Source organism: Nipponia nippon, unplaced genomic scaffold (genome assembly GCF_047370975.1).
Source record: "Nipponia nippon isolate SJK-2023a ecotype South Korea unplaced genomic scaffold, ASM4737097v1 scaffold_1, whole genome shotgun sequence".
NCBI lineage: Eukaryota > Metazoa > Chordata > Aves > Pelecaniformes > Threskiornithidae > Nipponia > Nipponia nippon.
The window spans coordinates 143,386,486-143,949,480 of NW_028262290.1; the positions used below are offsets into that span (position 1 = coordinate 143,386,486).

Genomic DNA, 562,995 nt, shown 5'->3' on the forward strand with positions numbered 1-562,995 from the left:
CCAGCCTTAAAGTCAAAAGCACAAGAGGGTAAGCATTTCAAAATGAATGTATCAATTTGTTTTCTCCCCAGGAACCTGGAGGACTAGAGGTGGACTACCAACAGTCAGACCAAGGGATGGCCATCAGTAATGACTGTGCACTATTTCCTGCTAGGAAAACCATAGTCACTTTTAAACTACTGGAGGTCCCAGAGTGATGGCTGCATGTTATACTGACAGAAATGGGTCTCAGCCACCCAAAAGGTCTTTCAGGGTATGTGACTCAGTGTTGTTTCTGGCACATATGCAATTAGTGGAGAGTGAACAGGTAGCAAGGCTGGACTGTAAAGGGCCTGGGAGTTGTATCATGACATACATCATGACTCCATAAATACAGGGTCTGATACATGTGCCCTGGGCAGGCTTGGATTTAGCAGGTAAGTGTGGTCAGAAGAATCACAGAATCATAGAGTGGTTTGGGTTGGAAGGGACGTTAAAGATCACCTAGTTCCACGCCCCCCTGCCATGGGCAGGGACACCTTCCACTAGACCAGGTTGCTCAAAGCCCCATCCAGCCTGGCCTTGAACACCTCCAGGGATGGGGCATCCACAACTTCTCTGGGCAACCTGTTTGGGTGCCTCACCACCCTCATAGTGAAGAATTTCTTCCTTATATCTAATCTAAATCTACCCTCTTTCAGTTTAAAGCCATTAACCCTTGTCCTTTCACTACATGCCCTTGTAAAAAGTCCCTCTCCAGCTTTCTTGTAGTCCCACTTCAGGTACTGGAAGGTTGCTATAAGGTCTCCCTGGAGCCTGCTCTTCTCCAGGGGTAACAACCCCAACTCTCTCAGCCTGTCCTCACAGGGGAGGTGCTCCAGCCCTCTTCTGATCATCTTCATGGCCCTCCTCTGGACTAACTCCAACAGGTCCATGTCCTTCTTATGTTGTGGGCCCCAGAGCTGAATGCAGTATTCCAGATAGGGCCTCATGAGAGCGGAGTAGAGGGGGAGAATCACCTCCCTCGACGTGCTGGCCATGCTTCTCACCTTCTATCAAACTTGTACTGCCTGCCTTGCACACACCTGTATACAAGGACCCAAGGCTGTCCATACCCCAACTCTCCTCCAAGCTGGGCCACACCTGCTCCTGTGGCAGTCACATCCTCAGGGTCAACTGCTCAGAGCCTCCTGTAAAATAAAATCTGATCAGGACACCTAGGTTGCCTCCTGCCAAACCTCCTGGAGTTTGGTAGTCATTCTAGGAATCTGTCCTCACCACCAGGACGTATCCCATCCTATGTGGTGATAATGACCAGTTCTCCTCTTGAAGCTGGTCACTGTAGGAAGAAAATAAGAAGCAGATGTTCTGTCAGTGGCTCGCTGCCCTGTGCGTGGAGAAGGCATGGGGATTTGTCTATAGAGGGAAGCCCAGGCAGGACTGACATTTTACTGACCACATCCACGCAGCTCCTGGCTGGGCTGGGCAGGCATCAGCTCAGGGCCCCACAGCACCACAGGAACCTCTCTGTCTTCAGCAGCTTCATGCAGGTCCTCCTTGGGACTCCTGATTTTTTAAGGGCTAAATTCTCCAGTACAAACCTTATGCAAAGAACTACTGTGCAGTCAGAAAAGAGGCAGTTCTTAACATGGAAGGATGAAATTCCTACTTTTTTGTGTGCTAGACTGCTGAACAAGAGATATCACACAAGTAGGTGAATTGGCTGGTTTTTCCTTTGATATCACATAAATAAAATTAACAAGTAGATTCTTTGTTCATTCCAAACACATCTTTTATTTCAGATTTACTACAGTGTCACTACAGAGACAAATTTTGTTATGATGTTCTCCAGCACAAGGTTGAATAATTGAATTGTCAGCCAAGCAACTAGTTGAGATTTTTAAAAAAAATTTATAACTGTCGAGCACAGAAGCATTGTAGTGTTTTCAGTACACATTTGTTCCTTCTTTAAGGCTTTCAGATCATTCAAATGGAGTTGGTCATTATTATTTTAAAGGATGTTTCTAAAGTGTTATTATATTATCTCTACAGAAATTGAACATTCATCAGTCCAGGCAAGGTTGTCATGGCTAGCAACAGCTTTTGGAACTACAGATATTTATGTATTATGTATTGCTATCAATCACAGCAGGGGTATCAGCATTTTTCTTCTCAAAAGAAAACAGGTACACACATGTCCTTTATTATTCTCTTCTGTTTTGATGCTTCTTCTCACATACAGCAACTGATACTTTTATATCTTAACAACTAGTAGCATTAAGTATTAGAAACCACTCTGGCCTGTCTAGGCCAGAAATTAGAGCCAAATTTCCCAGACATCAGAAAATAAGGTGCAGTAGCAGCATCCTTAAATGGAGAATTGCAGACAGAAATCCAAAGCCAGGTGGAGATGGAGATTGAAAAGTTTACAAAGGGATTTGGTAAAGTACTGCTGACTGCAACAGCACACAGTGGGACGCAGAGATGCAGGAGACCTTCTCCAATTATATAATTATTATATGTATTGCTAAATATCCTGTTACAATAGCACCTCGGTGCTACCTTCACCTTTGAGGTTGTGCCTCCCCTGCATAGCACTCCTCCGTGCAGAAAGGCTGACGGTGTGGACGTGCCACTTTGCGTGCAGACCTTGGGTGAAATCAAAGGCACCCCATGCCTCCTGAGCGGCCCTGGTGCTGCCATGCCCTTGTGCACGCCCAGCCACCACCCTCCATCCCTGTCACAGCGCCAGCAGAGCTGGCAGCAGGGCCACCCACCTGCCTCTTGCTCCCCACGCAGCCCTGCTGGCCACAAAGCACTCTTTGGAGCAGCTGGGTGTTCTCTACAAATAGCCCTAATTAGTAACATCAACACTGATAATCAATAATGACAGCTCAAGTAATATCCAGCTATAACAGTGCCATAAACGGAAATCAAACACTTTCATATTAGGTCAATTAAAAGTCTCTTAAGCCATCAGAGTGGCATTTTAAATAGATTACTGAAACTTGAAATAGCCTTTATTTGATGTGGGCTTTATCTTCCAACACGGGTTTTTTTCAGATCTTTGCACTCCTTGCAAAAGCGCTGCTAAACCGGCTTCCTATCAACACGAGCAGCGCTACCAAAGTCAGTAGTAAACAGAAGGCTTAATAGCAGCATCAAGAACAGCAGGCTGCAGGACTGGGCAAACAGGAGAAGGAACAGCAGCCTTCAAGCAAAGAGTTACAGGAAGGATAATGGAATTGCATAAGCAAATAGGAAATCATCTGCATTTTAAAACTGAGTGAACAATTGGCCAACCTCCTAAAATAAATATCTAGTCCTTTTTTCTAATTAATTAGTCATGAGGCTTGCTACTGAATTTTTTCATGCCAAATCTCTGGGTTATACCTAAACATATTATACAATGAAATCTTTTCTATATTGATCACTTTTTTTTTTTTCTAAAAGAGCAGGTTTTATTGCTGTTGAGTAGATAAGAGCTGTGGTTTCACCCCTAGACAGTGAAACTAGAATATCAGCATAATCCTTCTTAATGCTTTCTTTGCTACTTTAGCTGTGTAATCGTTTCCAAAAATATCTGTGTGACTAGGGATCCAAGTGAGCTCAACAACAGCTCCAATCGATTTCAATTGTTCACACAGCTGTATGACTTAAGAATGTATCCTTTATCCTTATTTGGATTGCTAACAGAGACCCAGTAAAATCCTGTAGGATTTTATCTTTGTGAAACCGCCTCCTGAGTAATATTAACCTGCCAGTTTAAAGCTGGGATAATACAATTACCTAGAGCTAGATCTTGCAGCCCTACCCGTGAGCACATAAAAAAAATCTCAGGAAGCATTGAGTAACTCACAGGGAAAAAAAAAACCAACCAGTGTGATGAGCGGATACATAAATTAGTGTTTCCAAATTTACACAGCTGAAGTCAACGGGAATTTTCATGGGAGCATAACTAGGCCTCTAGGCAATTTGCTCCTTGGCCAAAATTAAAAGATGAGTACTCCACGAGCACAATATTAATGTTAAAATATCATATCCATGTAATTAAAATTAAAGACAATTCTTACACAGTAATTTTTAGAATATTACAAGGCACAGATGAAGGGGAGAAGCAATTTTCACTGACAGGTTACTGATTCATGCAATTTTAACTATACCAATGTATACCAAAGTTTTAAGTACTAGTGACACCATCACTAAGTCATCAGAGCTAACAGGTACAATTAAAACACTGGGAGCCAAAAAGTTTAGCTTTCCATTTTTCATGGAAAATGCAATTATTTTTTCATTTAGAGCATTTCTTGATCCTGAAATGTATATTGTGTTGGATTACACATCTGACCTCTCACAAGGCCTCTTTCTAAGAAGAAAATGAGGTCTCCCCACCTGCCATGCTAGTGAGTACCATTCGGCTCCCAGAGCAATATAAGGCCAGACAGAAAGTATTTTGCTAAGTCGTACCAAAATACCAGTGCTTAAACACTTTCTACAGTAAATTGCATAGATGATGTGAAGAAAAGGTGGCTATTATCAACACTTTACTTCAACTATGAAAGAGATATGAAAAACATTTATTGATCTCAGGTTTAACTGTTTGGCTTGATTGGGGTCAAGTGTGTGTCACAGCCTGAAAACATTGGCACAAGGCTTTAAAAGCACCACGGCTGTTGGTTTAGATATTTCCATTGCTCTGAGGTGGTCTGTCTTGTTTCCTGGGAAAAGAATAAGTTCTTACAACAGTGTACTACACTAACAGCGTACTACACTCCTTAGACCATAGCAGGCTTCTATGTTGTTTTGCAGCTAAAGACTAAGACCAAAGTGATCTTTCAACTGTTTCTTCAGTTTATTCACATGATTTTCGAGGTACTTCATCCTGTTTTGCCAAGCGATCCAGCACTGATGACTCCCTTTCAAAGAGGTTTTCCGGGAAGAGTTTGATAGCAGTTATCTACAACATGAAATTATATAGTAGCAGCGCAAAACGTCTGTAAGTGAAGAAAATTCTGATGTATGGTGCATTTTTTTCTGTCTTCACAGAAAATATCTCTTCTGACAGTTCTTGATTTTCCTACTATAAATTTAATGTAGTGTTACACCTATACAAACCTTCTCAGGGTGTATTTTATATGTTTTTCAGTGGGTCTGCAGGACCACATACTAGTTTCATGTACTGTTCACATTGCCTCCTTTGTATTTATACTGCATTTATGTTCACAATATGCTTTCTTTTGAAGACACTATTGTTTTACTTCAGTGGCACTGCTATCTCACACACCTGCAGTTCCACTGCTAGCCTATATTTCTATATTTGCTCTCTGCCTGTTTACAATAGAACAATAATTCTGGAGAGAGTGAGACACCCACTTGATCTGGCATGCTTTCTCCTAGTTTGCAATATATTTTGTATGATGCAAAGTCCCACTCCAGTTAAGTATGTTTTTATGACCAATTAGCAAGATTTTCAGGTAGATGATTGAGATTTTTGTTCTGTAATGGCTGGCTATATACATATATATAAATATGTATCATAAAATAGGCTTCAGATGCCACAGTTATAATAAAATGACCAACATACCATTCATCTCCCTTTTGTGCATCCATTTGCAATTATTCACATATATGCTCCTGAGTTTATAATGGGTCGTTGCAAAATTAATTATTTCATATATAATACACTGCTTTTTTATCTCCAGTTCAATCACTGTCACTTAAAAGGTATGTCTCTTCTGAGTCCTATATGTGAGCACACTTAATGAATATTTTTTTTGTGATGATCAACATTAACAAGTTTCTGTGAAGATCACACATTCAACAACCACCTCCCTATTGAACTTTTGCTATTGTAACTGGATAGTTTATGCTTAGATTATTTAACTTTCAACTCTTGTTTTTCCCAATTACTGCTAAAATAGGCAGGAAAAAATCCTTAAGGGAAAAAGATCTTTCAACATTATTTCCTAGTGGCATTTGTGAAACAAGCCCACTTAATACAATTCCGTATCAACATGACACAAGCAGGCACCAGTTACATGTACACCTGAGTATAGGACTAAAACGTAATAATAAATCAGATTTTTCAAAAAAAACTGTTACAAATTTAATTTCAAACAACCACAGATTTGTGAATACAGGATAGAAATTATATTCTACAACACCAAAACAGTATTTTTTTTGTGGCTCTCAGGAAATTAAAAGGTAAATGACCACATAGCATGTAAAGAATTGGAGTACCAAGCCCTTTGTCTTTTTTTAAAGAAGCATGTGTATTGTCCTAATAATTTAATTCCTTTTCCCCCTATAATTTTATAGTCCCAGATCTTATAAGCAAAGCTCATGAGAAACAGAACATAAAAATCTACATGGGAACTGCATATTCTTCTATTTAGTACAAAAAAAAATATTCAGTGTATGCAGTTCTAATGATTTGAGATGGAATTTAAGAATTCAATGATTAATTCCAACCTCTCTTCTTGATGTGAGAAGCTTGCATTAACCATTACGGTAGAAGTAATTTAATATTTAATGGTTTTCTTCTGTGTTAGAGATGTTTTGAGAATTTCTTTTTTCCTAGTGTCAGAGGAAACAGAAATAAATCCTATAAACTGGCTATAATAAACCAGCAGGAGTTTCCACTATGCCTGCAACATTTATCTGGGACAGTTACTTTCCTTACTGGCAGATGTTTTATGATTCATGTCATTTATTACACCAGAGTTTTACTGTGTAGTGCTATTTCACGCTGAAGAAAAGGCCAAAATATGCATCTGGAGGGAAGAAATCCACCTGAGGACTCTCTGACAGTGCTCTTAGCTCACAGCACCATAGCAAAAAGCAGGGTTTTCACTGCGATGAGGAAAGTTTGGCAGTCTGCTCCCCCACCCAGCACACATCCAGACAACCCGGGGATGCACACACGTATCCTGTGTCCAGGCTGCCTCCCTCTCGCCTGCCCCTGCCCTCATCCAAACCCTTGAAAAGGAAGCTGCATTTAGGACAGCACAAACCCTGGCAAGGAACATGAACTTTTGGAAACAATTTTAAAAAACAGCCCTGTACTTAACTTTGCTTTCTTTTGTGTTTGATTCAAACAATGCTTCTGGACAGGAGCCAGTGAAAAGTCAGTGTTGACGGAGGAGAATGGTTTGTGGTCCACCACAGTGTGTTCCCTCTTCCCCATTTGAAACTTGACCTTCTCCCTCTCAGGGCAGGCACTGAACCAGCCTGAGGCCAAACTGGGACACAAAGCTCCAGCCTGGAAGGAATGCTCTCCCATAAAGCAGGTGGTTAGAAAGCCTCCTTGTGCTCTCATTTCCATGGCATCTATATTCACTCTCTTTATGCATCAGTCAGATCAGGCTCCTCAGAAGAGATAAGCCACGGATCTCAGTAGGACTTAGGCAAGAACATGAAGGTACTATTGTGCAAGTTCTTTTAACATTTCCTTTCCACCTAAGAGATTTTACATTGCCATCTCATCAGAACATGGCTTGGTTGACTGCAATATGCTGTACAACTGAGGAACCAGAGCTATCAGTTCTTAGACAATACAAACTAATCCAGAACATAGGAACCCATTTCCTCACTCGACTGGGAACACCAGGAGTCCTCTCCTTTGGGTCTCACCTCATAGGGGTGATGAGACCCTTGGCCGAGTCGTCTTTGCTGCCTAGAAGCAATAGCTAAGGAATGAGGCTCCATGGGGCACGGCCCTACAGCCCAGCAAGTGTGGCATTGCCATTGCCAGTAAGAGCCCACAACCTTTGTATTAGCTCTGCAAAGCCTTGGAGCTAGGACATGTCAGGATGGCTTTGTTTGGATTGTCCTGGCCTGCCTGGAGCTTTGTTTTAGCTAGCTGAGCTATAACAGCAATTATTTACCTGCCAGGTGAATATTACCTAATTTGTTTATGTTTTAGCTCAGCTTTCTAGGGTTGTGTATTATAATATCTATTGTTATAATACTTTTGAGATTTCTGTATATAATAGGTAGTAGAGGAGCCATAGTTATTTTGTGCAGAGGCAGCTATGACCTAGAATAAAACTAGTGTAGAGGATTATGCAAGTAACAGATTATAGTAGAGGTTTTGTAAGTGTGGAGACAGGATGAAACCAGAGGCTCCTGGGCTACAAACAAATCACTAATGATCAATTACTGGTCATTAAGCCCTTGGGAGGCCAGTAAAACTGGCTTGAGAGATAACAAAGGGAAGAACAAATATTCAACACACGTAATTAAAACATACTATATATAGTATATTTAGATATAAAGTGGAATTGTGGACCAATGAAGAAAGAGGAACATGCAGTACGTGCTAAGAAAGATATAAAAGTAGCCCCAAGCAGATCCTGGAGTAAGGTGGAAGAAACCCTCAGCAACACCATACTTCTTCAGTGAAGAACTTGGGACACAACTCACCGTAACCCTCTCCTCTGCTTCTTGAGGACCAACAGAAGGCTGAGCATAACACCGGAGGAAGGGGTAGAGACAAGCAAATTGGTGTGTACAAGTTTCAATTGTATAATGATTGGGAGTGAGCTATAATAATTGGAAAATTTGGAGTGTTGGTTTTATCAAAATGGGACTAATAATAACTCTTTGATTAGACTGCTAATACTTTAATTAATTCTTGGATTGATATGTAAGGTTTGGGTTTTTAGCCCACACAAATTGCCTGGTGTGTTTTGTTTGGTGTATTTTGTACTCTTGAAGCTTAGTTGTAATTGTGGATGCAACACAAAAACACATTAAGAAAGTTGTTATTCCCAGGAGCATATGGTCTACATGATGACAAAAAACACCAAGTACATGAGACAGAAGTTGAAGTATGAGTTACTACTAAACCAAGCATATTATCTACAGGAGTCAGTGATTTCTAGAGAGACAGTTCAGTTGTGCCTATTGCTTGGAAAAATAAATAAAGCCTCCTTGGTTTAGAGAAGATGAACACTTTTTATTCTGACAGCTCTGTTTTCCCATTAGTAGCTTCCCATGGCATTGCCATCAGATTGTTGACAGATATGTGGGTTTGTAAGTATTAATTTCTAGAGGGGGTGGCTCTGTCTCTTAGGCCATAATTTTTGTCACAATAGAAGCAGCTTTTCACATTGCTAAAATTAGTCTTTCAGCTGACTTTGCTAGCAGAAATATGACAAATGCTTCTGAAAATTCTTATTAAGCAAATTTCATGGAGATATTTATTGTAACTTCCTGACATTCTTTAAAAAATGCAAAACAGAGTACTCTGAGGTATATGCACACATTTAAATAACTTCTCAGAAAAATAACAGAATGTAGATGAGAATGGTCAAGACGACAACAGCTTTACTGTAATACAAGCCAGTGTTTCCAGTTCTATTACTAGCATCTCATACAGGCTACCTGAACCTTCTGCTTGTTTGGTTTTCTGTTTTTCTAAATTAGAAGGTGGAGTGGGGGGATGGAGGACAGAAGGCCCAAGAGAACTGGGTAGAAATTGTCCCCTTTTTCATATGCAGTCTCTTAGGGCTCCTGTCAGCATATTTTCAGAGCATACCTGCCTATGAAGTACTACTTGTGAAACCCAAAAGTCTGCATCTTTACTTTTTCTGGGAGACTTCTCATTTCCTCTTCATTGAGTTAGCTGTAAACACAACCTTCACAAGAAATAATCTTAATGTGGCTGGGATACTGTCTGAGAAAGAAATCAGAGAAAAGCTCACTGCTAGTAATAAGCGTACTTTTAAAAAAAATTGAAAGAACAAACAAAGAAGCTAGAAGAAAGAGAAGAGGAGCAGAGAGAGCATGGTCAGTGCTGTGAGGTCAGTAAGAGGAAAGTGGGAAGGGAAGAGACTTTGAGGATACAACATTTGTTGTTCTGCCAAGATCAAAAGCAAGACCCTTTGGAAGAGTTATGTCATTTAATAACAGCTCACAATCATTTCTGAAGAACTCAAACTCATCCTTTCCAGTGGGTTAGGTGTTACTACTCCCTACAAAAAACTGAGGACAGGTCAGAGAGCTTCATGTTCTCAACCCAGATGAAGACAGCTGAGCACCAGCCTTTCAGCCAGCCAAGGCCCTAGCTCTGGGCTTTGAGAGAGAAGAGAGATGGTGGGATACTTACCTGGGTCTGCTCACCCCTGGATCAATCCCAGCTTTGCACTTGCTCTCCATGTGACAGCATTAGCACTGGCTAAAGTTGCTGTGTTCACAACCCACTCTGCACATAGCATTGGCAAGTGCAACCTGGTTTCCTTAAAGAACTGATTTACGACATTCCTTTCATTAATCTGAGCCACACTGCTCAAGTCCTGCCAAGTAAGTGAGAGTAGTCATCCAGACAACTATCTTAACCAGCACCTTGCATTGTTCAAATGACTTCCTCTTCTGTCTTCTGCTTGATGGCCAAGCATAGCAATGATGGCCAGTGATATCATAAGCACTCAAAAGCCCTGAATAAAACTACTGAGGAGTCTCAGAGACCTGATAATGCTACAGACATTCAAGTCCTCTCTGTCATTGCCAGGCTGGCACCAGAAGTCATTTACTCACTTAAGTAGCCTATTCATCTTCATGTCCCCTTCCTATTGCTCTCTGTCATAATGCAGTACAAATCCTTTTTCTCTGATTAATTGTAATATCATAAATGTATCACTGGACAAGAAGTTCTACCCTTCTTAAGGTAGCACAGCTACAGAGATATCAAAATAATTTCTCCCAGGCTAAATGTTAACCTTTATTTCTGTCTGAGTCTGCTGGTTATTGCTCACATGATAATGAAGTTCCTGTTTTCAAAAGGAAAACAAAAAAGGAGGGGAACAAAAATATATTCTGTATGTCTAACTAGCCTAGAAGAAAAATGATGCTTTTCAAGCTCTTCCTGTGCTGGATGATACTGAGAAATACCTATTAAGAAGTCTGTGTCTGGAAAATTTGTTTTTACAAGTTGTCAGGAAGGATTAAGGCAGGACACAAATACCATGCACACGCAGTCAGAGCTAGCTTGATGGGGGACTTAGGCTCTGCAGAGCTAAGAGGAAGAGATTTAAACTATTCATTGGAATAAGAGAAGAGCATGGACATGAACAGATAGTATGGCTCAACTGATATGTAGCAATTCCTTCGGCTGCTGTGACTTGGTCATACGTTTGAGTATTTTGGCAGTAGCGGTGATTTTGTCAGCAACTGAACTCAGCAAAAGGTCTGGCTATGCCAGTGGTGTGATTAACTAGCTGCTGCAGTGAGGTGCTCAAAATGCATTTGGGGTTCTTGTATTCTTCCTGAGTCCAGCAAATTAACTGGTTCATCTCTCTACATTTTCTATGCTGTTATTAATAGGGTTAATATTCCTCCTGTGGCTCATTTTTTAATTAGCTAGATGATAGCTATAAAGGCACTACATAAATAGGATACAATAGCCTGGTATGGTTATGGGCAGAAGTAGTTCAAAAGCTTATTTTCTCTCTCACAAGCAATTCTAAGTTTCAGAATATGGTTGCATCCCAAATGTGGGAAAAAGACAATTTTTTTTTTTTCAAAAGTGAAATTTAAGAAATAGTTTCAGTTCAAAGATCTATAATATTTTGCAGGTATATAAGCATCCAGAAGAGATATTCAGCTTTCCAGAATATATCAAACACCTTTTGTTAACCTCCCCTAAATATGACAGTTCAGCTTCATGGAATGGAACCAAGTCCAGTTAGAAGTACTGAGCAGGGAAAATATCATTATCCCTGACTTATGGATGCTCGTAAATAAACTTTTAAGAGAAAGCACTAGATGTACTGGAATGACTTATTGGACACACATGGCTTGTAGACCATGAGGATCTGTTCAAAGTAACCTAGGCAGGTTTCAGCTCAAAGGCATTACGGTCTATAAATAAATATTTCTTAAATTAGCCTTTCTTCTCCTAGCCCTATTTTGAAATTGTATTGGACGTGAACACACAACCTAAAATATGACATCCATTCCTGTGAAGTTCAAAGTATCATTCTGAAGACACTCTACAGAAATAAAGCACTCCCAGTATGACACCATCATATTTGTGCAACATTCATACCTCCCCACATCCCATGGGAAAATACACCCTTCCAACTCCAGAAAGGATCAGTCAGAAGCTCAGAATCTAGGCTTTGCTTTGGGCCATTGACTGAAACATTTCAATGTGTTTTGAAGTCTTGTTTTTTTCACTGTACCAGGATGTTCTTCCCAGAATACTTCAGTTGTGAGTATTTTACTTTCCATCTCACACAAAATCACAGTATAGTTTATCTGTGAAATGCTAGGAAGTTAAAATCCTGCATATTGCTCCACATCAGACAATAACTATATCTAAGATGTCAGAGGATGTTGTGGCCTCCTGGGAGGCACTGTCGTCAGCAGAGTATGTTCCCAGAAATTAAGTGAGCAATAGTGTCGCGTGTTTGTTGTAATTTAAGGACAGACTAATTAGAAATGAAACAACAAGCTTGAATGCAGCAGGAACCTAGAGCAGCCTTCACAAATGCATGCACAAGAGCTATCTTTGGTCACAAGGTAGCTTTATCTGCTAAAACAGCAAGGACGGCTGATACCGAGTTGTATTATCATCTCAGAAATGGAAGTGTCACTCTGTGAATAGATGACAAACACCACCTGAACAAAATTACCTTTATTTAGCATACAAAACATGATATTTTAGCTGCATGTGTCTTCAATGCCTTTAATCCCCACTTAAAAGCCAAAATGGCAGGTAGCCAAAAAAAAGAAAATAACACTAAAAATGGAACAGCTCATACAGTTGCATTTTCCCATCTCCTACTGACACTATTATAAGTAAGAGGTCCCTCTAGGATCATCTTTACTGATCTTCACATGTGCATTGAAGACTAATGAGACACAATGAAAACCGGAGACATGTCACACATATGTATGTGAATGTAGTTCCTTTGCAGATATTAACTTTATAGGCAGGAATCCAAGAAAGCTTTGGCCAAGCCAGGAACAGCAAATGGAAAAATGCTTCAGTCATTACTGACTTCCAGCCCTCCCATGTGTCAGTCTCACTTCTGGCAAGACAAATGATTCCCCTTCTTCTCAATCCCCTCACTTCTCAAACACTTTCTCAGCAGATGATTGAAAAGAAGCATGTTTTTGTTATGTGGACAGGCTGGATGAGGTTAGTGATTTATATAGGAAGAAAGAAGCTAGAAATGGCTGTCTGCTCCAAAACCTCACCTGTTCCCTAGCTTTGAACATCTGATTACACCACAGCTCATCTCTGTATGTATATTTTGGCTTGTGCTTTCACTTGCTGAGCACCTTATGAAATGCTGTTTATCTTGGTCTGCAACTTCAAGTGACCTGTGCTGCTCAGCTGCTCACATGCCCAGCGTTTCCCTCACAGTCTTACAGATAAATCACTGTGCAAGACAGAAAACTAAAGCTGTCAAAAGTTCTAGAGCTTATGTTCATCCATGGTCTGGATATTCCCACTCTGTAGAAAGTGATAGCAAACATTTACAGTCAACAGCTTCAGCCTGAACACATGAAGAAAGCAAACCATCACATGAAACAGTGTCAAGCAAAGTGCAAGAAAGTTTGTTCACTTTATTTGAAAGGGAAATATGCTCTAATTTGCCTCCTAAACACCTTTTTTTTTTTTTTTTTTTAATCAAGTTTCATAGAATAGCTTCAGGGCAAAGGAGCATGAAGTTTCTCTGAATTCTTTCCAGTCAGTGATGATGCCATTGTACGGAAACCCCACAGTGAAGCGTACAAGAATCATATGTTCACTGGCTCTGGGAAAGCTGATATCAAGCCAGCTACCCCTAAACACTAATAACCCAACTCTTCACTCCCAACAAACTACGCTTCATGCAGAAATGCCATTATAGGGGGCAGAGTATACAGGACAAAGCTTATTTTTAAATCATGCTACTGCATGCCCTGTTTTCAGGTAGAAATCCATCCCACTGTGGCATCACTGAGATTTGGGTTAACTAGTGTGCTTGGCAGTGTTTTGTCATCTCTAGTGACATCCTGAAAGATGGGTTAACTTCCATTCTGAATACCTTTGCAATTTTGGACCTCAGAAGAAGCACCTAGCATGAGATCTGGTTTATTATGTCCTCCAATCTGTGAAGGCTGTATATAACAAAGAAAGGCTTTACAATGCAATAGCTAGAACTTTTGTTCCAGATGCTAAAACTTTAAGGCACAATCCCAAGACTATACCTTCCATGCCAAGGAAAACATAAAAACCAGTATATTTCAAACAGTGATATAACAGAGAGTTACAAATGTTTATCACCAACCTTGAGATTGCATTTATCAGTAAATTTCCATCAGCCTTTGAGGTGTCCTGCAGTGTCCCTGTGGGCATACTGGCTGGCTCCCCTAGGGCACCAGGACTGCTTCTCCCAGGGACAGAAATCCTAGTTGTGTGCCCTGGGACTCCATGGTCTCAGTGTGTGTTTGCTGTCTGATGGAGATTTTGCAGCACAAAGTGACAGGCTCTGTGCCTCTTTTCTCCTCTTTCCCTTCTGGGTTTTTTTTAGAAGGTTGTCATCTCTTCTCCCACAATATCTCTGAGCCTGGGGAAACAACTTCCTACAAACAACATGCAGCTTTGTAACGCCACTGCTCTTTTTTTTTTTTCCTAAAAAAAGGAGCACAGGCAAGTGATGATAGGAGACAACAAACAGAAAAAAAAAAAAGGGAAGGGTGAAACGTGAGGGTTGAGATCTCAACATGTATCACAAGGACCCCAGAGAGGGACATAGAGCAGAGCACATCACTCCCATAAGGCTGCTGGGGGCTGTTGGTGTTGTTGGCCATGTAGGAGTGGCGGCAATCCCCTCTCTTGCGCTCCACCTTTCTGGTGGCAGAGATGGACACAGTGGCCAGAGCCAGGAGGTCCTGTAGTTTACTGGACCTTTGGATAGACAAGGCAAAAATGGAGAGGTGAGAGGAGAAGCAGAGCCAGAAGCTGTGAGAAGTGCTCGGGGAGCCAGAGGAGGGACTACAGGGAGGTGCCACCTGCACATGGAAGTGGAGGCTGTGCAGGAAGGGTGGCAAGGGGCCCCTGCCTGTTGGCAGCTGCAGGGGTCCTGGTTGCTTCCCATCCCATGTCTGGAGGAGGTCCTGGGAGAAGACCAGCAGCTCAGAGAAGTCTCATGAAGGCGGATTACTGCAGGGGACAGTAGAGGGTTGCAGTCGCAGGAAGGCCCTTGGTGGTGATGGAGGAAAGAGCATGTCAACACTCCCCACGTCAGACTGCCTGCTCCAGGGAAAGTGCCTGCAGGGCCTGGAGGAGGGAGGTTTGGACCCAGCTGTGTGTGCAGACCAGTGGCCCTGCCCTTCCTCCTCCAGGACCAGGAGAACCTGGACGCCAGCCCTGGACCTGTGTAACGCAGCCAGAAGCAGCCCTGCGCTCCCGTCCCGAGCCTGGCCAGGGTCAGGGCAGGGTGCAGGCTGCTGCAGCAGGACCAAGGCAGGGACAGGACTAACAGGCCGATTACCAGCGCCCTTGCCTGAAGGGCAAGGATGGAGCAGCCCTGCCTGCCCCTGTGACTGCTCTGACACCCTGGCCTGGGGCTCATTCCATGCTGGGGCTGGTTTTCCTGCCTCAGCATCGCACAGCCCGTGAAGCACCAGGAGCTCCCAGGGCCCCAGAGGACGTCTATGTATGTGCAATTCACCTCTCTCTATTTCTGCGTGGTATTTTGACTCCTTTTTCCATTGCTTTATTGGACTGAGCAAGAGGGACTGGACAAAACCTCTCTAAAAGCATAACTCCCTGCTTAAGCTTGTGTTTGCTGAACAAAATAGTTTGCCTATTGTCAGGTATGCTAGGTCAACAGAAATAAATCTGACACACACTAAGGTCTTCTGGAGTCTTCTTGTCGGGGCAAATAGTAATAGATAGTAAGGCTATCTCAGGAAAAGGAGAATAATGGTTTGGAACACAAACACACAGGAAGCGCAAATAAGCACATCCTCTCACGATTCAGGTTTTTTTCCTGTTTTCTTTGTAAACTTTTTCGCTAGATACGATACGCCTTATTCTCTTTCTAAACACAATTGCTCAGCTGAGACTCATGTACACGATGTCCCTGGCCTTTTCCTTATACATGTGAATCCTGAAATTATCCGCACGTCTGCTTTGGAAGATCTTTCCCAGTAGTACTGTCAAGTTCACCGCTCTCATGTTTTCAGGCTAAATTTAATCTTGCATTCATGATACGAATTGTTTTCTGAAGCATCTCAGCCTCAGTAACTATTGTTGCAATAAGAGTGATGTACAAATATCTCTCTGGATTTGGTTCCATTGTCAAATGTTCTGGAAATCCTGCTTGCAATTTCAAGGTTATATTGAAGGTCCAAGTCACACTCCATAACTGAAAAATAATGAAAAATAACCATTGGCCAGGCTTTGTTTGGTAATTCCTTATGATTTATAATCAGTTTCAAATAGCACCGGCCTTCAGTAAATAAAAATGTATGGTTTTGTTTATTTCCATGACTAAGATTAAATCTTCTTTTCTTTTCCTCGGAGTATACCTAAGTTTTGTTAACTCATAAACTACTGTGACTATCTTTTTTTTCCACACTGCTTAAAAGGACTACATCAACATATGCCCCGAAATCCTCCACAGATGGTTTACTCTCAGGTCTGAAATGTCTAATCAATTCCTTCTATTTCTCAGTTTTTTCAATAATTACATGCAAGATCATCATGGCAGCACTCTCACGAAACTACATTAGGTACTTGCTTCTCTTTACAATTCAGCACCCAAATATTGTTGGAGAACACAAACTGCTGAATATTTTATGGTGATTTACTTGGGGTTTGTGCTAACTTTTCTTCAAGTATGTTATTATTTGTGTTACATGGCATTTACAGTGTTGCTTGTCCAGCTTCAGCCCAGAGGCACAGTTTCTTTCCACGGCTGCTCTGAGCCAGTGTTTTTCATCAGATCTAAATGTCATCTGTATAAATCTTACTAACCTGAAAGGCATGAAAAATTTATCACGTTTTTCCTCAGGTGCCAAACACAGCCTAAATAGACATCTGAGAAAACAGTGCAGCTCACAAAAGTTTCATGGAAGTTCAAAAAAACCTCCTCTTTTCTTTTTCCTAATATGAACACCCGCCAGGAGGCCTGTGATGTGCTAGGGACAGAGAGGTATTTGTCACTGACCATATCTTCCCTCGGTAATGTAACAGACCTGTTTTGTTCCTTCAGATCTATCTATGGACAAACAAGGTGTTTCATCCATCTTTTCTATAACTACAAGAACTACTCTGTCAATTCCTCCAGTCATCCCAGAGCAATGAGTGTATCCAGCGCCTCCTTAAAGCATGGCCTTACGATGTGAAGGGCTCACATAGGTGTGAGAATTGTTGGACAATTCAACACTTTCCTGCATTTTGTAATGTTCCTGAGGTATTGATCCACTGGGAAATGGCTTCAAATTATTTCTCAGCTATTTTGCTCATGTTCTTACGCAGGATCTAAATGCTTAGATCACCTTGATGCTCTGAAGGGCATAGCACTTGCACCTTTTTTCCATCTATTATGAATTTGTACATTTACTTCTCATATATTTTCTACAGGGTTAGCCTTGTGATTTTAAGCTCTGTGAGTCAACCGTCTTCCTTTCCATTCCCTGTAGGTTTTAATTTAATAACACTATTTTTGGCAGCATGTTAGTTGATAGGTCAGCTGAAAATGAATACTACACTGTTTAACCCCAGACATGTCCACTGCCTCGGTGCCCTTTGCTCCTGTAAGACATTCTGAGCCAGGTCATTCGCTTTGCCCCTGCCATGTGGACCTTGCTGAATCTTCCAAGCTCATCCAAAGTGATATCACCTTTTTCAGTTCCTGGATCTTTTCCAGTGGTTCAGGCATCACACTGGCTTGTGCTCTTTGTCACAGTGCACAAATAACAAGGGTTGTTCCTGTCCTAAATCTCAAACACGATCTGATCTCTTCTCTAGAACTCAAGCTCTCAAAAACAGTTTCTTCAGCCCTAGTGCAGTCACAGATTGTTCTGAATGAAATTTCTTGTCCCTACTTTTTGTCAGAGATTACCTCTATGTTTTATGTTCTCTATGCCTTTTCTTGTTTTCCTAGTTAGTTTCCAGTAAGTCTTCCAAAGGCAAGCTGATGTAAAAAATATTTTTCTTTTACTTTGTTCCTCTTTACTGGCAGGCATTGCTTGCAAATCTAGAGTGCAACATTATTTAAATCCCCTTCAATTCATTTTCCAAACTTCTTATAAAATCTCAGTGCTAGTGGGACTCTCTTAGCCCCTTTCTCCTATCTGGACTATGATCCAGTCCAGTGATCTTTTGATGCTCAAGGCATCTGTTTTGAATTATGTCCCATTCCAAACAGATGTGTAACATCAAGAGCTTTGCAACCTACCAGAGGCTTATCCCTTAAAGACTCATTTCTTAATACCTATCCATCGCAAGCTCTGGCTCCACAGGATCGCTGTAGCTGCCAAGAATAACTAGAGAATCTCAGAGATCAGGTACTTTCAATCATCCCCATGCCAAATTCCTTTCATCCCGATGTGACATTCTTACTGTCCCTACCCACAGCTGGAATGGCACAGGAGAGCCATGACACAAAAAAAGCAGCCCTCCTTCCAGGCAAATAGTTGCTGTTGTGCTTCTACAGCATTCTTGGCTTCTGCAATTCTCATGTTAGTCTTCCAAGAGTAGGGGAACGCAGCCAAACCTTAGCTCTGGCAGATAGCCAAGGGGCAAGTCAGTGCCAGCATGACAAAAGCAACCACAGCTTCACCTCAGCTGTAAATACAAGGGCTGGGACTTTCCCTGAGACTTTGACGGGAAGTTCTTTCACCCCGCACAGACAGACAAGGCTTGCAACATCCCCTCATCTCGCCCTCCCCTGTGCGCTCGCCCTGGCTTCCACTAGATAAATGCCAGTGAGGCTGTCAGGGTTTCTGCACTCTGCTCCAGGCAATAGGACCTCTCTGCAGCTCCTGAGCTCTCTCTTGATCCAGCGCAAACAGCATCTCACCAGCTGGGAAAGCACTGGCTTGCCTAGGGGGACTGCAGGAGGTTGAGTGCACAGGTGAGTTTTACACAGATGAGACACGGGTTTCTCTCACTTCTGCAGGTGGATATGGGGAACAGAATGGCTAAACTGTCAACCTGAAAAGTTTAGGTGGGCTTGAAGTTAAATTTTTAAGTCTCCTGATATAATTTTACCCCAGCCTTTCTCCCTGCTAGACAACAAAATACAAAGCCAGGCCATGTCTCTTGGTTTTGTATTGACATTATACAACATATTAGTCACTAAGAGCTGATGTAAGGAAGCACTGAGACATAGACAGGGATTTGTATCTGTAAAGTTAGGACGAACCAGAACTTTGGGTTAGTCGATTGATATTCAGAGAGCTTACATAGCAGATAACAAGTTTGTTTAATCTTCCAGAGGTGTTTGCTATACTTAAAGAGGTGGAGAAAGCTTCTGCAAATAATGATTGGTCAGTGGGTTTTAAATGATGAAGCTAGAAAGCAGATTTCCTTTCCTAAGCCAGAACCAAAATTCTGGTTTGAATTTTAGTAGCAAGTGCAGGTACTACAAGGGTTTTTGATTTACCCCAAATCATAAGTTATTACTAACAACAGTTGGAACTAACGATTCTTTTCACTTCTGGATTCATATGTGGATTTCATGTTTTCTCTTCCCATTCAAGCAGCATACCAATTTTAATCCTGTTTAATATTTTATAAGCAAGGGGCTTAAATGCTGCAGAAAGAAATGGATTTTTCTTAACTATTGTCTTATACAAGCTCCACATTATTAATTCAGAGAACATTTACAGCTGTCAGAACTGTTCTTCAGCTTTGATATAGGAAAATTTCATATCCCCTCTAAATTTGCAACACAAACTGTCACTCATACTGTAGGCCAATTTTTTCAAGACTGTTGAGACTTTATAAAATGATGCAATTAGTGGTAGATGTAAATTCTTTTTTAGATGTGGCCTTCCTGAAGCTCCTAGATTTGTTAATAGCGATGATTTAGACTAGCATGAAGTAGTACTGTAACTACATACCAAAATATTCGAATAGTCATTGAGAAATCAAGCATCCCTGTACTTTCTTCCTCCATACTGGAATTTTCTCATACAAACATATTAAGCATTTTTCATATTTATAAAATTTTAGGCAGATGGCATGTTTTTAAATTACTTCTCTTAGTTACAGGCAGAAATTATAACTGGATAAGGGGTCTACTTCGTGTTGAGAAATTATTAACAAAGTGTGTTGCCTACATTAGGGTTTTATTTCAGAGCAGGAGCTCACTTGGGAACTCCCTCTGCTGCCCTCTGCCATGTCCCTTGCCGTGTTCCACATCGCAGAGGAGGCTGGGGACATGCCGTCTTGGCTGCTCTTGGGTGAAACAAAACAATCCCACCACTAATAGCAATTAAGGTCACAGGACCAGACTGGAGCTAGTCCAAAGTAAAAACCCCAGCAATGTGCCTAGCGTGGGCGTTGAGTGCTCAGAACCACCTTTTCCTCCCTACAGATCCAGTCCCTCAGAAATACAGACAGCAAGGCTGGCTGAGGCTTTCAGGAAGAGCAGTTAAAATCTGCATATTTTAAGGCCTCCTTCACTGCTTCCCAGTCTATTTTTATTAAAACCTGTTTATTTGGTAACTTCAAGATTTGAGCCAACTGTTTCTCCCACTTTGTTCTTAGTTACAGTGCTAGCAGAGTGGAACTGCAACATTTTAAACATTTTATTTTCTGTGGGACATTTTATAGATGTTGGCATTTTGACTTTGTTTTTATTCTATTTAGATTTTAATGTATATTGACTTGGGTTTTTGAAAGCTGGTTTTTGGGAAGAAAAGGTAGGAACAGGTATTTGAATGTCACCTTTACAGATGCTTATTGCAGTTCAAATGTGTGTGTGTGGGGGGGGGGGTTGTCCCTGCATGTTCTAAAACAAAAAATTGAGGTGTTTTTTCTTCTTTTGACATCACTGTTTAGACCCACATACTGTCCTTTTTTTTTAAATTTCTCTGACATGTATTCCCCTTGGTGAGAGCATGGCCAATGAAATAGTAAATTCACTTACTTGATGTCGTAGACGGGGCTGTGAGAAATGGGTGCACTCTCAAATGTCCTCGTGGAGCATCTTCTGGGCTGCCGACAACAGCTCTCTCCTACCTGCTGCCACGGTTTGGGCAGGGTGCTCCAGCAGGGCTGGGGCAGGCAGTGGGTGGCAGCTTGGGTAAGCGCTGGTTATATCGGTCCTTCTTGGAAACAGAGGAGGAGCGGGAATAGCTGCCAGCAAAAGCATTAATTAGAGGACTGACAAAGCTGCCTCCCAACCTCATAGTGACTACTGAGTACAGCTCTGGAGACACAATTGCAAAGGTGGCTTCAAACTATTTTTTTTACTTTACTAAACTGTTGAGGTGACCCTCTCCTGGTGGGATTACTGGAGAAATGCTCTAACTTTGGTGGTGGTGGTGTGCTGGAGGCACAGGTTCAGGGTACACGGCTGAGGACTGCTCTTCTCATGCTTGGCTGAGCTGCTTTGTGTGTTGTGCTGGCAAAGGGCTGCATATCACCCTGGTTCAGTGACAAGGCTAGGTCTAAACCTCCACTGGGAGATGCAGATCCCATGACTTGCTTAGGAAAACATGAGGTTAAGATTAAGTCAGGAGTGAGGAGAGGTTCTCAGCTCTGGATGATTTCCCTCCATGTGCTTTTCCCAAGTGGAGCAGCTTCACCAGGACAAATCTGAATATGCAGAAAAACCATTTCCATAAAGAGCATGCTATCCCATACAAATGAGAATATTAATAAATTTCATTTGAATTCTACAACCGAACTGCACCAGAGCTTCATATAACTTAGCACTTCAAAGGTGCTTAATTATAATAATCTGCTACAAACTGCTTGATCAATGGTGGAAGCGGCTCAGCCATACACCTCAGACACATTACAGCACCTGAGGACTGGGATCAAAGTGTTTTACTGCTGCCTGTCACCAATCCATTAGTGATACCAACTATGTGAGCAAATTTCTGTAGGCCTCTAGATAAACAAGCCTTAAGTGCTAAGAAATTTAGTTGAGAGGTTGATTGCCAAAGAGCAAAACACTTTCTAGCATCATTAGAGCACAGGACTGTTTGACAAAGGATTTCTCTGGGGTGGTCCCATGCTACAAGGACTGTGAGAGCAGGAAATACGTAAAAAGACATGGGTACTCACAACAAGTGGGTAATTATGCAATAATCATAATAGCATAAAATGGTAATGCAATAAAGACAATGGGTTTATTCAGAAAACCCAGTTCCTCATTTTGTATTGCATTTCCTTGCTGGAACCGCAAGAGAGGGTCACCCTGCAGGAGGGAATTATTTTGTCCAATTAGGCAACTACAAAAGCAGCATGACACTTTGTGTCGTATCTCCTGGCACCCTCTTCTCTCCTCTTCAGCTAAGTTTAGTAAGAACACATAAGCTTTTCATTTGTCTGTGCTCCATATCATGTCCCAAATATCCACCTTTTCCTTCACTCCAATTGCACAGATTGGCACACTCCCTTCTTGCTTATTGCATGGTCTTGACATGCAGAACCAAGAAGGTAACTTCTGCCTTGACCCCACATATTTCACAGTGGTAGGAACAAGAGATACCCAGCGGCCTTGTCTGAGACCCAGGAGCAAGTAGAAGACAGAAACCAGGGTAACCTCTCTCTGAAGGTAGCAGCCTCTCTGTAACAGGGCTCAGGCAGCGGAGATTTGAAAGAGATCTTGTGTAAAGTTTCCTACGCCCCTGTTGATCGCTGCATAGCATAACGCTGCCTGCCCTGTGCTCCACTGCAAGCAATTCGGTGGCAATGCTGTGCTCCAAGAGCAGTAGGTCACAGGCAGTACCCTGGCAGAGAGGTTTCATCTGTACCAACACCTGGGCTAGGAGCCAAGGTAATGACCCACTGCTGCGCACACCCGTCCCCGCCTGCCAGGCCAGGGAATTACCAGCAGCAGCTTGGGCATCTGCAAAACCTGAGCTGAACTCAAAGGGAGCTTTGGTCAAAAAAACCAAACTATATCTTTCCATTTCTCAGTATAGGATGCTGCCCTCAACAGTTCTGCTAATTTTTTATTAAACTCATCTCTGTTTTTTTCTTATTTTAAAAGCATGTTTTTAAATTCAGGCTTCTCAGCAGATAATTTTTGAAGCCTGTAGCTTAAGGTTGTTGCTTAAAGACTCCTGAAATCATTGGCTCAGTAAGAAGCAGAATTTCTTCCATCTTGAGAAAGAACTAGTTTTTAAAAGATTGCCTGATTTCTTTGTGAGGAACATAATTTCTTTATTTCTGAAAATATCAGTGTTCATTTAGCCCTGAAGGCAGGCACGTCTCTGCAGATGCCGCTTGACTGCAGTCAAGTAGGAGAGGAAAATGTTCAAGTCCATGCAAAAGAAAGGAAGGAAACCAAAAAAAGCAAGTAAATACATTTAATGTACTTCATATGAAGTGAATAAGGGAGCTGATAAATTTATCTACTGTTAAATTGCATGTCTTTAAACAGTTTTTCAGCATTTTAGTGTATAGGCTTCTGTAAGTAAGAACACAGATTAATGAACTTTCTGTAAAATCTGCTTGGCCCCATTCCAGACATATTGAAAATCCACATATATTTGTTTTGGCAAGAAAACTTCATGTTCATGCTCCTTTTTCTTAAATCTTTCATCATACTCTCCCTCCCACTCTTTAGGTTTCTAAGAGCATAAGACAGCCAAGAACATCGCCACTGTGCCTCAGCAGCCACCTTACCTTTGATTTTATCACAGGTGTTATCATTTTCTTCCTGTTTCTGCCAACCCGGTCCAAAAGCAAGTTAACTGAAAATCAACAATTCCATTAATGTAAATGGGAAGAGAATCAGGCTTACCACGCACTCCTAGAGCTCATAATAAATACCTGGTTTGAAGTCTTACATTTTTAGCACTCTGAAGGTCTGGGTTTGTTTGGTTGCTGGTGCAATACCAGCTAATTCCAGTCTCGGTGTATTCTACTGATGGGCTGTCAGTAAAAGCATCCCAAATAACATCCCCTGGCTCGTCCTCCGTGCCTTTCAACAGACCACAACAACATGGGGTCACAAGTGAAGACCCATTTCTCACTTGTTTCCTTCTCTTTTGGTGGTACAGACATGCATGTGGGTGCGTGTATATCATGAATTTTTTAGGGTGTCCATTATTTTAGCCTGATTTCTGTAGGAAGTGAGATTTCTCTGATCATGCAGAGGTACATGAGTGTATGTTTATGTGTGTTCCTCAATCATTTTTTTAGTGCTGATTTCAAACAAATATACCAGGAGGAGCGAGGGCCCTGTTTTCCTTATGTTACATGAAAAAAAGGCAACTGAAGACTCCATAGAAGAGTCCTGAAAAATGAAAGACTATGCTATATATATATATATATATACATTTAAAAGACCTAAAAATTGACATGAGAAGAAATGTTATAGGAGTCATCTCCTGTGATTGGAAACAGCTTCAATCAGTGCTTGTAATCAGCCAAGAAACACAAACCCCTAGGAAGCCAGGCTTCATTATTTCTAGTCTTATTTCTCTGTAAAACAGAGCTATTTGTTAATGTCTCTAAATGGCAGATAAAAATGCTCAGAAGAATAGTTTCACAGTGAGGGGATGACTCAGCGGGAATCCAGGAGGCACTGCTCCACGTGTGGTGGATCTGAAAACATGTCTTTCAAGGTCTCAGGAAATCTCCTGGGCCAACTGGGATAAATACAGTGCCCCCTGTGCTGTAGGCAGGTCTGTCTCTCCTTCTCACCCTTGCTCATCTTCAGGTGTTTTATGAAATATTTTCATTCTCCTTGCAGTTGACTAGGCTAGATTAAAGCTTAATACCTACACACCTCAGAACAGTACAACAGCCCTGAAAAGGCTGAGGAAATTACTCAAGTTATAGCTGGGTCTTACGTGTTTATGGGAGCAGTTGGAGGTGGTGAGATTTCCAGTTCTCTCAGTACTTTGCTATGGTTTAGACAACATTAAGCACATCTATTTAGGCCTATACTTCATCTGTTTGAAGAGCCTCCAGGCAGCTTTAGTGTTCTCCTGATAAAAAGTGAAGATGTGGGAAATGCAATGTCCTCTGCAGGAGGATTTATTGTCTCAAACAATTATTTTTTATCAGCTTTGTCAAAACTTGGAGCCCAGGATTTTCTGCTGAGAAGAACAGCAGATATTCATTTGCCTGAAAGAAAATTCATGAATAATTTGCTGTAATACGTTTGTTAGGAGCTATTCTGCTATTTTCTTTATGTGTTTAAGTACTGGATTAATCATGGGAGAGTAGTTTAGCCACATGCCTTTCAGTTTTAGGTGTATCAAGGAACAGAAAATGTAGTTTATAATTTAGGGCAGATTTGGTTCTACAACTGTCAGCTTATAAGAAACAGTATTTGTTACAGACTGTGTTCTTTCTCTCTCTGTGGGAACAGTAACATGAAATTTTAAGTAAATGAGATTGCCTCAGAGTAGTGTACATGTCTTTCCAAGGAGACTTCTTAAATCGCATTTCACCTGTTTTCCAAGCTACACAAGGATTACTGAATATTATGCATATGTGAAATACTTCATAAAAATATTTCCAGAGCTGCAGTACTACATATGCAAGAAATGAAGTATTAATCACTCTCTTTTTCTACTATATTTAATGGGCTACTACATGTAATTTTAGTGTATTAAGGCACTTTTGTCTAATACACACCTTTTGATCATAGATGACAAGAAAAAATGGGATTCTCATTTACAAAAACAAAAAAAAAAAGGTTGGGGATGACTACTTGTCAATACATGCAATAAACAGCCAAGGCAGTAATGAGAATTAACTGTATTCCTGAAAGAAATTGTTTAACTTTGGAGAACCTGACAGCATGGGAAACTAAAAATTACCAACCAAAAAAGTATAATTGCAAACAAAAATACGTACTCATTTACTTATTTGGTTGAAGTTCACCATGCCCATCCACAGTTATACAAGGATTTGAAGGAAGAAATTTAAAAAGAGACTTGATATAAAAAAAAAGAAAAAAACCCGCAACTTCCACTGCCTTTGATGATCTTGGTTGTAGGCACTGTTCTTCATTGCCACCAGCATGAGTACATGCCATTAGCATGGTGTCAAAGCACCGTGGTTACCACGAGTGCAGCCCACCCGTGTTTGAGAACGATGCACGTTTATCAGGTAGGGAAGGACCATGTGTATACAGAGGCACTGGGGAAGCAAACCTGATTGAACCTGTTTAGTCGGTTCAAAGAGGTACGAGAAAGGTTGGGAGGACATGGGACACCTCCAAAGGGCTTATTTTCACCAGTTCAGTCATAAATGCCAACTCAAGATCAGCTCACAGTTGCCCATCAGGATTAAGATGTGTAATCACATCAAGTCTGATGGCATGCTGGGCTTTCTCTCCATAGTGGTGGTGAGAATCTGGTTTTAAAGTGTTTTGAAAAAGACACACTCTGAATCTCTATTGGTGAAATGAGTTGCAATGTGCTTAGCCCTGCCTGTGTGGTTCAAACTATGTAAACAAGTTCTTGAACCCATGTAAGGAACTAAATGTTTTCAGGTTCTTCCTGACCAGGATGATACAGAGCTTTGGCTGAAAAAGACCTTTAGCAGAGGCTTGAGGACTTATATATGTGGATGCTGTGTGAGAAAGTTCAGCTGATCCTTGCTGTAATGACAATGAGAGATTTGGGAAAAAAGAAAATAGAAACAGACGAATCCTCTGTGTTAAAAGAGCAATAGAGTTAAGATGAGATGTAAGAAGTCATGCCAGCAGCTTAAAATGAGGTCTACAGGAGGGCATAGTGTGAAGCCAGACCACTTATCCGCAGATGTCCTGGTTTCACTACTGTACAAGCAAAGTTAAACACCAAAGGTTAGTGAACCTGAGGGAAGAATTAACTTCTTCATGCAGCAGCATACTATTGGAGTTCAGCTGTGCAATGGACTAAATTTAATAAGCTCCAAAGTGTCAATCCAAGTGTCTCCCCATCGTTATAGAAAAATAACCCTTTTGAAATCTGGAGAAACAAGCTTTTTCTGGAATGGTGAACCTAGAAAACAGATTGTTCATACTGATATTCTAGTACATGAATCACTGGAATATGCAGTCAATACTGTTGTCATGACTCATGTATAACTGTATATGAATTCACACAGATGAATCTACCCCCAGCATGCTATATAATCAGCCAGATGTATTATGTGAGGACCTTTATTTGCCTCCAGAATGTTGTACTAGAACAACAGCAAGCTGCTCCAGAGAGGCCATTCGCATGCCTAGCACTGTTTAATATTTGCATAGTGTAGCAGAGTCCCTGCTGTTATTTACAAGGAAATAGCAGTGAAAACATTTAGTTTACATAGAAAAAGGGCTTTTGATACTTTGCTTTTTAAGGTTACGCTCCCATACTATTTGTTCTGCATATAATCTTTATGACCACTTTTGGGATTATGATTTTTACAATGAGCTCAAAAAGAAAAAAAAAAGCAAGATGATAAATGGATCAGTGTTGTAAATCTTGAGACTAGTTCCTACAGTAGACAACACCATAACCTACCTGGATCACAGCTCTGCTGGCCATTAACTCTCTTCTTATTCTACTTATAAACCTTTCTTTTACATGGCTATGGATCAAACTCCTGGCAATGCTTTGGGCATTTATCTTCTTATAGTCCTTATAACCTGCTTCATCTTCTAAACTTTTGCCCTGAAGGTTTTGGAAAATGATAGAGAGGAAAATACAGAGGTTCTGTCATGGCTGGGAGTGACCACAGGCCACCAGACAAGATCAAGTGCTCAAAAATGGACCTGTCCATCTAGCAGAATGATAAGCAAACTATACTAGATTCCAAAGGTGGGAAGGTGATGTTCCACGAGAAGTACAATTTGAGAGGAAAATGAGGTCAGAAGACTTAGCAGCTGCTTAAAGAAACTATGTTAAAAGCAGAGACATAAAGATTGCAATGCAGAGCAAGGACTGCAGTAAGACAGCCACGTAGCTGGAGCTATGAGTCCTTCAGAAACTTCAAACTCAAATAGCATAAATAAATCAAAATCTATGGACAAGCACAGAAGAATAGTACTAATATCTTGATAAGATTTGAAAAGCCACAGCACAAAAAGAAATGTAGTTAGCAAGGTACATCTAGAATAACAAGAAGTTTCCTGTAAAAACATAAACTGTTCAAGGAAAATCAAGGAGAGAATTGATCCACCACTCAACTGAGAGAAAGCTATTGACTAATGACTCCAAGAAAGCCAGCTCTGTAATGCCTATTCTGCTCTTTCTTCACTAGAAGGGTCAACTGTGATGAAAGGGTTTACACCAGTAGCAAAGAGCTGAAAATTCCAGCTGGATGACAGAAGAAACAGATTAGGCGGTGCTCAGGTGAGTTAAATGACCTGAGGTCAGCGGGGCTGATGGAATTCACCTCACATTGTTCTGGGGATAACTGAAGCATTTCCACAGCCATTAATAACTATCTTTAAGAACTGTGTGGAAGAAGTAAAGTTTTGAAAGACTGGAAAAGCAAGAATAACAGCTATCTTTAAAAGTAAGAAGAAAGAGGAGGTGCAGAATTATGGCCCACTCCATTTAAGTACAATTATCAAACAAATAGAGGAAGCAAATAGAAGATAAGAAACAGGTTATAGGCACATGGATTAATCAAGAACAAATCATTCCAAACCAACCTCATTTCCTCTTATAACAGGGTAACAGGCCTTGTGAATCACAGAGGCTATACAACTTGACATGAGTGAAGTTTTTAGTATGGTAAATGTTAGAGAAGATTTCCAAAAGCATACTGGGAAAATGCAGTCTAGATTAAACTAATATAAGGTAAGGTTCTGCAGAACTAGCAAAAGAAGCATTTTCATTCTCTCAGTTAATCATTGTCAAAATGGAAGACTACATTTACTGCAGATATACAGGGGGTCTCTCCTGGCAAAAGTCTTGTTCCAGAATTTCATTAAATGGCATAGATGCTGGAATAGACACTATGCTTTTCAAAGCTGACGATCTGACAAAGTTGAAAAGGGCTGCAAGCATGTTAGAGGACAGGCTTAGAAATCAAAATGATCTTGACAAATTGAAGCTACAGTTTGAAAAAATATGGTGTTATTCAACAGGGATGAGTGCATGATACAGCTCTGAGTCAGAAAAAACTACAGAAATCAAGGACTGAGCAAGTGGCATGGGAGCAGTCCAGTTAAAGGATTGGGGGTATGTCGTGGTTTAACCCCAGCCAGCAACTAAGCACCACACAGCCACTCGCTCACTCCCCCCCGGTGGGATGGGGGAGAGAATCGGAAGAGTAAAAGTGAGAAAACTCATGGGTTGAGATAAAAACAGTTTAATAGGTAAAGCAAAAGCCGCGCACGCAAGCAAAGCAAAGCAAGGAATTCATTCACTACTTCCCATGGGCAGGCAGGTGTTCAGCCATCCTCAGGAAAGCAGGGCTCCATCACACGTAACGGTTACTTGGGAAGACAAACGCCATCACGCCCAATGTCCCCCCCTTCCTCCTTCTTCCCCCAGCTTATATACTGAGCATGACGTCATATGGTATGGAATAGCCCTTTGGCCAGTCTGGGTCAGCTGTCCTAGCTATGCTCCCTCCCAGCTTCTTATGCACCTGGCAGAGCACAAGAAGCTGAAAAGTCCTTGACTAGTGTAAACTCTGCTCAGCAAAAACCAAAACATCAGTGCGTTATCAACATTATTCTCATCCTAAATCCAAAACACAGCGCTCTACCAGCTACTAAGAAGAAAACTAACTCTATCGCAGATGAAACCAGGACAGGGTAACAGGATGCATTTACATTAGTATTTCAGTTCTGGTCAGATGTATAAGCAGATCACCACTTATCAAGCTTTTCTTACACCACAGAGAGCTCCTGGAGCATATGAAACTAGATTCTTTTCCATGAAGCTGAACTAGAAGACATGCTTTAGGTGCACCCCAATGCACTGCAGCTGCTGATGGGCACTCAGGCTGCAGTACTAGACCAAAGTTAGTCCAAGGTGGAAATCTCAGACACATGGATAGTGTGAACATCATGTGCTCAGCACCAGCTGTTTCACTCCACATCTTGGTTCCTGTTGCCACATACTACTTGTTAAAGTACTCATAGCCTTAATGCATCGCAAGCTGGCTATGAATCAGCTGTGTTGTGCATAAGACAAATGTGACAGCAGGACAATGCGTTGTCTGTGAGGCAAGTGAAGCAATCCTTTTCTATCTGGTAAAATCTCAGCAAGATACTGCATTCACTTTTAGCACCATATTGTTAATTAACAGTTGGAGCAGTTTAGCCTAGAAAGATCAGAAGAAAGCCATGAGAAAGATCACCACTCTCAGAAGCATGAGTTGCAGGGAAAGATCTGGGGTTGTTTTATCTAGAGAAGAAAAGGGTGAAATGGTAACAGCTTTCATGTCCAACAAAGGCTGCTGCAAAGAGAAGGGGGATAAATTGACACCTGTGTCTACTCTGGAGGAGGCAATACAGATTAGACATAAGAAAATCTGTCTAATAGTATGGCTGAGAAAGCAGTAAGAGAGGAAGACTTCAGGATCCACAACACAGGAAGGTTTTACAAACAGGTTAGACAAGCATCTGTCAGCCTTGGTTTAAACACAGTTCATCCTGCCTTAGGGAGGGAGGTGGACTAGATAATCTCTTCAGATCACTACCAGAGTTATTTGTTTTTCTTCTTTTTTAAATGTAAATAGTAAAATTATTCTTTCCTGCTCCTTTCATCTTGTCTTTCAACCTTTTGAATCGTTCCACTGATCTCCCATCTGCCATTTCATGTTACATCTTTCTGATCTTTCCATTATCCATCCCAGTCTACGTCTCAGTCCCATCTCTGCCTTTCCACTTTTGGCACTGTACTTCATCTACGGCATTGCTTCTGCTAGGAAATCCCTCCTTTTTCCCATGTGCAAGGCAATGTGCCTGTCTTCATTCAAATTCCTACATAACCAAAGTATTTACATACAATTGCTGAACTAAACATTGGACCTTCATTCAGTTCCCCTAATGTTTATGTAGTGGGTAGAAATGACAGTTTGGCACATTCAGCTTCTTTATTTCTTTCAGCACCTCCTTTTATCATTACTGACCAAGTTGTAATCAGCTCAGAGATTACCACCATTTTCCTTAAAATAGGGTAATTCATTGTATAAGAATACAGCAACATGCAGAAGAGAAAGGACACAGTTAATCATTACAGAAGCTTACATGGATTATCTTTCACATAACAAAAGGCATCACTAGTGTTCTAATGTTAGAGGGATGGATATAAGCAAAAATATTATGTATGGATACAAATCTCCATGCCTTTTCTCAGATAATATATGGGTACCTATATAAAAGAACAGATGATGATACGTTTCTTTGCTGGTATTTCTGCTTTCCCCTGGCGCTTTGAGAGCACTCAGCATAACCCATGGGCACAGAACGGACCCCCACTGCCCTCGGCTGCTTACTGAGACCCCAGTGTCAGCCTTTGGGCTGAGCTCCCGGACACCAGACTGGCCCTGTGCTCCTTGTGACGTACTTCTGCTTCACATCTTTCACACTGATGTATGACAATAACACACCTTGTCCTATAGCAAATTAATATCTTCTCGCATTGCAGCTATCACTGTCATGGACTCTGGAAGGCCATTTTCCTTGTTTTGACTTTACACCCACCCAGTTGCCATCAGAGGCTGCATTTTCTTCAAATACACGCAGCAAAGCCAGAATTTATCTATGCACTGTCTATGTGCTTATAACCTACCGCCTGAATTAACCTCCAGAAGTTCACTGCAAAGCCCACAACCTTCTTTTAGTTCAACAACAGCCAGCTGGCAGTGGAGAAAATTAATTTAATTTCTGTCTTTGTTAGAAGGAGGCATGGTCCAGAAGGCCTGGGATTTAAAAGCAAACTTGCCTTGTCTTACATGTGATTTTCAGAAGTAGCAGATGCACTATTAAATTAATATCAGTTTTACAATATATTTAATTTGTTAAAAAAATTCATTGGTGACCAGTTTATTTCTAATATATAATGTGTACCATCATAACAGCTATGGGCATCCCTTTTAAGTAGTTCTTAAAAAGAAAAGGTAAATTCTGCTTACTTTATTCAAGCAAACTGGTTCTCTTGTTAGAAATGGTATTAAGATAAATTAGACCACCAGTATTAAAGGCAGCTTTAACTCTTCAGCTTTCTATGGAATAATATTCACTGCCATGTACAAGTCCCTTTACATCTTAGATAGCATTCCAAGAAACTGTATTTTGAAAAAAAGAATGTTCCTTACATTGATTTTTTTTTTCATCTCCCTCTTTTTCTCTTTTCTGGCAAGATGAGTTCAGTGTTCACTAGCAAATGAGATGTTCAGTATTAGTGAACAACGGAAGCACATTACAGACTTATTTCTTGCTGGTGTATTTATTTCTATATTAAATATTTTTATAAGCTCAAACAAAACATAACTTTAACCGATCTATCAAATATATTACCTGGCAACATCCATTTGAGTTTTGTTTCTCTCCAGTCTTACTCTGGAGAGGAGAATGATTTGCACAGTTCACTCAGCAATAACTTAATGTTTTCTTGAGAGCAAATACAGAAGTTTTGAACTGAATGATCATGTGTTACAAATAAGTTTTACTTTTCATTTTAGATAGGAGCCTGCTTTGTTAAAAGGAAAAATTGAGAAAGGAAAGTTGAGTCTTATTAGGTACTGAGTTGGACCATTTATTAATATTACATATGCAACTCCTTTTTGAAATACAGACTATCCCCAAAAAGGAGTTTTATAGCTTTAGTCACATTAGAGCCTCATGGGACATTAATAAAGCCCTCAGAGAATGATTTTTAAATATGTCAAAGGACTTTGCATTTGTATGCATGTGTCAGAGCACACAGATATGCAAGACACATTCAGATGGGTCCCTTTGAGTAGCTATGTTCATGCTCAGTGTGTTACTTGACGAAGTACACAGAGTCCAGCTGGGCAGCTGGGACTGCAGCTTCAGGAGCGCTGGGGTTAACACCCTGCTGCACTGCAAAGCCTCCCGTGGGACCTGCACGAGCCACACAGGCCACGAGCACACAGATCCTCGGGCCCTTCTCTGCCTGAATCAATGCCTTCCCCTAATGACCAGAACCAAACGCCCTTGGCAGCTCTCTAAATCCCAAGGCTCCCACAGCTCATTGCAAGGATGGTGCTGAGCAGGCACTGATACCAGCTGAGGGCTAGCTAGCTACATCCAGAGCTAGTTCAAGCCAAAATCTTCGCGTATGATTCTCAGCATTTCTCTGCCTATCTTGCTAATGAAGCTTACACCCTACAGCACAGGCCAAAAAGATGTGTGCATCCCTGACTCACGGCCCTTAAGTCCAGGTCACAGCAGGGTAGGGGAAGTTCAGGCTTGATTTTTTTTATTCACCAAATAAATGCAAGTTTTGGGTCAAACAATTTAAAATCATGGTAGATTTTTAAAAAGCAAAAACTGTTCTGGCTAGAGAAAAATACAAAAGAAAGTGAAGAGTATCATCTCAGTATTTTTAAATGGCAGAGTTTCATTCTGGTGCTTCACAGAAGAATGTAAGGAAATGGTTAATAAACAGCAATAGCAAAACAATTGTTTTGGGTCTAGCTAACCATTCCATGTATTTCTTTCCTGCAAATTGGAAAATCAGTTATTCCCACAGCTTTAATTAAGACAGTTGCCTATGATGCAGTGAAAGGCTTGAATCAGGGCTCCTGCAAATTAAATGGCTGCTCTAAGTACTAAATTGCTGGCCAGTCCGAGAGAGGGGTCTCTCAAGATCTCCTGTTGGAGGTCTTCTTTCGGGCCTTAGGTTTTCTGGTCTGAGTTCACGTTTTGTAAAGTGAGGACAACAGCATGTGGACCTACTCCAAGGCCTTTGGAGCAGACCTTTTCGATTCTGTATGTGTATCATGAGTTTCACGCTGCAAGTACAGAGCGTACATACTGCTATGGCATGGATAATACATTAAAGACGTTGAAGCTTCCAGGTACAGTGATAAAAGAGGATAGATAAAAACCTCAAAGAGATTTTTATTATGAGTAATATATAAATATCAAAAATAAATGTTCAACATCAAATATTCCAATTGCACTGTCCAAATGCTTCACGGGACATTCTTCAGGAAATTGAAGAACAATAATAAAACAAGCTGGCACTGACTAGTCATATTAAGGAAATACTGAGGACAACAGATGATAGGTTTGTAGCTACCTTTATAGTATCTCTTCTTCAAGTATTTTACAAAAGACCTTCCAGGTTCTAATCTGATTAGAAACACACTCCTCTTTAATGTTTTTCTACAGCATAAATAAACAGAAATTACTCTGAAACGTGTGCAACCCTTGCTCTCTGTGCCTCTGTATCCTTTCCTCCTGCTTTCCCTTTGAGAGAGGAAATCTGCAACAGTTCAGCTGAATGTTAAAATTCATAAAATGGATGGAAAAGAGGGTGCTGTAAGAGATGGAGAGGTGAATATCCAGAACTCGTTTTTAAAAAACTGTACAGAAATCTTCTGAGAGTGTGTATTCAGAAGACCGTGCAGGAAGCATATTAAGAGGCAAGAAAACTCTCAGATATTTATTTTGTATAGCCAGAGTGGATGCTAACCTTTCATTTTCAAGAGACTGACGTTTTGCTTAGTTTGCTCCTATTACTTTTTTTTTTAAACAGATGAATAAAAATTCTTCCAACAAAATGGCTTTGGCTCCTAACACTTCTAACAAAAGAGAGACAGTGTGCATATTTGGAACTGGAGATTTTGGAAGAGCTCTGGGGCATAAAATGATTCAGTCTGGCTACCCCGTCGTGTTTGGAAGCCGGAGTGCACAGACATCCAGCCTGATTCCCAAGGATGCAGAGGTGTTGAGCCACGCAGAGGCAGCACAGAAAGCTGCCATCATCATTATAGCAGTCCAGAGGCAACATTACAACTTCCTTACACCACTAGCAGAAATTCTCCATGGGAAAGTCTTGGTGGACGTAAGCAACAACTTAAAAATAAACCAGTATCCTGAATCCAACGCAGAGTACCTCGCTCAGCTGGTGCCTGGCGCTAAGGTTGTGAAAGCCTTTAACACTGTGTCAGCCTGGGCCTTGCAGTCGGGCACACTGGATGCAAGCCGGCAGGTAAGGCTGAGCAACGGGGGTTTTCAGTGTCATACAGTTATATATTGTACCGTTTCTTAACAGCTAGACAAAACACACGCGGGACACACAAATCGGACAGGGTTGAGATGGCATTTTCACAATAATTGTCCATTTCAAATTACACGTGAGCTAAACTTTACTATTGGTTTGTAATATGGCATGACAAGGAATATCAATGGCTTCCCTCCCAACTCAGTAAGGTGTTCGGAGACACTAGAGAAGCAAGGAAAGAAAGATAGCAGAGCTAGAAAGAGAGAGACAGCAAATCAGGAGGAAATGAGGGCTGCATTAGTTGTTCACCAGGAATGTAAAGATAAACAGAAAGGAGATAGGAAGAATATATCAAAGCAAGAATAAAATGAAGAGAGCAAAAAAAGGGAGGCAAGGGATATGATGGGGCAACAGAATGAGTATCGGCAACAGAAGTGAGCTGGAAGGTGAACAAATTAGTAAAGTTTTCTAAATCAGAATCCCTCACCACAGAAGTTAAACACAACAACAGTGTGTGCAAACCATTTTGACCAGCTCCTTAACCACAGGCCAGCGAGCACAGAGCTGGTCATAGGAAGCAACACAGCAGCTTACTTGAAGACAAATCATTTACTGTTACACTGTTTTCTGCTGCTTTGAGGGACAGTGCTCTTGTACAATACACGGTTTCAGCCAGCTACTCAAACCATTCCTAGCTTTGCTTTCTGCTGCCAGATAAATGGTTTTGGCTAAACTAAAGGCGCAAGGACTTCAAAGCCTAGGCTCTACAAGCCATCATCATATCAACAAGAACAGAAATTTCCCCCTTTCTCCCAGTTCCAAAAGGAGTATTGTCTTGCACACTCACAGAAAAGATGGTTTCTTCACTATTTTACTAGACTTGGAAAGAAATAATATTTACTTTTGTGACAGGGCAATCATGTTTTAAAGATCTCTGTCCCCAGTTCCCTGGAGTCCTTATGGACCACTGTAGCAGCAACTGAAAATTTTGCTCCTATTTACTCCTACAAAATCTTGTGCTTACAAACTCCTTGCAGGTCTTCAAAAGAGTATGTTAAGTCTTTCAGGCAAAGACTTGTACTAAGTGTGTTATACATTGTTCTTTACAGATACAAAATTTTGCCGCTTGAAACAATCTCCTTCCCCAAAGGAAAGATTTATATTCTTAGTTCTTGGACCTGTTGGCCAAGAAAGTACTTATAGGCTACTTTTTGCCTATATAAATTAAGGCCAGCAGGAAAGCCAAGTAGCCTAGGAGGCTTGTGCTCATCGTCCATATCCAGGTAGGACGGCAGTAGAGGATGTCACAAAAGTCTGTCTAAATAAAACTTCTGTTTGTTTTTGGCTGCAGGTATTTGTCTGTGGAGATGACATGGAAGCTAAACAAATGGTGATGGATATTGTTCGTGCACTGGGTCTCACTCCATTAGATAAGGGATCCCTCTTGGCTGCTCAGGAAATAGAAAATTACCCTCTGCAGCTCTTTCCAATGTGGAAGTTTCCCATCCTTTTGTCCCTTGGCCTAACCGCATTCTTCTTCTTCTACTGTTTGATTCGTGATGTAATTTACCCTTATGTTTATGAAAACAAAGACTTTTCATTTTTTATTGCAATTTCCATTCCAAATCGGATCTGCCCTATATTGGCACTCATCCTTCTCGCCTTGGTTTATCTTCCTGGTGTACTTGCTGCAGTTATTCAGTTATACAGAGGTACCAAATACCGCCGTTTCCCAGACTGGCTGGACAAATGGATGCTCTGTAGGAAACAACTTGGACTAGTAGCCTTGGCATTTGCTTCTCTGCATGTTTTGTACACTCTTGTTATCCCAATTCGCTCCTTCGTAAGATGGAGAATCAGCAGTCGAATCGTCTCCCAGGTAAGTCTTGTTAAGCTCTATGTCTTCCTTTATTCTAGCCCTGTTACAAATGCTACCTTCTGCCTTGAGCTTCGGAAATCCATGTGGACAGTCTAATGTTCTTTACAATAGGGTTATTTTCCTAGTTTCTGTGTTCCTTTTAATCATTGGTATATCCAAAGTTTGTTGATATTGAGTTGAGGGGACTTCTGGCCTCAGTCTTCCTCCTAGATAGTTTATAAATTAATAAAATAAGCAGGGAAAATGTAAACATTAATTTAAAGAAACATATTTCCCTATTTCTCCATATACCTTTAAGAATGACACATATTTTGACTTTAAAAATGGCACATATTTTGACTTTCTGACCTTATTTAACAACAAAGGATCACATACTTGTCCTCAACAGTAGGTCTACAGTAGTGTAAAACACATGCCACAATTACAGGTACATCAAACCTATATGTAATATTATGCCTCTTCTGCTTTTTGAGCAGGCGTTCAAGATAAATGTCCAATGATTTTCAGAGAGTTAATGTATAACATTTATCTCCTAGTTACCTTAAAGGATATTTTTTCTGCATATTGATCCTAAAACTGCTATCACTAAGATATACCTGGTCTTCTTTTCTTCAGGCACTGAACAATAAAACAGAACCACTCAACACCACTAATGCCTGGCTTAGCGACTCTTATTTGGCTTTGGGGATTTTAGGATTTTTTTTATTTGTTCTTCTGGGAATAACTTCCTTGCCTTCAGTCAGCAACAATGTCAACTGGCGAGAATTTCGATTTGTACAGGTAAGAAAAAGACTTACTCTAAAAAACCTTCTTCCCTTATAAACTATGACCACAGGCAGGTTTACTAGAGACTTAGAGCTTTCCTCCATTAGTATCTCCAGATGTGATGCGTGCACTATCCACAGTCACACGGTGAAAAAAATCTACACAGCTATACAGCTCACCTGTAAAAAACCACAACTGCTCTGATGGCTGTGTATGGTACAGCTGGGATTACTGCATTAACAAGAGAAAATTGGGAAGACCTGAGCTACTAAATGACAAACAGAAAGCTGACATTGTGGAATTATCGAATTCCACAATTATACTAAGTCACAAAATATTTTAGCCATTTATTGGGCTAATTTTTTCGGTTCACAAGATAATTCAGTTAAAATGGGTCTGAAAAATGACTTTATAACTCAGATCCTCTCAATGCCAAGCATCTAAAGAGAATCTGCAGTTTCTGCAGACTCTAAAAACTGCTGTGCCTATAAACAGGCTGCCCTTGGTAACACTATAATCTCAGCCCCCTGTTCAGAGAAAGCTTGGTGCAAGCTGCCGTGCCTCTGCAGGAGCTGGGCTGGCAGGGGAGGGGAGGCCAGGAAAGGGGAAAATGACTATCAATGAATGTTTTATCAAGGCCAAAAACTTGCACAGTATGGTAGTTCTGGATGGATTAGCACTAGAGCAAATAAAAGCTTGGATCTCTCCACTGAATTTCAGCATTTTCTCTGCATTTTCACAAATACAACAACCACTAGGCAGTATGTGTGAGCTAGCAAAAATGATCAGGATTATTGATGGAGAAAGAAAAACAAAAAGAAGTGTGTTTCACCTAGATCCATTTGAATGAATCTTCATTAAAAAACAGTAAGAGCCTTTATGTTGTATAAAATAGTTTCATTTCAGCAGTCCCCAATTAGTCCCAAAGTTGGCACATTCCACAAAGCTTACTGTGTCCTGTAAATTGCATTTGTTCTGGTTTAATTTACTGTTTTAACCTCCACTTCTTTCTTTCTTTCCTTTGTTCTCCCCTAGTCCAAACTGGGATATCTGACACTAATTTTGTGCACTGCACACACATTGGTTTACGGTGGAAACCGGTTCCTGAGCCCGTCATCATACAGATGGTATCTTCCAAATGCCTATATGCTCTCCCTCATTGTTCCATGCATTGTACTGGTTGCCAAATTTGTGCTTATATTTCCCTGTCTAGACAAACCTCTCACGCAAATTCGACAGGGCTGGGAGAGAAAGCCCCAATACTCAGAACAGTCAAATTACATTATCAACAAGTCTGCTGTATAATTAGACTAACCTGTATTATCAAAAAGAAGAAAAAAAAAAAAAGATTATGAAGGCATATCAAGATGAAGTTCTGAGCCTCCTTTATCCGGAGAGTGAAAGAAAAAGTGAAAAACCTGGCCAGGCCCTGAGTAAAATAAAGCCACCCCAATGACAAGCTTAAAATACAACTCAAAGCCATTGAGTTCCTGCACCCCAAGCATGCTTTCACACAGGCACAGGCCCTCTCTTTTGCTCAGTATATCTCCCCTTGCCTATTCACCCTCCAATCCTAACAAGAGTATGAGAGAAGTAAATGGTGCTCCATGTCCCTCCTCTGTTGTTCCAAACCTCCTCCAGGTCTGGCAGAACCAGAGTAACCTTTGGCTTTAGATGGCATCTGCCCCTCTTCCCTGTCCTGCCCATTGAGGCTCAGGTCTACATGCACCTACACACATGCGCGCGCGCCCACGCACATGAACACACACCCTGCTTCCACCTCCAGAAGCCACCAGCACCTATACAATAGTCATGGGATGGATGCTGGCTGAGGAAGAGCTCTCTTCTTCCCAACATCAATTTATCCTCCATCAACATCTTATCCAAAAGAGACCTATGTTCATACCTCAGAGATAGCTGAGTAAGATTTGTTTGGTTTGTGTACAGGAACTCTAATGTTCAAAGTGTATGGGCCAAGGATTACTGAATCCTTGCTTCTACTGTTCTACCAGAAACTCAGGTGGCAAGGGGATGGATGAGAGACCAAAATGCCAGAAAGACATGAGATGTGCTCACAAGCTTAAGCTTCTCTACAAGTAGAGGCAAAAAATGGTCAGTGATTTTTTGTGTAAGCAGTGAGTTGTAAGGAAACAAACTGAAGGAAAATCATATTGTATCAGAGGGTTGTATTATATGTCATGGTTGTATCTCAAGAAGAGAATATTGTTGATTTTTCAAAAAATAAATCTTTGGATGTAATATTACAGATATTCTACAAAAAGATACATATTTTAACCACAATAAAGATTTTTTTTACAGTATTGAACTCTGTTATCATTTCTGGAACCTCTTTTGATATGATGCAGCTGCTGGTACGCTCAGTTGCACAAAGGTGTTGGAAGGCCTTGAGCCAAGGAATAAAATGGGATCTTGTCTTCAGCCAGCTGCCTGGGCTCACCTTCCCCCGTCTTTGTTTGCTCCTTGGATGCTCACATAAGCAGTTCTTTGCTTAGTCATCAGTGTGAGCTGAGGATGTTGTGGAAAACCAGGATCCAGCTGGGATTGTGACCTCCTGTTAAACTGGAAACAGAGGATCTGACAGCCTCCTTCACATTGGAGAATAAAGAAAAGGCAAAATGTGTTGGTTTTTATAGGAGGATAATTGCTTTCTATCTTTTGTCTCTCTGTTGTTTTCCTCCCTGTCCATACAGAGGATAAATACTCACAAATATGAAAGTATGAGCATGCTAACTAGTATAGCAAACTGTGCTTTCAAACAAGTACTATCAAGCAGATTTAAAAGAAAGAAAAAGAACTATCTGAATGACACTTCGCAAAACATTTCTCAACAACGAAGTCTTTTTAAGTTCTAAATGTACATCCCCTCTTCACGTCATCCTCTGGCCCAGAAAGAACCTGTTCTCAGTCCCCAAAAGAATGGTAAAGGAGTCTGCTGTAACAGCAAGACTCGTAAGACTTGTTCTCTAGACCCTTCACCAACTTCATTGCCCTTCTCTGGACACGCTCCAGCGCCTCAATGTCCTTCTTGTAGTGAGGGGCCCAAAACTGAACACAGTACTCAAGGTGCGACTTCACCAGTGCTGAGTGCAGGGGCACTATCACCTCCCTGGTCCTGCTCGCCACACTATTCCTGATACAAGCCATGCAGGACTATAGCTCCTGCAGGAAAGACACAAGAACTTCTTCAGGGACTGATATCACGTTGCTTTGTTACGCTGAGATTTACTGAAAATGCTAAGTGGCTAGGTACAATTTGCAATTTGCCGTTTACTCCAAGAATAAAGTGCCAATATCTGCTGTGTACAAACCGAGGAGACAATGCTGCTTGTTTGCACAGGGTGCGTGTGGCAGCTCTCAGGAGCTGATCCAAAGCCCTTGCATCTGAAGTCAGCAGCAGGCTCTTTGTTGACTTCAGTAGATAATAGGTCAGATCTCCAGCAGCACTTGCTTTTCCAGCCTAAGTGAGGGATTTCATATCCTGTTATTCTTGGGCAGCTGGGGAGTATTTGCTTCACAAATTTACATATTTATTTCCTGAACATTGTAGAGGAATAATTCCTACAGTAATCTTACATGATAGTTAAACTAAAAGCATTCAATGGCAATATTTTGAAAACAATAGCCAGTGCTATGAAAACTGTTGGTAGCTTGTATACATTTCTCATGGCTGAGCTCTTTGTATTTTAATTTTTTTTTTTGCGTACTGACAAAACCTGGTCAGAGAGGACATCAGAAGGATCATGAAATAAATTTTGGAAAGGGTGTTTTCCATATGATTCCCAGAAGCCAAGAAGAGCCTTTATGTGCATATGTACATAATGCCATTCTAAGAATTCCTGCAGGAATAAAGCATTGACTCTCGAATCTACTTCTAAATCAGAGTCAACACTTAGCAAATATAAATGACAGCTTTTCAAATAAATGGTCATATGGACATTGTCACGATAACAACTAAGCTTGTATTTCATGGCATAAGAATGATTTATTCTGATGGAGAGTGCTACAGCATAATGTGATTTTTAGACCTCTACATCCTGCACGATGTGGCTAATTGAACTTCCTTTTGCCTTTTTGTTATACCTAGGGAACATCCATTTCAACCAAAAAAATGCACTTATTAGTGAAAAGAAAGTATTTTAATTAATTAGATTTACTTGAGACAGTAATGGGATGTCAGACACGCACTGGCCCCAGGGCATGCAGCTGACACCACAGACACTGCTGGATCTTGAACCACAGAGATCTGAGCAATTCCCTTCAGTTCCACCACACCACACTGAGTCCTGAGATCTGCAACTTATTTTTGCTCTGCAGCATGACCTTCTGTCAGCCTTCTCTGCCTTTTCTAACAGTCGCCTCTCACTCCAAGACATGATTGTTCATGACCCAGTCTAGAAAGCCCCTTTTTTCCAGCATGTCAGGTTTTTGCAGCTTCGCTCTTGTTACCTTCTATCAGACACAGTATTTTATAAGAGCATCTCTTGTCTCAAACACTGGTGAGCCTGTTCAATTCGCTAGTCCAAATAATGAACTGGTGAAGAGTACGAACACTCAGAGGAACTATGTAACCCATGTTCGGCTGCTCTTCCATACTATGATTAACATAGTTAATTAGTCTTCGATGTTCCCATATTAGCCTAAATATGGCTTCTCTTCCACACACTATAGAAGCTTCTCTCTCCTACAGAGACTCTTTTTTTCCTCTGCATTATACATTCTTCCGTTGTGGATCTCCATTTGTATCTCTAATTCCTGACATTAACATGGATGATTTGCTCCCTCAGGGAAGCTGACATTCCTCAAGATAATTTTTTTTTATATATCACCATGATAAGAAAAACTGCACATCTCTTATTGTTACACATTGCCTTAATTTAATGTTCTTGAATCTGGGAATCCAGAATTGACATAAATATTAGCTCTGACAAGACTAGACCCCTGCCATATTATTTGCTTATAAGGAACCTCAGTGCTACAAAAAAATACACTGCAGAACCTTGAGAGGACATGCACAGACCTCAGAGAATTGCATGAAACTTAGCTAATGTCTCCAAATGCTGCAAACCAGAAGTGGTAATTTTTTGTTTATATGGCTTCACACACATCCTTTATTCCTGTCTCTCTTTTTGCTTCTACATCCAGATTTGCTTATTATTTGAGATTCATTCAAATACAGCCCCTTCACTGTGCTTGCTTCTCTTCACACTTGCTCAGATTTAATCTAGGAAAAGCTTAACCGCAATCAGTAGACTCAAGCTATTAAACATCAGTGCAGAGGCCTTTCCTGGTTTATTACCCATTAATTTTTTTCCCCAGTTTATGGAAGATGAGAAAGTGCAGTCTCTATAAATCTCTCTTTAGAGACTTCAGAAAATAGATACAAGAAAAACGAAAAAATGTAAGTTATTGTAATATGCTTATCATTGCAGGACACGAGTGGTTGAACACCACTAGACCAAAACAGAATGTCCCAAAACGGACATGTTTGGGATGGATTATCTGTGACTGAGTGCTGGCATAGAAGGAGGGAGGTATTTTCAAAGAATCATTCTGGAGACAAGTATATGGAATGAAAGTAAAAAATTTATTAGAATGAGAGAGAGAGAAAGAAAGAAGGAAAGACGGAAAAAGACAAACGTGTTTTACTTCTGTCCTACAGGCTCCATGACAGAAAATGTCACACCTTTTTGGTTGTATGGTACCAATTATTTCAGTACCTTTTAAATAATTAAATGAAGAGTTTGATCTTGGCAGCCCTGGAGTCCAACCCAGGTTTTAGGATCCCACCATAGCTTTCTTTCCCCAGTCCAAATCGGTACAAATCAGCCTATTTTCTCATCCTTTACAACAACTTTTCCAAACGTAGCTGCCACTCCACTCACTGCTGAGCAGCAGCAGTAGCAAACCCAGCTGTGCAACAGGCACAGGACTTACATGGCTCAGTAGCTAATATAGCTGGAAAAACTCTTTCCCCAGGGGAAAAGAATCAGGAGAGATGCCAGTGTCCAACTGGCCAGATACAGGACAGAGACTGCCTAATGGACTGCTCTGTTTCGATGCAAGACACCATCATCTTCATTTTATAGTTAAAGAACTGAAGCAAAATCAAACACAGGATCTCACTGAAGAAAGGGCAAACCATTAACGTGGCATGAAACTTTGAACCAAAGGAAACCCTACAATACTCAACAAAGACAAGTGAGAGCTGGACAGGGTGAGCAGAACCTGAGGAGGTGGCCAGAGAGGTCGTCCCTGGGAGGAAGGCGGGGACAGGGCAGCTTCCTCCTCCCTGCTTGGCTAGCGATGAACCAGAGCTTCAGGAGCCCCGGGACAGGACAGATGCGGTGTCCCCATCCCTCAGAACCAGCCCAGGCAATCAGAGGGTATGGGTGCAGAAGTAATTGCAGGGAATTATGTTAAATACATACAGGATTATAGTTTGTTTGTTTTGCTTGTAGCTTCTGTTTTCCAATCCCATAAGTAAAGATTGGAAACCAAATCCCATCTTTAATCGGATTGGTCTGAAGGTCAAACCTCAAGTCACACTGGAGAAACTCCAGTCTTGTTTTATTATCAAGCCTGCCTAGCATTGTTGAGATAAATAAATCCAACAACTACTCAATCTTGCCAGGGCCTGAGGGATACCTGCTGTCCAGTTACAGAAGTCTGAGAGGGATGAAGGGACTTGTGAAGCTACATGCTGACTGTGGGGACAATACTAAATACCCAAGCATCACTGAATACCTTGAATCCCTGAATACCTTCTAGGATCTCTTCTTCAAACAAACAGACAAACACCCATGTTTCCTGGCAAAGCCGTCTTCCCTGTCTTTTACAAAGAAGCCGACATTTAGATTCACACTTAACTGTCATCACAGACATACCCTAAGTTTCTTTAATGATCCCTGTGTCAGTGACTCATACAACATCACATAGGAAGTGAGAGGCAAGGAGAGGAATTGGACACAGGTTTCCTGAAGTTGAGGATAGTTCTCTAATTACGAGGAGCTTTACAGATTAGAGCCAGAAGGCAACCTTGTGATTAGCTATTCTCTCTTCCTGCAGAACAGGGCTGTAGACACTGCCTGAATTAATTCCATTCTGAATTATCAGGAGTTGTCATATTTTTCAGTTCACAGACCCCTACAAATTTTCCAACAGTAATGCAGATTGCTGTAAAGTTTAAGCTTCCTGACAACATGCAGTTTTATCCTAGTTACCATTTGTTATTGCTGGCAGGTAATCCATTAAAACGGGCTAAAAACTCCTGAATTAAAGATATTCTGAAAGAACTGCTGAACTTGATTTAAACATTAGAAAACTCACCACAACTTTTGGCAAATGATTTTGACAGCTGATTACCTTCATTTCAATATATATGATAAAATATATACACATAGTCTTAATTTTTTTTTAACTGTAGTATCCAGCCAACATAATTTATAATTTCCATGACTTATCTGAAGTGTCCAGAATGGTGGCTATAGATGGAACATATATATTACCCCAGAGAAGAAGCTCAGATGTAAGAAGAAAAAGTGTGATTTTATATATATATATATTTATGGAGAACGATAAATCATACTGGTCCTACTGCATATGTGGAAATATAACCACACACTAAAGTCTCTTGATGATGACAATGAAAGATTCAAGGTATTTCCAACTACAACTTTTTTTTATTTTAAAATTAAAAAAACTAAAAAAGTGAAAACCTAAAAATACTAACAGTCACTGCAGATAATCTCAAACTTGAACATAATTTCACAAAATACAAATGCTAATAAAAATTTGTTAATAACACTGTGAAAACAGCTAGTGTGTTACCTGCAGGATTACAGTTTTTGTAGCCTACTCTGGTAAATTCACATGGAGAACAGCTACCACATAAGCAGGTTTCTAGGGATTTTCTCAAGAATTAGTTGCAGGCCCATCATTACACATAACACATCTAAACAAACAGAAAATCATTGCTGAGGAAATGTGCAAGCTATATTACCCTGGAAATCCTTATGAGCAATGAGGGCAGATACACATGGAAGCGACTGGAGGAATGGTGCATTTTCAGCCACGGCACCATTGAATCCAGCTCTGCAGAAGGTCATTGTCCAGGAACAAAGACTGCATGCCACACTTCCAGCCCAAGGAGACGTAGCCTGGAAAGCACCGGCTGAAAACCATTCAAGGAAGGCCTCGTAGAGAGGGTTATGAACCATGTTCAAATATGCTAGGGGAGTAGGAAAGGGAGGTCAGGAGAAAGATCTAACATGGTCTTGTGATTTTCAGATGTAGAGAGAAGGGAAGTTACTCAGCTGCTGCAGAGAGCAACGGCTGCATACTGTTTCACATTCTGAAAAGGACAATGAAGACTCTGGAGAAAAGTCCATTACACCAAAAATGGTGTAAGAATGTGGAAATATTCCTTACATTTACAGACTACAGGAATTTAATTCATTCACTTCTGCAAAAGAAGTTAAAGGTGAATGCAATAAAACATACCCAAGTCATTATCCTAATGACGAAATTTCATAATCCGGTAACTGGAGAAGTGGGGAAAAGCAGCTCACCTCTTTTATGAAACAGCAGAAAAAAATACAAGCTATACAAACATATGCAACTCTAGGATTGTTTAACAGAGCAGCAGGTGTGAGAGAAGTATTCAGGGAGTATCACATAAGCTTCAGATAAAACCACAAGTGTACTTAGGCAGCTTTCACTTGGTTTAAAGCTGCAACTCTATTTAAAGCACTCTAGCCAGAGGCTGAGAGTAAGGAAACTTGTTCAATTCTTCCCATGTTTAGGTATTTGACATTTGATGCTGTTGAATTTATTTTCAAAGAACACACATAAGGAAATATATGGCTCCATTACAACTTCCCTTTCTAAAGAAAAGAACATGAAGACTAATAAGCTGTAAATGCTTAGGTTAGGAGAAGTATTAGAACCATTAGGGAGACAAAGCACCAGTATCAAATATCATTATCCCAGCATGAGAAAGATACAACAAAAATGCTTGGAGTTAAAGTCAAACAAATTTAGATTAAAAACCTTCTGGCTGTGCCTTGAAGAGAAAAACAGTGAGAATAATTATCCTCATGTTATCAGGTGAGTATTCTTTAGCATGGGTGGACTCACTGTCTCTTGCAAACATTAGATCAAAGGTGGATGCTGGTGTGGATGCTTTAGTCAAGCCTAAGTCACCGAGTTTAGCATAGGGACACCAGCATTAGCTGAAATGTTAATTGCCTGTGTAATGCAGAAGGTTACACTGCATCACCAAAAGTATGTTTGTTCTTTAAAATGTGGGAATGAGCGTGTGAACACTACCACTTGCGTACCTTTTGCTTATTCTTCTGAGAGTCCCTAAAAACAGACAAATGAAAAAATGATCATGCTGTTTCATCATCTGCTTCTTTCCTCACATGGTTACAAGAGAAAAAAAAGTGGAGAGTTTCTTAAGTAGGTCACTCTAGCATAAGCACAGAGTATGTGTAAATAAAGAGCAAAGGATCTTTATTTTAGCCTTAGCTATCTGGAAAGAAGTTTCAGTGATCAGTCCAAACACTGTTTCTGTCAGAGATGTGCCAGGAAAAACAGTAAAAATAAATTCAGTGGAAAATACAGGAACAACAACTTCCTAAGTAGGGATGTTTAGTTTTTAGAAAATACGTAATAATAAAATAAACTAATTAAATTCAATTTGTTACCTGTGGCAGAAGAAGCAAGCTAAAAAGGGATCACAGTGCAAGAACTGGGTGCAGTGCTAATGCACTCTGTGAATGTGCCTTAAATCCCCATCTTGGATGTAATAAATGCTTAAATAAGATTACTTCTGCTGAATATTCATGCTGTAATTAGTTGAATTATGGAAGATCTACCTAAAGATTTCACAAATTAAGTAAGTGGAAAGAACCAGAGGGAAGACAAAAAAGTCTAGTTTACAAGCAGGTAAAGAGGTAAAGTGGTCAAAGCTAGACAGAATCAGAGGCATCTGACCAGTGTTGACACCCTGAGCTCTGACTCCTGCATCAGAAGAAAATCGAGTTCCTTTCTTTGGGTACAAAGTACTCATACTTAATGTATATCTACATTGAAGACAACTTTTAAAATCAGATCTTTCAACCAGGAAAACGATACCCGTTAACATGCCTCCATGTTTTATTCCAGAGAGGAAGAGGGCAGTATTTGCAGAGAATTACTTTCTGACTAGTTTTATTAACAGAGTTCACGAGGGAAACAAAATAAAGCACTTTTAATCTGTACTCATTCTCCATCCCCCTCTCCCCCCACTCACTTCTTAAGGAAAGCAAACCTCCAGAGGAGGCAGACTTATTTGCTTCTTATATAGAAAAAGCCTGGCCACTTCTACAAGCATGAAGATAGATATCTGTGACCTCTTCTCCCAAGCAGGTTTTCAGCAGAGAGCTTCACAAGACTATTCACTGATTCAGTCTTTGCATCATCATTAAGCTCCTGTGCAAAATAGGACTTTGCAGGTATAACTCACTGTGACCAATACCAGTGAAGAACTGGGGCCCCTTAAATCCAAGATAATGATGGTCATAAGCTATCATATAACCGCCTTACATGTCAGAACTACTGTGGAGTTGGCTCTGCCCTGAATATGTTCACGGTTTTATTAGACCATGGCTTGTAGTTTGTTTTTTTTCCCAGTTATTAATATTTTTATTAGCCTCCACTCTAGAACATGATGAGAACACTAGTTTTGATCAATTTTGTGAAGTAGGTATGTGAAGTAGGTATGTGAAATATGTATGTGAAAGGCTGACGATGCTTTGCGGTGTTAGTTTTGCAGGTATTACACCGAAGCTAAATCCTCAGAAAGCCATACTAGATATTAGCTAATACGAAAGGTGATAAAAAACACCAGAGATGAACGAAGACACAAAACCTGTGGACAAAAGCAGAAAGGGAAGAGGACGGGAACATCCTTAGGGAGTTACACAAACACCCTAATCCAGAACAGCGTGGAGATGACTGCGCTTATCCACAGCTCTGTCGGCTTCACGAGGGCTTTAGCGAGCCGTGGGAGCCCACCCACGGACAGCCACTGCCCAGACTGGGCTCCCACCTCTGAGAGCAGCTCCAAACTTCAAAGAGCCTTTTTTTTAGTGTTTGCTGCCACCAACCGATTGCTCCAACTTTTGCTTAAATCCAAAGGGATCAGAAAGCTTTGCTCTAAACTTGCAGTGTGCTCTTAGACAGCTCAAGGCCAGTTCATTCTTGGATGTAACATGTCAAGCATGCACAACACAAATGCAAAACAGCAAGTTATTATTAGCATCTGTAAAGATTCCAGGAGCAGGTAGATTATATAAAAATATATATTGTTGTTAATGTCAATGTAGTTATCAGAACAGCAAAAAAATAAAGTTCTGTAGCTTTTTTCAATTAGAGAGCCCCAAACTTTTTGAAGCACAGAGTACAGCAGCTGACAGCCCATCTGGTCTCTTTACCCCTTTTGCTTTCTCCTAAGCCCTCTGCATAGTTTCAAACAACATATGTGGATGTTTTTACTAACACATGATGTAGAACCCTTATTTTATTTTCCTGAAAATTCTAATCATCATTTTACTGAAAGAATAAGGAAGAATCACCTATAACGTACATATTAACAAAGTATGAAAGGATTCAGCTCCAATGAACTGGACAAGAAAGAAGCATCAGTATGACAACAAAAAAAAGTGTACAAGACATCTGACAAACCTGAAACAAGAAAAATCTGTATAGCATCAGCTGTCCTGATAGCCATGGTATCATGTCCTGAAGCCTGATACATCAAATGTGAATATGTTTTGATACATTATTATACCTAGCTGGATAATGATTACTGACTTCATTTGACTAATCATGACTTCGTATAGACAGTGTTCACTCTTTCTAGGTGGACAAAAATATTCTTCCCATATCACATAATCTTACCCCCAACAGAGGGAGGAGAAATGTTCCCTGTGATCTAGTTCATATAAAATATGGCAAAATGGAATACTTTAAGTGGCAGACTTACAGCTAATTTTAGAAATTACACTGCTTAACCAATCTAGTTATTTAGAACTATCATACCCAAACATTCAGATATTAGCCAAAAACTTCCAGAGTGGATTTCAAAAAATATATGCATGAACCTATGCGAAGTTTTTTTCCAATAGAAACACCTATATATAAACTCCTAAACCACTGTTAGATATTCACGAAGGGAGTTTGGCACCAAGAACGGCTCAGGAATATTTCAGCTCCTATTAGAGATGAGCACTGAGACCCAGGGAGCTGCTCCCGCAGCACGTACCTGATGTCCGTCTAGGTGGGTTCCGTTCTACCTTTGGCTCAGCTTATATTTGTATATGGTACAAACCGGGTGTAGGTTAGAAAGCCATCAAGCATGGGCTGATGCGCCCGTATTAGAAGGACCAGTGTGACATCTGCTGGGCACTTTTTGGGAAAGCAATAAGCTGATTCCTTCTATCTTTAGCAACTCAGAAAGGTCGTGAGAAACAAAACAAAAGGAGCAAAAAAGCTAATATGAGGAACACAGAAAACAGCACAGACTATACATATGAGAAAAAATATTTACAAAAGCCACAGCCAGAGGATGAAATTTTGTCTTCACTGGTTGCTTTAAGAGTGTACTCACATATGATAAAATTTTGCCACAGGAACTGCAAATACATCTCATGTTGGCCACTTGGGGACGTGTGTTGCAATATTTGAGGAATTTCCAACACACACCCCACATAGTAACAGAAACAGTAACCAAAGCAGACACCAAGAGGAGACATCATCAGGAAAGTGATTTTTCTCCGCAGGGTGCGGCACTTCTCTTTCACTCCAGGCGTGCTGAAACTTGTGATTTCCCCAAATGCTAGAAACTCTGTTGCATCATTTCTGGTAGTTAAACAAGCACATAAAAAATACATGTTATTTTCCTGGAGTCATTTATTTGCATGCTACTGGATGAGTCACACGCAAACCAGCCCAAGTCATTTCCCCAGTAATTCTGCCAGTCTCATCGATTATGGAAATTACAGATCGGCAAACAAAGATGAATTCTGGTAGCGCTGCAGTGGTGTCAACTCAGTTCAAGCACTGAACATGCAGAGAATAAATGCTATCTACCTAGACTCTCAAGAAACCTAGGAGGCAAGAATGAGAGCCCAAATGGACATCAGGCACCTAATGGGTGACAATCAGAATTTAGACACCTGAAATGCTATTTCTACATTCTACATGCTGGTTTTCTGCCCAGAAGTACTGCCCCATGGCTGACTAACCAGCTATGAGCTTATTTCCCACCTACCACCATTTTGGTACTCAAGCAGAGCATAATTCCTAAATCTTCCAACAGGAGCACTTCGCAGAACTGAGCTCACTGCGTAACATGGTGGGGAGAACAGCACAGTGACAATTTCTTGCATAATTAATGCATATCTAACCCCTAATGATTAGGGGTTTCACCCAGAAAGTGGCAAAAATGAGTTTTAGGCTACCGGAGAACAAGTTAGTGCTCTAAATTCCTAGCTCAAGGGAACTTTGTAAAATAACATGCTTCAGCTCACATATTAAAACAAAGCCACTGTGCAACCAAAAATTTAATCGAGAGAACAAAAAAGTGGGATCTTTTTCTTTAGCCCACAGATCATGCATTTCAGGCTTGGCCCCCTGGACTATTTGTCCATTTTTCATTAGATAGCCACAATTTTTTAAAGAAATCATTCAGAAAATAGGGAGTGGAACCAGGAATACCCTCTTGTAGCTGGATACCCACAACACTGCTTCAGAAGAATCAGGCTTCACAGCACTTTCTATCCATCTGCAACTGGGAGTTTTACAAGCTAACGCTTATCTTCCAGCCAGTACAGCTGAGTCCTACCCTATCAGAAGGTAAACTAGCATAATATATATTCTGATTTATATCAGAACATACATGCTGACGCATACGATGGTAAAAGTGCTGCACAGAGGGAATCAGATGCCTTATTGCTGAACTTGTTCTGTGCTGCAATCATTTATATGCAGTTCATTTTCATACTCTGGCTTCTGTCTGGTGAAAACAGTGCGGATCTGGATCCTGAGCCCATGTTATTCAACCAAAGGATTAAAGGAGCTTGCATGACTTGCTCTAGTTCTCATCAATCTGTTTTAAATTATCCAAGTTTTCAGTACTGAAAGTTTTGAAATAAGGTATGTGGTAAAGGAATAAAGATCAGTTGTAAAGTGATATACAAAGTAAGCAGAACTGTAAATGTCTTTGACACTGTCCTGCACGACAACCTTGTCTCTAAATTGGAGAGACATGGATTCAACAGATGGACCACTCGGTGGATAACGAATTGGCTGGATGGTCGCACTCAAAGAGTTGCGGTCAATGCCTCGATGTCCAAGTGGAGATCAGTGACGCGTGGCATTCCTCAGGGGTCGGTATGGGGAGCGGTACTGTTTAACATCTGTCGGCAACACGGACAGTGGGATTGAGTGCACCCTCAGCAAGTTTGCTGACAACACCAAGCTGTGTGGTGCGGTCGACACGCTCGAGGGAAGGGATGCCATCCAGGGGGACCCTGACAGGCTGGAGAGGTGGGCATCCCAAAAAAAGGCAATAGTACTAGCATTCTGTGTTTCTTGACTTCAGTCTTCCCACTAGAGGGATTATATATTCTTTGAGACCTGCAAAATCAGTAGCTGTTTATTCTACACAGATTTCTTACTGGTGCATTTCTAATGCAATGATCTTATTGTAACTTAAAAGGTTACCATAGCTCAGGAGCCCTTCAGAAGGCAGATGGGTACTTGTTAATCTCCTCAAACAGCCTTCCTTTGCAGCCTTCCTTTTCCTCGGATAAAAACTGAATAAACAAACGCACCAGTGCAAACAAAATGCCTACGCAACAAGCCATATAAAATACCTCACTTTGTTACATCTCTCTCCTAGCTCTTTTGTTTATGTGTGGTTGAATTTAAATAATTTTGCAAATATTAACTACTGAGTGCAGTGCTCATTACCAGTAGTCTCAGTAGAAGCACTGCAAATGGAGGATGACTAGGTATTTATGCTGAGTTCAAGTACAAAAAAAACCAAACCCAAACTTAGGAAACACGTCTACCTTTTCTATAGAGCTACAGCTGTACACTTTTAGTATCTTTATCTACCAACTGGTCTGAATCTTATCTGTTTTTTTCTCACTAAAGCAGTTAAAAATTCCTTCCTGTTATCTTTAAGCTACTGGCAATACATATATACTATTTGACATCTTGCTTATCAGTGTATAACTCTTCAAATCTTATCACTTATATTCTTTGCCACTTATTTTCAATCTTTCCAGCCTTTAATATTTTTATCACTGTACCTAGATCCTATTTTAATTAGGAAGGCTTCTTGCCCAGACATTAATATATGTACTCTAACAAGGTTCAGCACAGTGTCTCCAATAACCTACACTGCACATGATTAAGTCTCGTAAATAAAACTCTTTGACTGCCTAACAGTTTGATATCAACAGATGTTTATTCAAATACTCGTGTGAGATAGGTATTTCTTAAGCCGAAAAGCTAGCCAGATTCACTACTTTATCAGCGGCCCTGAAAAGATGGGCTTCATATATGCTATCCTGTGTGACGAAGGTATTAAATAATGATTTGTCTCTTTCATTTGGCAACTCTATTGAGTATTAAATTTCACAGAACACCACAGTACTTGTTTTCATGTTACTGGCAACTATTAACAGTATCAGTGTAATTGGTGCTGAAATAATAAAAATATATGCTATAAGGACATTGTCTGAAAACCCTGTTTACTGGATGACTTAGAAGCTGAGAAGGGTGACTCACTCTTAATGAAAAGTTTACTGTAAGTTAGCATGATTAAATTAATAAGGCCCTACACAAATTTATAAATTTCTTCAGAAATTATGCTAACAAACAGAAAATAAAATCTCATGCTTGCAGATTTCTGACAGTAGACCATTTACTCCTCGACGTCTCCCTCCGTAGATCTGTTTCAGTCACACAGACTCTAGCAAATAATTTCTCCTCCTCTTGCAACTTAATTGAATACCTCTCAACATGAGGACGTTCTAGTATTTTGCAGATAAACAGTCCAGCTGAGCCCAAGCTGTGGCCATGTCAGCCGCTGCTGCTTCCTGGGGTGCTGAAGCGAGCGCAGAGTCGGCAGGATTAAAGCACGGGCTGTACCCAGGAGCTCCTCCAGCCCGGAGGAGGCTGTTGAACCCAAGCTGAGACTCCTCCAGCTGATGGCCAAAGCCAGAGCGGCCTGAGACCGAGCACCTCCAGTGGGACCCAGCACGGAAGGGCTCCCCAGCTCCAGCGGGACGCTGGCACTCCCCCCTCGCTCCAGAAGAATCTGGACCCAAGGGAAAACTGAACAGCTTATCTATTTTCTGTCTTTAGGACCAGGGATAGGCGTTCAGGCTTTGAAGAGAAAGGAGGGCATGTTTAACCTAACGATGCATCCTGCGATACCCGTGATACCTACGCACGAACTACCGAGTTTATAGGCTTTACGGCCTTTTTGCAAATCGCGAATGGGTGACTTTAAAATAATTTGACGTCAAGACAGGTGATTCGCCGCTGAACATTTTCAGCGCTGTCCGAACGCCTCAGCGGGTAACAGCGCGACGCCGACGGCCGCGCCCACCGGAGCAGCGGCCCCCGCCGGGGCCAGGGCCGCCGCCTCCGCCGCCGCGGGCGGGCCGCAGCAGCACCGAGCCCCCGCGCTCCCCGCGGCCGCTCGCTCAGGGGTGCCGCCTCCCTCCCGGCTGCGCGGCGGCCACGGCGGGCGCTGCCTCCCGTGTCCGGCTGCCAGCGGCTGCCAGGGACGCCCCGCGGGCGAGCTGGACCCGCGCCCCTTCCCCTGCGCCAGCCCCGCGACCTCCACCGACCGCGGCGCTCCCCGCCCGCGCCCCGCCCCGCCCTGACGGGGCCGCACCGCCCCGACCACATCGGCAGCGACGGAAAACGCAAGGGAAGGGGCCGACCCGCCGCTCGGGGACGCCCGGCCCCGCGGCCGCGCCGCCCCGTTACCGCGGGCAGGAAAAGCCGCCTCCGCGCCGGCGGCCTGTACCACCCCGATGGCGGGGGGGGGGGGGGGGGGGGGGCGTGTAGGACGGGGTGCTCTCTCAGCTCCCGCCGGCACCGCCTTGCACTGCCTGACTGCCCCGGTGGCTGGAGGCAGCCGCTTGCCCCGCACGGGTGGCAGAGCTTCCAGCCCCGGCCCTTTCCGGAGCCCGCGGCCCGTGCCGCTCCCCCTTTCGTGGCCGGGTGGTTGCGCCCGGGCGAGGCCGGTCTGGCAGGGGCAGGTGGCAGCTGAAGATGGCGTTTCCCGGGCAGCCGGCGCCCTGCGGCGGTTTCTACCAGGGCGGGGTGAGCGGGGGCTGGCGGCGGGCTGAGCGCGGGCGGCGGGGGCTGGCGGGGCGCGGCCGCGCTGAGCCTGGACTCGGAGCCGCCAGGGCGGCGGGGCAGGCTGGCTGAGGCGGGGGCGATGGCGCCTGGGCGGGGCAGCCCCTTCCCTGCCTTCCCCCCGCTCCCCGCGCACTGCCAGGGACCTGAGGCGCCCTCCGGGCCGTCCCGCCCGCGGTGAGGGGCCGCCGCGACTCTGGTGCCCGCGGCGCAGGCGGGGGTGGCTTTCGGGCCGCGCCGGGAAGCGATGGGAGCCGCGTGAGGCGAGGCTGTGCCCGCCGCTCCCCCGCGGCAGGCGCTGCTGGGGGCGGCCGGGGGCTGCTCCCGCGGGGGCGGGGAGAGGGGAGGGGGCAGAGCCGCGGCGGGTGCTGCCGGTGGGCGAGCGTCGCCTCTGCGGGTGTCGCTCCCCGAGCCGGCTCCCCCGCGATCCCCCGAGCGAGGCCTTGGGTCTGATGGCTTGTGTAAAGCTGCCTTGGCTTCACGGGGCCGATAAACAGCTAAGCGGCTTCGAAGAGCAAGGTGCACCTGATCAACCTCTGTCCGTCTCCAAAAGAGGCATATTCTTGTCTGGGCCAAAGATGGGACGGACTCTGCTACACAGGTTGTTCGTTCAGCTCAGTCAAACAGGATTAACTTCTGCCATTCCGTGATTTTCAGTTAAGAATCAATTTTATTTAAAAATTTCCATGCTTAATGGATATTCTTCCAAGTATTTTCCCTAGAGATCGGTCTTGCTCAACTTTTTCGAAGTACAAAGAAAAATCTGCAGTGCCTTAGTAGTCTTATCGTCAGTACTCCATTTTCTGCTAGTAGCAGACTAAAATTCAACCTTGATCAGATACACCATAGTGCATTTAGATCAGTGGATTGCTCCTGTGCAAGGTTTTACACTGATTTGCTTAAATTACAATAAATGAGTATATTGGTAACCAAGATTGTGTCTTTTTTTTGGTAAGGAATTTCTTTTTCGGTTGGTTTGACATTTTTTGCATAGTGTGTATATAAAAACACAAGTTGATTCTGAAGTACAAACACTGCAGTTTCTTAACAGTTAACCGAATCATTAATTTAAGATTAATTTTCTTCTTGATTTCTAAAGTATGGAGGAGCTCCAGGAGGACCAGCATTCCCTGGACAAGCTCAGGATCCTTTGTATGGTTATTTTGCTGCAGTAGCAGGGCAGGTAAACTTACAAAATGTTATTTATTTCTTGGATTTTTTTTTTCTGGGGAATAAATTCTACATTAGCTTTTGGAAAGAGGAATGCCTAATATTTGCAGTGAGGAAAACTTGTTTCGAGTTTAAAAAAAAAAATGGAATAGTTTTACTTAGCTGTATAGCTATACCATATAGCTATATATACACAGTAACTATAAAGTTTGAATAATGCTGGTAGTTTCTATATAGTATGTGTATGTGTGTGTAAATGCATATATATATACACATGTATGCATGTATGCGCTATATTTCCTCTGTAAGTATATACAGGGACTATACAGTTATATGAAATGTTGTAACTTAATTGTGGCTCAGCTCTGGGTCGGGGAATGCTGTGAGTTTCAGGGGAAAGAAGCCAGAAACAAGGGGAAGCACGGGCTGTGGAGATGGCCTGGCTAAGAGCAGGAAATGCTAATAAGAAAGAGATCGTTACATGATCTTAATAGACTCACAAACGGAAAAGCAGTCTTGAGTTGTGGCAATATCTGGGTTTGCTGGTAGGATAGAGTGATTATTCTCTTAGAGGAGAAGGCATTCACAACTTTCATTTAGGCCTTTCTTTTTTCTTCCCTGTCATTCTGCACTGCATTTTTAATTTGTTTCCTGTAATTTTGTGGCGTATATTGGTTTTGTATGATTATGGATGTTACTAGAAATAAGTAGTTCTTGAACTATATTACAAAGTTCAGCAGCAAATAAGTTAGGTTTATTGAGCTGAAGTTCTGACTTTGTTGGCCATATGTATAGCTATTTATTGCACGCTTCCAGGGTGTGTGCAAATCTAAAACTCTGCTCCTGGATCTGTTATCCGCAGGTAGACATAACCACGACATGAAAGTTTGAATTCAGCAATATTAGCTGATGTTTAAATTCCCAGTTTAAGACTGTAATTGGGGTCATTTTTGTTGTCTACATTATTCTTTTGAATCAATAATGCATCTTACAGTCTATATATCTTTAACATTGCTTATGAAAATATGTAGACCATGTATTTTTGTAGTAAAGGGGAACACTGGAATGACCTATGTGTAGTGAGGCAGGCCTCTTTGGTAGGGTGGAGCCCAAGCTAATTCTGCTGAACGTGCTGACAGTTTGCCTGCCAGCTGAGATGGCTCTGCATCCAGGTGCCACCAGGACATGTGCCAGGAATCAGCAGTGGAGCCAGTAACTGGCACTGGAAAAATGAGTAAGCTCCTAGCGTAAAGAGAAAGGGAGGTAACAGCAAACAGGACGCAGCCCTGTGGAGAAGAGGTGGCAGGAGCTGGACATCAGCAAAGCATAGACGATCCCCTGCTTCTCAAGCGAGGCATGGTTACTGAAAGCTGGGGAACCAGTGAGCTAATGGGTATGATCAAGTTAGTGCTTAAGAGTACTTAAGTTAGTACTCTTAAATACTTTTTGTTTGTTTATCAGCGGCTTTTACAGCCATCCATGCAAGTCTGTTAAAAGCAACGTCTCACAGTTCTCCGTAAGTAGTTGTTGTGGAATTAGTAAAGTTTTTGGCTATGGTTTGCTGCTCTCTGTGTTGTTTTTATGCCTGTGTAATATATAAAGTTCTCTCTGAGCTTTAGAATCATAGAATCATAGAATCGTTCAGGTTGGAAAAGACCTTTAAGATCATCAAGTCCAACCGTTAACCTATCACTGCCAAGTCCACCACTAAACCCTGTCCCTAAGCACCACATCTACACATCTTTTAAATATCTCCAGGGATGGGGACTCAACCACTTCCCTGGGCAGCCTGTTCGAGTGCCTGACTACCCTTTCTTTGAAGGAGTTTTTCCTAATATCCAGCCTAAACTTCCCCTGGCACAACCTGAGGCCGTTTCCTCTTGTCCTATCACTTGTTACTTGGGAGAAGAGACCGACCCCCACCTCGCTACAACCTCCTTTCAGGTAGTTGTAGAGAGCAATAAGGTCTCCCCTCAGCCTCCTCTTCTCCAGACTAAACAGCCCCAGTTCCCTCAGCCGCTCCTCATAAGACTTGTGCTCTAGACCCTTCACCAGCTTCGTTGCCCTTCTTTGGACACGCTCCAGCACCTCGATGTCCTTCTTGCAGTGAGGGGCCCAAAACCGAACACAGTGTTTGAGGTGCGGCCTTACCAGTGCTGAGTGCAGGGGCATGATCACCTCCCTGGTCCTGCTGGCCACACTATTCCTGATACAAGCCAGGATGCCATTGGCCCTCTTGGCCACCTGAGCACACTGCTGGCTCATGTTCAGCTGGCTGTCAACCAACACCCCCAGGTCCTTTTCCGCCAGGCAGCTCTCCAGCCACTCCTCCCCCAGCCTGTAGTGTTGCATGGGGTTGTTGTGACCCAAGTGCAGGACCCAGCACTGAGCCTTGTTGAACCTGTTACTTTCTTTGAAGTAGTTTACGACAGAGATCTTGACTTAGATTTGAGGAATTAGTTTTCTTTGCTTACAGAAGAAAGTCAAAAGTATTATTTCAAATATTTATTAAATTAATTGAGTCTGTCTTTGTAGGAAATAATAATTTTCTTTTTTTAGTCTGTTTGCAAAGTCCCTATGCCTTGTCTAGTTTAACTGCTTAAGTTCTACTTAAAAAAAAAAAAAAGCCAAGCATCTTTTTGGTAACATTAATCATGATTACAAATCATGCTTTTCTGTCTTCCTGCCTATGTTAAAGTTATGCAGATCCTGCCTTTGTTTCAGAAGGCAGAAGGGCTTTGAAGAGATTTGCTGCTTAATATGCATGGCTATTTCAAATATCTTTTTTTTTTTTTTTTTTTTTTTTTAAGTTTTCCTGTGAATGTAAAGTTTTAAATACATCTGTATAGTTAGACTGTGGGAGTACATTGGAAGCAATTTTTGGTTTAGTTGCCATTAATTTATATAGAATCAAAACATTGTTGCTCTTTTTTTCAGACCTTGTGAAATATCATTTAACATATTAACTACTATTTGTCCTATAAATAATGATACTTCATTTCTGAAAGTTACCAGGGTGTGCCATTCCCACCATGCCGTTTAGTAGTATATCTCTGTTCCTAAAAAAAGAAGAAAAAAAATGCTTACTGGATTTAAAAACATTAGGAAAATGCTGAGGCAGATAAATCTGTTTCAAATATAAAGCAACTCTCTTTTCCCTATTTAACGCTTTACAAAAGTCGCATCATTTTTTGTATCTACAGATACAATGTTCTGTCCTCGAGTGAGGTTAAATTATACTCAAACTCTCTATGAACTGAACTTCATGTTGGGTGTGTGAGGAATGTGACCTAGAATTCCAGCTCCACTTTTGACAGCTCATTGCCTTCCATGAATTGGCAGTTGCTTTCTGTAGTTGGCCCTGAGCAGGATGCATTGGAAGTGAGTCATTTTCCAAACCATGCAGATAGGTATCTTTTCTGGGTTTGTTTTGGTTTTCTTTCAAAGTTCTTTAATTTCTGCTTTTGTTTGTTCTGCTGACAACTTACTATTCACCGAAAAACAGGGTTTTTTAGATTTGTAAGTCTTAAGGCTGTCTTGAGAAGAGGGTATGTATGATCTGGGTTCTAGGTTTCCTACTGTAGCAGTGAGATCATAAACATATAATCTAAAGTGACCACAATACCCACTAGGTTAAAATTAGTACTTTAAGGAAAGCTGTCTTTCTGTTCAAAATTTTGCACCTTGGTTTCTATGCAGCTGGCCCTCAAGTGTATGCTATCCATATTTGATGGGGGTTTGTTTTTTTTTTTTTTAAAAGTTAAGTTTAGAGCAAACTTGCCAATCCTGTTCATTTTTTAGTACATCACTAGATGGGAAAGTTAATGCATATTGCAAAAATATCAACTAAAGAAACATCATGACAGGTATGGGTTGTAAAAGGCAGTTTCTGTCATATGGCAGACAGGTAATCAGTTGTTTTTTGAAGGGGTAACTAATTTAATGCCACTGAAAAGGGAGTGGGTACTGGGAATAACCAGCCTGGGAGAGGGAATTAAAACAATAGCTGATACATCTTCTGTTATTGAAAGGATGGACAAATAGATGCTGATGAGCTACAGAGATGTCTCACCCAGTCAGGGATTGCAGGAGCGTATAAACGTAAGTTAATGATTTAAATAAACAAAAAAAAAACACCCCAAACCTAAAGCATACTAATTCTTATGCCATCTACTAGAAAACGCTTGTCAAGGTGCCTTCTGCAGAGGTTTTGGGGTTTTTTTTTTAGTATTTGCACGGTGAAAGGGCTTTCTTTCCTTATGGACTACTTTGAAACGTAAATTCTCTGTATTCAGTTCTGTGCATGTAAGACTTCCCTTCTCAGCCTCCTTAGTGCCCCACTGCGAAGTTGTGGAGCTGGAGAAGTGTCTTGTTTTGTAATGGACAGCCCATTCTTAAAAGGTGTCTTGCTTTGTTTTTAAAATGAGGTTTGATATTGACCAAAAAATTCCCTGGCAGGACTCATTTGTCAGGATACCTAGTGTTCAGTTTACAAAATAGAGCTTTTGTGAGTAAAACTCGCTTCCTCAAGTGGTGTCCGTGGTGAAGCATAAATGACTACTTTGATGAAACCCAAAACCTTTATGGACTGAGATAAGAGCAGATTAGTTTTAAATATAACTTGAATTGCCTCCAGATTGTCTGCTGTCAGTTTTTCTAACAAGTAATGATTAAAAGCACTTACTTGGATCAAAATACGGTATGGCTGTATACAGCAGAAGCAATTATATAATATTTTATGCATTATAAAATACTATCAGTATATAATAAAAAGCAATTTAAAATGTTAAGTTTAGACAAAACTGAAAGTCATTCTTTTAATATAACTTATTTTTCCTTTTTCTAATTTAAACAGCTTTCAACTTAGAGACTTGCAGACTCATGATCTCAATGCTGGATGTATCCTTTACTATGAAATGTAAGCATTTTTGCATTACGTAAGCAAAGATGAGAGGATGCCCAAAATTTGGGAAATGCTTTGTAATTCCCATTCAGCTCTTACTTGGTAACTATTATGATCATTATAACTGGGGAACTACAAAATTTTGTTCTTACTCATTTTACTGGATGAAATAATAATTCTAATAAATGAGGCTCTCGATGACTGATCTTCTCACAACAAGTGGTATCCCTCTAAGCCTAGGGGTCTGTTTCTCCATTGAATGGATGAAGAGTCAGGTCTGGCAGCCCCAAATAGTTTTCTGCAAATCGCTTGTTGTGCTTTTGAAATTGGACAACTTTGTAGATGTCCTTCCTAACGAACTGAGCATTTGTACTGCACAGCCTGAATACAATCTAAGTCCCCCTAAATCCCGTTCCTTGAATGAACCAGGTTCGAGCATCTAATGAGATGGTATACGGCATTCAGCAGTAGGACCTATGGAAGACTTAGGTATACTGTGCAAGGCTGGAATCTTTGGAGTTTTTTAGTCAAAACTTAAATTGTCATGTTCAAATGTTTTGCTCTTTAAAAAGAAAAGAGCAGAAATTAAACTGGAAGGGCTGCTAGCTCACCTTGAACAAACGGCTTAGAATGCAAGAGAGCTGATTGATAGTATTCTAACTTAAAGTAATTTTTCATTTGGCATCTATTTTTATTTCAGGTATGTATTTTATTGGTAACAATACACTGCGGCAGGTAAAAGAGAAGTGTATGAACTAAGTTAAATTCACAAAGAGCAAATAGCTTTATCAGGTTTCACTGAGAAGTAGGGAGAGCAACTTCTCTGACCTTTGGTTTTGGTCGGTAGTATTATCTCTGTGCTGTGGGATGCTGTAGTTAGTTTTCTACCAAAAAAAATAATAATAGTAAAATATTGTTAATATTGACCTTCAAGAAAGAGTTTTTAACTACAGATGATAAAAATACAGATTTCCATTGAAGAGAGGGCTCTTTTTAAATTTTTTAAGTTAAGAAATGTTTTTCTTAGCTTTGGAATCAGAGGGATATGTCTGGCACACTGGGATTTAATGAGTTTAAAGAACTCTGGGCTGTGGTCAATGGCTGGAAGCAACACTTCATAACTTTTGACAACGATAGAAGTGGTACAGTGGATCGTCAAGAACTGGAGAAAGCCTTGATGAATATGGGTAAGTTGTGAAATGTTCTTGCTTCTAACACTGACTTACAGCACTTCCCGGTACCAGTTATCATCCCGCAGTAACCGACACATGGTATTTCCAATTAAAAATGTGTTGGATTCTGTTAACTTACCTGTCTTTTCAGGATAGACTTTTTATTTTCAAATAGGATTTAGACTGAGCCCACAGGCAGTGACTGCAATCACAAGGCGATACAGCACTCGTGGAAAGATTACATTTGATGATTACATTGCCTGCTGTGTGAAACTCAGAGCTCTCACTGGTATGCTGGATTATACCCTTGTTATTATCATCCCTATAATACATTTTTATTTAAGAAAATATGATTATTCAGTTATCTCAAGTTCAACTTTAACGTTTATGTAACACAAAATAGGTTTCTTTCAATAGAGTTTACAGGCAGAACTGGAACAATTATAGATTATGATTTTTTAAATCCCCATTGAAAAATGGACTTAAAACTAATGCAGGGTTTATTCCAGAGACTGGAAGAGTTATGTCAATAAAATTGGGAAACTGTATTTATCAGCAGAACATAAAGGGTTGTATATAATAAATATGAAAATGAAGAACAGGAAATTAAGTCTTGGAATGAATTGCAGTGTTTTTCATGAGTTCTCATTCATGTGACTTGGGGAATTTAATGAAAGTGCAGTGCCTTTTAAAAAAAATTATTAACTGTAATTCTTCTTACCTGGTTTCTGTTTTGTTTTCTTAATGCATTTTTGCAGAATGTTTTAGAAGAAGGGATACATCTCAGCAGGGTTTTGTGAACTTCCAGTATGATGATGTAAGTGAACTTTAAGGAATTAGTTAAAGTTACAGGGTAAAACTAAAGAAAAACGTAAAACTGAAGACAAACAGTAATGATTTGAGTTTGTGCCTGTATTCCTTACGCTTACGGTGCTGCCTGAGAGCACACAGGTTCTGGGTTTTGTTGAGTATTGCCTCAAGAAGTTTTCAGATATTTTAGAGAGTTCTGTGAAATGTTGTTGTACATTTTTGTCTGGACTTCTTACCAGTGTGGTTCAAGATCTAAGAGGCTACGTTGCTTGCTAACATCACTTTCTGTGACTTTTTTTTCTTCTTTTTTTTTAAGGCTTGGTAGGCATTTTTCCCTGGAAAGGCTGAGGGAGGTGTGGTGGGGACAGACACAAATCACACGCAGTCAGGCTTGTAGGTCTTGGCTTCCTGGCTGCATCTGTGCAGGAAAAGGAGAACACTAGGTTCAAGTATTGCTGGGTTTTTCATTGTTATAATTCAGGAGATGCTTTGTTTTAATTAACTATTAGCTAATTTCCATGTTTAGTTTCAAAGCTTTGTTGTTCATGGACTGAATTTGTTTACAGAAAAGGGTAGTGACAATGAGTATTTTAGGAGAAAGTGAAAACTTGTTCTCTACCATACATCTAATAAGTGGTTATTCTTTTTTTCAGTTCATACAGTGTGTTATGAGCATCTAAATCAAAAGGAAGCAAGCCGTGGATGATCACGATTAACATTCCAGTTTGTGTTTGCTTTGCCAAATCTTCCAATGATTGTGTACCTCAATATTGGAAATTGCATATTTTATGAAGGTATCACTTTACACACTTGCATTTTTTTTAGTTTTGACAATGACTATAAACTACTCATGTACTGTCGTCTTTAACTTTTAACCTGTGACTAAAATTTTCATAAACTTGCAATTCACTATGTGTAACTCAAATTATGCATAGTAAGTTTTTCTGTAGTGTGTTTACTTTTTTCCTGTGATTCACTAAAAGCAGTTCCAGGAGTGCAGCTTACCTTTTTCTGTCTTAAACAGTATCATGTGTATGACCTAAGATGATACATATTCTTTTGTCTTGGACGGCATAAGACACATGTACAAACTGAAAGTGCTTTTGGAATGATCATTTTACGCTGGTCTGTTAGAACATCAGTCAGTTTAAGTTCCTTGAGAGCTAGCTTTTTTCAAGATGAAGTCTGTGACACCGTACACCGAGTGTAGACTACTTGTTAGACCTTCAGGGATGCGACAAAACATAGCGGAGAACTCTTCTAGCAGTGTGCTCTTGTACGGGGGGGCTTTTGTTCCAGTAAGATTCTTGCTCTGTTTGTGTACTATATAAAACACTTTTAAACATACAAACACTAGGCTGTGTCAGTTTATATGTTAACTTTCCCTTTAACAATGAACTTCTAAGCTGCCAGACTTCAGTTACATGTAAATTAATGTTTCTATCATCTCCTCCACTTTACACCCTAACAAGTAGCCTTTCCTGCCTCCATATGCCAACCAACATACAAGGGCCAAACCCCACTTTGAAAAATTCTTGCCAGATTACTGTTTCAGATCACGGCAGTACTTACCAGTGCTGTAGAATTTACATGAAAGCAGATACAGAAAGGCAAGACTTTTTTTACCTGAGATTTTTCAGGGAAAAAAAGGGGGTTTTGTTGTTGGGAGTTTTGGGGTTTATTGTTTGTTTGGGGTTTTTTTGAGGGGCATATTGACATTGTATGGAAGAGGGAGCAACATAACTGTATGGAGGTAGTTCAGGCTTTTTGCCAACGAAATAAGTTAATGAAACTTTTGTGAATTTTGGTCAGTTCTGCCTACCACAGGGGAGTGATAGATGTTCTTTCGCTAGCCTTGTAAACGCAGAGAATGCCAGAAGAATGTTAAAAGGAGTGTATTTCCTATATTAGTGGTTTAGAGCACTTTTGTGGAGGAGTCTGCGCTGAGGAATGAAAGCAAAACTATACATGCACGTGTATATATATAGATACATGTGTATATGTCACTGGACAAAGAACAGAAATAATCCTCAGAGCAGAAATCTTGCTTGAAGATACTACTTTATACCCTAGCTGGCTAAGAATACTGTAAAATCTAGGTCTCTAGTTTCTGGGCTACAAATTCAAAGCTGGCTGGTCTCACCTAAAGAAGCAACTGGTACTTACTACTTAAATTCAGAATCCTTTGGCTATTGCTTCTAGTTTCATTTCAGAAGCTAGTTCTCTTTCTGCCATCAAAGATGAATTTAAAGGCATAGAGCTGATGATACTTCCACATTTTGATAACTGTACACTGTCCTGTTGCACATAAACTTGGGAAACAGACAAGGAATTCTACAGAAAGCATTTCTGACATGACCAAAGTCCATAAAGGTTTGTCTGACTGAAGTAGCCAACATCAGTTATGCTGTAGGTCAAAACTGTGACAGCTGATGAAGTTAGTAAACTGAGTATGAGGCAAAGGCTGTTCTTCTTGTGGGGTTTTGATTAGACCATTTTGCATAAATACAATACTCATCCTTACACTGTTAATTTTACCCCAGAAAGGATGAGACATCTTTACCAAAGTGCTTATTACCCACACAACATTTCTCTCATACTTTTATTTTAATAATTTTTTAAATTTTCTTTATAGCAGTTGGTAGGGTGCTGTGTTCTAGATTTGTGACTAAAACAGCCTTGGTAACACGCCAGTGTTGCAGCTGTTGCTGAGCAGTGCTTGCACAGTATCAAGGTCGTCTCTGTTTCTCGCTCTGCGACCCCGGTGAGTAGGCTGAGGGTGGGCAAGAGGCCAGGAGGGAGCGCAGCGGGGACGGCTGACCCGAATGGACCAAAGGGATATTCCATGCCACAGAATGGCATGCTCAGCGCTAAACCTTGGGCGGGGGTGCAGAAGTCTCTCCAAAGTAGCCATTGCTCAGGGACTGACCGGGCACTGGTCTGCTGGTGGGAGGTGGTGAGTCATTGCCTTTGCATGGCTTTTTTCCCCCCCCACTTCTTTTCCTTCACTTACTAAGCTGTTTTACCTTGATCTGCAATTTTTTTTTTGCTTTTGCTCTTCCAATTCTCCACCTACCACAGGCCTGAAACTACTAATGAAAGAAAACATCAGGCAATAATGAATATAACATTCTTGTAGATAAGTGTAACTTACTAAATGATCCGAGACCCCCTGGAAGTTCCACACTCCTATACAGGTATGAAGTTATGTAATAAATCATGAGAATTATTGGTGAAATAATATGTGGAAGTAAAATTGCACCTACAAATAAAAGCTTGGCTTGAAAAATGTGTTCAGCTTATTTTGCATACTTGGGTTTGGGGGGGTGGGGGGGAGGTACTTTTTTTTTTAATCGGGCATAGTGGGTGTCTGGAGCAATGAAAGAAGAGGACCCATAACAAACACACTGTCTTTCTCACTTTATTTCCGCAGGCTGAATTACTGTTTGGGCACCAGCCAGCTACTGGGCAGTAAAATGCTGCAAGAACAGCAGGGTGAACCAACAGGGTTTTCTTCAGGGATCTTGTAAACACAAAACAGAGAAAACGGGAAAACAAATTGCTCCAAAACAAGGAACAAATTCTAGCTTACCCAAGAAAGAATTGCTTTTTCTTCTCTATAAGCATCTCAAAAATCCATGGTATTCACAGGGACTGACAGGATAAATGATCTTCCATGTTTAGACATAAACTAATAAATATGGTTGCTAAGGAGCAACTACAGAATTTGCTGTCATCTAGCTAAAAAAAAAGCCACGTGAAACCTACGTGAAAATTGCTTCCCCATTAAGAGCAGAGTCAGTGGACAATTTGAACATGCAAGTTACCTGCTTTAGAGAAACAGTTACCTGTAATTTGGAATTAAGGGTTTCTCTTTCCCAAAACACATATGGGAAGGATGCTTATGTGATACTAAGTGGGGTGATTGCTCTTCACCTTTGTGCGAACAATTGGGCATAGTTTAGAAAACGTAGATAATTTTTTTAGGTTGCCCTCAGACATGCAAACCTAAGGAACAGTAATTTTAGATTTGCCTTGAGAACAGTAGGACCCTATGACAAAAGCCTGGGAAGCTCACAGGATCATTTTCAACCCTGAAATTTGAAAAATAATCATAGAATCATAGAATACCAGGTTGGAAGGGACCTCAAGGATCATCTGGCCAACCTTTCTAGCACAATCTAGACGAGATGGCCCAGCACCATGTCCAGCTGGGTCTTAAACATGTCCAGCGTAGTGGAGTCAACCACTTCCCTGGGGAGATTATTCCAATGGTTGACTGTTCTCATTGTGAAAAATTTACCTCTCGTGTCCAATCGGAATCTCCCTGGGAGGAACTTGTACCCGTTACCCCTTGTCCTCACCGTGTGACTCCTTGTAAAAAGGGAGTCTCCATCTTCTCTGTAGCTCCCCTTTAAGTACCGGTACATGGTGATGAGATCGCCTCTAAGCCTCCTTTTCTCAAGGCTGACCAAACCCAGCTCTCGCAGCCTATCCTCGTATGGCAGGCTTCCCAGACCCTTGAGCATCTTGGTGGCCCTTCTCTGGACCCCCTCCAGCCTGTCCACGTCTTTTTTGTGTAACGGGGACCAGAACTGTACACAGTATTCCAGGTGTGGCCTGACAAGCGCCGAGTAGAGTGGGATTATGACTTCTTTATCTCTGCTGGTGATGCCCTTTTTGATGCAACCCAGATGCAAAAATAACATCTGTATTCTATTAAAAACAGCATTTATATTCTATTACTGGCCATTAGCCTTTTTTTTTTTTTGCCATGCATGCAGCATCTTTTTTTTACAGAGACCTATAAAACAGGAATTGCTAAATATAAGGACTTAGGAGAACAAAACACACACAAGAGTCTGTCATTGGAAGTCACTTTACTGATGTTACAATATGTTAGTAACATTGAAAACCACAGGCATTTGTATTAAATACTCTCATAGAAGTGGATACTGTGATGCTGTTATTAAAAGTGAGCAGGAATTTAGAACCCCAAATTACAATGGTTTCATTTTATAAAAAGCAACATTTTGTTTAGCTACATGAAAGCCAGATTCATTCACTTCAACAGCCCAATGCCTGTAATGCGTATGACAAAAATATCACACTCGAAGCTAGAAGTTGTAAACTGCAATGCTTCATTTTGGTGTTTGTCAAAATCTTATGTTTCTGTTACATCGGGTATGATCTTTAAAGGATTTTAACTAGCAAAGACAACAACATGGTGTAGATTGGTTGTTTTTGCTAATACTAGCCCAGTCCCAGTGGTGAAACACCATTCTCCTTGCCTCTAAAAGTTTTGCCAATAAGGGCTAGTATGAGTGAAAAAATAGCTCTTTTTTACAGCAATGCCCAAGACAAGATAAACATTAGCACAAAATGAAGCTGGCAGAGCCAATTGGTATATACCATCCCAAAAGCTTTGCTGAAAGAGCTGCTCCTACTGTAAATAGTGTTTTCTCCAGCAGATTAAAAATTATGTAATGCTTTGCTATTCTGAAAAAAATATTTTGCATTTATGCAACAATAAAAATAAGTACTGTATTCTATATAAAACACTACCTATCATAATATATCTTTACCCTTAAGAAAAGAAAAATCGGGTTATATATTCACAGTTTGAGTATGTTCTGGACTGTATTTCCTAGCATAAAATATGCAGAGTCTCTACACAGGCAGTGAGCAGGAGTCCTTGTGCCAATAACCAAAATAAATCAGCATTTACTGTTACGCAGAGCCTTACAATATTGCATGATTAGCTGCTAGCACCACTATACTTACAAGGTCAGTCTGGCCTATATACAGAATTTCTAACGTGGTTGTAAAAATAGACTCTCCATGCTAAAGTTAGAATATATAAGGTCTTAAGGCCTCATGTTAAGATTTTTTTTTTAACCAAAACTTTATTTTTTTTATTCAGAGGAATACAGAAACAGAAAAAAATTAGCTTGTTGCATTGACATTTTATCCTCTAGTAATTAAAAATAGTGTAAGACACCTATACTTCTCCCTTAGAGAACGTGTTTCTTTTTAACTGCTCTGCGCTTACTTTCCCCCCCATCTTCCTCACCGCATTCTGAGTTATATTGCAATTACGGCCTGTCTACATAGCAGAAGTTTTTAACAGTTTAAAGCTGGCTTAGCCAAAGTGATTCTGAAACTGGTACAGATTGGATTTCAGAGAACTGAAACCAGCAGGCCTGGCCAGGTGAGCCAATTTTGAAGTCAGGTACAAAGTTTCTCAAGTGTGAGCAACCAACCACATTTCTCTGTTCTGCACTTATTTTTACTGCTTGTTTCGGTTACTTGGCTGAGAAAACAGATTAGTGTTGACTGTTGCAGTGCTTCTCTAAATAGTTGCAGAAAACTTGGGAATGACAAGATACCACCTGCTGGGTCTACGAGCTTCTGTTTCCAAAGCTTTAGTTTACATCAGCATCCATACTTGAGGCACCAGAAACGTTTTTTGTAAGCTGACTTGGAAAATACTCGGGTCAAAGGAGTTTTTCAGTGTAGATGATAGGAGGTATTACTTAATTTCCTGTTGAAATCACACTTAAGAGTCCTCTCTGTATTGCAACTATGTCTACACACTCAGTTGCACTGTTTCCTTTTTTCCTGCTCTGTTAGGGTAATGGTTACATGCACACAGGAACGTTACCCTACCATGCAGTCACGGGGGTGACAAGCTGTACGTATGTATGCAGTTTACTCATATCTGTCTTCAGGAAATCTGAGCAAAGTCAAATCCTGTACTGCTGATGTCTCATATGGTTTGGAAGCCATGCAGCTAGTGGGTCATCAGCTCAGCGGTCTGATGGATAACCCATGCTGGACAAAAAACTGGCTTCAGAGGGGACCAGAATGCCCAAGCTCTTTAAAAATGAGGTAAATAACCTCCCACTGTGGTTGACAACAGTGGCCCAAACAGACTGCTAATGATACAGATACTTAAGTAACTTAGAGAAAGACATGGATGATCTTCAGACTTGGAGCAAGAGAAACAGGACACAGCACAAGGCTTAGGTTCACAGACTCGGTGATTAAAGAGGCTTAGCCTTCAACAGTGCTAGAGGGTGAGAAAGACACAGGATGGCTGAGCTGCCAAATGGTTTCACCAGTGCAAACTGCACATGAGACATGAGTCTCCATCACCTACGCTGTAGCAAGAGCAAAAGATGTATTGACAGCACTGGAAAAAACTTATCGAGGACATTGTGTGGAAAGGCAACTTAGCAGCTTCTCGATCTTAGCCAAACAACGCAAGAGGCTGTTAGTGGATGTAATTATTCATGGAAATGCTTTTCAGTAGGAGCGGAAAGGGGACAGAAGGGAAGAGAACAGGAGCTTGCTGAGTTTTACACTGCAGTTCGGCAAGTTTGCTTACAACAGCTAAGTATGGGATTTGATGACAGAGCAAGTCCTAAGAGCTAACCTGTTATCCCATAGGATTAGAGTCTCGTCATTGTTTCCCATTACCTCCTAGCCTACTCATTAAGCAATGAAATAACTGCAAATTTGGTCAGAATCTGTAGTATATGCATGCCCGTAATAGTGTATGCACCTGTTCTTAGCCCTGGTTTTTTACCTGGGTGCTGACAAGACCACTCAGTTCATTTAAAACCAGCAACAGGGATTCAGGTATGAGAGCTTCAGTACACTAGCTATTGACACCATTTCTTTCTGATTTTAATCCAGGCTATAACCCAAAGGTCCATTTGTTCATTAGCACAATCAAAACTATCTAATGAGTACATCAGCTTAGCAGGTTCAACCGCTCATAAACCAGGAACACAACTCTTAAGTCATTTGGAAGTAGCTATCCTCAAAGCCAAGTCACACTTTCAATGAGGTAACTGGCAAGTAGCGACTTAAGTTCACAACTTACGCAGAGACAGGCTGTGTAAAATGAACAACCTCTTCAAAACTACTCATTTAAATGTAACAAAATTATACGTAAATTATCAATCAATCGCAACCATTTCTGGTAAACTGCCTGAGTACATTCACCAAAAGTCTATAGTATCGATTACTGAAGTTCTTAAGTCAACAAATTCAGAATTAGCAGGCAAATTTTTACTTGTTAAACTGCGGAATCATTGTGCAGCAGTATTATTTGGATCCGATCTCTATTTTCCAGTCTCCATCAGTTAGTCATATTAATTTTGTTTTAAATGATACAAGATTCTTCTCCCATGTGTCGAAATACATAACCCTCATCCTGCAGGTCCTATGCTCATAGGGACAATTACTTGTAATGTATTGAGAAGAGCTGATAACCTCCCCGCTTCAACAGGCATCTACAGCATAGCTGGCAACAACTAGTTCATTTATTAAAATAAAATTAAAAACAAAATAAAAGCATGAGTCTCAATGAGTCAAAATGACTGAGCTATCCTATTGATACATAGTACTCTGTTTTAGACTGGATGAGGTATCATGCAGCAATTTATATTGCTATTGCCAGTGTAACTAACTACAGTGGATAAAAATATTTGCAGTCTTCAAGGTTATTAATCTGGCAGCTTTCCAACGCACTACATTTTAGAAGTAGGAAACCACAGAACGTAAGCAAACAACTTCTCTCTTTGACCTCCGCTGGCTTTGGAGGCTCACACGCCCCTAACTAGTTCAGGTTTTCTGCAATGACGAGGTCTCCAAGTTACCAACCTGATGCAAAATTCTCTGCAGAAGAACTTTGCAAAACCCAAGTCCTGTGATGTTCTCACTCTAGACCATCAAAGTGAAAGTCAATATTTATTGAACTTGAACTGAGTGCTCATAACTAGACTTCCAGTCACTACATATCTCCAAATGTGGAAATGACTGTTACACTACGCACATAACTGCATCATCATAGGCTACAAATGAATTATACCAAAACAAGAGAGAGTTGAAAGTACATACTACATTGAAAATACAGTCAGGAGAGCCATTTGTTTGCAAAACAAGAAGCTATGAACATTACACAAAGAGCCAGTATGTTATATCCAGTTCGGTCTGCCAAATCTTGCTGCTTCTTGATAAGGCAAAATGGAAAGGGAAGAGTAAACAGTGGTAAACATAAAATATGCACAGAAATCTAACAAGATTATTCAAAATTACATGCCAGTTTGTATCCAAACAAAATACCATAAAAGGCACATGATGAGCAGTCTAGTTACTAAAGACAAGATACTAATACGTGAGGGAAAACCAGCTTCCAGGCGACAGAGCAACACAGAGGCTATTGGGTGAGCATCGTGTCCTAACGTGGGTGAACTCCTTGAGGGTCCTCCTCAAAGTCCAGGGAAATCAGTAAAAGACATCTTGATTTCAAGTGATGATGGCTCAGGCCCCAGTTGAATGAGCTATACGCTACCAACTATCTTTAGTCCAGTTCCCTACTCTCAAAGTAAATCTTTGCAAAAAATATTCTTCAGTGCTGACAGATATTTACTCTTCACGGAAGTGCAGAATCTTTTCCTAAAGCAATTACAAGTGACTGGCTCCTTCCAGATGGTCTGTCTGCATCCACTTGTACTCACTCATATTTGTCTTTCTCCAAAATACTTACCAGAACCTGTCTCCTGTGAAGGAAAATCATTTGAACTCCGAGGCCAGTATTTTGTAATAATCCAACACACAGCCTAATCATAAAATATAGTGTTTCTAAAAATCTTACATACTTTACAGTGGCTGACATCTTTAAACATTTCTTAATTTAATCTTACATATATTTGACTTTATCGAGAGACTTTAAAGTTAAAAAAATATATTAAAAGGCTGCAAGTGTTGGGTTCACTTATTAAAGGAAACACATGAAAGAGGTAGAAGATTCAGAAACACTGTAAATGTTCCCATCACAATAATATCTAATTGATCATACAGCTGTTGGGCAAGGTATTCAACTGCACCGCACAGAATCCGGTGTTTTATTCTGCAATGGTACTACCTGAAGCTAAGAATTAGTCAATTTTGGAAAGCTGGAGAATTATAAATTGATTTAATATGGTCCAATTTCTTACTAACTGAAAATTCCCAATCAAAAGACATTTGTTTTACAACAACCTTTAGAAGTCATAGGTGTTAGAAATCTAACCGTCCACTTATACACAAGATTAGTATCTCCATGGTAAACGGTTTGTTCTCCCCCCCCCCCATTTTTTTAGGTTAAACTCACTTGTACTCAGTTTGATGCCCCAAAAAATTGACAAGGGGGCTTCAGGGGCAGCAAGCATAGCATTCAAGCGCATGGTAAAGGCGATTCCGGTAACAAATACAAATTAAGAGACAGCAATGAAACTGGCTGCTTGCCCAGCACTGTTATTATCTAGTGCAGTGAAATTGTTATGCTTCCCATATGCTACGCCTTGCCATCTAAAACAGTGTCTGAAATGCTCTATCAAAAATACACAGCAACTCTCACCAGAAGGACTTCACATCACCGCATCCTGAACTGACTACTTAGAAGTATTCCCAAATGTCCAGCAAGCTTGGACTGCACGTTACTTAAAGCCTCTGTCTCTGTTGTCTGCCGAATCATTCCCGATTACACCTGTGAGAGGATACACTGGTCATCTCACTGAACAACGGATTTTGGCTGGTTCCTCTTACGATGATTTAAGACAAAGTGCTGCTGTACTGGTTTCTGCAGTCCACCATACAACTGAGATTGTCAAGACAGTATAAGATACTGAAAAGATAGTACAGATTTTGGTCAAACACCAGTTTCTGAGAGACACAGTTTTACAGTACTGTACTTTCTGTATTTCCAAAGTTGTCTGCTCGTAATATTAGAAAATCTGAAGTGTGATGATGTTAGTCATGACTGTTTCTTTAGGCATTTGGCAAAATACACTTATGTATAACAGCTATTTTTGACATTATCAAATGTTTACATATATACAATCTGTATACTGAGATTATAAACACGTACGGTAAAAAAAAAAAAAGATATAATCCTTGTTTGTTTGACATTTGTGTCAAGTAGTTGCCTTTCAAAGCTTGAAATCCTGTCACAAAAAAAATCCTATATTTCTTACTCCTGCATGCTAGTTTCTACGACAGTATGTTGTTTATCCCTTACATGTGGAAAGTAAAGAACACCAAGGTTCATGCATACAGCGTACAAGTTTACATCGGCTGGGCTCTCCAGGAGGCGCCTTCCCAGTTCCACTCTGCTCTGACTCAGGACTGCATTAAACCAGAGAAAAACCCCTCTTACGCAGGACTGGCAAACAGACTGCAGTTGGGATTCTGGGTAAGTGTATCTGTCGTCATGCGGAACAGCCTTGTCACGGCCGGGCTAATTATCCCCTGTTAATTGTTATGATTTTGGTTGTTCATCAAATCCATAAAATACCAGTCAACAAAAAAGAAAGAAAAAAAAGACTGCTTCTTTCCCTTCCAGATGAGAGGAGGTTCTCACTGTGATCACGGCATCTCTGTTGATCTTTTGAATTGTCTGAAGAGCAGATGAATGTGCAATGACTCAGTGATGCTGAGTTTCTATAAAATTCAAAGTAAACAGTTCTGATGTCACCCCAGGAAAACAGTGCGGCTAAATGGACGTCTCCCATAGCTGGAGAGGGGGAAAAGGAACACAAACACACACTGACCACCAAGATAAAGCAGGCTGTTACCCACACAGTGTGAGGAGATTGTTTGGGGAATTGCATCTACATCACTTCGGACACCAAGGCTACGCTCTTGGTCTCCTCCCAGCCTCTGGTGGGTATCTGTTCAGACCACAAAGTCAGCAGTCTCAAGCATTTCAGCATGACTTGCAGTCGGCATAGTAAATGTCCACAGCTGGGAGTGCGGAGAGTTTGAAGCAAAAATGTCAGTGCAGCATCAGCTTTGTATTAGACAGCTTTTACCTTACAGTTATGCTAACAAATATTGGTGTCATTTCCCAGTCTCCTCTGCCTAACTCTGCTCAGGGCAGCATGAATTTCTGCCGTGGGTTTGAGCTGGTGCCGAGGCAGCTCCAGGGCTGAGAAACATCAGTGCAGCCCTTCCTCCAAGCTGCTCTGCTCCACATGTGCCTGGGAGACCCCGTGCTGCCCCTCGCACAACGTTCTGCCCCTCGCAGGACGGGGGGGTAGCAGCACGCGGGTCCCCTCGGCAGCGCTCCACTCTCTTTTTTTTCTTGGAAAAAAAAGACAGAGAGCAGAGATGGGAATCGCATCTGCATCAGGAACATGAACTAAAGCTATCACAAGTATCACAAGTAAAACTCCTAAAGTAAATTTCAGAGGTTTTTTTGCTTATTCAAGTATCTGCCATGTCTGAATTGACAGAAAGGAAGCAACAGCTAAGCGTTGCCTTGCGGCATCAGCTGAAAATCTCTCCCTGCGGTGCGGCATCACCATCCACAGCACATTCCAGCGGTTCCTGCCCACCCTGGGGGGCCAGAGTGGGCTCAGGGCATGTGGCAGCAAAGTCGTTCCAGGTCTGCAAGGGCTTGATACAAGCCCTCCACATCCTCCTTAACTGCAATGCAGTTTCCTTTCCATAAAGCTGGAAAGCCGCTATCGCCCAGCCTGAATGAGAGCTGCTGCCTGCATCAGCCCCCTGGAAGGGGTAAGAGAGGAGAGCCAGATGCACCGCCTGCTCCAGGGCTGCCCGTCCTCCACAGCCCGAAAGCTGCCCCAGGCACACTCCCAGCTTGAAATAAGACAACTAGTGAAATCTGGGCTTCAGGGCAGGTTTAAGAGCAATCTGAACGGATATCTGTAAATGCAGCCACCGAGGCTGCCCTAATTGCTGCCAGAGGCTCAGCCTTCAGCAGCTTCTGGAGTTAAGGGTACAAAGGAAATACCACTGCTGCTCTCACCGTTAGTCAAAGATGCTGATCTGCCATGCCTTCCTTTTGAAAAACTACCAGTAAATCAAGTCGCTGACGAAAGGCACAGAGAAGAGGGACACATACCCTGGCACTTTGCCTGTTGGCTTTTTTCTCCTCGTCAGGAAGTGGTGGCATCGGGTAAGGGTATTTTCTGCTGGAAGCAATAGATCCAGTGGACGAAGATGGAGACTTTGCAGGAGACAGTGTCCTGAGATGTTGAAACACACAAAATAAATGTGATGTCTTCGGGTCCTAGCACTGCAACAGCAACTGCCATTACTCTGAAGCTTGGTTCAGAACCAAGTATATAGCTTATTATTAGCTCAGTATCGGGGGGGATAAAGTTGTTTGATCAGTAATCTAGTAATTTCGTAATATGAATAAAGTTATTTATAGTTTTCAGGAACACTGGAAGAAAAAATAAAATTTTCTACTTCTTAATAGAATTATATTGCATAACAAAAACAATTTCTTAAACTGTTTTATATGGTACTGTAATTAATCATTATAAAATTAACAAACCAAATGTGCAATTGAATAAGTACAGAACTAAAAGATAGACATGGTATTATGAAGCCTAAATAGAAACAGTGATTGTATAAATACAAGCTGAACAATGTCTGCTGCCAGTGACTAAATGGCAATTATCAGTGTCTTTATGTATATCTTACACATCTCCTATATTGATGCAAACAGAGCAACTAAATCTATTATTTTATAACACATTAATTTACACAAATGCATGCACTTGGAGGCCAAAATGTTAGTTGTGAAGTAACAAAGGCATATACAAAGTGCTAATAACAAATTATTAGACATGCAAGCATCATACAGTGCATATTGTTCCAGCCAAAGAAAGAGTCTGATGAGAATATACAAAAATGGACTGATTATAGTCAATGGCAATCAGCATTTCTGTACAAGGTGAGTAGAGTAAGCAGGAGCAAGTAAATGTTTGTATCACATGAAAGGCATTCTTTTCACGTCAATAAGGCAGTAGCACATTATTGACTGAAATTTTATACCCAAGAAAAACTCTTCTGCTTCTGTTTTGAGATTCTGCACTTTTCCCACTTGAGAGGTTCCTATCAGGCTCTAAATCTGGGCAGAATAAAAGGGAAAAAAAACCTCAAAGTAGAAAAATTGAGCTACCCTGGCCACCTTGTTCCGTTTTGCAGACTGAGGGCATTTTTCAAAGGAGGCCTCCCACTAGTGCAGGAACATCATCCAGACCCTCCCTGAGCACTGCTGCCTACTATCTTCTGAACTTAATGTGTCCCTGAAGATGGAAGGTTTCCCTCGGTTTCTACAGACAGGTTTTCCAAGCCCCTCAAACACAGCAGGGGGCTGCATGTTGTGCAGCTGTAGACCCAAGCGATGAACACCATCACTGATACCAAGGAGCCACCAGACCCACCCCTGGCAGACAGCCCCACATCCTGGCGCTGGGATTTGCAGGATCAGGTCCTTTCATCTAGCGAGGATTACAGACAAGGCAGGGACTCTTCTGTGTCTGGAATTGTTTTATATCTCTATTATCTAAGTGAAATTAATTTACCTTTAAATAATTTTTCTTTTATTTTGGACTACTGTATCATTTTGTTGCTTCTGTAGCTCCCTACAACAGCACACTCTTGTCTCCCATACAAACAATGACTGATGGTAGCCACGAGCAACAAGGTGTCAATGGAAATTATATGGTGACAGCTCTCCAATCTGGCTCACGATGCTCTAATGCCTTATGCTGTAGCCTCTAAGGTCAACAGCCGTTAAAGGATTTAGGTCGGGACAATTGTCCAAACACTGAAGAGTACATCTTCAGCACATGCACTTTGATCACCCATTAAGATCAACTGGACATACATGACCGCTTTCAGGAAGAAAATTTTGAACAGCTACTGCAGTATAAAACAAAGCATTCATATGTCCGGCATCACAGATCTGGGCACCAAACTGCACATGCAACAAAACAGGTGATTTTCTTAAAAAAAGCCAGGGAAATGTCCCTGCTGTTCACTACCCCTACAAGTCCTCTCATCTGTGCCCACACTTAGACTGATAAAGATCACTAATAAACTATTAGTGGGTCTAGAATAAAAAAAAAAAAAAAGAGAGGAGGAAGAGGGGAAGAGAAGGACAGCAGATTTTACATATTATTAGCAATCCAATAATTCACAAATTTTGCCCCACAGTTGCAGGAGGATTTAAAATCTTCATGTTTAAATTTATAACGATGCACCTGGAGATTAGAAGCAAGGAACTGGGGGGGGTGTTAGATCTGACTTGGCAAGCCCTATCAGAAAGCTGTTTATATAGGTACCACAGCCAGGAGGTGGCACACAGAATGAAGGCATCTCCCATCCCTTGCACCACAACCAGGCACAACATCGCCTCCTGCACACCGCAGGCTCTTCCCATGGGTTATTTAGGCACCACAAGAGAAAGCCATGGTGAGAGGGAAAGCCATGGCCAATACACCTGTCCATCAGCCTGAGTAGGCGATCCTGGAAAGAGCAATAACCCCTCTAACGATGGGGCATCTTGAACATTTTCCCCGCACAGCGGGTCCTCTGACCAGGATCCCTAGCTGAGCCTGTAGCCAGGCAGCTTTGCACCAGAACTTGAACAATGCTGCCTTTCCAAAAGATTTTGAAGCCCAGACCTCCAGTGTAGCTGCCTACGTTTCTTACTACTCAACCCCACTTCGTGTTGCCAGCTCACTTATGGTTTGCACGCCTAACTGATGTGCACATTGCTGCTCACCTGCACGTGTAAAGCTAGAGCTAAATACATCCAGAATGCAGTTGCACACTTAAAAGAAATGACCTTGCCCTCCCCTCACAGGCCCTCGCCCCTTATTTCTGCTACACAAGTTATGTGCTGGTTTTTGTCATCTTTAGTGCCATCTACTGAGACTGTAAAAATGTATCACTATTAAGCATATGCTCACAGGTCTTAGGATGCGTCTTGTGTGGTAAGCTTAGTTGTTTGAGGTGGTTTTGATCACTTTTCAGGTTCTGCCCTGCAATTGTGTATGTGCTGTGTATCCCAGATTTACATGTACTTTAAATGAGAAAGTGCCAGACATGACCTTTCTCATTTACAGGATGGAAGAAGGACAGCATTCAGGGACACTTGCGGGTAATGCTGGGGTTAAAGGTAGGCAAAACTTTGCAGTTTGGTCAAGGGTGGGATCCATTTAGCTTTCACTGGGGTTTCAGTTCTCCTGCTATCACATCCATTAGCTTTCATGCCACATCTTGTTTCCAGCTGAAACTTACACAAAAAACTAGCAAAGCAGACTGGGTTGCAGACTGCATTCTGCCCTGCACACGCCGTGACAGTTTCAGAGGTTTTCCCACCAACCCCAAATAAAGCCATGCACCTCAACGCACTGCAAGAATTCTCATTTCTGACCAGAAAGTAAGATGTAGTGGCCACTTCATGTCTGCCTTTCTGTCCTGGAAGCTAAAACTAAGAGTGTGGGGAGACCATGATGGGATTCACAACGAAACGCTGTGGCAGTGGGAGGACATCTGCACGCGCTCTCCTGCAGGCAGGCGTCTGCGTGCTCTGCCTTCTTGTCACCTAAACGGGGAGAGGGTTGGCCCACAAGAGACGGTGTAAAACGTGTCACCTGGTCACACAACTAAACATCTTGTGACTTCGAGCGTCATTCTAGCTGAACTCAAGGCAGGTGGCCCTGACAGATCTGAATTGTTCATAAGCTGTGCTTGATTCCGTTTCGTAGACTGAAAAAATCTAATGATATTCCCTTAACATTCAACCTGGCAAAAGCATTTCAAGCCCAAACGTATATACTGTCAGCCTAACCTGACCTTTGCTGCCGTACGTTCAGCTCTTTGCAGGACACCATCAGCCTAAATCATCCCACATTAGGAAGCTGGGATCTTCTAAAAACACTGATGTGACTAAACATTTTAACATTTTCAATGCAGTTCCTTTTAAAAAACACAGATGTGCGCAAGTTTCCTCAGAAAGTGCAGCAGCAGAGGGGAGGCTTGGCTCATGGGGGGCTGCAGAAAAGGCAAAGGCTGTGGCTCGAGCCATCCGCTTTAAGCACTGCACAGCAATGCCCCAGAAGCAGGCACTCACACACTTTAATGAACTCTTTTCCCTAACTCTTGAAATGAAATCCTGATCCTACTGATGTCAATAGGCTTTTTTTTTTTTTCATTGGCTGCCAACAAGGACAATATTTTGCTTTGGTTGTAATGGGGATTTTTTTTTTTTTTCTTTAAGCACAGTCTAAAGCTGCCTCAGCGAGAGCAGGGAGCTAATGGCTGGTCACGGCTCTGGCCTCAGCTGGATGCTCACAGAGGAAAGCAATGGACCTCACAGAGCAGCAGAGCCAACTCTGGCTAACGATCAGCTGAGGAGGAGCTGCGAAGAAATCGAGGAAGAAAGCAAGAAACTAAAGCACAGAAAAAACAGGAGGGAAATGGATAGTGTGTTGTCGCCTGCCCTCCATGCTCCTTGCCAATGCCTTTCTGATATGGGATGGCCATTTTTCCTCTGGGTATGCATCCTGGGTCTCCATCTAAAAAACCTGTTTTCTTTGTAAACTATTTTTATACTTAAACAACTCCCACAGAATCTAAGTTACTGTAAATATTTGCATTAAATCAAATGTAGGCAGCTCAGTGCTTCAGAAGGTGCCTTCTAGTCTTTTCTGTCTATAATTATCTACAGAAATGCCACATTTTGGGATTCTGACAGTTTATTTTCTGATACCATCATGGTTCCTGAGTCTTTCAAGATCCAGTGAGGATTTTGAGTAATCCTTAACTGTATTTCATAAGGTCAGTCTGCGCAGTAGCCACTGTAATTGGCAGTTAACAAAAATAAGTAGCAGTATCACACTGGTAAAACAGCATGCCTTGCAGCAAAGAGAAATCAGGGAAAGATTTCCTGCCTGGGCTTATTGCTTGGGTGATGCAGCTATGGCCTGGCATGTAAAATTAAAATCTAGCCTAGGCTTTGAGCAGTAAAATAAGATTTTTCTTTACAGATCTTATTTTCTTACAGAAGGGAATCCCACAGCTGGGAGCTTTCTGGCGCCAGAGACACCAACTACTATTATTATTATCATTAATAAAAAGTAATTATATAGAAATACCCATTAGACTTGTAGACTAGGAAAAAAATTAATAACTAGGACACCAGGTGTCAGAGAGACAAATTGTGACTTATACAGGGTTTTTTCAGGCTGATGGAGAAAGTCTTTCTGATGACTAATATCCCTATTTTCTGCAAATCTGCAGTGTTCCTAAGAATTGTAGGAAGTTTTTTTGTCTTTTTATCTGATTCTACTTCAACTCTACCTGCAACAGCACCAGTCATCAACACATTATTCCTAAAACTATATGGAAACAAGCAAAACAGCAGTGTTACTTTCAGAACATCTTTAAAAGAAAAGAGAAATCAAAGATGATTAGCAACAAAAATACTACTCAGCTAATTAGCTGATGTAAATGTCTTATCTCGGGCTATGATTCCTAAAATGTAGTATCAGCTGGACAGCCTGACTTCAGCCTGACTTTCTGGTTTACAAAACAAGATGTGTTTTGTTTTGTTCATGAGTCACTTCACAGGCTCAAAACCAGCCAACGATGTTCAGACACACCATTCTTAGGAACACTGTTTTCCAGTCTGTCGCAGATTAACCAAAATTGCACCCGAGTTTTGAGGAGAAACTCTTCAGTTCAACCTCTCATAAGCCCATGGTAACTCATCCCGGGAGAAGATTTGATCCTTTGCCTTCCATAATGTGCCTGCAGAATACTTCCCCACGGTTACCTCATTTAATTAGGACATACAGGTTCCTAAATTTATTCTAGTTTCTCTCTCATTTCTAAAGCTACTGCTGCAGGCAGTCATTAGTAAGCTTCTGTGGTGTAAAACTTTTAATTTGTTTCATCTCTGCTGATACACAGCCCTTAAAACTCACATGGGTCAGCTTAGTCCACATCTACCTGCAAAAAATGCTTGGTTTATCTCAAATACAATTGGAAATGTGACTCATTCAGTGCAATGGTTGAAAACCCTCAGGGGCAGGGTACGCTGCCATCAATTTAATCTAGTTACTACATCAAGATATACTGATATTAAAAGATGAAAACCAAATTAAGCGTATCCACACAGGAATTTAAACCTGTGTAACTAAACCATTTAAAGTAACACACTTTAAACGAGTGCTGTCTTCGTATTGCATCAATGTCTTTGTTTATTGCGACCACAGAGCTTCTGATACAAACACCCTGAAAGACAGCTATGGGGTTACATTATGGTGAGTGACTGACGGCCTTGCCTGAACAACAAAGGTCCACAGGGTACTTTTAGGAAAAGCTCTGCTAATAAAAACACACCTCATTTCTAGTGTGAGTTTGCCTAATTTCACCTTCCAGTGACTTTTGGTCATTATCAGTCTCAGTCGGCTAGTCTAAAGGACTTCCCACATAGGTTTTGCTCCATGTGCAGCTATGTGGATTTTATGATGAGGTAAGCACTTAGCTGCTCCATTAAACTGAACAGCTTGAGGCCCTGCAGTCCTTTCTAAGGTTTCTTAGGACTTAAATCTCCCCAGTTCTTGAACATGCTTGCTGAACTGTAGACACCAGAACTGGACCCTGTATCCCAAAGCTAAAACCAGCAATGGCGAAACTACCGGATTCACAATACACCCTGCCTGAATGTCCAAGCACCAACACCGAGACGTGGCTGATACTGGCTGGCAAAATCACAACATCCTCCCGTAAGCCTTGGGTTCTTGTGTCAGGGATTTTTACTCCTTGTTCAGGACCGAGATCAGGACTGGAAGGCTTAAATTTACCTCATTTGCCCTATTCGTTCATTGGAAAGCCTTTCTGCAACTTACTCTGTGACTTCAGAGTTCTTGAAAGCAAACACAAATGGTTTAAAAAAGTGACAATTTTATGCTCTTTTAAGACTTTGGGACATTTTTAGTTCTAAAAATTACTAAATTCCCACTTTGCTATTTAATATCTGCCAGTGCTACTATTGGAATAGAAGTGTTTCATCAGCATCTTGTGATACAACTCCATCACATTTTTTTCCCAAATACACACCAGACATATTTAGTGAATGTTTCTGCCCTTTTGCACTATCATTAGGTCTACTAATGCCACAAAATTATTGTTAAGATTCTATTTACTCCTTCTTACTATCCTTCACTGTTTCGGCTAAAGATTTTGCATTGTATTCCTTTTCTTTGTGTTTCTATAATTCTTGTTTCAGCTTAATGTTTGATATGTCAACTTACAGCTTCATAAATTTCTTTCATGTTTTATATTAGTTGTCATAAATTGTCTTCCATTCTCTCCTGTGCTAGCTGATTTTTTCAGCTGATGCAAACTTCTGTCTCAGGTGTGGGTTTGTGTCTTTTGGGGATCTACTAAAATGTTCTCAGTCTCCTGACTCATGTACAACAGGGAGGCCAGCCTCACGCATGCTTCTTCTCTTTAACTTGGAATGTATCAAATAATACACACTTTCCTCCCTCAAAAGCAAGTGGTATTTTTGGTTGAACCCTACACTCACTTGTAACAGATTCATTAGTGGTTTGATAAATAGAGCACAGAGTATATTCTCATACATTTAATTTTCCAATTACAATATATTAATTATTTCATTGTATGCTGAGGGTAAAATATCACTACTTTTTATTCTTTTTTCATGTGAATTTTAGTATGCACTATATAAGACAGTGGGTAGAGTCAATGTGTTATGAAACCACTTGCTTCAGTAAATTACATTCTATTTAAGTTAATACTACTTTATTAGTGATAAATATGTCTCATGCCCATAAAACACTACTTGGCATAAAATGATGAGAAAGCTACTACAAGCTATAGATGATGGTGGGAACGCATGCACTACACACACCCTTTTCAATGGCTTCATTAAAACATTCAGAAAAAGAATTGTAAATTGCACATGAAGCCAAAAACAGACACCAAAATGCAGCAAAAGAAGAGAGGCCCTTTGCACCTACAGTAACTTGTATTGATTTATACAAGGTAGGAGTCCCAAGATATTTGTATATGCTGGAACAGCTCTTAAAAATGATATAGAATTAATTTACAAAATACCTAAAGTATGGTCCTTCAGTGTTTTTATTCACATCTTCTACCCACTTAGCTACATTATATTCTCTTTTGAACCATGGGTTTAAATACCTGCAGAAAGCAATGGAAGGAACAGAGAAAGCAGAAGAACAAGAATAGAAAATCTGAGAACACACAGCACAAGCTTAGCAAGGATGTCTTCATCCCCAAAATGCAAGTGAATATGGCAAATAAATCAGTATGAATGTTGGGTGAGGACTAGGCAACGTGTACAACTGCATGAGAAAATCTGACCTACAACAAGACTCATATGTTTGATTAATATGGAAACTCTTTGGGATACATCATTCATTTAATGTCTTAAGGGTAAAATTCACTCCTATGCAGAGGGCCAGCATTAAGCTCATGGCTTGAACTCCTCTCATGATCTCAGAATAAGGATGAAGGGGCATTTTGGCTCCAATCCTGCAGTTTGCTTGTTAAAGACACACATTTGCACCCATCTAGAATAAATTGCAAGATAATAGCTTAATGAGCACAGAAATGTGGGCTTGGCCCTTTCTACAGGAATGAATTTAGGCCTCAGTGTGTTAAAAGGCTTGAATTGTTTGCCACTACAGTGGCAATTTTTACACTTATCTGCAAATAACCCTCTGATTTTTCAATGATCATTTAATTTGGTAGGACCACAAGAAGCTTTAATGGAGGTGGGCTGCAGAGTTATCTCACATTTTACAGAAGCAATCTTAATACCAAAACCACACTTTTTAGGAAAAAAGTCTGAGCTGCATACTCATATTAATTACATGAAAACTATGAAATAAAGACAGTGTTTACTTATCTGACAGTAATATTACCAGGGAAGAAGAAATTTTTTTTTTGTAACTGGTTTCTCTTAGCCCCCAGTAACAAGATTAGCGAATTCCTCCCCCTCTGTCATGTTAAGAAAAAAGGGCAATGTAGAAACAGGAGTCTGCCTGGTCCAATTTAAAGTCTGTTCTTGTTGTATAAGAATAGCAACAGTTTAACGGTTATTTGTGATCACCACCTTTATATAATAGAGACTAGCACACTCTGAAATAGGAAAAAAAATGTAGCCAAGGAAAAGGGAAAGAAAATTCCTCTTTAAGTTATTTTTTTGTATTTCTGGGCCAGTTCTCACCACCCTTGTTTACGACAGTGACTCCAGTGACCTCACACATGGGAACAGGCCTCGCAAGGGATTGCTCAGATGAGTAAAGGTTAGGCCAGATCATGTCGTGCAACCCCCACCATATTTCAAACCACGCTGATGACAAAAGCGGCAGCACTTTTTCGACTTCTTTTGCTCCTTTTTTGCTCTGGAACTTCTCCTCCCCGCCCCGCACAAGCACAGCCACAGCTCTCAGAAAGTACTCGCCCTCAGCCACAAGTGCTTCTAAGTAGCTTCCTCAGCTCGCTTATTTATCAGGAATCAGGAGTGCTTTATGCTTTCCAGCTTGGGGTCTTAGAGAAAGAAAATGTCAATAGTGGTAGAGCAGCAACAGATGAACCGCAAGTGAAGCAACAGGCTGACGCCAGCATCACCAGGAACTAATAAACTTCTGCTTTAATTGTAGGTGCGACTACACATTTTCTTGTACTTGCTGCAGTACTTTTGACTTGCGTTTTTTCATTGGAAAGGGTCTTTTGGTAACCATGAAACACTCCCAATCTGGCTTCCTGTATTAGAAAACAAAGTATAATGTGGTATCAAAGCACGCAGTTGTTCCACAACCGTGTTGCAGGGTTTCCTGGGTCTGGTTGTATTACAGACCATCGTTCACCACCTCAATTCATCTGTTACAAAAAGGTTAAACTTGAGTTACTGCAGACCACTACGTGATACCATTAGAAAGCTCTCAGGTTGATCTTCCTGGCCACCTGTTCATTAGCAATGGCCAGAATCCGCATTTTCTTTGAGTGAGAAATTCCGCTTTAAAACACAGGTGTCCTTACACGTAAGCCTATAGCTAGACCAACGGCTCGATTTGGCTTGTAGCGCAACATGCAACAAGGCAAAGACCTGGGCTCAAGAGTACTCGTACTCCTCAGGCTGGCGAGGAGGAAGGTTAGCTAGCGCTGCATCAGCAGGAGCACCTCCAAGCAGTCACGGTGTTTTGCCACAGTGAAACTACTGTATACTGAGGGAAGGGACTTTTCACGGGATAAAATGGCAGCCCAGAATGCAGGGGCAGGTGAGACTGACCTGTGATCCCGACTCCCTGTTTGGGGGTGGTCAGAACCCCCTGGGCTTATGCCTTGGGCCGGGATTTGGTGGGCGAGAGAAAGCCCAGGCTCAGATGCATGGGTTACCCTGCTGCAAAAAGACAATATATAATAGAAAGTCTAAGCCAAAGATGTTCGTATCAGTTATAACAACGAGGAAGACAAATGCTTATAGGAAAAGCAGTGCAAATTAACAAAGGTCAGAATCGCTATTTGGCAAAACACATATTCTCTGGGACCTGTTTTAACACAAGCTCCCAATTAAACTGTCAGCTTATTCAGAAAACTCTCATTATCATTCCTGGAAAACTCTAATTGATTTTAACAGAAAACTTGTTTTATCAGGCCATTTCATCAACCCCGTTTGTGAAAAAGCTGCAGAAACATTTGGCCTGTTGGCATTCCTTCTGTGTGAACTGAACCATCTGCCTTTAGTAAAGAACACAAATTTTGTTTTAAAACATCTAGAAACAACTAAAAACGTCCCAGAAGAGCTTTAGCAGTCTCCATGGAGCTATATCCTTAGCAGAAGCCTTGTTCATGTATCTGTTAGGTACAAGGGGTCACAGAAAGGCGTGAGCAGTACATTTTTCAGGAATTGCCCAATGTGCTTGCAACCCTCTGTCGGCGCTGCTCATGAGGGCTGCAGAGCTCAAACCTTGCTCAGTGCTTAAGAAATTTTGCTTAAATGATTAGTGGCACGAGTCTCTTATCTGGTGCTTGGCTGTATACCAAAAAAACCTTGGGCGTAATATGTGCAGTTACTGCAGACTCATGCATATGTCAAATACTTTTGTAGGCAACTGTACAAAAAAATTGAATTCTGCACAAGGTATGACACAAATGAACCCAATTTTCTAGTGGTTAACTTCACTGTCTCTACTACTAATAGGAGACCAACAGTGTTACCCCTTTTCTTCCATCTCAATAAGTATGCTTCATTGGACTCCCAGGGCCACACAGGTGGACTTTCCAGATGCCATCCACCATTTCAGAACAGATTTCAACATTCTTCTATGTTTCCCAGAAAAGGTAAGAAGGTAAATTTGTTTGGGAAAAGCCTCCATGTATTCTGAGGCACCCTCAAAGCAGCTGGCATTGCTTTTTGTTTTTCTAAATGAGTAAATGCTGGCTATGGTTAGATCATTCTCAGTTAAATTTTCTCTGCTCTCAAAGGAAGTTATCTCTCTAACCAGAGCCACTGTACGCCCTCGGCAATTCTCTCCGTTCCCCACCGAACTGGCACAGCATGTGGATCATTCAGTGGGAGCTCTCTCTCCAAGGGGTGACAGGCTTGCCAAGGAGACTCAGACAAGCCATGCGGTACTGTGCAATCCAGGACAGACCCCGTCAGGAGAAAGTGCATTTTCCTGCCCGGCAGGTCTCTCCCAGGAACACACACACTGTGCTTCACCCCTAGCAGGCTGCTGCACAGCCCTTGGGAAGTACAAGCCTCCTCTCTCTAGCACCAGGGCTGCTGCTGGGTTGAGAGACCATAACAAGCAGCAAGGAGGAAAGCAGAGAATTAGGTGGAATTTCAGGGGCACCTTTAACAGAGAAAAAAATTACCGGGAAAAAGATTGCCAGCTCACACTCTCTCTGTCTACCCACTTAGTTAGTGCTCCAAAGTTCTCAGAGCAAATGTATAATATACCAGCTGAGCAGTACAGAGGAAAAAATATGCCCATTGGGGTTTTTTGCTTTTACTGAAAACAATACTCTTCCCACGCAGTTATGGTTCACTCTAGGCTAAAAAGAGCTGATCTGGTTTCATTCTTTATGGACCAATTCAGCCGCAGTGTACAGCTCTGCTGAATGATAGAATAATGGTATCGTTAATTTGAACTTTTTTTTTTTTTTTTAACAGATTTTGTTTAAGAAATACAATTGGAAAATGAAGAAAAGCACAGGACAAGTTTCTACAGAATGTGCAATCTCATTGGTATTCTTGGCAGTTTGGACAGACTCATTTTGCTTTTATCAAACTGTCTCATGCAAAGAGAAAAGAAACAAGCAAAATAACGTTCCAGTAAGAGTTTACCAGCATGAAGACCAAGAGCACAGGGGCACTTGACAGATAAACTCCTCCAAGAGACCTGGGGCTAAAATTTCTGGTTCCATGTTGCCATTTTGACCATGCAGTGTTATAATTGCAATGCGCATCAAACCATTATTTCTGTAACTTGTAACAGAGGGTCTCCTCTATGAACCTTTCTGAGCCTACTCACCTCAAGACAGTGCACTGCAGGTGGAAGAAAAGTTTCAGAACAAACTCAAAATCCCCAAACCGAAGAAAGCAGGGCCCAGAGAGGAGTTAGCATTATTATTTTCCAGCAGGGTTGGTATCAAGCCCATTTGCCCATACAGGTGCAAAGTTAGTACTAATGATACAGGGAAAGGGCACTGTCATCGCCAGTATGGTCAAAGAAGGGGTCATTCCCGTGTGGCGTAAGTGCTGTAACAGCAGGCCAGTGCTTGACAAGCCCAGAGATTATGTTTCCAGCCATTCACCATTCATTCACAAAAGGAGCCTGAACCAGCAGGCTAAGTACATAAGAAAGGCTCTTTCCCTATGGGGAGCACTGCACACATGGGCTCATCAGTAAACGTAACCAATGAATCAATATAGAAAGCAATTCTAAGCCATACTGGAAAGGTCTGGGAATCAGTTACTTGGTAAGGACTCTCATTACCCATTTATTGCAGGGCTTACTCAAGACTGGCTGTTTCAGGCTTACAACAATAAACTTCAGGGTACTCTCAAAGCAGACAGGTATGTCTCCTAAAACCTTCAGGCAGGTACACAGAGATACAAATCTCTAACTCTGCAATAGCCCAAGCCAAGGTGAAGACAAGGGTAGGAAACAGGTTATCAGAAATTCAGTATTGAACCAGGATACACTCAGCAATGGCAGTTTACTGTAGACAAAAGCCTGCAGTGATGGTGCAGGCTGCCACCATCATTGGGAATTGCTATGGGAACGACTGTGAGAAAGCCTACATAAAAAAGAAAATTGATAGTTAATTTTTAAAGAATACATAAAAAGAGGTTGAAATACATTAGCTAAACCATTTACCAGATTATCAGTCAGCAATCAGAATGGGCCACAGAGCAAAAATGCAGCTGTCTACTTTTCAGTACTCTTAATCTCCATCTACAAAACACAAATATGAAAACTGTACTTTTTGGCTTTGCTTTTGTAAGTTCAGACTTACTCAGTTGAATTAGACCGTGGCCTAAATCTTTTGCCTCTGACTTTCTTTCTGTTTCCTCCTACATTACCTGAAAGAAATCAAAGGATAACAGATGGTAAAACAATTTGAAACTCACCTGCATCCCATGCCAAACTGTATTTTCTTTTTGCCTCCCCAGCAAAAGAGTCGTTACCTCATTAGCTTTAACCATTTAAAAGTCAGTCCCTCTTGATTTACCTCAGATCAGGTAAACTAGACACTTAGGTGATCCTTCTCTACTTTTTTCTGCAACTGTGCAGAGCAAAAAACTCCTTAATTTCAGCTTTCGTTTGAGAAAGTCAAGAAAAACACTAAACACTGCCTGATAAAATCACAGAAGCTGGCAAATGTGAATAGACTTCTTCCTCTTTTTCGTGTTAGCTCACACTGGAGGAATGGGAGAAATTGAATGTCGTTTCTATGTGCCAAAGCATTGTGCAAAAAAGGTACTTGAGTAGGGTGCTTCTAAATCCTAATTCCAGGTTAATAACAATTAGCACAATCTTAAGGAGTCATGCTGCTGTCCAAAGATCAGCCAAACTTTCAGCAGAGCGGCAATGGCTCAGAGGCTGGTATCCACTGTGGCCAGCACAGAGGTTCACTTACCTTGCCAAGAATTACTCCTAGGCCTCCCATTTTCACAAATGTCTGAAATATGTTTTGTGTCTGGGATCCTTTCACTCCAGGAATGAGATAATCCATTTGACCTGGAATAGGAGGGCTCAGATGCGGTTATTGTTAAGGGTATTGTCTCACATCAATGTTAGCTCAGTGGTTCAGAGTCACATTCCCGAGGCCAGTGACATAACATAGCCTAAGGTCTGTCTGCACTAGCACAGCATCCAGGATTTCTGGTTAAACCCTGCAGTTACACTTTGCCAGCTGTCCCTGCAGTGGTTTGGTGTGTCCACGTTCAAGAGCCAGGCTTCAGCACTGCTTTCTCCTGTGCCTATTGTGGAAAGCACAAACACCAGCACATACTGGATTTCCAGCTCTGCCCCAGTTCTTAGCTGGAAGATGCTCTTCCAACTGTGCTCGTCTCAAGGCGCTTTTTCCTCACATCCCACCTGCAGGCTGCCCATTCCCTCCTCGTGCTGTTGCAGTAAAGCTGGGACTGCTTCCCTCTACCCACTGTGACAAGTCTCAGTGGCCCAGGAGTCTGCGATGAACATCCTCCCACTCACAGCTGGTAGCTCCAGTGGCGGGGTAACTCTGTCTCATATTTGCTAATTTTGCATTATTATTCTATTTTTTCAGCTAGTCACTACAGTATATAATTTTAATGCCAAACTCAAATCCAAAACCAGTCTTTATATCTAGGTGTTTGGTGCAAACTAAAATTTTTCTTTCTTCTTGTATTCCCTCTAAGACCCAGAGATGTGTGTGGCCAGGTCCAACACATGGGGTTTTGCAACAGGCTCCCTCCTGTTGAACTAGAGCTGCTGCTCGGCTGTTTGCCATGAGATCTACAATTATTACCAAAAGAGAAGAAAACAAGAGGAAGTTGAAACCTGGTCAGAATAGATGGCTTATTTATTACAAAGAAGTTTTGCTTAGATCCTTTAGGATCTATTTCTGTAGTTTTTAAGTCTGAATACGCTTGCATTTTTCCGGCTCTGCTTTCCTTGGAGGGCAGGCATCTGACAGATGCTCTTCAGTTTCCAGAAGACCAGGCTAATCACAGCCACACTGAATTAAGTCCAGGGTTTCATGAATTCAAACTTGGTTACAGCATGAAAGGTCTGAAAACCAACAGATCCATTAACAGACTTTTTTTATAATTTTCTCCTCCTAATGATCTATTTTCAGGTTTAGGAGTGTCTTGCTATATACTGGTTGTGATGTTTGCTGTTTCATAATAGCAAGAGTTATCATAAAGTTCTCTCTTAATCCTTGAACACCCTAATACTAACACTTCATAGCGCTTTCCAGCATGGAGAAGCCCAGGCAGCTAATGGCCCAGTCACTCTGATGTCTCCCACGAGATGTCATCCATATCTGCACACAAAGCAAATTAAAACCAGCTTGAAAGTTAGGAAATAGCACTCTGGGCATTGAAATGGGAGGACTATGTCAGCTCCACCACAATGTTAATGGAGTATTTGTCAGACTTACTTTTCCAGACATTACAGTGGCACAACATACCTGAACTGGTGGTGGGGAACAACAAAACTCTCTAGTACAGACAGACCTTAGAAGCCATTAGCTTTTTGAAACGAATAATAAACAGAGACACATGAAAGAAATGAAGTATGAAAGGAAACACAGATACTGAATGAAAGAAGAAACACATTAAATGATATTCATTTTAAAACAAACTTTTTTTTCTTAACTAGTATTTGAACCTGCTTACACAAAGCTATGAAAACTTGCTTCCCCAAGACTTTTTTAAAAATTTTATCCAAATGAGAAAAGATTCTCCAACACAAACAGTGCATCATCATATATGATTAACGCTTGCTTCCTGAAAACAAATAATTTATCCACTCACAAATCTAAAAAGCTGAATTTAAAAATGATAAATAAATAATTAATTATACACTACTAGAGTTTTCTTAATAACACGTTCATTAGAACAGGTTGAATGAAGTTGCATATAGGATCAAGCTGCTATATCCAAATAGCAAATGTCACTGCGAATGTATCCCTTCCATACATTTCTCTTTACTTTCTTTGAAATAACAACAAAGAAAATGGCTTCATCAACTGCACAGTTACAGACTGCTCGGTGAGACAAGAATTGAGAATTGCAGTTTTCTTATGAAGCAGTTCAGGATTGTCTATCCCTCCTACAACAGTGCTTCTCATAAATTGTTTTAAAGTGTCAGCTGGAGATTTTCATAATTAAAGGATCTCTAACTGCAGAGGGATAGTGAGCATCATGACCTACTGACCTTAGCAATTACAAATGACTCTCAAGGCTTTTCAATGAATTTTCCGTTTTAAAATGTTGTTGAGTTTTTAAAGTAACTGGAACAATAACAGAATTAGTGAAATCTGATCAAGGGCAAAATCTAATGGCCTCCTTGGTTACTCGTAATAGCAAGCACAAAACTACAGAAAGTCTTTATAGAATTATTTTCTAAGATAACTTGGCGACTATTTATATACTAGTCTAGTAAGTGGAATAAAATGCAAGCACCATCATCCTTAATGTGAGACAGCAAGAATATTATCCAGAACTCCAGGTCAAGTCAGTGAATTAATGACGCTGACAAATAAAGATATAAAAATAACATTTACATTGAACAGTTTATGTTTATAACTATTATTGAAGCAAGGCAGTGTTCCTTTGCTTTGATTACATGACCATGATTTAAAAAATTGTGGTTCTTTTATTTAATTTTTTTTTGAGCCAGCAATTATTATTACAGTCTACTTGAAAACAATTCTCAAGCAGGGAGATGATGAAAATTTGATTAACCGAAAATTGGTTTACAATTGAAAACTTGTTTATTCTGGACTAGTTGTGATCATTAGCAGCTCAGGGCATGTGAGTAAAATCAGTAGTCAAAGCACAAAGGATGCTATTTCAAACATTCCACAAAGAAAGAAGAAAGACTCAAACCTGCTGCAAAACAATGAAATGTTCTGACTAATGGAATAATGGGTGATGGAACAGGTAGAAATCTGAAAATGCGACAGAAAAGCAGACCTCTTCTTAGAACTAGATGCAGAGTTTGTGCTGACTCCAGGAGGCATGTCGCTATAAAAAGAGTCGGCCTCTCCAGGCTTTTTTACATAATCTCCCTGGGGTATTTGTCTAAAGTATAATAAACATCGTAGAGTCAGAAAACATGACAGGCAGTAGCACGCACACAAACATGCACAAATATTAGTTTAAAAGAAAGAGGCAAGGATAGCGATCCTTGAGGAAACCTGTTAACCACACACAATAAGCCTATTAATAAATAATTCAACCATCTGAGAGAAAACTCCCACATGCTTCTGATATGTGCAGAAAAGTGGATAATGTGGTTTTGGTAAGGAAAAACAAGGAAAATTTCACTGATAAACTCTGATCACAATTTTCAAAGTGAATAGTTTGTGGTTCTTGAGACATCGGATAATCAAGTGCAGATATGTCAAATGGCTCATGGCGCTGGTTGCGAAAAGCACCCTCAGGCGCAGGACACGTACTGCAGCCTGAGCTGAATGCACGCCTGCATCAAAAAGGAGTTCAGGAAAAGTGAATGCTTTTTTCCTTCTGAGGTAGATGCTTTCCATTTAATTTTTGTGATCATTATTGAATTCAAAAATAGAAACTTATTGATTTGTTTAAACCTCAGGAGGAGAAAAACCTCCAGTTTAACTATTTTCTTGCACAGGGGAACTAACGCCAATGTCAGAGGTTCTCAGCTACTCCCAATTACCACAGTACACTCAATCTGCCAAGACACACAAAAATAATGCCACGCATATCTGACAATAGTTTATCCTTTTCTGGTACTAGAAGCTCGGTTATGGTGCATAAAACTATCTATGCATTAGAAAGTCCTAATCAAGTTATGCAAATTTATTGCAGATGGTGAATTCATTGCCAGCAGAAAAACTGCCATGCAAATATTGCAGCTACAGTTCCACCAAGTTGAAAAATCCTTCCTAGTACAAGTAGCTACTCTGAAAGTGGGCTATATCATAACGCCAGCAACTTAATTATCTATTCAGCCTTGCGCTTTCCAAGGCCTTTTTGCTTCAGTCTGCCCCTATTAAGATGCGCATTTATCAGAAGGTTTATTCACATTCAGATTGTGTCCAACTACAGACCTGGACTGGGCTCTCTTCATTCCATATCTGAATTTCTAAGGCTCCTAAAGTATTTAAAGTATATAATTATATGGCACATAGATCATTAGTATAACACAGTATTTCCACACTATTTCTTCTAGCATCTCTCAAGTCTTGGTTCTTGTCCCGTTCCTCGGCCGGTACATCGGTGTGTTCATAGTGGACTCAGTGTGGGCAGCTCTGCTCTCCAGGCTTCCTCCAGCAAACTGCCCTCTCGGGTACTCCATCAGAAATAACTTCTCCTGTGTAGCTGTGCCTGTTAAGCCACACTATCCCAGCTCACAGAATCCTTGCCAATTTGCTGTTTTTATTACTTTCAGTTTGCTCATTTCAGTTGCTTAGTACTACCAAATATCATTCCTTATGTAATGCTCAAAAATACCTCAATGGCTTGTTTTCATTGTTATTTAAGGAGTAATCATAAACAATTAAAAAAAAGGACACTCTGGACACTTTGATGGATGTCTGGTTTTTCCATTTATGAAACACTCTTTGTACATACCCAAAATTATTCTATTTAGAAGTCAGCCTACAGAACTTCATTTTCTGCATGAAGGAGATTTAGTTGCTAAATACCTCCATCATCTTCAAAATGATGGAGCCCTCCATCATCTTCAAAAGCCTCAGCTTATGCTGGTTTCCACTCTGCCCATGCCCACAGACACAGCTGCAGACTGATTGCATACTCACAGCTCTCTATCCATATACTAATTTCTGGAGATGAGGGAATTTGGAAAAGTTAGACTCTCTAATATTCCAATGCAAACATGCATGTGGCAGTCTCTTTCTGTATTTTGAGGTTTTGGCTGCTCTGTCCTCAGCCAACACTGATACACCCACAGTAGACTGACTTGATGGCCATGTTAGTCTGTGCTTACAGATACATCGCATGCCACTAAGCAGCACCAAACCCCGAAATTCTGCCTGCCTTGTGCCAGGTGACATCTCCTACCCACCAACCCCTCCATAAGGCTTGACTTCAATGGCTTTGCCTTTTTCGTAGAATCATAGAATCACAGAATCATAGAATGCTTTGGGATGGAAGGGACCTTTAAAGGTCATCTAGTCCATCCCCTCTGCAATGGGCAGGGACATCTTCAACTAGACCAGGTTGCTCAGAGCCCCATCCAGCCTGGCCTTGAATGTTTCCAAGGATGGGGCATCTACCACCTCTCTGGGCAACCCGTTCCAGTGTTTCACCACCCTCATCATGGAAAATTTTTCCCATTACTGTTCCTGCCACCTGTCTGACCTTGTAGTATGCAACCAGCACTTGGCAGAGCTCTTCTGCTTTCTGCAAGTATTTTGAGCCTGGCAGAGAAAGCGCTACACAGGTAGTGGAAATGGAGAACAAGCACAATGGGTAGCGGCAACAAACATAACAGCAGCTGGGACCAGGAGGCGGTGATACAGGCAGAAAACAGGGGAATTTGAGAAACCCTCTTATCTGTGGGGGACTGGGAGAGGAAGGAGTCAACTCCTTCCCAGAAGACCCATCTGCCAGGCAGATGACTGATCAAAGGAAGGTGGTCTTCCAGGAGCCAAACCCCAGTCACAAGGAACTGTTTGGGTTTTGGCCACAAGCTTAAAAGGGTAAAAGCTCAGCCCTGTGCTGAAGATGGTACCATGCTTTAGCTACAAATCAATCGAGAAGGGTGGTGGGAAAGAATGGGCTTTTCATTTGCACAGTAATTTAACTGCATTGTATTTTTAACTGCAAAGAGGCTCCAGGAATGAATTTGTCTCAAAAGGCTCCTGAACATCATGTTAATATTAATTATTCAATTCTCAGCCTCCCAAGAACACTTTCATCTCTAATAGCAGATTTTCAGTCTCTCTTATTGGAAATATTCTCCTGTTTTCCTAAATAAAATAGGCTATCTCAGAAGTAAACATTATTTTTGCTACTGAGTCCAGTGAAATCAGGATTTCAAGCAATGCATTTATAGAATAAATACCAATTTCAAGCAAATATTGTTTAAAATATGATATTCCATCATCATCTTTATAGAAAATACAGTGATCTCTGTATTTTCTTTATAGTATGTAAACGAGCAAGAGAGAAGAAAAGCTCTTTTCAGAGCTTTCTAAGACACATTTCATTACTTTTATCACATACCTCTGTCTTCTGTAGTTTCTTTCCATACAAAGAGAAGAGAAAGAAAGAAGAATGAGTTATCAGTATGCAGGTATACATGGTCAGTAAGACAAAAAAAAAACGTAAAGAGAAAAGCAATGTATGCAGAATGAACTTTTTGCTCAAAATATTTCCACAGAAAACACTTCTGAAATAAACATAAACATACTAAATCAGAATAAACATGGAAAATATATTCATATCCATGGCTAAAGTCAGCGCTGAGTTGGAGGTGCAGTTCATGATGAGTTTAAGTCTATTCACTGTGAAGCTGCTAGTGAAAGGTGCACTCTTGCCCTCCACCTCCAAAAACTAATCCCACTGGCTAGGTGTGATCTCAAAATGAGCCCTTAGCTTTTGGAGGTGTACTCAAAATAGAAGTCCAGATTTTCAGATACTGCCAGAAGCTGAGGGTGATATTCCAAGACAGCATAACCTATCCTTTTACTATCCGAATCTTCACGCTTTTTTCCAACTGCTTTTGTTACGTATTTCTGAGCTGCCCTCAGCCTACCTCGGTCTAACAAACCAGCAGGGGATGTGCCAGTTTGTCACGCCAAACCACTGGGGCCGTGTCCCAGCTCCAGCGCTTCCTGCAGCTGCACCTGCCCTGCCCTCCAAGCACACCAAGGACCCGTGGAAGAAGGACTTCAAGAGCCAGTCTCATCCAAACACAGGTGACAAAGTAAGTACCTTGAATCTTTCTTTAATACATGCAAAAAACTAACCCCCCTCCCCGTTTTTAGAAGAAATTCACAAAAGGAGAAAACCTGAAAAAGATCAGTCAGGCTAAAATAATCCATTTTGCCTTTCAGTGAGTGGAACGCTGACAGCTCTACACCAGGAGAGAACTTGGACTTTTTTTGCAAATTACTCTCTCTTAACGAAAAACATGCCTGAATTAATTTCAGGTTAAGCTGACTGACTATAAGTATCTGTTTAAGGAATCCTACAGTTAAATGCCTTACTGACTGACCAAATGCTAATTTGCTAAATTTACTAAATCATAATCTGATTGTCTACAAAAAAAAGGAAAAGAAATAACTAAATGAGAAATAAATTTCAAACCTGGATCAAGCTCTCCAAAACCACACACACATGTAAGAATTGCTTTAAAAATGCTAATACTATAAAAATGTCACTGTATAAACATAGTACAATTTGGATTTTTTAGATTATGTTTGAATTGTTCTTTTCATAACATAATCAGCTATTAGATGAAATAAACATGTTTTTAACTGTATTAAGAAGAACACAATTTACTTACTTGTAACCCCAACCAGTTATTCCTAAAACGAGAGCCAACACTAAAATGGTGCCAGCAATAGCCCCTATTATTATATTTGTGCTAACAACACCTGGAAACACAAGAAAGGGAAAAATATACAGGGTTTTAGGAAAAAAATATACAGAAACAGTAAATGCACTGTATTTCAAAAACCTGCTTTGACAACTTGCACTAGGCTGATTAATTGTAACCAGTGATATAATCCTGAAGTACACCATGGACATAAGAAGAACATTTGTAAATCAAGCTTTGACCTCTGGGTCCATTTCCCTTAACTGAACATTTGCTATATGGGAAAGTTGTGCCAGATATGCCAGTATAATGTTATCAATATTAAACTGCTGTAGCTTACATCCTTATAAACTACCTGGCAAATACATGCTTACATTGGAATAAATGTGACTTTTTTGTTTGTTTTTGCTCAAATCCCTTCCATAGCTGACTAAACTAACCATTCTGAAAGATGGTAAAACTGCCCCCACACAAGGATTTATAAATAAAAACATTTACATCCTCATTTTTCCACAATATATCTTTCTCTTGTATGCAAGCCTAAAGATGAATAAAAACTTCCACTCAAAAAATGTAAAAGCCTAAAATTTGTGTGCCAACATTCTGCATACTGGCCATGTAATAAAAAATTGACTCTACAAATAAAAACCAGTCATGTAAGCAACATCACCTTTCCATGTAGATATGGAAAGTCCCAGTAACTTTTTGCTTGTCCTAATCTATCAATATAATTAATAAGGCTACTCAGATGATTGGGACAAGCAAGGTACAACTGGACACACTGGTTATCAGTCCTGAGAGGTGTACTGAGTGTTTGTAAGCAGCACCGCTCACATCCAGCCCCAGGTCTGAAACCTCATTCACAGACACTGGGAGGAAGGGAAGGCAATGAGGCTCTTAATGGTGCACCATGTTGTATGCTAACTGAAAGAGTAGGAGATCTAGTTTTGCTTAATAAACTCTCCTCATATCAAAGCTTTTCCAGTTATCGGTAAAAATTATAACAACGTACCTTTATTGATGGCATCTTTATCAAAAAATATATCATCTTTGATGCGAAAACTGCAGTCATCTCCTCCCCAGAATCGGTCACAGACACACTTTATTTCATTGCTACAAACCTGCAGCCAAAAGTGTAGCTCAGAATACAATCATAAAATTAATCTATTCCTGTAATTAATACCTACATTATAGTTACAGTCATATAGCTCTGATTTTGACTGCCTGCGAAATTTTGCAAAACATTTTTAATATACAGCAATCTTTAATTTATATGTTAGACATAAATGTATTAAATGTATTATTATACTTTATACATAAATATATGTAATATGTATTAAGTACCTTAATATATTTTAATGTAATATGTACTTAATAGAGCCATTTATAATTGCTTTGGGAGACTCTGAACCTCAATGATTTTATTTTTTCAAAATATGATGAAGTGGTTAATTTCAGATAAAAAAAGGAGTTTTAATGCAGTGTAAAAGACAAAAGATGTTATGAGAGAACAACTCCTTTGATCTCAGCTCAGCCGTAAGGACCTGGACACTGTTTCAAACTGCGTGAGGGACTAAGGGACTCTCCAGGACCACAGCAAAGCCATAGGCTGTGCACCGAGCAAAGAAGCTGCCACTAGCGAAGAGCCACCTCACTGCCCTCTTCTCTAGAGCAACGTAACTCTCAGCCAACAAAATCTGATGACTTTGTGAACCTTCTTGGCTGTTGACATAATACAGAGGGAATTAAAAAGAGCATCTGGAAGAACAGAGACCCAAGTTTCTCAGTTCTTAAACCTTTATATTCTCCAGTACATTGCCTGAGGAAATACCAAGTTATCAGAAGTTGTAGCAAAATAATCGATAGATAAAATTTTTGCAAAACTAATACGTACTTACTGTGACTCATTGTTTAAGATGCCTTGACTGGTGTGCATTATGTTTATTTACATGCCTCATCCCCCTTTCCTTTTCAAAAGCTTCTCCAGTATAAAGACTTCTAGTCACGCTGCTGGCTTCCTGAAAGGTCTAGCTAGTACACTACACAACACCAGATACTCAGCAAAAGCAGAAAAAAGGATTAAAGAGTACAAGAACATACACCATGTCCTGAACAAATTTGGCTGTCTGTGGTGCCTGGGCAGGTACTGAAGTTGAAGGCCTCGGTGGGGAGGCAGCGATGCTCAAGGCACACCATGTTTGGCCCACACGGTGTCCCGTTCTCCACATAGCCCAGGTCCGTCTCCTCATCAAGCTTCACATGGCCGCCACTGCAAGACAACCAAGAGGACCCCAGAGACTTGTGCTGTGATTAGATGAGACTGCTTGAGAAATTGGGTTCTGGGCTGCTGCCTTCATTTCTGTCTGCGTTATACGATGCCCAGGACCAGAAAAGATTTAAGTATTGGCTTATTTACCTCACTGGCCCTAACATGAAACAAACCAAAGCGCAGTATATCTACATCAAACAAATGTAATGGTGAAAACAAAGACCATTTTTCCTGTGTAAGACCTAGTTTTGGATAAAACACTGAGTTTACTTGTGTAGGACTTTGTTTCATCTTACAGTTGTGTGAAACTATGAGAACACACCAGGTCTATAATTGGGTTTCAGCTAACATATGGCAAGATATTAAGCTGCCAGATAGCTTTGGCAATGCAGGCATATGTCTAAGTATTTTGAGTACATTAAGTACTTCGCAAACATTAAAGAATGTAAAATCAAGAGGCCAGAGAAGAGCATTATGTCTCTACAGGTAAAATTAACTACCGCACAGAAGGGGCTGCAAAACAGCTGTGCTCCCCACATGCAGTCAAGTTCCTGAAGCTTAACAAAAGTTGAGCTAGAATAACAGTTCTGTGTTAATAGGAAAAAAAAAATAATGGAAACAGTTGTTCTCCACTTAGAAATGAGAAAGATGCTTTTCCATGCAATATGGATATTGACTGTCTCTGTTCTGTTTTCAGGATTGTCAATTACCTGCAATTGTAGACTTTTCCAAACTGCAAGATTGACGACGTGATTTCACCATCAAGTTCTCCAAGTCTGGGCACACTGGATATATTGGAGCACAGAAGGTATCCACAAAGCACATCCCTGCATTGAGAGAATAAACAGATACTCACTGAAAAGAAAATTCAGTGAAAACAGATGATCAAAAAAATGTGGGGTTTTTTTCACTTGCTTTGTAACATGTTTGTTATTCCTTGCTTTTCTCCCACTGACAGTAACTCCCATAAATAATGTCTTGTTTCCCAAGAAAATTATTCTCCTTGGAGCTTAGACTGGGAAAAGAGTCTTTTTTAAGATTTATTATCAAAAATGCTCTGAGTAATAGCAAGCAGGGAGCTGTCAAGAACAAACCACATCAAACTGATTTATTATCCTATTAAGATACCATAACTGTCCTGTAGAAGAGAAGCAGTAGATATTGGCTTTGAACAAACTCTCATATGACACATATGTAAGGGAACTAGAGACACCAAGTTTAATTCAGCTCTTGAAGGGACTTTACAACTCATGTGCGGAGACTTGTGCACTGTCTGGCCTCTCCCATATTACTGAGTATTTTTTACTCATTAATTTATAGCGGAAAAAAAGTAAGGTTAGAAAGGTGGGAAAGGACATTAGTTCACCTGTAGGCAGGACTAGAATTCAAATGGCATTGACAGAATGGAGAACTCATCTGAAAAACCAGGGTGCAGTTTAATGAGGACTGGCAAAAGGTTCAGAAATAGGCAGAAATAATCAACTGCATAAACACAGAATGTGAAACAATGGTTTAGGCAGCAACATGCAGGAAAAGATGTGGAGGGTTACAATACAATGAAAACTGAACACGACTTAGCAATGCAATGGCACGGCATAAAAGGTGAACACCACACAGAGACATGAAACCACAGGCTGCTCTCCTCTGCACTGCTAAGCTTCACCAAGAGTACTAGGACTACTTTTGGTCCAAGTGCTCCCAAAGCTCAGATGGTGCTCTCTTGACAGAGATCATCATCTCTCAACACTCCTCTCCCTCCAGAATTTCCTGCACTAAGGTCTGCAGAAGAAGGCCAGGAGAAGTCTGTTCTGTACAGAGGCTTTTTGAGCCTCTTCGTGCCAGTTAAAGAACTGGATCAGGGATAAAAACCTCATACCAGTTGTTTTCTAAATGTATCAACTTACTGTTTATTGCACTGTATCCAAGAGTCCTTGTCTCTTCCACAGTTTCCTTTCTCAGTCCCTTCAATATTCAGCTTCTCATAGCAGTACCTGTCAGCAGCTGTCACTTCTAAAAACAGAAACAAATATCTTCTAAGATGATGAAGACTTTGAAAAGCCACGTCCTGGGACCCTACAGTACCAGTGGTGTGCAGGTGGCCTGTGAAACTCTGCACAGTGTTCTCAATGAAAAGTTTTATGTTGGCACCACAGGACTGTTTTAAGATTTTGTTCAGGTGGACCAGGGTTTATTGGTCCAAAATGTCCAGAAGCCATGGAAATAAATCAGTAAATATGAGTACAGTTATTAATGAGAAGCTAAACCTAAGACTTTGGAATAATCACCAGTAAGTTAACCAACACTAGAGAAAGAGCTGGAAAAGAGGATGGAAAGACAAAATGAGGAGGGAAGAGGGGGACAGACATACAGTCCTAGCTGTTTTTAATGGTTCTGAATATGTCTCTTCCACAATTTTTCTCAGCTAAGATAATCTTTCAAGCCACATGAATGACAACCAACTTAGAAACAATAACATTCACTCACTTTCACCCCAGATATATTTACACTGCCTGTCCCTGGTTTTACATCTTCCTCCAAAACAAATACCCTAGAAAGAAAGAAAAGATACAGATAAAGTTTCAAATAACTTGATTTTCCAAAATATGTATTTGTTTAATATACAGATTTGTCACATGCTTTCTATTGAGCCAACTAACATGTGATTCTACTTTCTGTTCATTTAAATGCTTAGCTCCAAAATATAACTAGCACCCAAAACTCAGGAATGCCAGCAGAACTGTCCCAGGTGACTTCTAAAGATCTTACATCAAAATCTATAAAAAGCAATCTATAAAAGCAGAAACAATGTAAAACAAATTGACGTGCTGATTACCTGCTTGTTATCACACGAATATCCATCCATTTTATGAATATTGGGAGAACACTATAGAAAGAGAAAATAACTAATAGATCATAGATCAGACAAGCATGGAAGCAAAGCATACAACAGATGTCATATGGAAAATTATTTCAGTATCATGCTGTTTTTTTCAGTATCAGCAGGTTTGATACAATTTTTATACACCTTACTATACAAAATGGTAACATTCATAGTGATTGAGAGACTACAGGTGGTTTTTTTCATCTCTTGGACAGAAGATATAAAAATCACCTGACTGGAATTTCCTGTGCAGTTCTCTGCAATATCACAATCATTCACTGCTTCTCGGCACAAAACTCCTTTAGGTTCAAACTGAAAAGAAGGACAGAAAATTAGTGTCTTGATTCCTCCATATCTTGCCTTAAATGCAATGCTTTCTTAGAGTTTTAACCAAAATAAAAAAATGAAAATTTTCACATGCTGACTGAAGTGGGAAGACTTTCCTTTCCCTGGTGCAGACATTGCACCTGTCAAGCCACCGGCCATTTGCTGGTGCAAGGGGTACCACTCTCTGAGGCACCCCCTCCTGAGTGCACTGAGCGTGGGGACGTGCAGGGTAAGTGCTCTCACAGGACACAGGACCCTGGCGTTTATCAAATCAACACTGCAGTGGCTTGCAGCATTATCTTGACCAGGTCATTGCACCTTTTTGTGACTATTTTACTCTTCTTTATAAAACAAGAGAGTGATCCTGACCTTCTTTCTAGGGATGAAGAACACTGCAAAGCTCTAGGTATAAACACCATGGTTATTAAAATGCTCCATTGTAGAACAGAAACTATTAATAAATGTATTGAATTCTGTATAGTTTGACACCATTTTCTACATGACCAGATACTTAACAACGAAAAATGTATCAGTGACCTAACGTGCGCTTTTTGGTTAAGGACTTCTGTGCTAACTCTCAAGACCTGTAAAAGCAGAAAGACATCTCATTAGTGGCAATTGTTAGTGCAGACCCCTTATTTTCCCTGAAAGGCTTCTTAAGTCTGTGATATCCAGTTCATTTCACAGCTCTGTGACTTTTTTTCTGGATCTGCATGCACATACATTTTTTCAGGGACAACTGCTAACTCCACAGCTGGTGTGAAGGGGCACACATCAGTGGAAGAGCTAGACACTGGTACTTTCTCAGCCTTCAGTTTATCTTTCCCCTACCAGTCTCTGGAAAAATGCAGACAGACAGGAATGTTGTCAGAGATGCTACAGATGCTGGGATGTACACCCACCACGTTTTGCTTGCAATCACTCCTGCTTTCAGGCTGGGTATTACAGGGGAAGGTACCCAAGTTTGGGAACTGTTATATATGGTCTTTTGAGTTGTCTTGATTAACACCTCCTAGGGACATGCGTTTTGCAAAATTCTGCCCTTCCCTTCACTGGCTCACCCTCACCACTCTGTATGTAGATAAACCCTTGTCTCATTTGCAAAAATAATGTAGGTACACAGAAGCTTAATTTTTTTCTGAGAGTCTTTAGTATGGTGCCTATGTGACTTGGATACTTGAACAAAATTCACCCACGCTGGCAATCTGCTAATCTTTATATTATATTAAAAAAAAAGGAACGTGCTTAGGGAAATGTGATCTCTTTCAGCATAACCTGTGCTTTTTCTTTTTTTAACACTAGGATGAGCACAAAGTCAAGAACATGGTCCACAGTTATTACTAATGTTCCTCCTAAGGAAATTAAATGCTCAAATGCCCACAGAGGAAGATAAAAATATCACACATAGTACACCACAGTTTTAATAACATTAATAATTATCATTATTACTAAATGAATATAAACAACTATTTGAAGTCATATTTAGCTGGGGTCCCTTACAGCCAAGATCTAGATAAACCTCCTTTTACTATTTACTGGTGTATCAGGAAGAGCACCTTATAGTTTACACAGGGCTTGATTCCCTTTACGCAATGGGATTTCAGTCAGTCCAAACATAAGGACACATAGGCAGACCTACCTAAAACTGAAGTCAAGTGTCTTTTAGATGAACCTTCTGAACAATTCTGCTAGCTGAGGGTTGGTTTGTTTTGGTTTTTTTTTTTTTACTATATCCTTCTCTCGGGCCTCTGTGGTATGATTTTCCCATTCAGTCTCATGGGTCAAATCCAGAACATGTAAGGCAGTGGGAGCAGCACATGGGTAAGGATGTGCATGTTTCAACAAGCACATCTAATAAAACATCATGGAACTTCAACATGATTCAAACTTGTCTGAAACTGGAAGGCTTTAATTCACCTCTGCATTTGATCCCGATCCCTGCCCCAAGAAGCCCAGACTAAAAGACAGAGAATAGCCCCAGACAAACCAGTTTTCAGCCAATTTTAAAAGGCAAGCTTTCAGAAAAGGAAATGCAAGGTCTGCAAGGAAAAAGACATGCTGTGGTGCCTGTAGCCACCTGGATGCATTACTGTCCGGACGCTGCAGTGAAGGTCACTGCCCTTACCCGGCACTTCCGACAGCAAAGCCCGTTGCTGCACTGGGAACCTGCCGTCAGGGTGCAAGTATTGCAGCACTCTCCTCCTTCGCTGGCACACTCCTGAGGAACACACACACTTATAACAGAATACATGGGAAAAGCAGATGAGCCCCAAGCTCTCTTACTACTTCTCGTCTTAGTGTGCTACCTGAACAGATTTTTAACCAGGCTTTTAGGCACCTGGAGGCAGAAAAAAAAGCATGCCCTGTTGGATATGAAGCTCCTGCACAGTTGTTTGCTATGCAATATAGGACTAGTTTTCCTAACTTCACAGTGTCAAATCATTAAATACTGACATTTTAGCACTGACATTTTAGCACTGACCAGAGTCATGTTCCCATCTATGAAAATACTTTCTTTAACATCTTTTAAGGCCTGATTCTGCACAGGCTATTGCTATTACTCTTCAGAATTTATGCAGTGATACAATAAAAAAGCTGGGCCACATGGTGTTAAACATGATGAAAAAAGGTAAGAAATGATGAATCCCTTGCCACAGGACCTTAACATTGCCTGTCTTCCTCCACTTAAAGTCAATGGCAGTGACGGCCAGCACCGTGTCCTGGAGAATCTAGTTGCTAATTTAAAGTGTGTTGCACTTACCGCTATCGTCCCACAGTCACATTCTTCTCCATCTTCCACAAAGCCATTGCCACATTCTGGAGGATCCAGAAGCTGCAGGGCAAAATCAGAAATCAAAGAGCATGTCTCTCCTAAGTGAATCATTGTCATATTTATTCTCTACAACATGTTTTTTTAGCTAGCACTCCAAATGCATTAACCAAAACACAGTACCCAAAACTCAGGAAGAAGCAGACTAGAAACAACACAAATGAAATGTGAGAGAATGAACAATGCTGTGAATTAATTCAGCAATACTGCAGAGTCACATGGTGTCTTCTGTGCGAGACTGCCATTTTTACAGCAGATTCAGTTTGAGCAGAAGCCACAATCAAAACCAAAAGGTCTGACAATAAAAGAAAAAATTTAAAACAATATGACATTTTCATAATCAATCATCACAGGGGTTGCAACTGCTGTTGTTCTGGAATTCAAGTGATGAGAGCTGTGTCCTCGTTTGACACCTGCATAATACCTTCAGAAGGAATAGCCATAAAAAATTGTCCTTTGGGGGCACATGGCTCAGAAATGCAGGGAGAAAGGTTGGGTTTCTTTGTCAGTTTTTGTTGCAGTCAGATGCTTTTTTCTTCCCTTTTTCTCTACCACAGTTGGGAACCTTCAGCAGTTTTCCATAAGCACATGTCACAGGCAGATGAGAAAGCATAGCTGGTGAGGCTTCCTCCCCTTCCCTTCAGCCTCCCCACTAAACTGTAACTTAAAATGTCTAAATCTGTATATTTGTACTAGTACTTTCCTTTCCCAGAGACAAGATTTGTTCAGCATCTTTCACATAGGACCCATGCTATGTTATCTTTCAATGGACACCTATAGTCTGCTCTTTCCAGTTTCATTGTTTCTGTTTTCCTAAAATTTGTAGAGGTAATTCTTCAAAAAGAAAATATTTTTTTCTTTGGGCATAACAAAACATAAGATACTTTTATTACATAAATAAGAATGCATATAAGTGTGTCACCAAGACTAAAATTTTGCAGATTGTCCTCCGAGTTCTCCAATTAAACTAGGATCGTTCCAGAAACCACTCTGCTTACGAGCCATCTGCACAAGTACCACACTCATGCTGTACAGTGCATTTTTCTATGGCTGCTGCCTTTCTGCCGGTAGCCCACAGGATGGAGCATCATCCCACGTACTTCACTGTGCCACAGACAAGCCTGAGGCTTGTGGTACAGGCTGAGGTGCTATTATTAGATCCCCCTATTGAAATGGAAATTTGACTGCAGCATGAAATGCATATGTAGAATGTTACATTAAATGTAAGCAAGCAATTATCTTTTAGAATTATTACAGAGTTGTTAAAACTGCTTGTTTCCTACATATTTTTCCAGACATAACTTCTTCAGTATCTCTAGGTGTGCTGCACAATACAGGTAAGTAGATGGTAGTAAAAGAGGGTTCTGCCTTAAAACATTGGGCCAATTTGCTGCAGTACATAGGGACAGTTAAATATGAAATAGAAGAGAAAAAACATGAAAAGCAAATTGGGTAACTTTTCCCAAAAAGTCATATAATTCATCCAGTCATTTGAAAAGAGCATATGCTCAATCTGCTCCAGCAGTCATTGATGTAATTTTTGGGATCACAGTTGATCTTACAGTGGAGCACTGTTGAACACTGCACCTTGTCACATCAGTTTTCCTTTATCTAATATTTCTTGAAAAGCAAAAGTACGTCTGTGTTTCACCACCTTTGCTAGGAAACACATGTCTTTGACAGCCTTGTGAATTTGACAGACATCCATTGACAATAACTTTAAACCAACCCTAACAACAATACATACAAGAGTCTAAATCACCCTGGCTTCCACATCTAACTTTCATATTTCCACGTGCCATTAGAAAAAATTGTAAATGCTGCCAATCTAAATTGAGATGAGAGTAACTGTTTTTTTTCCAAGTGACAGATGTGTAAATTAACATAATCGCTAAAGCAAGCCCAAATAAGACACATTACGCTATGGAAGCAATTCACTTAGCAAAGAAATAAAACCACAAATATTTCTCTCGACCTTTAATGAGATGGGAAAAGTCAAACTTCTAAAATGCAGGTGCATTTTAAAGAATGAGAAATCTTACATCTTATTAACGAATTACAGTGCTTTCTCTCCACTTTTAATAATACATTCTTCCATGAAAAGGAGACCTTTGAGAGATAAGCAGACTCAGCTTATCCAGATTTGATGCCTTCTCTTATGCTCACTAAGATTTATTGAAATTCTGTAGTTGTCGGAACACGCACTTTTTCTCAGCCGCTCCAGGAGGAAGGTGCATCACTCCAGAACTGACGTTCTCTTTTACATGTGTGACTACCTCAGCTACCAAGTCTTTTTCCACATTAGACTGTCTTTCTGTCTTAGCCTCTTTGGTTGTTGAAAGATAGACATTAAACAGAGGATAACATTAATTATATATAGAAAAGAGTCAAGATTGTTATCCTTACTACTTTACATTTTAACACATGCTTCAGTAAATGGAGCAGGAATATACTGAAGCCCTGCTGCAAATCCTCCATTGTAGAAGTGCTTGCATCTTGGCTGGAGTTTCTTTAGCCTTGTTTTGTATTTGTCTCCCTTAAATGTCTCAGTTAATCATTTCATACTCTTTCCATCCTTCACGTGAATATACCTGTTTAGCAGGCCAAAACTGAGACAAGAGAAGCAAAGAAAAGGCAAATACTATCTCAAGAGATATTCTTCACTTCTCCTGATTTCCAAGACTCATGCAGCAAGACCTCTGATTTCATTCTTTAGAGGCAAATTTGGAGGGGATGGGTCAGTCATTTAAGTGGGTCCCAATGCTTTTGTAGCTCTCCCACCCCCAAGCCTTTAGGGAGGTAAGCCACCATGCTAAATGAGTACAGTGGCACTGAGGACCAGGGTCCAGCAGGGATTCACCAGCCTTCCCCGTCTGTGGGACTACCCAGCACAAGGCAGGGTTGTGCAGAACCAGATGTGATGGCCTGGAAGGAGCTAACACAGGGCTAAGATGATCCAAGCACTTCTCACCAGACGTTTCTCCTGCAGCACACATGGTTCAGGGGATGACAGACCGTGTGAGCAGTGCCTGGGGAATGAGGAGTGTGACGGGCGCCCAGCAGCCATGGGCTCTCCTAGTGTCTGTCCTGTACTCCTCAGGGCTTTCTCTCCTGCTCTGCCTCTTCCAGTTTTAGAAAAACTAGTCCCAGTTTCCAAACTCTGTCCTGAGAGCCACTGTAAAAACTTTGCGTTTTCCAAACAGGGAGAATATCACAACCACTTGTAACCGCTGGTGCCTGCAAAGCCGCTGGGCTGCACAGCAGTGCACCCCCTGCAGAAGCTCTAGGAGCTGTGTCTTCAACTTGGCACAGATGTGAAATAAAACCAATCTTAATTCAGCTTCCAGAGATTTGTACCAAAAGACATCAGTTCAACGCAAATCAGAATTCAACCTGTGCAAAAGTTTACCAAGACGCTTGAAACCTCAGCAAATAAGTTCAGCAACATATTGTATTTACAATATTCAGAAAAAATTGTGTGAGGGATGGTTCTAGATCAAAGCCTGTGGCAACTCCGTTGGACATGAAACCACTTACTAAAAAATTATTTAAATATAATTTCCAAGCTACTATGAACTAAAATCAGCTACTTTCACTCATGTCACCAGAAAATTTAGAACTTGGAGAGAATCAGAAATATCAAAATTACAGGTGATTTTTTTTTCCAGTATTATGATTTTCATTCTTCTTGGTTTCATCTAAATTAGAAATAGAATAGAAATAATATTCAAGAATAAGATAATGCTTACTTTGGTTGGTTTATTGAAAAGGCAGGCTCCACCTCCATTGTTTAAAAATTCATGATACTCTTCAATATCACATTTGGAGAACTTGCTTGGAAGATAATATCTGCACAGAAAAAAGGTAGCAGGATTACTTTCTATAGTGCTTTTTATGCTATATTTTCTTTTTTCAAAATAGGAGGAGAAATACAATGTTATACTTTAGAAAAAGTACAAAAACACACTGTTCAGAATCAGAGTGACTATCTGCTTGTCACTCTAATTTGTAAATCATTTTAGTAAATGACAAAGAACTTTCAACAATGGCACAGAGCTCGTGGAAAGTGAGAGGTCTAAAACATTTCACTAAGTTATTTCATGCAAAATACCACAAATCTTATTACACAGTGTGTAGTTCTCACAAACATGACCTGTTCCACTAACGGGCCTGATCTCAGAAATACATTTATTTCTTCCCGTACATACCACAGGAGACAAAAATTGCTCATAGTTCATTTCTCTCTTAGATGAAATTGCTCTCCTGGCCCACAAAATTTTTATATGAGAGAGTTAAGCCATTTTAAAACATGCTTCTAACAAACATCAGCTAACATTTCAGTCTCCCTCTCTCATGTGCCCCACTGAATAAATTTCATTCGAGTACAGAGTGCCAACCTAAGGCACAGTGCACCACCTAAAAACAATATGATGCAGAGAATCTTTGCATGGATCTTTTCCACAGGGAAAGAATTTTTCCCAAAGTAACTTAAGCGATCTTTATATTTAGGTCTTTAGTCATGAAAGTACTTATGCTTCAAGCAGATCTTGGAATCTCAAGGGCTTTCCTGTATCAGCTCATCACTGGATAAAAAAATATTAGCAGAAGTGCTACACAAAATAATCCTACATTGCTGGGAGTGATGGCTTGCAAACCATAATTGGTCTTTTCCATCTCTAGTGTTTATGATTTAGGTCTAAAGACTACAGAGAATATTCACCATCCTTCATCAATAAGCTATGTAAATACAAGCTTTTTTTGTGTACCTAATTATTTGAAAGGTTTGGATTTCAGATAAAGAATTTAAAGACCATTAGATAAGGAATCACTTTTACAAGAATCAAGAATGCTTCTCAGATTGGCTTTTTAAAATACAAAAAATCAAAAAAATCCTACCTAGTATGTCTTTAGGTAGACAAGGTGAAAAAAGCACACCTTCACACTTCCAAAGAGCTTTCAATGAAATACGCTTCTTTGTTCAAAATTGTTCTAACAACAAAGCTATTGTGAAAATTTGCAGGTCAGTTTGAAATTAATTTAAAAAGGACTGTCTAGATCTAAAACTAGACTATTGTTTAATTCATACACATGATAAAAGACAGGACTGTAATATGAAGAATGAAGGTCTGAATACACACACTAGAAAGCACCAAATTTCATCTAGCAGCAAAAATTTGCTGATTAACAAGTCTTTAGATAAAATCTCTCCAGTGACATTGTATGTGGGTATAAGCATACTCAAAGTCCAATGGGAGCAGTTTTTCTAACATTATCACACAAACTGGAGGATAAAAAATTATAGATATAGATGAAAGATTCCAACAGAAACACTGAAAATGAGACATACTTAAGCAATTTGATAATAGTATTTCAAGAATTACGATGTGCCATTGTTTGTTCCCACAACTCAACAGCAAACTTGCAGGAGAAAAGAAACTAAGTATGTTTCTGCTTCTCTGCAATGACCTGGCTTGGCTGTTGAGCCCTGTGCTTTGTGAGTTAAACCAGCGGTCACTAAAAATCCTCACATTAACTCACTTATTCACACATTTCTTTGAAAATGTCTTTTCTACGTATGCTGTACAGATAATACCCTACTTTCTGAAAAATGATTCATGGAAAATATTCTGCTGAACCACAAAAGGCAAACGTTTTCACACCTTTCCTTTATGTCATTGTACGAAGGACATGACTTACCCCGTGTCTCCCATTATGCATCCAGACCACGTGTCCTCACACTTACACTCACCTGACGACAACAACAAAAAAAATTTACATCTTCAGTCTTGTGAGTCCAAAATAATACATTTCTTATCACAAAAACCACACTGTAGTCAATTCCATTTCATATTTGAATGCAAATTGAAAAGAATTCTTTGCTGGTTTATTGTACATCTTAGTTTAAGTGTATCAATGCACGCTGACAAACCTTCTTTCAAAAACGATACATGACTCTGCAATCCTGAGCTTTGAAAACAGGTCCTGTTTTAATTTCCTTCTCTTAAAGTGAAGTTAGGGGAAACTGCAGTGTCAGCCTCCAGAACTTGCAAATTGTAAGTCAGCTCTCCTGCCTTCTCCCGTGTCATGATATTTGATTCCCAAATTTTCAGAGTAAAAAAAATCAATTTTAACCCATCTTCTAATTTTTTAGTTCTCTTCTACTGCTATGCTAATGTGACTGGGGAAATCTTCACTTGAAAAAAAACCCCAAACAATAATGCACACAAAAATGCATAAAATGGTCTGTAAACGCAAGCCAGTACAGCAGGATCTAGCAGCTTCTTCCTCCACTCTCCCTCCCTTCCCCATGCGACTCCCTGGCAGGCAGAGGGCAGCCCTCCCTTCTGCCCTGCCAGGCTGCCTGGGACTGCTCTGGTCTCAGCCCTCCGCTTTCAAAACTCTGTCTTGTGTCTATTTCTGTACATACGCTTTGCACGTATACTTTCATCTTTCTGCAATTTGCCTTACTGAAATACACGAACATCAGTTTATTGCTTCCATTTTAAAGCCACAATTAAAAAGGAAACGAGGCTCTGCCCAACAGTTGCATTCTCCTCCCTCCCCACCAAAACCATGTCCTGCCCCTCTGCTCAGGCATAAGAAAGGGAATCACCACTATTATCATTTTCACTTTTACCCTGCCCCTGTATCAGGTTAATAATATGCAGCTGGCAAATTAATACTGAACATGTCAGTAGCATAGAGCATCCATCCTACGTTTCTGAATATTTTTTGAGAATACAATTATGAAAACTGCAAAAACCTTCACATGCAGATGTATCTCTGCATCATATACTGTCTTTACAACGCCTGAAAACAAAATTCACCTAAACAGAGTTCTATTACTCAATATAGTAATTTATTTTTTTCATATGTAAGCCACGTACGTATGCATGATCCAATAACTAAGCACTCCATCATCTAAATTGTTTCAAAAGTGTATTGTTATTTTAATCATCCATTGTTCTCTATGTGCTGTGACTTCATACAACATGGAAACAGGGAGGGTGAGGTGCTTGCTGGGGCCGGAGATCTGAATTAAGGCATTGCAGGTAAACAGGGGTTACTAAGAAGCTGAATACCAAGGTTACAGCAGAGGAATGGTAGCAGTAGTGTGGCAAATACAGGAGATTTGGGTAATCTACAAGAGGAATTCAAACAAGGCAAACAGGGAAAAAGCTATGTTGTCAAAACTATCCTGTGTAACAGGATTGGGGTGGCTCCTCATCATCCCAAGGTCTAATAACATATGTTTCTACCTTTGCGCCATAAGATGGCAGCCATTCAGTCTGTGGGCGTGACATCGATTTCCCTGAAACGAATGGAAGCAGCAAACGTCTTTATGATTTATTTTTAATGAAATGGTGACACCAGTGCTGCCGGCAGTTATGGGCAGGGGGATATCACAGTATTTAAATAGAAGAAAATTAATGATATGTCAGTCTCTCTTCATGTTATTACAAGAAAAATAAAAATATTCCAACATTGTGAGAAACATGGAGAAAAATACATATCAGAGAGACACTGATAAGATCCTCCACCTTTTAAGATTTTCTCTTGAGACAGAGTGAAAAAGTAAAAAAACTTACCACTTATAAGCTTTCTTCTATCTGAGAAAATGCCAATGTTTTGGGCCAAGGTCTGTGCCAGAGTAACTGCCATTAAGTCTGGCTTTCCAAACTGAGAGGTAGGAAAGAGTAATCAGTTACATACATGTATCTCAGACACAAGTGAAGCTTTTCTCATTTCAAGGCAATAAAAGGCAAAATCAGATGCACAGTGTTAAGAGTTCTTACTTCAGAGCAGCTAGATAATGGACAAGTGAGGAAAATGGCTGGCTTATGGACAAGTGTAGTAAGATAAAGTCTGTTTCTCTCTTGCCATTCTGGCTGCAACTATGAATGACACGATATTACAGAATCTGCTGAAAAGTATATTTGAATCTATACCTGACTTTATTCACTCATCACTCTTCATTGAGACATCCCTTTTATAGAGCTGCACTAAAACTCTGCATCAGCAAAGAAGCAGCAAGATATTTCGAGGAACATGTCTGCACTAATAAATTCTGTGCAGATAAATTTCCACCACCCATACCAGTATCCCCACCTACCTCATTCACACCTCCACCTTTAAGCAAGGAGCAGATTCCACCAGTGTGGGCTACACCACTCCGACTGCTCTGAAATCGACTCCCCCTTTGACAAAAAGGAAAAGAAAAGAAAGTTTACCGTGCTCAGCCCATGAGTTTTGCACCTATCCATCCCAGTATTCACCCTTCTGATTTTCAAATGAGAAACTGACATTTGCAAATGCTGGCTGCCAACACTACACTACAAACTATGCAAAACCAAAATGGGAAAAACAGATAACGACTCACAAACCTCACATGACAAATTATCTCCAGAAAAGTCATACCATCTTCCCTCCTCCTTCTCAGGCTACCTAATATAAAACCATAAGGGGACTATTTTGCCAAACCACCTGAATCTCACCAGTGTTTTGTTCGTTGGCATACTACTGCAGCAAGTGAATTCTGCTGGCACGGGTTACAGACAGAGTGCAGGAGAGGCCACCACGCTGCCAACGCATGGGTGACTAGTGAAAAGACACGTGTCTAGCTGGGCAATGCTGATATAGCAAAACTCAAAGGCAGATGTGTTAGTGGCTCCCTGATGCAGAGGAAGGTGAAAACTCCCTGGAACTGCAGTCGATCTCATCCAAGGGAAAGATGAACTCTGAGCCTAAATCTAATAATCTCTTTGGTGCTGACCACATCAGCATGAATGACTGCCATGACAAAATATACTGGTCGTGAATAAATATACTCTGCTCCACTTCAGAGTACTGATCCATCCAAGCTGTGGCAAATTGTTTGTTTCAAAGGAAAACAGAAAAACATCAAGAAACAATACAATGGGCTAACTGTGCTGAAGGCAGAAGTTCATTTGCAACCAGTGTACCATCACACCAGGCAACCCCACCTCCCAACTTAGCCGTGTCTCAGTCACAAACACAATTTCAGAAACTGATATTTCTAAGCAGTCTGTGAATGCAGTACTTCAAACATGAGTGGTGGTGTTATGACAGCACTGGAATTAGCATTACAGTGGTATCCAGAGTCCCAGTCACAGGGCAAATTGTCCTAGCCAATCCACCAGGATTCATAAGAACAAGACTTCGCCCAAAGACCTTACAGTATCACCAGAGAAGATACACAAAGGATGTGAGAAAACCCAATTCCCATTCTACAGATTAAGAACTGAGACATAGAGAAACCAAAATCTGCAAGCACCACTTGCAGATCTTACTAGCTCTCTTCATGGCAGAAGTCAATGACAGTAATTAAGCACATGCAAAAATTCTGAGAGGCTGGATACTGTGGCTGGGTATCCTGGCACCCTACCGGAGTCACATGAAAGTGAGGTGTTTAGGTTAAGTTTATTCATATAGGGTCCTACAACAGAGAGGGATAAGGACTCCAACAGAGCAATTCAGCTGGCCTGTCTCATGTGGATCAAAAATCTCAGCCACGAACCTCTCCTCTACATTTGTAGATATATTTTGTTATATCAATCTTATTTCCAAAACAATTAAGAGATTTAGAGAAAATAACATTCCTCCCAGCTTAGTCTTATAGCACGTCCCTCTGGAGAACAAACCATTGCAAGGATCTGAAACACCTCAGTAATCCTGCAGCGTGCAGGTCATTCAACAAAGCAAAGCAGGCCATAGTGCTTTTTGAGCAGGAAACCTCATTGGTTTTGAAACCACTGTTCTGCTTTTAAATAATATAACAGGGTTGTCCATGCTCTACTGCCAAAGAAACCAACCTCTGAGGGGGAATCATGCATCACCTTTCAGGCAGCTGTGGCTTGCAGAGTAGGTAATTGCACAGAATAACCAAGGATGCATGCGCATGTAGCTCAGGCTTAGTACATTAAAACTGAGAGTCAAATCTCTAGTTGCACTGGCAGGCAGTTTGTGCATTAACTTTTTCCCACCTCCCCATCAGAAACATTATTTTCTGAATTAGTGTGGATTACATACACAATAGAAAGGAGATGTATCAGTCATTTGTGATAAGCAACCCCCAAGGAAAGAAAAAAACCCAGTAATAAAACATCACACGAAGTTACGTACGAAAAAAGGTGAACTGCGTCACTTTTCTCTCTGATAAAATCCCTCCTATATTTCATAAACTCACGTAGGGTCACCAAGGGGTTTTCAGATATGGTGAACTTGTTATCAGTAGCCCAGGTTTCCATGGCAACCAATACTATCCTGGTGTTAAGTTGTTCTTTATATATCTAGTACATTAACAGAATGAACAAATATATTATGTCAAATAGAATAAAGGTGAGTTTTACCCCTTTTTTGTAATAGCTTGCATTTTTACATAACTAAATATTTAGCTTGTTCTAGCACACTTCAGGTTCTCCCAGGTGATTTTATCCCCTTTAAAACCAACAAACAAACAGGAAAACATAGTAAAATCTAAATTTAAGGCCTAATTCTTCAATCGGCTCTCTCAGCCTGCAAAAGATCCCTTGCAGGTCCTACACAGGCAGAGATGCATAGAAGGGAGATGGGATTTTTGAAAAATTACTACAGAACCACTCCACATAGTTCAAAGATTTGGAATTAATGGGTCTTTTATAATGTCCAGCTCATCCCAGGGACACACGAGGGCTCTCTTATACCAAATAGTGATGTATAAAACCACAGTTTTCACTGTTATACACTTCTACAGGAGTATTTAACCTCATGCTGGCTAAATCAGGAAAAAAGGGCCATCCTTTCAATGCTGGGGGTTAATACTCCACACCAAATACTTTCAAGAGTGAGAACCACATTTTTCTTTTTCTAGTCATACTGTTCTGTGGTGACATGAAAGAGCCAGCAGCTCATCCAATTCAGCATCACAAATATAATCCACATAATCCATCTGTATGATGTCGCTATTCTAAGTCATTCACTCAAATGCGCTTTTCCTGGAGAAATTTTAGTGCATTCTAATTTCAGATTGCCTTTTGGGTTTTGGGTTGTCAACATAGGGATCCAGTGTTTAAAATTGTCATATCTGCGGTGCTCTTTAAAACTCAGACTCAAGGGATTGATCCAGCAGGATACTTAAATGTTTGAAGCCACAAAAAATCTCTAATACTTTATGTTAGACAAAGGCTTTATAGGTGGCTGACTGTGGTTCTAGATGAAAATTTGTGATCTTCACATATGTTATTATTAGGTATACCATGAACTGACAACTCCTGCATCTATCGGCAGGAGAATCATATGACTCATCTCACACATAAAAGAACATTTAGTTGAGTGATACTTACTAAATCTGCCATGTTCACAACCGATTTAGCATAGCTGTTTGTATGGCCGACTGACAAGCGGTGCTTTTTACACTGCAAAACAAACATAGACAAGTTACATATACAGACTTCAGAAAAATAAGCTCCATTTCCAAAAAAGTATGAAGTAAAAAGCAACTACATCAACAGTAAAACCCCTGTGCAAGGTTTGGTCTCCTGTGCTGAATGTAATGTTAAAAAGCAATAGAAAATTGCTCAGAAATGCACATCACTGATACACTTTACAACAGCTGTTGTGAGGGATCTATTAATTCCTGTTCGGAAAGTACTCTAAGATTTTTACCGGAAAATGCTATAGGAAGAGGAACATACTGTTACTCTCTTCATTATCTTTATTATTGGCAATTTTAAAGTTAATTCCAAATGCCAATACAGAAATAAGCAGCTGGCTCCATGGACCAGAGGAAGAAGCACGAGGTTCATTGGTCCCTCTGGAAGCACCTGGGGAGGGTGAACGGTGAAAATGGCTCCAACTGTGCAGGGTGGCAGCTCCACGCTGAGTGTATCTGGAGTGCCGCATCTACTGCATGCATACAGAGTAATCCAAATACACACACGTGCTAGCCCAGACCATGGGGAAAGGGAGGAGCCCAGAGCATACAACAGTACCTTCTCCTGGGGAGGAAATTATTCAGCTTCTTTGACCACGGACATTCACTGGTATTTGCTTCAGAGAACAAACACCTAAGGGGACTGACTCTCGACCAAAATTAGGAAACGTTGTCCTTGGGGGGAATCAGCCCAGACAGATAAGGTCCAAGGAGGAAGTTGTGGCTTCAGTTCTTCAGGATCAAACACAATGACACCGATTTAGGGAATTCTGCATCCAGCATTGTCCATTTTAATCCAAGAATTTATTGCTATGCTCACCAAACCGAGCTGATGGAGGAGTACACTGTCCAAGGACAGTGTCGCATTCCTTTTACACTCTGATGTCTATTTTTGCCAATTTGGGTAATGCTTGAGAGGAGCAGCATATTACAGAACGGGTAGATAAATGTATAGATACGTTTTGATTTTAAAGCCATAAAGGATGATAAATACAACTAATGTCACCAGTTGGAGGGGCACCACCAGTCTCTGAACTTTATCCAGTTACTTCAAGATTGAATCCTACTGTTTGTGTTTGACACCACCACATCTTCCAGAAATACACTGTCTGGATTTGAAGAGTGCAAGTGATGGAGAATTGACCATTTCCTTTGATATTCCTTTCATTAATTATTAATCATATTCACTGACAGAAATCTGTGCCTTTTCCCACTTGAATGAGCCTGTTTTCTCTTCAATACACAAATCTTTATTGTGTGTCTTCCCACTACATTGAAGAGCCTATTTATGTTCTCCTAGAGAAAGTATACAATCTTAACAAAATAATTTTCTCTATATTGATTTTGATGTATCAAAAAAAAACCAGTCACTATTAATCCTCCCATTGTCAACAGCTGCTGCACAACTGCAATAACTGCATTATTGATTGCTAAGTGGCTATAACTAAGATAAGTGCTCAAAAAAGCCAGAAAGAAAATCATCATCTTAAGTTACACTGACATTAGTTACTTTATGACACAAAGCTTTATTTATGACCCTTCTTTCTGATACTCAGGCCTCGTTGCATTTTTGGTAAAATTACCATGCCAAAATTCAGAAGCAACTTCATCAATGGTTAATGAGACCATAATCTCTTCTCTTAAGGGCATACTTAATTTGTTCTGGCCATATATTGTTCTTTATTGTTATCCTTTATGGACCAATTAAGACAACTTGATGTTAATAACTGTAAGATGTTGAAGTGTGTCAGTCTTACCATTAGATGATCATTTACAATCATTAACTCAATGTATTTTGTTTCCTCTTCAACTTTACGTGGAATCTGACGAACCTATAGAGAAAGTACAACTGTAAGAGTCTAACAGAGTACAGAGAGAGTGTAACTGGTAACTAGAAATGGCTTCAGAAACCAAACTTCTCATGCATAGATTATTTCCCTACTGTCTTAATTCTGGTCTCAGATATTGATGAAACTTCTGATGCTTACTTGCATCATTTTAAAAAATTCTTGCACCTCCACCAGGACATTTGTATGACCTTAAACAATGAAATCAAGTCTTTCAACCCATCTAATCCCAAGTTTAGGTTTTTTTTAAAAGAAAGAGAATCCTCAATGGGGCCTATATCTCTAAAAATGGCTTGTGTCAGCTATAAACTTTTTTTTCCACAGAGAAAGGGATGCCTCCTGCATTTGTTACGGAAAATCTCTGTAACAATTCTATTATTTATTCGCACACTGCTCAATTCACACAGTGAACGTAGTGCTCACCTCTGTGTTATGCTTACTTTACATTTAAAAACATTTACAACTGTGCTTCTTCATGGTATCCTTGTTTTCCTGGGTTTTCCAGGAGAGTTATTACATCGTTATGATTTAAAAATGCAGAGTAATGGCTATTTTATAGAAAGGTAGCAAACCACCTGATATAAAGTAAGACCCTCAAGAATGACTTCTGGAATTTCTCCAATGTCTTTCTCACCTCTCTTGAGGCTTGCATTAGTTAAGAGATGTTAAAGTCATCCTCCCCTCCCACTGCTCTCAGTATTTCACTTTTGCCTTCACTGTTCAGCCCCCATGACCCAGCTCTGTTTTGACCTGTACCATTATTTGAGCTCCAGTCCTAAAATGTAAAGAATTGCTGCTATCTTTCCAGAGTACAAACATTTGCACTTAGCGGCTCCCCCACTTTAATAAACAGGGATGAACTCTCAGTTTAGAATATTTATATTAATTCAAAGTCAGTTGAGATAAAGTAGCTACTTGTCACCATTGCAACATAAAAAATATTTGTAAATGTTTCATTAATTGGGAGTTTCTGGTAAAATTCTATACACAAGAGAAAATATTTTAGCTACTTTTGCAGTTTAGCAGTGTTTAACAATTTTGTAACTCTTCAGGTAGGCTATGTCCAAGAGAACCCAACAATGTTTTGTCAACATTAGATACCTCTTTTTGTAATAGCTGTATTGATATAGAGACCTCATGCCAAACCAGCAGCAGGACTCCATCTGGACAAATGAATTCAGCAGACACAAAACAAACTTGATGTCATTTTACTTAAAAACAAGCATATTGGCACATACCTGCCTTTTACTTCTTTTGTGTCTTGGCTTTACAACAAACTTCTGTGATGTAGTATTCATTTGCCAGAACTCTAAGCAGAAAACACAGGCAAATACATTGAATGTTTACAGGAATATAGCGCAACAATTAGTGACCCTGATGCCACATGACAGTAGTATGGCATTCTTCCGCACATCAGATGCAGTAACAACTCCTTTTTTCAAGTTTCCAGCTAGAAAAGAGGCAACATTACAGATGCTTCCCAGTAACAGGGTTCTTATTAAAAGCTCTACTAGTGATAATCTGGGTCTGCTGAAACAGATGATCTGTGGGTGTCACGCTTCAGAAAGTGGAGCAGATGTTCTACGCCAAAACTTCACCAACACTGGGCATGTAATATTATTAGCACAGTGCTTCCATGGAGTGAATCACATTTTCGGGAATTCAGCAGACATTCACAGAGCTCTCGCAATAGCTACCTAAATTAATAAGAAGAGCACGGAAGGCAGAATTAATGCTTTAAGACAATTATATTCACAAAGTAAAATATGTTAGAGTTGGGAGAAACCTTATGAGATTTTGGCAATGCTCACTATCAATACAATATTCCTCCCTGATAATCCCACTGTGTCTTTTATTTCTTAAACCTCTCCTCATAAGCACCAAGTAGTTTATTCTTTTACCAAATCCCTTTCACCAAATCTATTACTAGCCGCTCACGGAAAGGGACACATTATAAACTAAGCAGAAGACAATTAAGAAGACCCTTTTAAATGTCCAAGAAGTATTTTTCCATCTTTAATTTTAGATTCATAGTCCCTGCCTCACTTTTCTCTATACAACAGAAATCTCTTTCCTTATCTTGTATAAACATGATTACTATTCACATAACCCCAAGAAGATCTTTTTTTGAGACACGTAAATTAAATATTTGCAGTTGCTTATTTTGTAATATGTCTTTTTCCTTTGTCCCCTCCTTTGTACTTTCTCCAGCTTTGGACATCCTTTCAGTGTCCAGGGATTGAAAACTGCTTTCAGTATTGCAGAATGATTTCATCAATCCTGCAGAGAAGTAGACAGTACTATAGGAGGTGTGTAAATTAAAGGACTTCCAGTTCACATACCTTTGTACACAACTTCCAGTTGTTACAAAATCCTAAAAACAGTTCAGTTTCACTGATGAGACAGGAAAGTTTCTCACAGCTCCACCTCCCACCTGCTGTATATTAACTGTGCAATTTCTGCATTAGGTTCAAACAATAGCATTAAAAACAATGCTGATAGGAATTTGACAGGGCCGCCATATCAGCAAAACCTTAAAACATGAAGCTGAATTGACCATCTGACAAATCATTACCAGGTGTAAGTGCTAATCTTAACCAGAAGTGGCTAGTTACTGATAAGTCAAACCAGGAAAGCAAAGCATAACTAACTGGTATTGTCTTGGGTAAATCTTGGGGATTATACTGTCATTTTGGTATGTGAAGTTTGCAAGTATCTTTTTACAGAGGGGCCTGGACAATCATAGGCCATTTGCTTAAAAATGTTTTCATGGTTACACCAGTGCACTGGAGGATTTCCTTTACAAAAAGGACCTAACATAAATTAAATCACATCCAAGGGTCCCTATTTATTGCTTAAAGACCTGCAGTCTCTAGAGCTCACAATGATGAGAACTAAATCTTGAAATTTTTTTACAAATTTGTTTTGATTATGCTTTACATATGTTGTTTAATTTAGTCTGTGTTCTCGTGCCACACAACTGGCCCTCAACCTGTCATTTTAGGTTTCATATCATGGTTAATGAAACTGGTAAAAATACAACTTTTCAATCAATAAAATCATAGAATCATAGAATGATTTGGGTTGGAAGGGACCTTAAAGATCATGTGGTTCTGCGCCCCCTGCCACGGGCAGGGACACCTTCCACTAGACCAGGTTGCTCAAAGCCCCATCTAACCTGGCCTTGAACACTTCCAGGGAGAGGGCATCCACAACTCCTCTGGGCAACCTGTTCCAGTGCCTCACCGCCCTCGTAGTGCAGAATTTCTTGTAAAATAATAATGTACAATATGTATATCGGGTCTCAGATAACTTTACCAGCAACTGCGATCATTTTACACACCATCGGAAGTCAGTCATCTCTAGAGGGGAATGATGCAGCCATTAACGTTAACACATTAACACACATTAACACTGCACTATAATTCACAAGCTGGATGAATTCACACAGGGTGCATTTCCAGCCAGGAACCCTCAGGCAAAAGAACATGACCAGTGAAATCACAGGAAATGTAGATAGCTGAGAAAGCCTAGCGGAAATTTTGATGGGAACATATTACCTTGAAAAAGTGTAATGAGGATTCATAGAATCGTAGAACCATTTAGGTTGGAAAAGACCTTTAAGATCATCTAGTCCAACCATAAACCTAACACTGACAAGTCCCACTAAACCACGTCCCTAAGTGCCACATCTACACGTCTTTCAAGTGACCTCAAAAGAAAAGGACATCTGTTATGCATTATTTGAAAAACAACACCTTCAATAACAGTGTTGTCTAAGACCGTGCCAGGGCACTATATGTCTCAATACAGATTGTGAGAAAAAATACAGTCTACTAAATTATGAAGTCAAATGCTCTAAGCATGCCAAGTCATCCATCCAAGCTTTCCTTATTTAAAGTCCTCATTACCTCCTCAGGCTGTTGCAAAGTACAGTACAATTAATTCTCTTCTGCAATAGCTTGCTTTTTTTTTTAATACCCAAGGAGCAAAAGAATGTAAAAAGTACATTGCTATTGAACTATGGTATAATAGTGCGTGCTTTTACTATCAGTGATATCAAGTAATCCCTATTACTTGACTTTTTTGCCTTTCTAACATCAATATTGAAGCTGATGATACAACCAGTCCATTCCTAATGCAGTTCTGAGTGGAAATCTTAGCTTACACACAGACTCTTTTAAAGATAAGAAGAAAATCTTGACATCAAGGAAGATCTCCTTAGCCTGGGCAAATTGATAAATTATGACAGTAATAAGGAACATAAGAAATACTGATGACGTAACCCAGCACAGTGCTTGCTACTAATAATAATGATTCTGCTGTAGTACTTTAAAAAAATCAATCACAACAATAATATTAGCAACTAATTGCAAATATTGTTTAAAGGAAACAAAAAAAGAAAACTCAAGGCAACAGTCAGCACTCTCCAGAGTGGGGCAGTGCTCAGCAGAGACACTGATGGGGCAGCATGTGCAAGGAGCGAAGGAGAAGGTGGGGCAGGGTGTGCAGCAGGCAGGGGGATGAACGATAGAGCTCCTGTGGGCACAGGGAAAAGGGCGGGGAAGCAGAAGGTGGTGTGGACTGCTCTCATCCTCTGGAGCTGTGGCTATGCATGGAGGATGACTTAAAGACAGAGATAACTTGAATAATCACAGACAAATTAAAACGGTGGGATTCATAATGAGGATATAATCTATTACATCTACCGAAACTTTCACTACAATCCTCAGAAACGCCTTTCCAAACAGTTTTACAAAAACAAGTATGGGCATGTAGGAGAGCAGACTGTGAGTTAAAGTTTATTTCTCCATATATGGGATCCTAAACATAAAGCGATACAAGATTAGCACCTTCTACCTCTTATCCACATTACAAATATTCGTATAATTAAGACCACTAGCACTCCACAATTAAATCTCCTTTTCAACTTCTTCTACAATCTTGTGATTCTAATTCAATCTAATGGCAACATCTTCCATTATGTCACATGCCTGGCTTTGTACAGCAAAGCCAGCAACTATTTACATGTTATCTATGGTAAAATCAAAACTGCACAAGCATACCTGGATTTCTGTGAAAAAAACCTGAAGCCCTATTTTGACAGCCCTGAAGCCCTATTTAACCATGGTATGTGTCTAAGATGCATGTATGTAGGAAGCTTCACGATACAGATGTTGACATCTTGCCCTGCATGAGCCTTTTGTGCTGCCCCTCCATCCCAATGCCTCCTCCACCTTGCCTGGGCAACCATCAGCAGAAGATGTGAGGCACCAAGCTGGGATACTGTTTTGTTTAGACTCAGAAAGATTCCTTCTTCAGAACTGAAATCAAGCTGACCCAATTGTAGCGATTTCCCTTGTTTTTTCTCATTATCTCTCTGAATGATTCTACTTTGCTTAACAACTAGCAAACCTGCACACACTGTGCTCCAGGAAAGGACCCATCTATGTGCAGTACACAGTACACAGACCTCAGATCCAAGTGTTACCATAGGGCAAACAGTTTGTAACAAGATGACCGGGCATCTGTAACTCTCCTGAAGAAATTGGTCTAGAGGTAGTTTTGTGACAGTATCTATGAAGGACAGTTTTATTTATCTAGGCTATATTTTGTAGAGTAGGAAAACACGTCTGTAAAACTGGCAAATCCTTGACAGAATGGGGATATGCCATAAATACTGCAATTTTAGCTTCAATTAACAAGCCAACTTCTCAGATGAAAACTCGTTTTTTTAAAAACCTCTTCTCCCACCACACAGAATATAAACTGTTTGTTCATCACTAGAAGCACTTGAAACCACTTCTGCCTCCAAATTCATTTGTACTGAAATGTACCTGCACTACAGCCAGTACTGTGAAAGATGCGGAACGGACTGGAGACGAGAGTCAGTAAACAGCAACGATATTTGGCAAGTTCTTGTCTCCCAGGCTTATGCTCACACCATGGTACTCACCCTGTATCTCAAAATAGGAAAAATCCATGGAGAGTTATCAACCACTGGCAACGTGGAGTTTATTTTCATCATCTTTAGGCTACTTTAGTCCTCTCTTTTCTACAACGACTAGCATATAATGCAGTCCATAGACCGTGTGACTTGTTAAGAGAAACATAATCACAACATGGAGGTCTAGGAGAGGTTTGATTCATTGGATTCAGGGTTTTTTCAGTGCTTCAGGTTCTTTTCCAGTGCTTTCAGTGTTTCAGATTCTTTTTTTTCAGTGCTTTTTTATTTAATCAGGGAAGAAGGAGATACACAAACAAACAATATACTAGCAGAAGATTATCTATCAAATACCATTAACAAATTTGGCCTTAGACTAAAACAAGTCAGTAAGTCATGAATATTAAAAAATCATACCAGATGGCAGGTCATCCGAAGGAAACTCAAACAACTTGGATTTGTAAACAGAGTGGAAATGGAAGTCATCCTGAAATAGTAAATAATTGCATGTATTAAACCTGGATAAACTAATCCACCTCATGAGCATTAAATAGACAGTTCAAAAGGTCCTGGTTATCCAACATCTACACTAGTGAACATGCAAGTTGCAAGGCACCATTACTCTACACTCTTCTCCTTTTTCCAGCTGTGATGTGATTACTAACGCCACAGTTAATCATCTTTTATTTGAAATATCTGAGTACATCAAACAGAGTGGCTGAGCATACTTAGAGCTAGGCTTAAGAGAGCTGCCCAGGGAACAACAATGAGAGTCACAGGAGCTGCTGAACTGGAGTTGAGACCGAACCAGGAGGAGAGGGATGTAATGAATCCAGAGCGGGAAGTGCCAGAGAAGGGGACAGGGCACTCACAGGCTTCTCCTGCTGGCTCCAAGGGACCCTCATCACCCTCTGGTGCTGCACTGCTCTACATCCAAGTGTTACAGAGTACACACATATACATGTACCCCTGCCTAATTTTTGGAGGTCTACTTTTGTCTGTGATGATGGGGACTCGCATATGAGGTAAATGAGTTGGGAATGAGGGGACGACCCTTTGGGCCCAGAGCCTTACGCCTACCCTGTACCCATGAATGTCTGTATTCAAAAAACAACACAGCAGGACTCCTATAAGTTCTACTTACATCTGAAGTGTAGTTTTCATCTGGCTCTATAAGGTAAGTATGATTTCCATCATAGAACATCCCACTGTCAAGAGCAGGAAATGTAAATACTGATTTAATAAACAAATACAGGTGCAACATGGAAGTAAGTTTAAGAAGTTGATATATTTTAAAAATTTAAATGTTTAGAAAAGGAAGCAGTTAAAAATGGTTTCAGGAACTGAACATAATTCTGAGTCAATCTTCTGTTTCTTCGCTTCAGAAAGAAAGATATTCCTGCCGTGGTGATATAGACTCTTCTTTCTTCCCCAAAGCTTCTCTACAATACATATATACACCACAAAAATTGGCTAATTTAGCCAACTGAAAATCCAGTTCAGAGCCCCCACTCCCATGCAAGAGAGATCTACCTGCAACAGATAAACAAGGGACCTGTCCTTCAGAACATGCATATTTGGAATATGCGCACAGCTTTCCCCCAAATAAAAACATTATTGAATTGAATTGATCCTTAGGTTTTAATGGTTTTGATTAACTCTTTCCTCAGTAATTTCATATAGTACCAAGTACAAAGGGCATAATGCAGTCTTTGGGGCACAGAGGGCTCTTTGGGGTATTTCAGCAATAGTAATTATGACAGACGGTCTTTTCAAATTGAGTTAGTTTAAGTTTATATTTGTAGGAAACATTAATGGCTATATGCATTACCATATCAATATGGACATTATATGATGTTCATGATAAGGAGATAGGAAACTCCATCAAACAGGCTTCCAGTGGGTTGTGGTGAAAAGAGATACAGAGGACCAAGCCTTCTGCCATACCCATGGTTCTGGCAAAGTACTTGTGGTCTCTTTTCTTAATGGCATAAAATCTTCTCAACCACAGAAATTTTAAGGTCATTCATGATAAGCACATTGCTATGTATCTCAGAAAATCTGTCATTTTGCTTGCCCACACACAATCACCAATTTTCCATGTTAAATTCCAGCACACAGTTCAACTCTAAATGAACAACAAACTGAACTGTTAAGGTTCTCTAAATAGATGAAGATAGTCTGTGACAGTAACACCAGATGCTTTTGCATTACCACTCAAATGTCCAACAAAGGTGAGGTCCATTTCTGCAAGGATGTTTTCTATTGAGTTACCTTAAGTTTACTTAGGTAAAGAGCGTACTGAGGTTTAGTCTTTAACATAATGCAGGATACACAAGTGTGGTTGAATTGCACCTTAAAAGAAAGTGTTGATACAGACATTACTCTGTAAGAGCATAAAACCAAAGGGCTTTTCTAATATCACTACCATTCTCATCTTCAACCAAATCAGCATTTTTTTTGTAATAATTTTGCCTTTATTGCAGTGGCATACACGCATGGTTGGGATTAGGCTGTATCAGCATGTCCTTTTCGAAGTGCCACTACTAAGAGCTTTAAGCTTAGCCATAAATATGAGCTGTAAGTTCAAACTTGGCACACAGTACATAACAGCAGCAGGAAAGCAAAATTATTTATTTATTTAGATTACGCTTTAGCAAACTTCTAGGCATCAAAAAAAAACCCATCGGAATTATAAACAAGAAAACCAGATACTTTTCTTTTTTCTTAGGCAGCTTTTTGGTTTTTTAATCAGCAAAATTGATTTTGGTTCTGCACAGAACCAGATGCAGTCAGTAAAATACTGTCATTCTTTTCCTGACTATTAAGAAATATAAGCATATATTAAGCTTGTAAACCATTACAGCTATTGATGAGCATACTTCTCTTAATGTCATTCACTTATGGGGTTAACCACGTAGCATTCATAGAATTAGCTTGGGTTATTGACTGTATAACATACATCAAATGCGATCACAAGTCTATCTACAACTTAAAGCTGTTTCACCTTTCAAATAACCTGTGCCTATTCTTTGGAAATAAAATACTGTCTACACAGCTTAAGATAAATACTCTAGCACCTGCTGAAGCTTCTTTGCCTGGGAATAAGATGAGATTTGGGAACATCCTTCAGCTCGTCATCAGGCAAAACTTCCTTCCCTCTAATTGCAATTTTACTTAAGCACAGTCTGCAAGACGAAGCGCTACGAGCAAACGGCTTCTTGTGCAACTGTTGCACCCAGCAGCACTGACCTCTGATCAAGTCACTCAACAGTGACAAGAATAATAGTCACGGCTGACCTACAGATCTGACTTGCCCACTCAAAGCATTCATGGCTCTTTTCCAACCGACTTCAATAGTCCAGTGGTCTGTGAACAAATCACACACTCACGGATGTGTTAGGGAGAAAGCAATAGCAAAACACAGGCCATTTCAAAAACCTGAATTTTGATTATGTATATACTTCAAACAGACAAATTTCTAGTCGTGAAAGTCTAATTTGCAGTAATAACAGCAGTTTTTATATTCACCACCAGTGGGCAGCAAAATCATAGACCAACCCGTCTGTGCCACCCGCCTTGAAACACAAGGCTGCAAGTCGTGCCTGACTATAGCTTATTTATATCCCAGCAACCAGTGTGTTTTGCATTCAAAGCTTTTTAACTCATAGGAAACTGTGGTTACTGCATATCCCACAGAAAACAAAAAATTCCAAATAAAATGTCTCGCTCAGAGTTAAGGTTGCAGAGATACATTTTTCATTAGCAAAGTCATTAAGAAGCGAAGAAATTAATAATTTTAAGTATTCTATCAGCCAGTCATCCGATTAATTTAACTAATAAAAGGAAGACCACAACATAGACATTACCAACAGAAGAACTCATAATTTATGATTAAAAAACCACAACATTTTCTCACGTGTATGAAAAATTCTGCTGTTACTGGCCAAGATCTAGAGGTACTAATAAGTAAAAGAGATTAGCATGAACTTTGGGTATATGAAGCTTGTTATTCTGTTAAAGGCATCTGTTCTGTCTTATGCACTTCCTAAAATTCAACAAAGCAAAGCTCCTGTCCTGCAGACCTTATTAGAAGGTAACTCTCCCCAGCTTCCCTTATTCCAGTGAGAAGCTCCGAACTGTGGTTGGAGCTAAGAAGCTCCGATTGCCAGTGTGAGTTTCTAGCAATTACTTAGCATTTAAAATCGACTGTGGAGGAGCTAGTTGTAATGATGGAAATGCAGTGTCAGAGAATGTGAGTTTAATACAGCTGCTCAGGAAAACATTACTTTCTCATACTGGATGCTGAAATTACCAGCCTGCTACAGTAAGCTTCATATTGCATTACTGTGTGAAGGGTAACTCTGCTAAAACTTTATTGTATCAGGAAAAAAAAAAAAAAAAAAAAAAAGATGCTTCTCAAGGGAGAGCTGAATTATACAGGGAAAAAATGCATCTTTCATCACATAACTGTGTTAGAAGGGACCAATTTGAGTATCAGGCAATTTAAGAATACAGAGCAGCAGGAGGGTCAGTCTTAAGAACAAACCCAGAAAAGGAGGGCAGGAAAGGACATATGCAGGCTCTCCTTCCTTTCTGCTTTTTCTCCTAGGAGTTAGCAGGGGCCAAGACCTAATGGATCACTGCTAATGGAAGCCATGCAGTGGCTCAGGATGCATTAGGATGCTACTATTTTTAGGCTCGCTGTCCATACTGAAACTGGGCTCCGGTTTCTTGAGCTGTTCAACCTTGATCATAAAAGAGAGAAACACAGCTGTAAATCAGACAACTGCAAGGATGACAAGTCTTCTGCATGCATTCTCCCCCTTCCTAACAAATAATATACAAATATAAGAGAAAGACACTACTTAAATGTGTGTACTTATATGGCTGATACCAAAACTACAGAATAGCTGGAGACAGACAATAAGCTGAAGAAGAGTTCCATCAGCTAAGCCCTGCTCCCTCAGAAAAAGGCAACGCTCAGGTAATCGCCACACAGGCTCACTTGCTGCCATGACTTTTCAGGCTGATCTCAGTATCAAAAGCGCTGAGATCCCATAATTCCCGGATTCAACAGACATTGAAGTTACTTGGTTGCTCTGAAAACCTGGCTAGCATCTTTCAATAGCGCCAAAAGCAGACAGGTCCAAAAGCTGTACAATCAACACACAGCTCCATGCAACCTTCAGATGACAGGCACTTTAATTATATTATCACTAAATGATGTACTTTAAAAAAATTATTATTGCACAATCTTATATCCTTTCTTCCAGATTTTCCAAGATTTCACTGTATCAAAGGTATTATCCCATGCACGCAGGTTAAGGCCACAATTCTGTGAAGAAAATGGATAGGACAAGAGAAACTCTAAACTGACACTTTCCTTTGTAAAGAGAGTAAAAATGAAAGATAAAATACATCATTGTAGCAACAAGAAAAGAACACAATTTCCAAATGGTTCGTGTCAATACTGGCAGCGTTTTTAGTCTTGTAGAATAGGATGTTTTCAGCTACTTTTACTCTTCTACCTCTACAATAAATTATCTTAAAACAATACCTGGCCACTGTCATATGTCCTCAGTTTAAAAGAAAATTAAAAGAAACTTCTGTGCTTTGTCAGTGAATTCTGAAAACCAACAAACAAGGATTTTGCGAGGTTCAAGCTGAACCCATTTTTTCTAAAGACTGTTGAGTACTTAATATTGGTGACAAACTAGTAGGAAAATAAATAGCACTTATTTTACTATAAACAGCTTTATTTTGCTTAAAAGACTAATAAGCAAAGGCCAGTAAAAACAAAACAGCAGACTTACTGTAATCCATGGCATGTTGACAAGGCAACAAATGATACAGGATTTCCTCGAATTTCTCCCTGATAATAGCAATGTTCTCCTCCCTGAAATTGGAAATTGAGACTGTAAATCCACAGGACGTCCCACGCTATCACACTCCATGCTGTCAAACAGTGCTTTTTCATAAATACATTGCCAACCCACTGACATGGCACCAAGAATTGACTACCACTCACAAGGGTGTTCATCCCATCTCCTTTTAGCCATGGTTTGGTACCTAGACAAACATCATCATTTCAACTCTCTACACAGAATGGAGATAGTCTCAGTGTTAAATCCCTGGCATCCTGAGACAGATTTCTGAGACAAGTGACTCCAGAAGTGATCATCTTTCTTCATTGACTAGGAAAAGAGTTAGAAATAGGGTGCTTAGACTCAACACCTGGTCTGCACATGGCTACATTGGACAAGATGAACTCTGCTCTGAGGGTAAGGCAATTTCCTGCTCCTGAGAAGAAAGGTATGCTTATCAAATAATAATAATACTTGATTAAAAAAGAGAACAAATCGGAAGTGCTCACTAGTGCTTCAAAAGTAATGGAAACTTTAAGTATAACCAAGCAGTAAAGGAATGTAATGAAAATTAATATTTGACTCTTCTCTTCTGCAAATAAAATATATGCCTTTCAAATCAAATCCAGCAGACCTTACTCAAAAAATCCCCCCTTAGTTTCACAGAAGACACATGGATAGCCAAGTAAGCCCTACTGCACATGCATTGAATGTATTCAGTATTGCACCATGTCAATATTTGCATGCAAAATTAGAAAAACAATTCAAACATCCCTTAAATGCTCACTGCCACTCTACCCTGCAGAGGAAACTACCTATTACTGCCTTGCCAAATTCAGCTATTACTGCACTACTGTTGGTTAAAGGACTATGAAGAAGATTTTCAGTGCTTTTTTTTTTTTTTAAATAGCGACACTTTACTATTTCCGTTCCCTACCAGCAAATGTATGAATAATCTACCTAGCCGAATGTACCCAGCCATGTGAATATTTATGTCCATTTACTGCAGGGAGGGAAAGGCATTACAATTACTGCTTTTTCAGATGCCAGCAGCCACTTGCATGATGCACAGCACAGTCATTTTAGATATCTGACATTAAATGCTCTTGGATTTTATTTTTCAAATACGAAAAAAAAAAATAATCAAGATCAGGCAAAAGGGAAGAAAACACATAGAATATGTTGATAGTTCTGCGCTTTGATCAGGAAATCCTGTTCTCTTTTCTACAAGGTGTACAAACTACTTTTGAAAGCAACTACAAAGTATGGGCGCCTGTTCTGAGGTACACTCCTTAAGAGAGTATAGGAGCCTGTTTGACAGAGCGTGGCTGCTCGCAGGGAAAGAGACCTGATCTCAACCTGGTCACTGGAAATTGTTAGTTCCTCCTCAAAATCTTCTCTGGAGTATTCATGCATGCCGTGCTGCTGTTGGACCCCAAAGCACTCAGCGCCGTGTACCTGGGGGCAGCTCGCAGCTGCCGTGACCAGCAAGAGCAGGCTACAGAGAAATGCAACACCTGATCTGACAGACTACGAGTCTGACACTATTGGCAGGCTTGTTGCTTCACTCTGCGAGGAAAATCCCTGTGGCATATCTTCCGTTAAGTGTTACGCTTTTTGTTTTTCCAATTTCTTTCAGTCTCGTTATTTCCTCTCTTCTACACATCACTTCTTCCCTCCACTTGCTGCAGTGACAGCAGCCACCTCCGCTGCCTATCCACCTGAGCATCTTTTTCTCTGTGTATCTGGTGCAGATACAGAACACCTTCACCAAACTGACCTGCAGAGCGACCACCGTGCTACCCATCGTAGAATCACAGAACGCTTTGGGATGGAAGGGACCTTTAAAGGTCATCTAGTCCAACCCCCCTGCAACGGGCAGGGACATCTTCAACTAGATCAGGTTTCTCAGAGCCCCATCCAAGCTGTCCTTGAATGTTTCCAGGGATGGGGCATCTACCACCTCTCTGGGCAACCCATTCCAGTGTTTCACCGCCCTCATCGTGAAAATTTTTTTCCTTATATCTAGTCTAAATCTACCCTCTTCTAGTTTAAAACCATTACCCCTTGCTCTGTCGCAGCAGACCTTGCTAAAAAGACTATTCCCATCTTTCTTGTAGGCCCCCTTTAAGTATTGAAAGGCCGCAATAAGGTCTCCCCGCAGCCTTCTCTTCTGCAGGCTGAACAACCCCAGCCCTTTCAGCCTTTCCTCACAGGGCACCTCTCTACTAAGATGTCTGCAGAAAAATGCTACTACTGCCACGCAGGTGATGTTCAACAGGCTGTGCTGATGTTTATGTGGCTCATGTCCATGAGAAGCTCCGGGGCTGACCCTCTGTACCAGGCTACAGCAGGGTGTCTGGCGGAAGACGTACGACCCATCAACTCTTGGACCGGCATTTCTCAGGACCATCAAGCGTTTCAGACTCAGATGGAGTACAAGTGAAAAGGAGATGCTTTGAGTTTCTGCTTTGCACTCACATGCATTTTAGCCACCAACATCCCAAGTTACATAGGATTTTAGACAGATTACATCTTACTTTGTTTTTCCTGAAACTTTGGCTCATTTTCTCTATTTTATTCTCCTTTTTTACACCTACTTACTTCCTATATCTTAGTTACTTTAAGCTCTCTTCATTTGCGATTTTCTTTCTTTCAGTCTGTAGGATGTCCCCCACTACAGGATCACAGTACTGCTTAAGGCTTTTAGGTCTTTCCAGAATATATGAATAAAAAGTAAACAAAGAGAGACTCCAGTAAGCTAATAACAAAACTACACAATCAAACTGCATGGATGAGCTAAGACCTTATGAGTAATAAAATACTCTCTAAACAGAACTCTTGCAGTAGTATTCCTGTAAAAGATATAACTGGAGTAAGCACAGGAATATGGGAATGATATTGAAAAGACTGTCAGTAGGGAGTTGTACAGAGTTCTAGCTGTGGAAGGAATTTGGAGTAATTAGACAAATTGGTTCGTTCTCAAAAAATGTAGTTAATATGTACCAGAAGCAGAATCTCAAGTGCCATTAGTTTGCAAAACCATGTCTTTGTAACCAGAAGGAACATTTTTTCATACTATAAAACCAAGTCTGTGGCTCAAAAGTGTGTTTTGATCTTCTTAATGAGCATCAAATAAATGCCCCATGATGGTACCTCCAAATTAATTTATTCCATAATAAATCCATGACCAAATTTTTATGCATACAGATCTAGTAAAGAAAAATATAAGAAAAACAGCTCTAAATTCTTGCCTAGGAAAAACACAACTCAGACACACGAGTTCTATTTAATCAAATCAATTCAACTCATTGATCTACTGAAGTTCATGGTAATTCTGGTGGAGACAGAAATATAACTCTGATCTTCTCAGTCTCTAGGACCAATTCTTACCACTACAAAACGTTTATTTCTATATGCTGACATCTGGGGGATATTTTTTACACATTGACTTATGTTCCTATCAACATAATGTAAGTCACCTCAAACCAGTTAATAAAATCTAAGGGGTTTAAATGAAATTAGTTTTTTTCAAGTACTTGATGCACGAGTGCTGTGTTGGGTTTTTTTTTTTTTTTAAGAGAATTCTTCAGTGTAAGAAATCCTGCTGCCAGGATACTCCTAAATGAAGTTTTGAGGATTGTTATAATTTCAGTAAGGAAATAAGAGGTGATGCAGTGAAACCAGATGGCACTAGCACTGGATGCCTCTGGGAAGAGTGACTCCTTAGCACTCCTTAACAGTGTCTCGAGCAGATAAAACATGCCAATAACATGTGGCACGTGGTGGGGAGGGTGAAAGTTGTGTATTGTCCTTTCGGGAGACTCATTTTCAAGTTCACAAAACCTGCGAAGAGAGAAGCACTTAAAGCTACAAAGTCTGGGACTGGTTCTGTACTGAGAGTCAGGACAACTGAAGGGACTCTACAGGTCAATGTTTTCTTTACAGCACGTAATTTTGGACAAGAAGTTTACTGTCATTGCCTCCCTGTAGTGCTGAGGCTTAAATCCTGTTGGTTTTGACATGTAGTAAAGCTCCTTTATAGAAGGTACTGTAATAAAATACACTGTACTACAGGAAGAATCGCAGTATATGGGAGACCTAAGACCACCAAAAGACTAAATGTAATCATCACATCTACCTTCTTTTACTCTGCTCCTGGAAACACTCACTGAAGGACTGGGGTTGTCTCTTCTCTATTGGTATCTGTAGCAGTGAGACAGGAGCTGAAAAAAATCTTCATTTTTTCCTAAAAATATTCTGTCCCCATATGAAAAATAAGACTTCTGCCAAGAGCTGAAATTAGCACCATTACCAACAACAGTTCAGTCCAGAGCATCAAGGGTATTTTGTGAAGAGCTATTGGCTTCCTGTAGCTATTAGAGCCCCTCTCTGCTCTCTCAAAAGCAGGCAATAATTGCCCATCTCAGTAAATCAAACCTCCACACTGGCCTTTCTCAGTGACTGAGGAATGGTTTAGTGTTAAGATGAAGAGGAAATCAGACTGCTCTTCTAACATATGCCAGCCATCAGTGTGAGCAGCACATTTACCCCTTTCTGCTCTAAAACTGAACCTGGCTAGTGTAGAGTCTGGGAGAAAATTAGGGTAAATATAATCTCCCATGAGATAGGGTCAGTCCAGTGACAATGCCTGTGCCACAGGCCTGCAACACACACATGGCACACACTCACACCATATCCAAAGGCAGTCTAATGCTACAGCAGAGAGTTCAACATTTTTGCCTCCACAAGCCGCACAGCCACTCTTCATGCTGTGGTCAGCACAACGCAAGGCAAATTTTCTGCCAGTGGCATGTGGCTGTCCATTTCTTCAGTTCAGTAAGTTCTCTGTCCTTCATGAAACCTCTCAGCCTTACTGGTGACTTCCAAGAGCAATACAGAATACACAGATGTTTTATAAGAAGTCTATTGATTTGGGGAGCTAAAAATGTAATAACATCCTACCAAAAAAAAAAAATCAGAATGACCCCAGGGTCAATTAAAACAAATGGATCATTATGATAGTGGTCAGTTTATGACTTCGTCTTCATCTTGATGCTTAAGTTGGATAATTATAGCAAAATCCTGAATTAGGGGTATCTTGCCCTGTGAACTGCTACAGCTCCTCGCCAACCAGCATGCAACGCTTTCTGCCCATGTCAGTCCAAGTTTCCCTGCAGCCTGTCTGGGTAGACAGTGTGGTAAAGATACTAAAAAATGAGAAGGCAGAGATGTTAACAATGCAAGTAAAATCTGTCCCCATTTCTATCCTTTCAGATAGTTTGTCGCTGTCCAGAGAGACACCAGTTGCCAACTAAACACAAAAGAGACGAAAAACACACTAACCGATATTCACAATGAAGGGGGAAAATAAGTAAAGCAAAACAACAGCCACAACAGTGATGGCAGCAGTTCACTTTTTCTCTGCAGTCTCGGTGAAGAAAGCATCTGCTGACCACACACTGACAGTGTTTGTTATTCACCTCAGAGACACTCTGACCTTCCCAGGGGAGGAAAATTAAGGATGCACATTCATCTGCTTTTAAATAACACCCGACATCAGATCTTCAAGTAAGCAATTTTCTGCAATTAGGAGAGGTGCTGGCCATTAAAACTCATGCTACACTCAGGCACTGACCCTAAAATTAATAACGTCCTTCTTCCAGCAGCTACGTATTCCTATTTTAACAGTCATTAATCCAAAGGAAAGGAGACTGCTGGTCTAGTTCAGATCCTAGTAACACAGCTCCCTCTTTCCTTGCAGCAGAAAGCTCCCAAAAGGCCAGCTAATGACCACGCCACTAGTGAAGTGTCAGATAATGATTAGCTTTTTAAAGAGCTACCCATTCTGGGGTCACTAGTTTTAAAACTGCTTCCTTAGTAATCACTTAGATCTATTTACAAATTATTAATACTCGCACAAGTTTTGACCCGGTGATAACTAAGACTGCATGAGAAAGCAACAGAAGAAAACGCACGCCTTCTCGCTGACTTCTACGGCAGAAAACGACCTTATACGGATGGGTTTCTATTTGTAAATAGAAATGTAAAAATGGCACTTCGACCTGTGCAACTGCAGTGAGAGAAAATGTCTTTTAATTGACATGGGCTTCAGCAAAGGTGGGGGCGCAGCTGGCGGGGCTGTGCTGTGCTGTCCTGCAGCAGAGCCCTGGGCTCAGCCCTTGCACAGCCCAGTAACAATGCCAGGGACCCTGACATCACCTCTTTGCAGAGCAGGTCTCTGGACTTAGCTATGGTATACTGTAGACTCCTAAAAGCTAACTGTTTTGAAAATGTGGACAGTGCCCTCCCTTTGTAGGAGGACAGCTATCACATATACAACTCGGAGCCAACACACTGTAGTGACACTGGGTTATAACACTATTTCAGATTCTGAAATCAGAAATATGGATTCCAAAATTAGGATAAAGCATCACCGCTTCTAAGGCTTCTCCACAAAATGCCCATGTTTAAAGACTGTTGGCAGCACTCTTAAAAAACGTAGACACACGTGTACATGACAGGATCCTGCACACAGGCTACTTGCTCCAACTGCCATTGGTGACTCATGGTAGGAGCCTTCAGCAGATGGCATGAGCTATCAGCCCAGCTTCCCGGTTCGGAGGCCAAATGAGGCTTGTGTTTACTGCCCAGTAGCTACGAGAGAAGATGCTCCGCGAACGTAGCTGCAGGGTGTGGACAGAGAGCTCATGCTAGCACAACGCCATCTGGTCTGGGAGCTGCCTTGGCATCTGCTTGGGAAACAGCCTCTTGACTTGCCTTGCTTTACCTTAGTGTTAGAGAAAATTATTTTAATTATCAGCTGCCGGATAAAGATGAGACAGAGGAGAACAGGGTTGGTTACCTCTTCCTGCCTACTCTGTTGTCTTTAAGTTGGCTCTTGTAGCAGTGCCTAGTGTCTCTGAGTCATGGTATACAAGTCATTTTAATGACAGTCATTTTGCCCTGTTCATGCATGCCTGTACGTAGGGAAAAGGGAGCAAACATTTTAAGGGACTATATGAAAATTCTTTATAATCTACCCATACTAATCTGTCACATCAGTTCATCAGCCTACCTCGAGTCTGAAGCCAAGTTATAAGCATGTGATGTACAGGATTACTATAAACACAACACAGAAGATGAGATGTTGGCACACACCTACATGGATACCAATCAGTCAGAAGAAGATAAAGTTCTGAGTAAAATAGAGAAAAATACTAATTAGATGTCCTTATTGGCTCATTATTTCTGAATGACAGAAACTTATCTTTAAGTGAGAATTCACAGAGCTTGAGACTGTGTCTAGAAACATTAACCTACTGTATATAATACAGTGCCAGTTTGGTATCCATAGGGAACAACAGATGTGTCTAGGCAAAGCTATTTAAAGAAGCCAAGATCATGTAAGTAAAGATGTCAAGCTATAGCAGACTGAAGTCTTGCATGGAAGCGCTCTTTTGGAAGTACAGCAGCTTCAGTTTGCTTAGCTTAATTCCCCCTCAAAGGGATTAAGTTAAACCCAAAAAGATACTTTTATTTTTTAAAGAGAGCTTCTACAAAGGGATTTAATGTTCTTAAATGTTATAGTAGTAGTTAATTTCTCTTAGCTATACTCAGTCCTTGCACTGCCTGAGTTTACAGAATGCTTGGTTGATGCCACTCTCTGCCTATGTATGCTGTATGTTGTAGCTCATAGAAAATAACTCATGAGGTGCACAAAGTTTGGCAGGAATTTTCTGCAAATTCAAGCACTGGACTGCTGCCTTCCTTCTGGGGCATGTGAAAACTGCAGCAGAGAGTACTCAAGAGGTGTCTCCTGATGGTCACAACGTCACTCAACTTCTCACTTCAGCAGAACCAGGACTTCATCACTGCGGCCCACATCTGCAACAGGATGTACGTTTTAAGCTCTTGATGGCTTCCACTTTCTGACAAATTTTTTCCCCTCCAGGACTAGCTAAAAAAACTGAATTTATTTTTTTATGTCACAAAGAAAAGGAAGACAAGGTAATTAAACCTGCAAGGTCCTACATGAGTCACGATCTGAGATTCATTCTAGTGTAGTATATTCAAAAACATGGCCTGGGAAGGACTCCTAATACTGAAAGATACCACAGGAGGAAATCCTTCTCAGTAGCAGGATGTATGTAGAAAGTAAGCTAGTAATAGCAAGGAAATAAACAGATATTAAAAAATATTAATGCAAATGTATGTTAGAAGTGCCAGCCTGCAGGAACATCAGGTCAGGCAAATGCATTATATACGATGGCTGATTATTTTGCCCTGGTACCCCACAAAGGATACTACGTTTTACTAAACCTCAAAGGAATTGCCTTCATAATTCAAACAATGCTAAAACAGGATGGCGAGGTATTTCTCAATGCCTATTGACTCAGTGCAGCAGCATGACGCTGCTGAAAAAGAAGATGTCCGGAGTAACTGAAAACACACAGACATTTAAAAATTTTGTCAACTCTTCATGAAGCACATACAGTACCATTAATTCTAGCCAAAATCTACGGGAAGTAATTCGACCAGTATACTCTGGGACCACAGCTGCCTTTGCGATGGCAGCATCCTGTAAAGTATGAACCATACAGTCATTCCCTGCTCCACTACTACACTCTGATCTTCTCTTTCTTGTGGAACTTTCGATTTATGAACTCCCATAGTGCAGCAAGAACGTGTATAATTAGTCCCTAAGTGAAAGAAGTTGCCATTTGTTCTATACGATTTCATCCATTTTTATTTACTCCATGGGTCAAAGAGAGCCAATTCTCCATCTGATCCTTCTATAATGCTTCCCAGTTTTGTACTGCTAACAAATTTCATTAATATACACACAGGTTTTCCCTACCTAAGTCATTCATGAAAATATTTGATGAGAGCCATCTAAAGATCAACCTTGCAGGAATTCCCTGCTAAACTGTGTCAGACTCACAGACCCCCTGTCAGCTCTTCTTCGGCTAGTTTATCGCTATCACTAAAAAGTAGATTATGGCCTAGATTTGTTAATAATTTGCCATGAGGCAAGCAAAGCCCTGTTGAGGGAGTAGGGGAGGGGAGCTCTGACGACATTACGGGAACCCTTATTCAAAATCTTCTCTCAAACAAGCAAGAGAGGGATTTTTCTGGTACTAACAGCTTCTCTAGTCTCCGGACACAGCTGAAAAAGCCCTGCCAGAAATAGGCATATATAATTCCTGCATTATTTATTATTTGTTCCTTTTCAGTTTCTTTTCTCCCCTAGGGGCTCATCACCAGGTTGTGCAAGCTCCGGGTACATGCACACACAGCTCCTCACCAGCCCCAGGCTCCAGCCTCCCAGAGCAAAGCCTCCCTGCGCTCCCCTCCCATCCCCTCCTGTCAACCGAACTGGTGCTCTGGTTTTCAGGAAGAAAATGTAATCCTTCACAGGAGAGCCTGTTTAGCATACGGGCTTCTCTGACAAGTTGAAACGCCTTCCTCTTTGGTTATAAAACAGTGAGTTACCAAAAGCTGAAGAAAAATTAAAAGATTCTTCTACGAAGCTCAGACAGTGGATGCCCTTAAAACTGGAAGATGCTGGAAGTACCCTGCTGTAAGATTCGAAACACACCAGTCTGATAAAAATGACCTGCTCACTGGCTTGGCATTTATTCTGGCTGCACCACAAATTATTGTAGCCTTATCATCAGTTCGTACCTGTGGCGACACAGCGAAATGTTGGAATGCTACTTAGGATAAGGTCTCATCAAACACAGGCACTAAGACGTGACAGACACAGATGTTGCCCTTAGTCAAGGAACTGCACCTTAACAACTCCTCGAGCAGACCAGATTTGAAGGAGGGAGTTTAACAGAAAAAGCAATACCCATCATGTCAAGGGTCCCCAGCCCTCTTTGGCCTTTCAAGATTTTAATATTTTTCTCCCTTCTACTTATTTTCCTAAAAAAGGGCATTTAAAGAGCCCTTCAAATACACATCATAGCACACACAAGCTGAGACTTTAATCACAGCAAGGCAACGAAGAACAGTAATTTTCCCCTCTTGTGCACAGGCATTAAAAAAGCTGTAAGCTACAGTAACAGGCATTTTGTGCACGCTACTAGCCAAACAACGCACATAACAAAAGAAAATAATGACTATTTTTGCACAAACTAAGAGCTCTGCTTTGCTGTGCAGCATTAAAATGCATTTGCCCCACAACCCTCATTCCCCAAACTGCAATGACAGCACCTCTGCTAGAGCCACTGCAGAGCAAGAGGGTATGCTGGGGCACCCCAGCTCGAGAGGACGGCTGCGGGTGGTTGGAAGGCAGGCACCGGGCACTGCCCTGCCCACGCTCGCTGCTGCACAGGCAGCGGCTGAGCACCGCGGAGGCCAGCAATACGGCTCAGCACAGCCACAAGGCAATCTTAAACCACAAGGCAAGTTTGGCCAAAGCTTCTCTGTCAAGACTACAATGGAGAAAAACAGTAGCTAGCATTTAATATTATTCCATTTATGTTGTTCGATGCTGTCATGATTACGAACACGCTGTGAAGTAGAAGCAAAAAGCAACGTTCTTTTATGCTGTGAGCACTCCTGCTGTAGTTTTGTGCCCACAATACACATACTGTGTTTATACCACCACACAAGAATTTTAGGATTATGAAATATAGATCCTTCTTGTTATTTTTAAACATGCCATCAAAAATTCATGGCATTTATCTACCACAACTCTACCTGTGTAAATTCTCTGACTGGGATCTGAATTATTTCCATTGCTTAATTTTTTTCAGAAAGCAATTTTCTAAGAACTCATAGAATTGTCCAATGTTTGGGGGGGAATACAGGCAGAAACATCTATTTCTACGCTCTCCAAAGAAGAAAACTGAAATATTTTATATGAGAAAATGTCACTGAATAGATATCAGTTGTTAATTCTGAGGGAGAAAAATCCAGCAATGTGAATTACTCAGCACTATAGCTGGTTTTTGCCTTTCATCTCACTGACAGCATCAGTGATAGAATGATAACCCAAAAGAGAGAACGAGAGAGAGAGATAAAAGGACACAGAGATATACTGCAGCAACATTAAGTATACACAAGTTGAGTATTTATGTGCTGTGAGCATAGCATGATCTGGACTGACACAATCGGGAAAAGGCAATGCATGAAGGGTTTTTCTCTTTCTTATTAATTGATCATTCTCTTTGCTACCAGAGGGAATTTAGGCCAATACTGCTGCTTTCCTAGCAGTTAGAGACATGATCTAAAGTAAAGGAGGGCGTAGGGGGGGAAACACTGAAATAATTCAACCTCCTTTTGTTTTTCTTAAACACTGCACATTGCTAGTGGTTTAATAAGAATGCCTTAGGTGCTGCCTAACTGTGCCAAATCAACAAGGACATCTCACAGAGAAGCCTCTCTTCTGCAGCTGCTAAATGCTGGCACCCTGCAAAAACATGTGTAACATGTTCCACCTTCAAAATAGTCCAATGTATTAATGAATTATGCAGCAATCAAATGTAATTCAACTTTCTCTTATAATAAAAAGGTGTGTTAAACTGAGGACTCTCCTCCCTGTAAAAATCCCTTTGCTCCTTCAAAGTGGCACTTTTTAACGATCTGAATGTTTCTCCCCTTCCTTGTCCCCCTCTCCTCTCTGAAGCACTCTAAGTAATGGCAGAAGATCCATATGTATTTTACAGCACAGGAAGTTTTACTGGGGGGGATGGAGAGGGGGAGGAGTGGCAGAAGTAGTTATCAACTCCACATCGCGTATGAGCCAAGGCAGGCATCTGCTTCCCGGACACATTCATGCCTGTAACATTCCTAAACTGCTGAGTGTACGTACAGCTGCCTTCCCACAGCATTCAAAGCTCCTGTCTTCTCCCATATTGCTGATGGCACAACAGCAGCACTGACAATTTGCATGTTTGTGCAGTATTCCTGCACTGAGAAATGCAAGGGGAAAATATATATGTATTTCAAATTATACCTCTCCTTACATCACTAAGAAGGCCAAGAACAGAGGAGGCCCTTTTGCTGTATAAACAGGCTTGCTCAAAGCCTGCAGCTGGCACTGGATGGCAGATGGACATTTTCTGTCACCATTTCTCCCACCAAAGCAGCAAGAGATGTTGCCAGGCCGCCTCTGTTTCTGCCTACAGCCAAAGACAAATCACACAGAGGTGGGAGAAGAGCAGCACATTGAAGCAACTGATAGAAGCCTGGCTCCCTTCTGAAATACCTCTTCTCCTGCTTCTGCTTAAGAATATGCTGCGTAGCAGAGTGCATACTTTGTGATTTATTTATAATTTGCACCCTTTTACTAGCTATTTTTAAATAAGTATCTAAGCAATCTGCACAATCTCTAAAATCTAGTATAATAATTATGTTTTGCCTGGTACATATTGTAAGTACCAATTTAAAGGTGGTTTTACTGGTTATGGTAAACAGTTTCCACAGAAATTGAAGGTACTAAACCACCATCATGAAAAATTCTTTTATTTGCAGTACGATTTTCAAAACATTTGATGTAAAACCAGAGTTCAGTTTCTCAAATGCAAAACAGATGCTGCTGGGCTTTTCAGAAATTGCTCAACGAATGAGCAGGGCTCTCCAGGGCACTTACAGGTGCTCTGAAAAATACTGGCTGGTCAAAGGGAATCAGATTTATTTTTAAACAGCTACTGGGTACTGAAATTAGCTTCACTCACTGTCTGGCATCAAAATGTACCCGGCAGCCTGCATCTTCCAAAAATCTTTTGATATCTGAACTTTTCTGAAAATGTGCCCATGATTGCAGCCAACCGGCTCTTCCGGACATTTTGTCTCAGCAGCTGCTTCCCTCTCCTCCAATCCCAGAAACCTGATTGCAGGAAAATAAGCAAAAAATATACATCCCCCTTCCTGGCATGCTTCCGTAGGACTGCTACCTGCCAAACTCCCAGAGCAGTGGGTGAGGAGGGGGCAGAAGAGCCCCCCCGCAAACCCCAGCCACCCCTGCCTGCAGGTGCACAAGGTGCAAGGCAGCATGAAGAGGAAAACGCACCAGCCAAGCAGCAACTGCCCTCCTTTGCAGTGCAGCCTCGTGACCCTTTCACTCCCAATTTGGTTCATCTCGAGCATCAAGGTCAACGCAGCAATGTTGGTTCTCTACTTAAAGCAGATTTGAGAGTACTGAGCAAGGCAGTGCTGGCCATCCCTGAAAGTATACCATGACCCTGCACGGCAGCAAACTGAATGGGAAATGATCTCTGGGACCCTGGAGGCTGGGAGATATTTTGCACAGAAAACATTTTATGACCCTTTCTCTGAAAAGCCTGATCCTCCCATCTCTTCCCCATGCAATTAAACAGTACTTACATGAGAAGAGCCACTGATTTCAAACATTTCCTCGCTTGATTAAGGCTTGCTCATCAGAAACAGACTTGTCCTAATTCAGTGATGGGACTCAGATAGATTAACTTAGCTAACTTGCACATATGCTTTAACGCAGACAAATGGATTGTTTTGTTCTTATTAATATCAGCTATTATCTTTATTTCTGCTTTGACTCATATTCTGAATCTGAGTCAAGACTTCTTGACTGCAGAGCATGGCTGACTGAGAAATTAGGCTTTACAATTTAACGGAACACATATGTGCTTGCCTCAGTCTGATAATGTATGCAGACTATTATCAGAAAAAAGAAAGCAGATCTCAAGTTCGCAAATGCTAGAAGGGATAAAACAAAGGAAGTGTATCTTCAGCTACTCAGTGGCTAAAGATTCAGCTAAAGGATTGCTTTGTCCATTTCCACTTCCACTTTTACATTGCAGAGGTTAACACATTTGTTTCAGGGTATTTAGGCGATCTCAGATTTAGTAAAAGACTTTTGGGGTTTTTTTAATAAAATGTAAACTTTGAACAAATATTGACCTGATAGGCAAATTTAAAGAGTTTCCATTATGCACAGCATATATTTCATTCATGCACATTTTATGTAATCTACAGCAATTTTATACCTGACATCTACAAAATATTGTCCTAACAAACAGAAGGTCTTCAAAAAAATTCTCCCATGTTGCATGCAAATAACAAAGCACTCCTGCAAAGGCAGTGGGACATTTCACAGAAGACAACTGCAACACACAGGATCGTGTAGCCATCATGCCAACGAACACCCAGAGAAAGAAACCCACAATTTGAGACAGTGATTAGATATTTGGAAATATTATACAATAAATCTTGCTATTCTCAAACTTATGAAGAAGCTCATTAAAAACAACAAACTTGGAGTTTAGTACAATGAGAAAATGCTAGCTACCAAACCAGAAAGATTTTCTTCAATAGGCATCAAAAGTAAATTATATTTACTAGTAAAAAGAACTACCGTGTATACATTTTTCATGGATACCATTTTGATATAAAGATTAATGTAATAAACTTTCAAAAAAATTTTATTTGTCTTATTTAAAAAGCTGCAAAGTTAGAAGTCATGAAACATGCTTGCCTCAGAAGAGTAAAACAAATCACCTTAAAAATCAGATATCTCTCCTTGCAAGAAAATAGGTGAGTTTGCATTAACATCAAAAGCAAAGCAAATTAAAAAAGCAAAGCATAAAAAGGAAATTCTTACTTTAACTTCCACTGTCTTCCCACCTTGCTCAATATGCCTCTCAAGATATTCAGAAGACAGCAGGTCACTGCAAGAAACAGAAAAAAAGAACCGTAAGCCTCGTGCATGTGTTCTTGCACTCCCTCTCAGCAAGCATTGATTAAACATTTACATTTGAAAAGGGCAAAACCTGCAGGATACTTTTCCTAAAATGTTCATAAAAATCACTGAAACAACCACCTCCAATGGAGTTACACAGTGCACAAGCTGACCCCAACTGACGAAAGGGCTATTCCATACCATATGACGTCATGCCCAGCATATAAAGCTGGGGGAAGAAGGAGGAAAGGGGGGACGTTCAGAATGATGGCGTTTGTCTTCCCAAGTAACCGTTACGCGTGATGGAGCCCTGCTTTCCTGGAGATGGCCGAACACCTGCCTGCCGATGGGAAGTAGGGAATGAACTCCTTGTTTTACTTTGCTTGCATGGGCGGCTTTTGCTTTACCTATTAAACTCAACCCACAAGTTTTCTCACTTTTACTCTTCTGATTCTCTCCCCCATCCCACCAGGGGGGAGCGAGCGCGTGGCTGTGTGGTCCTTAGTTGCTGGCTGGGGTTAAAACAGCTTAATAGGTAAAGCATAGCCCCATACTAACTACTATGAAGAAAATTAACTCTACCCCAGCCAAATCCAGCACAATGGGATACATTAATTTTTTAATACCAGAAGGTGGGACAAGGAAAACTGAGGGGAGGTTTCTTCACAGAATGTTCAAAACCAGCCACTGATAATGATTTTAATTCAAGACGCTTTTCTATTTGCTACTAAAAGCAAACAGCAGGGAAGTTAGGTGAACTTTAAAACAAGAAAAAAGCAAAAGGATGAGAAACCAGTTGGAGTCACTCCTGCAGCAGGCTGTATCTGAGGGAAAATGGCAGCTGCCTCCAGCAGACTCCTAAGGACAAAACAGCATGATAATGAAATGACCTTGTAATGCCAGTATGGTGAGCTCAGGATCACGCTAAATGGATAGGCAAAGCCACCAGCCACAGGAACTGCACCACACCGTGGGCTCATGGCCAGTTCCACCCGGTGTGGGCGCTAAGGCAGGTGGCAGGGGCCATGCTGTCCTTGGGCTCCCAGGGCAGGCCTCCATCGGGGCCCGTCCCTCACACTCGCTCTCCCTGGGAGCCCTGCAGCTTTAGCAATGTCAGAGGAAAATGCATTGGGCAACAGCAAACCCAGCCTCAAAAGTACACAAGGCTTTGGAACAAACACTGAAGAGAAAAAACAATCAGACCTGAGGCAAACGTAATATAAGTTAAATGCACGCTGGATTTACTAAGACACTTCAATGCTAAACCAGTCAAATCTTCTCTCTCATAAGCTATTTTCTAGGCAAGCAAATAATCTACATCAGAAAGTTCACTAAACATTTTCAAAGACTGCAAAATTTTACTGAGATTAAATCCGTATAAAGATTTGATATTGTCCCACCTAAGAGGCGATTAAACTGGAAAAGATGAAGAATCAGTAAAGAAAACATGACAACAGGCATGTTGACTGAGGGGACAGGAGGCAACGAGCACAGACCTCGACAGAAGAGGCAAAATTGAATGTTTCTCCTTCAAACAGCAAAACACCCAGGCTAGAGGCAAACCGACCTGCTGTGGGAGGGCAAGGACAGCAGAGCGGCACCCACGGCAGCAGCCGCTCAGCTTTCCAGAGCTTCGCCCTGGCTAAACAGGCAGCAGGGCCACAGAGTTTTTTGCTCACATAGGCACTGGTGACTGCCCCAAGTGAGCCCCGAGCAGGACAAGGTTGGTAGTATGGGTCCTTCCATATCAGCCCTACAAACTGCCAGCTTGGTATTTGCATTAATAACCCAGGCACAAAAACCAGGAGTGCTTTATTGAAATATGCTGATAACACTAAGTTGGAAAGCATGGGGAATAAAGAAGATTGAAAAAACTCCCACAGGAAAGAGCTGGATAATCTTCAGGACTGGATATTAGAAATAGGATCAAATTCAATTGTACAAACAGCAAATTTATGCACTTAAGGGCTGAAGGGAATTTCTATTATGCTGTTTTGGAGGGCCTGGTTTGTAAGGACGAGAGGCATGACTGCACTCGTTTCTGGCAAAATGATTTGCCAGATCAATAGGGTGTCTTCCTGAAAGACACAACTGTCATCCCAGAACACATCAAAGAAGATGTATTTCCAGTCAAACTGAGGTAAGATTAATACCACTGTCCAAAGGAGACCTCTTTTCAAATACTGCAGAAAGGTACTGGACAGCTTAGAAAGTTCCATTACCTGCAAGCACAGAGAGGCTCCTGAGATAACCAGGGAATGGAAAGCTCCTGAAGTCTAGCAAAAAATTGAGTTGTGAGGGGATCTGAATGCACCAGAGTTTATACACCAAGATGTAAAGGTAGCTAATTAGGCTATAGAAGATGCCGGCAGAATCTCAAATGTACACAGACTGTCAATGAGTCAATGGAAACTGGATGTTAAAAAAAGACTTTGTATCTAAGTGCAAGTAACAGAGGCAACAAAAAGAGGGATGCTAATATATTTCTGAATGGGAGCATCCATGGGACAACTGTCCATGGAGGTGGGGCCCCCTCAGTCACAGTGATTTCACAGCCAGTTGCTGCTGAAAGCAGGAGGTCTCAGTGCCCCCTCAGCAGCAAGCGTTGAACCTACCTTGTGTCACCACAAGCACTCATCAAAATACTCTTGGTGTCAGTACTGGCACTCATCAAAGTACACTTGGGAGGGTTCAACAAACCCATGGTTTTGCTGCATTAGGCAACTGAAGTCCCTTGTGAAGAGGTATGATAAGCTCCAGAGCTGATGCAAGGGAGGGAAGGTACCTGAGCAGCTGTCAATAGGGAAGGAAGAAAGAGTGAGCGACTCCTTCGTCCACTGCAGAACCAGCATCAGCAGATACCTCCAGATTCACCCTCTAGGACCCCCTTAATTCTGGTCAGGCCCATATATCTACATGGATGCTTTGCACAGCAGCCTGAGAGAAACCCATTGTTGAGGAGCACCTAAGAGAGATACTGTCGTTTGAGTTACTGATTACAGTCCTCTGATTCCTCTTAGAAGGGAATACTTAGAATACTCATCCACCTGGGAGAAGCTCAAGGACTTCTGTAAGGTCTGTATGCCTTTTCCAGATTTAGAAATTCAGACAGATGCTCTCTTAAAATGTATTTAGTTTAGCTTGCTGAAGTTAGATATATAGTTTCTCAGCATTCACTACACCTTCTTTCCAGCAAAAGTCTATGCATCCACGATTTACTAAAGCCACCTCTATAGCTTAGGGCTCTACTTTTAGTTATTTCTGGGGGACTCAGTTAAACTAAGGTCATCCTCCTTATCTGATGGCCACAAAGGGTTTTGTGCCAAGGAAGATGCAAGAGATTACAAAATGTAAGATATTAAAGTCAGTACACAGTACAAAAGACAGAGATCAAACAGAATCACTTAACTCAAGAGTTTACAATTGTATTTGGAGGGATGACAAGGAGAAGCACAGGGTCTTCTCATGTGGGTCTGACAAAATTATTGCTTTTTAAAAGATACTGCTGTTAATGTTTTTATGTTCTGGAAGATCATATGTTATGTTCTCAAAGATCTGGAAATTGTGTCTGGCATGAGAAAACAAAGAGATTGATCATTCTCTGCCTTGTACAATGCAAGAACTAGGAGGTAACAGAAGAAGCCAGTAAGCTCAAAACTAATAAAAAGAGACCTTTTCTGGCACAGACCCTGGTTACAATGTGGAACCTCTTGCCCCAGGAAAGCATGGATGCTGGAGGTCTGTACTGGTTCAAGCTGGGAATGGACAAGTTAATGGACATAACTGAGGGCTGCCAAACACACAGAAATCATACCTGACTCAGAAAGTCTTGGAGTCCTGGAAAGGACTCTGGGGAAGCCTCATATATGCTTGTTCTGCTCTTCTGCTTCTCCCTCAGCATCTGCCTTGGGTCGCTGGGACAGGACAGTTGGCCAAACATCCCTCTGACCTGACCTGGGCTGCTCTGGCTGCACCCTGGCAGGGCCCTGTTTCTCCTGGGGGTTATGTAGGGTCCCCCAGCATCCAGCTCCAGGGTTGCCGGTGGTCAGTCAGCTGCTCTCCTCCCACCCACCACCCCTCTGATGGACACACCCAGGTTGTTAGTTGTGTTTACTTTCAAAGTAGGCCAAGAGAACAATTCCTGAGGAGGTCCATCCATTTTGTCCTCCTGCTCAGTCCCCACTTTCAGCACAAAGGGGCTGGAAACAGCTGGCGAGCTGCTGGCATTCCCCCGCCTCTCAAGGTCTGTCCCAGGTGCCTCGGTTCCCGAAAGGAGCCTGACTGGAAGGGAAACACCATGCACAGCTCCTGGGGACCAAGCCCAGAGCTTACAAACAGATGACAGGTCTGAAATTTAAAGACATTTTAAAAGCCTATGCTAAGTAACATGGCAGGCAGGATATGTCCAGGAATATTTTATCAGTAGAAAAACCCACAAATGATGCCGTGTTATGCTTTATTATTATTATTATTATTATTATGACTCACTGCACAGAAAATATCATAAAAAACACAGCACTCTTGCAGATCCAATAATGCAATCAGTGCTATTACAAACTAAGCTACAACCTAACAATTATACAGTCTTGTAAACTTATGCCAAAAGATATGCTTCTCTCATGAAATCACCTCATAGGTGGAGTAATGTTTTGTCTTCAGTAACAGTGAGGCACATAACTGTGTAATTTTAATAAAAGCCATTACTTTAATGCTTGTGAAACATGCTGAAAATTATTTAAGCACTATAAGACACTGAGCAATCAGCATTAAAATAATATGCACCTCAACATATATTGTACAACCCTTCCTATGGCAGAGATGAAATAGCCATAATTTAGTAGTAGTTTTGGTATTAATCATAAAGAAAATCTGCATGTGAAAAAAAACAGATGGTGAAAAAAAAAATCTTAGAAACACAAGGGATGTAGAAAATCACAGTGAAAAAAACATCGACACTATGAAAGACAATACTGCAGAATGCTGATGCATTGACACAAATTCTTTGAAAAGGCATGGCAAAAACCTGCCTATGTTAAGACCTAAAAATAAAACATTTCACAGGAAAAAAGCACATGTGATCTGTGGTTTTTACAAGGAAAAACCAGTTATGCTAATAATAGCAATTCTGTTTTCAGAGGTCTGTTATTTTAAAAATGTACACAAATCAAGTAGTGTAGTTTTGTTTACAGCAGCATCATTTTTTGGAGCATATCTTAAGTCACAACCATATGAGTCCATCCCATACAGACCCAATAGCCTGAGGGCCAAAACAAAAAAATGAGCAAGCTCCTCTCTGCTCTTCCAACTCTCCCAAATAGTCACAACAGGAGGAGGCAGCTGGGGGAATTTTCTTACAGAAGAGGGCCCCAACCAAGGAAATTATCCTAATCCAAGATCATGCATGTATATGCACTTAAATTCTACCTTGAATTAACTGTAGCATTTGCATATGAGGTTTACCAAATCAAAGCTGGGATTGGGAACCCAGGGAAACAGATGACCTTTGGAAATAGATGGGTTCCCCAGCAGAAAGAGGCTGCTCCAGGAAAGGGGAAAATAAGAGAGGGGAAAAAAAATAAGGTGGCAAGAGAAAAGAGGACAGAACAGGCCAAGTGTTTAAAGAAACAGAAAGAAAAAAACAGGAGATTATAAAGCACTTCAACTTGAAAGAAGAAAAAAGAGGCCATTAAAGATTTTTTAAAAGGGAACAGGTTTGCATTTGAATATGAAATGGATAACAAACTGAGAATTGTCCCTGGAAAATAAACAGAAACTTTCAATTTCAAGAAGAGAAGGAAAATGCCCATCACCAGCTTCTGCACAAAAATTAACTCTCCAGATTTAAGAGACTAAAGATGGAATGCCTAGAAGTTATGGAAGAAAAAGAGCAGGAATGATAGGGACCTCTTTAGAGGCTATAGGAAAAATTACAAACTTAAGAAAGGTAGAAACAAAGGGAGTTCATAATCATAGTACTGAAATGCATCTTTATTTGCGTATCAGTGTTATAAATGAGAGAAATGACTGGCTTCATGATATCCGATATTGTTGCTGTGTCTCCTTAGACACTGTGGGAATTCTTTATCATTTCGTCTGTCTGTTCACCCTGATTTCTGTCTCCACAACTCTCCATTACATACACCTGAAATTCAGATTAAATATGGTGCCAGACAAGGACATCAAATGAGAGATCTGAACTCAGATGCATTACCGAAAAAGAAGACAGAGTTTTAGCTGAAATCAGCAGAAAGGCCTTTACGGGTCGAATGCCAGTAGGAAACTGTCGACAGGCATATGGAGACATTCAAGAGAAAATGACAGGTTCAGGGGAATGACGGAGATGCTGATAAGAGAAAGACGCCATATCAACGGCACAATTAATGCTAACCCAAATTGCAGGAGCAAGCTGTGAAAAGGGAGCCTCCTGCAACATCGTGCTTGAGAGGGCTGCGGTAAAAGGAATGGGCACCGTTTGGGTACCGACCACATGAGGATGAGGAAACTTGCCATCAGGTGAAAGATTTTCTCCCGATGGTGTACATCCTCTACCAAGTAACCTGGAAAGGTCTGAATTATAACTCAATTATATAAGGGAAAGTTATCCCCCTCAAAAGAAGGGAAAAAGGAGGGAATCAGATTCATATAGGAGATTACTGTAGAAGATGGGAAGCTACCAGCGTGTTGCTTTGAGAAAAGTGCTGAAAGACTCCTTTTATTAACAGGACTCATAGATATGGAAGGAGAGACTAGGGGAGGTTATTTTTTAGAACAGCCCGTCTTGTACACAAGGAAGAGAAGGTAGGTCGACTATTATCATGAAACAAGGACCAAGAAAGTGGAAAACTAGATGAGAGGGAACAGAAGGGATGTTTCTATCTGCCAGTCAGTAAGAGTACGAGGTACAATTAGCATTACCTCGCATTACACTATGGTCCTAAAACCTTTTCAGTATCAGCCATGAGCTAACTCAAAAATACAGCAAGATAAACTCAAAAAAGCCACTTAGCCAGCAGATTTCTGTATCTGACTAGCTAGGACATTTTAATTCTCCTTTATCCTCATGCCTACCAACACACCTTCTCTCTGCTCATACATGATCTTTCCTTCCACTTCGGTGGGGATTAGCTATCTCCATACTCCATTAATCTATCTGCTTTAATAGCCACAGCTCTAAAACTTTCATCCCCTCCTCCCCTCAAAAGAATTGCTGAATTTCTTTTTGTGTGGGTAGTTAATTTAATGACTGTATCTGTTAAGTTAGCTAAATGGACTAATCAGTCAGAATTAGGTAGCTTCTCTTACGGCAGCAGTTTTCACAGTGCCTACTTAGAGGAAGGAAAAAACAACTGAGAAAAACGGAGCCAATTCTTGTCTGTACAAATTGAAGCTTCTCCCCTTTTTAAAATATTCTTACTGTGCTTTTCTATTCTTGTTGCTGCTAATATGAAGGAGAGGAGGGAGAAAGTAACTTCTTAATGTTTCTACTCCTACTGACTATTTAAGACTTTCTCCAAAAAGAAACTAGGGACTTACGAATGGCTTGAGTCCTCAAGGGATTATACACAAATGCTGAGTCGTACCCAGTCTCAGTCCTTTCTTGGAGCTTAATTTCACATTTCAGTAACAGACAATGGTACACAACTTGAATCTCTGATGAAATTTCTTCCAAATACTAACATTTGCTCAATTTTTTCCCCTCCAGGATTTCTCTCGTAGATCCCTAATGCCATCTGACTTGAAAATGCACTTAGTCCCTTTATGCCTTAATAGCTAATTTGCCTGCAGGACACAATAGTAACTGCCCTGCACCCTCCCACACACACCAAACTGCAGAGTGACTCTGCAGCCCTGCGCAGGGCCTCCACCTCTAGCATCAGAGATGAAGTCTTACAGCTCTGGCTTACAAACAGTATGTGTTTGATTTATTGGATTGGCTTCTTTTCTTGATGGGAAAAGGTTTAAGCAGGCTGAAGACATTCTTGCTTACTTTCACTAAATTTCTGTTACGCACATGGTTCCTATTACTGGCATAAAAAAAGGAGAGAGGACACAACAAAAGCTGCAACGAAAACCTGCAAAGCAACAGCAGTAGTTTCAACGCTCAGGCTGGCGTGGCCATATCCTGATGCGTGAACTGTACCTGAAGCACAGCCAGCTCTCACTGCCAGCAGGCATTCTGTGGTGCCACTGTCCATCTACGGTTACTACGCCATGGACTTTTTGGCCCATCCTTTTCAACCTTGGCAATTCAGTCTGATCTCCTCTATCTAAATGACCATATGGGCAATTTTATGAGAAATTAAATGTTGCATATAATGATGAACAGATACTGCTTGTATTTTCCAGGGAAAAAACTAAGAGTTTATATCTGAGTTCTGCAGCTAGGAAGAGACACTTACAAACTAATCATTTACTGACTCATAATATTTCACCACACGTTTCTTTCCACTATGTTTTAATGAAATCTGAATATAGCTCCCTACCCTAACAAAGTAAGAATAATAACACAAACCTAAAGCAGCTCTGAAATCACAATTTCAGTTTCTATTTTTTATTGCAACTTAAATGAAATTATTGTTAATATTTCTTGCATCAATATTACCATTTCTTCACATAAATACTGAAACTGATAAATAATATCTGATATGATATATAATGAAAAATTTTTCTTTTAAAGAAAGCATTTTAAAACATTTTGTGGCACAAGTGCTGCAAAGGGCACAAATTCAATACAGCAGTTAATTCATCCTGCTGGCGGTGGAGGGAAGGTGATTACAGTCTTCTCTTTCAGACAACAGGAAGATTTAATCTACTGCCCTAACAAGGAAGCTGCACCCCGCCCCTTGCAGAGATTCTTCCCAGTATCCAAGGGGAGACACTGCTACTCAAGATGCCGTAATGATAAACTAGAGACTTTACTAAGCATAAAGAGCAGACAGCAGCCTGTTTGCAAGACTCTGGTCAGGCAGAAAGATGAAATAGGATTTTTCTAGCTCTAAACTTCTGTTTTCACAGCCAGAGTTGAAAGCAGCCTGGGCAATGTTCACTTACTCTGCTCCTTACCTAGTTTTCCTTACAGTACTGATGGCAATGCAAGTGTCAATAAAACCTCACTCTGCTTTATTTACTCCCGTATATCTTCAGGCAATTACTTTTTTTCCCTACAGAAATTTCAGAAGGAGTCCTATTAAAATGAGCAGATATTTTTAGACCATGTTCATACCACTAGGGCAAAGCAGTTTCCTCAATGCCATTCTGTTTGGACGCTTGTTACTTTAAAGTCAGGATAAACAGTTAATTTTAGTATTTGAGAAGATGGTAAATTAATAATAAAGGGAAGAGGCAAGCACACGAGAGGCACAGGCTACACATTTTCCTGCACAAAACTACTAGTCTGGTCTAATCCCAGTTTTTAATATGCCTCATCATACAGTCAGGTTGTTTTATACTATATGGACAATCACTTCCCAAGTAAACTCATTTGTGATTTCAAGTACATTTCAACCCAACTCTTTGTTCATATTTGTGTATTGTCCACAAACATTATATTAAAAGAGAAACACAAAATTAAATGCTTAAGTGTTATAAAATATCAGTCATCTCAACATGATACTGACATGACTGTATGCTATTAAAAACAAGCACATACATTTTGCACAGGACACGTGTATCATGTAGTGAATGGGAGTTACTAAATATTTTTATTTGGTAGCTTCCTTCAAGATTTGACCTCAAATTTTAGTTACTGTATACATCATTTATCCCTGGAGCAAATATACAAATTATTCCTGTACTCATGGGCATTTCCATCATGGTCTCTCAAAGTATTTGCAAAAACACAAATACTGAGTCCTCTACATACTTCCCCTTAGGAGATCAGGTGTTAGCGTCTTCCTCAGTACTAGAAAGCTGTAAACTATCGGTTTGGTTTAGGTGCCCAGTCTGAAACGTCACAAAGCCATGTATTGTAGAAATATAACGTGTTTTTCGTCATAACACATTTCAGATGTGTCCTGCCCTGTGTTGCAGTTAGGACAACTCAGGAGCTCTTGGAGCTCTTCATTGCTGATCCCAAGTGTCCTGCTCACAGGGCACCCGAAGCACAACAGACAGTCACTAGAGCAAACAGTGAAGACATCACTTTGGGGGACGCTTCTCCTGGCCACACAGGAGATCCCTGTCAAAGGGGCCAGGCATCACCACTTGCTTTGTACATACGCACTTCCCAACCCAGTAAGGGGTAAACTGGGACTGTCCGGCAAACCGCCTCATTGCCAGCACAGCCTTGCTTCACTCCCAGACTTACTTTGGCAACAAATAGCATCTGATTACACAAATAAAACAAAAAAACTTAAGCTGCATAAAACAGGAATACCAAGGGGGCCACTTATGCTCTGCCCCAGCTCCTGACTGTCCAAACTCCCCATCACCATACCCACCTCCTCTGTCCTCAGATCCCCCTCTCCCTGGCCACATTCCTACTCCTCCTCTATTCCCCAGCCCATAACCCCTTCTTACCAACCAGCATTCCCATGCCACTGCTTCCCACTTCTGCATGATGCCAAGAAAGGCCAGCAAAGGAGTCAGTATCTCTTCAATGTTACATTTACACTTTGGCACTAACACTGAACACATCCATCCTAAAATGTGCATCCTTAATGACAGCAAAGCTTTCCCCCCGCTGTGCTGTCATTTCTTTTGTACACACTTAGGACGATCACCCCCTTAAACTCATGGTTACCTGCTGTTATAACTTGCATTTTATCCTGAAATTTGAAATGTTGCTCATGCCCCAAGAATTTTTTTTTTTTTAGTAATCATGAAGAAGAATAATTTCTTCTAAACAGTGTGCATTTTTATATAATTAAACAATATTAGCATATATGGATTGAAAAATTATGGAGAAGCTTGTTTTTATTGTTAATTTAATGAATGCATCAACTGTTCAAGTACCTGAGATGTTTCAGAAATTAGATCAGAAAAAGTGGTTATCACTACTTTTATTTTTGTTCACAAAACATGTGATCTTTAGAAAAGGGTGTACCTGAAAATAGCTTTAATTCAAAAGATAGTAAACCTTAAATCTAGGAACTAATTCATTTCTAGTAACTATCCTGATGGAGACAATCTGCCAGAACATCAAGAAGATAGACATGGGCTTGAAACACAGAGACATTGAAAAAAGCCTGTTACTGGTAGAGGGGCTAAGGAAAAATGAGTCATTATGTGAAAAGTATCCACAATGTCAGGCAAATTAAAGAGCAAGAAACTGAAATTACAGGTACCTGCTGCAGCACTGTAATCCTTCTCTTCTGATAAAAAAGATCCACTTTAATAGCAAAGAACATTGTCCAGATCGGAAGTCAAAGGTCTCACAATGCATTTGTGAGTGAGCCAGGCTTTTAGTCTGAAACCATGCAAACAAATCCAAATGCACAGTTAAGGAAGACAAGGAAAGAAGTCTCTTGAAGAAACAGTCTGCATTACCAGGGAAATCTCACAGCATATCCACACATGACAAATGACACAAAGCTTTGTGAAATAAAATTTATGGATCATCTTAAAAATGAATGAAGAGTGGGAAGACAAGAGTCCCTTAACCACCGAATCCTCAGGAGCCAGATTCTGAGACAACGCTAATCATTTAACCACAGTCCAAGGAATTATCACAGCTCCCCAAACTTAGAATCATCAATCTTCATTTAGCATATACAACTGCAAGAGAACAGCTAGCTTGAGAGAGACAAAAAATCCATTTCCTAATGATGTTCCAAGTCAGATTTGTCTGGCTTGGCAGACGGCTCTGGCATTGCTGATCACCCAGCAGGTTACTTCGCCTCCCTGTGTGTTACATACCAGTAAATATCCTCTCTAAACTCAAATGGCTCTTCAATTTGGAGAAGAGAGAATAGGGTGAGGGTGGGGGAATATAATAGAGGTTTACAATGTCATGTGGGCCATAGACAGAATTCATGCAAAGCTCTTATTCACCTAATTACACATTAGTAAAATAAGAAAGTACTTGAAGAAATTAGAAGAATGTAAAACAGATCAAAGAAAGCACTATGTCTCACAATAAGTTGTGAATCTCTGCAACACGTTGCCAGAGGAAGCTGTACAGGCAGATAGTATCAGAAGGTATCCCGGAAAGGGATTAAGGTCATGGACAACAGGTTCATAAATAGATACCAAAAGGCATATGCAAGGATGTGCCTTCTGGCATCTTCAATCAAACAGCCATGGATGTTGGGGGGAGTGAGTGGAATGGGCCCTGAAAGTGGCCCAGCCCAAGTGCTCTTTCACAGCATCTCCCATTGCCAATGCCTGGACAGATGGACCATTGGTATGACGCAGTTTCATTTTCTTTGTATTTAATCACTGTCACTGCTCCTTCGGGTTGATATTTTAAAATTACCTTTCTATCCAAAGTCATTTCTTGAAACTCTGAGAGAAAACATATTTGTGCTTATAGGATGCAAATTATTTTCTACATATCAGCACAGGATTGCTTTTCAATACGTGGTTCATATCCACATCACGTAACCTACAATAGCTGTACAGAGCAACAGTGGTCAGGAGCACCCTGCTAGCTGCATCCGTTGCAGAGACTGCTCCACGTCTGTAACTGGAGATCCATTTCTGAAAATGCAGCTTTGACGGTTTTCCCTCTGCTGCTGCATGGGTAAGACTATGATTCAACTCATACTGACAGTCCTACAGCAAAACACCCGCAGGGTGCAAATATTTCCCCGTTTTCTTATCATAGGTATCACATCCCTCCTACCCTAACACTAGCTTCACTCCTCTACATACAAAACTCCCCATCTTCACGCTCCTTCTCAAAGGCAACCAAACTGTATTAAGGCCAGTTACACTGGTAGGTGACGTAACTACGGCTCATTTTTAAGTAGTAAAAAGGGCACAGGATGAAATCCCTGGCATTACTAACAGCGTTCATATATCCAGCTAACTTGGTGCATTGATTGGTAAAAAAAGTTATAAACAAAATCTTGAGCTTTGTAGCTGGTTCCCTCATGTAGCATTGGTAGAAGTTCTCATTTGACTGATGCTCTGCTGCTACCATCCATTTCTTATATACATATATATATATATCCTATATATATACACACACATACACAGAGATCAGACTCTATATACTATATATCCGTATAAATTTATATAGGGTATATTTTACATCCCTGGGAGGCATCTGTCAGCAATACACTATGCATTATACATCCAATTTGCTTATTCATCTTCTCTTGCTCCTTTACCACACCTTTTTCTATCCCTTTATTCTCATCTTTCATACCCATTCCCTCTTAAATCAGGACCAATCCACAGCCTTGTTTGCAGAATTGTCTGCTTGGAGAAGTCTAACTCAAAATTCTTATGATTAGAAAATAGCAGACTACATGCTCTCTCTCTTGACTCAAAACACAAACCAAATTGCTTTATCCTGCATGCCTACTGGTGTGTCTAATGTGCTAACAGACATTTTCAGAATTTGACATATTTTATTCAGCCATGCTCAAAAATAAATCGCCTGCAACTTCTCATGCAGCCACCTGAGCAATAGTTTAAATTTCAGAAGATACATATCCCAGGATGGAAAAACTGGCAGGGTCAAAGCAGACCCAAGTATATTGCATTCTTCCCACAGGGTCTTAAATCTGAATCACCACCTCCTTACATCTCCAGAACGCTTGCCATGACAATTTCTCTAAAGTAGGCTTATGGTGCCAGCGAAGACTCAAAATTTTCTTTTTGTCATAATGCAAATCCTTATGACTATTTTGTCTTTTCCTGTAGCCTCTCATCTTTCAACCATGATGTGCCTATAGATAGAAATATTATAAACCCATTTATAAAATGAGAACAGATTTCTAAGAATTATCTTATTTATTATTATCTGTTCATCTTATCTATTTTTATCCTGAAGTATTCTCTTCAGGATGAAAAGGGATCTTCATACTTGAGCATGCCAACTCCAGTTATCACTTTTCAAAGGACTAACCTCTTCATTCAGAGGTTACTTAACCTGTTCCAGATTTTTTTCCCAGGACTGTCATATTTTCTGTAGGTCAGGCTCAGCACCTGCCACCTCAGCTCTGTACGACTCAAAGAAGGGTCAGTTGCAATTTGGCAACTATCTGGCATCAAACAGTTACGTTTTGAACGTGTCGCAGCAGAGCACTAGAGTGACGGTGCAAAGTGCATCTTTGCAGGAGGAGTTAAAAGATGCAAGTATGAAAGCAACTCCAGCAGATAAAGAAGTGAGCAGGAACATATTCTGCTGTTCTGGCATATGCTTTGTTTTCCTCCAAAGGGCTCCAAGTCAATGTCTCTCCAAACAGCTGAGTATAACTGAAATCACAGAAACACAGAATACCAGGTTGGAAGGGACCTCAAGGATCATCTGGTCCACCCTTTCTAGCACAATCTAGACGAGATGGCCCAGCACCATGTCCAGCTGGGTCTTAAACATGTCCAGCATAGCGGAGTCAACCACTTCCCTGGGGAGATTATTCCAATGGTTGACTGTTCTCATTGTGAAAAATTTACCTCTCGTGTCCAATCGGAATCTCCCTGGGAGGAACTTGTACCCGTTACCCCTTGTCCTCACCATGTGACTCCTTGTAAAAAGGGAGTCTCCATCTTCTCTGTAGCTCCCCTTTAAGTACCGGTACATGGTGATGAGATCGCCTCTAAGCCTCCTTTTCTCAAGGCTGACCAAACCCAGCTCTCGCAGCCTATCCTCGTATGGCAGGCTTCCCAGACCCTTGAGCATCTTGGTGGCCCTTCTCTGGACCCCCTCCAGCCTGTCCACGTCTTTTTTGTGTAACGGGGACCAGAACTGTACACAGTATTCCAGGTGTGGCCTGACAAGCGCCGAGTAGAGTGGGATAATGATTTCTTTATCTCTGCTGGTGATGCCCTTTTTGATGCAACCCAGCACCCTATTGGCCTTCTTGGCCACAGCAGGACACTGTTCACTCATGTTGAGCTTCCTGTCCACCAGGACCCCCAGGTCCCTTTCCACGGAGCTGCTCTCCAACCAGGTGGATCCCAGTCTGAGCTGCACTCCCGGTTTGTGTTTTCCCAGGCGCAAGACCTTACACTTGTCTTTGTTAAACTTCATAAGGTTCTTGTTAGCCCAAAAGGTAAGTCTGTTTAGAGTTAATTTTCACAAAGCAACTGCATAGCCAGATGCTTGTTCATAACAAAAAATGAACGTCTAACAGTGCAGAACTGCTGCAGACCCTTTTAAATGCTACATAGCAGTGCAGTAGAAAACCTTGAAAGAACAAAAGAACTGCCCTAAAGAGCACACAGTACAACATATATTCCCTCTCAGAGCCTTTGACTCAGTTACCCTTAACGGCTCCTTCTGCACAGCACTTCATCACAAGGCCTCTGATAGCAAAAAGTGCCACTGTTGCTAGGCAAAGGGATAGGGAATAGAGAGCTCAGCATCACTTCTGAGTGCCACTATCCCTCTTGCACTCCTGTCCTTTTGTCCACCCAAGGGTCCATTTGTGCATCCAGAACTGAGATGGAAAACACAGCCAGCTGACAGAGTCTGCGGCTGAGAGCACACCCAGCGCCTGTGAAGCCACCCCATCAGCCAGGGACACGGTCACATGCAGATGGCTCTAGCTGTGATCTGCATCCGAGTGTGGAGCTGCCTCTAATTAAAATTTTTGTTCAGTGAATGATGAGTTTGAATTTGACCAAGCGTTTATACAAGAAACCTACTTTCAAATCTCCTGTTATCTTTGCTTGGCTTCTCAGTGATGCACTGACACGGTTTTAACAAGAGAACTGCTCCAGCTCCTCACTTGTCCTCATCCTGAGCTAACCTGGTGTCCTAGAGGAACCTCCGCAGCTGAAGATGTAGAAGGACATTTTAAAGAGACAAGGAAATCATCCCCGCCTCCCTCACTCTGCTGAGCCACAGTGAAATGGTACACCCAACTGGGAGGCTGGTCCCTACGGGATCTCCCTCTGCACAATCAGTGCAGAGAGTGAGCAGTTGCACACAAAGGTGAGACATCACCCTTCCACCAGCCTCCTGCCCTGACCACCCTCTGCAGGAGCCCATGCTCTCCCTGCTGTCTACAGAGATCCTGGGAGATGAGCCTCCTAATTTACGTGCCTCTGTTCATCATGCCTGAAAATCAGGTGGGGGAACACCCCCAGGAATACAAACCAGAGCCTCAGTGGAGGGTTTGAGAGCCTCTCACTTACAACAGTATTCACCAGTTCTTAAGGAATGTTATGTGTGGTTTTGCAAACATTAATTTAGATAAATGGCACCGCTGTTTATACCTACAGCTCACATTGACAAGCACATGTTCGAGAGTGTATTCTCTTCAGTAAAAAATGTGTAAGGATATCCTTATTATCCTCCTTACTATATATTTCTACTTTAAATTATTTATGTTTCTAAAAATAATCCTTCTAACATGTCATGTGTTACTTATAATAAAAACTGGATTTAAGACTCCAGTTCTACAGTGCAATGCATTTGATGAGCAATCATCAGGGAGGCTAATGTGGCTTGCAGAACAAGAAAAAGCCTTCGAAAAGCTCCACACAATATCATAGAATTTAAAGCTGAGCTAAACTATAAAGTAAAGCTAACCAGCCTCCAAGGATGTGAACGGTTTTTAAATTAGAAGACTTATGGGGAGATACATATATATTTTTTTGTATATATCTAACCCAGACTATTTTTCCCCCTCACAAAAATAGAGACAGACATATTTACAATGATACTACCAATTAACCAATCCTGTAATGTGTTTTTCATGGGAATAGTTTCAGTACATCTGCTAAACACTGCTGGTATGACTGAAATCTGCAGCACTCTACCTTAGTATTTGGAGATGAGTATTAAAATGAAAGTTAGAAAAATAAATATAGCTGTTAAATCACAAAGACATATACATTGATGCATATTTCCTTACAAGCTAATTGACTCTGCATATAGCCATCAGTGTTTGGGGAGAGGTGATGTAATCTCAAACACCGATTGGCATAATCAGAAATATATATACCCTTACAGAAAAGATAATTCAAAAGTAAAGTGCCTAAATTTAAAGAATGCCTTAACAGGAATAAATGCATTTTCCATTTACATTTGTTTTGCTTACAGACCTGTGTTGTGTGGAGGTGGAAACGACTGTGGTCCCTAGCAGTTAGAGACTTAGAGTGTAAGAACAGGTAGCGAGATGTCTGAGACACCTCAGACACCCTGAAAACATATTTTTAATTAGTGCTGGTCAGGAATTTCCAACAAATGGCTTTCACCAAAAAAATCCTCCAAGTTTTCCAAAGTGAAACTTTAATCAGAAATGTAACAGTTCAAACTTTTTTTTTCAAAACATGTGTCCACGTAGCCAAAGATCTGCACAACCCTGTACACTCACATTCAAAGCCCTGATTTGATTGAGTATAACTGCAGTATCTATAATAAGATGTGTACCCTAATCATTGCTCTTCAGACTATTCTTGGGTTGCCATCAAGTCCATCATTTCCACTCTGCACCATACAAGGGATTCATTGGACCAAAGGATGCAAAGACAAGACTAACTGGGAAATGTCTGTGAATCTGAGATATAACAGGGTTGGCTTTAAGTCCTGGACCTACTGTCGGTTCTCTTCCCTCTTTGTTCCCAAATTGACGTTTTCTCTCAAGAACCTACACAAGATATTTTGAGCTGCTGAGCAGTCATTATATCTGTTAACAAAGCAGAGTGTATTAAATGTGCAGCACTTCTGAAAACCAGTCCATTTTTATTTAAGCAACAGAATATAGATCAAGCATTTGAGATTGATACATGTAAGCATTAAAACATTCAAAACAAGAGAATAAATATGTGGAAGGGAACTCTAGAGAGACGCACGAGTTTCATGGAAACTTACTTTGTGGGAAAACATGGTTAAACCCAAACGGCTGATGGGTGACACACCGCAAAATCGGTGGATTCCAGCTCTTCCAACATCGGTGTCATCACCTTAAACAGACTTCAGGCTTTGCACAACAGCTTAGTATTTTGGGTTACAATAGGGGAACACAGACCTGCTACCACTTCTGCATTACAAGAAGTGGCTGTCATCATTAAAATCTACTGACCTATCTTACATTTTCTTATGAAATATTTTAAAGGGAAACAAAATTTATCAGAGCAGAACCCTTTTCTAAATACAACTGGCTTTCTCTTCATTGAGGTGCACAATCTCTGGGGTACAGACACGTTTCTCATGGAAAATTCCAGCATTTGCAGAGCTCACTTCATTTTGGTACAATACACCCTACAGCTTTTCATTGTGGAAGGCATGAAAAATAACACAGAAACTATCCAAATACATATGGTTTTGTATTTTGTATCGAAATATTTGAGTTTAAAATCTCCTTAAATAGAATTCAGTTTAACATCAGAAACACTAGCAAACTCCTGAAATGCAATGATACGTTCTCTACAAAGTCTTAATCCATATATACGAATAGTATAAAATTAACATTTATTTAAACAAATTAAAAATACAGTAGATGTGTTCTCCCTTAGCTCAAGCATCCTTTTGTACGCTATTTCACTTTTTAACAGCTTGCAGCCTAAAATGCTCTTTAGAGTTAAATAATGCATTTGCAGAATTAATATATAATATCAGCAGGAAGCACACATTAAGGACAAGGTGAAGAGAGGAAACGTTTTCAACTTAGAATGAGGTAACGGAAAAACAGGAGCTGAAGAAGTGCTATTCCAGATATTGCAAGCTGCTAGAGAAATTTTCTTTATGTAGGGGATGATTATATTGTTCTGAGACATAAAGTTCGTATTTCAGTCCTCGCAATCTGAGCCTGCAGAAAGTGAAGGTGCCCAATTCCCACTTAAATGAGTGGGAGTCAAGGGCACTCAGCCCCTGAAAGAACTAAGCCCTCTGAGATGAGACACCACTCCTGCCAGCTTAATTTCAGATTACAAGAATGGGTCTATAAGCATTGATGGGTATGCACACCTGAATCTATGTATGTGCTTTATCTTCATTCACAGAAAATGAAATGGAAGGTGACACTTATTCAGAAAATGTAGGCTTAGATTTGCTACTCGACAGCACTGGTGTGCAGCAGAGCACGGGAATTGCTCCTTCAGCAGCAAGGCAGAACCCCAGCCTCGCACTCAACAGAAATTATGGTGAAAGAGCAAAGTATTATTTACAGTATCACACCATCACCTCAGAAAGGTGACAAGAAGCGTAGAACTGCAAGTAGACTAAAACTGCAAAAGACAGGAGTAGAGGCCAAACCTGTCAGGTGTCCCAGGGGTCACCCCATTCCCAGCCCTTCCCACCGCCACCCTGTTGCCGAAGGAAGGCTCCTAGGCTATCTGATTATCCTTCTCCCTCCTGCTATGTAAACACAGTCCAAGTATTTAAAGGCTTTTGCCCACAGTATGTTGATATAGTTCTGTCCAGGCCGTATTTCTAAGTATCATAATTTTGTACCCCTGAAATCCTTTCATTTAATTTCCCAGTGTATTTTAAAACACAGAAAGTACCATACAGTGAAAGCTCAGAAAGTTCTGCTTCGTTACCATCTTTGTCATGCCACAAATGGACCATAAATAGCACACATGCTTTACACTTTTATCAGTACAGTTTCCGTTCACTAGTGGTAATTCAACACAAAAATACCAGACCCCTTAGTCTAATGAGAAAGAGCGTATGAACACTTCTTTTCCAAATGGGTTTCCTCCCCCAAGCAATTCCTTTTTTAATCTTCAAAGATACTTAAATAAGAGAAACACACCAAAATAGAATCTTATTCATCCTTCCTGAATGAGCAACTTGTTGTAAAGCATTGGAAAACAATTCAACATAAGCAATTATTCTTTGCTACTTGGCCACTTGAGCCCCAGAAATTTACTCAGGATACAAATACGTATTTTAGCAGTACTATTGAGATGCGTTTATAAAAGGACATGGAAAAAATCATGAGTTACTATCCCAGACTTGCAAAATATCATTTCCAAAAGCACAATAACACTCTTGTCTCAAATTCAAGTTTTTCAGAAGTGTGCAAAGAACCCTACACCATGACTGAAGAAAAGTCAGTGACTGGGTAATAGAAACACACCAGATAATGAATGAAACACAGAATGCAATATTTCGTCCAGGGAGAAAAAGAAAAGCTTGCAGAAAAAGAATACAGCCAAAAGAATAAGAAGCACAAACGTACACCTGCTTGTTAAATCAAAATTTTAGAAAAATGTTTCAAATGTTCTGAATTACATTAGGTTTTTTTAAGCCAAGACTTCAAAAGCTTTGGCAATATTTTTAAAAAATGTTTTTGTTTTCCTTTCCTCCCTCTATTACTGTTTCTCATCCATCAAGAAAAAAAAAAAAGAAACTATCGCCAAAAAAATAATCCCAAACTTTTTTGTTGTTGGTTTTGTCAGAAAAGCTGATAAATTAGAGAAGATTTTGGCAAACATACACATTATTTTTCTAATAGAAAACCATCTTATCTTTACAGCCATTATTTATTTTAGTTTCAGTGAGAACACTGGTTATCAATGGCAAGCCTACTTCAGAAGTTCACAACACAGTTCACTCAACTCCAAAAACCAATTAAGATAGCATTTCAATGGAAATTACTGAGACTTTTAAACATTTATCTTACAGATGGAAGACGATTTCTACCATGACCTGACCAGAGCTGGCCAGGACTCTGAGGTGGATCTGCAACATTAAGATCTTCAAGAACCAGAATGCTTTCCATTTAAAAAAATAAATCAATCAACTGTAGGTTTTATTTTAATCTAAATTAGAATAATTAACTTTTTTTAACCATGGGTCATAAACACAAAAGGAATGACTACGCAAGACAGTTTATGTACGTACAGAAAGGGTGTGTAAAAGAAATCCCCCCCCCCAGCTCACAGAGTCATTACAGGGCAGCACCACTGAAGAAGCCAGAAGCAGTAGGTGTGAGGTCCCACATTAAGTCTCTCCTAGCAGAATAAGTAGGGCTGGGGCCCAGGCTCAAGCATGGGGATATGATCATCCACAGCATTGTCTCCTCAGGTATGCAGGTTTGCTCCATATACCATGCCCTCCCTCAGGGGAAAAGCTTCCTGAAAACAGACACTGCTGCCATGAGGCTGCAAGGTCTACGAGCCTGGAAAGTGAGAAGAGTAAAGAAAGCAGCCTTCCCAAAGACCCTGGGGACAGTTTTCTTTCTTAGGGAACATCTTCACAGACAAAAACCTCTCCAAGCATGAAGGGATCCACGCTCTTCTAGCTTTCGTGCAGTCCTGCACTCTGGAACTAGAGACTGGGGGCAAATATTTCTCCTCAGGGTAAACTCAGACTTTTCTGGGTCAGAAAATGAATAAAATCTTACAAATAACATATGGTCTCAAGATGCAGTTCACCAAAACAACCTTTAGTGCTCCACTTGAAGACAGGCAACCTGGAAAAGCCAAACTGGAGCGTCACTTCTGTATACAGGCCATAGGGCGGCGGCCAGAAGACCATTGTGCATCACCTCACTGATAGCGACAAGCTTGAAGATGGAGAAAAGGACCGTGCAACTCTCAAAGACTGCAGCATGAGAAGAAAAGGGGCAGGGGAGGGGGAGGGAAAGAAGAGGTTCTGGGAACAGCTGCAGACCATATGGGCATCCTAAAATATGGGCCTCTGCCAAAGCTGGATGAGAGGTGCAGCAGGAAGCGTGCACCACCTTTTACGCCCTTAGGCCTGCACCGTAAGGAAGACGAGACATGTGTGCACCCTGTGAGACTGTAAAAGGCAAAACCCATCTACACTGACTGTTTGAAGCGCTCGTGCACACACAGTAGTATATATGGGTAACTAGTTAAAGGAGACGTATGCATGGAATACTACAAAAGTACAGAGTACTACATATTTTGCAGGATGAAGTCAAATCAAGCCCTTCTTCACAATCTCTACAAAGTGCACTGTAATTGACACACTGATTTTTAACTAAAGCCCTTATTCCCCATTGTTAATATGTAAGACAAAGAATATATTCTCCAACTCTCTTCCCAGATTCATCCTAAAACTCTTACAGTTCTCCCCTTGACACTAAACCATGAGCAATAATCCTGAAAAAACTACATGTACTACATGCATCACTTTATGTTTAATTTTTGTAAATTAAGCAGATATCACAAATTTTTACCGCTTTCAATCAACAACCCCAAAACCCTGTTAAAAATTCAATGCAGTGACACAACAAGGTATTACAAATATTATTCTTAAAAGCATTTCCTGTGCTGGTATCAGGTTGATGATTGTTTTTCTCTCTTGCGTCAGTTACTGAGCTATGGCTAACTTACTGGTAGACCTTTTATTTCTTTAAACCCTTTAACACATTAATGTCTTAATAACAGATATTCATTACTAACTTTTCCCTTCTGAAGACAATCAATAGTAAACATCTATATTACAGAGAGCTGGAAATTTAAACAAAGAGAGAGAAGAGAATTCTTACAATGAAACAGTTCCAATTAGCTAACCATTTCACCCAAAATATCTCACAAAGTATTAAAGTGTCTGAAAACCAGCACAGAACTGTAATTTTTCAGACAACCAGAGTACAAATTATTTCCAAATGTACTTGAGGGGAAAAAAAAAAGTGCTATCTTTCCACCCACATGAATATTTATTACTGTCTACATGATGGTATAAAAGCATTTGACACAAGTGAAAGGGAATAAAATTACATGATTGATACGGGATCCCTAAATACTCTGTGCTTCTCCCTCTTTTCCCCTTAAGATCATTAGAGTTCACTTTTTAGGAAATAAAGGCAAACAGAGATCACTGAAAACAGACGTTCTCCCTTTCCTTCAGTATAGAGGTCTCATTAGCAAAACTACATCTAGATGACACAAAAAATGCAGCAGACCCAAGTCCCCCTGTACGTTCTTAATTTCACAGTCCTGCTCCATCTCTGAATTCACTGTTTGTGTCACTGCTCAGCAGAGCAGAGCAGAGCAGAGCTGCCGCAGTCCTCCAGCTCAGGCCCAGCAACACTTTGAGGTTAACACGTAAGAAGAACCAAAATCAGTTCCGCAGTTTCTGCCTGCTGGTACGGTTCACACGCAAGCGCAGGCTTCTGTGGCTTACACTGTCCTCATGACCGCAGAGGTTACAAATCTGCAAGCTGCCAGGATAATTAATCTGCCCAGCAGCTCCGTCCCTGCAACCTCTTTTTTCTCGGAGTAATCAAGGCCAGATAAATTGGTCTGGCGGTGACAACGTTCCCAGCCGCCACTTTTCCTTGATCCTTCTCCATGGACACGTGCCAGCTACAGAGACAAAGCGTGGCCACTGGAAACAGGCTGCAAAAGCCATTTGGGCATAATCACCCCTGCTAACCATCTTTCCTGGGACAACCATTTAGTGCTTCAGGTCTTGTATGTTCACATGCATACGCGAGCTGAGGTGGCTCGGCTGCCCGTATATAGGACAGCCATGGAGCACACGGACCATAGATCTGGCGCTGCTTGGAAAAACAAGATTAGTTGCAGTTGCACAGCTCAGCTGAACCATTCATGCATACTACTGCCAGAGGAGAAGGGTTTTCCTGACACTCCTCCTGACATGCAAAGGTGCTAAGGTACTTGCACAGCCAGATTGGGCTGCGCTATGTCAAAACATACAGCCCGCAAAGTGATGTATCTCTCTCAGCATAGTGTTTATTCAGTGTTTTTGATTGGGAAGGCACTTTGTAAATGAAAAATCTCAGTTCAAAGACAGGAGATTTGCTCTAAAAAAGGAATTTCACAAAAGACGTCTGGAAACTGAACAGACAAATGTGCTCTGTTCCTCCCAGAGACCCTCCTGAAAGCAGTCTGGGTAGGATTTTCTGGGGTTTTTAAGATCATTCGTGTTTTTTTCCAGTACTATAAGTCTCTATTGTTAACTTATGCATTATTTAAAAGATGCTGAGTTTAAAAATAGCTCTAACCCGCCAAGGGAAAATGGGAAAAGCAGTGAGCTGAAAGCCACAGCACTCCTCTCAAAGATTGTTTCAGCCTGCAAGACATCATAGCCTTTTCCCGTTTTCATTTCAATTTAGTAGCTGTCTTTGACATATGCCCACCCATTTTCACCATCAAAGTATCTGAGGATAGCTCATTCCTGAGGGTGCATATTAAAAGTCTCTGTGCGCCACTCAGACAGCAAATTACTACCACTATAGGTCCTGGGATAAATATAGTTAAAGCCTTTGGGTTTGGAAGTTCTGCATTCAACCCCCATGATCACAGTTCACCTATTCGATGAGCACCTTACACTATTTAATATGTTTAAAGCCCACAACACCCTTTCAAGTTACAGACTGTCTATCATCCTGCATGACAGACAGGAGCTGAGTTACAGTGGGATGAAGTGATTTACCCAAGATAATAAAGTGAGGCACACGGTAGACCAGGGGACTGCCCAGCCCCAGGAGTGTTTCTAGCTACTGGATCACCTCTGCTGTTCCTTCAGCTGCAAAGAACACCTAGACATGCAGGGTAGGTGGGCTACCAAAGGCAGCTCAAACACGGAGGAAGCTCTGGTACACACTAAATGTACAGTATACAAACACCGCTATTTGCAGCAAGCACCAAGCCTTCCTCAGGCACTTGAGACAAAAAAGCGATATGGGACCAGAATATGAACATCCTGGGGCATCAGGAAGGAATTCGAAGTATCTGAGACCAATCTAAAGCCAACAATGATCCTACTCTATTTCATCTGTAAATTGAAGTCCAGAAGAAGACAGGCCTGGAAGTACTTAACAATCTTCTGTTTAGAAAAGTAGGGGCGCTGAGCTCCACAATAAGGAAAGAGCAATCCTCATGTAGAAACTATGTACACATCAGAACTAGACGACTGTTTCACACTGCAGAAGAAGCTAACTCTAGCATACACACGTCAATTTTAGTCCAAAAGATTTTTCTGGAGTTTAGCTACGTACTGCTTTTAGACCCTATATTAAATGGTGTCTGTGAATGTTTATTCCCAAGGAAGAAAGAAGAAAAAAAAAAGGGGAGGGGGGCGGGGCAGGAGGGGTTACCCTGTTTAAATATAGCAGGTCATCCACATACCTCAAAATTCAACATGGGATAGGCAGTCCTTCTCTCAGGTAGAGAGTAATAGGTAGAACCTGTATGGGCAATACCCTGTATGGTAAAGGTATAACAAAACAAACCAATCATTGCATAATTAAACCCATGGATCAATAAAAAGAGTGTTCAAACAGTTTGAAAACATATAAAAATAAGCCTAAATGGACCCAAGACTGCTGAGGAAGAAACCCCCACCATCAACATCAAGCTCCTGACAAAGACCCCGGGGACAATTCAAGAGAGGAGGGTGAGGATTAAACTGGGCTGCTGCTGAGATAATGATTTGGTGTTTATGCACTGAGGAGAGTCCTGGAGAGTCCTTTCCTTACACGAGTTTGCAAGCATGGAGACTGTCCCCCTGAATAGATAGGCGATTTGTTATGTAAGTCAGCCCCTTGTTACAGAGGCATCCCTTTGGTACAGAAGCACCCCCAAGCTGTGGGAGGCAGCAGAAGTCAGTGCAAGAACACACAGTGAAAATGCCGTGGGGCTTCTAAACTTAAGAGTGGCTAAGGACACAAGAGAACACAAAAAACAATGTTTGTGTATAAATATACCTACATGGTCACCTTGAAATCTCCACTTTTTGAATACAGAAATATGATCTGCAGTATTTTAGCAGAATGGTAAAGGACTAATATCTGTACAGAGTGCAATAACCCCATAATGCAGTAGATACCACATGGTACCTGCCAATTGATTCTGGGTTGCTGAAGGAAGGTACTGCTGATAATCTCTGCAGTGGAAACACCCAAAAAAACAGCATTAAAAGTTGCATAGTTCTAAGAGCTAAGAAACAATATTATTCTTGTTTAGAGAAGATAGAGACAACAGTCCTATAAATCACACTAAGACAACACTGTCAATACATGTACAAAATACTCCAAAACAATAATTAAAAACAAATTCACAAATTGCATTTGGTAATTGGTGGAAAAGGGAAGACTTTAAATTGGAAGAAAAAGCAGAGGAGAAAGTCAGTGAGAGAGAAGAGACATGGCTGGAGGAGTAGCTCTGCAAGTTAATGCCAGAAAAAGGAGTAACACATTAAAAATAAAAGGAAAAGAGGCCAATTTACAAATTAGGAGAACCACATTAAAAGGTGGTAAACTTTCAGCAAGGGTTTAGGGCAAGACGAAAAACCTCTTTGGTTACTCAGATCCCTGTGTCTCCACCATGGAGACAGTTCATTCTTTCCAAGTGTAAATGCAATTTGAAATTAATGTGCCGTAACAAACTTGAGGGACACAAACGTCCTGGGCAAAAACAACCATATGTGAAAAGAGACAATGCAGCACACGAGCTAAGAAGATAGTCAGGCAAAATCCCAAGGGAAGGAGGAGGAGGAGTATTGTTGGAAAAAATCACTTGGGAGACTGCTAGGGCAACGTCATGCTGCTCCTGATGTCAAGCCAAGTAACTGTGGTACTCACAATGGAAGAGTTGAAAGGAGCACCTGAGTAAAGGGTGCATCAAGTATTCTCCCTAAAGCTGAAAAGTGTCTAATCCCAGAGACCCATCACACTCACTATCATGGACCTGAAGAAAAATTTATCACAAAGACAGCGCACCTGGAAAACACTGAAACAGAAGGCTTCTCCAGCTATACTGTTCAAAGCATTGCATGTGACTGCTGACAAGCAGAAAACAATGTCTGGGTTAACAGCAAACAGCCAGGCTCAGAGGGATATCAGGAGAGTAACAAGGATGTATACTCTCCCACTCCAAAAAAAAACCAAAACAATTGAATAATCAAAAAAAATCAATCAATGGAAACAATATAGAGATAGAAAGGATGCAATGGAAGAAGCAATACTAGTGACAGGTAAGTGCTTGCACCAAGTTACAGCAAAGACAGAAAAAGCAAGCAACCATTTCCTAAGCTTTCTGAGATCTAGCAATACCAGCATGAGAAGGAAGATGACAATATCAACACAGCAGCATCAGCTGCCTCCTCTGTAGCACATGTGCACTGATGCTGAAAGAGATCAAAAGCTGTGTGATATTTTGGCAACCAAACCTCCTTAAAGGACAAGGGAAGAGTCAGCTGAAAATTATAAGATCCTGTTCATTCAGAACTGGGCACCAGCTGAAAAACAAAGATGACATTTTTCAAAAGTGGTTAAAACTCTCCTGGTTTCTTACTGGATGTTCAGCTTGACACTTTGGGGGTGCTGGCATTATTTTAACAATGTTTTTTTCCTATCTAAATTTTGTGTTTAAAATCTTTTTTGTCTTTAAAAAATTTATAAATTTCAAAAACGTTTAAAAACTTTTAAAAAACATTTTGTGGTTAAAGAAAAAACAATAACCCTGAAGACGTTAAATTTGTACTAAGGCAGAAAACTACCTTTATACAAAGGGGACTGGACAGGACCACTCAATCTTGCAATAAAGACAGAGGGCTTCTATGGATCCTTACCAGAAAACTTGTTAACAGAGTAACTGTCCTGAGACAATCCTTAATATCTCATTGATGATTATACCAGGGGTCAATGAAAGTACAAACTGTAGCATTCATGCACACCACTAAAACCAACCCTGGTATTATATTAAAATAATCTCATTACCTACTCATTATACAAATTGGGAATATGACCATTTATTTGCAAATTACTGAACAGGATCATAGTTTGAATAATAACAATTATTTCAATGCATATCTGAAGTATCTGTAAGGAAAAGAAACAGGAATTCATGAACAGTTTACCTGTTCACACCCTCTAATTTAATGCAACTTTTCTTAGTCACTATACCAGCAAATCCTTGTTGTTCTTCAGACTGGGCTGACACCAGCCTTATCCCTGAACACCTGCCACAGATTACTGAAGCATTTCTCTGTCTCAATTTAGCATCTAGCCAGTATCAACTCTCACACAATAATAGATGCCTAAGGAAACAAGGCAGCTAGCAGACCTGTTTTAAAAATCCCTACTTAGGCTGATTTGCAGAAGAAACTTCAAATCAGGTTTCTCGCATCCCAGGACAATGCTCTAAACACTGGGCTTTTGGAAAGCTTTTGATTTGCTACACATACTAAACAACTATCATGCCTGAAAGGCAAATTCTGCAGCCAACTACTCCGGGCCCCCAGCTGTGGTGGCAAATTTGGTCCAAGTCCTACATCAGGTACTGGGAATTCTCCTTCCCATTAAATGGGGAAACTTGTAGAAACACTGAAACATTTCTTACTCCAGTTTACTGACAGCAGTGTTCCCAGTTTACCAGCAAGCAAGCAATCCTGCTTTACCCATTTACAATAGCATAAAATTATTATCAGTATCTGGGAAATTGGGAAATATCTAACGCAGCTTCAGCCTTTTAGCTTCTCCAGGTGGTTTCTCTGTATATTGATTATTCCCTCCTCTGGCCTACTCTTTGACTGGCAATTTAAATTCCTTTGTCTCATGGCTCCTTTGTAGTGAATTAGAAGATTTTGGTTGACATATGGTCTAAGAGGAGGGGAAAGGATTCTTGAATTCTGATGTGCTCCTCTGCTGGCTCCACAGCTGACGGCTGAGAGGTACCTCCCCCACCTTGGTATTCTGCCTCTTCCCTTAAGTAACAACAGTAATCCACAGCAGAGGTTGATAGCTACATTCAGAAACCCCAGGGAAAATGTGACTACATAGTTACAATACATTAACAACGCATAAAAATGCAGCTTAAAAATTATACAGAACACTTACACTATCCCAGTAAACACATCTATAGCAGTTTCTACAGATGGCTGGTGTTTAAGATCATTCTGCTCTGGTTAGGGTGTTAATTGTCCGCGCACACTTACAAAATCTTAAATGCTTTGGTTAGATGGCAGCTGAGAAAGCAGCATCTGAGATCTCAAAGGTGCTCAAACATTGGCTTCTTAGTCCCATATAGCATTTAGCTCCTGTCTGGCTTTCCAAGGACAACTGAAAGAGACTTGTTAACAATGGTGCTAACTGCTGTACTTTGAAAACAGGGAGATGCACGTTCCCAGAATATAGGATGCAGCAAAAGGGATTTTAGATCCAAGGCCAAGTTCTTTTTTTAGCATGTTTGCCTTGCAGCTCCTGCTGAAGTCAACCAGAACTACTCATGTTCATCCAAGGGCAAAATTTGACATATAACATTGATTTTATGCTATACACAAGTCTAAATAGGGAAAATATGAAATGTGTAACTGAAAACTAGCTATTAGGTTTGGATAAAGCAGAACTGAAAGGCAGCAGTTGTCCAAGTGCAGGAGCATAATTTAGTTTGCCATAGCCCATGTGCAATTCCATTAGCATCTTCTCCTTTTTCTGCTGGGGTGACACAGCTGACACAACACAAGAGTATTAATACATCTTTAAGCTGTCTGAATTCACAAGCAGATTTCTGCCCAGAAATACTGAAGGCCTAGTGGGCCAACAGTATGGAGAACAAGTCATTACTTGCTCATTCCCCAGCCATTCCCCTGAGTCCCACACTGTCAATTAGGTAGCACCATGGTGGTCCTCCTTCGCCCAGTGTGAGTAGGAAGGAACTCATGTTATCAGCAACATGGGATTACATCCACAGTGATTTACAGTGACCTGCAAACAATTCTGAAAACAGTTTAAAGCTGTACCAAAAATATTGAGAATGTCCACATTTTCTCCTCGTAGAAAGTCAGCTTGAATACTTTCCTTATTCCTGCTGGCACAGTAAAGTGTCAGCATGTTGTCCTCATGTTGCTGCTTTAATTTCTCCATGACAGAAAGAGGTGCAGAGAGAATTAAAAAAAAAAAAAAAGTCTCAATCACATTGTCCTAAACCAATGTAGTTAAAACCAAATCCTTTCTTATGACAGGTTTTGCAAGGATCAAGCAGTAATTGCCTTGTTTTTCTCATGTTCATTTCATGAGAAATGTGAGTTGTTCCCAGGAATTATCTGCATGATTATCAAGGTGCAAGAACTGAAACCAAAATAAAAGCAGAGTATTTGCTTCCAAAAAAAGCAACCACTCTTTAGAATTTATCTGAAAAAGAAATACAAGTAGTAAAAGATCTCACTCCTCTGAAGTGCCAAAGCGCCTGTTGTTCAATCTGCTCATTTGGGGTGGAGGGCAGGACAGAAATGGAAAGCAGGAAATTTGAAAGAATCCTGCTAGGAGGTAGGTAGGTGTTCAAGTACATCTCCCATATGAGAAGCCAAGTCCAGAATTTGCATTACCTACATCGCTCTCTTGTCTGCGCACTCAGACAATGTCTAGACAATTCTATTGTAAATAACAGTCTTTCCGTGCTGCTGTTTGGAACAGCAGCCCTGCAAGAATTACTCAGTCTGAATGCAGGCCTACCTACGAAGAGAGAGGGAGGGCAGAAATACCCCTCTGTAGGTGTATACGTATACATATATGTATGTGTGTGTGTGTGTGTGTGTATACACATTTATTAAAAAAAGCACAGAGGAAGTTACTAAAGTTACTAATACAATTCATTGTGCTATTTGTGAAGAACTGTCAGATAAAACACGTTTCTCTGGATTCTCTGACAGCCTCTACTTATTTCCAACTGAATTATACAATTAGCGAATAGTGAAACTGTACTGGTCTAGTCCATGGGCATTACAGCATGGACCAACATGAAGGCTATCACAATGATACGGAGATAAATATATAACAATAGAGTAAATAAATTTTGCTCTATTTTTTTTTCTTTGATTGAAAATCATTTTCTGTACAAAATCCAAAAAAGTCAATAGAAGCAGTGAGTGCTTGGTATCCCTGAAAATTAGCTTGCACTGCAGCTTAAGGAGATATTCAGTGAAGTTTTCTCCCTTGTTTGTACTTACATGAAAACCCCATTTTATTGAATGTTTATATGAGATTTTAAGGAAGGAGGAAGAAGAAATAAAACTTTTCAAACAGTTAATGATAAATGCTTGTTACTATATTTTAATGATGTGTTCATCCAGGAATAACAGTCTGAGTAAGTTTACAAAGCAAAAAAGTTACATTTAAAAAGTTAACAAGTCACTAAGGAAGAAATGCAACAGTGCCTCAGTGAAATCTGGTTTTAAAGCACATGACCTATCACACAGCATTCAACCCTGCACAGGCACACGGATATTATGCGCTGAGGTATCGGGAACTTCATTATTAAAGATAAGACTCTTCTATGCTACATGCTAGTATGTACCTGCAAGGGAACTAGGATTTCTTGAAACAAGTTCTGAAAATGCAAATTAAATTTTAAAGTGTAAATCCCAGAAAGATTAAGCAATTCCAAAGACTAAATAAATTTAAAGGCACATGCACTTTCTTCCCCACTGTTCCCACCATTGTTACAGGCAATATCTCAATTCTCAACATACATGATACCAAAGTCACTGGGCACCAGTACAAAGGAGGTCTCCAGGACACTAGTTTTGTGCTGCTGTGGACTTGACAACTGTCTGAGGTCTAATCTACCCCTTTGTAGCCCAGGTTTACATCTGCTTCTGCAGGGACGAGAGGTTGGGCAGTGGGGACAATCCTACCTGCTTCCACAGGAGAAAGGCATGGATATGGGTCATGCTCTCCTTTTCTTCTGAGTATTCCCTTCTCACCCCAGCAAAGAGCAAAAGCAAAGTATTTGTAGATCACTGGGCAAGAGAAAAAACTCATTGAAGTGGTTCAGCACTCCTCATATAGGGAAGAAGAGGAATATCTCTCAGCACCGATTTGTATTCAATCTGCAGGAAGATACTTCAGCCCCTCAGGAAGATCACATCAGTGGGAAGATGACAATAAGTGCTTGAGCACTGAGATAATGCAGCCCCAAACCCAAAAGGCAGACTATTAGTAAAGCAAGTTTATTAACTCACCATATTTTTGTTGGTATCAATACTGCAAAAGATTAAAACGATACCACCTCTCCGTACCTCAGCACCGTCTGTTTTCTCAGGCACCTACCACAAACCCTGGCCTGTACTCCGTCCTTGAAATCTGACACCAGTAACTTTATTTGTCAGGCTTTTTGGGGTAAACCACACAGGGCTCAACCTGAAATGTTCAATCATTTGTTAGAAGCATAATCATAAAGAAAGGCTCATCTTTTCTTCTTCAGGTAAACCCACAGGTCACATTCCAGTTTTGAAACAATCAGCTGTGAACATGTGGGATAAATGAAGGAGGAATTTTTAGTGACAAGCAGCAACCGACCATATGAAATCCAACACTCAGTGTCTGAAGGTCTACATTCAAATGTGGTTAAGACCTTACCAGGCTAACTTAAATCAGACTTTGATAGGAAGAGAAGAAATAGCATCAGCCAGCAAACCTGTACGCTTGGGCCTAAAGCGGTTCATTTCTGCTGTCCAGATGGAACAGGACTGAAATGAAGATGAACTCAAATGACCTTCACAGCTCAAAACCCATAAAAATACGTGCAAGAACCTGGTCATCAAGGGAATGGCAGAAATTCATTAGTATCAGCTCCTAGTCTTTCAGACTCCCTGCTGCAAAATTATCTCAGTCATACCACCAAATATGGAAAATAAACACATTCAGTAAGAAGTGATGAATTGTGTCTTTTGAATTCCTACAGTCTATCTAAGCAGACAGACAAAGGGAAGAGCAAAGCATGAGTACAGCGTAACTGCCTAATTCAAGTGGCAACACATCATACATTTGCAGGCCGTTGGAACATTATTATATCTGTTCCTATTGTAAAATTTCTAGCACACTAGAAATCCATTAGCAGTGATGTTCTGGCAAACCACCAAAGAGAAATACATCCTCTTATACCAAAAAAGAAATTAAGATCAAAGAATGATTATGGATAAGTACAGGCTAAAGATCAGCAAGCTCACCCAGAAAATACATTGTACTGTAAGATTTAACAGTTCTCACAAAAAAATAAAGACAAAAGAAATCCTCTAACTTTGTACCAAAGCAAAGGCTATGCATATATAAATGAAAAGCTCCAGCCACCGTTTTTCATTAACACTGAAAATGTATTTCTATTAATCTCTTTAGCTAGACGTGGCAGCGTCTTTACAGTATCATATTCAGCTTGATCTTGCAGTTTCTTAGTAACTTCACATTTTGTGATTTCCACTTACTGATGAGCAACTTATCAGAGTGAAGTACAATAAACCATATTTCCTCCTTGGCTAATTTCTAGGAAGTTTCTTCTGTAATCAAATTGGCAACTTTACATAGGCAGAAATGTATTGATAATCTGATGCCTTTGGATGGATTCCCATCTCTGTAGTCAGTGGGAGAATTCCTTTGCTACTTACGATTAAGTAAAAACAGAGGTGATGCTAAAACACATGGCAACATAACAAAAGTTTTTTGTCCCTCCATGATACTTAGAAATAGCTGTCTCTTTGGGAAGTAAAGATACATCTGAATGTTCTTCTTTGCTCTGAAAACATGTATTACTTCATTATAGAAACATTACATTAAGCTCATTTTTTCTCCTTTTCTCTCAGCATAACTTCATTGACTACTATCAAAATTTGACAGACCAAATGGAAAGTGTGATTCATTATAAGAGCAATAATAAGCAAAGAGACAATTATAATTGTATTGTCGCCGCCAAGGCTGTCTTTGTGAAAGGAAGGTTGAATGGGTGCCACAATGAGTACCACATTTACAGTGAGAAATGGTAGTTTTGCTCTAACTGAACTGCTCTGTAGAGGGAAAATCTTTTAAGATGTGCTTTTTTGGCTGGCTTAGGCAAAACAGTGGATTGCAAAAATTCACAATCTTCATAAAGACAGGGTGGGTTTGTTTTTTTTTTTAATTTTAAAATGATGTATTAAGTAATCTCTACAATGATTTAGAGTCTCAGAACTGTCACTACGGTATATTTGATAACACGCAACCAGGGGCTTAAAATCTCTCATGCCCTTTGGACATGAATGCTTTCGTTTTTGTTCTTCTGAAGCAAATCTCACATCTTTGATATTTAGGCCAATCTTCAGTATGTCGTCAGGAGGGGTTTTACTTTAGGGGATGAGTACATCCTGTACATTTGTAAGTCTTCCTGTACATTTATACTCTCCCCAATAGATTCGTCAGCAAGAACAAGGAGATCAGATCTGAGGTAAACAACACTGGATAAAAATAAATTTGGCTATTAAAAAGCTGGATTTTAAGTAGTTTTATTTCTTTGGGGAAGGAAGGAAGGGAAGAAAGATCAAGAGCAAAAAAAATTTTTTTTTCAATCGACCTTTTACATCTCAAAAAAGGGCAGAAGCCCAATTTAGAAGAAATATCTCTTTGTAGGTCATCTTTAATAAAAGTACAAGATGATTCTTCTCCTTCATCTCACTGTGTATCACACCAAATGACAGCATTTCATTTCCTTTGGGATGGTAGAAATAAAGTAAATGGAACAGAATGAGGACACATGATAAATACCCTCTAACATTGTTTTGTCGTTTATTTTTTTAAAGAAATAGAACTATTATCATACAACCAGTCCTTCAGTCAATTGATAAAGGGATCTTTTCTGACCTACATGAATTTATTTGTATTTTATGGTAATGCATCAGATTCCATACTTCTTGGTTAAAACAGTTGAAAAAGAAACAGAAAAGGGATTAAAAAAAACCCAGTTCTTTTCAATACTGTACCATAAAACATGGCTCAGTGTTTCTGTTAGGATTATCTGATGGTACATTTCATTAAACAACTTCTTAATATATTCATGCAGTGTAAATCATTCCATAGTTCCATAAAACACGGATTTTAATACACTATTTGATGAACAGTATAAATAAGGTATCTTTCATTGCTTGATTCATCTACTACTATTTCATAATGGAACTTAGACAATAAAGAACTAAAACTAAATAGAGAGCAATTAGGTATTTGAAGAATTTTAGAGACACATTGAGTTTTGTTCAAATCAGAGGATTATTTAAAAGGAAAATTTGATTATCACACAATTGAAAAAAACCAGGGAATTAGATGGGGCATTACAGAAGCATCACAGTAACACAGAATCACAGCCTGTAAAGTCCGAAGGCCTGGAAAGTATTAAGAGTCCAGCTGTTTGAAATGAGAGAGGATCAGGTTATAGCCAAGCCAACCCTGATCTACAGTACATCAACAGAATAAGAGTATCTTTGGGTTATATGCAAGAAATGAAAAGTCTACCAGTAGGATACTTGTCTATGAAAAATAACTTTTAATATGCCTGTCTGCAGTTCAGAAGCATCTTCCGTGGGGGATACTCTCTGACAAAAGGCAACGAGCCTGACTCAGCCCAGGGTGCCCTGGGGTGCTGTGGTACCAGTGGGACGGGACACAAACCCCAAGGGGTGAGCGGTGCGTCTGGCTTCCTTGGCCACAGCACCCCGGACAAAAGGGAAAGAGGGCCATGGGCAGGATCAGTAGTTTCTTATCAGATTTGCATTTGCTAATTGGTGCTCCAGGATTTGGAAACTTGATTTTTGCACGTGTTTTGGAAAAGGAAAGAAGCCTCCCCACAGGGAGGGATCATCACGCTTGGGTGCGCTTCTCGTGCTAATACAGCCGGGAAGAGAATCAGAGCAACATGTGCGAAGCCTTTCAAACCAAAGTGCAGAATTTGTTTTGTTTGCGGTTTTCTTCAAGGAAACAAACTTTCTACACTAACTAAGATGACACAACTGTCTGTAAATGGGGTTTTACCCACTAGCAGGTCCCAACCAAATGAAAACAATTACATTAAAGGCTACACGCCATACAGAAAGTCTGTCGAAAGAAGCCTGTTTCCAGCCACTGAGCGAGGGAATGTGACCATACCCGTCTTGAATCTTACTAGCAAAACACATTAAAAAATGCTACATAAGTCTCACACAACCACAGAAACAAGTGGCTGTAGACTTCATAGGTAGCACCTTATCTCTGTAATAGATACTGCGAAGAAAGCAAACAAGTCCATTGCTTTGATACAACAGTTTGTGGGCACAAGTCCAGCACTGTTATTTGCCGGGTAAGATGTTCCATATGTTAATAACATATTGTTTTAATACTGCCTGTTGATTCAGTCTCTGGACCAAAACCACATTTCTTAAGTAGAACCACTATCCTGAGTGGAAGAGGATTGAATAACCTATTCCTCATGTAAAGATCTTGCGGAATTGAAGACTGTGAGTTTGTACACTGATGGTTTTTCAGCCATCCATTAGGTCCTCTGGTTCCCCCTGGAAAGCCTAATAATTTCTACTGTTTTCATTCTCCCTGTCTTCATTCCTAGCTCCATGCATCACTTGACTCCTTGTCTAGAAAAGGGGATTCCAATTTATTTCACCGCTTAGCTGAGGAAAGTATTTGAGCCCCAAGCTAAAAGGCCCACAGCACTTCCTCTGATTCTATAAGAGCTATTTTTAATGCACACATACAGAAGGTCATGATGCCAAAGGAGTTCTCAAGGAGAAAGTGAAAAACAGGGCAGAGCAGCTGGACAACACAGGGAGAGGCATATGAGGCGAACTCTATCAGCAGGAAGGCTGCTGACTCATGGGGGAGATGCCCTATAAATGACAGCATAGAAAATACCTGCTATTCACATTCCAGTTCATGCATTTTCCTGTTTACTATCCTCTTCATATGGCTTACTCTGACTAGTAGTTATATGTAACAATTCGTAGGACAGTAGTAGTGTTGTAGCCACAGTGGTCTGAGAATCTAAGTGACAGAAAGTAAATAAGAAAAGATAATTGCTTTTATTAGACCAACTTGTACGGCTGTTGCTTGCTATTGTAAACACAAATCTTATTCTAGCTGTTAAACCATAACCAAAAATAGAAAAAGTTGGAAAGGTCAATGGTTTGTTTTGTATTATATACAGAAGTGGCAGTAATGTATGTACAATCCAAACATTCAAGTAAAAACTCTGGCTCCCAAACTAACGCTAGCATATGAGGATATAATTCCATTTCAACAGTAAATCCAGAAATTACACTTTGACTCTCATAGTCACTTTGTAAAGGCTAAATCAAAAATACAATTAATTTTTCTTTTAAAATCATAGAATCATAGAATGGTTTGGGTTGGAAGGGACCTTAAAGATCACCTAGTTCCAATCCCCTTGCCATGCGCAGGGACACCTTCCACTAGACCAGGGTGCTCAAAGCCATAATGGCTGGAGGTCATTTCATTGTTAAAGTTACTGCCACTTGCAGATACTCAGCACTTAGAAGATAAATTCATAGGCATTGAAACATGTTAAGCAATTTGATTCTTTCCCTAGTTTAAGCCATTTTACTTTAAAGAAGATGCTAAATATAGCACATGATTGATCTGTACGTATGAGGTATCTCTGTTTATGTGTGTGTAAAATAAATAGCTCCTAAGTGATCTGGTAATCTAAGGAGTATCATCAAGAAAGAAAAACATTAGAGTAATAGAATTATATCATCTCTCCAGAAGAATTAATCATTTTCTTCCTACACACACACTCACAAATACACAGTAATACATTTTCTATGATTATTTTTGTGTCAAAAAAATTCAGACCATAGAAAGGCAATTTACTCAGTGCTGATAATCCCATATATTTCAATTACTCTACTTTAAACCAACAAATATTGCTTCCAATGAATGCAATTACCTAAAAGCAGTAAAATACTCTTTTTCACATCCACTGAGAGGAAAACAAAGGACCTGACCTTTTCAGAAACTTTTTTTAATGTGCTAGGAAAGTATCTTATGAGGGGATGCACAGATTTTGTATACACATATAAATGTTTTCAAATGCTATTTTTCTTAGAAGTCACAAACCATTGTGCTTTAAGTCGTGTTTCAGAAACATCAGGGAATTCTCTCGCGGGTGATTAGAACTACCTTACAGTGACACACTCGGAAATAATAGATGAATGAAACAAATTACCTTTTTTGTTCTCATTTTAACCAGAATGCCAATTAAGCACTTGCAAGCATTTCACCGACATCACTTAAATTTTCCACATCCCCATTCAAATGAAGTCAGTAGCAAACTTGTGTGGATTTCAACAGCCCTTACCAGTAGCTGGTACTAAATCAGCAAAATATCTACTGACAATAATAGAGGAATAATCGTAACAGAGATTTGTTAACCTAAAACTAAATTATAGTATTAAAAAATAAAATGTAATGGAGTTATCAAAAGCAATTTACCCTTTCCAAAAGAAGTCTTAAGCATAATGGAACATTATACAAAACAAATTCAAGGAAGGTAAAAAACTTACTGATAATCAACATAGGTTTATGGAAAATTTTTCTTGTCAAAGTAACCTGTTATTTTTCTTGTACAGGATTACAAATTCAATAATAGTAATAGTGATGATACAATAAGATCAAAGAACATAGTTCATATTTACTAAACGGTCAATTCTAAACTGGGAAGAAGGAAGTTTTTAATAAATAAAAGAACAAAAAGAAAGAAAAACAAAAAAACCCAGCAAGGATACTGATAAACTGGGGAGGGCAGCAAAAAGGCACGGAAATTAAGGGACTTAAAAGATGCCATTTTATCAAAGATCCAGGAGCTCAGCCTATTTTATAACAAAAAGAAGGCTGATATGCTATACATACCAAGGTGGGAGGAAAACCCAATGCTACAGGGCTTTTTCAGTCTAAAACTAATGTTCAAACTTTTATCAGTGAGGGTAATTAACTATTCAAACAATTTGTATTTTGACAAATTCTTCATTCCCATACTTCTTCAACACAAAACTGAAAGAAAAAAACCACAAAGGTGGGAACCCTTAGTGATGATGCTACACAGGTCTAACTGCATAATCCCAGGCATTCTCCCTAGCCTCAGGATATGTTTAGTGATACACTAGGAAAACTTTGAATTCTTGTCTCACCTTTCTTTGTCTTTTAGCCCAAACAGAATTAGTTGGCAGAAATCTCTGTAGAACTGCCATTTTTCATTAAAGATAAAAAAAAAAAAACCTATAAGCCATTCAAAACCAGTTTGTACAAAACATGTGTTAGCAAAGCGTGCTAACACAAACGGAGGTGCAGAATAATTGCCTACCAGAGAACAAAATCAACCTCAAATTAAGCAACAATATCAGGGAGAAAGTGTTTCTTAAGTCTGCTTTGCAATTATGACCATACTAATTTGTCCATCACAGACTGGGAGAGGGAAGGAATGACTTTGCAAAATGGGGTTGTGAAAGAACAATCCCATTGGGTCAGCTGGGGTTCTGATCACAGAGCACATGGTAAACATCACTTAACAAATAATTGAAAAATAGTGCAGAACATGATTCAGTACCTCATTCAGAAGACCTGAACCCAGTCTATATTGTGCTACCTGTAAATTAGTACTAAATATTACAATTAAATTTTCAGAGCACTCACATATGTTGAGAAAAAAAAAAAAAAAAGGCATTATTTTAAGTAGGAATCAATTACCAAAATGTGATTGTACCAAAGTGGGGCTCCTCAGCCTGTATGCACAGGGCATGAATAAGAAAAGTTAACAGAGCTTGAATTCCCTCGATCCCAATAAATTCCAGCTACAAGTGAGAACAATTGGGACTGTGCGCAGCCAAGGCATTCATTAAAATAACTAATAAGGGACTGAGTCGGACTTTAGGGAGACCCGAAACAGCCTAAAGGAAGAGCTGCTCCTCCTCAGGTTTGATCTGACCATCACTTACCACACCCAGTTACCCAAACAGCTACCAGGAGTCATTACAAGAGTAAGGAAGACATAAAGCACGGTACTTTTAGAGCAAGAATGGCAGATGGGTCTTCTCACACCTGGCAGCACAACCCAGCAGGTCACGTCACATCATGCGGAGACCCTCAACCACACACCAGTCCTGCGGCTGACCAGGAGAAGTGTGAGACTCACAGGGCAAGGCAGGAGAAAGACCTACCAGAAATTGTAATAGTCAGAAAGAGCGTAACTGCATTTTTTAAACCACATCAGGAAGCTAATCCTTTTGAATTCCACACAGCCAAATGTTTACGATTTAGAGCAAATTTAGGAATATGTTTTTCATTTACAGCTTACATGACACATTGATATTAGCGTTGGAGACCATTTGCCAAGAGAAATTACAGGCAAGGTTTCAGCAGTTTGTCTCATGAAAAAGCTGGCACTTGTCTGTCAAGCTGCCTTTTATTTTGCTTCTGTTTTCAGGTTTTTTTGATGAAGTTTACGATCTGATCCTGTAAGGTTTGCAAAACTCTAGTTAAAAGACATTCCTAATAAACATTCCCCACAAGGCATGAGGAATGTCTGTATCCTTCTCAGCAGAAGCTGCAAAAACCATTCAGTGGCAAGGCAAAATAATTAATTCCTGGAGTGCCAGGAACCTTCCAGTATCACTAATCAGAACTAATTTAAGACTGAAATATACAAAATACATCAATATTTTCTGAAGAAGTTTCTTTGGTTTTGCCTATATTTTGATAAACTAAAAATAGGCATTTATTTTCCACATAGAGAATAGTGATTACAGAGTTTATAAAAATGGCCTCAATTGAAATCTTTCAGTCTTCTGAAGGTCGTTGACCATCATGACCATTGATTTATACACAGTGTTGGTACTCCTCCAGGACATGGACAGGCGCTCGACGGGAACAGAAGATGTGTAAGCTTCCTAAAGAGGGTAGGGTTTCTGAACACGTCTTGCCCAGCCTACTACTTCTTTATAGATTATTTTCCACACATGGGCCACAGGAATTACATCTGTGTTGCAAGAAGAGAAAGCAGGTGGCGATTAGGCTCCATCCAGTGACTGAGTGTCAGTTGGAAGGACACAGCAGTCCTGAAGTGCTGAATGTAAGCTTGAAATCCTTAGTTATGGTCATGACTCTTCAGAGCATTTCCCCATCACCACAAACCAGAGGATCTCATGCTATGGATGTGTTCACTCTTACAAAAAAAGCCATGATCGAGGAGGGCTCTTCTCCTTGTTGTAGCACAGGGAGCTGGAGCATGTGCAGGCCAGACGCTCCAGGGAGCTTCCTGAAGGCCACAAGTCCCCTCGGCAGAGCACATGGTGTGCATGCTACACCTCGTAAGTGACCACAATTCAGACTCAGGCTCTAGAAATGCTCTCTGCCTGTCTCCATGACAGGAGTCACCAGAGCCCTTGTATGAAGGATGATGCTGCAGCAAGGAAGGAACATAATCATCTTTCTTGCTAGTCATGGCAACCACGAAGCGAACCTGGGGTGGTCACCCTGTGCCAGGGCCTGTCCACACTCCAGACAAGCCCAGATACTGTAGTTTTTCTGATTAACAAACTTGCAGCGTGCTCTTTCCCAATCCAACCCCGTGATCACAGCTTGCTTTGTCCCATTCTGCCATTAGGTCTCTGCTGTTTCCCAAGCAGATGGACATGCCCTGGCCGAGGTCCCCTCAGACAGATCCACATGGTCCACAGGACCAAAGAGGCTTTGGGAAACATGCCCCATTTCCTGGTGAGCTCTGCTGTTTAATCGTGTAATTACAACCCAAGATGAGAGTGTGAATGGTCAAGTGGCTACGTTTAAGAAGAAATATTCTGCATGAAAAAAGAAATAGCCATTTGCTGAGCCACAGATGCTATCACAGTATTAAATACTTCAAGGGGAAGGAATTAAAAAAATAAATAAGCACCTTTAATTGCTGTGCAACTCCTGCACGCTTCTGGGTTGATGGCCAGAGCTGGACGTGTGCTGAAGGAGGGAAGGCTGCAAGCAGCACCCGCCTGCATGGCCCAGTGGTCAGGCCCCAGGTTTGCTAACGCTGAAGGCGGCATTAACAAAGATGGCCACAGAAAACATCTCCGTTAGATGCAGTTCTGAACGCACATGGATAGCGAGGCAGTGGATTCATAAACACACCGATGCAACTAATACATCCCTCACCTTTGCCTAAGGGATTGAACCTTTTAAAAATACAGCTGATTCGATCTGAAAGCTCCTTTGTAAATACTTCAGCCAATTGAACAGGCAAAAAAAGTTTAAAAAGAAACACTGTATCTCAAAAAAAGCTTATTGTAGAGACACTACAGCAACTCAGGGGAAAAAAAGAAGAGAAAGAACAGCGATATATGTGGAGAAACTACAACCACTGAAAAAAAGTAAACTACACTGTAATTATATCAGCTTTTTATTATTTTTTTTTGTCATCATTCAAGGTAATGTTTCCTGTATCTCACATCTGCATTTAATGTGAACATCACATTCAAAACTGATTGAGATCCAAAATGAGGAAGAAGAAAGCATACAGATTTCAATGCTAAATTAAACTGCCACCTAGAAAATTATTTTTCCTTCCTCTCACTTGCATCCAGGACTGGCAGAACATCCATCCTGGGCCTCAGTTTTCCTCGTGCCTGAAATGTCAGCATAAGCTCTGCTCTTTGATTTCCCTGCCCACCTCCTGTACCTTCCCAGCTTGTTTCATTGCAGAGACCAGCCTTTGGTGACAGGTCGCTGTTGTGAGAGGCAGCACACGAAGGGACTAGGAAAGGAAAGTTGCTTCAGCTAACACCCAGATTCAATAGTAGCATCTCCTTTAGTGAAGTGAAGAGATAAAACAGAGGGTATCAGGCAATGGGGAAAGAGAAACAAGTAGGAGACCATAAACATTTCTGCCAGACTCAACTGTCAGTGTACACAAAGTTGTCAAGAAAAAGGCTGAGAGAAAAACAAGAAAGTTGTGTGGTGTCTATCACGATGGCAGAGGGGACAATTATTCCTGATGGAAAAGAAAGACATGTGTGACTCTTTAGAGAACCAAGTAAGAAAAGAGATGGAAAATATAAAAACACAACAGAATATGAAATACAAGTGGGTACATAACAGGGGGATGTATAATGAAGCACAGGCAAATGCAGCGGAGGAAACAAAGAAACTGATTGTCAGATAAAAAGATAGATTTGAAGAGAACAGAGAAAATAAAGCCCACAAAGAAAGCAGTAAACGAAGAAAATCTATTTGCAGATATTAGGGAGCAGGTGTATATTTTAGTTTCTGATTTTTTTTAAAGCTCTCTGTTTGCTACTATAGTTTTAATTTTGAACTTTTTTCCACCATAAATTGGGAGACCATACAGAAGAATGACACTTTCCCTGTGACTGTCCACCACTGACATTGGAACTACAGATGATGCTCAGATATCTTCAGATGTACGAGCCATACACACCAACCTTTAAACAACAGGGATACTGCAAGAAAGGAGACTGACAAAGGCAGGTAGGGTCCATCCTTTCTGACAACCTATGTATTGTAAATTATTCTTCCCCCTCTCTGTCCCTCATACTTCCTTTAACATTCCTCAAATGTATATTACGCATAAGAGCTATTTTTACCACAGAGGCCTGCTTCAGCATGCTTTTAATATTAGCAGAGGTTCAGTTATAAATATTACACTGATACTTTTTCCAGAGGAAAACTAAAATCTTGAACCTTGCTCCTTTCAAACATTCAACTACTTTTCAATTATAAAGCTACTGTGGGCTAAATTTGCAAACCACTCCTCAGAAAAACCAGTGCTTTTCTCACAGGAGCCTTAGAAAATACATACAAAATATAATATGGAGAGTAAGAATTAGAAGAGAATAAAAATATATACAGCTTTCTGAATATAACAGATTTGTTCACAGGAATAATAATTAAGAATACATTTTAAATGTTGCTCCGGTATACTTGGCCCTCTTTTTATATGATGATCCGTAAATCCTATTTCAGAAGCAGTTTAAATATTCATTTAAATATCATGATAGAAGCCAAACATCTTAATTTCCTTGAAGCCTTCTTGTTTTCATTTTGCATGATTTGTGATAGGACTTTTTTTTCACATTATAAAAAGCATAGCTCCTCAGGAAAAGTTCATATTTAAGTTGGATTCTAGCACTCTTAAGAACAGTCAGGACACATTTTAACAGTTTTACTGATACAAATACTGGTCTAATATCATTAAAGACAACAAAAGAATGGCATAAAAATAGGATCCAGCTGAGAAGAAATCAAATTTTAAACATAAGTGTTTGTGTGTCTGTGGTTATGTGCATATGCACATGTGCATAAACAAAAAAATCCACCTACAGAGAACTGTTGCAGTTCATAAAATGACATCCGTAACTTGTCTTTTCATATACCATTATTAAATGTGTTTACTTTTATTAAGATGACCTGAAATTCATACTACAAGGAAAATCCTGACCTTTCAGAAACTAACCATGACCACACCATTAATCTGCCACCCAAAATAAAATCAGGTTTGTGCAACCTCCTTTCAGTAAGTTATAAATACGTATACAAAACTGCTATTTCCCACAAACACTTCAATGTTGTGGACTTGGTGCTTTTAAGCAGGAAATTCTTCCTCTAGAATTATTTTAAAATGCATTTGTTATAAAATCATACTTCTAAACCAGCCTCTTTCCCTCTCCTTCCAGCAGCGCAGTGTCTCTGCTGTCTGTAACCAGCAAGGATTCACATGTGGTTTTTAACTTATGTCAGTGCACATAAAGAAATTGCCACTGTTTAAAATGTACTTACAAGTGAAAAAAACCTGAAATTTGAGTGGCTCCCATTGCAACCTGAACAGTTCATCTTTATAGCAGAAAAAATTGTAGCAACTGAGCAATTTGTCTCTTACACTGAAACTGAACCACGCAACTTTGTGTTCAATTATTAGGAGCTGAATTACTTAAGAAAGTATTTCTGTTTACCATATTATTTATTCTCTTTTCACTTCAGAGCAGAAAAGCAAAGCAACTCCTATTTTAAAACAGCCGTGCTAAAAAGCTACTTCAAAATCTCATTACTGAAAGACACATACCAGATTTCACTTTAAGTTTACTATTGTTCAATCTTTCCTCATAGACTGAAGTTCACAGTGTGCTACTGCCTTATAATGCTTCTCTGTTCCCAGACAACTGTAAACACAGCCAGAAAAACTTCATTCCCAACTATCCATCTCATTCTTTTTTGAGGATTAGCTGTTGTGTAATTGCTGTATCTCCAGTACTTTACGTTTGGTTATTAAAATGCTAACAGCTACCAGTTTTCAGCAACTTCATCTCTTAATATCCAAGGAAGCTCTGCGTGAGTATAGTAATTGGTCTTTATAGTAAACTGAAAGACGACAAATGAAATTATAACACTAAAACGTTAGTTACACTGCAGTAGCTACTACGTAGTAACAATGCGAGTATCAAAGCCTACAACAGTATTTGAGAAAATAACAAACGAACTTGAAATATACTACTACAGATAAATTCAATACCCAGAAATAGCATTTGTGCTATAATACAGCCTCTAAAGCCTCCATTGAAAAATGGTATTTCAATGGCACCAGGTCTTGAACAGATGTAGAGTAAGATACGGTCATCACTTACTGGTTTAGCGTCACATCTAGGATGAAAGATGATCCAAAAGCATCAACCTGGAAGCTGGCTCGAGCAATGTGGGTAGACTGCAATATTGAAAAGACTGGAATTAGTATTCAGCTACAACAAAACATATCGTACACATTTGTGAACACATAAATTAAATATACTTACTAATTAACAATATGCCGTTAACCAAAAAAAATTGCACTGAAATGGACAAAGCAGTCTATGATAATGAATAAGAGATTTGTTTTCTGAATCTATGAGGTTTATTCAAGAATTCCCAACACCACAACCTGTGACTGGGAGGCTCTGCCTTAGTAACCCCCCCATCTTAACCCATCCACACCATAGGGAACGGCTCTTTTCTTTGAACTTCCATCCTGGGCAAAGCCCAGAGCGAACACAAGTGGAAAACTTCCCCCAGCTAATGTGTTACTCGTTCCTTAACCTGACTCTGGACATAGACCAGTGGAGAACAGCTGAGACATTAGCAGTTTGGTCAGACCGGGATACGCTCACAAATCTCACGGACATTACGTTAAATAAACTGTTCAGTCAGATGGACTCTCATTTAAACCCATACAGTGAGGTGATAGCAATGGGCTAAAATCAGATTAACTGCATTTTCTGTAAAGCTCTGACTCACCACCCTGTAACCCATCTCCTCCAAAAGGCTCCCAAAACTCCAACCCCCTGAGCAGTCACTAAAACCGAAGAAAAATGGGTGCTAGAGAAACATCTATCTATCTATCTATCTATCTATCTTTCTATCTTTCTTCCGGTCTTTCTTTGCCATATTATTTTCCCCAAATTAATTGCTTTCATTCAATCCTATAGAGAACAAACATGAGAATACCTTGTAACTCATGATCTGCCAGAAACAGAATATGTATTCTAGTAGTAGTGGCAGAAAATACTCAGCTATCCAATGGAAACGCAACAGTTCTTTCTAGACCTGAAAACTCCCAAGAAATGGAACAGACATGTTGTTTAACTAATTACTAAGAAAAGCTACTTTCAGACATTTTGGAGCAGTCTCAACTTTGTTTTTATTTTCTTTCCATTGAAATCCGCACATTAAGATTTGAAGCATGTAGGCAGAGGAATCTAAGAGGAAACACTGAAGAACCACTTACAACTCTAAACTACACTTCTCTAAATAAATACAATACAGGATAGTACAACTCTAACAAATGATTTATTGAAAACTCTGGGAAACACAGGACAGGATGGGATAATGTGAATCATCAAATTCACTCCCTCTAAAACTACTGGCAGGCTTTCAATAGGCATTAAATCCAGAAGAGCTGAGAATACCAGTTTCCCTGGAAAAGAACAGCAACAAAGAAATGGAAAGTTGAGGGAATCATGACTTTTTTGTTTATTACAGTTTTTAGTTGCCCTACAGCAGAATTTACTTTTTATCCCTATATATATAAGCATAAGTATTAATAAATAAAAAAGACAACCACCATGAATACATATTTACAAAAAGTTGATTCCTTTAAAAAAAAACAAAAGTCAAGACAGCTTCTCTTATTAGAGGATGCTGAGGCTGAATACCCTCTATAAAAATGCCTAGCTGTACCACTGCAGTGAATATGCATGCAAAATTGCCTGATGAGAAATTCCAGATATTGACAGTACAGTTTAGAAGGATGCAGTATTAACTGGAAAGTTTCTTAGAAGGCCTCTCAGTAGATGCAATTCACAGAGTCAGATATCCTTTCAGCTATCCCCATTACATCCAACCTATTTTGTAACACAGTCCACAGTTCTTCACTAAGTGGTTCTTGTAATTTCTGGATGATTTAAGAGCATCTCTTTTGAACAAATGTATAATCTTTGACCAACTAACTGAATATAACGCCTAGTTTACGTTATCTGGGTAAATAATTTCAGTGATTAATTACCATCAATATTAAAAGCATACTTTCTGGCCAGAAAGTTTAAAAAAAAAAAAAAAAAAAGACAGTAATTCAGTAATTTCCTCACATCACCCATTTTGATCACTTTTTGAAATTAAGGGATTCAAGCTAGTCCCAAATGACCCGTGACACAGCCGGCTGGTACCTGTAAGGCAACGACAGACACCCACAGCACGTACAGCCACCCACCCACAGGACCGCCATTTAGCTGTTTCTGGCCTGCAGCAGCTAGCACAACCACAAAAACAGCAAAAACAACCATCAACAAATTATCACATCAGCACTGGCATTTCTTTTCCAGCTCTCAGGCAGCAGAGTTTGCTTTGAATGATTTTTAAATTCCACCTTCTCTTGCTAGTTGTGAATTTTTAGGCTGCTGCTCACGAAGAGGATGTGACAGGCCAAGAGCCGAGTAAGGTACTAAGGGCCAACACTAGTTTGGTCATTCCCTTGTTCCACTGCAGCATGTTGCTAACCTTAACTAACCTTCATTTACCTACCTGCACCACAACAACCACTTTCTGATCACAGGAGTAATGGCAGCCCAGCTGTTCGCTTTTCAACATTATATTATTAAATGCAAAGGACATTCTACAGCACTTTATTATTTCTGTTTGTTAACAACATATGCCATCATTTAGATCTGTATACACAGCATAACCAAGTCTTCTGTATGACCATATGCTGGTACCGAAAGAGAATTCGTCAGTAAGGAAGAATATAAAAAGCCTCACTTAAATTTCCAAATATACATATATTAAATGTAGCATTTGTCATTAAAACATATTCACCTCATTCACTATAAGAGCAAAAATGACTAGGGTTTTTTTTTTGTTTGGTTTGGGTTTTAACTGCTAGGCATATTGCATCATATTGATTTGGTCTGGGAAATTTCCTCCCTTGAACGTAACTCTAAGATAAACAATTACAAGGCTAATGTATTTCTGAGGTGACCCTGGACCACACTTATTCCCTGACAGAAGTTGTTAATGTGGATTTAAGGGAGAAAAGACTTGTTAATAAATTAAGATGAAAAACATTACACAGATGTACCCACCCCCAAGACAAGTAGTGCAAACCCTGGAAGCTCACCATTAAGTTTAAGCTCAAATGCAATCAAGCATCTCTCAAGTGTATCTCAAACCTACTGAGATATGAAGATGCACATTTTGGATAGCCAAACTCAGCCCTTTCCAGAAATTGCAGCCCTTCCAGATTCAAAGACTCCTTCAACCCTGATACACAGCTGTAATACACTGCAACACCGCACACTGTGGGCTGCTGCCGAAATCAGACAGTTCTGCCCCATCCTGGCCATGTGTTCCCACCTCCTCTCCCTTGGCAGCTCGTGTGACTGCCCAGAAAGTCAGATCAGCTTCAGAAAATGAATCATTACTTGGAGTGGATCTGTTTTCTCTCGAACAAATAAGTTGATCCAAATAAACTATATAGTCACACCATGACTAGATGTGATGGAAAGAAGCTGGAGGGGACATGCAAGAGAGAATGAAGAGGAAGACGGATTCCCCTTTTCGATGACAGCTAACATTCAGCATAACAAAAAACTGCACCTTAAGAGTGCCACCCACTACATTCTTAAGGATAACAATTCTTCTGAGTATCTGGTTAAAAAACACGAAATAAAGAAATGGATTTTAAAAAATCTTGGCTCTACATTATTTTTAAGCACATCTACCTGCCTGCTCAGTGAATAGGTATAATAGCCAGCTGAAAGGGAAGCTTGGATTCATAGACATATGTCAATAAAAGAACCCAAAGAAAGGAAATAAGTACTTTTATGCCATCTATACCATCTCATTCAAGCAGAAGTAACAAGAAAGCAAAGGCTCCTCTAAACCACTGCAAAGGCTCCTCTAAACCACTGAAGCAAGACAATCAGTTATGTCATTCCGTTCTCAAACCAAGGAACTTTCTCAGAAAATTCGAGGCTTTTTCAACAACCATTGATGGCTGACAACTGGGTCGTAAAAGGGGTGTTCTTGGAGACCAGGAGAGATGCACTCAATGCAGAACATGAACAAGAGCCAGGAAAGGAGAATCCAACAACTTAATGGAAAAGCGCAGTATCCGTGCATCCAAAACAATCAAAAAGTTCCAAAATTTTAATGGCATGCAGCTGAAGAAGGAAAATATAACAACTCTGAAATTAGCTGCAGTACTTTCAGATGCAATTTCTAGTGGCATGTAAAGTGTATTACCCTGCAAGCCGCCCTACAGAAAACACTAAGCAACCCGTGCATCCAGTGCAACTATGGGAGGGCTAGCTTTTGTCAAAGATTGCAAAGTTTAAGCATCTCAGTTAATGTCTGAAAGGAATGAAAAATAAATGGAGTGGAAAGGATTATTTCAAATCACTAAGCACAAAAATATTTTATCTAAAACAAATATGAAAAGCTTGAATTCTAGAAAAACAGAAGTGGTATGCAAACCTTCCTGCCAAACCAAGAGGGATATGATTCCAATTATTTTCAGTCACCTGCTCTATGCTTTAGGGATGACTGCAGTAACAGAGGAGATGGGCAATCAGTAGCAAGTACAACTCTTTATTATTACAAACAAACACAACAGAATAATGATGATTTTTGATACAGTCCCTTCAGTACCCCTGCTGGGGATCAGCCTTCTCCAGAAACTGGCCCTGAAGAACCAGCATCTCTCCAAAGGGAATACACCTACATAAACTATAACCAACATCTACCATTGCAGATCAATGTTGATCCTCATTGCACTGTACTGTAGGTAACCTTAAATATGCTTGGAAGATCTTCATTTCAAACAGGTCAAATATTTTAACCACCAGTGAAACACAACGCACTACACACTTTCTTTATAATCAAACTAACAAGAATTTTGAAAAAATATTTTAGAAATTTTCCTCACATCGTGTATAATTAGTTGGGTGTTGAAAGCAGCATAGTAACACAATGACTAATATTTTTCCCCATTAAAATAAGAAAAAAGAGAATTAAAAATATATTGCGATATAACGTGCAGTTCCTCATAATACACGTTTCTTACTTCAGAAGTATCATGCATAAAGCACTTAAATGCTTTTTAGTAAGTTTTGCTGGAAGAGATAACAATAATTTCTATCAAAATAATGTCTTTAAAAAAAAAAAGATTGATGAGAAAATCCTACTTATATGCTTGCCCTTTGATGCAAGGAATTTTATATTTACTACTATTTATAGCATTGTGGTTTCTAATTAAAAGATTCTGATCGAATTCGTAGACTCGGAAGAAAAGCGTCAAGAGAATCAAGAGAGAATATAATACAGAGTGTTATAGCAAGAGAGAACTTAAAAGCTATGCTTCAGAGCTTGTAAGAACAGTGAGGTTTTATAGCAGACACTCTGGGACAGTCACATTTACAAAATAACAGATTCCTTAGCTATTAATTTAATTTCACCTCCTCCATTTAATGGGAAAACAGAAACTTCAGCTTGTTAACAATCCTAAGTATGTATGAAATGATTGTTTCTCAAGTTTAGTAAGGACACAGATAAGTCCATGGGAAATCAAAATACATACATTCATGAAATTAAATGAAAAATATATTAATATTTTTATGTAGATTTACCTAAAAAGAATTTTAACTGTGGTTTTGAAAACAATCATAAATTTATGCTACAGTAGAGGAATATAGAGCTAATTAGCACATGTGCACATTATAAAAGTACAATTTTCATCCTCAGTTGTGTTGTAATAAATCCAGAGTATATTGTTGCTGTACGTAAAATAAGAGATTTGTCCAAAAGCTTACTTTTCTACTTGCACTAAGAAGAAAAAAAAAAAAAAAATCACACAAACTTTGCTCAGAAACAAAATTCAGAAATAAGCCTAGATCTAATAATAAGAATAAATATCTCCAAGCCAAAGAATCACTTTTAAAAAATAAACAATAAAACATAAATGTAACATGATTTCCTCAGACCCTCTCTGTTGCCATTTGCAAATATCTAATTTTAATCTAAAGTTCAGTGTCACTGAACTGGAATCACATATCACAGCATATTAAAGAATTGCAAAATCTCTTTTTTACTTTCCCTAGCATTCTCAAAATATTTATAGGCACTCATTTACTATATTAATCATCATTATTTGCTATTTTTCATGCAAGCTCTCTCTTTTTATCCAATGCATAAATCTAAATATCTATGGGGCTTTCTTTAGGGGGAAAAGAAAAAGTTATTTAATGAAAAAACTGCAGAATAGAATCATGGTTTGATGAAAAGGCTTTTACAGCTGCCTCTTTGGGGTACATTTAGTAAATAAGTCATTTATTCTGAGGAAAAGCTAGAAATAAGAAAAGATTTTAAGAGGTCCGTGTTCATTTTTGAATCCTGGATCACATATCTGTTGTCTGTGCCAAATGAGGGTGGGGCAGAGGGAGAGCTAAACACCATCAGCCGGAGCGCAGTGCCATGGCCCAGTTCACTTTGGTGTGGTTTTGCCAGCTCTCAGCAGATGAAGATCCTGACAAAGTCATAAACATGACCTAAAATAGCTTTTCTCTGCATAAACATCGTACTATCAATGAAATCAGAGTCAGAAGCAAGGCCTGCTTGTACCTCTAAAATGCCAGTAATCGTTCTTCTCAATAGTAAAAAACAAACAAACAAAAAACCTCTTTTATTATTTATTTGTGGTTTTGAAATCAGAGGCTGTTTGGATTTACTCAATATGGTAAAGTAAAAGAGGTCCTCAGAAACATGGATGAGGGGAACAGCACCAGGAAAAAGGAAACCTGAGCACAAACTGATGCAATGTATTACGCAGGTATCACTACTGCAGATCCAATACCTGGGTAGCAGCAGGGATCCTTCAGAGGTCCTACAGAGATACAATGCAGAGCTCTGACGGACTCGGCTAAATCTGCTCCTGCATCTCACCCTAGATTTTCACACAACACTCCAAAACCGTGCGCATCTTTGAACAGTTACAATAAACTGACTAAGAAAAAATAATTCTTATTTTCCTCTGCAAACTTCTCTTCTTGCTCTCCTTCCTTCCCTCCACTTCATCTTTCTCAAAAATTCACCCAAGGTTAAATGATGGAGCAATGAAGACAGGAAAACTATCAAGCTGTCACTGCTAGCAAATTTAGCATGAACTACCGTTTGATCTCACACATCTAGAAGGACAAATTTAAGTAACTGAATGGGCAAGATGCTGCTTCCCAAGAGGCAATCTAACACTCGTTTCTAGCACCAGAAAAACCCCATGGTGCCAGATCTTATACTCGCTGTGCTTTTATGTATAGAAGATTATGTTAGTTTGACTTTAAGAAAATTTTAGTTATAACTTTTGATTTCCTATGAGACTAACTACTGTAAATTCTGTTGTTGTAAAAGTCTTCATATCCCACTGAAAGGAAGAACTGCAAGAACTTTTGGGAAGCCATGCTCCCATTTTTGGTTTGGTTTTGGTTTGTTTTTTTTTTTTCTTTTTCTGAAAGGGAAACAGCAAAGATTCATGTATAAAAGGTCACGTTTAACTAATGTGCAAGAGGTCTAACATATATCGCTGCTGGGGCAAAAGCAGAAAAATTGGTGACTGCTCAACCTCATGTTTTTAAAATGCATTTGATAAGGTTCTTCACTGAAGACTAATGGCTAGGAGAAGTATGATAAAATAGGTTATTATGAGGGTGATTAATAAAGTATTGGGTTGCAAATAGGAAACAAAGGAAAGTCATGAGTGAAAACTTGCAAAGTTCAGAATGTTTTCCTACCATAATTCATACAAAAGCTTTGACAACCATTGAAGACTGCACTTCTAAAACCAAGACTAGGGAGCTGAGCAAACAGAGACTGACACTGTGACACAGGGACACCGCAGTTTCCATCGCCCCCCACAGCGACTGTAGGTTTCAGAGGGTCAGATGTACCACAAAGAGCAATGCTAGATAGAACAGCGGTAGAGCAATGTGTTCCATCTGTCTCACTAGATACTACAGGACTTGACTGTGCAACTAGACGGTGAACCGACTTCCTTGTGAAGAAGCATGAGGTCAGAGGGAAAGGACACAAGGAAAATCTCTCTTCAGTGAAATACCCCCTCTCCTGAGGATGCTTGGCAGTTTCGAGTGGGCAGAACCCACATGAGCCACTACGCGTGCACAGCCGCAGCGTGAGAGGCAAACAACCAAAGCACAGCGCATCTGCAGGGGGAGAGAACACACAACAAGGGTAGCAACGCACGCGCCGTAAGCAGCCCTTGAGGATGAAGCCATCTGGATCAGTGTGTCATTCAGCTGTAGAAAGGACTATTGTCTCAAGGACACCATTTAGGCAAGAAGGAAAGCTCAATGGATCTAAGAGTCAAGAGGAGTGAAGGCATTTCCCTCGCTAAAGCAGATGGTGCCTTGAGGTCATTTTTAGCTGCCTGTTTTCCAAGCTCTGAAAGGAATCAATAATGTTTAGAGAAAGGCCCCCTTTTCAGCATCTCTTATAGGCCTCAGAAATGAAGGAACAGAGTTCTGCTACCAGAGGAATCAGCAGAAACCTTCCATTAACATGGCCTTTACATTATGAACAAAGCACTCAAATGTAATAAAAAGAGCGCACACTAACTTTGCTCCTTTATACAAGTATCAGCGACCAAAACATTTTTCAGCAACACAATGACATATTCCAAACATTTTCAACTGGTCTTGCATTTAATTTGTATACAGAAGAAAGCTTACCAAAAGATTAGCTGCTACTGGAAGTAGCAAGCACTCCTTGACACCTTGAGCCTACCAACATGGGTAACTTTTCCCATAAACGGTTCTCAGGTAAAAGCAAAAAGTTTACTAACATGTTGTCAGCACTATGGGCTAAGAAGGGCTTGAAGAAACTTGCAGACTCTTAGGCATGCCAATACATTGCTCAATCAAGTCCACAGATAATACTTTTTAAATATGACTCACCCTCTACATTCAAGTATCAAAGTCCTTTTAAAGTTGAAAAGTGGGAGAAAAGCACAATTCAAAACTCATCTTCCTCTTGATACAGCCTAGGAGATCAAAATGAATCAACATTTTCACCGTATGTATTTTCTGAAACAGCTGATGGATTTTTTTTCATTCCCACAGAATTTCAGGGGCTGAAATACTCCAAGGAGACATTTCTGGAACAGACCGTGTTCCTACATACTGCTATTCTTCTGGGCAATTTTTGAGCTCTAAGTCAGGGCTGTAGCCTCCACGCTCACATACATCACACTTTCAGTATCAAGGCACCATTAAAAGGCATTTACCCACACAAACTTTTTCTAAACCTTGTATTAGTATTACATTCTGGAACATGTTTTTTCTAAAGCGTGGTCACTTGCTACAGTGTTGTGGTCTGGGAACATTCATTTCAATTTTTTAGGGAAAAAAAAAAGATAAAGAGATTGTAAAGTGAATTTGGTGTAGGTAGACAAATCAGAGCTGGTCAAATTATCCGAGGAATCACCAAATTTCGCTGTCTGATGGCAAATACTCAGCAGCAATGCCATGCTTCTTAACCTTCTTTAAACAAATCCAGTTTTCAAGTTGGACTCCTCTTGACTCAACAGTTAAACAGCCCTACATCATTTGCCACTTACTTTGATTTCTACATACTCGTGTCCTTAATTTCAGGTGACAGTGGCTTTCCACCCAACCAGCCAACCCCCATCGTGGAAGTGCACACCACAGCCTGGCAGAACCCACCCTGTCCGTGTGCTCAGCACTCCCATGCAGCTCTTCAGCCACCTTTCCTGCTCAACGCTCACACAATAAAATTTCGGGGAAAAAACATAACTTTCCCTCACACAGTGATCCCACTAAAGTATTAAAAAGCTTGCACAGATACAATCTTCCGTGGTCAAAGCTCTCCTCTGCACTGAACATGCCTCCATCTGAGGAGAGAGACATGGTTCCACACTTGGCTGTGGCTCAGCACAGCTGCTGCTGCTGTGGAGTTCGTCCCTGCAGCAATGATTTCTCCTCCTCAGATTAATGCAAATATTGCAATGGCTTCAGAGGAGTACTATCAGGGAGCATCTGTGGCTATGAAGAGCAAAACTTCATCTGACAGGCCTCTGTGATCCTTTATGCACTCCAAAAGACATCTCCTTGGAACAGCATAGCCATAAACTTCCCAGGAGGCCACTGGCAAGCCAAAGGGAAGATGATGACTAGAAGGGCTCAGAAAGCTTTCTTGTCTGAAAGTTTTCCAGACAATCATAGTAAATTTGACATAGTTTAAAATAAATTAAAGGAAGAGTCAAAACTAGAGAGAAGAGAGACAGGATGGGAGTCACAGTGATTTTTGGAGATGTAAAACTTAGCAGTTGTGGTTAAAATGGAAAAAAAAACCCACAATTAACACTGTTTCTTGAAAATACATGTTGAAAAAAAGACTATTTAGGGACCAAAAAACTGAACCATATCAGTAGCTGAGTGAGAAAGAGATATTGTTTAGGAAGACACCACAATGCTGTGTCCAAGAGCAGAGGGCTTGATCCTCTGATCGTACTGGACTTCACCCTCCACATCCATGGTTATACAGACTCAGAGAACAGACATGGGCCTGCGCTGGCAACCAGATCATCTGACAATAGCCCAGTGCACTGCTTCCCCTGAAGCAGAAGGGCAATCTACCAGGAGGAGAAGAGGCTTTGGCTCAAACCCATGGGAGCTGAAGACAAGGATCCCCGTACTCTCAAGGGAGAGAAACCTGGCAGGAGGCGGCCGCAGTAAGCGGAAGGACCACAAACCTCAGCAGAGCCTGATCTGAGAGGGACAAGCACTGAGACAGCACTAGACAGACGGACCCACAATTTAGAGAGCTGAACCTTATCAGGCTTTTGAAGGTTTTACAGAGTTCAACTGACCTTTAAGCAGTGTCTGACAGGATAACTGCAACAATGTTTTAACAAGCAGAGCCCTAAGAAAAGTTGTTAGTCTTGAGTCACTTAAAGACTGGTATCATTACGGAGAAGACTACGAAGGGGACCTGAAGTACCAGAACAATAATATAATGCCAGATCTACCATGACAGTGTTACATGTACATCCATAATGCTCTTGTGACGAACGTTTTAGAGCGAATGTTAACTTCATATGTAGTTCCTCCATAATCCCAGCAAAATTTATCGTGACACTACTTGAAATGCAACACACTTCTGCATCATGAATGCGTTAGAGCAGGTCATTAGCTACAACAGAGGTCCCAAAACAGGTATCCTCAGCGAAACAGTGGCAGGAAGAATATTCCAGTTTTATCCTGCACTCAGCAGCACCAACACAGATCAGGAGTAAATGTAGATACTGATTACTGGAGCTGGGAAGGGCGTCTCTGTCAGACTTCGCAGTTACTACATTGATCATGGCAACATGCAAATGTTGGCAAAAACACTTTCTATAAGGATTTTTACATCTGAGCCTTTAAGATCCTTCATGACTGTATATAAGCCTGTTTTACAAGATTAAGCCATAGCTTTTGGAATAGCTCTCTTTTCAGCTCTGCTATGCCACAAGCAAGAGAAGATATCACAAACCAAAGACTTCCCATGCAGCTCTTTTACCCAGACTAGGATTTTCAAAGATACCTATGTCTTCTAATCACCCCTCGATATCCGAGTCCTGATATGATATTTCTGCAACATGAACTCCGAAGTAGCAGCTAGCAGGGGTTTTTTGCTGGATGATTTTTTGGACATATTCATTTACTGTCATATCAAATCTCATTATCAAGTGGGGAAAGACTTTCCCTGAAATGAGCTTGCAAAGAAGGATAAATTAGACATTTGAAATATTCTTTGCCTATGAAATACCAAAATACACTATGAATACATATATTTTACAAAAAGGTGTATCTGGAAGCCCCTCTTACATCAGAAATCAAAGGGCACTCTCAATGCCCTTGCAGCATGCAGCAATCTATAGCAAAGTTTGGCTTTCAGCACTTTTTTTTTTCTCTTCAGGAAGGCAGGACCTGCATTGAAAGACTTGGTATTTTAACTGTCATTCACATATTCATAAAATAGAGTATCACTAGGCTGGTGAAGTATCTTATCCTCACATGAATATTGCAGAACTCCTTACATTGAACATACAGTGAAGTATCACACACATTTTGCCAAACACCTTATAAACCTTAAGGAAAGAGAGAGAAGAGGCAACAAGGCAGGAAGAAAACCAAATCTGGCAGTACACCAAATGCATGTTCTTATTGCTCACTACAGCCTCAGTCCCCGTTTAGCCTCATCCCCCTTCAGTTTTGCGATAGTTTCATTGAAAATGGTGCCTAAGTTTCTCCAAGAGACAGCAGTCATTTGATTAAGCAGGCAGAAAAGAATTTTTAAAATTGGGCAATTTCTCATGACACTTCTCTTTCCAACAGTCATCATCCATCAGTCCCAAAATCTAGAGCTTTATATATATAAGCCCCTCAACAGTCAGAACTCATTTTTTAACCACAGATTCTAACTGTTTGAACTACCAAACATGGGAACTTGTAATACCAACGGAAGTTGACAGCATCAGAAGAGAAAGCCAGAATGTTTTAAACAAAGTCAGCAGTATCAGAAGCACCTGCAAAGAACAGGGATATCCTGGTCAAAGACTAAAGCGAGAGGCCAAGAAGTCAGAGAATCCAATAGCAAAGACTAGGCAACACCTGAATAACTAATGAAGATTTCAACTCCAAGTGCAAGTAGAGCTATGCAAGCTCAGCATGACAGAGCAGAGCTTCTCTGCAATTGATTATTAGCAATAAGAAGGTATTTAAGAAATTTGTAAGCCATGCTTCCAAATCGATGCATGGAATTGTATCATTTGGTCACAAACAATTCAGAAATGCAGACTGTGGAAGCCAATTACATACTCTGCTGAAAACTACTGAGTCACTCTGGACTACAAACAACATGTACATCTACCTCCAGACACAGTTCACTCCTGGAGCCCCTTCACACTTGGCTCCCTACAACCAGGTCAGCCCTTCGGAAGGAATCCAGCGTACCTTCATGACAACTGGCAATGAACAAGTGAAAAACAGGTTGAGAAACATTAGTTGCTATACTATGAATGTTTTGCACAGCCAGCAGAGATGAGTGAAGCTATGTCTATAGTAGGTCATTGAGTCAGGACCTTGTTCCCCCTGAAAATCATCGCAAATCTCCCGAATTTCCATATCAACACCTAGATATCTCAAAAACGGATAACGCAATGAAAGCCACAAGATGAACAATGTCGTCCCTCAGATTGTGTGTGCAGACCTATTAGCATGACCACAAAGTGCTGGCCTCAAGGAGAACTGGGACCCTTCTCCGCTGGTGTTGAGTAGCAGTCTCCAGCTGAGAGCAAGATCACTATTAAGGTATACTTACGGTTGAGGGAAGGTATCTGTTGGGTGAAGGCATGTAGAGGTCTGGTACTCTAATCTCCAGCTAGAAAATCAATCTCATCTTTGCAACCAGAACATTAGATCCACCGAAAAGTATGAAGAAAAATGTCTGCCAAATCAGGCGCTGATGTAGAGTACAAACTCAAGTTTGTAAAGGCATACTTTGTGCTTTGTTTTGCTCTCCTTCACAGGTGGAAGAACGAATACAGGCAGTGGGGAAGAATGCTTACGCATTCCCACATTTTAATGAAGAACAGGCCTGCACAGTATTGACTAAAGGAAAGTATTAAGAAACTTGTGACTTCCCATGTGATTCTTACAATACCAAAATATGGGTCAAGGCATGGAGCTAAAAGGTTCCTTATGAATGTCCACAGTACGAACTTTCTTTCTTTTAAACACAAAAATCTTAGCCTAGCCTTCACTGAACGCCCCTGCCATAGAGGACGTTCATCTTCTAATAGGCTTATTTATGCAACACTAGATTAAGTGTCCATTGCTAGGATCCTGGATTGCATTAATGATAATATTAATATTAGCATATTCTCAGATATATCTTATCTTGATTACTCTTTAGATTAAGTGCTGTGCAGCTGCTAATAGGCCCCCTTTGGGAAACAGAGAAATTGAAATACAGGAATGTCACAGATACTGGTAGTGACTCTATTCCATGGTAGAATTAAAAGCAGAAACCCAAAGTCACATGAATTCTCCAACGCCCACTATATACTGTATGTTAAAACATTAATGACGTGAATATATAATAGCCTACATTTGCCTTATGCTGTGCTCTGAAGTCCAGCAATCTTGGACAACTACAACTGTGAGCACGTTGATTTTGTTTCTTAGACAATTACAATCTGGGTTTCTAGGATGAGTACATAGACTATTTCCTTTACTATTTAAGAGTAAAGCATGCATGTAGAGAAGTCACCCAATAGTTATGGCAATGGCCCAAAAAAACCAAACCAACCAAACCAAACAAAAGAGGTTGCTAGAGAAAGACCTCAACAAATGCTGAAAAAAACCCATAGATTTTTAGAAATCTGCCAACCATCACTTCCCAGTCATTTCTGCATTCAATTCCCTTCTTTCACCTCGTTTTCTCGTATTACACTCCTCTGGCTCAACTCCATTATAAGCCTGTTTTGAAACTCCTGATCTGCAAAGGCCACGCTTCCCTTCTGCCTTCCCCTGAACAACCATCTTCATTTCCCTTTGTGCAACTCCAAACTCAGGCTTTTGTACAAGAGGGATCTCTTGTACGACTTCTGCCCTTTCGGAAGCTAAAGCTTTCATCCAGGAATTAAAGGAATCCGATCCGATTTAATGCGATTTCCTTCTCTCCAGCTCATCTCTCTCTCTCTCCTTTTATCTTTATCCAATTCAAAACACAATTACATTGTTTTACATTAATTCAACAGCTACAGCCTCATTGTCTAGTCCTCTGACTGCACTATCCCATTGAGGTATCTTTGCTTTTCTAGACATGGCTGCTTGTCCTTCAGCCATCAGAGATTCTTCTTGAATGCTTCAGCCTCCTCCAAGAAGCATCCTCCCTAAACTAATCCACAGAGCCATTAGCTTTGGTTTGAAGTATCTATTCAAGAACAGTTTTTCTAACTCTAATACACAGCTCTCCAAAGACTACTAGCAATGGATAGAATAGGGCACGGAGACAGTCCGAGCGTATTTAATCATAAAACAAATACATAGGAAACTTTTATTGATGGAGAGTGCACCTCTGTTCCCCTACCCTTTATATGCCACTGATGTTGGACTGTTAACTCTTCAGGGCAGGCATGGGTGAGCAGAATTCAGCACATTGTAGCTTTATACTTCATGTGACTTTTAACAGCCACCCAAAAGCAACCATAAAAGTTAACTCAGTCCATAACTTTGATAAGCATTCTGGCAGAGGTAAGGGTGTTGGTTTTTTTATGGGATGCTAGACTTTAAGAGTCAAGATATTAAATTACTCAGCTGCAATAGTTAACACTATTACTGCAAAAACACCTTACTAAACGCAGCTTCTACAAAACCTCAGTGAAGCAAAGGCAGCCACGCTGCTGGTCCGTTACTGCCGAGCTGACTCAGATCTCCGGGCAAGGGATGCAGCATCCTGCAATTAGGATGCAACCATGCCCTGTGCGAGAAGCACAGAAAATCGGTACTGCTCCACTCGGTTTGGCCTGCTTTCACTTTGTAATCTTCTTCCTCCAAATCACTACCAGCTACTGCATCCTTCAGTGGGTAACAACCATCAGATACCATGGGAGAGGCTGTGGATATTTTAAGCAGCAGAGGGAAACTTCTTAATCAGAAGGAAAAGTTGCCATTGCACATAGAGCTTTAAACATTTAAGCTCAGTTTAGTGTGGAGACCGTTGTGAAACAAATGCATTTAACCCTTTTTAACCCACCAGTGTCACACTCTTTTCTGGTTGGATTAACGCTAATACTGACCAACAGCTTAACGAAATGAGGATGACTTGAAAAAATTTTATGTGCATAAGATTTGGTGCATAAATTTGAGACATTCAGAAAAAAAAAAACCGTGAATTAACAGTTTGTTCTTTAAGACCAGCATTTGAATCCTAATACTAGATCCAAAAGCAACCATTACTACTTTTTAAACAGACATGTCACATAGCATTTGAACTTGTGAATGTCCAAGGGTCTTCAAAGAATCCTGAAATGCTGAGAGGATTTTTTTTTTTTCTTTTTTTAAGCAAAGGACCCATTTCGGAACTTTTAGAATCGTATTTTACTGTACTATAAATATGGCCTTCACATCTGAAAAACCTTTACATAGAATCAGCTACGTTCAGAGGCAAATAAGTATGCTACGAAAAGTGTTTATTATTTAACTACAAAAAAAGAATGCAAGCTGTCAGTGCTTACGCTTTATGGATTATAAAAAAAAAGAAATATAAGAATTTTTTCAGCTGTTTTTTTTCTTAAATGGACAGTAGGCAATTGGAAAAGGAGGAGACGGAGGCCTGCAACTCATCTTGGATGTCAGCAGTTACCTCAAACGCACAAATTTTTTGTGTTCTTCATCTATAACAGCATAGTCAACGTTTCTTTCCTTTAGATGTAACAGCCATGTACCACCTCAAATATGATGCTTAGTGATCAAGATCAAAATCACTGTATTTTAATATAAATTGGGGTAGCTATTTGTTAAAAGCTATAGGGACTGGTCTTCATAGAACAGAAACCTGAAAACATACCCCAGTTTGGGTAATAATAGGCAAGTTAAATTGCTACGTTAAGTTCACATGTTATATTCCAAGCAACTCCCTTCCCATTTCCAATTTCTGTTTTTAAAAACACACCCGAGCCCACAGAGCACAAACCCACCCTGCCCACACTTCAGCCAGAAGCCGAAACGAAGCCGCAGCGCTCCAACTCCCGCTGCCGCAAAGGCACCGCAACTTTCATTTTGTGGCTGCCCGAGGCACCGGCAGCCGCAGGCAGCGGGCTCCGCCGGCCCCCAGCCCCGCTGACGCCGGGGGAGGGCACCAACAGGCGCAGGGACCATTTTAACTCATCCGAGCGCTGCTGCAGCAGGGCCGGCATTCCCAGTGCTCCTCCGGGAAAACGAGCCGGGCGTTTCACCGCGCAACGCTTTAAAACGAAGGTTACCCTTCGGCAGTAAAAACACGCTCGGGGAGGGGTGCGGGTGAGACACGGCACCGCCGTCTCTGCCGTGCTCGGGGCCGGACCTCTCGCCCCCCGGGGCCGCCAGGCCGCGGCCGCAGGTGCCCGCGGCCGCAGGTGCCCGGGGCCGCCCGCCGTCCCCCCCCGCCCCCGCCCGCCGCCTACCTGCGTCCGCGCCGCGCCGCTCCGCACCCGGGTGCTCAGCGCCGGCCGCCGCGCCCCGCCGCCGCCAGAGACCAGCCGCAGGGGCCTGATGCTCTCTCGCTCCGCGAAGCGGCTCTCGTCCCGCCGCCCCGCCGCCGGCCCGGCGCCTCCTGCCCAGGGGAGAGGCACCCGTCAGCCGACTGCGCCCTCGCCCCCCGCGGCGCGCAGGCTGCAGCGGAGGCTCCGCTTCCACGGGGCTCCGCGGCGGCCCTCGGCGCGGCATCCCCCCCTCCCCACCGCCGCCCCCGCGGCCGCGACTCACCTGGGGCAGCGGGCAGGGCGCAGAGCGCCAGGGAGAGGAGGCAGGCGGCAGCCCGCATGGCGCTGCCCGCCGCCCCGCTCGCCGCCGCCGTGTGCCGCCCCGGCTTCCGCCGCCGGCTCCGCGCCTGCACGGGGCGGGGGGGGCTGCGGGGCCGCGGCTGCCGCGGGGCCGGGGCCGGGGCTGCCGAGCTCCGCCCCGCCGCCGCGCCGAGCCCCCTGCGAGGGAAGGAGATGGCGAGAGCCGGCGAGGCTCCCCGCAGAGCCCGCTCGGAAGAGAGAAGTGCTGGGAAATGTAGTCGTTTGCCAGGGCGTGAGGTACCGGTGCGAGAGCGGAGGGGAAGCCCCGGCGCCCGGGGAGCGCCGCAGAGCGGCCGCAGCCGCCCCCGCCCCGCCGGGCAGCCCCGCCACCGCCCCGCCCCCGGGCCGAGGGAGCCCCCGCCGCGAAACTTGCGCTCGCTGTCAGCCCGTCCTGCCGGGGGAAGGCGGGAGCCCTCCGGGGAGGCAGCCGGAGCCTTTTCCCTCCCTCCCTGCTGGTACTGCCCCCCGCCCCTCCTCTGATGGGCCGCTGCCGTCAGCCCCTCTCTCCTCCCTGAAGTAAGTGTCCCTTTTCAGAGCAAACCTCCATTTCCCTTCCCTGTGACCTTTTTTCCGCCTTTCTTAAATTCCCACTCCCTCCCCTCTTTCTCTGCTGGACTAACACTTAAAGAGAGTCGAAAAGGATTACAGCGCAGAATCATTCAGTTCAAGTTACAACGTGCTCTCCTGGACTAAGCAAGAGGCAAAAGCAAGGCCAAAGCAAGAGGCAGAAGTGTCGAGGAGTCCCCACGACGCCCGTTCCCCAAAACGCGAGGATTATTCTCCCTCAGCATAGGGATGGCTGCATCTGCAACCCAATTCTACACTCCCACCTACCGGGAAGCCGAGGGCAGCAGTACCGCCTGTCAGCCCTGCGTATCTCACCTTTCTTAACTACGGTTCTTTCTGAAAATGGGACAAGAGTGGCAATTGTTTCCCTTTCCCCATCGTTTTCCGAAGTGGCGACAGGAAGGACTGCCATGGCACACGGTTAAGGTGAGTCGAGGGAGGAGGAGGAATGTCAGAGCAGCCCAGTGGCAGATGCAGCTTGATACTGACCCATGCAAGAGAATACGAGGTCAAACTACCCACGGCAAGGTTTTACGCCAGTTACAAGCACATAACAAAGAGGTGGCATCACAGTAAATGGCACCGAAAGCTGCAGCTCATTCTAGTCTGGAAGATGAAAAGAACAACAACAACAACAAAAAATCTTTGTTTTCATAATCTTAAAACCATTATACAGATCAATATTAATTGCATCGCTTGCACTGGCAACAGTCAGGACACCTGACACCTCCATTTCTGCTCTTAGGAGCGTTTCAGGCTGCCAGGCTGCCTTCCGTGGGCTCCCCACAGGAGGGACCGTGCTCCGGGCACCGCGGCTCAGCAGCCGCTGCCTGTGCCCGCCAGGGAAGGTCAGGGCACCCGGCCTGATTTTTCTGTAGTTCTTACCTTACTTACATCGATCATCTTATTAAGGGAAGCAATGAGAGGACACATGAAAGAAATTCAGTTTCTCACTGATTTGTTTCCACGATATAAAAACACAGACAACATGATGGTTCAACAAGCTGAAGATGGGAGGAAGACAGGCATTTTAGGGGCACAATGTTGCATCTGGGAATATGTATCAACTTTGAGGAGAAAGTGGCTAGTAAGTTTTGCACTGTCCTGCTTACGCTGCAGTCACGCACTACAGGCAAGACAGAATATTCGCTCCAAGTATCCATTAAATCCTCCAGCATTTGCTCAAACAGCACAATTAGCTTATGAAACTCTGCTGCAGGGTAGCGGAAGGACCACGGGTGGGGTGGGCAAAGAAAACAAGGAAGTGCTGTTTATAGAGAGAAAAATCAGTACTATAATACGATGTTTCAATCTTTTTTCAAAAGTCATAAATCTTTATATTTCAGGCTGCAGCCAGCCTCTACAGTTACTTCAGTCAGACCAAACTGTCCCCACTGGCACGCTATTCCACAGCTTCTTGTGTCAGTATTTCTGTGAGAATTCATGCCATTGGGTATATATTACACCTGTTATGCAGTAGATACACAGTCCTGGATCAGTACATCATATATTTCCTTTTTCTCTTGCCGTTCATTACCATTGACCAGAAACGCTGAGGGATTTGCTGTCAATGTCACACGTGGAGGGTTCACCAACCCAGCACCAGCCAAGGCCTGGCTGCTTTAAGCTAATGACTACGACTGCAGAGTCTTATCCAGTCTGTGGGCTCAAGGGATGTGGTGAGGTATGATGAGAGAGATTGCTTCATCAATACAGCACTTTTTTAGCATGCCAACTCTATTTTGGTCAAACTCTTCACTAATTTTAAGAATAATTTTTAAAACTGTTTTTAGAAATACAGCCCAACTAATACAAAGATAAAGGCATTCTAAAAGTATGTGTGCTAGAAGTGATTAGCCAAAACAGCCGAAAAAGTTTTTGTGTCTCTCTCCTTGCAAACCTCTCGTTTACATCCTTCTACCATTTGGCTAGGAAAACACTTCTATGATAAATACTGGAGATAAATTCAAAAGAGAAGGCTTAAATAAATTGCAGAAATTTTCTATATCACATTGAAGGATCTAAATCACAATGAAGGAAATCCTGATCTGCACTTCTGAAGTCCTCTTTTATTGTACACATTGATTAGATTGGTGGCTTTTCCAAGTTTGTTTGGGAAATCATGCAGAGAACATCAATATTCACTTCCCAGTCTTACCTCACTGGAAGCTCCTTGGCATTGCCCAAGACTGTGGCAGATGGTCCACCTCTGAGCAACGAGGCCTTTCACATCAAGGGGCAGATTTTTTCTTCTTCCAGCAAATCACAGAATATCTCAAGTTGGAAGGGACCCATAGGGACCATTGAGTCCAACTCCCTGCTCCTCGCAGGACTACCTAAAATTACACCATATGACTAAGAGCATTGTCCAGACGCTCCTTGAACTCTGACAGGCTTGGTGCCGTGACCGCTTCCCTGGGGAGCCTGTTCCAGTGACCAGCCACCCTCTCAGTGAAGAACCTTTTCCTAATGTCCCATCTGAACTTCCCCTGATGCAGCTTCATTCCATTTCCTCGTGTCCTATCGCTGGTCACCAGAGAGAGGAGATCGGCATCTCCCCCTCCGCTGCCCCCCTTGAGGAAACTGTAGGCTGCCATGAGGTCACCCCTCAGCCTTCTCTTCTCAAAGCTGAACAAACCAAGTGACCTCAGCTGCTCCTCGTAAATCTTACCCTCAAGACCTTTTACCATCTTGGTCATTTAAAATGCTGAAAGAGTAACACATTTTTAAGTGCTAAAAAACCTACAGAAATTGCTTTGTATTTTTATAATTTTAATAAAATCTAAATTTTCTGCTTTGAGGAATACACAATGGAGCCTTGTGTATGCATAGACATGATGGAAAATAACACTGACTGCAATTACAGAACATTACAGCAACTTAATACTGCAGAAAGTATAACTCTTCTCCCCACACACAGCATCTTTTGTTTTCTCAAATATAATAGATTGTAACTGAAATCTAGGGCACTTTTTAACAAACGCATTCTCAGCGGTCGATATTCTATCATGATTTATTAAGTTTCTAAAAATCGTATTAAGACTTTTTCCCAATCAAAGGCAGATCTATGAATATTTTGTAATTGTCTCTATTCATCAGGCCACTATTACCATAAGTGTACTGCCCTAAATGTTTCCAAGTGAAAAACACGTTTACATTCTGAATACACGGTAATTAAATTTTCTTGTATCAGTACCAGCTACATGTCCAATTACAGTCAACACTCCATTTTGACTGCATGAGTGTGCATTTACAGCAGCGACTTTCCGACTCGTGTACATAAATATATGTGACTTTTCTGGTTATTTAGTTCAGAGCATGAATGTTACCTCAAAAAAGGAAGCGTGTGCAACTGTAATCTAAATAAAGAGGACATCAGACAGAACCCCTTTTGACATTAAACTGGAGGTACAGCCTGATCTGGAGCGCTGCACCAGCCCTTCCCAGCGAGGACGTTGGAAGGTTCAGAGAAAGACAGTGACAGAAACCAGAAAGATTAGGATTGTTCAGGATGGTGATGGACAGACAGGAGCACAATAAAATGATATATAGGTGGTATAGGGAAAGTAAGCTGGTGCTTTCTGTTTTCCCGGCAGCATGGTGTGAGTAAGAGGACAGTCAATTGAATTAAACCCTAGTAAATTCGAAGCTGGTAAGAAGAAATATGCTTTAATTCAACATTGAAGTCTTCACTTGGGTCGTTGATGAAATCTTTCAACACTGTCGGCATCAAGAGGGACGGGACGTTCTTACAGGCTGAGAGAACATCCAGACCTGCAGCAACGAACAGCTCGTTTTGGATAAAAGTGCATCAGCTTTGTCCGGTTTTTTATTCCAAGTTTACAAATAGGATTTTTTGGTTGGGGGTTTTACCCCACATCTAGTCATTGCACGGGATCCTTTTTGTGCTTCTTGTGACCGCTGCTCGCCACTCTTGCAATCAGGAGATTGGGCTGGGTAACTACAAATGTGGTCTAGTGGTGGCAGTTTCTCAGAAGAAAGCTAAGATTTTTATTTATCATATAAAAAAAAAAGAATCATTTGGCTCAGTGGCAAGTGGTTTGGAAGGCAGGGCACCAGTAAAGTAAAAAACGTTCAGAGATCTCACGCATGTTTTACAACATACAGAAGTTGCATTCACTTAGGAGCTTCCAAGTTAGATCTTCTGTAGTAACCCCTAAAGTATGTCAGGGAGGTTAGTTGTTAAAATTATCCTCAGAAACAAGCTAAACAGCTACTCCGCTAAACCAACCTGAATGCAGGATACAGAACGAGATTCATACATCTTTCTGTGGCCAGAAGACTCTTCTTTTCCAAGGGCCATGAACCTTCTGAGGCTCAGTTATCCTGCCTGTGGACCTTGTACCTGAAAGATGAACCCCACGTGACATCTGCCGGTGTGCCTGCGCCTGAAACGTGCGAGACGCACATCCCAATTCCTACTCTGCCCGGTGGTTTGAACCACAGAAGTGACTACCATCATTTGGCAATTGACTTCCACTGTATGCCTCTCAACCTCTGGAGTACCATGTTGCAAAACTTGTTCTGAAGGTCACAGAGAAAGCCTCGGTTTTGAAGTCCAGCTATCTACATACTTGAAGAATATTGGAGATACTGAATCTTGAAGTGAGATCCCCTTCTCAGCTCCCCCCCCCCCCAAAAAAAAAGGATTAGATCTGATAGCCACCTGAATCTATAGCTGCTTTATCCCACGTGAAATTGAGCTCCACTCAAACACCTGCTTTGCAACCCAAATCTTTTGATGGTGCTATATCTGGGATGCTCAGCATTTATTTTGGATGGCTGCATTCTCTAAAGTGAGTATACCATTGAATATCAGAAGCCAAACAGTAACATTTACAGAATGCGTGGTAAAAAACCCAAACGTTCATCTCGTATCACCTTCAGAGATGTTCATCTGATTAATGAACTCAGTTCACACTTACCTTCACTCTACTACAGGTATCAGTGGTATCAACTATCAACATGATCAAAAAGCCCAGCACGGGCAGCCTTTATCAGCCCTTCATGCTTATCAGCCAACGGCCCAGAGGTCGCATGGACCATATAGCTCACAGTGATTCTCCAACCAGGGAACACAGGGGGATTCATATTTTCATCCCGTGTCCACACGTCCTACTGTAACTACATCAGTTAGAACAGCTACCATTTTTTCATCATCCCTGCACTCGGAGGCTGCCCCATCCCTGGAAGTGTTCAAGGCCAGGTTGGATGGGGCTCTGAGCAACCTGGTCTAGTGGGAGGTGTCCCTGCCCACGGCAGGGGGTTGGAACTAAATGAACTTTAAAGTCCTTTCCAACCCAAACCATTCTATGATTCCACAAGAGCTTCACAGACACCATCACCCGTTACATTAGCTGAGTCCTTCAGAGCTGAGGCTCTTCAGAGCGCAGGATGAAGGCGCGCACACACCCCACGGGTGTGGCTAAGGAGCCATAGGCCAGGAGGTAACACAGAACGACGATAGCATTGAATGGATAACTGAAGCATGCCCTTTTGATGCAAGCTTGAGGTGGACCATGGATTTGATCACCTCGATGCACACGGGCAACCCCTGAAGGACAGAGCAGATGTTAACGTGCTCAGTGCTCCTCAGGCTGTAACTACCTTTCCCCAACTCCAAGGGGAAGGGCGGCTTTTCAGTCACCTACCTGTCGCTTTGCGTCAAGTGTTCTGTAGTCAGATGCTGAGCAAGAGATGTTACTGCTTGAAGATCCTGCTGCTGAGTGTAGGGCTTGCCTGAGTGCATGAAACTCGGAAATTACTGCAGAACTTCCTTAGGTGCGTGTGGTTGTGGAGTCGCTAATCCCCACTATCACCATATACCCGTATGAGTATCTATACGTCCACCCATATGCATACACACAGAGAAGCATTCCTGACCCTTGGGAACTCTATCCTCTCAGCCACACCATAGACTTACCTGAAGAGAAACAACATTTCTGTTCCAGATGAACACATACTGTGGCGCAAAGTCATGTGCAGCGGCTGGGCATCCACTGCAAAGCTACCAAACCAAACTTGGGGTAGGTGTAACTGAAGTAAAATGCTACTTCTTCCAATGCTTTATTTCTAAAAGCAGGTTTCAACACCTGTATTTCTTTTGATGTCTTTACGACCATCCTCACTTTGCATCGTGTAGCTAGTTTCCATTTTAAAAGTCTTTACTGAAACTCACTTTTCCTCTCTCCCGTGGTAATGAAACAAAGTGGCTCCAAGGAGATCGGTTACAACTCACCCTTACACTGAAGTACCAAACCAGTATAGTGTCTGCAACGGCTTCTACTAATAGTATGTGTGTGCGCATCCACATGCCTTGTATTTAACGTTTTAAAGATTATGCTAAAATATTTTGCATCCCCAGAAATGTGCTTGCCACACCTATGAAAAACAAACAGTAATGGTCACTGGGCCACAGGATAATCACTTAAACAAAGAGTACATTTATAATGTAAAAGGCTAGGGGATTTTTTTCAAATCGGTTCAAACTTAAGTAGTGTCTGTTCTACACAAATGTTAAAGCTTTCACTTTTTTCTAACAGTAAAGATTTGAGTGCTTCATTAAAATTTCAAATCCCACACTGTGTATAGGTGTACGCTGCAGAGACTATGGGAATATAGCTCTGCGGTCCTCTAACCACCACAAAAAGGAAGCAACAATTCATACGTTAACAACTGGTTTTGAATAGAATACAAAAATCACCTACACCAACTTCTCAAACTCACAGAAAGCAAGCCAATCAAAAAATGAAGTGCATTAGAAGAAATTCATGCACCTATGACGGAAAAGTTCAAACTGTAATTATATAGTACGCAATTATCACAAAGATGCACTTACAGATAAAACGCGCTTCTAATGCTAAACCTTTATTCTAGTGACTACAGAGGTACTTGTGGTAGTGGTTGTCCGCAGTGTTTGACATTGCTCAGAATCCCCGCCACATATTTTGAAAATACTCATTCTCTTCTCTGGGAGGACGTCGGGGAGACAGACGTTCTAACAACTGGCCTTCATTATTTTTTCAAATAGCAATAGAATTCCTTTTACATTTTTGTAAAAACTTTTTTTTTTTTTAAACAAGCTTGAAAGATAATAAATGCATGAAAATCACAGGCAACATGCTGAATAAATGTTTCAGAAATCGTTACTAGGCTTACTGTGGCTTGCGACGCTATCTGAACACGCCACATACGCCGGGCCCTTTTAGCACACGCGAACGCGACCAGTTACCTGGACACAAAATCTGCATCGTGACTACAAGTGCTTTTTGCAACCAGCAGCAGTGCCTCTCCTACCTTGTTCTGCATTACAATGAGTAGTTTTCATACTTTAATGACAAGCCTCTGAATTTTTTTCCCTTAAGATTCTAAAGCCAGATTCCAACGTGTTTACATCTCCTCTTTGCAGTGCCCATTGAGCCTACACGTTCTAATACTGCATCTAATCACGTAACATACGAGACATACGTATTGGTTACCTGATGAGTGATTTACTAACATTGACTACCTCTCCCCTTAATGTGTAACTATTACAATAATCTTCATGTATATAAATAGCCATGCACATACATTCCCGTTGGATGGAGGCCACTACACAGACTAAGGAGAGTACGTGTCTCAGGGATGTGAGGAGGGAGACGTCCGCGAGAGATACGTACTGACAGATCGTTGCAATGTGTCAGGGGAAAAATGCAAGTTTTTCTCACACTTTAGTACTGAACCAAAAGCTAAGAAAACCCTAAACCCAACAAACCAAAAAACAAACAGAATTCTCAAGAGAAGAAAAATGGACAAACACTTGTTGCTCAAATAGATTGCATTCATCGAATCAGAAAGCAATCCTCCTATCATTGAAGCATCACTCAAAATGAAGAACAAATTGCTTCAATATTCTACTTTAAACCCCCATTCCTGAAGCACTATATATTGGTAAATTACAGGCACAATACATACAGACATACCTATTCAAGATCAATTCCTTTTTAAAATGTTAATTTTGCTCATTTCTGTAATGGCTTTCCATATGATTTTCTTGAAGTGAATCCAGACCAGAAGAAACTATAAGTCAAGCCAGAAGTGACCAGGAAGAGACCAAAAGCAGCTCTTACCAGACTGTACAGGCAGTCGTATGAATAGTGGAACAAGGGATGTCACCTTTAAGGTGACAGCAACGCCCTACGCAGCTACTTTCATCATTAAGCTTCCAATTCACACACTCTTTAAAAGGAAGGTAATTTTATGTCATTTTCCTCACCCATTCCTGCACCTCAATAAGCTTTACCTACCCCTCGTAGGAAATATCCTAAAAAGGACAGACAATAGTATGCAACGACTCAAAGCACTTTAACCATAACACTGAGTAGGTTTGAGAATATTAAATGGGCAAGAGATAAAAATGCAAACAAGTATTTTATGCAAAAAATTAACGCGAGTAATTTCTGCTGGTTTAGATCTCTCGTATGACCTTAAGGCACTCACATTTATTAATAAAGGTTTGCAATTACCTCCACTGCAATTCTATACTCATGCCCTGCACTGATTTACAGATATGGAAATTCTGAAAGAGATCAGCTCTGGTAAAGATTCGAAGTATAAAAAACGTCTTCCCAATTCTCACTTGTGTCTTTCGCTCTGCCCCTGAGTAAGCGAGTCAGACGGGCTGGCTACTCTCAAAGAAAAATCAAACAAATTACCTGAGTCAATCAGAAACCTTTTGGCTGTTTTGTTGCCATTGTTGCTGCTCTGTTGTTGTTGTTTGGTTGGGGTTTTGGTTTTTTTTTGTTTTTTTTTGGTTTTTTATTTTTATTTTTTAAGAAAAATTAATGTATACATCTACTGCTTTCCTATTGGCTGAAATACACAATACAGCTAGCTTTAGTCTAAAAATAAATTATGTCAGAGTAGCCAAAAAATGTAAACGCATGCTTTCCTAATCCTATTTCTTTGTGATTACATAGGTTCCCTGAGACAATGTCAGCAGAAGAAATATTAGGAAAGCAAGTGACTTTTTTTTTTGCATTCTCTAATAAAGCAGCAACAGAAGGAAAAGGAAGGGAAGCAAGCAAATCTCCACAAAATATCAGTAGTCCGTAAGCAATGGCCTGCCTTATTTACAATGGAACAATCCAGTTATTTATGATGTAGTTATTTAGAACCTACCATAATCAATGATTTTAGAAAATCATTCTATCCAGATGCAGCTACATCATGCTTATTGGTTGCCTAGCAATTAATTTAACCCCAAATCTGGGGTCAGAGCCTTTTACTAGCTATGATAAAGCAGTACTTTTTGAGGAAAAAAACCCCAAAAACACAAACAAAAAAAAAGAAAAAACCACCTTAGTTTTATTTTTCATATTTACATATACAGAAGCTTTTATATAAAAAACTTGAAAACTGAACCATCTGTACATATAATACAGCAATTAAAGTTTCCATGAATAAAATCTTAAATTTGCAAGTTTATTTGAAAACCATTATATTAAATAAAGCAGCATTAAAATCCAACAAATGGGGATGAGGATGAAGAGGAAAATAATGACCACATAACATTCGTATTCTGCCCTTCCCGTATCTCTTTTATGCTAGTGGAACCTTTGTTCTCGGTGTAACCTGAAATACCTCCAAATTCTGAGTTTATCTCACTTGTCTGAAATAATTCCAGTAGGGCCTGCACTGGTGAGCTACAAGAACTCCTCTTCTCTTCAGGAACAGACTGTCCATCTGTATACTTTACACATAACTCCATATTCTGTTTCCGGGTTTCTCTTTTATTTCTTCCCAAGTAAAGCTTCACTTTTCTGCACAGCTTTCCAGACGGTGAACTACGTACAGTGTTGGCAGCCAATTCATTAAGTTCTTTGTTTATAGCAGTATCAGATACCTCAGCCTCCAGAACTGCATTGTGCTGCATCTGTTGATGATTATCACATAAATCACGATGTTTCTTGACAAACGTAGGATTGGCATCTGTTTTTTTCAAACACTTTGCTGGCAGAACTACTGCATTATTTAATTTTCGTTTTGGCTGTGATAGGTTTTTGTCTTTTTCACTAAAATCTGTAACTTGAGTATGAGAATATAAAGTACACGTGCCTTCCTGAAAACACTGTATATTCTTTTTGTTTACTTCTGGTTCCAGTATTTCTTTACTGAAGGGCTCATAAGCTCGAGAGAAGTTCTCCGTGCATGCTTTGTCATCTTTCTGAGAGGGTGGTTGTAGGAAATTTGATGATACAACAGTTTCTCTTAAGTTTGCAGCACAGGAGCAATCAGTCTTAATATTTTCATCGTTATTTCTGAACTTACTTTTTAGTTCTGAAGGTTGTGACAGGTGACAATAAAGAACTGAACAGACAGATCCAGAAACAGGGGTAGGTATTGGCACAGAATTTGGTTGTACTTCCACCGGCTGGCGATCCAGTTTGAGCACCTGCATTGCCGTATCCTTCCATGAGTAACTTTTCAGTGAAATGCGTTGCTTTTTCAGTCGTTCTTTCAGCTCATCTGGTCTAGTTATCTTTCCAATAAGAGGAGAAAAATATCCTGTACTACATTTTGTCCTACAATGAAATTGTTGAAAATCATTAACAAACACTTGAAAGAAACAGGGGTAACACAACTCCATACGCAACTGATTCTAGAAAAGCAACTGAAATGACAAAGCAATTTTTGTTTTTACATTTAAAGGAAGGATATTTAGGGTAGCAACACACTATTTCTACAGGAACAGAGTGCCTTATATTTGAATTTGATGTTTTCTTATTGATTTCTACAGCTCATAAAATTGTTTTAAAGATACACAACGTAAGAGTCTAGTATTTCAGTAAATCTCAATTCACGGTGGTATTAAGAACAAAAGAAGCTAATGAATATAACGCAATGACTATAAATATTTACAAATATTCTATGATATATACACACAAAATTAGCACAATTATATACGCTTTTCTTGACATAGTACTTCAAACCTAACCACTCGGTATTTTTAAATCACAAAAGGAATAAAGGCTTGCCTTCATTAGGATATCAGTTGTTTGACTCTATTTGCATTTCCTTTGATTTCACTACAAATATCTTTATTTCTTCAATACCTTTTTTTTTTCTTTAAAGAAATGAGAAAGTTATTCCTTATCTCCTGACTAATTTGCAAACAAATCAGAGCAATCTTGAATTGAGTTACTGTTCCAAGTAATGAAGACACTGCTGCCTACAGTCCAACACATGAAACAAGTCTTTCTCTCCCATTTAAGCTTTTGAGCTACCAAGAAAGGAAAATCTGCTTTCTTTGTCCAGCACAGGCAGGACAGAAGCTAAGAGGCTTAGAGTACAGATAGGAAGATCTAGATTAGACTAGGAAAAGTTTTTCCACTGGTAAGGAGATCAGATTGACTGAGGAGGATATCATAGGCTACTAAGAATATCAGAAAGTTTTTAGAGCAAGATGTCCAGACATTGCTGTCCTTCTGTCAGCAATATTTTAGTACAGTAGATTTTGCTTTTCTGAAGCTGAAGGATAGGTAGGACAAATTTGGCAATTCCTTTCAGTCTCATTTTCCTGTGATGCCATCTGCACTTCCAATTCCCCCCATAATTTCTGCTTTCTAGAACTGATTTGCCACGTACAACTGCATTGCAAATCTCAATGATTTATTTCAGACTGAAAAATATGAATTTATTCTGTACCAGATCCAGAATTTCAGAACTAAGTATCTTTATGTTCAATGTCTTAACTCACAGAGACTTTAAAACTTAGGTAAAAAGGTAACTTACCTTTTTATTTTCTTTTCATCATCTGTGTATGCAACAAACTCATAAACAAACTTTGAGATTATGTTATCAACAACTTGATACTGTGTGCTTTGTGCAAAATTTTGGTGCTGTTCACTTTCAAGATGCTGGAATTAAAGAAAAAACATTAAACAAATCTAATACTACACGCATGAATATACAAGTCAACGGTGTGATATGGAGCAGTACAGTAAATATCATTAATTTATTACCAGTGTCTCTGAGACCTGAACTATTAGTGCCTTCAGCACTACACAGAGGCACATACACAGAGGCAGGAATAAAGAATTAAAACCTACAAGGGAAAAAAAAAAAAAAATACCTGCTTGCTGCTTTTTAGAAGATAAAAAAAATACATTAAACCAGCAAGTAGAAACCATTGTTGATACCACACTTAAGAGATATGACTGTATCAAAGCATATACTTGACATTTCACATACTGTTTGCAGATCTTCATATTTCTTCCCACAACATTCACAATATCCTCTCTTTTTTTTCTCCTTCTGAGGGAGCTGAACAGGAGTTCCACAGTCCTTGTCACTATTTATTTTGTTTCTGTTAACAGAAAAGATATATTAATGAGTCTCAAATAGGGAGCCGAGCTCTATATTTGCCTCTCACAGTATGTTCATTCTTACCCCGTTAATTGAAAAAAAAAAAAAAAAAAAAAAAAAAAAAAAATCTTTATTTCTCCTCAAACTATTTACATTATGTTAGTCAATGCTTAGGAAAAACAAAGAGAAAAATTATAAATTAATGGGAAAAAAAAATTATTGCAACAAGACAGGCAGACCCAGTGGAACTATACGTAAGCATAAAACATCCAGGTTAGTACAGATGTACTACTATCACTGCCTCAGAACAACGCAAAACAGCTAAACAAATCTCACTTGACCAATCAAAGGACATACTGAAATCTCTGTGTATAGCTGATAAAAGAAAAGGAGGTTTGATAAAATCAAAACTAGAAAAAAAGAGGAAAAAAAAGTCTTCTAGCCCCTCAACGACCATCTATTTTTGATGCCAAGAAAACACACAGCAAAAACACTTGGTCTAACAGATGAACTCTCATTCTTTGGTAAAAGTAAAGAACAGTCATATTTGTTGGTTATATGCTTTTGAATATGCTGACCAAATGTCATTTTGTCCTGTTTTTCTAGGTACAGGCTAAGTGGAAGTATGAGGAAATGAACCTCAAGTTCCTCCTGGAGATTAAAACATTAAGAGGTTTTCAATAGCTGGTCCATGACCTTCAGAGTCCTCATCTGGGGAGAGCTACTGTTTTCTGCAATTCACTATTAAACCACCTAAGGATGATACGCTAGCGGTAAAACAAAACCGTCAATCTCTGCTTCCCTTTTACTTCAGAGGAATAGTGCCATCTCCCTGTCTAGCCAAAAATCATTCTCACAGACTTTACCAAGTATCTGCATAGATGTAAGCTCAGGACGTTGCATAAAAAAATCTGTGCTGAAAAATCTCTAACTTACAAAGCATAGCAATGTATTGCTCAGCATAATAAGTGCACACGGCTTTCAACAATCACTTTCGATCAACAAGTCTGAACTGGTAACACCTGCCCCAGCATCTCTTGGGTTCCACAGGATAGGCTCCCCGTAACTGTACTCTCACTATTACACCAGTCTTTTCACCTTTCCTCTTCAGAACTGTAAAAATCACAGAGAACCACTAAAGCAGGATATAAGCAACAGCATTTATCATCTGAAGGTTCAATAATGTCTGCAGGTCTTGCCTGATGCAGAAGCAAGTAGAATTGGCAACTTAGCTTCAACAAGCCTTTCTCCCAGATAAAGACAAAACAAGCGAGCACTCCCCTTTCTCTCTCCTGAAACTGACATTCCTCACATTTTACCCGAGTATGAAATAATGTCCCACCTATATCTCCCTTTGGCATGTGCCAACCTGAAAGATTAAATAGGAATATTCATTCAAACTTAACTCCTGAAATTTTTACTACATCATATTCCTTAATCCATGTAAATGAAAAAATACTGCCTTTTTTTTTAATGCTTTAAAAAGAATAGGCATTTCTAACCCCCTCTGAAGAGAAATCAATCAGAAATTGCCTTATTATTGCAAAGGTTACTGCTGTATTATAGTTGCTTTGCTTTGTCATACTGCTACATTTGCTGCAATTAAAAAAAAAATTCATCATGGCAACATCAGCTGAAAACCTCCAGCAATATAATGGTGAAGACTGGACAGAACCTGAGCAGTGGACAAGCTATTTTATAAAGAAAACAAGTATCAAACCTAAACAAGTCTTAGATGCCGAGGACAGAAAAGCAGCAAAAGCTACTAGATACAGGAAGTTCCACATATAGCAAAGCTACTGTCCTGGTTTCAGCTGGGATAGAGTTAATTTTCTTCTTAGTAGCTGGTATAGTGCTGTGTTTTGGATTTAGTATGAGAATAATGTTGATAACACACTGATGTTTTAGTTGTTGCTAAGTAGTGGTTACACCAGTCAAGGACTTTTCAGCTTCCCATGCTCTGCATGGCGTACAAGAAGCTGGGAGGGGGCACAGCCAGGGGGCCTGACCCACATTGGCCACAGGGCTATTCCACACCATATGACGTCATGCTCAGTATATAACTGGGGCGAGTTGGCCGGGGGGGGAAGGGATTGCTGCTCGGGAACAGGCTGGGCATCAGTCAGGGGGTGGTGAGCAATTGTGTCGTATATCACTTGCTTGGTACATTATTATTGTATTATATTATTATTATTATTATTATTATTATTACTACCACTACTACTATCATTCTATTTTATTTTACTTCAATTATTAAACTGTTCTTATCTCAACCCAGGAGTTGTCTGACTTTCACCCTTCCAATTCTCTCCCCCACCCCATTGGGGGGGAGTGAGTGAGCGGCTGTGTGGTTCATAGTTGCTGGCTGGGGTTAAACCACGACAGCTACCTTTCACCTAAATATCTTTAGTCTCTCACATGAATCAATTTCAGAAGGCAATGAAAGAATCATTAATACTCCAGATATGCTAAGTAGAAAAAATTCAAAACAATAGTTTGATTCACCAAAAAAAAAAACCCCAGATAATTAAGACTCCTAAGTAGTTTCAAACCATAAAATTGATTTGCCAAAAGTCCTAGCTGCATCCAGAGTGCTCAAATAGAGCCTAAGTGCCACAGCATATTATATAAACACTTGCTGCAAGACCAACTGCAATTCTACTGGGCAGGTGGCATCCATTTTTCATCTCTGAAGAGCTGAGGCGGTACTTGCACAGTCTAATTTCTACAAAATAGACTTTATCAACAATGTGCACTCTTTAATTTTGCACTATGATTGAGTATCACTGTTTTAAAATTTTTTAACTGCCTACTTCAGCATTATAGTGACAAGTATCAAAAGAAGTCTTAAAGAAATGCACTTCCTGTAAAATACTTACTGGATGGCATCCAAGATGAGGACAAAGAAGAAACCAGTGGCAGAAAGGAAAAAAATATCTTATGCTGACCCACAGTGAAAGGAGAAGGCCGCATTTTTGGATGTATGCATCTGTATGTCCAAAAAAAAGGACTAAAGACAGGATAAAGACAGTACAGAAAGACAGACAGACACCAACAGTTACAGTGCAGCAAACAGATCAGCTGTGACACAGCTATTAGTATTAAATATCACACAAAATTAGAAGCAGAGCAATTATTTTAGAAAACTATTACTTTAGAATTATTTTAGAGAACCGCCGTCTCCTCTATCCACACCTCAATAACAAGCTTTCAACAAACCTTTGTTTAGACTGAGTTTGCTTTTGGCCAGAAGGATGTTTCTTATCCACCTCAAATGGACTATACGGTTTTGGAACACAGTAGTTCAGAACTGGAAAACTGGTTAACTGCAGATAAAACGGTCGGTAGTGGCTGTATTAGACCAAACAAGTGCATTAGAACCATCAGAAATGGAAAAAGGAGTTTATAGCAGAAATTACAATCAGGTCAAAAATCTTGAAAAAGTGTTTCTCTCTTACATATAACATACACAGAATGCTAAATAGATAAATATTCCAGAATAAGTCATTCCTTCCTTCTTATAAACTTGATACTTTCTCAAAATAGATTTGCCTTGGGTTTCCATAGCTGTCTTACACATTCCCTGGGGTATGGCTTTCATGCCTCTTTATTGTTGAGATTTGGGTAACCAATAAAACTAAGAACAATCTGGATGATGGTACATCTGTGTTCCTGAGAAGTAACTACAGCAGTTCCTAACATCCAATGCATTAATTTTTTTTTTCAATTTTACCATTTTCTTCCTTTTTGACAAATTTTAATCAATTCACCATTCAAAAATATAAAACCTGACCTTTTCATTTTCCAGAAAGGTAATTTTCCTGTACAGCATTGTACTTAGAAAGTATCAGAACTAGCAACTGTACCATTGCTCTGAATATATTAAAAATGTTTAAAAGTAGGGCATGCCAAAAGTTCACATACTGAATCATTTGACTGAAATGCTGATGCCAGAGTACAGTCTGATTTTTTCCCCACATTATAAGCTACCCAGGCAGAAGAAAAAGAGCAAACCTGCATAATAGGGACAGCTAAGCATCTTGTTCTGCTTAACTGTTACTTATGTTGCATAAACATTTAAACATTAAAAACCATTGTTTATGTTACATAAACATTTAAAAGTGTTTCAGGCACACGGCTACCTTCAGAAGTCGAATTCACATGTATTTACATACAAATTTCTTGTACTTAAACTGTGTTTGTCCAATTCTCCCCACTATCCTCATGTCCCTCAGACCTATTACACCAACTCAGTGTAAGACCAGGTTTGGATCTCTTTTTTGTAATTCAGGAAAGCATCAAAGAAATCAGGTCAAAGAATTTGGAGCGTATAAACACCATCATAAAGCAGAAGTCAGTTAAGAATACAAAGGTGCAAAACATGTTGTGCAGGACTGCACTTTTTTATAATTGATTGTTCTCTCAACTTCTGGCAAACTGGTATTTCCTTACACAACCAGGTCTGATCAATTACAGGACCAGAAAGATGAGAAAATTTTAAAGGCTGAAAATACCAGATTTCATGCTACTGTGGATATTAAAATCAGATTAATAGCTCTTTTTTTCCTTTTAAAAAGAAATGATTGAACAGGAACTTAAACCTAATTTCAAGGGATGACTTTAACTATAACAACTTCCCTTTCCATACATCTAAACACTCTCTGCAGGAGACGAATGTTATTGAGTTGGGACTACAGGATGGGAATTTAGTACACAAAATTTTATTGGCCTTTTGGGCTATATTTGGACCTAAGAAAAGTTGTCAAGGTTCAAAGCCTCCAGGTTTCCTTTTCATTCATATGGCCCTTGGCACAAAGTAACCCAAAGAACCCACTCTTATGGTCTACAAACTGGAGCTACACAATAACTTTGCACTTCCATTACCTACTGCAAATATTCCCTACTATGCTACTACCTGCTCAATCTCATTCATTTGCTAAATGCAGGTATGTACCCAGAGCATGCAGAGATGAAAATTCTGTGTCTTATTATAAGAGGACAGTATGCCTGGCATCTAAAGTCAGGAAGTTGAAGGAAATTGAAATCTGAAGGCCACCTCCTCAAGGCATACTGAATGTTTCTGAATTACTCAGTTTGAGAACCACACTATTGAATGCATGAAGAGAACACTTACCGACTTCTATCTTCCACCTTGACAAATGGATTTTTCAGTCTACCTGGCTCAAGGGAGAGAAAAGGAAATGAAGAGAGAAATACTTTTCTTCATTCAGCAAGTTACTCCAGTAGTTGAATAAATAAGCAGACGTTATTTTAGAACTCACTACGTACATGCTTTGACAAACTCTTGATTTCCATAAAGTTTTTCCACGTTTTTCTTAGACATACAAATTAGAATACAGAAGCACACTTGACCAGATGAAAACTGCAATACATTTTTAAGCATTCAGAGCGTAACGCAAACAAAAAAAACTCTACAAATATTGAAATACTTACTTCTGGACTTTGGAGCAGTAACTTGTTTTCCCTATTGAAAAAAAGAGAGAAGGTATAAAATCCCTGTGAATATTATTCTGCATTTTATTAAATATTTAGCTGTAGGTAATTTTAAGTTATGAGAGCCTCCCTGTATTAATCATGACTTCATACACAGTCCCCATAAATTTTGCAGGAAACCAAGCTCATTAGTACTTCAGAAATATGGTGACGTTTCCCAAAAAAATATTTCTTTCTACACCACAAAAAAAGTGTTCTCCTGGAGACATTTCCATTTATTTTTCCTAAAACCAAAACCAAACAAAAAACCCACACAGGTAAATTTATTCGCTTACTCTCTCTCCTTCCACAAAATACCTTGCCATGGTTGAAAGTTGATTCTTAAATACAGATAACATTTTTACATCACGATAAATGCTAATTAACTACAAGCTGTAAAATACCATCAAAAACTGCAGATAGCAACATTCTCCTATTAAAACAATTCTTCTCATTTGAATGGATTTACACAGGTTGGGTTTGGGGTTTTTTGTTGTTGTTTTTTTGGTTTTGGGTTTTTTTTTTTTTTAGCAATGAAGATTAAAATTAAAAGGAGTATTTTTCTTCAGAAGACAGTAAAGTCTACATTCAAACATCAGCTGTTAGCTGTAATTGATACTGGTAAAGGTACAAACTCATATTTTATATAACTTGCAAAAAAACTCCACCCTGCTATCCACGAAAACCAATACACTGATGATATAGCAGAGGATTTCATGTGGCCTCAATAATTAGCCAATATCGCATTCCAAAACAACAGAACATAAGAACATACACTAGATGGTATGTTTCCATTTACTTATCACAGATCCCTGCCTAGACTAGATAACTGTACAACTTCACGTGTTTAATTTAAATTACAGAGCAACTGCAGATGGAGCACACAAGCAGCTAGAACAGTTTCAGTGTGTCGCTATATCATACACTACAATCTGGAGAAATTTTAACATGCCAAATGCACATTGTTGGCAGAGTAGCTCAAAGACACTTTATGCTGGTTCTTTAAAAGACTAGGAGGAAAAGATGTAGAGTTGAGCAACTAACACAGATTCCCTAGAGACAGCTTCTTCAGGAAACATAACTGTGATTCTTCAAAATGGTCCATCAAAAAGAAAGGGTTTCTAATCACCGTGTCATAGGGAAAATTATACAAGGCAACTTAACCACAATCTACATCATACTAAAACCAAGCTACAATTTTTTTTAAATTATTTATTATTTTTGAGGCAGGCAGGATGGAAGTTACAGACAGTCCAGTACTTCTAATTCTTAGATATCCTTTGCAAGAGGCAAAGGTCTACACATTATTTAATCAACACTACTATGGAATTTATTTTTGAATAATGCTGAAATGTATAGCTAATATCTTTTTCAAAAAACAGTTTTTAAATCAATTCATAAAACATACTGGTCTGAAAAACTGAACATGAGCAAGACTTTGTTAAAATAAAATCCGTAAGCTTCACAGTAGGTAGTATTTGGTACACCTGTGTTTTCTCAGTTAGTGAAACAAATGGCATTTTCATAGAGTCACTTACCACATCTTTAAAAGAAATGCCTGCTCTTTTGATTAGGTAGAGCTCCTTTTTCTTTTGTTCAATGTAATTCTTAACATCTGGCAAAAAGAGGGAGAATTATACTCAGCTGAGTTTATTTTTGTACGTTTGAAGTAATTTGTCATTTTCAATATTTTGAATTCAATAAAGAATAATTAAATGAATGTTACAAGTCAAGTTAGGCTTCATCAAACGAAAATATTTACCATCAATGTGAAGTATCTTCACTCCCCAACTCAAAGCATTGGATAGTATACTACCAGAGGGGATTAAGTCCTGCAAACAATAAGTTATATTAATAATATTAATCAATATATGGTAGACTATGTAAAATAATTACAATTACGTTACAACATGTAATATGAAAGCTGAAATCAAAGCGCAGATGCTTTGCTTCTTGCCGTAAGACTACCGCTCTCGTCAACTGATTTTTCCATGTCACAGCACTTCACCATCAAAAGATTATATTTAACCTTTCATAAAGCCAAAACCGTTCTCTGTTGTCACATCTTACAGTAAGATTTGAGGACAGTGAATTTATACATTTACTTTAACTTCACGAGCACCTCTCAAACACTAGCTATATTAGCAATCCTGAAAAATTAGATTTTCAAGTCTTCAGGAAGTACCCAGAACACACAACCTGACAGTTTTACTTAGGACAATCCCGCCTAAGCGTTCCATGAGGGACTTATCTCTTAGATCACTAAGAGCACTCTTACTACTGCTTGTTTTCTAGAAGAGCAAAACCAAAGTTTCTCAAGCATGAATTCATTGATTACTTGGCTTACCTGCTCTTTGATTGCTTTTTCAACTAACGATTTTCCTCTGCTCATACGTACCTATATTAAAACAGAAACACATTTGTAGCAATTTAGAACTCATTTCAAAAAAACAGAAGGTAAGACAGTTCACATTGTTGCTAACAAATACATATTTTAGCTATGATAGTCTCCTTTTGTTCACCGTACTGCTATTTTTCATTAATTCACATCTTCCCCACAAGGTTACGGTTGAGACAGTCTAAGGGAAAATAAAAGAAAAAAACAACAAGTAATTGTTTTTTGCCAAAGCAGGCCACTGCATGGCTGAAGCAGTCTTAGTGCTGGAAGAACAGAGATGGCGGGAATAAGCAGGCAGCGGCACACATCAGAAGATGAGGTTTCATCAGCTGGACTTGTTGCAAATTAAGCTAACAATCATGAATATAATCATAGCCTCCGTCTTATCCCCATCTTTTCTATCAGCAGTGCATCTCCTTTTGTACTGTATGCTGTTTAATCATAATGAGCATGCCTTTACCTATCCAGGTTACATGCAAAATGAGGTGATCTCACCTATGCAATGCAAAGACCAGCCCACAAACTGGCTCACAGTCACGTTTCTGAATAAGTACCGCGTATATAGTACAACTAATTGTTTCCAACTGTATTTTGAAAGGACGCAAAACTTGCCTGCGTGACAAACTTCATGTAAACCTGCACAAATTCAGATACTGTTGCAATTAACACAATTCTCGAAGAAAGAGCTCAGGAAAACTTAATATTCGTAATGTTCGATTTTAATTATTTCCTTGAACTACAATCAAAGAGTGCTTCAGCAGGTATCTGCATTAACAACATCACAGCAGCCAGATATTAATAGACTGTGTTGCAAAAGAGACAGGAACCACTGGATGCCATCGCAAGCCTATCCATATTGATCCAGCTGTCAAACATAACAATGTCAATGTTCTAAGTCAGACATACTATATTAGAACAGACTTTACTGTAGTCTGCTTATTTGGAAAAAAGGCTCATTTTTAATTAGTTTTTGAAACTTTGCTTAATTAGTTTGAGTTAGTTAAGTTTAACAAGTTAGCCTGAACTAGTTTAAAAGTATGTTTGACCTGTTAAAAAACAAACCAAACCAAAACAACCCCTTATTCACTAAAGGAACTGTTGCCATCTTTAGGAAACAAAATAGGAGAAAAATTGTAAGAGCATATCCCATGGGTTGTACCTGATTTGCAGTATTATTACTAAGAAACTTACTGTATCTACTATCTTAAACGAACTTCCATCATGTCGATCTTTTCGGTTGCTAGGAAGAGGTGAACTATTTCCTCCATTACGTGCAGATTCTGGGCTAGGAACTGGAGAAATCTGACCAAGAGTTGGTGCAAATTTTGCCTCCTTTTTATTAGACACCAGATAGCTGATATCTTTACTAAGAAAGCTCTCCACTCTCTAAATATAAAGACATAAAGCAAGTAATTATTTCAGGACAATAAATCAGTAACTCAATTTTACATTGCATACTTCAAAGAAAAGTGACAAAACTTCTAGAATAATTAAGTTCAAAACCATTGAATTAACGAGAAGATATTTTCTAAAGATCTGGATGACAATTACAATTGAGCTGTAGTAGCATCTTACCATTCACAAATTCCAGTTTCAATTTCTTAATTTTGTAATCTCTACCAGAAGAGCTTTGCTCTGTTTCATTTCTTATCATTCTTTGAATTATCTAGCTGTAATACTTTCCAAATAGAAGAATTCAAACACTGCATTGAGAAATAACAGAATAATTCAAGGAAAATAACGGTTTATATATTTTTATGTAACAGAAATTATGTAGAAGCATTCAGCTAAACTTAAAGGCACCTTTATGCAAATGTAATTTACAGTTTGCAAGAAGCTATAAATTCATTGAGTTTAGAAACAGCAGAAAAACTAAAATTTGAGGATAGTTACCATGTTTCACACCTACAGTATTCATAACACTTCTCAAAAATGTAGAAGACTTAAGTTGATTCACAGTATTTTCATACTCAGCAAGACAAAATATGTGGTTATCCTATGCTCATTCTCTTCCAGTCTTCATTCCAGTCTTCAGTCTCCTTCAGTCTTTCATTACCAACTGTTCTGTGATTATCAGCTCTATTTGCCTTGTATTTCTTGCCAGCTTATGTAGCTTTAAGTACTTTAAGTATTTTCCTCTTCTCCACTAATCAGTATGGAAAGCACAAATCGCACAGGAAGCAACCTTGAAACTGTGCTTTCCAATACTGCTCTATGTACCTTTTACAGAAATGGGACATACAGAGAGGCACTTTTGAGTGTGCTCCACACAAGTAACAACGAAACACATGGGGTAGTTGATCTTGAGGGAGCTGGGCACTGCAGATTTAGGCATCTACTCCTCAAAATACAACTGAAAAAGTTCCTTTTCAGTCTTTGATTTGCAACCTTATCTTTTCACACACGAATTGCTAAAATTCTGTTTTAGAAAGACAAAAGATAGTGTGCACTCTTTTAATGCTAAATGTAAAGAGATGCATTTAACTTTAAACCATGTTATTGCTATTCCTTGTCTCTACTATAATTTCAGACAGCATCTTGATTTACAAGCGTCAGTTTCATAAAACTGCTCAGTGCTCCTCTGAGGTCAAAGTAGTATTGCCAAAGCAACGTTCAGAATATCCAGCAATTTCAGCAGATCCCTTTTGCTTCTGTGGTTAAAGGATGTCTGCCAAGATTCCTCTACTCTAATTCAAAATATTCAACTTTAAAAGTGGACTAAGCAATTGCATTGCTTGTGTGTTACTATGATATCCTGTACTTGCTTGTATCAAAGTGTTTCTTCCATACAGAAGAGAGAATTAGGAATAAAAAAAAGTATTAAGATGCTTACAAAAATTATGATTTAAAGGAGAGTATTTAAAAATACTCATTAACATACTCTGTGTAGAAACTACTGACTGAAGTTACTGACTTTTAGTAAGCATATGCAAAACACTTCCTCTAATCTCTTTCAGGTTCAGCTGAACAACTTGAGTTGTAACATGTCAACATGTCAATATAGTCAGAAGCAGCAGAGAAAAAAAATCACCTCAAACAATAAAACTTACTAAATTTGGATAGAATTTTAAGCAAATGAATAATCAACTGAAAACAAACCTTTATAACACACACTTTTGTTACAATTAGCAAAGCAGCTTCTAGCAAAAAAATACAAAATAATTTGTTGATAAGCTAATTATTCATATTAAACATAAGACACACAAAAAAATAAAATCCCGTCACATATAAAATACAAATAACATTAAAATGCAGTCACAAAGAACATGGAAAAAGACATTCCACATGTGCAGATTTTCTTCCAGTTTCATAAAGGTCTCTGCTCATTAACTTACCCCTCCTAGCTCCTTGAGGTCCTTTCCTATTTTTTCAGAGATGACATTTGATGGAATATCAAGGTAAAACACCTTCCCAGTGAGTGGCTTATATTTAAGTTTCTCTGCTTTTCCTGTATCTTTTTTCACATTCTTCAGAGAAGATCTTATCTTTTCTGTTTTTCCTTGCATTCCATCAGCTGCAAAAAGGAAAGGGAATTAAAACAGGACTGCGTTTATTATGGAAGCTTCCATGCAATATAGGACTTTTAAAAAATAGCTGTATGTTAAGCATGTCAAAACCAAGACATTAATAATAATACCACATATAGCCCTTAGAAGTTTCTTCTTAAAATCATATCCTAAAATGGATGTTTTATTTCAGTTGCTATACAATGCCATCGATTTTCTCACCCAGTTTGGCAAGTATTGGCTACCTCTGTACCACAGTACATACGCTACTTGCACAATCACTGAGAATCACAAGACCACCACTTTAGAACAGAATCTGTCTCTCTCTCTCTTATTCATCCGACACAAAAAGGATTCATATAGACTCATTAGAACAAAAAACAGTCAAAAGTAACTGAAACACCTACTATTTATCTGAATTTTGAGCACCCACCTGACATGCAGGAAAACTAAGCTTAAAGTTCAGAACCATTCTAGTTATGACCACTCTTTCTGTCCCAGTGAATTCTACTCTAAAACTAAGAAAACACATACAGCAATTAAACTGTGCTGATGAACGTTCCTGATGCTCAACACAGAGCTATCCATGCAGGTCTACCTGTTAAACTAGACATTTAAATAAGCAAATAGAAAAAATTCAGTCTGGGTGAGAAATAAGCCTCATTTCTCAGGGGAAATTTTGGTGTGTGGTAGAGAGAACATCAGCTCAACATTGAGTAGCAATCAAAAAAGAAAAAATTAGAAATTGCTAAGAAACAGAAAATAAAATGGATAATTTTATTATGCTGCTACTTAAATGCAGGACTCAGCCACATCTTAAATACAGCCTGCAAAAGAGTAACAAGGATGATCACAGACATGAAGAACGACCTTTAGATTAAGACTTTGTCAGTTAGTAAATGAGTTAGGGGAAAAAAGAATACAGATATACAAACTCAAGAACAACATAGAAAGAATGGCCAAACAGCTGATTCCAGTAGAAGAGCTACAGGGCACCAAACAAAACTAGGAGTCAGGTACAAAATGAAACACAGGAATCGATTCTTTATGTAACAGGGCAACCCTGCGTAGCTTGCTGCAAAAGAATGTTGCCGATGTTAAGATGCAATTTCTAGGGGAGGCTGCCGAAGTACAAGGAAGAGGAACACTTTGAGGCGTCCTAAATGCACAGAAGTGACATGCAACTCATGAAGTCCCTGTAGCTAAACGTAGCTGGAAACTAGAACAATATTATTAGGTGAAAGTAATTATACCTTCTCTGTTCTTACATACTTCCACTAGAATCCATTTACAACCAATGACAGAGACAGAACCATCCAAGACTTGCACATCATTAGTTTTACATTGCCTTTTCTTCCTCGCTGACTGACACCCTACTCCTAGTTGCTTCTCCTCTGGAGAAGCTCAAAGCAGACAATGAGGGCTGCTGCAGGAAGTGAGCAGGCCTCTTCGGAAGACAAAAAGCCAGCATGCAAAACACTCCCTCTGCTATGTATTCTCCCCCTCCCTGAAACGGCCTTAGATGGGAGAGGGAGCAGAACCACCACTCATGCTGCAAGATTCTGTAAGTAATGGTTATGAACCCACATAAGTGAAGCAGCAACAGCAGTCAGCTTTGTAGAATCTAGGAGACCAAAAGAATCGGAGAAATAGGAAAATGGGGAGGCTTAGGATAGTTTAACTGATTCAGAATCTAAACAGAAAAGACAGATGATAAGCAGGTGTGCAAGTGAAATTCCATAAATGACCAGGGATCAAATATGGTGTTACACCCAGCACACACATGTGATGGCCAGGGCAGCTCAAAAATTAACACACTAAATACTGGCATTACTATTGGAAAATGCATATTAAACTTCTTAGGGATAATCAAAAGCTTGGAGTGAGTTAGCAGTACTGCAGTAACAGTAAACAGTCTCTTGTGCAAAGCGACTGCATTTTAACACCCTGGGCCCAAGGTGCCGAGGAGGCCTTCCATGCATGCTCCTGGCACCAGCAAAGATCGGCCTGGGTGGAGCGGTTCGCACGGCAGTGGCCCAGCGAATTTCAACACAGCTACTAGCTACTCTGCCCTGCGACCATCTTGTAAAACAGAACGAGTACGCTAACTGGCTACTTTTCCAGTTACACACTTCAGCTGTCCGCCCCTAACAAAGCCAGCCCACGGTGCGCTCCCCCGGCAGCCTGACAGAGGCAAGAGGCCCAAACCCAGCACCAGCCTGACCGCGGGGGCTCACGACGAGAGCCAGGAGGGCGGCACCGGCATCAGGCCGCGGCTGAAAGCGACCTCGCTGACGGTGGGAAAGGATTGAACCCCCGAGCTCCGAGCCGAGGCGCAGCAGCTCCACCCCGGGCACCCCCCGCCGCTTACGGGGACGCGCTCCTTTGTCGGCGGCCTCCGCAGCGCTCGGTTTCATCTTCCCTCGGAGTCACATCCTCCTCTCCTCCCTCTCCTCTCGGCCAGCCGGCAGACCTGCGGGATTCAGCAGAGCCGCTAAGCTCCCCGGCACGCAGCAGCGCCAGGCCCCCCGCTGCCGCCGCAGCCCGGCCACCCCCCCCCCCCCCCCCGGCCCCGGGCTCCCGGCCCTCTCCGCCGCAGCCGTTGGGGCCGGCGCGGGCCTCCGGGCGGTGCCGTGCGTCGCCTCGCCTCACCGGCCTTTCCCGCCTCCGCCAGCCCCAGCCCGCCGCGCCGGGCCTCGCTCCTCCTCCCGGGAGAGCGGCTCCGCGGTGCCAGGGGCGCCCGCTGCCCCACCACCGGCCGCGCTCCGCCAACGGTCGTCCCCGGCCGCGCGCACGCGGTAGGGCGCGGGAAGGGCGGGGGCCGGGGGCGGAGGGAGGAGCGCGGCGGGGTCCCTCCCGCGACGGGAAAGGAGTTCTGCGGGGGCGGGGGTCAGCGGCTGTTACCGCGGGAGGCGGCAGCAGGGGTCCCGCGTCCCCCCTTCCTTCCCGCACCTCAGGGGCCGGGCCGGTGGGCGCCCTCCTCAGTAGAAATCCCGGGGAAGAGCCTCTCCGCCCGGCCCCGGCAAGGTGTGGGGGGGCCTTCCGAGGAGCAGCCGCTCGGCTCGGCGGCCTCCCGCCGGTGCAGGCGCGGTGCGGGCAGGCCGGGGACTTCACCGGGCTGAGGGGCTGCCGCTGCCCTGCCCTGGCCGCCCCGGGGCATTCCCGGCTCCAGGCGCGGTGCGATCGCCGGCCTCACAGCCCGCCGCTCTGCCGGGACTCGGGGGCCGTGACGAGCGGCGGGGGGCCTGGCTGAGGGGGCTGCGCGTCTTCGGCGCGGAACGTCACAGCCGGATGTTGCTTATAGACGCGTTATAGATGCTATTCTGGAGAGCAGTTTTGTTATAAAATAAGTTAAAGATATATTGAAAAAGATACCCCCCCCCCCCAAATTAGTAGTTGTTAGCATCTGAGAGGCAAATCTTGTTTTATGCAGCTTAATCTTTCTTTTATTTGAAACTTGGTAGAAATAGCAAAATGTAATGTTCCTGTAGATCAAATAAAAAGCTTACATCAATGTAAGCTAATAAAGTCACAACTGCACTTATGCACAACATGCATTTTGAAAGATGCCTTTATCTGGGCATTTATATGGGCGTTTATTTGCGTTTATATGTCCTGAAATGTTTTTATTAATTTATTATTTTTTCCTCTCCTTGCTAGTTGCAAATACTGGGAATATATAAGCTTCTTATTTTTCGATACTGTGAGTACGTTCCTAAGTTATTGTAACCTTGCCTATGCAGTCATACAGCAGGATTTGTTCAAGGAATTAATATTTAATAGTAGTGTTAAAACGAGTTACTCACTGTTTATTGTATGAGGAGCTTGCCAGGGGATGTAGTCATCACTAGTAGGCTGTGACTGTTGGATCAACCAGGAGAACTCTCTGGATTTTCTCACAGGAATGACAGAAGCAAGGGGAGGGCTAGATGAAATATTCTGCTGTGCTACAGTTTGTGAGTTGCAGGCTGGGAATTTATCTTTGTAAAGATTATTTACATGCTCCTAAACCCTTTGTTGCAGCAAGAGGTAATACATATTAAATATTTAATGTGGATTACAAAACATATAAACATTGTAATTCATGTAAGAAGGATTTGAAAGATTTATTGTCATTTAGAAAACTTAGATTATTTGCAAAACTTGGTGCAAATACTCTAATTTCAAAAAATTACGGAGATGCTTGTGTACAAGCAGAAAACTAATTTACATTATTGCTGCTTGTACATAATGTATTAAGGAAAATTTAAAATTTTTTTCTTTTGATTTTCTGCAAGTTTTGAAGATAGTCTTGCAATATGTTTTTCTGTTCTTTAACAGGTTTTTCTTCTCCAGGGATAAAGCCATGGCTGAAAAGAGTGATAGCAACTTAGATAAAACAACCATTATTCAGCAAGCAATAGCCTCTTGTTGTGGAGCTATAATTACATCATTATTTGGTAAGGCAAACTATCAAGCTTGCCACAGAGAGAATCTTTGCAAAGTGATTACGCTTCAGTTTGACTCAGCATGATGTCTGCATAAATATGGTTTATAAATTTCCACTAATATGTTCAACAGGGATGTTTTTGGATAGCTTTCTCATAATTTTTTCATTAACAAATGTGGTTAATTGAAATCTTTCCTGTCCCTGATAATCTTTAACCATTTCTGAAAATAAGAATAATTTTTATTAACTTTTCATTTCTATGTATTTTTTCCTTTTGCTGTAGTAATTAATTGCTTTCTTTCTGCAAGAAACAGAATTAATAATAAAAATTAATTTCCATACTTCCAGCTGCTTAAAAATAGATTTTAAATAAAAGTCTACTTTACAGTACAAGACACAAATCCTGCAAGGCTGGCCCCTGTGAGATGTCCCCTTCGTGTTACTACTTCAGTAGTGACATTAATTTATCCTGCTGTGATATCTTACACTGTCAAAGCCTTTTATTGTGGGTTTTTTTTCCCCTAACCATTGCTTTATGGATGGCTTTTTGTTAGCCTTTTAAACTTCTGGATAGTCTGTGGAATTAACCTTCTGCTTCATATGTAGTCCTCTGGTTCAGGACCTCCTTCCCCACGCCTACCGAAGGAGGCATTGGTTGGTTAGATTCAGCACTTCATATCCCTTGCAGCTCTCCAAGCTCATTAGCTTATACTTTGTATTTCAGTTACTTTTTGGCTTAAGCTAGCCTTTCGTTCTGACTTTTAACACAGATTATGCTGCAGGGAAACGTGCAATTTTCTAAGCACGATTTTTCCCCCACAAAATTTCCAAATTTTTACAGAATCAGATCTTACCAGGAACTTGTCAAGTTCATAGTCTTTTTAGTCTGTCTTTATACCATATGTCCTGTGAAGTTAGGTAAAGTACCAAGCAAAGGTACATCAGACACGTGGAATTCCCAAGATGGATTCGAGCTGTGTGTACATAAGATTCTAGTACAGCGTAAGGTGTTGGTATTTGAGACCTCAAGAGATATAGGAGACCAGCTCCTTTCTGAAGTGGCAGCTGGGAGATGAGGCAGAATATGTATAAGTGGCTAAAATGCTACTAGATGCCAAATTTTAAGCAACTGAATTGAGCTGCAGGAGTCACATTTAGATCCCTGCATTTAAATGTGGAAATGTGAGCCCAGTATTCAACCTCCTGTTAGTCAGCTGAGAGGCATCAATAGAGAGCTAAGGTGTGACTCAGTTGCCTGTGCATAGGAATGTGTTCAGTGAGACGCATGCTACGGTATTGACTTAACCTCTAGCTGCTGCTTAGTAAGTAAGGTTGTAGGTCCTGTGTAATTTCTGTCAACTGTATAGGTATTTTGGATACCTTAGAGACTCAGATGGCACTAGCTACTTCTATGTAGGCAACTGAATCGAGCCCTCAGGCAATAAAATCAGTAGAGGCTGGTCCAGCTGACCAGCCAGTGTAGTGCTCGGCATCTCTAGGCCTGTAATAATTCTAAGTGCTGGAGGGGAAGCAATGAAATGTTCCCTAAACCTTCATATACTTTTCAACAGCTCTAAAGTTTTAGATCTTGTCTACACACAGCAAAGAAAGAAAGTACATCATGAGTTTAACATTTTTCTTTTGAGCATCGCTATTATAGTCAGTTTATTGACAAAGAATGAACACATGAAAAATGTAGTATTTTACATGCTTGAGGCCAAAATCTGATCTCGTATGTCTTGTGGTATGCCACTTATAAAAGGTTAGCAGCAGAGCATAACAGCACAAGTTTTAGCACTTTTCAGACAAGATGACACAATGGTTTTTGGATGAGCTTTGTGTGTCTCAAATATTTGTTGTCTGTGCAACTGTTAATAAATTAGAAAAGATATGGTCACTGCAAATCATACAGGATTTGCAGTTCTCCTTTTTCCCTCTGTCTGATTACATTGTAAAACAGGTCTCTTTTTCCTTCTGGGAAAAAAAAAAAAGTAAGTTCATTGTAAGGCACTTCTGTATTTTCAGGGCATGCAGGGTGTTTCTAAATGACTCCTTTGTTTCATTGTAGTAACTCCTCTTGATGTTATCAAAACTCGACTGCAAGCTCAAAGCAATCCCTTCCCCAAAGGTAAATAAATGTGTAGTGTAATGGGGGACACAGTTTGCTTTTTGCTGTTGCCATTAGCTGATAGTTATCATAATGCTGAGCTACAGAATGTTTTCATTTGTTTTGCAATAATTATGTTTGTTTCTTCAGCGTAGTGGGGGGGAAAAAAGTAACACAGCGATATATATTGAAATTGCTAAAGAAAGAAAGTGCCAGTGAATAGACACAGTGGAAAAAAATCCCATAAATAAATACCATTTTAAACAGGCTTTTTTCTGTCTTACTTAGTATTTTCATTGCGGCAGAAGGTACAACTGTTACTGAGTTGAGTTTAAAAAAGAAAAGCTATTAATAAATAACTAACTATTTCATCAGAGGGCTTATGTGATCTGGATGCTATATCAAAGTTCATCTCCTCCAGAATCCAAAGACTTTTGAAAAAGAGTAGTAAGTCTTACCTAAGTCACTTGTCACTTGGGTTCTAAATAGATGAAGACATTGTGCACTCAAAGATATTAGTTGTAATTAATAAGTGAGATTTAAAAGGAAATGAGATGTTCCATGTTATATGATCAATATTTGCAGTCACACTTGCTGTAAATCAGGAAAAATATTTGTGCCTTCTGTTCTGTTTTTTTAGCAAATTCTAAACCCTTCAAAATTTGAAAATATGGAGCTCAAAGTATGCTTTTGTAATGGCAATTATGTTTTATCAAACAGTTTCAAACTACATGAAGGAGAAGAAATAAAAAACAAATAGAGAGGATTATCTAGCATAAATACAGTCTAACCTAAGATATAATACCTTCACTTGTAATGTGGATGCTGAGGCTACTTAATAAAAGATTTAAAAGTCTAAAAGATGTTCACATAGTTACATACAATAGTGACATTCAGGTCCTGTGTTGTTTTTAGCCTTCAGCAGATGGTAGTATAACATAAACGTGTCTCCTGGAGCCTGTGCAGGCAGTTTCATTTAGTCTGGCAATCTGAGGATTACATTTGTTCCCTCTTTCCTTTTACCTATTTTGTTGTCATTGACTTTCCAAGATTATTTTGCTCCTCTTTGTCTAACCAGAGATAAATCTATGTTGCCATTATATCCAATTTGAAATTGCTGCTGTGTAAGAACAATCTTACAAGGATTAACTATATTCTTATACACCATTTTATTAGGAAAGTGTTTTGTATACTCGAATGGCCTTATGGATCATATATGTGTTTGCGAGAATGGGAATAGCAAAGCCTGGTATAAAAAAACTGGGCATTTCAAAGGGACGTTGGTAAGAACATTTTAAATTTATATAAAACTGTACATTGAAAACATTTTAAAATGGCATACTGTAAATTTATTGTTGCTTTTTTTAAGTTCTGGTAGAATCTGTTACCATTTGAGAGGGTGTTCGTGTGGTTACACTGTGTAATTTACATGGTGATTAATGATACCTTCTACTTTCTACAAGAAAACAGGTATTCCTTCCTTTAAGACAAAGAAGGGGGCAGCTGCACAGATTTCCTCACAGGATACTGGCTCTATGGTTTTATTGTCCCCACTTGAGCTATATTACCAATAGTTGCTGATAGCAGGTACTGATTTTCTGTACCTGCTTACCTCTGTTCAGTCCACAGATCTCCCAGTATGCTCCTGAGCTGAACTAACAATGCAGATAGTGTTTTAAAGTTAAGTTCATGTGTTAAGTTCTGGATCCACTGAAACTTGTAGGACTGGTATTTTACCCAGACATTTGAAGCAGACTTGCTGTCAGACACTGTGATGCTGCTTCATTCATCAAGATTTTGTTTGACTCTGCCATTAAATTTGACATGTGATCAAGGATTTTTCAGAATTAAATTTTTGAGAAGAATGAAATCATAGAATAGTTTAGGTTGGAAAAGACCTTTAAGATCATGAAGTCCAACTGTTAAAATGGACTCATGCAAAAAGTTTCTTGAGCAGTTTTACAGGGTTAATTTTTTAAAAAAAATAATAACTTTACAAGTTTGAATTTTTCAATTAACTTTACAGTACAATTTTTAGAAAGTCGCTTAGTTTTCTAAGTGACATGATTTTATGCCCATTTTTGCTGTGACAGGGTAATTAATGAAGAATGACTAGCATATCATTAATCTCCTTTCTGTTTTTTTTTTAAAAAAAAACAGTGCTGGACAATTGTGCAGTAAAGAAAACTGTAGTGGATGTGATAGTTGCCCACAATAGGACTGTACAAATGTTTTTCTGTATTTGCCCATATAATTAGTTATATAAATATGCTGCTCAGTCACTGTCTTTAGTTACATCCTTTCTCCAATCTTTTATCTGTACCTTCCTGGACTGTAAATTTGCTGAAGCTGGATTTATAAACATATAAACTAACTAGTACAGAATATATTTGGAGAAGACAAAATACTAGTATGCCATTTCCTGTCTTTTTTTTTTTTCCCCCTCTTAAGTGTCATTTTTGTCAAACTGTTAGGACCTTTTAGGGTTTCTTGACTCCCTCTCAAAGCTCTGTTTTTTCAAGTCATGCTTTTTTTAATAAATCATGTCTTTGTTTTCCCCTTGCACCTTTTTACCTCAGTGGATCTGTCCATCAAGGCTGTCTACTCTAAAGCTATTTGTCTTTTTCTTCCTGAGAGTCCTTGTTGTGGTCTGTCAGGTTCTGTATCTTTTGAGGCTGTGTGATAATGTCGGGTCTTGATCATATTCTAGTCCATCAAATCTCAACCTCTTCCCACAAATGTTTAAGAAAATTAGGTATCCTAACATTAGGGAGTTTGTCTTTTTGATGGTGATTTCACTTGAATGACCTTCAAGGTTTAGTGTTCCTCTGCTGTCAATGGTCAGGGAAATATATGCGACAGCTGTGATATTAATGGTAAGCTTCCAAGTATATAGTATAGTGTGTATACGTTGCACATATGTTGTCACATGGTTGTCAGAGAACGCAAGTATTGAAGAATCACTGAGAGTTAATTGCTATTTCATACCTAGAACTTTTGTTATATATTAAAAAAATATTTTAGTGGATTACTATATATTATTATTATGTTTCCACAAGTTGCTGCTGTGCTGTATTAGTTCTGAAAATTACTTATTCACGGGGCTGTCAGTTACTGATGAAAACTTACTACTTTGGTCTTTTGAAGATGGAAGGAAATTCTTAATTTCAATCCCACAAATATTTCTCTTCAGCTCAGCGGAACTATTTGTGTGATTAAATATGATAGCTAGTGTAAGCAATTACAAAATTGGCATCTTACAATGATAAGCCATTTGAGAAACATACTTTTTAACACATTAATTTTGTGTTCTGCCAGCTAAAATATATTACTGAGTACAAAAGTTTGTAGCTAATTATTGCTCTTTGCCTGGTTGTATTTTTAGGATGCATTTGTGAAAATTATTCAAATAGAGGGAATTAAATCACTGTGGAGTGGACTTCCCCCAACACTGTAAGTTGAATGTTCTTTTTTTGGTAACATGTTACGAATTATTGTTAAAAAAATTACTTCATTATTAGACAAATTAGTATGTTTATTTCTAAGTGATTTAAAAAAGTTGGTAAATTCTGAAGTTGCAGATAATGTTGTAATCAGTTTGGTCAGAAACGTCTAGAGACAGTATAATTTTTGCCAGATCTTGAGATTCGTCCTTGCAACTTCTTTGATATATTCTCCGTAGTTAAGCAGGAACATCAGAATTTTCGTTCTGCCCTTCAAAGACAGTATCCTTACTGTAACCATCCCCTTGATAGCATCATTGAATCATAGGGTCAAACATGATTGTTGGAGAATGCTAGTCTTTGATAGGTATTCCCTATCCTAGCTTCTTACTAATGACTTGCAATAAGCAACACAGCTGTTTCCACAGACACTCTAGTGTTGCACCTCATTACCCTTCCTTAAATTTTTTTTAAACATCTAACTAAAACCTTGTTTATTCCTAAGAACTTACTGGTTTTTATCCTATCCAACTTTGTCACGGAAAACAGATCATTCATTTTCTCTCTACAAGAGCAATTTACATAAACACTCAGATCTCCTCCTGGTCTTCTCTTTAGGTTAAACAGCACCAAAGTGTTTTCTTATCCATATTAACCTGGTACAGATAGTAATTAACACCTCTGTAATTATGTCTTGCTCCATAAACAATCCAAGCAAGTGGTCAAATATAACATGTATATTAAAGTTGTCTCTTGTAAGACACAAAGTGTTGCCCAGTGGGAAAGCACTGCTACACTTTTGATTTGCACACAGTGCTTGGTATATAGTCACAAAAAAGCAAAGCATGCTGGACCTCAGGCCTTGTTATTTATCCTGCGGCATGTGGCAATTTCAATATATAAACCTTTAGGACCTAATTGAACTAAGAGGTCTGTATTTCAGCCAAGACAGTTTTTTCTTCAACGTATGTTCTGTACTCCAACAGAGAAGAACCAGCTTCTTGACTGGAGAGAGGTACACAATTTTTAAAAGATCTAAACTATGGCTTGTTGGTTTTCCAAGCATGACAGTCTTCACTGTTTTTTGGTAATGGTGGTATGTGCTATACTGGCACAGACATAACACAGAAATATAATTGCCACTTTATAGTAAGGTGTGGTGGTTTACCCCTACACTGAATGATTATAGATCTAGCTGGTTTTGCTGTAGTCTATACTATGTTGGAATGGAAAAAGTTATATTTACTCACTCCACTTTGTCTTTCAAGTAATGAGAATCATAAGTGTTGATTAAGATAGAGAAAATACTCTCCAATTGTTAAATGAACAAAAATTTAAGGTTAGTAGCTACTTCCACAATGTTTTGTTTGCTTGCTTCATATTCAGATCTTTCAATTCCATTCCTTTATCAAAACAGTTCTGAAGCTAATATGAAATAAATTTTGATTGAGATAATCCACCATCATTTTACTTATAGTTTTTCCTAATGAAATGAAAAACTTGAAAACTGGGAAATCTGTGAATTTGAAACTCTGAACTAGAGGCAGTGAGTCAAAGCCATGGGATTAATGCTTTTTATTCATCCATAACACACAGGTGGAGATTTAACTTTTCCTTTTTTAAGCAAAATATCCATACAAGATGGTTGACTTTATACTCCTGCTTTCCTTGTATTAATTTAGATTCCCTCTCTTATATTTTAGAATAATGGCACTTCCTACCAGTAATCTATTTTACCTGCTATGACCAACTGAGTGAAGCTCTGAAATCTAGACTAGGAAAGGATGATGAAAGCATTCCAGTTCTTGCAGGTTCCTTAAGCAGATGTAAGTTGTCACCTGTTTAAAGAGAAAACAGAAATAAAATGCCTGTATGCTGTTTTCTTCCCCTTGTTTTGTTGGTTTGGTTTGGTTTTAAAGTAAATATGCTGTGGCTTTAAATGAGGGATAATATTACATGGAGCTGGGCATAGGAAGGAATACTGTAATTACCCAGTATTTCTTGAGCAACATAACGCTCTAACCTGGAATAATGTGATTTATTTTTGCTGCACACTTTCACTATGTTTGCAATTTGTTCAAAATTTTATAGTTCTAGACTTCTACCAAGGACAGTTTAATTTAACTCTGTTCTGTCATGAATCTAATAATAAACATCATTATTTTTTATAACGGAAGCTATACAGGCAATTACAAGGAAATTGAAATTTGGACTTGTACTGGTTTTACTGCCGTATGATATAAAGGGACTGAATTTGTTTTTGTATTTTCTTACTTTTGTTTATCCTTTTCCTCATCCATTTTTGTAGAAGTAGCTCAGATCATATATTTTGGGGCTTTCTTAGAAGACTCTGAGGATGTAGTTCCATATCCTACTTGTGAACAACTATGAGGGGAACTGGAAGACTAGTGGAAAAAGAATTGGTATTCTGTGGTGATGTGGCAAATTGTTCTTATTAAGCTGCTTCAGATTTTAAATTTACACATCAAAGAAACCTTATCCCAGCAACACGAGAAAAGTTCTTGGGTCTAGTAAAATTGTTAAAGTCTATTACATGTGTGATGGGAGCTTGTTAGCGAGTGGTGACTCACTGATCTTTCCACGAGATGCAAGAGAGTTGCTTTATCAGATACAGAATGCCTGCTAAATATTCTTGATAGTTTAAGATAAGAATGGCAAAGATGCTTAGAAATCAATAAAAGCTTAATCTCTAACAACTTAACATCCTTAATGGAAAAAAAACCCAAACCCGAATCTCACTTTCTTCAAGTTACACTTAAAAATGGTAATTATTGAAAAGTAATCTTTATAAGTACTTGAAATTTTCAGCCTGTTTATGTAATAAATCTGAAAATGAGGATTCTTAACATGTTACACGGATTACAACATGCCAGTATTGGGAAAAGGTAGGTAGCTTGTGTGCCCAGAAGGTTTAGGTACTGTGAAGAGATATGGTATTCTTATCTGGAAAGGAAGCTTATTTGGGGAATTTTTTCAAGGAAAATGGGAGAGTTGAAAGGAATCAAATATATAAAGCAAGGTGAGACCTGACTTTAATGTTCAGGAAACGTTACTAGTAAATGTTGATTTTAAAAAAAGCCCACATTTTTTTCATTTGCAGTTGGTTCAGTTACTGTAGTGAGCCCCCTGGAGCTGATCAGAACTAGGATGCAGTATCACAAGTTGTCCTACAAGCAATTGTACATGTGTGTCAGGAGTAAAGTGGCTACAGACGGATGGTTTTCCCTGTGGAGGGGCTGGAGTTCTACTGTTCTGAGAGATGTACCTTTCTCAGGTAGGGTTTATTTTATGTGCAAGTTTGTGTTATGTCAGAAGATCTGTTTATGCATAACTCCGTTAGACTTTGTGTTTTTAGGTGATTTTAATGGTTAGCTTTAAGAATGACTGAGATTTACTTGTTCTCTTTTGAGTGTTTTTATTTATAAATTCTTTGAGGGCCTGATTTTTCCCCCCCCATTTTGTTTGTGGATACCAGCTAGGATTCATTGTTACGTTCTCTTTCTCTATATTTAGACTGTTTCTTCTCATCTTTAGCTTATGTAATGACTGGTTTTAAAGACTTTCAGTAGGAAGTTTTCTCTGTGATGGGTATAGTGGCTATTTCTTTATAGAGAAACATGCTATATCTAAGTGTTCTGATGCTTAATTTTGAAAACATGTACAAAGAGAGAGTGATGCAGTAGTGTCTTCAGGAATTTTGTTAGCAAGACGAATGAGTGTGTATAACTGCTCCAAAAACCATGAAGCTAGAGCACCACTCATTAGCAAAGCTCCAAAGCTGAAAGGCTAGAAGAAGAAAAGTCTGATACAGAGCATAGCTAGTCCTAGGACTATTCTTCAAGACAACAAGGACAGAGGAGATCATGCTTTCTCCCTTTTTGTCACACCTCTGCTATGTTGTGAGCTACAGAGATAATTGGATGAGACTGCTAAAGGACAGTTTTCCCACTTGTTAATGCCAGTCTGTATTTCCTGCTTAAGGATCCTGTTCCTTGATGGGACTTAATTTAGCCTTCCGTGATAGGGAATGCTTCCGAACCTGTGGCAACATGCTTTCTCTAAGGCTAAAGATAACTGTCTGAATTAATCTGAACCTTTTGCCCAAAGTGCTTCCTGTTCAATATTTATTTTTTAATGTATTTATGTTTCTCTCTGCCAAATACATCTTTCTTTTAGGCTGTTCTGCTAAGCTTTCTAAGAGAACTCTAAAATTCTTCATCTAATTCCTGTTGTCTGATTTCAAGTAGAAACTCTTGTTCTCTTCCTGATTTTTGTCTGTAGCAATGTGGCAGGAGCTAGTGATCTTCCTTCCCTCTGCTGCTTTTAACAGAGTGGGAAGATCAGAGGACTGTGAGGGAGTGCACAAGGAAGAAGGCACTAAGGTTATGTGTGTGTATTCTTCTCAGCCCTTTTCAGATCCTTGCGGCCAGGCCTGCTGTTCCTCCACTAGTCCAAAACATCCTTGTTGATTTTAAGTCAGTCTCCACACTGCTCTGGCATTCACCTCACAGCTGTCGGGCACTTCTTTGTGCCCAGTACTTCACAGGCATCATGGGGTGCTGGATAGGCAGAGGCACAGGTTACCATGCAGCTACTGCCTTATAGGTTAAGGACTGTTGTTAAAGAGCCAGAAGTGAGCAGGCAATTAGATACATGAGTGAAGGAAAAAGTATTTTTTAAAAAACCCAAAATTAAATGCCACAAAGCTCTGATGATGTACAGCTAAGGGTCTTTAATGCTGCTTAATGCCATTTCAAAATGTGTTTTCTGATTATCTTTTCCTTATAAATACTCTCTAGACAGTTAAGATATGCTCCCTTAATACCTTCAATCTTAGCTCTTCTATTTGAATGATGCCCTAATAGTATCATGGTTTCTGGTATTCTTCCAGCACAGTCTGCGCCTTTGCTGTGGTTGGCTCAAGTTAGCTCTTCCAAGAGGAATTAAAATCAGTGTAACAATTTGTATTGAGAAAGCAGCTCCTCAGTGGAAGCAGCCAAGGAGCACAGCATGACTCAAGCAGCATAGGGTGATGAGAACACTGCTGTGTCACTATCCCAAGTGTGCATGGTATGCTTCAAGCATGTTCATTGGGAGGCTAGCTAGACTGAATAAAACCTAAGCTGTGAATGTTTATAAGCACAAGAACTGGGTTAACGATAATACTTGAGTCAGTCTTTAAGCAGTGTTGCAGAGAATATAAATATAAAGGTATACAAGGAAGAGAGTCCTGCAGGTGCTTAAGCAGTTTTGGTTTTAGATAATTTATATTAAATTCGGGTTTCGTACATTTCAATAGCAGGTTTTCCTCAAACCCCGAGAATACCTTCTGAGATACTGCCTACATTTACTTTTGCAAAATGTTGGAGGCCAGGCATATATGCTGGCAGTCTTCATCATGAGAAAATACTTTGATATTTCTCTGCTGGCACAAACGCCAGAACTCTGTGCTGAATGAGGCACAGTTATCTTTCAGGATATGCAGCCGTCATTTGCAGTATTTATTTGACCAACTGCCACAAGAAATCACTCTATAATTCAACCCAGTAGCATATAGTTTAGAGTTTCAGTTAGAATGCAGAAATAGTGCAGTTTAGTTCAGCAAATGAAAAAAGAAACAGATGTTATTCCTAGAAGTTGTTTGGCAGACTGTCCTCACAGAGGCATTCCCCCCTCAGTAATTCCAGAGAGCAAAATCGCATTTCTCGGTTCTCTCAGAATTAAATTTTACACTCTGTCTCCTAGAAGAGCATGAGGCAGGCCTGAGCAACCTTTCATTTTGTATGAAACACGTTTTTGTAGAATTAGTGACATCTATGAAATGTGTGAAATATGCCTGAAAACATAGCGAATAGTTAGAAGCCTACATTTTGATTTATGTTAAATTAAATTTAAAAAAATCAGTAATGTGAGTTTTGTAGTGCTTGGGTTAGATTGTATTGAGGTAGGGGTTACTTTACGGAAATGACAAAATGATTAGGCTAGTTTGTATCATATGAAGAAATTTGAAATATGGAGATAAGGGGAACAAGGCAGTCTGTCAATGAATCACCACAGAGCACTTATATTTTGCTTTTAGCCCTTGTTTCTTTTTGCTCTTGTTGCCACAGTAGAATTCTTACATCTGTACTTGATAAAAGAATTTCTGTATTTGACATACGAATGTGTTGTAATGCAAGTTTATTTTTTTATAACCATAGCAATGTACTGGTATAATTATGAACGTTTCAAGAAGATGATGTGCAAGGAAGGTGGTGCACAAGAACCAACATTTTTTATTGCTTTTACTTCAGGAGCAGCATCTGGCTCTGTAAGTATATATTTTTGTTTCTAGTACTGTTCTAGTACTGTTCTAGTACATTATTATCACTAATAAACTGTTTAAAAGTGGTGTGATTTTATATGATTCTCTCAGAAATGGTGTATGTTTTGGGGTGCATCAGTAGATAAATACACATGGCCTGGCATTCAAGCTGATGAGGTATTTCTGAATAAATTACAGTGTTCTGAAATACAAGACTTGTAATAATATCAGGCACTTGGCATATCAACTCTAGTTTTAAATTGTGTGCACTTTAATTTAAAAATTTTAATGAAAGTTTAATTGTTTGTGCTCTAACATTAAAACTGATTTCTTCTCCTGATAGATTGCAGCTGTCATAACTCTGCCGTTTGATGTAGTGAAAACACATAGGCAGACTGAACTTTGGGAGAGCGAGACCTTAAAAAGTAAGTTTCTGGTAAGGAGAAAAAAAACCCGTAACGTTTGGAAAAATAAAACCTGGTGATTGAGTATATAGACTTTGGGTAGGACTTTAAACTTTAAATAGTTGTTTCTTCTTCTAAAGCTTATCTAAAAATTCCATCACTAAGACCTTTTTTCTTCTCTGAATTGTAACATCTCGTAGGATATTTTTTAACTCCTAGGATAAATACAGTATTTCATTAATGGCATGGAGGAGGGAAAAGGTGTGAGTTCAGTACTATTTAGGTGAATAAGATGGTATAAAATGTAAGCAAAAAAATCCAGAGCTATTACATTTAGGCAGACCAACTGCAAATTTTTATACATTTAAGTAAGTTATATTTAAATAGGCAAAAATTTAATTTCTTATAAAACATTGAGGTGAACAGTGACCTATTGAAAAAGACTTTCGATTTGATAAAAATAACGTGATAAAATGTTTGCTCATTCTCTGCCACTTGTTCTTTCATAACGATATTCTTCTTTTGTTAAATATTAGGCTAGAGAGAGAAAGCAGTGTGCTCAGGTTGTGTATTTTTTACCTTCTTTTTATGTGATTTCAAAGAAATTATTTTTGAGGGCATATTAGTGAATGTCCTACCAGCTTTAAAGGATGAAAGAGGAAGGAAGTTTCTTTTTTGTTCTGGGTTCAGTAGAGCACCACTGTGTTTTATACAAATTCAAGTTGTATCTAAAAACTTTTTTTTTCCATTGCTTGGGACCTGGACCAGTGAGGGACTTTCATTAACTTAAATAAATGTTAGATCATGGCTTTAAGATTACAGACCAGTAAAAAGGCTGAGTACCCAAACAGTTTCTGCTTAGAAACTAATATAAAGGCCCTAGTTCAGTAAGATGTTACGAAAACTTAGTGCTTGCTTTTCTGCATGAGGTTTCATTCTCTCAGGTAAGCTATTTTTTTTCTGGTATAATTCTTGAAGAAACATATTTATGTTTCATTGCAGAACAGACAAAGATCAAAAAACTTTAAATATAAATAGTTACTGTGTTTCAGTTCTTCCCTTGTGCTGATGAATGTAAGAATTCAATGCTAACACCAGTTAGCTGATATTAATTAATATATATTTAAAATATATTTAAAATATCATTATGGTTATCTGTAATTTATACTAGTGTAATTCTTTCCAAATCCAGTTGCTGTTAGAGTTGGACACTGACTATGCATTTACATATTGTCTCTCTGTGGCTGCAAAAATATTTTGCAACTTACAGATGCTGCGGGATGTTCCTGCTGAATGTATTCTATGAAATTGTTTTCACTTTCATCTAGAAAAAAACTTCTTAGCCACTTTCATATTATGGATCAATGAAAACAGCATGTGCAGAGTGAAATAGCACAAAGTTTCTCCATTTGAAACAGTTGCATATGTCTGCAACGCAGATTGCTTCTTGATGCTGCGGTTATGTTGCTTATGGTATGTGATTGAGCTCTACAAGAGACTGTGATCCACATTTCTTAGACCTATACTTCCTTAAACTAACTTATACATTTAGAGGGGATTTGACTTTTGTAAACTGAGACGTAAGGTGTAGTGTCCTAGCTTAATTATTATATTCGTTCTTATGATACCAATTCTCAAAACTTACCTTTAGATTCAGTTTACCATAAAGGCGAATTCTTGGTTAAAAATCTGAATTATGATGATCTTGTAGCTGCATGTATAAAGTGAGAGGGAGAGGGACTGGCTCATTTGAAAGCTAGATGACTTTTTTCAAGCTACATCAGTTACTCTGGTAAGGAATATTGTCTCTGTTCGTGTATCTTACTCCAGGCGTTACTACAGGTTTTTCTATGTCATGCTGTTTCGAGTATTGTATGAATTTGCGTACTGTATGAATTTAACATCCTGTATAAATAGTATGGATAAAATTAACATAAAATTAATTAAACCTAATAATTACATCTGAAGTGACTGTCTCTGATTTCTAAGAATATTTTTCTGGAGCGTTGTATATATTGTTTAATTCACTGTTTTCTTGTACTATATTGAGTTCCACAGAGGGACTGTACATCAACCTGGGCAGTTATGAGGAAAATTGTCGCTAAAAATGGGATTACTGGATTATTTGCTGGTAAATCTTTTGACATCTTTCTAAAAAAGCTCAGACTAGAGAGAAAGTTTTTTAGTCAATAACAAGTGGTTATAGATGGTAACATGCATAACATAATATTTCCATCTCTGTGAACACTCTCAGTTATAGAATAGTTTGTATATATAAAGCAACAGATATGCATACACACAGAGAGAATTTTGGTAATCTCTTCACAAGTTACTAAGCTACAGCTGTCCAAGACGGACACAATTTATTTAAAAAATAGAGGGACTGGGCTTGACAAATACAGCTGCATTGGCAATTAAAAACGGTGGGGAAGGGTACAGTTTGGGAAATAGTTTTTTTCAAATTTAAATAATATGTTGTTTCTTACACTGTAATGCTTGGGCTTTTCAGGAAGAATATGTATAAAGAAAATTTAATGGATTGTAAGTTTGGAAGCTACAGTATGGAGGTGTTTCTAGACTGGAAAAGTTTCTTAGATGCAGTTTTTAGTCCAGTGCTAAAAATTTCCAAACCATCAGTACTGATGCAGCACCTATATTTAGGAATAGCCATCCTAATTTTTGTTCTTCATCTCATACTAGTTTCTGTACTTATTTTTTGTGGTTCTTTCTGTCTCAGAAACAGAGCTTAAGCTTCAGTGGTATTTTTCTGTCTCCCTTCTTAGTCTTTGAAGAAGATGCATTATTGAGAAACCAAGAAGTCTGAGTATGGAATAGATATTTTGAAGTAGAATTCACGTAATAAAATATTGTTATTGTTATTTTCCTGAGGAATACTAGGCCCAGGACAGATCCCATCTAACCTATGGTGTAGTCATTTTAAACTGGACTTCGATGCAGTTTTTTAGAGGACTGGAAGATATGGTAATTCTATTAGTATTTGTTTGTTTGCTAGATGGGAGTAATTATGTATAATACTGTATAATATTTGGGAAATTCAAGGTCATCATGCAACAACTATTCCCCAATAATTTTTTACTTTAAATTTTCTATCAAACTAGAAACATTATTTAAAATCTTTGTTAAATTTTTATGTTTAAATAGATGGAGAAACACAATATTCCCAATTTAATGAGTTCTGAATGAGTCAAAGAGGTTTTAAATTTTTCTTGTGCATTCTCTCATGTGTACTCACACAAGTGTATACATGGTACATGACTTTCTTACCCTCACTGAACCTATCAAGGGACGATTGCTGCCCAGCTGTGTCCAGTGTTCAGCACATCGATACATAGTTTAGCGTGTAACTGCTGCTGTTTCAGTTCCTCTGAGCCATTCAGTAAGACAGAATGTCACTGTTAAGACCCCATTCAGCTGTGTCATTCCTTGATGTATTTTATTTTTCTTCTTGCGTGGACCATCTTGAAGACTATCTTTTAGTCTTTTTGATAGCTTTGGCAAAGATCACTTTTTAGCCCTGAACCATGTGCAGTAGTTATTTCTACTGCTGACCAGCACAGATGTATCCCTGACCACCATAAGATATCTTGGCCATTTAGCCCTGCATATTTATAGAACAGAAAAGAAACCCCCAGGAATACCTTCTGGTGTCTTTTTCAAATCCTGGCAACTCTCTGAAACCAGTGAGCCCTACCTAATCGTATGACCTAATTCTTGGTACTAACTCAAGGCCTCCAGCAACGAAGCTGGCCATTGTCCTGAGAGGTTCAGCAGGAAATATTATTCCTCCTTATTTTCATCAGTATGGCTCAATTGTAAGAGGACTTTCTGGCATCAAGTAGTGATCATAGAGGCTCCCGAGACCTCGTGAGACTTACAAGTGTCTTTTCCACTGCATAACCAAACTGCCCTGGCCAGAACAGGGACTTTGTGAGCTGGCAAGTGTGACATAAGAGACAAGAAAAATTATATTCCAGCATTGGAGCAAAAGTTCCTCACTGTTACCTCATCCTGAAACCGAAGATTTCTTAAGATCTTTCAGGCAATGTTCCACTTCCGTAGTTACCAAAAAGGATTGACTCCCTTCTGAGATAATCACTAGTCCTTTCAGTAATTCATGGTGGATTTAGCCAGATCCCAGAATATTCTCTTGGAGAATGACATGGACATTTTTTCACAGATTTGTAGATATTTGGCAGCAGCTATCACGGATCCTGCTAGACTTCTGTTCCTACTTGGCATGCTCTGTCAAGCAAAACAGGAAGAAAAGATTGGGTTTCCCAGAAATTGGTGTTCTTGCATTCTCAGCTGTTGTGTTCTAAGTAGCCATAGCCATGCAACTTGTGTGTCTAGTTGCCAATCTGGCAACTAAAACCAAAAGTATTTTTATAGGTTAGCTATATGCTGCTCTCCCCACCCTAATTGCCTCTCTGCAGCTACCAGATACTCTTTACCCCATAAGCACAGGAACTTTTCCGATAACTAAACTGAATGTCTCTGTAGCCTGGGAGAACTTTGTGGTGAACTACTGTGGGCCCAACTAGTTTTTAGGACAACCTGCAAGACGGAGCTGGGATAAGCATTGCTGTCCTAATGGGAAGGTCTTCTTGGCTAGCATGCCTGAGGAGTTCAGGTTTTAATAGAGAATTTGCCTTTCTCTAAGAACATCACTGAAATAAAAAAATTAACTTCTTAAAGATTTTTGTACAATTTTTAGATCATTTGGTGTTGTATCTACTGTCCCTCAAGAAATACAACATTGCAGCTCCATAGCAAAGCAGAGCCTTAGACCAGATCTTCTCAAACTTCTGTGTCTAGAGCAGTAACAATATCAGACTACAGCTGCTAACATCTCTTCCATGGAGCGACAAACTTTGTCAGAAGTCCTGAAGATGCCATTGGGAGGTGCTTATTACTCTTTTGACGGTTGCAATTCCCTCTTTCTCTTCTCGTGTCTTTCTCTCTTACATTAGAATGGATCCCTACAACGTACCAAACATCACAGCAGGTATCTTGAGTTCTTGAGACAGAAGGAACTCTACATCGTATAATTTGTCCCTCTTCAATCTCTCAGTACATTATTTCTTCTTTCTCTGAGAGTCTACTTCAAGTGGAAATGCTTGTGTTCTGAATGGAGGGCATTTTTACAGTAGATTTGTCTATGCCTCATTATTTCATAGAGGAATGGGGGTGTTGGGGCCTAATTTGAATGAGAGAGGCTGAAAGTTTTCATCCATGGGTTCAAGATCAGTAGTATGGTGACTACGGAGCTATTTGAGAAAGAAGCTGGTATGTTCCTCTAGCTCTTCTAGATGTTTGTTTTCGTACCTTACAGAAAGTCATATTTTATATCTTTCTTACCTTCCAAAATACTTGTGCTTCACTGTGGTTCATCACCGTTATTGAGACTGTCTTAATAAACATCAGAGTGTTTAGCAAGATGTCTGCAGTCATTTCAGCCCATATCAAATGAAGTAGAGTATTTTTTCCTGGGTGATGGCTTGGTATGAAGTTCCTAGTTCCTCCAACCTCCCTATAACTAAACATTCTTCCACCATTCAAAGAAATGCATTTCATGGTGAATGCTTCTAAGTTTCGCTTCACACTGCTCAGTTCACAATTCATATCCAAATAAATAGGAATATGGAGGTTACTGTGTTACATTTTGGGAGTGCACATGTATGCTGTGCTGTGATTATCAGTTAATGGAGTTCTTTGAGACCTGCCATCCACAAGTGCCCTCGCTATCTACCTTCTCTCCCTTTCCTGTACTGTGGCTGAATGGGAATTAAGAGGAAACTCAGCTGGTGCTAGGCGTTTTCCACTCTGTGTACCTGAGTATGCACAAAGGCAGCCTGGGAATGCCACCACATGTGACAGGAACTGAGAGAAGAAGAGTTTCCAGCCTCACATGACAGTGCAAATGGATATTCACAGTGTGAATGTTCAAGCTGATTACACATCCTCAAGAATTCTAATTACTGGTTCATATCTTTTTGTGAAGAACTACTATCGTTTGTTAAACAAAAGCAAATCTTAACCTGGGGGTGAATCTTTGCCTTTGTTGAATACCTACATACAGGTAGCTCCATCAATAATTTACTCCCCTAAGTATCACCAGACTAAAACAGTATCGCTTCATAACTAAACTGTTTTTAAAGTGTTTTGCTTTTGAATATCCTCCTTTCTATATATGGCAACTGGTGACTGAAAAGTCAACCTTGAATGCATTTAAAATGCTCACAGTCACAAAGTGCTCTTGACTTCCCGTGTGTCCACCTCGGGATGCTCATCTCCCTCAGCTTTCTTACTTCCCCAGTACTTGTCATTCGGCTGCCTTCTCCCAGGCTGGGGGGGAAGAGATTCCCACGTCTTTCTGTCTTCAGCAAGTCTACCTGATGGGTGAGGCTGCTGTCGTCCCGTTCTGTTGAAGGGCTGGGGCAATGCTCTGTTGTTGCCATGCTCAGAAGTCCCTCGTAATGCACACATGTTGTCATGTGTGACTCTGGCAGCCTAAGGAGGAAATGACAAGATGTTGAGATTAAAATGTTATTGAGATAAAAGCCTATAGTAGTTCATACTTAAATGAACAACTGCAAGAGACATTCCAAACCCAAGATACTTACCAGTGTTGCCAGCACTGCATTGGTTCCTTGGGGTTGCATGTGTGAACGGCTACACAGTTGGCTGAAGACTTGCAAGACTTGTTTGTGTTCGCTGAAAGAGATTAAATTGCTTTACTTGCTGTACAGTGAGGACCTAGCTGGGCAACAGGATTAGCATGTTTCAGGGCACTGATGCCAGCAGAATGCATGACACTACAACTTATCAGTATTATTAGGTATTTTGGGTGGACTGTAGCTCATCGATTAGGATACCTACATTTAGGTCTTGACATGTGAGTAACGGAGTGTAGGGATGTCCTCTTGATCAGCCGCCAGCTCAGTTGGGTCGCCCACACGTAGGTGAGAGGGGGCATTCTGCCTGGCCTCCTGCTACTGCTCCAAAGGGACGCGAGTTTTCCATACGTCACGCATCGTCTGCACTAGCTCCATGCAGGCATCTCTGCATTTCAAGTGGAAGTAGATGGCTGTAGACAAGTGGATTCAGCCTTATTTTCCTACCTTTAGGTGAGCTGAATCACTTTCTAAACTCCACTGACAAGATCACAGTTGATTGTAATAGGAGGCATTTAATGCCCAAATTCTATCATTTATACACGTGACCAGGATCCTTCCATTTTAGTGAAGGTGCTGTAAGCCTTAGGAGCCAGTGGCAGGGGAATCACGCTTTTCACTTAACAGTTGGCTTGAAGGGCTGAGACACATGCCTACGGCGGAGGGCACAGCCCAGCACAGTACTTGAGCCCTCTCCTCCCTAACTTTATCCATTTCAGGATTCGGGGCTTCCTGAACCTCTCGTTGTCCCACCTGAGAGGTCACAAGCCTCTGCTTGTCCCACGTGAGCCGCAGGTTTGCACTGCCACTTAGGGGAGGGCACAAAGCCTGCCCCCAGGGCCACCTCTTCTCTGCTGGAGCAAAGCAGCCCTGCAGGTCAAGGTGCTGCCCGCCGTGGAGAGACAAGGGGCAGAGACACAACGGACTTGAGGCAGGTAGGCACACAGGATGGCATCAGGGAGCGCATAAGGTTGTTACAGCGGTAATACCTACAGCCAGTAAATTCCAGTATTGTGAGGAACGTGGACAGGTTCTACACTGATACACTACGGTATCAATATATTGTGACCCACTAAGTGGTACTAGAGCGCTGCAGTCAGAAAACAAATGATAGTGAATACTTTCCTTTCTCTTCTGGGCAGGTGTTATTCCACGGCTGTTTAAAGTTGCTCCTGCTTGTGCCATAATGATCAGCACATATGAATACGGAAAGTCTTTCTTTTCTCATTTAAATGAAAAAACGAACCAGCGTCCTTAATTCTCCTTCATCCGATTGTGTGAAGTCAAAATATATGGTGAAATATACTGTGCCAAATTTGAACCTGTCAAGGCATTTTCTAGAATTCCCAGTGAATTTCTGCCATTATGTTTGGTGACTAAATGCAACATCATTTTTAACTGTTTCACAAAGAATAAATTCACTTTTTCTAGTTTCTTAAGACTAAGAAAACACACATGACCCTTAAACTATCATTGAAGATTTTGTGACTTCCTTTGCAGCTAGAGAGAAGAAAGGAAAGGAGAAGGGGGGGGGGGGAAGGAGGTGCTCTGACTGTTTTTCAGTGATGATTAAAAGGGAAAAAAATAGAGGCTGGACAGAGCAATGAAGAATAACCACTGCATTAATTTTCAGTCTGACTAAAGATTTTTGTTGGGCATTTAAAATGATGTTTAGAAAATGTTTTGGGCTTCCAATTGTATGCTATGATTATTCCTCCATAAGAAGGTTGATAGAGAATGAATTCAATAAACACTTATTTGTTCTTGCTTAATATATCTGTAATTCTGTGCACGTTTGTTTTTTGCAGCTCTATATTTTGTGTAAAGGCATATTATAAAATAGTCTTTGGCTATTTATGGTTTATTTAAACCGAAAACTGCTTTAGGTCAAACTGGAAAAAAAGTACATCGTGCTCATTAGAAACCCAGAGAGCATCGATAGGTGCTGCAGGGGCTTTTTAGTTTCGGGCAATACTCTAAGAAATTAAAGCACACCCAGGCACTGAAGACAAGTGCCTGTACAGGTGGTCTGGAGGGTCGCTCCCTCGCCTGTTTTTGGGAGGTGCAAGCTGCCTGCCGGGGAGCATTCGCCATACACCGTCTGTATGGCATCACCTGGTTTTGAAGGCCGAGTTTGCTGGCATAACCACAGGTGGTTCCACGCTAGTTTGACTCTGACGTGTATCTATCCGAAGGCAAGAGCACGTTTAGTTTACTACTACAGGCACAGCCATCGTCTGCTATGGTGCGCTGCGCACGCGCGGTACGAACAGCTGCAGCATCTCCCTTGCCCATAGGCGCTTGACTTACTGAGTCAGAGCTTCCTCTGTACGATTTGGTTTTTTAAATTATTTTTTAACTACCCTCACTACATCCCTTCTTTCATGCATTTTCAATAACATGTTTGAACTTTATTTTTTGCATATTTTAATGAGGGGGCGTGCTGGTACAAAAGCAACTTGGTAGTCAGGTCGTTAAGACACCAACTTTCAGGTGTGCTTTACCCAAGAAACAGACTTCAGTCCTATTCCACTATGAAGAAGGTATCCCAGCATGTGTTTGGCCTTGGTGAAAATTCATCACGCACTGAAAAACGCTCTAGTTGTAAAGACATTAGGTACAAAGTTACAGCATACGGTGCAGGCAAGAGGTCCTGCCATAGGAGATATTTGTCACTGTTCCCCCATCGTGATTTTCAAAGTAATTTTACACTACAACCTCAAAATAAGGCCTAAGAGAAAGAAAGTAGTAACAGCAGATTTTGGACCACAGTGAATGAAATACAGGAACAAACCCCAAAATCTCCCTGTTTTGCAAGAAAAGAATTTGCTATAAGCTCCGTAATACTGTAGTTTGCCGAAAGGTCGTATTTTATCCCCTATGATTAAAACCGAGACAAAAACTAGTAATCGGCGATGATACAAAATGTTTAATTCACATGCAACATTTATGGAACGTCAAGGCAACAAAACATACAGTTTTGGCATTTTTTCAATTTTTTTGAAAAATGATTAATGTTTAGAACTGAGAAAGACACACAAAACTGATTTCCCATGCACAACGTGACACCCGGAAACTCACAGTGGTGTCAGACTACATAAAAGACTTCAGTTAAATGACACATGAATTTCACACCAGTAGCTCCAAGAAAAGAGCCATCAGCAAACATGACTGAAGATCATGATTACAGCCCCCTCCCAAATACTGATGTAGTGGGATGTAGAAGTGTTTCACAGCAAACAAGACCGATTAAATCACTGTACCTTGATGTAGAATGTTAACTTGTGGAATCTGGATTCCCTCACTGTACTTGTAGTAAAAATGCATCTCTAGTTTACAAACTAGTATTTAGTAATGTTACTAAACTGCCATGAGAGAACAGGTGCTTAATGTGATAACAAAAAAACCCAGTTACATGAAGTAATGGACATTCTGACAGTGTGTGAAAGGATTTAACGGTCAGAGTTTATTACAGAGAAATTAACTGGGTGGGTACGTGAGGGCTTGAAAGACAAGATCTGGTGGATTTTGCTAAGCTGCTTTAAAAATCTGCATTACAATGGCACCAGGAGTTGTTCACCCTGCCACGGATGCAGTGACCTCCAGCACTGTGGACTAGAGAGTGGAGGAGATGGACCTTGAACCTCCTCCAGCTAAATCCAACAGTGCGTTAGTTCCAGAGATGCGTAGCCTCATTCTTACAAAGGCTGAACGTTTCCTGTAGCTTTTAGCAACGGTAAGAATGAATCCTCTTTCTTTCAAGCCCACCCTAAGATGACCAGATTACAGTAGTAGTGCCAAGGTACCGTTACAAGAGGCAAATCAACTAAAACCGTACAGAGTGTAGTGACATACTGTAAACACCTAAGAGTAAGCAATAATTAAAAATCTGTCTTGTATTGCAGCTACTCATGTAAACAATTTATGAAAGTTCTTTGGCACAAAAAAGCATTTTCCCTAGCACTTATAAATACAACGTACTTACATGCATTTAAGTTTTGTTTAAAAAGTTACTAATCATACTGATAAGCATTACCTTGATTAGCAAAATTGTATCTTACAAAGAATTAAGAATATAGTTTGCAATTAAAAAATTAATTTGCAAACTTTGAAACTGTAGGGTAATCTGGAAAGTTAGTTTCATTTAAAAAAATGTCTCCCCTTTTTTTTCTTTTTCCTATCCGTAATTTAAATCAACGGCAAGTAATTTGAGAAAACTGACTGTGAAGTTCTGCCATATTACCTAATCAAGAAAAATACCTATTGCACTACTACAGGAATGAGAAAAATCTTTAACATGAGAATACTGTCATTACATTGTCTTTGTTCCCCCTTTTTCACTCTCCTTGGGATCTTTCCAATAAACACACAATCCAAACTTCCCAAGGTGCTAACCCCACCATCCTTAGTCCCCATCTTTCCAGCAAGGCCAATAAACCAAGAAAGTTCTTGTATGATGTTTGATTATCTGTAACTCAGGTCACTCAAAAGCATTCAGTGAGTTTCCTCAACATTTACAAATCGCTAAATATGCTTGATTTAGATGATCAACTTTTGTTATTCACATGCAACTTCAAGAATTAGTAAGAGTGTTTCAGTGTGATTCTTCAGTGCGATTCAGACATCTCCTAAGTGCCATGATACTAACAGGAATGCAAAATCTAACATTGAGTCAACTCGAGAAGAGCTGTTGCTAGGTTAAATATGCTATTTGAGGTCCTATGCAACATACACAGATGAAAAGCTGGATTTTTAGGCAAAATATTCATTTGCCTACAGAGACCGGCGTTAAGGATTCCCTGTCTGTTTTGCAAGAGTTGATAGATACTTAAAGCACTACAGAGAAGCACCGTGGCTAGAGTAGGGCCAGGCCATTGCAAGGAGAAACAAAGGTCATGGCAGTTAAGTGGGGGACTGATTTCCAACTGTTCCATTTTAAAAACCAGTCATAAGCATCAGATTGTGTGTCCTGTACCTGACCAAGTGCTTTAAATAATTCAAGACTAAAATAGAAAATCTGAAAAGTCCTCTGGGGGAAAAAAAAAAGTTTGAATGAAAACTGACAGAATCTGTGAATTTTTAAACAGGTAACCACGAAAATTAAAAATAAAGCAGCTTATCTGTTAACTTAGAACTAGCAGTCTTCATTGCAAGTAATTTTATGGAACATAAACCAAATGCATACAACACAAAGCTCTTCCTTCTTGTGTGTATCTCAAGATGGTGTTAAGCCTGGACTTGTCATCTCTGTTGTAGGACTTGCAAGATATTCACTTGATTTCAGACTTGTGAGAGATTTGTAGCTTGCTACGGAAGTAAGAGAGCCACAAAGACCAAGCAACGATGGAGTGTCTTCCTTCCCTGTTAAGAAAAACAAGAGTTGAGCTAATCATTTTTACAGCACGATGACCTGACCACAAAAAAATGAGGGAAGAGAAAAACAGTTTCATCTACACTATTATGAATTACATATTACTGCTGCAGCACACTCATACTTCATAAATGCAATTAGGAAGACACGTAATTTATGCCATACCTTCCCTGTCCCGGTGGTCAACAGATCCCTACCCAGGCATTACAAGCTGGGCTGCAGTCAGTGTCCTACAGAGGGAGATTCAGAGGCTCCCCTGACTACACGGAGAACAGAAGTTACTAATTCAAGCACCAATTTCAGCTTATTTAATATTTAGTACAATGTCAGTACCAGAGATCTAGTGTTGAACCCCTCAGAAAGGAGCAGAATCAGGATATATTTCTTTAAAAATAAACACATTTTGTTTTCTAAACCTTGGTAATTTGAAGTACATTAGGCTCCCACCACTAGAAAAAGCCCTACAGTGCAAGAGTGGCAGTGCAAGTAGCTGCCCTGTCATCCAAATACACTTGACAGTTAACATGAAACACACCTATAGGTATAAGACTGCATTGGACAATATTCCTATTTATTTTATGTCTTCCCTTCTCAGAATATCTGTTCAAGTTATTTTGTGCCAACTCCTCTAAGAAATTACATTATAAAGAATTTGATCTGCCAGCATCTCCCTGTTTCATCCTCCTGGTTCACCTGCAGAATAGAAAAGATCACCTTAAACTAGAGATTAAAATCAACTTTAAAAGGTCACAGGCACAAGATTTTATTGATAAGCCAGTCTACCAGAATTTTTTAAACACACATCTATTAAGTAGCATTTCTTAACCTTGTGTCTCCTGTTCCTGACAGAAGAGTTTTATTCTCATGAGAAGGATGTAAGAAAAAAACGGACAACCCAAACCACACCCTGCCCAACCATCCATTGGCGGGGGGGAAAAGTGAGATGTAGTTCTCTTGCATCATTTACGGTTCTTATTAGCAGTTTCCAGTAGGTTTTAGGTCTCACCTCTACCGAGCTTTTTTCAAGTGACTGAATAGCTTTCCCTAAGTAATGAACTAGATTAGCTCTTTCAAAAAGCCTTCACTTTTAGAAAAATCTTTATTCCCATAAACACTACTCTTTAAAGACTACGTTCAATTTGAGGACATAAAATACACAAAGAGCAGCGTAACACTGTTTGGGCACAGCCCTTGATTTCAGCAAGTGTGAAGCTAAAAAACTGACTACGCGAGTGAGCTTAATAGTAATGGGCAAGTTTACTACTTCTAATCTTCTAATGAAAACTGCCAGACTGAGAGTTAGACCAGAGGTATTTGAACAGCAGGATCACATGCCATGTCTTACAAAATTATATTAAAGCTTAGGTACTGATGAACCTCAGTAATTTAGAAGTGAGCTGTTATGCTACCTTTAAAGACAGAGTCTTGAAATCAAAACCTAAACTATTATTATTAGTGATTTTGCCACACCCTAATTTACAGAAGATAAAACAAAGCATCACTTCAACCGATTAATATAGCAAAAAACCAGTTGAAAGTAGATCTGCACGAGAACTCTCTTCATAATAGCCGTGCTGATTCTGTTTCACTTTCTCTAAGATAACTTGAAATAATTTAGATTTTAAGACTGTTTACAGTCTTTAAAAACGTTCTAAATTTTACAACCTTGATATTTTAAAACCAAGAAATTTTACAGTTATGAAATACTAAGGCTCTGTATTGTCAAGTCTATTTCAAGTTAACATTTGATGAGATACGAAACGGATTTCTTATAGCAATTTGTGTTCTGTACCCAAAATACTACTATTTCAGAAGTTTTCCAGCATTTTTCTGCTCTTCACCATTGACCACAAGATGGAGCAGCTAAACTTTGATAAGTGTACAGATTTTGAAAGGAAGGGTTGTGTGTATTTCATTTATATACCAGCATGGTTCATATCATGTTCCTCTCTCTATTTTAACAGAAACACTGTCGGGCTGCACCTCCACAGATAAATGTTGAATGCAAGATGTAAGAATGACAGTGGTAGTTGCAAATCCAGTGCCTTTAATCTTTCTTTTAAGAAACAAAAAAGCAAACTTAAAGAACTCAAAAGATTTGAGTTAGTTATAGCAAAAAGATGACAGAAGATCCTCCTTGTCGCTGAGCTGTCTCTGGTTCTGTGATGGAGAAGAAAGATACGCAACATATTTGAAGCTCAGCTTTAAATACAGCACGAAGTCTTATAATTATTGAGGGGGTGGGCATCTTCATAAATCCAAACTTATTTGAAGTATAGTCCTTAGGGAAAATGAAACAATTTGGATAACAATTAAAAATACGCTGCTCAATGCATATTTTGTTCACAGGGACTGAACAAAAGAACGAAATAAAATGAAGCCACTAGACTGGCTCTGTACCTTCATTTAACAAGTTCATTCCATCCTGCTTCCCATCCTGTGAGTGACCTGGATCCAGAGAGGACTGAGAAAGACTAACTTCTGCTGAAAGTTGGTCCAGACTTTGAAAACTTTTCCTGCAAAGCAAGTAATATTTAAAAGTAACACATTTAAAGATCTAACTAGATATCTTCAATTCTCCTTAAAAAGTTTTCTAAAACAACCTAGGCAGTTAATCTTTCTTCTCTTAAACACACTATTTTTTTTGTTTGTTTCCTAAAACACTGTTTTTTCCTCAAGCAATGATTTCCTTTTTTCTTTTTTTTTTTCTTTTTTTTTTTTAAATAAATTAATCCAAAGGAAGGAAATTTTTATGGTAAGCGAGAGAAACTGATTTTTTCTGCCAGCTGATCCTTGCACATTGTAACAGGTAATTCCAATAGGATATGTTTCAGAGTATGCTAAGGGAAATGTATAATTTTGAGTTTCCCTGTTCCTCTAAAGGTGAATCAAAATAAATATTCAACTTACTCATCCCATTGCTGATTGTGCTTTCTATAGAGCAGAGTGTCCAAGGCAACAGCATTGACATCCAGAGCTCCTGGGGAAGGCCACTGATTGGTGAGGTGAATAGTTAATTCTTGTCTTGATCTCAAGTCATTATTCTTTAGCACAGTCCTGTGAATGCAAAAAGCAGTAAATATCAGTCTATTAAATGCAATTCCTTAAGGTACAGAAAGAAAAACAAGACAGATACTCCTGACCAAGTTGATGTTCTACTTCGAGTGACCAACAGATTGCAATTTTCATAAAGCATCTTAAACTGTTCATTTTTCCTAGGGGAAGCAACTTAGAAACCTATTGAGATTTATTTAGAAACAGGAAAAAGTTGAAATTGGAATCTTTCTGCAAAAGCAATAAAAAACCAACTGCATTCGAAAGATTCTTTCTGCCAGCACGAAGGTAATTAACAGGCCAACTATTTTGCAAACCAGCTATGGGAACGTGATGTTCTTCAGGCTCCAAGACAAGATCAGCCTTTTTCCAATAGTACAAGGCAACCTCCAACCTACCCTTATACTGCCATAGAATAACTCTAGAAAGAAAAGTAATATTGCTTGTTAACCCATAAATCCTCCAATCCATGAAATACTAGGCAATAGTAAAACGCTGCTTTACAACCAGTTTGACTATCTGTGGCCTGAAGCAAATAGCGGATGTTACCTATCTCCATACTGAATGTACTCAGGAGTTCAAAGCCAAATGCCATGTTGTTACCTGAAATGCCAAACTGCATAGCAAATTAAATAACTATTCATGGTACACATACATTTATGGGAATTCACAAATAACATTGTCAACAGGTCTATTTTTACAATGCAGTTTTTATTCTGGTGGTATCTAAACTGTTTAGACAAGAATCTCAGTAAGGGCACATAACATGACCCAAAGAAACAAAATTTCCCACAAAACAAGGTAAGACAATAGCGAGTTCAGTAAGGAATTTTTAGTAGCCGAGTTTGAGAGAGGAGACAGATGCACAGCAATTTTGCAAGAGAAGGTGGTGAAGCACCACAGTGAACAGAACTATTTTCAAGAAACTTTTCTCAAGATGATGAATTCCCCCAGTGTTCACGCAAGTAAACAATCAACATTTCTACCCTGGGATCTTCCCCCTCACCCTCCTCTCTAAGGGGTCTACAGGAATAACCACTTTGATAACCCAAAGCTCTCAATAATTTCAAGTATCTTGTATGGTATTCACTTCCCATGTAATTCCCCTAATCCCATGGGGTACATTGAGCATTAAACAGGTCTGTTTAAAGGATTGTTGATTTGAGGAATCTGAAACACTGACCTAGCAAGTTCTTGTGAGGTTAACCAGTTACACTACATCACCTCCTTATTCAGAAGGGCTTCTTCTATGCTTTCATAGAAGTTTTGCGACAGAACATAGTTTGTATTAGCAACTATGCACACAGTAACTAAATGCGCATTCATAAGCATATAACACGTACATTTAAATTCCCATTTGGGCAATTCCTGTATGTTATCAGCACACAACTCAGCAGTAGGGTTAAGTTATTATTAAATAAACGTGCTGAGCAAAGATGACAAAACCACACATCTAGAGAAAAGTTGCTAATAGTAGAATTTTGGCATTTTACATAGGTTTCTATAATTGAGGCTTTTTCCACAAATCTTTATGCTATAGTAACCTGAAATTTCACCCTTTGTGTGGACAAAGAAATTCTGAAACAAAGCCTAGCCAAACTGCTCCAGGGATTTTAGCATAAGAACATTTAAAGACACTTCCAGCAGATCACTACTCAAACCACTCCACCATGCGCAGGAAGAAAACCAGGCATCAGGTAGGATACAGATGTAATTATTCCCCTCTTAGAACTTTTATGCTTTTATTTTGAATCTTTAAAAATATGTAAAAATAACTTTGAATATATAAAATCAGTCCAAACACATTATTCAGTATATATAAACTAGTATTATAGACAATAGGAAGTTAGACAAAATACTTGCAGCAGGTGCTGGTAGTTACCACCTATTTTTTCAGCCTTGTAGATTATTTAGCTGTTTGCTTTCTTGCAGCCATTTTTAAAATATCATGAGATCCCACTGCAGTAAAGACTTATTGAAGGCACTGCTTGCAAACAGCAATTCTCTCAAGATAAACAAAGGCAGTATCAATTTATGCATATTAACCAGACTTATTTTAAGAGTCACAGTATTAAACTGCACAGAATCATAGAATCATTTAGGTTGGAAAAGACCCTTAAGATCATCAAGTCCAACTGTAAGCCTAACGCTGCCAAGTCCACCACTACACCATGTCCCTAAGCACCCCATCTACACAGCATACATCATCCTCAAAAGCTTAATCACCATGAGGCAAAAATGAGCCTGCTACAAATATTTGAAAACAGGAAGAGGAAAAGAAACTGAGACAAAAGCATTTACTACAGAAAGGAGTTAAAAAAAAAAAAAAGGAAATGTGATCAAATTTTAATTAAAAAAAAGCATACAAATTTCAAAACACTCGATGTGAAAAAATGCTGCACAAGATTATCGAGTGCTGTCCTATTCTTGGTCAGGTCAGAGGAGCTCTTTCTAGAAGTTAAGAGCTCTCAAAAATCAACAATTTATTTTATCCAAGGCAGACTGAATTTCTACAGTAGCACTCTTGTTCCTCAGAATGCAAATACTGTAACTACTGATGGCCAACTCCAGGCTGCGGTACTGCAGGGTTTGAAGTTTCTTAACGATCACAATGAGTGCAATGAAGATTACGTGCTTTTCTCCGTACTTACTGTCAGGCTGTGTCATGGTTTAACCCCAGTCAGCAACTAAGCACCACAGCCTGTCCTTGAGCAGCAATTGCTGCCCCCCAGCCAACTCCCCCAGTTTATATACTGAGCATGACGTCATACGGTACGGAATAGCCCTTTGGCCAGGCTGGGTCAGCTGTCCTGGCTGTGCCCCCCCCCAGCTTCTTGTGCACCGGGCAGAGCACGGGAAGCTGAAAAGTCCTTGACCAGTGTAAGCACTGCTTAGCAACAACTAAAACATCAGTGTGTTGTCAACATTATTCTCATCCTAAATACAAAACACAGCACTATACCAGCTACTAGGAAGAAAATTAACTCTATCCCAGCTGAAACCAGGACAGAAGAATATTACTATTAAAACTTACTTGTCTGCTAGTACAGCAAAATAAGTTTAGCATGTACAAGCTTTCAGAGGAAAAATTAGAATAAAGTCTTAATAGAGCAAAAATAAGAAATTAAGAATTGGTGGAGAGCTACAAATGGCAAATAGGGATATTTGTGAAATTTACAAGTTTCACAAAATATTCAAGACTAAAATGTAAAATTAGTATTTTCTGTTATTTACACACATAAAAAAAAGGAACTCCTGAACTCTTTGGGCCTTGACTGGGAAGTATTTCAAAAGTGTTACTAGAAGTTCACATAAAAATAATGTGATATATAAGCTTCTGTATAAAATGCTGGTCTGTAGTAAAACATACTGAACTGGAATGGCCTATGTACAAACAGATTTTATTCTATTGCTTCTGTTCCAGAGAATGAACTGCTGGTGAGAAACACCAGCTGAAAACCAGAATGACCTGAACGCCTGTAGACCGAGACTCAAAGCCTAGATTTTATGAAGGATATTACCTCATAACTTATAAGCATAACTTATATGGAACAAAACCCATAACACATCATAAGAATAACACTGAAGATCACAAGTATGCAGTTCTATTTTAAAATAAAATTCAATAAAATATTGTTCTATTAGTTTTGTAGCTGTGGTGATTTAAGGATGATGCAAGATAAGGTTTGTAGACAATATGTTAGGCCATTTCATGGAATCATAGAATGGTTTTGGACAGAAGGGACCTTTAAAGGTCATCTAGTCCAACCCCCCTGCAATGGGCAGGGACATCTTCAACTAGATCAGGTTGCTCAGAGCCCCATCCAGCCTGGCCTTGAATGTTTCCAAGGACAGGGCATCTACCACCTCTCTGGGCAACCCGTTCCAGTGTTTCACCACCCTCATCGTGAAAAATTTTTTCCTTATATCCAGTCTGAATCTACCCTCTTCTAGTTTAAAACCATTACCCCTTGTCCTGTCCCAGCAGGCCTTACTAAAAAGGCTCTCCCCATCTGTCTTGTAGGCCCCCTTTAAGTATTGAAAGGCTTTTAATACAGGAGTAAAAGCAAGGACATTCCAAAAAGGGAAGAGGAAAAGTAAAAGAGACAAAAGGATTTATTATACAGAAAAGTTAAAAAAAGAAGGAAACATAATCAAGTTTCAGTGAAAACAAGCCAACGAGCATATACAACAAATTGTTAACTCCTTTTCTTCAGACTGGAAATAGAAAACTTGAAAGCCAAAAAGAAGATGGAAACAATGGTTTCTAAATATAATAATCTCAGGAAGGTAGTTGGTACATGGCAAATACAGTGGATCTTAATAAGAGATTGTATGATTATTTTTTAAATGGAAGAAAGGCAGCATGTGAGATACAACTGAATAGGGTATCCTGGACAGACACGGTGAGACTGTGGAGTGCAGAAAGTTTTGTGTCGAGTAGGGAGAACATGTAAGAATTTATTATGAGAGCAGGGGGGTTAAACTGATTTATGGTACATCACCTAATCTAGGCATGAAAAAATTCTTGGTTGTCTGAAAGCCTGTGAACTACTTCTCCCCATCCACTAACTGGTATCTTCTCTACCTACAATCATTTCCATCTCTTTATAATCATGTTGGCAAAAAGTAGCAGCAGCTCTCTTTTCTGGTCTGCAGAAGGAAAACAATTCTTTTTCTCCTGCTCTCAACACTGGTGCCCTGAGCAGTCCTCACCCCAACAAATATTGTTATAAAGTAAGTTCATATCGTGTTTAAAGTTCTGAAAAACATTACAAAAATCAAGAAATACTGAAGAGATGGCAGGCAGAGATAGAACATTTCCAATTCCTTTGGAAGTAACTGCTGAATTGCCATTTTCATACTGAAAAGTGCTGAGGCAAACCCAGCAAAATGCTTGATGGGATTTATTACAGGAGAGGCATTGGTGATGCTGGAGACAGAACGTATGTTCAAAAAAAATCACTTTTAAAATGATTAAATATCCTTTGTATTACTTCATGGCATAGATTTTTTCCATAATGCACATATATAAGTGTAACATACAGTCTCACCATGCTAGCCCAGGATACCCTGTTTAAGTTATGACATTTAAATTGTGGTAGGTTTTTGTTTCATGTCTAAAAATAGAAAAACTCCATACAAATTCAAAATACTACTGCAACTAATAACTTGTTAGGAAAAACAAGCAGCAGAAGAGATGGGAACATCATCTTAATACTAGAATAAATCGTTAAAAACTAACAAATATTTGGCTTACATTTATATTTTTTGTTTTCTACCTCAGGAACCACTATTTAAATTAAGCTCCTCTTAGAAAACAAAGAAAAGTATTCAGTAAAATCATACAAATTACTCCTTTGGATTAACACATCTAAGATTTCTGCATCTTGAAAGTGTGACCTGGCTTGACGTGCTCATCCATAGTGGGGGACAAGGAAAAAAGACAACCTGTATGTAAGGGTCCTGCATGCAAAACAGAAATTATATAAAGAAGGTGATTATCTTTGGTCACTTACTATACTTCAACTATATTACCTCTGGGAATTTAAATAAGTAAATAAAAGTCAATCTCAAGTTTAGTCCAAGCTAATATACAAAAGCTTTATCTTGGTAACCACATAAAATTTCTGGTCTTGTTTCAACTAGATTGGATTTCCAGTTTCCCCTGGATCAAATCCAGATTCATGCCATTAGAAGCCTTTTCTGCAAGACCCATTTACACAGATTTTTTTGTTTAATAAACAAAAAGTCAGTTCTGTTTCCAATTATACCTATGAAAACCCAGTAATTTCTTACCTGCAATTTTAATTTCTCCAAATCCAGAAAATGCCAGTCCAGTTGGCAATTTGCCCTCCTACCAGCAGATGAAGACAGGAAATAAACCAAACAGATTAATTCCCTAAGAAAGGGAATTATATCAGATGAGTGCTCCAGTTCAAGAACTACCTGAGTAGTGAAAAGTAGAAGTGAAAATAAAAGCTTAAAAAAAAATAAAAACATTTGAGTAAGAAAGAGCAAGCTTTAAAAACCTTTATTTAGGACAGGAAATATGGAATGCAAACTCAAATTGATAGCATACATGAATATAACTAAAATCTGTAAGAGCAACTCTAAAAGAAAAGGGAACCCTCGAATTGTCAGTACTGTAGCAAGACAGTGAGCTGTCTGGACTGGTATGTCATTGGACTTTGAGAAATTAGATCAGCAGGTATGAAAATGAGTTACTTACCAGTAGATTTTGATGCTGCAATATATCACCTCTCTCAGGTTTGTGCCCTGTGCACAGGCACAGTATTCCCCAAATTAGATGCCAGAGAAGTTAGATCCCAGCAGACTTTCTAATGGCAGCCGCTGCAGTGAAAAAAAGCAGGTATGTCCTACCGCACCACATTTTCTTACTCTTTCTGACTGGCCAACAGATCTTCGTGTGTCACAGCAATGGTACTAGTTGTGCCACAGAACAGATCTCCTTGAAGCTTCTTCAGCAATCTTTTTAGTCCTCCTTTATTATCTCCTAGAGATCGTGAAATATATCCTCCGGTAATAAAATTACTCTCATCAATTTTATACGGCTTTTGATTGCCTTGACCTTTGGAGCAACTTGGATAAGCTTATATTGGCAGAAATACTGGCAGCTTGACTCTTGAGTTCTAGTCTAATTATGGTGGAGATTTTATTTCAGAAAACAGACATTCAGAATGGATCAAAACACACTACAATATGTTAACTTTGCAGTAGTATTTTAATGAGCACGTACAGTGTGTGACTGACACTTTTCATGTCCTTGGACAAATAACCAGGCTTGATACCTTTGGAGGAGGATAACAGGCACAATGAGTTTCTCCAGATAGTAGGTCTTGACTGAAAACAAGAAAAATACTGAACTTGAGTTGTAACCAAACTATTAAAAAAGTAAAGAGCAGCTTTTAATTCCATTCTTCAACTATCAGATCTTTCTGCTGGAAAATGGAGGACTCGGCAAACAGCTTTTTTTGACAGACTATCAAATCTGCCTTCAGTAAATATCCTCTCAAACAAAGCTTGGGAAAAAAATCCTTGAATGACATGTCAGTCATGTAAATACAAATTATCTGTCTATAGCTGAACTCCTTTTAGAAGAACACTTCTATGGGGGCAAGGAGGGGGGGGAACCAAAACAAAACACCAAGGTTTTCCTTCAGAACAGATCAGGAAAACTTCACCAAAACCAGTGGTCTTCTCAATATTTTTTTGCCATTTTAACATGTTTCCCTTGGATTTAGTAAAAACAACAGTATCAACCGCAAAATGGTTGGGTAAACTTTGGGTTGACAGAACAACCACTTTTTTTAAACTTCCACTCACATATTAAACGAGCAAGAGTTTCAGCAGAGATAGCCAACATTATAACTGTAAGATAGATCTTCTACATAGACAAGTATTTGCCAAAACCAGCATACAAGCTCCTTCAGAATGCCATGTTTCTAATTACAGAAAAGTGAATAGGGGAATGTTGACCTACTTTGAAGGACAGAAGACCATGTTGGTTTTTTGTTTTTTTTTTTTTTTAAAAAAAAAGGGGGGAGGGCGGCAAAAGAAAAAGGAAAAAAAAAAAGGCAGTAAGCCGTAAGTAATATAAGTTCTTCCTGGTAGCCGAATGGGAATTAATACAACTACCAATCTATGCAAACAGTAAGACGGAGCTTCAAAGTCTAAGGCACTTGCAGAATGAAAAAAATGCAGGATGAAAATCTCATCCAAAGGTGGGGGGGAACCCAAACAAAAAGTCACACACACAGAGAAAAGAACAGCAGAAATGGAGAAATGGGAAGGGAAAACAGGGGGCAAATAAAAATCTTTGCCAAGTGTAATTTGAGTTATAATTTGGCTAACAAAATACTGAAATTTTTTTCATATTAAGTGATTGCATAAGAACATCTCAATGACAAACACAAAAAGCACCAATCTAAATCTCAACTACTTGTTATCCAAATAGAAAGGCAGCTAATAAAAGCCTCTTGCCCAAGAAATCAGGTAACACACTACACTCTATTTTCTTGGTTATAACTGCACACATTTCACTTTTTCTATTTTAAGCCTTTCCAGAAATCATTTAAATTGTGTTTTATTTTAACAAAACATTGAAAAAACCCAAGACAAAGTTATAGCCGAAAAACTGGATTTCAAAGAAAGAAAAACAAGTTGTATCCTAAATTTACAAACACCATCCATAACTTTAAAAAAAACCCAAACATTTCTGTGACCGTGTGTGTATGCACACTGACCTATAACTCACTTTTCTTTTTGTCAAACTATTTGTATTTTAGAGAAATTTTTAATTTTGTTTTGAAAGTATAAAATGGATTTTTCTATTCCTTTTTACTGGATGAAACTTAATTCTTGATCTAACTTATTTAAACCAACAAATAACATCAAATAAAACTGACATTTAGGATATCAATTTCTTTCGTCTAAAGAATCTTAGAGATTGCTTCAGTATATCAATGATAATGTAATATCTCTGCAAATACAGAACTAGCCTCTCCTCACCATTCTAATCTGGCATTATTCTTCCACCCTTAGAAAAAATGGTTATATTTTTACTATTTGTCATTTAAAGTCCATTTAGTTTGGTATTGAACTTCATGTAACTTGCATTAAATGTATTAGCAGAATGTAAATATAACTTTTGTTCAACTCTTCTCATTTACATATAAGCACTATCAAATACTAGCTTTTCCCATCAGTATCTTCCAGAATATAGAAGCAAATCTACAGTAAATGAATATGAAGATTAAGAAATGAAACAAGAAAAATTTGGACTCTCAGAAGCAAATAGTAATGCAAGTTTATTTATCTAAATGGGTAAAGCACAAAGAGATCCCATTCATTCTCCATGATTGAACTCTATCCCCTCCATTCGCAGGGAGTATCGAGTTACTGAAACCCTTTTAGGAAATCAAAGCCTCAGGTTCACCTGTTCTAGACATGAGATAATTCTCTTTGTGGAATTAAGAGGAAAACTTTGATGTTTATTGTATAGGCCCTTTAGCATTAAGGCCAAAAGGGCATACAGCCAAAGCGAGTATTCTTTTTCTGCCACAGTTCAGGTAATATTAACAGAGGAAGAAACTCCAGGATCCATACAATATGCTTTCTTACTGGGAATGTGCATCATTTGCAACTGCATTGCACTGAGACCCTCAAAGGTTCAATACCTCTCATTATTATTTTGAAAGGCCTGACATCCCCCTGCTCCCAACTGTGTAATTCTACATTGGATAAAAATTCTGGAATTTGGAATGCATGAAGTGCTAATGTCCAAGTAGCTTAAAGCTTTCTTGCTACTTTTATGCAATGTCTTTATCCATAGAAGTTTAGCTATGGGAGAAAAGAGAAACGATGCCACTATAAAAACAGATTTTAGTATTACACATTAGAGACTCAGAGAAGGGGACACATTGCCATGCTCATGTAATTAAGTACGCAAAATGGTCAAATGAAACTCTCTATAATTCTCTAACCCACCGGGGGGGGGGGGGGGGGGGGAAGAGAGCAGAGAGGAGAGACTCCTTACAAAAACGAAAAAACGAGTATTTTTCACTTCGGAGTCAGCCAGCATTTTGCTCTAAATATATCAACACATCTTGTCCTTGAAGACACCAACAACTTCAAAAGCTTGTCACTTTTTTAAAATTTAAGGTTTATTTTAATATAAATCTTTTAAACCCACTTTTTAAAAGTTCAGAATGAGATATTAAAATATGAGGGTTTAAAAATAAATCCCTCCCTATCTACTGCATCTTGCAGAGTAAGTCCTTTTCTTCAGGCTGCTACAAATCCAGAAACTTTTGGCTTCCTACCGTGCAATAAACCCATGCAATCCCTCTGGATTCTAAGAATAGCGTGTCCTGCATCATGTCGGAGGCTTGGCTGCAATTTTGTTTAATTCTGCATATTTCTTTGATGTACCTCACTCTGTATGCTTCACTCTTAATTGCAGGAGTCTGTCTGTCTATGTACTATGCCCAGCTGAACTTTTCCTAGTTATACTTTTAAGCAAAAAGGAATCTCCCATGTCTTCACGGGTTTCCATCTCACTGAAAACAGAACTTTCCTTCTTGCTGTCTATCCACACCTTTGTAAAATCGAACAGGCATACAGTATTGCAGCAAACCTCAGAAGAAAAAATTCCACAAAACCGAATTCCAAAACACTGTCTAAACAAAACAGTTTTAACATACACAATATTTTTTCTACGCTGTTTAAAAAAAAAAAGTACAGCCAAGTTGAGAAAAGAAGGAGCTGAAAACAGACCAGAGTGCAATACTAAGGATTTAAAACTGCTGCTGCAAAGTTGAGGGAGACAGAGGACATACAGGAACCATTACAAATAAAAGCGTGCCTAACGTGAATTACGGTTTGATAGCAAGGATCCATGAAAGCTTCAAAAGGAAAGAAGGATTAGCATTCTCAGTTTTGACATTCTAGGAAAGAAATTCGCTAAGAAGATCAAACATTAAAATTTAATCTCCCACTTCCTTTCAGTGAGAAAATAAAGCAGCTACAACAAATTGGATTTACTGTACTTACGCAGTTGAGGAATTCAGTTTCTTTAAAAGAAAAAGTCTTACAAGAGAACTATCTCAAAATTAAGGTAAGAGTACTAAAAAAGTGATCCAGCTTTCCTATTTCTCCCGATGATTTAGTTTTTGGGCAAAGATTACAAAGCCAGGCAACCCACCTTTAAAGTTTTACTCACAAGGAGACACAAAACACAGGCTAAATTTCAAAGCCTTTGCTCAGACCCTTCTGCTTCTCTTTCCTTGGACGAGCTTTTCTTTGCTTTGTCTCTGACAGCACAGTTATAGCCTACATCCTCTACAACTTTCTGCCCTCATCTGTGACCCTCCCCTGCCTGCTCTTGGGCACAGTATTTGTGGCAGCCCTCTGAAGGCTCTAGGGCATTTACAAACAGAGTCTTGACAAAGCAAGGAAAAGCACAGATACTATTTTCGTAGGCAAGTTTTTTAACCAAATGGGGCATGATCAGTCTTTGGAAAGGAATCACCTTTGCTACAAAGAATATAGTAAATCTTCCTTTAAGTACTCCATAATAGAGCTGATAGAACATGGTGTATTTGAAACAGAGAAGCTCATTTTGCCTGGACTTAAACATGTATGAATTTACTCTGGCACGCTGCTCTCACAGAAGTATTGTGGCTATGTTCAGGTGCTGCTGAGAAGGAGCTGACAGACTTCTCTGAAGGGCAGGATGCATTAGTCTGAGCCCAATGCAGTGCCAACAGAGGGAAAAACAGGTGTGCGGACAGAGTACTCCAACAGTCAATGCCTGGAAAATAGCGAAGCGTAAGTGACAGGCTGTGTACAACTCAGGAGTGGAAACATACAGACATTTACTGTAATTCAAGAGTGCCACTGATGCTCTCAGGGTTGCAACTAAACTGTTGCTTCCTGTCTTTACAAAGACATTTGTATTATCCAGCTAGGAACTGCAGTACTGCTGGATCTATCAGACAGCTATATTAAAATATTAAGAATGGAGTACAAGTACTGTCTGGGCCTTGAAAAGACCAACAAATTCTGAAATAACAGCCAGACAAATTAAATAAATCTAGCTTTAAGATTTGTTAAAACATACAAAAAATTCTTAATTATACAAACAAGCTTAATACAATGTAAGACGTGAGTGTCCCTACAATTTTATTTGAGTCTTATTTGTGCCATAACCAAAGACAGAACTCCAAACAGAAGAGTTTTCTTGAATTTACTTCCCTCCACAAAATGCCAGAACAGGACAGGGAGATAGGAAGAAACAGCAGAGGGAGATAAAAACCAGAGCGGTGTAAAATGTAGCATAGCCACTGAACCTAAGAAATACATTTTCAATACATGTGATAAATTAAAAAAAAAAAAAAAAAAAATATATATATATATATATAGCACCAGTTGGGACAAAGGGGCTGTACCATCTTACACCAGGCACACCAGCCTGAAAACCTGAAAAATACCTTAGGAGTAAACCTATGTTGGTAAATATTAGGCCAGTCACTATTGTCATTTAAACAAAAATCACAGTAGAAGAAAAAATTTTAAAGCATTTTGAGGTTTTTTAACCTTTGTATACAATGTTTTCCTTTTTCCTTATCACTTTATTTAAAAAGATTTTTTTGTTAAAGTGATTAGCTTTTATAACATCAGTGAGTCACTATGCAGGAGATGAGTCACTATTCAGGAAATTGATGGAATCTCTCTTGTAATCACACATCAATATTTAACATATATAAATATCAATTTCAGATGCAGAATCTGAACTTTAAAGTGACAAAGATCAGCAGAGTTTGTCGTAGACACAGGTAGTGTGTAAGCCAAAAGAAAGACTAAGAATAACCCTAAGGGGGGAAAAAAGCCTGTGTAAGCCGAGATAAAAGTTTTAATGCAAGGATTTTGTGGGTAAACAGTTCCAGATTTTGCCCAGTCACTTCTTTGACTGAGCTAACTAGTCCTTCAAGGCAGTGGTCTCCAAAGTAGGGTGCGTAAGAAAAACCTTTGGGGTACGGGAAGAAAATACTTTTTGTATTGTTAATACATGAAAAATAATTTTAAAATAGTGTTTATTTCATCTTTATCTCATCCTTTTTAATTTCTATTTTTGTGTATGTTTTATAACATATATAATACATTAGTATAGTAGGACATATATGTAACTTATAAATAAATAAATATACCTATATTAGGGGGTTGTGCTCAGAATTTTTTGAGTGATGGGGTGCGCAATCAGATGTGTCTCTGCTCCAAAAGACATTCAACACTTCTTTGCAGGATCTTAGAGGAGGAAGAAATGGCTGCCTCTGAGTTTTGAATACTCCAGGATACATTTCCTTGATGATTTGGGATCCGTCTCCCATCACGTTTTGAATGTTATGGAATTCAAACTGTTTTCTTCAGTTAGACATTGCATGGATCACAGGCTTCTCTTGGCCGTCCTCCTGTGAGCTGTTAATTTTAAGCACTTTAAGGCCTTAAGAAATGCCCCACCCTCACTGTAAAAATACACTATTTGTATAGAAGAATGGAGCCAAAAGCACTGTTCTCTGATGTTCAACTACAAGTCCCAGGCAAAAACACATCCCAGTGACAGCAAACACTTCTGAAGAAAGCAAATGAAAGCCAGAATATGCCTCATCATTATAACAATTGACACATATCACTAGGAAATCACTTCATCTGGAGATGCTGCAAGTGGTAAAAGAGCAAGCTGTTCTTAGAGTAGAACAGAATAGCTCCAGTTGGAAGGGACTTAAAGCGATCATCTAGTCCAACTGTCTGATCACTTCATGGCTGATCAAAAGTTAAGCATATTATTAAGGGCATTGTCCAAATGCCTCTTAAACACTGGCAGGTGTCGTGCTTCGATCACCTCTCTAGAAAGCCTGTTCCAGTGCTTGACTGCCCTCTTGGTATACAAATGTTTCCTAATATCTAGTCTGAACCTTCTTCTTGATCAGCTGTGCATTAGTTTAAATGTGTCTGACTGATGATCAGGTGGTCGATTGCAGTTTCACTTTTCTAACTTGATTTGCCATCAGACAACCTGCCAGATGGAGACATCCAATCCCCAGATGGGTGGGCATATTACTAAGAAAACCAATTAAGTTGAGAGACACAAAAAAGTTACTCTCTTGTGAATAACTAATTTGATAAATTTTCAGCTTCACTATTTTCCAGATACTGGTATTCATGAGATCCACAAAATGGCTTTTAACTAAACTGAAAACTGTGTTGCTCATTGTAGTTTGGATACTCAAGCGTGTGAGACAAAGGTAAGAATACTAAAAATTGTAGAACGTTAAGTTTTGCATAGCAGCTGCAAAACAAAAATTACTTCCAAGTTACTCCAATCTCCATATTTATTTCATGCTTTACAGCAAACTGCCTTATTAAATGTGAATATGAAAAAGTTTCTCTGTCGGTAATCTAGTTTATAACCTGAAGGCCTTATTGATCACTAGTGTTATCTGGTTTCCAAGTCAGCAACAATAACCACCTACACTGCCCAGAAAGTCAGATCTCTATTCCCCATCCTCACTTTTTTTTTTTTTATTTTGGAGGGGGGCTGCGGGGGGGGGGAGGTAGACCTAGACATAGACTCGGATTCTGCCCAAATCCATTGAGAATATACGTACAACATTTTGACTTGCATGCCTGTGAAATACCATTTTGGAAACATCAACAAGTACCTACTCAACAGAAACTTGAAGTGGTAGAACTTGCTGCCTTAACGACAACAGCCAGTGGAATAGAAAAGCATCATTAAAAAGAAAATATAGAATGTTTATTTATAATAGTGTCCATTACACAGCAAATTATTCTAAATCATACCTCAAAGTGTTTTACAAACAGTAATGTAATCTGGTTCGGGCAGAATTACAATCCCAAACTTGCTCTTAGCTGCTGGTAAAGAATCCAAAAAGATTACAGCATACATTCACTACTTCAAAATGCTAATGGTAGGGGAGCAAAACACTAAGATTCGGAATTACATGAACACCATTCTAAAACAGCTGGACCATAAAAAGCAATTGGCCAAAACTCATGCCTCATTACAGACACATTAGTGATACAATATATTCTGCTGCCACATCCCCTTTGGTCAGAATAAAAAAAAAAAAAAAAAAAAGAAGGAAAAAACAAGTATGAAAGAATTATTACAAGATGTTAATTGTGACTGGTGTTCACCATCAGAAACCTGCTAGGAATATTTCTTCCCTTCCCTCTCCCCAGTAAGGAACTACAAGTTCCTAAGCCACTTCAAGAAGAGTTCATCTGAGAGGCACGCTACACTCACAGCAATAACAATGCAGAATTATATGTCTCTCTCTCAAAATATCTAGTGTAGTCCAGGCTCCTGACTGCAGTGTCTCATAAACAGCTATACAAGAAAACACTGCCAAGATACAACAGAAACTGCTCCACAATTTGAGCCTTTACATAAGCAAGCCAGCAAACACAATCAAACCCCAAAAACTGAGATCTTTAGAACAGTCTGATTGCAAATAGCTCAGCTAAAAATTAACAGCAGGTCTGAACATTCAAAATTTCCAAGTATGAGAGTGGGTTTAAATGAGCTTACACCTCCCTTACACCCACCGCAAATAATCAGGGAGGCCAAAGAAGTATAACATGAATTGTTAGCTATATCAGTAAGTTCAGAAAAGAACTCAAGAACAGGTATCTGTCAAAAGCTTACAGGCAATCAGAAAAAGAAAACAAAAAAGACTCAGAAAAACATCTTCTTCCTCAACTCTGAAACTGGCATAAATAAAATGCAAATACTGTATTCCTGAGGATTTTAACAAAATCCATTTCAAGCACTGCCAATAAAATGATCTACCACAAGACAGAGAGGGGAAGGGGGGGAAAAACCAAACCAAACCAAAAACTTTGCTTACAAGCTAGAAGTACTTTTTACTGCATAGAAAAGACCCTTCCAGGTGGTATCTCTATAAGACATTAGACAGAGGAAACCAAAGTACCCCAAAGCCATCTTTATATTCTTTTCATCCTGGATTGTTTCAAAGGCCAGAGATGGATTTTACTTCAGGGTTCAGACATATAAAGATTTCTCCAGATATGAGGTAAAATAATTTATCTTGTATTTGTTATGAACAGAACAGAACACACAATTAATTCAGATGCATGCTATAGCAGTCTTGTGGCAATTTATCACCACACAGCAAGTCTTCCATCTGTCTGGGTCTTTAAACATTACCAGGGAGTGTCTCTGTAAAAGGACAGCATCTCTCTACCCAAAAGACAGGGCTGGGAGGATGAACTACCTACTTAAATATTTATCATATTAGGAGTCACATATGTTATTAAAAAATTAAGCCTTTTCTTGTTGTTTTAGATTTTGCCTTGCATTGAAGAAAGGGTGAGTAGCAAATAATTCCATCAGTTTAAATATTTTTAGGACTACCAGATGAAATTCTACTATGTCTGAGCCCTGTGCAAATAAAATAGAACCTATGTGAAGAAAATAAATATTTCTTTATCCTCTCTTGCCTAACATTTTAAAAACACTGTTCAAAAGGAAGCTGCTACCAATATTTTTTAAGGGTAGCCTTAAAGCTGGAAGTAATAAAATATAAAGAACATTTTTTATAAAATGTGTTAAAAATTTAAGCAAGTTTACTGTAAGCCATTTCAGATAAAAAAAAAAAATTAAAAAAATCTCTCAGAATTATTCTGTCTTACACTACTGCAGTTTTCAGGGGAGCCATTTCTGAATATAAGACTTGTCAGGAAAAAAAAAAAAGCTAGAATACATCCATTTCTTTAAGAAGTTTGACTCATTTCCACAGGACCAGAAGTTCTTCCTATTGTAGAGTTAAATAAGTTAAATAAATTAAGTAATAGTGCTCTAACAACTTTTCTCCATTATACTAACTTACAACTGGTCTTGCAGTTCCACAATGATATATTCCAGTTGTTCCTTCTCCATTTTATGGGCTAGATCCATATCTTCAATTCTTTGTAACAGCAGTTTATTCTGTGAGACAGATTCAGATAGCTGGTTTTCTCTGAGTCGTACCAATTCTTCAAGGTAACCCTGGAAATATAAGTGTTAGAAAGCCTTAAAGAATACACTATAAAAAAAACTTTTCATTATGTATGGTGCAAATCTTCAGACTAGATATAAGGAAGAAATTTTTTACAATGAGGGTAGTGAAACACCGCAACAGGTTGCCCAGAGAGGTGGTAGATGGCCCATCCTTGGAAACATTCAAGGCCAGGCTGGATGGGGCTCTGAGCAACCTGATCTAGTTGTAGATGTCCCTGCCAATTGCAAGGGCGGATGGACTAGATGACCTTTAAAGGTCCCTTCCATCCCAAAGCATTCTGTGATTCTATGTATGTTCACATTTTTCCAGTTTAATATGTATACAGTTCTACTTTGGTATTGTTGTAGGGTTTTTTTTTTATATTTTTAAACAGACTAGTAAATTGACTTAAGATTAGTATGATGTTTCCTAATAGGTACCAAGAAAATAATGTACTTATTTATATTCCTGCAGAGGAATAGAATAGTGGATGAAACAATAAGACAGGAATGCCACCAGCATGAAACACTAATTCATTTTTCAAAAACAATATAGAACAGTCACTAGTACAAGAAAAAGATCAGAACTCTACAACTTAACAGATGCAGGATGTTAGATATTGTGTAAGATGGACAAGAGTAGAATGTATCTATATGGACCTGTATAGTTAATGAAAGGGATCCAGAATTATTATTTAAAAATATCCAACATTACTTTAAAGTTTATTTGAAAACTGCAATACCACATCACACATTAAAAGGACAAAAAAGTTATTGAAATAAATATTAATCTACAGTAAAGCATAAGGCAGGACAACTGGTGAAGGTCACTTTTTAGTAACATTGGACATGTACAGCTGGAATGTGCATGTGCATTTATGTCATCATTTCTCCAGCTGACACTCCGACGACTTAGGCACCTACAAAAATCCAGAATGTGACTAACAGCAGCTGTGACAGTAAACTGGTCACAAAGTACGTTCACAAATTACACATGTGGTTACACTACTAAGGAGTCATTTCTTTTTCTTCAAGCAGAGTCCCAGCATGTCAGATGCTAGTAACTTCTTGTCAATTCTTAGTTAAAGCTGGATACAATAAGCCTATACTGCATAAAATTTTGCACGTTCCTTGAAGCCTGTGGAAAAATGTGTAACTCTTTCATGAGTGCCAACATTAAAAAAAAATTTAAAAAAGGTAGTTTTCATAGACACAGAACAGGCATAGTCCTGTTGAGTAGGAAAACAGGTTTCACATTAGCTGGTCAGTAAAATGCTACTAATATAATTCATTACCACAAAGACGATTAAGGGTTTGGAGCATCTCTCATATGAGAGGAGGCAGAAAGAGCTGGGACTGCTCAGTCCAGGGTTGGGAGGGGAGGGAAGAGGGCGAGGAACAGAATCAGATCAATGTGTATCAATATTTAAGGGGAGGATGTAAAGAAGATGGAGTCAGACTCTTCCAAGTGGTATCCAGTGAAAAGAGGCAACGAGCACAAACTGAAACACGGGAAGCTATTTCAATGTAGGAAAAAACTTTTTTTTTTTTAAATTTTTTTATTTATTTTTAAATGAACACTGAAACAGGTTGTCCAGACAGGCGGGGGACTCTGCATTCTTGAGATATTCACAGCCTGACTGAACAAAGCCCTGAGCAACCCGCTCTAGTCTACCTTTTTTTGAGAAGGGGAGTTGGACTAGACAATGTCCAGAGGTGCCATCCAACCACAACTATTCTCTGATTCTATGATTATATACAGTTCTATCCACTGGATATATTTATATTTTATAGGAATTTATTTTAGTCTCAGTTCAAGTTCCAAGGCATCTTGAGAGCTTTTCAGTGTGCCTAGTTCTGCCTTGTCAAATGTTAGTTATCTTGACTGTTAAGGTACTCCTTGGAGCTATAAGTAGTGCCTTTAAAGTACTAAATGATGCATTAGGACATACACAAATTTCCTGCCTCCCAGAAACATCAAACATTTTACAAAAAGATTTTAGATATGAAGCATCAGTATCAGAAACAGAATACTATGAACAGTAAATACCTTTATCTATAATGGCATGGCAATGCATCATCCCACCAGTGAAAGCATATAAAACTCCAGTATAAACAGTACACAAAGAATTTAGGAGTTTACTACACAAAAGTAAACAGTTCATGCCATTCCAAAATAGGGAAGGGATAACTTCCACGTAAGTAACAAATGTGTAAACTATGACTCATTAATCTGGACAACAGACAACTTGGAAAAGACAAACTCATCATATTTCCAGAGTGGCCTGGAAAGGGCTGGAAGCAAGTGACTGTTCATCATTTATTTAAACACAAGAGCTAGGCACCATGAAACAAAGCTAGTAGGAGCCAGATTCAAAAGACAGAAAAGGAGGTGGCTTTTCACACAACAGATGGTAGTTATGCAGAATGTTTTGCCAAAAAATCATTTGGATGCTGAAAATTTACAGGGGGTCAAGGGGATATTTGACAAGTATTTGGAAGAGAGATCCATCACAGGTTACTAAACGGACAAACCTTATCAGCTTCAGGAAGTCCTTGAGCTGATATGCATTGGCCAAGAATGTATTAAAGGAAAAACAGTGCATATAGATTTGCTTTGTTTTTATTCTTCCCTCCACATCTACTTCGAGCAAGTATCCAAGATAGGATGGTAGGATAACCAAGGATTCTTGGTCTAAACCAGCATAGCATTGTTGATCCAATAAAGCAATGCTAGGATTTACCTTGCTAAAATAATACCTGACCCTATCCTACCATTCAAACAGCGCACAAGATACAAATACTTGAAATCCAATTGCTTGTCATATTGCGACCCTGGTAAACTTCCTTCACCTGTGCTATTAATGACTGCACATACTTACTTAGGAGGCACAGAAGGAATTTATCATTGTTTGTGCAAAGTGAATGACAACAGAGCAAAAGAAGGATCTATCAGACTCACTATATCAGTTACTAAAAACACAGTATTTTCAACTTGGTCTTCTTGTCACAAACATGCAGTTTTCCAACACACAAAATGTCAGAAAGCCCCTTTGTTTGAAAGAAAACACTCTGTCTCTGATTAACTGGTATCTACTGCAGTGTATGCAACTTGATTGTTGCTGCAACTTACTGCCATGAAAAAGGTCTTGAAAGGGGAAGGAGAGAAACACTCAGGAAAGGAGTTCTATTCCATAGTCCATCTAACCTCTTAATGGTCATTTGTTCAAGTTATAATAGAACAGATGTAGTATAGTTGAAGTGAATCAAATAAAAATTTGGCAGGCACATCCCAAATGAAAATTAGACAATGGAAAATTTTCTGTCTATGGGAATAAAAAAGTATTTGGCTGCCGCAATTGTCAAGTAGGCATTCTAAAGGAGGACAATTAGGAAAGTGTCAACGGCTGTCAGAGAAGCTATCATTTTGAAAATTGTATTAAATGCACCAAAGTTTTCAAAGAGTTATCATGGAACTGACTTGAAATCACTCCTACATTAGTTGACTACAGAAGTTGGCAGTTCATTAAGAGGATACTACAAGGCATAATGTGACTCACTAAAACAGTAATGCTCAAAAATTTGAAATACTCAGTATCAGATCAGCAAATAACTTCCCATGGAATTGAAATGTTTCTGGATCTTAGACTCGTGAATAAGCCAAAACCTCCATTTGCTGCTACAGCCACTGAAGATCTTTGTGCTTTTGTAGACACAAAGCTACCTAGTGATTCTGGCTAGTGGATTTGGACACCGTGTTTCAATATTGTTTGTATAGATGTCTGTCACAACTTTGATAGGGTATCCTTCATGGAGTATCCTTGGAAATGAACCACCTGGATGTACCAAGAAAAATAAACATCCACGTGTTTTGTTCTCTTCAATACTTCTCCAGAGCTGATGACACTGTCCTCATTAAACCCCAAAGTATTTTACAATCTTCAGGGAGAGGAGCGGCAGAGGAAGAGCAGAGTTCCTATGTTTTTGTCTGGACACAAGGATGAAATGCTGTCTTCAATAATGTTCCTGTGCTTCAAGGACTTTTGGGGTGGGGAGGGAAAGGTTTTAATTTTGTTTATGTATTTGAAGAGATTCCTTTTGAATGGCACATTTTGGTTTACAAAAGCAGAGAAAATGTCCTCTGTACCAGAGAGAGCCCCAAGGAACACAAGTTCTTTCCAGATGGAAACAACACTGGCTGAGAAGATTGTACCAGCAACCTGGATGCCAACATTTAAGGTCATATTTCAAAAACAAGAAGTCTAAGGGACCAAAAATAGAAAAGAAATAATTGTATGTATATTTTTAAAAAATACCTCTCACATCTTTCCCCTCTCCCCAAACCTCTTTTCCCTCAAATTAATGAGCAAAGATACTTAGATACACTGAGGACTGTAAAATTTAAGACCATTTACATGAAGCTAAATAATATTTAATATATTTTTCTGCCTTTACGTAAATGGATATGTCACCAGTTGGCTGGTGATGAGCTTTGGCTCCATCACCCCACCCCCCCCCCAAAACTAATCTTTTACCTTCTGTTCCAACGCAAGCCGGTACTTCTGTTCTACCCTTTTGCATTTGTTGTACCAACTGTTTTCATCTGTGATGAAAGGAGGACCAACATTCTCTGGAGTGCTGCCTTCACTGCCACTACTGCCCAGTGTTCTTAGCTCTTCTTCATCACTGCTGATGCTGTCAGAACTGAAGGATCATATTTATTAGCCAAGTGAAAAGCTGTGTTTGTTAAAATGCAAATTCCGCTTGAAATTAAAGCACCACAGTTCTTAAAGATATCTAAAGCTCTGTAAACCAAAAAGAATCAAAAGGTTGGGATAGATCATCAAATACAACTTATGTTTCAAGCTTTTATTTGTATAGCCACCTAAAGAATGGGCAAAGATTTCCTTGTGATCTTAGTCATGTTGTCTTAGGCAAGTCGGACAACTGTACTTGGGATACTCTCCTGGAATACAAGGGGCCAATGCATTACAATATGCTATCTAAGGAAGTGGTGACTTAATCTTTCCTTCACAAATTCAGGGCAAAGAGTAGTATCTGAAAATATATTGTATTTGTTTCTAGAAATGCAGAAAAATAAAAGTGATTGTCGTTATGTGAAATCATGATAAATTTAAATGAGAATGTATAGTTTTGGTTATAGCAAAGACCACATGCCTGTTATTTCACAGAACATAAGTATCTCCCTACATAGCATGCAGATTCATTGTTAAAATATCTCCATGTCATCCAGAATCAATGTATGCCACAGAATTCAAACATCTATCTCAAAGAGAAGAATTTTAAATTTATCCCAATACCTGTTTGAAATGTTCCGTTACAACCGTGCTTCCCACTACGTTAACAGCATTTACTAGTTTTTTAAGTAATGATTCCTGTGACTCCATGATCCTGCTGTGATGCAAATTCTGCTTTAACTGAATCATGCAATTTGTCATGAACATGTAAGCTAATGAGAACTTCAAGAGAATAACTAGGGTGTTTCATGTTCAGTTGTACGTCTTCAAGACTACTCCTAACTCCCAACTGCTTTCTTCATTTTGGCAACCCTAACAATACAACACATCCCATTAATTTCCATGCTTTTTGGAGATGCCAAATTGCTATCTGATCTGTCAGATAGCAATCCTTCTTTTTATTATTAATCATATAGCTGATTGGAGGAGCAAAATGTAGCTGGAAAGTGAGATTATATATGCAACTGGTCATGAATTTCTATTATGTGCTTAACTGCTCATACTGCATACTGCTTATGTGTCATATCTTACCTTTTACCAGGGCATATATAATTTTTATTTACAAAATAACTATTTTTAAGTTTATGGCTACACAAAAAAGGCCCAAGAGAAAGGACAACTCTGTCTGGTGATCTTCAAAGGAAATAAAAAGTTTGTTTCCTGCTGAACTGTGATCCTAATCCAAGTAAAAAAAGTTAGCATGACTCATTCTGATGAGTCATGTAATAACTCCACCAGTCTGAAAGAACAAGGTAGCTGAATGCAGAGGTTTGTATTTAGACATGGATATTATTTTGAATGTGAAATGAAAAGTAAGAGGCCCGATATGAAGTAAAATTTTGCCAATGAAATAAAATTTAAAAAGTAGTGTAAAGATAAAAAGTACCTTTGGGTGAACTTCAAGTATGGTGTATAATCTATGACAGCTGGAAAGCTTCCATCCAATCCCTCACCCTTCAGACAAAAACTGATAAAACAGAGAAACAATGATAAGATTATAACAAGAAAATTAAATGACAGTGACAGTTGAATCTTACCAATGTGAAATTTGATTTTTCTTAATTTTTGGTAATAAGAAAGGCCTAGAGTATTTAACACTGAAATCCTACTCAGCCAAGCTAGACTGTTTAATATTAAATAAGAGTCAGTGAGGATATTACAGGATAATGAAAACCCCAACATAATCAAAGAATAGATGAGGGTAAGTGGTATCAACTCTAATTTTTAAATATTCGCTTTTATTCTGAAAATACAAATGGATTGCAAGGGAATAACAGGAAAAGGAAAGTTAGCTGAAGCAAGAGAAAGAGAAGAGCTGTAGATGAGCTTGGAATCTTCAGTATTTAACCTCATTTAAAGTGTTTGCCGAGTGCTTATTTAACTATCCTACTAACTTTAAGTCAAAAATCAGTTCTGAAAAATATTTCAGAGTCTTTCTCCTTTCAGATACTTTCTGGTGTTGGGCTGCAGGAAGATGAGGAACACTAATGAAACTAACTTTCAGAAAATGTTCTTAAATGGCTGTAGCTTTATGAAGCTCTCATCTGCACTGTATTCTTTTTCTACTGGATATAAAAGATTGTATTTGAATCATGTTTAATTATCACAGAAATGACAAAATTAATTATGCCTCCACAAGGCTCATATTCCTCCTCCTATCTCTGTCATCAAAAAACAGATTCTAGTAAGACACAGCTTTTGCTAACTTAATTGCAAAGTGCCATTTTTGACAACGCAGTCACTTAAGTGGTATTTGGGAAGTACATCTGAAGGGGTTTTTTCCCTAAGAAAAGAAAAGCAAAGAAAACAACAAAAAGCACCCTGCAAAACCACAATTATTTTAAGCAGATACATAATTCCACATTGATGTGAGGGGGGAAAAATATTTAGATTCTGTTCTCACCTGGGTTCCCCATCTCCACCCCAAAGTCTTATTTACAGTTCCACATAGATAAGCCAGTTAACATTTATAAGAGACTGTTTGAACTGAAAAAAATATATCTCAAATATAACATGCAAAGAATGGCTACAGCTTCCCAGCCATTCAAACCACAATACTATGAATTATATGTGGCACAATAAAAATGGTCCTGTAGCACTATGTTCCTATTTTGCCCAGAAAATTTCTAGGCTCTTAAAAGCTGCATTGACAAAAACTTAAATGTCTCCAATGAGAACCAATCATTACTCTGAATACTACTAACAGATACCTGTAAATATGCTTGTATTAGAAATCAGAGGACAAAGGAAGAATAAGTGTGCTCATACAACTAAGCTCTCATACCAGTAGTATATATCGCTGAGGATCATGCAAGAAAAACACAGTCAGATGATGATTATTTATGGGCGGATTTACATACTGCAGACCTACTCTTGCTATGTTTCTTACTCATGTATAGCTATAGTCCTTCCAGGTATAGAGCTAATGCAGAAGCTGTTTAATTTCACATAATGTAAAGCTTAAACTAATAAAATCTGGTAAGATTTGAATTTGCTGTACGCAAGGCTAGCTCTCCTATCATCCTGCAGCACACTTCCATTCCCTCAGAACATATGTTGAGGATGCAGTTAAGCCAATCTAATGACTAAATGCTGGCACAAGAAGGTCTCCCGTGTTTTCAACCTCTCCCTCCCCATTGGTTTGGTTTTGTTTTGTTTTTTTAAAACTCAACCAGACATTCCCTTTCCCCTCCTTACAGTGGTACTGGCACTTATCTGACTCCATGATGAGCTAGTTCAGTCATCAAGACCTGAATTTTTAGGTTTTTTTCCCCTTTAGCATTCAGTTGCAGTTCCACAGGCAGCTGAACTAAATGCTCACTGCCACCAGAAAGGGAAGATATTACTCAGTCCTTTGTATTCCTTCTCTTCTCTATGCCTTATGGTCCCATCATCTCTGCCACTAATAGGATGCTTACATGAACCAAACTAGCTAACAACAAAAGAACTATCCTGTCTTCTTACTGGGTATGTTTTTTCACTCTTTAACAAGTTAAGCTGGCTCAGAGAAGGGTCCAACAAGCGTCAAAACTGGTATAAGAGTACATAAGCAGGAGTAAATCTCCTTTTGGCAACAGTCAATCACTCAGTGCACCCAGTGAAACTAAGTGCTGTTTTCTGCCAGTTTATCTCCTAAACTGCTTTATGACAAGCATTAACGCTGCTGCAGGGTCAATATTAACAGTGTACTGCCAGGAGACTGGAGAAAAGCATTATCACTCTCCTTTTCCATATGCTGTATTACAAAACCCTTCCCCAGTGGCTCTATATGAAGCTAAGTGGGCCCAATCAGGCATATTAACAGGGCCTTGCACCAGCCAGGTTTGATCTTTTCATAGGCACTCTAGTCTTCATACCTTGCTGATGATATGATGACACACCCAGATGTTTTTTATATTATCTAGGGTGTGCTTGCACCTTCATTACCCCAAAATACAGAATTAATCATATAACAAAGCACACAAAAGTCTAGCTAGAGATTGCAAAGGTAAATTAATGTAATCCGATGATATTTTGCAGTTCAGCTGCAGCTAACTATAACACAAATTAATATTAAATGGTCATTTGTAGGTTAAGCTTTTAAAATCTAGAAGTGCTAAATTGAAAGATACCTACACCTTCTACATGTGCAGTTATAATACTGTCATTGAGTACCAGGGCATAACCATGTGCTTAATCACAGATTTTCTTACAGTTTAAAAATAGCTTTAAAAGATTCAATTGTCTGTAAGCATCACTTAATGGGTTTGATATACCTTCTGCAATTACACTTCTGATTGCTTTCAGGATTTTTGATACCTGAAAGAAAGGCGATGTAATCATGCAGCTGTATAAACTACAGTATAACTTTGTTCCTATCTAGAAGAGCCATTCCAGATCTCTCTCTCCCTCCTCCTCTTCCTTCCCCTCCACCTAAGTTTTGTCTCTCAAACTATCAAGGGAATCTAACTATGTTTTCCATAATACATCGATTTATAAGTGCTTTCCCTGAGCATTTTGTTATGAAGCATGCAAATGTAATACCTGAAATCAATTGCATTGAGTCCCAATAGCATACCGGCAAGCATATTTGCTTCTTCACCAAGAACAATTGCTCCATCCTCATAAAATCTCCTTCAATAAAAAAGAAATTAGTTCAGTTAATACCATTTTCTCTCCAATAATAATGTTTTTCATAGTTAAACAGAAAACTGGAGAAATCCAGTTTAAATAAAAACAACTCATGTGAATGCCAGGGGCATTCATGTTTCATTTCAAATAAGGCAAACCAATAGACTGCACAGCACAAAACACCACAATCTTAGAGCACATAAAAATTTAGACAGAAGCAAGAAGAATTTATAATATTAGCCCTAAGAAATAGTAGAAAAGAATGGACAAAATGCAAAGAAAATGATGAAGATATCTTATACTTTACTGCTGAAAGGAAGAATTTGTGTCACGTACATTAAAAAAAATTATTCCATCATATGAAAAAAAAAAGTCCTCTCTCAACAATTTTACTTGCAGGCTCTTTTAAAGTTCAACATTCACTCTTCTTTCTTAGTACTTTATTATTTTTAAAAAAATATTTTCACAAATCAGCTATTTTCCAGGTAGCATACCTTTTCTTAAAATACTGCATGCTAGGAATATGTATGCTGCATCCAGTTATTCTGAGATTTAAAATTTTCATTATTTGAAGGAGTAGTGTTTTCTTAAAACCATTTTTTATTGTAAAACACCTACTGGCCAAGGTTTTAAAATTCCACAGCTTGATCTCAAAATACACTTCACATACCCTGGTATATACAGACTTATGAAGGCTGCTTGAGAAAGTGAGCAATAAGGCAACAATTTTAAAATCTGTATTCCCTCACCACCTCCCCATTCTCTCCCATTCATTCTAATTTTCTCCTCTCAGCTACCACAGAAGCTACTTCCAGACAGAAACGTTCCATGCACGGGGCAGGGGAATAGGACCCACCATTGCCATGCATGGCCTTGTAAAAAAGGCATTTGGCCTGTTCAGCAAAGTAGCACACAACTTTAAATTCTGTGTTAAAGGAATCTTGGCAGCAGCAGAGGCAGAAAGGTCCACCTATACATTCTACCAACGTATGATTGCAAGAAGGTGCCAGGTTACCGAATGCAACCCATCTTTCAGACAAATACCAGCAACACTGCCCTACCAAAAGCTCCATCTATTTTAAGAACTGCATGAAAGCACTGGGATGGCTCAGTGAGAGCTCAAGTTGGCTGCATGGCGAACATCCAGAAAAGGCACATTTTGGGGCACAGCTCCAAAGACTGAATTGTGTTATAATGCACACTGTCAGAAGTCCCACTTTTGCAGTTTCATAACAGACATCCATTTGCTATAAGGAAACGAGTTGTCCAAGACCTTGGATGTTCTCAGCGGAAGCAAGAAATCTGGAAGACTTCCTCTGGGAAGATAGAGATTATAGTCCTGGCACTGAGGCTATGATGTACAGACTCGGCTCTCTACCCTCTGGCTTCAGGAAGGGCACCAGGAGGCTAAACTGGCCACTGGATACTGAGCTAGATGGGCTTTACAGTCTGATTCAGTACAGTTACTCTTATCTGTGAACTAACAGCAATGCTCCCAGCACCAGCTGATTACAAACCATTTCACTGGCATTTGTAAAATCACTGCCAGGTACCAATCTCTACTGTGTTGAGTTTATCTTGTAAAACGGTGCCTAGGAAGTAACCACACAAAAAAGACAGGGCATACTTGTAACAGTGAGATGCTGATGTTAGTCTGACAGTGGCAATGTTTCTTAAACCAGCTACAGTAACCCAGCCAAAACAGCAGTCCCCTTGGAAAACTCACAAATCTTCTTTCAGTCTTATGCAGTTGACATCTCACAACAGAACAGTCTACTTTAACTTAAGAGTCTGTGTTGACCGATTTGTTAGAAGAATAATTGTGTGCCCATGCTTACTCCAACCCCCTTCCAACTGTAATATGCAGATCCAGCACTAATAATGTGCTACTTCATTAAAGGATTAGCCCTAAGATCGGGCACCCAAACACAACAGCGAGGTTTAAAAAGAGCTAGCAGTATGATAGATGAATCACATATTCTACAGACACACATGTAACATATGATATTCATAGTTTATATAAGTAATTATTAAAGATACATATAGCACAATATGGAATTTAAAATGCTAAATAAATGGTGCAAAGCATCACCAAAAAAATCAGACCACTTATTAGGTATCCAAAATACCACACGAGAAAAGAGAGCGTGTCCATTATTGCTAGTGGATTTGAAATCCACACTACCAAGATCTGAAACTGTAACTTTTATTTCCATTAGATGTATTTAAAATATTACTTCAAATGAAACTTTGCACTTACTATGTTTGGAATGCAAGAGAAGTTGTTTCCAAAAGCTATACCACTGAAAGAACATTCAAATATATGAAATATTAACATGTTTAAATAAATGACTTCGAAACTGCTAATAAAATAATACTACTGTTACCCACTTGCAAACAAACTGCACTACCAAACAGGGACAAAGAATGTACTACTTAACTACATTCTTTGTGACCCTCCTCTTCCTCCTCATCTCCCCCTCAAAAACCCAAGTGACTTTTCAGTTTGAGGCAACATGAGTAAATCTTTTCCAGAAATCTTTGGTTTATGAGCTGCTTGCCTACTGTAAATGCAAGCAAGTCTGGGTAAAATAAAGATGCCAGGTCTGGAAACTTCAATAAAATGGGATGTTTACCTAGTTGTGTTTCAAAGTCACCTTAATATTGGCAAAATATATGGACATCTGCAGACAAATAGTATTACAAACAGAAATAATATTCTAAATGAACAGAAGTCCTTACAGAGAAAATTCTTATTGTTTAAATAGTCCATTCAGTATGTCTAAAACTTTTAAAGTCCAACATAAGACACCACAACATGATACAGACTCACTGATGTTTAGATGACTTCATCATAAATCTACAAGACACACTTGTTACAGGATAAAGCACCATATAAAAATCACATTATCTAGAACCAGTCCAAAACAGCCAGAGTATTTTTTATCACAAAGCATATTCTTGTCCATAACAGCTTTTACCATTAGAAGGTACAACAAAAATCTGTTACACATTTTTCATATTACATCAAGAGTCCTAGCTATGCCTGATCACTAATTCTCCTCTTCTATATTTCTCAAAAGTTTCCCAGAATTCTCTTACTTTCTTCTTCAGGAAAAGTTCTTACGAAAATTATTTTTTTACTGAGACTCTAGGGTTTTCTGTCAACCATACCTAATTTTGAATGGAACATTACATCTTCTATCCTTATCATGCTACAATTTCAGAATTAGTTCCTTCTTTAGAGAGGTTTTCTTCTCTTTTGACCTTTCAAGAATTCCGGACTTATTTGCACATTTTTTAAATCACAAAGGGATTTTCAATTTTGCAGTTTTACCCATGCTAAAATCCAATCAATTGATACCAACTCAGATATCTTTTACCAGGTTACAGCTCTTTTACTAGTGACCTCCTTTCCTATACAAATCAAGTAGAACATTCACTTTCAAACCTAAGTCCCTCACTTAAGCAACATTTGCTAAAATATTGCAAAAATAAAAGTCTTAGAGACCTGGTTGTTTTGAAGTCTTTCAGAGCTGTTGAAATATATTCAGACAAATGCTTTTCCATAAGTGCTACTCTGATCCAGGCTCGACCCTGCAAGAAGAAACAGATACCAAATATTTAAGTATTACAGAATGAAACACTTAATTTTACATCTGAAAATGAACACAGTTGATTTACCTGGGTGAAATGAACTGATTAACAAAGTTACCACTAAACAGAAATTGTTGCTAAGATGTACTTCATTACAGTAATAATGAAAATAGAAAATACATTCTTACAAATAAACTTTATTGTGAAATAAAGTTCTCCAAAATTTGAAGGGAAAAAAAAAGAAAATTGTTTTTAATTCTACACATGAGATTTTCAAAAGGCTGGAGTATATAAGTGGTAGCAGATCAGGGCAGAAATCCCTTCATTTTAAAGACAATGGTATTGGAAGCATCCAATTAGTTCCAATGTAAAGCAGCAGTAACCTACCCTCAAGGTGATTTAAGTAAGAACTAATTCTCTGCATTCATTCAAATATTTGTGGGATCAATACAAAAAAATTTCTCAGTGACATATTTTTTTTTAAATGTAATTTGCATAAATTATCTTTTCCCCTCAGTAAGGACATCATTATAGAAGGTGCACATAATTTACAGGAATGAAATAAAATCTAAGAGGCCTAAAACTTGGAGTCCAAAAGCAAAACTTCAAACAGTTCTATAAACAACAGCAGTAGCTTCAAAAATAACCTTTAGGAATGTGTTGCGCTATGTTTACAGGTCTAGTGCACAGGATCATAGTTTACAAGAAAGAGACACTTCAAATGGCTGCCATAGTTATGATTGTCATTTTGAGAACACCAGGAACATTTCTTGTAACCCATATAAACTTACAAATAGTTGTAAAAATAGTAAGACCTCTTTCTGCTTAATATATTTGGTGATAATTGACATCTAGCTGAATATCACTACAGACATTCTACCAAAACCACTTGTAGTAGATTATATTCCTAGTTTTAATTTATATAGACCTAGATCAAACTAAATTTGTAATAAGATAGGCAGATGCTAAATAACAAAAAAAAAAATCACTTTCATAAATACCACCAACATAGCAAAAACTTTAACACAGAGTGCACTAAAATGAAAAGCATGTGTATCTGGATAGCTGCCTTTATGTTGCAGTTATTTAGAACATGAGTGAAACAGTCAAACCCTGATGCTGCTGCTTAGCTAATGACTAAAGCCTTATGCAGGTCCAGTGAAAGCAGGGCTAGCTAGCACTGGCAAACCCTTACTAACAGCTTCCAGGCTGACGCAGACACCCCTTTGGACCACCAGTAAAACTGATGCATACCATCGGTGTTTGTGTCAACATGCCTCCAACCTTTTCAGATACGGACAGCCAAAATACTCCCACATACACCTTTAAAAATTCAACACCACTCTCCACACTTGCTGCACAAATTAGCTTCTTTGTTTACTATTTAGCATGGAGTTTTCCACAGAGTAAAAGAAAATTTAAATTTATTTATAAGAGTATTTCAGAAAATAGCTTTGCATCTTATTATCTACTGAATTTAAATATCCATATCTATTCAAATATTGGAATTCAGAAACACCTTTAAAATACATCTCAAATATAAGAAATACAATCATCAGATTCTAGAACATGAGTCTTTCCAGAAAGTATTTGGAAATAAGTTCTCCAAATTATCTGAATGTTCAGATCTCAACATAAGCAAGAAAAGCTGCATGACTTAAATTATCAGTCTACTACTCCAGTACATTGAGTGCTCGGAGGAGCATGTAATATTCTGGATAGGAAAACCAGTCAATACCTTTTTGCCACAGAATCTCAAGTGTTTCAAAGCTTTCATGCAAATTACAGATATGTTTAAATAAACTCGTTTATTTAAAAACGAGTCTATACAAAAGAGGAAAGGAGCAACAGTAGACATAGCAAATAAGCTGTTCTGCAATACTACAGATCATCAGAATGGCTGCTCAAAGATCTACTAGATTCATAGTGCTGCTTGATCTAAACATCATCTTTTATTGAAGAAAATTGTGGTTGTGTAAATACCTGTAATTTAAATTGTATTAACCACAGTCATGCCCCTGAAAAAAACCTACAAAGTTTTTGTATATAACAAGCTAAATATTCCCACCTCACCAATGACACCAACTGTGAGTAATCCAGAGTACAATAAAAATCTGGAACACTGGGATTTTTAAAATAGCGATGGAACACAGTTTGGATACTTGTTCAAACAACTGATTCCAGTTCATTTTGGAATAAAAAGAAATAAGAACATTAATTTGTGCATCCTTTTATACTACTTATACTTTCATGTCAGAAGGTTCTCAGTTATCAATCTGCTTTACACAGAAATTCAAGCTATTGAAAAGCATTACAATCTTGTAAAAAGAACTTATAATCTCTATCCAACAGTATTTTTCTTAAGGTGTTGGTCTATATTGTCTCACACTATTAAGATTTAATGATAGGTCAGTTTAAAGCTTGTTCTTATTCAGTTCATATGCATATCAACACATTAAATTTTTACTTCCTTAATGTTTCCATCATACCTACAATCAGGAGTTGCGATGTCATTTCTATATAGATCCTTTAAAACAATGGATCTTTACTAGCAAATAAATCTATTAAAGGCTTCCTGCACAATCACACCAACAAACTCAAGAGCTAATCACACCTTTTCCATTAGTGCATAAATTATATACAAAACAAAATGATACTTAGGTTAGGGGAAAAAAATATCAAATTTCTATAATTTTAAAATAGTATTTGTTAGGCATGCCCACATGAACTTAATTTCCCTCAACATACTGCATTTCCAAAAAATTATGTAAGTTCGAAAATGTGAAGGCAATCATTTTATAATACAACATGCTCACGGAATAGAGAATTTGAGATTTATTCTACTGAATAACAAATTTAAAAGTAAATACATTCAGATTTAAAAGTGATTTTTTTAAAGTAAATATTTACTAGGTACATATAAAAATAATTATTTCAAACAATGAAAAATTTTGTGGGGCAAGCTTAGTAATGTGTTTTTCTTCTGGGTACAGAAATGTCAGCTATATTTTATACAGAACAATGTAATAAGAAAGTCAATTTGACCTTTCTCTTCCCTACCTTAGCTCTAGAAGAACCGACATTCTCCATGTTCTCAATACTGCAGATGCAATTGTGAGAGACTTTTCGGCAAGCTACTCGAATGTAGTCCCAGAAACTACGAGGACTTTCATAGCCGAACCAGGTGATCTGACCTTAAATCAAAATACAAGATATGTAAAGATTTATGAACCTCCCTCTCTGCTCATTGGAGATAAACATAATTAAAATACTTCCCTACAGGTTGCCTGCACTGACAGGATTTTATACTAGCAAGTCCATAAATTCCTACTGAAAACTGGCTCACGGGTGTAAAAAAACTTGTATTATGCAGTTCACCCTGGTTTGAAAACAATGCACAAAGAGAAGTTTGGGGCTTTTGTGTACATACAAAATGTATGTACATATGTATTTTGTTGTTTTTTTCCTTGTTAGTACACTATAATAACACTCAAGTTCTTCACGGGACTCTTAAATCACAATAGAGCACACACTTTTGTGACTTTAAAATATGATGCAAGAAGTATTTCTGTTAGTTTTAGGCAGTACCATGTGTTTCACTAATACAGTCAAGTAAAGAGAGTTTTGTTCTTTAAAAGAAAATAATTTTTATATATAAAGACAACTGTTTGCTGTGGTAGTGTTAGCTTTATTTTAGGAGCAGATTGGAACATTTCAAAATGTGTTTTCACTTTTTTTTTTTTGATGGAGAAATTGATGCATGATCAAAAAAAGTTTTACAGTCACAATTTATTTTGAGTACACCCAGAACATTCCTTGGGAAGTTGACCAAAATTAACTGAGCAAATCAGTACCTCTTCTGGAGCTTTAACCAAAAATCCTTCGTATTTTTTTCCAGCTTGGAATGTATTGCAGTTAGAAACAGAAAGGCAAAATTACATACTACTTGCAACTGCTCCACACAAAATACGTTTCATCACAGATGCAACAGTCCAGCCTCATTTTTCAGACTGAACAGCATACAACTGCTAACAGGTACATAAAAAGTAAGATGAACATTGCCCTCTGGTGACTGCTGTTATTACATATGTGCAAAACCTTTTCTCCATATAAAATGAGATCTTATTGTTAAGCGAATTTTATTTTAAGTCAAGTTGTACTTCTGAGGCTTTAATAATTTATCAGAAAGACCCCTAATTCTTTTGCTGCTCGAAAGCTCAGATTTCAAGAAAGAATATATTAGACTGATACTGCAAATCGTATATACTGAAAATAAAATGCCAAAATATGATGACAAGGATATTTTCATCTAGCGTGACTTATCTTAGCTCCAAGCATAGCCAGAGTAGTGTCAAGGATCTGCCCCCTATGATCTTAAGAAATTCAAGTGGTGTTTTTTTTTTTTCCCTAGAGGATGCATGTAACTTGACTTTGTGGCCTACCTGCTTACTTTGCTACATGGATTTATTTATTAGATTCAAAGCTTGATAAAAAACTTATTAAAAAAAAAAAAGCAGGAAGAATTAATATATACTACTCGACATGTCAAAGAAAAAACAAAATCCCAAGTTGCTTCAGTTACTGTAGATCCAGATCTCAACTTTAAGGACTAAAATAAAAGAATTTCCATGAGGTAAGCACTCTTACGAACTCACAGTTTTTGTTGAAATGCCGAGTGTAGCAGACAGCAACAAGAATTCAACAGCATTTTAACAACATGAAAAGCTACAGATATTTTTCATATTCTTTACCATATCAGAAACATTTCTGCCCTGGGAATTATATCCGCAAAATTAAATGCAGCTTAAGTGTGAAGATGACTTCGTGTCACCAATTCCAGTGCCAACTAATAAAGACAAGTATATCATACAAGAACTTTTGCGGCTTTTTCAGACTATCTTAAGGACAGAATATATTCTGCAAAAAAATGCACAGTTTCACTCAGTTTTCTGAAGTCACTAATTCAAAGCAATTCCCTTTACCAATGAACACCTGAAAAACACGTCATTTAAAAACAAAAATACCTTTATAACAGAAATACATACCAGCACACAGCACTTACTTGGCTTACACTAATCAACAAAGCAAGCTGGCCATAATTACAATATACTCTGACATAACAGTGGGCTCTCATCTCACAGCCAGCTCTGCGAGAGGGCATGATGGGTTTCAGACTTCAGTAGGAATTGCCTCCACTTGAACCTCACAGCCAACTCAGGACTTCCTGTGAATCAAGGACTTCCATATTTCACTATTTTCTCCCTACAACTTTAAACTTTGTCCACACTCTAGTAATTAACACCATCTGAAGAAGAACTTCCTTAATCATTCTATACACAGAAAAATGTTGGAAAAGATTGTCTGAGACTAGAGAGGATGTATTTTAAGAGCTACTAAATAAGATATTAAGCTGTATATTCCCTACAATTTTAAAAGCTTTCAGCCTATGAAATCCTACTTGGCCCTCAATGCACTCAATACACACAGCCATGAGAACTCTCAAGAATGAGGAATGAAATAGCTCCCACTACTCAGCGCTTATCAGGCTATGCCTGGAGTACTGCGTCCAGTTCTGGTCCCTGCAGTTCAGGAAGGACAAGGGCAGACTGGAGAGGTTCCAAAGGAGGGCCACGAAGATGTTCAAAGGGCTAGAGAACCTGCCCCATAAAACAAAACTGAAGGCGTTAGGTCTTTTCTCCCTAGGGAATAGAAGGCTCAGAGAGGAACTCATCATAGCATTCCAGTACTTAAAGAGCAGCTACAAAGAGGATGGAGGCTCTCTCTTTACAAGGAGCCACATGGAGAAGACAAAGGGCAATGGGTACAAGTTGCACTGGGAGAGGTTTCATCTCAACATAAGAAAGAATTTTTTTTTTGCAGTAAGAACAATCATTCACTGGAACAACCTCCCCAGGGATGTCGTAGAGTCCCCATCGCTGGAGGTTTTCAAGATGCAATGGGACAGAGTGCTAGATAATCTCATCTAGGCTCCCTTTTCCACAAATGGTTGGTCCAGATGATCTTTTGAGGTACCTTCCAACCTAGGCTGTTCTATGATTCTAAAATCTTATCTAAATTTTAAAGGGTGCTAATAAACTTGAAAGCTAATTTTAGTCTACAACTCTACAACTGTCAAAGTACTTCTTAAGGAAAGAATAAGTTTCCTGGGAGGTCCAAAGGACAAAGAGTATGTGGTCTTTGCCATGAAGTTTACATGTCATCAGAAGACACAGGAACTGACAGCTATTCCAACAGGAATGATGTTAATGTTTTTGTCAGCCAAACAAAATTGTTAGGTAAGCATGGAAGCTGCATGTTTAATATTAAACATTGCTCAAATTAATCCAATTCTTGTCCACAGAACTGCAAAGCAACTAAAAAATTTTCACAATATTGTTTCTATTTCACCACGTTTCTGAATACTGCTACACACCTAATTGTATCAACCCATTTCTGCTCCGGTCTAGATACAACTAGATACAAACATCCGCAACACTAATTGTTGCAGATCTTTTTTCATGCCCAAGAAATTCTTCACAAATAAGACATTAAACAGTTTGATTCCTACTCCACTGCAGTCCAATTTCATACCTACAAAGCTGCACAGTTGCAAAGAAGTAAGGACTAGGATGCTCTAAGGTACAGGCAGGTTTTGTCCAGACTTCCCTGTATTATTTAGTTTGCAGCAAATTTTTCTATCCCACAAAAAATAAGTTTCAATACAACTCGTTGCTAATAAACTGGCATACTATTCCTTTGAGGAATTTCTGTGATACCTACTCTTCTATTTTGGGTCTACAGAATGGGTCATTAAAAATTTACAGTAGTTCATAAACCCAGTCCTCCAAGACAATTATAAATTCATTTAAGATTTTTCTCCATACAAGAGAAAGGAGAATGAGCTAAACCACAAATTACACAGGAGCCTTACTATTTCTTTTTAGACAAAAACAGTAATAGGGTCACTATGTGTGTATAAACATTAAATCTAGTAACAAAAGCTATACTGCTAATAGCATTATTGCACCAAATAAAAGGCTACCATAGCTATATGCTCAGACTTTGTCTTTTTCATGACAGTAGTGCCTTCAGCTCTTATTTCCTTAGCTTACCGTTTTCACCCCCATTATATCTCTGTTACCTTAACTATTTTATCCAGCAGACTTGTTTCTCAGGATGAGCAGCATGACGAGCTGCATCTTACTCACTCACTTACCTGCTTCCTCACCTGTGACCTAGACTACAAACACAAATTGTCTCCTGCAGACATAATTCATACCCTTTCCCTTTGTAACCACTGTTTATGCCTGAATTATTAGAATTCAGGGGATTTTTATTAATAAAAATTATATTAATATTCATTGCTTAAACAGAGGCTCCATGAAATAGCAGGTAGTAGTAAGTGCTTTTGTTTGGCTCCTAAAATTAAATAATAAAAAACATATGGGAAGAGATAAATTGTGCACTGCAAATATAATTCTTTCACTGCTTCAAAAATTAGTTATTTAATAATTCACCTTACTATGAAGAAGTGCAAGAACTGAACATTTACCAGTGACATCACTAGTACAGCTATTTACCATTACTACCACCAGACTATTGATGATGCATGAAACTAGAACATTTTATCGAATGAGGAAAGGAAGAGAATTATTACATTTATCTTTCCATTCAAGCAGCACTGATCACCCTAGAAGCTTACTACTCACATTAAATTTTCTAAAAGAAAAAGGTAAAGCAAGCAAACAAACTCCACAGTCACTAAAAATTAGGAATAACATAGATCAGATAGAGACAAGCAGCTTCCATGGGCAACTGTAGCAGAAGCTTTTGATGTGTTTATAATACCTTCTAAATGTACGTACAGGAAAAACCGCACACAAAGTTGTGAAAGTGTCAAAATAGCACAATACAGCACACTGTGTCATTGTGGTGGCAAATGCAAATAAGTGTATAGATGACAAGTATGGTCACAGTAACCATGACACGCAAAAATTACAGAAGTCACAAGCAAGATGCACTATATACGTTGTCAGTGACAGAACTTAATTTATACATCAAAACTATTTCTAAGCATGCATACTGGCTAGCAGTTTGGATATAAACACATTTTGCTGTAAAAGATATTACAATGAAAACATAGTAAGTCAACAAATACATACACATGACAACAGTTTTCAGAAATACGTTTGAGATGATGGCCATAAAAATCTACAATAGTTATTAATGTTCTTCAGTACTAGCTCAGTTAAAACTGATTTAAAGTGATAGAAAAAGGCAGAAAACCATTCAACACTGTGATATAGCAAAGACAGTATATACATCACTTTGAATTGACTTCAGGTTTTAGATCAGCTAGGATATACCTGTGATCAAATCCCAAGTACTGTTGCTGAACACTTTTTGATGCCCCTACCATTTCTGCACTAACTTTACTTAGCTGCTCTGATAAAAAGGACACTGACAGGAAATATACCTGAAAAATCTGTGGCCAGCAGTGAAAACAAGAAACCACGAAGACAACTACAATATACTGCTTAATCACCACAGTACAGAATAGTTAAGAAAGGAACAAATTCCAAACAACTACTTGAGGAAAAAAATGGCTCCTGAAACTACCCAGCTTGCTTTAAAGATTATCAAACACACATACATTTGTATACAGATTTGTAAAATCCCTTTCAGGACTATAGGTCTTATTTGGTCCAGAGACCTTCCAATGCATTGTCTCTGTATCCACTCAGAATACCACTTACTCTCTGCTGTATTATAAAGCCATGCAAATTCTTATTCCTGAGAAGGATTAAGAGAGTAATTAGTCACTCATCTTTTTTCTGTTACTCCTTCTCTCCTGCCTTTTCAAGATCTTCAATTGTCCTGTCCAGTAGTATCGTATCTTGCCAGCAGGCATGCCACACAGCTTATTTTAATGACAGGAAGAACACGTGCTTTATATCCTCCTCATTACGATATTTGGTCTACTCTGCAGTCACAATAAATCCAGCACTTCTAGGGAGTACCAGGTATACTACACATACAATATTACACAGTACAGGGATACGTATGTCTCCACTTTCTAGAGCAGAAGGCAGTCAACAGCTTGCAACCCCTGAAAAGACAGTTAATACAGTTTACTCAAACTCACTCTCTCTTCCTTAGGGCAATAAAATAGGCTGCGAGCCAGACTGCTTTTTCTAACAACAGTGGTCTATTCCTGACTGCTACTTATTGGCATTGGTGTACGTGTAACTGTAAGGTAGTACAGATGCAGCATTTTGGCCGTGGCATATTATGTTACCTTTTTTGGAATTATTTTGGTACCATATGTGCTAAGTCACATGAACAGATACCTGCATTCAAGCAGCATTCACAGATCTGTTGTGTGAGCTGATATATTTATGCTGATCTCATTTTATTACTAAGCAAACACCCACACCTACACCACTCTTAAGAAAATGAGCAGCTGGGTTAAAGAAGCATATCCATCGGGAAAGTCATTAGTTTTCTGCCTGTTTGACTTCCTGGTCTGGCTCACCACAAGATCCACTGAGGGCTATGGCCAATATCAGGGAAAGGTAAGCACAAAGGGGTGGGGGGCCCAGAAAATTCTGTAGCAAACTGCACCGAGTTTAAGAAATGTCACAGAGATTTTCAACACTCAACTGGAAAACGCCTTGAGCAATCTGAGACAACCCTGCTTTGAGTAAGAGGTTGGACTGGATGACTTTCTAAAGTACTTTCCAAACTAAATTCTTTAGTGTTTGTGAAAAGAGAAAACAAACCAACACAACCACCCAAACAACTATGAATGTTGTTTCATGACCCTTTTGCTATTTGAAGCTGGCAGTATCAGATCAGTTACTTATCAAAGATCAATTTAAAAATGGTGCTTATATTGCTATAACTGGCATTTTTAGCAGAACAGCCAGGAGGATGAGGATTGGAAAGCTATTATTTCAGAATTCCTAATTGCAGTGGTTTCAGGAAAAGCATAAAACTCTAATCCCTGTAGTTGGACATTTTTTCCCCTTAAAAAGGCTATCCTTCTTCCTCCCATTTTGTTTTGTCTGGATCCTATCCAAACACAAAACCAACAAGCAACAACAGTCAAGACTATGCTTTGCTCCTTAAAAGCATATTATATTTAGTGTCAGAAAAGACAATTGCCAGTAAAAGTATTCTAATAAAAGTAAATTTAGTACTTTGCAATGCAAATTAATGATTTTGTTTTTTCATTCTTCCTTCCTCACTCAGTACTTCCGAAGGAAGCTAAAGATTAGGAATTGTTATTTGCCATGGCCTTAAGAAAGTAAAGGTCTGTATACTCAAACTCTCAAATCTGGATCATCCCTTTAACTACACTGCCATAGGATTATCCTGACAGCTTTGATACAATGAAGCCATTTATCTTACCACAGACAAACAGACCATGTATGTTCTGCCTGCTTTAAAACATTGTATACAAGCCACTGCAATTACCAGTCTGCTTTTAGTGTGCTCCTACTGACACAAAAGTATGCATTCAGAATATGTTAGTCATTTCCATCAATAACATGCAATTTCTTTCAAGCCCTGTGTTGTATAATATATACCCTCTTAAAATTTGAATTGTCATGGTACATTTGTTATCTCAATTTCCCTTTCAAGTTTTTAAAGAATAAAATAATTACTCGCAGTGATCTAGCTTATTACCAAAATATTCCCCCGTTTGAAATACAATGCACAAGTTGCTGCCTTTTCCCATATTTTTATTTAACTCTGCAAACTTAGAAAATCATACTGGTAATTACAAGGGGAAGACTGAAACAACAATTTAGCTTTTGCATTTTCGCTATTTCTTATTTGAAATAATTTTTTACTTGCAAATTCCATTTGCCTGTAACCCATTTGTCAGCCTGTCAAGGCTTCTTTTCTGTACTGCATGTCCTGAATAACAGACTGAAGCAAAAGAATGCTGGGTGTGTGTGTGGGGGGATTCATAATGATTTTTGCTGAAACATCACTGAAGCTGGGGGAGAAGGAGAAAACAGAGCAATTTCTCTGCAGTGTCAAGTTGCTAAGTACCCATAATCACTCCAATAATCTTTGTCACAATGTGACAAACACTGTGTTCCTACCCCACTGTGCGATTTCTTTTTTTTCCTTCTCTGACAGAATGACAGCAGGTAGTAATTGTGCTACTCAAATGTCAGCCTACACACAATATTGTTCACAAAGCTTAGTTATGAATATTAAAAAGCAGAAGTATGAAAAGGAGTAGATTGTCATATTACACATCTCTATTTAGATGATTATGATGTCCTTCATAATCCTCAAATAATTTCAGAAACTGTACACAGAACTGAGAAATGAGGAGAAGCTTCCAAAGTCCTTTTCTAGCGACTGTTACTGCTAAGGCACACTCTGTTCTTTTAGCAAAGCAGCTTCCTCTAGAACAATCGGAAAACGCAAACAGACATTTTCTTGAATTAGAACAACATCTGACTCTGATACAAGAGGAGAATCAACAACTGACCTTTCTCAAAAGCAATTTAATCCAGATCCATTACATTCCAGTAGCAAAAACCAGCTTCACTAGGAGGGTGGGGGGACAGGAATGAAAGGACCTAAACACACTATCTGGAAAAGAGGCAACAAAAGCAGGGAAGGGAAAAAGAAAAGGGAGCAGCACCACATATATGCTCTCTATAGCTTCTGTTAAAGCAGAAAACACTACAATTGTCTTTCAGCCTCAGACTCTTAGGACACAGCCTTATCATAAAGCAGACAGAGCTCAGCACCATGGCAACATCCACTTGCTTAATTACCAGCCAAGACGACTTCCAACAAGAACACTGGAAATATTCCTTGACTTTTGCACAGTAATGCAAACAATCAGGAAGGCAGCAGCAAAGGGACAGACACAAAGAAAGCCAACGTTTTCATTCAGCATCAAGGAGTTTCTACAGATGTACACTCGTTTCATATAAACAAATTCTCATGGCAAAAACATCACCAGTAAGGAAGTTAATTAACATACCCTTTAGTCGATGACTTAGAATCTGTTCCAGAATGGCTGCAAAATTATTAAATTCAGGGGAAGTATCATCTATAGTCTCAAAACAGGAACGGTCGATTAGAGTCTTGACTGAAAACCTAGAGCAAAAGTACAGGACAATCATAAATTATATGGATAGCTATTGGTCCTCTATAGAAGGACAGGGGTTTGTATAAACCAAACAAGCAGAGAACCAGAAAACCACCTTGATGATTTCAAGTTCAGTCAGAGCAACACAAACACATACCACATTGAGAAATAACCTGGAAATACAATCATCGTTGCTGGTCTTAGGCATAAAGCCTTAAAAACAAAAAAAGAAAACAAAAAAAGAAAACAAAATTCCCCACACTTCCTGTGTAGAAGTGAGCTAATTATTTTCCAATTATTTTCCTCTTCTGTAAATTATTTTAATGAAGCTGTAGAAAAACAAGCACTCAAAAGCATCCAACATAATTTTCTTTGTAATCCTAAACATCATGATTTTTGCTTGACATTTCACTTAATGCTCCTTTTATTCCCAAAATCCATGCCCAAGATTCAGAAGTATAAACTTTATCCTATTACAAGAACACTGTAATTTCATCCTAATGCAAGAATAATCCAAACATATTATAAAACAATGAATTTTTATGCACTGTTAACTCTGTGCATTAACTTGGACAGGCTGATTTCCCTGTGAATGAGGGTAATCCCTATTCAGCATCATATTACTTCATTATTATGCCAGAAAAGCTATCAATTTAAATGATCTAACATTTGAAACTGGAAAGGTTGAATCAAGCCACTGTAAAAAGCAGACAAGAGGTAACTAGTCAATTAGCCAATGTTAGCTGTGTTTAGTTACACCTGCACTTTTCGTTCTTATTCAGAAGAAGGTAGTTTAAACCTCAAGAAACATGACAAAAATTGATTTTTCTCTTGCCTTCTCCATTTTAATTATAACCCATTTTTATTTTCCTTTCTGCTCCTTGTTCTTCAGTTTTCAGTTTCAAGGCAAGTTTCATGTGTCCTCAACTTTGACAGTAACATTTATTTTGAGGCATTTATTGTGGTTTTTGCAACAATCCTTATTTGTATTAATGGAGCCATACTAGAGCCTGAGGCAATAGTTTTCACAACACCCAAACTTCAACAGTACCAGCTTAGGAAGTTCTCACCCTGCCTACTCGTCCCAGACCCTACACCTGAGCACGCTGCTCCCTCAGTTGCGCCAGTTCTACTTTTTATGGGGTTCACTACAAACCGATCTAGATTTTTAGTAATTGAGAGAAGGAGGGGTGGAGTGACTCTTAAATATGGATACATTCATAATAAATATGCTTCACAGCATCTCAACACAAACAGTTCTATGGCACAGCTGCAGAAGCAGCATACTGTATAGGCATGGGCAGGAATGAGACTCCTTAAACCAGCAGTACTATTTTCAAATGCTCTGTACTGTAAAAGTAACTTAACTGCATCCTTAGTGGAGTCAGCACAGCCTCCTGATCATCATTTACTAAATGAAACTAATTATGCTCAAACTGAACTGACATATATTTCAAGAGTTTCAACTCAATTATGTTATATCAAGTAAACTTCTGAATAAAGACTCCCCATCCTACCTTTCCTGCAGGCTTCTATTGTTGTAGTGTTTTTGGCAGGACAGGAATTAGGAGTTAGAAGGGTGGGGGAGGAAGCTGCTTCTGCAGTGCCAAGTTATGACTCAGTTTTGAACTCCTCCACATTTTTAACCAATTTTGAGTAAGTGAGAGACATGCATGCCCACCAATAAATTTCTACCTAGTCAGTATCATTGCTATTGACTACTCTAATGGTAGTAATGATTGTTTCCTCAAAGCTATACGAGAGCTGTGAAATTATCTATAAAAAAATCGTCTTAATTTTGAAAAAAAATGCATATAGCAATGCCATGACCAAGTCAGTATTAACTGTAACAAGAAGACTCCTCCCACACCGTGCAGATCTGAAAAAGAGAAGGTGCAGCATATCACTCACTCACAGGTACCTACACAAGACAGAGCGAGTTAGCAGTGTAATGTACTAGACTATATATAGGAATATCATCTTAAAACTCAAAGACACAATCATGGCACAATCATCCATAAACTGCAAAACAAAGTAGTGTATCATATGTAGCCATGACTATTTTTCCTCATATTTTATTATGAGGAAATATTCCTGTTTTTCCTCCTATTTTTCAGTGTCCTACTTAAAAAGTTCACTCATTAATGTTGTATGGGATACATATTCAGAAATGGAGATATATTCAAGAAAAAACACTTAAGAGCAATTCACATACACTTCTAAAAATCACAGATAAGTAATTTTTTTTTTCATTTTAAAGCATTCTGCAATTCAATTGAAGAAAAAAATTATATCTAGTTTTTAAATATGTAGAGTCTGATTAGAAAAGACAGTCTAACAGCTCATCATCATTAATGGTGATTTTTTTAAGTGCTCATATTACTACCACCATGCGCTCCATAGAAATATTAATTCCTGTCTCTCTACTCTACACTTTCACCAAAAACCTAAACAACCCTCATAGCTATGTCAAATTTGGCTGAAATTGGCTTTTAGGAGAACTAACAAGGGGTGCGAGTATGTACACCTTATTTCCGTAGACCAGGAAGATAACAGTGCTACCAGGCAAAATTTGATTGTCTGGAAATATTTTTGGGATATTTAAAACAATTCTTGGGCAAATACTCCTGTGTTGTTGGGGTTTTTTAAAATTTTTTCTCCAGAACCACAGAGAGGCAAGCACATATCTAAGTGTAAGTTAAAAGTCACAAACACATTTTGCATGATATTCATACTTCACCGTGCTTACCACGCAGACTGGAAAAAGGATTTAAGGCGTGTAGAAGTGATGCCTTTGAAAAAAGGTTACACTGTAAGCACTGGGTAAGCAATTTTACTCAGTCATGAAAGATGCCTCATATATTGGTTCCAGTGTACAGCCCCCCAGCAAAGAAAGCCCATGCTCTTGCACAGTTATGTGGAAGTACTTGGGGACTGAAAGTCAAGAAAGAAAAGGTCAGGTCTAAAGTACACGAGAGCTATGAAGAAAAAAAATGTCCAAGTAGGTAGAGTTAGAGCAGAGTTCTTGTTTCCCTTTGTGGCTCCCAACTTCATCTTCTCTCCACTGGGCCACTACAGCAGCACTACACTCTAGAGCAAAACAACAGACTACCTACACTTCAGAGGTTAACAGAGGTTAAGTTTTGGTGGGCTGTAGGAGCAGAGGAGTAATATAGCTCCAATACTTGTTGCTTCAAGACTCTTTAAAAAATGTCTTTTATCCAATCATTCCCCATTGTGCCACTGCAACAATAGGGTGGTTGTGTTGTGGGTTTTTTTTTCATACAGTAACTGCCATTGGAAATATTCCCATATCAGTGTTTCTAAACAACCTGCATGAACTCTGATGTTTTCAGATTCTTACACATTGTTCTCTGTCACGAATCCAGTCTTGCTTGAGCCAAAAAAAGATGTAGAAACAGTAGCATTCTCCAACCTTAAAAAGACCTTCTGAATTACATAACAGGAAAACATTCTTGAAGAAGAAAGCTTTATAGCAATCTTTTGGGGGCAGGTTCCTCCACTGTTTTGCAAGATGCACAAGAAGGTCTCCCAAATTTCTTTAGTAACTCCAAACCAAACCCAATCCTTTTGTGGATATGTCCCAGGTCTATAGGCTTATTTCCAAAACAGCAACAAGCCTCTAATCAAAAAGCAAACAGGCAGAAAATTTGACTGCTATATGAATTTCTCACTTTTCATTGTCAGATTCTGCTTCTCTCAGTTTTCAAATGAATGGAAGGATTCTGTCAAATTTATTTAGCTTGCAATTTGGGAAGTATCATTAAAATGCCACTTTAAAGAACGTAAACTATTAATATAGAATAATCCTCAAGATTATAAACTAATATCCCTTATGCTGGAGTACATGGCTTGGATATGAAACCAGACAGTTCAGCTAAGGGTCACTGCAACAGCTCTTATGCATACTAGCAAAATCTCTATTTTAAAAATACATTTCCTGACAGTTGTTCAATTCTGCGTTAACATTCTGTGTTTAAGCTATGACCCTCACTTCCAAAGCCTGCCTCTATTTTTTTGGTGGTTCTGTATCTATACAGATCTTCGATCTATGAATCTTAAGGAAGACTAGATTAAAACAAAACCAAACCAAACAAAGAACAACCCCAAAATCCCAGCACCACTTATTGGAAAATGGAAGCCATCAAACTTGAGGGCAAAAAGGTAGGGAGAGAGACAGAGCTTAGAACTTGTATTACTTATTCAAACAAAAAAATGCTAAAAATTATTGCAATTTAAATCACTGTTGTGCAGTTGCACAAATATAACCATCTATTTTCACATGCAATTTGTTTATGGAACTTAAGTAACTATGTTACTTCCCATGGCTACCTTGCCACTCAACATTTTAGTGGAAACGTACTGTTCCTTCCAAAGCTGTAAATGTGAGAAACTATCCACATCTGCCTGAGGAGTTAGATATCATCACTGTAAGAAAAGACTAAACACCAAAACCCTGGTTTAACTATTACATAGAAATATGCTAAATTGAGGCTTTGACAAAAGTAGTTCATTAAATTATCAGGGACTGGTAACAGATGGTAATTCAGAAGAATATCTTCCTTGTGATCTCTCACCTTCACTGGGTAGCAAGCCATATCAACCAAATTTAGTTGAATCAATTCACTGGAGCTATTTTTACTAGAAGTATTTCACATTCTCATAGGATTTTGACTGGAAAGGACTATTATCTTACCAGTTTTGATACTAATTTGGCTATTCCTAACAAATAACACTTTTCAATATTAGAAAATGTGTAATAACTGTGGTAAAGCACAGAAATATTTTAAACATTTACTCTTACACTGGCAGAAGAATAAAAATATAAATAAACTCATACACATAATAATAACACAAATCCTTTTTCCTCACCATCCTTTCCAAGTTTTAAGGTGTATTCACAAACTAGCAACTTCAGGTTTTGTGAAGATACAGCAAAATTAAACTGTTTTACTGAAAATAATTAAAATACGCCAATTTCAAGTAGTTTCTGTAGTGGTTCTTTGTTTCACATGTTTGAATTCCCTCTGATTTCTAAGCGTCTTTAAATATGGTACAACATCATTTCAACTGCAGGACAAGGACATGAAATAAACTGAAAAATAAAACGTAACACCACGGAGTACAGAAGAGTTCCTTTCAAATGAGGAGGCAGAAAAGAATAGTAAGCTCTGTAGAATACAATATACTCCTTTAAAAAGAACTGTTTATATCCTGTACAATTATTTTATTACTTGATAAAACTGGTGTTTTCCCAAGCCTACAGATTGGCAATATCTGTATCTCTGTAGCAACAGTGAAACTGAGAATTTCTGTTTCTTCTATTTGATCTGCTTCAGCAAGTTTGATAAAAATCTTCTTTTTCTATGTTTTTGTTGTATATCTTTTTCACAGGAAATAGTAGAGGTAAGAATAAAAGCCTGGGAAAAGACAGAATAGTATCGATGCTACTCTGAAACCCAGATACTAGGACTTGAAGGAATATTGAAACAAATTCCTTTCAGTAGCCAGATGATACAGTTATACTTTGTAAAACTCATTAACGATGTACAATAAAAGCAGAAAAAAGGAAGAATAGGGGATCCTAAACTGTTTTTAAAAATACTGCTGCAGCATTAAGCGGTGAGGGTACAAAATTATCCTTGTTGTCCTGGTATATTATTAACATTTGTGAGAATTAAAATTATATCATAGCTCATATGAGCCTGTTGAAGACCTTCTCCAGGTAATATTCAAATTAGTTTGGTAAGTGAAAAATTCAGCAATTGAAACAGACAAACTAACGGAGTCATTGCTACCAGCCTACTCCTGTACTGAAAAGTTTGCCATGATGTAATGGGTCAGTACTGCACACTTGGAAATGCTGCATGAATTCAGCAACGACAGCAGTGGAAACGCTTACACGGAGAGCCATAGGAGGCATTATTAAACTTGTATAAGCTCAGCACTAAGATACTAAAAAAAAATTTGAATACACTAGATCTAGCCTATACTGCAGGTCTCCTGATCTAGATTTTGGAGATAAAAATATCCCCTGCACGCAGCCTCCTCGGGACTGCTCTTGCGGCACCAGCGCCTTACCAGAACGCACGGTGAGCCACTTCCACAGCAGCCTGGAAGAACAATTTTAGGTTTCACTGCACGTCCATCTATATTAAGCCTAAATTTTAAAAGCGGCCGTACCGCGTTAATTTAAGAGAAATGGACACTACCCCAATTCTGTTTTCACGAAGATGAAAAGCCCCGTTGAACGCTGCCGAGAGTTCAGCCCGCCCTGCCTCGCCCGGCACACGCCTTTCGCCCAGGAGCACAGCCCAGGTGCCGAAACCAAACCTCTCCCCGCCGCCAAAAGACCGCTTCACGCCCCGACGCGCCGCGGGCGCTGCCCGCTGCCTCCCTGCCCCCCGGCCGCCGCCTGAAAGCCCCTCACGCAAAGGCTCCCGAAGGAGCTGAGTCAGGATGGAGGCTGCCCTACGTGCCCCCGGAGGTCGGCGCTCCCCGGCCTCCCCCTGACAGGGCGGCCGCCGGCTGCGGCGGGGCTGCCGCCCGCGCTCCCGCCCCCGAGCGGCCGCCGCGAACAGGGGCCGCCGGTCACCTGCGCGGGGCGGGGGGGCGGAACGGTCCCCTCAGGCGGGGCTGCCGGCGGCCAGAGCGGCGGGAGGGCGAGCGGAACGGTCCCCTCAGGCGGGGCAGGGCCCGGGGGCTCACCTGCAGACCGTGATCAAGTTCCGCCGTTCCACCGCGGCGTTGCGAGACGGGACGCTCTTCCTGCGGGCGGAGACGTTGAGCCCCCCTAAGCCGAGGGACGCCATCTCCGCTGGGGGCAGGTGGAGCCGCCGGGGCTGGCGCGGAGCCTTTGTTCCCGGCCTCCCGGTCTCGGGGATGCTGCGCCCGCCGCACGCGGAGGAGGAGGCCCCCGTGTTTTCCCCGCTCCTCCTCCCGCCGCCCGGTCCCCGCGGGAGGAGCGCCCCGAGGCAGGCGCCGGGTCGGGCGAGGAGGCGGCGGGGTCCCCGCGGCGGGGGCGGCTCGGGCCCCCCCGCTGCCGGCAGGCGGGCGGCCACGGCGCCTCGGAATCACAGCGCCGCAGAGCGCCGGCGCCGCCAGCCAATCAGCGCGCGGGAGGGGCGCGGCGCCGCGCGGCGCTGCCGGCGGCCGGCGCTTCGAAGGGGCGCGCGCCGCCGGTGGAAGCGGTGGGGAGGCGGGTGAGCGCCGGCACCTGAGGCGGCGGCGGGAGGGCGGCGGGGCCGCCGGGTCGCCTGTCCGCCTGCCCCGCTGAGGAAGGCGGAGCGCTCCGCCAGGAGCGGAGGAGGGCGTCTGTGAGAGACTTCCTGCGCTCCCGTTCTGCCAAACGTTCCTTCCCCCTCATTCGCTTTCGTGTCCCCTCACTTGCTATCTGCCTGTGGGGTTCAGGATCCCCGAGTGAGTCCTGTAGCCCTCTAAGCGTCTGTGAAATTGTGGGCTGCTTTTAATTGTTATCAATTCTCTCTCTTCTTAGCGAGCTGCTGTCTAGGATGTGGGAACTTCTCTGGTTGTAGGCTGTGGTGGTGTTAGGCTTAGAGTTAAAACTACTCTGAACCATTAGACACTGCTGTATGTGCGTACGTAACCTTTCGAGGCCATGCTCGTGGGAATGTGTGAATGAAATGGTAATCCACTCTGCAACCAAAGTGCAGGCATTTGTCCTTGCTCTACGTGAAGGTGTGACTTCTGAGCATGCTTAGAAGAGCTCTGGATGTAGGGCTTTGCCTTGGTGACAGGCTGTACGAGAGACAATGAAATGAAGTTTGAGTCGCTAGAAGGTGGGATGATTCAACACTTCTGATGAAAACCTAGCAGTAAATTAATTGTGTTTTGTGGGATGTGAAGGAGTGTATTTGGCTGGATGGTTGGGGAGATGTGAAGCTGTATGGATTAATTTGTTTTCCTTCCTTTCTGGGAGGAAGTTCCCTTTCTGCTTAAGAAAGTAACTTTATTTGTGTGCAACAAGGATGAATGATGACATAAATTGTGGCACAACTCTATTCTATCGAGTTATGCATATGATGTTCCTAAATGTGTCTGTTAAAATCTAAGCTATCCATTCCTGTTCATTAAATATAAAAACTTCTGCTTATTGACATGCAAATCCACACTGGACTATGGTTTCCTCAGCAAATATCATGTGTAGATATGAAGCTATTTCTTAGAGATGCTGTCAAACAGGGAACTGTGTCCAGTTATTGACTGCCAATTACATTACCAGAAGAGGAATTGTGTTGACGTAGGAACTTTAAAAAGTAGATTTCCATGTAGATGACCATGTTTTCATATGTAGTAACATACGAATGTCTCTCTTTTTTTATCAGAAGACCTTTTATAAATTCTTTCAGGTGTTGTTACCACTTACCAAAACTTCCAAGATCACCATCTATTACTTGATATGCTGTATTCTCAGCCCACTCGGCATGTAGCTGAATAAGTTTGAACTAATCTTTATCTTCATTGAACTTTATATCAAATGGTAAGTAAACTGTTCTGCCTTCCCTAAGGTAAAGCTTCATCTTTCTTAGGTGGATGTTTTCCCAAACACATTATAATTCAAATTCACTATGAGGTAGTTCTTCATTCTGTTTCCTGCCTCTCTTCTTCCCCTCTCCAGAAACAGCATAAAAGAAGCGGGGGCACGAGTAAACCCCTTTACTTGGGGTAAGGAGGGTATACTTTCTCTTTCTACTCTGAAAACAAGAGTAACAAATTTTTTTGGATGAAATGGCTCTACTAGAACAAGCTTGAAAGAAGCTATTGTTCTTTACTCATTATTTCAGACAGTCAATCAAAGGAAAACGTTGCATGCGTTACTTGTTGACTGTCAGAAATAAAGAGCCTGCCTTCAGGTTTCTTACTGCTTCTTAGAGTCTTTGTTGAGGCCCATTGTCTCTGTAGCTTCTATGAAGGGATTCGTGCAGCTTGAGTAATCTTTCAATTAAGTTCAAGCTGAGGCTGAAGTAGATTTAATCTCTGCAGATGAGCGATTTTAGCTGTAAGGTTTGTTGTTCTTGAACTTATGATAAACATACTGGATAATTACGATACTTTACAAAAAACAAACAAACAAAAATAAACAAAACAAACAAGCAACAGGAGAACTTTTGTACATATACCTAAAAGCAAAAGTATCTTCTCTGTTATCCTCCTCTGCCTTGTTTCCAGAAACTGCAACTTTTTATTTGTATACTTGAAAGATGATTAAGAAAAAATTGGGCTTATCTGTTGGACTAAGCTTTACGTTCAATATTGATAGGTTTTAGTCCTCAAGTAAGTGACTTTTCTCAAAGATCATTGCTTCCTTTCAAATATAATTTGTCTTCTACTACTGTCTTATCAACGCAGGAACTGTAAAAAGGTTCCAGAAGACTTCAAAAGAATTAAAAAAAAAAAAAAAAATCATCAGCTGCCTTAGATTTAAGAAAGCTCAATAAATTTATCAGGAAATTTACTGTGGTAACTCTTGCATTGTTAATGCCTCTCTGTAAGAAGATGGGCTAAGGGAATACCTTATTGTCTTCAACTACCTAATGAGAGGATAGAGGGAACAGTCAGGCTCTTCTGAGGAGTGCATAGCAAATGGACAAGGGGCAATTGTCATAAGCTGCAACAAGGGATAGGTATTAGGAAAAGTTCTCGACAGCAGAGATGTTCAAACAGTGGAACAGATTGCTCAGAGCAGCTGTAGAATGTTTGTCCCAGAGGTACAAAAAACTTAACTGGATGAAGAATCAGAATGCCCTGATCTAACTTCAAAGTTGGCCCTGCTTTAAGCAGGTAGAAAAATCACTTCTGTCAGTCATTTCCAGCCTAAACTGTTTTGATTCACATCTGACAGTTGTATCATAGAATTATTCCTATAATTAATTTCATAAGAAAAAGTACTTTCAGCTCTAAAGTTTCTGATTACAGAATGCATAATATGGATGCACCGTATTAATGACAACACCACATCTGTGTGAGTTGATGCACAGACTTCGACTGGTTCCCTTTAACAATGTTGTTAGCTTTAGAACTTTAATAAGATACCAGTAGCTCTGTGTGTCAGCGGATATGGCTTCATTTAGAAGTCAGTCACTGTAAATCATGGACATGAGTAATGAGTGATTCTAAAAAAAGTATACAAAAAAAAAAAAAAGCAAACCAAAAAACCCAAACCTACTGGGCACTAAGTCCTGTTTGATTTCAACCACGTGAAGTTGGAATGCATTACTTACAATATTCAGAGACAATATTCCTGAAGTAGGAATTTGAATTGTTACTGTATGAATAAATACAGCAGCTATGTCTGGTATAGCGGCAATGAGAAGTATTAATTGGTTAAAATCAGTTTTGATTTACAGATAGCAATGCCTTATGAAAATCACTACATCTCAAAGAAAAAAAAACTCAGAAGTGTTTCTCCAGATTTACAGGCTTTCAGTCAGTAAGAAGATGCCTTTTAAACAGACTGTTTGCATAACTGAAGTGGCAAAAACCCCACTAAGGATATTCTTCATTAAAAAAGCTGTGACATGTGGTCTCCTTTCAAATTTGGCAGAATTCATTCACTTGAATTATTTTCTGAAGGCATAAACACATTGGAAAATAAAATCTAAAAGTCAGACTTTTTACTCCATTCTCAGTGAGTTTGTCTCAGCACAGTTTGCAACTTTAAAACTTCCCTTCTGAACAATTTAAGTATTTACAAGGTTTAGTTCTGATTGAACAAACTTACTGTACAAATTGTATGCTGAGTCTGGCAGGGATGGAGTTAATTTTCTTCATAGCAGCCAGTATGGTGCTGTGTTTTGGATTTCTTACCAAAACTGTACTGGTAACAGACCAAAATTTTAACTATTGCTGAACAGTGTTTATACAGTGTCAAGGCTTTCTGTTTCTCACACTGCCCTGCCAGCAAGTAAGCTGGGGATGTACAAGAAGCTGGGAGGGAACACAGGCATGACAGCTGACCCAAACTGACCAAAGGGATGTCCCACGCTGTATGACGTCATGCTCAGTGGTAACGGCTCAGGGAGAGAAGGAGGAAGCAGGGACATTTGAGGTTACAGTGTTCGTCTTCCCAAGTGACTGGTACGAATGATGAAGCTCTGCTTTCCTGGAAATGGCTAAACATCTGCCTGTTGATGCAAAGTAGTGAATGTATTCCTTATTTTGCTTTGCTTGCATGCCCTGCTTTGCTTCACTTATTAAACTGTCTTTAACTCAACCCACAATTTTTCTCATTTTTGCCCTTCTAATTCTCTCTCCCATCCCACTGGGCAGAAATGAGTGAGTGGCTGTGTGGGGCTTAGCTGCTGGCTGGGGTTAACCCACAAGTTGACACTGCATTGTGATTTGCAGTAGGAGAAAATGAACTCAATGTCAAGGTATCACATAAGACTTCCTCTGTTAGGAGCAAAACACGAACTAGTTATGGCGCATTTGGTACGAGATGTGTGATATATTTTACCGTTGCACTTTCAGGTAGTTTTGAGTATACTGATAGTTTGGAGCACATCTCATGGATTTCAGCCAGCTGCTTAGCTTTTTGTATATGTAGGAGGCGTACGTGCTTGCTGTTTTAAAAGTTTTGTTTTGAAGGGTTTTTGGATTTTTTGTTTTGTTGTGCTTTTTTCGGTTTTCTTTTTTTTTTAGTTTTGGGTTTGTTTTTTTTTTGGCAGCATCCTCTGCATATCTGTGTATATTTGATTTACCAATATCTTTGTACTGAAATCTGCTAGGTACCATTTAGAGTTCTAGTTGCGCTTTTGCAAATCACTCTTTCCTACGTGAATTCTCAGAATCAATAAATTTGTCACGTTATTTGTAGATCTTGCACTTTGGCATTATTGCTTATCCTTACATCTTACAAGAAATCTGTACAGGATCTTTTAAAAGAAAGGTTTTAGAGGATGTTCTAGAAGATGGAATTCCACCCACCTTCTTTTTTGGCATCCTGCTGATACTTCATTCTGTGGAAGGAGTGAAAGGAATTGAGGAAAGCAGAGTACCATATGCCTTTTTGGAGCATACTTGGGTGACAGTCATGAACAGAAGGAGAATAAGAACAAGACCTGAATTCTACAAAATTACATCATCATAGCAGAATTGGCCAAGAAAAAGTAGACACTGAAATATGAAGCATGTTTGTGATTTAGGACAGGAAGGATGTAAATTTCAATCTACGAGTTTTAAAACTAGTTGCAAGTCAGTTTAAGGTTGCTTGCCTGAAATGAGTAGGAAAGCAATATTTGAAGGCATTGTGGCTTAAACACTGGAAGCTTTTGAAAGCTATGCTAGTGAACCATAAATGAGATTACTGCTTTATGTCAGGGCACATAAAGTTTAATCTGTGTTCATTTATCTTGATTATGCTTTTTGCATAGTCTAAAGTTGTTATGTTATTAAAAGGTATTACACTTTTTCTTTGTGACTTTAAATATTTACATTGCCACTTGGTGGCCTCATTTGATCAGGTAATAGATTATAAAAATATAAGTTAAGATCCTTTTTCTTCACAGGTTGCAATTCAAACCTTGATATATAATCTTCCTATACATCCAGGAACAGTATGTCCCTTTTTGCAACTGAATATGTGTATGCTGTGTTGATTGCTGTGGTTCTTGAGGGTCTGAATCACTGATGTTGAGGTGGTCAGACTTGAGAGCTCTTCAGTAAGGACAGAACTGAAGTGGATGACTTTTCTCCCCATTCTTCCTTGCGCATCCTTGATGTTTTAATGTTCCTCACCCCTTCCCAATCAAAACAAGCTGAGGATTTCATCTGCTACCAACATAGTTTAACTTGTTTTTAGAACTAGAACTTGTTCTGATTTTGCCAGGCTTCTTTCTTGCTTATTCTGCATCTTTAGCTCTTATTTTCCAGATTTAATTACTTGCAGGTGTTTTTCTGTATCCCTTTTGTGAATCTATATCCCAAATCTCTGTCCCTTTGTGGTTCCATATTATTCGTATAATTAGCTGTGTTACAAATTCCTTGTATGTAATTGCTGGGTTTGCTGTTTTAGCGTGCTTATGTCTGGGTTCAAGGCAAGCAAATATTGATTATACCATGCTTAGTATACTTCTACTTGTAGAAGTCTTCCACCTTGGTATGCTTCCTGTCAATGATGGGATGGAAACTCAGTTCCTTATGCCTTGATTCTGAACCCACAGTGTCAAGCTCTGCTGGCTCAAGGCTAGGTACTGCCTCAGAGCAAGAAGGTGGAATGTCACCCAGCTCCAGTCTTGTCTCATGGTTTTCCTGCAAAATCCATCTAGGTCTTTTGCAGTTGTATAGACCCAGATAGCTGCAGGGTCTTCTATCACACACTACAAGGCATACTGCAACCTGTAACAAAAAGACAACTAGTTAATACATAGGTAATGATTAATGGTTAAAATAACACATTATTCTTGTACCAGTACTTGACTGTCCTCTAAAAATGTCATGGTTGAATCACGGTTTCTGCATCTGTTCCAAATCTTAGTGGCTTTTGATTCTCTAAAGTAATATGTCCTTTCACTGCTTGGTGCCTATTCATGAAATTTTTTTAGCTATTTGCTCTATTTGCTGTGATTCCTTAACATTTTTGTTATAAAGATTCCAAATTAGCCCCAGGTTGGTGGTGTTCCGGGTGTTATAATTCTGGTGATATGGGTGAATATTGCAAATGTTTACCCTAAATTAGATAGATGAGAAATGTTTCACACTTATTTCTCTACACATAGCACAGTTTTCTGGCAATTCCTACTGAAACAGATGCAGAGAAACAATAACATGTATCCATATCTGGTGTCATAGATCCTAGAATCATTAACCGCTAATTGACTCCACATACAAGTAGTTACTGCTATTGTAGGAGCAATATTCTGTTTCCATTGTGGGGGCTTCTTCAGACTGCATTCCAGTAGAACAGACCCCAGCGGCTGTAACCCCATTTACTACAGTGCCTTTCCTTTACTTAGCTTCTGTGCAGTGACTGATAGATCTCCTCAGGCAATAGCAATGCAGGCTGTGTATGTGCTGTTTTACAATCATCTCTATGCCTCCTCTATAGTATCTTGGCTTTCATTTCTACTAAAATCCCAGTACTATCCCATTTCAATGCTTGAAACTTAGGCCATCCTACACGCTGACTGTCCCATAACTTGTGTGTTGGTGATTATTGCTCACAGAATCTACTAAGCTATTAGTAGTTTAACAATGTTAATACCACTTTCCGGTTCCAGTGCTGTTCTTTCTGTAAAACTAATATTTTTCCTACTTCTATCCACATTTTGATTCCCATATGACATTGTTAAATCTTAGGTGAATAACATTCAAAGATGTATTTTTATATGTATTTACTTCATGGGTTTTGAATGTTGCATATAACGTGCCCCAATTTTGATAACTTATTAGTCAAAGTTTCTACATCAATGGTGTCCAAACTTCCAGTTGCACCTTCTGCTCCCTCTAAAATGGTACCACTAAACCCTCTTGGTGTGTTGTATTCAATCATATGGAATGCATTTCTGGGTCAATGCTACAAATGTCCCTTTAATGAAAGGAGTATCTCTGTTCTGCCTTGGAAAAGTCAAAGTAAATTCTTTGTTCACAGTAATATGCACTCTATGAATTTGCTGCCACTGAGCAGTATCTTGTATTCCCAAAATTGTGAATAGTCTCTCAACTGGAATATTTTGGTTTAAAAAGTTAAATAACAGCAACGACAAAACTTATGAACTAAACATGTTTGACCTTTTGGTTTTTTTTGTTTCAGTTTCTACTTCACTTTTGGCTTTCAGACTTGGTTAAACCATCTCTGGTGTTTTCCACTCATATTTCAGTTGGTGTGGTTGTTCAGGTTCCATCAGAATTCTTGTAGGTTACTTTGATTTTTAGCCAAGTAAGTAGAAATAAAATATCCAAGTTAAATTTGTATGCTGCTTCAAGCCCCTGTGATACATTCCCTTAAAATCAGAGATATTCATTAAAATCGTAAGATTGTTTTTGGCATCATGGAACGTAGATGCTATTGTTTAGCCTTCAGACTTGTCTCCCATAATTTTAAATTAGTAGAGACATGTATCCAGTGTTTTCGTGCTCTTTGGTACAGAAGAGCTTTCCATTGCCACTAGAGGTAGGGTCTATTACCAACAAAAAGCAGGGTGCTTGCTACTCCTTTGTAACACAAACAAATATTCACAATTTTGAACCTAACATAATTATTAATATACAATTATTAATAAAAATAAAAACATGCAAACTTCACTCAGACAAAGCCTAACAATTAATTTATGCTGCTTCTTTTAATAGCCTTTCTACTGGTGATGATTCTGGTAAGACTTCCCATACCCCTTACTTACTGTTAAATTTTAATAGCAACATCTGTAACATAACATTCTTGCTTTTTGTTAAATTATTTACCTTCCCATAATTAAAATTGAAACTGGAACTACTTGGGCATTTCTCCACTTTGGACTTTTACTTGATATGCATAAGGTCCTGCTTTATTTATAATTGGAGTTAGTCCATCCCATTTACAGTTTAGACTGTAAACTTCCGTGGAAAATATGGAACATTACTTTCCATCTTCCTTGCCGTTCTGCAGAGTAGTGGTTTGTTCTTGTTTGTTTATCCATGCATTGAGCATTCCTTCCCAGTTGAGTTGCTATAACAACATTAATCTCTTTCCAGTGTTTAGATAGGGTCTGTATCCATTCTTCATTAGGCAGTCTTTTTTTCTCCCAGGCATAGTTCTAAAACACGTGAACTTGTGAGAAGCTGTTGTGGCTCACAGGTCATTAAAATGACAAGATGATGCGGTACCCCAAATTTTTCTGTGGTTTTTCACCATTTTGCCTAGTGCTATTTTTATAGTCCCATCAGGTCATTCAATTTACCTTGAACTGTGAGTTCCCAGCAATGTGGAACCTTTCTTTTCTTCCCAGGCCTCCACATAATTCCTTGATGATTTCCCCTGGAAAATATGTTTCTTACTCCAAATCAATTTGTTGGTTTAAATCCCATCTGGAAAATACAACATTAAATGCTTGCACTGTGCTAGACTTGGCTGTAGCTTTCTTCACTGGAACTACCTCAACCCATTTTGTCAGTGGATCTGGTATTAGCAAACAATACTTAATCCCAGTTTGCATGGTAGGTGGGATTAAGGTGGGACTACATGTGGTCTAGTGTAGTGTGTTTGTATCCTAGTCTGTGGTTCATGAATTCTCTAATGTTTTAATGTTGTTTTTCTCTTAGTGGGGGTATTCACCACAGCACAAGTTAAGCAATTGTGTACCCATCTGTCTTAATGTTCAGCCCAGTAGCTATCTTCTAATACTCCCTTTTGCATTCAAACAACCCCTACATGATCTTGTTCATGCACCGATTGAAACAAATCTACTTGAAGTGTATATAGTGTTCTCCATCTACAAGTGTTTGTTTATCTGGCCACAATGCTCTCTATGCTTCACCTGTGTACTATCCTCTGTAGTAATCACCCTTCAGTTTCCTCATTTCCATGTTGTAAAGTGGATAGGTCTTTGGTACCTTGCTTTGTATGGTTTTCTTCATTTTGTTTTCAAAATGGGTGTTTCTTCAAATGTTAAGGCTACTGGGACCACCACAACCTTGGCAAGTGCATCTGCTTGACTATTCCAATACTGCTGCTTCTGTATTTTTCGTTTTGGTGTGCTTTTACATGACCTGCATATTTTTTTCCTCTCTGCTTTGTTTAAACTATGTTCAGGGTTTCCTTTCCGTGATTGATAGGCTACCAAATTTCCATTCTGTGTTTGTAGGTCATCTTTTTTCCACGTTGGTAGCCAAATAGTTAAAGCTTGATATATCCGGTCTGAAACTATGTACAAAGCCAGATCATTTCCGTCAGGTTCCTCTTTTAACATTGTTAGCAGAGTTTGTAGCTCTGCTGCTTGTGCAGAGTAAAGGCAGGCAGCTGTTTTATTTTTCACAGGGGTTGCAGCATATCTAATTGTGGAATTTCCATCCTTTTGATAAAAACTGGACCCACCTGTGAACCACACTGAATCCTGTGGCACGAAGTCAGCAACGGAGCTTTTATCTGGTGAGAGACACATAAACAGGTAAAGGGCACTTATGTTCTGTTCCAGTGGTTAAAAGCCATATAGAGCTGCTGATAAAATCTTGTCATCTTGTACAGAAAGCTCTTAGTTTATAAAAGCCAATGTCCATCCATCTAAACTAAGTTTGATACATATCTAGTTTGTACTTTTCCACTGATTTTGTACTTTAGTGGAGTACATGTGATCTGTACTACTGCAAAACAGCCTCTAGTGATGTATTCCCAAAGCTCATTGCCTATGCCAACGCTAAACCTGTTTTTTAATATGGGATAGAGTTCTTTCCCACTGATCTTAAGACTCTCAAAGCAAAGGCTGTAACTCGCATCTTATTTCTGTGTTCTTGAAATAGCACAGTCCCAAGGTCTAGGTCGGTAGTGGCCAGCTGAACATGAAACAGCTTATAAGAATCTGGGCGTCTGATGACCAGGGTATGAACTAGTGCAGTTTTGCTTCGTTCTGTTCTTTCCATTCTTGTTTATGAGATTTCTTTACTAATTTGATTAGTGGTTTACTGATTTCTGCAAATGTAAGGATATTCTCAGAAGAATGTAAGCAATTCCAAAAGTGAATCTAGTACAATTATTACTGTGGGGGCATGGACTGTCATGTCAGTTCTGCCCTTTGGTGACCCCAGCATCACCCTCCCTTCCTGACCTAAAACTATTTCTGAATATTTCACTTCAGATTGTACCAACTGAGTTTTGTCATGATTAGCTTTAAAGCCTGTGTTTTGAGTAATGCTGATTACTTCTTGGGTATATTCCTGGACTTTCAATTCAGTTTTTCCGTATACCAACACATCATCCATGTATGATATGACGTAACACATTTTGATGGTAATTTCATCCACATTTGATACATTTGATCTGAAAGTCTTGAGGTACATGGATAAAACAATGTTGCTTTCCCTCATAAGTAAATGCTTGTTTGTGCCAGCTTTGCTCTGCTAGTGGAATTGCAAGGAAAGCATTGGCTAAACCAATAACAAAAGATCAGTGAGATATTCCGCTTAGTACTACAAGAATTTCAGGCATCTTTCCACCACAAACAACCTGAGAGGTTGCTACCTTATTTAAGTGTTAAAAATCCACTTTTAGGCTTTTTTCTTTGCTTTTAACCCTGGACAAAATGGGATGTTAAAATTATAGGTCTCTGTACTAGGACCTCGCTTTCCAGTAAACTTGTTGATGGTGGATTGGAGTCCTTCCTCTGCTTCTTGTGGGTCTTGATATTGTTTTTTGGGAAGGACCATCTGGACCTTCAGTTAATACACAACTTCTATTTTTCCACATTTTTAACTTAGACACACACAAAACTTGAGGAAATTCTGTTACCCAAATATCCACTGTTTTTACTTCCTCCGGATTCTTAATAACAAAGCATCAATGACTTGCAGGAATCACTCCACCCTCACCTCCCACTGGTCAGCCCCAATTCCACAAACATCCGTAGCAAAATCTGCAGCTAATTCATTTTGTTTCAGCAAGGCTGTGCCAGTAATTCCCTGCTGTTTATAAGAGGGATCCTCCCATTCCTATACTCAGAAGGAACTCCTGAACTTGGCAGCTATTTAACTGCAGGCAGAGATCTTAATACATGTTCTTGAACGTTTTTTCATGCATATAATACAAGTCTCATAATTTTTCCACTTTCTTGAGTTCCAGCTGGAACAAATATTCATTGAAGATTGTTTATTGACACTATGGTATCAATTAACATCATGGCACTAGTGGTAGTTAATGTTCTTACCCTGACCACCCAGTACTAATATTGTTGTTGGCCATTTGCATTGGTTATATTGTAATTTTACCACTAGACCAAGGACAGGTAGACAGCAGAGTGTCCTTAGTCTTTCTTATTGAGAGGAAGAGATGATGCCTGAGGGCTTCACTGAGAGGGACCTGTTCTGTAGTTTTCATTCCTCCTCATCATCTTTTTTTGTTAGCTTGACAAAACAAGCCTGCAAGGAATTTATGGATTCTATCCTATTTTCTCATACCTTTGCCTCTTTTTCTCAAATTTTACCATGTTGCTTTCCTGCAGTCCCATTGGTGTTCCCTAAAGGAAGTGTTTATCATGTTCTCCAAGGGTCTTTTGCGGTTACTGTTACCACCTCTGTTTACACAGAGTTAAACCTGCACTGAGGACTGTTTTCCCTTTTCTGTTCCTTTTGATCTTTATTTTTAAATGGAGGCTGTGGGTCCTTTATGACCATATTTCCAAAAATTACAGTATGTGCAGACGTTTTGTCAGATCCACAGGACTGAGATTTCCTTGCATTCTTTCTTACCTTCATTACCTTGCCTATTTGTTGAAACTGAATTTGCAGCTCCTCCCATTGAATTTCTGCTTGAATCACAGGTCCCAGAATTACTCTTGCTGACTTTAACCCTTGTACCACTGCTACTTTAAAGGCACTCAAACAGATACTTCCCCAGATGCCAATCCCAACAATTTTTCCAAGATTCATATGAATTTACATTCTCATAGCGTTCTTCTAGGTGGAATAACCTGCTAGCCAAATCTCCTTTCAATGCTCAGATAACTGTTCTGAGACATCTACCTACTAAATTTCTTACAGGAAATTCTTCCTGCAAGGTAGATGATAATCGTACTCCACCCTGAGGAAGTGTTTTTAAAGGCTGTGCAATCTTTACTAGTTAAGGAAAGCTAATCCTTAAGGCCTGAAAGCCCCATTTTACAAGTTTCTGAATTCAGTGGCTTCAAGGTTTAAGTAATTACTTTTGCTTGCCCTGCAGTCAGGTCAGTTGCTATTGTTATGATCTCCCAAGTTTTAGGAGCAATGCAACCAAGCACGCATAGCCAGCACTGTGAGTTCTGTTTTTACTACTGTTTTGGTTGTAACTGCATAACTGGATCATAAAAGCCTATTTTGTTCTCACATTAACATGAAATTTCAGTATAGTTGCAGACGGAGTTTCCCATATATCCCTGCTTTATTCTGGGTAGAGAAATGTTAGCATATTCATTATGTATAGTTGACAGTTGTGTCCTGGGTGACTGCTAATGAAGTAAAAGGGCTCTCTGAATGTGCAGAAATCCATCTGTACAGTCTAGCTTTCAGGATCTGTCTTCAAGTTAGTAAATGGTTCACTGCAAAAACTATAAGGTGAACCTAGCAATCAGAAACTGAGAACCTACTCTTAAACACCGTTAGACTAGTATTATATACCCAGATCAAGAGAGAGACAAAGGTTTGGCTGTTTTTGTTATCATCTAGATCAAAGTTGATGCACAACAGAGGGTTTTGGTAACATTTGCCATTCTCTCTACTCATATTTTGCTGGTATACAGGATATATATTCGTATTTCTTTTTTCTGTTTTCACCCCTCTCTTCCATATATTCACATAAATATATGTGAAGAAGAAATGGGATTTTCGTAGGTGAACAATGTTTTTATTGCTTTCCTCTACTTCCTATTGTGCTTTAACACTAATGTAAGAGTCATGTGATATGGCATGACAATCAAGTCCTTATCTGTATCCATGTGATCCATTGGGAGGAGATCAGTTTACTCAGTTTACCATTATCAGAATAAGCCACTACTATTAATATTATGCTAGCACAAAGGATGTATGGATCAGTACCATAGTGGGGGCACATAAAAAGAAACAGGATAACAACTTCTACCCATTCTTGGGATTAAAATGTTTATGGGGAACACCTTACTATGAAATCTTAGAGTAAGTATTATTCTGCCTGCCTGTCTTCACCCTCTTGCAAACCAGAGGAAATCGTCAGTGCGGGTGCCAGATTTCACTGGAACAAGATGAACTCTGTAACAAATTAAGTGTGATCACCCAGTCTAACCCCCAATATATGCAAAGACCATACATGCACTCATGATACAATAGACTTCTCTTCATTTTTAGGCCTTACAGAAGCATGTACATATATTTCCCCTGAGAGACCTACCACTCTTAAATAGTTCAATCTACTTGAAATATGAATATAGGTGGAAATGAATTAGGAAAGTAGGTGGTAATTCTGTCCTGTGAAGTGACCCACCACACCAGTATTCTGAAAGAGTATTTGTCACAGATATATTTGAGACAAGATGAAGTACTACATTTCAAATAATTTTTGTTCTTGTAAACATGTAATTTCACATACACATTAGATTTGGACTATCCAATTGGTGTGTGAGAAATTCTTCCTGGTCCAGTCACATACAGTAATAGGCATCTTTGTTAGTGTGTTGCCGAGATGTTCTGTAAATAACCTAGGCAGATATGTTCTCCTCCCTTATGTACACCATACCATGGAATCAGTTTTGGTTATAGGACTTGGCCTTGTTCTGGTCCCACCTGCTTATAACTGCCAACTCAATGGACCTCTTCATGAACTGATTGCCAGCCATGTGTGATCACTGCAGAAATCAGATATCTTCTTTAGGATGTGGGATAACCTAGCAATATATCTGTCCCCAGACACCATGGAAAATGCTATAATGTCTTCTGCAAATGGTCCATGACATGGAATTACTACCAGATCATTTCGTCTAGTGATTAGGTAAAAGGCCTTGTTTGCATGCCACCAAGTCCCACAGATAGTCACCAGAGGTAGTTTAAAACAGATCCATTTTCTAAATTCAGTTCTGCCTCATAGTATTGACTATACAAGGAACCCCAGAGGATGCTCCTATCAAGGAATCCCTGTAGTATTTAATAAGCATACCTTGCCCACAGGGGGAACCTGTGGATCCTTAGGCTGTGGGCTTTAGGATCTCTAATTTCTACTGAAACAGCATTCCTAGTGTGCCAGGTGCAGACACTGAATACAAGGGCTATAGGCCTTTTCTTACAGTAGCGGGTATCTCAGTTTGACTAAGTGCTCAAATGAGCTGATAAGGGTTGATTCCTTGAACATTGTTCCATACTAACAAAATGACTTGCTCTCAGTGAATGGTGGCATGGAAAACAGGGCTGCTCTGAACAGGTTATTCAGTGAGGATGAGCTGTTAATCATTCATTATTTGTTGCTGACTATAAAAAGAAATCAAGGAATTACATTTAGTGTCATGACCCTCACGCGGGGTCACGTGTCATTGTGTGCAAGCAGCATGTAAACTGGGCAGAGGTAGTGACTCAGGGCTGAGTCAGAAAGGAGGAAGCCTAGAGTGCAAAGGGGGAGGAAACTGGAATATGAGCAGAGATCACTGTGTTCCTTCAATTATCTCTGATGGTGCTGGAACACTGTCCTAAGCCTCGTGCTTCAAGGGTCCCTGTGAACATCAACTTTTTGTGGAGCCTCCCCCCCAGTCCTTCTGGTTCTGACCTACAGCCTTCATCTCCCATTCTCTCTGGGAAGTAGACAAGAAATCATGTTGTGATTTCACAGTCCACGCAGGGAAGGGGAGGAAGCATTGGGGAAGACCCCTGAGGCTTGCTGATTAGTTAAATACTTTGTATTGGTTCTTTCTGCTGTTTATTGGGCTAGAAGGTCTCTGTTTACTAATATTACTCCAGAAGTTTGGCCATGCTTAGCACTTCTTAAATTTCATTGATCATGTTGGTTTTTAATATGGTGTGCCACTTTTATACAAAGTTTATGCTTAGAAATGAGTAAGAAATAAATAAGAAAAAAGATGAAATTTGGATTTGCAAGGCAGAAGTCTAATAAATTCAAGTTTCAGTGGGAAATGTATGGGAAAAGGTTGTTTTGCCCTTGATATGGATAATATTTGGCAGCAGAGCAATAAACCTTGTTGGAATCAGAATACATTTTAATGATCATATGATATGGCAGCTTGTCAGAACGGGTGTGTTTGACTGAAAAGAAAAAACAGAGAAAAATGGTATTTTTAATAGGTGAGAAACTAGTTTTAGTTTAGAATACTGGTATAAGTTTAAGTAAAATAATAATATTATTGTAATATAGATATTAACAAAATTATATCAAGCACTATAATACTGTGCCCCATGGTGGCTGCTTAATAAATATATGAAGTAGTTGCTGTGAAGATAAGACAGTTAAGAAATGTTTTTTAGGAGTTTTTCTAGGACTGGCACTCATTTAGGTTTTTACATAGAGTTGTCAATGAGATAGAATGTTTTACTGATATTGTGGTTTAAACCCGGTGGGCAACTAAGCACCATGTAGCCGCTCGCTTACTCCCCCTGGGTGGGATGGGGGAGAGAATCAGAAGGGTAAAAGTGAGAAAACTCATAGGTTGAGATAGAGACAGTTTAATAGGTAAAGCAAAAGCCGTGCACACAAGCCAAGTAAAACAAGGAATTCATTCCCTACTTCCCATCGGCAGGCAGGTGTTCAGCCATCCCCAGGAAAGCAGGGCTCCATCATGCGCAACGGTCACCTGGGAAGACAAACGCCATCACTCTGAATGTCACCTCCCTTCTTTCTTCTTCGCCCAGCTTTATATGCTGAGCATGACGTCATACGGTATGGAATATCCCTTTGGTCAGTTGGGGTCAGCTGTCCCAGCTGTGTCCCCTCCCGACTTCTTGTGCACCCCCAGCCTCCTCGCTGGCGGGGTGGGGTGAGAAGCAGAAAAGGCCTTGACTCTTGTGTAAGCACTGCTCAGCAATAATGAAAATATCCTTGTATTATCAACACTGTTTTCAGCACAAATCCAAACCATAGCCCCATACTAGCTACTATGAAGAAAAATTAACACTATCCCAGCCAAAACCAGCACAACAGACTTAGGGAGACAACTTTTCTATCCTTTAAAAAGCATGAAATGTATAGAATAAAGCAGATCAGCTATCAAAAGCAGACATCTCAATGCTATGCAGCTGTGTGGCCAATGATGAGGGAACTTGAATTGTGCTTGTGGAACTATGAAGGGTGATAAGGGAACTAGTGACTTGGGAGCCTGGGGCTTGTAAAAGAGTTGATCAGTTTGTTAGTGTGAGAGTAGATTTATCGTAATTCTTGCAGACTAGAGGCCAGAATAAGTTATGAGTCTTGGGCATTTCTTGTCTCTGTGAAGAAAACTTTTTTCTTTATCATATATAAACCACACTCCATATTTTTTTTTCTAAAATAAATCAAACAAGTTATTCTAACAGAGGGAAAATTCCTTTACTCCTAAGAAACACTAGCTATTGTATATTTATCAGTAGCTGATTAACACTTTGTAAAACATATCGTATACCCAGGAACTGGAAGCAGAAAATGGAAATGATACCTGGTAAGCAACCAGTCCACAGGGAGACTAACAGTTGTAGTGAGTAAGCTTAGATAAATGTTTCTTGCTTGGGATCAGTGTAAATGTAAATGCTTCTTCCTGATCTCTTTTTCCATCCTCTCTGCCACCAGCTTTGGCTGTTGACGGCCCCTGGACTAAAGATGGCTTAGAACTGCAAGCCAACCAGGAGCTTGTACCTGGAATTGTTGGGAAAGATAAGGAGCTCTGATTAGCCATCGGATAGGACTTTAGGAAATGAATTTGTGGAAATTAAGATTAATGAACCCTTATGGAATGAGGGAAATCGGGAGTTAAGAGAAGATACAGATAAATTAAGGAGACAGTAGAGCATCTATTCTGGGTCAATAGAATGACTACAGGTAATTGCCTTTTCAGTAACTCTATCCATAATGTAGCTGCCCACAACATACAGAAATCTGATGTTCTAATCACTGAAGTCCTGCATGGTGAGAGAGTTAATTCCTCCAGTCTCTGGAAGAAATAGTTCTCATAAAGTGATCGTGTGCAGGCACATCTTGATATCGTAACTGGAATCTTCCTGGTGGATCTACCTGGATTGTTGTCAGGGATGTGCTGGTGTTGTGGCATGTAAAGCAGACAGAGCTGTGGCATGTGGCAGTATGTTTCTGGAAGCAGAAGTAGTTGGTAAAAGGAAGCATTACCCCTAGCATCTGTGAGTATGGCTATTTAAAAGGTTTGGAGCTTGTGAACAAGTGTGTATCTGCACTGAGTAAAATTGCCTGTAGAACCACATTTACCTTACAGTATACAATCATTTGTTTTACAGTAAACATCAAAAAGGATCAAAGCCATTTGACTCTGGTCAAAGACTAACATGCAGAACATGGTCATAGTGCCATAATCAATCTCTTACCTGATGAAGTGATTATTTTTAGTCATTTCATTACAGTAACAAAATTCAATATAGAAGATTAAGTAAAATAAGTAAGTATACTTCCATACTGCTACAGCACAAACAAGTCAAATTAGTTAGGCAAATATTTTTAATTTCTATATTTTTGAAATAAACCCCAGTTTGGGGCTACTTTCCTCAAAAAAAAAAGCTGTGAAACAGTTTGAGTCCAGAGGATGGCAATGTCAAGGATCAATAGCACAACCTCTACCCAGAAGAGTTACAGGAACTGTTTTGGTTTTTTTGTTTTTTTTTTCATCTAGAGAGGACAGACAACATTTGTGACAGCAGCATTAAAATTTCAAAAGTACTGCAAAGTGGAATGGAAGAAGTTGTTCTTCATATTTGCTGTGGATAACAAAGGGGTAACAGGTCTAACCTATCTCAAGGGCAATTCAGGTTAGACATCAGAAGAACCTTCTAACAGTTCAGATAGTGTAAAAGTCTCCATCTTTGTTTTTGGAAACTACCAATGGAGTGACAGAACTCAAACATCTGTCATGCATGACAGATTGTGATGGGTTGACCCTGGTTGGATGCCAGGTGCCCACCAAAGCCGCTCTATGGCTCCCCCTCCTCAGCTGGACAGGGGACAGAAAATGTAACAAAAGGCTCATTGGTCAAGATAAGGGCAGGGAGAGATCATTCATCCATTACTGTCACAGGCAAAACAGATTCAACTTGGGGAAATTAGTTTAATTTATTACCAATCAAATCAGAGTAAGGTAATGAGAAAATAAAAACTAAATCTTAAAACACCTTCCCGCCACCCCTCCCTTCTTCCTGGGCTCAACCTTGCTCCGGATTTTCTGTACCTCCTCCCCTTCCGCCCAGTGATGCAGGGGGACGAGGAATGGGGGTTGCGGTCAGTTCATCACACGTTGTCTCTGCCGCTCCTTCCTCCTCAGAAGGAGGACTCCTCACACTCTTCCCTTGCTCCAGTGTCGGATCCCTCCCACGGGAGACAGTTCTCCGTGAACTTCTCCAACATGAGTCCTTTCCGTGGGCTGCGGTTCCCCACGAACTGCTCCAGCATGGGTCCCCCACGGGGTCACAAGTCCTGCCAGCAAACTTGCTCCAGTGTGGGTTCCTCTCTCCATGGGGCTACAGGTCCTGCCAGGAGCCTGCTCCAGCACGGGCTTCCTGTGGGGTCACAGCCTCCTTTGGGCATCCACCTGCTCTGGCGCAGGGTCCTCCATGGGCTGCAGGTGCATATCTGCTCCACCATTAACCTCCATGGGCTGCAGGGGGACAGCCTGCCTCACCATGGTCTTCACCAGGGGCTGCAGGGGAATCTCTGCTCTGGCCCTTGGAGCACCTCCTCCCCCTCCTTCTTCACTGACCCTGGTGTCTGCAGAGTTGTTCCTCTCACATATTCTAACTACTCTCTTCGACTGCAGTTGCACAGGTTTCCCCCCCCTCCCCCTTCTTAAATATGTTATCCCAGAGGCACTACCTCTGTCACTGATGGGCTCAGCCTTGGCCAGCGGCGGGTCTGTCTTGGAGACAGCTGGTGTTGGCTCTGTTGGACATAGGGGAAGCTTCTAGCAGCTTCTCACAGAAGCCACCTCTGTAGCCCCCACTGCTACCAAAATCTTGCCACACAAACCCAATACACAGATGGAATAGTTGATCTGATCTGGAGGAAGGAGGATGGACGGGATGACATTCTGAGGTCTCTTCCAGTCCTCATTTTTGTGATTTCCCGTGTAATCTAGACATTTCACAAATTGTGTGGAATACAAGTATTTATAAAATACAGTTTTAAATAGTATTGTAGAAGGGAATAAGTCAATATGAATAGCTTTGATTTCTGTATAGGATATAATATTAATACTGTTATATATTTCATATGTAATGACTTGAGTTTGTAAACTCCTTCCCCTCTTCCTCAGGAGTTCAGCTGTCTGTGAGCCAAGATGCAGCTGTGTAACCCTCTCTCAGACCTGTGAGGAAATTGCTAAATTCTGAGCAAGAACTGCAAAAAAGTTGATAGAGTGGACTTCTGCAAGTTACGAGAGGTAAAATTGCAGGCAGAGGTAAGACTCTTGAGATGGAGCTAGGGAGTAGTTCAAGGATTCAAGAGGAAAAACATCATCATGAAAAGGAATAAAATCTTAAGGGAAAAGCAGGAATTTGGAAGACGTCAGTTCAGTCACACTGAGGATCCATTCCAGGGGAAGTGGAAATCAGCCCTACTGCAGCTCACTGAGAACTTCCTGGCGAGCAATGACTTTTTCTGTTTCTTATTCAGGGCACTGAGCATACTAACACTCAGTTTAGTATTTCGTTAATTCGAGTTATGTTTTGTGTGTAGTAACTAATCAGTAACTGCTGAATACTTTTAAGTTGTGTATATTCAGCTTACAAAGGCTCTTTGTGCGTGGCAAAAGGTGTCCAATCAAAGTGATTCAGTGAGGGAAGGATAACCATTCATTCAAGTTCCTTGATTACTTGTACTGTTACAATGTTACCAGGCATATCATTGGCTAGAAAAATTATCAGGAAAAAAAACTGGATGTCTGTAATAATACATGCTTTATTCAGCTTCAATAGGGAAAAATGTTTTCCACCTGCACAAAAAGTAATTTTTATTGTTTTTCCATCATTTTTCATCTAGCATATTAAAGACAGTAAACTGTGAAATAAAGTCCTGAGCACTTTTAAATCCCTAATGTTCTATACTACATTTCTTTGAATGAATCTATCTTGTTTTTCCAGATTCAAAAGGCACCTGTTTTTCTAGATATGCTGAGGGTGAAAACATGTGCTCATATTCTAGAAAGATGGAACTTTTTAATCTTGTTTTAAATAGTTTAAGAAATCTTACTAAATCTAAGACTAATGTAAATGCCACTTCAATTAAATACATTTTTCTTTTATAACTGTAATAAGAATCTCATTTTAGATGCAACTATACTGTAAGCAATGATTATGAAAAATATTATCTCCTCACATATTAACGCATCATTGAGTCATATTTAATAACTTCAGTGATAAAGAAACACCAAGAAAGTTGTTTTCCATATATAGGAAATGTCTTTGAAAGTGAGCTGTAGATTTGTCTGGATTTTCTGTTGTTAGTTAAGTATAAGCCAAAAAAAATTGAAGCTTTCAGAAATGAGACTGAGTTTGTAAAGCTAAAGAGTGACACATTACTAATAGGAAACTAGTGACATTACTTTAGTTTGTGGCAGTCCCCCTTGCTAGAATAAACAATTAACTCCAAATCAGATCACCAGACAATAAAAGTGGAGCTTCATAACATCATTAAAACATTCTTTTTGTAGTAGACTTTCTTTTTAAACACAAATAGAAGCTTGATGCTTACAATAACTTCATTTGTCCTCATGCTTAATCCAGGACAAATAAGATGTCTAGCAATTCCTATAGGCAATAACTTGTGGCTGAGCATACAGCATAGTTCAAGGAACACAAAATTGTCATTTTCTGACTGTATGATAATTGTCTTCATACAGGACAATTCTCATTGATAGAATGGTGGCCAAGTTGGCAAAATTCCTGTACAAAGTAGTATTCTTTTCCAGCACTGATAAACAGGAAAGAGGCTGCTAAAATGGAACAGGAGTTCCCCGAGTATCATAAATCAGAGCTTGTTCACATTTGTTCTAACCTATGCTAGGGCTGAATGTCATTGAAGAATCATTACAGGATTCCTGGGACCCTCTCCACCATTTTGCCTACCTGGAGCTTCTTTGAAAATCCAGCTCCCCATCTTTAAAGGAAATAAAAGAAAAAAATAGTTTGTCCTTTTCTCTGGTTATAATATATAAAGGCTTTGAAGCATTTGCTTCAGTTTCTTGTCATTTGCTGTTTTTATTGATAAGCATTAAAAAATGGTTAGTTTTTCTTGATATTGTTCAGAAAATTTTGAAGGTATCATGCCATCATTTCACAATGTTTTGACACTGATGTCAAAGTTAAAGTTTCTGTGTCAGTTGTTTATTCCAATATCATGTGTCAGTTGGTCATCCCCTTTGCTGGCCTGCATCAGATAAAAAAAATCCATGGAACCAATGTGTGCTTTGTGGGATGAGACTCTCTCAACACGAATTCTTTTCTGGAAGCATAGCTAGTTGAAACTTCACCAAAAAACATGAGCGCCCTGTTTTTCATATGCCTTTTTCTGCCATTCCAGAAGCTGATTTATGATCAATTTGTTCATAAAATATTAAGACATTTTGACATATAGGAGAGGGTTGGATAAATGAATTTACATAAATAAATGCATAGAAATAGTCTGGAATAATTACTAGTGAGCTACCATACCGAATGATCTGTGTTACCTAACTTACTGCAGTCCAAAAATTATGTTATAATCATGCAAAATACAACTTAAACACTTTTGTGTGAGTTATACTGACAAGACTGGTGAATGGTCAGTAAGAGCAATGACTTAGAGAGGGATTTAAGGTTTGTCGTAGTTTATTGTTACAGCACAATCTCTCATTGCAGTAGAGTGCCCAACAGAGATGATTCAAACCATGCATTTATATCAAGTAGGAGAAAGGAATTAATTATGCCTCAGTCTACAGCATTACAATCTCTCCAGAATATTTCAAGGGACCTAATGGTCATCTTTCAAAAATGCAAGAAGTTCTTATGCTCAAAATTCTAAAAAAGATGTGTGAATATAATCCAGGCGCCATAAAACTATGTCAGGCAAAAGGAAATTGGCTACTACCTTAATAAAGAGAGGGCTGAGTAAACCTTATGAATATTTGTAAGTAGTTTCACATTGAAAAGATATCTGACAATGAAGATCCTCAGAGAAGTTGTAATATCCAAGAGGTATTGTTCTGTCCTGAACTAAACAATTTCCATGAAGGGAAATGGAGCATAGAAGCAGCTAACCAATAGGTGCAATGAACTTGTGAGCAATTGCAATTATTTTAAGTAAAAATAGATGTTTTCCTTATGTATAGGCTTTAATTTAGACAAGGTCAACTTTCCTAATCCTATGAGTTACTTTCCAGAATTTTCAACTGGCTAAAATATCTTAAGACATTTACCACATATCTCAATAAAGGTAGTTCTTTGAGCTGCAGTTGTCCTTATCTTCATAGAGTCCCACTGCTCTGCTGTGGGATAGGGCTGAGATGGATGTGTAGCACAGTTTTGGAGAATCCAGGTGTATGAACCTTATCAGCCATTTTTTACTTGCTTGTACAACAAGGGATTTGAATTGTCCAACAGTTCCCATATCAGCAGATCCCTGCTCCTTCTGATCATAGGATAACAAACTGGTTTGGGAATGAATTTTGGATAGTTTATGAGCCTTAAATAGCTCAAAGGTCATAGTTTGGTCATCTCTGTTTAAATCCATCTTCTGTGGGAAATTTTGTGACTAATAAGTAGAAGGAGAAAAAAAAAGGTTTTGAGTGAACTGAACACTCTGCTTTCAAGATGTTCAGAACATCTTTACTTTGCATTAAGTCGATGTCTGTTTGACACAGACAATGTCTATACAAGATTTCATGCGTCAGGCCTTCAGCCTGCAGAATTAAAAAGAAATCTCCCTTGATGACATCAAAGATCCAAGGGAAGACAGAAAGTATTTTTCAAACACTGGTTTTACGAATCCTGCTTATATATTTAGGGCAAAACTGGTTGCCAGACTTTGTATGAGAAAGTATTTCTCCTTGGATTAGATTGACTGGCACCTATGTTTTTTCTGGGTCTTTTCATAAATCTTGGGTTGTGAATCAGCTACTATGTTCACCTACATGTTTTTTATGTACTCACGTGAAGGTAAAGTGTGGTGATGATACCTCAGATTCTTCTGTTGTTGGTTTATGACACAAATTTCATCTCTTCAGACCAAAATTATATAGTCTAACTCAAATTATCAATTTTAACATGGAAATAGCTGAATGATTTATAGCAAACTCTGAGATACAAGAGAATAGAAGAAAGATTTAGTGAACTTTTTCTGGCCTCAAATTCTGTGCAACTGTGAAGCTATGTCACTGAAAAGTCAAAGTACAGAAGCTATAGAGAAATAACAGAATTTTATAGCTTACTAAGTAGATGTAAAATACTGTACTTTCCCAATTTTCCCACTTTTTTAATATCATTTTAGTTGGTTCAGCTCCTAGTGTGATAAAACTGGCTGTAAAACAGTCTTTCATTTTCTTTGCACTATTGTACACAGGCAATAGAAACTCTGGTACAAATTGCTATTCTGATTTATTTCTGTTTCACTTTCTTATGATTGTACTGCAACAGCATTGAGACATTGCAATGAGAGACAGATCTTGTAGTTTTGTCCATTTTCCCTTTAAGCTGAAACAGTTGTGAAAGACCTGCATATACTGTTTCATCTGTTTAAATTAGACTTTTCTCTAGAGTGTCTCATTCAACTCTTATTCAGTTTCCACTGAAATAATTGGACCAGTCCATTAGGACCAGTCCATTAGGATCAAGTCCAGCAAAGCAGTTAGGCACACAAGTTAAAACCCAGAAGTATTCCCATTAACTACTGTGGATAGAAGTCTATACAAGTATCTCAGGATGACTTTTCATAAACAGATGATACTTCTATTTACTAATCCTTTATATTTTGCTTGACTGACAATGGTAAACTACCCTTTCTAAAGTAATCCTCACTCTGATAAGACTTTTTGTTTTCCAAAACATTGTAAAAATACTCAGTTTTATAAAAATTTTGAGATTACAGGCATGCATGACTAAAGGAACAAAAATTATCTCTTCTGGTTAATTATCAGATTAAGTAAGTTTTGTTTGAGTAAAGCGATAGGAGACCCACAGAGAAATTCATATAAATCTACTTGTCTTCTAGGACAAGGATTTTTATTTAACTTTTCATAAATTTTACTTCAGTAAAAGTGCTGAACATATCTACTTTACTAAATGCATTGAAATAAGTTAAGAAGTGTAATTAATTTCTTTTAAATGTTTTAAATATTTATTATTATTTTCATTGAAGTAATGCCTACAGATATTGATAAAAACAATACATTCCACAATAAGATAAATGTTCCATTTAAAACAGTTTAGAATCTGAACATATACTCAAAAATCAGAAGGATACTAATCGAGCAGATTTTTGCTGACCATAGCTATTTCCAAACCGTTTCTAAACTGAGTCTGAAAGTCATCTTGCTGTTCTGCAGTTACTCAAAGCAGAAATTACATGTACTATAGTAAAGTCCTATTTTCTTTCAGGCTAGATGGGTCATGTTTTTCTGGATTAGACTTAGAAGAAGGGAAAAGAAGCAAGAGAGTAAAACACTCCTTTTGTGTTATTTGGTTTCGTTGTCGCTGTCCTTTCAAGAATGGATTCATCCTTAAGTGTAACAGTTACTTGGAGCATTTAGCACCATCGCCAATAAGGTAAAGAGGAATTCCTGGGAGTTTTAAGGGGCATAATTAAACCAACAGTGGATAAGGGGGACTTTTCCTTGTGGAAGAATAGACTATTCAGGCTTGTTTTCCTGGGTGACAATGAAATAAGCATGCATTTAAAGAGTTTGTTTGCTAAATATTCCCTTTAGGAAAAGGGAGGCAGAGTCCAAAGTGCATACACTTTACTCTCCAAAGTAGGCGAGGCAACGGGAGTGGGAAAAAAACAAGAGGAAGCTGTTCATCATCTCTGCTTTACATAAGAAGAGCAAAGTCCAATCACGCTGAATGTCCTTAACCATACTAATCTGGCTGATTTTTTAATAATCTTTCAGAGGACTGGACGCAAACCAAGAACAACCTTCACAGTATGTCAATAATTTTCTTTTTTAAATCAGAGATATTTTATAAAATTCACTGACACCTAAATTGGGAAAATTCCAAATAACTGCATATTCTTTTAAATAAATATCTACTTTCTCATTTATTTTGTATATCTGTGCTGAATTGCAGAAAATATAATGCTTATATCATTCAAATGAAATTAAATGAAGGACAGTTCTCAAACAGATACAAATACAGAATGTAGATGTTTGTAAGAAAACTCCAAATATCTGGACTTGTTTCAACATGTTTATACTTGCCCATTAAGAGGATTCACTTGCAATGTATGACATTAATAACTTTATCGATTTTAATAAGTATATATATTTTTCTTTCAAACAAATGGTCATTGAGATTACTGTCCTTGGCTTAAAGGTTGTATATTATTTTACAGGGAACTATCTTAAATAAATTTAAAATGCATTCTGAAGATGAAAAGAAGCAGAAGCGTACTGCAGATGGAAATAGTCATGAGATCACTGCATCCAGTCAGGGTATTGAATCTGAAGACAAACAGTAAGTATTCTTAAACATTGTAAACAAGTTCTGTATTACAGCTTACAAGATTACATTATCTTATTTTATATTTTATTTTATTTTTTTTTAAATTTCATTTTTTATTTTATTTTACTTTATTTTATCAGGAAAGCCTAATAACAGAAAGTTTTGTATCAGCTTGAGAGTAGCATTGATTGACACATTCATTTGGTGCAGAAGGACCTTTTATCTTTTAAGGATTAAGTGTCCAAAGTATTGACTACAGTTTATTGAGAAACATTTCTAAAATATGACAGAAATGATGTTGGAATGGACATCTTGGATACAGTTATGTCATCAGCTAAAAATTATGTTAAAATTTTTAGTATGGCAGGGAATCAATATTTTACATACTTTGAACATTTTATTTATTCCCATCCCCCATGTGCAAAAAGTTGATTTTATAATTTATCATCCTCTTTCCCATTTTGAAAGCTATATACCGCTTCAGTTCACAACTTCTCTGATCAGACAGTGAAACCACCAGCCCTTGCTGGTGTTGTTTCACCCTTGAGAGGGGTGAACTGGGAAGATCTTAAATTTACAGTAGTCAGGAGCTGATGCTACTTATATACCTGGAGGTTTAAATAGAAACATCTCAGGAATGCTCAATAAATTGTATTCATTTTACACACAATTGTTTCTGTAAAATGATTTCATAATTATATTTTAATTGAACTTCATTAATATATTACATTATTTCTGTGACATGTCACTTTTTAAATGCACTAAAACTATCATACCTTTTAAGAAAGGAAAAGAAGAAGAACAAGAAAGCAGAAAAGGCTAGGATGGTTAGCCCACTTACACTGGTAAGATTTATTATCTCTCTATATGTGTACGTATATATACACACACGCACATTTCATAGTGTAAACAGAAAATGGTTAAAATTATGTTAGAGCACTGCATATATGGTCTTGTCTCTACCAGATACTTTGATACTGCATAATATTCGATACAGTATATACTGATATGGATTCTTAGGAGTTGCCCTTTACTGCTGACTCAGGTGACTGAATGAACTCCATGGCACTGATGAAACTTTAAATTAAATATTGTGTACTAAAAAGTACTTTAAATTCCAGAATTTTTTTATTCTCTATATATTTTTAAAAAGACAATCTGTTATTATTTAATCAAAGTAAATCCTAGGTCCTGTTTTAGTAATACTGAAATGTTTTATATTTTGTAGGTTTAGTGTGCATGATGCACAGCAATGATATGGCAAACAACAGAAATAAAACTATAGCCCACGATGCTGGCCAATGCCCAATTTCTCTGCTTTGCTATACCAGCTTGCACTTTTACAGTTACATCATACCACTATAATTTACAACAGTAAACTTCTTAGTATTTTACAGTACAGAATAAAGCCAATGATTTTGTAACAGATGAGCTCAAACTTTTTTAAGTTCAACGACAAGAGGTATTTAGGATTTCAGTACATTTTGATGTCTATTGTACATTAGGAACAGTTTTTCTGACTGCATAAAAATGAATTTACGGTAAAAATAATTGTTGCCTTAATTATGACCATGCCATTAAAATTTCTTATAATTTGAACTTTAAATGGCAAACTTACAAAGGGTGAATTTCTTATGCCTTTTCACATGGCCTTTCTTACCCAGGTGCAGATATTGATGCATTAAAATAGTACACTTCTCTGGTTTTGAGAGTTTATAGTATAAAAGTGCTTATATTAGGAGGATTTATTCCTGTACATTTAAATTGTTTTGTAAACTTAGTTTCTAATCAGGTAAAGTTGTAGTTTTGTGACACTAAGTGTACAATTGATAGCTTTTTCTTTACTTTCTTGACTTTATAGACATAACATTGTGTTAGCATTCAAATACCACAGTTAGAATTAATTTCTCTTCTCACTCACAGTTTCGATACTCCAATTGGTCAGATAAATTACTAATGATACTAGGCACTCTCCTGGCCATAGCCCATGGAAGCAGTCTCCCTATTACGATGGTAATTTTTGGTGCCATGACTGATAGCTTTGTTGCTTCTGGAGACTCAGGTTTTCCAGGTAAGAATATATCTGCTATGAAGAGAACAATGGCTCATATTTGGAAAAGAGCCAGGGAGATTCAAGCATCTTGACAGGAGATATTGATGTCAGAAACCCCAACTTGCTACTATACTACGATGCAAATTAGTAACTTTTGTGTTTGCTGTAATAGAGATACATTATGGAATTTTTTTTGCTCCTTAGTTTCTGCATTAGTAGGTTTTATTTTTAATTTTTTCAAATTATCCACTACAGTGCACTTTCAACAAATCATGTTTAACTGTGGCTGTGATAAATAGAAAGAGGCTGGTTTTCCATCTCCTAAGCATGAGCTCCTGTTGATTCCCTTTCACCAAATCTGACAATTATGGTTCACAAGGTGAATCAGATCAGTAAGTAGATCCAACAGAAAATTTGCTACCAAAAATAAAAGTACTGATTTTCTTTTGGATCAATTTGTTGAATAGCCTCATTTGCTGAATCAGAAGTATGAAGTCAAACACAAAGGAGGGCAGGCATGCACTGCTGGATACAAGAGGGAGGAGTGATACTGTCATTTTGGTATCAACTCACAATTAGACTGGATTACGTTGTCCTCTGAACTCACACATTAGATGTTAAACTTGTGAACAGGCTTGTTGCCTGAAATATTATCTAATAAAAATTCATTAAACATTTTAATAAAAGTCTATGGTGATGCAGAAAAAAGTAAAGGATGTGACTATTTTCTGTCCTGCATCCATTTTTGCTCTTGTTATGATTCTATAAGACAGAAACACGGGCATATTGCCTTTATCAGAACAAGTAATTTGTGGCTTACTCTTTCCCAAGTATAATAAATTGATCAGATTTTTATGGTGCAATGCAAAATGCTGAAGCTGAAGTTTTCTCAAAACATTTGTCACTAAGTTCTCGTGTGGGGCAGTAAAATTTTAGGGCCAACACCAACGTTATAGCCAATGTTTTCATAATGGGTTAAGCTATCTACAGTTACTGATTTGATGTCAATGTCTAGGCCTGTATTTTTAATGGGTTTTGGCATTATACAAATGCCCTATGTTTTCAAAAAAGGAAAAACCAAACTGTGCATTTAATGAATGCTCAGGAGGACCTTTTAATCTCAAATTGTACTGATGTAGTTTTGTAGTCAGTGGAGTTATGACTAACCTTATATTAGTATAATCATTGTTTTTGAATAGGTAGAAGCCTGAAATCATCACACTCTTCCTTTCATTAAAATTAACTTGATTCAAAAGGAGATGTAGCAACTCAAAACTTGCTGAACAGGATGCAGGAAAACAAATTTGTTAAAACTTGCTCTATTAAATGTATTTACTCTTTTCTTCCTTTCTAAGAAAACATTTCTGCAGTGAATTCCTCTTTAGATTTTCTTGGCAAGCTGGAAGAAGATATGACAAGGTAATTAGAAATTGAGATCTCTTCTTTTTTTAATGTAGGCACACATTTCTAGTCAAGTCATTCTTCTCCCACAGATGTGTTGCATACTTTAAACAACATAAAAACAATGGTTGACTGAATAATGTATGTAACTAAAGATTTGCACGAGATTATTGGAGGCATTGGGAGGATTCTTGAACATCCCCAGCCGTTTCCAACAACTTCCCTGTGATCTCTTGCTCTTACCCATCCCACCTCCTTTTCAGGGGTGCTCTGTGTCCCTATGCCACCTGCATTTCCTTCCTTCTTCCTTATCTTCCTCTGAATTTATAAAGAGTAATTGTTATGCTAAAAAATTATATTGATTATCATTCATTGATTCATTGAGCTATGGTGATTCACTGATAAAAAGCAGAATTAAAATTGCCAGATAGTACCTACTTTGCTGCCAAAGCAGCAAGTTCAAGTAAACTATCTGGACTACAGAAAATAGAGTTAGATTATATGCAACCTTAAATCTAGCGTTCAAGAGCTGGCAATAGCAGATGACAATCGTCAGGAGGTGCTTCTGCTACAAAGCTTCATAAAGAAAAGGTCAAGTAGGGAGAAATATCAGCTGCCAAAAGATGTGTTTTGTCAAGGGACTTTATCAACCAATGTCCATAGACTTGATTTATGCAAGATGTCTAAAGGTCATGTGCAATTTCTTGTACCACTTCACCTTTTCTTCAAGTTGAAGTCTGTTCCTCATTAGGTATTGAAAAACATCTGACATCTCAGGACTGCTAATGTGGTCTTCAAGGCAATTGTCTTTTCTGAAGAGAAGGAGGAGATAAAGCATTTGCTCTAGTAACTCTTGCTGTTTTGTATTGAAGTGCATTATCACTTCTGGTAACAGTGGACTGTAAACTTACAGATCATTTAGACTAAGTAGTTAAGTTTCTAATTTAAAAAAATCTATTTACACCAAAAAAAAAGTTCTTTACCCTAAAATAAATGAGCAAGTGCTAGTTAGGAAAAAGGCTGTTACTTAGAAATGCAGAACTCGTATGTAATGAGAATGAACTGGCAGGGAACTGGCAATTATGTTTTATAAGAGTATGGACACACAGAGTTTCTTGCTCCAGCAACATTTCTGTCAGTCTCTGACATGAATGCAAGTAATGCATACATACCTTCAGTGGAATATCCTTGCGCCCAGTGATTTGAAAGCAAATTTGAAGGCAAAATTGCAGAACAAAATAATTTGTGCATGGGTGAAGCTACCCTAACTGTTCTATGTTTAGTAAATACCTGACACTTAGTTGCACAACATTTTAAAAGTCTGTCTTATGTTTATTCTAAGGGAACTTTAAAAATAGTTGTGCTTACTACATATGCAGTTATAGAATTCCTTTTCTGAAACTCACTAAGCTCTTAGTCTCCAGCATGTATTTTGACAAGTCCAATAGTTTTATGAAGTGTCGTATAAGCAGCAGTTCCTGTTAAAATGTAAAATTAGATAATTTTGAGTGTTCCATTATTCTTGCAAATGTAAAAAATACTCAGTTTATTTTCTCTACAGCAGTTAATTATTCTCTATATTTCTACCTGTTTAATTATCTCTTTCTAGTAAGTGGTCTTATGGTCGGATTGCCTTTAACACTGTATCACTTGCTGTTATTAATTTCTCTTAATTTTAAAGATGTTTGTGTTTGTGTTTTCATTTCCACTTTGAAATGAAAGTAATGACACAGCTTTAAAATCAACATATTTTCTTTTTTTTTATACTCAAGCATATCTAACCTGTATTTTAATGGCAGGATGTACTAGAATTACACAAGGTATTACTGCCTCTTATAGCCTAAGAGTAGTGTGCAAATCAATGTGTCGTTTGTAAGTCTTTTAGACCAACAACCAATCAGAACTATTTTTGATTAATGGTTTGGAGTTCTTTTAATCTCTGAACTCATATCACATCATCTCAACTAAAAATAATAGGAATCTTCCCATTGTCCTCAGTGAGCTATTGTCTAGGAGTCACTACTGCTTAAAGAACAAAGAAGACAGGAAAACAGACAAACTGACACAAAGGAAGTGTCAATGTGAATGTCAATCTACATCAACATCTAGATGTTGAGAACTGCCTGTTCTCATGACCCTGAGATATGGTCTATTTGAGTGAGATCTTTTATTAACATCGGGCATGACACCTTGTCTTTTAGACAGTAACTCTGAAATACAAATATGAATAAAAAGCAGCACAAGTTTCTCTTTAAAAACAAATTGTTGAATGAGGAATGTATTACTTACTAGTAGCACAGGAATTGGTTCTCTTTTCTAAAGTTTCTAGATAGAGCCTTGAGTTAGTATGTTCACTGGTTTGAAGAAGCAGCTGTTTGTACCTACCCCTTTTTTCTCTAAGAACCCCTGCCAGCAGGTCCAGTAATAATAAAAACTGTTAACAAGGACAAAGTTCTCACACAGGTGTGTTCAGGTACTGAACTATACACGTGAACTTGGTTGTGTTTGTTACTCAAACAACAGTTTGCTTAAAACCCAACTGTTTCTCAAAAGAAAAAGAACCATTATTTTACAATGCAGTGAACATTTACTCTCTGTTAAGTTTCAGCAGTGAATTTACAGAATCTATTTCATCAGCATGCAATCTGGAAAAGATATCAGTCCCTTTTGATACAATTTGTCATGAAACAAAGTCCAAGCATAAAACAATAATTTGAAGTGAGGTAACATCATAAAGTAATTGTCTAAAGTAATTACTGCTGAATTTTGAAGCAGTGTTCTTGGTTTTAGTTTGGTAGTTTCTGTGTAGAGTTTTAATGGAGCTGAAGATGATCAAAGTCAATATTCAACAAACCAGCATTCATTTAGGCATTAACTCATTTTTATTAGACAGTTTAGATAAAGTTCATTTCATAATCAGTATAGTTCCAAAGTCTCTGACTAAACTGTATGGTATCTTAGCCACAAAAAAGACTGGATTAAAATGTGAAAAGTTTCATTTATAAAGCCATTCTCTCCTTTTTTAGCAGAGCATTTGCACACAGATTCCTGCAATTTGCTCCTACCAAGTTTCATGCTACAGTTCTAATGAATCAGTATGCATAACTTATTACTTGTGAGTGAAAGTCCTAAGAGTTTTAAAGCTTTTGCTAATTATTTACTTTTATATAGATGCAGTAGTCTTACAATTGCATGTAATATACACCATGAATATTTAACCATTGGTTTTGGTCATGTTTTACAAACAGGGAATCAGTTCAGTTACATTTTTCTGGTTTAGTTCTGGTTTAAATTCACCTGTAACTGAGTCTGATGTCAATTTGGAATCAAATAAAATCTGATTTGATTCTGTTTGAACAGTTTAAAACTGTGGCTCAAATTCAGTTCAAGTTTGAGAAATATAGTGGTTCACACACTCCTGGGTTTTGATTTGATACCCTGCTCATAGCACAGAGCTGAATTAATTTAAAAGTAAATTATTAGTTATGAATAAAATAGAAAGCAAAAGAATTTTTGATCTAACGGCATTTTCTTGCAATACATGTATATATAGTAATGCTGTGTTCTCAAATCGGGAAATATTTAAAACATCCATGCATATATATATATTTATATAGACAGGCATGTTGTATGATGTAAAGGTGTGTGTGAATATAGGTATATATGATTAGGTCTGTCTATATGTGTTAAACAAAAATGTTACGGAGTTTTGGGAAATGACACATTTAAGTGAAAAGGGTATTGTATCTAAAATATAGTTCTAAAATAATCTTATGAGAAAATATATACTATATTGACAAAAAGAAAAAGTAGTTCCTGTCTAACAATAGCTTTGTTTCATTTATTGCATATCTGAAAACTGATTTTAAATACTACTCATAGAAAACTTGGCAAGTTTTACAGGGAAGTGTAAACTCTAATATGAACATATAAACTCTAATTCAGGTCTGAAACAGAAGAAGCAGCAAGCTAAATACAGACTAGCAAGGTAATTAAAAATAATTTCAGAGAATCTTGCCTTTTTTTTTTCTTTCAGATATGCATACTACTATTCTGCAATAGCAGCTGGTGTTCTTCTTGCTGCTTATATCCAAACTTCATTTTGGACCCTAGCAGCAGGCCGGCAAATAAAAAAAATTAGAGAAAATTTTTTCCATGCAATTATGAGACAGGAAATTGGATGGTTTGATGTAAATGATGTGGGAGAACTTAACACTCGTCTTCTAGAGTAAGTATACTGTACCTTTCCCAATGTTATTTTATCTTATTAAGCATGTATGAGTTACAATTTTTTTAATTTTTATTTTTAAATGGAATTATTTCATTGTGAAATGAAATTTCACTGTGAAATTAAATTGAATTATTTCATTGTCAAATGAAGTTTTTAAGTTTTCTCATGGAGAGTCTCAGAGACCGAACTTCTAATACCTCTGATACTGGACTGTCACAAGGATATCAGAAAAGCATTTTGATAAGTTCCCTTGAACTCTGAGGATGACTAAAGCCCAGCCTATGAGATTACCCCCACAAAGAGAAAATATAGTTCATTTCTGTGCACACTGAGGACTGAATAAGGTGCCGACTGACCCCAGTAGTGTGAATGGCTTTAACTTCATGACAAGCTATTCCTTTCCCTTTGCCTACATGAAAGGCTTTATCTTTCCTTTCCAGATAACCCACAGTTTCCAAATGGATCAAAAATTTGGAATTAAGAAAATGAGAGTAACTTTGCACTGTAGGCAGAATTTCAACCTTTTCAGACAAAAACAGGTTTATAGCATTACATTTTCACAAGAAATGTGGAATTTTCCTTGACCACACTATATAGTGCTTTATCTTGAAGCAAACTGTTGTTTGGAAGTAATTGAATAATAAAGATTTTCCTCTACACAGATGCCCATGTAACAAAACTGAAAAGCTTTCTTGTGCTTTCTACATTTTCCTTCCTGCCTGGATGTAATTTGTTTTTCAGTGATGTCTCCAAGATTAATGAAGGAATAGGTGACAAAATTGGATTGCTTGTTCAATCAATAACAACATTTGTAACAGGATTTATTGTTGGTCTCATAAGAGGATGGAAATTAACCCTTGTCATACTAGCTGTCAGTCCTGTCCTGGGACTTTCAGCAGCAATCTGGGCAAAGGTAGGTTAACATACATTCAGTATCAGGTTTTATATTAATGAGAGATAATGAAATAAATTTACATGTCTGTAATTCTTACTGTCAGAATATATTGCTTAGAACAATTATAGCTTTAGACAGCATCAATGTACATAAGCTCTTAGATGAACTGTATATAAGTACCCTCATGTAGTTTGAAGAATATAATTCCTGTAGATTGGACAGACTTGTTTGATTTGAAGCTATTTCTGCCAATATAGCATATTTTTATATAGAAAAAGAAGTAAGATATATGAGTAGAATCCACATCTATAACGGTTAAACTTCATCCACATGAGTACTTGGTCTGTTGAAAGGAATAATTACACCTCCTGAAAAATAAGTGAATAAATTAGACCAAGCCTTGGTCTCGGACACAGAGTTTCTTTTCAGAGTTATTAACAGCTTTGGTAAAAAATTTTAGACAAACTTAGGGGAGAAAAGTACTAAATTACCATGGGATTGGAGTGGCTTACATTTGTAGTTTGGAAGCCTTCAGATTTTTATAATATTTTATTTTCCTTATATTTCAAAGATCATATAAGCCTTCTCTGTCTTGAGTGAGTATATTGTGGAAAAAAATAGGCGTAGAGAAGCATGTGCTGTATATGTCTACTGGCTAAGGGTCTTCATGGACTGTGGCCAATTAATGTAAGGTATAGAGACCCCTGGCTAAGGTAGCCAGAGATGAGAATGAGCCAAGGAGATCTGCCTGGGGAGAACCACATCAGCTCAGTATTTGTCATCTAATGTCCTGCACTAGGTGAAAGTAGAGTGGAAAATCCAGCCCTTAGTCATTGAGAATGGGTAATGTTGAATTAGTTGATTGAATTCACAATGTACTTAAGGATTTTGATATTGAACATTCTGCACTCATACATAATATAATCAAAAGGCTTCATATTGGAAGAAAGTAACTGTGATAAAAGCCATTATGAAGTGCTTGAGCTCATTCTGTTTTTCTTAAGTTAAAATATTTAATCCTGTATTAGGTTCTCTCTGCTTTCACTGACAAAGAGCAAGCTGCATATGCAAAAGCAGGTGCTGTTGCAGAGGAAGTTCTGGCAGCAGTCCGTACTGTAATAGCTTTTGGAGGACAGGAAAAAGAAATTAAAAGGTAAGAGCAATGTTTGCTTTCAGCAGCTGATTTTAAAGTACTCGCTTCAGATGGTTTGAAATTTTCTTACATCTTTGCTGTTGAAAGTCTGTCAAAACAAGTAAGTCTTGTGCTTCCTGCATTTTTAGGTAATGGGAAATTGTTACAGGCTATTATAAGTTTCACTACATGTTGAAAGACAATTAGTTATTTTTCTAGAAAATGACAAAATAAGATATGTTGTCTCTACTCTATAAAGTGTACAAACTACTTTAAACATCACACAGTGAGAGCTTTAGACAAAAAAAAAAGTTGTGCCATGAGAAGAGATGATAGTATCCTTGATAATCTGATTACTCAGTAGTTGTTGTGAAGGTACTAATAAACAATATCTCTATTTCTACTATACTGTAAAACATCATTCTTGTGATATATTTTAACCTTTTATCTTAAGCTAACAATTATAATCTCAAAACCTGTCATGAATGGTTCATGATCAAAGTTCACTGACCTGCAGGTTATTTAAGGAACTTGAATGCCAGTCCCTGCAATGCCCTTTTTTTTCTATATACCAGGTTGACTGATGTTGGCCTTTTTAGAAGTTACTTTAAAGTCTCTGTACCTGCCTACCAGGCTTACCTTTGTACAGTCTTAGGGTTATATATTTTATATATCTTGTTGTACTTTGAGTGTTCTTTTTCTAATTCATCCACAGAGTTTTTGGTGCTGTGTGCCATGGTACAAGTCTGAGTCTATTTTGAACTTCTATCTTTCTTCCAGATACCATAAAAATTTAGAATATGCTAAACGGATTGGAATAAAAAAGGCTATTACAGCTAATATTTCTATGGGTTTTGCTTTCTTACTGATATACGCATCATATGCGCTGGCCTTCTGGTATGGAACCACCTTGGTCTTAACTGATGCTTACACTATTGGCAATGTTCTTACAGTAAGTATTAATGAGTAAATTCCCAATAATAGTCAGAAATACTAAAGAGAATACATTAAAGTGTATATTGGGAACTTATTTGAGTTTAATAAGAATTATGTGCCCAAATCAGCAAAATAGCATCCCTTCTTCTTAACAAAAAGATTCTCACCACAAAAGTCTACATATTGTTTCTATAGTATCTCAAAATCTACATGAAGCCAAATAAAACATATATTATTTTCAACTGTTTCTACATCTTTTTTGACTTCCATAAGATCTGACTGATATAGAAACAGTTCAATCAAAAACTGAAGTACAGTACCCTTCCCAGTTGCTATTTGTTTTCAGATTTGTGGGGCTGAATATATTTTCAGGATGCAGAAGCAAATACTATTTTTTTAGCTCTTGTGTGGTCTAAGTAGATCATTTTATTGATACTGTTCTTATGTTTTGCACCATAAGAGCTTGGAATCACTTCTCAGTATTTTTAGAAATCGAGGGGGAGAAAAATATACTTGTGACTAAGAAATATGTCACCATCTAACCAAAGGAAGAAAACCATAACTCGTAAGTCACAACTTAAATTCTTCTCTTGATGTGGCAACCATTCTAATCTTGTATGAGATATCAAACAAATACGGTAAGAAGAATAACTTTGTTAACCATGATGAAACCCATCCAGGAGACCATATGTATATAGCTATATCTTTTTTAAACTATTTGGTTTGTTTTATTTATGAATCACTGAAGTTTGTGAAAAATGGCTCTGATATGTGTTATTGGCTCTTTTGAACCTGCCTTTTTTTTTTTTAAAGGCAGTCTGGCATAGAGAACATCCCAGTGAGGTTCATGCCCTTGTGTGTAATTTTTTCAGTTCGAAGTATATGCAATTTCTCTTTTCTGTGTTGTAGTTCATGGGAATGGTGTTTTTGTAACATGAATGGGATGGTGTTGCCTTATTAGGTATCACATCTGTGAATGAACACTGTTGGAGAAAAGATGATGGGCGTGATGGACCTTTGCTCTGACATACTGTGGCTGTTATGATCTCTGTTTGAGCAGTGCGTTTTTATTACTTTTGTTTTGATACTAGCTGAAGGCAATAAACTGTGCTTCTCTGAGAAAATATATTTTTTCTTTTTCTGTTTTTTCTTGTTTGGTTGCACTCACCCTCTTTCATTCCAGCAGAGGGACCCTTTATTACTTTGTGATGGAGAAGTTGGATTTGTATACTTCTATTTCACTGTCACTTTGAAAGCAGAGATAGTGCTTTGCATATCTGTCTTTGTTCTGTTGGAAGATATGCAATATAATTTCTGATCTTTGGAACATCTTTTGCCAAAGAATGAATTAGTACAATAAATCCTGAGACATCAAGTGTAATTATACATTTTTTGGCATAGATTTTGCAGGTCTCAGTCACTTTTTCACTTCTTGTCAATATGTTTGCAACATTCACATTGTGCAGGAACTCAGTTCTCAGCTGAATCTTAAAAAGCCCTTTTCTTAATGTTATTCTCTGTTTAAGAGAGACCCTTTTATTTTTTCTTTAATTCTAGATTCCTTAAACTTCAGTTAACAGGCATGGAGCCTCCTGACCCAAAGATATCTAATGTAAACAAATAAATGTAATTCTTTGCTTAAATTAGAATTGATATGTGTCACTGTAAACATTTCTTTCAGGTCTTTTTCTCTGTATTGATTGGAGCTTTTAGTATTGGACAGACTGCTCCAAGCATAGAGGCATTTGCTAGTGCAAGAGGAGCTGCCTATGCAATCTTCAATATCATAGACAATGTGAGTATCTTTGCCCTCACTCTTATTTAAAAATTGAGAGACCCTTCTTTTTAAAATACAGGCAGTATTTATCGGTATGAAACTAGTAAGAGTAAATAACAGTGTGTAAAATAAGCAGAAATATAAAAGCAGATAGAATGTGTAATTATTAGTCATTTCCTGTTTGTCTTCTCAAGTTATCGGTTCTTGCTTCAAAGGCAAGTACTGGATCTCTGAACCACTTGGTGTTGGAGGTGTCCTCTGATGTTTTTATCATGAAGGGCACGTCTATGGTGCTATATAGATACGTGATTACAGCCAATGTAGATACATGAACATAGGGATGTAGGTATTTGAGCATAGATTTCAAGGTATCAGTGGCACCACCAGTAGCGTGAGTGCCAGCAAATCAATAAAACTCAACCTGGTAACATGGATATGTACTTCAATTGCCAAAAAAGTCAATGTATTAAAGAGGCAGCAAAACATCATGCAATTTACATGTTTCATAAATCTCACCTAAATTACTTTGAAATTACATTTAATATCTCTGCAGATTAATGGTGCACTCCAGGACTTCTTTATGAAAAGATCATTATGAAATAAGTTTTGTGTTGTTTGTTTTTTTTTTTAATTTTATTTTGCACAGGAACCTCAAATTGACAGTTATTCAGAGACAGGTTACAAGCCAGACCACATTAAAGGGAACTTGGAATTCCAAAATGTTTACTTCAATTATCCATCCAGACCAGATGTTGAGGTACTGTAAATGAAACTTTAAAAATATTACAGTTAACCGTGTAGATCATTTGTTAGGAAAAAAAAAGTCACATAAATAAAATTTTGTTGCAAATATAAGAATTCCAAATTGATTCTCTAATTTATATAAAATGACCTTGCCATCACAGTGATTTTAGCTGGAATTATTTACACCTTAGCTAAACATGTTAAGTTTTCTAAATAATTTTCTGTCCAAAGCTATAGTCAGTGTGGCTATGCAATAAAACTTAAAGATTTATTGCTATCAGAATCTAAATTTATGCATCTAACCACATGTTTGTGTATAGTAATAATAATGAGATAGTGGGTTTCAAAAGTACCTGCAATGCAGCTCTGTTAAGACTGTATCTCAACCAGTTAAAGAAAGCAGATCCAGCAAGGACTTGTTATATATGGAACAGAGATCAGAATCTGTATTTCCAGACAGAGAAAAGGTTTGCTTTTAAAGCACTGTCATAAATCCAGAGTCTTAATGCAGTGGAGGTGAAAGACATTTAAATTATTTCTGAAAATATTTTCATGAAGAGTGTCTTTGCACTATGTAACTCTTCCCTTCCCTGCTGTCCTAGTTTCAGCTGGGATAGAGTTAATTTTCTTAGTAGCTGGCATAGTGCTGTGTTCTGGATTTAGTATGAGAATAAGGTTGATAACACACTGATGTTTTAGTTGTTGCTAAGCAGTGCTTACACTAGTCAAGGACTTTTCAGCTTCCCATGCTCTGCCCGGTGCACAAGAAGCTGGGAGGGGGCACAGCCAGGACAGTGGACCCAGACTGGCCAAAGGGCTGTGCCATACCATATGACATCATGCTCAGTATATAAACTGGGGGGAGTTGGCCCGGGGGCAGCAATTGCTGCTCAGGGACAGGCTGGGCATTGGTCAGCGGGTGGTGAACAATTGCATTGTGCATCACTTGTTTTGTATATTCTTTTATCTTTTTTTTTTTTCACCCCCCTTCCTCTGCTGTCCTATTAAACTGTCTTTATCTCAACCCACAGGTTTTACTTTTTTTCCCAATTCTCTCCCCCATCCCACTGAAGGATGGGGAGGGTGAGCGAGTGGCTGTGTGGTGCTCAGTTGCTGACTGGGGTTAAACCACAACACCTACCTTAACGGAAAATCACTGACCTTGATAAAGGGATGTTTCTTACTTCCAATAGGCAGAAAAGAAAGACACAGAGCTTTCTTTTAAGCCATTTTTACTGATAAATATGTTAAATATTTTGGCTTTTCCTTCTATCAAGAAAGTGAATGAAGGGAATGCGCTTGATTTTTCTTCATATAGAAACATAGATGAAAAGACAACTATTGATCTCAGTGGGTTATTTTATAAGTTTAAACAGGTATGATACGAATAGAGATTTCTCCCCCATGGTTTCAGAGATAATAATTATAGGAAGTTAAGGCTACACCGAACATTTAGTAGGTATTTTATCAATTATAGTAAAGAGAAAAGTGAGGAGGTGAAATAACTCAAGGCAGTTCATTTCTGCCTAAGTTTAATCTACCTGACTTCAGCTTAACTCTTCTTTTCAACAGGATTAAGTGCAGCAAAGTAACTGACAGGCATGACGAAGACTGCAAGTTACTTCCTGTCTCACTAGACTGATTTTGTTGCTGTTCTTACTCTCTCTTCTCTGTTTGCTTTAAGTTGTGAGAAACAGCCTAAATGGATTTAATTATGGATTTTATTTGGGTATAGAAAAAAGATTCTGATCAATAGTCCACTGAAATCAGTGGTAACAAGAGGTTTTAGATCAACTTCTATTTGCTACTTTATTTACATTAGATTTGTTTGAATTGTTCTGTACAAAGTCTATAGACTAAATTATCTATAGCATTATGACCAGAAGATTAAATAAGGCTGCTTCATAAATTATCAATTGTTATTACTTATGTTGGACGACTTCTTTTGATCTAAAAATATTATAGCAAAATAAGACATACTAAAATTTATGATTTGTCTATGCCTCTTGTTCCTAAACAGTGAGATATATTTCACTTGTAAAGCATGCAAATATTGGTACTAAGGGTGAAGAGGCAGCGGTAGTGCTGAGGGTAGAAATTTAGGAAGAAAGAGATGGTGACAACGACACAGGGCTGCAAGGTATTGGGAAGTACATTGGGAGAGTATTGGAACGTATCAGTGCATGGCTGTACGTTTAGAATGGAAAAATGCACTTAGCCATCATGCAGATGCTGACATTCGGGTATGCATAGTTCATTGTAGCCTAGTCCTTCTAGAAGACTAATTAGCAAAAAGTATGCTTTTTTCCATTTCAATATACATTTCCAACCACAGAAGTTGTACAAAGTAGTGAAAGCTGTACAGACTCCTGTACACCTTTTGTCATGTAAAGTAGAAACAAAACCACTTTATTCCTTTTTTCCTGTTGCTGTATCTTCTTACTACTCAGGTGAGCAGGTTAAGCAGAAAGGTGGGCAAAATTAAATACACATGGCATGGACATGCTAACTGTGTGTCTGTTCTTCAGCCCCACTACACAGCCCAATACAAGTTACATTCTTGAAAATAAAATGGAAGAACAATTACATAGCACCAAAGAGCTACATTTACCATTTGTAAGAGTCCCAAGGAAGGTAAAATTTTGTATCTTCCATGGTTGTGAAATGCTATATTTTATGCTGACTAGTACAAAAATGTTATATACAGTGCAATGAAATGTCACTATTGTAAAGAAGCCCCACCAGCAATTCTAATCAAAAGGAGAAAAACTAAGGGCACTTGAAGGCTACTAAAATGACTTTCCCTCCAAAACAATGTAGAGTATATTCTGTCACTTTTAACCATGACTTTTAGTGTACAATAGTTTTCCGGTAGTTTGCATGGTGCATTAAAGAAAAAGGTGAGGGAACATAATACAGAAATATTGCGTCATATTGTTTCTATATTATATTTTAGTTGTGGGTAGTAATAATATTATTTTGTCATATGAGCTGGTTCATGATATGGGTACTTGTGAAGTGTGTTGTATAATACATTGATATTAGACCAATTGTGATGTAAATATGAAGAAATTAAGCTGAAGTCATTAGTTATCCAAAATTTAAACTCACGTGTTTATAAATATTATTTTGTACCAGATTCTGCTATAAATATGAAAGATATTTTATTGTAGTCTTTAGAGTTTCTTCAAATTACACTGACATTTTTACATACTCTTATGTTTTTGGTTACTTTTCTTATATGCACAGATACTGAAGGGCTTGAATCTCAAGGTTAGTTGTGGCCAGACAGTGGCCCTGGTTGGTGGCAGTGGCTGTGGGAAAAGTACAACTGTTCAGCTCATCCAGAGATTTTACGATCCCAAGGAAGGCACGGTAAGATACCTCAAGTGAGGTATGCTCTGTGTGTCACAGTTGTTGGAAGTCTAGTTCTGGCCTCACTGCCCTTGTTCCGATGACACGGTAAAGTCTCCCCTAGAAAGGCACGTGCCAACCTGGGGAGAGAAGTTCCTTGACCAAAACACTTAGTAAACAATTTTTGTCTGCTTCCCTTTGTTTAGGTTACCATTGATGGGCAGGATATTAAGAGCTTAAACGTAAGGTATCTGCGGGAGATTATTGGTGTGGTGAATCAGGAGCCCGTGCTCTTTGCTACTACTATTGCAGAAAATATTCGTTATGGCCGTGAGGACGTCACCATGCAAGAGATTGAAAAAGCTACCAAGGAAGCGAATGCTTATGACTTCATCATGAACCTACCCAACGTAAGCAAACCAGCTGTCCTGCTGAAATAATTTCTCCTAAACCTTCTTATGCCACATAGTTCCTTAGAAGGGATTCTCGTAAACAGAGGGAGCTATCCCTGGAGCTGTGAATAAGCAGAGCTATGCAGAGCTTCCTCCTAACTTTTGAGAATAAGGTTAATTTTAAATCTTTAGGTCATGGCTTGGTGGGCGTTTGCAGAACTATTAGAATTCCAGGGACACAAACAATTAGGCAGGTATATCCAAGTGGGTGTTTACCCTGTAGCGTTTTAGAGGAAGGAGAAGATGCTGACAGGGTTACTAACACTGATGTGCCTTTTCTTTACATTGCCTTTCTTTGGTGAAAGGACCGTGCCACTGAGTGTTTTGGAAATGTGTGTGGTTGTCTTGTAGAAGTTTGAAACTGTGGTTGGAGAAAGAGGGGCACAGCTGAGCGGAGGCCAGAAGCAAAGAATAGCAATTGCCAGAGCTCTGGTTCGCAATCCTAAAATTCTTCTGCTTGATGAGGCAACATCAGCTTTGGATACTGAGAGTGAAGCAGTTGTGCAGGCAGCACTGGACAAGGTCAGTAGTGTTTTAAAATGACGTAGGTAAGCAGGAACCTAACATTTACTTTTTTCCCAGACATTTGTTGAAAGAGCTGCAAGAAATAGAGACCCTTAAAACACAAAAGGTAAACTTGGATTTGGCAAATATTCTCTGTACAGAGAATTTTTGAGATCCTGCAGGTATTACAGAGAGGAATCTTGTTTCAAGTGAGAAGACGGAATTATATTTTCTGCATTATTATGCTTATATAAAAGTTTTCTTGTTGTAAATACCATCCCCTGCAATTATCCATCTTACTGACGTGCATATTGTTGTCAGTCACCTACTTAATTAACTTGTGTTGAAGCCTGACAGAAAAGGTAAGCGCTACCAGCATGTCATAAGTGGTTGTAGCAGTGACTTGGCAGGAAACACTCCAAGGAAACATTTGCTTCAGTTAACATGAATACTTCTAGGTACTTGTTTTGTTCTTAATGTAGAGCTGTCTCACTAAGGGATAGCTCATCCCTGGTGCAACTCAGGAGTCTCTAATTCATACTGGGGCTGTATACCCAAATAGCATTCTGAATTTACTCAGTTGGATTCTGCTGGAGTACTGTAATGCTTCCTGCTGCTGTTGGACAGAGAAAGATAGTTTGAGGAGAATTATTAATGGAAATACATTTAATAGAGAAGTTATTTGTCTAGCTTTTCTTGGTCACATTATCTTATAAATTTGGATCCTCATAAACCTTTGCGGAACACCTAGGGACTCATGGAATCGTAGAATGGTTTGGGCTGGAAGGGACCTTAAAGGTCATCTAGTCAAACCCCTCTGCCATGGGCAGGGACACCTTCCACTAGATCAGGTTGCTCAAAGCCCTGTCCAACATGACTTTGAACACTTGCAATGATGGAGAATCCACAACTTCTCTGGACAACCTGTTCCAGTGTCTCATCACCCTCATTGTAAAAAATTTCTTCCTTATGTCCAATCTTAATTTAAACTCTTTCAGTTTAAAACCATTGTTCCCTGTCCTGTCACTACAGACCCTGGTAAAAAGTCTCTCTCCATCTATTTTATAAGCCCCCTTTATATACTGAAAGGCCACAATAAGGTCTCCCCGGAGCCTTCACTTCTCCAGGCTGAACAACCCCAACTCTCTCAGGCTTTCTTCATAGGAGAGGTCTTTCAGCCCTCTGATCATTTTTGTGGCCCTCCGCTGGACCGGCTCTAACAGGTCCATGTCCTTCTTGTACTGGGGACTCCAGAGCTGGATGCAGTACTCCAGGTGGGGTCTCACGAGAGCAGAGTAGAGGGGCAGAATCACCTCCCTCGACCTGCTGGCCACGCTTCTTTTGATGCAGCCCAGGATACGGTTGGCTTTCTGGGCTGCAAGTGCACATTGCCGGCTCACGTCCAATTTTTCGTCCACCAGTATTCCCAAGCCCTTCTCTGCAGGGCTGCTCTCAATCCATTCATCCCCCAGCCTGTACTGATATTGAGGATTGCCCTGACCCAAGTGCAGGGCCTTGCACTTGGCCTTGTTGAACTTTGTGAGGTTCACATGGGCCCACTCCTCAAGCTTGTCCAGGTCCCTCTGGATGCCATCCCTTCCCTCAAGTGAATCAACTGCACCACTCAGCTTGGCGTCATCCTCAAACTTGCTGAGTGTGCACTCAATCTCATTTATCTATGTCAATGATGAAGATATGAAATATTATGGGTCCCAGTATGGACCCTTGAGGGACATCACTGAAGGTGAACTCCATCAAGGTTCCAACAAAATTCCACTGCTTGGGATCATTACTTTGATTATTTAAACGAAAATTTGCTTGATCATTTTAATACAGCTTGGTAATTAAAATAGCAAGCTGTGACATTTGATACATTATGTGTGATAGGCTTATAAATATCCAAAGATAGGTAGTTGAAATGTATTTCACGTGAAATTGTAGAGAATTTTATTTTCAATGAAGCTACTTGAGTCGGCAATGACTTAGAGCTTAAAACACTGAAATTTTTTAAATATCAGTGTGAAATATTTTCTAATGCTTCTGAGTAAAAACTATTCTTCACAGATTTTAAGGTTTAAATGAACAACTATGGGTTTAAATATAAAAAACGTTTAGCATTTTTAAAATTTTAAGGTTTGTAACATTGTAACATTCTATAATTCTAAATATTGAGAATTTTGTTTAGATATTTGTGATCAAAATTTGATGTTTTTATGTGCCACAGTGAGAGATTGTCTCTGATATTAATTTTCAAGCTAAAGATTGGATTTCTGTTTTAAGGTACGCATTGAAATATGTTTTTTAAATTTTTTTGAAAGTTATATTTTTCTGTGAACCATTTTAATGTTTCCTTTAGGTCTTATTCAACTCTAATACGAAGTTGAACGATTTTTTAATATACTTAGAAATGCTCATATTAAATATTGTTATTTCTAGGCACGGGAAGGACGCACCACAGTTGTAGTAGCTCATCGACTGTCAACAGTCCGAAATGCAGATCTTATAGCTGTGTTCGAAGGTGGAGTTATCACAGAACAAGGGAATCATTTTCAATTGCTTGAGAGAAAGGGAATCTACTACAAACTTGTTAACATGCAGGTACTTTTTTCTCACTAGCTGTTGCCTCATTTTCTTTTTTGTATTCCATGCCCATAGTTATTGTATGCTATCAGAAGTATGGCGAGTTCTGCAGCATATTTTGTTAACAGCAAAAAAATGTGTACTTTGAAAGAAGAGCAGTAATTTGAGAGAGAAGACCACTAGTTTTGATACCAGACCTTTAAACCCAGGATAGTATATTTTTAATCCTCTAGGGATTTAAACTTAAAAGATTATTTTGTGTTTTCCTCATATGCAGTTAATGTAGAGCAGCTGACTACAGTAGTTTGCTATTCCATTGCTTGTTCTTAGCCTATGATAAAAGGTAGCTGATACAGAGGAATAGAGCACGCATATTTTAAGCTGTTTAGTTATAATCCTTCATACTGAATTTCTTTCTAAAGAAAACAAATGTGGAGGAAGAGGAGAAAAAGAAAAATAATCCAGCTATGCTGAGTGCAAAAATATGTACACTTAAAGTTATGTAGCCAGAAACATAGAGATTGGAAATTAATATAAATATCAGAAATGTATTAGTTAGTAAGCGAAAAAGAAAATACTTCGGTACATCCCAATGTCCCATGCGATAGTTAGGTTATAGCTGAGCTTCTTTGTAGCCTTCTGTGTCACTGGTGTTTTGCTGTATAAACACCATGCCCATTAAAGAAACTGAAATTGCTATCTCAGTATGTCAGACTGAAAAGAGTAAACTGGGCCAATTAAAACAGTTCTTCACAAAGTAACTATGAGAATGCATTTGGTCACCTTAGATTCAAAGTAACTTTGTATTCAAGCAAATGTGCTAATAGGAAAAATTAGGAAATATAAAATGGAAAGAAAATAAAAAATAATGGAAAATAACAGAAAATGGAAGGAAAGCAAAAAAGGTTCTTTTTATTAGTAGTACAAAAAGCAGTAAGAAACAAAAACTTTCTGGAACAAAAGAAATACAAGTTGAAGGCAACTTTGACTCCAGTTACTATTAAATACCTCAGTGGTGGGTAGGCATTTTTTTATTCTGTTAAAGAGACTGGCAAAACTGCCACCAAAAGTAGGGCTCTTTTCCAAACTGTTCAGATTTTTCAGTCAAAATCTCTTTTTGACCTGTTCCATCCTGAATTTCCTTATTACATTTAAAGTCAAGAATTGTTAAGAGTGTTTTGCACTAAAGAGGGGTAATTTTTTCTCACTTCGTGAATAAACAGTGTATCCACTGAGAACTCATTCAAAAAGATCTCAAGATGAGTGCAAATAGTTAACACTCAATTTAAAACTCTGTTAGGAGTTAATTCATAAAAAAAGAGTAGCTACTTCCACTCCCTGCCCTCCTGTTAGTATAAGTATTTTCTGGAGAGGTGGGATACTTTTATATATGAATCAAGCTCTGAAGAGAGAGACCTACTCAAATATAACACAGATTTTCATATCTGCTTTATAGCATTATGTATGGGTTTCCTCATATCTCTTTCCACTGAAACAATCAAAGAAGTTATTTTTACTCTGATTACCTCATAATTTTGAAAGTTCAAAGTAATATATGCATAATTGATCTTAGCATCATGTTCTTCCCTCTTTTAGGCAATAGAAGCTGAAGTTCCATCATCAGAAAAAGATGAGAATGCACTTAGTGTCAAAAAAAGTGAATCTGAGCCAGAATTTGAAGAATCCTTGACAAAAGGATTGAGAAGACGATCAACTCGGAGAAGCATGAAAAAGCCAGGAGCACAAAATGATGATCCTGATGAGAAAACTAGTTCACCTGTAAGTATCTTTGCAGAGCTGTCAGTGAACTTTGATTCTTTTCAACAAAGTATGTTAAAATTAAATTCATTCTTCTGCTCTAGAAAGGTACAAGAAGAAGGAGGCATTTGATAGGGGTGAAGAAAACATGAGAATTTTCTAATTCTAAATAGCCTTTGACTGATAATATTCGTAACTTGTTTTGTTATTCTCACCATGAATGATTATACAAATAAAATGTGACTTTAAAAGTCTATAACAAGGATGAGTTTATTCTTGAAAATCAATTTGCTATAAAAGAAATATACTTACATATATTTACATACCATACCGACATAAACACATTCATTTTTGGATCAGAAACAGAACATTTGGCCCAACATACAACTCTTACCACAAACCTTACAACAAAAACATACAACAAATATCATTGTATTCATATTTGTAGCAAGTACTTTGCCATTATAAATTGCTTAATGGACAATTACTTGAATTAATCTAGTCATGGATTACATACACCAATATGCCCAGAATGAATAGTTCAGTCACCATTGACCAATACCAAGAGTATTGATCAATGAAAATTATATAGAAAAACTAAAATATGATGACAAGAGCTGTAGATATATTCTAATAGCTCTTTCTTCCTTGTATTAAAATAATAAAAATAAATGTACAATCAGTTAATTATTCATGTTATTAAAAAGTATACATTTTGACTTCTCCTGAGTAGATTCTGGAAGTAGGCAATTGACTATTAATCTCTCTTTTTCTCCATATTTCTCCAAATACATACATGTTTGTCCTAACAGAATTCCCATTTTTTAGGATGAAGAATTACCTCCAGCTTCATTTCTGAAAATTATGAAGTTGAACGCAACTGAATGGCCATACTTTGTAGCTGGAACTTTATGTGCAATTATCAATGGAGCTTTACAACCTGCATTTGCAATCATATTTTCAGAAATTATAGGGGTAAGTTTGAATAAAATATGCAAAAATCTATAAAGCCCACGAAATTTATTTCTAAAGAAACCAGGTCTTAAACAATCACTGCATAATGAAACTGAGGAGTGGATGAAGCACTATTATAAAAATCTGAAGAATTGTATGAGATTTACAAAATCCTAAAAATCTTGCTACAACCTGAAATTTGCTTGTTATACCTATAATCATATGTAACATATGCTCAAATTTTATATGAATGCAAATGACTACCAAATATAGTTATTGAGAAATATAGGAGTATTTTAGATGATTAGTTGATTAAAAAAAGTTGTTTTAAATATTATTTTATAGATTTTTTCAGAAACTGACAAGACCATTTTAAGAGAAAAGAGCAACTTATATTCAGTGCTGTTTTTAGTACTTGGGATCATTTCCTTTTTTACTTTCTTTTTTCAGGTATGTTTTATTATTTTAGCCTTATTATAATTGTTCATCATGTTTTAGAAACCGGATCTGAAATATACTAAAAATTTGTATCTTCTTAATACATATCTCCAACTCAAACCAGAACCTGCATTTATGGTTCTAGATGTGCCTTGTGCTGAATTGAATATTGTTTGACCTACAACTTCTCATGCGTTAGAGACCTTCCAACCTATTCTGACCTCTTAACTTCAGAACTTCCCCTCTTCTTCAGCAATCAAATACATCTCAGCATGAAACTCAGAATTCTCTCACTCTTTTTTCCATTGCCACCTAACGGTCAACCCCTCCAGCCTTTACTTTATACCACTCCCTTCTCACCCTCAAGCCTCCTATTTGAATCTGTCAGCAATTGCAAATATACTGATCTCCTGCCTTAGCTGTCCTATTTTTTACTCCCCTAACCCCTTCCCCATTCAAATCTTATGTGAGTCCCCCCAAAGATTCCCAGGCCCAGTTCCTCAAGTAACACCCATCATGCTGATATTCAGCTCTTCCTGCTTAAATATTAATGGTTGAACAGTAATACCCCATCCCCTGCTCTCGCTGTTCTCTATAGCCATCTCAGCTTTTGCAAAAAAAGTATTTTAACTTTGCCCTAATTTTTATATGTATCTAACTGCTACAACAGCACCACAGTAAAATAAAAAAAATTAATAATCATACAGGTGCAAACTTTGGCATTTAAATATTTTCATATATAGTTGGTTTATAATTTCTGAATATGTTTGTATATTTCTATCCATTAAATCAGCCTACACAGTGAAATGATAAAGTGCACTTGGGACAGCAGCATAAAGTGTCTTGCAAAAACTTCCTGGTTTATTTATGGAATTGTCTTGTTGCACATGTGTGCAAGAAGGTCTTGAGTATAGAAGACTGAGTTGTAGATGGCTGTGACAGGTTTGCTCAATTTATAAATGTTCAGATAATGTTTTAAATATGAGTGGGAAGAGTTCATTGAGATGTAACACCCCCAAATTAGTGAGAATGAAAAATTTAAAACATTCGTATAATCTCTTTATATAGTGAACATTCTCTGATTTTCTTTTGTGATTTTTTCTAAGTCTCATGCTTGTGCAAATTTACTGACAGTATAGGAGCACAGCAAAGATAGTGATCAAAGTTAACTGAGAAATATTTGCTGATTGGAATATGCCATAATAATTTTTCTTAGTATCACATAGTACAGTTGCACCTGTGGTTTGTATTTTAAGAGTATTCAATTTCACAAATTTAGATTCCAAACAATTAATATTTGTAATCACAACATGGTAGTGAGCTTAACAAAGATAATTATAAATACTGATGTCATATGAAACTGTAGGCAGAGTGTATCTTCCCAAAATTTTAACCAGCATATTCTGTTTTGTATCTTGTTAAATTGATTCATATAGCTGGCTAAAATTATGTTCAATTCATTATAAAACATCACTTATGTATGACTGCTGATAGCTATGTCAGTTTGTGTTAGGATCCCAGGGAAGAAATCTTAATTCCATTGGAGTCAATGGGAAATTTGCGTTTGACTTCAGTGAACCCAGATTGCCTTATGAAGTCTTTAACCTAAAACAAGTGGCCTAAAAGCCACTTGCTTAAATCTGACTTAGGTCAACTCAGATAAAAATGAAGGCAAAGGGTTGATTAGTGATCTTTGCATTGAAGCATGCTGGTGAAGCAGTGCTGGGAAATATTGCTATGCTCTACATATTTTTTTGAGAAATAATATTCGAATGTCTGTACTGTGAACCTACTCAAATTTATGAATATTAAACCTGGTTTTACATTTGCTTTGTGCAATATTTTGTACTGTGACATTGTAGAGACAATGTATCTAAAATATTTATTGAATATTTATTGAATATTGAATATTTGAATATTTGAATATTGAATATTTATTGAATAAACACAAAAAATGTAATAGTATGCTAAGCATTGTACCTTTTCTCAAATAGGGTTTCACTTTTGGCAAAGCTGGAGAAATTCTTACAATGAGGCTTCGATTCATGGCATTTAAAGCAATGCTTAGACAGGTAAAGATAATAAATATTTTGATTTCCAGGGTTTTAAAAATAATTAACTTTATAGATAACATAAAATAACTGTATTCTACATTATTCTATCATATTATGTCTTGCCTACAGAGAATATTCTTTAAATCAGTCTGGAAACTAACTTGGTTAGTTACATGTAGTTAAGTAAAGTATTCTTAGAGGGAGAGTCTTAAATCAATACAAGTACAAGAGCTTTTTGTGTACTCCTTGCAAGGACTTAGATTTACAGCCAAGTTACTGTGGCCTGACAAGTTGACGTGCTTAGGTGTTCATTTGCCTGCTTTTGCCCATTACGTGTTCATTTGCCTGCTTTGCTTTCTTGGTGCCCTTTCTTCCCTAAAGAAATGCAATGCAATGCAGCTTACATTGTAACTCTTACTTCAAATGACTGTTTTAAATTGTAATATGTACAGATATTTATTTATTTATTTATTTATTTATTTATTTATTTATTTATTGAAGGTCTCTTTCAAAGAGTCCCCAAATCTATAATTGTTGTTTGTTAATACAATAGTGAGATTGTATACTTAAATCTAAAACCACTTTCAGAGAATTAAAATATAAATATTTCATAGTGGTTTTAAGTAATTCATGTAGTTATCTAAATTGGGCTTAATTTTGCATGATTTCAGGATCCGTATTTTAGATTTTCAAATATAATATTTCTGGGGTTTTGTGTCTTGCACATAAAGCTACATGTAGACACAGAATTTGATTCATGTGAAAATGACTATCTGCAATGTGGACAGAAAGCTGTTGTAGTCTGAAAAACTATGAGTTATAGATCAGCCTCACTGAAAACCTAATGAAAGAGAAATCTTACAATTGAGTCCTGAGGTTACAAATGCCTGTACTACATCACCACGTCTTCATTCAATGCATATCACACATGAAAGTTTAAATCAGATATTTGACCACATGGTGAATAAATTATAAACTGTGTACTTGACCCCAACAATTGACTCTGATTAGATAGACCAGTGTGTTTGGTTTATGTTTTTTTGTTGTGGGTTTTTTTTTTTTCCTCTCATAACTTCCAAATAAGCCTCTTCAGTCTGGGGAGAAACAAAACAATGAGTTGGGTGTTTTTGTCTTGAAAATGCTTTACACTTCATTCATCTGCAAACAGCTTTGCAGTTGTGAAGGAGTGTGACTGAAGAGTCATCTCCTCCAAGGAGATGCAGATTCAGCAGCGGTGGGGGAAGGTAGATTCTGTTTTTGGGAATCCCCCAGGCTGCTCTTCTTCCTCTCAGCAGTGACAGTGTGCACATTAGATCATCCACAAGCATACACTTCTTTCTAAAAATATTCATTGTGCAATGAAGGAATTAGACTTAATTAAATATGCAGAACTGATGCACTGCCACATACACAGTCTTCTGACACTGAACTCATTTATATTAGGTAAACCTCAGTTTACATTTGTGGTTTATATGAAATGTCCAAAAAATGGTCCTAAGAAAAATGTTTCTTATGTAGGACATGGGCTGGTTTGATAATCCTAAAAATAGCACTGGAGCATTAACTACAAGACTTGCTAATGATGCCTCACAAGTGAAAGGAGTAAGTAACATTTTGTTTTGGAATTTTTCATATTTGGTTTAGTGTGTAGTAAAGCTGCAGCTTGGATTTGACTGGTTGGATAACAGTCTTGACTTTGACAACTAAAATTTACTATAAAATGATAGCTGGTATAGAATGCATTGATGTGTTTTATAACAATGATGGTAATATATGTTTATGAAATAATTTCCAAGTAAACCTTTTTTCAAGTTTACTGCTGTGCTGTATTGTGATCTTCATTATTCAACAAATTCATTGGGAATCTCTTTATCTAAGAAGTCTGTTTAGAGGTATCTTATTTACCTAAAGATATGCATCTAAATTTGTTCAGCTTATGACCTCCTACTATTTTTTTGATCATACAGATTCCTTATATGAAAAAAATTAGACATAGTAGCAATAGACTTTGTTTTCCTTATTACTTTTTGGAGATTCTTTGGAAGTAATTTGTGGGCTTTCAGATATCTGTAATATTAGGCTAAAGAGCACTGAATGTAATTATTTGTGTATACTTAAGCAAATATTTACTGCGACATGAAGTTATGTGCTTTTTTTCTGAACTGAGGAATTTTGTAGTATTTTTGGTTTCATAAGTTAAACATTTAATTTTCTTCTTCATTGGGCTCCATGTGATGACTTATAAAGCTAGCTGCATGTTCTACAAAATGTGATAGATTTTAATGTTTAGCTGTAAATATAAATATGCGATATGCTTAAAGTCTGTTCAGCTTCAAGAGCAGAATTTGGAAATTGCAGTGCAAATTTAAGTATTCAGAACATGGGGAGAGAAGAATTAAATGTGATCTAGGTAATTTTTACAAGATAATTTAAGAAACATTTTGAAAAACAGCAAAACTGAGTTAAGACTTTCTAATAGTGTTTTGAGAACAAGTAATATTATAGGTGAAAATGCTTTCTTTATTTAAGATGCAGTTACTTTAGCAAGAAATGTCTTTTTTCTTCCTCCAGGCAACTGGTGTCAGACTGGCATTAATTGCCCAAAACATAGCTAACTTGGGGACTGGAATTATTATATCATTAATTTATGGCTGGCAGCTGACCCTGCTACTTTTAGCTGTTGTGCCAATCATTGCAGTGGCAGGAATGATCGAAATGAAGATGTTGGCTGGGCATGCTAAAAAAGATAAAGAAGAGCTGGAAGCTGCAGGAAAGGTGGGTCTAGAGAAGTTTATCTATTTCTGTGTAATGTATAAAGTCATGTTTACCAAAGCATTGTTGATGGATGTATTACTTCCAAATACAGAACGTATCATAATATTTAACTTCCAGAGAGAGCCAGACTCTATGTAGTTACACTAGTAGACCTACAGAGCATAACACCTCTTCAGTAATAACTGAAGAGTTGTGCTATTAACCAATATTTATTTTTATAATTGATAAATGCCAGAATGTGCAAAGCACTATTCAGGCACATTCTTTTCTCCTTCCTGTTCTGATCATCTCTGTTTTCCTTACTTAGCAACCCTCTTCATTTTGACATTCTCTTTTTTCTTTTCTGTCATCCCTTTTTGGCATGTCATCTGTCTTACATAAATTATACTGCTCTTTTCTTTTCTCTTTCATCTTATTAATGTTTGCAGATATAATATGTATATATCCACTGCTTTCTGAGTCTGATTGCCATTCCTTTATTTCTTGAGTGGAAGAGAAAGATGAGAACTGAAAAGTGAGAAGGCTAGACTCTTCTTTAAAAGATTAGATGAAGGCATTTAATGTCACTTCATTTCAAAAATTCTTTTGGGACAGAACAACTATTTCATCACTTCCCAGATACTGCTTTCTTAAAGATAAAACTTTTCTAAAATACCTTTCTATGTCCTACTGTTTTTAAAAGTTTAAAGAGCAATACTGAGGCTGTAAGGAACACCTGGGGGTGTTGGTTGACAGCTGCCTGAACATGAGCCAGCAGTGTGCCCAGGTGGCCAAGAAGGCCACTGGCATCCTGGCCTGTATCAGGAATAGTGTGGCCAGCAGGACCAGGGAGGTGATAGTGCCCCTGTACTCGGCACTGGTGAGGCTGCACCTGGAGTACTGTGTTCACTTTTGGTCCCTCACTACAAGAAGGACATCGAGGTGCTGGAGCGTGTCCAGAGGAGGGCAACGAAGTTGGTGAAGGGTCTAGAGAACAAGTCTTATGAGGAGCAGCTGAGGGAGCTGGTATTGTTTAGTTTGGAGAAAAGGAGGCTGAGGGGAGACCTTATTGCTCTCTACAACTACCTGAAAGGAGGTTGTAGCAAGGTGGGGGTCGGTCTCTTCTCCCTAGTAACGAGTGATAGAACAAGAGGAAAGGGCCTCAAGCTGCGCCAGGGGAGGTTTAGGTTAGATATTAGGAAAAACTTCTTCACCGAGAGGGTGGTCAGGCATTGGAACAGGCTGCCCAGGGAAGTGGTTGAGTCTCCATCCCTGGAGGTATTTAAAGAATGGATAGATACGGTGCTTGAAGACATGATATAGATGAACTTGGCAGTGCTAGGTTGATGGTTGGACTCGATGATCTTAAGGGTCTTTTCCAACCTTGACGATTCTATGATTCTATGAAAAAACCCCACATCTACTGGCTTCCCTGGGTCAACTAGATGGTTAACCTTGTCATAAAAGGAAATTAAGTTACTTAAACAGGACTTACGCGTCATGAGCCCGTGCTGGCTATGACCAATGACTGACTGCATTGTCTCTCAAGTTTTTTTCAATAACTCCCAGAATAACTTTCTCCATAATTTTACCAGGCACTGAAGTGAGACTAACAGGCCTGCTGTAGTACAATAACTTATTAAAAGTGCTCATGCTTCTCCCTGAAGGTTCTCTCCTGCTTTTTGTGTAAGTGCTCAGTTCAGAAAGCTTTGTGCAGAAGAGGGACTTTGCTGACTTCTAGGCATGAGCTGGAAACAGAGGGAGTTCAAGGAACTAGGTCCAGAGAAGCACAGTGTTCCAAAGCACTGGTTCTCAAAGAGCTTTATGGAGAATGTGAGCCACGTAATACACCAAATGCAATAACAAGATTATGTAAAATAATTGCGTATCTATTTGATGCTTTCTAAAATTAAAATATAAAATAATGTTAAGATTGAACTTTTATAAGTTTTAGGATATTCAAAAACATTGCCAGTCTCTTGGGAAAAAACACTTCTCCCCAGCTTCAAACGTTTAGATGCAAAGAATCAGGGGACTCACCACACCTGTGGGGAAAACCCAAGAATAAATATATTCATAAATAAATTCACAAAGGTTCATAATAAATTCATATAGGTTCATAAATAAATTCAGTGCTGAAAAAACATCACTATGGAAAGCCCTTCTTTTATAATCTAAATGTGCATGAATGTAAATATGCAAGCAGATGTACCTGATTTCTCACCTTTTTCTGGGCAGATGCCATCTAATGGTTAGCTTCGGATTTATACCTTGAGTTGTCTACAGCACTGTGATCTTGTACTCCATGGCCAGTTCTGGTTATTAAGATGCAAAGTTCACTCATTCTTGTGTCTTTTGTCTAGATATACTTTTCTTTGGTTATATTTTCCCTTGACCTTACTTTATGGTTTTCTTAGACAAGGTCTACAAAAGTCTAGCTACATTACTGTTGGCATTGTCCATATTAATTTCCTGCTAATGTGTACTTTCTTGAACAGACAGTTCTCTAAGTTATACTCAGACTTATTACTGTGCATTTGTACAGTATTTATGCTCATAAGTAAACTCTCCTGCTAAATACCCATCCGTAGAAATAAGACCAGTTGGCAACTGAATAGAGCCTAGATATAGGTGTTTAATACTATTTGAGATGCATTAGGAAATTGAAAACATCCATCCCTATGGGACTGTCAGGTATAACACAGTACATGTGGGAATCCCTGCCCTCTCAGAGCAACAGCAGTTGAGGCCAGCTGGAATACCCAACATACCATGTATTGCGCTGGAGGCAGTGTGTAGGACATGGACTCAAGCCCAGTGTTTCAACGAGAGGTGAACAGAGGGATTCAGCACTAGTTCCAGTGTGTAAAGAGATGCGATTGTTCCAGGTGTCTTCCACTGGCCATTTCTAAGCATCATCCTCTTCTACATGCCTATGGACTGAATTGACCATACAGGCTCCTAGCCTGATTGTGTGATCATTGAGGAAGACTTACCTACATAGGTAACCTACCTTGTGCACCTACATAGACTTAACAGACTACATAAAAAAGCCTTGAATCGGTTGCTCCCATGCAGGCATGCATCTACTGCCTTCAAATGTTACTAGGTACCTTTGTGTATGTAAATGACTCAAGTCTAAAGAATCTGCAAGCTTAAGGAAGGTATTACTGATCAGATCAGATATCTACTGCTGAGATCTCAGTTGGGCTCTAGCCACATAAATAACCTGGACATTCTGATTATAGCTCAAACTCAGCGGACTGGAAGTTGAATGCTAAATTGCCATTTTTCTTATTGAATATCTTCTCTGTAATTGTCACTGCTGTCTGATGGTTTTTCACTACTTGTTTAGAGCACATTAAAGAGGTTTTATCAGAAAATTCTGAGCATCATCAGAAAATCTCACTGTCATAAAAAGAAAAATGTAAAATGCTTACTTTTGATATCAAAGGTCCATGACTTTAATAACAATTATAAAAAATATAAAATTATATTCCAGCAGACTCTTTTTATTAGTTTAGAATAAGGAATTGCAACATAATCTTAACTTTTGATTAAAACATTTGTATTTCTATTGCAGATTGCCACAGAAGCCATAGAAAATATTAGAACTGTTGTTAGTTTGACCCGAGAAAGGAAATTTGAGATGATGTATGGAGAGCATTTGCATGTGCCATACAGGTATAATAGAAAAAACTAAGCTAAAAAAAAATCTGTGTTTAAATTATAGAATAAATTACAAATATTTACTTGGACTAACATTGATTTTTTTTTGTTAGTGTATATGATGTAATGTATAATTTAATTACCTCAGAATTAATGTAAATATTTTGCATATTTTTTAATTACAAATGCAACCACCAGCCACCATTTTTTTTCTTTGATTTAATTGATTTTATGTGATAATATTGGTACCATCTATGGCAATGTCACTTGGTTTGGAAAAATGTTAGTTTTAAGTGAGCTTTGGAAGTCATCTAATCTAATCTCCCACCTGAAGTGTTTCAGATATTTAATTAGAAACTTTTAAATGGAAATTGAATATTGCATTAAGCCATTTTTGAAAGTATGAATAGGATTGAAAACATTTGAATAATTACTTGTTGGTTTGTGACTGAAAAAAAAAAGGAATATAAATCTGCCTGGACTAAATAAAAATTAAAAAGTCTTAAAGTGGAAAACTAAAAAGATACAGTCAATTAAAGTCTTATTTGTTCTAGAATGAAATGTTTCATTTTCAGACATCCATGAGAAAAGTAAAGGAAATGACAGCATACGTACACAGATATGATGGGAGACAAGTAGGGCTGCTGCTAATACATCCACCATAATAATTGAGTGGTTAGAGAACAGTGCAGGACATAAAAGATATTACTTTAGCTTTTTTCTCGGCTGCTAGGTTTTGAGTCCGTACCTCACAATGTGCAGGAGAATACTTAACCATTCTCAGGGTCGACATTGATGGGATTGCTCCAAGACTTTCATCTTAATGTTATTCTGGTATAAATAAGAACTTATTGCCCTATGGGTCAATTTGTCTGGAAGAGAGAGAACGTGTTTTTCAGTTAATATTTCAGTGCGTGTTAAAGCGCTGATTATGCAAAGAGTTTCTATTTTATAAAAATTGAGCCTAGGCCTTCTGTTATACTGGATTAATGCACAAATCAGCTATGTAAAAGAAAAGTCACAACAGCCTCTTAATCAAAAAAAAACACACTTGTGAATCTGGCTCCTGTTTTTTTTTGGTTTGGTGTTTTTTTTCCAGAAGGAACCATACATTTGTGACTTAGTAATAGCATCAATAAAATTATTTTCTGTCTTTTTTCTGGTATCATTCATAGTTACAGAAAAATTTCTCTCTGCCTTGCTTTTAGTTATAGGCATAGTTTTATCATCCAAAATCTAATTTCTGCATCATACATGCAGGGTTAATCTTATTTGAGAGAGGAATTTTGACTGAATAAATTGAAAAGAAACAGATTCTCGAGTGTTTAATATCTTTGTTATTTGGTTAACATAAAATTGCAAGTAAAGAAAAAATGACACAAAAATTTGTCTTTGGCTGAAGGTGAGCTAACAGTTCTGCTCTTTTTTTTTCTTATGTGATGCAGTAGTACAATTTCAAATGTGTTATTGACATCTTCAAAGGGGTAATCATGGACTGAACTGTAAAGTGGTTTAGAACTCAAACTATGAGATGGTAAGACAATAATTATACATAGTAGCTGAGGTGTCACCCTTCTCTGCACCCATATTCTAAGCTGCTCTTGGAAGTAAATAAAATTCTGCAAACAAAACTAACTTTCTCTTGGACACAGTCTAACAGGAGACAAGGGATTGTGTTGTTTAAGCATGAGTACGCTTCCCATTCATAACAATATCATCTGAAGTCAATTAATTGGGTTTTGCATACTAGGACCTAAGTATGATTGTACATTTTTATGAAAATATGCATTCTTTCTTACAGAAATTCTGTGAAGAAGGCACATATATTTGGATTTTGTTTTGCCCTTTCACAAGCAATGATGTTCTTTACCTATGCTGGCTGTTTCCGGTTTGGTGCCTATCTAGTGGTAAATGGACACATGGACTATAAAAGTGTGTTTTTGTAAGTATCTGTTTTGTAATCTTTTTTCTGTCAGTCCAGACAAAGGTCTTTGTTTACTGCTAGAGATATCATGAATCCATTGGGTAAGCTACGAGAAAACAGGAAAGTTCTTCTTCTGTACTTAAATATAATGAAAGCATATTACAAAGTGCATACTCTAGGTAACTCAGAGTCTGAGCTGTTCAGATAGGCCTGATTTTGGATTTCCTTTTCTGTATTTATTTGGGACTATTATGTTTTTCAGAGGTTGAAACAGTACCCTACTTACATCACTTTGTTTATTCTCACCAATCTTATTGTTCATGTAGCTGTGAGGTCCTCTGTATATTCTACAAAAAACATAGTTGCACCTGTTTATTGAAGCATAATAATATTGTAAAAATCTTTTTAAGAATAAGTCATCAGCGTCTTTGTTATTTCTGTGTCAGGTTTATTCATTGAAATTTGAAATCTTCTCTAAAATACATGTTAAATACCCAGAGAGTAGGATTCCATAAGGTATATGCTGTTCACTATAAGGGAAGAATAACTGAATTATTTTAGATGACATTCTGATAAGAAGCTTGTTCACTTAAATGAACCAATTTTGTGCGGGAAATGAAAGCATGAACCATGAATGTAAGAACAGTATGTAAAGTACTATACATAACCATAGTTGGGTGGAGCATTTTATTTTTAATTTAGACAGGCACTGCAAATAAAATATAATTCTAATCTGCAGTATTTTTAGAAGGTGTATCCATTGTAATCTGATATTATACAAGGAATAGTACAATTATTTGTCTCTAAGGGTACTGCATAGGCTTTTAAGGGCAGAAACTGTACAAAAATTAAAGGAATGATTTTGAAATTATAAATTATCCTTAGCTTCTTACTTTTATATTTTGGGTTTATAATCACTGTTTATCCAATCATTTGCCATAATATCTAAGACCCCCTACCATAACCAAGTCCCATTCTTCTAGATCATATATAAACTCAGAAGAAATATAATTTATAATTTAAGAGGTGATAGCTCAATATAGGCCTATGGAAACAAGTATGAAAAGAATGAGATTCTAGCAGTATGGATATCAGTAGCCTCAATACCTAAGAAAGGCCAATCATACCAATTTTTTGTTGGCAACCTGATTGAAGATAGTTAACACAGCTCATTTTGACTGGAAGATGTTGGAAAGTGTCTGCATCCCATCTGCTAGCTGAACATCTCTAGCCAGCTGGGGGAGTGAACTTCCAGTGGCTCAGTTAGATTTGGAAGGAATTGTCTGACCTAAAGCTGTGTGAGCCCTTCTAGGCTGTTCAAATGCAGAATAAAACAGATGAGTTAATATAGCTCTGAAGATAAAAGTTAATATAAATGAAGTTATTTTACTTTGCCTTAAAACAGGCTAAGAGGTCTCATATGTCAATTACCATTTCTCAGTGATGAGGAATCCTATGTTGTGTGGCAGTAATTAATAGCTGAGGACAGCAGGTTCTTAAACCATTCTAATGTAATGCCTGTAATGATACATCTACATTCACCATAAAACAATAATAGCGTAGTTTTCAACCTTTTTTTGGTGTTGTGAATCCTTCAAGTTTTTTTCAGCAGAGCTGTGTAGCAAATTAAATCTTTATTGTTACCTTGTTACAGGCTTTATTTCTTATTTTCATTGATGCCTTAAAAATGAATCACTAACTCCCAGAGGTCATTGAATCATAGAGAGGAAACCACAGCAACAGTAGAACAGGATTAGAGTAACGATTTTACCATCCATTGACCACTTTCTTCCTAGCCCCAGTGAGACTTAATATAGTTAACCAGTATTAATAATTAAAGAGATTAGTGCTAATAGGTAATGAAAACATTTAATTTGGAATGGAGGCTTGTTTATCTCGCTTCATTAAAAGAGGATAAAAACAAATTTCTGGAACTAAATGAGTAATTACAGCAATAACTGTTGGTTACTACTTTATTCTTTTTAAATTTAGTCCCGTTTTTTCTCTGAGCAAAAGAAAAAATTGACTGCAGCCCCATTTCCATTGTCCTTTTCTTCATTGTCTATTTATTGATACTTTTTTCCTGATTTCTTTTATAGAGTGTTTTCAGCTGTTGTATTTGGTGCAATGGCATTAGGACAAAGCAGCTCTTTTGCTCCAGACTATACCAAAGCCAAGATATCAGCAGCCCACTTGTTTCTACTGTTTGAAAGAATACCCTCAATAGATAGTTACAGCGAGGAAGGAGAGAAGCCCGTAAGTAAGCCATGTGTAATGGGCGATATTATTTATGGACAACATGGATAGTACTCTTCTCACTTCCTTCAAACTGATTTTTCCTCTCCTTCTGATTACTTCCTTACCTCAACGTGTTCTCGCCACTTTATCCGAACACAACATGGACCAAGTTCTCTGTTGTGAGTCCAGTTTTTGCCCACTCTGCCTAAACATTTTTGTTTTGAAAATCTGGTTAAGGTACAACTTGTGTGGAATACAACCAGCAGAATTATGAGCATTTTCAAAATAGTTCAGTGGTGTACTTTGATTTTGTCACTTCGCAAAGATTCAGACCACAGAGTTAAAGTCAGCATTCCAGCAAATGCAAAACTCTATTGATCTCAGTGGGGAAAAAGCCAAGATTTCTGCAATTCTATTTGAATAATCTATCAAATTGTCTTAAAGATGTAACAGTGATACTATTTCAATTATAGGAAACATTCAAGGGAAACGTAATGATCAAAGATGTGGCATTTAACTACCCAAACCGACCAGAGGTCAAAATCCTCCAAGGTTTAAATCTAAAAGTAGAAAAGGGACAAACTCTGGCTCTTGTTGGTAGCAGTGGCTGTGGAAAGAGCACTGTTGTTCAGCTGCTTGAGAGATTTTATGATCCACTTAATGGAGAAATGGTAAGTATTTTTGTAACAATGTGTCAACGTGTTAAGTGAGGGTGTGCTTGTTTGGTTTTATGTGATGTGATAAAGTATAATAGATATTTCTAGGTTTATTTTTGAAATATTTTTAATGTTAAAGACAAGCAGTAGCTCATCAGGGTTCCTTATTTAAATGCGATGAATAATATAATGGAAAAAGTCCTGGTTTCCCACATTATAATGAATTAATGAAACAAGATCTGTGTGGTAAAAATATGCCTGATCCACAGCCTAATGATGCCTTTGAATTTGGAGCAAATTCCCTGAGGTTTTTATGTTAAAAACACTTTAAAAGTTATTAAATATACGTATCTACTTCTGTATAATGTAGTAATAGAATTTGCCATCTGTGTTCTTTCCTAAAACATTGAACATTGACAAAAAAAAATTTTATCATAATTTTTACTTGTCAGAAACATCTTTCAGAGTATGCCCACTTACCAAGTGATAGATTGTAAATACTTTCAGTAATTTTGGTTTAAAATACATCTAGGGTTTCTCACACTACTTATTCAGCAACTTTACATATTTTTTTCACATAATGGTGTTGTTTATTGTCATTTTCTCTTTGATGTAAACGTGCTCAGAGATTTTGTTTGAAAAAGAACCCACACATTTTGGGTTGGATGAGTAAGAATAAGAAGGATTTCAGAACTTGTCTGAGCAGAGATACTCACAAAAGATAAAGCAATAATTAATAGGCCTAGATGCCATGGGCAAGATTTTTTTTTGAGGTTGGAAATGCCCATACGGGTCCAGTGTAGCAAACTGATGTGTAGAAAGAAGCAGCATAGGTATGTTTAACCAAGTGCAACTTCATCACCAATGTTTTTGACCTTGTATCGATAAATAACCAACAATGGCTTACTGAAGGGTAAAGCACAGACCTCTGGCATGGAAACTACAAAAGCAGTGGACTAATTCATAAGCTCAGTTGCACTTTGAGTGAAAGGAGTGTATGCTTAAAAGCACTGTCAGAAGAACAGCTGTTCACAGCAGTGAGCACTATTCTAGTCTGGTAAAGAGGGTAACTATGCCTAAAAGTTGTACTATTTGGTGTGGTGGATCCAAAATGCATAATAACTGAGTTCTCTAGCTTTGTCAGTGATTTTTCACGTCAAATAAGGAACAGGGAGCAGACCTTAGCAGCCTGCAAATCCATTTGAATTCTAAGGAAAAGAGATGGCAAATATCTATGTAGTTGAAAGCAATTTCTCTTTTCTAGCTTTTTTTTTTTTTCCCCTTTACATCTGCAGATGTAGAAATGCTGCCACTGATTTCAGTGGATTTTGAATCAGGTTCATTATGATCTCTTTCCTTTGAAAAACAGTTATATTGGCTGCAAATTGGCTGTTCTAGGACAAACTGTGGAATTAGTACATTAATCATGTCCAGTAGCCATGCTATGAAGGGGGCAGTTCTTCAGTTACCCAGCCGATCATGTTACTCAACACAGAGCCTAAGCACTGCACTGGGTGATTCTAGTGGAGATGTAACAGCCCTCTTAACGTCCTGGTATATTTGTGTCCAAGTTGATATGACTTGTATAATTATGAAACTGATATATCCAGAAAAAAACTTTCTGTTGTCATTTATCTAATAGATAATGATAGCAACTCAGTAGCCAAATTTAGCAGAAGTGTGATAAAGTTGCCAGTAAAGAAAACTGACTGCAGATGATATCTTAAGGAATCCAAAAGTAAATTTGTCCATTGTCAGGCATTACATCACCATTAAATTTAAGATTGGATGTTTGGCTTAGAAGTGTGTGAATGAATGAACCCAACTCTTCCTTTATTTTAATGGAATACTACTGCCAATCTGTTCCTTCGGTGGGAATATATATGCAAAATAGAGGAAATTTTTCCTACCGAAGAAAGAAAGGAAAGAACTTTACCCAAAGTTCTTGAAGTTGCCTCAGCATATCCTATCTTCCACTGTCTTAAAAATCCTGATGAAATCTTGAAGCAAAGAAAAGGACTGAGGCAGCAGAAGGGACTAGCCTCATTTTTATATAATAGGCCTTAGAAGATTTTGGAACATAGAGGAGAAGGAGGGAAAGGGATTATGTGAGCTTTCAATATGGTATCTCTAAGGAAGGAGCTGCAATTGCACAACTTCTGTCTATGAATTTACAGTAAGTCTCAAATACACATATAGCCATGTGACTGAAATTTAAAATGTTTGGTTTCTCAGCTTTTTGACGGCAAAAATGCAAAGACACTAAATATCCAGTGGCTGAGAGCTCAGATGGGTATCGTCTCACAAGAACCAATCCTGTTTGACTGCACGATTGCTGAAAACATCGCATATGGAGATAACAGTCGGCAGGTGTCACATGAGGAAATTGTTAATGCAGCAAAAGAAGCCAATATTCATTCCTTCGTTGACTCTCTGCCAGATGTAAGTTATTCCTTTTGTCTCCTACTTAGAATGGGAGGTGACCTACTGTGGCAGGGGAAAATTGTGTCCATTTATGATTCCCTGGAGTACAATAATTCCCTGAGATGCAAATCTGAAGCTGATTTTTAAATCTTATCTTTCTTAATTGTGTTTACCATACTTATTTTTACTCTGGGAGACTCCATTGTTAGGTAGAGAGCTAAACATTTAAGATATCAGGGAAGAAAATCCACAATTATAACTGAGAGCTGGAAGTGTGGGGTAGGCTTTTTCAAGCAAGTTAAACATTTCTTTTTAAGCTCCTATTTATCTCAAGCATATGTAAAAGACTTTGCCAGGCTGACAAATTTCTTACGCATTTCTTCCAGTTATACCTAGTCAGAATTTAAATTTCTAGTATTCCTACAGTTCAAAAATTACTAAGAAAGTTTTTCATATATATATATATATATATATCTATATATATATAGATATCTATCTGACCATTACATAATAATGTAAGAAAGAACATCTTGGGTCAGATGAAAGGTCTGCCAGGCACAAAATCTTGTCCCAGGCAGTGACCAGCAAGATGTATTTACAAATAAGTATGCAAAAGGGCTAAATATTTAATCACATTTCCCCTGAATTCTCATCTAACTTTGCATAATTTGTGACTCAGGAACTTCCTAAGATAGAAATCATGTTTTATTATTTAATAGTTCTGGGTGCATTTTTCTTCTGTGGGTTTGACAAATCAATTTGTAACCTATGTCAGCTTGTATCCAAAACTTCCTGAAGCAAGGAAGTTGCCAGCTTAGTTGTATGTTGTATATATTCAGCTTAATTTCAGGCTGTTAAGCTGCTTTTTACATTTCTTGAAAAAAAACAAAGGCCAAAGCTCATGATTTTTCCAGATCATGTTTATTTTCTAATGACTTATCAAGATCTGCTCTTTCCAAAACTTTGTAGAGAAATCTTGTGATGTATAATGATGTCTCATAAAACTTTGGTGCTTTTTGCAACCAAATATATAATACCTCAAAGACTACTGTGACCTACATGTGAGTTTGTCTGGAGACCTGGCTGGTCCACCTTAACTGACATAACTAAATTAAAAGCATAACTGTCCAAAACTGTTTTATAGATAAAGTGTATAAATGTCTATGTCTATATACACATATAGTATATAATTTGGCCTGAAACTGATACATCTTATACATTGCTATTTTTTTCTTCAGGATGAATAAATGTGGGTAAAATAAGTGATTGGTTAGGATGCTGGCTGGGAGTGTTTAAGGTCAGGGTTTGATCCCCACTATTGTCATAGACTTTCGCTGAGCTTTGGTATTCTATCTCCTCATTGAGAATAATGTTGCCTTCCAGCCTTAGAGGAGCTGTTGCTTTGAATTTATGAAATGCTTGACACTACAAAGAAGTCTCCTAGTGAAAGATCTATATATCTGTAGCAGATAGCAATTCTGGTCATCTGTTTTCAGAGAGCTATTGGCATGGAATATGCAGTTTATGGATGGCTGGCGTCAGGGTCAATATGCTTAAATATACTTCAGAATCGATTTGCATTCATAATCTGAACTTAATATATTGTTTCTAGAAATACAATACCCGCGTAGGAGACAAGGGAACTCAGCTTTCTGGTGGTCAGAAACAACGTATTGCTATTGCCCGAGCTCTTGTACGTCGGCCCCAAATTCTGCTACTGGATGAAGCTACATCTGCATTAGATACAGAAAGTGAAAAGGTAACTTGATTGTGAGCCAGGAGTCCGGAATCTAAATCTGTGTTCATTTGTATTATCATTATTGTTTTCACTCCCACAGATTAAAGCCCAAAGCTGGAAATATGGTGTTTTATGAAAATTACATACCTATGCTAATAATAGACAAATATAGAGGTCTTACTCCTTGCCAAAAAAACATATCTTTTTTTTTCATCTGTATGGCAGTAGGCAGATTGAAGTAGCAATGAAGAAGGCATTTCTTTGTCTGGAATTCTTCAGGCTTCAATCGGAAAAGTGCTATCAGAATTGAATCGGGAGGCACGAACTTCAGAAAAGGAAGAGACTGAGGACACTGCCAGAGAACTTTTTCTCTGGGAAATGGCCAAATCTTCCTGTCATCATTTTTCTTGCTTCTCTCATTGCTCTCCAGTGCTTGCCAGATGTTCATGGCTAATATGCAAACTTCCAGTGAAAAAATTGCTAGAACACTTATTTATTTTTTAAGCCCAAACCTGCAAACTTAGTATAACAGAAGTACAATCTAGCTGTAGGAAATTAACACAGATTCTACAAAAGTGCTTACTATTAATGAGGCAAATATTATAACAAATATTATAAACTGAAAAGCTCAAAACCTATGGACTAAGTTTTGATCAATTCTAGGCATAAAAACATAAGGTTTGAGGGGAAAATGCCATTGAATAACTCCAGTATTCTTTGATTTCTTAATTCCATGCCAGTTAGGTACAAAAATTTCATCTCTTATTTTATTCTGCATTAATAAACCTAAACAATAAAGAAAAGAAAGCAGAGATTCTTATTAGTATTTTTCTGCCAGTGCTAGCTTTAAGAAAAACATGATTCATGAGACTCCTTGCGCAATCATGAGAACTAGTATGATAGTAGTTGACCCAAGATTACTGACTTAACTCCCATATATAAATAATCAGTCATGGAAGGGACCTCTGGAGGTCTCTAATCAAACCTCCTCTTCAAACAAGGACCAACACTGAATTGAAACTAGGTTGCTTAGTGCTGTGCCCAGTAGGGTCTTTGAAAATCTCTAAGAAGATTCAACAAGATCTCTTCTGTCCCTGTTCCAATGCTTAATTATCCTTGCAGTGAATATTTTTCTTATATCCAGTCAGAACACCCCCTGTTACAATTTATGACCATTTTCTCTGTTCTCCTACCATGCATCTCAGTAATGAGCCTGGTTCCATCTCATCCTCTTAGCTGTCATGGCATCATCCACTATGACAGTTTTGACTCCTTGCCAACACAGGCTAATTCTAAAACAGGAAGCCAAAGCCACAGATACTCCCTTTCCCTCACTGTCATATTACAGTTTATTTCAGAGATGGCAATTGAGGTATATCTCACGACAGCTGCCAGAAAAGTTCACCTTTTGGTTTGTTCATTGTGCAGATTGTCCAGGAAGCATTGGATAAAGCCAGAGAAGGTCGCACCTGCATCGTGATAGCTCACCGCCTCTCCACCATCCAAAATGCTGACAAGATTGCCGTGGTCCAGAACGGCAAGGTCGTAGAGCAAGGGACCCATCAGCAGCTCCTGGCTAAAAAAGGCATCTACTATTCTCTGGTCAATGTTCAAAGTGGGTCATGCAACATGTAAATTAAAGGCAGTACTTATCTCTGAATTGTCACTGTAATTATTTCAATACTGCTATTTTTGTCACTGTAATTATTTCAATATCAATAGTCAGTCTTGATACTTTTGGTTTTCCTCCTTTCTTTCATAAGTCCTATGAAAACAAGAAATACTAAGTAAATATGTTCCAGTTTCTGACTAATAGTTTTCGTTATTCAAACCACTCTACTATGTGGCCAAAGAACTATGTGGCCTCTTGCACTCATAAAAGTAGAAGTATGCTAAGCCAAATGTAACTAATATTACCTTGTTTGAACTGTCAAAATCACACTAATCAGGCACATCTGGTAAACAACCTGTAAACATTTTCATGCTCAGTAAAAACAGTTTTGCTATTGATAGAAACAAACCTCAAGCCTTATCCTCGCTGTGTCTGTAAGGCATAGTCAGTCCTGGCCTATTAGGCTTGTTATCAACTTGTTATAAGAACTTGCAGGTCAGCTGGAGCTTGATGCCAGATGTCTGTTGTTATGATGTGGCTTTTTAGCCTGGGATGACAGCAAGGGTCTTTAAAATATGGATGCAGGCTGAAAACAAAGGTCCCAGAACTGTAAGTACTTCAGTGATGGTCAGTTACTGATCATTGAAGAGGTGCAACTTTAAGAGCTGTGAAAAGACTGTTTTAAATATAACACAGAAAAGATGCAGAAGATGATAAGAAACAAACCCACAACTGATGGCGAAGGCAAGGCACCTGCTGCAGCCTGGGAAAATAGTATCTGCAAGTCTCCCAAAGTCCTAGGGGTCAGAGGTCAGGGGCTAAGAACTCTCTAAAGACTGCAATATTTTATAAAAGGTGAAAATCTTGAATTTGGGCTTAGAGGCAGGGGAAAGAAGGAAGGATGGATGTCCTTTTCAGTGTTAGCTTCCTTCACTGAAGAGCTCTTGAGCCTGGTCACCCTGATGACTAAGGACCGTAACCATTGGTGCTAATTGCATGGCATCAGCTCTGTGGTATTGTATATTAGTTGCTGATTTAAGATGACTGTTAAGGACTAACTGCTTTGAATATGTAGTAATAGTGATTGATAATTATTAAGAACTAACCATTAGCAATGTGTATTGTTAATGAATGTCTATGCAGTAAAGTTTTGGTTTTAAGTTTAAAACTGGCCTGATTAATCAGTCTTTCACACTTCCGTCACAGCAATTTCTGATTCCCTGAGATTTATACATATGACCTGTCTTACCTATATGTAGATATTTATACACACACAACCTAACTGATAGGCAGTTAGGCTGATAAATGTACTAATAACACTCTCCAGAATGTTCATAGTGTCATTGTATTCCTCTTGAATCACTTACCTGTTTTCTCCTGTTCCTGTCTTAGATGGAAAACCAATCTGACTATCAAATTTGTTTGTTTCCTATTTATGTATTACTTGATAACAATAAGGTTCTTGTCCATGAGTAAGGCTATTAGTCTGCACCATAATATAAATAAATTATACTTGCAATTGCAAGAATGCAATAGATATTCTTTAACATTGTAGTCTGAAGATTCAAGTGAGAACATATTTAGGTTGATTTTTTTTTTACTAAATTCTGGATTTTAGTCTTTTATTTTTAAAACTAGGCTTTTTAATTTTTGATGATACAATTTCTAATGATTGGATTGTTTCCCCAAGTTGTATCATTTCAAAGATGCTTGATTTAGCAGACAAATTTAGCTCTTCCTGAAAATCAGGCAAGCACTGTAAATATTTTACCACAGACATGAGTATCAGTTTTGAAAATTTTGGCCATATAGGTTAAAATCTATTTCAGAAATTCATGTCAAATGTAGAAACTTTCCAAAACAACCTATTTTTCTCTATCCTTTTCTTCCACTTTTTCTAAAGAAGTATTTCCCCTTTGTTGAGATTTATGCAAAAGTTTGCATAATAATTGCTAAACACCTCACTTTTGGTTGAAAGGGGCTATAAGGAAATTAAGCACTTTCCTTTAAGAATAATGGATCTTTGTTTCCAAATCCACCATAAATGCTTAGATAACTATGCTGCTGCTCACAGTTTCTTTCCTTTCAGAATTTCCTTTCGGAAGACTACAACCACCATATTACTATTATTATGCTACCACCAGATGCCTCATCATGTAATTTTTAGTCACAAAGCCAAAAAGACAGACAGGGACACCTCCAAAAATGTGTTCTTCACCATATTCTGTTCATACACTTTTACATTATAATGCTTGACCCAAAGGAAGGGTTGACTGACCTAGAACAATTCTGCTTTAAAGACCGTTATTCTACCTACAGGGCATGAGAGATCTTACTTCCTAGGTCTGCCTTTTCAGTTAGGCTGAGACATTTTGGTTCACCTTGATATCATAAAATACATATGTGTTGTTATTCTGAAGTAATAGACCTTTTTTTCCTCTGTCTTTTTCTTCTTTTAAAAGCCTGCAGCACTTTCAAGCAGAACTTAGCTTTCTGGAGGAAGGTAATCTAGCAGTGGTTTTATGCATTTCTTATGCCTCCGTCATGGATGAGTGGTTAGATTGCTTAAAGAATTACCATCAAAGGTATTTGCAAAAGATGATTTTAACAGAAATTTCTAAAAATGTGATTTAACGAAGTTCAATGGCAAGGTTCACTCTATTACTTATTAAATGAATGGAATACGTATAAAGAAAAAAAAATCAAGGTAGAAGCGAGTTAGAATGATTTATACAGAGACTGAAAAAACAGGGGGGTAAAGGAGGCCCTCCCGTTGAGTCAAAAGGTTCAGAACAGACCCCCTTGCTTTCTAAACTCCTTCTCAGAGAGGAGCCTAGGTGCAGCTGGATCTAGACTTTGCCTTAGACTTTATCAATGGTTTATGTCTAAGGATTATATATGTTTAGCAGCAGTTCAAGGTTTATTCACAGTTAAAGAGACAATCACAGGAATTTAGCAGCAATTAATCATTGGTTAATTTAGAATTTACAAAGTGATTAAATGGGATTTACTACAATATTTTAATCGATTCACACACACACACGCGCACAATATGCATAAAAAGGTACATGTCAAAAATTCTCCTCGAGCTAAGTGAAACATTCACTTCAAATGATTGTCTCAACGGGTGAAGGTCAAGCCTCAAGGAGTGTGGTGGCCCCCGGAGTTCAGCCCAGGTCCTGTCGCCAGGCCTCTGAACTTTACAAACTTAAGCATCCAACTCAGAGGGAGGTACTGGCTGCAGCCCACTGCGGTCCAGGAGAGCTCAAAGGGTCTCACTTGGTACTGCTGTTTATAGGGTCGCAAGATGATTGTCTTTAGGCATCAGTAAATTTCCATCCTGGCCACAATCCAGGTCAGTAATTACTGGAGTTCTCAAAAATTCCAGTAACGCCGGTACTGATCCTCCTGTGTTGATCGGCCTGAGTTACGATCCAGATAAGATGTGTTCCAAGGCTGTCAGGGGATGACTGATTATTTCTGGTATGGTCAAGGTGCTCTCGTTCCCCACCTTGGTCAGGCAACCAGAGTTCCTGGTACGGTCAGTGCTGCTCCCCACCTTAGCCATGCAAGAGTTCCTGGTACAGTCAAAGGATGCTTAACCACTAAACTCATTGCACAAAGACCAAGTCTTGATGGGAATTCCTGAGATTGTAAAGTGGTCCAGGAGAGGGGCAGGGGGAAATGCACCACCACAGCCTCTCGCCCATTACCTTTGGAACAAGGCTTTAGAGAGATGTCAGCACTGATACCACCTTGGCAATCTGAACCACTTCCCAAGCATATGCCACTGACTGTGGGGAAAAAGGAAGCAAGAAGCCCTTAAGTTAAACAGTCTGATAACCCTCCTGCTGAAATAACTAATCAAAAGAGAGCTCTCAGAAGAAAAATGGGGTTTAGGTCTAGAAAGCCTTTCTTACTACGGATTCTTATCAAAGTGTTGAATACTACGGTGTCCTATTGCCCAGCATTCTCCAGCATACTTACCCCTACAAGGGCAATTTAGTTTATGTAGAAGATAAATTATCTTCTAGTTTATCTAGAAGATAAATTATCTAGAAGATTCTTCTAGATAAATTATCTAGAAGAATGTAGTTTAGTCATACATTCATTCTGTATTTCTAAGACAGGACAGTATCTTTTATTCTAGTTATTTTAATACAGTAAACTGAAAGCAGAAAGTAAGAAACAGGACCAGCAGCCACTTTAAATCCTTTGCTGTGAATTCCATGGACTGTAGAGATATCAAAAGTAGAGAACAGGAAGGAAAAGAGCAGAACACACAAGGACAACTATCTTTAGCAATCCCTGTTGTTGTAAGGCGAGGACATTTCCTTTTGTCTTTGTACGCTTATGCCTTTCATTCTAGCTGTACTCTCTTAACTAAGGAGGTCAGTACACTAATGCTGCTGCTGTAGAGGTCTAGGACAGGACTGCATGTAACTGAAAGTGAACATTCATGCCTAAGCTCATTTCTCTAAGCAAGCCCGTCTTCTGCACGGTTAACAAAGGTCTGGGCGATGGAGTCTAGGGCACATTTCATGCCATTCTAGAGTTGCTGTCACTGGCAGGCCAGATTAACTTATCTCTTCATAAAAGCATATGAGTATGATTATCATAAATACCTACGTTGTCAATGCCTTAGTGGAGAGAAAATGAGTCACATCTTGAATGACTGCTGTATTAAAATAAGCATCTTTGATCCTGCACTATGTAATGTTTCATAAAAGTAGATCTGTAAACACTAGCTGCAGCTTTGTATTCGCCAAGACAGAGACTTTTTTTTACAGAAATACTAGAAATTCTATGGGCCCAAACATTTAAAGTCAGTGATATTTTAGATAAAAGTAAAGACTGTGTCTACATATATGTGTATATAATCTGTTTCTTAATAGATTCACTTTAAGTGTCCGTCCATAAAAATGATACAATTCATTTGCTTAGTAAAGGAAACAAATATGTTAACAAATTTTTTGAATACAGCAAACAATTGTTATAAGCTAAAGTAGCATGGTCCCTACATCATCTAACAAACAGGAATAGTTTTATTTCCATGTTACTTCTGATTTGGTTCTCAAATCACTTATGAAGGTGGGTAAGTGAATAACTTGATTAATGTGGAATTTAAGAACAAAAATTAAGTTCAGGATATGTAAGATGTTAAAATGAAGCAATGTTGAGGGAGAAGGAATGCATATCTATCTGACACAGTAACTCTTTGTTCCCACCTACTTTTTAAGTGTCCTTAGTTAGGTCAGCTTTGTTTACAGCAATATATAAAAAGAGTCAGGGCAGAACTTAAAAAGGATTAAGCTGCTATAGTGTAAGTTGACTACCATTATCTACTCTCTATTTACCGCTGGGGCTCTTACAAGTTGTTTGGTTAGCACTGGCTTCACACTTTTTTCTTTCTAGGCACTCTTGGCTTTCCCCAATATTAATTTCTTCTTAACTTCACTTGTACATATATCACATTTTGTACAGCTTTTGTTTTGGATTAATCAATGTGCTTGTTTGTTGTACAAACTCTTCAGTCATTCCTTGACATGCACATATTTCATAGTGATGTAAAACAATACATTATTTCCATGTTGTTCAAAAACCAATCAACCAAACGAAACTTATGCACACATTCCAAGGGATGGGTAGAAGAAGGTAGTATGGAATTATGACATGTTTCTCCATCCACAAAGGGAATTCAGCATTAGAAATTCCTAATCTAAATTAAGTTTTCCCAAGATTTTCTCTTGGGTAGCTCTATAGAATATTTATCTCCATGTACCTGTCTATTCTTCAATGTAAAAGAAGATGAGTAATTGAAGATGAGAGTTATTTACACACCTGCTAAATCAAAAACAACTCAGACATTACTCTTCATGCATGCTGGAGTTGAGAATTACAGTTCAGGATGCTAATATTTCAAGGTTCAGCTTGTTAACAGTACATTTGATGAGGCATACGACAGTCTAGGTTTGCAGATGTTTATAATTTCATTTCCTGCAATTTCCTGAGGAGCTCGATAAATCATCAGAAGCTTAACTGCTCACTTGGCTCTTATTTGCAGACATTTGAAATCTTTCCTTTGAAGACATGGTTATTCCTTCTAACTCTCATTCTTCCATTATTACCTATGAGACTTTAAAGATGATAGAAAAAATATATGTGCTTTCTGTCTAAGAATCTTTCATTGATAAAGAATTTCTGAAATATTCTTCAAAATTTCTCATCAGAAAATGAAAAACCAGGAGGAATTTCTGTGTCTGAACTTTCACACCAGTTTCCCTTGAGTTCATGATGGAAGGTGTGTATTTTCTTCATTATCACCAATACTATTAACCAATGATTTTTCTTTCTGTGGCCATGTCTTTAGTTTGCCACATGATGGCCTCATTTGTTCGGACAATAGCTAAGTTAACCTGCATTTTCTTTTAGCAATTTCTTTTTCTTTTCTTCTTCATGTGTATTTTGTTCAACTCAATCTGTACAGCGTCCTGTCTAATCCAAAGAGCAATATTCTTAGGAGCTTTTGGTTACTGCCCAGGATCCCCGCTCTCTTTTCTGCCTAAGGGAATAGTATCAATTTACAGTCCTGACGGCATTGCTACCATGACTACTGAAGTCAGAGTTCTTAAGACCTAGACTAAGGCAGTAGACACTAACTGTTCTTCCCAGCTTCTGCTACGTTAAGCAGTCCTACTGAAGGCAATCGATGGTGGTAGATAATGTTTATCTTAGCATTTAAATCAAAGGCCTTTCATTTATTTCTTCCTAATTTGATCTTATTAGTCACAAAATATATTAAGATAAAGGAGAAGGTTAAAGAAAAGTCTTCCCATTTATTAAAAATATTTCCGAGTATTACAACAGCAAAGAGGTTTTCATTTAGTTGGGGTAATTTGATTCCAGATACAGAGTTCGAGTGCTGTTTTCCTGAGTGAATTACTTCTTTAAGTAATACTACATTCATCACCACTGTCATTCAACATTGAATTTCAGGTGCCCTATCATATTTAAAGAACAGATATAGAGATTTACAAAATAGGGTATTAAAATGCTACAGTTATGTTAGAGTGAAACTGTTCACCTGCATGGCAACACGCATTTTACCACCACCAGCAGCATTTTGTACTAGGTGAATTTAGTATTTCCTGCCAAGAGAAGATAAAAGCGTTACATAATTGCTTGATTTTGCAGCTTTGGACAGGAAACTCAATGTTTGGTTCCATTTAATATACCACAGACTTTGAAACAGAGGTACAATGCACTTTTATGTCACTTAAAATAATCATCTTAAAAGAATTGAGTTATATAATAGGTAAAACTGGCTGCAATGAGGATACAGAGATGGTTTATTGCTTTACACTGAGGAAAAATCTGTTTCTAAGATGAGATTGCTTCACAAGAAGAAATGTCTGGTGAGTATACTCACGAGCATCATACAGGAAAACTGTTCTGAGAATATGCTCTCATCCTCCCCCAAATTAATATAATTACGCAATTTAAAACTTTCAGCTCCTAGCTGAAATGTACATCAGTTCAGTCGGTAAATAGTTTGGCGCTTGAGACACAAAACCAGAATTGACATTACTGCGAAGGTTCGTGGAGCACTAACACAGCTGCTCCTGCGCATCCAGCTTTAGGAGTTTATGCATGTGTAGCTGCTCATGCGGTTGAGCCCTGGCCATGACCACAATTCTTGTACTATCACCTACAAACATCAGCATAGCAGCTGCAGTCCACCTGCCTGTAACCCACTGTGTGTCTCCTTTTTGTGGATAGAGCAAACCCTTCTTTTAGGTGTCTGCCTCAGGAATCACATATCATATCCAAAAGCAAAGCATCAGAATATTCATGCAAATAAAAGAAACTTCTATCTCAGATTAAGTCAACAAAAGTTATGGACTATTGTTTTCATCCACCGCTTTTGTTTCTAAATACTAAAAGCATATTGCAAATGTTAAGCTTCAGAATACCCATGTATCAGTAAGAAATATTATACCTGTTTCAGGGGGAATAATTTCAACATTTTCAAGTTGTTTTGCCTACTGACTTCAGTTTCAGAGCTGATAAATAACTGACAAACTGGCCAATTACTTGGATTCCAACCTATATGTTGAGTTTACATACCTTAAGGCATCTGAATCTAATTTTTTATCCATTTACCATTACACACAATAAGTTATTAAATCTGTCATCTTAAAAAGTCCATATTGGGGAATTCACATATTAAACAGATTCTTGAACACTGTGATATCAATTTGTTCTCAAATTATGTTTTCTGTGTTTACAAAGGTAGCTATGTTATACTATTTGGTCATAGCAAGTTCCTTAGCTTTGCCTTATTATCTTAATTGCATTTGACCTAGCAAATCCATTTTCTATTGCACAGTTGTTCTTCATCTATAGCTATCTGAAAACTGATGTGAACCTTTGTTTCTAAGTTCCATCAAGAAGAAGGATCAAATGAGCTGGTGGCCAGTTCTTCCCGATATGTTCCAGATTGTCAGGTTTCTTATGATTCCTTAAATTATAATAAAATGTATATCTAGGATGTCCATGCCAGAGAACAGCCGACTTAAAATAATTCTCAATAACACACCAATGAGCTTCTCTTTGTGGGTGACAATGTATGTCCGTACACATTACTCTTCTCCATTGTATCCAGTAACACAATGCTGTGGTTTAACCCCAGTCACCAATCAAGCATCCCACAGCTGCTTGCTCACTGTCGTGTCCCTCCCCAGTGGGATGGAGGAGAGAATCTGAAGAGCAAAAGTAAGAAAACTCATGGATTGAGATAAGAACAGTTCAATAATTGAAATATTATAATAATAATAATACTTATAATGAAAAGGCAAACAACAAGAGAGAGAGAGAGAGAAGGAAACAAAACTCAGGAAAAAAAAGTGATGCAATCACTCACCACCCACTGACCAATGCCCAGCCCATCCCCGAGCAGCGATCACTGCCCCCCGGCCAACTCCCCCCAGCTTTATATACTGAGCATGATGTCATGGAATGGAATGGTACAAAATAGCCCTTTGGCCAGGCTGGGTCAGCTGTCCTGGCTGTGCCCCCTCCCCAGCTTCTTGTGCACCAGGCAGAGCATGGGAAGCTGAAAAGTCCTTGACCAGTGTAAGCACTGCTTAGCAACAACCAAAACATCAGTGTGTTATCAATCAATCAACATTATTCTCATCCTAAATCCAAAACACAGCACTATGCCACCTACTAGGAAGAAAATTAACCCTATCCCAGCCGAAACCAGGACAGTATCCACCCCTTCTTCTATACCATCTATGTCATGCCCAGGTCCTATCCTTTCCAATACATGCCAATTAATCACCACCACTTTCCCTGTCTTTTGGTACATACACAGAGATATACACTCAGTCAGCGAGGAGCACAGCGGCAGCTGAGCACGAGGCGATGAGCCTAAGGGGGCGTTCCTGGAGCCCGGGAAACCTGTGGACGTGCCGAGAGACCCACCGGGAGCCGACAGCTCTTGTAAGTGAGGCCGACATGGCAGGGGGCATACCCAGGAGCAACCGTGGGAGATTTCAACAGCCCGTAGGGAGCGCAGCGACCAGGACAGGCAAACAGGCATGGCATGTCAGCCAGGGCGTGGCACGGCAGTTCGCGCAGGCAGGGCGCTGAAGCTCTGCCAGGTCAAAAGGCAAGTTCAGCTGGTGGTCATCACCCTCTCAGAAGAAGCTCAGCTATGGTCTCCACCTGGCAGAAGGCCATGTCCTCTATGACCACCAGAATGGATGTGGCAACCCAAACTGTGCTCCCAGCAAACCATGCAGCCATGCAGGTCTTAGGCTGCAGGGAGTGCCAAAGCCTTTCACTGGCAATGGTTGGCAATAGTGAGATCAGCTGTGTGAGGTGTGACCAGGTAGATGATCTGCTCAGCTGGGTGGCAGAGCTACGAGAGAAAGTAGAAACATTAAGGAGCATCACAGAGGCTGAGCAAGAGATTGACCGGTGGAGCCAAGCTCTGCCCTCCCTGGAACAGAAACAGGAGTGCCAAATAGGAAATACTTAGGATCAAGGGGACCCCGTATCCTCCCACTGCCATGCTGAAGGCAGCAGCCTAAAGGAAAGAAGTGAATGGAGGCAAGGCCATGCTCAGGGTGGAAGGCAAACTCCCTCCTTGCCCACTACACCCTCACCGGTGCCTCTGTCTAACACGTATGAGGCTCTGGAAGTGGAAGGCCAGTCAAGGGAGGATGTGGATGATAGTCCTTCTACACCAGAGGTGTCTCCAAGGTTAGATAGGCCTACCCACAGTATCACAACCACTTCCACGAGGAAGGAAAGAAGGGTTATAGTTGTAGGTGACTCCCTTCTGAAGGGAACAGAGGGTCCAATATACCTGGCAAACCCTCCTCATAGGGAAGTAGGCTGCCTCCCTGGGGCCCGGGTTAAGGACATCACCAGGAAACTTCCCAGCCTGGTACAGCCCTCGGACTACTACCTGTTATTGATCTTCCATGTAGGTGGAGAGGAAGCTGCAACCTGTAGTCCAAAAGCTATCAAGAGAGACTTCAGGGCCTTGGGACGGTTGGTGAGGGAATTAGGAGGACAGGTTATTTTTTCCTCCTTCCTTCTAATTGTGGGCAGGAACATCGAAAGGAATAAATGGATCCAGTCCATTAATACATGGCTCCATGGCTGGTGTCATCATCACAATTTTGGGTTTTTCAACAACGGGATGGCCTACACGGCACCAGGTTTGCTGGCATCCAACAGGATTCACCTTTCTGAAACAGGGAAAAGGGTTTTTGCTTAGGAGCTTGCGGGGCTCATCGACAGGGCTTTAAACTAGATTTGAAGGGGGAGGGCGTCAATATCAGGTTTGCCTGTGACAAAGGGTGGGATGACACGCCATGGTTAGAGGGACAGGGTACTAGCAGGGGATGGGGTGCTAGCAGGGGCCCTCACCCTGTTGATCTGAGGCGTGGTGGAGACACTGCAGCACAGCTGAAGTCTTACGGGGATGAGCAGGGGGCTCTTGAGGTTATAGGAGCCAACAGGGAAATATTGGTGAAAAGAAGTGTGGCCAGCAGGTCAAGGGAGGTGATTCTGCCTCTCTACTCTGCTCTGGTGAGACCCTACCTGGAGTACTGCGTCCAGCTCTGGGGTCCTCAGCAGAGGAAAGACATGGTCCTGTTGGAGCGGGTCCAGAGGAGGGCCACAAAAATGATCAGAGGGATGGAGCTGGGGTTGTTCAGCCTGGAGAAGAGAAGGTTGCGGGGGGATCTTATTGTGGCCTTTCAGTACTTAAAGGGGGCCTACAAGAAAGATGGGAATAGTCTTTTTAGCAAGGCCTGCTGGGACAGGACAAGGGGTAATGGTTTTAAACTAAAAGAGGGTAGATTTAGACTAGATATAAGGAAAAAATTTTTCATGATGAGGGTGGTGAAACACTGGAACGAGTTGCCCAGGGAGGTGGTAGATGCCCCATCCTTGGAAACGTTCAAGGCCAGGCTGGATGGGGCTCTGAGCAACCTGATCTAGTTGTAGATGTCCCTGCCTATTGCAGGGGGGATGGACTAGATGACCTTTAAAGGTCCCTTCCATCCCAAAGCATTCTATGATTCTGTGATTCTATATCATCCCCTTAGTCTATGGCCCATCCCTCTAAAACGTTCATTGAGTTCATTTAGTCCATGACTCTGGGCTTCATCTGTCATAACAGTCCTTCAGGGCAGAAGAGATGGTTTGTGGTGTTGGATTGTTGCATGCTGAAGCCAGTTCTGGTCCCATTATCGCTGCACTTGTTCGGTTCTATCATTTCTGCACTTTGCTCGGTTTCATCAAAGTTCGTTCTTCATTAATCTGGATTATTCTTACTGTACTACTGTTGATATGGCATATAGACACCATAGAAGTGATGATATACAGTATTATATAACAATTAACATTATACCATTCAGTTCATTGCTGCCAAAGGGACTGAGAAGAATGCATTAGCAATATCAGTTGTAGCATACCACTTGGCTGCTTTTGACTTCAGTTTGTATTGAAGTTCTAGCATTTCCAGCATGGCAGCGCTCAGAAGTGGCGTGACTTCCTTTGGGCCCCGATAGTCTACTGTTAGTCTCCACTCTCCATTAGACTTCCGCACTGGTCATATAGAACTGTTAAAAGGTGAGCGAGTCTTGCTGATCACTCCTTGCCTCTCCAGTCGACAAATCAGCTTATGGATGGGAATCAGGGAGTCTCAGTTGAGACTGCAGTATTGCCGCCTGTGCACTGTTGTGGTGGTGATTGGCACCTGTTGTTCTTCGACCCTCAGGAACCCCACAACAGAAGGGTCCTCTGAAAGACCAGGCAAGGTGGACAGCTGTTTAATTTCCTCCGTCTCCAAGGCAGCTATACCAAAAGCCCACCGGTACCTTTTTGGGTCCTTGAAATACCCTCTCCTGAGGTAGTCTATGACAAGGATGCACGGAGCCTCTGGGCCAGGCACAATGGGGTGTTTTTGCCACTCATTCCCAGATAGGCTCTCTTCGGCCTCCAGTACAGTTAGTTGTTGGGATCCCCCTGTCACTCCAGAAATACAGATGGGTTCTGCCGCTTTATAGCTTGATGGCATTAGGGTACACTGTGCACTGGTGTCCACTAGAGCCTTATGCTCCTGTGGGTCTGATGTGCCAGGCCATCGAATCCACACAGTCCAGTAAACCCAGTTGTCCCTTTCGTCCACCTGGCTGGAGGCAGGGCCCCTCTAGTCCTGGTCATAGTATTCATTATTCACTTCTTGTAAATATGAGTCAGGATCTCCTTCATTAAAATCGGGAGTAAGATCAGCCCTTCTACTCTGTCTGGGGAACTGCCCACTGGAAACTGGAGCAGCAATTTTCCTGGAAGAACACACTTGTGTGATTGTTTTTCCTTCCAACTCATGAGGTTCACTGAGGTACATTTTCCATCCCACTTCCTAATATCCTCTCTGTGGTCATGCAGGTAAAACCATAAGGTGCCCCATGGTGTGTACCCTCTATATCCTCTCTCTTGAGCAGAAAAATGTGGACTTCTAATAGCTGAGATACTGATCTGTACAGGTGGGGAATAGGACCTATTCTCTTTGAGCTGCTGGACCTTCCGGGACAGTTTCTCCACAGCTGAGATGAGGGAGGAAGACATACTTTCTTCATATTCCCAGAGTTGGCTGGCCACTTCATCCACCATTGGTGCCTCTTCATCTTTCCAGGTCAGTATCGCCAAAGAGTTGGCATACGACACTGGTGCGCTCTGTACCAACTTCCGCTGCGTGGGTCTTGTGCACCGCACTTCATCTGGATCTTTGGATAACTGCTTGTTGTCCAGGTCACTATAAATCACCTCCAGCATGGATAACTCCCTCAGGTACTGGATACCTCTCTCCATGGTGGTCCGTTTGCCTGGGCGATATATAACATCTTCCTTGAAAGGGTATCTTTCCTTCATACCTGACAGTAGTCGCCTCCAAAGGCTAAGAGTTTGTGCCCCTTTTCCAATTGCTTTGTCAATGCCCCCTTCCATAGAAAGGGATCCCAGCTGTTTGGCTTCCCTACCCTCTAAGTCCAGGCTACTAGCCCCGTTATCCCAGCATTGGAGCAGCCAGGTGACAACATGTTCACCTGGACGATGGCTGAAATCTTTTCGCATATCTCACAGCTCACTCAAGGACAGGGATTGGGTGGTTTCCATCTCATTTATGAGTTCTTCTTCTTGTGATGGCCCTGCTTTTTCATCACCCCTTTCTAAATGAGCTGACTTTCGCTTCCAAGACTTCTTCTTGTGTATAAGCGTGACTGATACCAGCACGGGTTGGTTCCCTGATTCAGCAGCAGTACATGCGGCCAGGGTTGGAGTAACCGCAGTGTCTGTGGCTGGGGGTGGAGTAGCCACAGTGCCTGTCATTTTGTCCTCAGATCCAGAGACCTTCTCTTCCCCTTGAGGGTACTGAATAGTGTTTAACAGGGCTCTGTAGGCATGGGCCAGGCCCCAGCACATTGCGGTGATTTGTGTCTCCATAGAATTGCCAGGGTGACAGCATACTTTTTCCAAATATTCTACTAATTTTTCAGGATTCTGTACTTGTTCAGGAGTGAAGTTCCAAAACATTGGAGGTGCCCACCATCCTAGGCATTTGCCCATGCTATCCCACACACCCTGCCACTCATATCCAGCCTTGGGGCAGATCTCTGGATAATATTCTTAAATTGCTTATTAACCTTAGACAAAACCGAAACAATATTCCTAAGTTAAGAAGTATCTTAACTACCCAAGCATGTTCAAGATACTGAAAACTTATTGTAATGAAGGAGGAAACATCATAGAAGAAGGTAGCAAAGGTGCCATTCTGTATTTCCTCCATAAAAAACCTCTCAGAGGAAGAAGTATAATTGCTAATTGTCTCCATGAGATGGTGCTCGAAGTACAGTAGTGGCTTCAGTACGAAACTTAAATACCAGATAAAGCTCAAGGCCAGTGTTTTAATAACAAATCTCCCAGCCAAAACATCACTAATCACTGCAGAACACAGCAAACTGCAAAAACCAACACCAATCTTTAACATGTACAGAAAAAAAAAAAAAAAAAAAAAGAGCATGGTGCAGGTCAGATAAACTAAGATTGAGAACAGACGAATCAATATCGTGACCCGCAACTGTTAACAGGTATAAATTCCTCAACAAACTCTGGTTAATCTGTTATTATCTCAAACACTTCATGCAGCATATGGGGTGCCAAAAAAGGTTGTCATGGTTTAACCCCAGTTGGCAAGCAAGCAAGCACCACTCAGCTGCTTGCTCACCCTCCCCCCGCCAGTGGGATGGGGGAGAGAAGCTGAAGAGCAAAAGTAAGAAAACTCATGGGTTGAGATAAGAGCAGTTTAATAATTGAAATATAATAATAATAGTAATAATAATGATAATAAAAATAATAATAATAAATTGTAGCGAAAAGGCAAGCAACGAGAGAGAGAGAGAGAGAGAGAGAGAAGCAAAATTCAGGAAAAACAAGTGATGAAACTGCTCACCACCCACTGACCGATGTCCAGCCAGTCCCCAAGCAGCAATCACTGCTCTCCGGCCAACTCCCCCCAGGTTATACACAGAGCATGACATCATATGGTACGGAATAGCCCTTTGGCCAGTTTGTCAGCTGTCTCAGCTATGCCCCCTCCCAGCTTCTTGTGTACCTGGCAGAGCATGGGAAGCTGAAAAAGTGGTTGACTAGTGTAAGCCCTACTTAGCAACAACTAGAACATCAGTGTGTTATCAACGTTATTCTCATACTAAATCCAAAACATAGCACTATGCCAGCTACTAGGAAGAAAATTAACTCTATCCCAGCTGAAACCTGGAAACGGAAGAAGAAGCGATGGGTCAAATTCTGTCTGAACATGAGAAAACAGTTTATTATTGTGAAGGTGGTTGAACACTGAAACAGGTTGCTTAGAGAGGTTGTGGAGTCCACATTTAGATATTCAAAACCATACGAGACACAGCCCTTAGTAACCTGCTCTGCTTGACCCTCCTAGGGTTTGGACTACACGATCTCCAGAGGTGCCTGCCAACCTCAGCCATTCTGTGATTCTGTGCAGGAAAAATCATGGTCAACCATGTGGATCCAACCAATTAAACAAATCCACTCCATATGGTGGTTTCCAGTATGTCAAAACCATTCAATACATCACAAGCTATATTAAGAAGAAAATAGTCATAAAAATAACACATGAAAATCACTTTCTAAACTTTTTTCCAAAGAGTACATAAAAGTATCATGCACCTCAAAGGTGACCGGAATATGACAAAAGGAATGTTTTAGAAATACTTTATGACCTCTGCTTTCACCCCCAGTTTTGGCTGACAGCCTGAGCCAAGGAATCAGCCTTGGGTTGTGTCTCCCCAAGGAGAGAGAGGGGTGTTTTGTCACTTTAACCAACAAGCCATCAACTCTAACAGAACATTGTTCTGACAGCACGACAGCAAGCCATGCCTTTACTCAGTGAAAGCCAGGGACTGGCAAACATTTGTGTCAGGAATTGCAGATAGCTGTTTACAGGACAGCCACAGGAAGCTGGAAAGTGGATGCTCAGGTACTGCTGCGGTTGCTTCTCTCTCCTCTCCTGCCTCTCCTGATGAGAGAGGGGCTGCAGCAGCTCTCCCTTTCCCCTCCACCACCTTTTCCTGCCATTGCATTGCTGTAGGGCCCACAAAGGCCACCCTTAGAACTCATAATGAAAAGAAAACACCTTATGATATTATGAAAAATTCCTCCAACCTTATGAAAAGTTCCTCCAAATTCCTAACAGCTCTCACATACCCAAATCTCATTCTGACTATTCAAACATTTTTTGATTCAATTTTTTTTTTAAGCTTTCTATTCCTTCTCAACCAACACTATCAAATTCTCAAAAGACAACACTGATTTTCCAGATATAAACACAACCATCTATAAAACTTTAAGGTCAGCTAATTCAAAAGATAAAATATAGCATAGCTTAAATCCTATTATAAAACTTACAAGCATTGTCTGTTACCTATTATAAGAGTAGGCTTAAAGAGTCTTTATGAACATTTGTCATTAAGTAAAGTATATGACTTTCTGCAAATGCACTCCGTCTTCTGGGCACAAGCTGTTCAAATGGGACCACACTGACTCTCATTCAGTTTGAACATGGATGGCTGAACAGTGATAATGAGAGCACCTTCCCTTGAACAGCTTATGGTGTGTTCAGGGCCCAGGTGTGGTGGTCTGCTCCAGGAAATGGTGCTTTTTCAGTCATCCTGATTACTTGTGAACCTTACAAAGAATAATTAAATGTGAACAAAGCGACTTCCTTTGAGAGGCGTTAAGAGGAGACTTCTCAGATGCTTTCAAGAGTGACAGTGATAAAACAGGCTCTTCAAAACTATTCATTTCTGGAGGCAGTGTGCACATAGTCCTTCACAGACCTAGCAGGCTCCAAGGGGGCTGCAAAAGGCTGGCAGGTAACAGTTTTTGAAAGTTTTTTCTTCAGAGTTTTATGTGAATTGAGCAAAGTCCAACCTCGCTGCTTGGTCTTAACAAACATAGTCCTACTGACTGTTGAATAACCTTCCAGAACAGGTGAAAACAGATTAAGATCACCCCCCTAGTAAGACAGCACATTTATTTTGTCTGAGGCAGATTATCAATGTTCAATACTGAGTATTTAAAACCAAGCAAAAATATCCAGTGAAATTTCATTCTACTTTAAAATATATTTTACTGTTTATTTTGTATTAATTATGATGGTAAACTGCAGAAATTTTCATGCTTTGAAATAACATATTACCAAGGATTATGCAGAGGACACCACTGTGGGTCCTGCTTAAAAACTGAAGGCAAGCTGGTTTCAAACAGCACATCAGGATATAGGTTTTCAGATTATTCGCTTTGCATTCTCTCAGTTAAATATTACTGGTAGTTTTTCCTGAGGTAAGTTGTTTCTCAAACAGGCTAAAATGCATTCTGAAGATGAAATAAAGTCTTAGAGAAATGCAAAGGCTGATAATATTGCTGTATCATATCAGGGTTATGGATCTGATGGCAAATGGTAAGTATAGCAGTTGATTTAAAAATATTCCCACAAAAAGTTGGACCAGATGATCTTTGGAGGTTCCTTCCAACCTGAGCCGTTCTATGATTTTATTCTATTAATGTTTTACCTTTAACTGCATAGGCTTAAATTTTACTGGTAAACAATACAAGAATAATCACACGGTTTTCCTTTTTTGGAAAAGTCTTTGATATGCATTATTCTCTTCAGACGGTACAAACAGATATAAAAATGTATCAATATCTGTATCTAAATATGGACAAATAAATCTAAATATAGATAAATTATTAACAGATAAATCCAGCTGAACCCTGCACGTCAGGGGAAGCCTGTCTGAGGAACAGAAAGCCTTGCTTGTACCTTGATGCTATGATTGAGAGTTTCTATTGGGGATATTGAAAATTTCGAAGCTTCACTCATTCTTTTGCAAAAAGATAGTGACAGCTGTATCTATCCTCTTCTGTTAAAAGGCTGATCCAAAATACTGAGAGAGCTGAAGTCAGAGTAGTTAAAGGACAGCTAAGTTACATGCTTCCCCAGGTTCTCTGAAGGAAGTGTAACTTTTTTACTCGAATAGAAGGCCAGTTGGGGTCAGAGGTCCTGCACGCTCTCCTCTCTACCCCTTTCATGTTTCAAAAAAAGAAAACTGGGAAGTATGGTAATTTATCATTTCAGTGTTCATCAACTTGCAGTCTCTGGCATGTCAGAATAAAGCTTACTGCTATCACTGCTAGTTATACTGTACCAAAAAGCTGTGAAAATGTCAGGTAAAAATAAAATATCTCATGTTTTCTCTTTGAAAAAAGAACCCACCCACAACCAAACCCCTTATTTCCCTCTGCAAATGAGATAGACTTTAATAACATTCTCAGAGCCTGGCATATTTTGGAAGAAGAGAAATGAATACAAAATTGTATCATATTTTAGAGTATCCAGTGAAAGTCTGATGCACTACTGATTGAACAAGATGCCTATTTATATTAAAGATTACACTGCCCATTTTACCAAGCATGTTGCCTTACAGTCATTGCTGGGAGTGCCCAAGCTAGAAAAATACAGCTTAATCCCAAAGTGGCAACTATGAACAGAACAGTTTATTTTCTCTCTGTCTAGGCAAAGACTGATTATTGTCACTTTTCAATATAAGTTGGTACCGCTCATAATGGCAATGCAATGAATACAGGTTTAGTACCAAAAAACCCCAATTCCAAAGCCCCAAGGTTTTCGCTATAACAGAGTCAGCTAAAGTTTAGTGCTTTAACTAACATTTTTTCAAGTGGAAACCTTCAGTATGAACCTTTGAATTTTTCAAGCAGAAGCAAAACTTCTACATCATTTTAACACCATCTGTTTGACACAGATCATCTTCCAACCCCACAAGCCACGTTAATAACTCACAGGGTATCTTGTGATAGGACAGGGCACTGCTCTGCAAACTCACAGTGATTTTTCTGAAATTCCACCTGTTCATTTTTTCTTTCTAGTATAAGCCTTCCGACCATCACAAAGCATTGCATTCTTTCTGCCATCACCTCCACCTTCTCCAAGTTTGTTTCATTTTCCCCTCTTTGCAGTCCACTTCTCATTTTAATAGCCTAGTTTCTTCCAAGTTCAATTCTGTAGCTTGAATCTTATGATTACAAGGACCAGTCTGCCCAGCTGCACTCTAATGATCTGAAATCAAAGTACTTTGCTATGAGAGGTCTTTGACAGACAACTGGCAGTAATGTTAGATTAGCCCACCCACCTAGTTTTCCAAAGCTACTTAAAAATATGGCCAATAGCTACCACTAGGCCCTAGCCTTGGCTAGAAAGGCTAGACAGACAGCTTTAATCATCAAAGAACTTCCCATTCTCTTCTTTAGGAAGAAAAAGTGGAATGTAGATAGGAGGACACTAGCAAAGTTTGCAAGAGGAGTCTTGCTACATTATCAAAGTCCCACTGTAGATTTAGCTACAGCCATTCTTAATACTTTTTCATAGGAGTTGTAATTTTAAGTGAGTCTCACATAGGTAGCTTGTAACCTACAGCTAGGCTGTATGGGTTTTTTTTCCCAAATAGACTCTGCATTAACACAAAACCAAACCAGAAGACTTCTTGAAAATATTTTTGACAGTGTTCAGGGAAATACACTGAGATAACATTAGAAGTTCTTATTTTACATTCCTGTATCTCCTCCTTGCATGTGAACACAATTAAGAGTCAGTAATTGTATTAATAATGCATTAGGCTTGCTTTGATGTTTTAAGTGCTCTTCCTGCTTAAAATGCAATCATATTTTTTTAGCAGTGGCGACAAGAAGAAACCTGAGAAACTGAATATGGTCAGCCTGTCTACAGTGGTAAGTTTCATGCTATTTGTGAGTTTAGCAATCCCAGTCTACCAGAATGTTTAAAATTTATTATTTGTATATATGTATCTCTACCCATGTTGCAGAGCTATACTAGAGGCACTCTACTGTTTGTGGTATAGAGTACTCGGAGATCTGCAATGGGAAGGGAAAATGGAGGAGAAGAAAGGAAAGAAAAGGCAGACACAGGAGATGGAGTAAGCTAGCTTAAAATGCTGGAGGTTTTTATTGTCACAGCTACGTCCAACAGATGCTGACATAGGTCTATTAACAGATAGACCTGAAACATGCTTGGAGACACAGAAAGAAAGAAAAGGAAAATCCCCAGCATAAGGGCAGCATATGCCAGAAAATTCATCTCCCACACTAGCTATACTTTCATAAGCACCTGGCATCACTGCCTAATGGAATACTCTTTAAAAGGCATTGTCAGAAACAAGGAAATCTTAGCTTTTATTTTCAAGTTATTCTTTTGCAATTGATTCTAATTTATCAGTACTATACTAATTACTAACTAGCGTCTTCTCAGCCGAGACTCTCCCACCCGAATTCATATCCAGAAAACAACAGGAGAGAGTCACAGCAGATTTTACAGGACAATTGCATTCATTTTTAAACAGGTAATTTGGAAGCACACAGTTTTAATTTTCTTCTTTTATATGCAGGCCACAATATTTTTGCATTTTACATAATTAGAGCAATGATAGATACAGAGGACCTCAGGAGGTCCTCTGGCCCAATGTCCCTCTCAAAGTCAAGCTAAACAACAAAGTTAGAGCAGGTTGCTCAGAGCCTTGTCCAGGCAAGTCTGGAAAATCTCCAGCAGCTGTAGTTCCACAGCCTCTCTAGGCACCTGTTCCAAGGCTTGACCACAATTATCTGAAGAAGTTTTCATAACATACTAGAAGAATTTCTCTTATTACATCTTTGATTACCTGCCCTCTTGAGGACTTAAAGCGAAACTGCACAGGAGCTATTTGAATTAGCTTGGAAAGGAAGTAACAGAGCAACTTCTGTACTATTTCAGTCTCCTTGATAACCATATTAAGATTTAACAGAGTAATTCAATGTCATGCTTAACTAGTAGCAGACTTGGGATTTATTCAGGTTTAAGTCAAGCCTGAGTCTAACAGAATCTGAGGTGGCTTTAGGGATTTTTTTTTTTTTTTTTTTGTAAGTGAAAAGATTTCCCTAGTCTCCCAAATACCTATGGAAAACCAATGCCTCTTAACCTCCTGAAGGATAACTCATTTGAAACAAAACTTCTTCCTGCAGAGGAAGCAAGAGAAAACTACTACTGCACAACATAGGAGCGATGGCAACTGGCATTACACTCTCCCTATTCTCCCTGCTAGCACTGCATTCAGCAGCGTTCCCATCTTCCTCCCCATTTTCTGAAAACCTGTGGGAAACAAGTGGTAAAAATTCACACATAGGACAAAAGAAAAACACACATTGGTAATTCCTCCTTCCCCACACAGAGGACAAGAAACACTAAACTGCTCCAACTCACCTGAAAGACCAGGGCAACTCTGTTCAGTCAACAGCCACAGCAAAACCCAAAGGTGCACACTGTGGACCCTACTTACATGCCAAAAAGTACAGTTTCCTTCACTTAAGGGATTATTTCACAGCCATGCCTTTCAGACCATCACTATGGGCTGGGGAAGGAAAACCCATTGATCCTCTCTTTTTCTTGGTTGGGGTGCCTCTGGAAATCACATCCCTGGACCGGTCTGAGCACTCGCACCTATTTTCTGGCAGCAGGGCCAGACATGTCATGCTCAAACTGGTGTCTCCTAGGACTACCCTAGGCTGGCACACTGACGCGGGTCCCCCACCACTCAACCATGTCCCTAAGCAGCACATCTACACGTCTTTAAATACCTCCAGGGATGGGGACTCAACCACTTCCCTGGGCAGCCTGTTCCAGTGCTTGACAACCCTTTCGGTGAAGAAATTTTTTCCAATAGCCAATCTAAAGGATGTTGAACACATCTACTCCATTACATATCTGCACATATGTTTTTACCAAAGGACTCATTATTATGCCACAAGAAAGAAATTTTTGCCCCTTTTTGACTTTCTCTTCTTCCTCATTTGGAGCATGAGGATGGGACCAAGCTGCTCTGAGCTAACCATTCCTAGGGATGTGAGAGGTGATTTACCACCCTGCTACAAGGAGGATAAGGTATCTCACAGTCAGCATGAACTGAGAGCCTGTTTAGAGGTCACTGTGGTGACATGACAGCCCATGGCACCTGCCTCCATGCAGGTCCAATAACAATTTGAGAAATTTTTTGGCTTCAGTAAGCTGACTAAAATCCAGAGTGATTATTTTCTATTTGTATACTTGTGTACAATAAAATGTATGATAAAACTCTTACTCCCCTTAGTACACAATCATATTTATTTTTTTATGACCTTTGTTTCATGAGAAGTATTAGTAAAGTTACAATAGAAACAGTAGAGTAAACATCATTTTTATACAGCTTTAAATATATTGGTCTTGAAACTTCTGACAGTGGTAAAGACCCACCAGCCCCAAGTGTGGACCTATCTAAGATACTGTAAAAGTAGAGAAATTATTACAGATATTATATTCTTAGATATTTTTTTTGTTATAGTCATAAATTTAAATTCCAATTGGATGTAGTTAAATTAAATGCAAAATTTGTTTAAACATATGGTTTTAATATTTTATTATTATACATATTTTATGAAAGCCATGATTTTATTCTTAAAACCATTATTAAGAAGTTACTGGTTTATGTTACGATTTTACAATTTTATGTATTACAATTTTCTTATTTTACTTTTTACTGCCTCCTTCTGCACTGTTAACACTGTGTTGCCACTCAAATGCATTTGCTGTAATTAGAGAAGTTTTCAGCATAGTTCTGTTTCCACTTTCAGTTTCAATACTCCAGCTGGTGGGATAAACTCCTCATGGTGCTGTGCACTACTATGGCAATACTCCCTGGAGCAGGGGGAGCCCTTATGATGATCATCTCTGGTGACATGACAGATGATAGTTTTATTACTTCAGAAAACTTTACTTATCCAGGTAGAACTGTTGTAACTCCTAGATGGTGTCATTGAAATATGGCTTTTATGCAATTAAAAATGAGTTTTATTTGGAGAATTAAAGGGCAGAATAGCAGCTTACTTTAAGCTATTTATTACCAGGGAAGCAGTTTGCTCCTATGCTGTGGGCCAGATGTATCACTGGTCCACTCACTACCATGAGAAGCGACAGGGCTTTAATTTGACCAGTTCTGTATTGCCTCCAGCCAGTCTCCTGTGGTATTACAAACAGTTCACCAGTTAACAGAAATGCCAGGGTTTAAAGGAAGCATTTTAAAGAATCAACATTGGGGTTAAAGAATTAAATAAATGGATGAATGAGAAATGGTAAAAGAAACAAAGGTAAAATGCGTCGTGCTATGCCTTGAAATCAGAAGCTCTTCTTAAACAAAACTAAATATATAAATTAAAATATGTAATAAAGCCCCAGTTATTAAAAAAATCAGGTGCAATAAATATATAACTCAGCACAAATGTTCTTAGATGTTTCAATATTTACTAACTGCTGTGCATTTTAGGATATTAAAAGTGACCCAAAGACTATGATTGTAGGTCCGCTTACTTGAACACACATACACACAAAAAAGGCTCCTAATACAAGCCTACTTCTGTTATTTGAAGAAGAAATCTTCTCATTTAAACACAAGTTTTCTTTCACTAAAGAAAGCTTTCTCTTCTTCCCCCTCGAATAGAGAAAGTTCTTCCAAGGAATGCACATTTATTCCACTTGTGTGACTTAAATGTAAAATTCTGATCTTGAGTTATAAAAGAACGTACGTCTTAGAGAAATATTTTAGGAGGTAAAAGAAGATAAGCCTTTGTTGCATGACTTTATTTCTCACGAGATTAGCAAATGACTTTCAGACTGATAGAAAAATGAGATTATCAGAAAAACTGCTTTTCTGCTGCTGAGTTTGAGCATATAAATTATCAGACTTCTTAAAAGACGCACCAGACAGTCCCTTTTGTCCAAATATCATCACCTTTTTCCTTTTCTTCTAAATCAGTGGGAGCCTTGCTCACGTTACCTCCGTGCTATTTCCCACAACTTCTCCAACACCACTTTGTTCCTTTACAGAGAACTAGACAAGGTACAGAGGGCAAAGAGCTGAACACTATATTCATATAGTTGCATGGTTCAGCCAAATGCTCCTCATTAAAGAGCATTATGCTTATTTTAATCACCTTACTTACTTGTCAAGCATTGATTTCAAAAGGAGTTAATCACCGCCTCTGAATATTTGGACAAGAATCACTATTACTGGTGCACAGACGTGTAATGATGTTCCTCAAAGCATCCCTAAAATAGTCAAACTCTTAAGTGTTGCCACCTCTGTCTCATCATTTGATTTCTACAAAGCAGTTTGTGCACTGGAAAACTAATCCAGGTTTAAATCAAATGTAAATATAAAGTGCAGTATCTAATTCTGAAAAGTTGTTGCAATCACTTCTTACTGCAGAGCCAAACCAGAACAAGGCACATTTATTCTGAAATTAAAGTGCAATACGCACATTCCAGAATCACTCATGACTGATTAGCTTCACATGTAGATGAATCCTTATACAACTTAATTACACCTTTAACCTCTGGCAACAAGAATTAAACGAAAGTGTGACCCTTGGACAATTGGAAGGAAGCACCTAATACCATATTCATAAATTTTCTGAACTTTACTTACTTATGAACCTACATTTGTCCTACTTCACAACACTATTAAATAAGGTGAGTGTTCTAGCTCCAGTGTATTATTTTTATGAATATTCATAAAATCAGCACACATACCAGAGAAAATATTGTATTCGAAATGTGGAATTCAGGCTAGTGGTTGTAGAGTAGCTGAATTTAACTATCTTTTCAACTGTTTATTATCTTACAGGTAGAATGTTCAATTCTGGCTTCAGAAAATGCTTTGTAATATGTGTTGCATAGGTGCAGTTCCCTTAAACATGGTTAGGGGCTAGGTAGGGTGCTAGGTAGCTGACTGCTCTTAATCTTCATTCAGCATTGTTGGGATAGGAGTTTACAGAAGGAAATTATTATCATGTGATTTAATGAAAATAATCAACAAGCTTTTATCTATTTTTTTCTTTAGCAAATTTTTCTTTATTGAACCATATGTCAGTGAACTTTTCTACAGAAGATTTTTCTTATGCTCTGATGGAAGAGTTGGAGGAAGAAATTACCAGGTAATAGGAAAATTGTCATTCACTTCATGGCTATTCTTTCCCTGTAATAGAGAACTCAAGCAATTGTCCTCTAAAGATTATTCTAATATTTAGCCCACGATTAATCTTGCTATAAATATTTAATGCAGCTGAAGGAATTCAGGTTTTGTTATGGCTTTAGGCTAATGCCATTGTATGAGTCAGACGCATCTTGTATTTTCCCACTCTAATCCCAATCCGTGCCAGATGGCTCCAGCAAACTTACAACCTTTCTGCCAGAAGCTCAGGAGGAGGGTTATTCCTCCTCTTCTTGTGTGTCAGGATAGGTCGTTCTCCTCCCATGCCAGTTCTCATGCCTTTCTCTCAATATGTGCTCCTGCTCTTGCTCTTCCTCCTTGCCCACATCCTTCCCTCCTCGTCCTCCCCTTGCACTCTCCAGCTCCCATTTTGCCACCAGCCCTGCCTGCCTGGCAAGCTGACTTCTCCTCTTCCTGCCACAACTTTCCTGTTCACCGTTTTTCCTTTTCTCTGCTGCTTTCCTACCTCTCTCCATCGCTAACCACCATAAAAGAATGAGGCACAGTCCAATGCATGAATGGTGGCCACTCACCTGGTCCTGAGGGAGGAGGTCCTGGGAGTTGAACAAGCGCTGTGCCAGCTCTGCAAGGGTTTTACAGAGATCCCCCATTTCTTGCTCTTTGGCTTTCTCATTTTCATCAAAACCACAAACGTTTTGACTGATGTCTAACAAATTCCCTAAAATGTTGGAACTGATCACATGCAAAGCCCCCAGACTACTTTGTGTTCTCTGTAATTAAATGACACCAAATCAGTTAGGAAAGACAACTAATTACTTACAAACTCTGAACCACATTTTTTCTATTAGCTTATAAACTACTTAAAAGACAGTACCTAGGAGACACTAGCAGCTGTATGAAAACTGTGGATAGTGTTTTTACATAACTCCATCAGCTAGTGAAGTTTGGATCCAGTTTTATGAAAGAAAGTGAAATGAAGTTTCTTGTAATTCAGAGAACCTGCTCCCTTTCTTCCTCACTGGTGCAAAAGCCTCAACATCAAAAGCTCATGATAACTTCTTAGGCAAGCCATTTACTCACTCCATGTTCTTACTGCACAGGATCACATGTTAAAAATTTGTTGATAATAAGTGAAATTCTGAAAGACATCCCTTAAAGACAAACACCTTGTACTCTACCAGAAATAAACCAAAATGAGACAATTATGAAGTCATGCATGATGGAGTTTCCATTAAATTTCCAGGTTTTCAGTTTTTGTTTAGTCTTTGCCACTACAAACAGAGGAATAACCACCTAAAGGGCACCCAGGTAATAATAATGATTGCCATTGGGAAGGTAAATCAAGTACTCGTTGGTACCCTTTTCTTCTATAAGGACAAAGAGCAGACAGTGAAGTTGAGAGACATCAAATTTAAAACTGGTAAAATAAATACTTTTTATATGCCCAAAAAATCTGCAGAGCTCATAGCTAAAAAATATAAATTAGGCCAAGAACTTACTATGGTCATGTATTTTTAACATTTTCTGATCGTATAAAATTGAAATAGGGACTGAGATGGAACAGTTGGTCCGATTACACTATCTCACTGACAAGCTGTTTCATGTTAGTCTAATAATGTTTTTTCACAGTTTTCTAAGGTATTAAGCACCGGTTATTTTCGGAGACAGGCTATGAGGACATGTGGTGTCATCGTCCGAGCAGTTTGCAGGTTTATGTTTGGAGGGGGGGTTGTTCCTTTTTTTCTCTCTCTTTACCTATACCCTATCTCTTCTTTTGTCATCCTTTGCCCTTTTCAGGTTTTCCTTCTGTCTCCACTTTTTTTAAGTCCTAGCTCCTCTTTCTTCATGCCCCTTTCTGAAATGGAAAGAAAACCCTAGTCTTTTTGTTCAACCTCAGAAAAGGGTATTTGTTTTGTAAGTAAGCCAGGATGGCCTTCTCCTTGAAGGGAGCATGAAATCACAGATGGCAAATTCTACTCTTTTTGCACAAATTCCACTGCATAGGATAAAAATTAAGAATTATTGATATAAAAATTATGCAGCTCAATTCTGGAACTGGAATCTAAACATAAGCATTGGGTATATTTGTCATGCAAAAAAGCTGGCAAAATCAGAGCTATACCTTTCTTAACAATTGTCATCGAACAAATATTTCACATTGTCATATATTTTTATTTTCCAATTAATTGTTACTAATGATGTTATAAAATAACCATAATTAATAGGGATTTTGAACCAAAATTAAATTCATTCCATTATGGTTTAGTATAAGCTGCACATTTGAACAAATGCATAAATTCTGTTTTTTCCCCAGTTTTGCTGTTTTTTGTAGCTTTTCTATTACGCTGGCAATGATTAAGAACAACATTCAGCTACTCATTTAATTTTAAGTTATTCATTAATGTACTAATATTTTTCAGTTTAAATATGATATAATTTGTTTAATTGCGGTCATGAATAAAGTATCTTTGGCATTCGTTTGTAACAAAAGTGCTTAGAATAACTTTCCTTATTGCTTTTTCTTTTTTTTTGTATGTATGGAGCCTTATTTTGTTGTAATTGCATGAATGGTAGCTAGGCATTTTTTTTTTTTTATTTTATTTTTCCCTAGGAATGTACACATTTTTTAAAACTAAAATAACATTTCTCAGACAACTAAACAAAACAGTTAAATGATGATAGCATGCAAACAATTAAAATTCAATGTCTCTGTCTTTACTTCATTAAACTAAAGTGGATATCCTGGAAGATAACTGACTTTTGTTTTTACACCATTTAAGTATTTTTAAAATTCCTGTCTTAAATTTCATTCATTGTAGAAAGTGTTTCTAAGATTAAATGTATCATTATAAGCTTCGTTTTTTTAATCTATGTCTTCATGGATTTTGAGCCACTACTTTTTAAATTAAAAATTTTGTGTTATGTTGTGGGAGTTAGCAAAAGATAACAACTGAAATTTGATTCTGGAAGAACTTAAAAAATATTCATTATACCAAAGAAAGAGAAATGGCAGCTATCCCTGTTTGGAGTAGAATTAATTCAGTCTCCAATCCTTTTGTTTCCTTTCAGATATGCATATTATTACTCTAGAACAGGAGCTGGTGTTCTTTTTGCTGCCTACATTCAAGTTTCATTTTGGACACTGACTGCTGGCTAGCAAATAAAAAGAATCAGACAAGAATTTTTTCACGCTGTAATGAGACAGGAGACTGAATGATTTGATGTAAATTATGTGGGTAAACTCAACAGTAGACTTGTGGAGTAAGTATTAAATATCAGTTAATTGCCAACTGAGTATTAATTCTAATTATTGAAAATCAGTTGTAGTACTTCCCTCAGAGTAATGTTATTTTATCTATCTTATTAAACTTCTCTGTAAGTTATACCATTATTTATCCAGATCCTGAGATGTGTATGGATCATTTATACAGAGCCTGAGGAACAGAGATGTTGGCGAACGCTGCTCCATGCCCTCTGTGGCTGCAAACTTGTAGCTGTGTTGAATTGCAGGTGTTAGAAACATGATGGAGCACTGACAAAGTGAACTGTATCCAAAGAGTTCATTTCTGTCTTTTCCACACTTTCTTATATGTTTGGATATAATTTGTTTTTTTTCAGTGATATCTCCAAGATTAATGAAGGCATAGGGGAAAAAATGGCAATGTTCTTTCAGGCAGTGGCTACCTTTTTCACTGGATTTATAGTTGATTTTACAAAAGGTTGGAAATTAACACTTGTGACCCTGGCACTCAGTCCTGTTCTGGGATTCTCATCAGGTCTCTGGGCAAAGGTAGGCAAAAAGCGTGAGTTTTCAATAAACCGGTAAGCTATATCTTCTATAATCCCATTTGGTATTTTTAAGACTTGAAAATGCAATCTGTCTGTTAGTGAATTTAGACCCTGCTCACATGGAGGAAGACGTGAATAGGTGCATGATGACACTGGTAGAGCTGAAGACACGCAGTGCCTCCACCATGGACACAGCTATCCTCCTGCAAAGTTTATGTAAGTATAACATACCCTCATATGAAAGGGTAAATAAGTAGTACCTTTGCCTTCTTCACTGGACTCCAGGAAAATTACACCAAAATAACTGAATATCATCGGTGAAAATAAATAAATAAATAAATAAATGAAGTAAAATGACACCGCTGAGGTCATCGCAGGTAACTGACAGTAAGTTCTGGCATGAACCTGCAGCAAACCAGGTTTCCTATGATAAGGCCTGTCTGTGGGCTCTGAGCCCAAGGCGAGGAGGGCATTAGCCCCCCGAGACAGCACAAGGACACAGGCAGACACGGCCCGGCAGCCAGCACACCCTGAACTCTGCTCCAGATCATCCCTTTGCCGTTGGCTTAGCTCCCAATAACTTACTGAAAACAGCACACGAGAAGTGAATGAAGACCTCACTGAGAGAGAAATAAACTTCATCTATAGAAATACAATTGCTGTTGGCTAGGACTTTCAAAGGGGCATTAGGGTGTTGAGTACCAACTGGCTACTGAGTTTCAGTGACACTGGCCAGCCTTGCCCTTTCAGCTGAGATGAAAAACCCAACCCTATTTAAAATGTGCAGTCCCTAATACTTCATAGCACATGAGTACTCTGCTGTAACTTCCTCTGCAGCCTACCGTGTGCTGGGAGGATGAGCGTTCCCGTGCTTGTCGGGCAACTAATTGTCCTGACGCAAACCAGAACTGCCTGACAGTGGTGGTGCAAGTATTTCTAAGTATAAGGGGTCTTAGTCAGCTCCTCTGAATTTCCAAAATGATGAAAGTATAGAAGAACTGAAAACCCAACCTCATTTTTTGGCAGCAGATAACATGCATTTTTCTAGTTAATATATTTTATGCAATGCAAACATTGTCATGATGCCCTTCAAATTTCTGCCTTGGAAGCAAAATGTGGATTCTTTTATAAATCTTTATAATAAAACAAAGTAGATAGGAAATTCAGTACAATAAATTAAGAATTCTTAGACATCAGAACAACACTTGAACTCATTCTGGTTTTGTTTGAACGGGAGAGTTAAAATATTTTGCTTCTACACAGATAATTTCCGCATTCACGGTCAAAGAGCTAACTGCATATGCAAGAGCAGGAGCTGTTGCAGAGGAAGTTCTGGCAGCAATTCGAACTGTGGTAACATTTGGAGGACAGAGAAAAGAAATTGAAAGGTGAGAATAAAGTTTCCATATGTTGGCTGTTTTTATAATAGTGACTAAAGAGATTTTGAAGTTTTTTTTATATCTTTGCTGCTGATTTTTTTCTTTTCTCTACTTTTTTATTAGCTTCAAAAAGCATCCTAGAACACGCAGAGATGCAGTCCCTTTCCCAAAGAGAATATGGTCTTACAGCCCTCATAAACCCAGTAAGAGTTTTAAGCAAAAAAGATAGGCATGTGGCAAAAAAAGACAAGTATAATACTAAGGTCACAAACCAATGCACGCACATGTATTTATTTGTATTATACTATGGAACATCATTCTTGCCATCTTTTTGATCTTTTATCTAAAGATAACCAGCATGACCACAAATACTGGCAGGAGTTTTTCAGACTCAAAGTTCAATAACAACTCTGTCATCCACAGAAAACACACACCGTCCCCTGACCTGCTTCTCCCTTTATGCTCGGCTCAGGCAGCTGAAAGAAGTCCTTTGGGTATCTACTCCTCACTTCCCAGTTCACCCCAGCATCTTTCTTTGGTTGCCCAGTGCTGTTCATCACCCTCATACCTTCCATCACCTCTTTTGCCTACTCATCCCTAAAGCACTCTTTGCCAGCTGCTTCCTGCCGCGAGTGAGCTAACTGTGATGTAGGTCTTTCCTCCTCATGACCCAGAAGTGGGAAGGCCCTCCTCTGTTACTGGGACCAGGTCCTGCTATTATAATAAACAAATGTATCATCTACTTCCCTTGCTAATTAGTGTAAAAGCTCCATCCTAAAACCAGGTAGGCTTTTTAACTCTGCTGCTGCAAGGAGGCTATTCTACTGCTTGGCTGTCTGAAGACCGGACATCTCTTTCCAACAAAGTGTATGCATAGTTTCTATATATTAATTTGTTACTGTACCAGCACTGAACATTTGCTTTAGTAGTTCCCTCCCATGGGTTTACTCTCCTGTGCTGTTTATAGAAATAAATCATAGACTATCTCAGGTGGCATCTTGCTAGGACAACCAAATTAAGTTCTTTTAGTTTTCTTGTGCAGTATAGGTTTGCCATTTCACTGGTTGTCTTTTATTTTACATAATTATGGTTCCTCTACTTCTCTTATTACTACCCTCCAACATCGTGTATCTAATTCTGTAAGACATTTTGGTATTCTTTTGTCCTGGTCCTCTCACTGGCCCTCTGTACTGATCCTCTTAGTTTTGTACCATCAGCAAATTTCATTATCCTGAGTATTGTTTGCATGCCCAGGTCACTAAAATAAGTAATAACAATAAATCCCAAGACTGACTGAAGAATTCATGTTGTCAGCTCCCTTGGGTATTATAGCTCCCCACTGAACACCACTGTCTTGCTTCAAACAGTTCCTTACCTTACCACTCTTTCATTACTTCACAACTATTGTTTAACTGATAATTTATCCTATGGCTTTAGGATAAACTGGCATTAGGTGGCATTAATGAAGTCCCAATGGATTAGTTTTACTGTGTCACACCTCTCTAGAAAAGACAGTATTAAAGAAAAGTAACTGGGTTAATTCTTCGCTCTCATAACACATTTATTTTCTTGTCATTTTGTATGATTTTATTTTATTTCTGTTTGTTTCTGATGTTATTATTTTCTTCAGAATTTGTTTGCAAGATCTATGTGCTGTTTTTGTCAGGCTACAAGCTTGTAATTCCTAAGGTTACTGTTTCTTTTATATTACTTCAGTCCTGTGGCTCTATCCACAATTTGAAAACAATCACTAAAAGTGTTTACTACTGGACCACGGTTATGTTTGCCAGTTTATTCAATACTCTGGAATAAAGAGTCCATGATCACCATGAGAGGTACATTCCTTCCTTACTGCTTTCCCTTTCAGGTCAGATGTGGTAATTAAAATACCCTAATTCACATTGGTCATCCTGCTTTTGGCACCATACGCATTTGTGGGGGTTTTTGTACTGATAGATGAGGCTGAACTACAGCTTTGGAGCTATCCCTAGTGCAATTATCATCTCAATGCTTTTTAATTTCTAAGACCCATGAAATGGAAAACCTTTGTTGCAGGCCTTTTTTGTATGTGTTCATCTGTAATTACTTTAACTGATTCAACCTGCAATCATTTTATCCTTAATTTTTATCTATAACCAGCTTTATCTTAATAGCCTTAAACTAATTCTAAAAAAATGTCCTTTTGTTTGTTCAGTGACTATTTAAAAAAGAAACTTCTCAGCTGTCACCTCCCAGAGCACATGGGTCACACAGCTATTGCTGCCGTTTGATTCTTTATTTATGACGCCTCTCATAGTCACACACTTCTGACTGAATTGTTCTCTCTGTCCATGTCCAAATCCAATCTAGACTATCAGATACAAGCACCATCCCAATAATATCTTTTACATTCATCACCAAAGAGACTGTGACATAAATTGAACCTGTTTTCTCCATATCACCATTTCTCCTTTCTTTACAAAGTACTGCAACACTCATGCAGCAGTTATACCATCCTTGTTACCTTTATTTCTGACCCAATACCAGTATTTTTTTTTCTCCTGTTATTGATTCTTTTACTCTTTTAACATTGCTGCACTTTCATTAATCCTCCTATATATCAGAACTGGTTTTAAAATTGATGTGAGTCTCTCCCAAATTTTATACTTTATTCCCTCAGAAAGTTTATCCTCAATCCTAGACGCCTACTACAAGCTACTCAGATCAAGTCTGCACGTTAAGAGGAGACATCTTTCAGCCAATTCTTCCCATGGCTAGGCACTGCTTACCTTTCTTCACAGCATCAGTAATATTCACTCACAGTTGGAAGATTCCTCTGAAAATCACAAGATTAAAGCTGTTTAACAGGTTGCCACAGCTTTTTCCACTCATCTAAAATTGTTGCAGATAAAATTGATCAGCTCAGTCTGTCACAACATGAAAGACAGCCAATACATTTTCTTCTACTCTTAGCAAGATCTTTCTCAGGATTGGATTACTGTTTACCAAAATATTTTATATATCTTTGATGTATTTTATTGGAAATTTATGAATATACACAATGAAAGAAAGTATTTTCCCGTATGTTCTGTTTTTTTGTTTTTTTCTTTCAGATACCAAAAAAAAATAGAAGATGCCAAACGCATTGGTATCAAAAAGGCTACTTCAGCCAATATTTCTATGGGTATTGCTTTCTTTTTGATATATGCATCATGTGCCTTGGCCTTCTGGTATGGAACCACTTTCATACTCCCCAATGATCATACAATCAGAAAAGTCTTTACAGTAAGTATTCACTAGTAGCTGAACAATGTTTATGAAAAATACTGAACTGATCCTGTATAATCTTATTGGAATATGTGACTTTAAATTTTAAGTGGGGTTGCTTTTCAAACTACATTTTTCACTTTTTTACTCCTGTTAACAAAACCAAAATCAGTACAGTTCTGCATACCACTGATATTTCTGTAAGTTGGGTAGCAACATAAAAATCACATACTCAAAGTCCCTTGTTAAAAAGTCAGCTTGGATCAATAATATTTAGCTGTTAATTTTTTATTCAGTCACACCAGATCTTGGCTAAAGGACTGAGGTATAACTTCTAGGAATCATGATTCATGCCAGGTGGTTGCATTTAGGAGAGCAAGACCAGGCATCAGGTAGCATTCCCTTTGTAACTATGTTAGCTCCTGCCTTAGACATAGTTCATTTACCTACAGTCTTTATCTACACTGGATAGATCAGGTTGGACATTTTGTTGGAGGGCTTGGGGTATGATAGCGTGGTTGAAGGTTTGATCCCGGTCACAGCCTGCCTGCTAACAAGTTTACACCTGTGATAGGTCAGCAGCTCTTGAAGCCATCCTCTCCATCACGCTCAGGTGCAAGGGTCTCTAGCAAGTCTTTGAGGAGTGGCTCATTTAATTGTTCCCACTTGTGTCCAGGTGGGTAAGTCCATTTTGTGGCCAGCAGGATCAGGGAAGTGATTATCCCTTTGTACTCAGCACTGGTGAGGCTGCACCTTCAATACTGTGTTCAGTTTTAGGCCCCTCACTACAAGAAGGACATTGAGGTGCTGGAGCGTGTCCAAAGAAGGGCAATGAAGCTGGTGAAGGGTCTAGAGAACAAATCCTATGATAAGCAGCTGAGGGAGTTGGGGTTGTTTAGTCTGGAGAAGAGGAGGCTGAGGGGAGACCTTATTGCTCTCTCCAACTACCTGAAAGGAGGTTGTAGCGAGGTGGGGGTCAGTCCCTTCTGCCAAGTAACAAGCAATAGGACAAGAGGAAATGGCCTCAAGTTGCACCAGGACAGGCTTCAATTGGCTATTGGGAAAAATTTCTTCACCGAAAGGGTTATCAAGCATTGGAAGAGGCTGCTCAGGGAAGTGGTTGAGTCTCCATCCCTGGAGGTATTTAAAAGACGTGTAGATGTGGTGCTTAGGGACATGGTTTAGTGATGGAATTGGCAGTGCTAGGTTAACGGTTGGACTTGATGACCTTAAGGGTCTTTTCCAACCTAAATGATTCTATGATTCTACGTTTTTGTCCATTCCAGGGCAAAGCCAGGCAGGTGAGTTTGTACTACTAACATCCTGCAGAAACCAGCTGGGAAGGAGCTTTCCTCTCATGTCCTCAGTGAAAGCCACTGGTGGAGCAGGGAAAGTACCTGCAGCCAGGCTTCTGCCGTATCTGGCAAGCAGTACATGGCTGCAGAGCAGGGGTTATCGCTGGTCCTTCCAGCAGGCCGTACTCTTTGTCACCTCTTCTGGGCCACTAACAATTTACACTGTGATGTAAGCTTGATTTAATACTTAGATGTGATTAGAATAAAATGCAAATAAGTCTTCCCAGCATCTGAAATGTGTGGCAGAGTTGCAGTATTCAGAAAAACACCCAAACACGAAAAAGTCAGACCCAAGGCTGAAAAATTAGATTAGAAATTAGAGTCTGCTTTTGGTGTGACAAACAATTTCAGGTTCACACAAAGAAGTTTCCAGTTTCCTCAAACATTTGGTTCTGTTCTTGCCAGTACTACAATGGAGTAGATTACTGTGCCTTTACCTTTCGGATTGAATTACCCTTGGGTTTATGTTATATGAAGAAAGAAAGAGATTTTTTCCTATGTTTAATGACAAAAGTAACTGGTGGCTAATTTCTGTTCAGGTGGAATTAGAATGCTGAAGTGTCTGCTGACAGTTTTACCTCTGAGATCACATCTACTTTGTAGTTCAGAGATGTGAGTGCAGCTGTTGTAATTATACCCATGCTACCTCAAGTAACTAGCTGAGATACCAGTAACAGCAGCACCATGCCTGACAAGGATTGGTTTGAGCTATAATATTTACTTACCAGACTTATGGTACATACTGGCTGGCTGAGGCTGTAAACTGGTACATACTGGGTGGCTGGCAGGGGCTGTAACCTTGCTACTATAGTATCATAGTGACTACAATGCTATTTTAAAACTAATCTTGGGTTGTCTAAACAAGTTATATTTCTGCCTTTGGATATTAGTACACTATTCCTGATTCTAGACTGTTCTGGGAGGAATGAAAACAAGTACATTAAAACCTAGCTGCCTGTCTGTGCTAATATGGCACAGCTGCTGTCTCCTACAGTATATTAAAGGAAGGAGTGTAATCATGAGCACAAATTACTGTTAGTATGCAATGGCTGGATGTGAATTTGTAGGTTACTCCTTCCTTTCACTGATGTTTTAGATTATTTCCTCTGTTCCTTAATTTGCGCTAGTGAAGACTTAAGGCCCTGGGCATTTGCCTTGGTTACTCACCCCAGATAGCAGATCTGCCAGTGACCTGGACCGGCAGCTTCATGCATCCACAAGTAGTCGCAGCTACTTTGCAATGAGGCCTGCTATGCCTCGTTATACGGTAACATTAACATCTAAGATTTCACAGCCCTGTGTCATGCTAAAATGTCATTAGGAATCTAAACAATGTTTTTTTTCCCTTTTCTTGACATGCTATTCTGCACAGGAACCTCAAACTGACAGCATGTCCAATGCAGGCTACAATCTGAAATACGTTAAGGGAAATTTGGAATTCCAAAATGTTTAATTCAATTATCCTGCTAGGCCAGATACTAAGGTATTTACGCATACAGAGGTGATAGAGATTCCATTTAAGATAACTTCATTGCCTTAGAGAAAAACAATTGCTATACTTTAAAAAAAAGTCCTAGAAATAATGGAAACCTCTGCTTTTATCTAGAACAGATAACACATTCTAGCCAGAACTGGTTAGTTAACTAAATTAAGAGCCAACCTTTTAAAATAAAATGTAACTACATGAAATTTCCACTAGAAACTAAAAGGTTGCAGATTCTTATAAGTCACAAATATAATGAAAAACGCTAATTGTAATAATACTCATTTTATCCCAGTAAAAATGTGATAGCAGTACACTGATCTGCCAAATTGTCCACACTTTAAGTCTGGTAAAAGTATTTCTCTGAGAAACTGGCAGCAGACCCAACACCTAGTTTATTGCATTTACAATGCAAAACCTGCCCCTTTGAAGGAAGAGATTGTTTTGTTTGAGAGCTCTCACTAAGGTAAGTCTTCATTCAATTAACTGGGGAAGGGGTCTGAATGATTTCTGAAAATATATTTATTAAGAATGTCTTGGAAAATCATCTTCATTTCCAATGTGAAGGAAGTCCACTTTCACTAATGTATAAAAGTGGATCTGTTTCCATTTTGTTCAGGTAGAATATGAAGACAGAGAAGAACAGGGCTTTCTTAGTTGACTTTTAAAGAAATAGACAAAGAAAATATTCCAGCTGTCCAGTTTCTAAAGAGATCAATTGAAATCGTTTGGCACTTAAGTTAGCTGCCATTAGAATCAATACAAAGACTATGAAGACTACTGTTTTCAGTGAATTCTGCTTCAGGTTTCTAAAACTTTTATCAGATTATCTGGTATTAGAGAAGGGCTTTTGTCCTGGTTTTGGCTGAGACAGAGTTAATTTTCTTCCTAGTAGCTGGTATAGTGCTGTGTTTTGGATTTAGGATGAGAATAATGTTGACAACACACTGATGTCTTAGTTGTTGCCAAGTTGTGCTTACACTGGTCAAGGACTTTCAGCTTCCCATGCTCTGCCCGGTGCAAAAGAAGCTGGGAGGGGGCACCGGTCAGCTGGGCATCGGTCAGCGGGTGGTGAGTAATTGCATTGTGCATCACTTGTTTTGTATATTCTTTTGTCATTATTATTATTATTTTCTCTTCTTCTGCTGTCCTATTAAACTGTCTTTATCTCAACCCATGGGTTTTATTTTTTTTTTTCTGTTTCTCTCCCCATCCCACTGGGAAGGTGGCAGGGAGGGTGAGCGAGTGGCTGTGTGGTGCTTAGTTGCCAACTGGGGTTAAACCATGACATTCTTCCTCTATCTATTACAGACGTCACATTTTTAGCACTTAATCCTGGTGAGAAAGAGCGAAGGATGTTGCATAACAAAGGAAAACGAGAATGATGGGCAAGCCAGAGGAGGCAAGGGAACATAACGTATTAATGGAAATACCATTGCATACTGCTAAGTTGTCTTTGCTTACTGACAACAGTAAGGTCTAAGAGAGTAGTGCAGAACAGAAGACCTCACTCTTCATTCCTAAACTTGTGCAGATATATGTGACATCAATGGCTGGGAATTCATCCCATGTGATAACTGCAGGAACACTTGCCCAGCAAGGGCTGACAAACCTGCCCAAGACATGGAGCAGGTGTTTGTGTGTGATGACTGTGCCAGGCTTGCTGTTGTCACAACTACATTTTAGCAGGGTTCAAACTACCTAGGCTGCTTCTCTAATATTAGCTTGTGGTAGGATGTAGATAAAAACCTAAATAATGCCTTCAGATAGGCCCATTCTGCCTTTTAGCACTTTTTATCTTGCATGTTTATGTGTGAGAAAATACAGTGAAGATACTTTATACTTCTCACTTCAGTGGAGGACAAAGTATTTGGCCCAAGGCTGACTGAAATCAGTGAAATGTTTCCATTTGCATCCTCAGGTTTTGGATCGGGCTCTTAGCTTTTATCTTATTCCCAGGGCTAGCTTCCATGTAAATGTCTAACACTGTAGTAAGTATATTACCATGTAAAAACTTGCAAAACAAAGACTTTTGATTGAGTTCTAAGGTAGCTTAAGGGTTTAAACTAGGTTGTCTCAGTTCATACTTGCTCATTTTGACGTCACTTGAATCTCACAATTAAAAATATTCTTGATAAAAATGGCCGTTTTTCAGCGGGTTTAGTATTACTGAAACAAAAGAATTCTTGCTTTACCCTGTTGTTCTGAAACAAGAATAGTCCTGACAAACGTTTAATGGAATATCGGCTCTCCCACTTCTTTTAAGCTAAGAACCTCCTCATGACGACTTCCTACTGCGTTACTCATAATGAAATAATATGATGTTTTATATAAATCTGCACAAACAAAACTATAAATTGTTTCTCCTTCATAACTGAAAGTTATGAAGTGTTCCCTTCCATCTCATTACACAGAGGTTTACATATGTTGCTCTGCTTCTGGAAGTTTTAGAGAAAGCTACAGAGAAAAGCTCCCATAGGCCAACAGCAGTGTAAGAGGGGAAAGAAAAGTTCTTGTCCTCCACAACTGCAGTGACTGCTGTGTGCCATCTTCACCACCACTCTGAGATTGAGCAGTAAGTTTGCGTGGAAAGAAGACCTTCACTTTTGCAGTTGGTGTGAAATGCCATGTTTTGAAGGGATGAGCAGAAGAATTTCTTCACAGTGCAGTAAAACTCCATAAACTCCACGTCAGCCCTTCCACAATTTCACATTTAGTTCTTCCCCTTTGCTAGCTAGAGCTCTCTTGCAAAATATTGTTCTAGTCTTTAGAGTTTCTTCAAATTTACACTGACATTTTTACATACTCTTATGTTTTTGGTTACTTTTCTTATATGCACAGATACTGAAGGGCTTGAATCTCAAGGTTAGTTGTGGCCAGACAGTGGCCCTGGTTGGTGGCAGTGGCTGTGGGAAAAGTACAACTGTTCAGCTCATCCAGAGATTTTACGATCCCAGGGAAGGCACGGTAAGATACCTCAAGTGAGGTATGCTCTGTGTGTCACAGTTGTTGGAAGTCTAGTTCTGGCCTCACTGCCCTTGTTCCGATGACACGGTAAAGTCTCCCCTAGAAAGGCACGTGCCAACCTGGGGAGAGAAGTTCCTTGACCAAAACACTTAGTAAACAATTTTTGTCTGCTTCCCTTTGTTTAGGTTACCATTGATGGGCAGGATATTAAGAGCTTAAACGTAAGGTATCTGCGGGAGATTATTGGTGTGGTGAATCAGGAGCCCGTGCTCTTTGCTACTACTATTGCAGAAAATATTCGTTATGGCCGTGAGGACGTCACCATGCAAGAGATTGAAAAAGCTACCAAGGAAGCGAATGCTTATGACTTCATCATGAACCTACCCAACGTAAGCAAACCAGCTGTCCTGCTGAAATAATTTCTCCTAAACCTTCTTATGCCACATAGTTCCTTAGAAGGGATTCTCGTAAACAGAGGGAGCTATCCCTGGAGCTGTGAATAAGCAGAGCTATGCAGAGCTTCCTCCTAACTTTTGAGAATAAGGTTAATTTTAAATCTTCAGGTCATGGCTTGGTGGGCGTTTGCAGAACTATTAGAATTCCAGGGACACAAACAATTAGGCAGGTATATCCAAGTGGGTGTTTACCCTGTAGCGTTTTAGAGGAAGGAGAAGATGCTGACAGGGTTACTAACACTGATGTGCCTTTTCTTTACATTGCCTTTCTTTGGTGAAAGGACCGTGCCACTGAGTGTTTTGGAAATGTGTGTGGTTGTCTTGTAGAAGTTTGAAACTGTGGTTGGAGAAAGAGGGGCACAGCTGAGCGGAGGCCAGAAGCAAAGAATAGCAATTGCCCGAGCCCTGGTTCACAATCCTAAAATTCTTCTGGTTGATGAGACAATGTCAGCTTTGGATACTGAATGAGTTGTGCAGGCAGCACTGGACAAGGTCAGTATTGCTCATTCATTTAAAGAGCTGCAAGAAAGAGAGACCCCTAAAAAGTCTAAGGTAAGCCTGAATTCGGCAAATACTCTCTGTTCATACAAGGACTGGGAACTCTAAATGGGGATGAATAATGAGATGCTTTAAAAAATACATTAGCAGTCAGCTTTCAAGTTTGCTAGCACTAGCCCTATCAAGTCAGGCAGACTTCCCAGTGGTGAAGTGTTTTTGTAAGTGCCCATGGAATTCAGTTAATGACGTTACAGAATCATAGAATTACTTAGGTTGGAAAAGACCTTTAAGATCAGCAAGTCCAACCGTTAACCTAGCACTGCCAATTCCGCCACTAAACCATGTCCCTAAGCACCACATCTACACATCTTTTAAATACCTCCAGGGATGGGGACATCAACCACTTCCCTGGGCAGCCTCTTCCAATGCTTGATAACCCTTTCGGTGAAGAAATTTTTCCCAATAGCCAATTGAAGCCTGTCCTGGTGCAACTTGAGGCCATTTCCTCTTGTCCTATTGCTTGTTACTTGGCAGAAGAGACCAACTCCCACCTCACTACAACCTTGATATACTTGTAGTGAGCAATAAGGTCTCCCCTCAGCCTCCTTTCCTCCACACTGAACAACACCAGTTCCATCAGCCGCTCCTCATAAGACTTGTGCTTTAGAGCCTTCACCAGCTTCGTTGCCCTTCTTTCGACACGCTCCAGCACCTCAATGTCCTTCTTGTAGTGAGGGGCCCAAAACTGAACACAGTACTCGAGGTGTGGCCTCACCAGTGCCGAATACAGGGGCACTATCACCTCCCTGGTCCTGCTGGCCACACTATTCCTGATACAATCCAGGATGCTATTGGCCTTCTTGGCCACTTGAGCACACTGCTGGCTCATGTTCAGGCAGCTGTCAACCAACACCCCCAGGTCCTTTTCCACCAGGCAGCTCTCCAGCCACTCCTCCCCCAGCCTGTAGTGTTGCATGGGGTTGTTGTGACCCAAGTGCAGCACCCAGCACTGACCCTTGTTGAACCTCATACAATTGGCCTTGGCCCATCGATCCAGCCTGTCCAGGTCCCTCTGTAGGGCCTTCCTACCCTCCAGAAGATCAACACTCCCACCCTGCTTGGTGTCATCTGCAAACTTACTGAGGGTGCACTTGATTCCCTTGTCCAGATCATTGGTAAAGACATTAAACAGAACTGGCCTCAATACTGAGCCCTGGGGAACACCACTTGTGACCGGCCGCCAGGTGGATTTAACTCCATTCACCACAACTCTTTGGGCCCAGCATCCAGCCAGTTCTTTACCCAGCAAAGCATGTGCCCGTCCAAGCCATGAGCAGCCAGTTTCTCCAGGAAAATGCTCCAGGGAAATGGTGTCAAAGGCTTTACTAAAGTCCAGGTAGACAACATCCACAGCCTTTCCCTCATCCACTAAACGGGGTCACCTTGTCATAGAAGGAGATCAGGTCAGTCAAGCAGGACCTGTCTTTCATAAAACCATGCTGACTGGGCCCCATCCCCTGGTTGTCCCATACATGCCACGTGATGGCACTCAGGATGATCTGCTCCATAACCTTCCCCAGCACTGAGGTCAGGCTGACAGGGCTGCAGTTCCCCAGATGCTCCTTCTGGCTCTTCTTGTAGATGGGCATCACATTTTCTAAACTCCAGTTGACTGGGATCTCCCCGGTTAGCCAGGACTGCTGACAGACGATGGAAAGTGGCTTGGTGAGCACTTCCGCCAGCTCCCTCAGTACCCTTGGGTGGATCCCATCTGGCCCCATACACTTGTGTGTGTCTACATGGTATAGCAGATCACTAACCATTTCCCCTTGGATTATGGGGGCTTCATTCTGCTCCCCATCCCTGTCTTCCAGCTCAGGGGGCTGGGTACCCTGAGAACAACTGGTCTGACTATTAAAGACTGAGATAAAGAAGGCATTAAGTACCTCAGCCTTTTCCTCATCCTTTGTCACTCTGTTTCCCCCCACATCCAATAAAGGGTGGAGATTCTCCTTAGCCCTCCTTTTGTTGATGATGTATTTATAGAAACATTTTGTATTGTCTTTTACATCAGTAGCCAGATTAAGTTCTAGTTGGGCTTTGGCCCTTCTAATTTTCTCCCTGCATAACCTCATGACATCCTTGTAGTCCTCCTGGGTTGCCTGTGATGGGTAGGACTGAACTGTAGCAGACTATCCCAACCAAGCTTTAGTCTTTGGAGCAGTGGAGAGCTCAACATGGGCTAAGAGCTAAATATTCCCAAGCAGGTTTTGGGATCCATGTGATCTATGTTCTTATTAATACCCAGAAAAGTAATTCAAAACCAGCTCGGGGGCGTCTTCAAGAGCAGCTGCTACACGTTGACTGCCATCTAGACGTAACTTCTAAACAACATAGAGAATTGAAAATAATAGCAAATCTTGTATTTCTTGTTGTCTTCTCTAAGCTAGTGTATGAACCATTTACAAAATAGTTCCACCTATTCCTCAGGCTGAATCAATCATATTCTTTGGGTTTTTTCCTCCCTCTGTTTCTCCCTCTCACTATGCAGCTATGCTTATCCCCTGGCTGAACACAAATTACCTCCATTGCATAAACATTTTCAGCAATGATCACAGTTTATCTATGGACAATATCTTCAGAAAGCATTTTGCCTTCATGTGCTATTCTGCCTCAGGAGAAATACCTTACTCTGCCCACTTGTCGTGGTTTAACCCTAACGGGCAACTAAGCACGACACAGCCACTCGCCCGCTCCCAGCCGGTGGGATGGGGGAGAGAATCAGAAGAGCAAAAATGACAAAACTTGTGGGTTGAGATAAAGACAGTTTAATAGGTAAAGCAAAAGCTGCCTGCACAAGCAAAGCAAAACAAGGAATTCTTTCACTACTTCCCATCAGCAAGCCGGTGTTTAGCCATCTCCAGGAAAGCAGGGCTCCATCACGCATAACAGTTACTTGGGAAGACAAAATGCCATCACTCTGAATGTCCCTCCCTCCCTTCCTTCTTCTTCCCCCAGCTTTATATGCTGGGCATGACGTCATATGGTATGGAATATCCCTTTGGTCAGTTGGGGTCAGCTGTCCCAGCTGTGTCCCCTCCTGACTTCTTGTGCATCCCCAACCTCCTCACTGGTGGGGTGGGGGGAGAAGCAGAAAAGGCCTTGACTGTGTAAGCACTGCTCAGCAGTAACGAAAACATCCCTGTATTATCAACACTGTTTTCAGCACAAATCCAAACCATAGCCCCATGCTAGCTACCATGAAGAAAAATTAACTCTACCCCAGCCAGAACTAGTACACCACTGTTCAGGGCTGTGTCTGGAATAATCAGGCAACAGAGTCTACATTCTCATCTTCAAATAGATTTTAGTACCTATTTTTTACTTGGATGCCTAATTGCCACTAACTTCAGTGACAGACTCTCTGTCCACTAGTCCTAATTCCTGATAATTCACTCTACTCTGTGAAACTAAGCTAGCTGGAAGACTCAGGGATCTTCCTCCCAACCCACTGCCTGTAAAGTGAATCCCAGAGACAGGAGGGCAGAGAACTGCTGATTGAGATATATTTGGTGGGATCCCAACTAACTGTTGTGATATAAAACTTATACAGCTAGTTTAAACAAGTTACAAGTCTCTCTCCTGCCTATCTTTAAAATATGTTGTATGGTGAGATGAATCTCCCTGTTGACATTTCTGGCAGGGCACGCCAGAAAGATTTGCTCGGACTAGGCTAGCTCTGATTGCTGATGTTAAGCAAGACGAAGCTAAGCAGTTGTGTGGCAAGCGTTCATTTGTCCTCCTCTTGCCTACTTTTCCTCGCTGTGCTGAGCATGTACCTCTATAGAAGGTTTACGTCAGATCTAGAGTAGACCAGTTTTCCCTGCAGGCTTCACCAAGCCTCTGCTGAATCTGTGTTTACTGTTTATGTGGATGGGGCATTCTGCTTTTTGTAATGAAGGCCCTGAACTTGATTTTCTTCTACATTTTGGTGTGATTTTAACTTTTTATGATCATCTCAGACATAGTGAAGCTTTCAGACTAACAAAAAAATGCATACCATTTTTTATAGGAGGGTTTGAATGGCTGTCATTTCCAATTCTTAAAATCATGTGATAATATTAAGATATCAGGTTTAGCTGGAAATTCATTGAGAATATTCCACACATTACAGTTTTCTCTTTTATTTCCTAATTGTAAAAAAATTATTAAGACATTATTCTGGCAGTTCGAAATGTTAAGTGAAGATTGTTAAACTGAATTATATGAAGCTTGGATTCACTATTGGGTCCTTAGATAGTAATATCAATTTATCCCAGCGCACACTGTCACGACGTTCCTGAAAAAACATCTTTGTCATGCCAAACTACATACTTATAGGATTTATTTTATTATTCATGAGTAATTAAAAAGATTGAAAAACAATGTAATAGAAGTATAATTTTAAGTACAATTTTAGATAAATATTTTCAGCTAAGCCAAACAAGTAATTTAGAGAAAGTAAAATTGCTAAGTGATTAATTTTTAATATTTGTGAAATACTCTGAAATAGAATTGTCACTGACATGCTTAATGACAGATAGTCTTTTTTCAGTGGAAACTGGATACATAATCCGGAAGGATATTGAAGTGGCAGTTTCAAAAAAAGAACGTTTAAATATTTGTGTTTAAAAAGTAATAGTCTGACATAAAAAACCAGAGTACCTTAATTTATATTTTCAAATAAAAATGATGTTTTGCGTTATTTGATTTAAGTTACATTTTTGCTTTCGTTTCCCTCAGAGGAACTGAAAAATATTGTGAAATTCAAAATTTCTCAGTTAACAATTTTGATCTTTACTAGAACACCATTTCCAAGGAAAATTTTTCAGTTAAAGTTTTTGTTCAACTCTAATACAAAGAAAGGAAATATTATAAGTACCTGACAATGCTAATGTGGAGCCATAGTTACACTGTTTCTAGGTCAGGAAAGGAAGCACTACGCTTATTATTGCTCACCGTTTCTCAACGGTTTGAAATGCAGTTCTTATAGCTGCACTTGAAAATGGTGTCATCACAGAACAAGGGACTCATAATGAATTAATAGAACAGAATGGAATTTACTACAAGCTTGTTAATATGCAGGTAGCTTTTTCACAAAAAATTTTTCATAGCTTTTATCATATTGTGTGCTATTGACCTAACTGGATTGAATTGCTCCCAAAGGTACCTCCAGCTTTGCAGTGTTTGCTCAGTAGAGAAACTCTATGGGGAAAATAGCTTCCCTGAAGAGTGCTAAACTTCATATTAAGTAAAATATGGAAGTGTAATTCAAAGTTGAGAATTACAAGAATTCTAAGCAAAAAAGTTTCTTTAAAAGTACAACATTAAAAATAAAGTATGTGAGAAGGTAAAAATGAAGATTGTGGCAAAAGTGAAGTTCCAGAGCTGATTAAATTCTCAGACTACTTTTCCAAATCGTAGAATTATAAAATAGCTCAGGTTGGAGGGGACCTCGGTGGCTCATCTAGTCCAACCCCTGCTGAACTCAGGGTGGACTCTGAGGTCAGAGTGGGTTGCTCAGGGCCATGTCCTGTTGGGTTTGGAATACCTCCAAGGATGGCGACTCCACACCCTCCTCAAGTCAGCTGCTCCAGTGTCTCCCACCCTCATTGTGAAAACTCAAACTCTTTTACGCAAGTACTTCTGCAAATCACCAGCATCTTAGTGACTCAGGCTCCTGAAGTTTTGTCATTCAGACATGGTCTATCTTGAATATTTTTATTATTTCTCAAGCTGTCTTCTGAACTTCTCAAGCAGTTTCTCTCAGGCCTTAACTTTGAAGCAGCTGGAAGTTTTGCTCCTAATCTTCATGGCTCCCTCCTCATGTTGAAAGTCCCTCTTGTTGACTTTCTGATTCTCTTCTACTTTAAGGCCCTTTTATACCATTTTTGCATTTTAAAGAGGCTTTCTGGTGGGTCTCTTCAGTTAACTTAGTTAACTCTCCTGTATGTTTTCAGAACAGTTTAACATGACATAAAATGAGAAAAGGAATCTGTGTGGCTAAAACTTCCCTCCCCTTACAAGTGTTAGTGTATTGGCAAGTTTTTTACTGAGTATATAAAGGACTTAATGAAACTTCAATACTTGATTGGTCTTTGTAAAATTACTCTGTTCTTATCAATCTTCCATTTACTTAACAGGAATTGCTTTTATTTAGAATTGATCATCATTTGACAGTACATGCTTATTTGGAATCATAGAATCATAGAATGGTTTGGGTTGGAAGGGACGTTAAAGATCACCTAGTTCCAACCCCCCTGCCATGGGCAGGGACACCTTCCACTAGATCAAGTTGCTGAAAGCCCCATCCAACTTGGCCTTGAACACTTCCAGGGATGGGGCATCCACAACTTCTCTGGGCAACCTGTTCCAGTGCCTCACCACCCTCACAGTAAAGAATTTCTTCCTAATACCTAATCTAAATCTACCCTCTTTCAGTTTAAAGCCATTACCCCTCAACCTATCACTACATTCCCTGATAAAGAGTCCCTCCTCATCTTTCCTTTAGGCCCCCTTTAAGTACTGGAAGGCTGCTATAAGGTTTCCCCAGAGCCTTCTCTTCTCCAGGCTAAACAACCCCAACTCTCTCAGCCTGTCCTCATAGGACAGGTGCTCCAGCCCCCTGATCATCTTTGTGGCCCTCCTCTGGACCCCCTCGAGCAGGTCCATGTCTTTCCTGTGCTGGGGGCCCCACAGCTGAACAAGTACTCCAGGTGGGGTCTAACGAGAGTGGAGTAGAGGGGGAGAATCACCTCCCTCGACCTGCTGGCCACACTTCTTTTGATGCAGCCCAGGATACGGTTGGCTTTCTGGGCTGCAAGTGCACATTGCCAGGTCATATTCAGTTTTTCATCCACCGATACCCCCCAGTCCTTCTCCGCAGGGCTGCTCTCAATTCATTCTCTGCCCAGCCTGTATCCATGCTTGGGATTGCCCTGACCCAGGTGGAGGACCTTGCACTTGGCCTTGCTGAACTTCATGAGGTTTGCACAGGTGCAGCTCTCTAACCTGTCAAGGTCCTTCTGGATGGCTGTAAACAATTTTTTAGCATCATACTATGTTTCATTTCAGGCATCAGGAGCTGAGGATCAGTTACAGGAAGAAGGTAACGCACCAGCTGCCTCAGAGGAAGCACAGCAGGGATCAATACTGACTGGACAGAAAAGACAATCCACTCAGAAAAGCATAAAAAGGTTCAGAATACAGAATGATGAATTTGATGCAAAAGCTGTTCAGCTTGTGAGTGTCTCTGTGTTCTTACCTGCATGTGTTTTCCATAACTAATGGAATGAGAACAAAATGTGATCCCACTCAAGAGGGAGTAAATTTCTAATAAAATGTGTGAAGGCAGCCTACATGTCTGGTTAGAGACATACATTGACAAATTCACACAAGAGTTCTATGGAAACAGTCTTTTCCCCTGAAGCTAAAATTAATTTTTCATTGTGATACTTGAAATAGTTTATTTGAATAATGTTACGAAACAAAATTACTCGAGTATGGGAATAGCCTAAGTAGCCCCAGTTAATTCATTTAATTATAGAACAAAACCAAAACCAGGTACTTAGTCATATAACTCAAATAACACACCCTGAATAGAGAATATTTACTATTTTTATTTAAACGTTTTGCTATCTATTGTCTGTGTTGGCAAATAAATTCCTGAAAATTAAGATATAATTATCAAGCTGGCTAATGACCTAAACTTGCAAGCGACCATATTCAGCAATGAGTAAGGAGCAATTCTTTTAACATTCAATACCATTAAATGCAAAAAGTGGTTTAAATTTGCAACTTCTTTTTCTGGATAGTCCCAGGAAAGGTAAGTGGGAATTATGAGTAATCCTTTCACGGAAAGGCTCAAATTGTTGTTGTTGGAAGCAATGAGAGCTTATATAGCATTCATTAGTCTTTTCCTTCTTCTTTTGTGTTATTAATATTGCATACTGAGTAACAGTAGGAATTTCTGCAGTTAATTAATATGGTTTTTAAAGATCAGTTAGTTTGGGGTTTCCCAACATGGTATATGGGATAAGGAGCATATTGCAAAGAATATACACATCCCTCGTTTCCATCTGTTAATGTATTATATTTATCCTGATGGAATCCTTTTATTTTAGGATAAAAGCGTCCCTCCAGTTTAATTTTTTTAAATTATGGAGTTGAATAAAACTGAATGGCCGTACGTTGTTATTGGAACTTTATGTGCAATTATCAATGGGGCCTTGCAACCCATATTTTCAGTCATCATTTCAGACATTATAGGAGTGAGTATAAAACAAAGAAGTACAAATCTTCATTGTATGCTTTACCTTTTGTCATTATTTCCTAATTACCTTTATGATAAACCAATAAAATGATAATTTTTTTTTTCAATTTGCACTGAGGTGAGGAATGGGCAAAGATCCTTGCTATGGAGAATGCAGACTGTCTACTCAATGTCTCACAGAGCAGTGATGCAAACTGCACATCCTCAAACAGATCAGCTCACTGCCACTGAATGAGGAGAGGTTGTCCTGTGACCTCTCCGAATCTGCTTCACCCTTACCCCTTTAGACAAGGCAGTATGTCAGCATGAGCAGTGCAGGCCTGAAAGGTGATCCTTGTGCTGTCTTGCCCACGTGTGCTCGGCCATAGCCTTTCAGAAGGTATGATGTGACGCAAAGCAATGCAAAAGCAACAAGATGAAAGGGATGTGAGATAACACTTCTGAATAGACTTTTTACTAAAGAGAGAATTTCTGTAAACCTGAATTTATGGTGCTTGTTAGAAAATGAAGTTATATTCTCAAGCAAGCGACACTATTTGTACTGGTGGGAATTTTCTAACATTTTCTGTCAGAACACACTATTTTGTTGGAACGGTATTAATATTGATGCAGTGCAGGATATTATTGCAGTTTTGACCATGCAGGAGAGAGACAAACTGAGTGTGAGAGTACAAGTATATGCATTTATGTGTGCTTATGTACTCATGCCATATGGTACTCGTATGCTGTACCAAGAAAGAATATACAGTCACGTTACTTGCATGAGTTGTAGAAGACAAAGATTATCTTATCTGTCTGCTACAGGAATCTGAATCAGTTTAGAAACAAATACAGCCCTGGAAGCTGAACCTCAGGTTCATGTTTTGACTCTTTTGGGATGAGGCTCTCAGTCTTGTTTTCTCATGCTTTTCACAGCTTCACCACAAAACAAGAAAAAGGAAAAAATGAAAACACAGCAACATCTGCGTTTACCGGAGCGTTTTTTACAGCCAGTCAAGCTGTAGTATATAACATGAAAGATACTGAAATAGCCTATCTTAAATCTTTTGTAATAGTACATGAGGTGTTACCTTCCAAAGAACTGTTTGGGAAAAGAGTATTATGTCCGTGTTACTTCAGCTCTTAATGCAAAGAGTAATAGAAAACATACCTGAGGGAAGGGGAGCATGCTATGCAGTTGCAATCTTTCAGCAGTTGTCCCCAAATCAGTCCAACATGGAAAATAATCTGACAAAGGGCAGAAGATAGATATATATTGGGAAAAAATAGAAGTAAGGTCCTTCCTTTCTAAAACATTAATTCACTCTCAAAACTTCTAAAAATATTTTCAGGTATGACAGGATTTATAACAAAACTATATTAGAAAATTTAAATAATTGCATTGCAAATTTTATTGCTATGGACCAAGGTATAAAACAAGGTAAATTGGAGTCACTCTGAGCAAAAAGTAAATAAATTTTTCCTAAGGCAAATTAAATTTCATTAAAAAAATTAAAAATACATAATGACAGTTGCTCAACGTCAAAAATATGCAAACACAAGGCAACAACAAAAAATGTACAACATCCACAAAGATCTATTTAAAAAACTTAGAGAGCTTGGAGACCTCAAACCTTATAAAACAGATTTGTGTTATCCAGACTTAGGAGCATTATCTTTATTTCTCTACAGACTTGTTGAAACCAAAACTATATCATCTTCTTGCTCCATGAACTATGATTTTTTTACCATATATAAAAGTAGGATGATGGCTTGACGATACTACATTTTTAATATTCATTTATCCATTGTTGAGATAAATAAGTACATGGAAGTTTTAAATGGAAAATTATTTTCATAACAAAGCAAACTCTCCATACAATGTAAATCGTATTTTTTTTTTGTTAACATATAGAAAACAACAATAGAAGTCTGTTTATCACTGAGTCTCAGCCTAAAAAAATAATGGGTCTGTAAAATATAACACATCATATTAAGAACAATTTCCATATTTCTCTCTCAGTAACTAGTCATTGTTTAAAGTGCAATAATCTTCAGCCAGTGACTCCAGAAATGCTATTCTAGAGTCTGAAAACATGCCTCTGCATTTTGCAGGTGTAAATTGCAATAAAAATTTACTGATGTAGGTTGTTCACTGATGTGTGTTACCAAGTTTATCTTGCCAAAAATACCAATGAAACCTTCATTGACAAGACATGTAATCACTTCAGATCTATAAACTTCAAAGAAAAACAAATCTTAGTTCAACAAGAACTGGCCTTGTTATCACTTTAAGTGTATGTAATGCATATAGCATGTATGTAATGGTAACGGGAAATTATTGCACTGTAACTTAAGTAAATTAATTTTTAAAATCTTCTCTTGTAGATGTTTGTAGAAAAAGCAGAGGCTGCCATCGGGGACACAAATAGCATCTATGCACTGCTGTTCTTAGGTTTTGGACTAATTTCTTTTGTCACTTCTTTTCTTCAGGTAAGTTTTTGTTACTGCAATTGTTCATGGTATTTGAGGCACTATATAAATTTATATATATAAATCAATTCAGTTGTTATGTGACTTGATGTGTGTCTCATTTACATGCACGAATAATTTTAGTTATTGCTCAGCTACCTGTGTTGGCCTTGCCCAATCATCTGTAGACTTCTGAACACAACCCTGCTACCTTTTGCCAAGACAACAGGCTGCCTTTTCTGAAATGACCTCCAGCCCTTGCTCTCTCTTCAGGCAGAACCAACCTCCAAATTCCTACTTCTGTGATGCCCTTTGGAAAGAAAAGAAATTGGTGGTGTAGCTGTTACGGATATTTCTCCACCCAAATGTGTCTGCCTGTCTCACTCATCTCATTTCTGTGTAGTCTGACCCTGCATGGCCCTGGCCCAGGAGTGACAGATTCACCAATACATCTTTGTGCACACAGAGTTGTGTTGTAGTCAGTGAGTATCGGTGCAGCTTCAGAGGCTTCCCCTAGAAAATAACCTGTAGCACTACAGTTTTTTGACTGTAAGCTCTTAGAGAAAGAAAGGAAAATCCCTGATATTTGTACAGTGCCTAAAACAAGTATAGGGTCTCACTTGTGATACCACCGAGCCTGTAACTTTGAAGTGAACAGTTTCAGTTTGAGATCAGGTGCGACAAAAAAATTCCTGCCATTAAATTATTGTTTTGTGGGGCTTGAAGACTGTTACATGGTATATACTTGTTTCTTAAAAAACAATGTCTCATTCTGTGCTCTACCCATATAGGTTCTAAATTTAGCTTTTAAAAGCTTTGATACCTCAGGTACAGTTAGAATATTTTTTACTTAATAATATTATTTTTAATATATATGCAGATGGTCACTTAACTACTTATCTGAAACAGACAAAAACCGTGATTAGGCAATAAAAAAGGTGGTGTGGTTTTTTTTTTTCTCAGAGTTTCACATTTGGCAAAACTGAGGAAATCTTTACAATGAGGCTTCAATCCATGGCATTCAGAGCAATTCTGAGATAGGTAAAAGCGTTATATATTTCGCTTCCTGGAGCTTTAGATATGCTTGTTTGTTTACATGCCATAAATTTTCTTCATGTTTATTTAAGTAGTCATGCTGCGATCATATCCATAAAGATACCACACTGATTTCTTTAGCTCAATTTATAAACTGACTGGACTAAATCTTCATAACAAGGCCAAGTAGATATTTTAAATGGTTTTAAAACCTTTTTATTAATATAACTAATAAAGTTAATCTTGAAATCAGTGTAAGAAAGCTCAGAGGTGATGGTGGTATTTATTTAGCTTATTTAACAAAATCAAAGCACCCAGAAAAAGTAGGCTGTACTCTTCAGAGGCTGAATCTGAAATTCAGATCAGCCTTCAGGGTCAGCTAACTCCATGTATAGTGGAGGTTATAGGACCTAGATATCTGACTAGCTGCACTCACTAAACTGGTGGCTGCTCCTGTGTAGCAGGCACAGAGCCAAAGGCAGCCATGGTAGTGGTAAGGGGTAGGAACAGGGCCCTGCTGTCAGGAAAAGTACATTCAGCAGCAGGTGAAAACTTTTTAAAATAATCAGCCTGAAATCCAAGCACAGCAGTCTCTAGTTGCTAAGCAGTAAGGAGGATGGCAAGGATCCTAACTGTGTGGCTAACCAGCTTTATCACCAGTGTTTGACAGTTGGCATTAGCTGCCTCCTGGAGCCGGTGCTGTGGTGAGCTGCTCAGCATCCCTCTTCTGCTGCAGTGGCTGTAATGTACTGGGCAAACTGGTAAGCCCTGCCTGGGAGGCACAGCCTGCACTCATATCTGCCCTGCAGGCTTGCCAGCACTTCCAGTCCATATTTCAGCACAGCTACAACTAACTCAGGTATTTTTGTCCCTCTTTTGCTTCCATTTCTACCTTTACAAGTTGCTTTTCCTACCAAGTAACATTTTTAAATTCACCAAGTATTTTAAAGAAATGTTGCTATTTAGTATCTTATTATCAATCCACAGCGTAAATTCAATCCTTCCCTGAATTTTTATAAAATTTTACTCCCAGCTGACCCAACTGTAGGTGCGCATGTGATCCCCGAGGTAGTAGAAAGCAGAGCAGTGTGAGAATACACACATCGCTCCCTTGCCTTTCACTCGCCACAGACAGTGGCCTATCCCAACCACACTAGCCTGATAGACCTGCAAGGCTGGGACCAAAGAGTCGCTTTCCAAACAGGCATAACCCCATCACTTCTTCAGCCCATACAGCTGAGTGAAGTTTTCCTGGTCTCTACAGAGGGAGACCTTCCTCCTTGAGAAGTTCCTTGAGCTGCACCAGCTTCCCTTTCGTTAGTCCCTTTCACTGGGGCCCAGGTGCGCCTTCTTTCTGGTTTATATGGGAAGGGATTATAGGTCACCTCCTTGGAAATTAAGTCCCATGAGACTTTTTTAACTAGCCCAGGAGGAAAGTGAGGTCTGTCAGACCGGGCTGAATTTCAACAGATCCCTGGAGGAAGGGCTTGAAAGACCCTAAAGGTAACAGAGAGGTTATCATGGTCTAAGGAGTCAAGTAATGTCATTATATTCACTTTTCTCACTCTGGTGTGAGAATGGTGTCCACCTGGCATCATGTTCAAGTATCAGGCACTACATCAGTGGGACCTGGGAGGATTTTGTGTATTAGCACCAACACATGTGGTGCGTTCTCCATATCACTCCAAAGTAGCCATCTGGCTGTGTGAGCCTAGAGCCACATTGAAGCTGTTTGTTTTACACCTTTTTTTCATACTGTATTTAAGAATACAGTACTTTACTGCACTTAGAAATAATCCTTCACCCACAATAAAACCCCATGAAATCACAATGTAGCATGTTTTTTGATGTCTAAAGCTTATGCATTTATATACTAATGGTAGGAAATATAAAAGCTCTTACAGTAACCTTATAAACAGATATCACACAAAAATACCATACTGTTGATAAGAATTATGTGTGTATAAAGCAATACAGATACTTAGATTGTTTCATGATAATGATCTTTTGGTTTTGAGATTTGACAAATCTGGAGGAAAGATAGACTGAATATTTTATTTTTACTTTCTGGTTTTAAATAAGACAAGTGTTTTGCATTTAATTCAGATATTTTAGTTTTCGAATAAGTGCTTTAGAGTCACTGCTCCCTCTGACCACTTAATCTGAATTACTAATGAGATACAGAAGTATATGATTGACAAGATTTTTTTCCCCTGAAAATAGTGTCTTCCAGATGAGGAAGAGGTAGTCTTGAGTGATCTCCCAGCATTGCGTATTATTTTACGTCGTCTCAGACACCACAGAGATATTGCAGCAACACTCAGACTTTCGAAACACTTCACAGCAGACTTACAGGTTTCACAGTACTTGTAACTGGCAATTAAGATGTATTTTTAGCTTTATAACAGGAGAAAGTATATTGTTTAGTTAGTAGTCTTTGCAGATGCATGTTATACATCCAAGTAATTGTCCCTACGTGGCAGATTCCTTGGTATTGCTATTTAGTGAGCATCTGATCATCAAAACCATGTTAAATTCACAAGCAAAAATTTCTTGTAAAGCTACTTTTGATATGAAATAATGTGGTGGTGTTTGTGCTGTTGCAAAAAGGATATACAGATTGTTAACACAACTTAGGTTTGAGTTTTGTATTCCCGCATCTTTATTAAACTTTTTGGTCTATTGTATTTTTGGTTACATACAAAAACACCATATTGCTTGTGTCATCCTGTTGTAATCCAAAGCGATTAAGTCCTCTTGTGCAAACCAATTAGGTGATGTGCAGACTAAAGTTTTTAAGATTATAATAACTCTGTTTCATGTTGTAGGAGATCAGCTGGTTTGATGATCCCAAAAATAGCACTGGAGCATTAATTACAAGACTTGCTAATGATGCCTCACAAGTGAAAGGAGTTAGTAAAAAGCACTGGCAATGTTCATATCTGGTTTGGCATGGAGTAAGTTACAGACTGGATTTGACAGGTTGAAATCCCACACACACGGTCATCTGGAAGCTGTTATTATTTATTAAATAATATAATATTATTTATTAAACAATTATTTAGTAAATAATATTTATTTTGGTGTCACACAAAAATTTAATATAATAATAGTAGGTAAGATATGTATTTTATATATACATCTATCTTTGCTTTTAGTTCATACTAATGTTCAGTCCTGTTATCAATAGTACAAATGAGTCATCCAAGGAGTCCATTTATTTAAAGTTATTTATCCAGCCTGCTTAGATGTCTAGACAGCATTGTGTTTCCATGCTAAATGTTACAAACATTAACAAAATGCTTAAGTGTATGCCTCAAAATGAGGATTGCTCTCATTGCAGCACTGTGGTTGTTCACAGGCTTAAAGTTAAAAGTGGCCAAATAGAAAAAATGGTCATCTTGGACTCCCAGTTAGGAAATGTCACGTTTCAGGATACGTGGCAGGTTTGAAGTCATGGTTCTATGTATAAAAAATATGAGATTTATGAAATATCATTGTGTTTTCTTTGGCAAAACCTGAAAACAAGGACTAGAAGTCTGAGTGAATAGATGGAAACAGAGGAGGAAGGCTAGATAGGATACAGAAGACTTGAGGGAATGATCTGTACAATAGAATGGTTTTTCAAAAGATAAAGCATACAGTTCTGCAGAATATTTAGACAAAATTAAGCACTTTCAGATGTCCTCTGGTGAATAAATCTCAATTGTCTAGGTAATAAATATTTACTGTCTAGTTTTCAAATAAAACAGAGTCATTTACAACGGTTTCGTTCTTATCCAGGCTACAGGTTCTAGGTTCCAGACTGGCACTAATTGCCCAAAATGTAGCTAATCTTGGGACTGGGATTGTTTTGCCATTGACTGATGGATGGCAGCTGACTCTTCTGCTTTTAGCCATTGTGCCAATTATTGCTGTAACAGGAATGATTCAAATGAAGATGCCTGCTGAACACACAAAAAAAGATAAGAAGGAACTGGAAATCGCAGGAAAGGTGGGTTCGGTGACGCTTTTATCTGTTTTTATATTGTACTATATAGTGTTGCTTAATAGGGACATTGGTGATGGATCAAGAATATACTCCTCAAAGAAGTAAAAGACTGCATTGTTGTATTGTTCTGACAAAATGGTGATATAGCAAATATGAAGTTGAAAATGTGAGTTATTAATTTATGTTCTCAAATAGTTTGTACCATTCAGAGCATACTAAGCATTTTAAAAGTCCTGGGTCCCTCATGCCTGTCCCAAGTCTGCATTTGGTTTCCCTATTCTTTCTCAGCACTCCGCTTGCTTTCCCTTTCCTTCATTTCTTGCCAGCTTGTTTCCTTTCAGAGCCCCTCTCTTCAACCTGTCACGTATCTTCTATTTCTTTCACCTTGTAGTTGTCTGTGGGCTTAGTATAAAAAGGCACAGTATAGACACCATCAGTAACAAGGACGCATGAAAACATCACGGTGACAGTGTAGCTGACCGTGCCCTGCAATCCCTTGCTCTGGTTTTCATTCCTTCCCCTCTCAGCTGAGAAGGGGAGCAGGAGCCTGGGAATCTGCTTCAAAGGACAAAGTGAGCGTGGCAGCAGAGAGTTCATTTCATAACTTGGAGGAGAACTGTTTTCTCACTTCCCAACACATGCTGTCTCAGGACAGGCTGTGCTTTGTGGGGACTGGGTTTTGGACACTCCCCAAGCAGCACAGTACCTGTGGGATCTTCTCTTCTGCGTTTTCCCTCCCTCCCATTACACCGTGGTGAGTTGTGCAGAGGAGTCTGGGCACAGCAAATGTAATTCTCTCTTTCCATGATCTATATTAGGAAAGTTTCTCAGAGGCATTTCTGTGCCTCCAGGCTGATTAGCAAATGTTTTTGGATGTTTACTCCTAGCCCTTTTCACAGTAAAATAAAAAGAAAGGATATTCCTCTTGATTTTGCCTGCCAGGCATTTTGGTATAAATCTACATAGCAATGATTCATTGTAAGGTCAAATCACAAGGCATCTGCAGAATATTGTTGCCTGACACACACAAATGAGTATTCTCTGATAATATTTTTTCCCAATAAAAATGTAACAAATAGTCAAGAGAATTCAAGGGAATTAACTCATCTTTTATTTATCATGAATTCTACAACAGTTTTCAGCTGAGGCTTACAATGCAACTTGAATTTAACAAACAAAGTCTCACAACAATTTTTTGAAATAAGTATGCAGTGCAATCATTATATGATCTGGCTAAAATTGTTAGCTATTTTCTATGTCTCTTTCCAGATCAGCCTCAGCTGATAACAGTGGTTGGGAAAAGGCAAGAGAGGGTAATGAAGGGACCAGAAGTGAAACTTGGAAACCTCGTGACCCCACAGGTTGGCTGTTAGAAAAACAAAGAAACAGTCTAAAAGAATCTTTCTTCTAATAAGAGCAAATTTGTTAAAGGTTGTTAGTGAGACAACTGTAAAGCTTCTCAGCCTCAAGGCATATTTAATTGGCTGTGCAGAGAAAAATTTCACTTTACCTGTCTGTAAAACTATTTTTATCAGTAACACAGGCATAAAGATAACACAATGTTTGTCTTTGTAGGGGAGCCAGATAATATTTACATGCAGTTACGTTAGTTTTTCCACATTATTTAATATTTCAATATCTTATCTTTCATGGTACTTAGTCTGTTGTGTTTCTTCTTTGTAGATTGTCTAAGCATTTATTCTACTTATTATGTAGAGGTAATGATGTAGAAAGAAGGGCCTGCCAAATGCATGGGTATAGTTAAGTTTCTGGAGGTTAGCTCTCATGTGTTTAGAGCTGCTAGGCTTTTCCTTTTTCTTACTGAGTTGAAGGCTGAGTCATGTTTGCTTCCAAGCTGTTTTCTACACTTACAGTAAAGGCTGATGATTCACAAGCCTAGAGGTGTTTTGCTACACATTAAAATAAGAAGTTAAAAGAGATTTATTTTTAAAAGAATATATATGTTGAAAAAAAGAAACCGGTTCTTCTTTACATGATAGGGTAATTAAGAAAAAATACAAAATACTGTCACTAATTATTTGTAAAGTTTTGCCAAACAAGTAACCTTCTTGAGTGCATTCTTATGCACTGAAATATTTTATGGTTATCTCATAGTCAAGTTGTTTACAGCTGATTATCATTATCTCATGCCAACTTCCTTGGAGACTATTTGTAAGAACAGTTACGTGACTGTTAGGCAGTGACCTGAATATGTGGTTGTGGCAGATTATATTAATCAGAACAATTTTTTTGCAGATCCTCAGTTTCTGGCAAAATTTAAGACATATTTCCATAGCAATTCAGCAAAATGTTTCACTCTCAACATATCAATCAAACCTGAAGGAAAACAAGTCCCAGGCATTTCTAGCTCTAGGTAAAAATCTACTCTTTAAAAGAGGGGTTCTTCCTGGAAAACTGCCTATGGAAAAATGCCATCTTCACACATGAGAGAGAAAAATAAATTACTCTCATTGAAAGGTAGTGCAGAGACAACATAGCTAAAGGAGAGTAAATGTATTTCATGCCTTCTTTGTGAGCAGCACAGTTCGTCATAGACTTATCTAATGGAGTCAGTTATCTCCTGGTACAATCCCCAAGCGCACGATTTGGAGTGGTACAGACAGTATGCAGGCCTTCTGTGAAGACAGTAGGATTCCACAGTGTACAAATCTCACATGAGTGATAATACATGAGAAAGAATTGAGCTTGAGTCCTAGGTCTTAGGTGACTTTCTAGACAGTGGTTAATTTTTTATTTTCTTTTCCCATAAAATGAGTACATTGGAACTAAACTATGAGCTGGAATGAGTATAGTGCTCAATAAATATACCTTACCAAATGGCTTTCCAAGATGCTTTACATTTTGAGTTTTGATTTGCTGGATTCTCGACCAAGGCTAAATCAACTGTTGTTATGAAAAGATTTGCTGATGATATTAACTACAAGTAAATCCCCTTAATATTTGGGGAGCATTAAGAAAATTAAGGCATGAGCTTCCACTACTTTTCAATCAAGACTGGGTACCTAGCATCATTAATCACTTTGAAAAGCTTTCACTATTCTTTCTTCTGTGGCAAAACAGTAAGACTTTCAAAGATATAAAATTAATAAAAATTAGATGCTAAGCTGCCATATGGGCCAGGAAAATCTGTCTCTACATTTTTAGGAATGGCCTGTGGTTTTGAGATTTTCCTTTAGGAGTTTTGAAAGACGCTTCATATTCCAAAAATGCTGAGAATGCACCCTGGAAAAGATTATTTCTTTACAGGTGAGCTCAAAATCACTAGCTGCTTTTGAAAATGTGGACATATGTTTACCCTGCAGTTGCAAATGCATTTGCAGGTGATGTAGGCTTGCTCAGTTTATCCTGACTAGGCTCCCGCAGCAATGCCAGCTGCATGGCATCATCCTTGTGACAGTTTACGCAAGCCCACTGGAAAATAAAATCCCATTGCCGGCCAGTGCTAAAATATATGCTGTCTCAACTTCACTGCTATAATCCATGCTAATTGAATATATTTAACAGCAGCATATCTACAGGTGTTGCAACCACGTTTTCAACAGTATTATAAACATACTTCTATTGTTATTCTATTTATCGGATTATGTTTAAAAATTTCCATATAATCTTGTTTCTCCTGATGAATATCTGCTCTCTGATATGGATTGCTTCAGAAGCCATAGAAAATATTTGAACTGTTGTTACTTTGACTCAGGAAAGAAAATTTGAGTTTATGTATGGACAAGGTTTGCAAGCATCGTATAGGTAAAAGAATGCTTCTTTAAAAAAAGTTATTGAAATGAACATAAATTAACACCAATAAACTGAATCACAATTTATCTCTGTCAGTGCACCACAAAATCTTTCATTCCAAATTCAGCTTTGACATAAAAAATATAGATTATCTTTCCCTTCAAGCTAATGTGCTTGACATTTTAGGTAATGTTCTAAATGACTTTTTTTTTTTTTTCCCCTCAAATTCTCCATGGTGATGTTATTGGCTGCTGTAATTCTGGAAATAGAAGCCTTTATTAATTCTTATAACCATGAGCCCTTTCTTCTGAGGGAACCTCCTATTTAACAAACCAAAAGTCAGTTTTTACCTGTATGTTTAGGTAAGATTCCTATAAAAATCAGTGGGATTTTCCTGAGGAAGGAACCAGAAGAGTGGATCTGCATAGCAGCTTCTGTATTTGTTCACTCTGCTATTTTTTCGAAGTACTACTGCAGATCACGTAAAACCTCATGAATTGTCACTTGCTTTGGTTCAATGTAAGATAAAGCACAAAGATTTGTTCTAGTGAAGTCATTTCTGCATTGTAGAAATTCTAAAGTTCTTGATGATTTTTCTCATGTGGCAGTTAGTTGAAACTTTGAATTGCAACTGTATTATAATTTTGAAAATAATTTTAGTGAATGTATGAGGTGAAGACAATACAAATTTTATGTATGTGCTCAAAATATTTAGAGTTAGAGCAACTTCTTCTGTCCCAATAGTCTTATTGGTTTTTGCAGACAGGGAGGAAAGTGAAGTGTACAGGAATGATGATGTCTTAGGTTGGGGTCTTACAAAGAGCTGGAGATTATGTTATTTTAAAATACTACGGACTTGTGGTTTCCTTTGAATTATAGGATACTCTTCACATTCTTGATTGCTACAAGTGAATGTACAATATGATCACAATTATATGTTTTTTCTCTTACAGAAATTCAGTAAAGATGGCACATATCTTTGGATTTACTTTTGCCTTTACACAAGCTATTAGGTACTTTACTTACACTGGGTGTTTTAAAAGCTGCTTCTTACTCTAATTACATCAACCCCTTCTCAAATACCAGCATTACCCTCCCTTCCCCTATGCATTCAAGCGAATCCCTTCTCCTCATGTATCTGCTCTCCTACTGCCCTTTGCTCATCCCAGAAGCTCCTAATCTGCCCATAAAAGCTTTTCTTGCCTTTGCCACATCAATGTCAATGTATTTTTCTCCTTTTTATCTTTACAGAGGTTTTTTTTCACCTGTGGTGTTTGGTGCAATGGCATTAGGACAAAGCAATTCTTTCACTCCAGACCATGCCAAAGCCAAGATGCCAGCTGCCCACTTGTTCATAGAATCATAGATCATAGAATCACAGAATACCAGGCTGGAAGGGACCTCAAGGATCATCTGGTCCAACCTTTCTAGGCAAGACAGTTCATGCTGTTTGAAAGGAAGAAAGCGAAGGAGAGAAGCCTGTAAGTAAACACAGTGTTATGCACAGCATAGAATACTCCTCTAATTTCAAGCCTGTTTTTCTTTTTTTTCTCCCACTCACATAATAGCTACTGGGAACAAGTGCTGTGTGAGCCCATTCTCATCTGACTCATCCAACCAAATTGGGGTTAAGCTTTGCTTTGTGTCTTCTCCTGCCAAAACCTCAGCTGTCTCTTGGTGAAACATCTTTAAGAGCCAGTGAAAACAGGGTTAATGCAGCTGAGATCATTTTTCAAGACTTTTTTGCATGAAGCGACCTGAGCATGGATATTGAAAATATAACTAGGCCTCTAATATTTAACCAGAAATTTTTGAGGGATAACTTATTTGCAAGTTGTCCATAACAGATTGTCACATACTTTAGTAACCAACAATGTATATGAACATATGGGTGCATGTGGCCTGTCATGTAACAAAGGGGACAGAACGTTCCAGAAAACTATTACATATATATTATAAACCTTGTGTTTATTATATATATATGTGTATATATGCATATATATACACACACACATAATAAAGGAAAATAGCTATGAAGTCTTATGAAGTATCATACATTTGAGCTATGTTGATTGGTCATTTGCATATGCCTATATTTACATTTTATATATACTCATTCATGTGAACTATATTTCTTCTTGTATAGGCATATATCCACATTACATATATCATATTACATTTTATAGTAAATTAATTAGAAAAGATCTTTAAGTAGAGGGATTGATTCTGTGTGTAGATCAAAAATAGTAGATTATTCGCGGTATCTTTAAAGACAAAAATGAAAAAAATCGGCAAAAAACATGCCAAGAATCTGAACGAGGTCCTTGCAAAGCAGACAGAAGTCAGCCACCTAGAGTTATTGTTAGTCTTGAAAATGTAATCTTGTTTACCAGATGGTGTAAGAGAAGCTGTCAGAATTTGTGTTTACAGAACAGAATTTTATTTAAAATATGCCTGCAGAGTAGAATATTTAGGAGAGAATTTGTGTTTTCACAATAGCTCCTTACTACATACTAATTCCTGGGAAAAAAAGAGGTCTGATCCTTTGGAAAAACTCCTACTGATCTCTTTTATGAATGTTCTTCATAGTCTTTTATGATCTGTTACATTAGCCTAAAAAATGGACCTAACTCTACTGTTTTAATCAGAAAATATTTGGTAGAAACATAACATTCAACGGTGTGGCAATTAACTACCCAACCCGACCAGAAGCCAAAGTGCTCTGAGGTTTGAACATGAACGTAGAAAAAGGACAAACTCTGGCTCTTGGTAGCAGTGGCTGTGGAAAGAGCACTGTTGTTCAGCTGCTTGAGAGATTTTATGATCCACTCAGTAGAGAAATGGTCAGCGTTCCACATCGAAGTGTAAGTTGCAGGTACATGATATATGCTTACTCTATTTTCTAATATGATTTATTTGCTTTCCCCACCCCCCCTTAAATAATCTCATTACATGTTTGCTAGTGTAACTATTCGCTTTTGTCAGTTTCTAATATATTTTTTTGTAATTTTTTGAAAATTAAGGGCAGGAACACATGGATTTTCAATATTCTCTATGCAATCATGGGGAAAGTAGAAGGAAAGTAAAATTTCTGAATTTCCCATGCCATTTCAAGTCACTAGAACAAGATCCAATGGACAGAAGTTGCTGCATTGGCCTGACCAGAGCCTACTGGTATCACTGAGGTTTAGCTTAATTACAGTAAGGACGGATTGTGGGAAATTTAACAGCAGCACTGCTTAGGGTAGCCACTGAACTTCATCGCATCGTCACCTAGCATGTAAAAATTCAGTCAAGGGAAGATGAAAAAAAACCTGAAAAGCTCTTCTTGGATCTTGAAGCATCTGGAGGCTGCAGATAGATGCCTGTGCATTCCTAGGACAATTTTGTACTTGCCAAATAAAGCGATCTCATATTTCATCTGTTTCTTCACTTACATCCGTATTTCATCCATAGTCAGGGCTTCAGAGTATTTGGATCTTTCCTCTAAAAGTCAGAGAAAAACGTGACCACCAGACTTCCCAAACACAGATATCTGCCTCCCACCATAGTCCGAACTCTCTGTGAAAGGCAAAACTGTCATCTGTAACTCAAAACTGCAGCCTGAAGTACAGACAGCCTCCTTGACAGATGGAGATGCTGGAGTGACCTTTTGGCTTCTTCTCCCTGGAGTTTGTATTTGGTTCCTGATGCTTCTCCATGAGAGAGTGACCTTGAACTGTGAGAGATCTTTCTCTGAGACTGGAAAGAAAAACTTATTCAGTGCTTAATCATTTAACTGCTTCTGTTACATTCCGAGAATAAGAAGACAAATTCATCTCATCAACCCACACAGAAAGCAGCTGGCAAGTCAAGTTATTCCTTACAAAGGGGCCCCTAGTCTCATACATGCACAAATACATTTTTTCTTGTAAAGATAGAAACATTTAGCCTGTTATTTTTCAGTTGATCATTGTATTGAGGAATCCAAGCTCTGGGTTAGGGCTCCCTGCAATGCCAGGTACTGTATAAACAGAACGAAAAGATGATCTGGGCTCCAAGACTCCAAAGTCCCAGTGCACCCACAGGAACAGGACGGTGATTTAGTCCACAGCTCATTAGTTCTGCTTTAGATAGAAGTCATGACGATAAAGCAGAAATATGGACTGCTGTTTTATTTCAGACAAAATAAGTCTCTGCATAACAGAGACAGTTAAACTTATAATTGTGGATGCTAATGCCCAGGTAAGGCATGGTGGGAGAAGAGGAGGAGTTCAAGTACTGATATATAGAGTTTTACACATGTATCTCGTCTTACATGAGCAAGTGGCGGTAGATGAATTTTTGTCACTGATGTACAAGGATGATATTCAGTTATGGGATTAGGGACTGCTGTCCATTACTGTCCCCCATTACTGCCATTTGAGAGGTGAGGACATCTGACTCCTGGATCAGCATAACAGAGATGGCATAAAGCTGCTAATAAAGGAAATGGCTGTGGAAACAGTTTGTGGCATAGATCTTCCACTGGTTTCTGAAACAGATCTTTCTGTCAGCAGCATAGTACCAAATGTCTCCAATACCAATAGCAAGATGGCAGAGAAAGTAGATCTGTATTGGCTCTTTTAGTTTGGGTCATAAACAAGGGGGATGCAATACAGTGGTTTCATACAGCTGGAGTTTTTCAAGGTTCACAGAGACATCTGATGTTATTGTATTGATTGCAAACATAACTAGGCTTTAACACTCATCTGCCCATCTCTGCTGCCATGGCTAAGTGCCTAAGTTAACAGACTCAGGGCATGAAATGGCCTGAGTGCCCTGTCTGCTAAAGGCCTTTATGTTGCTAAATTTAAAAAAACACAAACAAAACACAGCCATCTATAAAGTGCTATGATTAAAATATATTCTTTCTGACTTCGTAGCTCCTGGATGGCCAAAATGCAAAGACTCCAGATATCCAGTGGCTGAGAGCTCAGATGGGTATCGTCTCACAAGAACCAATGTTGTTTGACTGCACGATTGCTGAAAACATTGCATATGGGGACAACAGGCAGGAGGTGTCACGTGCAGAGATTGTCAGTACAGCAAAAGAAGCCACTATTCATTCCTTCCTTGAATTACTACCAAAGGTAATTAGGCCCTCATTTCCAACTTGCAACTGGGGAAAAAAAACCACAGTGCCTATTCATGCTTCCCTAAGTAAATACAGGTTAAAAGCATTTAAATTTCTGTGACTTACCGAATAGACATTGAAATTTGGGATTTTTTTCCCCCAAAAAGACCTGAAGGACAAGCAGAGAGCGAGGAGGTGACAGTGGCTGCAGGCATTTGCTCAGTCCCACTGCTGCAGATGCCTGAATGCGAGGGGTCTGCATCTCCGCAGGCGAAGTGTCTGTTAATAAAATAACCTGGGTGGTACTGGTACTCAGGCAAGTCATTCTAGATGGGAGAGCGTGGAGCAAGAGACATGCAGAAAGTACTGAAAAAGAGGCTGGGTACTTCCCTTTACTTAAGTGAAAGCAACAGGAAAGTGCTAAGGCAGCCTGAGGAGCGCTGGTCTCACCCTCCTTTTTTCAACATCTCATTAGTTAGGGGTGTAAAGTCGCACACAGAGTTGGCTTGGAAAACCAGGCAGAATCCTGCCATCTTGTGCCTGCTTCCTTCTCTCCCTTTTCCTATTTATACCTGTTGTTACCTCCTGGTTGCATCTGATCTGACAAGGTGAGTCTCTGGTATAGTGGATCTTTTTGCATAAATAGCACCTTGGAGGAGAAAGCAGTTTCAGGTTTTTCTACATTGGTTGTGAGTAATTATTCTAGGAAAAAAAAAAAATCCCAGAAGCTGATCTGCTCATGTCCCGCTGAACAGCTGCTGGCAGGTGAATGCAAGCCAAGGCTCTTCCTACCCACTGTCTGCACGGATCAACTGAAGCTGACACCTGCTTGTCAGCTCGCTCTTGTGGAAAATATGGGCTAGGTCTAATATTTCTCAGTCAATAAATTCCCACAGGATTAGGAGGCTGGTGGGTTTTCCCTGCAAAGCCTCATCCCTCAGATGAGAGGTGTACATTTGTTCACACAGCACGTAACAAACAGGGGACACAGACCTGGAATCAAATTTCTTGAGTGAATTTGTGTCAGATTTAAAACAGGCCATGAGCCAGATGAGATTTTGAATTTGACTGGCTTCTCTTTCATCCTAAATCACTCCCGATGTTTCTCAGGCTGAGTTTTCTTCTTACGGAGAACCGGGCTGGTGAAAGAAGAGCTCACTGCTCAGGCTGCTTGGTGCTGAGTCTTGGGTTCGCTCCCAGCAACGTCACAACCTTCCTCTCGCACCCTGCACTCAGCTTCTCTGCACCTTGGTCCCCCACCCCAAACCAAAGGACACTGCTCTTGCTCAGCATCACGGGGTTTGCTCTGCAGTTAAATACATTCAGAAATGTGTTTCTCAGCTTGGCTACTATATGTAGGCTTCTCACCCACACTTGGGAAAGGGGCTGCCCCAGGCACGTCACTCGGTGGAAACACAGCTCAAATGTCATGCTCCACAGGATTACATCCAAATCAGGTTTACACTTGTGCTTACTTTCTGTACCTAGAAATACAGCACACGTGGGAGACAAAGAGTCCCAGCTGTCTGGTGGTCAGAAACAACACATTGCTATTGCCTGAGCTCTCGTACGGCAGCCCTGAATCCTGCTGTTAGATGAAGCTACCTCTGCACTGGGTACAGAAAGTGAAAAGGTACCTTGGCTTTGCAAACAGGAATAGGGACTTGCAAGTTGGCTGGTCATGCCAACAGGCGGCTTTTTTTTTTCTTTGTAAAAGCCAAACAAACAAACAAAAACTTATGACCCCCCCCCCCATCCTAAAAGCAATTCAGTATTATCAATTTTCAAGGTAATTTTATTGCAACATTTAGCATCTTTGTGGCCACAGAGCCCAGAACATCAGGTGACATTAAAGAACTCCTAACCTTCAGAGTACTAAAAAAAAAAAAGGGGGGGGGGGGGGGCATCTTTAAAGTATGTGTACTAAGTTCACCATACTTAGTGCTTAGAAACTAGAAGGGACCCATCAGCAGCTCCTGGCTGAAAAAGGCATCTGCTGTTCTCTGGTCAAAGTGGGCCACGCAATGGGTGACAGTACCTGGTGCTGAAGTGCAGCTGTACAGCTGGTTCCGTCCTTTGTGTGAGACTATTAAGGACATTTCACTACTGCTGGTTTTGGTAAAATTCTGTAAATAGTTTCCTTAAACCCCATAACTAATAAATAACTGAGGTACATTTGCTTTAAGAACCCAACCCTCTTCTTCCACCAGCACAAAAGCTGTTTTTACATCCTCAAAATAGATGGGCCCAAAGCACCCTTCCAGGTATGACTTTCTAAATAAATTCACATGCAACCTGGAGCAGGGGAAAAAGCAAGCCTGTTGGGACTGGCATCTGGCTCAGTCCCACCAATGCAGAAACCTGGCTCCTGTTCTCGGTTTGCCCGTGCACTAATGGGTGCAGCCAATTTCTGCAAACCCCTGCTTTAGTCTCAGTGTCTTCAAAGCAAACGGTGCCTGTCCCATGACAACGGGACTGCACAGCTTAACCACTCCGACCTGAAATCAGAGCCCCTACTGCATTATGCTTTCTGCACTGATTACATGTTTTCCCAAATCCACACAGACACACAAAAAAAAAAAAAACCAACTGTTTAACATTTTATGCTTTAATCCCACGTAGTCCATAGAGCATAAACTTAGTAGAACAACTTTGTATCAAAAATGCTTTACTCCTCACACAGAAATTAACACCATGCTCATGAATTCATGCATCCACAGCACATCACAAGTAGCTCTAACAACTCACAGAATTTAATTTTGTTCTCTCTGGACTCTTCTGCCTTCAGTTCCTCTACGCGAGGCACAGACTGTCCCAGATGAACAAGAAATTCTACTTACGCGGGTGACTGAATGACATTTTCTCAATGATATACTTGCTGAAATAGTTTTCCTTTTTCCATACTTCTGCCAGGATTTCTACACTCCCAGAAATCCTCAGGGAGGCAGAGGTAGGTGTGTGAAAAATAAATGCAAAATTACACCCTTCATCAGATTTCAGGCTGTTTCAAACGAGCGTTCAAAGCAAACTGTCCTTGTCACTGTTGCAACCAGGTTTTTTACCCAGTTGAGGGGTGAAACTGTCAGACAGAACTTGTAAGAGAGAGAGAATAAAAATCATCAGGCACAGCTTGATCCAAAATCCTAATCTATCTCACGGAAATCACAGCATCATAAAGACACGTACTTCACTGAGAGATTTCAGAAAGTCATTTACCTCTGAGAAAGAGTGGTTATTGTAAGCACTCCAGAACAGGAGTGGATTCTTACTCTGTAAGAGTTTTGGAAGACCTCAACTCAACCATTAAACAATGAATGGTTGTCAGATTTAAGTGAGAAAGCACATCGAAGTAGTCCCATAAAGGCAGGGAAGACAAAGGCTGAAATAATGAGACTTGTTTTCTGAGGCAACAAGACAGAGTATAACACACCCTGGCCTGTTACTCAGAGAAGTGTCAGCCTTTGAGGAAGGAAATAAAAAGGGAAACTGATCTTGCTACTGTGGAAAAAAAAATATGCAACAGAGGTTCCAGAGGGCAGAGACTGCTTCAGTCTTAGCTGAGGATGCAGTTGCTTCTGTAAAACAAATAACGATCTCTGATCTCTCTCAACACTCAAAAAAGTAGAGAAAAAACAATGGGTACTTTAGAATCTCTGTTTCAAGTTCATCTGTCCCCAAGATCATCTTTCTTTCACCAAGTTTAGCTGCTACACATTGAACAGTCCACCCATAAATCAATCAATACAAAGCTCAATTTCAGAAGAATTTTATTTCCATGACAGGAAAATACAAAGCTGCTCAAACAGAGGAATCGCATCTTAAAATCCTGAGAATCATATCAAACTGCATTCAGTGCTTACTTTTACTGTGTATTGTTAGGGTAAAGCAGCAGACAGTCACAGCTCACTAGAAGATGAAACCTGACGCATCTGGAACTCATATGCTGCTTTCTGTGTTTATTATTGAGAGCTCCTTTTTCAAAATACTTCAGATTGTAGTGCTCTCATACTACAAATGTAGTGGGAACATCCCTGTTCACGGATACAACATTTATTTGGTATAATCCCAATAGCAAAAATGAACAATAACTTATAAGATAACATACAGCCTTATGGAGGCAGCCCTTCTATTTCATAACCCACTATGAATAGGAAGCATAATGACCCAAGAGGATAGGGTGGTTACTCTTAAGTACGCAGTTAAGTGCTCCGCTGGCATAAACAATATCAGTAGACTACAAAGTATTCTGTGTGTTACTACTAAGATCATAAATACAAATCTCCCATAAATTCTCCACTTCCAATACCCTGTCTCTCAAGTATGTTTGCATTACTGAGGCGTATTTTAATATTGCATAGTTCTACACAGATAAGGTACTACTGCTTGCATTGTTGTTGCAAATGGCTACATTACTCTTAAATGGGCACCGTTACCACAGTAAATCCCATAAAAATAGGTAGACTTCACAGAGATCATTAAATGTCTTAACTTGAATATAACAGTACTCTTGAGTAGCATTTCATTTATAAGTACTACATATAACTTGTGAGCTTGCAAAGGCTTTTACATCGTTATCAACCTTACAGCTGAGCTGCAACTGTTAATTGTAGCATGTCCTGAAGACACTGGAACACAGTTCTACACAGCACTTCCGCGTCAGTCTCTGGACATGATTTCCAAGAACAACAGGTAGCAACAATCCTATAAATATAGAAAACAATGAAGTTACCACTCTCAATTGTCATGGTCTAGGATAAAAGTCACACAAATTGCCCTGAAATGTGAAATTGACATAAATTCCGAAGCAAACCTTTTCACATAAACATACTCTCTCAACATTCAGAAAGGACTCAGATCCCTAGTGCCTTCAGCAGGCAATAATGCTGACAGATCTTGAAACTAGATACTTTGATTTAAATACCCATTTCTACATATGCAGTGACATAACTTTTCTGCTTATATTTGAAAATACTGTGAATTACATTTCTTCTCTGCAGCTAGTTTAAGGTTTGAAGTACTTTTTTTTCCTATTTACCTAATAAAAGGTAGGTCTTTATCTAATTCTATTTATCTTAACAGAGCCATAGAGCAAAGTACAAATGGTTTGTATTCTCAAACTGAATCAAATCTGCACACAATCCATAGTTAGCTTTAGGAAGAAATAATCCAAATTACAGCTAAATCACAAAAATAGCAAGTTATCTCAACACATTATAATCAAAGTAGTTTATTGATTTGATAAAAAAGCAATAATTTTTGTCCATGATACCAATAAGCCAAAGTTGGATCTTTTCTGATCCTACTGTTCATTTTATAAGAAGTGAAGCCAAATGTTTTAGCTTCTCCTTGTTACTCAAAGAGGTCTGGTTTGAGTCAAGAGATGTGTGTGTCACTGCCAAGAATGATGGACAGTGTGCTCGCCTGGTCAATCTCAGTCAATTGCTACTTTTAAAAAAAACTTTTGCATGTTACGTTTAATGATCTCTAAAACAAAAGCTTATTTTAAAATAAGTTAACTTCTTTTGTTCCTCCCTTCTTTCACCTTCCCCTCCCTTTTGTTTCTGCTTATTGTCAGTATCTTGGTGCTCACTGCACCTCCACTGCTCGTCCTTCCTCCCGCATGTGCTTTCCCAGAATGTTAATGCCTCTGTTCTCATGCACCTCACTTCTCAACCTTTTCTGACACATTCAGCCATGTTTCTTCTGTCTTTCCCTTTCCTCATTCTAGTTGTTAGCCGCCTTTCCCTTTGTGACAGAGACAGAACCATGCCCAAAATGACATTATATCCTTACCTGTCATCTCTGATTGCATAAAAAAAGCCATAGCCATGATGTACCATAGGGAGTGCAGATCCACTAAAACTAGTGTAGCCAGTCAGACTAGTTGAAAGAACAAAATTCCCACCTCCTCCGCTGTAAAACAACACAAAACAAAATCAGCACTTTTAAAGATAATTTTTAAAAAAGTGAGTTTTACAAAAAACTTATTTTGTCCTAGAGATCAAGAAATCAGAACGCATAAAGCCAATGTAACAAAGTCCTTGGAATCAAGGGATGCAACCACAGGACAAGAATATGAATTACCTAGCTGTGAAGGCATTATCCACATAAAGTTCTGGCACTGGCAGTCCTTGCTCCTGTGCTATGAGTAGGAGACCAAGAAGATGACGATCAAATCCTGTCAAATAAATGCAAATACTGCATCATTAACAGCAGCATTTCCCATTTTTCTGCTTTTTCTGGTCTGGATAGCTGGAAGCTCAAATAGCAGCTGAAGGACAGACAAATGACAAGAGTCTACCAGAAGCCAAGATTCATATTGTAGCATACATAAACATGTCCCAAATATTTGATCTAAGAGACCTTCATCACTTTCAGCTTGCAACACTAAGCCCAAATGCAAACAAACTACGGAATATAAACCCAGCACAGTTCCTGCGGAAAACAAAAACCGAGAAAACTTCCATTTCAGCCAAGGAGGAGGAGCTCCACACAGTGCAACTGGCCCACTGGCAATTACGTGGACAAGGTGAAAAGGCTTTCAGGGCCACAACTGCCTAGATAACTCACCAAGTAGACTGCAGAGAGTATGAAGGTTCATCAGGCGATTATTTCCCAACTACTCTTTCTCATTCATAGAATAGCTTGTCATGCTAACACAGGTGGGTTAGAATTTCACCCAAATCTCTCCTCTGCCTTAAAAGACCACATTTCCCACTTTCCAGCCAAGCATATATTTGATCAGAATGCATTCTGAAATAATGTTTAGCTGGGCAGAAAAAGTTAATTAATATTCAAAGTGAATGTGTCTTTGGGGCACAAGGAAGGGTGCAAAGAGTAGGTTTTCGTTCCTCTCCCCGAAATTAAAGTATAAAATGTTAAGGGGTAGTTTTTACTCAGGTTGAAAACAAGGAGACAGAGAAAATGTATTAGCATACAGCAATATTCCCTTTTCATGCACAAGAAAAAGCAAAACAAAAAAACTTCTGCTTATCTTACTTCTGCTTATTTTATTTATCCCAGAAAAAACTTTTGAAAAAAAAACTTTTGCTTATTTTATTTATTCCAGAGTACCTTTTCCATTCTCACATTCTTTCTTCATTTTGTTGTGCTTTGCAAATGCCTTATGCATCAGCTGTAGTCGTTGATAAGTCTGTGTAAAGTAGGGGAGACAGGATTGGGGGGGGAGGGGGGGGAAGAAAAAACAATCAAGATAAGTAGCACATCAGGAATCACAGATCAGCAAGTTTTTCCCTTTCAGTTTCTAGCAATTTTAGATAGAAGAAAATGGAGGAACTTGAAAGGTACATTAGAACCTCTCTCAAACTCTTTCCCCCAAATCCAAATTCCTTTTTCAAGCAAATTTGCTCATTTGTTTCCTGTATCTCTGTTCTGTTACTTAAATCACTTTTGCACTGAACTATATTCTAAACCTCATGTTCTTTCCCAAACAAGCTGAAACAATGGAAACTAGCCACTGTGAAATAGAGTAATCAAAACCAAAACTTTCCTACAGGTACTACTTATTTAGAAACACACTGGCTTTTAGCAGGTGCAGTTGCATTTACATGATCACCATGCTCTGAACTGGTCAGGCAATTGGACTAGGTGATCATTGTAGGTCCTAGGTCCCTTCCAACTGAAATATAATATTCTATTTATCATTTTTCATGCCAAAAAAACCCCGAAACCCAGATGAAAAAAATCTGTGAAGGAAAAGCAGAAAACAAAACAAAAAAAGACCCTAATTAAAAATAGGCACAGATGCCAACTGCATTCCCAAATTTTCTCTGCTGATTGAAATATTACTTCCATGACAGTAGTTCTGCCCAACATTATGGTTTTTCCAATTTTATATTGAAAGCTGCATATTAAAACCAGAGATAACAGAACACAAATACATATTTTGGTAAAGGAGGCCTAGAGAAACATCTCGAGACACCCAAGATCTTGGCTTCTAAGATCTTAGATCTTACTAGCTCTTTAACCACTCAAGAAGCACCCTTTATCCTTTTCTTCATTACACGAGAGGCTGCAGCAGAGAATGTGAAACAAGGGCAGTAGCCACTCAATGCAAATAAAAAAAAAAAAAAAAAAAAAAAATCAAGCTACTAAGCTCAAAAGGGGCAAAAGACAAAGATGAGGCAAAAGGATTTTTTCCGAAGTACCTAACTTTAGGTATTTTCTAGTACCTTAAAAACAGACTTTAAAGCGTCTTAATTTCAATACTATTGAACAGATTCAATGCTTTTTTTAAGCCCCAAGAGTTCACTGTAAAAAAAAGCAATAGGAAGATATTTGGAAGTGCTATTTAAAATTATAAAGAGAAAAAGAAAAAGGCTACAGTTAGTGTTGGAAGTAACAAACCTCTATGTGTATTACTCATAGAAGCCTACTAATTGGTTAGAAGATAACTGAAGAGCAGATAATAAGAGGGATCCATATTTGTAATAAGAAAGCAGATTTGAATAATGGCCAGAGAACTGAGTTTCAAAGCTGCAGCACATGCCAAAAGAAGCCAGTGAAGACCAGGAAAATAAGCTCTTGAAGACTACAATTATCAATCACACATACTTCCTGATAGCCATATTTCTGTATGTTTCTCAGATACATTGATAATATAGAATCTTTGAATTTCCTGAAGATATGTAGCCCTTTCTCTCAAAAATCTTCTCCTTGCTTCATTTCTCAGGCTCTGAGAAATGTGTAGTGAGGGCAACAGAAAGAGTTTTAGTACAGCTCTCACTTGGCAAGAAAGGCATGAAATGCTCAGCCAGCCAAGCACCAGAGGGCAGTTGCTGGGAAAAGAAAAGGTCATCCGTTCAGCTATCCAGAAACAGACTCTGAAATACATCCCTGTTGCCACTAGGACACAAACAGATTTCAATCTTGCTCTCAGACTCAGTGATTAGATTAACATTTCCTGATTTCACTTAAAAATTAAAACAACAACAGAATCACTCCACAGCAGAATACATTGGTTCCAATCCAGCTACTTTTTCAGGTGTGGGGGAAAAAAAAAAAAAAAAAAAAAAAAAACCAAAACATCAGTGTGACTGTAACTCAAGACACCTACATTCTTGAAACCAAAAGGTAAATAGGATAGAAAACCAAACAAGCCCACACATGACAGCTCACCTCAGTCACAATGACCAGAGCCAGACTTCAAGCAACCCAACATTTTAAATCTGTCTCACTGGAAACGTTAGAGAGACACTAACTGAGTTTTAAGCAGTTCAAATGACAGGCCTTCTAAATTCATTATGGTTGAAGTAGGATTTCAGTATTTACACTATCAGAACGATCCAGCATGGACTTGCACCACTCCACTGCTTCCATAGTACACGATCTTATGGTCTCTGTGCGGCCATGATAGAAACGCCTGGTTGTGGCAGTTTCATAACAGCAGCCCGGGCTGAGAAGAAAAATAGGGAAGAGTATCTCATTAACTTAACAAAACTATATGCTCTCTCAAGGAGTAAAAAAGTCCTGCCAAGTATCTTACACATCTAGCTTAGTTACAAGTATCAGTAAGCCACTAATTTTCTTTAAATTTTGTGTCTGAAAAAGAGCCACAAAGGAATTCTGCAAGCTTTTATGAGACAGATGACTGAAAAAGTGCCAGTCCTATAATCATACCTTGAAAAGACTGGGTTGTCATGGCTATTTTCTGCAGACTACGGATCTACCAGCCTCTAGTATAAATAAGCTGAAATTATGCAAGCTTCAGTTTCACTCCATATTTCCATTAAAAAAACCATCTACACTGTCCAAAAACTCAAAAATTCAGAGACACACTTGAAATAAGCAGCGTGTCCCAATGCATTTATAAGGAAAAGGCTCAAATCCTTCTCTGTTGCATACTGACACCCATCCAGCTTTTCCCTGGAGCATCCCCAGCCCTATGATAGTCTACCATTTAATATACAACTAACGTGAAACATACTTGTATGTTTACAACAGACTTAGCAGGCTATTTTAGTCAATTTATTCCAATGTTCAGCAAACTGAGATCTACCGATCTTTCTTATGATGAGACAGGTATCTCCAGTGACTGAGCATCATGCTCCTATGACAAAACCCTCCTTTTTCTGAAGCAAGCAATACTTTCCAGGTCAGTAATGACTTATACAAGCCATAATCAGTGCTATTTAGCAAACAATAACTTGGGAACACCAATTACCAGGAAGAATGCTGCCTTTTACCAATAATACAAAATCAAATGACACACCCAACAATGCAGAGTCATGCATTTGGAGGGTCACTATCTACATCTCTCTTGTTCTGCCCAAAACTTCGCATCTAATGTTGCTAAAGAAAGTGAGACACTGAGGTTTGCGAGGCTTTTTACAGGCTTGGAAGACTGGTGGCTGTTAGTTGCTACAGATAACACTTTCTTCTCCATCTGAGCAACTATTTGACATTAAAGAATCCTGACCCATTGCGCATTTGGTGTTCGCCCAAATATTTACTGTGTACAGCCCACATCTACGTTTTTATGGATTGTCTTCTGCCCTCCATTCCACAATATGTACACGCATGATCCCTATGGGCAAAAGGACGCAATTCTTCTGAAGCCAAGAGCACAAGCTGCGTGGAGTTCAACGGCACAAAATAAGGCCCTATGCAACTGTTCATTTAAAAACCCTTTACTTCTTCATTCTTCTGTCACCATAGCAAATTACACACTGGCATTGCAAGGCCACTGTGCTGTATCTCCAGATCCACCCCTTTACCCAAGAAACTAGTTTTTTATTCCTAATCTGGGCAACGAGATTTTCTTACCGTCCATGGCATTTGTAAAAAGCCAGCTGCAGGGCAAGCTGCACAAACGTATCGGGATGAAATTTCTTCTTTTTAATCAATGCTTTGCCAAAGGATGTGAAGGCATAACTCACTAGCTGCAAGTCAGATACCTGTCAAGCCACAGGAGGAAAAAAACCCACAAAGTCAAGAAACTGCAAATACCGCAACTTGATTCACTTCAAATAAAGCACATTCAACACAAACCAACAATGTAACAAATTAAACCATGGTGTTAAGTCCCTTGAAACATCAATTCACCAATAAAATATTTATCCCTGTTCTCCAGCATGGAGAAAGGCCAGCTAAAAACATGCAAATAGAATGAAAATTAAAAAAAAAAAAAAAAAAAAAAATCAGTGACAATTAAGAGAAGCAGCAAGAAATTCCACCTTTTTGTAATACCATTCTTTAGTACATCCAATTTCCTTTATAACTTTTTGATCCACTGTGAATACAAGTTCCTCTGGCCATGGAATATCCCTCACTTTATCTGATCCCTGGGAAGATGCGGACAGAAAGAAAGAGAAAACAGAAAATGTTATCCATAAGAAAAATCACATTAACTAATACATTTGAAAGTTTAAAGGATAGGTACCTTCCATTTTCCTTCATTTTCAATAAGCTTCTTATCGACATAAGAGAACATGGAAATTAAAGCCATGGCATCAAGAGGAGAATGCTAGAATCATATAAAACAAGATATCACATTATTTGCATAACTGCAAGAGGATCAAATTGCTTTTTTCCCCTACCCCACTCTTTTTCCTGCAGACCAACAGATTTACTGCATAGTGTTGGACTTGTTTTTCCAGTTCTACAACACATATAGAACTACTGTCAGTCCACCCACTGTTTCAACTGCTCTGCAGCCAGACAGAGAGGTACAATATACCACTGCTGTGGAAAAGCAAATTTCAGACAAGATACAGGCCCTTCTGGCCATTCAATAACAAGTTCAAAAAAATACAAGTTTAAAAAACACAGCTGTTCAAATAGCTACATAATACAAAGAGTTAATTTTAAGCCTTCTTATACAACGTATTTTTTGTCATTGGAACTCCCTCATTAAACACTTTTAGAAAAAAAGATTATGACTTCAGATCTCATGTTCTTAATTCAAGTATGGTGTAATATCAAACACTGAAAGCAGACTGCTTTTGGAAACTTGCCAGACAAGGTGCCTGATAAACAAGGCTACACTAAAGAGGAACATACTAAACATTTAAAATAATACTCTGAAAGGGCAAACGTAGTAAATAAATACTTGAAAGTTTTATAAGGAGGAAAAAAATTTTCAACTTACGTCACAGAACGCGCTACAGGTTCCATTGGAAAAGAATATGCTACTGTAGGATTTATCTCCCCAGCGTACAGTCGGATCACCTGTTAGCCCCAGCCTTGTAACCTAAAGCAAAAGTTACACACTGTGGGTTTTAAAAAACACTGAGTATACTGCCAACCTCTGTCAGCTAAATCAAGCCTACATTAAGATGGTGAGACCTCCCCGAGAGATAAGACATTTTCATCCAGTTGAAGATGAAACATGATTATAAGCCTAAGTTTTTAATTTAAAGAGTGATAAGTTGATTACTATATTTTTTGAGAACCCTGAAGGATAGAGGGATAAAAGATTATGAAGGCAGATTTCAGCCATTCCCACTTCCAATGTCCTAACAATTCAAACTCTTTAAGGATTCCTATGGATCAACAAGAAGCATTATCTGCATATTTATCTGCTTAATTTTCTCTGTTCCGAAAGAGCAAGAAGTGCTACTTCTGCATATATGCAGAAGAAATATTTATATAAAGAAGATCAGATCTGAATAATCAAAAATCCTTAGCTACCTCACTGTAGTCCTCAGGAGTTGCATGGGGACTAGAATCATCGAGGCAGACCACAAACACACTTTTCTGAATTTTTTCCAGAAGAGTTAAGTTCTTTGGATCAAGATCAATCAAATATTGACGTAACTAGAAAGCATAAAAAGACAAAGCTAAGTGAAATGACTATTTCCAGGGATCAGGATGCTTTTCTCGGGAATCAACTGTTGAAGTATTCCCACCTCTGCCCATTTTGTCCTTTCGTTGCTTGTTAAGGCTGCCAGTCCTGGTCCATCTGGTTCACTATGGCATCTTTTCTGTATATAAGTAAGTTGCCTTTAAGAAGATTTCAAAAACTGAAGTTAACAAAGAACATCTGGAGAGAAGATAAAAGTCACCCTTTTTATCTCTCTCTTTTGCCAAGCTGGAATTTTGGTTCCACATTCACAAGCTAATGTGAATTTTCAGGAAGCATGAATCAGCTTCCTCAGACTCTAAGGGCAGCTGAAGACCTGCTCTGTTTTCAGTCACTAATGGTTAATTCAAATTGCAGCTACCAGCCCAGTACAAACTTAGATGTATACAAGCATGATCCTAATGTGTTATGCACTTAACTTAAAACTAGATTTAAGACTTCAGCAGTGCAGATCAAACTTTCCCGAGCACCAGACATCTGCAATACTGCAGCTTTGCACCTTTTATAGCAACTGATACAAGGGCAAAACTTCCACTCAAGGTAAACCGTGAAATTTAAAGCCAAACAGTAGCTACAGTACATCCTAAATGTAGAAACTGAACTACACAAGAATACTTCTCTTCCCACCATTTCCTTGCATTTTCCCTTTGAAGAGCTATTAACAGAGAGCTAATTTTTAGTTTGCAAATTCGGTTTTTCACATGCTCTTCTAGGCATTAAAGAAACTCCACAAATTACAGGCATTTAAACTGGCTTGTCCTGTGCTCTGGCACTCTTGCCCATTAAACTTCACCACTGATCATTAGTTACACAGTTGTCAAAAGTATAAGGCACCCACGATGAAGTTGTTAAAAAACACAAATAAACAAAAAAAAACAACCACCAAACCAAAACCAACCTGCCCTTTCTATAGGCAAGAGAAAGCTTTAGGGGTTTTTTGTCTGTATTCCAGGTGTTCATTTCTTTGTTGCTTGCTTGATCTAACAGGTACAACTACAGAAATTAGAACTACATGTTGAAGTATCTTAAGTATTAAAGTACCAGATTTTTTAAAAAAGAGTGATTTTTGAGCTTGTGGCCACAACTGTATTGCCAATTTGAAAAGCTGGCACCTCTGCACGCTACTGAGAGATAGGAGATACAGCACAGAAAAGCTTTAGACACTGCCAGTTGCACTAATACTGAAATTTACTATTTAAAGAACTAAATTATTTTCTCTGTTCCTTTGCAGCAGCTTGGGAATATGAAGAGAGCCACAAAACACGGCTGGTTGTCACAGGTCTGGTGCAAAGACAAGAAATGCAAGTGAAATGCTGCTGTATTGCTCTGTAGCTAGCAGAAAGTCAACCAGTGTATACTGTGATTTTGGACTCTGCTGCAATCACCAACAGGAATTGCAGCCCCTCTGTTGTTGAGAAAATGGACCATAAGTATATTAGATTTGAATCAACATGACAGTGGTGCTTCATCTTTGATAATGATTAAGTAGCAATGAGACAACTATCAATGTGGATTGGTCCTGAAAGGAATGATGTTACTTACAATCCTAATAATTCCATGTCAAGAAACTTCACACATAAATGATGTTTCCTACTGAAACATCTTCATTCAGCCGTTTTGTGTGATGTTCTATGGGTGTATTGCAACAGTAAACGATCATCATGCTTCATGGCAAAAAGATGCCATCCACTAAACAAGAATTTACTCAAATCTGAATGCTCAGCTAGAGGAGAAGCCATAGCCTCTCTCACACCTAATTCTTTGGCGTGAAGGGGACAGAAAAAGAAAGACTCTCTTTGGTACATAGCTTGAATAGGACAGCTTATTTGAAATAAGGTAGTTTGAAAACCTGAAAATCTCTGGAGGAGTCACCATATTGCCTTCATGTATAGCATCAAATGCAAACACTCGACCTCGACACAGGACTACTAAGTGAGATGGGCATTCACCTTCAGTCTCTGAAATGAAACAACAAAAAAAAAAAAAAAGAAAAAAGAGAAATGAAAATCCAACCATGGGGATAAAGTGAGTGACAGATACAGGAAAAACACTTAGCTAGTCCTAGAGACCCATTCTTTGTTCAAAATGAGGCAGACTTCCTCAGTTAAAAGTTAAAAACAGGAAAGAAGAAAAAAGAATAACTTTTGAAGTCCATTAGCATGATCTTATTGCAAGTTTGAAGACATTTTAAAAACTGTCAGAGGAAATATACAGAAGTACATAGCTTTCACTGTTATTAACTACTTCAAGTCATTGTCATTACCTAGTAGCAAATGTTATTTATCTGTGTATCTTGTAGGCAAGAAAACCCTCTGCTGAAACAAGTGTTGCTTGTTGATCTAGCAACATTGCTCTCTTGCATGAGTTTTGTTTAGTTTTGGGTTTTTTTAAGGGATGAATATAATGCAGCAAGCCTGCTGCTAAGACGCTTTGCAGATGACTGAGTCCTTCAGTTGTCAGTGTCTATGCGACCAGCTTCAGTTATGCAGCTCAAGATCCGAGATGCACTACCATGTCAACCAGACCTGATCTGTAATCTGCAAATTTGTAAAAAGGGAGCACTGACACACCAATTTGGCCACTGTACCGAAACATAAATGGTACTGGCTCACACTAGGCCAGGTACACTTGCATAGCGTTGCCTTATTGAATCCATCTATCTGGAAATAAGACTAAATAAAGTTGGAAAAGATTCTGACAAAAAACAGATGTTAAAACCCCAAGAAACGTGGTTCCATTTTTCTCAAACTGAGTCCCTGTGCTACATCTCTTCTAACCCAGTACTCCACCCTGGGAAAAAGAAGAAATGTATGCCACTTTACCCACAAGTATTTAACTGAACGGGCATCCACAGAAGTCTTAATCTTAACTATAAGGCTTTTACACCTATCTTTATGGTCCTACTTTCTAAATCAGATAATACAATTCAATACATACCCGATTAAAGACATTCTAGAGTGGGGAATTTGTCATTTCATGTAAACGTCACCTTCATAGATCATGAAATTAATTTCTAACATAACAAAAATCAGAAGGGATGACATCAAATTCAGTTACTTTACGCAGCATCCTCCTAACCTTAGCTGTCTAAAGCAAGGGGTAGAATTAAGTTTGGAAGTTAACATACCTAGAATGACATGTCTGAGATCTCACAACAGTTGGTAGAGATCTATCCAATACACTTAATGGTATCTAATGAGCTCTTCACTTCTTCTCATTAAGGTGTCTGCTGCAGGCTGAACTGAATAGCTCTCCAGGTTCCACCAATCAAGCTTTCTTGGCTTTTAGTGTGGTCTTTGACTTCAAGCTGACGTTACCTGTCAAATTTTAGGTGTCCTACTCTGCAATCTGAATACTACTTCAAGTGTTCAGACCACGTTAGTTCCCTCTACAGCCAAAGGAGAAAAACAGATCCCTCTCCAGATGGCAATTCCTTCTGCCTGCCTTAGATACCTGCATATTTTGATGGCCCAAGACCTTCTCTGGAGGTATTCATATTTCTCCATGAATCACAAAGAACCAAGACAACTAACTGGACTAAATATTTCATCTGGAGGCAGACATCTACATGGAAATAGATATCACCTGCTGCGTATTACATGAAAAATGATATAAGCAATATTGTTTAATAAAGTTCTTACAATATTTTAATGCAGAAAAGGGACATGAATGACTTAAATTGCATCTCCACAGGATAATAGCTTTGTTTAAGCGTGATCAAAACAGAACATTGAATTTCCACCATTTGAATGTTTCTTCTATGTTTTGGTACTTACACTGACTCCTCAGCTGTAATGCTAAGACAAAACCCTTGAAACTTGCCTTCAACTTTGCATTTTCTCATCATATCCCGCGGTATGGAGATTTCCTTATATATTTTCTATAGAGCAAAGCAATACCTCCTTCTTCTTGAATTCCCAAGTCTTACAGGAATTCACATCTCCCATGATTATCTAGAGTGACACTGCTGAACAAATCTGGACGCATCAGAATGTGTATGGGAGGGGTGTTATGATTTCAGTTACTTGATTACCAATACTAGAGTATTAGTGGAGGATGAATAAGAACATTACACTTTTATCCTAGCTCTTGATCTTCTACCCCAGAAAACTGTTGGGAGTTTAAGAGAATGGCTTCAAGAAGCACTATGGAGTACTTTCAAGACTGAAAATAGAAGAAGCTGACCAAGCCAAGAAACAGCATGATAGAAAATAAGCAAGAATTATCTCAACAGAATGCATGGGAGGACACTCAAGAAACGCATTCTGTGGGAAAAGTTGCAATTAGTAATGATGCTGAAATTCTGTCCGTATCATACACAGAATTCACCCACATTTATAACACATGGAATTTGTCTTTTTTCAATTCTTAATGCTGGCATACTTATTATAGGCATCAGGCTAGTAACATACAATTTGAAGCAGAGCTTTCTTTTAATCTTATTTAGAAAGGACTAAATATTGGACCAAAAAGGGCACTTGTAGATTAGACATCTTTGCTTCCTTATATAAGCACTCAACAACCAGTATCTGATGTAGTGCTTGAGGAAGCAAGTATTTTATGATTAATATGACCACTCCATTAGCCCGTTAATACAAAATCATTTGCTTGTATTAACCCGCAATTTGCATTTGTTTACCAGTTTTAAAATAATGGCCGATCGAGTCTCTGGTAACTCCAGGAATTTTGCAAGTGCAGAAGAGCATTCGAAACTGGTTCATGTCCAGAACAACATTCCCAGATCTCTCTATAGCCACCTTCTCTCTGTAGTAAACAAATACACCAAAATTAAACAAGAGAGATGATAATTATGCAAGTAAATCAAAGTAAGACAAACCCATCTTTTACCGCAAAGAATGCATGCCAATGACATAAATATATTTTTGTGACTAAAGTACACATATATCATTAATATTTAGAATAAATTTTTTTTTTCTTAAAGTCTTACGCTCGTAATAGATCCCAGTATTTCAGGGTGTGCCATATATATACACATGCTCTTTCTATCTGAGTGCCCTCTTTGGGTGGCCAGTAGTTTTCAATATAGGGAGCGGGGCCTGCTATATTACAGTGTATTTGCGTTGATATGCGAAGATCAAGATAAGCCACATTCAGCCACCAGTCCTCCAGCTGAAAATGAAAAATGTTTAGCATCAGAATTAAGTTGTAGTCATTAATTCTTTATTAATCACCTGATTGTTCAACTGCCTTTTTTTTTTTTTTTTTTTTTTTAATATTTTGAATAGTAGTTCCTATATATCAGAAGGCAGGACAGTGGTTCAAAACTAACTGAGGGTAACAACACATCTAGCTCTTCTATTTTCAAGCTTGAAATAAAATTCAATACTGCTTAAGACTATTAAACTGTAAATTATGATGAAGAGTTCTTCCCTGATATTCATCTTAAACTCTTGCACATGTCAGCTGTGGCTGCCGTGAATATCAGACAGATTACTCCATGAAGAATGGAGGGAAAGGAGATTTGTGTGACAGAGGATCTGGGATGGACAGTTCATAATGTATTTTTTTCTATCATCATCTGAAAATCTCCACTCCAGAGTGTGTCATGTTAAGATTTACAAAGTTGTCATGAATTCCACTTGGGAACAACCCCCCTTGTATCCCTTTCTCTGTTGAAAGACAACTTTAAAACAACTTTTTTTTTTTTTTTTTTTGGGGGGGGGAGGGGGGCACAGAGGTGATAGCAGAAGAGCCTGAAAAAGCATTCAAAAGCTGGTAGGTAACTTAACATTTCAGTTAGTGAACCCTCTTAACCATCCAACTTTGGAAAAAACAAATCACACATATATAAGTGAATGTGTAAGGAAGATCCTAAGATAAAAGAGTTAAATGGTTCTCTAAATTGTATCCTGAACAACCAACTTTCTGTAAGCTGAATTATGATTTCTTACATATCTAATACATACCCAATTTCTTCTCGTTTTCGCTCTTTCCAGTAATTTCTGATGCAACTCTTTCCCAATCCCATTTCCAAATTTTTTAACTATATCCTCAGTCCTTTCATATTCTTCTTGATTTAGAAATGGCTTCACTGTAAAAAGGAAATGTTTTTACTTTAAAGACAACTGCATACTGAGATTTATTCCAAGATTCAGATATCCACAGGCAAGGGAGTGGATGAAAACACTCAAAGTTTATTTTTCTAAAACAAATATTTGAAGGGAAAACACCTTTTAAAAATCCATAAATAAATCACAATGTGTTCTCATAAAACATAAATACATACTTTTAAATAAATACAGATGTTAGCAGATGAAAGCAATTGCTGAAAAATTGAAATACCTAACAGATAACTAAATCCAATATATTTAAAACTGTAGCTGGAAATACTGTGGAGTTCTGCGACTCCATCAGCTGCCACAGAACTCACTGAATAATTAAATTTACAGGAACTTTGTTTGTAAATTAATACATTGAGCCATACATGTCTGCCACCCTACTGCATCAACCATAAGCTACTTGTCTTTATTTTCAAAGTCCATTCATGGTCTACAAGCACCTTGCCCATCAATTCTCATTCACTGTCCCCATGTTATGCCTACCTTTGAATGACAATGATGGCAGTTACTACTACCCAATTCTTATATTTTAAAATACTTCTGGATTTCTCTCAGATCATGTGACACACAGGCCAAAGTTCTCTGTAAATATTTGCAAAACTAGCCATTATTTTAATCTAAACCCCTCCTTAAAGCCTTTTTACCATGAAATCTATGGTCAGCAACAGGCACTGCTGATGTCAGTTTCCACACAGGCACATGTCACTGCCTTCTTATATTCACCTCGCGTATAACGTATTTTCTGTTACCTTTATACTTAGATTGTGAAGTCAGTGGCAAACAGAATGGAGGGGAGGAGGAAGTTCCTGCTGATTCAACACCTACACAATGAGGTCTGATTAATTTTTGAGGCTCCTGGACACTACTGTCAGTTAATTTCTTGTCTGCCTTGCTACCGCTAATCCTGTGATCTACTTACAGCTGTTAAGAAACTAGGAAGGATACTTGTTTAATTTTTAGTAATCGTGTATCTGTACCATCTTTAATCTAGATTTTTATGAGTAACAACAGAGTCAGCTGGGCAAAGTCTCAAATACTTATCTATCCTTGTAGAATTAAAATTTTACTTCCTCACAACTGCGTCTTGCTGCAAGTACTACTTGCCTGCAACCACTACTTTTTCCTTCTTCACAGAGCTAAGGATCATGTAGCCCAACACGTCATCTCAGCAGGGTCAGCTACAGCAGGCTGCTCAGGACTGTGTCAGGTTTTGAATATCTCCAAGGATGCAGACTCTACAACCTCCCTGGTAGCAACCTGTTCAGTGCGTAACCACCCTCACAATAAAAAGAGTTTTCTTATGTTTAAAAGGAATTTCTTATATTTCAACTTGTGTCTATCACCTCTTGTTCTGTCACTGGATACCACTGCGATGTCTGGCTCAGTCTTCTTTACTCCCCCCCATCAAGTATTTACACGCATTGCAAAGATCCCCCCTAGAGCCTTTTCTTCCCCAGGCTGAACAGTCCCAGCTCTCTCAGTCTCTCCTCATATGCCAGATAATCCAAGCCCTTAATCACCCTCATGGCCCTTCACTGGGCTCACTTCAGTTATGTTCATATCTTGGTTGTACTGGGGAGCCCAGAAATGGACACAGCACTCCAGATGTAGCCTCCCCAGCACTGAACAGAGGGCAAGGATCACCTCTCTCTACCTGCTGGCAATGCTCCTCCTTCTAATAGAGCCCTGAAAGCTGCTGGCCTGCCTTGCTGCAAGGGCACACTGCTGGCTCACATTCAACTTCACGTCCACCAGGACCCCAGGGGCTTTTCTGCAAAGCTGCTTTCCAGCCAGTCAGCCCCAGCTTGTGCTGGTATGGGGTGTTATTCCTCCCTGGGTGCATGACTTGGCATTTCCCTTTGTTTGTTGAACTTCATGAGGCTCCTGTCAGCCTGTTCCTCCAGCCTGTCAAGCTCACTCTGATGGCAGTACAACTATCTGGAGCACCAGACACTCCTTTCAGCTTTGTATCATTTGCAAACTCAGAGGGCTCTCTGTCCCATCATCCAGGTCATTAATGAAGATGTTAAACAATATTGGACCCCTGGGGTACACCATCAGAGACTGGCCTACATCTGGAATATGTGCCGCTGATCACAAGCCTTTGAGCCCAGCAGCTGAGACGGTTTTCAGTTCACCTGACCGTGTACTACCTAGTCCATACTTCATCAGTTCGTCTGTGAGGAAGTTAAGGAAAAAAAAAAAAAGCTTCTGATATGCCAAAAGCCTTGTTAAAGTCAATACAAACAATATCTAGATGCAGCTTGGACTGCACCACCATCAGTTGTGAACACAGATGAAAAAAGAAATAATAGAGACAGAGCCATTCACCTAAACCATTCAGCAGTCTACAGTATTCATCCAGGAAACCTGGAGTTGAAAGCCTCCCCAGATGGAGGGTAGTCCGACACTCAGGTTTCCCAGAGAGTGACCTTACTACCACACTATATTGTAAGAGAGAGTGATTACTCTCTGTTATTCAAGTTACAAATTCATTACAGAGCAATATGCACAGGCACACAAGAAAGAAAATAAGCAGAATTACTCGGTTCTGGTCCCTGTTCAAGGAGTGACCAAGATTGCTAGGGGACTGGAGCACATGATGATGAGATGAGGCTGAGAACTGAGTTTGTTCAGCTTAAGAGAATGCAAAGGGAAGACCTTGCTGCACTCTATAACAACTGAATGGAAAGGCATAGCAAAGATAAAGCACAGCTCCTCTCAGAGATGCACAAGAACAGTACAAGAGAAAATGGACTCAAGTTGGAACACAGGAAATTTCTGACAAGGAATATGTGAAGGTTTGTTTTTTTTTTTCTTTTGTCATTGCTGGTTTGGTTTTTGTTCCCCTTCCCACAATCATGAGGGTGATCAAACACCAGAACAGGTTGCCCAGAGAGGCTGTGGAATCTCCATCCTTGCAGGTATACAAAACCCAGCTAAGCAAGCCTGAGCAAACTGCTGTAGTTAGACCATCTTTGAGCAGGGATCTGGTCTAGATGAACCCTTCTCAACCTACATGATTCTATGATGACAGGACCTCTTTCCATTTAAAAACTATTTGATCAGATGTAGAAGCAGCACTATTAGGAAGTAGCAGAACTCATCCCCTTTCTCACTAGAGTTCAGTGAAATTGAATTTTGCCACTTCTTCCAGACCAACAGATCTTGTCTTCCTTTCTGCATAGATCAGCTCCACCCATGAACAAGAACTATCCCATGAAAGACATCTTCAGTTGCATGTTAAGGAACGCTCTGGAAAGCTGGAGCTCTGGGTTTTCATACTCTCAGGCTGAGTCCAGGCTTCTGAGTCTCAGCCTCTGGGGTGAGCTGAAAGGCTAAACAACATGGCTACAGCCACCTTCTCTGCTCAAGGCCTACCTTCAAAACTAGGTTAGTCATCCTGAATCCAAAGCAGAGGCAGCCACTGTAAATCCCTAAATAAGGCACCTTCTGAGACATACTCTGTCCAGCTTTTCCAGTTGACTGGCTTTAAACAGACAAGTGCTTTACCAACAGGCACACTAACTAATGTGAAGTGCCTGGGATCCTCCTCCAACCAGTGAAAGACCGGAATTTCCAAGGAATGATTCACAGTATCTATGAAGGGTCACTTGGGCCTTCTGAATTGTTCTTCAGAAGCACCTCCCTTCCTTCACTCACCTTCACAGACTAAACAAATGAAAACTTTAATGTTTCTGATATGTTTCTGCTAAGGACAGAACTCTAGGTCTCACTCTGTTAACATTCCTGTATTACAAGTAAGATGGTGAGACACAAAGCAGACATTCTAGAAAAAAGCTCAATGTCTCTGAGTTCTGAAAATTATTAAAGAAACATAGAAAAATAATCTCAAGATACTAGGTAATGTATCTTTGTCATCCCCGACATATCAAAGCCTGATATGATAATAAGTCATCACTGCTTTATAAACAAAGCTAGACACATGTGCATTGATGTTGTTTTCAAAACTTTTCTCTTATGTGATCTTCTTTAGAGAGCAAACATTTCAGGGCAGAAATCATCCAAAAATGCCCACCACTGCCCTTTCCTACTACTGTATAGTTAATAGCATTGGTGAGAAAGAAGAACATTTAAGTATGAAAAAGTCTGAAATAACTTTTTTTTTTTTCTTACAAAGATTCTGGGCAAACACAGTCATAAACAACCGAAGTAGTCATTATGCAAAACAAAATTTGTAGATGGAGAAATATCTTTCATTAGACCAGCTGATATAGCCAAAAAACAAAACCAAAACCTTAGGGGGAAAAAGCTCAAATCAAAAAGTTAACCTTCCCACATGCCCAGTTCCCTTCCATTCTGAAGAAACGCAAATAGGGATAAAACGGAAACTTTTACTTAGGTTGCTCTGGGCACTTAGTTTCCTGTTTTGAACCTGAAAAAGACCTTTTGCACTCTAAACTTGTGGAAATCTCAGTTATATCAGTTGATACAAGCTGGCTCTACAAATCACTTCGCAAACATCTTCAGATTAGCCTGGTTACAACAGCACACACCACGCTACTATTATAATATTAAGTCATTACCTGCATCAAGGTATTTACTTAAAGATTCATCAAGAAGAGGTACAGGCAGGGAAGGCAGAGAATCTTGGTACTGAAACGTTCGCTCCTCAGAGGATTCAAGCACTTGGTTTTCCATGATGCAGATCTGTAGCACACCATTAAGAGTCTATTAATAAAGCCTAAGTTTGAAACTGATGATGTATCTCCCCGTACTGTTTTCTCCCCCCCCCCCGCCCCGACATTTACACAGTAAAAGACACACATCAGGGAAGTGTCGCCTGACAAAGCCAGGATCGAGGACTTGTTGTTGGCCTGAAGCCGCAAGAGGCATACACACAACAGGGGGAAATCATGACCAGGCGCCTACTGATGCTTTCTCCAGACATGTCGCGACTAACAAACTCGAGGCCTGTTGCTTTCTTTCCCGAGGAGCAGCCAGCCAGCCCAGGGACACCCACCAAACTGACACCGGAGAACTGGGCAAGGGGGAAATCAGCCGGACGGCGGCCCGCCCCCGGCCCGGCTGGCGGCCGCCATCACGCAGCTCGCCGTCCCCAGGGCCCCCACAGCCGCAGTAACGGCGGAGGGCAGCGGCCCCACCAACGGCGGCCCGAGCCCCCGGCCGTGCCCTCCCCGCCTGGCGGAATGGCGGCCCGGGGCGGGACAGGGCCGAGCAGGGCCGGCGGCCGCCACCGCACCACAGCGGTGTTTACGGCAGCTGAGGGCCCGCGCCGGGGTGGACGGGGCTGGGGGAAAGCGGACAAGTCGAGCTGAGCCGTCCGCACGGCCTTCTCCCCACCGCCGCGCACCCCCCAGCCGAGGAAAGAGGCGGGCGAAGGTCACCGCTCGCTCCGCAGGGCGCTGCTTACCCTGGCCTGGACGGGCCCGCCGCCGCCTCAGTCGACTGGCTGATCGGCCAGCTGCTCGCTGGCTGGCTGGCTGGCTGGCTGCCGGCTCACTGCCTCCTCCTCACCTTTGCTCCACTTCTAAACGGGCCCGGAAGCCGGGCGGGGCGGAGGGGCCGAGTCTCCGCGGGGCGGCGGGGGCAGAAGGCCGGCCTCTGGGCGGGCGGTGGGCCGCGGCCCTGGCAGCGGGGTGTGAATAAACCGCAGCCGGAGCCGCCCAGAGGGCTTCCCTCGGTGTGCGCCCTCGGGCCCTGCGAGGGCAAGGGTCCTCCCCAGCTGATGTCCCCCGTGGGCTGTGCTTGTAACCGCGGCGGCGCCCGCAGCAAGCCTGAGCTCAGCTGCGAGCACCGGCTGGCCCTGGGGGGCTCCTGACCCAGGGGCAGGTGGCCCTACTGCCTTGTAGGTGGGGAAGAGCTCAGGAGTCTGCAAGGACGTTTCTGTGGCCAGACGGTGGTTTTCTGTGCCTCCTGTTAAAATAGTGTGTGGGAGAGAGGCTGGTGGGGTGTGACCTGCAGCTCCACAGGAGGGGGGGGTAAGCACAAACCACCAGCAGGGAGACTGAGTGGGACCTGGAGCAGTCCTCATGTCCCGGAGCAAACGCTTCACCACGTGGTGAAGCACTGCTTGTACTGGGAAAGACATGTGAGGCCTACCCAGTCCCTCTTGCTGTAGTTAATGAGGTCCCTACTGTCAGGAACACCTGCCGGTACTGCCCTTTCGCACACTGAAGGGGCCTCTGCCACCTCTGCGTATATGCAGGTGATGTGTGATGGAGAGCTATCGCTCACCCCAGAGTTTTTCCCCTCTCCCACAGTTGCTGGGGGACCTGGCTGCTCTGAAGAGCTCCCAAGGACCGAGGAGTTCCTGACAAAAGAATGGCAGCTCAGATAGATAGATAGGTTTTGAAGTAGTAATAGAAGCAGTGTGTTGTGACATAGCCATCAGGGCAGGAGAGGGAGGTGCGTGTCAGGCTATCTGCATCATGCAAGAGTCTCTACACGAGGCAGAAAGTTGGGACCAGGCTGAGGATGTACCCTGATGCCTGTCATCACTGCTTCCAGGCAGATGCTCAGGACCTCTACAGAAACCCTGTATAACCCTGACCAGATTGCAGACCCTATTACTCTCTCCCATTCCTATGAGGCTCCAGATGTCTTTGCTACTATAGACCGTATGAAGACTGCAGCCTCCTATGGCTCCCTCTTCGCTTGTGGGGACTGTAGACTTCAGATCCCTGTGGCCCTCCTTTTCATCAAAGGTTCCTGTCACACTGTTGTGGTTTAACCCCAGCCAGCAACCAAGCACCACACAGGTGCTCACCCACTCCCCCCCCAGCGGGATGGGGGAGAGAATCAGAAGAGCAAAAGTGAGAAAACGCGTGGGTTGAGATAAAGACAGTTTAATAGGTAAAGCAAAAGCCACACACACAAGCCAAGCAAAACAAGGAATTCATTCACTACTTCCCATCGGCAGGCAGGTGTTCAGCCATCGCCAGGAAAGCAGGGCTCCATCACGTGTAACGGTTACTTGGGAAGACAAATGCCATCACTCTGAACGTCCCCCCCCTTCCTTCTTCCCCCAGGTTTATAAGCTGAGCATGATGTCATATGGTATGGAATAGCCCTTTGGCCAGGCTGGGTCAGCTGTCCCAGCTGTGTCCCCTCCCGACTTCTTGTGCACCGGGCAGAGCATGGGAAGCTGAAAAGTCCTTGACCAGTGTAAACACTACTCAGCAACAACTAAGACATCAGTGTGTTATCAACATTATTCTCATCCTAAACCCAAAACACAGCACTATACCAGCTACTAAGAAGAAAATTAACTCTATCCCAGCTGAAACCAGGACACACACATTGTTTTTTAAAAGTAAACATTTGCTTGATCCTTCTCACTGATTCCCAGGTAGGTCCAAAGGCAGCTCAGAGATTAAAATCAGGGGCAATCACATCTTCATCTAAAAATCTGATTAGTAGCCTGTGCAAAGGAACAAAGGTATAATACAATTCTTCAAAAAAAATGCGGTTTAACAAGAAGTTTGTAGTAATAGTTGCTATTTCTAAGTGGATTTAAGGTTTAGTTCAGGTTTCAGTTCACAGCTGTAAGTCTAGCTTTGAATGACTGTAGCAAAGTCAGCATGTGATAGAAAACACTATCAAACTTGCAGTCCTACAATCTCTTGATTATTCTTGCCGCTGAAGCATTGGTAATTGGGAAATAAGAAAGACTACTATTTCATATTCTATCACAAATGGCAAGTTTTTTAAATGTTGCTTTAAAGTCTTTAGTTGTAGCTGTGGGAATTGCTATGATGTTATCTAAGTTGGGCCCTAGCCAAAATTTTTCCATCCACACATTTTAGATAACACCGAGACATTCTAATACCCTGTTCAGACTGTAGAGATGGAAATAGGAAGTTTTGGGGGGTTTTTTGCATCATTCTTCACTATTGTACTTGCATAGGAGCACACCTAGCATAGGTGCTGTGAAAGCAAAGTAGATAAACTGTTCATCTGCTGAATGGCTACTTAATCCTACTCTTCTGCTGTTCCTAAAAAGAAAGATTATTATCTAAATCTGTACATTTTTTAGAGCAGGAAGATTAAGGACAGAAGGTGGCATAATAGGAATCACCTAGTCTCCTTTCTTCACTTTCTTCGTGGCCTTGGCATCAATTTTAAAATATTTTCTGTGACATAACCTGCCGTGCTCAGACCAAAATGTCAGTGTTGCTATACTGCGTTATCACTCACAGCTTATGTTAACACGGCTTTGTTCCTTGACTTCTTTCCATCTGCAGCAGTGGCACCTTCTGGTTGCTTCCCCGTTCCTACATGCCTTTGCTGCCAAAATGGCTTCCCATTACCTATCTCACTCTCTCTCCTTCTCTGGGCCGCTTTGTTCAGTCACCTTTTGCTACGTGCAGTTATATGTAAAGCAGTTACTTTGTGGTTAACGCACACAAAAGATAGCCAGGATTAATGACCTACTAAATTAGTATTAGCGTGTTAACCACCTATAGAGTCTTTGCTAGTCAGATGGAAAAGGGTCAGCTTTCACTGTTCCCTGTGACAGGTGCTTGATGTTGCAGTCTTCCACCTCATTTCTTTCCCTTGAGATGTTATTCTCTTTCCACGTTGATGTCCTTCCTCTTGGTCCTTCAGCTGCTGCCTGGCCCCATCCCAGCAGTCTTCACCTTTATCTCCAGTTTTACCTTTCTTAAATTTCACAGCTTTACTCTATGGACTTCCTCATAGCTCGTTCTCTCAATGTAACGATTTCCTCAAAAATCTGAGCAAAGGTTATGCAGCTGTGCCATAGCAGAACTAGGCTGACAGCAGAAACAGTATGAAAGGAGGGGAGGTTATGTTGCTACGTTTCATGGTCACCTTTGGAGCATCCACATGGCCTTTATATTTGCAGTTTCAACATCCTGGAAGGTCCAGGTAGTAAAACTGCAAATGTGTGTTGTGTGACTTTAGTATTTATTTCAGTAATTTTGCATTAGTGATGCTGTGAGCACATCAGCTGCAAGTCTTCCACAAAAAAGTTTCTCTATAGTTTCCTAAATTTTTTCGTGTCTAAGTAAGGGGATGGGTAGACAGCTTTCTGGAGAACAGAATTTCAGTTGGTAAAGACGTCTATATATATTTTTCAGCAGCAGTTTTTAGATGTTAGCAATGACATTAACCTATTTGCAGTATAATCTGCTAAAAATGTAGCCATGAGTGATACGTTGCTGGGAAAAATATGACCAATGAAAAAAAAAGTTGAGTATACTCCATACTTTTCTCCATTACTTTATAGTGTCTAGGTATAATGACGAAAGATTACCTTAGTCTTTATTTTTCAAGAATCAAAGACCAGTAGTTTCCTGAACTCAGGAGCTACTGAGAGATGGTTTCCTACAGAGTTTTTTCCTGTGGTTTATTCATTTTGCTATCTCCTACATGCAAGATCACACCATTGCTTTGCCCTGAGTAGGAAAACTCTTAGGGATACGAGTCCATAGTCATAAAAAAACCTTTAATGAATATTACAATGCATGTTACAGATGTGCTTTCTCTCTAACTGGACACTTCTTTTTATGACCCTATAATTTTCCAAAAAGCCTAAGTACCTGTCCTAGGAAATACATTTTTTTTTTACTTTTATTAATGATGAAGTGAATGATGAGCGTGAGCAAGCATGTGTGTGATGTAGTAACGTGTAAGGTACTGATACAGGTGCAGAAATACAAAATTCCAACTGGATCACAATGTTTAGGACACTGAGAAATGCTGGTATCCACAGGCTGTACAAACTGCATTTCTGTTGTGAAGATAAAATCAGTAGAGAATGATGTTGCCTAACTGTTCTACAGCCTGCCAGCTCTGTTATTACAGGTTTGCAGATATCAAGTTGTCAACGTCCTGACTTGTTAAGGCTTCCATGTTCCCAGCTAGGTGTCTCAGATGCCTGCCTGGTGTGTAAGCGATCCAGCAGCTTTAACAGCAGACTCCGTACCTACCAGTGAAGTGGATCGTTTGACTCCCAGGCTCCCTAGTCCACTTCTGTGCGTATTGGTGGGCTGGTGAATGGATGAGCTTAAATCTAAATTCAGTGAATAGACAGCCGTCTGGGGAGAGGGTTGCTTTTTCCCTGAATCTGCAAGCAAGCAGTTAACCCATGGATGCGTGAATGGGATGTGTCTACTATGTAAGATTTACAAGCGCCTAGATATCTGAGAAGCCTCTCTGGTCTTCGACTACCCAACTGGCAAGTACAACACTCCTGCAGTTCACAAAGACTCATTTCATAGATTTCTAGACTGTGCACTATAAAATATATTTTCATTTGGGAAAGATCAAAACAGCCCTGTGCTGCAAGAACTTAGTGTTTCTTTACCTTTGGCTTTATGTTCTTTGCAGAGTGGGGCAGTTGGGTCTGTTTCTATGCTTGTCCTAGTGACTGGTCAGTGCAAAAGCAGTTTTGTTATTGCTTGTGTTTTCAGTTGTACTTTTCAATTAATATTTGTCCACCTACTATAAGGTGATGCCATGACAATGAACAAAGCAAATGTAAAGCTCATCATGCCCTGAAAGCCTATGTCTGAAAAGCATGATTGAAAAATAATCCAAAATGTCTTTAGTATACCACATCTGTGTCCATTTTGGATTCTGCTGTACTAGTAGGATGTTGAAATACTGAAGTGAGTACGGCGGGGGCCCCTGTGATTGTGACTGGAGTGGGTGGTGTACAAGGAGAGGCTGAGAGAAATGGTTTTGTCTTGAGAGGAGAATGCTAAATGAGGATTTTATGAATGTCTTTCGCCTACCTAATGGAAGGGTATGAAGAGGACGGACAGAGACAGACTCTTCTTGGATGTACCCAGCAAAAAGACAAAAGACTTGCAGATACAAGGCGCAACAAGGGATTGGATAGAAAGAAAAATATCCTCACCATGAGCATGGTCGAACACTGGAACAAGGTTACCTAGGGAGGTTGTGGAGTCTCCATCCTTGGAGATACTCAAAACTCAACAAGGCAGGGCTTGGACTATATGATCTCTAGAAGTCCCTTTCAATGTAAATTATTTTGTGATTTATCTGATTGCTCTTTTAATTTTTTATACAGCTCTTTATAGAACTAGAATTTTATTTTCAGCTTATTCTGAATGTGAAGAGAATAAAAGAATATGCACTCCCCCAGGAAATACTTTCTTAAAACAAAATTCAGTGGGTTTTTTTTCTCACACTGAGCCATTTCTTTGCCAATAGTTCAACAAAGAAACATTCTTTTTGACTGTGAACACTCTCAAGCAGATTTTGTCTGCCATTAATTCATCAGATGACATATCTAACTTAAAATTTATAGGTAATAAAATAAAAGCTTGTTTCTCTTGAAAACTTTACAATCCAGGAAAATCTTGATTATGCTGAGGAATTCTTACGTATCCTTTCTTCATTGTAACAGGGTCTAAGTCAGATCTTAGGTATAAGGCAAATAGATGGAAGTAGTGGAAAGACAAAGACAATTTAGAAATATTTTTTTTTAGAACTGCGGTCTTGTAAAAAAGCAAAAAAAAAAAAAAAAGGCCAAAAAAAAGACATTTCCCTAACCAGATATGCTTAGATTTCAAATAAATCCAGATTCAGCTGAATGTATGCCAAGGAAGATTATTTATTCATGCAATATTTTTTTCTTGCCTGTGGCTTATATATTTTTTTTCTGAATGAAAATTATATCAGCTGAATGTGTCTTTCAAACCAGTAAGACAGGCTCTGCAGGTTTTTTGTTTCAGTAGGAATTGTAAAATAATTCTTAAGGGCAAATTACTCCATTAGGTTAGCACAGATGTGTCTTTTTAGATCCAAACCTTGCAGCTCTATGTGTAATCTCAGCATGGACTTTTCCAGCTGGTTTAAGTGGGTCAAAGCTTGCAAAAAGGTTGTGAAAGGACCCTTTCCTTATGAACAGGAGGATGGTGAGACTCTATGGGATCAGTTGACTGATGTAGGTGAAAACTAACCTACAGGATAAGTATTAGTTTTCAGCTTGATAAACAATGTGCTCTTACTACATAGCTATGTAGTTGCTAGTGTTGAAAAAATATTGGGGTAGAAATTTATGCTCCAAGAAGCTGGGAAGGGCAGGATTGTCTCTTTCATCAGCAGCAATATCAAACAAAGCTGACAACAAATCTCCATCTCTGTTACAGCTTTGTCTTAGGTTACTCTTTGAACCACAGTTTCTCTGCTCCCCATACTTGATTTGTGACCAGTATCGCAGCAATAGCTGCTTTACTACTTCTACTAGCTTTGGACTTCATAAGCATCCCAACCACTGTGACTGCCAACGTGAAGTCCCTCTGGATGCTGTGTGCTGAACCTTGGTACCCTCTCCAGTTCCTTTTTCTGTAGATTATCCTCTATTCAGCAAAAGAAAGTTGTATCAGACTCCCCAGCTCTGTAGGAGGAAATAGAGACTTCCTTGCCTTTATTCATACAAAGGCATTAAACATTTTGATGAGAACTTTGCAGCAAAGACAACATCAATTTCGAATACTGTTATACTACTATTGCCATCAAATACTACTGTAGGTCTTCCTGTGACTAACAAATCTGGCCCCATTACTGATTTTTGACAGGAATCTTGTATTTGTTTCCATACCTTATTAGCATATTTCTTCTTGTGTGAGTGACCTGTGTTGGTCACAGTTTGAGGCCTGCTTTAGCAAATGCTTGAGCAGAGGGTCTGTATGAACAATTTGTGGACCTACCAGTACATCAGCAAAGTTTACAGCCCCTCTATTGTTACCTTTTTAAGGAGGGGATGTCTACCATCGTTCCAAGAAAGTATCAAGTATGAGCCAAAGATGACAGGAAGGATCAGACTCTGCTTTATTGGGCATCTTGTTATATCTGTCCGTCAGTAAATTCATGCCTACAGCATGGGCTGCTCATTAACTTGTGTAAATATGTGTGACCAAATTGTCCTTTGGTTCCATGGGTTTGCTGTAGGAGTATGAGGGCTAGAAGGCAAGTGGGAAGATGAGGCCTATTTGTGATGCTGGGAGAGCTGTAGGTGGTGCCATGGAGCAATAACTACTAACAGCAACTGGTAATGGTGGTGACACCTGAATGAACCCAACCCTTTTACAAAGAGAAAGGTATCGGATACCAAAGGAAAATATCCACAGGTCTCAGCACAAAGCCCCTCAGCATACTTGCTCTCATGTGATCTAGTCATGGGTGACAACCAACTCAATTTCCTCCTGATTACAGCCTTTCAAGGAAAAGCCTATGTGTTAAGGATCCTGGTATTAAACTACGTCCACACTGAATTATTTCACCAGTACTTTGGCAAAATATTCCTAGCATTTCTTTCTGTTTTGCAAAATGACTGTTCTAGAGAAGAAACAACTTTGTTCCTCATTTCATCATATACCTATCAAAATTTCAATGCTGTGACCTGATTGTCCAGTATGTACTAAACAACAGTGTATGATCAGTTAATACTTATGCAAGTGTGCTCATTTAGCTGTTTGCAGAATTGCTTGTGCCTTGCTTGGTCAGTGACCTACTAGAGGTGAGACACTTTGTCTGCTTCCTGGCAACAGCAGGGACTAAAGGTTCATGCATCCTCGTCAACATCATTGCCTATAAAAGAAAAATATTTTCTCTTCAAATATTCTGTATAATTATACATAGACATGTTACCTAATATGCCAGAGATTTAAACTCTTGCTGGTGAAGTAAAGGAGCATCTACAGTTACAGGCTCTTCTTCCTATTCTACTTTTCTTGGATTCCTGCTATTTCCACACATAAGCACCTGCACTTCTTCGGTCCCGCATTTCACTTCACTTCTGTTTTGGTGGGCTCTTGTCACTAGTCTGCCATTCCTTCCTTGAGCTCTCCTTTCCCATTATCAGCCTCGAGGTCTATCACCCTGGGCCCTTGGTTGTCCATACAACATTCCTAGCTTACTGAGAAGAGTTTCTTCATACTTTTCAATAGCTATTTCTGTTTTTTCTGTAATTCAGTCTCTGGCAATTTTTTACTTGGTTCACATTAAGTATTCATGAGTTCTGAAAGATTAAACAGCAGAGCTGTTAATGCAGGTTTTTTTCAGCAATTTCTGATCAATATCATTTGTTTCAACTGTTGCACAGAAATCACCTTTCAGCCAACAGTGCTAAGAGTTTTTCCCTAGAAAAAATGAATATATACAATATACTGAATACTTTCTCTACCACTGGATTATGAGGCCAAACCTTGACAATGATAAACCCCATGCCTATTTTAACCATGTCCCTATTTCTTGTAGTTTGGAAGTGGAGTGTGCATGTGGTCATCCCACTGCAAGGTCTGGATTGCTGTGGGACAAGTGTAGTGCCAGTGTTCTCTGTACTATTTGTACCTTCTATACAAAGGTTAGAAAGGAGCAGAGTCCCATTACCTATGACATTTATGCTTCTCCACCTGAGCAGGGTCTCTCTGTACCCTACTAATTTTCCTAATGTTTGCGTGCTTTATTCTTGTCAGTCCTGATGCTACTTCATCCACCATTACTTTTGGGCAAGCAAAACTTTCTCTTCATCACACGTTGTTTCTGCTGCTCCTTCCTCTCAGGGGGAGGACTCCTCACACTCATCCCCCACATGGGGATGGCCTGCTCCTGTGCCTGTAAGATTTCCTTCTTGAAGAATGTCCAGCCTTCCTGGACTCCTTTGCCCTTCAGGATTGCCTCCCAAGGGACCCTGTCAACCAGGCTCCTAAACAGGACAAAGCTGCCCTCCAGAAGTCCAAGGTGGCAGTTCTGCAGACCCCCCGCCTTACTTCTCCAGGAATCTAAAACTCTATCATTTCATGATCGCTATGCCCAAGATGGCCTCCAACCATCACATCACCCACCAGTCCTTCTCTGTTCACAAACAACAGGTCCAGCAGGGCACATTCCCTAGTTGGCTCCCTCACCAGCTGTGTCAGGAAGTTATCTTCCACACGCTCCAGGAACCTCCTAGACTGTTTCCTCTCTGCTGTGTTGTATTTCCAGCAGACACCTGGTAAGTTGAAGTCCCTCATGAGAACAAGGGCTAGAAATTGTGAGACTTCTCCCAGCTGCTTATAGACTATTTCGTCTGCCTTTTCATCCTGGTTGGGTGGTCTATAACAGACTCCCACCATGTGATATCTGCCTTGCTGGCCTTCCCTCTGATTCTTACCCATAAACACTCAACCCTATTGTCACTATCATTAAGCTCTAGACAATCAAACCTTTCCCTAACTTACAGGGCTACCCTACCACTTCTCCCTCCTTGCCTATCCCTTCTGAAGAGTTTATAGCCATCCACTGCAGCACTCCAGTTGTACGAGTCATCCCACCATGTTTCTGTGATGGCAACTTTGTCCTAGTTTTCCTGCTGCACAATGGCTTCCAGCTCCTCCTGTTTGTTGCCCATGCCGTGTGCGTTGGCATAGATGCACTTCAGTTGGGCTATTGATCCCGCCAGCTTTCTGGGGGAAAAGCCCTAGTTCCTACATGACCGTTCTCAGGTGCTTCTGTGGTTTCTAACACATCCATATCCCTTGCATCTTTGCTGTCACATAGATCTCCATCCCCTACCTCCACTGAGACAGCAGACCGAAGGACCTCGCTAGCACACCGTCCCTCAAACATTGGCGTGTCAGCCCCAGGCTTATCTCTAGTGAGCCTGTGTTTATCCCCTTCCCTCTTCAAATCTAGTTTAAAGCTTTTTCAATGAGCCCTGCTAACTCCTGTCCAAGGATCCTTCTCCCCCTTTGAGACAGGTGTACCCTGTCTGTCTGTCACCAGCAGGCCTGGTGTTGGCTAAACTGACCCATGATCAAAAAACCCAAAATCCTGTTGGTGACACCAGGCCCGGAGCCAGGTATTGATCTGCTAGCTCTTCCTGTGTCTTCCCTCATCATTCCCTGCAATTGGAAGGATAGAAGAGAACACTGCTTGTGATCCTGATCCCTTAACCAGTCACCCCAAGGTCCTTAAGTTTCTCTTGATTGCCGTTGGTCTTCTAGTTGCAACTTCATCGCTGCCTACCTGAAAAATGAATAATGGATAGTAATCTGAGGGCTGTACCAGGGTAGGAAGCTTTCTTTTCACATCTTTAACCCAGGCCTCAGGGAGGCAGCAGACTTCCCTAAGAAGTGGGTCCAGTCTGCATACTGGGCCTTCTGTTCCCCTCAGAAGAGAGTCTCCTATGACAATGACCAATCTTTTTTTCTTTGTGGAAGGGGGTTTGACGTAGGGCATAGGCTAACTTAACCTTGGTGACACCTCCGAGCTGTGTGTACCATCGTCCTCGTCGTCGTTCGGTTCCACTTGCAGACCCCCGTACCTATTATGCAAGGGCACGTGGGAAGGTGGGGCAGTCACGGAGGAGACGCACCTGCTGCGCTGGGCAGGAACTTGTCGTCTTTGCCCCCTATCCCTTAAATCACTGTGTTCAACCAGGCAGAGAGAGCATAGGCAATCTTCCATGTCATGGGTCCTGTCTGCCTGCTGGGCCTGTCTCAGGGAAGGTAGGGTGTGATTCCAGTAGTGTCTCTCTCTCTCTCTCTCTCTCCCTGATACTCCTCAACCCACTCACCTCCCCCTGGAGCTCTGCTCTAAATGGAGGAGTTCCTCTACCTGGGTGCACCTCCCACAGGCGTGCTCACTGCTGCCATCCCATACTGAGAGTAGGGCACACCCTGCAGCTGGACACCTGGGTGGCAGCGTGTTCCCACCAGAGCTCTGTCTGGGAAGCTGTGTCAGTCGTGGTGGGTGCAGAGCTTGGAGAGGCTATGGCTTTCTGCCGAGTGGAGACCATTGCTCCCTGGTGGAGCTGGCAGAGCTTCAGCGTCCTTCCTGCACGCCCTCCTGCACGAACTGCCGCACCACGCCTGTTCGCCGACCCTTTTTGCTAGCGCTCCCTAAGGGCTTCCTTTATACCTGTGGGGGCTTGGCCGCTGTTGCTTTTGGCCCCGCTCAGGTCTCGTCAGCTGCTGTCGTGCAAGCTGCGGGTTCCCAGCGCCTCTCTCGGCTCCCATGAGGCTCCCCAGGTTTGGGAAGCCCCCTGTGCCCCATGCTAGAGCGCTCTGCTGCCGATTGTGCCGGCTCCGGAGCTGCTTGCCTTGGCAACTGAGGGCTGAGAGGGTGAGAGTATGAGAGAGTCTGTTTCCTGCCCAGATTTCTTTGGGATTCAAAGGTTCATTGTTCTAATTTTGGTTCTTATAAAACCTGGCTTTTGGAACGCAGGCACCATTTCCCTGGTTTTGGTGTTTGCTGCAGGGAGAAAATGCAGGCAGGTCTCCTCTAGGCAGCTGGGGTCCTGCCACGGTGCGTTTCTGTGTCTGCAGCTGACCACAGGGCAAGGTCAGGGGAAAACTGGTATTGGTGAAGTTCTATTCTTTCTCAGAAGCACTTTTGTTGGTTGTACCAGAGAAGCAGTTCTATCAGTTACTATGATGCTTCAGATAATGATAGGTCAACACATGTTCATCTCCTCCTAAGACAGCAACAAAAATGTCCATTTAATTTTCTTTTATTTCCCATGGCCAGCCCTGTATACAGACTTACCATTTTTATGTAACTTCCAGGCTTTATTTCTCTTTACAAGTCTGGAAAGTCAGGTTTTCTACTGGAACCTAGTCCCTCCAGGCTTCCTGTTTTCTCTGAGTACTTTTAATTTTATTTTCTTTCTTGCTCAGGAAGAATTTCTGCAAATTCTGCTTTTCTCTCCATGTTTCATTTACATGACTCCTATTTTATTACTTGCGTATAATTCTCTGAGGCCATACTTAAGAGTAATAACAAGTTCTGATGCATGCTGTTTTTGATTCATTTAAGACTGTCTCTGTCTCAAGACTGTCCTAGAGAGGAGACGTACTACTGCTAGTAAGCTCATTACACCTTCAGATGGTGTGAGATCTGCTTAATTGCATGCCTCTCCATATAAGCATATAATGGTGATTTTTAAGAGAAAGATTTAAGTTTATCCTTGCTTTTATCCGTTGAAGTTGAGTGACCAGAAAATGAAGTATAGTTGCAGTAAAGGTGCTAAAAATGGTGCAGATTTGTTAAAATAATAAATAATTATTGACAATAAATAATGACTGACAGAGGAGAAAAATTAAACCGCTCACACTACATATAATCCAATGTATTTCACAACTGTCAATATTAAAAGTCAACCTTTATTAAGCAACATACACAACTTAGTTCTTTAAATCCTATGTGTGCAACTGAGAAACACATGCTGCTTTGTTGCTTTACCTCAGGGATCTGTATGTGCTCATTTTACTGCTCAAAACGAGTCACATTGAAATGCTGTTAGTGAATTACAACTGCCCCAGCAATGTTGCTATTCTTAAACAAGAATTACATTGGTGGGTTCCAGTATTAATAACTACTGGATAAAAAATTACTCTTGCACTATTTCATTATAATTCCTGAAAGAATCATATGTACTAGTCATCCCATAAGTGTTTCACCCACTTTTAATCTTGCAAATTGCTAGAAATGACAGTTTAGTTCATGCATTTCTGTTGCTATAATCTGCAGAGTGCACACTGCTTATATAGCGTAGCAAATGTCATATACCATCAATTGATAGTAAATAAGCTTTGGTTTTTAGAGAATGAGGACATTTCCTGACTTACCATTACGTCCATTTGTATTAGTATTGTGGTCTAAAAGAGACTGAAAATTGCCATAAAGCAGCAACTAAGAAACGTTTAAGGATGAGGAACTTCCGAGGAGTATTTGAGAGTCTGCGAGAGAGATCGATCAGTGGAACCATACTCTGCCATCTGTGATGCATGGAAGCCAACTCAGCATGGCCACTGTGGAGGTAGGTCCTGGATCTGCTTCGTGCCAGGAGGAAGGCAGCATCATAAGGGATAAGGAGAGGTGGAAGAAGGTTACAGCACAGAGCACTAAGAGAAACCCCTCCTTACCCTCTAAGTTACCCTCTAAGATACCCTTACAGAACAGGTACGAGGCCCTGGGTATGACAGATGAAGCGCATAATGAGATAGAGGAGGAACCTGTGCAGGCAGTCTTGCCAAGGTCAGAGGGACCAACCCCTCGCAACAAAACCTGCATTGAGACCAGCACCAAGAAGAAACAACCGCAAGAACATTTACACTGCTCCTGGGAGCACAGAGGGCTCAGAAGCGTATCTGAAATACTTGTACACCAATGCATACAGTATAAGAAAAAAACAGGATGAGCTGGAAGTGTTGCTCAGCTCCCAGAGCTAGTATTAGTGAGACTTGGTGGAATGAGTCCCATGATTGGAGTGCTGGGATGGAGAGCTACAGGCTCTTCAGGAGGGATCGGCAGGGCAGGCGAGGTAGAGTGTCACACTATAGATAAGGGAAAGGTTACAGCCCTTACAGTTGGTGATGATGTGTTTGAGAGCCTCAGGGTGAGGATAAGGGGGATGGAAAACAAAGGAGATGTTGTAGTGGGTGTCTACTACCGATTGCCCAGCCAGGATGTAAGCACTGATGAGTTATTCTATAGGCAATTAGGAGAAATTTCAGGATCGGTAGCCCTTGTCCTTATGGGAGATTTCAACTTCCCAGACATCAGCTGGGAATATCATACTGCTGTGATGAGAAGGTCTTGGAAATTTTTGAACTTTGTTGGAGAAAACTTCTTGTCACAGGCACTCAGTGAGCCAACTAGGAAAGATGCCCTCCTAGACTTGCTATTTATGAATAGAGAAGAACTTGGAGGGTGGGGGGGGGATGTGATGACAGGTGGCTCTCTTGGCCACAGTGATCATGAAATAGTTGAGTTTAAAATTTTCAGTGTAATGAGAAAAAAGGACAGCAGAGTTGCTACCCTGGAATTCAGGAGAGCAGACTTCAAGCTATTCAGGGAGCTATTTAGCAGAGTACCCTGGGAATCTGCTTTTGAGGGCTTAGGAGTCCACGAGTGCTGGTCAGTCTTTAAGAACCACCTTTTAGAAGCACAGGAGCAGGCAATTCCACTATGTCATAATTCAAGCAAGGAGGGCAGAAGACCAGCTTGGCTGAACAGGGAAATCCTCATGGAGCTCAAGAGGAAAAAGAAATTGTATGATCACTGAAAGCAGGGCCAGGCTTCACAGCAAGATTACAGAGCTGTAGTTCGTATATGCAGGGAGAAGACACAACAGGCCAAAGCTCCATTAGAGTTGAAACTGTCCAGTGTTGTTTCAGATAACAAGAAGGGATTTTTTAAGTACATTAATAGCAAGAGGAGATCTAAAGAAAACATTGGACTGATATTTGTTGAAGATGGCCATCTGACTAATAGGGATGAAGAAAAAGCAGAGGCATTCAATTTGGTTTTTGCCTCAGTCTTTAATAATACTGATAGGCCTTGGGCTGCCCAGTCCCCTGAGTCAGAGGACCACGAGTGTGACAACAGTGAATTTCCATTTGTGGACACTGAAATTGTAAGGGACCAGCTGTATCAGCTGAATGTTCAGAAGTCCATGGGGCCTGATGGGATTCATCCCAGAGTACTGAAGGAGCTAGCAGATGTTATGGCAGGACCCCTCTCGATCAGCTATCAAAGGTCTTGGGAGTCTGGGGAGGTCGCTGCTGACTGGAAGCTAGCCAATGTTATTCCAATCTACAAAAAGGGCATGAGGGAAGACCCAAGGAACTACAGACCATTAGTCTTCCTGAAGGGAAAGGAGAGAGGAAGTGGAGAGGGAGGTGCTGATCCCCTTCCTGAGGAGGGGAAGCGGAGAGGGAGGTGCTGAGCTCTTCTCCCTGGTATCCAGCGATAGGACACGTGGGAATGGTTCAAAGCTGCGCCAGGGGAGGTTTAGACTGGATATTAGGAAGCATTTCTTTACAGAGAGGGTGGTCAAACACTGGAACAGGCTTCCTAGTGAGGTGGTTGATGCCTCAAGCCTGTCAGTGTTTAAGAGGCATTTGGACAATGCCCTTAATACCATGCTTTAACTTTTGGTCAGCCAGCTGGACTAGATTATTGTTGTAGGTCCCTTCCAACTGAAATAGCCTATTCTATTCTATTCTATTCTATTCTATTCTATTCTATTCTATTCTATTCTATTCTAGTACTGAGTTGGCAAAGTTGGTTATTGTTGTGGTTTAACCCCAGCCAGCAACTAAGCACCACACAGCCGCTCGCTCACTCCCCCGCGGTGGGATGGGGGAGAGAATCGGAAGAGTAAAAGTGAGTAAACTCATGGGTTGAGATAAAGACAGTTTCATAGGTAAAGCAAAAGCCGCGCGCGCAAGCAAAGCAAAGCAAGGAATTCATTCACTACTTCCCATGGGCAGGCAGGTGTTCAGCCATCCTCAGGAAAGCAGGGCTCCATCACGCGTAACGGTTACTTGGGAAGACAAACGCCATCACGTCGAACGTCCCCCCCTTCCTCCTTCTTCCCCCAGCTTATATACTGAGCATGACGTCATATGGTATGGAATAGCCCTTTGGCCAGTCTGGGTCAGCTGTCCTAGCTATGCTCCCTCCCAGCTTCTTGTGCACCTGGCAGAGCACAAGAAGCTGAAAAGTCCTTGACTAGTGTAAACTCTGCTCAGCAAGAACCAAAACATCAGTGCGTTACCAACATTATTCTCATCCTAAATCCAAAACACAGCGCTCTACCAGCTACTAAGAAGAAAACTAACTCTATCCCAGCTGAAACCAGGACAGTATCCACCCCTTATTCCATACCATTTACATCATGCTCGGGTCCCACATTATCCAATACATCCTCATTAACCACCACCCCACTTATTTTATGGACCACCCCTGTAAAATGTCTGTAAAATGTCCATAAACATCCACAAATGTCCACATAATGTCCATTGAGTTCATTTAGTCCGAGACTTTGGGCTCCATCTGTGATGGTGGTCACTCAGGACAGGAGAGGTGGTGTGTTGCGTGGAGTTATTGGGCACCAAAGCCAGCTCAGGTTGGGTCACTGCTGCACTTGCACTGCTTCTTGTAAGGCTTCTTCTCCATTGGTTCAGGTGGTTCCTGGTATGGTAATTCCTATAACATGCAACTCAGATCATGGGTTACAACAATTTAAAGGTATTTCCATTACAATCTCCACCCCTGGCCCCTTTGGGCCAGGATTAATATTGCAAGGAACTCCTCCCCTTGCTCCTAGCCTGGCTAGCAATAAGGGGTTCTTGCTATAGTAATTCCCATAACATGCAACTCAAATCCCAGGTTACAACAATTTAAAGGTATTTCCATTACAATCTCCACCCCTGGCCCCTTTGGACCAGACCATTGGGCTTAACACTGCAATGGACTCCTCCCCTTGCCCCTGCTCTGGCTTGGACTTATCCACAGACTGCAGTCCCTTAGGGGTTTACCTGCTCCAAGCGGAGCCTTGTCTATGAGCCACAGTCTCTCCAGGGGTATACCTGCTGCGGCATGGATTTATCCACAGCCACAGTCACTTAGAGGTGCACCTGTTCCCACATGGCCTTCTCCATGGGCCACAATGCTTTCAGAGATATACCTGCTCCAGCGTGGCCTTGCCCGCAGCCACAGTCTCTTCAGAAGTAAACTTGCTCCACCGTGGCCTTACCCGCAGCCACAGTCTCTTCAGAAGTAAGCTTGTTCCACCATGGCCTTACCCATGGCCACACGCTTTGAGGTGCTCCAGCATGACCTCATGCACAGCCACTGATGCCTCAAGGTGTACCTGCTGCAGCATAGACTTATCCACAGCCACAGATGCTTCGAGGTGTACCTTCTCCAGCATGGACTTATCCTTGGGCCACAATCCCTTCAAGAGGTATATCTGCTGCGGCACAGACATAACCATGGCCACAGATGCTTCGAGACATACCTGCTCTGGCATGGGCTTATCCACGTCCACAGATGCTTCGGGGTGTCCTGCTCCCGCATGGACTCATCCATAGGTCACAGTCCCTTTGACTTGAGTTCACACTGGAGTTCCAGCCTGTCCAGTACAGCAGCACAGAAACAGCAGCGATGCCCTGGCCATCTGCCAGCCCAGGCGCATGGCTATTGTTGTTATCAAAATGTTCCCAGGCACAGCAGAGTAAGATGATAAGCAGTTCAGCAAGCAGCAAAAGCAAAAAGCAGCCACTAACGAGCACTAGACTCTAATATACAGTAAGGCAAGCAAGCCCCATGGCAAGTACAGAAGCCTGCCGATTAATACCTAAACAGCAATACCTGCTATAACTTCCATCTAGCACATTCCAATTAAATCTGTCGTTATCTCGAACCCTTCGAGCCCCACGTTGGGCGCCAAAAAGGACTGTCGTGGTTTAACCCCAGCCAGCAACTAAGCACCACACAACCGCTCGCTCACTCCCCCGCGGTGGGATGGGGGAGAGAATCGGAAGAGTAAAAGTGAGTAAACTCATGGGTTGAGATAAAGACAGTTTCATAGGTAAAGCAAAAGCCGCGCGCGCAAGCAAAGCAAAGCAAGGAATTCATTCACTACTTCCCATGGGCAGGCAGGTGTTCAGCCATCCTCAGGAAAGCAGGGCTCCATCACGCGTAACGGTTACTTGGGAAGACAAACGCCATCACGTCGAACGTCCCCCCCTTCCTCCTTCTTCCCCCAGCTTATATACTGAGCATGACGTCATATGGTATGGAATAGCCCTTTGGCCAGTCTGGGTCAGCTGTCCTAGCTATCCTCCCTCCCAGCTTCTTGTGCACCTGGCAGAGCACAAGAAGCTGAAAAGTCCTTGACTAGTGTAAACTCTGCTCAGCAAGAACCAAAACATCAGTGCGTTACCAACATTATTCTCATCCTAAATCCAAAACACAGCGCTCTACCAGCTACTAAGAAGAAAACTAACTCTATCCCAGCTGAAACCAGGACAGGGAGAAAACTCGTGCGTTGAGATAAGAACAGTTTATTAATTGAAGTAAAGTAAAATAGAACAGTTAAAGAGGTAAAGCAAAAGCTGCGCATGCAAACAAAGCAAAACAAGGAGTTCATTCCCTACTTCCCATCGGCAGGCAGGCGTTCAGCCATCCCCAGGAAAGCAGGGCTCCATCACGTGTAACAGTTACTTGGGAAGACAAACGCCATCACTCCGAATGTTCCCTCCTTCCTTCTTTTTCCCTCACTTACATACTGAGCATGATGTCATGTGGTATGGCATAGCCCTTTGGCCAGTCTGCGTCAGCCCCCCTGGTTGTGTCCCCTCCCAGCCCTGCCCCGTGCACCCGGCAGAGCATGGGAAGCTGAAAAGTCCTTGACCAGTGTAAGCACTGCTTAGCAACTATTTAGCAACAGCTTAGCACAACTGAGCAAGAACCAAAACATCAGTGTATCAACATTATTCTCATCCTAAACCCAAAACACAGCACTATACCAGCTACTAAGAAGAAAATTAACTCTATCCCAGCTGAAACCAGGACAGTTATACGTAAAGCCCTCTCCTACCTTCAGCCCTAGAAATGGCAAACATAATTTCGGTTGAGAGTGGCATCTCCTGGAACTACTTAATTTGTGAAAATATTAATTTTTCATATGAAAATCATTAAATTTCTAGTCCTTTCATACCGAGAAGAAATTTAGAAGGCAAACAAAAACAACCAACACATACAATTTATAATTTCATTATTTTTAAGGAAATATCATGCTATTTGATTAATGCTATACTTTCAAAAACTTATTCTTAACTTATTTTATTTTCAGCCTTAGTTAGGAAATATTTGTTTCCAGTAGTATTTTATTACTTTAAGGAACATTGTTAGCGGGCCTGATGTTTATAATAGCTGGCTTTCATAACATTAACATTGGGTGTCATTTTACAGTTGGTACAATTTGAGGTAGAAATAAATAAAACATATTAGGTGCTTCATTATAAATTGTGCCTTATAATCAAATACCTCTGATAGCAGATATATCATATGAAGAAGCAGTATTAGGCATAACCTTACCAGTCAGGCCTAGCCAGTATAAGTGGCTTTAAATTGTGCACCTTCGAAACATAGGTGTGCCTCATCTTACTTCATAATAATTACAACATAAAAGTACTGTGAAAGAAGCCTTAGCAACAGTTTGCACTTTTGCTGCCATTTGGAAGTGGCAGCTGCAGGGCCCGGGACGAGCCTTCAGTTCCCACAGAAACTGCTGCAGTCAGAAGCGCTGATATAGGCTTCCCCGGGAAAGCAGAAATCAGAAGTGAGCAGAAGACTGCAGACCTCGTTTGGGAAAGGAGCAGTGCTTACTGACTGGCTAGGTCAACAGGCAGGCTTTCCTCTTAATACCACAGATTTTTCAGTTTCCTAGAAATGTCGAAGAGAAATGTGGAAGAATGAAGAATAATGTGAAAACTACAAAGTAGTCCAGCTTATGTGTCTCAATTTAAGCATCAGAACCCATTTTGGCACTCAGGTTACTTAGTTTTGGTCACTGCTTTTGAATACTTTTACTTTATTTACCATTACTGATATTTTTGGTAGAGTAACACTAAAAAAAAAAAAAAAAGGCACCAATATTCCTAGTACTACAAATGCACTTACAAAATATACTGGTGTTTTTAGGTTGCTGACAGCATCTGGTCCCCAGGAACACAACATAAGAGATAATATAAAATCATTGTATGTAATCACAGCATGTTGTTCATGCACTGCAATGTCTTCCAGGTTGTAGAAATTATAACTGGCCTACTAACCAAATGCAGTGTTTTATTCAAATCAGGTGATGGTCTTCTATGTTAACATTTTCAGACCCCTGCAAAACTGTCTCGCAGAGGTGTGAGCACTGTACTTTTGAATATAGTTCTTAAAAAAGGCTGGCTTTTCTTGGTTACTTTATGCAGACTTTTTCTTCAGTGAGGTTGCGGGCCTCTGTGTATTAAAACTGCTGCAACTTCTGTACTGTCATGGGCATATTAACCTCTGCTTTTTAAATCGCTGGGCTTGATGTGGTGCGCCTTCCTTATATTGCTGCCAAATGCTGTGTGTGACACCTAATACATGATGCTTCCCTCTCCTTTTTGGGATGCTGTGTGCCTCAGTCCCTGCCTTTTATCCAGGGCGTGGGCTCCTCCCCTTAAGCACAGACTTAAAGCAGGTGGCTGTTGCACCTGGGTGGACATCCCCTCCTCTCCTGCAAGCCTGGCTTTGCTCTTGTATCTGCTGATACATACAAATTCTGATTGCTGCTTCTTGCTGTGCAGCGCTGAGAAGTGGGTGCACCCTCAGGCTGTCATTTCCCAGCACTGGTGGACTTCATTAAGGTATTTGCATCTAAAGTAAGCTGGATGCTGATGGAATAAGTCTGTATGGGTAGAAAGTGTGAAAGATTCTCAGTGACTGGTAATGTATCTTTAAATAGTTGAAGGACTTTGACTAAATGTACTTTATCATGCTCGAAATTTTTGTATCGCCTTTGGAATCAGTTTGAGAAGAGATTTTGCTTTTCTTACTTGACTGTTAAGTTAAAACACCAGCTGCAGAAATGTTTGAGGTTTTGTGTCTTTTTGTGGAAGAAGTGACTGTAAATGGGACTAATGGTACTGATGCTAAATGAATCTATCAATCAGAGGAGTTATGTCTTCTGCAGCACTGGTTCCACTATCCTTCAGCTATTTTTAAGCTCACATCATCTGCCCATTGATTTTTGATACAATTTTGTTTGGCTTGCTGTTCTTATAGTTTCTTTGAACTGATTCTTAACAAATGTTGACAAACTTTCTACTTTAAATATACATGAAAATCCAGAAGGTTTTAGCCACAGCAACGTTTGGGTAGCTTTTCTTCTGTCTTGCTTGCATTACATAGCTTTAAAATAGGTATGAATTGCTGCTTATTTTGATCTGGTTGCTTTTCTCAGACTTTTTGTGCAGGTAAAAAAGACTGCATGTAGGCATATAGGTGTATTTTATGATGAATCAGCGCTGGCATACACCGAGCTATATTCACACCAAGAAATAATACCTGTAACAATTTTCAGCACTTTAGAAATGGAATTTTGCTGCTTACTATCTCCTAATTACTATTTTCTCAATCTTTTTAACAAGAACATGTGAGTTTATTCTAATGGTTCCAAAAAACATTTTTTAAAATTCTGTATCACTATCGCTTCTAATTCATTTACCTTTACCAGGTATTTCTATTGCACATGGTGTTCCCAGGTTCTTTTGACAGAACACAGCCTGATACGCTATAGGTCGTAGGATGTCACCTCAGTGCTTATGTCCACAGATCTAATCAGCAAGAAGGACAAGAAAATAGGGAAAGAAGAATAAAAATAGTTGAGAGTTGCTTTCTTCTTCAGATAGTAAAGACAGTATCTGATGCTAGAGACAAATGCGGCTGGCATCTTCGATGCTATTTTTCCTTCTCAGCAAGAAGGAAGGAGTAGTTATAAATCTTGCTTCAGCTGTTACTTCTGTCAGTGAACAAAAATACTAAAGCTGCTGTGATAAAGCTGAATGTGGCTCTGGTTACTCCACCATCTCAAAAAGGATATAACAAAATTAGAAAAAGTCCAGAGACGGGCAGCAATGATAGTCATGAGTATGGAAGCACTGCCATATGAGGGATACCTAGGCCAACCAGGCCTTTTCATTCAGGAAAGAGCTGACTGAGGACAGAAAGAATACGAGAGAAGATCTCAGAAATGCTCAGTGGCAAATCCTGAGAGATGCACCATTCACTTTCTTTACTGTACTACCCTGTGGCCATCAAGTTGTAGGAGTTGGATTAAAAATAAGAGATCAGTCTTTATGCAACAGATAGGAGAGCTGTGCAACTCATTGCAAGAGGATGTCGTAGATGCTCACTGTTCATAGGAATTTAAGGGGAGACTGGATAAATACATGAAAGAGAAGTTCATAGATGTTTCCTTTATATAAAGAAACTGCATCCCTAGACATCCATTGTACCACTGCAGTAGAGGGAATATTAAAGTAGGTAGTCCTTACGTTTTCTAGGTTTTTAGATGGATCTTATATTTTTGTGTATGTTCTAAAAGCCTGTGTTTTTAAACGATCATCCTGAAATCCCATATCAATTTATTTTGCTGCTTGTTATGTTCTTGTGGTCAATGACTCAAATAGGAGAAAATATTAACCAAGGGTGTTGCCCAATACTATTCCATCACCATTTATAGAAGCCAAACTGGTTTCCACTGTTGCATGAAGACTATCTCATATCTAACATGTTGTTTTTGTAGCACAAGCAGTTCTGATGACAGAAAATATTGCAGCCCGCTGTTTCAAATTAGACTTAATTCACTCTGATTTTGCTATACCTGAAGAGTTGTCTTCTAGAATGATGTGTTGTTTTCTTGGGTTTTTTTAGGAATGGAGAAGGTGGTTGTTTGTTGGTACAAAAAGCCAAATGCTCTCTGTAGGCTGATTTGCTTTTCGTGGGCTGCAGGTGGAACTTCTGAATTTGCTGTATGGGGCAAACTCTTCAACAGCTCAGTTGAAGGTGAGTCATTTGCGTAGTTAAAGCAGAAGTTAAGCAAGTCTGAAATACACAGTAGCCAAATTTTTTGAATGGAATATAATGTTCTTGAGAGCACTGCAATCTTTTTCCAGTGGGTCTTATCCAGAAAGGTATTCCATTACAAATTAGCATTTCCATGAGGGTGCTGAGTGTACTAAGTTTCTGTACCACCTTGGATCAAATTATATTTGACTAGGTTAAAAAGTTGTATCTTCAGAGCTAAATTTCACAAGACTATAGTATGCTTGACTGTCTCAGAAACTATTGGTATGATTCAGAAACAGCAATACACTGGCATATTGTTAATATGTTAAAAAAAGGCATCACAAGGTTAACAGAGAAGATACGAGAGCTATTTTTAATGTTGAGAGACTGCACAGAATGAATTGCCATTATCCAGAGTATTTGCATGGTTTTGAACTCCTTGTACCAAAACTGAAGTTTAAACTATGGATTTATAACAGTGAAATGACGTTTAGTTACAGTGCGAAGTAATTCTCATTGCTATCGGGCTATATCAGCCCTAAGAAGATCCATTGCTGAACTATTTGAAGAGGAAACAAGGCCATTTTCCAGACCTTCCACAAAGAAAAAAAAAAAAAAATTTAGCACTTATAGAGAGCATTGCCATTGCAATTGTACCAGTCCTCAAAATGCTTGTATGCTTCCTGTAAACAGTTGCACAAGTCACATCAAATTTTCCTTGAAATTTAAAAAAAAAAAAAAAAGGGGGGGGGAGGGGGAAGCTTTTGTCCACTGGAACTACTTCCAACAAAGTTGCTAAGGAGATGGCCTAGGAGCAACTGCTGACACAGATGAATAAAATCAGGGTGCAGCATGCTCTTTCAGAGATGTTTTGTGCAGAAAGGAAGTATAGAACATGCAAACTTTTCTGTACTGCTATCTATGGTATTAGGTAGTGGTTTATTCTAACTCTTCTAAAATACTTTGCGTCTGACCCATTACTTCCATATGAGTTTGGCAGTATGCGTGATGTCGAGGAGATTTTAGAAAACCAACATTTTTTTCTGATCTATTCATTCCTTACTTCCTCTAAACAGTCAGAGGAAAATCCCCAATTTTGAAAGGAATATAATAAAAGCATGTAATACGTCCTTCCATATAAATATAAATTGCCATAAATATAAATTGCCATCAGTTTATACTATGATTCTGCATTTTACTACATGCAGTGCTGAAGAGCCTGCAAAGAAGAAAACAGAGACCGTACGATTCTAATATAGTTTAACTTTCTAATGCTGCCCTTGAAAAGATGTACTTTACGCAACCCTCAAACTTGCTATTATTGAAATTAATGAATTTGTGGTTGTTACTAATACTAATAGTATAGTAATAAAGTTGCTTTGAAAACTCAGCTGAGATCAGGACCTTGTGGGATTTCTGAGCCAAGGCATTTATCAATCCGATCAATTGGAGAAGCAACATTTATGAGTAAAGGAAGGGCTGGAAACCTCATCCCTCACAGGATTAAAAGACAGTAAGAGCAATAGCAAATACACTGTATCAACTGTAAGAAGGATTCATGTAAATAATTATATGTTCTGCAGAATAGATTAAAAAATGTAGTTAAAATTAATTTAGTGTTTCCATTTGAAATAACTATAATTCTTTTCCCTCCCTTCCTCCACCTCTTCTGCAGTGTGCTCTATAAGGCTTCCTGGAAGAGAATGTCGTGCTAACGAGCCTTTTGCGAAAGACATGGCAGATGTCATTAATGAAGTTACAAGTGCTTTGTTAAAAAAATTGCAAGAAAAACCATTTGCATTTTTTGGTCACAGGTAAAAATATATACATTTTTAGATACCCCGGTGAAGGAGCTTTATCTTTGAACTCCAGGAGTAGACAATTACTTGCCTTTATTTGCAAAAACATTAGGAAAATACACTTCTGCAAAGGTCTTTTGTCAAGTCATCCTAAAACATGCCATTGATCTCAAAGACCCTGGTTATTCGTTTATTACTTCAGGCACCATGTCTTCTAAAAATGGCAGTGTTGTGTTTCTTTTTTTTTTTCTTCCCCACTGATAAATTATAGTTGTGTTTACTGTTAATATTTGTATCGGTGCTTGCTCTATATGAATGCAGGCGGTGAACCATCCATAATACACAGCGATTTTGAAGATCACTTAGTCGCAAGTATTCAAAATAACTGTTCTTACTGCAAATTAAGGAGACCGCTAAAAGAAAGAGAGATTAAAAAAAGGTCTGATTGGTAACACTAGATTGTATAGGAATATACTTCATGTCGATTAGCTAATATCACTATAATTTACATGTCATACATGGTTTCAGTAACTGTTCAAGATAGCCAGTTAGCACTGAAATTCAAATTACATTTAAATTTTCCAGTTTTTACATATGTGTTTGCTTACTTTGCTTTAATTTCTCTTTTTGCTGCAGTTTTGGATCTTACGTTAGTTTTGCTGTTGCGCTACACTTGAAAGAAAAGTATGGACTAGAGCCGATCCATCTTTTTACATCAGGGGCACATGCCCCAGTCGTAAGTTACAGAATCATTAATAGTACGAAACAAAACCGTATGTTAGCTACCAAGAGCAAAAGTAACATTTGACAGTATGGTATGCAGAGTGGCTTTAATACAAAATGAGCATTGCTTCTGAATGCATGCAGAAAAATGTTCTGTTTTCTTAGAGGAAATTAATTCCGAGGCGGACAGAGAATTTCATGTTACAGACTATTCACTGCTGCTAACCTTAGCCTAGGGAGAACAGTCACCTTGAACTAATGCTACCTTTTCTGAGTACTGTATTGTTTACTATGGCCTTTGGTTTAATACTAAAAAGTAATCAAAACAAAATGTAAAGTGCAACTCCCTACTCTGTAACGTGTGAAATAACTGTCTTAACCTAGTCTTTCATAAACCTCCTGCCCCAGCCCCCAGTACCTTTGTCTCTTTCTTTCCCTTGTCATTCTTTGTTGGCTTTGTCCTCAGTTCCTTCTGAGGTCCTGGTGGTTCTGCTAGTCTTTCTCAGGGAAACAACAGTGAAGCGGCTTTTTCCCAGTCCTCCTGTCCTCAGTCAACATTTTCTATTTCCCTTCTTCTGTTTTTGGGGCTTCTTAGCAATCCTGAGTACGAGCTAGTACTTCATGGAAGCAATTATTGTTCCTGTGAATTTCCATAATCTGTTGGTCTCATCAGTCCTACATTAGTTGGATTTCTGTCCACTGCTGGGCTTTTCTTTTCCTTAAATAAATTATTTTATTAGTTGTATTTCAATAGTGAGAGTCAAACTTTGAACAAGATTAAATTAATGGTTATTTGTCTGTGGAAGTTTCAGACCTTGCGGGTACTTGGCTCACTCATAATCTGTATTTTCAGCAAACACAGTCTACTAACCCTTTCCAAGAAGTATCCTCTGTGGCTGTTAGACTAATAAGCCATTGTATTTTGGAGACAGATAATCCTTGTACTTTTTTACCAAGCCAACTCTTAATGAAAGTATTTTTTTTAAAGTATATTATATGCAAGACCTGATCTGTTTTGTCTGGTCCTGACAGTCTAAAGCATTGCTTCCCATGAAATCCATAAACATGTATGATGTACAAGATGAAGACATTGTTAGATGTATAGAACTTCTTGGAGGAACTTATTCTGAGCATCTGCAAAATGAAAAGTGTAGGAAACATCTGCTAGTTGCTCTTAGAGAAGACCTAAGAGTTCTTCAGACATTTTCGTAAGTTCTACAATGTTGTATTACATTTATATTTGTATTTTACGGTTTTAATTCTGTCTGATCATTTCAGGTTTTCTTTTTTTCTTTCCCTGTAATTTGTTCTCATTTCTGTTATAAAAAGAACATGAAACAGTAAACATAGTTTTCTCCTTTGTGTGCTCTTCCATTTATATTCTAGATTTAAGCCCTAGATGAAAACACAGCTTACTGTAGCAACCACTACTGTTATTACTGTCAGGAACAGGTCACGGTAGAATTACAGTTCTACTTAGGATCCAAAGTTAGTAGCCACTAAAAGGAATATTCTTGCATCTTTTATTGTTTTCTGAGGCTAATAACTCAATGGATCATGCTTCAGGATCACTGCATTGGGCCTCCTGATCCAATGCCCCCAAGCCTAACCAGAAGCAAAGAATCCCTGTGTTCTACACATCTGGAGAGCAACTGGCCACTTCTGTCCTAACTGCTGTCCCCACTGGATGTTACACAGCAGCTCACACAGCTGAGTGGTTAAGGTGTTTTACCCTTGCAAAGACAAGGATACTCTGGGATGTGGGACCCATTTTAGCCATACGAACCTGACGCTGATAAGGCCCTGAAACATTAGAACTTGAATATAAGCACACAACATAATAATTTATTGTAGGTGAGAATTTTTATTGCAGGTCGAAGCTCTTTTTTTCCCTGACTATTGCGTCATTCTTTGTTTAAAATTTTAGACCTAATTGCAGTAGGGTAAGGAGCTAAGCATCTTACAGGTACAGTAATTCCTTCTTCTGATGTTCTGCATAATCTAATTCCTGAAGTTTGTTACGTTTTGGAGGAGAAAGAAAAAGCTATTTTGTATGTGGAAGCAAACCCCAAATAGAGGTATCTTATGGAAAGTTTTATTACTACTTTTTATGTTCACAGTTTTGAGAAGCCAGAAGGCAGTACCCCCTTCTCTTGTGATGTTACCTCCTTTAACGGGTCTGAAGATAAACCATACTATTTAGAAGGTATTTTGCTTAAATGGTTTTCCTCTTATACTTACACATTCTCCTGTTGTATAGAATCAGTTAATGAAGAGTTTTCTGGAGTCTTTTATCTCCTTCTTAAATGAAACAAATCAACAGAGCAGTCTCAATGTATGACCCAAAATAGTTGATACAGGATTTAAAGTAATTATGTAGTTATGTAGTTATGTAAAATGACCACAATAGTTGGCATTTCTCTGACACTTTAAATACCTTTTTTTAGCCTGGCACGATCTAACAAGTGGAGATGTTTTCTTGTACAAGCTTCCTGGATGTCACTTTTATCTGCTGGAACCTGCTAATGAAATTTTCTTGATAAAACACATAACAAGATGTATAGAAAATGCTGGTCTGTGAGTATTTCCCTCTGTTCTAATGGCAGAAGGTGTAAGATTAGTCCACAGCACTTCATAAGAAGTCATTCCTTCTGTACTGTTGCATGCGGTTATGCTTAAGAGTTGTTCTGTTCCTCCAGATCTTTATTGTAATCCTTTAAAAGGGGGAGTTTCTCTGATTTTTTGAAAATAAACATTGGCTTTGGGTCTTAAAGTTTTCATCTTTTCGTTCTTCTCATCTTGCATGTGCGCAAACCCTTCACTTCATTCCATAACCTCATTTGCAAAAAATGACAGCATGTTATTTTACTTTTAGAGCTTCTCTGTTTGCGTGCTCCTGTAAAAATGCTGAATATCATTTAATACCCACAAAAATCTACAATTCTTACAGAAAGTTTAATTTATTAGATTCAAATTTATTTAGAATAAGATACAATCTAAATATAGAGTATGTATGTAAATACCCTTTACAGTCAAACAGCTTATGCTTAAAAGATTTTACTGTCAGAATACACAATAAGGAGTTAGTAGTGCTTTTTCTCAACAGAGTTAGTTCAGTAGCTAATGAAGCGTTAGTTATTAGTGGGAATTATTTTGATTATTCTAGATCCCGTATTTTTCTACCATTGCTTTTGCTTTAGAGATATAGGCATTCATGGCGTCCTCCTTGGATAAACCTGCAAAGGAAAGTAAGAGTCATTATCTTTCCACACTTGTCATCCTATAAACATGACTACATAATGTAAATTTAATTGGTGTAACACCTTTCTTCAGGTTCCATGCTTCCCATTTGGCTTTGCCTTTCAAATCTAACATTCCTGGACATTCTGCCAAAATAAATGCATACCTCTGGTTATCATGCAGGTTTACATAACATTAGCTTGATTTCATCAAGATATGGCAGTAAATGTGAAGTATATATAGGAATACCAATATTAATATCTCCAACAGTAGCCTGTTTGTAGAATCCATATAGTTCCTTCAGTTCTTCATCAGTTGGTCTTGTTTTTAATTTTTTTACATCTTCCGCAGCACCATCAAAGTCAGCCTGATGAAAGAAAAGAAAGTGTTAGTTTCCCTCTCAAGGGGTGTGCTGACACAATTAAGTATAGCACTCACAGTAGTATCATTAGATATTCTCAATTACTTGGGTTTAGTGGTAAGTCTAGGCATTTTCCTATGAAAGCAGCTTAATAAAAGCATAAGCTATTAGAAAGGGAACCAGGCCTACTTAGCTGATAAGGTCAGCACTGCTAAAATAAGTAAACCTCTCTTTTCCAACAGTTTTACATCTAAACACTTGGAACCATTACAGACTGTCTAGTATCAGGGTATCTACAGATATATTCATTGCATAGGCTGCTTACATGAATATAGTGTATATGTCTTTTACAGTCACACTGGGGGTATGAAGGTGTTCATTGAACTTCAGAGCCCAGCAGTAATCTCTGACTCCTTTTGTCCCTGACTGCATGGTGTTGACTTGAGCGGCAGAGCTCGAATACCCTCTGGGGGGGACTGCCCAATTCCCCCTTCACTTCCACATCTCTCCTGCCAGGGCAGTAGGTGACCAACAGCTGGCACAGATGTACCTCACGCTGATGAGCACCGCTACTGCCAGGACCACCTTCAACTTTAGAGTTGGATCTGCATTTGCAGAAGCACGATATATCCTGCGAGATGTGCTATTACAACATATATTAAATATGTAGAAAACCAGCCTACAACTTTGTGCTAAAAGCAGTGACGTATTCAACAATGGTTTCGGCATGAGCGCTGTGGCTCTGTTTAAATAACTGAGACGCTGGCATTACCTCAGCAGTCTGTACTGTGCTTCCTTAGACCACATTTTCCTTTCTCTAGTTACAGGAAAGATTTTTTTTTTTTTTTTTTTTTTAAATAAGAAATTGTAATCCACATTTGTCTCCTTAACTGATGCCTTTCTCTTTGGCAAGCAACTGTGCTGAGCGGACCAGGTGATAGAAATAAGCAACTATGCATGAGAGCTGGGTTCATAATAGCATTTGGTATTTAAACAGAGAGAAAGGTTATTTCTGTATTTAAATTCTCACAGCCAGATTCCAAGTGCCATTCGTCTGCTTAAAGCTCTGAAACTTGGTCGTTCAATGAAGTATATGATTTGGCAGAGTTACCGCACTGAATTCTAAATCAAATGACTTCCAAATTATATTCTTAAATTGTAGTAGAGATAAGGGCTGGCGACCGGAAGATCACGTGCTGTACGGAAAGAGTGAAGGGTCGACCCTCCCTTGTCTCCGACCCTTATATCATGACACGCCCACTGCTGGGGGTAGAAAGCCCGGGTCGGCTGGAGATCTGGCGGGATAACCTTGATGTGTAGTGTTTGCTACATTAAATTAAAAACTTTATAGACTGAAAACATGTAACTATGCTTATGCAGTTTGTTCCTGTTTTAACAAAAATAATTCTCAATAAAATGCAACTGTACCACGGAATTATAGAAAAACATGAAGCTTTAAGTCCAATTTTTTGTGTCTGATTTCTTTTAAGAACAACTAAATGCTGTGGATTTTTTAATTTTTTTTTTTTTTTAACCAACCAAATATTTGGGAGTGCTGCAAGACAAATATAGGATTTTTCTAGAATTAAAAACCAGAACGCGCAGAATGTATTATACGTAATTTACAGAAACCAAAGTCACGTGCTCCAGAGTACATATAAAAGCTGAATCAATAATGTTGAAATCGCCTTACAGCATCTCTTCTCAACATTTCTTTTTTTATTTCCATGTACTCTGTTGTTTATTTAAAAAAAAAATCTGCATTCTAGCAGGAATTAAACTAATCAGGAAAACTATTTTAATTGAAGTAACTGGATTTAGTCAGCTTGGATCAGAATTAAAAACAGATTATATGGACAACAAAAGCTCTTTTGCTACTTTGTTCTGCATAAAGAAAACATAAATATTTTCTTCTACATATTTAATGTCAGAAACATGAAACCTGATTATTTGCTTTCCTGAAAGGCTAGAAAACTGGAGTGCAAGCTTTCTCACCTCAGTTGAAGGAGTAAATTATTAAACATTTCATAAAGTCTCTTCTGTCCCAATTAATCAAAGAGTTTACGTAATATTTGAGGGGCTTGTTTAGTTCTGTTTTGAACATAAACTAAAATCTTCACTGCGAGTTGCAGCTAAACTGAGTTTGAAAAAAAAAAAAAAGTGGTCTACATGATAATAAGTCCTTGAACTTTCAGGCAGAAGTTGCAGTAATACACAACTACTGCACAAATTACATACATACTGTATGAGCAGAACCTGTTCTCTGCACCGCAGTCAAATTCAGCTTTTCTGACGGCTGCAAGCTCTCGGAGTCAATACCACCTTTCTCCTCTCCGTTTGCAGAACCCGAGTGCTCTTGAGTAGGGCTCCCAAATACTTTAATGATACAGACAGTAATAGTTGCCCAATGTTCCCCTTAGAAGCTTGACAAAGTACAAATTCCACAGGTGGTACCCTACAAATAGTCACACTGGTATAAGTAAATAAATCTTGGAAAGTCTATGGAGGAGGGTCCCATTTAACAAGTTGTCATATTAGCAGCTTAATGATTTAAATTAAATAATAATAAAAGCAAAAGTTTCCCCCAAAGCCACTTCAAGCATCATTAAAGCATCTAGTTGTTACCAACTAACTAAGCCTAAGGATTTCCTCTGTTCCTTCCGTAACTGTACCTTACCTCTGATCATCTGTTGCTTATTAATGGGAGGGACGCCTACCACAGGGAAGAAACTCAAGAAGAGGACACGACACTTAACAGCAAACACTTTTCAGGACTGCAGGAGGGTTAGGAGGTATGCAATAGCATGCATAGAGTCCTCAGCCTTCACAGTATCTAGTGACCTTTTTGTAAAGTTATGCTCATGTTGAGAGGCCTTTTCTAACCTGTATAGGGTGGCATTTCGTAGTCTGAAAGCAAAGGTGTATCCCCCCACTGCCATGAAACAAACATTTTGACATTATCTTAAAGTAATAAGCTCTGCGGAGCAGGAGTTATATCTTCTGACAGGCCTGAAAAACAAGTATTTCTGGCAATTTAGCTAAACAAAATAATTTCAGTTTGATGTAATGTTTTAAACTAGCAATAGTGACATTAATATTGATGTAGATTCAGTACTTATAAATAAGAACGTCAGATACGTATATTCATGAATGGATGGTTTTGCTGGTGGTGAAGTATCTCAATGTATAGGTCAGGAGACACAGTTTTAATATTTGCCACAAAGTGCAAGTCCATTAATTTTTGTTCTTCTAAAACCCCTTTAAATTGCAGATGTTAAAAGGAAATAAATATAGAAACATTTTATGAACGTAACTATACAAGAATGAAAATCTTTATATTTCAGGTCAAATCAGTAAATGATAAACCTTTAGAAATCTCTTGTCAGCTGGCCAAGTTTTCATGATGCACACAGTAGTACAGTCTGATCCCCAAGGAACCCCTGCTGCAAAATCTTTGTAGCCACAGCTGGACTGCCATGGTTGCAATAGCTGTGGCTACAGACAGGTATTTCAGATAATTTAATTTCTTCTTTAATTATTGAATGTGTTGAACAGCAATTAAGTAAAGACCAGTACAAAGAAACTCCTCCTAATTACTCTGTAAGCTATGGCATTAGAATTTCATTGGACTTCATAAAGTTTACAGCCCAAGTTGTAACAGTATTTTCCTTAGGATCAGTTGGTAGGATAATGCGAAAACTGTCTGTTCTCCACATCTGCTTGTTCTTGATGTCATAGAAGAAAAATCCATAAAACAAGAAAACAATAATCTCAAATTTGATTAGAGAAATCAGTTCTTTCTCCAGAAATGATAGCTTTGATAGCTTCTAGCTTAGGCGCAAACAAAACCATTTTGAATCATGCATCATTCAATCCTTGGCTTATCCTAGATGCTCAAAAGAGAAGCATCTTTGGCCATAAAAGAAAAAAACCAGTGCTTTAGTAATTAATCACAGTCCATAGTTCATGTGTGCTTCTTGTAAGCAACATAAAGTCCTCACTATGAGGAATTCATAATATTTGTAACAGTAATATTCGCTTTCATGAAAGCCTTGCAATCTTCATTTTTCTCATGCGGTATTTTCTCTTGTTCTCCTTCTGTAGGGTAACTGTACCAAATTTCCTATGACCACCTGAAATGCTTCAGCAAGTTCAGATGTTAAACTCAATTTTTCACCAAAAATTGCCAAGGGCCATAGAAAGTAAGTAAATATCACTATCCTTCCTTTTAGAAGCAAAACCAGAAAGGTGAATGCACACGCCCTGAGGCCAGCAAGTCGCCAACAGCGCGGGGAGAGGATTCAGGGCTCTGGGGCATGAGTGCGCTGCCCTGTGCCTTAGGCATAGCATGGGTGCCTTCGGCCTGGGAGCATGGGGGTGGACGGACACGTCGCTATAAGATAAACCGGAGTCTGAACTCACACTGCTTGTGAGACTGTTTGCAGGACTTTTTACCTCACTATACACCTTGACAGATAGGTAGCTCATGCATCCACGAAGATAGGCCCGGTCCACTTTGTGCCTCCCTCAGGGCAGGAGCAAGGACATGGGCGCCTACTGTGGAGGAACTCAGATGCTCTGAATTTACACCCTGCCTTACCCCAGCGTCCCTCCAGACATGCCATGCTGCTGCGCAAGGTTTCAGACACTGCTGCATTAGAATACGAAGGAGTTTTGCACTCAGGTACCAGAACTGTAGTCTAATTATGCAGAAACACATGTCCGCACATGCACTAACAAAAATACTTTTAATAGATATACAGCATTTATTGTGGAGATGTGCTCAATGAGGGGAATCAAAATCAGCAATGCAACTAGCTTAGTACTGAATTAAAAATAGTGTCCAAAAGAAACTGGAACTGTACATCTTTGACACGTCTAAAACCAAAGCATTTGTATTCACACTGTTGGTACAGATATATAAAAGGGATGTACGTTTGCTTATGAAAATAAATGTGATGGGCCACCACCCTTAAGTTTTATTTTATAGGTAAAATTTTATTAAAATAAATATTTCATTCTTAATTCAAACACCAGTAGATGTGACATACTTGACTATACCTATCCCTCACTCCTACATCTCTCGATATTATCCATACACGTACAAACAAAACCAGCATTCATGTTCTGTTAAAAGTAAGATTATGAAGCGGTATCAATAATAAAACATAACTGAGTTGCCACAATTGATTAAATAAGTTTTATCTTTATACTGTGGCCACTACAGCATGTGGGCCTGTGCCAGCATTGATGTACAAGGACTATTCAAGTCAGTGGAAATCTTCCACATGCCTTGAATTGTTTTCTGATCTAAACTTCACAATAAGAATGAACCAGAAGCTTTGTTAGACTTGTACAGACAAAAGAGAACTCAAAAAAATAAAGGAAGGAAACCCTTAAGTAAATAAGCTTCTTATCTTCATATACTTTTATTCTATTTAGATCTACAGGCCAATATCACAAGATACTGTTTTAAAAATATGCAAATCCATATCTTGTGCAGCAAGAAATATGCAAAAATGAAATTTAAATACTAAACACTTCTTTCTTCATCTCCCTCTAGCCAATCATTGTACACAGACTGTTACTTACGATTTGCTTGCTTACACAACATGCTTAGGAGCAGCCTATAAAAATATAATTTCGTTTTAATCATGTGCTGATACAATTCCCTTCAACTCCTCAAGTTAAAGGCATAAGTAAATATACAGACATAAACATACACAGATGCATTAAAGATAAACGCACAAATTATCACGCTATTGTGACACTCTTTTTGCAAAGAAAAAAGCTTGAATGAATTCTTCATTTACAGCAGAATATTTTACCAGTTTGCAAAACTTATAAATGTTTTACAGCCTCCCTGATGAAAACATTGTTTTATTTATTTTGTTCTCATTCCCATACAGCTTGATACAATGAATTTTAAGGATATGGATGGTAGCTGTCAACCACAGAGACAGTGGATAGAAAACCTCTATAACGTCTAATGCAGGATGTGTAGGATACCGTAATATTTTAACCACTGATTTTTGTGTGAAAGTGTAACTGTATACAGCAATGGCATATCATACTGCACTCAGCTCTTTCTAATAGTGATTTATGGCTCATTGCTTAAACATCAAGATAATAAATTTATTTTCTAGAGTGAATTCAAGGCAGAATAAAACAAACTCTAATTTTAGTGATCACTAACTAAACAAAGGCGGTGTTAACGTTTGGGATTTGGCAATTCTGACCCACTGAAGAAACAGGATTCTTCGTCTTAGCTGTAAAATGCCACAATGAAACCTCTGTACCATTCGACATAATTGCAGCTCACAAGAAAATTGCTGAGCTACTGGCAATACACTCCCTGCATCTAGGTCAGAGCATTATGTTGCTCACTCTTTGCAAAACACGCACACTAACCAAGCTGAGACAGACATTATATTGAGACCAGGATAAAAGGGCTTGCAAATTCTGAAGTGAAAGGGATAATAGAAAGCCTAATGAAGAAAAACAGCCTAATCCATCAGGCCTGGGCAAGACAAGGGAAGAATGCATAGTTTGCTACAAAGGTAGGAGGCTAAAAGCCAGCAATGCAGATAATTTCCTCAAGAACTATTTAAATCTATAGTCAGAGAGAAGGTAGAAGGAAGCTTTCTGTAGCCAAAAGGTAGAATGTAGAAGCTTTCCTACCAAAACACAAGCCCATCAAAATGTACCACTCCAAAGATGCACACACCCTAAAAAAATATGCACAACCCCCTTAAAAATTATTCACACTTCCCAAAGGCACATATACCACTGCTTCAGTGTCAGAAGTTTCCCACCACCTTTTATAGCTCCAAGTAACTAGCTAGATCCTAAAAAAATAAATATGTACCTACCTTTCAATGCATAATCCAGTCCTAGCAAACTCAGATGCACACATGAAGAAAAATAATTCACGCATGCTCTAAACAGGTAAAGCTCCAAAAAATTACATGACCTATGAATAGTTCAAGGTAAGTAGCATGTCTCTCACCCTCCACTTGCAAGAAGTAATGCATTATTTAACCTCCAAAGGCTTAGGCAAATTTCCCACGCCACAAGGTAACCTTGATTTTGCAGTAATAATCCTTATGCTAAAGAAATACCACTGTCTCTGACAAGGCACTGCACAGACGGACAGTGCATCCCTCCCTCTCCTCTCCTTGCATCCCTGTCTCACCAAATGCAGAATTGCTGACCTGGAGAGTCATGATGCTGCGAGGATGCCCAGGGAACGGCCTCGCTCCCTTCTCCGGCAGGGACGCGGCGCTTCTGCCTCTCAGCTCCTGCAGCACGAGCGCGGCGGCGGGGGCCGCGCTCCACGGAGGGTGTTGGGCTGGGTACAAGTGACCTCAGCTCGCTTGCCGCAGCAAGGCCACGCCAGGGCAGGACACGGGGGCTCGCTCCCACTGTGCTTCTTGGGACCTGCGGAGACAACTGAGCGGCTACAAATGATGGGGGAAGGGCAGCGAGGGCATTAAGCCCCCACTAGTTTCTTCAGAAAGCCTGAGCTTGTTTCCATACCCCTGAGGATTAGGCCACCAGCCTGAGAGCAGAGATACAGCAAGACTTCCAAGCCATTTGTTTGAAAAAGGAATTTCTTGAGTGATTTGAACCACAACCAGCCCAGTTACTGCAACTGTTCCCTCTGCCGCAGCCCCTGCTCATGCCCGTGCCTGTGCCCAGCCCTGCCTGGGATCTCGCACCCACCAGCTGCAACTCCATGTGGGTCATCCCAGGAATACCACACAGGAGCAGTTACACACACAAAATACCTTGAGAATGCTGTATTTTCCTTTGCTCTACTAAATACAGAATTAAAAAAAGAATATTAAATGAACTGATAAACTAGCCTACAACAGCAACCATTAAAGGAAAAAAAATCCATCCCTGCTTATCTATTGTATCAATTCATAAATTATTTATATTCACACCTCTATACATTTATATTCAGCATTCCTCAAGCATGGTTTAATTACAATGCTATATGCTTCAGCATTTTTTAAATCCACGAACTTCCATAAATCTGGGACTTAACAAGAAAACAAAAGGAGATTAAAAAAAATTTGAAAGCGACTCCATCAACTCTCGTCTCCAGCGCCAGGAAGCGACGACACTCTGCTCTTTCAGGTACAAGAGGCTGCGCGCAACCACGTTGTGCACTAAGGTGAATGAATATAGAAACCCAATGTGTTTGTAAAGATTTGTTAATGGCTCACGGCAGATTGTGGGCAACGCTGAACGTAACCAGCTCTTACCTGTCACCTTATTGTTAGTTACAGAATACGACGTACGCGCACAATACACCGCATGTTAAACGGCAGTGAGAGATGCCCCTATTGCTGTAAAGTCCCTGTGAAGCACCTGCTGACGTGACTTGGCCATGACTTCATTAGATGACGTACAACAAAGCAGATGTACTATCACCTACAAAGCAATTTATGGTAGCGTTCAAAACGAGGAAACGCCAGTGCTGGACCCGCGGCGGGACCCGCCAAGCGCAGGCTTCTGGCACCAGCGTTTTAACGCTGCCTTTCATCGGACGGCAAGGCGCTGCTTCTCCCGACGGCCTGGCCGCAGCCCCGGGGCCGGCGGCGGGCGGCCTCCCGGGGAGCCCGGCCCGCCCCGCCACGCCGCCCGGCCGCGCCACCCCAGCCGGGGCTCGGGTGCGGGCGGCTCCGCGCTGCACCCGCCGCCCGTGACCAGCCGGGCGCTTCTCGGCCCGGCCGGCCGAGCTACGCGCTCCCCGCCATCGCCGCCTGCCGCCGGGCCGCTCCCGCGCCGCTCCGCCTCAGCCCGCTCCGGACACGGCCCGGGCGGCGGCGGCTGAGGGCGGCCGGAGGGGGGCGGCGGCGGGGAGAGCCCGCCGCGGCGGCGCAGAGGCGGGCCGCGGGGCGGAGCGGGGCCGCGCTGGGCGCCGACGTGCTGCGGCCGGCGGCGTGCGCCCGGGAAGCGCGGCGGCTGGCGCGGGCCGCGGCGGAGGTAGGGCTCGCTCGCCGCCGGCGGGAGCGGGGCGGTTGCGGCCCGGGCCCTGTTGCGGCCCGGCGGTCGGGCGGGGGAGGCCGGCCCGCTCCCGCGGCGGCGGCAGTCTGGGCCCGGCCCGGCCTGCAGCTGCTCCGCGGGCGGGTAGTGGCGCGGCGGCCCCGGGGAGGCGGCTGCGGGGGGCCAGGCGGTGAGGTGGCGGGGCCGCGGGCGGGGTGGGCGCTCTGCTGGGCCGTGTTTCAGTCCGCGTTGCCGTGCCGGGGGCTGGCTGAAGGCTGAAGGCGCTCACGCCGCGGCCTGGCGGGGAGGCGGCTGGGGAGGGGCCTCTGGCGGCGGCCAGCGTGGGCGCTGCTCCCCGCTCCTCCCTTCGGCGGGCAGCGAGGGGCCGGGACAGCGGTGCGAGGTGCAGGGGCCTCGCCTTTCTTTTTTTGTCTCGTTGCTGTATTTCCTATTCCTCCATGCTTGTGTTCCTCAGTAGCGCCCGTTTTGAAAAGAAAAATGTAATCTTTCAACGGTGAAATCTCTTGTGTTTTGCTCCTTTCTCATATACGAGTCTGTTGCTGACTTTGCGTGATACCCCCTGTAAAAGGTCATCAGAGCATCCCTAATTAAAAGCTTTTAAAAACGATAACCCAGAGCTCTTTTTTTTTTTTTTTTTTTAAACCTATCATAAGCTTCCATTTCTAACTCAGGCACGTGTAAGATTGCTAGTGGTCATTTCCATTCTTTAGTTGTTTCCACTTTTTGGTTGTTGCCACTGTGATGGGAAGCAAAGGGGACTAGACAACTGCATGGACGATAGCTCCATGAAGGACTAATAAACCAAGTCGGCAGATCTTCCATCCCTGATGCAGCCATTCCGGGAGCTCGGGAGCAGAGGGGAACGGCGGCCCTGCCCTCCCCGGACAGTTTCTCCAGTTCCCAGTGCTGGAGGCAGACGCCTGGGCTGGATGGACCATCGCCTGGGTGGCCCTGCAGGGCATTTCGTAGGCTCTTCTGAGCGAGGGACGCGGTGCTTTGTTGTATTTTGAAATACTTAATGCAGTTTTACTGTTCTCTGAAAACTGCTTCTGTGTTTTCGACTCTCGTTGTGGATAACAGCTTCACAGTTCGCATTGCACTGATCGAACCCCATTTGATGCATTTCCCCTGCTGGCTTCCAGACAAGGGTTTAACTGAGGGAAAATCCTTCCAGATAGATGTTGCTTTATGGCAGTACCTACTGTTGGGGAAATTTCAGTGAAGATGGCATTTGTCCTTTTTTTAATTTTATATCGGGGTAGCTTACTACCAGTACACAGAGAACTGATATGAATAGCAAAATGGTATCTTGTGAATATCTAAAGGCTGCCACTCAAGAGATGTACATAAATGCTATCCATAGGCCTACTTGGGTAACTACGAAACCTAGGAGAGAGTCATGTCATATTTCTCCCGATTTGAAACCTGAACTGTGCTTATTCTGTAAGCTTGGCTGTGCAGCAATGAAGATATAACTAGTTTAGCAAGGAGATGATGAATAGTAACCCAAGCAGGAGTATGGGGGCTTACTGAGTTACCAGGGCCTGTCATCAGGCCTGCTTTCATGTCTGCACTGTTACTCTGGACTGGATCAATCAGAGCTAGAACAATTACACTTTCTTTGCTCCTGTTTCATTTTTCTCATCCCTAAAGGCATGGTCTAGGTGACACAAGAGTAAAAGACCCCTTCTGAACTTTCTGGAGGCCTGTAGAGGATTGCCTTCCTTCACTGAAAGCATAAATTAAGAGTCTGCAGATTTCTATCATACCTTCTAAATGCAGACAAACACAAGACATGGATTAAAGAATAAAAAGGCAAATTAAAGTTTTAAAAATCCTAAATAAATTCAGGAACTTGGAGCTTGTTTCATGTTGTGATTCTGTTTGTTTTGGGTTTTTTTCCATAATAATGCTACAGTGCAGCTGTGCAACAGTGAAAATTGGTGCTTCAACTTGTCTTTCTGTTTTGTTTTGTGTTTTTGTTGTTTTTTAATCTGTAATACCTCCAGCTGCTTTCCTTCAGCTTCGGAAGGGTCTCTTGTCACTGGTGTTGCCTTGCTGTCAAGTCTGCTGCATTTTTTTATTTATTAAAAAAAAAAAAGGCAGCACAGCATGTGCCTTGTGGAAGATTTGTTAAGGATTAGCACTGAGCTAATGTGAGGAGGGTGATAATTGCCAGTATCACTTTGAGATGTGATGTTTCTCTTCTGCATTCCCAAGAGAAGCTTCTGATAATGATGTCCACAGCAAACAGTACACTATTTGAACTAATGTTTACCTCTTTCTTCCGTTTACAGTTAGGGTGGCAAAACACAAAAGAGCCTCAGGATGGCTGTAGTGCAGCAAGGGACCGCAACGCTTCGTAAAGCAAAGAAAATCACTGTAAAAACATCTCTAGATAACCCCTTTGTTTTTCAGTGGAAAACCATAGAAGGAGAAGATATGCATTTTATACTGCAGACCTTAGAAGAAAGGATTAAACATATTGGACTTAAAAAGATTGAGACTCCAAGAAAGAAAAAACGTTCCCTTACAAAAAAACAAATGGAAGGAAAGTGTGATGCTAGCACCAAGGAACTCCCTAAAGAAGAGGAAACAGAAGGCCATCGACAAAAACCAGGATGGACTGACATAAGTATCAGAAGACAGCTTGCTATTGGAGTTAATGAAGTTACAAAAGCATTGGAAAAAGATGAACTTCTTCTCTTGCTGGTGTGCAAGTCTGCAAAACCTGCCATGATCACATCGCACCTCATTCAGCTGAGCGCAAGTCGAGCCACACCAGCAGGCCAGGTTCCCCGTCTCAGTGAAACAGTTGCACCACTTCTTGGCTTAACATCCATTTTAGCACTAGGCTTTAAAAAGCAGTCAGATAAATTTACCGAAGCAATAGAAGCAATAATTCCAAAGATACCAGCTTTGGAAGTGCCATGGTTTCAGTACAGAACTGAAGAATCCGTGGCCTATGCACATACAGATTCTTCAGAAAATCAGGAACCCGAGCAGCTTGCAGAGGCGCTGGGGGATGAGCTCACAAGGCAGAAGCGGAAGCGTACAGAAAGCAATCAGCTCGATCTTTCAAATGTAATTTTGCAGCCTTTGAAAATCAAGAAACTTGTTCCAAATCCCAATAAGATAAAGAAACCACCTCGCAAAAAGAAAAAAGCTCTTTCAGCATAACTGTTTTTAGTTTGGTTCTTCATTTTAAACTGATTTTTTTAATGCGGTATGGAGTACAGCTCTAACTGAAGTATTTTGTGAGGCTTTACAGTGTAAAGCACTTGAATACAAGGTGAACTTGATGTTGCACTCAGTTGATGTACTTCCTGCTTTAATAAAGAATATTGCTCACACTTGTGCCTGTCTTTTACCTGGGGGGTAAATATTTCATTTGCAGCAGGAGATCACAGAGTTAAAATCAGTAATGAATAGGCTGAAGTAATTTAAGACATAAAGAGTACATCTTTGGAATTAATGCAAAGCATTAAACAAACTTTGTGTTTTTATACAGATGAACATGCTTCAAGCAAGATGGATTTGAGTTAAGTATAATTATTCAAACAAATCAATACCAAAAGTGAAAGTTTATTTAAACAAAGGTCCATGCCGGTACAACTCTTTTAAAGCTGGTTCAATCCTTGTTTCAACTAAACAGCTGTAACAGCACTGGCAGACTTCCCTTTTGAACTTCCATAGTTTGCTCTGCTGAGCAATAAACTTGTTTTTGTCAAGAATGTATGCAGACTTCGGTTCCATCTAATACCTGTGTTCGATATGCTGAAGGAAAATCTTTTATTTTCAAATATAGAACAAAACCAAATTACTACTGCTGCATTTTGAAGAAAAGACTTCCGTATGCAAACTGTTAACACACATATCCCATGAGAAAATGCAAACTAACCTGAACTCAATTTGACTTCTAAATGGAGTGATAAAATTATTTCCTGGGAAGCTGAGATAAGCCACGTACCATTGTATGTAAATTAGATGACAGCTATAACCACTACAAGACTGAAAACATACGACATAACTTTTGAGTTTCCTTTAGTTTTACTGGGGACTACAACCAGTTTCCTAATGAGACAGTTGTGTTGTAGGAAGGAAAGGGAATAGAATCATAGAATCATTTAGGTTGGAAAAGACCCTTAATATCAACTCCAACTGATAACCTAGCACTGCCAAGTCCACCACTAAACCATGTCCCTAAGCACCACATCTACACGTCTTTTAAATACCTCCAGGGATGGGGACTCAACCACTTCCCTGGGCAGCCTCTTTCAGTGCCTGACTACCCTTTCAGCGAAAAAATTTTTCCTAATGTCCAACCTAAACCTCCCCTGGTGCAGCTTGAGGCCATTTCCTCTCGTCCTATCGCTTGATACTTGGGAGAAGAGACCGACCCCCACCTCGCTCCAGCCTCCGTTCAGGTAGTTGTAGAGAGCAATAAGGTCTCCCCTCAGCCTCCTCTTCTCCAGGCTAAACAACCCCAGCTCCCTCAGCCACTCCTCATAAGACTTGTGCTCTAGACCCTTCACCAGCTTCGTTGCCCTTCTTCGGACACGCTCCAGCACCTCGATGTCCTTCTTGTAGTGAGGGGCCCAAAACTGAACACAGTACTCGAGGTGTGGCCTCACCAGTGTCGAGTACAGGGGGACGATCACCTCCCTGGTCCTGCTGGCCACACTATTCCTGATACAAATAGTGCTGCAGCAAAGAGTTGTTCGGACAACCAAAACCAATGGCCTAGGAATTTACTTGGCGCTCTATATTTTAAGCAAAAGTCAGTATGGTACTGTAGAAGAAAGCGTAAAATACTGTGGTGGGTTGACCCTGGCTGGATGCCAGGTGCCACCAAGGCGCTCTGTCACTGCCCTCCTCAGCAGGATGGGGCAGGAGAAAATGAGACAGAAAAAACCAACCTCGTGGGTCAAACTAAAGGCAGTTTAATAAAAGCAAAAGCAAAGGCCGTGCACAGAAGCAAAAGGAAAACAAAGATTTTATTCTCTACTTCCCATTACCAGGCGATGTCCAGTCACCTCCTGGGAAGCAGGGCTTCAATACACAGAGCAGTTGCTCCAGAAGACAAACAACATAAACAACTGCTGTCCCCCTCCTCCTCCTTTCTCTTAGCTTTTATTGCTGAGCAGACATCATATGGTGTAGAGTATCCCTTTGGTCAGTTTGGGTCAGCTGTCCTGGCTCTGCCCCCTCCCAAGATCTTGCCCACCCCCAGCCTACTGGTGAGGGGAAGGAAACCTTGGAGAGACAGCCTTGATGCTGCGCCAGCACTGCTCAGCAGTAGCCAAGACACCCGTGTGTTACCAACACCTTTCTAGCTACCAATGCAAAGCCCAGCACTATGAGGGCTGCTACGGGGAAAATTAACTCCATCTCAGCCAAACCCCATACAAATACCGTAACTGAGTTACTCTGTTGTTCCTTAAGGATGGAATTTAATGTTGTAGTTTTCAGAGATTTGCTAATCCAGACTTTTAGTGCCATCAGCTAGCTGATCTGTGTTTTGGATCTATTTAAAAGTGAGGGTAGTTCATACTAACTATGAAGGGAGGCAGTAGCAGTGATTCTGTAGTCATGATGCTCCCTGAAATTTAAACAAAACAAAGACATTTAATGCTAAGATTTTTCCCCTCCCTGGCTGAGGGTGGCAAGGAGGGAAAGTTTTTTGCCTTGCTTCATAGTCCTTCACACGTCATATACTTTGGCTTTTTGGATGCATAAAATTTTGAAGGCATGCTAGAACTGGTGTATTTAATTCTCATGCTGGCTAACTGTAACATTTAAATCTTTAAACAGAGCATGAGGATTAGCTTTGGTAAAGAACGTAAGCACAGCAATCATCTTTCAAGCACTTTGCTGCCTGCCCAGGTCTGTAGCTCTCTTCAGGGGTTTGTGTCCCCTCTGCAGATCAAAAGTTACTCTAGGAAAGAAATTATAGAAGATGTTTCAAAAGACTGGTGGGAAAGGTGGCAGAGTGAGCCTTAAGTTTGCCAATCTTTGTTAAACCGTCTACTAGGTTTTGAGGAGTCTTACCTGGCAGCTGTTCGTAGCAAGCTTAATGCACAGGCAGGTTCAACTCTGGAAACAACAACAGAAGAGCCTCCCCTGTTGAGCTGCTGGCAGGGGCACCACCATCGATAATACACTTTAGTTAAGTACCTGCTTAGGAAGCGAGAGTGAGTTGCCACAATTTCCACCTCCTGAGCAACTGTCCTGTTGCATGGGTGCAGCCGGGGACACCTTCAAGATTCACATTCTCTTGGTGCTGTAATACTTCAGCAAAGCACTTGAGGTGAAGAGCATGGCTAGCCAAAAGGTTTGAGCACTCCACAGGGACAGAAGAGACCATGCTGGATTACACAGCTCTTCGGTAACACACACAGGTTCATGAACGGGACTCCAGGAACTGCCCCAACGCTTAGGGCTCAGATGCCTGCTACCCTCACACGCTCTGGCCCTGGAAGTCTTCTCTCTCAGCTACAGCGCTGCACAGCTGCTACAGGAGCACGACTCTGCCGTCCTTCCCCTCAGTTAACATGCAGCGTGAGCCAGAAAACAAGACAGAGATGTTTACCCCTCAGATTCAGAAGCAAAAGGCACTGTTTTCCCAGAAGACAGCACAAGAGTGGCCACGCTCCTTCACTCATGTGCAATCACCCCAAGATCAGGGCAAAGAGCCAGGCTGCAGGAAATCCACGTTCACGTCTGTCTTCTACCTGGACATATTTGGTCCCATCATGGCCTCAACATTTTTCCAAACAATAGTACTGGGGAGGATTTGCCTTCTGATTTCAGAGAAGAGAGGAGAAAAGAAAATGCCTGCCTACCATTTCTTCTACTTTTTTTTTTTTTTTTGAGGGGAGGGAAGTCAGAGAACATGAGTGTACCATTCACCTAGCATTCAAGACCACCCATCCGGATTAGGGAGAGTTGGGCCATGATCGCTTCTTAGCAAGGACAGAGCTATGCCCTGCTGTCCTCAAGTTAGGCAGCAGCTTGGCAAGGACTGCCGAGGCTCTGCCTTTAGAGCTGAAGCAGAAGGTACCGAGTCCCTTGGTGAACCTCCTCATCCCAGCAGGCTCCAATGTGAATGCCCAGCCAGGAAGGCACCTTCCTGCCTTTTGCAAGTTAAGAATGTAAGTCTTGGATGGAGTTGAGATTAAATCCTTCTTGTTACCTCAGGTATCACTACCATCAATTATATTTTCAGGCAGTTAATTCTGCTCAGACCTCATACAGGGAGTCAAAGCTCCCTCTGCACCATCCCTTAACGGATGCTACTAGCAGACAGGTATCGCAGTGGCTGGCGTTCTAAAGCCCAACTGCACCATTAGATGTCTGAAAGATCTCCTTTGAAACCCTTCTGAATTCATGAGGTCCCAAGCTGGTGCATAGCCAAGGGTCAGACAAACCACGTTCAACCCCTTCCTTTGTTTGAAGGAGGTCGAATGCTTTACTCACAACGCAAGCAGGGAAAGTATTTATCACTGTCTCTGGGGCAGAATCCTCTCACCACAATTTAACAAGAAAAAGAAACCAAACCACAAACCATTCACACACTGGAAAAGGAACGGGAAGAAAGAAAAACCGCGCTGCTATAAGGAGGTGGGTAGGGCTAGCAGTTATGAAGAACAGACAAATTTATCTTCATCTAAATTGATGTTTTCAGGTACAGAATGCAACTTTCAGCAAAATCTGCTGTCAGAATTACAGGCATGTTTAAAAGGAAAGTTTAGACATTTGCATTTCATGAGATATTCAAGTCACATTCAAAAGATGCTCACAGCACAGAGGCTTCACTACCACAATTTGGCACTTTCAGCTAGAACAGTTTCTTACTGCAAATTTTCTCGGTGCTCACGTTACTGCAGCATCCGTGAGCTGAAAGAACTGCTATCATATCTAGCTACGACGCTACGCTGGAATGCATATAAAGTGCTTCAGAAGCTGCTCTGGTTGCCGAGCATTCATGAGGGAATTCAAACAGCTCCCCCAACAACAAACATCAGCCCTCCTACAATTTGGGAAGCGCAGTACACAGACTTCCAAGGACTGCGGGTAGAGCATTTCTCTTCTGCTTACCAGCCACATATATAGCAAAACTTCTTGTTCCAAAGTCAGGATAAAAACACTACCAGGAACAATTTATGAATACGTATTTACACAAGATACTTTTCATTAGAATTACAGACTTCATAGGAAATCAAAGTAGACAAAGGAATATGTGCAATTTCGCAGAAGCGTTGAAAACATTCAAACTATAAATATCCTGATAGCACTACTAAAATTCTTAGTTTTACACACAGGCTGATGTTATTCTACTGAGGAAAAACTAAGGTTTTGTGCCACAACTGTAAATTAAGTACAGTAATGTATTATCATTCCGGCAACATAGATAACACCTGCACTGAACAGTGCGATACTGTTAAATCAATCCACTGATCTATTGAAGATCAAAGTACAAATCTGTATTTTTATTGATTTGGCAGCGTTGCTTATGGAGAAACAAATGCACTGGTTAAACCAGTACACTGTCATACTGCTCCAGTTACAAAAACATCCAGGACTTTCATAGAGCTACAAACGTATCGTACTTCATGATTTTCCCCCAAATGATGATATCCACGTGAAGTAAATAAGCAAAGATACTCAAGTTTGTATCCTTCATTCTGTTACACTGACAAACATACACCACCACTTAATAAATAGAAATGCAGCAGTTCATCCACATAATAGCAAATATTTTTGTACCCTAATCCACCACTGAAGTTCAGTTTGTACAAAACAGTCTTTTCTACAGAGTGGAAAAAAAATACCTTCTTCTCATCAAGGTGCAAGCTAAGCTTTGAAACTTAAATGAATGTGCTTTTATTCTTTTCATGGACAATAAAAGAGTTTCATGGACCTTCGATTTATCTGAAAATGCATAAATTTGGTCACATATGGATGCCATCATTGTTCAGGTTTAATGGACTATTTCAGTATCACTGACGTTGTGCTTTTACTCCTCTTGAACAATACCATTCCAAGAGTTATGGAGATCAAATTAACTCAAATGATGACCTCAGAGTTCTATAAACATAAGTGTCCTCATTGTAATACAAGACCAACCTAAAGGAAGAAGAAAAATACAGTATTTTAGTTCAAGTATGGCAATAAATCTAAACATCGTTAGTTTTCTGCACCTCAATTATGGATCTTAAATATGACTAATTAAAAAAGTTATTTTAAAACTTCTGCCCATTTTGGCCAGTGTAAATTAATGTACCATTATACCTAGCAGAATTCAGAAGCTCTTTTTTTCTCCCTTACCTTTTCAGATTCCATGCCAGGACACCTCCAGTTGTACAAATAATACTGCAAATTTCCATCTCCAATCCCAAACTTGAGTTTTTCCAGGAATGTTTTGTTTTCCATTAAGTCTAGTGCATTGAACACATCAAATCCTTTCTGGCAATAGCAAAACATTTTTTAAATTTTACTTTTTAAAGTTTCAAATTATGCACAAATGATACGTTACACAGTGGCATACAATATCCAAGAGACCGAGCTAATTAAGTGGAAAAAAAAGACAAGGGAATAAATCTTGCCTTTTAATTAGGTACACACACAAAGAAATTTTCCCAGTTAAAAAAAAAAAAAAAGTGAAGTATAAGGCACAACTTTGCTTGAAGATTATCTACCAAAGGGTAGGAATTTTAAAGCCGCTTTCAGGGGTAAAGTTCTGAAGAGTCCCTAAAGCATTATCCATTATTTTATCCTTATAGATATGCATTTTTTACAGTCACGTAGTGTTTTGACACACATGGCCTATTCCAGCTAAAGCTGCATAAATACAGCTTATGGTGTTTTTCAGCCATTTATCATTCTGTTAATAATAAACATTATATTTTTGTGATTTGGTCCTTTTCTGAAATGCCATTGTCTTTAGAACTCCAATCTTTCACATGTTACACTCCCTCTCCTACCACGCACCCTCTACCAACTCCTCTCTTCGTCAGCCTCCCGAATTCACCACTCAAAGCGCCATTTTTCTCTCAGAACAGCCACATAGCCACATTAGCCTCAGGGTTTTGTGTGGCAACACAAACATACTCAAATCCCAACTCACTGTGAACTCTTAACAAGCAAAATAAAAACAAGGTCAGTTAAGCCATCGCAGTGACAATCATCATGTATGAATAGCTGAATTTGCTTGGGGATCTGGATAGAAAAGTCCATTTACTTGCAATTAACTGCAAGGGAGTCTGACCTATGATCCTGGAGTCTTAACAGCACAAAGGCAGTGCGCCAGCAGGACTTTTTCTACTCTAAGATAAAAATAAGTTATAAAACAATAATGCTCAGTTACTTAAGCACAAGAAGATGGTAAGGAACATTCTTTACTCAGTATAAAAACAAGATTTTTTTTTTCTTTTAGATAAGCACCTCATATCAGGAAAAAAGGGAGTTGAAGAAAAAGAACATTTTAAGGTCTCCGTCAGTTTAGAACTATTTAAAAGAAAGTCACAAAGCACAGACAGTGAGTTTAGTAAGGTCCCCCGCCACCTTACACAAAGACCATTCTGTGCACAGATGAAGCTATGCTAAGTTAAATGTGCTGTGAAAAACACACAGAAACAAGACAAATAAGGTGGCAAGGATTTGACACTTAGCATCTAAAGAAGTAAATTTTGAAATATTCCAAGTTAGTAATAGACAGTAACAGAAATCTCAGAAGGCAGGAAGGAATGTGGGGGAGAATAGTGACACACTGTAGGTACAGACACACTAAAGGAGCTCTGCAGTTAAGCACTCAAAATTCAAACAAATGATGAAGTCTACAGATGTAGTTTTAATTCAGTATCTAAACATTAGCAGATTAGGTTCAGGTTAATATCTTCTGAGAGGTATTAAAAAGCTCCTGTTCAAAGATACTTGCTCCACAGCTCTGCCAGACGATTAGAGCAGACTCAGAAGTGAACTTCTTCCCTGTTTATAGTCTCTCTCTTGTTCTAGATCTAGAAACTTAGTGTCAGCTTCAACAATAAAATACACAGGGTTTTGGGGGGATTATCCTGCTGCAAAATCCCACTCTCTCCATGCAGAATACATGGAACCTAAGTGCATAACTCGAAATTTGGGGTTTTGCTTTGGAGGTCAGGCATTTTGTCCTATAATTGCCAAGATTTTACTAGACTTAGTTCTAAGCTAATTTTACGTAATATAATATGAAAATAAAAATCAACATTAAACTGACATGCAAACCCTGAAAGCAATTTGCGGAGTTGAATTTGTACCTCCAAAATGCATTCTTTGGGAGTAAAAGTACAGAAAGGACTGAGGTGGGGTGTCCCCAGCCAAGAGCCAAACACCCACCCCAGCCTTTCACTTGCTCCTCTTCCACGGGATGGGAAGAAAATACAAGGAAGGCAAGACAACTTGTGAATTGAAATAATGACAGTTTAATAGAGAAAGCAAAAGCTGCACGCACAAACAAAGCAAAAAGAGGAATTAATTGACTGCTTCCCATCGGCAGGCAGATGTCAAGCTACTTCCTGGAAAGCAAGGTCTCAGCGTGCATAAGGGCGGTTTGGGAAGATAAATGCCATAACCAGGAGCATCCCCCCTTCCTCCTCCTTTCCTTCAGCCTTTATTGTGGAGCACATCATCCTATGGTGTGGAATATCCCTCCGGTCAGTTGGGGTCAGCTGTCCTGGCTGTGACCCCTCTTGCCCACCCTCGGCCAACTCGCTGGGGGTGAAAGAGGGAAAAAGCCTTGAGGCTGCGCAAGCACTGTTCAGCAATAGCCAAAACACTGGTGTGTTTTCAGGCCTGTTTTAGTCACAAATACAAAGCACAGCACCATATGGGCTGCTAGGAAGAAAGTTAACTCCATCCCAGCCAGACCCAGCATATTTGTAAACAGAAAGCTGTGAATAGGAGTGCATTTATCATTTCTCTTGCCTCATCTCTCCTCATCTAAAAGTCCAAGTGCCAGATCTTCAAACATAACTAGGCATCTAATGATGCAGACAGGCCCAGCAGGTACTTTGGAAATCCACAGGCACCTAAATCCCAGTATTCTAACTATATGATGATCCATTTAAAAGAAAAGACTCACACGTCACATTCAGAAACAAATGTAGACAGAGGAAGGTGCAAAGCCTTGTGGTTAGACCACGTAACTGCGTCCTCACTCGTTCCATCCATGGCCTAGGAAATGGCCAGCCACTCAGCTCCCTATGCCACACTTCAAATGGAGACCAACGTTTATTCCTTTCTCCACTCTGACTTTTAAAAGCAAGTAGTACTAGTATTTTTAGCCACTTCTGAAAATTATACTAGCCAGCTTCCTGTATCTTCATACCTTTCAAAGTCTGTCTCTGAACTTCCTTTGGTATTACTCTGGAGCCTGAATAATGGGGTTCTATATTCCCCACAACTATCCAGGAGTTTTCCTTGCCAAATAGTTATTCAAGTCAATACTGCTTATAGGTCAACAAACCTCAGCAAGCAGTTCATGTCATAGATAGCAGCTCAGCTGCAATGCTGCACAAACATGGCTGAGACAGACAAGTTGAAGACTATGTGGCTGCTTTCATGCAGCCTGAAGTCTGAACAGATGCAGCCTTTGCAGACCATCACTGGCTTCATACAGATCAACACAGAAATCCCTGTGCCACATGCAGCGCAGACGGCTCTGACCATGGTCGGCTGGAGCACAGCTAACATTTGCTTGCACTGAGCACTCATCTGGTAGGTGTAATACCACAAGCAGTGCGGCAGCAACACTTCAGTTGGAAGGGAGGGGCAAGCTTCAAAGCATGAGGAGCAGAAAACATGCCTATGCTCTGCAGCGTGTTGGGAATGGTTGCTAGAATGGATGCCATGGACTGGATGAAGCCTGTGCAGTGCTGTAAATTGCCAGGGCTAAACAGGTCTCTCAGAATTTATTCAGAGTGCTGGGATGTGCATCACCTGCACTGCTCTGTACCACAGACTACACTGCCATTGGTGTTTGCGCTGCACTCCCATGAAACCCTGATGATTAAGAGCTGAGCATTAGTTTTTCATCAGACAGCACTAAACTCTTACAATTTCTATGTTTAAAAACTTCATTTATAGTCTCTTATCCTCCATTCAACTAAACCATCTATCAGCGTAATTCCATGCACGAAGGTGTGCTTAAAAGCTACATGACATCATCTACAGAGCTTTACAGGCAGCAATTAGTAACAAGACAAAATGAGAAAGCTTGCAAAAATAAACTTTTACGTTTTGTAGAAATAAAAAATAGCTTAAACAAACAAACAAAATGTATTTAATAGAACTTATTAACTCATCTCCAAGGGAAACTATTTTAGTGATACTTTCCATTCTTCTGGTACTTAGTGAACATGGTCATTGATGTGCTCTTGGATGTTTACACAGTTCAAGCTATTGCAAACACTTGATCTTCATGCACTTGTCATTCCCTAGCATCACTCAAAGTAAAAAGAAAAAACAAACATAGTGTTTTATATTTTAATATATGTATTGTATATGTCTCATCAACTGCACTCTGTGCTGTAGACAGTAAATGAAAACAGAATGCAATGGCATGGATAAATTGCTGTCAGTTCTTACCTTGCCACCACTCCTAAGAATACTTCTGTGAAAGAAGCAGGAAAAAAAACCAAACCCACAACTTACCAATTTAGCTATAATGAGTGCATCATTCATTAAGTCCAAGAGGGGGGTCTCTGTATGAATATTGTAAAAGGAATAGGCAGCTTTGAGGCTTTTATGAACAGGATGGTGCATCACTGTTGAAGGTAATGTGTAGAAACTCAGGAAGTCTGTTAAAATACCATTTGAGCCCTACAAAAAAAAAAAGGCAATTAATAAGCAGTAACCGCTCAGTTATTGGTTAGGCTAACATGGCAGTTCTGCAGAAAGTCAATAATAAATGCAGCACAGTTTTGCACACCGTAAGTATTATGGTATAACAGGTAATCTTGGCTAAGATTTGAAGAAATTGAATTCTTGCCGAGGATGTATCCATACATCAAAGCAAGACTGAAGCCTGAAATAGTCACTTCAGAAAAGGAAACAAACATTTACATTTTTCTAGTCTATTACACCAATAACATTTTGACAACCAATTGCCAAGGATTTCAGTTTGTTTCCCAGGCTTAGCCTGCTACAAACAAAGTTGACAAAGCACACTTCCTCAAAAAGTATAGAATTTTTTTTCCAATTGAACTTATTTTTAAAAGATTATTTTTTAAATCTGATGTTCACATTGAGGAATAATTTTCTCAACTTTCTAAAACCAGAAAAAAAATATACTATACTGGTATACAAAGCATATCTAAATCAGCTGTAGCGATTATTAATCAACAAGCACAATCCATTTGCTAGACAACAGTGCTAAATCACACTGAAATTCTAATAAGACCAGTAGTCATCAAAAAAGGTACTTATACAGAAATCTAAAGTATCCTACATAAACTTTCTTAATATTTCACGTACCCTAATGGAGTTTAACCATCTTCAAGAGTGTAGATTAGTAGGAAATGGGACATAATTATTACATGGGTTATGACTGACATGCTGAGCACAAAAGAACTACCCAGATCTTCACCCCTCCTATTCCAAGTGGGTCTCCTGATATCTCAAAGAATATAAGGCAAAGGAGACACACAAATGCTTGTTCTTGCTTGTTTGCTTTATTTTTGAATGATTGGTGCCCACTATTTTGAGCTCAATGAAGGACCTCACATGGATCCTTAAATTGATAGTACTTCTACAGTAAAAAGTAAGAGTTGAAGCCATCACATGCAAAAAAAGCTATTGTCTTAGAGCAGGTACAGATTCTGTAGTAGAGATAAACTAACAACAAATAACAGAAAAGTTATTAAGTCACTCACTAAATTCAGGAAGGATGGTGAAAATATTAATTCAGGAATTATACAGAGTATTTTAAGGCTTTAGCTCTGCACATTACAAAGATGACTTAAAAATCTGACACTAACTTCTCCAGGTCACACAGGTCTTAAAAAGATTTTAAGCACTAACAAACCTACATTTTGTAGATTGAAAAACTAGTTCAAGAGACAGCGTAAAACAAGCAAGTGAAGACTGAGCTGTCCAGTTAAAATGGCACTGTCAATGGCACACTCATGCTGATCCTGGTGCTTGTGGACTCTTCTGTAGGCTTCAACTCACCAACAAAGCCGAAAACCAACCCAGGGAGCGGGGCAGGGAAGAAGAAGGGGTGGAGAAAGAAGGAGGGACAATAAATTAAATTAGACCATAGAAGAGTCCATTGAGCGCTAGAGCCACTAAAAAGTAAGTAGAAAGCTAAGCTTGGACAATGACAACTGGTGAACAGGACCTCTCATCTCCAGCAGCAGGTTTCTAAATTCAGCTAAGACTCCTCCACAGTGTGGGAACACTGAGCTTCACAACCTGCAGCTTCTGTGAGGAGCTGGTAGGTTTAAGGATGTTAGTGCTAGTCGTTTTCAAATAACCTTATCACTTTAAACAAAGCAATACACTATTTAAATATGATGTCTACAACTGATTTAGCATGGACTCAGAGGGAAGAGTGTATCTTTCTCCACTAGCTCTAATCACAGCTATTCCAACCATGCCTTGGAGATTTCCAATCCATATGCTAATCTATTCCTGTACTGCGTATTTTGTGAGAAGCGTTGTGACCAACAGGTTGGAGGGTGGGGGTGGTAGGGTGGGGAGAGAAGAGTAAGTGATAGGAACAGATGACGGTGTCCATCCTGCTAGTGGACGAAGATTATAATTTTTAAGATAATTGAACTCCTAGCTGAGAGCAACTCATGACAGCACCAAGGGATGTTAACTTTTACTTCTCTATTTTACATATATTCATGCATATACATGTATAGATATGCACACACACGCATATACAAATTCATACACATATATACACAAACACTCTTTTACTGAAAAATATATTTTACTGAAGCAGACCATCAAAAAACATAATTCCCCCAGCAGGTGTCCCTAAAATTGGTTTTAAAAACAAAGAATTTTGAACTGGTGTATGGCAGAAACTTAGACACCTGAGAGAATGATACTGAATTCGAACCAAATCCTTATCTCAGTCATTGTATCACTTTTCCTTTTGTCTAGAAAAGGAGATTTGAAGACCACTGCTTATTATCGTGTCATATCTCTATGGAAAAAAAAACGGAGGAATGCAGGTAGAAAGGCTGGTTTTAAAATATGTAAGGTTCTCTGCTGTAATATTTCCAAGATAGTGATATTTTGAGATTTCAAAATTCTTCTTTAAAATACCCTGTTATAAGAGCACTGCAGTTTATCACAACCAAACACTTTCTCATTAACAGAATGCAATACAAAGAACAAACCTTGGAATCATGATATCAAATTCTACCTATAGCACACATTTTTCATACTGTCTGCATTTCAAAAACTTGATGCTGATACGAACTTTTGTAAGTGGCATTCACATGTACATTCATGAAGCAGTTAGGTCATGTTTTACCTCTACTACATAAGTGTCAATAATATGATCCCGAGGCAGGAACCAGTGGGCTACCTCTTCTTCATCCATCACAGGAGCAAGATTAAACTGTTTCAAGTAAGTGTTGATTAATTCTTGTACTGCTTTAGTATCTTTTTGTTCCATTGGTCTCAAACCTGAAGTCTTTGTGGCCTTATTGTAACAAAAGAAAAAATAAATGTTAAGATGTTGAAAGGAAAACTGCATACACAGCAAAGGCTGAAAGTAGGTTGCAGAGTCACTCCACTTGCTATGCATTCATTATTAGCCTACTTTACCCCAGCCACCTAATTCATTATGCTATTTTACAAACGGCTTTCAATCAGAATTCCCTCTCTTCTAATTATTGAGACAGTCTGGGGCACTTCAATCTTTTTATTTCATTACTGAAACAACTTCATTTCTCCAGAGAAAGAGATACCATTGCCAACAGCCTAGACTTCATGCATTTTGTATTATTATTTTTTTTTTAGGTCAGTCTTTATTTCTTATCTTCTTCTGAACTACCTAGGGCCCAGACACAGAAACAAAACATAAACCAACTTGCATATCAGAAGTTAATCTGAAGACAAGAACACTTGTGATTCAAACTTATAAAAATTACAGTCAATCTATAAACTAAAGTCAGCTGATAAAGTTTAATTAGAAATTATTTAACAAAAAAATTCCATCTATTCTTAACACTTGCAAACTCCCTTGCTAACTCAACTTTCTATACAGGCTCAACTGCTGTTCTGTTGACAAGAAAGCTTCTCATAACTTACACCTGCCTGAAATTAAAAACCTACAGCATTTTAACAAATAAAGTTATTTGACTTTAAACACCAGAAGAGGAAAAAATTGCTTTCCAGTACTATGCCGTTAATGTTTACACAAGCAAAGGTGACTAAAGTTTTCTCCCCAGCTTTTGTTAGCTTTCCCGGATATTTCCTTTCAGGGAGGCTAAGGCTTGTTCTCTTCAGAGCTCATTTATCCTGCTTCATCTGTCTGAGCTACATACCTGGGCACGTATCACATTAATCATACCAAAGTCAATTGCAAGAGCAGCCAGGTAGAGACTTGATTACTGGAAGCCTGAAATTAGTATAGCTGATCATGCTCTGCTCAAAAGGCATTATTCTGGGGGAGGTGTTTATTCACGTACTCTGGGAGTCAGCAGCCAGATGAAAAATCAAGGCATGTTTTCCCACAGCTCTGGCCTGAATATTAGATTTTAGTCTTCCTGCCTTCCTGAGCAGCCCCGGACTATGGTTCTCCTCCACAACAGCACATCGTCTAGATTTTTAAATGCCCTGAATCCATAAGGGTATTCACCTGACTCATCAACATGACGCTTCCTGTGCCATATTTCATTCGTAACCTCCTCATGAACTACAATATAAAAGGTTAATTTCAGCTCCCTCCAAGCCTTTGTCCCTCTTCTAAAGCCATACACTGGAGCAGGATGGGAGGAAAAGCAGCTGGGCTGGAACATCTTTATCCCCCAGCAACGCTCAGAATGGCCACTGGTAAATTATTATTTGCAGCCCCAGAAGTGAGGGAAAGTGTACAGAACCAGGCTAAAATTTGTTTCTGTGCACCACATATCAAGCTACACTGGGCATATATTCATGCGAGTATCCTGGCTCAGGATCTTGATCGGTAAGGAAAAGACATACCAACACGCTCCCATCCTTATTCTAAACACAGCCAAAATTACCTCTTTCAAAAACTCCTTGCTCAAGAGATTAAATGCTTAGAAAAAAACCACTTTATTTTTTATATCTATAGGTACATGCACAAACACAGCCTTCAGTGAGGGTGGTATTTATTAATTACAGTATTTATTATTTCTGAAAACCTTTTTAATTCAGACTGTTCAAGTGATTAGGAATGATTAATTCCTCTTAAAGGGAGATGAGCTCCCAGTGGCAATGATATTCTAAGGATGCTAAGAAAACAGGTTACAATGCAAGAAACAGTGTTTGGTGCTGAGGGATAGGATAATGTGGCCCAAATGAACAAAGTTGTGTGACAGTACCATTTATGGTAACGGCCTGAAACTGAGGATAAAGATCCTCAACAGCACTTAAACTCTTTCTTAGGAAAAAAAAACTCTAAAAAAACCCAAAGCACAAGACCTAAAGGGAAAACATTAGCACAAAGATTAAATCTTTATTTTCCATGGGAGAAGCTCCCAAGTCCAATCTAAAAATAAACAAACAGCTGAGGCATATGGACTCCTACATCACTTTTAGTTTTAAAAGCTGATTTTCAAAGCACCTATTTTCTATTTGCACATCTCTGTACAGTATGTTTGCCTTAGCTATATTTTATGAATGAGATATGATGTATTTTTTGTTCTCCGTAATTTATTTTTCTGTTGAAATCTGGGTTTTATGATAAAGGAAGATGATCAGGGTACAACTGCTGTTATGTCTAATTATTCTCGGTAGTTACACTTTTTGTACTGTAAGATTCTTATTCTTTAAACTATTCCTCTCCTGTATTGTTTCCATGAGAAAGAGTACTAGAGTTGCCACCAAAACCTGTATTTGTAATTGTCTGCTGCATTTTTTTTAGACTATTAAAAATGTCTTCAAGATTTGATGGAAGCTATATTTAGCTCTCCAAAATTAAAGCCTAATTAATTTGGTTATTAATTCTTAAGCTCTGAAAACGGCTGCCCTGCACGCAAGGGAGAACCTGCGTGTGCAGGCACAGGTAGCATGCAGGCAGCGCAGGAAACGAGTCTCTCTGACAGCAGCAGGAGTTCAGATCAAGCCATGGCATGTGCTTTATACTGAGGAGTGCTCAGAGTATTAGTCAAATATATAAGTAGTAAGAGAACCTGCAGCATCAAGCTAAATATAACCAACAGACACAATTCTCCAAAGTCAAATAAATCATTACAAAGTACAAGTGAGGGAAAAAGTATTTTTTTAACCTAAAGGGAGGGTTTGTTTAAATAAAAAAAAAGTTTACTGATATGGTACAGGTAAAGGATATTCTGCAATCCCTCCAAATAGAAAGGTAGCTTTTACAACCAAAGAAACTGCTGTCAGTCGTAAAACTTAGACAAGCTCCTATAGGCTATTAATTACAGCAATGAGATTTTTTAATAGTACATCTCAGACAACGTACAGTGACTTGCCCTGGCATGGAAATGCATCCTTAAGGCTTTTTGCCAGCCTAACTATTAGCTGCAAACATGAAAAAAAAAATTTTTAACTAACCTAGCTATGCCAGAATACTACTTTGGTTTTTTTGCTAGACCATGCAAAGAAACAGTACATAACATACTGAGGTGGCTTTTGCTGAGCCTGCTCATTGCAGAAGAACATTCTCTGACAGAACACAAAAAGCTGTGAATTAGAGTGGAATCAACAGTCCCACTGTACTCAGCCAACTTTCTGATGGACTTCTCTGAGAATTTTAAGACCCGAACTATTCATTTTCTGTTCCAGTAATCTTTTATCAGATATATCATACCGAGAATAATTTTATGTATCTTCGACTCAATCCCACATGTTTATGAAGTCAAAGTTTCTGGTTTTTTCTTTCTTTGTTTAAGGCTTTTAAGTCAAAATTTATATTTTCTCCATATACAGATCTACATTTCCAGCAATAGTCTCTTCTGTTTAGTATAGCCCTTAAGGTCTTTTTCATCAACGAGATTTTTTTTTTTTTAATGTCCTGCACACACTGGCTTTCCACAGAAAAGCCTGTGCTGTCAGAGACAGATGGAAGGTTATTTTGGGCCTCACAATAACTGTGGGGATTCTCTGCAGTCATACTGCTTACATCAGGAAGTCTGTAGAGCTTCATTGTTCTTTGTAGAGTCATGTTTCTACTCAAATGTGAAAATTTCACCTCCACCAATTTCCTGGGATTCAGTGATCGATGCCAATACCTGGAAATAAAATTAATACTGAGATTAAATAGTATTTTAAGTATCAGCTTCACTTGCATCCATTTCCCTGCTTTCTCACATTGCTCCTTCTCCTCTCCAAATTTGTTTCTAAGCAAGCCTGTACTATGTCTGTAAGAAGCTTGACCAACAAAAGATAAAGAAAAGCTATATCCAAGCAATAGCTTTTAAACAGGCTTGCTACCATCATACTTTGAATCTAAGCAAATGCTTTTTATTACACAATGAGTAATCACAGGGCTAAACATTTTAGTACTTGCTACAGCCCTCACAATCTCACATGGTAACATTTATTTTCTTGTACAGACAAGACCCTCTGCTCATGTCTAAGTAGTTTGTTGAAGGAGATGTCCTCTTCCTAGGAGATTATTGTGCAACAGAACATCTCGAGTTACTCTAACACACCATGGGTTTTTTTTTTCCCCATCCTTCATTACAGAGACTTACAGGATCTTTGGTGTTGATAGGTGGAAAACCAATTTAAAATCAAAAAGTATCCTGTCCTCCAGAAGGATAGACAGCTGAACTAAGACCGCTGGAACTAAACTTTTCCCAGTAGAAATAAAATCCATTCCAAGCAAACAAAATTATATTTGATTACATACAACTCTTCTCACGTGACAGTTTTCCCATCTTTACCAAATGCCGATGAAGTCGTCCTTTCTCCAGGAAAGACAAAAGCATTTCAAAAAAGCAAATCATACAATTCCCAGAAATGCTCTGCCATCTTTGGCAAGCAACCAGGTCAACAGGGAAGTGTCCCAGCAGGGAAACAGGCCACATGAAAAACACAGGTATACAATGTTGTCATTGCTAGCATGGCTTCCACCAGAAGGTCAACAGAAACATCTATTAGTCTATTTAAGATACGATAAACAACCCCAAATTTAGATTTTAGTCTGAGAAGCTGTTTTATCCAAGGCACTGGGAGGGAGGGAAGAGGAGAGGAAAAAAAAAAAAAAAAAAAAAAGAAAGAAACCAAAAAAACCCACCCTGACAAACATTCAGACCTTCAGGTTAGTCACAACATTTAATTTCTTTGAATTTTATGCTTTTATTGTTTCTAGCCAATTACATAAAATGTTCTTTAAAATGACTGCTATAGGAACTGATATTATTATGAACATCACCTAGGTTACCTGCAAGTGGCCACGGGTTTGGGGAGTACCACTCCAGCAGTGTAAACAGCCTGAAAAATTCCTTCCAGGTTTACTCTTCTGGTTATTTCCCGAATCAGTACAGGTGCTACCCGTTTAGATCTCAGTTTCTTATGGACACACAGAAAATTGATTTCTACCATTTTCTTCACACTAAAAGGACATTAAATAGTGGAAAAGTTAGAGTTGCACATCGCATATTTTGATTTGCATAACTGTAGTCTTCCATGTTGTGACAGAAGAATCTGAGGTAAAAATAAATCGGCCTGCGACAAAGTACATCGGCACCAAATACTAATCTATGAGATTGCGACTGCAATGGCAAATTGTGCAATATGCAAGCTGTGTCTAAGATATTTGCAACACTCTTTTTTCAGAGCTCTATCAAGACTTAAGCAATTGCCTTACTTCAAGATGCATAATGGCATCCAAGCACATGCTATGCGGTATCATAGTACTGTATGATTGTCAGTGTATGAAGACCTGGCCAAGGAAGTCCCGCTGACTGACTATCCTTTAAATACTTTTCAGTAGGGTCAGAAAATTCTATGTCATTATCTGTATCATCTATCAATAAGCAAATTCCTTAAATATGTATTACTGGTTTTCATTGTAAGGAGTCCACAAGCTTTTGGGGGGGGGGGGGGGGGAGAATGGGGAGGAGTGGGAAGAGGGGGAGGGAAAAAAAAAAAAAGCTGTGCTACATACACAGGATTCTTCTGACTCTTTATGGTCAATGAGCTGCCTTCTCTCTTTTTAAGTTCTCTATGGCAATGGATACCAGTTTAAGATTTGTTTCATGGTGTTATTCTTTTACTAACATAAAAGGTAATGGTGCATTTTACCTGTCATAAATACGAATATTTGCAGGGATGGCACTTATGAATCCTACCAGTTTTTTGTTTGAAGACACTCTAACCCCACAGTGCCATTGGGGTAACCAGCCCGGAGGACGTAGCGCCCTAGAATTGATGACAGAAATAATTACAAATTACTGCCTAAGAAGATGTAATAAAAACACCCTTCTTTGCACTCCAGCCAGAGCAGAATGTGGAACTTGCTACTCACCACAGAAGAAATTCAGGTGAATAATCAAACCTAAACATATTATCATCATCTTCTACATAATTCTCATTTAACAGTGTGTATAACTCCTTCAGCTGAAAACACAGACAAAAAAATCCAAAGATTTATTCACATGCAATCAGAATAAAATTCCATGATTTTAGATACATATAAAAATTCTTTTACTTACAACTTCAGCATTGCTAAGATCCAATGTGTCCCACATAAAACCTTGTGGCAAAGAATATGGCTCTAGGCGGACATTGTCCTTGTCTGGTTCAATTGCACCATGTGAAGTTATAACTTCATCTTTTGAGGGAGGAGAAGGTAAAAAACAAACAAACAAACAAAAAAACAGTTACATTGCTAGCTTTCCTGATAGTTCTCAAAACTGCATTTAACTCACATCATGTATTTTCTCATAATTCTGTGATAGGAACATGAAGCTTTTAAAAAATGCTGAAAAAAATTAGTATTATTAGCTTATACTACTGCCCATTCTCACAGATCACGTTCAGATTAATGATTATCTCATCAGAACATTTATAGATACGCACAGAACTACCCTACCTCAACTGATACCCAGTGTTTCATAACACAGGACAGCAATTTATCAGCACATGCACAGCATTTAGCTAGCCATGAGATCCACAGTCTCATGATGAGAAACATGTTGTACTCACAGCTAACAAGCTATAGCTTGGATCCTGTTTACCACTGACTTGAACACACCTGAACTCAACAGGATTACTCAGGAGCAGCGGCATGGCAAAGCCAGGGCATTTAAGGGATGCTGGTGAAATGTGGAACTTCTTCCTAAAATCCTACATGAAAGCCTGCTGCTTCTCCTCTCTTACTTTACAACTCCAGTCCCTCAGTATATAGCTATGAACAGAAGCTGTTCCTCTTCTATGGAGCAGCACCTGCCAAATCATAGAATCGTTTAGGTTGGAAGAGACCTCTAAGATCATCTGAGTCCAGCCATTAACCTAGCAATGACAATTCCACCACTAAACCACGATCCTAGAGCACCACATCTACACATCTTTTAAATATCTCCAGGGATGGGGACTCAACCACTTCCCTGGGCAGCCTCTTCCAATGCTTGACAACCCTTTCAGTGAAGAAATTCTTCCTAATATCCAACCTAAACCTCCCCAGTGCAACTTGAGGCCATTTCCTCTTGTCCTATCACTTGTTACATGGCAGAAGAGACCAACTCCCACCTCACTACAGCCTCCTTTCAGGTAGTTGTAGAGAGCAATAAGGTCTCCCCTCAGCCTCCTCTTCTCCAGACTAAACAACCCCAGTTCCCTCAGCCGCTCCTCATAAGACTTGTGCTCTAGACCCTTCACCAGCTTCGTTGCCCTTCTTTCGACACGCTCCAGCACCTCAATGTCCTTCTTGTAGTGAGGGGCCCAAAACTGAACACAGTACTCGAGGTGTGGCCTCACCAGTGCTGAGTACAAAGGGACAATCACTTCCCTGGTCCTGCTAGCGACACTATTCCTGATACAAGCCAGGATGCCAGTGGCCTTCTTGGCCACTGGGGCACACTGCTGGCTCATATTCAGCTGGCTGTCAACCAACACCCCCAGGTCCTTTTCCACCAGGCAGCTCTCCAGCCACTCCTCCCCAAGCCTGTAGCGTTGCATGGGGTTGTTGTGACCCAAGTGCAGGACCTGGCACTGACCCTTGTTGAATCTCATACAATTGGCCTCGGCCCATCGATCCAGCCTATCCAGGTCCCTCTGTAGGGCCTTCCTACCCTCCAGCAGATCAACACTCTCTCTCGCCCAGCTTGGTGTCGTCTGCAAACTTACTGAGGGTGCACTTGATCCCCTTGTCCAGATCATTGGTAAAGACATTAAACAGAACTGGCCCCAATACTGGGCCCTGGGGAACACCACTTGTGACCGGCCACCAGCTGGATTTAACTCCATTCACCACAACTCTTTGGGCCCAGCATCCAGCCAGTTCTTTACCCAGCAAAGAGTACGCCCGTCCAAGCCATGAGCAGCCAGTTTCTCCAGGAGAATGCTCTGGGAAACGGTGTCAAAGGCTTTACTAAAGTCCAGGTAGACAACATCCACAGCCTTTCCCTCATCCAGTAAGCAGGTCACCTTGTCATAGAATGAGATCAGGTCAGTCAAGCAGGACCTGCCTTTCATAAAACCATGCTGACTGGGCCCCATCCCCTGGTTGTCCCATACATGCCACGTGATGGCACTCAGGATGATCTGCTCCATAACCTTCCCCAGCACTGAGGTCAGGCTGACAGGGCTGTGGTTCCCTGGATCCTCCTTCTGGCTCTTCTTGTAGATGGGTGTCACATTTGTTAACCTCCAGTCGACTGGGACCTCCCTGGTTAGCCAGGAGTGCTGATAGATGGTGGAAAGTGGCTTGGTGAGCACTTCCGCCAGCTCCCTCAGTACCCTTGGGTGGATCCCATCCGGCCCCATACACTTGTGTGTGTCTACGTGGTATAGCAGATCACTAACCATTTCCCCTTGGATTATGGGGGCTTCATTCTGCTCCCCATCCCTGTCTTCCAGCTCAGGGGGCTGGGTACCCCGAGAACAACTGGTCTGACTATTAAAGACTGAGACAAAGAAGGCATTAAGTACCTCAGCCTTTTCCTCATCCTTTGTCACTCTGTTTCCCCCCACATCCAATAAAGGGTGGAGATTCTCCTTAGCCCTCCTTTTGTTGATAATGTATTTATAGAAATAGTTTTTGTTGTCTTTTACAGCAGTAGCCAGATTAAGTTCTAGTTGGGCTTTAGCCCTTCTAATTTTCTCCCTGCATAACTTCATGATATCGTTGTAGTCCTCCTGAGTTGCCTGCCCCTTCTTCCAAAGGTCATAAACTCCTTTTTTTCCTGAGCTGCAGCAAAGCTCTCTGTTCAGCCAGGCCGGTCTTCTTCCCCACTGGCTCGTCTTTTGGCACATGGGGATGGCCTGCTCCTGTGCCTGTAGGATTTCCTTCTTGAAGAATGTCCAGCCTTCCTGGACTCCTTTGCCCTTCAGGATTGCCTCCCAAGGGACCCTGTCAACCAGGCTCCTAAACAGGACAAAGCTGCCCTCCAGAAGTCCAAGGTGGCAGTTCTGCAGACCCCCCGCCTTACTTCTCCAGGAATCTAAAACTCTATCATTTCATGATCGCTATGCCCAAGATGGCCTCCAACCATCACATCACCCACCAGTCCTTCTCTGTTCACAAACAACAGGTCCAGCAGGGCACATTCCCTAGTTGGCTCCCTCACCAGCTGTGTCAGGAAGTTATCTTCCACACGCTCCAGGAACCTCCTAGACTGTTTCCTCTCTGCTGTGTTGTATTTCCAGCAGACACCTGGTAAGTTGAAGTCCCTCATGAGAACAAGGGCTAGAAATTGTGAGACTTCTCCCAGCTGCTTATAGACTATTTCGTCTGCCTTTTCATCCTGGTTGGGTGGTCTATAACAGACTCCCACCATGATATCTGCCTTGCTGGCCGTCCCACTGATTCTCACCCATAAACGCTTAAGCTATCATCATCATCCTCAAGCTCTAGATAGTCAGATGTTCCTTTGTCATATAAACTTTTCCCAAATGATGCGCAATCCTGACATATAGTTATGGCCTGCCATCCAGTTTGGAAGGTCATCATTACCAGCATCGTTATACAAACTCTGGAAAGTATCAACAGCCTAAATGTTACTGCCAGTACACGGCAGACTCGGCCTAACTAAAGGACCCACTGCTAACAACCTTAACTAGAATGCAGAAGGATTCTGAAGTTAATTTACTCCAAAGATCCCTACAGCTATTTCTTGAATCAACTGATTTTTTTTTCCCACCTAAATGTATCCAGCATATCAAATAGTGAAGAATTCCCAGTATGTTCATTCAGCAGATAAAGCTTAAAAAAAACATCAGTGGGATCAAGAAGCAATTCCTAAACACTGTTGAACAAAACCTCTGCCAGCCAAATTCAACAAGGCATATTTCTACTGCACAACACTAACAAATCATTTTTAGAGTCAATGTATTGGTCCTTTTAGGCTGGCAAGCGACAGACTCTCATCTCTATAGAAGTGCTGTAAGATATATTGACTAACCTGAACTGAACTCCTGGAACTGCTGCGCAGACACCTGAACTAGCTCTGAAAAAGCTTTATTACGGCAAGACTATTTTTTGATTTACACATCAACTTCTTTCAACTAGGCTCTTCCTCCACCTAGGCAGGATTACTGTGACAATTACTACCATTAGTTTACAGAGGTATCTGGATAGAGTTTGTATGGAGAAGAGCCAGGGCAGGCCAGTTCAATTAAGTGGAAAATATTGCTCTCGACTTCTCTATGCAAGCAAGTCAGGAAGAAATGAGATCACTGTGGATTAAGCTATAGAAATGGATTAATGTGAAATGCTGCCCTGTGGAGAGAGCGAACAGAGTGCTCCTGTGCTTTAGACTCTACTTATTTCTGCTTATTCTACACCGGTCTCCAATGCCACAGAGAGAAACCTGAAGAACAGAACAATGACAGCTATTGCACTGAGGCGACTTTACTTGTGGGGTCCCCCAGTTTCGTTGGCACTGAAGAGCTACAACTGCTTAACTTGAAGATAATGAAGGGGGAAGACGAAGGTTCAGAAAACAATTCAGAAAAAAGCAAGAGAGACAGCAACTATCTTCTCCAACACAGATTAAGATTTACCAACTGCGCTATCAGAGACCAGATCAGTATAAAAAGTAATCTGCCAAATTCCTGACAAAATTGAAGGCAAGAGGGGTCACCTCACCATCTCACTTGGTACCAAGAACAGAGAATGGACTCTGAGAAAGCATATCTTCAAGGTAGCTTACGTCGCGGAAGAAGCACGTGAACACACAGCAGTAAAAGTGTTCACGCATGACAGAAGTGCCATTATCCCCTTAAAGCTGCATGTAAACAGTGTAACCTACAGCAGGAGAGTAATCATCTCTGTAACAGCAAATCTATCTGTTGAAAAGAAAAAATTAAGGGAAAATAAATAAATAAATAAAACCAAAGTTTATTCTTTGTCACCACTTAACAGTTCTTATTTTCCCTCAAGCGGAAAAGACTTCCACGTTCTGTTGTTCAAGAGTTCAGACCTAAAATATACAAAGGAATGCCATTTCAATAGCATTTCCCATTTTTTATAGAGAGCATCAGAAAGAGATTTATTAACACCATATTTTGTTGCATATGATTTGGCGGGGGGCAAGCACCTTCCTGGAGAATATCAAGAATTCTACATAAACTACACAAAAGATTAAGGATCTCTACTGCACACAGTCCAACTTCATACCCATTTTAGAGAACATGGCACACATTCTTTTAGTGGTCAGTAAGACAGATCTTATGCCCAGATCCAGTTAAACTTACTAAGTTTAGGTACAGGTTGCGTATCCCAAAACTGGTATTTACGTTTGGTAGCCTCATCAATATTCTTTGCTGGGCCTTGGCATGCAGAGAGCAGCTCCATCGCCCTCTGGATATCTTGAAGCTTCTGCATTGGAATGGCTGGATTCTGCACAGAGACAAAGGGAAGAGGAAGCTTACTGAGTATGTTTACTTTGAACAAGTTGTACAAACATGTTCATTTATTTTGCTGTATTGTATTCTTTCATGTATTCTTCTTATCATGGTTAGTTTAGGTATAACCTTCAGAGGCAGGAGGGTGGAAAATTAGGTGGGCAACAGACAAGCAACTTCACAAATTACTTAATAGTTTTGAGCAGCGCTTGCATTTAATCATGAAACTTCAGCGTTTTTAACACAAGTACTGCAGCATTAAGGCAGGATACCAGTATCACAATAAAAAGCTTCTTGTATTCCCTGGCCCTGCCCCCAGTAAAATACAATAAAACAGCAAAAAGCAGATCAGCTTACATATGTAACAATCTAAAGATACCATTGGTACATACAGACATGTTTGAAGTTGTACTTTACACACACAGGATAAAAGAATATTTAAATTCACTATGATTCAGTATTTCAGGTACACTGTATTGCTACAAATATCCACTTTTTAACCTTAGTTATATTGTATCTGCTTTCTATTAGCTTGCAATTATTATAGTAGGCATCTTTCTGCATTGTATCATATGTAGGAGTTAACTATCCTGCCACTAACACCAACTGTGCCAACACTCACAGCTGAAGATAACTTTTAACTGATAAAAGCAGACAGATATAAAATAAAATTTCCACTTAAAAGTTGAAAAATCTTTATAGAAAAGTTATTTGAAAAGCATAAAAACTAAGGTTAAGCATTTCTAAACTGAGCTCTTAAACCCTCATTTTTGATCACTCTGAGTAAGTGTAACTGGAATGAGAATTTTACCTGCATAGGAAAGTACAGAGGAATAATGGTAATAGGCTTCTAAATCTAAAGGGATTTTTCTCTCTCTCTTTTTTAATCTATATATTTGTTTTGTTTTGTAATCTCCCAAGTGGTAAGTCTGTTCTGAGGCACACTAACAGCATGCTTGTGCTCACGTTTTCCCAGACTGCAGTGCAATAAATACATTTGAAGAAATAGTCTCAAATGCATTGGAAAATTTTATGCAATTCTGCATGGAGATTTCAAGCCAGATCTTTTTTTTTACTGAATATCAATGGATCACTATTTCTGTATTTCACTTTCTTCCCAGGATTCATGTGTTGAAAAACCACCATAAACTACATGTAATAAGGACGTAAAGCTTCATTTGGATAGGCATCTGCCTCTAGTATCCTCAGTCACAGAAGGAGTAAAACTCCATGCCTGTAGCTCAAGCAGGCCATCATTTTCTATTTATAATAAAAACCTGTACTCTCTAAACATTATACAATTTCTTTCATTAATTTAAGTATTGCAAAATTTTACCTGTGAGCATGCTTTGAACACCTGCCATCTGAGTAGTTGTGAATTAACATATTTACACACTTCAGAGCAACACTATTGCAGCATAAAAAAAACCCTACCCTATTTCTCAATTCAGATTACAGTGACATAAGTTACTTTTCTCAGATAAAAATCAATTTGTCTATTACACACTGGCCTGATACAAATACTTCTAATGCCACTAGATAAATTCTGAAATCTTATCAGTATATTATGAAATCATACATAAATATTGACATACCGTAATTTATTTTGTATGTTTATTTTAAGTCTCTAATGTTTTTTCTACATGAAGAAAAAGAAAAAAACAGAAAATCTAAACCAAAGATATTAGGTTCTGAAAAGATCTTACTATCATATGTAAAGTAAAAAGTTCATGTTCTGGTGCTAAACATAATATGGCTAGGGACATCAGAAGGAATCTCCTTTCAAAACCTTCAGAGATCAGCCTGGCTAAGAAGTTTACTTTCAACCCTTTTTGTTTTCGTTTAATGGAAAGCAAGAAAAACCTACACAGAACTTCACATAAATTAGAAAGAAGAGTGACTTTGTTTAATTTCAATTTAGGGGAAATATCTCTTCACAGCACAAGACGGCACTGTTGTGCAACAGGGCTGAGATATGCAATGCTTTTTTTGCCTCAGTTTCGGTGACAAGATCTGACCTCAGACCTTTGATGTCCCTGAGCCTTGCAGCACAGTCTGGGAGACTCCCATTAACCACAGCAGGAGAGAAAGTTAGGGACCACTTAGCAAACTAATCATGCACGGGTCCATAAGAAGAGACCAGATGCATCCGAGGGTGCTGAGGGAGCTGGCTGATGTTACTGCAACAAGCATCTATCAAGTTTAAAAGGTTATAGCAGTTAGTGGAGGTTTCTTATGACTGGAAAAAGGGAAATGTCACACCCATCTTCAAGAAGGCAAGGGAAAGGATTTTGAGAACTGAAGGGTCAATACTGTTTAATGATCTGAATGTGACAAAGAGTGCTTTCTCTGCAAGTTCATAGATGATACCTAGTTGGGAAGAATGGTTGATACGCTGGACTGCAGAGCTGCTATTCAAAGCTACTTTTGCTAGGCTGGAAACAGAAACTTCATGAAGTTTGACAAAGGCAAATGCAAAGTCCTGCATCTGGAACAGAAAAAGCCCACGCAATGGCAGAGGCCAGCATTGACTGGCTAGGAAGCAGCTTTGCAGAAAAGAACTCGGAGGTCTTGGTGGGCAGAGAGCTGAACATGAGCCAGCAGTTTGCTGGCCAGCAAAGAAGGACAGCTGCATACCGGGTTGTACTAGTAAGACTGGCCAGCAAGTCTTCCCCTTTATCTGGCACCCCCGAGATCACATCTCACAGGTTTGGGTTCCCCATTACAAGGAAAACATTGACACAGTGCAGTGAGTTCAATGGAGGGCCACCAAGATGACTGGGGAGCTGAAGCACATGACATACAAGGAGAAGATGAGAGACCTTGGTTTGCTCAGCCTTAAGAAGAAAAGGTTAAGGGAGTAGGAGAAATCTTACTGCTGCCTAATGGGAGGATGTAAAGAAAACTGAGCAAAGTCTTTTCAGAGGAGGACAATGATAGGATAAGAAACAATGGACACAAGTTGCAAACCAGCAAAATCCATTTAGATACAAGGAATTACTATTTTTTTAACCAGAACTGTAGTCAAACACTGGAATAGGTTGCCCACAGAGGTTGTGGAGTCTCCATCCTAGGAGACCAAACAACCTGACCTAGGCCTGAGCAACCTGATCTAGTTGGATCTGCTCTAAGCAGGAGGTTGGTCAAAAGACCTCCAGAGGTCCCTTCCAATCTAAGTTATTCTGTGACTATGTTGTGTAGGCCATTGGTGACTGCAGTAATGACTGCTAATATTGCAGATCTGGCAAGCTTCATTTGTGTCAGTGCGGACACCCTACATCATTGGGACTTGAAATGGGGAGATATCAAAGTCTTGCAAGATGTGCAATGAAGTGTCCTAAAGGTCATCGTAAGCATACAACGCTAAAAAGCATTTATTGCTGTGGTTACACTCATGCCAGTGTTCAAAAAGTCCAATATCACGAATAAGAGAGGGAGAAGCCAAGGATACTCACTGCTGTGTTTTTCTCATCTCCAGACTGGTACCCCCTGTTTACAAACTCACCTGATCTCAAAATCTTTTTTCAAAATTATTTTCAATGAGTACAAGAAGTCCCACCGAGTACTACCTGATGATTCTGCATATATTCTCTTAGAGGTAAGGTGTACAATGTCACTTTCCTCTGAAATATTTTGTAAACCTTTTTTCAACCAAGAGCAAGCAAATGCTAAAAGCCTTTTTTCTATAATAGCATGAGGAATACAAAATCTAAATACAACTTGAGTAGCAGAGAAAATAAATACACTTCTCCACACCGATCCAGATCAGCAGTTTACGATGCTTTCAAAAAATCTAAAACAGCAAAGTTGTCCAAGACAGAGAAACTCATCTACTTATCAGTGTGTACACCTGGAATACAGCAGAGAAGGTCAAAAAAACCCAGCCAACGCTGATGCATTTACAACTAGAGAAAAGTAGAAGCCGTAGAAGAACAGTAAAATGGTTTAGCTGCCTAGAGCTTGAGAGAAAGACTTAAATAAGAGCTTTTCTTTTATGCCAATAAGAGAAAATTTTGTAACATTGCTAACAAACTGGCTAAACTTCTTGTGACAGTAAAATAATCACGAAGTGTGACACACCAAGTACACAACTTAGAACAAGAATAGGCTTCCACATTTGCAAAACGCATCACACTAGAGAAATGGTGTGCAAGACTGCAAGGTGCTGAGGACTAAAATCTCGCACATGAAAACAAAAAAAGTGAAGCAGCTTCCTTTTAATGTAATTAGAGGCAACATATGGAATAATACGTTTGGTCAGCAGGGAACCAAGAAACATCCAGGATACCGCAGCAATGAACTATGTTTTTATGTTAACATTAAAATTGACCTCACTCCAGTTGTAAAGGAGCTTGAGGTTACTTGGTTATCGTTTGCAGTCTTCTTGTATTAGCAATTCACGCCACATGCTTTATAGAAACACAGTATCAAAACATGTGGTGAGATCAGAAAGTACTGAAGATCTCTCTACATATTTTAAAGTGTCCCCTGTGCCAACTGTGCCCATTCAAAGCAATGGGGGTGACACAGAGAGGATCTAAAGGGACAACAAAAAAAATCTATCCGTATGTTAATACGCCAGAACGCAACTTTTTTTTTTTCCCTAAAATTAATTGGTAGCCCCAATATACTCGACAAATCTTACGGGATGAATAGTACTACTGGTACAACGGTGTAACTTTCTCCACATTAATCTGATAAAGCAAATGTAACTACTTCAACATGCTAAATGGTCCATAAACTTTCTTATCATCATGTTATAAACTTCAGTTCTCATGCTCAGATTTCTCTTGAGATAAAAGCTGTATGTTAAAAAGCCACCACATCATACTATTCACCATTCATTTAGAACATGGTAGTCAAAAGCACATAGACGATGCTATTTTATCACAAAGCCCACAAAGATTGTACATCCCCTCACATAATTTTGCATTCTTATTTACAGCAGAGGCCTTTCAGATGGCAAAAAGTTTCTTCAGTCTGTATCTCCATGGCAGAGACTACCATATTTTATGTAAGATGACATGCTGCTTGTTTGCCCAAATGAGACTCTGGTTAGCACAGCAGGTACACTTTCCCGCCTACTGCTGACGCTCGCCACGAGAGCGCATTATGCTGTACAACTTACTAAAACTGCGCTAAGCCAAGTTAGATGGTGGCTAAACTAAAGGCAATTCATCAAACACAAGATCTATTTAAAAGCATTACTGCTGCAGATTAAGATTCCCTGCGATGAAGCTGTCACTAGCCTGAATTCTAACTGCTGGAAAAGAAAGACAAAACACCTCCTCCTCTGCTTTTCTCACAGTACACCACGGTGGTGGTGACGACGACTCTTCAGCTAACTTCATACAGTCTCGAAACACCAGGTCTTACCTTGCTTCTGTCTCTATTCAGGACAGCAACCATTTGCTTAAGTCTGACGTGTTAAGGCAGAACTACCAACTCGCTTTTACAAAAAGCAACACACAAAATTAAATTAGAAAGCAGGCACAAATTAAAACAAAACCAGGCTCTCACTTTTGAAGGCTGTTGAATTTTAATCTCCTGGGAGTCGGACGCAGAATCTGATTTGGTGCCTCCAGAATTTGGTTTCTCCTTTTTTCTCTTCTGCTTCTTTTTCTTCTTCTTCGCTCCCAAATCCCCTCCAGGACTTCTGCCAGAGATTCAGAAAATGTGCAATGAGAAAAATCAATACCACTGAGCTTAAGTTTAAAAAATGTTAAATATGGAAAAACCAGCATTTTAATATGAAAAATCTAACAGCAGTTTGAATGTGAAGAAAAGGCAGGGGAAAGGAAGGAAGGCGGGAACTGAGCGCATTGATGAAAAACTTCCTGCAAGTGCTTTCTAATTTGTTTCATACTCAGACCCCAACACAACCAGATGTTTTGACACACTAGTGTCATATTGTGACACTACACAACAGCCAATGCTCTTCTCCAGACTATTACCCGGCACAAACTTGAAATGATCAAATTCAACATAGGTTTGAGGAACTCAGGACAGTGCAGGAACTGAGGAAAGTAACCTCCTTGGAAATTCAGTAACTATTAGTGGCCCGATATTTTCTCCCCTTCATGCTAAACCATCAGGCATATCTGAATTTGAGAAGAATCCAAACAAAAACATTGTGTTTTCAGGGAATTTTGTTTCTAACTTAAGTAGTGATGAAAGTCTTGCTGAAATCTCAGTAAGAAACAACACAAAACTAACCAAATATTTGTGCTTTAAAACAGTAAGTACAATGGGGTCAACTTTCATTAAAAAAAACAAAAGCAAAAAACAAACAAACAAAAAAACCCCAAAAAACAACAAAGAGTACATTGCACTTGCAGATTCTGACACATTTTGGCTATTGATAATACAACTCCTTTCTTCTTTAAGGAGATTCTAATTTGACAAATAATGAAGATATAGAATCAAGACTGGATTAGAATTTGCGAAGTGTGGGAGGTGTTGGCAGCTCTCAGACGGAAGGCAAATAAGGAGGCAATGAGTCAGTTAACACCGAATCCTCTTCAAGAGGTTAATCTCCCAGCAAAACCATAGGTACATAATGGAGCTCAAGACAGACATTGAGGTTTGGGGGGCTTGGGTGTTTTTCACTGGAAAAGAAAAAAGTCAATGCAACAAACAATTGGTTATTTTAATTCTGGAGGGAAAAAAATGAGATAAGATGCTGGCAAACCAAAAGAAAGAGAACTCAGAAGAATGTAACTAAAGTTATTAAGACCAACACATTTGCAAGGGCCATGTCACATGCTCACTTTCAAGATTACGATGCCCAGTCTTAGCACCTATACCTTGTCAGAGCTGCAGTCCGCACGAAAACACCCAAATGTCCAATTGGAAAGTCAAAAGCCTGCAATTAATCAAACACGCAACTAAACAAAGACTCATTTTTGTGAGATCATTACTGTTCTCTGGAACAGCCTGCAGTGAAAGATCAACCCAAGTCCTTAACATTCACAGTTACATTGGGTAAAGTTACGCTCCCAGAAAGAAGGGAGAGAGTTATAAAAGCAGCACCCTCTGGGATCAGACCAAGCAGTTACTCGGTGGACAACAGTGTAGCAGACCAAACACTCACACAGGAGAGAAGAGAATTTGTAGTATTTACCAGGAGTCTGCAGAAACAAAAGATGAAGTTGTATAAGTGAGGCAGGGAGAAAATTTTCTGTTGCAGAATGAAGATACTGCCCGATCACCTAGACAATTCTGTTAACAATTTCTATACTCTCAATTTAAAATAAATTTAAATCTATTTGAAGGCCTGTATACCAAGCTGACATTTTGTACAGAATTTAAACACAGAACAGACCCAGAGGCCTGGCACAAGGTTATAAATATGAGAGAGTAAAAAATCAAACATGTACAAGACCTAGGACTTCACCACCTCTGGCAAAACTGAGATAAAACTACTGGGGAAAGCAATTTCACCTTTGCTAAGATTCATTTAATAAGGTACTCTTCCTCTTTCTTGAACTGTCCACAAACTTTCGCCTTTTCCTCTAACCTCTCACACACAGCAAACAAACGATGCCACTGTGTCCTTGAGCTGACTCCCAAGGGCGTTTGCGGGGATCATCAGCCCGCTAGGAGTTTCAGCAAACACCGTGAACATCAGCCCGCTAGGAGTTTCAGCAAACACCGTTCTCGAATGGGCGCGCTCAGCAGGCACCGAGCCCCGAGTCGCACCGGTGCAGCTTGCTCGTCTTCTTGCCTTTCAGCAGGAGCTGGCCGCAATTACACCACAGGGGAATTCCGCTCACTGGGATTACCTGAGGGTCAATGTTTTATTTAGTTTGGTAAAATGATGAACGACTGTACCCAAAAAAAAGTTTGGCAGCTATGGAGAAAAAGCAGCTTTGCTAAACTTGACTAATGTTATCCCCAGTTAAACTGTACTTTTACCAGGATAATCTTAGTTTGTTCTTTGACCAGCTCAAGGTCTTTTTCATATAGAAACGCACATTTTTTTAGCTGGGAAAGAGGGAAGACAGGACTAAATTACTGTAAAATATACATGGTGTTTAAAACTACTGATTTTTTTAAATCTTCTGAAATCCCAGTCCTCGGCTTATGACCTTCAGGTTTAGAGCTTTCACACTGCCTCTTGCAAAAATAAACACTGGTATTTTTGTCTGACAGGTTATGCAGGCACCATTCAGAGCAGTTATTTATGCACAGTCTCCTGCTTGGGTCAGTCTTTTTTTACTGGTACAGTCCACAGAACGTAAAAAGAGGATTTAAAGAGAGATCCAGTTGTCCTTCAACTATTTAGGCACGCCTGCAACCCAGAGATTTGGCAGCAGGCAGCACGCAGAAACTTCTGCTGAGTAAACAGGTTTGTCCAACACAAGTTACAACCAGAGATACCAAGCAAATTAGGGCAAAAGCAAAACCAAAACATCTCAGGATTTTTTGTCCTTCTCATACTCTGCCTTGAAAAGAACCAAAAGGCTCTAAAACTGGGAGTGAGAATGGCTGGGAAGGGAAAAACTTTGCTTTTAATCTTGTTACCTTTGCGTATCCTTTGTGCTGTCATAATTACTACAAGTTGAGCAACAAAGACTCCTATTAAAAGCTTTTCTCTTAATTAAACCTTCTTGTGTGCTGACTAAGATCTGAGTTCTCTTTTGTCTGGTCAGATATACTTATATGATGATACCATGAAATGTATCTCACTCTTAGAACTTTGGGGGGGGGAGGTTGCAGGAAAGTTTCCCACTTCTATGAAAGCTGACCTTTAAGCGTGAAATCTCTTTTGCTACCTACCCTGCCACCGCTGAAGTGGCACAGCGCGGAGCGCAGGTCCCACACAGGCAGCACGATGCAGCTCAGGTTGATGCTACCTCTAGCCGTCAGGTCAGGAAACACAACCTTTACACGCATCAGATCAACACATCTGCCCCAGTCCAGCCCACCACATAGCTGGTTATACTAAGACAAACATTCAACGTTAGACTTGGGGAAGATTTTTACTGCGTCAGTCTAGTAGAGACACGCTTACACCAGGAGCACTTTACTGACAGGAGGGCGAGCCTACACACTGAGACTGAGGTGTACCTAAGCGCAGACGTGGTCTAAGATATTTTTAACTGCATCCACGATGACGGTTTTGTCAGTCTGATGAATAAGAAAGAAGTGAGGCCAGCACAAAAGTGACGTGCAAATCAAAATTCAGCTGAGGCAAAAGAAGAGTCAAAAGACCTCGTTCTGCCCCAAAAAGACTTAACCTTGCCACAGAAACAGGCTGTGGATATGACTCTCAGACAGTCACTTAGGCCCACAGTTTTATGATTTTGTCTGCAAGTTACAAATGCAAGCCCATGATCCCACCCACATACCTTTCCACTTATGTACACACATCTGGTGTTTTGCATAAATGTGAAACAGACTGTTGCTTCTCCCTGCATGTGGTTTGTTTGTTTTTGTTTTTTTTTTTTTTAATTGAAAAATGGGGATACTTACTGCATTTGGGGAGAAGCGTGGCAAAGGCAGAGAAATTTACTTTGTGGAGCTCTGAGCAAAAGCGTGAAAAGCTGAGATGGAAGAAGCAGAAGGAGCGTGACAGTTACTCTACTCAGGTGGTCAAACTGTTTTGGCTCCCTTGGTTTTTATTTGAGATAATCTTTCCCACTGAATATTTGTCAGTGTTATTTTAATTGCTTTTTTGGACACTAAATTCTGCTTTAGCAGAAACAGCTTTTTGTAATATCAACATCTGTTTTAAATTACATAGAATGGTAATTTTAAGTTAGCAATTTCTCAAATTTAAAACCAAACATGCACTTCAGACGTTTATTTTTAAACTGCAAAGGCCTAGGCCTGTGTGGGGTTTTTGTCTTCACAGTATTTTTCTCTCTCTGTGAGTAAGTGAGGTTGCAAAACTACATTTCTGAAGATGTTATATAGATCTTTTTGATCACAAAAATCAGATCTCATGTATATGGGCAAGACTCCAAAAAATTTCAAACTTTATACTAGGGCTGTCCTTGGTTCATAACGAAAATGGAGGCTTAGATGCAAAGAGCTTTCCCATTGCTGTATTAGACTACCACCACTTCAAGAGAATAAGAAGGGCCTGACCAGAAGGGCTTAAGTCCTTCAAATTCCACTTACTAACAAACTATCATTACTAACAACCTCTCTGGATGAAGGATTTAATTTGCACACATTTCAGTGCTTGGAAATGCAAATTTTTTGAGCATGAAAACCTAGCAGCAATGCCTTAAAACCTAACCCAACAGATATTCCTCAAAGCTCTGCATGTTTCCTCTGCCTCCCCCTTCAAGTCTGTAAGGCTGTACTCCAAGATGTAAATCTTACCTGCTAAAACTGAGCACTGCCTCCAGTACCTTGAAAATATATATATATATATATATATATTTTAAATCTAAAAGTAGCGTTGGTTATAAAGTTGCCATTTAACAATAATCAAAGGGATACACTACTGAAACATTCAAAGTAAATAATTTGTGAGGGTTGGGGGGAGTTGTTTAAAGGTCATACTTTTTCCTCATCTGTTTACTAAGTGTTCTGTGCCCAAAGCCTTTCTGCCATTGAGCATAAGGAGCTATTTAGAATGAACTGAGAGACCATACAAAGCTAGGCTCAGCAGGGTGGATTCAGGTGCAATAAATACATTTTTTTTCTACATACACACCAACAAAGCTATTTTGTAAACAACACTTCATTATGAAACAGAACAAGTACAGCATAATGCATCTAGCAGGAGCAAGCTGCAGACACAGAAGAGCAGAACAGCAATGAGTCACACAACATACATAATCCTGCATCTAAAAAACAGGAGCAGAAACAGAGGACAAAGACATTTGCACAGTTGAGAACTATAAAATGGTATTTTCTGTGCTCAAGCATATAAAAAAGTAGCAAATTTAAAAAAAAAAAAATCAAAGTCATACGTATATATACAAACCATGTTTTCTGTGGTCAGTATTACAAGGATCTATTTTCAAATGTAAAGAAACAGCTTGAAAGCAACTTCATTTACAAAGCAATCCTACTAGAGACTGACACACAACACATACTCTACCTCCTTCTAAAAAGGTGAGGGTTAAAGCAGCACGAGATTAAATATCCATCAGCAGCAACGGAGACCATTCAGAATTTAGCAAGTCAGTTGACACAGTCGTAGTCTCAAGGAGTAAGACTGCTCATAAATTGCTTAGGTATGTAAAACCTAATCTAAAAGCTCAAAGCAAACTTTAAAGCTACCTCAAAAATTAATATACTATGATAGAGAGAAAACAGGGAATAATTAGGCTCCTATTACCATGGGTTAATCTCCCAGATCAAGAGCAGATCTTTCTGCTTGCTGTAATGTAATATTTTTCTTATCATTTGATGGAATTTGTTTGCATACTTCAGCCTGCAGACAAATAGTAAAAAACAAGATTCTCAAAGATTACAGGAAAATAAAGTGATTCAAAAGTCAATATTAGACTTCATACATCAGAAACATGACAGAAAACTGATACTAATATTTAGATGCTTCTTCTACTGGTATGATGTACCACTAATTTAATTAAACTTCGCATTACTTGGAAGCATTCACTTTCTTATTCAAAGATGAATAAAGCAGCTTCTTTGAAATACTCATTAAAATACATTCAGGATATTCAAGAAAAACAAGTTTTGGGGACAACAGCGTACAGCCCGCAGCCACAGCAGTTGTCCCTCAGAGCTCAGCGAGACCCAAGTTGGAGCAGAGGAGCGCGCTGCGATTCAGAACACACCAAAGTGCAATTCTTTGTTCCCCGGCTGCTTCGTACCCTCGCTGTCACAGCAGCCCCAGCGTGTAGCTGTGAGCCTAGCTACACTGCAGAGGGCAGCTACAGCCCAGTCACACACAAACAGAAGAGGAAACCGGAGTAGGAATAAGGTACGAATGAATTCTAGACAGGCATCACCCAGCTATCAAACAGTCTCGCCTGGCATGTCAGGTTGGGTCCTACAAAGAACAATAAATAATCATTCTCTGCTCTTAGAGGCGTTACTTTTACATATTTGGGAATCATCAACTGTGGCATATTTACGCAAACAAATGTAACAAAAGCCCCAAGACAATTAAGCACTATTTTGTCCCTTTTTAGTATCCCAGGTTTAAGATTACTAAAATTATTTTTGACACAACTACACTGACAGAGCAGCAAGCATCGAAGTTTTCCCCTTTCCTGCCTTTTAGACAAGTCAGTCCTCCTAAGTCTCTTAGATTTCTCTTGCCACATTTAAGATGCAGAGCTGCTTGTTGCCAAGCAAATCCTAGGGGCAGAAGACGACAAACAGTGTACATCCTCAAACATCAATCACCTACAAAAATGCTCTCAACCAGATGAATCAGAAATTCATGAGGAAGATGTTTGCGTAGCAGTGTATAGATTAACCTATTTCTATTTTAGGTTACTCCAGCCACTCCTAGTTGCGACAACAAAGCGTCTTCTCTGCAATCACATTTTCTAACCCCTCAAAGAAGCAAAGAAGTAGATTTAAATGAAGTCGATTTTTAAAACACATTCCTCCCACTTTCCTGCCCCAAAAGCCCGCAGCTGCAGAGCAAGCCAGACCACAGCACCTTGTGCCCCGAGACGGAGCCACGCTGCGTGCGGCCGCAGGCAGCCGGACAGCGGCCGGGTGCAAGGGGCAGCAGCTGTGCTGGCTGCCTCTCCCGTCAGCTCCCCAAGCAACTGGAGACAGCGCCTGATCTGCAGCGTGGGAAGACTTAAGACGCAAGATTAGCGGAGAAGGAACTACAACCAGAACAACAGCGCCGGCTCCGGCTAATGCCTGGGTAAAACGCGCGCTCTACTCTCCACAGCGTGCGGGTTTAGAAGCGATATTTCCTTCTGGACAACGGGTGACGTTGAGGAGGAGCGTCTGCAGGACAGACTGGCACAGACGGAGCCCGGACAGGTCCCGGGCCGGGGAGGGGAGCGCGTGAGGGGCCGGGGGCCGCTCCGTCCGAACCAACCGAAACAAGTCAGGCAGCCGGCGGGCATTTCCCCAGAGCGCCCTCACCCGCGACGGGGGGCTTCCTAGCGGCCAACCAACCCAAGAAAGGCCCCAAATCCTGGAAGAGCGCAGACAACAAAACAGGATTCACCCTCCCTTTTAAGGCCCGCTTTGAAGGCCGGTATCCGGCCGGGAAGCGACAGCCCCGACACCTGGCTCACCTCAGGCCGGGGGCCCGGCCCCCCGCCTCTCCCTTCGGCGAAGGCCGCCCCCGGAGGAGGGAGCGGAGCCGAGCCGGGCGGCAGGGCGCGGCGGCGGGGTCCTCCCACGCCCGCAGGCCGCCAGCTGCGGCGGAAGGCAGCCGCGGAGGAAGGCGCGGGGCGCTGCCGGCGGGGCCCCCTCGGCGGCGGGCGGCACACGCGCAGGCGCCGCGGAGGAGCGCCGGACCGGGCCGGGCCGGGCCGGGCCGGGCCGCGCCATGCAGGCCGCCCGCCGGCTGACAGGAGCGCGCCTCGCACGCCCCCCGCTCCGCCGCACGCCCCGCCGCGGGGCCCGCTCCGGCCGGCGCGGGGAGCCCGGCCCGGCCCGGCCCGCACAGCGGCCGCGGCGGCAGCTCCAGCCCTACAGCTGCCGCGGCGGCAGACGCGGGGGCTGCCTCCCCGAGCTGTGCCCGCCCGCCTGGCCCGCAGCGCGCCCCTACCCCTTGGCATGCTCGGCCTCCTCCTCATTGTCGCCGTCTATGCCGCAGGTGTCCTGGTCATCCAGCTCCAGGCTCTGCTGGCTGGCCGCAGACTCGCTGTCCTCCGCCATCACGGGGGAAGGAGGGAGGGGAGGGGGCGGGGGAGCCTATGAAAGGAACCGGGGCGCACGGGCAGATGCAGTCCGGAGGAGCTCCCTCTAGCTGCTGTCCTCCCCGTGTTGGCGGAGGAGGCGGAGGCCGCCGGGGCTGCCCGGCCGCTCCCCGCTGGGGACCGGGGCGGGGCTGTGCCGCGCCGCGGGGTGCCCGGCCGGCCCGGCCCGGCCCGGCCCGGCCCCTCACACCCAGGCGGCGCCGCCCCCGCGCCCGGCCGCAGTCCGGCGCCCTCGTAGCCGACATCAAACGCGAGCCCCCTGCCTTCCCCGGGCTTCAGGTCCCCGCACCGGGGCGGCGCGGCCCCCGCAGCCAGGGCGCTGACCCCGCCGCCGGGGGAGGCCCGAGGCGCAGGCGCCGCGGTGGCTGGCCCCGGGCCGTGGGGTCGGGGCTTCCAGGCAGGCGGGGGGCCGCTCGGTGGGGCGGCAGCTGCCGGGCCGCAGCAGCACGGGAGCGCGTTTTGCCAGCTCCCGATGCTTCCTTCTCGCACCATCAGTGCTTCGACGCCCAGGTTGCCGCTCGTAGGCGCTGCCGAGGCCGCCGTGGCAGTCCCCCGCCACCGGCTCTCGCAGCACTTGGGGTTTTCCCGAAGCCTTTTGTATTTCTACAAGCTCCATGCTAGAAAAACTGGAGTCGAACGGGAATGATTTGAACCCAGGAAAACAAATGAAGAGCAACTTGTATTAATTATTTGAACTCTCGTGATTTCCAGGGTCGATAGATCAAGATTTCTGGATGAGAGTCAGGATTTCTGAGTGCTTGGTTTGGCAGTGCTGCCAAACAAACATTAAAACACAACAATAGAATGCATCAGTTGTAATTTCTCTTCATCCCTACTGCCCTCTTGAAAGACATTTACTGTGAGGACGATATTGCTTCCTCCCATTTTAATTTAAGGTGGTGATTTGGATTACTTTTTCCTATTTTTGATTTAAGGTGGTGTAATGTTTTGCGCTATCAGATATTGCAGGTAACGTGGCTAGTAAAAGATCTCGCTGGCCAAGCAGAAGACAGCTAGATGTCCCTCCAGCTGTGCCCTTGCAGTCGAACTCTGAACCCGTGCGTATTGAGCACCAGCCCTGGGCCGCTCTGTGTCCCGCTGCACTTGGTCCTTTGCAACATGTGAGTTGCCACAGGAACTTGTAATTCACATGCTTAAGATTCTTGAAGAGCCAAAGGCAGGCAATGTAATGATAAAAATATCCCAGGCCAGGTCACTGTCAGCTGTACTTTGTCTATAACAAATCTCTTAAACTACCTCCCAACTTCTCTTGGTCTAACCAAGCAGTTATAGTTTTGTCATATAGAAAGTGCTGCCCTCATGCAATCAAATAATTACTGAATATTTGTTTCCTGCCACAGGTGGACTTGTGGAAGCCTTCCTGCTTTGTTGTGAAAGGACAGAGGGAAAGACAATTCTGAATGTGTAATGGAGTATGGGTTTATCAGCTGTATGATCTATCATGGTACACTCTGATGTCTCATGACCACATTCAAACCTTCGGTGACTGCAATCTATGCTGGACTTCCATCACCTGACAGGTATTTTCTGTCTTGACAGTTTTGAAATACTAGCTGCGGTGACCGGAAAATTCAAGGGTACTAAATCAATAAGGCTAGAAAATATTCAACCAGCACATTCCAAATAAAATAAACTGTGACATAGCACACCTATCTTTAAAAACAGCAGTTGTTCCTGCTAAATTGTTACGGTGGTGTTGATCTTCCACAAATGAGTAAAGGGAGAGAGAAAAAAATTCTAGACAGGTGGCATACCCTCAACTACTGCAAAACTGATGGAGTCTGTAATTAACACTTGGCCCAGTATGACCTGCCAATGTCAAGCTGTCGCTGTAGTTCAGAGGGGAAATGTGCCTACCATGTTACCACAGTTTGAAATGACCTTTAGAAGTAAACCTTCAGTCAGTCGTAATGTACAGGAGAGAAAGGAAATCTCAAAACAAAGGCACAATACCCAATAGTTTTCAATAACAAAAAACAATTGTGAACAGCTGCTCGATAGCCTGGAGAGAAGTTAATCCAGTGATTACTAATGGTTTTTTTCTCCTCATAATAATGTGTAGGAGAAAGTGAAGAACAGTATGTCAATGACTAAACAGCTATATTGAATCACTGTGTTGAAGAAACTGTGTGTTTAACCATCTTCTGTCCTTTACTACAATTTTCCTCACTTCATAAAGACAAATGGAGTGCAGGAAGCCTGCATCCTCACTCTTCTTGCAGTTCACAGTGACGATAAAAGAGGCAATGTGAATCTCTCCCAGCAAGCTACCACTTGCTGTCTGCTGCTAGAAGGTCTCCCTGGAAGGGGGATCAGGAGGAGCAAAGCTGCAGAATGGCTGCTATTCTAGACTTCATAGCATGAGTGAAGAATATCCTTATGGATATTACAGTTTATCTCCTGAGAGGCACAACTCCAGATTATACTCCAGATTTGACTGTTACAAGGCCAAATGACAACACTGAATTGTGCTTTGCATTTTATGAATATGCGACTTTTGCTTATAGCACAAATAGAGAAGTCGACCAGAAGCAAGAGGTATGCATCTGTCCTGCACTGAGGATTTCTGATGTCGCTTCGCATTTCTGAAGTTGCCAGACAGATTCCTAGAGTGTTTAAATTCACTCTACAGACACTGCTCAACACTTGCACTACTTGATAGATGTTGGCTATCACATGTATAGATGTCTTCCCAAAATAGAGCAGCAAGGTGAAAAAATGTACCCCTGAATTTCAGGACCCCACATGCTCAATCACAGTGAGTGGTTGGAGTATGTACCGTTGGGACAGTAAGCAGCACGGATGGCACCTGATGCGCCCAAACAGGCTGTCTGTGGGCATCTGTACTTCCAAGGTCTCTGTTGTCGCAGGTGGGTATGGCCGGGAACTTCCCAAACTGCTGCATACGAGTGATGCAGATACAACCCACACGCTCGTGCCAGTCTAAGCAGACCATCAAAAGCTATCAGAAATGTTTCATTTTAAACCTTACCAGGTGAAGAGCCGGTGTTTGTGAAGGTGTGAATTTACTGGTTTTAATTGATTAAAAAGACCTCTTCCTAGATGTACTGAGAAAAGCCTTTTATTTTATGAAGATTAAAAAGAAGAAAGCACAATCCTTTTACCCAAAAGCTAAAAAATGAATAAGGGAAAATAGACTTCCTATGCAGGAGGTACACTTAATACTAAACAGCATATCATGAAATCAATTAAAATAATTACAGCATTTGATGAATTACTCATTGGTTGGTTGGTTATTTTCATAGGTCTCTTTAGAGCTTTAGTAGTGAGTCTAGCTTTGCTGCTAAATGCAGCCAAAATATCCAGTTGCTTATGGCAACAAATTGGAAGAAAGGAAGAGAGAAAGGTCAATAAAACGCTACAGATGTAGCTCTGCCTAGCTGCTCCCACCACTGTCAGCCACCGAGGAACAGACCAGTGCATAGGGGACCCTCTACACCACCACAAATCCCAGCTTTCTGGATCTTTCCCCATCCTGCTTCTTTTTCCAGGTTCTGTCTCTCTGCTTTCTGTAACATACAGTTGTGGGCCTGTTGTGGCCACACAAAATTAACCTGTGCCTACAATTCTGAGAGGCTTTGAGCCAGCTTGAATGTAAGTATATGAGTATAGGCCCAGATCCACAAATGGACTTTGGCATTGCCACATTTAACTTTTTCCTGGTTGTCTCCCACAGCAAAATCCAGGACTCAAAACGAAGCCCTACAAACACTCAAATACGTCGGCATTTCAGTGGCCGACATGAGTTCAAAAGAACACTAGGCTACCGAGGGAGGCGCCATCGACGCTTGGCAGTAAGAAATACTGAGGATTGGGAAGCCTTCGCACCCGCGTCTGTATGGGGATTTGTCAGATCTCGCCTGTTGGATTAACCATCAAGTGAGACTGTCCAGTAGGTGGTCAAGGTTGTGCTCTTCTGCAGCTGAATAAAGCCAGCCAGTCACAGATACAATTTCCCTCAAGCAGCCAGGCATAGTCCAGACTTGTTTACGTGCCCAGTGATACATATTAATTACATCCCAGTGAGCAAGTGATATATAATACAGCATTCAGACTACTGGCACCATCTGATTAGTCTATGTGTTCTGAGTATTAAACACGGCAGAAGAAGTGTGCCTGAAATTTTCATGCAGCCATAGGACTGCTCCTACCTTTACACATCACATCATTGAAATATTCATGGCATTTATACTTTAAAATGTGTTTGATATTGCAAGTAATAATAATAAATGACTTGCTGTGAGCTTTTTGTAATCTTGTAAATTGGAAGCAAAACTGATCCATTTTGAAAATTAGCTAATAGTTTAATGTTTTCTCTATTTTCCTAAAAAGTATTTAAAAAAAAAAGTTATGGAGCAGACGAATATGTTTAGACTTTGCTTCACAGAAGTGCCTACTAGTACTACCACACAATGATTTTTTTTTTATTGGCTGCTCTTTATGCTGAGAACTTGAATACTGCCGCCTTCGATCCTGAATGAGATACAAGGGTAAGAGAATGCAGATTCAAAATACACTGAAGAAATGCCAAAACCAATCTATATAGGTGTCACAGCTACCATCAGAATAGGTAGAAATGGTTAGGGAATGAAATGAGCTTGCGATCCCGTATGTTGCGCACTCGTATACATGTGAGATCACGTCTCTGATCTTTATGGTTTGTCTCACCCACTTTACATCTTTTTAGCCTCCCGCTGCATACCGCGCTTGGTGAGCTGCAGCCTTGCCTGTCTCCCACAGCCCACTTGCTGCTGGCCTGTGTTGGCTGCAGCATTCAAACTGGGGGACAAGCACTCTCAAAAACGCCAACTCTTTCTGCTGCACTCTGACATTCAACTTTTTTTGTTGAATTCTGTTTTAAAATGCAGCTCATACCATACCTCTTCTATTCTACATCTTAACCTTTTGCACTGAAGCATCTACTTCTCCATGCTGGTGCCTGCATTGGTAAGGACCATGGGCCTTTACTTTATACAGCATTAAAAAAGGGTTAGACATCTACATGCATAGTGAAAACATATCTTAGCATTAAAAAATGTGTATGATAAATACAAACCCTCGTGCTTAAGGGTATAAGTGATAAGGATAGGAAGACTTTTATCCTGTGGGGTTATTATCACTAGTCGACATTTCTTCCCCAGTCTTCCGAAGCATCTGGTTTTGATGCTTGTTGGAAGCAGGATACAAAACTTAGATCAAACACAGGTTCAGACTGGTTCCAGCATTGCAATTCAATTCCTCTGTTCTTAGGGTCTCTAGCCCCAAAAGGTAAAAAATAAATAAATCATGTTTTACATTAAAAGATATTTCATAATCAGAACTGACTCTTAAATAATGATTATTACAAATATATACATATTTTGCATTTCCACGTCTATTTTTTTTTCTACTCTTTCAGACCCTTCTCAAACTATATATGTGAATGAGAATTAGTGGAGACAGATTTATTGACAAAGATGGTGTTGACACTGGTGCTGCAGGAGCTCTGACCAATATTCAGCAATTACTTCTGCACATCCAGTCTCCAAATCAATCCAGTTTACTCCTGTCAGCTCCTAAATCAGTTCTCCCATCAGCCTTTTGCAGTTCCCCCGTAACAACGTGCCTGCTCTTTCCTCCTCTTTGCAGGGAGGCTGCAGGTAGAGCCAAGACGCTCTCTTTCCCCGATTCTGGATGGAGGGAGCGATAGATACATGAATTATTCTTCATCTCTTGACCATTTCAATATTTTTCCAAAATGAAAGATTTCACAGTTTTCTTTTTGCCTGTTTCTGACAGTTCTTTATCCCCAAACAAAAAGGGACTCTCCTGTGATAGATGTACATCTTTCTTTTCCTGCTGGAGTGAAGAGGCTACAGCCTGACTACAGCTCTCAGAGCATTTGTAACAGGCCAGAACTATTAGGGTGCTCCTACATGTCTTGTTTGCCCTAGGGTATTTAACACTGTTAGACACCCTGAAATGGAGACTGGAGTCTGGAAACCTTGAGAATATTGAGTAGGATAGTTCTCAAAGTTCAGGTCCAGAGAAGGAAACCTAAAAGTCTTGCTCTCCCCACACAAATGGTGTGTCTATCAAATACTTTAGTATTCATTACCTGTTTCTATTAGCATAAACCACTTTTATATGGAAAGGTGCTCTTCCAGTCATGGGAGATTGCAGTCTAAAGACAAGCAGACCGTGGATGAGAATAGTATTGTACGATGAACAGAATGCTCCTTGTGGTGACAACCTGCCCAGGGACAGTATGTTCTTACTTCTGGGTCGATGCTCTATTTCCCACATTTGCATGATAGCCAACAGAAAAGAATTTCCAGTGCTCTGTAGGTTGCTCCAACTAGAAGTATCCCATTAACTTACAAATCACTTTGCATGTCCAAAGAAGGGCAACGAAGTTGGTGAAGGGTCTAGAGCACAAGTCTTATGAGGAGCCGCTGAGGGAACTGGGGTTGTTTAGTCTGGAGAAGAGGAGGCTGAGGGGAGACCTTATTGCTCTCTACAACTACCTGAAAGGAGGTTGGAGCGAGGATGGGGGTTGGTCTCTTCTCCCTAGTAACAAGCGATAGGATGAGAGGAAATGGCCTCAAGCTGCGCCAGGGGAGGTTTAGGTTGGATATTAGGAAAAAGTTCTTCACCGAAAGGGTAGTCAGGTACTGGAACAGGCTGCCCAGGGAAGTGGTTGAGTCTCCATCCCTGGAGGTATTTAGAAGACGGGCAGACGTGGTGCTCGAGGACATGGTTTCGTGGTGGACTTGGCAGTGATAGGTTAATCGTTGGACTTGATGATCTTAAGGGTCTTTTCCAACCTTAATGATTCTATGATTCTATAGATCAGATAAATGGATAATGCCGATAAAGGTTCTGCATACCTTCTGGGTGGTTAGAAGCAGGTTAACAGCATTGTTCAGGATGCACACTTACTGCGTGGAGAATTACATTGAATTAAGAAGCGTCTCATGGACACAATGTCTTCCCTATGAAGAAAATGGGAAATCAGACTCTATTATAACTCTTCCATTTCTAGGCAAAATTTTTGGAGATCTTGCAGTAAGACTTTCCCCTTCAGAATTTTAGAACTTTCTCCAAAAGAAAAGCCTCTGTCAAATGTTGCAACAATTGCAGAGTTAATTACTTAAAATATAGACATTAGACAAGCTTTAATCACAAAATTTAGACATCTGGTCTAGGCTAGTAGCAAGTGTGAATAAATCTCATGGAAGTCGGGAGCATAGGCAGAGCAGAAACTCAGCATCAAGCATGGCTTTGACCCTGCAATGTCAGACCACGAGGACAATTAAGTTAATTAATACAAGCCTTAATGAGCTCTTATGCTGGTCCTTCCAGTCAGGCTAGGTGCGCAACCTTTGCTTTAGCATTGCTTGATGTAGAAACGCTGAAACTAGCACTTAAGCCAGCTTTTACTTTAAATGCATTTATATACATACCCGTGCACATGCATGCGTGCAGGTGCACACACACATACGTGTACATTTATGTAGGTGTACTTGGCTGCTTTCAAGCAATAGAAGACCAATCCAACTCTCAACAGAAAAACACTCCTCATATGGGGGAACCTGGCTGTCACGTTCTGCTTCCCTCATTGTTCTTGTGTTGATATAGGATTAGGAGGTGTTAGATTCCAGGCAGAGTTAGTGGCATGGACACAAAGAGGCAGATAGCTTGAGAAATCTCACCCTCGCCAACACCTAGAAATAGCTTCACTGAAGCGTCACTGGAGTGTCATGTTGTACGTCCCATTAATGTTGGCCTCACAGCATGGCACAAATCATGGAATCAGGGGGTTGGGTTTACCGAAGGGGCATTCCCTGAAGACAGGGGAGAGGGAAGCCACGACCCATAGCCTCTCTCATCTCCAGAGGCAAGGGACACTGGGAGAAAGGCCCTGCCCATAGCACGTAGGTAAGGGTAGTATGGGGGCAAATCTCCTGCTGTGTTACTTTCTTTTCATGCAGATTTTCCACAGTTTAAGATGTGGTTCCAGCCTCTTCCTTCATTGATGGAAAACTTCCAGGGAGAGGAGAAGCTCAGGGGCCAACACTGCTGGGAGCGTGCTTGTGAAAATCTGGCAAGGGCTGGGGAGAAGACAGTCCTGAGGGTTTTTTAAACTCCCTGCAACCATGAAATCACCAAAACCCTTTGAAACCAATGCTTGTAACAGGAGTCCTTCGAAATAATTTCTTCCAGCTTTGATGCCCAACATCTCTTGCAGCAGGACCAGCCATTCCTTTGAAAGTGGGATTTCTCATCCCACAGCAGTATTTTAAGCACCAGTTCCTACCTTTGTAATATAAAACTGGCAGGACCATTCCTCAGTTGGGCTTATTCAGGAGTCCGTACCTCCAGTCATGTGAACACAAAGTCCTTCTTCTCCAGAATTACAAAAATAAAACTGTAAACAAGTATTTAATTTGTACCTCCCTGTTGTCATCACATTTTCCTTCCCTGTGGCTATAAGTTTCCAAGGCAGAAGAGACATGTAACGATCAAACATACTAACTGGCACTGTTTATTCCTGGAAGAAAAGCACATCAATAAAACAAGTAGTACTTCAGTTAAGTGATAATAGACCAGGTGCCACATTTTGCAAGCTAGTAATCTGTGGATACCAGAGGATTGCTGCTAAAAAGAACTGGATACTCTTTCTGTTATTACTGTCAAATAGAAGACAGTACCTGGTGTCAGTTTATCAGTTGGAATTACAGGAGTAACATAAAAAAATGCTCCTCTAGTCTGAAAATGGCATTTGACTGCTGCCTACTCATCTATCCAAAGCCCCAATTCCAAATGATTTGCAGCCTGGAAATGAAAATTTCAGACATGTATCATGAAAATATCATGATACCATGAAAATATCATGTGTGTATATGTATCTCATGATATAGGATATATCACCATATTATATGTATAATATATATCATATGTATAATATGAGTAAGGTTAGCACTGAACCTGCCAGCTTACATTTGTCTGTAAGCAGAGGAACAGGAAAAGAATAATAATTGAGTTGCTCTTATTTTTATCAATTTTTGAAACAATTAGTAGTTAAAATTGTTTTAACTTTATTTTAATCTAAAGACAAGGTGCTATTCATGAGGTGAGAAAAAACAGGCACATTTGCACTTGAACACACTATGCTGCCATCAGTGATGATGCACTTTGATTGGAACGGAGATGTTCCAAGCTGAACACTGCCCCAGCGGAGATGCTGGGCAAGGTCTCTCAAGCTGACAGGGATCTCTGCGCTTGGACTGACAGCAGGCCCATGAAACAACTGATGATCTTGTGCCAGCCGCCTACTGGTGTTATTGAAGTGATAAACTGTGCTTATACTGAAATTATAAACTGGGTTTTATGCACAGTATATATGGAGAAACGGTTCACCACCAGGTGGCAGATTTAGAATTTCAAGAGAGACCCAAATGGCAGCACTGATTCAAAAAACCCCTTACCCGTCACCCACACATTTTAGAAAAGCAAACGGACATTCTTCTTCTCGTTTCACCAAGTCCAAGGATGTACTGGATGGATGCTACCATGCCCCAGGTTACAGCCTATTGATAGCTTAAGCAGTACCGTGTTATAACAAGCTTTAATCCTCAGATGAATTCTCCTTGGTTAAGAAAAAAATAACGCCTTTTTTGGTTCACTAGGGACCTTCCTAGAGAAAGAGTAAATATCGAATCCAACACTTGCTCGTTTACACCTGTACTATTCTATAGGCTAAACCCTACACAGGACATGTAATTTCTTACCAATTTCAACCATGTTGGTTTAGGATAGTGACATAAAATTGGTCCTCCAGAGCATTCATGGATAGAATGAAGGGCAGAAAATGAAAATACTGCCAAGGTATTTCAAGAGTGCTTAATTCACTCTACTAAAGCTACTCAGTCCTTCCTGTAAGAGAGAAAAGCATCACGAGCAATTTCCAAACGGTGGGGTTTCTTTGTAAACTGTTCATCTAAGCTCAGTACCACAATTTTGTATACGTGTGTAATGTGTTAGATTGCAAACGCTCTGAGGCAGGAACCATTTTTTTTCCCTCTGTTTGTAGAGGTTTTAGCATGCTGGTACCCTGACAAAGCACTTAAAGGTCATTATCACAATAAGTCAAGGTGCGTTACAGTTTAATAAGCTTCGAGAAGCAAGTATTTCAGCAGGCACAAGTGGGAGCTGGGGGAAAACCATGAAGTGAATGGACTCTTAATGAGTGTCTTAACTCCCAAAAGGCCCTATGATATAAATGGACTTTGGATAGTATAACCTAAGATTTAAAAATGATCTTTACTCTTTCACTCATTATCCATTTGACAATCCTGATTGCTGATAGATTAATCGAAGACCTGTTCCTAGTATTTTTTTTAAGTCCAATATATTTTCATTACTTTTGTAAGCTTTGTCATGACAAGCTTTTGCGTTTTTCCCCGTTAATACTTGCCATCAAAAAATAAGAAAACAACTGTTTTTCTAGGTTATCTATCTTCTACATAGACTACGAGCACTTGGAGCTGCTGATGCCAAGTTATACTTTGTTCTCTATGTTTTATAACTTTTATTGGTACTTGCTTCACTGTACAACTGCAAAATATAAGCAATAAAATTTCTTCATATTTTACCAAAGTATCTTCCTCGGTATGTTTCTGAAAATTGAAACACAGAACTTGTCACTGGACTGTAAGATTAGACCAAGCGTGTACAATGGACACACTCTAATCTCCACCCATAATCTG

The 562,995-nt window shown here is 39.7% G+C and overlaps 12 protein-coding genes, 1 long non-coding RNA gene and 1 pseudogene across 30 annotated transcripts; 7 read left to right on the forward strand and 7 right to left on the reverse strand.

Annotated features, from left to right (window-relative positions):
* The first annotated feature begins 18,897 nt into the window (after positions 1–18,897).
* Positions 18,898–40,204, forward strand: STEAP4 (STEAP4 metalloreductase). Its single transcript, XM_009466623.2, has 5 exons — positions 18,898–19,064; positions 34,798–35,253; positions 36,617–37,144; positions 37,760–37,924; positions 38,945–40,204. Exons 2-5 carry the CDS (start codon positions 34,798–34,800, stop codon positions 39,212–39,214), a joined length of 1,419 nt encoding a protein of 472 aa, XP_009464898.2. The 5' UTR covers positions 18,898–19,064; the 3' UTR covers positions 39,215–40,204.
* A 14,926-nt stretch (positions 40,205–55,130) lies between these two features.
* Positions 55,131–66,706, forward strand: SRI (sorcin). The gene is made up of 8 exons (XM_087775596.1): positions 55,131–55,324; positions 56,460–56,543; positions 60,562–60,631; positions 61,386–61,429; positions 62,473–62,620; positions 62,781–62,894; positions 63,364–63,422; positions 64,069–66,706. The coding sequence occupies exons 1-8, from the start codon at positions 55,274–55,276 to the stop codon at positions 64,093–64,095; spliced, it is 597 nt and encodes a 198-aa protein (XP_087631722.1). The 5' UTR covers positions 55,131–55,273; the 3' UTR covers positions 64,096–66,706.
* A 1,572-nt stretch (positions 66,707–68,278) lies between these two features.
* On the reverse strand, positions 68,279–209,092 carry ADAM22 (ADAM metallopeptidase domain 22). 7 transcript variants are annotated; one of them, XM_087775587.1, is made up of 33 exons: positions 208,995–209,092; positions 208,694–208,842; positions 191,559–191,635; positions 146,054–146,120; positions 131,410–131,492; positions 126,738–126,801; positions 126,011–126,080; positions 120,888–120,958; positions 119,560–119,634; positions 117,714–117,785; positions 116,515–116,681; positions 114,485–114,569; positions 113,961–114,051; positions 112,069–112,120; positions 110,121–110,220; positions 106,303–106,374; positions 105,667–105,759; positions 103,446–103,526; positions 103,167–103,217; positions 102,818–102,881; positions 102,238–102,343; positions 101,044–101,160; positions 100,165–100,333; positions 99,077–99,185; positions 98,032–98,122; positions 96,747–96,764; positions 93,495–93,602; positions 90,446–90,546; positions 89,822–89,888; positions 86,586–86,696; positions 84,383–84,469; positions 76,335–76,458; positions 68,279–74,981 (listed from the first exon to the last, which is right to left on the reverse strand). In XM_087775587.1, exons 1-33 carry the CDS (start codon positions 209,050–209,052, stop codon positions 74,961–74,963), a joined length of 2,871 nt encoding a protein of 956 aa, XP_087631713.1. In that variant the 5' UTR covers positions 209,053–209,092; the 3' UTR covers positions 68,279–74,960. The 7 variants fall into 7 exon arrangements, with proteins under 7 accessions (XP_087631713.1, XP_087631660.1, XP_087631676.1 ...); XM_087775534.1 differs by lacking the exon at positions 86,586–86,696; XM_087775550.1 differs by lacking the exons at positions 86,586–86,696; positions 93,495–93,602.
* A 9,888-nt stretch (positions 209,093–218,980) lies between these two features.
* Positions 218,981–236,750, reverse strand: DBF4 (DBF4-CDC7 kinase regulatory subunit). 3 transcript variants are annotated; one of them, XM_087775610.1, is made up of 13 exons: positions 236,354–236,750; positions 235,773–235,874; positions 233,231–233,409; positions 231,087–231,281; positions 229,845–229,895; positions 229,260–229,329; positions 229,036–229,112; positions 227,459–227,489; positions 227,139–227,181; positions 225,224–225,355; positions 221,891–222,005; positions 221,432–221,556; positions 218,981–220,221 (listed from the first exon to the last, which is right to left on the reverse strand). In XM_087775610.1, the coding sequence occupies exons 2-13, from the start codon at positions 235,816–235,818 to the stop codon at positions 219,156–219,158; spliced, it is 2,130 nt and encodes a 709-aa protein (XP_087631736.1). In that variant the 5' UTR covers positions 235,819–235,874; positions 236,354–236,750; the 3' UTR covers positions 218,981–219,155. The 3 variants fall into 3 exon arrangements, with proteins under 3 accessions (XP_087631736.1, XP_087631743.1, XP_087631732.1); XM_087775617.1 differs by lacking the exon at positions 236,354–236,750 and adding an exon at positions 236,306–236,324; XM_087775606.1 differs by lacking the exon at positions 236,354–236,750 and adding an exon at positions 236,054–236,238.
* Positions 236,092–258,099, forward strand: SLC25A40 (solute carrier family 25 member 40). Its single transcript, XM_087775629.1, is given in 12 exon segments — positions 236,092–236,199; positions 237,722–237,840; positions 239,899–239,958; positions 241,114–241,220; positions 243,323–243,390; positions 245,084–245,104; positions 245,106–245,206; positions 246,502–246,675; positions 249,602–249,711; positions 250,049–250,130; positions 252,160–252,240; positions 257,947–258,099. Coding segments are annotated over 11 exon segments (1,014 nt in total). The 5' UTR covers positions 236,092–236,199; positions 237,722–237,746; the 3' UTR covers positions 258,063–258,099.
* Positions 258,100–259,715: 1,616 nt separating this feature from the next.
* On the reverse strand, positions 259,716–314,001 carry RUNDC3B (RUN domain containing 3B). The gene is made up of 11 exons (XM_087775644.1): positions 313,657–314,001; positions 306,820–306,935; positions 297,861–297,994; positions 294,715–294,800; positions 291,117–291,206; positions 287,980–288,060; positions 286,371–286,539; positions 281,687–281,844; positions 265,086–265,232; positions 264,576–264,691; positions 259,716–262,165 (listed from the first exon to the last, which is right to left on the reverse strand). Exons 1-11 carry the CDS (start codon positions 313,758–313,760, stop codon positions 262,020–262,022), a joined length of 1,347 nt encoding a protein of 448 aa, XP_087631770.1. The 5' UTR covers positions 313,761–314,001; the 3' UTR covers positions 259,716–262,019.
* A 9,903-nt stretch (positions 314,002–323,904) lies between these two features.
* LOC104022900 (ATP-dependent translocase ABCB1) lies at positions 323,905–384,476 on the forward strand. 5 transcript variants are annotated; one of them, XM_087775665.1, is made up of 31 exons: positions 323,905–324,028; positions 334,053–334,196; positions 339,367–339,534; positions 339,696–339,911; positions 340,322–340,443; positions 341,216–341,276; positions 342,355–342,502; positions 343,840–343,903; positions 347,922–348,113; positions 348,858–349,029; positions 350,040–350,164; positions 350,924–351,095; positions 352,761–352,874; positions 353,503–353,613; positions 356,850–356,975; positions 357,161–357,364; positions 357,758–357,928; positions 360,347–360,508; positions 362,087–362,269; positions 363,077–363,223; positions 363,548–363,652; positions 365,635–365,712; positions 367,213–367,296; positions 368,266–368,469; positions 372,032–372,132; positions 373,919–374,059; positions 376,141–376,297; positions 376,753–376,950; positions 379,171–379,377; positions 380,972–381,118; positions 382,526–384,476. In XM_087775665.1, exons 5-31 carry the CDS (start codon positions 340,346–340,348, stop codon positions 382,730–382,732), a joined length of 3,879 nt encoding a protein of 1,292 aa, XP_087631791.1. In that variant the 5' UTR covers positions 323,905–324,028; positions 334,053–334,196; positions 339,367–339,534; positions 339,696–339,911; positions 340,322–340,345; the 3' UTR covers positions 382,733–384,476. The 5 variants fall into 5 exon arrangements, with proteins under 5 accessions (XP_087631791.1, XP_087631783.1, XP_087631806.1 ...); XM_087775657.1 differs by having other exon boundaries at positions 323,925–324,047; XM_087775680.1 differs by having other exon boundaries at positions 323,925–324,047; positions 339,879–339,911.
* Positions 384,477–389,557: 5,081 nt separating this feature from the next.
* On the reverse strand, positions 389,558–393,418 carry LOC148057647 (uncharacterized). Its single transcript, XR_015705125.1, has 3 exons — positions 393,190–393,418; positions 392,085–392,637; positions 389,558–391,471 (listed from the first exon to the last, which is right to left on the reverse strand). It is a non-coding gene; the product is annotated as an uncharacterized LOC148057647 (long non-coding RNA).
* A 9,139-nt stretch (positions 393,419–402,557) lies between these two features.
* On the forward strand, positions 402,558–449,400 carry LOC104022904 (ATP-dependent translocase ABCB1-like; annotated as a pseudogene).
* Positions 449,401–451,490: 2,090 nt separating this feature from the next.
* On the reverse strand, positions 451,491–472,195 carry CROT (carnitine O-octanoyltransferase). 3 transcript variants are annotated; one of them, XM_087775700.1, is made up of 17 exons: positions 472,039–472,195; positions 471,191–471,314; positions 466,491–466,615; positions 465,512–465,693; positions 465,203–465,327; positions 462,413–462,521; positions 460,610–460,703; positions 460,392–460,517; positions 459,850–459,951; positions 459,142–459,225; positions 458,936–459,043; positions 458,526–458,656; positions 457,032–457,155; positions 454,815–454,893; positions 453,825–453,918; positions 453,534–453,653; positions 451,491–452,441 (listed from the first exon to the last, which is right to left on the reverse strand). In XM_087775700.1, exons 2-17 carry the CDS (start codon positions 471,303–471,305, stop codon positions 452,321–452,323), a joined length of 1,839 nt encoding a protein of 612 aa, XP_087631826.1. In that variant the 5' UTR covers positions 471,306–471,314; positions 472,039–472,195; the 3' UTR covers positions 451,491–452,320. The 3 variants fall into 3 exon arrangements, with proteins under 3 accessions (XP_087631826.1, XP_087631836.1, XP_087631818.1); XM_087775710.1 differs by having other exon boundaries at positions 471,191–471,335; positions 472,039–472,194; XM_087775692.1 differs by lacking the exon at positions 472,039–472,195 and adding an exon at positions 471,432–471,509.
* A 20,475-nt stretch (positions 472,196–492,670) lies between these two features.
* OLAH (oleoyl-ACP hydrolase) lies at positions 492,671–500,246 on the forward strand. Of its 3 annotated transcripts, none has more exons than XM_009476669.2 (7): positions 492,671–492,805; positions 494,874–495,005; positions 496,684–496,822; positions 497,444–497,543; positions 498,563–498,738; positions 499,651–499,736; positions 499,978–500,246. In XM_009476669.2, the coding sequence occupies exons 2-7, from the start codon at positions 494,876–494,878 to the stop codon at positions 500,109–500,111; spliced, it is 765 nt and encodes a 254-aa protein (XP_009474944.2). In that variant the 5' UTR covers positions 492,671–492,805; positions 494,874–494,875; the 3' UTR covers positions 500,112–500,246. The 3 variants fall into 3 exon arrangements, with proteins under 3 accessions (XP_009474944.2, XP_087615530.1, XP_087615355.1); XM_087759404.1 differs by having other exon boundaries at positions 492,688–492,820; XM_087759229.1 differs by lacking the exon at positions 492,671–492,805 and adding an exon at positions 492,851–492,884.
* A 238-nt stretch (positions 500,247–500,484) lies between these two features.
* On the reverse strand, positions 500,485–509,731 carry ACBD7 (acyl-CoA binding domain containing 7). Of its 2 annotated transcripts, none has more exons than XM_009476667.2 (5): positions 509,405–509,731; positions 508,346–508,571; positions 501,020–501,137; positions 500,854–500,916; positions 500,485–500,766 (listed from the first exon to the last, which is right to left on the reverse strand). In XM_009476667.2, exons 2-5 carry the CDS (start codon positions 508,355–508,357, stop codon positions 500,693–500,695), a joined length of 267 nt encoding a protein of 88 aa, XP_009474942.1. In that variant the 5' UTR covers positions 508,358–508,571; positions 509,405–509,731; the 3' UTR covers positions 500,485–500,692. The 2 variants fall into 2 exon arrangements, with proteins under 2 accessions (XP_009474942.1, XP_087615726.1); XM_087759600.1 differs by having other exon boundaries at positions 508,346–508,583.
* Positions 509,732–510,000: 269 nt separating this feature from the next.
* RPP38 (ribonuclease P/MRP subunit p38) lies at positions 510,001–516,835 on the forward strand. Its single transcript, XM_087775736.1, has 2 exons — positions 510,001–510,128; positions 512,447–516,835. Exon 2 carries the CDS (start codon positions 512,478–512,480, stop codon positions 513,327–513,329), a length of 852 nt encoding a protein of 283 aa, XP_087631862.1. The 5' UTR covers positions 510,001–510,128; positions 512,447–512,477; the 3' UTR covers positions 513,330–516,835.
* A 1,785-nt stretch (positions 516,836–518,620) lies between these two features.
* On the reverse strand, positions 518,621–552,297 carry NMT2 (N-myristoyltransferase 2). The gene is made up of 12 exons (XM_087775722.1): positions 552,052–552,297; positions 543,894–544,029; positions 538,224–538,368; positions 533,021–533,139; positions 532,834–532,925; positions 532,611–532,727; positions 531,748–531,918; positions 530,482–530,590; positions 526,681–526,851; positions 523,842–524,009; positions 519,480–519,617; positions 518,621–519,278 (listed from the first exon to the last, which is right to left on the reverse strand). The coding sequence occupies exons 1-12, from the start codon at positions 552,159–552,161 to the stop codon at positions 519,258–519,260; spliced, it is 1,497 nt and encodes a 498-aa protein (XP_087631848.1). The 5' UTR covers positions 552,162–552,297; the 3' UTR covers positions 518,621–519,257.
* Between the last annotated feature and the right edge of the window lie 10,698 nt (positions 552,298–562,995).

Excerpts from the sequence above, each read along its gene's own strand:
- STEAP4 (XM_009466623.2), top strand. The coding sequence starts at position 34,798 with ATGAATAAAAATTCTTCCAACAAAATGGCTTTGGCTCCTAACACTTCT. Across the intron at positions 35,254-36,616 it reads CACTGGATGCAAGCCGGCAG|GTATTTGTCTGTGGAGATGA; the intron begins GTAAGGCTGAGC and ends TTTTGGCTGCAG. Across the intron at positions 37,925-38,944 it reads GAGAATTTCGATTTGTACAG|TCCAAACTGGGATATCTGAC; the intron begins GTAAGAAAAAGA and ends GTTCTCCCCTAG.
- SRI (XM_087775596.1), top strand. The coding sequence starts at position 55,274 with ATGGCGTTTCCCGGGCAGCCGGCGCCCTGCGGCGGTTTCTACCAGGGC. Across the intron at positions 62,621-62,780 it reads GAAAGCCTTGATGAATATGG|GATTTAGACTGAGCCCACAG; the intron begins GTAAGTTGTGAA and ends ATTTTCAAATAG. Across the intron at positions 63,423-64,068 it reads TGAACTTCCAGTATGATGAT|TTCATACAGTGTGTTATGAG; the intron begins GTAAGTGAACTT and ends TCTTTTTTTCAG.
- ADAM22 (XM_087775587.1), bottom strand. The coding sequence starts at position 209,052 with ATGCGGGCTGCCGCCTGCCTCCTCTCCCTGGCGCTCTGCGCCCTGCCC. Across the intron at positions 116,682-117,713 it reads TTGTGAACATGGCAGATTTA|ATATATAAAGAACAACTTAA; the intron begins GTAAGTATCACT and ends TTAATGTACTAG. Across the intron at positions 114,570-116,514 it reads GACGCAGTTCACCTTTTTTC|GGGGAGTCGATTTCAGAGCA; the intron begins GTACGTAACTTC and ends TTTTTGTCAAAG.
- DBF4 (XM_087775610.1), bottom strand. The coding sequence starts at position 235,818 with ATGAAACCGAGCGCTGCGGAGGCCGCCGACAAAGGAGCGCGTCCCC. Across the intron at positions 229,330-229,844 it reads AAAAAGCAATCAAAGAGCAG|GACTTAATCCCCTCTGGTAG; the intron begins GTAAGCCAAGTA and ends TATTGTTTGCAG. Across the intron at positions 229,113-229,259 it reads GAAGATACTTCACATTGATG|ATGTTAAGAATTACATTGAA; the intron begins GTAAATATTTTC and ends TCTTTTTGCCAG.
- RUNDC3B (XM_087775644.1), bottom strand. The coding sequence starts at position 313,760 with ATGGCGTCCCTCGGCTTAGGGGGGCTCAACGTCTCCGCCCGCAGGAAG. Across the intron at positions 281,845-286,370 it reads GGCTTGCGTTGGAACAGAAG|GGTTACCTTGAAGAATTGGT; the intron begins GTAAAAGATTAG and ends TTATATTTCCAG. Across the intron at positions 262,166-264,575 it reads AATGAACTTGTTAAATGAAG|GGAAGGAAGACACTCCATCG; the intron begins GTACAGAGCCAG and ends TTTTCTTAACAG.
- LOC104022900 (XM_087775665.1), top strand. The coding sequence starts at position 340,346 with ATGCATTCTGAAGATGAAAAGAAGCAGAAGCGTACTGCAGATGGAAAT. Across the intron at positions 372,133-373,918 it reads CATTTGCATGTGCCATACAG|AAATTCTGTGAAGAAGGCAC; the intron begins GTATAATAGAAA and ends TCTTTCTTACAG. Across the intron at positions 376,298-376,752 it reads GCGAGGAAGGAGAGAAGCCC|GAAACATTCAAGGGAAACGT; the intron begins GTAAGTAAGCCA and ends TTTCAATTATAG.
- CROT (XM_087775692.1), bottom strand. The coding sequence starts at position 471,500 with ATGCCTCTTGCGGCTTCAGGCCAACAACAAGTCCTCGATCCTGGCTTT. Across the intron at positions 466,616-471,190 it reads AAGTAAATACCTTGATGCAG|TGAAGCCATTTCTAAATCAA; the intron begins GTAATGACTTAA and ends TCCTTTTTACAG. Across the intron at positions 453,919-454,814 it reads AGAATGTGAGAATGGAAAAG|GATTTGATCGTCATCTTCTT; the intron begins GTACTCTGGAAT and ends TTTATTTGACAG.
- OLAH (XM_087759229.1), top strand. The coding sequence starts at position 492,851 with ATGGGTAGAAAGTGTGAAAGATTCTCAGTGACTG. Across the intron at positions 492,885-494,873 it reads TGAAAGATTCTCAGTGACTG|GAATGGAGAAGGTGGTTGTT; the intron begins GTAATGTATCTT and ends GGGTTTTTTTAG. Across the intron at positions 498,739-499,650 it reads AGAGTTCTTCAGACATTTTC|TTTTGAGAAGCCAGAAGGCA; the intron begins GTAAGTTCTACA and ends TTATGTTCACAG.
- ACBD7 (XM_009476667.2), bottom strand. Across the intron at positions 500,917-501,019 it reads TGTTGGAGATATTAATATTG|AATGTCCAGGAATGTTAGAT; the intron begins GTATTCCTATAT and ends TTATTTTGGCAG. Across the intron at positions 500,767-500,853 it reads AGCATGGAACCTGAAGAAAG|GTTTATCCAAGGAGGACGCC; the intron begins GTGTTACACCAA and ends TTTCCTTTGCAG.
- RPP38 (XM_087775736.1), top strand. The coding sequence starts at position 512,478 with ATGGCTGTAGTGCAGCAAGGGACCGCAACGCTTCGTAAAGCAAAGAAA.
- NMT2 (XM_087775722.1), bottom strand. The coding sequence starts at position 552,161 with ATGGCGGAGGACAGCGAGTCTGCGGCCAGCCAGCAGAGCCTGGAGCTG. Across the intron at positions 531,919-532,610 it reads AATATTCGTATTTATGACAG|TGTGAAGAAAATGGTAGAAA; the intron begins GTAAAATGCACC and ends ATGTCCTTTTAG. Across the intron at positions 524,010-526,680 it reads TTGACACTTATGTAGTAGAG|GGCTCAAATGGTATTTTAAC; the intron begins GTAAAACATGAC and ends TTTTTTTTGTAG.